The 576716-nt window shown below is 39.5% G+C and overlaps 1 protein-coding gene across 9 annotated transcripts; it reads right to left on the reverse strand.

Moving 5' to 3' along the window:
- Positions 1–179728: 179728 nt before the first annotated feature.
- KLF12 (KLF transcription factor 12) lies at positions 179729–409478 on the reverse strand. 9 transcript variants are annotated; one of them, XM_068182322.1, is made up of 9 exons: positions 408634–408764; positions 383253–383409; positions 344503–344566; positions 320339–320428; positions 265243–265786; positions 250278–250413; positions 237858–237917; positions 200009–200166; positions 179729–184205 (listed from the first exon to the last, which is right to left on the reverse strand). In XM_068182322.1, exons 3-9 carry the CDS (start codon positions 344521–344523, stop codon positions 184024–184026), a joined length of 1191 nt encoding a protein of 396 aa, XP_068038423.1. In that variant the 5' UTR covers positions 344524–344566; positions 383253–383409; positions 408634–408764; the 3' UTR covers positions 179729–184023. The 9 variants fall into 9 exon arrangements, with proteins under 9 accessions (XP_068038423.1, XP_068038424.1, XP_068038420.1 ...); XM_068182323.1 differs by lacking the exons at positions 383253–383409; positions 408634–408764 and adding an exon at positions 409421–409478; XM_068182319.1 differs by lacking the exon at positions 383253–383409 and having other exon boundaries at positions 408634–408772.
- Positions 409479–576716: the final 167238 nt, after the last annotated feature.

A 576716-nucleotide genomic window follows, 5' to 3' on the forward strand; every position in this document is an offset into this window, starting at 1 on the left:
GAGCAAGGGCTTTAAATGTGAGGTGCTGGGTATAGAAGGATTTGCTACTGTGTCCTTTCTTAGCAAGTCAGGCTTAGTGTTCATAGTCTTACCTTCTCTGTGTGCCCAGAGCACTGCAGGTAAACCATGGATGGCGTGTGTACATCCTGCAAAGGCTTTACTGCCAAGCTGCTGCACACAGTCCTGCCTGAGTCCTTCACCACCTGGGGTGCAAACACATTACTTGCAGGTTCTGTCTCTTGAGCATCTCATACCTTCAAAACCACCTGAAAACCATCTTTTCCTTCTCTCTTTCAGGTACTCTGAGTGTAGACTGGAGTGGAAGCTCAGCCCTTTCACTCTTTGTAGGATGTTGATAGAAAAAGCAGAAAAGTTTTAGCTTTCAGATTGGTATTTTCACTTTAGTTCTCTGTCCCTGCTCTCATCTGCCCTTTAGTTGTGTTGAAGGTTTGTTTGGAGTAGTTGTAGTTTAATACTGGAGAAGGAAAGAGTCTGCTTTGGCAAACCTTGCAGCAGAAAGTCTCCTGCAACTTGGTTGTCAGATTATGTTTTGTGACTTTATTTGCAAATACAGCTCAGGGAGTAGAAACTGAGTAGTGCATGGTTTGACAAATACATTAACCCCACCGCCCTTCGAGAGAGCTGATTTGGAATTTTCCAGAGCCCTTTTCCAAAATCAAGAACTTATGAGCTCAGTTCCTTTTTATTTTCTGGGTATGTAAATTATACTTCTTCCCATATAGTGACTTCACAAACCATACCAGATCACACTGCCCATCACCTGGAGTAATAAGGGCTGGAAAATAAAATTGTTACATTTCTAAGGTCCTCAAAGCATGTGAGTTTTCTTCAGACTATTGATACAGGAGACCTCATGACGTTGGTAAAACCACAGGAAGCTATACCTCCAACACCTGCCTTTCCTTTATTTTATTTTTTTTTTTTGGTACTTAGGTTGCACAGCTGGCCTTTGCTGATAGAAACTCTCTTCCCAATAGCACAAATAAAGCTATAAATCCCCAAATCCCCACGTGAGAATTTTAGCCTGACATCTACACACTTAAAAGTATTCACCCATTTAGAGTAATTTCAAGTTTTCTGATAGATGAAAGTAAGCATATGCTTTAGTATAACTCACAGTTCTCCACTTTCTAAATCTACATAGGGACCCTGATGCAAGTTATCAATGAACAAGATTTTTAGCTCTCTTAAGCACACTAACATGACAACTGCATTTGCTAAGAAAGCCCAAATGCTCCTTAAATAAAACTGAAAGGAAGCTGTGGCACCCCTGCTTAACAATAGCAAACAGAAAACAGTGAGAGAGCACTTGATGTTGAAAATCTAATTTTCGTCACCATGTATTTATCTGAGCTTAGTTCCCATTCTTGGCTGATAAGGAATAACTAATCATGATTTAAGCATTTCTTCAAACCTAGCAACCTGTTGAACAGCTTCTTAATGTGCCTATCAATCATTTGGAGATAAGGATAGTTTGCACTCATAATAGCTAGTTGTAAAAATAAACAGAAGTTACTATAACTAGTTCAATCAACAATGGGATCTTTGAGGTCAGAGTGGAAATAATCAAACAGTAAGTATGAATAGGCTGTAATTTTTCTGATTAACAAATGTTTTGCTTGTCATGTGATCTTGAGAGCTGCTCTTAGCTCTTTAGAGGACTAAAATACATTTCAGAATGTATGTATTTACATTAGGGGGTTAAACAAATGTATGCACATACCAGCTATTTTCTAAAGCTATCTGTTCATGTGATTTTTTTTTCTTTTTAATTTGAAAAAAATATCTTTGTCCTAATGTTAAATTCTTAACTGGCCACTCTACAAAGCATCCTGGATAAAAAATGGAAATCTAGTAACACGCAAAATGTACCATGAAATGCAAACTATAAATTACTGACATACAAAATAAACATATTACTCACATCTCTCCAACACAGCTGAAAATATAGCAGCCAACAGGAACAGACTACAGCTCAGCACCAGTTGCTGATCAAAATAACAGTGTCCATATATAGCTACTAGTTGTGTGAAAGGAGTCAAAGAGCTGTGTCTGTATCTGTACGTACATCCAAATCAATGCCATTCACAACCTGGAGACTGATGGGACATTGATCATAGTTATATGAATCCAAATAGATGTTCTGATCACCTTCTGGAGGCACCTATCTTTGTCAAGATTATTCAAAAATCACAGGTCCCTCTCTTTATTTTAAATCCCACCTCTGGTGCATATCTAAAATATAAATGTAGATGATGTGGATATAGCTTTCTTCTCTCCTCACATTGCCTGTACAAAAATACAACCTTCCTGTCCACCCTGGGGTAATCATTGCAGTGAGTTCAGACAAAGGTAGCTAACTCTGCAGCTCATACATTGTACTGGTATGTGCAGACAACCTGGAAATGTGTCTGCTGAAAAGATATGAATCACGGAATCACTCAGACAGGAAGAGACCTCGGGAGGCCTCTCATCCTACCTCCTGCCCAAGGCAGGGTATGACAAAAACTCAAACCAAGTTGTTAGGTCTTCAATCCTGTTATGTCTTGAAAACTTCCAAGGAGCTGTTATCTTCATAGTGATTTTATTTTTTTTCTTATACACACTCTGAACGTCCCCCTTTTTCAATTTAAGGACACTACCTCTTGTTTTCCTGCCACATTGCACTGTGAAGGACCTGGCTTCATCTCCTTGCTGGCCTCCCTGTGAGTTCTGGGGGTTGCTGTTGGGTGCCTGAGCAGCTGCCTCTGCTCCAGGCTGAACAAGCCCCACTCCCGCACGCTCTCCTCACCATACAAATGCTCCAAGTGGAATTAAATTACTGATGAAAATACCTGTGTTGTCAAGAAACCACAGCCTATCTGCTCTATCAGTGTGTTACTTCTAACCTTATTCATTCCATCATGAAAGGAGTGACAGACAGCACTTGACAACTCTCTGGGATCTTACACAGTAAATTCATGTCAGCCTTTTCTAGAATACAAAGTTTGGCCTTATTTTGAAAGGCAATGAGCACTCAAAACTTCTGTATGTCTAACACCTCTCAGCAGCCGGCCCTCTGTTAAATACAGCAAGGGTGTTGGCAATTTGGTTATTTTGGTATTCAAAAGGAAAAACCAGTCAGGAGGGAAGAAACTACAAAGGAGCATTCTAAAGGAAAATTTGCTTAAAGACCACAGAAAGGATGAGATTCACTGATGTCTAGGAGGAAGAGGCTTCAAATACCATGGAGTTATTCTGAAAAAAACCACCTTTCTGGAACACCTGATTGTGTGGAACTTACTTTAGCATATGAGATCTGAATCAGTTTTGTTTGAGGAAAAAAGATGTTCTAAATGAGGTGCCATGTCTGCTTATCCATCAGCTACTTTGATCTCTTTTGAGTCATCTCTTTTAATTTGAACACAACATAAGAATACAGCAATAACAGCCTCTTCAGGATTTGATTAAAGAAAACAGACTATAACAAAGAGATGAGCAAATCTCCAGCATTGCAGACAGTTTAGCTGAGATGTGTCTTTTCAAAGAAAGATCCAGTTTTCATTTAGGGGTCTCCGGTGGAGAATCCTTTTGACCCCTTTGTAGATTGTTCCACTGGTGTGTCTGTTCTCTGAATACAGGGGTTAGTGCAAATGTGTTCATTCAAAGGGTCCAAACCAGAAATTTAGATGATTTTTTGAAGTTATTATGGGAGTCTGTGGATGTGTGTTTGATTTAAGTCTATCACTGTACACTTTGGTTTTATTTCATAAACTTAATTAGACCTGTAAGTAAATTGAGTGGTAAATAATGAATAGCCTACTGAGGACATTTCTATATATGTCATTTGCTTTAAATAATGAGACCTTTGGAAACCATGCTGAGCAAATTTGTATGTCACTCAGGTCCCCAGTAACAGAATTCTAAAAAATGTCTTCTCTCAAGTAAATGGCATAATGGGAAATCCTGCATTATTCTGACTTGATAAAAATTCATTTTTATTTGTTTCTGAGACTACAGTAAAGGTTTGTTTGTGGTGCCAGCAATAGCTGCAAAGCATCAGTTCTTATTTTAGTGTAACAGACAAGCATCTGTGATGTTTGCAATAGTATCAATTGCAAGTTTAAAAGTTTAAAGCTTTCCCATAAATCCTGGCCATGAGGAAATGGATTAAAGAAATAAAATATAGGACTCGTCAAACTTGTATCTATTTAAAACTAGAAAGATTATACCCAAGAAAGCCTTTTGTTTTAAAGCAGCCATCTCAACATCAGCTAGAACAGATCGGGTTACTTAAAGGGCCACTGACAACTCTGAAGAAACAAACCCGTGTGACTTAAGACATAGATCCTTCAGCCCCTCTACTGTGTGCTGGGTTTCTGCTGCTTTTGTTCATTCCTCACTCTCTCATCCTATTGCCTTTAGAAGCCTGTGATTCAATCAAAGAAGACATGGAATAAGAAGGAGGGAGAAATCCCCTTCCTATCATTTCCACCCTGGCTAGTGAGTTCCCCATTGGAAAACAGAGTGTGGCTGCCTGGGGAGTGATGCTGTGTGCCTGGGGAGGCACGTGGCTGGGGCATGGAAACCTTCTGCACCACTGGTTGAAAATATGGGGGGACAATTTAAGAAATCAAACTACAGTTAAACTAACATTTAAAAAAAAATATTTTGACGGTGAAAAAGTGGTGGTTTTGAAGTCATTGTCTGAACAAAGGCCACAAAACTGAGAGAATATCAGTTAATGAATGAGATTATGCAATCTGACTGGTTATTTGCCCTTTCAAACGTCTCCTCCAGCTAAGAGAGTGCCTCACTGATGTAGGTTGTGTCTATGGAAACTGAGGGCCTGAGTCAGGTGTGTGAGCTTAGGTCTCTGATGAGCATTTAATGGGCCATTGCATGAAGCTGGCTGCTGGGACAGGGATAGGGCAGATTTTTGGAGGCCATGTGAGATACTCTGGAAGTATCTCGTGTGAAGTGCGAAGACCAGAGTCCAGGCAATTGAACTGAGGCCTACAGGACAGTCTGAAGAGGTGGGATTCAGCTCCAAGTTGTAGACACTGAAGCTTAGGTCTCATTGCAGGCAGAATAGGGGAGCCAAATGCCCGAGAAACCAGTGGGGTCAGTGGAGTTTTAGCCAACATAGTTAGTGGGGTCCAGAGCTTTGTGGTAGGTCTTCCAACATGACAGATAGGTCATTCTTGCTATGAGCTGAATAGCTCCCTGAGCCCCAGCCAACAGATTGTACACTCCAGTTTTTATAGATGAGGTTATACAGTTTTGAATGAACTGCTTGGGATAACACTGAATATAAGGAAAAAAATGTAAAAAGCCAAGGCTTATATACAATTATCTGTGCAGGGAACTGAGCAAATCTGAGCCAATCTCTGTTTTTTAATGAGCTGAAACCAAACTATTAATTTCATGTTTTTGTGAAATGTAGATGGCACCTGTAGAAAGTATCCACCTGTAGAAAGTATCTCCTTTTTTGTTTCTTTTTAACTAAAATCTAGTTACTCCTAGTAAGGACCCATTCAGCGTGCAAGTCCTGCCCAGCAATCCCATACCCTTGTATCCCTTCACAGGACTCACTGTGGTGTGCATCCGGCCCAAGTTCTCACTGCTGGACAGTAGCACTGATTTATTGGGGAGTGAAAGAAATGTTCAAGTCCCGGTCTTCTGCTTCCCTGCTGGTTGCCCAAGATCTCTGTGGAACAGAAAGACACATCTTTTTTCTGGTCCCTTTCCTTATATAAAAGGAAATAGTTGGGTTTGCCAGGTAATGAATTGGTCTGACAGTTGAAATCAAATGAAAAAACAAAAAGCCTTTAACTTCTGCCTTCAGAATCTTGGGCCTTATTGATACTTTCCTCCTTGTTGAAAGTCAGTCTTCCTATGCAGGAGGCAGTGCAGTTAATGGAATTTTTATTCTGGTAACAAAATTTATCTTTATCCTTGGAAAAGAAAGAAAAATGTAAAGCTTTCAAACTATATTATTACTTAATTAATAAACAGTGAATCTGCAGGGCATAGCTATCCAGGGCATGTGGAAAGCCAAGTTTTCCTATGATTTCAAATACCAGAAAACTGATGTCTAGTTTTTTACATCTCTGTGTCTGAACCATTTTCAGAAATGAGCACAAGAAATGCAACAGCTTGACCAGCTTCATGTTTTAGTTTCACTTTAAGGATCAGGAGTTTATAGTTTTATACAGCATTGTGCTACTATGGTAACAGGCTCCTTAAAATATTTATAAAATAGGAAATTGATTGTCTGATTACAATAAGGAGATGACAGTTTGTCTTTTACAAACATTTCCTACTATCTTGTTACTTTTTCTAAGTTTGTGGTTACATGCAGAGGTAAAAAAAGGGCTTGTGCTGTTATGTAGATACTAAACAAATTCACTGTTAAAAAGATTATATGTAAAATTTTATATGTAGATCTGACAGGAATAGCAGCATATTCTAGAAAAACTTAGGCACTCCATGTTGTCAGAAGAGGGTACTAATAATTTTATCCCACATGAAGAATATGGGAGATGCTCAAGGAGTACCCAAGGGTTTCCTGATTTTTTAAAGAAGTGCTGACATCCTCTGCTTTAAGAATAAAGTGTGCATGTGCATAGACACTAAATAACACAATTGTTTCCATACATTCTGGTCATATTGGTCCCAAGGAACAGAAACACCCCCACATCTGCATGACATGTAGAAGACCTTGTTTAGGCAGCCAGTTGCTCAGGAGGCTGTGGCATATCCACAACTGGCTTAGGAGAGGTTATGGCTGCTATTCTCAGTTTTTCTCTGTTGCTTAGTTGTCTACAGCTGCAGGTTCTCTATTAATGAACACTGTGTTTTGACAAAATGCTCCAGCAGAAATCAATTACTTGGGATCTTCATATGATCTTTGATATCTCTGCATATGATCTTCATCTTTCTTTGATAAGATCAATTTTGGAAACAATTTGCTCTCAGGTTTTAATTGCAGATATACCAAAAATCTTACAGCAGCCCACACAGTTCAGTGAAATGAACTGCATTATAACCAACCTAACTAGTTGGTTGATCTTCCTTCCTCTAGTCTTATTTAGATAAAAAGAGATGTGAAAAATGTGCAAAATATATGAAACAAGACCAAAAGTTATAGTCAAAAATCTGCCTTTATGCTAAACCTCCCCACTTCTAAATTTAAATTAATGTTTCCAAAATACATTGCTGAATACATTTCTTATTTAAAGCAAAGAAAAAGCCCCTGTATGGATAGGCTTCAAAACTCCCTAATTATTCCCGAGTCTTGTTATAGTATGTCAGATAATTGTTTGATCTTCCACTCTTTTAAGTCAACGTAAAAACTCTTACTGAGTTTAATGGGTTTAGAACTCAGACTGAAGTAGGGAATTTTAAAAATACAGACTCTTGGCACCAGGTACCATAACATTTTTGAAGGTGTATAATGTTAAAAAGGTTTTTTAGGGAGCAGCAAAATTAATTTCTTTGAAGTTTTACAGCCTATTGGGCATATGAAAGTACAGCAAGCACGCAGGATGTTTGCCCATTGAGGACTCTTGGAAAGTTTTAAATTATGAAAATTTCAAGTGCTGTAAATGATGGTTGAAACCCTTGTTTGCTTTCATGGTTCTAAATATCAGATTTTTCACAAAAAACTAGTGCACAGTTCCCTCCTGAGTACAGAGCTGCATCTGTGTTATGGTGACAGCTCCATTCTTTATCCCATCTCTGAGTTCAGACTTCAATTCTTTGTTGTTTTGAGAAGTTATTTTTCTAAGTGCAACTGGCTGAGAGGATTTTGAAATATAACTTTCAGCAGAAGTGGTCAAGAACTGCCTTTGCATTGATATCTTGCCATAGCAATGGATGATTTTTTCCTTACCAGACACCAAATCAAATTTACAGACAGAACCAAGGGGCTTGTGTCCTTGCAGTTGCCTCCTTGGTAGCCCATGACAGCCTGCAAAAGGAGGTGCTCATTGTACTCCGTAGGTCTGTTTACTTTAGCTACTGGCAGTGTGGGTGCAGGGTACCTGCAAAAAGGGAAAGCATGTCTTCCCTGTGTCCTGCAGCAGGATTAATCCAGCAGCCTCCAGACAGTCTGCAGGAGCTGTGCAGAAAGATATTTTGCATTGCATTGCCTACTGGGTACAGATGCTTATAGAGCCAAGGTGGTTCACATCAAATCAAACACTGCTCCTCCTTTTTCTTGCACCTCACCAGCTGGTAATATGAATGCCCACAATGTGGTAACTCACCTGAGAAATATGGCATGTGGCTGGTCTACCTGTCTACCAGTGTTTAATTTACCTCTTTAACTCTGTGGGGCAAAGATCTTATCTCCATCTATGGAGAAAATACTGTGGGGTTCTCAGTTGAGCAACTTCAGTTCTCATTGAATTATCTCACAAATTACACATTCTACTGGACTGAGACGTTGACACTTGCCATGAGGAGATCCCAAGTCCAAAACATGGGCAGATCCAGCACCATATTCACCAAAACACCAAAGTATAAATAATGCATAAAGTGGATTACAGAATCATGTACTGTATCTGAATTTATTCCTGCACTGGAGTGTTAGGTGCTATTTCAGTCAGGATAGTGTAGTGGCTTGTATGTTAACTGAAACACTGTGCAAATTATTAAAGAAAATTTAAATTGCAATGAGCAAATTAGATTTGTTTAGTTGCCAGGAAAACAGTTTTAATGGAAGGTGTGTCCTTAGAAAAAGGAATCTGAACTGGAATCATTGCATGTGAAACGGCAGCTCATCAAACTGCAAGCAGGAATGAGGGCCGTGGTCAAGGCTTGGTGGTGAGACTGTGCTGGCTTGTGCTGGCAATTGCATCTAGGAATCTAAGCTTTGTACCGCTGAAATCACTGAGATAACTGATGTTAGTTTTAAGTTTGTTTAGATGGGTTCTTTCCTGGAAAAAAAAAAACCTAAAAAACCCCCCAAAAAAACCAAGGCGGCAATTAAAATCTCTTTGCTAAAATTTTGTATGCCAAACTTCAATCTGGGACTGATTTGCCTGGTCAGAGGGAAGCCGCAGTACCTGCCCCCTGATAATAGAAATATCAAACTGCATGACAGACCCTTCTATGGGGAGGGCAGAGAGATGCACCATAAGCGTGCAATTGCTGCAGCTGCTGCAGAATCGGAGGGTGTGCATTGTTTGGAATAGGAGGATAGCTAGCATGTCTACGTGGACCAAAGCACTGCTTTGCAAAGCTGCCTCTAAATGAGTCGGAAATAGTCTATCTGCATGCAGTTTTCTCCTCAGGCTAGTGAACTCTGCCTCTTGGCAGGGCTGGTTAGCCCATATGAAGTGCTATGCTAATACAGCTAAATTGTGTTCGTTACCCGCATTACAAGATTTCAGGTCAGGTTGGCTATCTGCATTCAACTGCAGCTTGACAGTGCCAAGCACATCAAAAGCCCTGCAAAAGTGAGTTTCTGAGCTTGACTCTGCCCATCCTCCTCAGAGCAAGTTCTTATTGCAGGCAGTGGGAACTTAGCCCAAGGAGCCCATGACTGGGCCTTTAAACGTTCAAGACCAACATTTTGAGTAATTGACTCTCTAGTTTGCCTCAGGATATTATGATACTTTTCAAAGGCTGGTTCCAATATAGCAATAAGCCACAACAACGTGTGTGTTAGTATGAAATCGGTGCATGCCTCCAGTGCATTGGCATGCAGCCCTTACCACCCAAGAAGTATTCCCGAAGTGATCCAAAGCCTACTGAAATCTGTGGAAAACCTTCTACTGACTTCAGTTAACTTAGATTTCCATTGACTTCAGTGGAGTTTGGAAAAGTCCCAGAGATTCTTATGCCTCATATGAGGACTCTTTACATGAAATAATCATTAGCTAAGATATACAAACAACTCTTGGAACAAGGACCAGCACCTAGGACTCTTCTCCTTTGTGATGGATGTAGAGTCAAATCCTTTCTTGCTTTCTTTCTCTCTCGGTCTCAGTGTTTGTTTTTGCTGCAGTCTGGCAACTTCAACATGGTGGTGGCTGGAGCACTCTCTGGGGACTTGGAAGCTGACCCTCTCCAGATGGGAAACTACCATAGGCTCCGTATCTCCCATGTTCTTCAGGAACGCCCTAACTGCTAAGTTGTATACAAAGCAGTTGTTGTCAGCTCTTCCATTGTCTAGGTTTTACAAAATGTGGTATGAGACACTCTTTTGTCTATCTAGGTCTTTCAAGTTAGTGCCTTTGGCAGTCACATCTGGGTACATGCCTAGTTTTGCTTATCCTTCTGTTGAAGACAAATACAGATGGAAACCTCCAAATAGAAGCTCACAGATTGAGGGTTGTCAAGAGGACTTATTAAGGTATTACTCTGGCACCAACATTTTTTTTATTGTGGAATGGGAGCTTCTTGATGAGTAAACTTTGATAATTGGTTCTGCAAAGGTTGTAGAGGTGATGATAAGATCTGTGGTTATAGGAATATGCTAGGCTCTTTGGTGATCATACAAGTAGAGTGGTATTTCCACAGACAGATTAGTTAAAATATCCCAGTAGGGAAGGAATTTAAATGCTTACAATTCTTTAATCAGTATCCTCATGGAATAATAAATTAGTACATTTATTTCTGAGATAAAGATGGGTGATTTTTTCAAATAATTTAATCTACAGGCATATTGATTACTGTATTAATGGAAAGGCAATAATCCAATAAAGGGTTTAGGTAATGTGTTGTTAACAATGAATGTGCTGTTAATAATAGTATGTGTACTGTTTAGTTAAGTGTACACTCATTAATCAAAACAGAGCAAGCTCCAACAGTGCTAAGTATTGCTCTATCAGAGTATTGTCAGCTTGGACAGTGCTGTTAATTATAGGCCAGATGTTGATAATCTTGCTCAGCTCAAGGAGTTGCTTGTCCCATCAGTAACCTCAGGGGATATTTCCACATTCACTCTGAGATGCTCCCTGAGGCTGCTCCCAAGACCACATGCACTGAGTCTTACTCTCCACAAGTAAATTAAATGGTGCCAGGGCACTGGAACTTAAGTCATCAGAGCAGTTGCTGACATGATTTTGGCCTGGGCCACCAAGAACTTCCCGAAACAATTCCCTGGCATGACTGGGGACTCAGCAGAGGCCAGAGACTGTTCCCTGGTGGTCACACGAGTCTGGCCACCCTGGTTTGGGAAGTAAGAGAATTTAGTACTAATGACATGGTACACTGTGAGTTGGCCAATTTTGATGCTGGAGAATGGTCCCATGCAAGTGTCATGCATTACTGTAAGTGCAGCTGGGCTGCACAAAGAGCAAAATCTGCAAATGCAGTCCCAACTGTGGCTGAAATCGAACTTTGCAGAGTTCCAGAGGCTCATGCTCAGTTCACAATCCTGTGGTGCACCCCACAGGCCCCCATCCCAAAGACAGCTCTGCCAGGCACGCCACTACAAATAGGAACCAGAGGCATCAAGGGCAGCCCTCTTCCCCAGACACATGGGCATCCCTGTGGGTTCTAGTAGGTGCTTTTGGAGTGCTACAGCTATTTGCAGCAGTTTGTTGCTACAGCAAGCTATATACAGCTTGCATGCAAGCAATTTTCTTTTTTGTTTGTTGCAAACAGTGGATTATAGAGGTTCAGGTACTTGAAACAACACCCACAGAGGCCCTTCAAGAAAGGACACAGGTGCATCTGTGGCACCCTCTTGTAGTTTACATGGATATTTACTGCTCATCCAGTCTGGTGTGTTCAGTGTGCTCACTCATCTGTGAAAAGTCAGTTGCAACCATAGCATTCTGCAAAACTGAGCCTGAGGTAACCAAACCAAATATTGTCTCTTACTTCAAGCAGTATATACATACATACAGAGATATTGCTGACTTGTAGCAGTTGTTGATAGAGCAAGTTCTGATGCTTCAGTTAAATTGCGCTGAGTCATTAATCAGTGGCCCTACTTTATTGTTTTTGACATCACTTTCTACAGGTTGAAGAAGTTTACCTTTATAAGAAGCAGAAAGTTGACAGATATAGTAGATAATTCTGTTATGCCTGTTTAGAAATGATTAATGCTAAACTTTTGAACAGGTCTGCCTTGAAAAGGAAATGTCACCTGTTCAAATGCAGCTTTGTATGTTCTCCTGCGGTAATGTATTCAGTGCTTATCAACATGCTGATCTGATGCTAGTTTCAGGGAGTAAATGTGAGTTTCAGCAAGTGAAGCCTGATCCTGCAGGTGCATGTTTAGGCAAAACTACCATTAGTTTTAATGAGAGTTTGTCTTATTCAAAAGTGCCTGATGAAGCCGGCAAGTGGGTAATGAAATATGTGAGCACAAGGGTGGGTTTTTGTTGCTCAAAATACATTGATGTGCCTTTGAGACTTCCATTCTGAAGTGTTTGGACTTTGCTTGAATTTTTCCTGCAAAGCCAGTCATTGGAACAATTTTATGTTTTATTAAGTTCTCATTTTATTTCACTCCCTTCCGGCTGCTTAATAAAGAGTTTCCAGCTGTTTGTAGTTCCACTTAGTAGATAAAGTAGATCCTTATTTTGCAAAGCGCTTAGGAGCATTTATAACTTAAAGTGTGTGAATGGCATACACCTCCGAAGTCAATTAACTATCAGTGGGCTTGAAAATAGTGACTAAAAATAAAATAAAAACCCCAGGGCAATGGGGTTTTTAAGGGTGCTTAAACATGTTCATCACTTGCTCTGTAATTATTTCTTCAGAATTCCATGTAGTGATTAGAGAATAACAGTTGCAGAGCCCACTTGTACAATAATGTATTTCAACAGATTGCAGTTTCTGTATTATGGAGAATTAGGAAAAACAGGTTAAATTTAACAGGAATGCAAGAAATAAAGAGAGAGAGAAAATGGTTGCAATACATGAATGTAATTTCCTCTCTGGAGTTATATTAACCATCTACAGGTTTATTACCACACCACCTCTCAGATGTACTAGGCTCCCAGTCCTTCTGGTACTAAGCAAAATAAGAGCTCTTATGATCTATCATATTGTTTGAAGAACTCCAACTGTTTCTTCTCTTCATGATTTGCCTATGAGCTGTTCATGTCTTCCATGAATTTGTCCATTGTTTGGATTTGTATGAAATTTATTTTCTGGGAAAAGCCTATTAATTAACTAACCAAGGAACCAAAGACTGGGGCCAAAGGGACAGATTTTCAAGCACTCACTAGGGAGAGTTCTGTTTATACATATTTCATGGGAGGGGTTATAATTTCAAAAATAATTGTGGTGGTTTGGAATTTGTAAATGCTTTGGGTGGATATTGTTACATACTAAGTTTTTGAAGTAACTAACATTCAAAAGACATTCTTAGTCATTTAACTATTCAGTATTTGAGCTTCTCCTTAGAAAGTAGTTTGACAAATACCAACACCATGGAAACTGTAGTATTTATGTACTGATTGAATACAAATAGAATATTTCCCCAACCACTTATCTTTGTACAGGGTAGACAGTTCCGCATTCCAGATCTGTCCCTCTGTCTATCTATGTATCTATGTATCTATCTATCTATTCATGTTAAACTTGCCATATCCAAGTCTTAATGCATATTATGAGAATTGTCTCAATAAAATTTTTGTTGTACCCATTCTGTCATTGATCTGTTTGTGTATCAATGTCATTGATAGTCCATTTGATCCTTCAGGTTTGTGACAGCTGAAACTGCAATTCAATATGTCTCCTTTTCTCTGCTGTAAAGCTGCCTGCGGACCTTACAGGGCCAGAGGATGAAAGAGCCACTGGAGTTTAGTACCTCCTGTGTCACTGTGCTGAGAAAATTCAGCAGGAAGTAGAAGGCCGGTGGGAGAAATTTTTTTTTTCTGGTCATTTTCTTCCTTGTCATGTGCCCTGCTACAGCAATGGAGAAAGATGCAGCTCTTCTCAGCCGCCAGAAGAATGCACTCCACCTGGTTTTTGTATCATCCTTGTCCCTCATGTGATACAACAGCACCATTGCCACTGTTGAAGACTTTCCACTGCTCTCCTGAAAAAGCCCACAGGACTCTCTGGGTATGCAAGTAACAGTCTGATTCACCTCCTGTCCCCATGTAACGCTGAGTGGAGCTGCATACCCTGTCTGAAGAATAGAAATCATTTTGTAATCACAAATCATTAACTGGTCATGCACCATACACAAGCATAAGTTATCAAATTTAAATTATTTATCAGATAAAGAGTACTGCCTTTCACTGCACACAGAAATAAAGGAGTATTTTCAAAGAATCCCTGAAAAAATCCTTTTAATGCATGAATTGCTAGGCCCTGAAATGTCGTTCCTGACACTGATTAAAGTAAAAACTACAAAATAGTGGCTGTTCGATGACAACCTCTATAACAATGCCCAAGGTTTTTGTTTCCTCGCTTGTTCTGTGTACCAATATGGACCTAGTGTAAACAGAAACATGAGCTTTCATTATCTTGTATTCAAGCTACTGCAGTAAAAACTGCTAATGGAAGAGGAGGAAAGAAGAGAGAAAAGATCAAATGCCCTAACAGATATTTACACAACATAAGAGTTTTGTGGCCATGAGATACTACTCGGAGGTTACATAGAGGGAGTGAAAGAAAGAAACTGCACTTGTAGAAAACTCTGTGACAAGAATAGGTGGGAAAATAATTATGTTGCATGACTAACCTTTTCTTTGTACAGACACATTATAGGGCAGATGCCAAAGCAAACAGTTTCTAAGTGAAGCGTAATTTTTACTCATTTACTGTCTGATCAGAAGTATTTATAAATGCCTGTAGTATGAGTGTGTTTTGTGTACTTTTTCTTTTTTTAACATGCAAAGTTTGTTAAATCACTGATAGAAAAGTTCAGGCATTTATTTAAAAAATTGTTTTACTTTAGAATTTTGTTTAGAACGCAAGGATAACTTCATGTTACAGCATGAAAATATTACAATAATTTGCCCTTTTCCTTCTTGAAGTGGATAACTAACCTACTGAAGGGTGGGTGAACAGTGGATAAATATTTAGTGAGAATTTTCTGACACTGCATTTCATGATGACGTGAGCAAAGCAAGGCAAAACAGCCTAGAGGAAATAATTGGGCAGAAGGATAGCCTGAAACACCTTTCTTAAAGAGCAAGCATTCACTGCAAAATTGCGAAGTCCTTGTGTAGGGTCCTTGCAGACTTACATCTTCATCCCAAACTTAATCTGGTTTTTCATGAAGGGTCAAGACAGCAGGGTAGAGAGCGCACACACACACAAACACACACACAGAGTTAATTTGCAGATGGCACAGACAGGATGATATTCCAAGCACTCTGGAGATCTTCACAGATTAAAAAGGTAAAGTGGGGGAATGGCCTGAAATTCACAAAGAGAAACTAAGCAGGGGGAAAGGCAGAGACCTGCAGTTTAGAAGGAAAAATCAAACACACAAATGAAATAGAGAATAATTATAGTTATAGCAGCACAACAGGAAAGGATTACTATGAAGCACAAGCCAAGTCAGCAGTCTGAGGCTGTTGTGAACGAGAAAAATTCATCACGACGTGATGAAGAACATCATCTGTAAGAGATAGGAACTGACTGCTTAGATCTGTTTGGCATTGATCCTCAGCTGGAAGATTCTGCCTGCTTTTGGGTGCTGCACTTGAACAAGGATATAGGCAAGTTCCAGGAGGGGGTATCAAGCAGAGGAAGAGGTTTAGAAAACAGGACATACAAAAGAAGAGCCATAGAAAGATAATTACTTGGTCTAAAAGGACTGAAGAGGGGATGCAAAAGTCTGCTACAGTAAGGAGATTACCACAAAAAGATAGATTCACTTGAGGGAATTGAAAATCTCCTTTTTTGGATGCACTAGAAAAATGTCTGTAGGGGTGATTTGGGAACACAGCAACCTCTTAAGTTCATTTCCAGCCTTATTCCTTTGATTCATTGACCCACCACATAAAACTGTTTCTGAAATCAAACATCTATTTTAAAATTGATTATTGGGAGACTTCTTGGATTAGCATACTTTTAGTATGACACCCTACTACTTTTTGTCTGAAGAAAGAAAATCTTGTAATTCTGATGTCAGTGTTTTCTTATTACTTGATGATTTTAATGTATATTCATGAATATTCATATTGAAGCTCCAAATTTTTTAATCAGAATTATGTTTAAAAGGGTTTTGCTGTAGTGTTGTGGAAATTTGTTAGATTGTAAATACCCCTTTAATCTGTTTCTTCCCAAACAGTTAATCCCAAAGGGTGAAGTTTTAATCTCTCTGAGAACATGTGAAACATTTGTATTTAATGTACATACTGACATTTAGTCGTAAAATACATGTTTCCACTTGCTTTTTATTTGTCTAGATTCCTGTTTCCAAGCCCTATCTCAGTTCATTTGCATCACATTTGTTTCATTTGCATCACTTTGCATTGTTTTTTGTTTCAGAGCACTTGTCCTTTAGAAATATACCTACCAACAAGTAGTGACCTCTGGATGTTGCCCTCGGTATATTCAATGTGAAAAGTGTGAGAAGAATTGGCTTTTTTGTTATCTTGGTAAAATTTTGTTACTGTGAATGTCTTGAATTGATTGAGAAGAAAATGTGTGGCACAGATTTCAAGTTGAATTTAGCATTTGCTTTAAAGAAAACCAAAATGCTTCATTTATTTTTGCATCAGAGAAAATGGAGAGGCAGTTTTCCTTTAGAAGAAAAATTGTGACTGTGACAGCAATTTAAAAAATGTTTTGTCTTTAATCCACATTTCTTTCAACCAAAGTACTTGTGTCCTGTGAATAGCATTCATCACAAGACAGAGTACAAGGTTGTGCTCATTGTAACAATAAAGCAGGCTGTGCTGTGTAGAGAGTGAGGTGACAGACCATCAGCTTTTAGGCACCTTAAAATTCAGACATTGCTGCAGCTGATGCCAGGGATGTATCATCTGTTACAGATTCATGGACAGCACAGATTCTGTAGTCACAGGATGGGATTTTTTTAAATTTAGGATTTAGTTGGGGACTTTGTGCATTCTTTGTGGGCTGCATATTAATGCACAGAAAAGGCTTCCCCTAGGATAACTACAATACAATTAGTGTTCACCTTCTGTGCAGTAGTGAGATGTCTGTGTCCTCCTTCCTCCCACAGGGGTGGCTGCAGGTTGTCTGGAACAGAGCTCCAACCTCAGCCCAGCCCATAGGCCACGGATGCCCAGCCAAACTGCAAAGGAAAATGTTTTCCTGTAGGGATGTGGCAGTGGAGAAAGTGTTGCCGCCCTGGGCCCCAAGTGAGGCAGGCGCCTGGCAGGAAAGCTGTCAGGTCTCTGAGGCATGAAGTCACTGAAGCCCCCCCACAGCTGTCCCAGCCACTGATGGATTCTGTGTGTCTGCTGCCTCCTGCCATTAGCAGGCCCCCATAGGATGCCCAGCAAGACCACCAGGTATCCCGTGGAAATTTCCTCTCGAGCACCCCAAAGCTGACTCTTTCTTGGTAAGAGTTCACGGACAGTGCCACACAGCTGCAGGGATCTCAGGAGACCTGCTCGCTATTCCAGCCCGTTCACCTAGGAAGGTGTGTGTACACCAAGGGTGTACCTTCTGTGGTTATTTTCCCTTTGAGGTGAGGCTGAGGGAGGTGAAATTATTTGCCTGGTATATATTTCTTTGTGGTAATGGGCAAACACCTTTTTCTTGCTTTTGGCTTTCCTTGATTGAACCTGCAAAGCTACACATCTTTGGTATGTATTTACCCAGCCTGTAGGGCACCATATTCTAGTTTCATTCTTCAGGTTTCCTTGAAGCCAGTGAGGCAGGGCTGGCTTTTGGAAGTGCAGAGGCTGGGATGCAGCCCATATTTACACTGTGTTGTGCCATAACTGTCCAGGTTATGTCAAAGGATGCATCAGGACCAACACAGATATTAACTCACTTCTCTCACTTCTAAAATCAGCAAGAATTTTTTTTTTTTTATTGTATGGATTTTTATCCAGTCATTAATCCCATTTTTTTAGCAACATATTTCTGTTAATTATTTGAATTCAAGCCTTGCCATACCATGTAGTTGAGTAAAGGAAAATAAATTATACTTACTTGATCATTTCTGCTTGAAAATTAGCAGATATTCACCACTACTTTCAAATCAGACTAATAGTTTCCTGAAACAAGGCAGAAGACTGATCAGATCTCAACAAAATACAGAGATATGTAAATCTGTGCTTGCAGCTGGCTACACAGCTTCAAGCACAGAGCATAGAAATGTACTCTAGTATAGAACATAGAAATTCTTCACTATAAGGATGGTGAAGCACTGCAACAAGCTGCACAGAGAGGTTGTGGACACCCATTCCTGGAGGTGCTCAAGTCCAGGCTGGGGGGTTGATACTAGGTGTTATTTAAGATCCCTCCCAACACAAACCACAGTAAACTTTTTCTGGAATACCTCTCTGGTGTAAAAGCGGTCTACTTCTATGGCCAGTATAGACAGGCCTCCTACTGGAGTGTCCCTATTTTTGAAAACCTGGAAATCCCATGTGTAGTGACAGCACCGTTCCAGAAGAAATGCAGAACACAGACTAAGTCCTGGTTGCCCACGTAACTCCAGTTTGAAATGTGTTGGCGAAAGAGACATGTTGAGGAAAAGATCAGCTCTGAAAAAAAGAGAATGAGCTTAATACAAGGAATGGGAGGACTGAGGAAAATATTAAAACAAGGACCAGAAACTCTCACATATGCAGTCAGAATCAAGCGTAAACAATTTCTGGGACAAAGCACTGACAAGACATGAACAGTCAGACATCTTGCATAACTGAGAGGCAAGCATACCTTCTTGCTCCTTGGCTGATGTACATAACATATTCTTCCTACTACTGCAACAACTTGCTGTGTGTCATTTGTGTACTTCATCCTCCTTTTCCTGATCCTTTTGGCAGAGCCATGTTTTCCCTGTCTCATGGACACAGCATTATGGTTATTTCTGTGGCACCAATTGCTTCAGCTGCTACAACCTCTACATTGCTGGAGTCCTCCTGTCATTTTCTGGAGAAGCATTTTAATTATTGTCATCAAGAAGATAGTCAGATGAACTCTTGAAATTGGTGATCTTTGAACTATGATACCTCATGTCTCTGAGATAGCACTGGAAGGTGAAGGTAAATTTAGGAAAGAGAATCTGTCTCTTATTTCCTAATTTGTATGCCAGCTGTACCTACCTTGTTTATCATAACGCTTTTAGTATACAACAAAGAATTATGATGAGGCTGAGGCAATTCTCTATACTCCGCTGGTGTTTCACTGAGGGCTGGTTAGACACATGTTGCTGATTCCTCTTTGCTGTCAACTGCTAAACTGTAGCAAGTGTCTGGTAAAGAAAAGCTTAAATATCTTCCAATCATGGTATTTGCCACTGGAATTTGGAAGGGGAATGAGTTCGGTTCATCCCACCTTTCCTCCAGACAGGAAAGTGGGTATGTCCACCCTGGATAGACAGCTGGTATCAACTTCATTTCCAGAATCAATGTGCTGTGAATCAGTAGATCTACTTTATAACTCTACTACAGTAAATTGCACCACATTAGGACTTCAGTATAATGAACTGAACCAAGTCAAGCTCTGGTTGTTTCTTTTTTTTGGGAGGACCTCTGTGGTAGTTACTATGGATGCTAGTAGTATAGTTACTACTTACTGAGAAATGATTTTTATTCCAATGTAGTTGCTGTCCATGTGCCACAGTCCAAATATCCACAAGTGGCTTCAATAGTTGGGTAACCTGATGTTTCCAGAAAAATGAAAAGGAACACAAACTGCCTGTTTGACTGTAGTTAAGACATCATCCCTTTAGTAACAACCATTTTGATTATGAAACAATGACGCCATTTATTAATGTTATTACATGACAGACAACAAAGTCTAACTCTTATTAATAATTTCATGTACCTCCACAGCTGTGGTTGTTGTTATCTGTTAAAGCACCTTCTATTGTTGCCAGAGATGCTTTGTTTTAGATCCTCTTGCAAGACCTCTTCTACCCTAGACCTCTCTTCTTTCCCTTTTTCTTTTTTTTTTTTTTTGTTCTTTTAAACATCTCTCACATTTGGAACCTGCTCTTTTTCTTGTCCCCTGTCTATTGTGAAAGAAACTGTCCCCCTAACTGTCCCCCCTAAGCTCTATGGCTGGACATTGGACTGGGGAAAGCTGCCTCTGTCTCCTGATCATTACTTGCCTGGCTCTGACACATGTACAAAAACATCTCTCCAAGATGTCGTGTTGATTGCCGTATTTGAGTAACCCAAGCATTACTTATCAAAATATATGTAACAGTGAAAAGAAGTCTTGTCCATCTACATCTAGGCCTTAGTCCTTGTGTGTTTTCCATACAAGTATTTTTCCACAAGCTTTAGTCCTCTTGCCTTTCTCTTCTACTGGAAGACACAGATACCCAGAAACTGCTGCTTGTTTCCAACCCTGTCTATATCAGGCTGCCTTTTAAAAAGTTTTGAGTTTCTTTGATCCTGACCTTGGAAACATCCATCTGTAACCTACCTGGAGCCAGATGGTAGACATTTCACTGTTAAAAGTCCCTGTTCTGAAAGACTCCTAGGTATTGTCTCTGAAAAATATTGATCTTTGTCATGATTCTATTTTGTATTTGTTTTTCTTAACAGTCTTCCTTAATTCTTTACAATTGAAGGAAAATATTCAAACAGATAAAATGAAGTACCAATGATAGTCATTAAAATTATAGAGATATCTCATTCTTTACAACAATCAAATGAATATTAAGTGTTTCACACACTGTAACCTTGCGAGCTGGATATTACACAAGTAAAAATAAATGCACACACCCATAAAACTAGTAAAACTGGCTGTTGCAGCTACACATAGTTCCTTGTGTTCATTAAAATTCTATCTTTATTGAGTTTATCTTGATTGGCATGCAGATCAAAGTGAAAATGTAATAAATAAAAGAATATACATAATGGAATCCATGGAAAGAAGCTATTTAGAAGATAATTCCAGTAGGTGAATCGCAATGAAGTTTTAAAAACAACAGTGCAGAAGCATTTGAAACACAACACGTCATACAGTGTTGAAGGGCCGGATCCTGAGGCCATTACTCACATGCGTAGACACACTGACTTCAAAAGAATTACTCACTATGAGTAAAGATAGTTGGAATATGACAAAACAACAGAGCATTGGCTCCTCTGGCACAGCTGTGTAGCTGAACATCTCTGTGTAAGCATGATCCTGCGAGAGATACCCAGCTCAGTCCATAATGGCAGCTCCAAACCCCCTCTGGAATGTGGTAAGCACCTGCGTAAGCCAGAAGATCCTTGACCAAATGGAAAGTAGAAACACAAATACTCACAAGAATGAAATGACTACGTTTTCCTCCAGTTGTGCTCACCTGTGCTGCTTATGAAAATAATTTTCTTACTTCCCTAGCTCTGGCTGACTTTGCCAGCCCATACATGGAAAAGTGAGCTGGATCAGCCTTGTCTCATCCATTATTAAGCAATTAGTTGTACTTTACTGAACTGAGCCCCACATTTACAAAGCTGAATTTTTATAGCTGTTTAAATGCATGGAGAAAGAGCAGTTTGACTTTCAGATGTCAAGAATGAATTTTAGGGCAAGCAACAAAGAGCTAATTTTTTTTTTACATCTTAAACTGCTAACTTGAGTGTTTTGAGACAGTCATAGGACATGAACACCATGTTATTTTGCTGAAATTTTTATTGGCACAATTACACAAGTGAGATAAAGGAGGATTTAGAAGGTTAGTCACAAAAGGTGAACAAGACAGAAACTAGATGACAGATTGTAGACAACAGAAACTAGAAGACAAAGTCTGCATATTGTGGGCTATTGCACAGAGTTCAATCCACAGTATGAGAGAATATGTAAAATAAACAGACAAAAGAGGAGCCTAAGAGAAAGCTTTCTTTAATAAATATGGAAACCTAACTGGCAGCAATGGCTGCCATTCACATCCCCTGTTTCAGCATCTAGAAGCAACAAAAAGATCTGGGTATGCCAGATTTTGCTTTTCTGGAATGTAAAATTGAGAGAAATTTCTCCTGCTTTGGTCTTTCGTCTCTTTTATGTTTAAGCATTCTTATTATGTACATAGTATAACCAAGAATTAGCCTGGCTGTCATGCCATAAGGATGAGTTTCAAGAGAGAAAAACATTTGTCTGTGGTTACATACTGGCTCTCTGCAAAAAAAAAAAAAAAAAAAAAAAAAAAAACCCAACCAAAACAAAAACTGGTTGTGGCAGTATGTACTGGAACTTCTAAAAGCAAAGCATGAGGCTAAGTTTACCTGTCTGCCTACCACTGCCTAGAGTGTTTTCCCAGGTCTCAGCTAGTTTTTAACACATGGTTACCTGTAGTCATGTGAAAGTGCTTTCAACCAGCCTGCTGTCTTATTGGCAGCCACTGTTATTTAATGTAAAAAACATTGCATGTTATTTTGAAGTAGGAGGAGGCAGTGTCCCCTTCCTCAAAACATTAATAGATCTTCTGAGACAAATCCATCCTACCTCTATGACCCAATTTTATGTTTATGTGACTTAGTCGATCCCAGCAATATTACATCCATGTGTCATTTTGGAATAAAACACTCCAGTGAATCAGTACCCTTTGCTCCTTTCCACATTTTTCCACTGCCACCGTGAGAGATTCAAGGAAATTTTCCACATCTGGGACCTTTCTGAGTAAGGAGTAGAAGATACTGGCAACAACAAAATCCTCACGCACACCTCAAGAGATTATGATGTCTACAATACTGAAAAAAATGCCACCCAGGTTATTTCAATACTTTTTTTTTTCCTTTTTCTTGTTTATATTTTGTGAAAAAACTAAATCAGACTCATTTAGATGAGTGGAGCCTTCTCTTTAAAGAAAAGAGTGTACCCAACTCATTGAAACTCCTAACTAACTGACACGGAAGTTAGCTGCATTATGTGGGCTTCAGGCCATCCTCAGCACAATCAGTCCTCTTCAAGCTGAAACTTGCTGTGTTTAGGCAGGTTGGGATTTCTGAACAGGTTGTTCAGCCCTATTTTCTATGCTTGGTTGCCCAAGGATTTGTTTTCTTCCAAGAGCAACAACAAAGTATTTAGCTTACAAAAGTTTTGAAAGAGTCTATAATTTTGAGAGAATTTTCTAGCCTTAAAATGTGCTGTTCTGCTAGGAAAGACACCAGGTTTTCAAGATGGAATGGCTCAGCAAATTACAAAGGCTGGATACCTCTGGCTTTTCTACTAATATTGTGACCTTTCCAGTATGCTGTGACATAACAAGAGTTTCTTAGGGTCTAGAGGTCTAAGTGAGGACATTTCAGGACTCTAAGGAAACATTCTTTTCAAGTATTAACATAATTTTATTGGATCATATTCATTAATAAGGTGCTTAGAACCTAGAAAGAGCATGACTGTCAATTAAGACTTAATATCCTTTCATGTAGTGTTTATATTTGTGTGGTATTTGATGGTGTGGGGGCTTTGCTACAAAAGTGTAACAAAATGCTTTGTCAGCATGTCATATCCAAGTAAACATATATTTACTTGAAAAGAAATAAAAAGAAAAAGAAAAAAGAAGACCCAAGCCCTACAGAGGATGTAAACTAAAGGGTCTGCCAGCATCTCTTCCAAAGCAGTGAGTAACAGTCTGAGTTGCTTCCCATGAAGGGAAGAAACCCAAATCTAGCATAAATTCATGTAAGTGACCTAAAGATGAAACAGAGTCCAGCTCAATTGTCAAATGAATCAATATGATACAGATCTTGCAAGGTTTTCTTCTGCTGTCAGTCCTGTCCATGCTAGAGATTAATCTTAGTGTAACACATGGAGCTGCACATTTAAACAGCACTGTATGAATAAAATATATATATCCAACTTACTCAACTTAGTAGTTTACTGGTGGAGTCAGCCTCGCACCTGTAGAGTCCTACAAAGTTCTGTGCTGCCTTCACAAGCTTTATACTACTGCAGTAATTCAAAGAAGAAATTAAAAACCTAGAGTTTTTAAACAGGGGTTTCAAAACATGCCAGTAGTCAGTGTTTCTATTGGTAGCAATAGACTTAGATATTCAGATCTCCACAAGTCTGTGGTAGTCTGCATACAGCAAACATCCTGTCTGTTGGATATGTCCTGCCAGTTGTAATGTGTTTTTCTAGCTTCAAATTCCAAATAAGAGAAAAATCTGGAGGTGTTAAATGCCACATGGAGTGCCTAGAAAGAAACAGTCCTCATTGTAAAATGTTTGCAGAGGCTGCAAATAAAGGAGAAAGAAAGTACCGTTATTTCTGTTTTATAAGTACAAGCATCAAGAGATGAAAAGATCTGCCTCTGTTATTCATGGAGAGATTATCATTGACTTCAGTGGGTGTAGTATCAGCCCTATAGCGGTATGAAACTTGGCTCCTAATTGCATCAGGCCCACGTAGACTTAGTTTCAACCACAGTTCATTTTATCGCCAGGTTGTTAACCTGTGAACCAAAGGTATTTCAACTGCTGACAGAGTCTGACTTGTGGTTCTGGGCTCCCAGGATGCCTGACTAAGAGAAACCCATGTCCAGTCACGTTTCATTTGTGCTCCAAGTGTTTGGCTTCCATCAATGGCTTGGGATGGCCTGTTCTCTGCAGATTAAGAGGAAATAATATATGACGCACAGGCTTGTCTCTTTTACTTCAAAGTGTGAGCAACAATGACTCACCCACCTCCACAGACATCTTTAAACCCTGTGCTGAGTTTCCTATTTTTCTTCTTGTGTCATAGATAGCATTGCTGCCTTTTGTTTTCTCCAGCTTACCTTCACCAGCTTTGCAGAATTTTGAATCCAATCTGGCAAAGAGGTTGAGATTTTTTTTTTTTTTTTTTTTTTTGCAGTTCTTTTGGGTCCCCATATTCTTTCATAATTTACTTAACCAAACAGCATGTGTTTAAGTTTCTCAGTATACTCCAAGTGTTACCAAATAAGAATAATCTGCATAATAGCTACGTGAAAAGGAGGCTTGTTATTCACACTTTGTTATCATCCTGTCCCACAGACAGCTGCTGTCACTGTTTGCCCTTTTCAGTGGCAGTGGGCTAAATTCATCCTAGTCACAGACGGGGGTAGGTGGCTGTGGTACAGTTGCCATCCATTTGGAATATGACATGCTGGATTGAGTTATTCTTTCACAGAACAGGGAAGCTTATTGGACAGAAAAGGTTAGTTAAACTAACTTCAGGCCAAAGTGGGACAGGAAAAATGTCCCTAACTTATTCAAAATATAATTCATTAGGGAAACCATGAAAAGACTCAATAATTACCTTATCATAAAAGTTTTGCCAGATAACGCCACGGCTTTACCAGAAAGGATTTATCTGCTCTTGTGCTTGCAGTCTGATGCCAGAATTCAATGAACCTGGGTCATCCATGGTTGTGTAGGCAATCAGTCCTGTAGGCTAGTATGCAAAAATTGGATTCCACCATCATCACCACCACCACCACCACTGCTTCTCCTACTCATGTGTTTTTGAATTTAAAGTGACAATGACAGCTCTGCCCTGTATTGAACCTAGTGCTGCTGATATGCATTAGACATGGTTTAAGCATGCCCAGAAATGGGGATCCTTGGGGGCCTTAGACAGTGAAATACCTACTCTGTAAATCCCAAATGCACTCTGGGAAATGGCAGTCTATGTATTTAGTTCAGCAAGGTGCCAGTGGTGTAATTTTAAGCATGAAAGTAAATTTTATAATGGACGTTTTTAATACCTTAGTGGGGCAAACGTTATAGGGAAAACCACTTTTCTCTTTCTTTGATGAAATTCTTCTTGTTTGCACCATAAGTGCTTAGGTGTTTTATTTGAATCTTGCTGAAGGCACCTGCCTGTCTGAGCTTCAGCTCTTCTGGGTGTCCAGAGCACGTCTTTGGCATATGCCCAGAACAGTTTAAGCAGCTTGATAGATATCTCTCTCCTATGAATCAAGGCATTCCTCTGCTGAAGCCTCCTGGGGAGCTCAAATCTGCAGACATTCTCAAAAAAACACCCAACATACACCCAGAAAGCTCCTTGGAAAATGATTTGTGGGTGATTTTTAGAACAGACAGCGGAGGAGGATCTGCCACTCACCTTTCATACAAAATTCTTTGGTTAAGTCATTTTAGGAAGTTAGGTTCAGATTCAACACTTTGCTCTGTCTGAAGGGGTTAGAACCAACATTTTTCCAAGGAAAATGTCCTCTTCTCAGGGACTGCATTGTTTCATTCACAGCCTACTTTTTCTCTTCAAGTTATAGTAATGTGTAGCAAAAAACCTCAAAAGTTAATAGACAGGCACCTCCACAGAGGTACATCATTCTGCAGACTGCACAAAGTAGTTTTGTGCAGAAACTTGATTATATGCTTTATGGTCAACATCCTTTCAATTCAACTCAGACAAGCAGGACATTTGATACTTGAAAGACCAGAGGAAATTAAATTCTAGTCTCCCACTTTGTCCTCTATGATTTTACTTCTACTAAATAGACTAAATAAGTTAAATAGAGAGAAACATTTCCATCACCAGCCCATTTTAGAATGAGGGAGGGTTAGGAGAAGTTCAGACATAATCAACATTTAGAAGAGACAAGTGTAAGATCTGTGAATTTTGCCAGGGGAGGAAATTTTCCCTCAGGAAAAAGACACATCAGATTAACTAGGAGTTGGTGGAGTCCTCTGAGGAAATACAATTATGTAGATCAGAAAGGTATGGAGGAAAAGAGATTCTGAGATCAAACTGAGTGAAACTAAGGGAATGGGGGCAGCCTCTCATCTTTCCCACCTTCCTGCTTCTATCTCCAGGGTCCACAAAATTCTTGCATGGGAGCAGTGATGCAACAACAACCTCTTTCTCCATCCTGCATCAAACTTTGATTTTGAAATGACAGATATGTTTGAAAGTAGTGACCATATGAAAATCTTTAATTTCTCTGGGTAATTTACTCTACAAAAACTACAGCAGCTGTGGGTTCTCCATCCATGGAGGACTCCAACACTCTCTCTGCTGGAAAAGGCCCATCTGAGATAGTTCTGTATTTGCAGTACCATTTTGAGCTGGAGGTGCTGTAGATGACCTCCAGAGTTCTTTTCCTACAGGTTTTCCCATAGCCATGGTTCTAAGAATCTAGAACACTTTCAGGCATAGACGCTTCCTTCTCCTTGACACCTTTACAGAATTCACAGAATGTCTGGGTTGGAAGAGACCTTCAAGATCATCGAGTCCAACCCATGCCCTAGCACATCAACTAGATCATGGAGCACCTCAACTAGATCATGGAGCACCTCAACTAGATCATGGATATAACCTTATGTTATATCCTTGTTCCATTGCCCTTAATTTTTGCTCAAGATGACAGATATGTGAATCTGCAAATTCCCATAAAGTTTATGTTCTAATAGGCTTGCAATAATAAATTCTGAATTCTCATTTCTGTAAAAAAAACCTAACTTAATTCAGAGAAAACAAAGAAGACCACCTGAAGGATTTATGTGTCTCTTGCTAAATTCATCTTGCTGCTCAGGTGTCTTTCTAATCTCCATATTTTGGCCCTCAAAACCATAACTTCTGTTTGACCCACCTGTGGGCCAAAGAGCAAGTTGACTTGGATGTTTCCAGATCCTCTTAAAGCCTATTTCTGAAGTCATAAATAGTTTGCTGAAGAATGAAAGCACACCTTTTCCTCCATGAATGGGTAATACAGCTCCTTTGTGCTGCTCACAGCTAAAGCTGATGGGAGGATTTGGAGCAAATGCACTTTGCTTTCTAATGATGTAGAAGTTTTTGTGGAATCAGAAAGATTTTACTTACTTTTCCAACCAAAGAAAAACCCTCCCCAAAATAAATTATGATGTAGGAAAAATTACACTAATTCATTGATTTGTTTTGGAAAGCAGGAGGTATGAGACAGTGCCTGAACCTGCACTTGGCTCCACCGCTGAGGTACCAGAGTTATATCCCAGCCACCCTGGCTCTCTCCACTCTTATGGAGCCACCAAGTCTCCCTGCCACCCTGAGAAAGTGCCCATCATCCTCCTGCGACATTAGAGGGAGTCTGAGATGACTAACCCCTTAATTTACATGCCTTACATGGGTGATTAACGTTAGGTAGGATGAATTGTGACTGCAGTGTATCATTGAAACATCTTACCTTATTTTCCAGATCAAAGTATCTCGTGTTTTTGTTCTGATGAAACAGTTTGGTACTTAACAAGAGGAGCACATAAACATTCAACATACAAATTAGAGAAGCCAGCTGTTTACTGTATCTTTCCATTATCCTGCAATTCTAGTTCAAATAATATGTTATGGCATGTGGTTTATTATGGACTTCCACAATGAAGCCATAAAAGTAAACAAGTATCTCTAACTGTTACTAACAATGAGAAATTTTGGGTTGAAATGCAAATTCCCCTCCAAGTCAACTTTTTTAAAAAATGTAGAACTTTTTACTCTGTGTCAGTTTTTAAAATATTTGGTTCAGTTGTGACTCAGCACTGAAACAAATTCTGAAATTATATTTAACATGAACCATGTTCCTAACTTTAACCAGCTTTTCTGTTTCAGCAACAGGGCCATTCGGGTACCAGGTCTCATCATGAAAACTGAGAGAACGGTTGGAAAGCAATGAGAAATTCCAGTGATCTTTGTTGGTAGTGGGTCAGTGGAGTAGTGCTTTACCACTAACTGCTGGATACTACTCAAGTAATTTGGCTTTAAGATGCAAAAATAAACTAAGTGTTTAAGGATATGATGAATTCTCTTCAAAAAAGTTCAAGGTCAACAATGTCTAAATGGCTATTAAGTACAGCTCCTTACCAAAGTGTTGTCTAACAATAGAAGGAAAGTAACTAGAGACTTATTCAACCATAAAAAATAGCCAAACAACCAAAAAAAACCCCAAAACCACCCAATAAAAACAAAAAAAAAAAACCCTTAGATTTCTTTGAATGGAATGTGAGCCGAAGAACACACACACACAAAATCCATTTGTGATACTGTTTGACTATGCAGTGTGCAACTAAAAATGTTAGAGCATCTACCATTAAACTAAACAGAAGCATGCTGTGACTTGATTGACCTATGCATCATTGCATGCCAATCTATTTGAGTTGTTTCACAGTTTGGAAGCACTCTCACATAATCCTACATACATACTCACTGCACTTGTTTCTGGAGTTAACTCACCCTTCTTTTGAATAGTACACATAATCTTCAAGGTTCAGCTAGGAAAAGAATTTATAAACTGTGATAGAAAAAAAGCAGCTTTGATGCTTCTTTTTGGTGGCATGGGGCTGGTACTGATTTCACTGAATTTCTTTTAAAGTCCACTTTATCTGATTAGCAAGAAATCTCTTATGCGATGGTAGGAAGAGATGTCATGGTGCTACAACAGATAACATATTTGAGTCAGCAATGGACTGTGGTCAGGACTATGTAATCAAGGTGGTTTGTAAGTTGAGACACGTTCCAGCCGGATGCAGAGGAGGTGGCTTGGCATTTGCCAGGAATATCCATCCTGCAACTGTCAAATCCACAAACACAATCCATCATGCAGAATAATGGTTTCCTCCTTCCTGTCCACTCCATGGTCTAAGTGTGATTATTCATCTTGAACGCAACCAGTCTTTCACATATGCTTTATTTTATTGCACACAATCAGAGGCACCCTATGCTACCCTTAGAAAGTAAATATTTATTAATCTTCATTAGCAGAAATGCTTTCTGTATTGGCATATGATACTTGAAAGTAACCATTTGTTTTACATGTTATGGTATGACAACAGATGACAACGGTTGATTTTTCAACAATAGTCACCAATAGGGTGAATAAGTACAAGGTGATGAGATAATCCTTACTCCTACTCACTTCTCTGTGGTAGGCAAGGCCTGAAAAATCAGGAAAAAATGCAGAATTCCATTTCAGAATTTCTCAGTAAGTATTCAAGGTATTCTTGAGAAAGTCTGCAGCCCCAATGAAATAGTAACTTTCATTTGTAACTTTCATCAGAAAAATTTCACCTGCTGTCTAAAAGTGTTTTAAATATTATATGTTCTCAGTGACAAATATATTAATATATTCTATTTTTTTTTTGTATTTTTAACCTCTAGTAACAATATGTAGCATCTAGTACAGCCTTTCAGGAACTGCCTTGAAAAGAGACCCTTGGTATACCAGAGATTCTTTGCCAAATGAGAGCTTAGAAAGATGAATGCATTTATCAGCAATCTCCAGGGAGTTAATTTTATGCTGAATTGGAATGCAACAACAAAGTAAATCAGTTTTTTTTTTTTTTTTTCGCTTTTTAGTGCTAAAACACTTAAAACAAATTATGATTTTGGGTTTGAAAGCAGGACTTCTCCAAGATGCTTGCAAATTGAAGTCTGAAGGAGAAATAGGAAACAAACGTGTTTACTGAGTAAGATTGAGCCAGTGCATGAGCAGGGGAACAGGAAAGATCATAAACCAGAGAGACCAGTTCAAACTAATTTCCACAGAACTCCTCCCTTCAGTTACATTACTGTAAGTCACAAATATTACATCATCAGAACAAATGATTATTTGCTAATCCATGATTCAGAAGGACAACCATTGTTAAACAGCAGCCTTTGGAAACTGCTTAACCCTTCATTCTCCCTTTATCACCACACATAAAACAAAGACGCTATGAATGAAGCATGTTGAGAACACAGTGACTTATGAAATCGGTAAAGCACATACACACTCCTTTATACAGGGAAATGGCAAAAGGTGGCAGGTATTCAATGTGGCAAGAGAAGACATTTGTACAGTCATATGAGTGCTGACAACTCATTTTCTGGAGATTGAGCTGAACTTTGCCTGAAGAATGTTGCTTACAATAACTTCTTTGATGTAAATCTGTAATTTGGGTAATGGACTTGGGCAACCACAAACGTATCTTACAATGACACTGATATCCACATCTGCTCAGACCTCTAATTTGTTTTCTATCCCAATGAATACTCCTGTCAGAGGACAGAAATGCCTCTGGAGATTAATGAATATCTACAGTGAACCACAAGCAGAAGACACTACCAAAATCAGAAGACAGGAGAAGGAGATGTTTAAGGATAAGCCTCTATTAGTGTTTTAGTTTAGGCTGGGAGTGCTACTTTGAGGGGAACCTCCTGACTGCCCCTAGCTAGTGTAGAATCATAGAATCATAGACTGGTTTGGGTTGGAAGGGACTTTTGAAATACATCTAGTTAAAACCCCTGCAGGAACCAGGGACATTGTCAACTACATCAGGTTGCTCAGGCTTCATCCAACATGGCCTCGAATGTTTCAGGGGTTGGGGTATCCACCACCCCTCTCGGCAACTTGTTCCACTGTTTCACCCCTCTTTTAACAAAACTCTTTTCCTTGTATCTACCCTCTTCTAATTTAAAACCACTACAACATGTCTTATCACAAAAGGCCCTACTAAAAAGAGTGTCCTTGTCTTTCTTATAATCCCCCTTTAAGTAGTGAAAGATCACAATAAGGTTTCCATGGAGCCTTCTCTTCTCCAGACTGGACAATCCCAATCCTCTTAGTTTTCTTCACAGAAGAGGTGCTCCAGACCTCCAATCATTTGTATGGCCCTCCTCTGGATCTATTCCAACAGGTCCATGTTCTTCCTGTACTGAGGACCAGTGCTGGATGCAGCAATCCAGGTGAAGTCTCACCAGGACAAAGTGAAGGGGCAGAACCACCTCCCTCGACCTGCTGGCCAATGAAGCTTTGGTTTCCATCATGGAGCCTCTTAAAACATGGAAGCTAGATTCCTTTTGGATGAGACTAACAAAATAATGTGCTCCAAAAAACTACCTAACACCTTCCATTACTAATGGAACTTCAGTCAACAGGACCAGCCTAGAACTAGTCTGATGTCAAAGCCCAGAAATGTGTACAGAGTACCCAGCACTCCTCAGTGCCTCTTCCCACTAGTCTGGATTTGCTGGGACAGCTGGAGGCTTAGATAGCTCAGGTTTTGAGACACTCACTGCAGAGTTCTAAGAGGAGTCAATAAATGATCCAGAACGCCTCATTGCAATTTGCAGCTATTCCATTTGTCTGCAATATGAGTGCCATTTAAAATTTCATCTGTTGTTGTAGATACTTTATTCTCGGAGAGCCTTTAGGAATGACCGCTATTTTTGGTCATTTCTGAGTATTCTCCTATGCACTGTTGAATATAACTAGGCTACAGATGGGGCTGATTGTGGTCTGAAAAAGTGTGTTTCTTTTTAGGGGAAGTTCTTATGGATAGTTGAGCATTAGTTGATTTCCTTGGGGCAGATTTCACTGTGTGCAGATGATCCTCTTGACTTTGTGTTTTGTTGGCTGTTTTATTATGACAGATAGAAATGGATTACATTGACGTAGTCATGGATTACATTGTTGTAAATGACTGCATAAAAGATATAAATTACTTTCACTTTCTGTCTACAAGTAGTAGGGAATTTTTCAGTCTATGTGTAAGAACTTTAGTTATAATTGCAAAGGAAAACGCACCTCACGAGAAGGATGTCTGAATTCAGAAAAGTTCCAAATTAGACAAGATAGGTCAGAGAAATCTTCACAAGCTCCTAAATGGATGAGTGTCTGTTTTCCTCAGGTCTGAGTGTGCAGGATTCAGCTCAGCCTAATTTATGGTGTCTGCAGTGTAGATATCTGCACCTCAATTAGGTGTTAAGCTCCTATTAAAATTAATGGAGAGTTTGAAGGTTGCCTAAGCACAGCCTTCTAGTGTCATTTGAGATGCCATCAAGAATAAAAGATATCTGCATAAAGCCTGAAGATAACACCCAAGACCTAGGGGTGACCCATGCTCTCCTGGAGCAGCCTAAGGGTGACAGCACATAGCATCTAACACTTCAATAAGACTTCTGTGTCTAGGACACTGGCTTGGATATGAGCTTTCCCTTAACTCTGAGGGGAACTTGTTCAGGCCCAGATACAGACACCTGTGATACATAGCTTAAATTCAGGCAAGATAAATTCTTCTCAGTATTTAATAATGAATGCAATGGCAGTAGCAAACAAGTGCTGGGAGTGGGAAGAATAGCCCTGTTCACAGAGAAGAAAAGGCAGAAGTAGGTTGTGGTACTATTAATGAACACGAGTGGCATATTTATATGGAAATAGAACTGTGCAAATAATGGATTTTTGGGTTTGGTTGTTGGACTGAAAGTTTTACAGTAAATTCCTTTTAGTTAACCTGAAATAGATTTTTTGCCTCTGTGTGTGTGTGTCTTTAACTCATATAAGGAACATGTGTCTCATCTGCTTTGTTAATGACAAGGAACTAAACTTCTATGTAGCTGCAACCAGGAGTTAGACATGGTAGCCTGTGGCAGTGGATTAGAAAGGATGCTAGGTAGGAACTACTGGCTCATGAACTGAAAATTGCCACCCAGTGATATGACAGGAAAGATTAAATAATCTTTTTTTGCAGCATGACTGGAAAGCTTATCTTAGGTGTTTTATGGGTTCTACTCTGCAGCTTTTGCTTTGGATTGTGTTCACTGGAAGTGCCACAATATTTATTCACCTATGTAAGTGAGCAAAAGTGATTCATCATGCAAAAAGATTGTGAAATTAGGCAGTTTATCTTATGTATCTATGTTTTCACCCGTCTATAAAATAATCATGCAAAACCCATCATTTGGGGGATATATGAGCAAGATTCTTGTGCTCTGACATCAGATTTAGACCTTAAAGTTTTTCTGGTTTAATTATATTGTTAAAGTGGTAAAATATGTCAGTTTAAATGATGCTATTACAGTTTTGGAAGTACTGAAACTGCTGCAGGTTATGCTCACTCAGAATCTAGGAAAAATTATAATGGCATTAAAACTTACATCCCAACATGACTGTTTGCAAGACAACATATACCTGTGCTTGTAGAGCTGCTAGATTTTACCGACTCAAATGGGAATTCTCAGGTGAATAAAATGAACAGACTTTGAGTCCTGATCAACAAAAATGATCTATATTTTAAAAAAAGTAAAAGTACCTGTGATATTAAGTTGATACCCATGAGCAGTTTAATACTACATACATTTAGGAATATATAAGTTGAATTTTTCAAAGAAGATACATGTTGATACTTCAAATTATCACATGGAAAGTTGTGCATTTGGCAGCAAAACTTGCTTTTCCTTAGAAAAAAGGAATTATATTAATATTTACTTGATTGCCTGATAAAAGTAATACTACAGAAGAATATTGCAAAACCTTGGAGGCTTGGCATGCTTTTCTATGTGGGTGGAAAAATGTTGTGCCGAAGCCAAGCTGGAATGAATCATGAAACTGTAGCATAAAAAACATACTAGATATATATTTTTTTTTAAGGAAAAAAAAAAAGCTAGAATAATAAAACTATGGGCCTTACAAGTATATGCAATGTAAACATGTTGCTGAAATAATATTGGAGAGTACGTTATGCAGGACAGACTTTGATTGTAAGGAAAGCAGTAAGGTTTTGGCCTTCATTCCCAACTTTGAGCTCTGAACTGAGAAGTGCCATCATCCAAGACATTCCCTATGGAAACTCAAGAGGCATAGGATATCATGTGCCCTATAAGTTCCAATATTAAGGGCCATATAGAGGGACATAACTTCATTTATTTCAGTATCTTCAATATTAATAATAAATGCCAAAATAATACCGCATGGGTAAGTGCCGCAGAGGACGGCAAGCAGGCAGGTTTCTTTAGTCTTTATGCCTCTGGTGTCTCAACACTTACGGGACGACTTCAGGGAAAGGCATGCAAAATTTGATTGCTGTGCTGACACCACATCTGTCTTCCTATCAAGCTAATGCCATAATTACCAGCTTGAAATAAAGACATGTGTAATGCCAGGTAAAAAGAAGAGTGCACTAATCTCATACGTGAGCATCAGCGTGTGTGTATGAAATGGTGCTGGCTAAAGCAAGGGCAGGGATCCTGCCCTGACCTGGAGGCCAAGTGACACTGGCTGCCTTGCATCAGTCCTTTCTACACATGACTCATCCCAGAGCCTGCATGGAGGGACAATCTTCAGGACAAGGCCAAGAAGTGAGATAAGACTCGAGCAGTGTGACCGTCAAGAATCTGATGAATAAGACCTCTAGCAGATTGTCTCTATAAATGTACCCATTGTGGTTTATCATAGGGAAACAGTCTTTGCAGTTAATCCTATTCTAGATATTAAAATTATGTTAATGTATCATATACACATACTCCACTGACTGTTGCAGTCCTCTGTTTCTCCTTATATAACAATCATTTAAACATGTTCACCAACTGGCAAACACGGAAGTATGCTTGAAGCATTTATGTAAAAAAGTTATGGTATTTTTTGAATTCAAGACAAAGCTCTTCTTTGGATGGACCAGCTAAAGAAACGAGGAAGCAGAAATACCAGATGCATGGAGAATTATCTTCATGGGACATCCAATTTTGATGTCTTTTTAAAAGAATGAGGTGAAGTGCTATTGAAACTTCAAGGAATTTGCTTTTAAGTTTTCATGCAGAAAAGAGTAGTTTGGAACAACAACAACAAAAAAGTATACTCCTTTTTGAAAGGACCAAAACATCATGAAGAGTAGACAGATCAACACCCAAGTGGCAGGCTCAGAAGGACATTTGAGTGGGAAGAGTGGAAGAGTGGGATGTGCTTTTGCCTTGTGGATACTGCTTGCAGCTACGTCTCCCTGCCTCATGCATAGGTGTGAATAAAATCTCAGGCCTCTTATCACTCAAACCATCGGGATCTGAGGCCACTCCCCAGGCAGGCAAATTTGTCAGGAACTTTGGCTGGGCATTGTGATCTGCATTTGGCCTCCAGGTCTTCACTTGAGGAAGTTTGCTCCAAGGTCCAAATTCTGCCACTCTTGCTGTCATCAAACAGTCCCTTATTTCCCAATCTATTCGCTTTCTCTCAGGTCTCAATTCGGCCCTCAATTAGCAACACAGAATAGGTATCATTTACCTCATCATTTAAGGTATCATTGAGATTTTTATTAACATAAGAGAAATTCATTCTGCATGACATCTCCATGTGCTACCGCTAACAAATCAATTAATAAATAGTTGTGTAGGGGCAGGGGACACTGAAGAAGAAACCCTTGAACTCCACTCTTGTCTCCATAACCAAAATACAACATGCCTTGCTCTGATGCTTTTGTGCCTATGCCTCCACATAAATATTTTAACTTATTTTACCATTGGTTATTATTATTGGTTATATAATTCTATAAACATGAGCTGACTTCAAAACACATGGCTGGTGGTGTTCACTATAAATGGAAGTTTTAAGCTTTGCAGAGCTTATATACATATTCAATATGATATATATATTGCAGAGCATATATATATGCTCAAGAAAAAAAATATATATCATATATATACCCTTTTCACTTCACATGAAGTCAGGAAAAATGTGTTTCCTCTCAACAGTTTTTATAACAAAAGGAAACACATTTCAAATATATATATTCAAATAAAATTAAAAAGAAAATGTATAAGAACTAAGAGCTAGAGAAAATAATTAATCACACTATTTTTGCCAAACAATCTTTTTTGTCAGCTGCATTCAGACAATACAAGAGAGAAAACTGAAGACAAGAAAGTATATGAATAGGTAGAACCTATTGACTGTAGTTAGCCAAACAGTATATATAAGTGTACCGCCAATATAGTACTATAATCAACTACTTCTTTAATCACTCACTGTGAACAATACTCCTTCCAAAGAAGTAATGTCTCCATGTTTCCTCCGGGAATTCCCATAGGATTTTCTGATAATTTTAATTCTCCATTAGAGAAATGGAAATTAGAAATTTCATAATGTATTTTTTCTGAAACTTTGATTTTCTTTTCTGTGTTTGTAGCACATTTGGCAGCTAATGAGGCTTTACACTTTCATTAGAAAGCAATTCTTCCCAAATAGCTCTCACAGTTTCTCAGAGCTTGGTATTTCCTATACAACTGAAATACAGAATGTGAAGTTCTAATTTTCACATCTCTCCCAGAACCCAGGATCAGCAAGCAGCTGAATAGTGAGTGAAATAGTTTGTGTTTGCCTGTGTCTGAATGAGCCCAATCCAATCACAGAATCACAGAATCACTAGTTTGGAAGAGACCTCCAAGATCAAGTCCCACCCATGCCCTAACCTCATCTAAGCCATGGCACCAAGTGCCACATCCAGTCTTTTTTTAAACACATCCAGGGATGGTGACTCCACCACCTCCCTTGGCAGACCAGTCAAGTACTTTATCACTCTCCATGAAAAAAAAAATGTCACTGATTATTCCAATAGAAAGAGCATAGAGCTAGAACCCAGAGTTCTGCTAAGAAGTGTCTTGGTTATGCCTCTGCCCTTTGAAGACTTTTCCCTTTCCTAAGACGATAGCATAATTCTTTCACTTAGCAGTGGGCTACTTGGTAGGAAACTTACTTCCCTAGAGTCTTGCCTGTGACTCCAGATAAAATCCCTTGGCAGCATCCTCTATTCTAGAGCAGGAAATTTTTCTTTTCTTCCAGTAATTACTTAGTTATGTGTTTCTTTAGCTAGAGATAATATGTAGCATTCTGTTCATCACTTCAAGAACAGCAAAAGCAGTTTTTGTAATTTTAGGTCAGAGAAATGTTTTTTCCGGTATTGATGACTGTTCTATAACTGAACTATTTCATTTCTAGAACTACCTCTTTCACCTTTAGTTTTGCTAAAACAATGGTCCACAGAAGATCTTTCTGGCCTTCAGAAGAGGCCAAAAGGATGGTGTTTCCCATTCCTTCCCCTAAATATCATAGGAAGCTGAAGACTATTACTGCAAACATTTCCTTTCAGTTTAGAACTGCTGAAATCCTTGTTCTACTCCAAAGTTTGTTAGAAACCCAGCCCTTTATAGGAGTCCTGATGTGAGATTTGGCTCAGACAAGGCTCCTGTGTGCCTTCTACTAGGGTTTCAGGGCACCAGAAAAGCAGCCAAATCCTCCTTCACACAATGTCCTGACTGTGGTTGGAAAAAACATTTTTCCTCAAGGTATTGAAAGGGTGGATTGCATTCCTTGGCCTCTGGAAGGGAAAGGCTTAATGTAATTCTCAAAAAGTAGCTCATGGGTCACACTTGGAAGAGCAGCTGTAGGCAAAAATAGTGGCAGCAGCAGTAGCAGCTTTTCCCTGGAACGGGTTTTTTGGTAGAGGACCATTGATAACATCACTTTGGACAGCTGACAGAAGAGTTCAACCCTGAGTGGACTTCCACACTTGCATCCCCTGCACTGCTGGGTAATAAAGCTGCACTGACAGAGCCACACTTGCCTCTTCTATTGCATACAGCCAATGAGATGCAACTAAAGTAATGAGCCTTTTCTAAGTGCTGAAAGGAGCACCTCATTCATCCTGCTGAATTCTGCTGGACTGAACAAACTTATTTTCTCTGAGATGATATTCACTTCAGGAGGTAGTTCACTGATGTCAGTATAGACACATCCCCATCAAATTTGTTTCCTTCTGTCCTTCTCAGCTCTCCAAAAATATGCCCCAATCTTCCCCAAGTGAGTATGTGTCACCTTGCAAGACACATAACCTGTACCCTCAGAAAGCACTCTTCCACTGGCTGTAGGGCAGTCTTCCTATCAGACACATTGAACTTAAAACAATGCACACAAAAATGATCAGTATGTGTGCTGCTTTTGGCTGGGACACAGTTAATTTTCTTCAAAGTAGTTAGTAGGGGCCACACTGAAAACTAGGGCTATGTGCTATAAGCAATGTTGATAACACAGGGGTATTTTAGTTACTGCTGAGCAGTGCTTACACAGTCAAGGTCTTTTCTGTTCCTTATCCCACCCCAGCAGAGAGGAGGCTGGGGCTGCAAAAAAGCTGGGAGAGGACACAGCTGGGACAGTTGACCCTAAGTGACTAAAGGGATGACCCACACAATATGGCATCATAGGAAGGGGAGGACATTCAGAGTGATGTCATTTGTCATCCCAAGTCACCATTAGGCATGATGGAGCCTGCTTTCCTTGAGATGGCTGAACACCTGCCCACCCCTGGGAAGAGGTGAATGAATTCCTTGGTTGGACTTGTTTTCATGTGTGGCTTTTCCTTTACCTACTGAACTGTTTTTATCTCAACCCATGAGTTTTATCACTTTTACTCTTCCAATACTTTCCTTCATCCCACTGGGGAAAAGTGAGGGAGCAGCTGTGTGAGGCTGAGTTGACATCTGGAGGTTAAATCATGACATTATACCTTAGAGCTTCGAGGGAGCTGTGGTGTTCCCACTTTACGCAAAAGAGATCCAAGCCAACATGGCCATAAGTCACCCTGCAGTACTTGGACTGGTGGGCCACAGATCCCTCTTTTGAGAGAATGGCTTTGGCAGATGTGTTCCATGAACCCCTAACCCATGCTTTTGTTAGCTTCAAAAGTAGAAAATTCCTAAACCCCTCACTTTGGCGAGACAAGTAGCAAATAGCTCAGGACTCCTTTCTTCAGACAGACATACTAAGAAATTCCTAGAGACAACACAGAGAGAACCACGTCTCACATACCCTTGGATATTTTCACATACTACAGATAGTCCTTTGGTTAGCAAAGGAAGCTGGTGAGAAATATGTATTGGATGCTGACAAAAGTAATAATAACCTCTAAACCAGATACTGTTAAGAAATCATTATGAAACTCTTGAGTTTTTATCTTTTCCTTTGTCCATGAAACAAGGAAATGCTGGCATGGTAACACCACTAAATTCCATAAAGACAGAGTCATGTTTATGTCTCATGTTAGAGCTTTTACGTACCATGGTCTCATCCTTACCTTTGCACCAGATTACTTATTTGATTATTCTTTTGAAAACCTGACTCTAACACGGTGAAGCCAGATTGTACATTCTGGATATACACAGAGGTGTTTTTAAAATCAGGATAGGACCAAAGTTTTCAGATACCCCAATGTTGTTTGCCAGTTTCACAGATAGGACAGAAAGCCAGACAGTTAGCCAGAGGCTATTTTAAGTGGGTGTCTAATTGCATTAAGTTTGTTGTGAGCTAAGCAGATTAGATCTACCAATTCAGGCTAAAGATCATGCCACCACCAGAGCACTGGCAGACTTTGTGGTTTCTCTGAGAAGTGTGCCTATCTCTGAAATCTGGAGAAGATTGGAGATCAGGCCATAGATTTACACATCATTTTTATTTGGTCAAAAAATTAAAATCTGAAGTTTGTGTTCACTGAGTTGTCCCATAGCCATTATTTAAGGTAGTCTCCAGTAGTCTCACCTCCTACACATCAGGTCATTGCTTGTGAGTCATGGCAGCAGAAAGCATAAGGATGTCAAGGAAAGATGTCAGCTATGGAAATTTCCATTACTAGGGTTTCCCTTTGGCATAATAGAATGTTTGCAGTAACCATGAGGATTCTCTGAGATGTTGCCCAACCAGCTGTCCTCACTTCTGGGGAGTTTTATAATGCCTGAATTCTGTAGCGGCATAAGAAAATTCAGTCTTGGTGAAACTGGTGGGGGGGGTTTACTGTGCAGGTGCAGGCTTGGTGGATGAGGCTGGGCAAACATAGATATGAGAAATTCAGGCATGTCAAGGGAGAAGTGGAGATGGACAAAGCATTTGAAACAGCCATGGCTACTGCAGGGTAAATAATGAGTCCTACTTGCCAAAGGGAAATCCTACTTACTGCAATTTTCCATAGTCTTCTTAATTTCATGACTTTGTCAGAGCTGTGCCAGCTCTAAGGAATAATAATTGCATGGTGAACCCTTGATTTTATTATCTGTTGTTTGCCATAGGAATTTGAAACCTAGGTGTTGACAAGGACATGCAATAAAATCAACTGACTTGACCAGTCTGGTCTCACTTGTAAGCCTGCTGAAAGGAACATGAAGTTTAAATTATGCAATCAGCATCAGGAAATCAAATAGTAAAGTGAAAACTGCCCCCTTTTTTCTTTCCCAGACTAAGATGAACATTAGTTGCTAACCCTTCTGAAAGCAAATAATGGTTTCTGCATTTTTCTTAGATGTTGTGTTGTTATTGGACATATTTTCAATGCACTGTATGAGGTAATGCTTAATGTTTCTTAATAAATAAGCCTGAGGCATGTTCATAGTTGGCATAGTGGATAATATTTTTAGTGGAAGAGGGTGGTAGTGTGCTGATGATGTACCTGATAAGATAAAGCGCGAAAAAGTACATTTTTCTGCATGTTTAAACTTTTTAAATTAGAAAATGTGATCAACTCAGTGTGATGATTCACTTGGAAAACAACACCATGAAACCAGGCCTAATTTATAAATTGACTTGGCTTTTCTGCTGCCACTCCCATAAAATACAGGTAAGTAGAAAGTGCGCTACATCTTCTGAGATGAACTATTCTTTCTCTTTCTATTCTGCCAGGGTGAAATTTCATATGTGGATCTTCAGCCATGCCATTGCTAGGTCTTAAGGGAAAGCAGCAGTAGGTGGGAAACTCTTCAGGAAATGAATTGAGCAGAAGGAAGTAATGCTGATGAATCACTAGGTTGTACTTCTTGTTCTGAGTCGGAACCAGGCTGATGCTTGGCAAGCTCATGATGGTAGATTTGCTGTTGAATTGCCACATTTTGGGTGAATAGCCAGTGTCATAGTGGTTTCTGCAAACTCCCAGTCTGAGGAGTACATTTAGCTTTTCGTCCTTAAAATTCTCCTGCTGTTTGAAATTAACCTTGTCAACATCTTCTCAATTCCTCTCCTCTTTTATCATGTCATGCCATTCCGTGCCTAGCACTAATTGCCCTCTTTCTCACTGTTCTTACAAACGTCTATGATTCAGACTGCTGGAGTCAATCAAAAGTCTGTAATGACCTCAGCAGCTTGTGGCATGGGTCTGAAAAATTTTGCTAAATGACAAAAGAAAACACTTTAGTTCTCAGGTTCCTTCTTCACCCTACAGTGCCATCTTTGAGAGAAAGACCAGCAGCAAGTAGCTTAAAATAACACTTTAACTCCAAAATCATGCTACCTAGGCAAAAGGCTGCCTGCGATGCCCCACGCAGCCCTGCTGACATAGGTTTATTCAGACACTGATTAGCTTCTCTCAGCATCCCTTTCTGTGGCACATTTTACAAAGCCAGTGAGATTCTCTCATTTATTTATATCTGCCTATGTGTTTATATGCTTGACAGCTACTGAAGTAAATGTATGAACTTCTTCATTACCATTTTACTCACAAAGGCACATTTTACGGTAACACAGACAATATTACTTCTCAGTTTCAGCATCAGTCATAAAATTGTTACCTCTCCTTATCTTGACAATTTCTTACTGCATCAAAATGAAGTTCAACATTGTTACTTGGACTTCTGGGTAGCATAGATTATATCGACTTTTCCATTCTTACTGGTTATTGTTGGCAAGTTTAACAAAACATGTAACCTTCAAACATACAATTGCATGCCACCTGTTTCAGAAAGGTTATGGCTGGACAAAATTCTGTTTGCATTTTGATAGCAGAGGTGACTTACTGTCCTTTCCTGGATACTTGGTGTTCAGACAAGTTGTTCAAGTTATTTTATATGTATTGTATACACACTATGTATTTATATAAACATGATTTCCTTCAATCTATCACACAGTTCCTCATGGTGAGTATAAAGAAAACCTGTTCTCCCAGCTCTGCAGATGGCAGAGAGAGGCATAACAGAGGTTAGAGCAATATCAATATTGCCATCATATTTAAACAGTTTGAGCCACACAGATGGTAAGCCTTGACTGGGCCTTTTAGTTCTTTTAAACCATAGTCAATATGGGTTTTATCACTAAAGGGAAACAATGAAAGGTCTTTCTTTAACTTCAGTGCAGCCATCATTCTTGAGGAGAGATAGCAGTGTCATTTACAGTGAAAAACTCTTCTATCTTGGAAATTTGCATGTTCTTTGCATCATGAGCAAACTCTCTGCAGATCCACAACTAAAATGTTTTACTCTGGCACTTTGAGCCAGCAATCATATGAAGGTAATTTCTTACAGAAATTGACTCAAAATTTTATCACTGTACAAAGGATCCAGTTGCCCAAACATAGCTGCCTCATGCTCCCTGAGGCAGACTCGGATATGTAATGCATCTGGATATCTGAGGCACCTGCAGGGCACTAGCAGATACAGGGTACCCGTGCAGTAAAGCTGCTGATCAGGCAGGATAACATAGTGTGTTCAAATGGTGCTAAATGGCAATGTTTAAGCAGTTAACCTGAATCCCAGGGACAGGATTCCCATCACAGGTTCAGATCACTGAAGGCAGGTGTCTTCTCACAGGTATTTACATGGAAGCCTGGTGGTTAAGTCAAGGTAGCTCAGTCTGGCTGCTCACAGGCGAGGCATCACCTGCAGATATCTTGAACACCCTGGGGCATCTGGTATTCTTAGAGGCCTAGTGACTGTGCCTGTGTACAGGTAGATGAGACAGGACTGTACACCTGAGGGCTGATGTCAATATGTGGCTCACAAGCAGCTCGAAGGTCCTCTATCCACAAAACAAAGTAATTGCATCCATAATTTCCTTAAGGGAACATTCCTTGGCCCATGTTATCCTCTAAACCATGTCCATGCTCCTTCTGACAGGTTACCAGTCTGCATCAACACCAGCCTAGGGTGTAACTCAAAGCATAGAACAATAAGGATACTCAGAAGACACCAAAGGAGCCTGTATCTGAACTGCTTTTGAACATCCAGAAGATAAGAACATTGTTTCAAGTAAATCTGGTTTTTTCCTATCTCTCCAAAAAAAAGTATACAATTTACTTATACTTTAAAACCTGACAATATTAATGTCTAATGCATTTCATTCCTTTTTTTTTTTTTTTTTTTTTTTTTTGGCACTTTCTCAGTTCAAAAGCTTTAGGAAAGATCATCACTGTGGAAACTTTGCTATATAAATGTAGCTATGGTTATTTCTGTAGCACCACAAAACACAACAGAATACAGCATAGTCCTGAATGATAGTATTTTCTAAATCTTATTTTTGAAATAACACAATTTCTATGTTTCTAGCCCTCAAATCATTATGTGTTTACATATTTATTTCTTTCTGTTAAAAAAATGTGTATATTATTCAATAAGCTATTCTAGTTAATTTTCAGGTGTATCTCTAAAGCTCAATGGCTGCAGTTCCCAGTAAATGTTATGTCTTTAAATCCTGTGAACAGGTACTCCTCAGACCTAATAGCTATGCCAGTGAACTAGCAGTCAGAATAGGAACAGGCACCCATACTTATTCAGTTTACCCCTGAACAGATATTATTAGCATATATGCAAAGTGGCTTTGCATTATTATAATCATAGATATTTCCCAGTTCTAAAGTGCTCTTGGAGAGGATGAGGGACTCTTTGTATAATACTCCATTACATCATGTAGCTAAACTTTTAGTATCAGTTATAAATGAAAATTTGGAGTAATTCTGGCATTTTATAATCTAAAAATAGTGCAACTAAGCAGAAATTGAGGTCAGTATTCTCTTAAATTAAAGAATATTTGCTTGCCTCTGTTCTGAAAATGGCTATTTGTTGCTATATCTCAAGATTTTATTATGAACCCCTGTGATAATCAGTATTTTTCTTCAAACTTCTGGTCCTTGAAGTATTGTACTTATGGAACAGTTTCAGATTTTGTTTCAAATAAAGTAGGATTGCAAAAATACTTGAAAATGTGAACACTATGTAACTCAAATGTGGCTGATCTAGGTAAAAGGGAATTTTCATCACCATTACAATATGTCATTCAATGTTTCAACAGCCTTATGTAGTTCTGACACAGAGAGAGAAAGGAAGAATTTATTTCAGTGTAAGATTTTGACAATATAATAGCTTGATGGAGGTATTTGCATTAAAAAGTTGCTGAAATCCTAATTTCAGGCAGACAATTAGTAATAATTGACATATACAATGACTTATTGCCAGCCAGGAACATAGTTTATTAACAGATGTAACTGACAGTAGCTGCAAGAAGTTATACATGAAGTCATTATTTAATTCCAAAAGTTACATTTACTAATGTGGAGGAGGGATATTACTTGCTCCTCTAAGAAAAGGCAAAGGCACAAGAGACAGTGCTATTTGCATCTCCTTTGTAATTATGTGGTTAACTGACATGCTCATCACACTGGCACGCCAAAATGGTGGCTGCATAATGAGATGCTCCAGCAAAATCATACATTTTATATAACTGCAAATGCATGAATCAATCTCTCAGTTCAAAGAGTTTTCCCCCATTATTTTCAAAAAGCAAGCCCATATAATTCTGCTTGAGGCAGGAGATGTGTTGCTGGGTACAGTAAAACCATGTATTGTTTTCCCCATGCAACTGACTCATGAGCCAAGATACCAAAGGGCACATTTCTGAAGCCTCCAAGGGCTCCCAGTCATACTGGCAGCAGACTGGCCTTCCTGAGGGAGGTGTCTAGTCTGTATCTCCCAACCAGTCTCACCTACAGTGTTTGTCTGCTTCTCACAGACTACTTTGTGTTGGCATCCACCCCCTACATGGCTATGCCAGAAGAGTGAATAAACACTGGGATACCCTGGCATGTGGAAGCATTCTCATAATGATGAAAAATGAGGATTCCACACACTGTGTGACTCAAATTCTCTCTCCAAAGATGAATTAGCTGAAGTCTTCACTACGGCCAGATGATGCCTGACCCTACGTGAGGGAAGTGGGCGTTGAGGGCAAAGGCAGCCTGCTCTCGTCTGCCTCTTGGCACAGCCTGGAATAAAGATGGTTCACTGCCAGCACAGCTATCCCATTTGCTTACAGCTGGGAATAAGCAAACACAGTATTTTGGATAAATGGAGCAAGCCAAGATGCCCTACTCCCTAGACAGAGAAAATCTGGCAACAGGCCCTTTTGGAGACCAAGAGGCACAGCATCAACCTCCAACCTGCTCACCTGAGCTGGTTTTTTCCCTATCTTTTGCCAAAATGTCTGAATGATACAATCTCTACCTGAAAGAGTGGCAAATCTGCTGGAATGAGTTGAGTTGTCTTGATTTGCAAGGGACTAGATATCAGAAATGAGAGTCTTTTGCTAAAAGCAATTACATGTATTAATTACCCCAAAGAAAAATATTTTCTCTCTTTCCATGGAGTTGTGGAGGAGAGAACATTATTAACTCACATGTTTTATTTACTAAAATTAGATGAGATCAAGACACATAGTATGTAATTTTGTTTACCAGTTGGGAAACAATGTCCTACTGCACCTGCACTTACCTTTGAAGTTGGCTTACATTACTTTAGACAGGTAGGAGTAGAAACAGAGAAGGGCATCTGATGTGGTGCCTGGAAGTGTGGTGTCAGGTGCTTGGCTCCGAAATATTTAGGTGCACCATTTTACCCATAGTTTACATGGTCACATTAATTTTTACTCCAGCCATGTAATGGCTGTTTAGTTTTGAGAGAAAGTGTAATCTATGACTGACGTTAAATAAACTCAGTTATCATTAAGATAACATGTCTTAAGAGAGCTTCTCAAGGTAAAAATATTTTAAATGTGTACGATAAAACAACAAAGATCATGATAATAAAAATAAATTGTTGTTGTTGTTCTGGTTATTAATTATGCTGACCAGCTCTGGAGGTTTATGGCATTCCTGAATCTTAAAGAGTGAATTACAGCTTTCTCTTGTACAAAGAAAGATTTTACAAATCATATAAGTGAGAATATTTTGTATTCTTGTATTCCAAGTACAATTTCAGGAACTAAAACAATACTTTGAAACTGGGCTTCACACATTTCAGAGAAATTAGTTTGCATAACAGGAAAGAATGAAACTGGGTTCCCAAGCAGAAATACCATGATATAGTGCATAATACACATGAAGTGAGTGGCTTCATATTCCTTGTGCCACAATTTCAGTCAGTTTTTATGCACTTTGTTCACCTCTATTTTATCTGGAACCCTTTTTAGAAAAAAGATAATCTGCCTTGCCTGCAAATGTTGTTATTCCATATTATTTTCAATGGTGCAGTCTGGGAGTGTTAAAAGTATGATAGAAAAACACACAGAAATACTGCTCCCTCTCTGGCTTCCTCTGGGTAAGGAATGAGTAGGAAAGAAAATGAGACAGAGCCTCTAACCTGGAAGTACGCATTACATTGGGTGCAGGGTCACAGCAAGGTTCATCATCATCATGATCATGATGATGATCATCATCATCATCCACAATAAGGGTACTGAACAGATGCATGGTTTGGTCTTGTGGGTCATCCCACCACCAAGCAGCTCTGTGGCATGTGCCTGAGGCTGCTCCATGCAGGGAGCCCTTCGCAAACCACAGCTGAGCCCATGGAGCAGCCCTTGGCTGCTGCCTGGTAGCATGATGTCCTGCACGTACCCCATTTCTTTGAAAGGGCAGAGTTAATGAATGTTTAGGTTGACTGAAGAAATACATTTGCCACACTCTAAACCCAGTGGATATCACTGCCCCCACCACTCCATGAATGGAAGAGCAGCCAGTGCCCAACTGTAAGTGCCTACAAGGAGACCAACATGTTAATGCCATTCAGGCTCAGGTACTGAGCTACTCTGCTTCTCCATGCATACTTCCTGGTGGCCTCATGGTATGTGACTCAGAGCTGCTGACCTTAGGTGTCTAGTATTTGCTTGTCTAAAGGTAATCTAGCTGTTTCGTGCTTTAGTGGAGAGAAACAGGCATGTTCAGCTGGTGATTCAACTGCCTATTCTAGATTCCTGTCCTACACTTGGGTGATTTGCCTGTCTCCTATCATTCAGTGAAGACAGTGCCTGATAAGCTAACTTCTGAACTTTTAGAGGTATAATGTTAAATGAGATGAATCCATGCCTAGCTGCTTAGTTGTGACCTATTTGATTACAGATCACAAAATGGAACAAGTGTTACTAGAAGAAATAAAATCCAAGTACACACTAAAATGGCTTTTATGTTGAGTTTTGTTGTCATATGTGTGCAATATATCCTGCTAACAAAAAATGAAAAGAAGGTTTTTATGTGCACCTGTGCATATGTTCATATACACAAAAAAAATTAAGGTGTTTTGTGAAACTATCTGTTTTAGCTGAATAAATGTGAAACAATTCCAGGCACACAAAAACTTCTAGGTTTTTTTTTTGCATATATGTATATATATATATATATATATATATATATATATATATATACACATCTAAAGTCCAAGTACAAACTACTGCGTTCTTTAATGACATGCCACAACATTACATGCAGTCCCTGAGTTTTCCCTTTTTTGAAAAAACAATTGAATAGAAGTACTTACATCCACTCTAATATATGTAATAGTAGATCTGAGTCAAGTTTAGTTTGGCATATTAGCTACTTGACATAGCAGAGATAAACAGGGAGATGTACACTTGTGTGTGGCTGTGGCTGATTGTCCACACACCTACATGCAATGTCAGCTCTGATATGTCAAACCTGTAGGGCTTGCTCCACACTTCAGTGCTCCATCAGGATGCTTTGCAACTAGCAAACAGCCTTGAAGACTTCACTTGGCCTAAGATGGTAAAAGGCACTTTAAGGAGATCTAAACCCCTTTCTGTTCATTTTGCTGATGGTGTTTACAAGAGGGCAGGAGAGGTGACATGGCTGCTCTATTACATTGCGAAAGAACATGCCCCATCCCCAGAGACATGTGAGCTTAAAATCAGCCCAGGTGCTCAGCAGTGTGATCAATCCCATCCCAGGACTGGCACAGTGACAATGTCACTTTGAACAAACTAAGCACAGCTGGGGATAGGCCTCATCAATGAGAAGCAAAAGGAAAAGATAAGTAAAATAAAAGTGTGCTAGCCAAAAAATAATTTATTTGGAATATGTGTCTAAATTTTGTAGATTTAAAACGTTCCTTGCTATAATGTTTATTTTATGCAGACAATCACTGTGTTGTGATTAATGAGCTAATGTCAAGAACAAGAAATCAATGAGTTGCAGAGATCAAAATCTGTGTTTTAATTTAAAAAAATTATCTGCACTGTAACCTCTTAACTTCTTTTCATGTAATAACGTAGGTAATTCTTAATGTGTAAGCCATAAATATTACTAATTTGAAAAGTAAATTAGCTCTTTTCCCAGCTGTAGCTCTTGCATTCTATTTCATTTACTTCTGAAAATACATCTCAGGGCCAAATGTTGCCCTTACCTGTATTTGTCTCTGAAGTCAAGGGAAACGATGTCTGTAGGTCTGAAAGAGTGGAATGGTTGGGTTTTTTCTTCTACCCTGCCCACATAAATCCCTCCTATGGGCCTTATCCAAAATTCTCTGAAATCAAAGGAAGTTTGTAGTGACTTCAATGGATTTTGAAGTAGAATTAAACTATTATGAAATGGTTTTAATTAGAAAAAAAAAAGTAGTTCTTCAAAGCCAAAACTTTTAATTTTCATAAGTAATAGCTATTTTTTGATATATTCAGAGTCTTGAAAATAATTTGGATTGAAATGTAAGAAAAAAAAAGCTGTTTTTCCTTGTCTCTTCATTTGTTATTTAGAAATATTGACTGCAATAAAAATTATGTGGTTCACATAGGATTTTAAAGCAAATATTTCCTTATTATCAAACTAAAACCATCAAAGTATCTGAGCTCTGTGTTCTTTTGTTTTCTTTCAAAAATATGATGAAATTTGAGATCCTTCTCCTCATCCCTAGTGAGGTTTTTTTTTTTTGTAAGTATGAAGAAAATTTAAATGGACAAAGTTTATGAAGAACATCCCTTTGGCCCAGGCCTTTAGTAGCAGAAAAGCAGGTAAGTTCATGTTTCACAATAATGCCAGCTGTGATTTCCTTTACGCTGAGTTAGGCCCACTAAAATGAGACAGAGCTCATTGAGCTTAATAAAAGAAATTTGGGAAAAAGAAATAAAACCAACATATTTGTCTCTTCCCAACCCTGCAAGCCACCCCCAAAAACTTTTGCTGTGACCAGAGGAGAGAAGCATTGATAACTTGAACCTGTCAGCTCTTGCCTTCCAGGTTGCTAATGAGTCTCAGCGTTCAGCTACGAAGTGAAATTGTGATGGACAGACCTTCCAGTCTCCTCATGGCATTACAGAATAAAGGAGGTCTTCTATTTTGACTAAACATTGGCTGAAATACCTCAGCAGAATAACTGGTAAAGTGATAACTGAGAAATGTTCTGCTCTTGTAGAATTCCTAGTCTTTATGGAAATGCATTAATAAACAGATTTAGGGTATATCTCATTAAACTGAAATGAGGTACTATCTGGAGTGATAGAAGTTCAGTCAAAAACTACTAGTGGAATTTCCAAATGCAGAATGTCCCAAAATGCAGAATTTTTTTTTGCCAAAAAGCCTGAATTTGCAAACAAAGTCCTGTGGAATTGAAAAGGAATGGCAAAATGGCAGTAATCAAAAATAACTTCCATGGTGGTTTGACTCCTAGAACCAAACCTTTGAGTTAGGAATGATCATATACATTGGTAGGCATTGAGTGCATTGTGGATGGGCATAGAGATAGGCATTTGTGTTGTGTGCTGAGCTGAATTTTAAATTCAAACTCTGTAGAATATGAAATGTTCAGATCAACTTATTGTTTACTGACGGCCTCACTGCCTCTCCACACATAACCTCTTGACTTATTGCAATTAGCGTAATTTGCAGTCTGGTCTGCAAAGAAGAGGAGATGAAGTTGAGTTACATTATTTGGCAGTTCTCTAACCTATCCCAGTGTGCAATTTCTTTCTGCACAATACAACCATGCAAAGATTTGAATTTGGTACAATATTCAATTTGTATGTCCACTGAATATCAATTCCAGTGTTATGGAGACAGCACAATTATCTGTAGGACATGAAATCAGCCACACAGCTCTTTGTTTGTTACAACAACATGGAGGAGTTATTTTGCCAACACTTTTATAATGTGGGCTAATGTCATGCAACTGCACTTGATATCATGTCTAGGAATAGGCATTTGACATTTCCCAGAGAATTTCAAAACCTATTGTTTAACAGATATGTCTACATGATATAAGGAAAAGAAATGTCCATTCTTTTGCTGAAGTCAGCTTACAAGCTTTACAATCAGGCTTGCAAACATCTCTCTGTGTGATAAAACCCCTGAGAAATCCAGGGGAATTCAGAGCTGCTGGCTTTTAAAAAGACATCTCTGTTATATTCAGCAAGTTTTTTGAATCTAGCCCCCTGTCTTTGAATGTAAAATTGCAAAGAGAAGTGCTTTAACCTCTTGACCAGGTGTAATGTTGACTCTGGAGAAACCAAGTAGGAAAGGGGAACAAGAATACTATGGCTTAAGTCCTGAAAAGCAGAGTGAAGAATTTATGTGCATGTTTGGGATAATGTTTACAGGAATAGAGCTGCTATCAAGTGACCATGAAAATTAAGATAGATTATTCATCTCACTTGGCTGAAAAATTTTGAAATGAGGAAAATGACGGCTGATATTTTTCCAACTAGGACAACAAGGCTGTAAAATTATGTAGGTGCTGACTCCAATCTTTGCATTAGCTCAGCATAATAGAGTTAGTGCAATACTTGAGACTCACAACATTTGAAAGGAGAGGATAAAATTTATATCTTGAAAAAATTGCATTCATAGTTCCATTCAAATCCATTTCTCCACATGCATAAATGATAGACTAAATAGCATTGTCCATTGCAAAAACTCAGTTTGGCTCAGATGAAGAATGAGATTGGAGCAATATTTGAAATCTAGGTTTGGAGTCCTATACTTCATATCACTGTGGTTTTAGGTGAAGTATTTTCAAGGTGATAGGTAAAAAAAAGGAGATGCTTTCTGTGTAAAGTATATGCTCTTATTGTCAAACCTTCATCAACCATGTTTGATATCTCTCAGGCTACATTTACACTATCAAACAACTTAGGACCCTGGTTCATTCCTGGGTCTCTGTTCCCTCACAGTACATGTTGCGTACATTTTCATTTGCTGCTAAACTATTATTCTAAGATATCTCGAATTGTATTACAATATTGACTACAGATGGATAGATAAAATGCTATCTGTATTTAAGGGCTATGGCAGTACCACGAGATGCTCTATGCTACATCAGATCAGAAGTGTCGAGATCTCCCTGAAAGAGGCTCCACTTGAGCAGTGCAGATGCAATCATTCTGCATCACTTGGCTGAGGATCCTGCTGTAAGCCTCTGTGTTGGTATCACATAATGCATGCTTTGCAGAAATAGCTCATCTGGCCCTGTTTTGACAGGAGAATGAGGTAATATCACAGAGATTAATGGCTTCTTCACTTAGATCCTAAATTAAAAAATGTCACAACTTTTCATTCTGGAAAGTGTGAAACAATAAAACAGGAAGACCATGCTTTGTTATTTTTCTCTGTTTTTCTTCCCATCAGAGATAGCAATTACCATGTCCCCTGCAAGATTTTCCTTAACATGGCTAGTGAAAGCACAGTGGGAGATACCAGTGAGGGATGTACATCTTGCTGTAAGAAGTCCATTAATTAATCAGGGCCATAGCAATGACTGACAGTGTTTCAAGTTTTTCAGAGTAAAACTACTTCACTAAAAGTTCCATGATCCTAGATAAAGTGAAAGGCCTGATATTTGATAAAAGCATAGAAGTTAACAACTTCCAAGTTCAAGTAAGGGAAGATACAAATTTGAGAACATTATGTACTGAGAGTGAAAAACATAGATGAAAACTATGCCCAGAGATATTGTTATACTTACTGATTTAGGAATCATTTAATATATGTGTAAACGTTGCATTTCAATAGCTTGCCCAGAATACACACTGGGCAATGCCATGTCTCTCTGGATTGAATAATTTTACTTTGAAATCAATACTTTCAGAAGCCGTAAGTCAATCTGTCTTCCCAGCACAGTTGTTCTTTTATTTTTCCTTTTTATTCCTTTTTGGGTTTTTTTTTTCTGTTTTGTTCTGTTTTGTTTTGATAATGCTTCACTATCCATAAAGTGCTATGTCAGTGCTGAATATCTAACTTTTATGGGAGTAAGATATTTATTAGGTAGGTAAACTAGGTGAGCAAGGTACAGGACTGTAAGAGAAGTGTAAACAAGAACTTTGAGAAAGACTGTTTCAAGGGGGCTGTATTTAATTCAGATTTGCAACTGAAACAGTAATAATTGCACATCTGGATACTGAAAAAAGATTGATCTTGACAAACACATTCATCAGTGTCAAGGTGGATTTGACCAAAGAGAGACGTTTTTGAGGTAGATGATTCCACTTGAGCTGACAGACTTACTGGTACAGGTTAAAATTTTATTAGGTCAATTGTTATAACTTGGAAAGGAAGACAAGGCTTCAAACCTACAAGCCCTTTTCCAAATCAGAAGACTGAAAAGCCCAGAAGTTTTTGCTATGTTTACCGACAGTAATGGTTGTTCAAACAGAAGATTTTACCTCTACCTAGAACCTTTGCTTCACCTTTGCCCTTTAGACAATGAAGGTTACAGCAATATCCAAGCCAGTCACCACTTTGTAGTCAGTGGTGACAAACAGGAACTTACTTCATATTCCTTTTTCTGTATCTACAGAAGTATGAAATTAACCTTTTACTTATATTGCCTTATGTTTCTTATCTTATATTAAGAGATGACAATGATTGACTTAAACAGAAGTGTCACAAGTTCACTCATATCAATCTTATCTGATGCCTCTACATTGCAACGTATTTCTAAGCTATCCCAAATGCTAGATGTGGTGTAACTAAGGTAAATTGGAATTCCGTGGAAATGAATTTATCCTATGAAATTTGCCTTTTGATAGCTAGCGTTAAGAATATGAACTATTGTTAATCAGAATAGCCTGATGGAAATAATTTAATGTGCTAAAGCATGCAGTGGGAATAACTGACTAGTGTGATGTGTTTTGTGACTATTGGAACAAGGAAAATCTAAAATAAAAATAAAAATGGCTTTTTAATTCATTGCCAGCTGTATTGAATATTGTGAGTTTCTAAGAGTTCTCTGTGAGTCATCTTCTCTTGGAAAAGACTTCCTCTTCTTCATTTATCACAAGGAAAATTCTGAGTTCAAAGAGTATTTAGGTTACTGAGAGTTGATAAAAAAGAATTTTAGCTCTTGTCTGCATTTTTTTCATTATTCTATATTATTTTGAATATTTTTTTACATACCAATTGGTAGTTGAGTGCTCTATGAAAAAATGCAAACATTATTTCACTGCCAGCCCAAGAGCTGAGAAGTCAAGATCACTCTTTCAGCAGGCTTCCTTGGGCACACAGCTTGAGCCTGTTTTTCAAAGGTATTTAGGCATTGCTCCAGTCAGTTTTGCAATGATTCTGTAATCTATCAAAGCTGTTACATGAACTAATAGCTCTAAGTTAAGTCAACACAGCTTAAGCATAAAATAAGATGAAGTTTTTCACAAGGCTAATTAACCCTTGTTAGCAACAGACTATAGACACAACAAATTCTCCAGATCCCCAAGTATAAAGCAAGGTGAGAAATCTTTCCAAAGGATATCTCCACTTTAGTGATGTTACAAAAAATTGTCACTGTGCTTTGGGGCCTATGAATCTAAGAGGGTCATACTATCGGCCATGGTCTCTTTCATCTTCAAAATCTACCTTATCTTAATTCCTCTTTCTCGTGTCTGCTATTACCTACCTGCTTCTGCAAGGCACCATATGGTCCTCTATGTCTGGCAACTTTTGTGGTCTTAATCCTCATTAAAACCCTCTGAAACAGAGAGGCATTGTACCCTATGGCTTACCTATAAGATATTTTTAGGATTTACTCAGATTCAGCATCAGAGTGTTTCCCTGACAAGTGGCATGTCAATGCTCCAGAGTGAGGCAGTAGCAGGGCCCCTTGGCGAAATTACCAGGTTTAATGAAATGTGGAGGTTTCTCATAAAACATCCTCCAAATATGACATGTACCTAGCTTGTGGGAGAGTGAAGTTGATGACTCTTCTCTGCTGGAAGAGAGCTGAAGCCTCCAGTCATTCCTGAGACATGATCTTGAAGAGTGGGAGAGGAGCTGGGAGCTGCACACCACAAGGCCTAAGCAATCCTTGATTGCTACTGAAAGGAACTTAAATTTTAAAATCAGCTGCTTCTACAATACCTCATAATGAGCTCTGGCTCATGCTTGCTGTGTGATAGAGCAGCCCCAAAGCCTGTGCAGCAAAGACTGAGCAGTGCTATGAGATTCTGGGCATGACTTTCATCTGATTTCACAAGGCATATTTTCTAAATCACAGATCCCTGTTGTGTGTCCTCACTGGGTTTACAACATCCACTTCAGTTATGGCAGCAGAACTAGATACATGAAATATAACTTTTCAATGTCACAAACACCAATAATAACACTGGCCAACTCTAGCTTAAAAAAAAATCTGCTTGTGTAAGCAAAAAAGTCTTAGTTTGCTTTTGCAACAACATGCATTGGGAATCATGTTCAGGTGGTTCTGGACATTGATCTCTCTGTTCTTTTTAGTGTCACTTTTTTAGTAATTGAAGTCATCCGGAAAACGTGACTAACCTTTTTTTTGTTAATCTTTCCTATGGCTGTATGACAATTAGTGTTGCTAGATCAAATCTAGCCCTCTGATTTTGAGTTTAAAGATTTTGAAACTAGGGTAAGGGATGTATTTTAACTTTGACATGCTTTTGGTTATTTAATGACTATAAGTTTAATACAAGGATCAGAGTGCTGCTTTGTTTCCATTTGCCTACATCTGTCCACCTTCTTTTTCTCTGTCATGTTATCAGCATTCAAGGAGACACATGGGAGCTGATGTACAGCTATTGCTTGTAAGTCACATTCCTACTGCATGGTAATAAACTTGTGTATGTATAAATATTAGTATACCCTTCACACAATTTGTTTTTTTTTTTTCTTCTGAGTATATTGTTGATAAAATCCCAAGTAAAAAAAAAACAAAAAAACAAACTGTTACTGAAGCTGCAGTTTCAGGACACAGTAGCTGTGGGGCAATACCACAGCTAAAATGCTTGTCTCTTCTGCTCCCTGCCCTCCTGCTTGGCTCTCATCACAGAGCAGAGGCCGTGTCATTTGTGCTGACTGACTGCTCCCAGAGCTACAGCGTGCACTAAGCTTCTGAAATGGTCTGGGCTAAAGAAAAGCTCTGATTAAATGGGGTTCAGATCCCCATCTGTCAAACAGTTGTGCTGATAAAGTGCAAAGCACCTGGCACTGCAGCACTGGGAAGTAGGAGAAGGACATGGAAGAAGAGGAGGAGAAGAAAGAGAAGGAAGAGCAGGAAGAGGAGGAGCAGGAGCAGGAAGAAGAATTAATAACTGAAGATTGGTGGAATGAGAATTTCCAAAACTAGCACTGTCACTGAGTCTGTCTGCTAACAGCCCACAGCCAGAGCCTGAAGGATAAAAGCACCTTGAAGAACAGTAGGATAAGTTTGTAATCCTTTTTCTGAAATGTTGGTTATTGTCCTGTCCTCATTTTTAGGAGAAGTAATGAATGCTCAAACACCTTTCAGGGGTTTTGCATGTGAAATATTTTCCTAGTTCAGTCTGTGGGAATGACTCACATCTTCAAGCTCTTCCTCCATGCTCTTTGACCTTTTCATACGCAGACATGACTTCTCCGGTAAAGATTTGATGCGGATCAATGTGCATGCTGGCATCTGGGAACAAGACAGATAACTTTTTTTCTCCCAGCTTCCTGTTTAATTTCATAAGGTGATAGTTTCAGTTAGTCTCAAAAGGCATAATATCCTGTATTTTCTGCATAGTGAAAGAAGATGTCTTTTTTTTCTGGGATACAATAGTGATCAAAAATCTTAAAACTTTAGTTAAGAAAACTGTGACCTCTCTGTTCTTAACAATTAGGGGTGGCATTTTTTGATTGGTACTGAACATGACAATATAAGCAAATAATACCTGGATTCTTAGCTCACAAAATATTTCTTTTCTGTTTTTAAGCTGGTATTCCACTTTAAAGTAGCTTTTCACATAACTGAGCTGTCATCACTTGCAGACAAGGACTGAAGGTACAGATCAAGTTTGAACATGTGGCTTTCTACAAGGTCTCAAAGAGATCCTGATGGTGTGAAATATTCCTGAAACATTGTTTTGACTTTCACTCAATACTGGAGTCTATTTAGTCATGTCAGGGATTTTTCCAGTGGTCTGAGATGTATTAACAATCCTATAGACTGTCTACTCTCATACACAGGCAGAAACTATGCAGGTGCACGAGACAGCCCAGGCTTGGCCTTCACATATGCCTTTAACAGTTTTCATCTTATCTCAATGATAAGGAATTTCCATGATAAAATGATTAGGTAGAAGCAATTTGACCAGATATTAAGCAATTGCTGTAGATATACTAATCTTTATTAGTTCACTGTGGGGTGACTAAGATTTTGAAAGAGAGCTTGGTGACATAAAAATGAAGCAGCAAATAATTCAATTTTAAAAAATATGGAAGACATAAATTTTTGTGTGTGTGAAAGCATGAGAGAGCTAAGGAAGTATTTTCATTATATTTGTTATTCAACAAGGACTTACATCTGTTTCCAGTTTGCACTGTTTATTGACACATCTGGCTATTTGGCCTTAGGAACTACAAGTTGCTGTTGTGGCATTATTCTCTGAATCAACTTTGTAGACCACCCGGAAAATAATATAGCAAGTGCTGTGAGAAGGTTGTGTTATTTGTAATAAGATTACCTTTTGGCACCTAGATGTATTGTACAAATGGGATTCTGTCATCTTCTGTTTTATAAATTACAGTTTTGCATTTTTTACACCTGTGGGGAAAATAATTCTCTAGCCAAAGGGCTTACTAGTTGACAGAAATAAATCAGGATGACCTGATAGAGTTTCAAGTAGAGGCCAGATACAGTAGTAACTACTTGCCTTACATGGAAAAATACCTTTGTTTCAGTAGAAACAAAATACAGCTAAAGTCATACAACTGAGAAAGATGTTTCTTTAACCTATGGTGAGATGTATTTTTTCTGATTGATATCCCACTGTTGGAAGTGAATACTGTCCAAGTCCTTGACCATTCAAACATTTTTTTCTATAACAAATAGTTAAATTTTCTGCATCAGCAGTTTGAGAGTAGCAATTCTGTCCAAGAGTGTGAAAGACATATTCTTTGAAGTATATGGTGAAGATTTTGAAAAGCCAAAGGATAAGATCAGAGGACAGAAGGGACCACCTAGATTATCAAGACCTGTTGTTTCCAATTGCATGCAAAAGATAGGATAGTCCTGAAGGATTCACAAAAGATCTACTCCAAACACCCCCTCAAACCACAGGCCAAAAACCAGTTCCAATACTCTGTCACGGATTTAAAACATAATTGTAAAAGACTAACAGCCACAGCTTCCATGTGCCACAGGAAGGAACATGATGAAACGCTTACTTGTTTTATTACAAATACTTCTAGACTCTGGTAATTCGTTGTTTTTTAAAAAATAGTTGAGATAATCTATAAGCTGCAATACAGCTTCACTTGCTGCATTGAATTACATGTGGAATTAATTTGACCTTCTGCATAAAACTAACACAAGCCTTGAAGATGCATAGAATAAAGATATATAAGAAATAATTTGCTGGTTTTTGATGAATTGCAGGTTTGTAAATGGTTTTGTGTGCTTTCTCTGAGCAAGTTTAGACAGCCTCAACAGTTATTTCCATTCCTTCAGATTAAGGCTGCAGTTTTTAATATGCATTATTGAATTTTTTTCCTTTAATAGCTAAAGAATAAAAAGTATAGAGGGCAAGGCAGAAAAATTACTGGGAGACAAGAGCAGAGGATGAATTCTGTATTCTTTGCAGTGCTATACTATACTCTGCTATTCTCTTTAGGCTTGCTTTTTGTCCTCTTTGCCATTGCGTCCCTGTGAGTGGTCTGATTTCTCTTGTTTTCTCCTTAGGATAAGAATCTGAGGGCAGTCTTTGTGGTAGGGAATTGTCACATCCTGCCAGGCACGCTGCCATATAGATCATGAAACCTTGCCCTGTCTTCTGTGCACCTTCATGGCAGTGATGATGATGTCTCTTGCTGGCTGCCTGGCCAACCTAAGTGTCTGCAATCGGATACAGCATACCCAGTTAGGAAGTGTCTGCACTAGTGCACAGTTTTCTACCACTCAAATGAATGCAAGAACAACTGAGGCAAAACAAATATGTAAAAATAGAAACTACTCTGGGTAATTTTCATGTGCACTTAGTGGACTTAGGACTCCTGCAAGACCTTTGAGAAGTGATTTAGAGCTAGTTTGATAATGCCTGTTTTGGACTTTATCTTTACAGTGCATGCCCAAAGCATGCAAACTTTATGCCCAGTGCTCAGGGAGTTATGTCAAAACACCTAAATCAGGTGTTTAGGCAGCCTAATCAGACAAGTAAGAAAGTTAGGCACCTTGAAAGGATGATTCAGTTTCCCACATGCTGGGCAATAACTAGCCCAGATTTCTGAGGTCTCAGGTAGTGCTCTCTGCAGGGAGCAAGGAGTTGCCTGGTTCTCCTCCCAGATATGTTTATGCAGTTTGCATGCGGGAGATTTAGAAAAAAGTAGAGACTGGGATCAGGACCTGAACCAGGTCTCCCCCCCTCCCAGCTGAGCGACCTGCCCAAGAGATTCCCGAATTATTTGTTGTTCTCCTCCCCGCAGTAAGGGAATGATCTGTCTTAAATCTGAATCTTGCTTAAATAAACAAAGCCTTAACAGGAAGAAAGTAAAGTGAGTAGCTGCACTACAGCATGGAGTTTAGGACACAGCTCAAGCTAAAAAGGCTCAGGCATCTAAACTTCCTGAGTGTTTAAACCATAAAACTGATATGCAGAGGGCAGACTGTATTTAGAAAAAACAAGCTCTGCTTTTGTGAGTGCCTAATCTCAAATGGGATACAAGAGCCTGAAACCTATGTAATTAGCAGTGCCTCTCCCCAAACCCTGGGTTACCTGCCTGAGTTCTGGAGAAGGGACAGGTCAATACTGTCTTCTGCTAGGTGGATCCCAACCATTTTCTTGTCAGAAGGAGGGCTAATTCATGCAGTGCAAGCATCTCCTTTGTCTACTGATTGCACTAATCAACTCAGAAGTCAAGCAGACATCTCCAAATCCCTCAGAAATGGTTCCCTGCAAAATCAAGAGTGTGTTTCCACTCCTATGAGGCTCAGAGTTACCATTCATGGGGACTCAAACTGTTGAGTTACTAAGGTGCTTCAAATTGTAGATAGGATTTTCGGGTAATATGCAAACACATTCTTGAAATTTGGACCTGGTCTGTCAAGCTACTCTGCTGCTTTAGAACAATTTTTCTTTAGATACAATCCCTTAAAGATTTAAACATGCCTTATTGTGAAGTAAGAGAAGACTGAATTACTTTTGGGGACTATTTTGATGTCACTTCTCTATGTGCTGCCAAATACGTGCTCTCTTTTATTCTTTGACTAGCAAAGCTAAAGATAATGCCTAAGAAGTCAACATTTTCAGTCAGATGGCAAAGGTTTGAAGTTGTTTTAACATATATGAGGACACAGATATCCTATTGGGATTGTATGCCAAAATTGCTTTAGTCAGGATACAATAAACAGTTGGGAGCAAAGTGCTGTAAAAACCTTCAAACAGAAATTCTTACTTTACACAGTTCTTGGAAATAGGATCCATCTCTTTTCCTCTGAATTCAGCTCCTGAAGAACTCTGTTAACCATCTGGTATCATGCAGGAAAGGAAAAATGTAAATTACATCTGTTCTTTGCATGGTATAGGGGACAGGGCGGTGACAGCTATATTCAGATCCAAAAAAAGAATAGACTCGATTCAACTTTGGTGAAAGCTTTGTGCCTCTCAAACTGTTACTTGCATACACAGAGCAAAAATTCTCTATGAATTATTCTTGTATGCAGTTCATTTCATGTAATCTACTGATTTACATGCACGCAAAAAAAAACTTGCGGACTTTATTACTTAAAAAGACAATCCCAGATCAAACTATTTGGGATGTGAGGTCATTCATTTGTGTTCATGCAACTTCTAATGCTCATGATTCAGTGTACAGTTTTCTACTGCATCTTGGGGGGTCTTGAGGCTTCCATGCCAGCATTAGTCCCAGATGCAAATGTCCAAAAAAATAATGGTGTAAGGATAGTTGCTCACTGACAACAAATAGGTGCACTGTGTATGGAGAATGGGTGAGATTTATATTTATAATCAACTGTGGAAAATTCAGTATGTGATGGGACCCTAGGGTTTTGCTCAGTAAAAAAGGAAATCAAATAAAGTATTTCCTTTTATCAGAACATATTCTAAGTTTTTTCCCCTTCATTTTGCCTAAGAGCTGCCTTTCTGAAGGCTTAATACCACATCACTTCTGTTTTCATTTCTCATTAGTTTTGCCTGGAACTTCTATGCCTTATTGCCAATATTTGGTTTACCCCAGAAAGAAATTGTTTCATGGCATCACAGGAATGGGTCTCTAGGAGGACCTCCATTGAAGTCACAGGATTTTGTTAATAGGAAGGCTCTGCTCCAACCTCCTACCCCTCCAACACAGATGTTGTGCTCCAAAGGACAAAAGATCTGTCAGTGACCGCCCTGAATCTATCCAAATAAGTGGTCTGTAGTGATAGCATTCAACTAGGGAGCAAGAAAAAATGTGGAGGACTACTAGGACTGTTAGTAGATGGGAAAGTAAGTGAGCAAGGAAGCAAAGCTTCTGAAGTGCTTCTGGGGTCACCGGAATGGTGGTAGGTTTCCACCTACCTCAGCAGTGCTGGCTGAGCCAAAAGAGTTTAAAGGGATCACAGGGGGAGACACATATGATGAACATACCTCATGAAAGGGGGTGGGATGAGTGGGAAGATACAGCATGTGCTGTAGGGATGGATGGTAGTAAATCTGTGCTTTCATAATCACTTATGCCTATGCACTGAGGGTGGGATTCATTTCACAAAAAGTCGATGTTTTTATCCTAGCTGCTCACACTCTGTGCCTCTCACAGGCAGCGGAGAGAGGTGAGTGTCTTGTAAAACATTAGTTTGTTGTTTTGCTGCTTTATTGGTAAAGAAAGAAGAGTTAGTTTTCCACATAATGCAAAACTTTTGTCCTATCCCTAAAGAAAAGATTTATTACTATTTTGGCAGGGAGCTGTGCTGGAAACTCTCCCGCTTCAGTTCCCTGGACAATGTCCTCCCCTGAAATATGGTTTGAGTGTTCGGAACAGTGCAAATTTGCACACAGTGATATTGACATCTGGCTTTAGCATATGGGATACAGATAGTCCTTGATTGCTGAACAGCTGTGATGCTTTGAAAAGAAACAATTGCATTTGAAGACTATGGGATATAGAGTAGGCCTTTACTATCCCACACATCTTGCTGACATTTCTTTTTCTAAATTACCAGTCTGTTTATTAAATTTCCACAGTATAAAACCATCAAAATTTAGAAGAGATTGAAGTAGATAGTAACATTGTCAGATATGCCAGCAAACAATCCACTGACAACACGTGTTAGGAATCAGTCCATTACAATTAGTCAAGAACAATGCCAGAAGATGACTGACTGACTGGGACTGACTAAGAACAAAAAAATAAGCACAAAGGAAGGAACGAGGCAAGTACTGAAGGTTCAGAAAATGTTTCCATCAGTTTTTCATATAAAAACCACTTTAGTGAAGAGTTTTTGCAGCAACTTCAGCAATGTCAGCAACTGTGTTTAGTGAGTTCATTTACACAGTAACAAAGAGGTCTGCTATCAGCTGAATATCAGTTGTCAGTTTGTCAGGAAATGGTTCCAAAGCAAAGTGAAATACACTTATACAGGGAAGGAAAGCGAAGCAAATCTTTGCAACCCAAATTTATCTGAAGGAAACCAAAAATCTTGGTGCATCTTTTTCCAAATTATAATGTATATAAAATACTACAAATTGAAGTTGATTGCTCAAACTTTGCTTTATTTTATGGCCCACTAGTTTATATCCCACTGTGATTTGGTGATTACAGGACTGCATATACCATTTATACATATTTAATATACTTTTCACCTCGTAAAAGTTCTTGCAGCCAGGCTACCTGTAGACACTTTCCTATCAGTCTTATACTTTATGCCATAATTTCTGGGTGCTAGGATTTAAGGGTGATAAATGTCTTTATGGATGTCAAGTCTGCCCAGTGTTTGACAGTTTCATGAGTAAATTTTGTATCAAAGACACAGTATCTGCTTGAAAGATAGTGCATCTTTAAAAATAGGTGTTTAGCACGGATTTAAAGACTTCAGGACCTGAAATGATCCTGCCTAACTGATGTGCCTATAGCAGTCACTTCAGCCTTTCTCAGTATTGAGTGAAATGAGAATAGGAAGTGTTGTGGTGAGTCAAAATGAATCTAACTTTTGAAAGTGCCTCTTACATATTCAGGAAGCTGTTAACCTCCTATATCAGTTATGTGCTTGAAACCCGAATAGGAAAAATCTAAGAATATGTGGGCCAAAGTTATTTGTAGACAAAGTTCTAGCAAAAAGGAAAATAAAGTGGAATGTTTTGGAATAATGCATTGGCTATAAAAAAGAACCTCCTGGCAACACAACCCTGTGAGAATAATTACAACTGGCTTGCAATACAGGAAAGCAAGAAACTGTTGGACAGAGGAATAATAGTGATTTTTTTTCACAGGAAAAGAAATGAATGCTATTTGTTCAAATCAGGGTAATGTGAACAAGACCATATTTATACTGTTCTAGCAGGTCAGTTCATGATCAAAGCCCTTTAATGCAACAGATCTCTTCACAAAATTTATTTGTACTAAAAAAACTAATGTGACAATGGACTATGATACCAAGCAGCCAAATAAACCAAAGATGTATTTTCAAAGTCTTTTAGATATATTTTCAAAGTCTTTTATTCTTCTTACATTTTCACTCCCTAGTAGATAACCATTTTCTCATACCTCTGCCAAGTTCATGCAAGTAATATTCTTTGATTTCATCTTTATTTGTTATTAGATTTTCCTAAAATTTGCCTTTTGTTTTCAGTCTTTTTAGAAGATCCTTATTACAGACTTTAAATATGTGGAGCACATCCTTTTTAAGTCTTTCCCTGCTCCGGGCAAAAGAGTAGCAAGTTTGTAGCAAAGGTGCTAAATGTCTTTTTCATATCATCTTCTAGGAAGAAATGCCATCATTACCTCAACCTCCACATCCACAGCATCGTTGATTGATTTGGCACTTGGTCTCTCTGGTATATGTACTACTAAAATCTGCCATGCATTCTTGCAAATTCAGTACTGCATTGCAGTACAGTAAACAACTGTGATCCAAGATGCATTACAGGTCTTTTTACAGATTGCAAATACAGGAATATACAAGAAGAAGTAGGAAAAAACAAAAAACAAAAAAAAAAAAAAAAACAAACAAACAAACAAAAAAAAGACAGTATCCTACAGCCCAGACTGCATTTTTTAGAGCACTGGCATTCTTTTTAGTCAAAATCTGAACACTTCACCACCAGTCTGCATGATTCATGGCTGTATTGCTCTGTTTTTTGTTTTGACACTTGACTAGCCCATTTTAAGATACTTTGAAAATGTACCATGATCTCTGATTTTGCTGAAACGTCACAGAGTGTACAAAGGCCAAAGCAAGAGATTGGCTATGAGGAGCTCCACGTTTAGCTACTTCACTTATCTCAGCACACATACCCTGTTCTCTTTTCCCCACTTCATGTTACTGATCAGGTCTCTCTGATGAGCTAAGCAATTCCTTAATGGCAAGAATTAACACTGAAAGAACTATGTACAAATGTAATAATTATTCCTATAAGTATTTACTAGTGTTGACTTGAAAAGCTTTTTAAAGTCTAAATCACAACAGGAGCTGAAGTTTTTTTAAGTTCAAGCCAAAGCAGGAATCTCAAAAGTAGGGCTGTCATGGGTCTGATACTGCAAACATGTGCTTGTGTGTCACAAGCACAGCAAAATGTATAGGCAGGGAATGCTTTTCTCCTTCACACTAATAATGGGGCTGTTCTGAGAGTGAGTGTGAAAGAGGCTGTTTCCTAACAGACAGCAGAGGCTGGATTCAGGCCATCCAAATACCTATTCTGCTGCATTCCTTGATTTCAATTCCCCTTGCCACAACTATTTCATTTGGTATAAAAGTATTCTGAAGTGAGGATTTGTACCTGAATGTCCCATTCCTTAGGCAAATTGTCTCACCAGTTACTTGGAAAAATATTTTCACTTTTGGTATTAAGCAGACAGTGAGAGACTCCAAATTACAATAATTTCCAGAATCTCACTGTCTTTTGATTGATGGGCTAATTACATGAAACATATTCTGTATTAAGGAATTGCAGAGTAAAAGCTGCAATTTCTCAGGAATACATACTTCTCTTCATTTCTTCAGTTTGACTTTCTTTGGACCTTCTGGGGCACTGCAATCAGTGTGAAGGCAAATTTAGTAGTCTCTTTGGTAGAGATGGACATTAATGAGGAGTCACATGGAAATTCATGTCCGAAATCTTTCTGATTTTAAAGGATGACAGTCACTTTGGATTTTTAAAAAATCCTAATCCTATTTAGGAGTAGGCAACATTTTAGAGGAGATTTAATGAAGACTTTGAGGATAAGTAATCATGGCATTGTCTGTTTTGCAAGGTCAAAGCAGAAGTTATTAAAAGTAGGAATTTTATTTAGGGAATGGATGGCATATATTTTTAAGTGATAAGCCCATAGGATGTTAAATATGTCCTCCTGGAAATGTCAAAAATGTAAACTATCATTACTCTCTTCTGTTCTGCAGTTGCAAGTGCTGGTGCCAGAATTTTTTTATGCCTATGGTAACAAAATCTCTCTCCCTCTCCCTTTGCCCTTAGCCAGCCTTCTCAAGCCAAAAATTGCAACCGATTTTAGGAAGAGGCATTTTAGACTTGATGCATATAGACTTGTGCATACATACACAGAAATCTGTACACAACGTGGTGGTTGTTGCTTCAGTTGGTTTGGTCTTCAAAGTTCTCCACTGAGGAAATGGACAAGAACGTCCTCCATGAAAAGAGGACTTTAAAATACTGCAGAAGCAAGTTTGCTTTACAAATTGAGGAAGATCTGAATTTTTCCTCTTCACAGTGAGTTATTCCTTCTTTACATAGTTCTTCTGCTTGCATTCTGTATGGCAAAATGTCATTGTCATCAATACAAGCACCATATCCTCATATGCTAATGGTAAAGGAATGCTAGCAAGTGAATGTTTCTCATATGTAGGTTTTATTACTATTTTTTAATTGTGTAAAATTTCAAAACCCCATTTTAATACCCACTGCAGTCAATGGGAAGACAGTTGTTAACTCCCACGGACTTCAGATCAAGACACAGTTTTGGGAAATGGGTATACCCATTAGGACAAAATTGTTTTTAGGACTTGGAATTTTTAAACCCTTTTGTCTTTGTTTTGTGAGCCACATAGTTTTGTGATCAATAAAAAGACGTTATGCTGTCGTACATGCTGTAACTGAACAAACAACTTAAGTTGCACTGTAACTAAATCACAACCTTTGGACAAATTACAAGGAAAATGTGTTTGCTTTATTGATTTTTAGTCTCTTCTATGCTGACTGATCATTTACTTTAAATACAAAGACAGAAACCAGGATATGCAAATGAGTAGTTCTTTAGTCTCACTAAATGTCATATCCAACAAAATAATCTTTTGTGACTTCACGTAAGAAGTGATTTAATTTATTCCTTTACTATCACTGTTTGCAAATACTTTAAAATAGTAGTAGTAAGAAACTAGTTTAATATTTTTGCTGAGGAATCAGATCAGGACATGCTCTGATTTTTTTACTATTTTCTGACAAAAATAACCTGTATTGTAGCAGCCAGAACTCTGAAGCAGACAACAGGAAAAGGTGTCATAGGTGTGTTTAGACTTCTTGGAAAAGCGTTTCTTCTTCTGGTAACAGTGCAGTCTAAATTAGGATAGTTCCATTGACTACATCTTTGTTCTCTTTGTTCTCTACAAAATTGTTCTCCAGTTTTATTGAGATTAAATATATGGTGTTGCTTCTGCTGTCTGATTAACTGCCACATTTTTGAAGAGAACAGAAATCAAAGAGATTTCAAATTAGCTGTGAAAATGCTTGCCCTGCAATTCTTTAACAAATATTTGAACAAACTATTATAAGGAATTTGAAGGAAATTATATTATGTGTTTCTTTAGGCACTGTCATCAAAAAAAAATTAATCTTAGTAAAATCTGGAGAATAATATATATTGTTCTTTAATAAGAGACAGAGCCTATCTCCATGACAAGGACTGCTGTGCATGAAAGGGAATTTTACAGAATCACAGAATTGCTGGTTTGGAAGGGACCTATCCTAGGAACTACATCATGTGCCTGAGAAAGTTGTCTAAGCCCTTCTTGAGCTCTTGTCAGGCTTGGTGCTATGACCACTTCCCCGGGGAGCCTCTTGCAGTGTCCAACCACCCTCTGGGTGAGGAAACTTTTTCCCAATATCCAATCTAAACCTCCTCTGATTTTAGCTCAGGGGCACTTCAGCTGCAGAGCTGGCTGGCACTCGGCTTGCCCTTAGTTTTGACAGAGAATCTCCGCAGAGCCCTGAGTTGTTTTGTGTGTCCACATAAACATACACACAGGTACCAGATGTGGGAAATTGTCTGAAAAGGACTGCTGGTCAAGCATGGATTGGACAGTAATAGATTGCTGCTCTCAGAAAACCCTTTTACAGGTAGCACTTTTGCAATACCTATAAGTAAAATGTCATTGTTATTTGATAGTATTTTATGGACATTGAACAGATGTGTGTGCCCTTAAAACCTAGTATGAAACATTATAATAATAATTAGAAATGAAAAAACAAAAGTCATCCTACGTTTTATCTTATTTCCAAAACCAACATTAAGAGATCGCATAAATAGCTGATTTAGAGGGAAGTTAAACTCAAATGGCAAGTTGCATGAAGAGACTCAGAAATGGTATTTGAACTCATAATTTGAACTCATAACCATCCTTCTAGGGTAGATGAGGCATTGACAAGAAGAACTTTAAAGGAAAAATAAAAGGCATAGGCTCCTTCCCAGTCCGCTCTTATTCTCAGGTGCTCTTTACTCTGAGTGACTGTGAACTGTGCTCCTGATATCAGGCTTACTACTGCTGTGTCTATCTAGCAACTATTTGTTCAAATGCATGATACTTGAAAAGCATTGGCACATATTCATTTCTTTATATGTATACATGTCAAAAGTGGTGTATTTTTAGAACTAAACAATGGCAAGCTTACCGGATGCTTTTACATACTGAAATAAAGCATTACTCTCATCTTCCCAAGATACTGCTTCATGAAAATCCTCTTTATTATTCTTCACTCTCTTCTTATTATCTCAGACAAAGGTTTGTATGTTGTCCCCACTTGAAGAAGTTATGTATATACATATCACCTTCAGAATGCAAGCAACAAGATGACCACAGCCTCTTATTCATTATCAAGGGAATGAATTTTAATTTTCTATTAAAAAAAAAAAATCTGAAAGGAAAATTAAGTTTGAATCAATAAACTGGCATTGTAGGTTAGTAAGGAAAAGCAGGAAGATATATAAGATATGGAAAATAGGAAATAAATTGGACAAGTGCTTTTGTGGCCACTTTAAAGAGTAAAATATATGCATCTTGAGATTCAGCTAAAAATTGGCAGACATAGCTTTTGTTTAGATCGGAACTTTCTACAGTCTAACAGTCTCAACTGTTTTGCATGTGCAATATTTGAGACTTCTTGGCTTATATAATAAAATTGCAGAAGTTCTTATGGAGTAAAAGGGATTCTAATCTATTCTGATTTTCATATTATAATGTTACAGTTATTACTTGTTGAATTAACATATTTACACTGTTATTTTAATCTTATTATACAGAGAACTTTTCAAACTATGCAAGCAGTTCAGCTCTCTCTGGTTAGTGACTTATGCATGAACTTATCCTCTTCCTCTTCAGAATTATTTCGTTCTGTAAACGAAAGAAAAACAAAGGGAGTGGTGGAAAACTTTAATTTCGGACTACATGTTGTTCATGAACTGTTTGTTTAACTCTGTTTGTATTGGTTGGGTTGATATCTGTGTCACATGATAATTTTTTTCCTTCATGATCGGAAGCTAAAAATGAATCACAAAACAATCACTAGTGAGTAACAGCAATCACTCTCATTTTTATTATCTAGTCACAGCAGCAGTTGGGAAACATTTTAGTCCCACATACTTTCACAGTAACCTGGCAATTGTCAGCATTCTCAGACTGGAGAATGTGATTGAGAATGATCTGCACTGTCCGTGTCCATTCACACACACATTTGCTGATACAAAGATCCATTCACCACAGGATGCTTTTTCACAGCTTTCCCATCTCATCTATTTCTCCACCAGTAACTAATAAGTGCAAATTGGTGACATTCTCATATACAGCAAAATGACGTATGTTATAGGTCCAAATCCTGTTTGCACAAGCAAATCCTGTAAAAGAGAATTTACATCAGTGACAATGCAAAATCTATTGTCTGTCAGCTTTTGCAAGTGGAAACCCCCTGGGCAGCTGGTCCTGAATGATTCTCTGTTAATTATCTCTTATTTATCCTTTCTGTCTACAGTCACACAGTGACTATTGCGTGTCTCCAGTAAACATCCCAGCAGAAGCTCATAATGAGAACCTAAAGATGCCCTGTGTTGAGAAATAGATCGCAACCTGGGTGAATGAGTGCCCCAGCTCTTCTGGCACTATGAATCCTTTAGGAAGGTTGTTTAAAATCTGATTTCAAGCCATGTAAGCTGCATTTTTTAATATATATTTGTGGCTCTGCCCTCACAAATCTATGATTCATGACAGGAATGCAGCTTGGATCTCTTGCAATGTAAGCAGCTGCAGATACTTCAAATACTTGGGTACATGTGATCCAGCAGCTTGCTATAAATTTGGCCCTAAAAATAAAGTAACAAGTGATTGAACAGTGATAGGAATTAAACACAGCAGTGAGTGAATGGAATGCATAAGTCCTTACCTCAGAAACTTTTATTAAGGCAATTGCTATAATTAAAATCCAAATGAAAAAAAAAAAAAACACTCTAGAACGCTATCTTTGAACAAACTTGCCCAAGATGCCTTTAAAGGTTTATTTTTTTAAATATTGTTGGACACTGAAATAAAGTATTTGCTGGTATGCCATGTCATCGAGCATGATATTTATATTGTTACATCATCTGAGAGTAACTTTATTTACAGTTTCCATGAGTTACTGGACTAATTTGGTTTCAAATTTCCCCTAACTTTTTACTATGTGAACAAAATAGGCAGGTAACAGCCCTGAGCTTTTGATACCAAAAGGATATTTTGCTGTATGATTTATCTGGAAGCTGACTGGAAGATTTCAGGGTAAACAGAAGAATTCCCACTGGCAACAATCAGCTTTGTCTCTGATAACTGGAAGTCACAGTTTATGTGACTCATTCACTTGCCCTCATTTTTAGACCAACAGTGTCTCTGTTCAGTAATGCTCATAGGATAAAACAGCATGTCAGCATTTCTCTGAACTGGTGCTTCCATGTCATCCCTGTTTTCACATACAGTTTTAATATAGAACCTTGGAGAATATGGAAAACTTTAGAAGAGAGATTTCATGGCCAGATGATATAATTAGATTCTACTAGGAAGTCTCAGAGTAGCTGACTAGAGACTTTGTTGAGAATTTCAGCCTAGAGGCAGAAGAGTAAATGGGAATTTGGTTTAGCTACACTGCAAACCTCAACTCTAGAAGAACTAGGATTTTTTCTTAGAGACCCAGATCTGTAGGTCTGTAATCTGTTGATCTGTACAGCCTCCTGCACACAAGCTTCCTCTTCCGCAGGCCTTTTTTTTCCTGCTGTACTTAGTTTCCTTTCTTACCTATGCACAAAAAGAACAAAGTTGCAAAATTGGATTTGAAAGGGGATATAATAGATGCAGATTATTCAAGTACTTGTGTGCCTCCATGCAGTGTAGGGTGGCTGAAGACTAACTTCTGATTTTCTTTGTTTAAAGGCTGGGCATTGGCTCTGAACTCATCTCCCAGGCTTCCTCTTCATCAAGAGAAAGAAGAAGGCATCTCCAAAAGGGATAAGTGAGTTGGGGATTGAATTAGAGAGGAATGTCAATGGAAAAGTTGACTAAATGTTAAAAAACATTGCTATTTCCTGAAGTTTCTGTTGAGTTAATTGTAACTCAGCCCTTACACTGACAAAACTAATAATGAAATTGATTCGTTTAAAAACACATCTGCCTGGATACAGCATTTCTGTTATTTTCCCTGACATTCTGCTCTTATCTCAGTAAAATCCATGTATTGCAGTACAGTAGCAGTATTGCAGTCCTGTTCAAATAAATGTAATATCATTTCTCTCTGAAGCATGCTGTCTGGGTGTAGCCGTCAAATGTGCTTTGTGTCTCCCTCTTTAAATGTGATAGGACGGAGGAGAAAACAGTGTTTATTTTGCTCTTGACTGCTGCACAAGCTGTTTAATATGTTTCTTATGAATTACCATTAAGAAAGGATTCCACATTTAAAAGGAAGCTTATGAGGATATAGGTAAGTGTGAGTGTGGTCTGTTCAGAAGAATGTTTGATTGAAGACCTGTTTTTGGACACGAGGTAAGGAAAAAGATCACTTAACCTCACTTGAATAAGTGGAGATTAAAGGTTAAAAGCTTTAAAGCTTTAAAATGCATTAGCAACAGAACAGTAAATACAATCCATGGAGACATGGAGGAATTAGCAAAACAAATGTTAAACTAAGAAATGCACTCTAAGATTCACTGGAATCTCCACACAAAGTCTGAATGCAGAGCACATTTAAATGCTTCACTGGTTGCTTTAAAATTGTCTTTGTATTCCTTATATTGGCTCTAATGGACATAATACTAAGCCTTGCCATGAATTATGCAAGCAACTTTTATGTAGATGTTTCCATGTTTTAGCCTGCCTGCGTTTTGTAGTTTTAAAGGGCAAATTTTACCATACACCTCATTTAACCTATTGCTTATTTGCTTGGCATTTATTGCTGATGTATCAGTAATGCAGTCACAATATTGTTCAAAAAATTCCAGTACAATATTAAGGTTGCAAAGTTACTGTCATCAGTGATATAACCTTATTGTATTGTAGACACAATATAATTTTTTATATGTACAACATCTGCTTAATGACAGTATTTGACTTAGATATCTAAATTTTAACTCGTATCATGACTACCTTTAACAAATGCTTTGTTTCTCTGTTTATTAATTATTACAGCATTATTTTGTGGAGGAACTCTTTCTGAAAACAGTTCCTCCACAAAATAATGGGGTGATCCCAGGCAGGGCATTCTGCAACAGGCTAATTGTAAAATAGAGAAGCTGTTTATCAACAGAGCATATCTTTATGTGTAAAGGTAGAACAAAACTCAAAATAACAATTTTTAACTATTTCCCTACTTACACTTCTGAAATAGTGATGATTATTTTATATATATATAAACTGGCAGTCACCAGAGAAGGCAGTCAAAATCAGCACCTCTGCTTGATCTTCTGCACCCAGGGCAAAATGTTACTGATGGTGGAAATCTTGTGTTTTTATATGCAGCAGATTTGAGACTGCACCCACAGGAGTCAGTGTCTACTTCAACCAAGTGATGACATGGTGCATAGGTGAGATTACAGAGCAGAAAACAATCAAAGATTTAAAAACAGATTATATTAGATAATCTGGAAATGTAGTTATAACATATGACATTTAAAATAATGGGAAATTTGGAATATGTGGTAGTTTTTTGCTAGTATGAGCCACACCTTTCTAAAATTTAACTTCTTAAATCTTCCAGTTAATACATAACAAATTGCTCTCATTGCAGAATTTCAGATATAAGAGCTTCTCAAGAGTAACTGAACTTATTTTGAACTTTTATTTTCATTTAAACTCTCCATTAAGGAATTTGGGAGGGTGAGCAGGGTAGAAAGGCATTTGTTTAGATTCTGCTTTTAATAAAGTTTTAACACTTTGATATCAGTCTCTGATTAGATGCAGTATCCCACATTCCAAAGTGAAGACAGGCTATTTGCTCCCTCTCTCCTCCGCCCAACACATATCTTACTTCTGTCTTTTAAGCAGAGCCTCTGATTCAGCCTAATTATTGTCATTAGCAGTTTTCTGCAGAGCAGCATTCCTTGCCTTGGCCTCTCCTTTTCAACTCAATAAAGGATTATCCTTAAACCCAGTCTATTAATCCTATTTCCAGTTACATTGTGAGGGGGAGGGTACCAGATTCCCTGTGCCCATTCTGTGTTTGAAGCTTGGCCCCAAATAATGGATTTTTCTGGTGTTTATCACATTACTCTGTAAAATGCCCAAGGATGGGATTCATCTGCCATGTAGATGTCTGCATCTAAGCAAGTCTTGGTTCCTTTTATAGTCAATAGATATCAATAGACACTCTGAGTGTGTGATTCATCCCATCTCAAGATAGATGTCTAATTTAGGTCAGGTGACTCACTCCCTGGAAGTACTTATTGACTATAAAGGGAATCTGAATGACCAACTCAAAGACTTTTAGAGTGAGGTGAGGTGAAACTCACCCTACATGCCTAACATCCTCAATACCCTTCTCCTTGGACAGTTATTCTCACTGTATTTAACCCAAATGCTTCACAGAGCTTGCTGCCATTTTGCAGCTGTCCTGTGAAATCCCGTCACCATCTTTCATTTCAGTTCATCCCACCTGGGAAGACAGTCCTCAAGCCTTGCCAGTCTTTTCCGCAGATACTTAATGACTCCACTATTCATCCTGCCTTGCCTATCATCACTGAGGACTTCAGCCCTGGTTTCAAATACTGTTTCATCTTTTCATGCTTGCTTCCTGAGGCATGATTTTTCTTAGCTCACCTTCAATTCAAAGACAGAAATCCTGTTTTTTTGGTTTTTTTTTTTTTTTTTTTTTTGCTTAATATTAGGAAATGGTATTGAATTTTTAAGTTCCATAATATTAAATCATAATTAAAAAGACATCATTGATTTGTTTGTTTTACATTAAGGATTTTCATGGGCCATTTTAGTGGTTACAGCATGTGGCTTTCTTGCTATGTTAATTTAGTTCTACCTTCCTCTCTGGCTACACTTACTCAACAGGGAAATCCCAGTGGAACTTGTATTTGTAGTTTCAAAAATAAATAATAAGTCTGAATTTTGGCCAATGTCTTCCTCCTGTAGTAAGTGAGAGTCTCTGTCTGTCATGGTTACATAAATTAGAGTCCTGATCAACGATGACAAGCATTCTGCTAGCTCGACAAACATTAATCTGGTTAACTCCCCTTCTTCCCACTCCTTCCTGACACAGAGGAAGAAGGCCTCTGGAGAAAGTTTGAGATGTGAAGTTTGATTTTATTGCAACTATAATGTGGCAAGGGGGCTTCAAGCACCTTCAGAAGTTTATGAAAATTCTAAGCAGAAAACAAACAAGCTACACAAAGCATAAAAGGCTGGGGATTTTACTGGCTTTCTTTTACAATAAACAATTAAAATAATTATTTTTATTGTTTATGAGATCTTGAAAAAATATTTCCACATGTTCAAACAAGTATTTAATCTAAAGACTGAGATTCTCAATTTTTTTAAAATATAACTTTTTTTCTGTAGTAAACAAACTTACTTGAACAATAAAATGAATTGCTGCATTTAGGATTAGAATCTTATGGGGTTTTTTGTATTTGGTATGTAGTTCTTTCATATAGTTCTCTGCATCCCATTCAGGATGCATTCCTCATACTTAATAAAATTATGCACAGCCTGTGGATAGCTTCTTGTAATTTAGGAGGCAGAGAGAACATCTGGAGGTGAAGTCTCTTGAAGTCTTTTATCTATCAGGCATGAGTGTTTGTGATTGCTTCACTCCCTTTAAGGGTTCCACAAACTCCTTATCAGGGGCTCCATACACTATTGTCTTTATTACCAATTTAAATCACAGTGATGCTGGTGCTGTATAAAATTTGAAGCCCAAGGAAGTATATTCTTCAGTCTATCCCATTTGTCATGTATTTCATTTTAAACTTTTTATAGGTTTTTATAGGAAAGGTTTTATAAATACCTTTCCATCAAGGGGAAGAGGTTTTAAATTTTTTTTCTAATCAAGGAGAGTGTTTTGAAGATTCCATATACAGTTGACTTCAGGAATGAAAGTCTGTTGTTTTGATCCAGAAAGAGTTTATATAAGGGATAAGAAAAGGAAAATATTCTTGAAAAAACAACCCCCTCCTCGTAAGCTGTATATTTTGGAGCATAAGGAAACATAATCAGGATCTTCTGTTTTGATTAGCAAAAAAAAAAAAAAGAAAAAAAAAAGCAAGACAAAGTTCATGGTATTTGTCTAATTTTCATAGCTCATTACAGACGTTATGCAAAACTGTGAGCTGCCAACAGCAAGTACTGGCTCTGCCCAGAAAATGTACAGGCTCTGTATTTTAAAAGAGTAAGATACAAGGTCTTCTGCAGTATAAATTTCAAAGTTATTTACATTTGACTGAGGCTATGAGTTAAAAAAAAAAAACTAGAAAAACAGCCCAAGTCTATCCAAACTCAATACCCACAGCTTTCCATTATACCATTCTGAAATATCATCTTATTTAATTATATTTCTTCTGTCTCCTTTTCCTCTTCTATAAAAACCAGAGAAATTACATTGACCCTAATTTGTTGAACATCCTATGTAGTCTGTGAAGGAATTGTTGCAAGCATGGCCTTATTTATTGGATCATCCTGGGACACTTACCTGCTTGTAACTGTAGAACACTGGTGACGAAACACCTAATTTTCAGCCATTGAACAAGCTCTTTACCATCTAAGTCCTGAGAATATCAAACCAGTATTCATATAGTTCATGACAAAAACACGCTTTTATCCTACAGCTCAGGTGCTGTAGAGCAGTTTTACTGTTATTTGTGTAGGACCTATAACAATCCTGTTCCTATAAAAAAGAGTAATTAAACCACCACCACTGTCACTACCACCAGCTGCTGCTATGTTTCAACAGAAAGGGTAATCCATGTATTTGAATACTGAAAATTACCACACAAAAGCCCACACTCAGCATCTTCACATTTATAGGTGTGCCGAAACTTCACAGATCCCTTTGGTCAACACCTTCAAAGTTCTGTTTATTTCAAAGTTCTACAGCTATGTACACACATGGAAAGTACCTCAGCCTTCGTGGAGCAGAGCAGCTTGCTGCTTGTTGTTCATTCTTTTTGCCCAGGCCACCGCCCAACCTCAATCAACACATATCCTCAGGTGTGCTGAGTGGCATTATATCCCCCTCTGGGTGCTAAATGGGCTGCTGCTTTCTTCTCAATCCCTAAACGAGAAGACAGAGATTTTACTCTCCTTACTCATAATTCCTTGCCTCTTTATTTTCAGGAACACATAGTTTATGGAATGCAGCCTTTCTGACGTGCAGAAGATCAGTGTAGACGAGCTCTGTGTATTTATTGTAAGAACAAAGTGTAAAAACAACCCTGCTGAATATGACCATATATCCTTATAGTGCAGTATCCTGTCATAGACAGGGGACAATGAAAAAAGTATTCTGGAAGAAAACTGTATGGTACAGGGTAACCATTCATGGTGACAGACAGGAGAAAGGTCTTTTGCATACTGCTGGAAAGTACTAGGGGTTTTTATTTGATAAGCACAGGCATTGTGAAATTCATTGGGGAAGAGGGTAACAAAAAATAAACAGATCAGAAAGAAAAAATTACTTTATTCATTTTAAGTAGTGCACTTGGGAAAGGCTACAGGGCAAAAGCAAGTGTGCATGATGGCTGTGGTGAGGCTCAGTCCCTTTCTGAAGATGCTTTCCCTCTCTGGAGCCCTTCTTCAGTTAGCATGCAGTGTTCTACACCTGTGTGATGCTCAAGATCTTCTCTGCAAGGGCAGACTATTTGCAGGGTACAGTCTGAGGTTTGGGTTTTTTATCTTTGGACTTACAAGCCACATCTCTTCAGTATGTCTTCATGTATATATATCCTCTTTAAGTACAAAAATCAATCACTGCTGAAGCCAATGCAATACCCTAGGCCTGAAATGTTAAAAACTGAAGATTTTTCAGTTGTTGAAAACACTTTGAGTGCTCAGAGCACACAGTTTTTCTCAGGGTTTCTTTGCTTAGCCTTTGTTTCATTTATTATTTCAATAATTTATTAATAAATGCTTTGTTCCTGTCCCATGGAATAAGTGTCTTGTTCAAAAGAAAATCCAATTAAAGTGGCAACCTGCAGCTATGCATGTCACAAGTGTACATGTTTCCAAGACAAAAATCTAAACTCCTTTATTGTACAAATGATTAATGGCAAGCAAGTACTACTTTGTTTAGGGGAAGCTATTTTGATGTGACTAAAAATTTCTTACTTAGACAAAGAAACCAGCTTTTGTATTTCTTACAGCATTTGCTTTTCATGGATTCTTTCCCAGTAGCATGGTTTTAGATTTATGGGATACTTAATATCTTTGCTTTACATTCCAGAAAAAGAAAGCTGATATAAAACAGAGATTAAGATGATTAAGATATCAAAACCAATTATTTTTGCCTTTTTTTTTTTGCATAAACAACAACAGTCAAGAATTTAGTACAAAATGCAGTTGATTGTAGCAGATTTTTGCAGTATTTATTTTTTAATTGCTTTGAACACCAGAGATTTATAAGTGATTTCTCCATCAGGTCGGGGACTCTTCCAATGTAGTACAGTAAATTTTTATTTAGTAAGCTAACCTTCACTAGCATTATTTATTATCACAGTTCCTTTGACTCAGGATAATTTTAAGATGTAGTTGAGCGTAGCTGAAATAGCAGAGCACTTCAGCCAAAAAAAGTGCATTACCAAGTCACTGGTGTATGATGGAAAGCTTAGCTGAGTGTGTCTGCAGCACACAATGTACTGCACAATGCAGATGCTTGCCCAGGTTTTAAGCAATGCAGCCACACTGACATCCTTCTGCTGCTCTCTGGAGCTCAGGGCAAGCAGGGGGTATGGCTTTGCTGGCTTGTATCATGAAGACAGGCCTCAGAGGCAAAGGGATTAGCAAGCTGCATCTGTGCGTAAGAGTGTGAGAAATACCACAGAGGCAGAAGAGATACAGAAAAACCAGAAAAGCTGCCAGAAGCAGCACTGGGGAAATGGATGGCAAAAGAGGCTCAGGACATGGTGCAGACCTGCTGCCCTTATCTGAATCCTTCTGAGTGTAGGAAACAGCAGCTTCAGCATTTGCCACAAAGAGAAGTGAAATAGGAATGTGTAAAAAAGTGGTTGTGTCCATCACTAATTCCTCATGAAGTGCAAAAAAAGTGGCAAAATTTCTACAACTGTTTCATTGATGGCGTCAACATTTTGCAGTGGAATTGCAAGGATGACACAAAGAGAAACCAGTCTCTTAGTTCAGCCTCAGCTGCTCCTGCTAGTTGTATTCTTGAGAATTTTGTCAAAGAAAATATCGTCAATTATTTCCTATTTAACTGCTGACATTACTTAAAGCTTTTAGCTAACCATCACAATGGAGTTACCCCTTTCAGTTATTCCTTTTGACACCTGTTTTAGAGGGTATTAATGCAATGGAGAGTGGTAGAATAAAACATGCATGCCAAGCAGATTAGATCAGTGCTCAGCTCCGTGCACTGCACTGTGGTTGTTCTGGTAATTAATCTAACCGTAAACCAAATTATCATGCCTGTGTTCCTCCTTCAGGCCTGTGTGCAGTCTGTGATGCCAGTTTTGTCTCAGTACAGTGGGCTGGTCATGTTACAGGTAAGTCAAGTCTTAGGGAGTTGGAAAAGCTTCACCTGGAAGCTTGTCTAAGTATCCGGTGTAGCTCAGTTTGGGTTTGCTGGAGTTACAAGGGGTGCCAGAACCTCTTCAGTCTTCCACAATGACACGCTGAATTCCTCTGCTTAGGTGTGATGGAGTGGTCAGAGAGAGCAAGTGATCTCCCACTGCCTTGTCACCTGTGCAAAGTTCAGCTCTCTCCCTGCGGTGCACACTCACCTCCACACAACATGTTCCTGGTCAGCATCCACTGGCAGGACCAAACAGAGACTCTGCAAATGGGGGCTAAAAACCACTGATTATTAGTGGATGTGTCTCCTCCACATGAGCTGTTATACTCTTCAAAAGACTAGTGTGTTTCAGGAAATGCTTTTGGAAGGAGATCTAATAGTACCTATGCCTAAGATGCACCGTAATACCAACTGCTAGATCTATTAAAAAGGGTAGTCTGGTCCTTTTCTTTGGAAAGCCAGTCTTTGTCACTAGAAACAGAAGCAGAGAGGGATCCAAAGGCAGTGACATTATGGAAAATCCAAATCTTTCTCCCTTATAACTGAATTAGGTCATACCCTTTGTTTACTTCCCTCCAGACTTGCTGATTCAGTGTAAGGAAACCACTTTCTTGTCTGCAACCTCCAGGCCGTGGACTGTACATTCCTTGTACTGGCCTTGCAGTGAGAAATATGCCTCTTCTCCCATGGGAGTCAGGTGGTATTTGTCTCACCGACCATTATTCACCTAAAAATTAAAGACCAGATCTAAATAATTTATCTTGGCTCTCTGCAGTCAATGGAAAGAATTACATGCCGACAAAGGGCAGCTCATCTACCTATCTCAGACAATTGTAGTGGAATAAGATGAATTGCTACTTCCCATTGACTTCTCCAGAGAGAATCAAGGTGACAAGTTTAGATAAGACAATTCATTTTTAGATGGCAAAAATCAGGAGAGGAATCTCACCCCACCAGAGTCATGGCCTCCAGCAACCATATATTTTTCTTTTAAAAATGCACTTTCTGTTGTCAGTGACATTATTTGTTTCTTTTCCTGGTGTAAGTCAGATGAAGTCAGAGTCACTGATATCCCAGCCAAGCTATGCAGGATGAACATACTGTAGGCTTTCATGGCTGGCCAGAACATGTTCTTCATAGTAATACCTTTTTTAATTATGACTTTTCTATCATGTTCTGTGTATCAGTGTATCAATTTCCAAATACATGCTTTGAAAATCTAGTTTGATTATTTTTGTTACTGTTCAGTTTTTTTCTCACAGATCTGATATAGCACAAAAGTGCACGTGCAAGCATACATTAATATAAATGTCTATATAAAACCAAAAAAAGACACGTGCCTTCTGCAAATGTTTTGCTGTGTTTGCAGTAGAAGTGGCTGCTGCCCCATTTCATCCAAGCAGTAATATAAGCTGAAACTATAAAAGTTAATGATTGTTTCTTTGCCACCAAAAAAAAAAAAAAAAAAAAACCAGTTAGCAAAAGCTGATTTTCTTCGAAATGAACTTTATTAATAGTAACCTGCACATTTTTTGAGTGGAGGTGTTGCTGGAATAATGATTGATAGTGGAACACAAAAAGTACTGGTAGATAAGGAATGTTGTGCTTTAGATTGGTTAGAAATAAATCCAGAAAGAGGAAAAGCTATTCTGTGCAAAATGCTGGCTCATTTTTCTGATGTTAAAATTGCCAGTAATTCCCCATTTCAAGATCTGTAATGTCAAAAGGACAGAGCTTCCTAGAAATGAATATCTAACAGCACAGATAATATGTATTGCTTTGCTCTTTTTGATGCTTGCCAGATTTTCAACAATACTTGAAAGGCCAAGCAGGATTTTTAGATTAGCGGGGCCAAGATAAGGTTTGTAAATTCCATCATTTTCTTGATTTTTTTTTTAACCACCGCATAGTGGATAAGTTGACTTGAGGGTACTTTTCTTGCGTGAAGTCTTTGTAGTGGCAACCACAGAGGATTGGGATTTGAGAAGCTTTCAGGAACATAACAGCAAAAGATAGGTTGGAGAGAATTCCCTGTTCCCATTTCCCTGAGCAGCATATGATTGTTAAATTACTACTGCTTTCTAAACAGGATTATACTTAATTGTAATTAATCAGTTTCCATGACCTTTGTGTCAGAATTCTGTCAAGCCTGCAAAACTTTATTTTGTGTATACGTATTCAGGGCCATTTCATGTGTTCATTATTGATTGAGGGGCCATTAAGAGCCAATCTTTACATATTTTGACACAGTAATGGTTTGTGATGTAATTCTATACACAGAAATTTTTACATGATGGCAGGTGTTGTCCAGGAACTCCTCATGATAGGTATTTTTATGATCTATTTTGAAAGCTCACATCCGTGCACATTGCACAAGTTACACTTCTGATGAAGGAAGACAAAAAAAGCAGACACATTTTCCGTACGAGGCTGGAGATGTAACTCATCTTGGAATATTCTAGAGATGAATTGAAATTCCTCTGCTTTAAAATATATATAACAACATCTCTTTCCAGTTACATAGCTACACACAAACCAGATTGGGTTTCTTCTCTTTCAGCTGCTGAGTTTTGTACAGCACAGCATAGCAGCAATCCACACATTAGTAATAAACAGAATTTAATCTACACGCTATAGGAATTCTGGGAGAGATCCTATATTTAGTCTGTACTCCACTTTCCATTACAAAAGATTATTGTGACCTTTTTATGAGAAGCTATAATGCCTCCTTTGTATATAGTAGACTTTGACTTTTGGCAAGGGAAACAAATGCCTTTTCTAGAGAACTGGCTGGCTTTTACGCTACTAACATTTCCCACTTTCTTCCTGACTGAGCTCCTCAGGAATATGTTGGCTGCACAGCAAAGCAGCAACAAGCTACACAGCCCCATCTAAAGCTGGGCTGGTGCCACCAGTGATGCAGCAGCAGTCTGGGCTGCACCGGGAAAGCCTGAGAACTGCTGCTGAGAGGGGACCCAGGTTGCAGCCCTGCTCCTTACCCAACATGTGCTCACCCTTCAGCCTGCCCAGCCTCTGGCCATCAATGCCACATGGGCAGCTCTGGAGCAGAAAAAGGGATATGGCTAACAGTGCAGATTATTGATTTTCACAAAATTTTCAACTGGTTTAGAACATTTTGTGATGCTGGACAGCAGGGATTGAAACCTTACCCGGTAAAAATCTGGGAGTCAGGTTCTCAGCTTTGTAAAACCACAGCCACTCATATGAAGCTAAAAATGACCCAAATTATTTAAAGATATTTATCCAGACTTTGACACATGACCAAGCAAATCACTAACTCTGAAAAGAGTATTATTTAAGACTACTGACACAGTAATCTGCAGATAGTTCACTGGGACATAATGAAGCAATAAAGCTAAATGATTGTGTGCATGTGTAGTTAAATATCTGAGTCCTCTGTGAGTAACATTTATGATACAATGCATTCAGACACAGCTCCCCGACCCACAATCTCATCTCTCATGTTCTTTAGGAGTCTGCATTGATGGATCCCCACAACAGCCTTGGGAGGGAGGCCAGTTTTGTTATCCTAAAATTACAGGAGAGGAAAGAGAAGCACCAACAGTTCAAGTGACTGGTCCAAGTCAGGAACAGGAGCCAGGAAGCAAATGTACTCTGATTTAGGGCGGGTGTGCCTCCAAGTGATTACAATTCATGTTGCTCCTGCCTACGCCTGAGGTGCTTGGCTCCATGTTTTCGGATCCCGACTGGGGCTAAACCGCAAGACCATTCTTCGACATCTGAATGATAAAGAACAACAAGAGGAAAGATTCTCTGGTGGTTAGGGTGCTAGCCAAAGCCTTTGCAAGACCTGGGTCTGACAACATTCTTCCATGCAGCTCCTGGCAGAAGTCCTCTAGACCTCAATGATCTTAGAGGTCTTTTCCAACCTTAACAATTCTATGTAGGTGCCTCGGCTGGGACTTACGGCAAGCATGCACTGGGTCCCAGGTGCCCGCCTAGGCAGTACTCTAAATCCTGCTGCAACAGCCTCCTAGGTGAAAGCATAGAGCTGTTTGGTTTTCGGTCAGTCCCAGAGTTACTTGAGAGAAGGTCTGTTTGCGCCCCCACTTCTGGGCTACCCTGCCCCTGCGGGTGCTGTGGCTCCTGTGTCACTCGTGTCTGTCGGTGCATGGAATATATGTTCAGTATGGGCACTATGTAATTCCAGGCGTAGCATGGTTTGAATGTCAGATGGCAAGTTGCTCGAGTGCAGAGATATATATGGGGAGGCAAAAGGGAGGAGACATTCCATTTACTTATTATTTCCTTGGTTGCTGAAGCAAGTGCTGTTTGCTAATTAATAGCACAGTTCTGTGCCATATTTCACAACTTGTATTTATTTTCATGATGACTTCCTTGAATCACATCCTAGGCTTCAGTACACATTAACTTCCTAGTGCACTTCTTTCTGGTGCTTACCCTCAGTAAAGCAGATGACTGGGAAAAAACTCCACAAAACAACCCATTAAAATTACTGTCAAATCCATATGGAATAGATTAGGTTCTTAACCCAATTATAGTGAAGTTTCAAGTACAGGCATGATGGAAAAGCTAACAAGAAGTTAGGAGACTCGTTCTGATGAGATTTGATATCCATCTGAATGGCAGCTTGGCTTTCAACCACAGTTTGGTTTTGGAATCCATTGAAGTTTTGTAAATTTCAGTAAGACTGTGTTTGAGTCTTCACATTTGACCCACCCTGAGCAGTGACACAATTGTACGCTTCAGGGCACATTTCAATTCAAAATAGAATGGAGTATTTGTGACATACAAAGAGAAAATTATAGTATCAAAGAGTACTGAAATTTGTCTATTGTTTTTACAGTTACATAAATTTGGAGAAAAAAAAAGTTCACATATGTAAATTATGAGAAATGGATTATCATATGGGAAGGAGCCACTGTGAAAATGTAGGTTATGCTATTTGTAGCACCTTGACTTTCTTCAGTGCAAAAAAGAACTACTGATTTACTTTCCCCTGCAAGAAATAAAATAATATTGCTCCTGCTTTGATTTGAGGTTTTAAATGTTTGAAAATTTGGTGTGAATTTTTATTCTTCATAATCACATCTGAACATACTAAAACTTCTGTTACATAAAAATTAATTCCATCCCTGGAAGTGTTAGAGGCCAAGTTGGATGGGGCCCAGAGCAACCTGCTCTAGTAGGTGGCATGCCTTGCCCATGGTATGTAAGTTGGAGCTTGATGATTTTAAAAGTCCCATCCAACCCAAAACACTCTATGACTCTGTGATTCTATGATATACTGACAGATGCTCCTTTGTCTGTATCACACAGAAATAGTAAAGCTCCTCTGGCTCTGTGTGGGGTGAAATGACTGATGCAGTCCATCTAGGTAATGCATAATGTCTCTGGAATACACACCCTCATGGCAACTGCCTGCAGTTGTTATGCCAGATTTAAGGATATACGTAAGACATAAACACACCAGAACAGAGTTTCAACCTTTCAAAATAGGTACTGAAGTCAGGGAAGTAGTTTCTGAATGTACTTTGCTACAGGATGAATATAACTAGAGTAGTGCTCAAAACATCCTTGCAAGGAAGCTCTTTGGAAAGGACGAATTGCATATATAAGGTTCTAAAAGACACTGAAATATGCCTATTTCAGCATGCGTGTGCATTTGCAATACATAACAAGTGCCAGGGCTTTTTTATTTTAAGACTTGAAAACATTTTATATAACATGTTTACATTGTCATTCCAGCAAAGCAATCATCAGAAAAGAACATCATGAGCTTTATACATAAATCATATTTCAAATGTACTTATTTGATAAACCATAGAAGTTTGACAGAGCTGCAACTGTTTGCACTTTCCTCCTGGACCAATGAGTATTTTGCTATCCATCTTTTTATCCCTTTGTACTAATCATTACATAGTGTTGCATTACTGAAGGGAAAGGCAAGCGGATACTGAAACATTTACCAAGGAAGTTTAGTGCTATGGAAAAGCATTTCTTAAGGGAACCTCCAGCTTTGCTCAGAATGCGTGCTTAAAGGTGCATATGCTTTGTGGATACTGCTAGCAGTGCTCCCATCATTTCCCTTGCATGCCGGATCATGACTAAAGAACTCCAGTTTTACTTCCATTTCTGATCAAATCCATGTATGTCATGCACTTAGGCCAGCTATTGCAAGAGAACAATTAAGATGGCCTGTGGCATTTGCATTTCTTTCTGGATGACTTTCATGCAACCCAAGACACATCGATACCACAAATTAATTCCATATATGCTAAGAGAATTCTTGAAAATTCAGGGGACAATTTCTGTAGACTCTGACACTGAGGTGTTCTTAGATGCCAAAAGACCAGTTCACAAGAGTGAGGGGAAGAAGATTAAATTCTCCTATTCTGATAATAGCTGGAGTTCAGATGTCAAAAAACAAGGTCCACATGTGTAAACCTTCTCTATAATGTTCTGTGAATATTTAAGTGGGAATAAAAATCATTGAAAATTAAATTACACCTTGCATATGGAAAAGGCTGAAAAAAATATGTTCCAGAGTCGTCTAAATGTTATCTTGATTGAGAGTATTATTTATAGTATGATAATCAGGTAGACAGAAAGGAAGAAAAACCTAAAATGAAAATTAGCTATAATAGCTCATTGAACTCCTAATGCCTTCTGCTTGTCCCTTGGCTGGGGAGTCTTCCTTCTAAAAGCTGCTGCATCAGGCTCTACACATGTCCAGCTATTTTTAGGCTTGCAACAGGCTGTTTACAGGGGATTTGAAGTCTGGCAATCCAGATACTCTAGACACAGTTGGAATGCTCGCGCCTCTCCACAGGTTACACTTGGAATTAAAAACTGCGATGTGGCTCTGTCATTCAAACCTTATAGTGTCTGGCATTGGGTATCAAAAAAATCATGATGAAATAGAGCACTGTGGTTTTAATTTAAACTACTTACTGCCAAAAATATTCATGGACAACTTGTTGGCCAGTGGGCAAGGAAAAAGTTTTTGGTGAACTTCCATTTAAAGATTATTGATTTGGTTGAGTCAGGAATCATGGGGTTTTTGGGGATTTTTTTTTTTGGTTCTGTTTTGGTTGGGTTTTTTGGTTGTTTTTTTTTGTTTTTTTTTGTTTTGTTTTTTTTTTTATTTGGCAGCATATCTTCCTTTTAAAATAGTATTACAGACATTCATAATCAGTATTGACCGGGCACTTCTTGAAAATTGGTGTTCCATCCCTCCTCAAGCATGGATTTCAGCAAATTTCTCCTTCTCCATTACATGTAATATTATACCCATCCACATGACCAGTGTATATGAACTGACAAGATCAGCATAACAAGACATTTTAAGTTCTCAGATACTCTTCACCATTATATCTCTACAAGCTTTTCAAATGAAACATCTTCACTATTTTCAACTAACTTTAAAAATTAATTATAAATTATTTGTAACATTAAATTCATACAACTTCAAATTGTTCAAAGCATCTTATCACTGGGTTATCTTTTTATTAAATAACATACATTGTATGATTATATGATTTATTGTAAATTTTTACAAGTCATCAAAATAAATTATTTTTTGACTTTTTTACTTTTAAGCATTTTCCTGGTTTGGGAGTGGAAATTTTAGGGCATTCTGTCAGTTCTAATTTGAATTTACTTGTGTCATGTAGTCCACATATGCCTTTAGCATTTGTAGGTGCAATTTGCTTCCGTAGTCATAGGACTAAAGACTACATTTCAGTGAAAGAATTTGGTGCTAGTTGCTCCTGTTGGATTTTCACCCAGAAACAAGAAGCAGGTGTGATGTTATTATTACATGTCAAATACTCTACCTTGAATTCTGTCATCACTGTTTGATATAAATTGTAAGTTGGAAACAAATGGAAGGTTAATGTTGATTTTAGAGAGACCTGAGAAACTTGTTTGTGTGCTTGGTTCCAAAATGCTGAAATGTGAATGCTGAAACCTTAAAGAGAGGTCAATGGGAATTTAGCATCTGAATGTCTTTGAGGATCTGGGATTTGGTGCTGTAAAAGTGAAGCTTTTTATTCCAAAGGTAGGCCTGAGGCCACTGTACTGATTTGCAGATAGCCCCTTAAGAGCTCTGATCTTAAAGCTAGTTATGCCCCGTGAATGCCAGAATACAGCTTTAGGGTCCAACTGCACTTAGCACTGTTTGGAAACGTTGGTATTTTTCTTGGTTTCTAAAACACCACCTCTGTCAGAGGCAGGGGTAGGACAGGAGCACATGTACTTTGCTTTGTTTTCCCTCCAACTTGAACTCTGTGTTGTGAAACACAATCAGTCTGGTCATGGTCACACAGCTGATCTTTCCTTAGAGGCAGGAACATTCCTCTGAAGGCAACAAGCATGTAAGATGATGTAAGGGGGTTTCTGACCCCCGTGGGTAATACTGGCAGACAAAATGAGGCCTGAGAAGTGCATTTACCTTTTCTAACCTTCCAGAAAGCCAAGAGGAAAAGTCTAGTGGAACAAAGTCCATAGTTGAAGGACACAAATAGTTTTAATGTGCAAGCACTTGTATAATATTGCTATCTCTTAGATACTCTTCTGCTGAGTATGAAGGACATCTCTGTCTACAGTGAATAAGAAAAAATAACATCTTCTGGTAAGTGAACTGCTCCATCCCCACCACACATCTCTGACAGGGAGATTGTTGCCTTGTGTAGCCTCATGCAATAACTTCAGCTTCTGCAGCTGTCCCTCTGTCATCCTCAACTGTGCCTCCTTCCCCAGGTACTGATAGCACATAGCTCATGCATGAGCTAACTACCCAAGTATTTTGTCAGCTTTTTGATCAGCCTTTGCACCTTGCCCAAAGTTCTCTGTTGTCACAGCTACACAGCTCTCCTGGCTGAACTAATGAGCATCTCTGGTATGTTTACCTGAGCTTTATCCTCTGTGTGTCCCTTCCTTGCTTTATTAATTCCTTTTTTAATGCACAGGATCCCTGGCAGGCAGGCAGCTCAGATAGGTGCTGACAGATGAGTTCCCTGTCCCCAACAGCATTCTTTGTTCCCAGATGCTGAGATTATGGCTGCTGTAAGCACTTGCTCTGAAAATTCACTCTGAAAAGTCCAAACTGTTTTCTGGTTCATGCTTTCAAAGGCAGACACCAGGTTGGGGAGGACAGTCTGCCTTGTAGACAAAGCAAAGCAGAAGCCTAGCTTTAAGTGCCCTGAACCTGTTCAGGAGGGGTGGTGAACCTCATTAGACTAAAATCAACCTATCTGTGCCAGCCTTTATATCCTTGTGCAGCAGTCCCATCACTAGGTGCCACGCAGTCTTCACAGCTTTACCTGAAAAATCCCTGTTCCTCTCGACAGTCTCATGTGTGCTGAGAAGGAGCAATCACAGCTTTGTCATGAAAGCATATTCTTATCAATTAATCCTTTCAACAATTTCAGATGAGAGAAAGTACTGTCTCACCATGACAGACAGGGTCTGTAGGATCTTACATGCCTACAGACTAGTGAGTGTAGGGATGCTTGAAATACCTGTGAGATTCTCCACACACTACTGGAAGTGCCAGTGCAAGTTCCACAACACCTGTTTCAAAGAGTTCTGGGGAAAGGGTCTAGACTACTCCCATCAGAGAGAAGTGAGTTAAATTGTTTCTTACAGAGAGAGAGGCTAAAGCTATTGTACATGTACCTGTAGCTGCCTTCATGCTGGCTGCCACATTTTCATGTGACCAAAGAAGGAGGAGGAAGAGGAGGAGGAAGAGAAGCCAATAAGGAAAGAAGGGACTGAGGCAGTATTGGTGATGCTTTCTTCCAAGCACAGTTATGCCATAGTTATCACCCTCAAAAATACTTGTGGATCATCAAGAAACTTGCTGTGATTCCTGCCTGTAGGCATGGAGTTGAAAATCCCAGGCTGCATAAAAAGGCAATGATACTTTGCTCCTGGGACAGAGCAGCAAAAGGGACCAAGTTTTTGTGTGAATCTACTGGAAGGGTCTATAATGTCCTCCTGGGGAATTAATAGCACATGAGATCCATGGCATTTTTGCTGCCTGTTTTCTGTGCTCCTCATTCTGCATCGCACTGGAGTTAATCAATGCAGCAGTGATACTATAAATGTATCATTTCATTGTAATGGGGTGCAAGTGTCCCCTAAAGTGAAAGTCTTGAAAGTGCAGTCCAGTTCACCATAGCAGGAAAGTAATAACCTTTATCCTCCAGATATCCAACCAAACTTGTTTCACCTCTGTGATATGCTGAGAGCTTCTTGTTCTCTGGGAGTATTGTTTCAGCTGCCTTTTCTCAGCAGCAGCAGCACAGAGCAGCCGAAGAGGTGATTCTCGAAGTAAACACATGTCAAGCGTTTCAGGAGTTTATAGATTAGAAAAAATACTGAAACAAGGAAGTTGTGATTACGGGTCTACATGGAGGAAATGCTACAGTTAATAATGAGTCTGCTCCACCTTCGAAAAAATCAATAGGCTTGGCTCTGAGAGGTCATAAGAGCAAGTTATTTCTAGTCCTGTGAGGCCTCTGCAAGGAGTGCACTGTTGCCTCTGTGACACCTTGAGGACACAGAGCAATGGTGATTCTCATAATAGATAGGAGAAGAGCAGTATCGAATATGGTGGGTGAGTTAGATGCAAAGGGTAGAGAGCTTCCGCAGTTCTCTAGAAAGCTGCCGCTTTCTTGAATTCATCTGGAGGAGTGAAGATTGGTCAGATGTAGAATTCAGGTCTTACGTTAACTCAGAACATGATGTCACCGAGAACTGAATGCAGTTTTACTACCTTTGTTTCTTGCAGAATTTAGACCAGTGACGGGTAATATAGTCCTGGGTGATATCAAGTCATTTTCACTCTGACGAATGTTGTGCTGAAGTTTCTGACAAGCTGCTTTCCCAGAATCCCAGAGGCTCTTCAGGGTAAGAGGTTCCTTTTTCTGCCTGAAAAACTCAGTCTCACCAACACTTAGGTTCTGAGTGTGCTGATAAGCTCTGCCCAGGCCCCACTAAAATAGACACTTCTTGCCTTTCTGAGTTATTATAATTCTATAGAGAGAAAGTTGGTCTGTTTTTAATGAGTTCTATTAATATCTCCTTCTGTAAGAATAAGTCATCTAATACCCTGAAGCCAGAGGCAGTTAGGTTCTTGCTTGAGAGACCATATCATCCTATTATCATTTTCATCTGGCAAGCAAATGCAAAGAGCTAGAATGAAAACAGTGGATTAATTACACATTTTCAGTGTGATTCCTAATCTCATTAAAACTTTCTCAGACAGGACTGAATTGTATGGCAACATCAGTTATTTGTTTCTCATTAATGGAGGTCAGACTCTCGAATCCCAACATCTCTGGAAGGAGGAAATACCTGGCCCAGGCTGCCTGGACTTCTTTGCTCAGGACATTGCAAGAGACAGATATGCCCATCCTGCTGTGTCCAGGCATCTGCTCTGTTTGTGTGAGGTTCCTTCTCCCTCCTGGTCTGGATTTGAGTTTTCCATGTGACCGTCTCTCCATGATAGTGACTCCCCCTGTATTCATCCTATGGCTTTTACATTTTGTGTGCTGAGTCTTGTAAAATGACTGGGAACCAGTCATTTTGGGAAAAGTGGTTAAAATGATGGCAGGAGTTTGGTGTTCTTAAGGAAGTTCCATTAGGGGTCAGACAGGTTGTACTCTGGCAGTTATAAGTTTTGAAAGGAAATGTAAAATCTGCATGCTTTCATGTAGCTTAAGGTTTCATTTCCTTGCTTAGCCTTGATTTGGATATGTTGCATATGTAGCAACCCTGTGAGCTTCACAAGTAAGATATCTGTGTATAAATTACAACAACTTTATTATTTCCTGGATAATAACATTAAATTCTTAAAATGTCAGCTGGATGCCAAACACTTAAAATTCAAGATGTAGTGTATTTAAGAAAGACTCTTATCTTGTGTTACAGAAATTGTGCTTTTTCTTTAAGGCAGTTATCCCTGAAGTCATTTACAAGTAGATATTTTCAGTTGCCTTAATCAAGCTTTTTAATATACATGCAAATTGAAGCTGCAAAATATTTGGATACACAAAAGCAAGAAATAAGTGCACATACTGTCTTTATTTCTAGATACTGTGTAAACACACAGTGAATATTTTTATAAATATCAGCAAAAATGCATTGAAAAACATGCTTAAAGGTAAGCTTAGTAAGCTGAGTTATGATTTAAAAACCTCATTCAAAGACAAGGTAAAAATGAAGACTAAAACCACCAAAGAACAGGGCACTGAACAATGGGATTAAGCATTTACAAAAAAAAAAAAAAAAAAAAAAAAAAGGACATTCTGTAATTTCTTGTTTTGAATCTTTTTGTGGGTGGAATCCTGGCTTGGCTGCAGTCAATGGGAGTTTTGGCATTGACTTCAATAGGCCTGAGTTTCACCCTGTGTTTTTAGGATAATTCTTCAAGGGATTTATAAGACATAATTTAAAATCATAACAGAAAACACCCACTAAGGAAGCTACTAAATATTTTTTTGGGAAGAAAAATGGTTTTAAGATGTGAGCAATTTTAAATACTCTTCCAACTAATTTTCATTTGCTCTCCTTGTTTAATGCAAGCTTGAGTTTTATACAACAATGGAAAAAGCAAAAGTCATGTGACTGTGTATGCATGAGGATTTTTCTCTTATGAGCCTTCTAGATAAGTTGCAGCAGCCAAATTTTTGAGTTTTATATTTGCTGAACTTTAATGAACTTGATACCCTTACCTATTAGATAAGAACCACATCTCATCACTAGTCAGCCAGATAATTAATGGTTGCAACCGCTGTAATAAAAACTGATATCAATCCAACCTGCCATGGTCTGTTTATTATTGTGAAGCAACTCGTGTATGACAAGTTGACAGCAAAATGTGGAAGAAATAGAAAAGGTATTCATGCAGATTGTGTGTGTTGGTGAGTGATGCTCTGGACTGGTTAACACTATCTGACACAAAGCAGGTTGCCGTGTGTTTTCAAAACCCTGCTTAAAGGTCTATGGTAGACAAATAGGAGCCTTTATGTCGACTTCCGCGTGCTTTGAAGTCACTAATGAGTATGTTTTTGAATAACACAGAGTGTGAAATCTCAGCTGAAGCAGTAAATACATTAGCATTAGGGTGACTATTTGCCATTCTTCCTCTTTCCCTCTACTTCCTATTTTTGTGGTTTTCTGGTGCTGTGCTTTGTTGGTGATTACAGAATAAAATCTTTGAGATGAGGAGACTGCCTATTTGTGTATTCAGATACATATGTGTGTCTGTGTGCCTGTGTTTCTTTATGTGAGATCTCATTTGTTCTGAGTCCTTTGCACACTCCTGAATTTCTCAAAGTGCGGATACATAGTCCCAGTGACAGTATGTCTTACTGTTCCTCACTTATAAAAATACAGGTTTTTTTATTGATCAGCACTTGTATTTTGTTTTAATGCCATTTCCTTTAAAACATGCATCCTGTGTGCTAGCTAAGATCAAGATAATTTTCAAGAAAGTTTGCTTAAGGGCCATGGAATTGTACCAGGAGATTAATGCAGGGAAGGGTTCTGATCATCCTCTTCAACTGTTTAGTAATACCATTCTTCTGCAGCTCCTACCAGAGGGGTTTGTTCATTGAGGTCAACATTTTCCGCCCAAGAATTAAATTTAGATTCTTCAGTCTATATTTATGTGTCTAAATATAAATGGTTTCATTTTCAAAGGTGCAGATTACTCCTGACTGGCGCTGACAGCATCTATTCCCATCTTCCCTGCTAGAATTATTAGCAGGCACCTTTGTGCCCTGCTGTGCCAAGCAAGGATTCCTGCCATGCAAACACATGTAAGTATCATGAGTGCCATCTGAAAAATGTAAAAGGACCAGGATGAGGAAAGTTGTATGGACCCACTTCAGGGGGAATGAGTAAGTAAGCACAGAAGCTGGGAAGATCAGTGCAAAGACTGATTGTTACAATTTTTTTATAGCAATGAAGATCTAGTTAGACAACAAGTAAAAATGAGTCACTTGATCCAAACTAAATCTTGAATAATGGAGTATGCAGTTACCAAAGCACCTTTTTAAGGAAATGTGTGTCCATGACAGAGGAGAGCTGCAAAAGGCAGTAGTATTGCTGACTTCAGCCTAGGAGAAACCTTAACACTGAAGGAAAAAGCTGATTGTCCACACTGACTTTTATTGATGCATTTGCATATGGACAAGTATAAAACACCTGATCTAACTGGAACTGCTGATCTTTTCCTTGTGTGGTGTGAATTGGTGAGAACCAGGAATCCTCAAAGTGTGCAAAAACACCAGCAAATGCAGGTCAAACCCCTTCTGAATGAAGTATTATCTTTTAAAAGAAACATTTATGCTGCTTATCTTGAGACAGCTAAACTATATATGTTCCTATATCTAATTCCCAGCACAGTCCAGATTTGCTTGTCATGTACACAGTAACTGACAATAAACAATTAAAACAAAATATTGGTTTGGTCATTATTAAATTTGGTCTCTAAAGAAAGTTGGCCAGTTCAGGTAAAAACACTTTTAGCTCCAAACTCTTGTACATACATGTTATTGTTCAGGTTCACAGGTACCTTTGTTACCAGGCATCTTTGTACCACGAAAAGTCTCCTCTTTCCTGCCACCACTCCCCAGTTTAAGTTGCTTTGTAAAGGTAGATTATGATACTCTTTGCCCCCCTAATTCTCTATTATTTAAAAAACAGTGTACATTCATACTTCAGATGAGAAGTTGTTAGCTGAAAAATGCTAGAGGTCTTGTAGTCTTTGAGGGTATTTGGAACAAGCCATTACTGTTTGCAGACTAATTGTTTGGTGAGAATAAGGCAAGCTACTTTAATGACAGCTTGTGAAATAACAATCTATGATATAGTACTTGGATGTAGCAACGACTGTGTTTCAAGCCAAGTAAAGAAACTGTCAGTATCTTGTGCGTGAGAAGCTTGTAGATACCCTGAGGTGACTTCATATAATTCTAAACCAGCAGGTAGCTTCTTGCATAGCTAATCATGGCATCAGTGCCTGGAGCAAGTGGAGGTGGTTGACAATGTACTTTAGTTTTAGATGAATTCAGCTCCTTTTGAATATCATTTTAATCCCTTGTTCCAGTTTCTAAAGTAGGCATTTACATGCTTTGTTTTTACAAAATACAGAAGGCAACCTTGAGGAGGAGAAAGAGTAGCTTGTGTTAAAAAGCAAACAAATAAACAAAAACCAACCCAAAAAAGCCCCCCAAATGCAATGCTGATTTTGATATCTCTTATTATTGCCTTCTAGATTTGGGAAAATAGCAACAAAAAATATTCTTTTTATCTCTTTGTGAAATACCTCTGAAATATTTCTGAAAAAGCTCCATGTAAGTCAGTTTCAACATAGAGATTATTTATAAACTACTTAAACTCTACATACCTTAAACTCTGCTAGATACTATGCCGTTTGCCTAATTGTGTGGTACATTTATGTCTGCTACCTCCTAGAATTACTGCCATTTTTATAAAACAAGAGGAATACAAGTGGTTTCAAGATGACTGTCTTGATAAAACTCTTCCTTAGAACAGATGGTCAGCTAAAACAGCCTGTAAGAAATGTCAGATGCAGAGAGCTCTTTAATGGGATTAAAGATGGGTAAGGACTTAAATGGGTAAGCACTTAAATACTTACCTTTGAAAAATCCATTAATTCATACCTTTTAACACCTTTGCAATCAAGGGCTTGAGACTTTTTTTTCTCAGTCGTACTCTTGTTATGCCAAATAACAGCACATTAACACTGTTTTGACACTTCATAACAAAAATTAAGAGAAAACAATGGCTTGTTTTCAACTCCGTGAGAAATATTTAAAAACTTTTCAAAGTGGATGTTTTATTCAGTAATGCTGGCAAAAAGCTTGACTCTTTATTCTCCCTCTTCTGTTGTCTTTACTCTACCTAGACTGAGACACAGTCTAAACTCTGAAATGGTATGCATGTAGCACAACTTGTGTACTCGTGTAAAAGCAGGTAGCTTGCTAAAATCTTGGGCTTCAGCACCAGAGCTGACATTGCTGGGCAAGTTAAATTCCTTGGTTTGTACCCTGTTGCTTCATGCCATTGGTGAGGAGAATAAAAATTATGAGGAGGACCATCTTATAAATGTGTTTAAGCCACATGAAAGTTGGACTCAAAAATCAAGTCACGTCGACAAATAATTCACCAAGAGCCTTTGCCCACTGCACAGATGTCCTGAACTCCCCACTATGCTGGCAGAGGTTTTCCAGAGCTCTACCTTCTCTCTTTTCTTTTTGATTATCTCTAGCTTTACATCTGCTGAGAGCTATTTTCTTCTCATCTGCCCATTCAGAGCAGAATGGACAATGCAAAGGTTATCTGCTGCTAAGCTCATTCTCTGCAGACAGAGACTCGAAAGGTGCTCGTGACAAAGAGCAGCTCATCATTCAGGCTCATAATGCTCCCTTGTGTATCTCTTGGGGGTCACTGGGGAAGTCAGGAGCTGGCTGAAACTTTCAGAAACTTTCCAGAAGCCTTCATGGGCTCTTTTGTCTCTGTGTCCTTAGTAATTTCCTATACAGCGCTGGTGGAGTAAGCCAGTGCTCGGAAGGAGAAGCAGGAGGGAAGGGTGCTTTCCATGTAAATCTAGTTAAAACTTCATGCATGAAGGACTTAAGAAGCCTGATGGACTATAAATACCTGCAGAGACTTTTGCTTTCCTTCCCTCTGGAACAGTATTGTCTGGCTGGTTGGGTGTAGCAGTTAAAACCTTCTCTTCTGGGAACAGTATTAATGGTCAAAAACTTTTATAGTGTGAATGTAAATTTAGGTTGCTTGAAAATGGAAAGTAAACACAGGAGCTAGATGAGATATCAGTTAGCTAGTCAAAAATCCTCAAGAAATAAACCATTTTTTAAAGCAGAAAAGATTTTTTTTGCCTTTGGCAATACAACAAAATATGAGTCTCTCTTAAGAGACTCTGAGTTACTCATTATAATTTATTGTCATTTTCTTGAGGAAATGTTTTGTTTATATACAAAAAGATACAAAAAATGTGAAAAAATTCTTTTGATCAAATACTTAATTTTTCAAAGGATATTAAAACAGAGAACATAGCCTTCTTCCTTCAATAATGTATCAGATATCATTTATTGTCTTTTCCTCTTTCCCTGCATTTTCTCCCACTGAAAACATGAAGAATACAAGGGAAAAGGGACTGAACAGACTGAATAGTGTTCTTGTAACAAGGCTTTTCTAGAATAAAGTATGAAAGGATTCAAAAGATGAGAAATATATTTTCCAATCATTCAAAAAAATCGCTGGTGATTTTTTACAGTGAATGAAGAGCATGAAAATCCACCCCCAAAACAACAGGGAGAGACAGAAACATTAAAAGGAAAATCTTAAATAAAGCAAATCCTTTTTCCCATCAGAAACAAAACTTCATATTAGAATTAAATGAAATCTGTTTAACTGGTTTTGAAAGCATAGCATTTTAATCAGAGATCCTAAGAAATTGAGTCATTTGGCTCAGTTCATCACAGCCTGTCATAACTGTGAAGCAGAATAGCCAGAGAAGCAGTCAGGAAGTAACAGAGGACAGATCATCCACAGATAATCTGCAGGTCATGACTGAGGTCATTTAGCACAGAACAATCACAATTTTTTGTTGGTCTTATGAGATCAACTGCCATAATATAATTTCTTCTTGGGCATGAGCAAGCACTTGTATGTTTGTATGTGCCAAAATGAATGAAAGTTTCAGACCTTGTGTGGTCAGAAATTTGGTGTGCCTGTATGAAAAAGTTGCGATGTGCGCAAAGGTGATTATGCACAGATATTCAATGCATCATAAACAAACAAGCAAACAATTAAGTAGGCAAAACAGAAAGACTTGGGATCATGTGTGATGTTACATCATAAGGGTAAGAAAGGATAGAGCATAATAACTGCATGCAAATTTTGACACATAACCTATAGAATAGATGTTCACATCTGAGTTAATCCACATCATTCTCCTTAACAGTCACCAGGGTGAAAATGGTGCTTGTAGTGTGTGATGTGTGGCTATCTTAACAGAGACATAAAGCCAGTTCAGGTGAAATACGTCTGGTACACTTATTCCTTTCATCAGCAATAACTAGTGTGACTAGATCAGATGGAGATGCCTACATGGTAAAAGGGCAAAATTAGGTGAGAAGACTCCTTTTACAAGTGGCTTACCAGACCCCTACTCAATTTTGAAAAATTTTCTTAGGAGTTTTTTCCAAAAGAGGGAATTGAGTGTGGCAAACAGTCAGAGGAACCAGGTCTGCCTGTGATCCTTTCTATTAATAGTAATATTAGAAATTAATAATAGTAATAATGTTTACCTTTCCCTCAAAGGAAGGAAAAAAACCCAGACCACTGCAATGGTCACTGTTTTGATAATTTCATGCATTGTTTGGAATAAAATCTAAGGACTCCATAGATCAGTGTTAATCTGAGCTGGACCTTAATTCCAGTGTTAACTGTGGCTCTGAGTGGTTGGAAAGGTCATTCTCTTAAAATTTGTTTCTGGTCTTATTCCAGCATTCACATTAGAATGATTGCTGCCTGTTCAGTCTCTATTAGGACGTGATTTTCTAGTGATAATGTAGCCAAGTAGTTTAATCTCCTCTTTAATTTTTACTAGACAAAAACCACTGGTGATATTGTGATTCTGATGCTGTCATATGAGATCTAGGAGGGGGCTAGACATAAACATTGAGGTTCACTTCACTTTACTACCATTGAAATTACAGTGGAATGTCCATTTCTGGCTGTACTCTGATCTGTAGAATGTTAACCGGTTCTGATTGTTTCTAGGTGTAACAATTACTCTTGCTGTAGCGATACAAAACAGTGGATGAGGCTGAGCTTCATCTGCAGCCTCATCACCCACCACCTGTCTTCTCCTCTGCACCTGTCATGGGTACACATAACAAGTTAAGGTTTCTTCAACACCTTCTCTGGTACTCTCAGCTGTGGCCAAGCTGTAACCACAGAAAAGGCTACAGGGCTGCTCAGTGTGGCTGGCAAGGAGCAGACAGACATGAAATATCATACATGAGCAGCAAAAGCTGGTGGGAAGCATGCAGACCGCTGCCAGCATGATACCAGATAATTCTAGTGTGGTGAAGGGACTCCTGCTGGGATGTTCCTGATTTGGAGCTACAGATGACTGGCTGTTAGCACAGCCCAGCTATTCAGTGTTTCTAAGCCCTCATCTGAAGTAAAAGAAAGGTCAAACAGCAAGATGTCTAGTGTGTTTTCTAAGCAAACAAATAATCACTCAAACAGAAAATCCAATCATCTCACAGATATTTAATTAAAAAAGATAATTCAAAGATAGTTTAAAATTACTATGTCAGGTGATAGAGACAAGCCCACTGTGCTCAGTAAATCAAGCATAGCTGAAACACTCAGTGGGTTTGGCTCCCTTGCCTCACATGAAGCAATTCACAATTAAATGTGAGTTTTCTTCTTTAAACTATTTCCATTGTTTAATTTTCTTTTTTGTGGTTATTTGTTCCCTTGGAAGGTGTGCTAGTCATGTTGCTTTTGAACTAAAACTCAGCATACCTTATACTTTTACTGGCATCAATGCAATTGCTTCTCTTTGGCCTCCAGAAGTCCCAGACCTCCAGACTGGAACTGGTGTGGAGTTCTGCTGGCACCTTTTCACAAGCTCAAAGTGCATCACCCCCACATTGAAGCATCAGTAATAGTTCCTTTTTGGTTTCAAGATCCAGTTCAAAATAACTCCCCTGGCTTTACAGACTTTTCAGGCTCTTGCTTGAAGCTATTGTGCCTCATACGTCGTGGGTTGGATCCACTCCTGGCTACAGAAGAGGCTGAAGAACTGCCTGAAGCGTGCAGCTGACCATTCTCCCAGCTGGAGCAGCTGTGACCAGAGCAAGCTGTTCCCCAGTGATCTCTGCTGTGCAATTTCCCTTTGTGCAAGGCTACTCTCCAGCATGCTTTTAACAGCCACAGGAGTTCTAAACATGCAGATGATGACATGCTACGAATCCAAAAGCTTCTTTCCTGACACAGACCTACAGTAGGTGCTATGTGAAGTAATTTTTCATGAGAAGGGATCCTCTTTGCAGCATTCTCAAAACTGCAGTGTGAACACCGTTTAGATTTTTACTTTTTTTCTTTTAAATCCCCTGGTTTTCCTAAAGTCATGTTCTTCTCTGGACCTCCAGGTAATCACAGCCAAGTGATGCCTGTTTTGTTCCCTTGGCTCCTACCACCTACAGTTCTCTGTTTCCACAACTCAGCAGTGCTGACTACTAAGATTTTATCACAAGTCTCATAATATTTTGTATTTTTTATCTAATCCTCCACTGAAGTAAGCTAATTATAAGAAAATTCAATCTCATTTTTTATGACGCTGATACATAATCTTTCCAAGTTGCAAAGAAAGGTTTGGGTAATGAAAATTTAAACTGTGAAAAGCTTCATGAAAACCTCAAGACCTTTTCTTAATGTCATGGGTTTTATGGCTAACGTGGGAGTCTGGTTTATAATTTTTGAATTCTTATACAGTCTCATCAACATTTTACCCATTTTCATAGGATGACTGCATGTTACCTCAGTTTACTTTGTGCTGAGCTCTTGAAATTCATATTGCTTTCAGGTCAAAGGTAGCATAGATGATTAATTAACAATAATAAACTGTAACAATAATTAACTGTATAGTCCTATTCATCTACAGCCTGAGCAAAATGTAATTTCTTCAAGAATAAGTTACATAGTATACATGTACATGGATGTAAAGAAGACTAGAATAATAAGGAAATAAACACCCAAACTGGGGTGACTGCTGTATTCAGCAGTAGAAACCTGTAGGTAAATTGTGGACATTATTCTGTCAAAGTGGCAGGAAAAATTATACCATAATATGTATTCTGAATGTGCGGTGTATTTTAGAACATAGTCTTTTAAATGTATTTTACCAGAGGACATTGAAAAACTTAGAAAAGATCTGAGATGACTTGTGATCATTCTCTATAAATACATTAGAGAGGTAAATACAGGGAGGTTGAAAAGGTATTATAAATAAAGGATAAGGTTGGCACAAGAACAAATGGTATAAACTCATCATGAATAAATTGGAACTGGAAATTAGAAGGAGGTTTGTAACCATCAGAGCAGTGAGGAAGTTTTGCCTGTTTTTACAGAGACTATGGTATGTAGCCTTGAAAATCACATGCCCTACTTACCATGAATCCAACCTTTCAGGGGTCAAGAAGAACCATAAAAATCTTCAAAAATCTCTACTCCCAAGTATAAAAGTGTCACAATTCTGGGAGCAAATATTTATTGAAGGACCTCTTCAACTTTATTAAAGCATTAATGTGAAGTTCTTGCTTCCAGCCCTGCAGAGCTGTATAGTTTTTCAAAAAATAGTTATTGAACACATGTTCTGCATAAAGTGCCTTTTAAATTCACCTCTCCATATGGCTGAATGTCACCTATTCTGAACATCCTTTTTTCTCTGCCAGCATTGTGAGGGGAAATTTCAATTCCAAGGCAGAGAAGGAAATGTTTTTCATTAATTTTAAAATGGATACTCCTGTACTGTTAGATCAGTGAAATTCAAAATTCAGGAAGATATTTTCTGTTTTAAGAAAGAAAATCTGTCCATGTTTGAGGCCTGTAGATATGTTGTGCTAAACTATGATTAAAAAATTTTGGAAATTTCTCAATGCAAACAAATTATAGCTATTATATTGGAGGCATTGCCTGATCCCACTTTTAGGGTCCCACTACAGGAAAGACTTATATGGAATTGTGATTATGAAATAATAACTTTGAGACTATGGTTGCCAACTTTTAATTATATTCCGTGAAAAAATCAAAACTCACCTCAGTCTGCTAAGCTAGTGAATTCAAGTTCTACATCTGTAAGTTCTCCCAAATTGACTGAATTTTGCAGGTTATCACTTTAAAGAGTATTTATATATATTTTGTGTCAAATAATTGTATAGAATTAGACCCCACTTAAATCTCAGAATAAATAATCTCAATGTTCTTTCTTGCTGTGCTTGCACCTGGTTTCATCCCTTACCTAAGTTCTGCCTATTCCAAGGCCACCATTTGCACTGGCTGAATCTGCAGTTCTGTGTTAGAAATTTGGCTTAGTTTCCACCTTAAATTTAACTTGCTTTTGTCTTGATTGTCTTAATTTCTGCAGCCACATAACAGTGGTGGCTGCTGCACCTGACTGTGCCTAATTACCTCTGGAAAGCAATGCAGTAGCTCTGGCTTTGCTCTGAAACTTTTCCCTGTTTCCTTGCTGGCTTCTTTGTTCATGCCATATTCATTAGCTAGTTCTGAAAATTCATGTTCAGACTCAGCATCCAACTCACTTTGTTTTTATTTATCAGCCACCTAGCAACATTTTCTTCAGACAGGATCCACAGTGACTACATGCCATTCAAAAAGCAATATGTTGTGTGTTTGTAGCTGTTCAACCACCTCTCTTTTTGTACTGAAATTATTTGTCTCACAGTACTTGCTGTGAAAAAGAGACACATTCTTTTTAATCTTTTCAGAGAAGCCACAAACATTTTTCTAGGGAAAAAACTTTCAAATCTTATATTATAAGCCTAGCCATAAATCTCAGCAAAGGTAAGAGGAATAGTGAAACCTGACTTTCCAGAGTAATTTGGTTACATGAGACTTTAAGGCTTCAGCTTTGCCTGGATTATAAGGGTGAGTTTAAATATGTGACTGAAATGTGCCTTGAAGGTTGAACCTGCCCCCACAACACAGAAGGTAAATTAGTAAAAGAAAAGTCTAAAATATGTTTCATCTTTAAATATCTTTGATATTTGGGCCAAGTTCATAATTATTAGCAGGTATGAAAGAAAAGTTTTGAGCATTATGGCACCGAGACATCCTAGTCCAGAAGTAAATATTTTGTTTACACCTAACTTCAAACATTATAATGTAGACATCTGCATAGCTCTATACTCCCTTTATTGTCAAGGTAAAGAAACAAATGCAGGCAGCCTCTTCATCTAACCTTTCACGTATACACCAGTGTGAGATGAAGAACACCCTGTCCATTGCTTATTCTGCTGTATTGAGCATGAGAACCCTTTTAATGGCAGGATCAGATCTGACATTGGGTAAAACCATCCTTCCTCCCTTTATGGGGCTGTTATTTTTGCTGTAACAATGGCACTTAGGCTGTAGTATTTTAGAATCTGAATCTGTTGCTTTTCAGATAGAATTCCTTGTTTCATTGGCTATTTTGTATCTAATAAAGATGAGACACAAATACTTATTTTGACACAGTATCTGAAGTACAAAATTACATTAGAGTCTGTAACCAGGGATATTAAAACAGACATCTTTTTACAGAAAAAAAAATGAGACAATAAAGAAAAGCATTCTATTTTGAACTAACCCTTTATATTTTTTCCTCCATTTAGTTTCAAGGTTTGTGACTCAAATCTTGTTGACAAGACAGCTGACAACTGTGCTGACACAACAGTCTACACAGCAGCCACAGATCTTCAGCACAAAGAGGGAGATGAAGAGAGGACCCTCAAAGCCAGATAGGTTAGAAAAAAAAATGGAGACATTTTTGGGGGAAGAGAAGGAGTGGAGAGGAAAGCAGGTTCTTTAACTCTTTGGGGACCAGTGTGAGTCAGTTTAGGCTTCTCTGCAACTGCTAACAGTGGGGGGTGGCATGCTGAGCTCTTGGCTTTTTGTCCCCTTCAGCCTGGCTGCTGTATAGTGAGTGGCTCATGTCAGGTGTCCTCAGAGCTTGCTGGATAGAGGGGGAGGCTGGAGCTAGGCAGGGGATCCTCCCAGACCTGAGATTTGTGCCTGGTAAGCAGCAGGGGCTATAGCTACTCTACTAAGCTGCTTAACTCTCCAGGGTGCTCCCGGCTCCTGATTCTCCAGTGAAATAAAGCCTGGACACTGCTCTGGGATATTTGCACCAGAAACAATATAGCTACATTAAACGGCACAGGGCTGCCTCCACCAGACACTGTGCCCTGAAACACCACCCATCCCCTTGTCAGACAACACCGAGGAGCATGCAACATAGACTCTTTGTGCAGGAACAGTCCTTTGGTGGGCTACAACGCAGCCCTTGCCCCTGAACAGATGTAAAAAAGCACAAAGAAATTAAGAGTTGATTGTTAAAACCATAGAGGCAGCTTGGAAGAGAGATGGAGTCATGTTCTCCATAGCATGGGCTCTGGCTGCTCCATCTATGACAAGTATTCTGCTTTTTCCAGGTTCAGGGATTGCCAGTCTCCAGTTCTGCTATTCTACATGGTTATATTCACAGTGTGACACCAGTCTGACTTTATTATATCATTTTTTCAGAGATAATACTGGCCTCAGAACTGGCTTGGGGTTCTCTGCATCAGCTTTTACTCTCATTGTAAACATGTCCTTAGTCATGATCAGCTTCATGCTCTATAAATATTCCATTGATACAGACAGAGGCTGCACTAGTACTCCTCCTCCATACAAATAAAGCTAGCAAAGTACAGCCCAAATTAAATAAGCATGCACAAAACTCCAATGCCCCAACCTTGGCCACATAGCTGTGTTAATCTCAGCCAAACTGAAAGATGTTTACATTTGCATTGCAACATGTCATGGTGATTTCTCTGAAACCTTTTACAAACTGTGCTTCCCTTGTACCTTTATGCATTGGACTAATGCTCTGACCAGGCCTGGGGTCTGGACCTTATTTCAATGTAAAGCAGTAACAGTAAATGATATGTGAAGCATCGCTGCCAGTAACAGCTGAGGGACCTGAGTTTTGCAAGATGCTGAAAGACATCAAATTGCATCAACATGAATGAAAAACACTGCATCATTTTCAAGACCATAATTTAATAGTATGTTATATACATCTTTAAATAACAACTGTTTTTACTTACAAAGCATTTTAACAAAGTCAGTGATAGCACTTATATCAGTAAGCCTTTGAAAATGGATATCAGAACTTGAAGATACTGTGCCATTGGCATTTTAAAAATTGAAATGTGGCTTTTGACCACAATAACAATTTTTCGACCAATCTGTCTGACATTTCTATTTTTTTTCTTTTCTTTTTTTAATGGGAAATCTGCAAACAAAAGCTGTCCCCTAGTGACCTTTGGGGACTTTTGAAAGAAAACAACTTGCTATTTTCTCTTGAAATGCATTTTTGAAAACGATTTTCAGCTTTACAGTTACTTGAAGAGACAAACTAAATGAAAAATTTATTATTTCACAAATTTAAAATGTATTAAAATATTAAACCAAAGTTCTCAGAAGTCAGAAATTCCCAGCTAGATTTGCAGGATTGGGTTCCACAGCTGGGAGTGAATTGATTCCTCTATGGTACACAGTTATTATTGTAGACACCTACTAGACATCCATTCTCAACAATTGTTTCCAGCATATATGCTCACATAGAAAGATAGGCCTAGATTTATCCTACCTAAATTTGAGCCTTTAGGCATTGAGGGAATTGAGAACACTGGTTGCCCATCAGTCTCTAGGCAGTAGAAGAAGAGGTATTTCTGGAGGGCAATCCAGGTTTTAGGTGGGGGTGTAGTCAGTGCCTCCCTCTCAGCCCTTCTGCAGGGGCTATGTGGGTGCACCTTAGTGCATCTCCTTTCCTACCTGGAGAATCTCAGTTGAATCTTTAAATTTGGGACAGCTATGGTGTGTTTTGGCTCTGTGAAGCCTTGAGACAGAGTAGAGGGTAGGAACTTCTCTTGTGGTTGGACCAAAGTCCTTCTCCCCATACCTTTCCTGCCCCAGTGGCTGCAAGGACTGTTCCTGCTCTCCTCATGGAGGCAGGAGGTGTTTCCTGAGCCAGTGGTGGTAGCTTAGTGTTTAACAGCCTTCAGAGTGCTTGTCTATCCTGTGTTTGATCAATCTTGTGTGAACAAATTTAAGATCCCACATCTGCAGCACCTTGTGGGAAGGACTTCCACAGCTTAATTGTATAGAACAGAAGAAAGAAGTAGCCTCTTGAATTGGTAGAAGACAAGGAAGATGGGAGCTGTGAGACCAGTAGTGGTTGCTCAGAGTGCACCAATGCAAAGGACCAACCCTTCAGACCATGTACACCTCTATAAACATATAATACTGAAAGTTTGATACTCTTTTTTTTCCCTACTCTGATTACTGGCAACAAATTGACTCTTAAATCATTACAAAGTACATGCAATATAAAATCCCATGAAGTATCCTATTTGTTTGTAGGTGTATCTGTAACCTAGTTTAATGTCAATATGCCAAGTTTGGGCTGGGGATAGGGAGAAAGGATTCAAGGTCCTTATTCAGACCTTTTCATATCATGCTACTCTTGGATACAGGTTGTGATTGCCCTCTGTATTGTTCTCAAATATTCTTTATGGACTTTGCCACTCAGGAGGATCACAGTTTGTTCTCACTGTACAGGACACATTATGCCCTTTATCTATTGGAATTTAATTCTTTGCCGAGAAATGTATTTTTCTTTTGTATCCATGGGAACTACCTTCAGCAAGGGTGGCTATCCAAACACAGAGTTCAGTTCTGCCCCCACTTCCTCCCCCTTCCTCAGAGTGTGTTCTGATCTAAATAATTCCTGTCTCTACAGGTGTTGAGACAGGCGACTCTCACATTAAAAAAAAAAAAAGAGAGAGAGAAGTAAAAAAAGAAAACAAAATTATGACAAACAAGTTTGCCTAGTAACCATCTGAAAAGCTACCTCCGACCTCCATCTGTCTATAAAAGGAAATATGTGTTTTATTCATTCTCTAATCACAAGGCTTCAATGAATGTACTGTAAGAGCACATTCAGAGCTATTCATCATTGCTAAGACCTAAGATTTAGAATATGTGTGTGCTTGAATATCTTAGCCATAGAAAGCTCAGAAACTGCTGTTAAAGTGCAGAAATCTTTTCTTTAGTATGCATAGGCATAACATCCATAATCCTTTATCTCTGGCAAAGCTGCTGGGCTTTTGCCAAGGGCATGTTTGGTGGTGTGTGGAATCTGAGGCTGCTGCGTGACATTGCTGCAGAAGGTGCGCAGATACCATGGCGATGGGAGCGATAGAGGTGCCTGGATGGGTAGATGGATGGATGTTTTCTTTACCCACTTGCCAGCATTTTGATTCAACCAGTCCAACCTGATTTTCCAGATTATTTAAGTGAGGAGGCTCAAATACATCTGTTTGAGAAATCCTGGCAAGCAATCAAGCCCCATGCAATTCACCCCCACTGCCATCTCAAAATTAAAGGTAAACAGAGCAGCTCTCATTTAAATTTGAAGCATCTGATGCAGCCTTGTTATTTTTTTTAATTTTTTTTAAGTTGCTGGAGAATAAAAACAACAGTTGAAGGAACTGCAGTCAGTAAAAAGGTTTCTCTGGTAAGGAGGCCAAACTAAATAATGACACCCAAAGCAAAAACATGCTTCACTGAAACTAAACTTTAGTCAATTCACTCTTTGAAACAAAGGATTTTTTGTAATTTCAAAAGTGAACATTGTACTTTTCTCTGGCAGCCATTTGTATGTTTTTCAATGATCTGATTATGTATAAATCCCAATTTAGCATGCCTTTCAGCACCTAAATCCTATGAGTGATTTGAAAACATTAATGAAGTTTTCTATAGACTACAGCTGTGCTTCTCTTTCTCTGAAACTTTTTTGAAATGCAAGCTTTAGTGACAGTGTTTTGATGTGCCTCATTTGTTGATGTGTATTTTCTTTCCTTTTTTCTAATTACTTTGTAAATATTTATGAAAGATACAAGATCTGTTTCACATTCACACAGCAAGTCAATGCTTTTCCCTTCATTCCTGTCCTCTGTAATTGCTGTGCTTTCATGTGCGCTCTCAGACATTTGATGAAACCTGTACTCCTTACACTTACAGCCATCATCAATGCAGTCTGAAACTTAGCATAAGATGGGTTCAAAGGTTGCTCACCTGGGGGATGAAGTCTCAGCTTCTACTCTGACTCAGAATAATCAAGCAGTTTGCAGGATTGGCTAGATTTCACTCCTGGCTTTGCTCTGGCTTTGTCTCCCTGTTTTTACAATTTGTAAAACATCTCTAGTCCCTGTTTGCAGGATAGTACACCTCCTTTACACTAGCCTGAAGGGGTACTGTAAATCTACCCCTCTCAGAATGACTTAAAATGCTGCAGCTGAAACTGTCTCCCCTCTGCCTTCTCACAGGCTCTCTGAAGGGGCTTCATGTCTGAGCACAGCACGGTGAAGGTGTAAACCTTTGGTGGTGGCCTGGGATAGCTCCCTTGTTCCTGCACCAAGTGCACCCTACTGTTAGTGAGGCTTTTTATGCCAAGGGAGCAGCGGGGATCATACCAACACTCCTGGTATTACAAAGGGTGATTAAATTGCTTGTATATATCTGAAAAACTGTTTTAAAAGAAATACATGTAGAGTTGACAAGAAGAAGATACTAAATTCTTAGCAGCTTTCCTACAGAGCAGCTGTGTTCTAGAAATTGTTGTGGATTCACTTTTTCTTCTTTTAAAGTTAATTTTCCTCTACTACTGCTTCCAACGTTATTAACAACAGAAAAACACATTCTGAAAATAATTCCTAAAAGCCTGTGGGTAGAAAAAAACTGTTAAAACCAAATCTTTTCCCAGCTAAGGTTTCCCTTGACTGGATCGTTATTTTCAGCTGAAAGTCTGAATTGTTGGAAATTCCTACTCAGCTCTATCCCTACTTACCCTGTACTTTTCCTGTAGGAGGAAAACCAAAACCTGAGTTACTGTGAATCATTTTCCTAAAAGTTATGTTTTCTTTTACTGAACTGAGAAATCATTTGTAATACCCTGAGTCCTCTTACTTCTTCAAAATAATCCCCTACCTTATATGCAAGAAGTAGTGTAACCACATTCCAACACAGTCATATTTATTAAAAGTTCAATGTCCCACGTATTTTAAGCAGAAGATGTTTTGGTTTAAGAAATAGGGGGAAATGTTAAAATAAATATTGTTCCAATCATTGCCCAACCAGTGCACTCAATTAATTTTACAACCAGGTGGTGAAAATGAACTTCCTATTAATTTTAGGGCAATTTGGCCCTGCTGAACAAGGGCATGGTATGATCAATACCATAAGTCCTACTGCACAGGGCTAATACAACTCTGGGTGAACTTGGTGACAGAGATTTTGTGCCTCACTCTTGTGACTTACCATCTTATATAATATGCTCCTTCATTTCTGAACCCAGATACCTGGATGAAAGAAAAAAGAAATCTGTGTTTTTCAGTACCACAGGTAAGTTGTCCCACTGTCTTTGCTCTGAGGAGTAAATTCTTAAGCCACTTTTCACTGTTGATCTCTTTCTGATGCCTTGGCATCCTAAGCAAATTGCTAAATGGTTGTTTTGGTGCCTCTTCCAGACATGAGCCTTCATTCCACAATCTCAGATAAAAAATTGTAAGCTTGGGCAAATTCCAGACTGAAGGTGTTAATGGATTGCTGGATTAAAATACATTAACTTGGTGGAGTTATTTCAGAGTAACACCAGCATAACTGAGATTCAAATTAGATCTCAGTAGTATTAATAAATGCTTAGTTAAATACTCAAAATATCAAATTCATATGCAGCTCTACATATGCAGCTCTACAAAATTAGAAATAAATAAATTGTACTGTTGGTGTCCCATTTCTGATGGATTTTTTCCTCAGGGTTACTCTTTTGATGAGGGTAAATATTTTTATTATTGTTCATTTGTGGTGTAATGAATTTTGAAAACACTATCCAGAGGCACATGCAAATGCATGTGACTTTAAAGGATATTGAATTCACTCCACCTTGTTTACTCTGGAGCTGGGAAGGGGAGCGAGCACACATCACCCATCACCTGAGGAGCAAGAGGCAGGCAGGGCTTGGTGTTTTATGCTGTCCATGTTTAATGCCAGGGACACGAGGGTGCCATGCTGCTTTAAGGACATTGTTGCAACACTCCTGCATTGCCTATGCCCATCAGTGACTCAAGGATAGAGCACTCTGACTGAATAGATTTGATTAAACCTTTCTGGGAGTAGATCTATCACAATCCTGCTTCTTCATGTTGCATGATAACATCCGGCCCCAGGCAGACTTTTGATTAAAAGTTCCCCTGAAGATTTGTGGAGAAATTCTGTTTATTCCCACAACTCGGAGAGCATTGAGGTTATGTGCCCACATTTTGAAGTGCAAATTACATAAACTGCAAATTGGCAAACATGTTTCTGGAGCTGGGAAACCAACTGGGGAGGCCTATAGCTGTTTTCCATTGGACTGCAATCAGGGAAAAAAATGCCCATTTAAAAAAGATTTCTTTAATTTTTTTTAAGTTAGCCCACACAATCTTTAAAACTGGGAATAATGAGCAAAGAGAGGGACAGAGCTTGGAGTAGAGGATGGGAACTGGAAAAACTTTAGAGAATCATTTTTCAAAGGAGAACCACACACTGAGGTCACAAGCAGACTCTTGAAATATTTTTTTTTCTATTCAGCACTTGTTAGATTCTCGTCTCTTCATTTTTTTACCTTTTTTAGATAGACATCAAATTAGTGAACATTTTTTTTCTTGACTTTGGAAAGTTTTTGTTACTTTTAGAAGAATATGAAAAGGTATTTACCATGTAATTTTTGAACTGCACATCAGCAGAGTGATTATTTAATACCCTTTTCACTGTTACAAGTACTTTGGTAACGCAAAACCAACTTGATTGTACAAGTTCAAACTCCTCTTCACTATTTTTTTCCAACAAGACCTTGGGTAAGGGAAGAGAAGAATAGGCCCATGAAAAATAAAAGAAGTATTTGAACTGTTAGCTGGTAAGTGGTTAAGAAGCAGAGGCACAGACTGAAATATTTCATTGATAGTTTGACAGCTAACACTGCAGGGGATGACTCAAGGCTTTTTGTTCACTCTTCACTCAGCCTGAACAATGATGATTTTTATCTAATTGAGAAGTGAGTAGAAATTGCTGACTGGATCTCTCTGTTGCCAGTATCAGTTTAAATTCCAGATTTCTCTGAATCCCATTCACCATGGAAAATACTTGAAATTATATTAGACATTTAAATTGCTATTATATGATTTCCTGTGATACTAATCCTCCTAACCCTGCATGTGCAGCACACTGAAGGGCCACTACAGACCAAGGTCGTTATGTGAGGTATTTTACAGATGAAGAGGGATATTGAGAGCTCCTGTTCTGCCCTCAGCCTCCGTGAGTTTGATGGTCTGGGCCAGTATGGTGAGATGACTGACAGTATCCCATAAACACAGATTGCACAACAGTCACTAAGCACTGTGTGAGTTTCAGACATTCTGCTTCTGATATCAAACTGTCTGGAAATACCTCTGGTATTTCTGGGTTGAAACACATCTGGTGTGCAATAGCAGCACCAAGCAGCAGCAGCTCAGTACAGAAGAAGAATGAACAGAGACTTCCATCCCTGATGTTAGTGAATAAAGGCAGGCAGCATCTGATAAGGCAACTTTTAATTTTTCCAGCTGTTTACAAAATCTTGGCATTCAGAATGTCCCCCTGTGCTGTGCTCAGGGAACTGAGCAGCTGACTCTGCTCATGTTGTAGGTTGCTTGATTCACTGGGCTCCGTGGATCGGGGGTTACTTTTTATCAGTCGCTCAAGTAAAAGAGATAAAGACAGATAAAGGAAGCACAGTTCTTCCCTCATCCTCCAGGGTAATTTGCCTATCCCCAAAGGACTCGTTTACAATGAAAGAGATCAATAACAGTATACCAGTATAAGCAGGATTCCTTTCAAGAGTCTATCCATGCAATTATAAAACAGTCTCTTCCAGGTGACATATATACTTCACCTTTGATCTCAAAACAGCATGTTTAGCTATAGCAGTCATCTTCACTATCTGTAGCATTTTGAATGTGTGATTCTTATCTACATGTAGAGACTAAGCAAATGAATCCAAGATAGGCCTGTGATTATTCCCACTGAAATATTTTCCAGTCTCAGGAAAAATATGTGAAAACGTGTCAGATCAATTTTTAGTTAAATAGTTGGCTAAAAAATATGAAACAAATGGACAATTTCTAATGACTCAAGCACTGAGCTATGGAACAAAACACAGAACCACTTCAGTGCAACAAGTCTATAAGTAAACAGTAAAATACAAACATTTATGTGATACAGGCCATGCTCCTGTGTTGAAAATAAAGGAATATAGATAACTAATCTGACGCAGAAATAAACTGAAGTTGGCTGAACCTTGCTGTGGTGGAGTTACTGAAATCAACAACAAACTTATGTATCCAGATGAAACTGCTTTACTTTTTGGGAAGATTCTGACAAGAATTCTTACCAATTTGCAAACAGCACTCAAAGCATACAAATACATGAGTTAGATTAAAAAAAAATCCAATAAATTAACTACTAAGATTAGATTTTCTACAAAAAATTTTTCCTTCACTAACCACCTCATCTCTTCAATTAGACACAAGAATCATCTTGTGCTGGGTTGCTACAGTATTTTTCATTTACAATCAAATCAATATTGGACTAAATGTCAGGAGACATATTATTTGTTAAATATTCTCACTCTCACTGGTTTTATAGGATTGTGGGCTCATAGTACTGGAGGACCCCTCCAGCCCAACCTACTGCACAAAGCAGAGGCAGCTCTGTGGCCAGACCAGGTTGCTCAGCTGGATCCTGGACACTTCCAAGGACAGACACTGCAAAAGGTATTTGGACAGCCTGCACCCTGTCTGGCTATCCTCACAGGGGAAAAGGTTTTCATTCAATAGCTTGTGGGAAGATGTGTATAAATAAAGCTATTGTTGTCAATGTTGTTGTTATTATTTATTATTTCTTAATAAATATTTCATGAACCATCTGCCAGTGACAGTAGAATGAATAACACTGGGCTACAGCATAAGGGCAGGGTTTCTTAAAATGGTTTCTTGGCTTCCTTTTTATGCCAAATTTGCCACTTTTCCAAAGACTTCTAAAAATGTTCTAAAATTTATGATTAATACAGAGATATATACAGACAGAATACCAACCGAACAGTCAAAAAGATTCAGCTGGGGGAATTAAGTACCTGCCTGTGCTAGAGTGGTTTAGATGTCCAGCTGCAGGCAGGATATAAAAGCATGTTGTCCAAATATACAATAATTTTCAAAATTAGACTAATTATCTGTATTAGTAGCTGAGGAGTGAATGGGAAGGCTTGATAGATATTTTGCTAAAGAACCTGAAGCACAAATCCTTGCTGGTGTAAATGCATCCTTGAGTAATATTGGCAGAGATTAATGAAGTGCTATTTTTAGGACTTCTCAAAACTCTAAATACTAGTGTGTAGGGCAATAATAAGACTGGAAAAGTCAGCTAGGGCCATTGACCAAGCCTGAGCATTAATGGTTCACAGTTTCATTGCTACTGGTCTCTGCTTGGGCTGCTCCAGTTGCTTTTGCCCAGAGGAAACTTGCTGTAGAGGCAGCCAGCCTAGAGAAGAGGGAATGCAAGGCAAATAGCATCACTTGACTTGGGACCAGGTCCCAAATCTCTTCTATTTGTTGGTGAAGACCACGTAGCCAGGCCCTGTGGGGCTCCATGAGAAAGCTGCTCAAGGGAATGCAGTCTGGCCTGTTCTGTGCTCTTCTACCTCGGATTGTATGGCCTGAATTCCTCCCCCAAACACCTTTAGCTGAAGAATGCAAGCCAGAAACTTCATTGTTCCAGGCCCCCAGGGAGTCAGCAAAGAAAGTAAGACACCTCTGGAAGGTGATTCAGCATTCTGAGAAGTGTCTGCTTCTCCCTATTGACTGTTTAGGTCACATCCATCTCTAGTGCAACTGTCTCGGACACCTTTAAAATTACTCCAGGGTTAATTTAGGCTGCAATTAGTCAAAGAACATAATGAAGAAAATCTCATGACAGCTCCTGCTAGAATTAGGCAGGATTGTTTGAAGGGCTCTAGGTATCTGGGTACTAAGTGTGCATGTTGCTCTGAAGCAATAAATGCAATCTATCAGACCTGCCAGAGTGACAGTGCATGGTGTGCATCCAGACATACTTCAGGGTGCAATGCAGACGCAGCATTTCTGCTCTGCATTGAATGAACACTGAGTGAAACTGTGTGAATGGTTATGCACAAAGCACTGCATGTTTTCCTTGTACATGAGGGAAATGGATGAGGCATTCATTTCCATATGCTGCACCCAGATTCAATAGTTTTGCTGATTACGTGGTGTGTGTCTTCCCAGAAACTCTTAGTTCATATGACAGCACTATCAAGTTGGGGTTTGAGCTTCCACATGAGCAGCTGAACAGAAATGCCAGATCATTTATTCCACTCATGTTTGGCCAGTCAAAGAAGCTTATCTTTTTCAGACTGATGATTACAAGGTTATTTCACAGTATTTGTTGTCTAGATTTTTTGTTGTGGTTACCTCTTAGATTGCATATATTGAATACATACTGAAATATTAATACAATGATTTAAAGTACATTGGATCATCTAGACCAAGTCTTTCTGCACAGCACAATGACCACTAAGCTATCCAGTTATGCCGCACAGTCTCCACTAGAGAATCTTTTGACATCTCCACACGATGTCAAAAGATTCCACTCAACTCCACTCAAAAGCCATCTTTCACTTAGTCCATCCACTCTTCCTCTGTTTAGTCAAAGCCTGGGAAAGCAGGTGCATCTTAGCGTTAATCCTGAAAGTCATAAATCTTAGCTGTCAAAACCATGAAACCTAGAAGAGGCCTGTGAAGTCCAAGATGATAGTCCATTCATCTGACGAATTGCTGGGGACACTGCTGTCATAAACATGGCCAACAATTAGTATTCATTGTCTTGTACAAGAAGCCATAAACCGAAGTGGAAGAATAAAGGTCTGTTATGCATGTTGTAAAAACTGGAGTGACGAAGGAAACCTGCTGTGACCACTTGAACCCCTAGGCCAAATGTGCCTGGAAATTGCAGATATTTCATTGTCATTGGTTTCATGTTATTCTGGGTGGTAGATGCATGGAGGAATCCCTGTGGCTATCTTCCTCCCCTCCTGAGGTCAGGACAGATAAAGAAATTCTGTTCCTTGGGAGATATCTTTCTGTTTTCTTCATCACTTCTCCCAAGCACTTTACAGCATTTTTACCACTATTGCTTAAGGTTTGCTGCAGGTAGGATAAAACATTCTCTCTTCAGGGAATTCCCTCAGATAATCTCTCACAGGGTGTGCCTGTGCAGTCTTTTTCACTCATTGAGTGCTCTGCCCAGTCTTCAAGGAAGTCAAACTCCATGTGCATCCTATTAACACAAAGCAAAGCCCAGGCTAACTGGTCTCATTCCTGAGGCTCTCAGTGCCTTCAGATGGCTTCCAGCTGTCTGAAAATTGGACATCTAAATGTGACCTAGTCAACCAAGGCTTCTTTTATAGTTAGTGTAGGAGAAAATAAACACCACCAGAGGCAAATTGTATGACCTATCTTGGATGCCTATCTTACGATGAGATTAATCACCTTCTGGGCTTGTCTCTTTCTTTGCATCTTCTGTATACAGAAAGGGCAATGTGTCTTAAATTCTCACTAAGAATAAAAAAAAGGTCTTTAGATAACCTTTTGTCTCAGAACTTGAACTTTAATGAAACATCAAATAGGCAGCTTGTCATGTGAGACAGAAATGCTGTGATGCTAATAGTAGGTCTCAGCCTTGGTTTTAAAGTTTTCCAAGAAACTCCTTTAAATTTGCTTACAGCAAGGTGTCTATCTCCATGCAGTCACCCTGAAAATCAGACTCATCTTCTGTACATTTTTCAGGCATGCAGTAGTAGCCTAAGGCTTGGACAAAACATGACCTCCCAGATCTGCCAGGGCAAGTATGCCTCCCCATGCCCTGCCATGGTGACTTCTCTCTCCTCTCACCCGGGTTCCTCCACAATAGGAATTCAGGTAGCACCAGTTCATTCAGTCCTTGAAGGAATAACATAAATGGAAGGATCACAGGTTCCAGTTTTTCATGACTGCTCTTAATTATTATGTAGGCTTACCTAATGTCCTCTTCAAGTTGACGCAGTTAGAAATTTTGACCTCCTCATTAAAAGTTTCATTCTGTATTCAGACTGTCTTGAAGAATTTAGACTGTTTACCTCTGTTTCTGGGGTGACTGTAGGAAGTTCTCAGGTTTGCTTGTAGTCGTAAGAGTTGGGCCTAAACAGACTAAAAAGTTTACTCTGGAAGTCTCTGTAACAGAGCAGTTATAGTTTAAATAGGTGTTGAAGCTGATGTTTATTAATGTAAACAATTGTGATCATGGGTACACCCTCTTCTGAATCATGGATTATGTCCCTTTCAGAATTGATATATCATGAGAATAAATCTAGGCTTTCATAGTTGCTGATGACAATGGCTAGAGTTGTCATTTCAGTCCCACTAATTATATTTGTAAAAGCTATGTATTTCAGATAAAAATTTTCATTTTTCTTAGTAGTCATGCTTTCTGAAGTCGATAGATTCACCAACAGTACATTTGTATTTTATATCCATCGACACACGTGTACATAGTGTGTGTTGACAGCAGCACAGAAATATAAGAACAGATCCTTTGAGCCAAAGATATCCATTAAGAAGAATTTGTCCAAAGCATGCCACAACACAGCAGCTCCAGACTGGAAAGGCTGGTTTCATACTACTTAGATGCTATTCAACATAGCGTCCCTTCTTGTCAAGAGAGACACAGATCTCCAGAGGGAGATTTGCCTCAGTCCAGAATTAAGCTGTCCTCTGATGACACTTGTTTCTTTTCACTGATGGCAGACAAAGGTATTGAAAGTGTTACACACTCAGAAACAGTTTAGGTTTGCTGAATGTAGAGTGGGTTTGCATTTACTTGAGACAAAACAGTACTGCTCTTCTAAAGCTCATGGCCTGAAATAGAGTACGTAGAATGTAGGAGTCTACACAAATGGTTCTACAATCTTGCTGAGACCTAGTCAGTGTAGGTCACTCTCAGAAAGACATGATCGTGTTCACCTGGTCAGCTGAGTTGTTTCCAAAACTCCACAAATTTTTACCTATTAGAAATTTAGATAACTAGCTTGCATATAGGCACATTGTACAGCAAAAGCCAGGACAACCTGCATGTTCCCCACTTACCTCACCTGGTAGCTTCAGGTCACGAGGCTTCTTCACAATATCAAGCCGCCTGTGTAAGGAGAAAAGAAGACCAAGAAATCTGAGAAAGCCACAAAGATTTTGTGGTTTCCCTCCATAGCATAGTGGTTAAATGACTGGACCCCTCAGAAGGACTTAGGTTTGGGTTTTACCATCAGTATTTAACCCACTTTGACCTCCCAAAAGAGTATCTTAGTGCCAAGATAAAAGTTATTCTGACAGAACAGGTCTCATTTTTTCTCATTTGGGCTGTCTCAGTTTCTCTGGAATTATTATGAAATAGGTTATAGGAAAACAATTACTCAATGTTTGAGGATTGTACCTCAAAAATGGTAGGGCACAACTCATTGGAGCTTGCTGCTGTATCATGTTGATCAATCAGAACATGGATAAGCAAAAAGCTCTGTGGTCTTGGACATCTCGGCTCTGGCTGATTTCTAAACAATGCATTATTTCCAGAAGAAACTCCTACTGATTTCAATAATTATATTCTGCTGGCTTATCCATGCTTTAAAAAATCTTCACCTCACATCTGTCTCTGAATCTTTGTCTATCTAGCTTACTTTAAAAATCTGCTTATTTTAATTACAAGGTTTGGGCTCCCAAGTCACTTAGAAAGTGACAGTTTTCCTTGCCAAAATATGGACTATTACAGGATATCAATTTTTGTTTTTTTCTTTTTTTTCCTGTTCTTTCTTTCACTTCCCTTGGTTTTAGTGAGAAAAATCAAATAAAATATTACCCTATTTTAGGTCCAATGCTTAGTACAATTGTCACAGATGAATAATACTCTCACTGAGGTCTCTTCTCCACTTAATACTTAGATGCCAACATAAGTTTACTACTAGGAGTTGCATAAGGAGTAATGGAGAAGGCTCATCCTGAAAAACTGAGTAATAACTAGGTGGTAAGGGTCCTTACCAGAGATATATAAAATGACAGGACAGGAAAGTAGTCGAAAGCTAAGTGATAACCAGCCTCTTTGGAAGCAGGGCTTTCTCATTTTTTATTTGTGGATTGTGAACGTGTTCTGTTTCATTCCTGCAGAAAATAAGAACACATTCTTAAATCTTGAGAAAGCTATGTATAGGAGCTTTGGGGTTTTCTTGCAGTCCTCAAGGCATAGACGCATAGCACAGACTCACATGAGAAGCTTTCACAAAACTTTGACTCCTCCCTACCTGACATGAATGTCCAGAAACCTCATGAAATATAGTGTATCTACATGTACCTTTTTTCTTTTGCTGTTTTTTTTTTTTCTTTTTTTGACCAGCAAAGAAACAATGTGGATTGTTAATCCAACTATCCTGGTTTTAACGTTTAAACTGAAATTCCTCACTTCCATGAATTAACAGGGTAGAAAGCAGACTTTCACACATACATGACCCCTTTCCTCTCTATCCCAAAGCAGTTAATACAAGTACTCCTGTATTACAGCAGACAGGCAATATTTAGTAACTGCTAGACAGAACCCATGGCCTCTGGCCAAATTCTATTCTTCTTGACTTGATGTTAGGGGTTCCCCTCACAGACACTTCTTAATGACAGGCTGGAGTTCTGTTTGCATATCCTCAGATCCAGAGGATTCTCTCTCTCTTTACATGTCAAGGTTGTCCTGTTGTACTTTAAAGTTACTTTTACAATGGTAATTGTGGATCATGAGTTCACATAATGTTGTACTTGATGTTAATAAGCAGATAAATGTATAATCGCTCAGTATTACAAACAGTTCTAAGTGAAGGACTAAAAGACTTTGACATTTTGCTCCACCCTTCATGAGTCAGTAAAACAGATTGGATTATAAAGAAGAACCAGCATTTCACTGTGATGAAACTCATAAAAAACACCATAAAATATCACTACATGTTGGCAGTTTATAAAAGGATATTAACCATCTTATCCATTGGTATTAACATGTCTTTAATAATGGTAACCTTCTTTGCAAATTAAATAGTTATTAATTAAAAATCCTGCCCAGATATGCTTATATGCCCATGTGAATATAGACACCTACCTACCTAACCTATCTAATAGACCTATATGAAAAGAACTAAGCTGATTTCTATGTTTTCAGCAATTATGCATAGAATTTTAGACCAGTTGGCTCTAGCCTAATCCAAAGGGTGATATTTTGAGTCTCAAAGTTTCCTTTTTACATCCACTGATGTAAAAATCTTCCTTGAAGTAGTGCCTGGAACGATGCATTTTGCAGTGCATCCTGGCTCTGATGTTTTATGTTTGTGTGATTCCGATCAGTGCTATAGGACATTACAACAAAAGCAGATGAGATGGCCCACTGCATTGAGGAAAAAAAGTGTCACACATGTGCTGCAGCACAGTTTAGAGGCACTGGAAAAGATGACAGGCAGGAGAATTTTTTTAGAATTTCTTCCCATGTTTTGTAAATACAAATATTATATGTAATTAAAACTTTATTCAACGTATTTATGACTTGAAAATGTACTCAGTTTGAAACTATTTTAGCGGTCAAAAAAATCAGACTTGCTGTAATTAAGAGCTGAGTCTGTTCAGATCCTTTTTTCTTTAGCAAGAATCTAAGTGTCAAAATTAGGCAATATGGTAGTCATAACTCATAATTGCTAAAACAACAGTGACAGGACTTAATGGTCAGATGTATCTGGATGAAGATGGAGCCAAGCATAGACAAATAATCTTATTAATCCCACTTCAATACGAGACATAAAGAATAGGTAAGAAAGGCTTTAGATCTGTAGAAGAAAACAAATGAAAATAAGAAAACAAATAAAAATATGTATACTAAAGGAATCAAAGGATCCAGAGATATGGATCCTAGAGAGTCACTAATTCTCCAATGTTCTGAACTGTCCTGGCTCCCACTATCTCAAAAATCCAAAGTGATAGCTGATGTCCAGTTGAAGAGTTGTGTATTACCACTGTCTTTCTATTTTTGATAAAAGAAGATAAGAACCTATTTAAATTGTACCATGTGGTTAACCGTAGATTAATGTGGACAGGGTTGCAGATAATGGGTTAAGAATTTTTAAGCTTTTTAAGACATACAAATGAATACCCATGAAACCATCATCTTAAATCACAGTTTTGACTCTGCATCTCCTTGTACATTGAGCAGAGACCTCATACACTTTCATGAACAGCTAGTCCTAGCAAAAGCACTAAGGACAGGAGACTTTTCCTAACTTTATTGGAGCTCTTGACTTACCGAATTTTAGCAATCAGATTCTAGTTTGGAGAACTAAAGAACAGCTGCTCCATATCCATTCAGACTGTGCCTTAAATGACAGTCCTACACAGTAATGAAAGGAAACGATCTGTTTTGTATCTAATTAGCCCACACAGAAGGAAGTTCTCAAAATGTGAATTCCCAGGGCCTTTCTTTTTGTTTTTTCCAAAACATACGTCTAAATAGAGTTCTGTGCTAGGATTGTGGATTCTTTTGTAATTGTGCCTTATTTATTAATTGACTAGATGAAAACAAAATAAATAAAATATCTGACTAAAGTTTCATACCTATTTGAACTTAAAACACAGGCATAAAATCAAATACCAGTGCACTCACCCCTCCTCCTGTCCCCTATACATTGATCGTATCTGAGCTACAAAAATTCACAAGTGTGACCCCTAAGTAATTTTTTTTTTTTTTTGTGACTTCTATCTGAATCCTGATTTTTAAATTCTTGTCTCTTAACCCTAGCAGCATGTATTATTGCTGGCTTTTTCCTGGAATCTTAAAAACAGTTCTGAAAAAGTTCTTCTGTCCATAGGCCTCACATGATTCCTCACCTCAGCATCACCTTTGTTCATCTGCAGTGCCCCTGACATTCATGGATAACATGGATCTTCAGCTCTCTGCATGAATTGTGAAGGATTGTTAGGACTGTTGAGTGAGAGAAGTGGATATCTCACCCTAACTATCTCTGATCTTCGAACAGTCTGAATTTCCCATTGTTGGTGCCTGTTGCTGTTGCTGGTTCTAGAGACATGCTAGGCAACAAGGTTAGGCTTGGCTGACTCTAGGAATCAGTCAGGAATCAATCAGGCTGTGGAAATTTAATGTGACCAAGTCTAAGTATTTACACATGAGATAGGTGTGTGAGTTCTCCTTTTAGTAAATAGGGTTGATTCAAGGGTTGATTCATCTATCTTTTGAGGAGTGCTGAGGAGATCATTCTAGGTACCTGGGACATAGTTTGTGGCTGGCAGATAGATCACCCCAAAAGACAATCGAACTGTCTGGGTCTCAAGTTGGTTGCATAAACACCAGAACCCAGTGTCACCACTAATATCCTAGATGGTCTAAAAAATCTATGTTGACCAGACATTGAACAGAATCCAAATGTCTTGCACTTTTCTGATAAGACTGCTGAAGGCTTGGTGAATCTAAGGAATCAAGACATCGTTAGACTTATATACTGAGTTGACGCCCTGGAGACAGGTCAGATAAATTAACATTGCTTGTACATTGCTTTCAAAAGAAAAAATAAAGATGTCTTGACTAATTATTAAAAGATTCATTCTATTTTCTTCTATTCCTATGCAATTATTTTAATTAATTGTGTTAATTTAATTTAACACAATTAAATGCAATCTCTACTGATCCATACCAGTATTATTTGACAGCCATAGATACCAAACGGGTCTTTGCAATGAGAAAAAAAAAACTTTATTTTCAGTGAAAAAAAATTTAACAAGCATACTGATAAAAGCATCTTATATTAATTTTCCAGCAACTGAAGATTTTAAATTTTACATTAGTGTGTCCACGAATATTTATATAATATTACAAATATTTATAATATTTATAATATGTGAAACAAAATAATTTCACCAGAATACCCAATCTAACTGCCACCATGACTGCTGAATGATACATTTCTGGCAACTACAGCAAATTTGCCACTGGGGAAGTTTTGAGTGGAATGTTGCTATGTAATCAAACTCCAAAAAGTGTCTTTAAAGTAGTGATGAATGTATGAAGTCCACAAATAGGGTTTTTTTTTCTGCCACAAATGTAATACTTACTAGCACATTTTAATTGCATCAGTAACTGAACTGACAGCCAAATAAATCTGACAAAGAATGTGAAAACCTTCATATATCGTATACTTTGGGTGGGGAAGATTTCAGGGAAGCTTGAACTAGTTATTTGCTTAATAACAAGGTTATATTTGGTCTTAGAATTGCAATTATGATTTCATGGAGTTTCAAAATCGAGATGACAACAGCCTACACACTTTGTGAAAAAAATCTAGGTATGTTCTCTTAGTGGCCTAGAAATATGACTCAGACTGAAAGAGAAAGATTCAACAGAAGCTGAAAGATTTACTGTTCTAATAGATTAACAAAATAATTTTTGCGAGCACCTCATTTGTATTAAACTTTTCTAATATCAGAATTGCTGTGATTTTTTTTGCATCAAATTTACACAGGTGATGATTCTCTCTACTTTTGCTTTTAAAATAAAGACATTCTAAATCCTTCTTCCTAAACAATTAATTACAATGACATAATACTATTAAAATAATAGAACACTGATGGTGTTAACTCTCTTAATGTTTTCTTTTTCTTTTTTTTTTTTTTTTTTGGTGGTGTTAAAGCTGAGATTTTGGATTACATGAATACCCCAGCATACCTCAAAATAATCCACAGCCATTGTGAACAATTTCAGGGGTAGTTCTACCAGTGACATCACTTCCTATTTGCCATGTCAAGTCTGAACTTCTGCTGTGTGCATAAATGCTCCAGTATGCCCTGGCTGGATTCCCTATTGAACTAGGAACTCAGATCTCTGAAGAGAATGGGTTAGCATGTTATTCTTAGGCTGTACCAGACAAGGTAAAGAGAAAGTAAAACCAGAAATATGAATATCATACGAATAAATAAGAATCATATGAATAAATAAATATCATATGAATAAATAAGAATATGAATATCATATGAATAAATAAGAATCTCAGACACACTCCTCACTCTGCTGTGTCTTTTGGGGCTAGTTTAGGTGTCGGCATGTTGGGTCTTGTGAGTGAATGTCATTCATAAGCATCGGGCTGTACCAAATCCTTGGACAAAGAATTGAAATGCATCACATGGGATTTCCACTCTTGCATTCAAAGATCAAAAATTCGTGTGGCTTTAACATGCTAAGTCCCCCTGTGTGGAATCAAGTCTTTGATTCCTTAACTAGGCAGACTGAAAGCTTAGAGGATAAATAGATGGTTTCTCCTTAAACTAAAGGGACAAACATAAGAAGGCAAAATAATTATTTTAAGCTAAATTATCATGTTGGAACAGAGCAGATAGTTAAAAGTTAGTAACAAAGAGAGTTCAGAGTAGAAAATAAAAGATGTATTCTAAGATACAAGTGCCCCTTCCCTTGAAATGTTCAAGGCTAGGCTGGATAGGGTTTTGAGCAATCTGGTGTAGTGGAAGGTGTTCCTGTCTGCAGAGGGGTTGGAATGATATGATCTTTAAAGTCCCTTCCAACCCAAACCTTTCTATGACTCTATGATTCCATGAAAAAGTTGTGATTCTTACAAGAAAAGTTATAGAAGGAAGAAACCTAACCATTTAGAAAAGTCTTTGATCAGTTTATGACAATCATTCTATAGTCTGTTTGCTCATGATAACGAGGAACTGCATATGATGTTGGGATATGCTCTTCACGTGTCCTTTATTCTTAGCAATGTTAATTAGTAACACAGAATTTGAAGTCATGTGAAGCTGAGGATCTCCTATCTTGTTTCAAAGTATTTGTTGAGATTTATGATAAAGATACAAAGAATTTCTTTCTCATTGTGGATTTATGGTAAGATCCTGAACATGCTTAGAGTACCTTTATCTTGCAGTAAAACAGAAGAATATTCTTCAGCTTTTTCCTTATTCTATAAAACAAGACTCTTTCAGGTAACATAAGATAAATATACAGTGAATAATAATCTAACAAGACAGCTGTAACTAGGAAGGATATGAATGCAGGTGGAAATCATGATGGACCCCACAGAAGTTTTTGATTCAAACTATTTACTGGATTTGGCGTGTGTGTTTTAAATATTTAAGTATGTCTTAAGCTGTACTTTTTTTCACACAATGACTCTCAGAAAACTTGAGAGGGGATGATTCCTAATTTAATGAGCTGCCTGCCCTTTTCAGAAGCATTTCCTACAGAGGCAACTGGTACAAACAGTGGTATTAATCTTTACAAATTTCAATACCTACACTGTTGGTACCTGCTACTGAGATAATAATACTTTATAATCAGTGAAAATATCCTATTATGCAGTGCTTGAGGAAGATTTTTGATAAAGGTCAGATGTACAAGAATATAACTACTTCAAATGCAGATGCTTCAGCACAGGTCATATGAATTCCTCTACAAGGGATTGCAGCTGTCTAGCTTAGGCAACTAGTTTTCAGGGATCTTGGGAATCATTACAGCAAGAACTGAAGTTGTCTGCATAGTAAGAGAGAAAAGTAGGTGCCTGCCTAGGTATCTAAAACTAAAAGGGCAGTAATTCTTTTTGGATGACTTTGAAAGCACCTACATTTTTCTGTTGACTTTATAAGCACCTACTTATAGAGAATAAATTCCCTAAGAAACTAAAATTAGTAGCATGTTAGATGTGTAAGACAGACAAACAGGACTAATTTTTCACTGACATCTCTATCTGATGATGACACAAGAAGACTGACATAGCAGAAGAAAAGAATGACTGAAGAGAACTCAGCAAAGATTAACCATATATTGATTTCTGAGTACATACTGCAGTAAATTCTGACCTAGACACAGGCACATAAAACTATAGATATGCAAAGAAAAGAGAGAAAAATAGATGAAATACCAAACTCCAGACACTCCAAAAATATATAGGTAAAGAACAAGGTGAAAAGTTCAAAGTAAAACTATTTTTAGTCAAAGTCCTTGATGGACATCAGCAATGTTTTCTTTCAGACTACATATTTGGACTAAAACTAAAAAGTCATATTTATCAACAGAGAGTTTAGAATTGACTTCTGTATTCCTAAATAGCTTTGAAACAGATGACCCAACAGATTTTTCTTGAATCTGTGATCTCATTATTCAATTAAGTGACAATATTGAAAGAAGTAGATGGAAATAAGGAGATACAGTGTTATCAAGATTTACTTAACCTAGAGAATTCTTTTCTCTGTTAGGAGAACCAGAACTCTAATGATAGACAACATAATAACAAGAGATCTGTTTCCAGAATTGATTCGTCTTCATCTAATCTCCGCTGGAAAAATAACACAAGTTCTATACTCAAAAGCAAAGTTTACATTTTAAAACAGCACACATGCCAGATTTAAAAATCACATATTTAGGCACAAAGAAAAAGAATATTTTCTGTATTTTTCTTCGCAAATCTCACGACCAGACACATTCAATATGCTTAACTTGTTAAAGTGCATCAAGTGTGCCATTTAAAAAGTAGCACTCATGTGTTACTGTGCTTACTTTCACCATAAAAATAGAACTCCCAGCACTCAAAGAAGATGAAGAGAGCTTCAAAAATAAGTATTTTAACTCATGCCCTAGACACCTCTGAATCTGCTCTACACTTAGAGAAGAGTGGCCTGCACATGGGAAGGAGAGCACTTGCCACTGTGCAGAAGCTGCTGTTAGGGAACTTGGCTCCTTTCAAAGCAATTAGCGCTTAATGGACTTTAAAAAGAAATCCTATTCTCACATATTCATTAATTCTATCTTGTGAGGCACAGCTCCTCTCTTCTCCATTTCTTCTTTTCACACTCAAGGTCAGAAAGAGGGCATTTTTTTGGACATCATTCAGTTTTCTTATTGATTTTTTAAATTATTTTTTTCCCCAGGAATGACCAGCAGATCTTTGTGGGTGCAGCTGAAAGCAGTAGCTGGCTGCTTACACCTTGTCTTGCAAGGGCATGATTTACCCAGGCAGGTTCTGGCAGACCTGAGCTCATTTTTGCCTTTCCTCAGAGCTAGCTGACTGAGCAGGAGTGTGGATGGGACGAACTTGGGGCTCTCTGTACCCACCTGTGCAGGCACGCTCCATAAATCACTAGTCACATCTCTGGAATTAATTCCCTTAGCACCATCCATGTAGAAAGCTGGTTTCAGAAAGCCTACTAGGTACAGAGGCTCTCTCTGTCATCAACCAAGAACAGTTGTGTAGCTCAACTGGAAATCCCTCGCACCGGATGATGGGGTGATGAGTGTGCCTTTGAAAACGTCCTCCTTTTTTATTATCTAAGTGAACTGTAGTGATTGCCCTAGACTTCTGTCTAACTTCGAGATGCTGGCATTAGGTTAGAGAAATCTGATTCCCCAAGGCTGAAAATGTGAGCACCTTCCACAGAGTGGGCACAGCTCACAGGAGTCAGCAGCAGGACATCTGCCAACGTGACTGCAGTGGTCTCAGTCTGATATTACAGACAGGATAAACCAAAGGCTTAATGCCCTTTTTTTCAGAGTTTTGAAACAAAGCTAGACCATGGAAAATGAGATGTCCTGGTTCAGTTTTAAATTGTTAGCAGGTCTAAACAGATTTATGTAGCAGTCATGGGCATTTGCATTTAGGAACCATAGACTATTTAAATCCTAATAAATATCTTCTGCTGAACTGTGTCAAAACAGAGTGCAAGAAACCTTGAGTGGGCTCCTTAAACAAATAATGTTTTAACTTACTTAAATGATGCCCTCCAGGTATTATACTGAAACACCTGTTTTCTTGAGCAACAGCTACTCCCATGGGAAATAAGTTCAAAGACAATGTAGTAGCATACAAAATGTTTTTGCCAGATACAAATGCTGCCTACATTCAGTATTGCAAATGCAATTTTTTTTTCATTTGCAGTCATCTTTCCTTAATAACCCAAGGTTATTTATACAACATGACTCTTTGTATGAAAGAGATTATCAATGGAAATATTAAATTTCACTCTATTTTAAAAGACCTTGTTAAGTTTAAAGGCAAGGAAAAAAGTAAACCTTTTTACAAACTGAGTTTTAATGTTAATCTGGAAAGGGGGAAAAAGTTTTTGTACCTCAACAACAGTTTCCCTTTGGTCCTCCACAAGAATCTGAAATGAAAACTGTCCAATTTAATGAAAAGGTCCCAGTTTCCTTCAATGGGCTTTGGATAAGGACCAACTGCTGCTCTCACTGATTTCAACAGTACACTATCTAAGCAGGGCAAAATGATCTAATGCTTATCTCTCTGTATATCAAGATTACAAAAAATCAATAGTAAATATAAAGAAATATTATAATTAGGCCCTGATAATATTGAGTTATTATTCAGAGTTAAAATCTAATTTGCAATGCATATTAGTTTTGGGAAGGATGACAGAAGTAGAGGAGAATAAAGGAGAAGCAAATAAAGGCTGCATTGGCGATGTCATTTTTGCCTTTTAGCTGACAGCCCAGTTTTGTTCAGATAGGACAGGATTTTATCTGTTGCACTCCTTCTCTGCAGTTCATTTATGAATCATGGCAGTTAAGTCTTCTGAGTAAGTAGACAAAGATACACTTGATTATGTTTAGAGAATTTTCCACTAGTCATATTTTTCCATTAATTTCAGTAGAAGTTTGATTGAGCCCTTTGCAAACACTAAAACCCACTGAGGGCTGGGCGTGAACATTTCCAGGATAAGTGGCAAATGAACATTTTCAAAAATAATGTTCTAGCTGAAACAATTTCCTAGTAAAGTATTCACTAGCAGCAGTCTTCCTGCAGTTCTTGGCTATGCAAAACAATTTAATCATACCTTAAAGCCAACTGGAAAAAAGCTGTCTAAGCCCTATAAACACAACCACTAACATTTCCAATGATCTTTCCTAATTACTGTTGGAAAGAACTCTTACAGTGCAACCTAGCAGTTCAGTTTGCATTCTCTGGAAATCATCTCTAATGAGGTGATTACCTCAGAGCAATTAGAAGTTTAGAAATAAACACAACTAAATAAACAAAAAGATGTGAAACATTTTTCCGGGTTGACTTTGCCAAAGTCAAAGCAAATCAAATTCTTGGAAAAGGATTGACATCTTTCTAGGCATTGATCAACATTCTCATTTTAAACACATCAGGGAAAATCTATCTCAGATACAGCTGGAGTCTCCATACATGCCAACTGGTGTCCCAGTAGCACCTTCACTTTTGAAAAACTGGCTGGACTGTATGGGCTCTATCTACCTGCACACCCTTCTCACCTTTTACATGAGCTTTATTGTCTGTGGCTTGGGCTTAGCAAAACCCAGCAATTCCTGCCAGGTTAGAGAAGTGGACTAAAGCTCTTGAAGTAAGGGACACCTGAAACTGATAAAAGTCAACTCAGCCTGCAGACAAAACCGCCACCAACGACCAACCCAACCATTAAGCAATCAGTTTCTTTCAAATAACTTCAGTGACTTCATTGACATATCCAGTCTCCAGCTGTGGCTTGGAGTGAGGCTGGCCCGACTCTTCCACTCTTGACTTCTCTTCTGGTGTGACTACTGTGTAGGGAGAAGCACAAGGGTACACAAGGTACCTTGCCACAAGTAGTGAGATAGAGGAAGGTAAGATGGAAACTCAGAAAATATTTAGGTTAGCCCCTCCTTGTGTTCTGTAAACATACATACTAAACCTCACTTCTCAAGGCACTGAGATAATTTTTTCCTCCTGGAAGAGAGAGAAATGAGGAATTCTCAGATGAGACAACATTATTACAAGAGCTATGGGTGGGATAGCAGGACAAGCTGCTTTACCTGATTCATAAGATAGTGTACATGTGGCTGTTGGACTAATTTTTGCAAGGGAAAGCTTGCAAAATTATTTTTTATGAGCTCAACTCAATTCAATTCTTCAAGCATAACTATGCTATTGCTCAACTATATCCTTACATCAGTTCATAGATTAATATGATGAGTGTGTTTTCATTGAGTCCAAGGAAAGGTTGAAAGCTTGATATTATCCAGATTCAAAGGAAAAAGGATGGAAAGAGTAAATCTCATTGGTGAAAAGGAGGGCTCAGCCAGCCCTACAGCAGTTTGACCTGAAGATAGCCTCTCACAGCCACCAATGCAGCTGTCAGTGGAGTTTTCAATAGCCAGATGTTGTTACTGGAAAATACATTCCAGAGTTCATTGGAGCTACTTATAGTCCTAACCTTGTGTGACCAAGGCAGCTGATTCTGTAGCTAAAAAAAGGTATTGCAGATTAAGCTGAATGTGAAGCATCAGCTATAGAATTAAGTGGTATTTTGCTGGCAAAACTGTAATAACTAGAACATGCGTGTGTTTCTTCACTGTGCCAGCACAACTGCTTTCCTGTTTTAAACCTGTTCTGTATACCTCAGGAGGTGAGCATATCACTCAAACAGTGGGTAGAGCTGATATATTTTCTTTCCTTCTTTGCATTTGGCTGATTTACTGTCTTGTCCCTTTGAGATCATTTTGTCCTTCAGTGTAAATACTATATGATAGCTGTAAAAATTTTTCGGAAAAAAATAATACAAAAAATGCCCTCCCATTCTGCAGAGCAAGAAGGATTTTCAAGGTCCTGGAATGTGCGTGTTTCTCAGCCACCCACAGAAAGCGTGAAAAAATTAAATGCATTTGACATGTACAATACATCATGTCATGTCTGCTGATGTGATCCCATAGAGAGCTAAGAATTGCTCAATGCAGGGCTTATAGGAACAAGAAAAGGAGAGTATGATTGCTTAAAATTTACTCTAGTCTGCGAAAAAGAATGGATCCACACACTTTAATTTGAGGGGAATATTTCCTATTTCCTGTGTAGAAAATAAAATTCAGTTAGAAATATTTATTTTTATTAACTTCATATAATATTTACTGAAATGTGTGGTCAGGGGCTTAAAAATAAAGTGGGCTTGCAGTATGAGATGTCCCTTTTCAGCAGTGAGACAGTAAAGGAAGTGGAAAACTACATTCTGAATCAGACCCTGTAAACAAGGACCAGTGATAGTCTTTTACACGGTTCTTGATCTGCACCTGAAACACCAGTGCAAGTACTGAACTACCATTTTCTGTGTGTGCTGTAAGCTTGAGAAATCTCTATGAATCTGTAGATTATTCTACAATTTACCAGGTTACAGCAAACACTGATGCCTTATTATAGCTTTAAAAATACCTGCACTGTTTGGATGGGAAGAAGCACAGTACTTACAATTCCCACATTCCACCTGCTGGATAGGTGTCCTGTGATATTAAAGTTTCATTATATTCTGTGTTAGGCATGCCATGTGGGTTCAGGTAAAAGCATTGTTAAACTGTAAGTTCCTCCCTCCTTTCTCACCATCTCCATTAAGCAGGAACAGATGACAGAAATCATTCCCACCACACCTGTATTTTCCCAGGTCTCTGATTTTCTTCAGAAATAGTGTAATTTCAGGTCCTGTTTTTTTAGTACAGGCTATACTTTTGGCTTGCTCCAGGTCTTGCTATTGCTAATGTCAAAGCAATACCCCTTAAGATGTCATCTGTTTGGTGTGTTTAGGGGCCTATCAGAGCAGATCATATCTTCATAATATTGCATATTTTGTATTACTGCAGACAGTCTCTGTGTGTTACAGCTTCTCCATTACTCTGGCCTTCATTTTACTGTATGCTAAATGTTTCAGAATTACTACCTTGTAAACCCTGCAGTCTTCTCTAGAATTTCCAGTTGTTTTTCTGTACTTTCTGTTGTATGGAAGAATATTTCAGGTACTGTTCCTGCAGACTTGACTTTCCTTGTCTTCCTAAATGCATGGAGGTGTCTGTAGTACACTGTTTCTCCTAATTCAGGTCCTTAAATACAGTTTCCACTTTGACAATATTTAGATTGCCTATCAAATTTAAAATCATTCAGTACCATTTTAGGGTATGTTGACATTTTTACAGATCAGAGGGATATTATATTAAAATGCACTTTTAAGAAGAACAACAGAAAGTCAGTTTTTGTAATTATGCCTAGGATGTGTATGTCTTAGGGAATCTAATATAAGGCTACTTCAATTTAAAAAAAACAGAAAAATCATAAGGAAGGAAAAGGATTCTTTTACATACTGGAAATTTACCTTCTTCCACTATATAAAGATCTACGGTCCAAGAAACACAATTTTGGTTGATTGTACTGAGCTATTATTAGCAGTAAACATTTAAGCAGTTCATAGATAAAGGAAAAAAGCACACCAATTCATGAATCATCCAACCTAAGGAAAACTTTGGATCAACTCTGCATTTAACTCCGTGATTAAATTCCATTTGAATATTTATGGACTTTTTTACCTCTATACTTATTAATGATAAATCAACTTAATTGGCCATTTGAAACACATCAAAGTATATTTAAATTACTGTGGAAGGAGGACTTTATGATAGTGATATCCTAACTACAAGTGTACAGAAAAATTCCTGAAAGAACATTGGAGACTCATGGGTTTTTTCTTTTTTTTTCTGATAGACATTGCTTACCTCACAGATTCCTGTGTTAAAATTAAAGGCTGAGTTTATAAAATTACTATCCCTACCCATGTCAGATCTTCTCCACATATTTCTAGCTGAAAAATTAGAGAGGAGACATTAAGTTTTATAGAAACCAACAATTATGAAGAAACAAATATGTGCAGAACCATTAGAGGTGCATTTGAAGGGAAATCTGTGAAAAAAAATGTTGATTACCAGACTTAAAATGACTGCAGAATTGCAAAGTAGTGGGGGATTTGATTTTGCAGAGTGCCCATCCCTGAGGAGTCAGTTTTGGAGCTGTGGCATACTGGGCTGTCTGGAATACACTGTCTCTGATCTTCTCTGGGCTAAATGGCCCTTACACAAATAATTATGTTCAGAACTCAGTTTTTATGGCATGTTGACACTGATAAAAACAAGGAGACCAGGGACTGAGCTCTAGCATGAGTCTCCTGATGTTCCAGCTCCTCACAGGGTGTAGATTATTCCCTGGGTTTGGTCTGGAAAGCTCCAGCTAGCTCCTCCCATAGAAATTCACTTGTGGGATCCAGCACTAAGCAGCACACAGAGGAACCAAGCTTTGGCTCAGGGTTTGGTCTGAAGACTTTTGTAGAATAGACACAGTCCCAGCACTATGTATCCTTGTATCCCATTCCCAAGGTGTGCTGAACCTCATGGAAGGAGTAGGGAAAAGGCAACATTTTGCAGGCATATATACCCTGCAAAGAGTTAGTCACTCTTTGTAAAGGAAAAGTGCAGTGGGATTGTAACTGTGCTGGGAAACTACACATGTACAATGGATCTTACTGTCTGCCTGCTTATAATAGCCAGTTCATGTACAGAATTCAGACTTCACCTCACAGCAAAGACATCTTTCTAGTCAGATTGCTGGGGTTTTTGAAACATGAACTGCTAAGCCTGAAGCAGCCCTCCAAATACCTTTTCCATTATGGTGATGAGATTTCATGGACAGATTTTGGAAGCCTTGTTTCTTTCCGTCCCAGCCTTCTTTAAGGGACCAAGAAAAACCTCTGGACACTGCCTCTTTGTTGTGGGTGCCATCTAAGGCAAGGATACAGGCAAAGGAAATTCCTTTCTGGCTTTCAAAAGGGTCTTTAAGAGATAACAACCTCCACCTATTTTCTTTCTCTGATAGCAAGGGAAAGGGACAGTGAGTAGAGAACAGAGGAGATCAGTTTAAGGCCACAGCTCCCCAGGTATAGCCTTGCTTCCCTCTGTCCTGAGGGAGTAAGGCAGGTAGAAATAGCCAGTTCAGTGGATGAGAAGAAGGTCTCTGAAGGACTGGTGGTGTATGGCCAGTCAGGAGGTTCTTCCTAGGGTTGCTTCCCCTTATTTTGAGCAGAGCACAAAACCTGCCCAAGTGGAGGGGGCAAGGTAGGGTCCTACATTAAGATCAAAGAGTACCTCCTCTTCTCTCATCAGGGTAGCCACATTTTCCATTCTTGGAAAAAAGTAGGAAAAGTGCCGATACTGGAGAAGAGGAAGATTGGGAAGCTGGAGTTCAGAGAACACAATACAGAAGTGAGATGGGGTTGTAGGTAGAGGAAGGTGAAAATAAAAAGCTGAGAGAAACTCTGAGGAAAAGTTTAGGACCACACAGACTGGACAACAGAGAAGGAAATGAAGAAGTCAGAAATTCTGAAGAAAAAGAAAAATTAGGTATAAAAAGCCATGTGTCACCTATCTTTGGTAGCAAATTCATGCCACAACCCTTAAATCCCTTTTCTCTTTCTCTCTGTTGTGTTCATAGATAGAGAAGTGAGTTCTAAGGATTTTTCTAGGCTGTATGAGTGGACAGAAATAACAAAAATAGATCTCCACAGGACAGTTATCCAACTATCTCCAATATTTATTTTACAATAAAAATAAAACTGAAGTAGAAACAGAAATAAAAAGGCTTTCCATATACATGGTGAAGAAAAATTAACAAGGGAGCATTATTCTTTCTCTAACTGCATTTACATTTTCAGAAGGATTGTAGCTTAATATGATGGTATGTGTCTTAAAATGGGACCTCATGCCTGGCCATCTGTTAATCTCATTTTGGCTTTCCCTCATTTTCATAGCCTAGTGTTTGTATCCCTCCAGCATATGTTCATTTCTTCATTTTTAATCAAGTATTTAAATACATAGGGAAATGGCAGAGACCCTGGGGAATAAAAACTTCTTAGTGTGGCCTAAGTTAACTTCCAAAAGTGAACAGAAAATTCCCTCTCATTGTCCCACAGTGTTATGACTTGACCCGTCTCTTTTCTCCTTTTAAATATGTAATAACAGCATTAGAATTTACAATTTACACCTTTTAGAAGTTATAATATTTTAAACAATTGAATTCAAAAGTAAGGTTTCATTTTATTCCAGTGTCACCTCTTTTTTTTTTTTTTTGACATGGAAAAATCTCAGACATAGTGTGCCATTTTTACTAAGACACAGAATTTTTCCTGAGTAGTGTGGTGCAAAAAACTTGGTACTGCAAATGATAAACGAAATCTTTCAATATAAGTGAAAAAACACGTCCACAGGGAGGTCAATCTAAAAATCCATGCAAGATTTAGACATAGTGTGAATACGCTCCATCTCCTGTAAAGAGATGAAATAAAGAACACATTTTGACTAAAAAAGAAGCATCAAAAATCAACTCTTGATTTACATTTTCAAATATATATAGGGATTTTTAACTATTTCAGGTGCTCAAGTAGCTAGTATAAAAGATCTTGGTGCTAAAAGCACTTCCTGAAAAATCAAGGTCCTTTAAAACTGTCTTTGACCGAGTGCTGAGACACCAAGGAGGGCAGAAGTCATGCTTCTCACACTTCTCTGAAGAAACACTTTATTTGGAATTCTGAAGCATGTCAGCAGCTCCTACTAAACACTTGCACTTCTCGGGTTTTTTTCGAGACAGCTTGTACAATGTGACATAGAAGTCACAAAAATGAAAAGACATTTACATATGTATTTAATACATGTTGAAGAGACCCCAGGGTATGTATTAGACCAAATCAGGAGCTCAGTTGAGCTGGTTTAGATGTTTTCTCTAGGACAAATCCTGATTTCAGCACCATTACTCAAGCTCCAGATGGATACAAGGGGAACTTGCCTTGCCCTGCTGATGTGGAAATGTGACAGAAGTGAACAGCAGAAGTTAAAGGTTTCTGTACCTTTTTCAGAGAAAGGAAAGCTTGAATATGGACAACTGCGTCCTGTTAAGAAGCCTTATCTAAAGCAAGATGTCATAGCAATTGCCTCATGCTGTACCTGTGTAGCTTGTAGGAAGAGGAGAATATTGGGGAGCTTAAGGAGCAAGACTGACTCTGCCAAAGCTTGCAGCACTTGGCTGGGCTGTAAGATTAAAGCCTCAGCTCTGCTCGGAGTGGAGCAGAGCCTCACAACTTACCTCCATCATGAGATGCCCTCGCTCACCTGCAGGCGCTCTCTGACGGTGTTTTTTATTGTTTCCTCCCACACAAAAAAAGACACCAGAGCTCTGCCCTAGCAGCAAACCACAGACCATCAGAACCTCTGTGAACTGCCGGCATTGTCTTCTGGCGACCATTCAGGTGCAGGGCTGCCCTTGGCACTTGGCTTGCTCTCCATGGCGTATCCGCTATTTCAGCTCCACACAGCCCTCCCTCCTTCCCTCCCTCCTTTCTCTTTACTACCAGTTGCATGCTTTCTACACCCAGCCTTCCTGAGAAGATGTCTGAAGCGCAGGTAAACAGAGGAATACATAAATTTTTTTAGTGAGCTGATGCTGCTTTTCTTTCTCTGATTTGATCGCACTTCAGTCTTAACTGTCTTTTTTTTTTAACTTATGAATTTTGTAGAAATATTTTTCAGAAACAAAGAGAATGACAGCAAAATTGTCCCATTTAAATTGTAAAAAGAAAATTGTAAAAAGAAGCAATGTAGGTATGATTACATTAGGAAGGAAGAAAATAATTCAGAACAAATGAAAGACAGTGATGAGAGTGCCATATAACAATTGTGGAAAAAACAGCTGACATATGAAAGAGAAGGAGAAATCTCTCCGTAATCTAGGAAAGCAATCTGGGCTACCTGAAAATCAGTAGGAAGACTCTTAAAAGAAAGCCTTAGGTGGCTTTCAAAAATAAATGTCTCGTATTCGTTACAGTAAGCATGAAAATTCATAACAATATGATGCTCTAATGCTACTCCATGTGTTAAGAAATTGCAAGGCAGCTGAAAGCAGTGTGGGAGGAGGGAAACCTCCTCTGCACATCAGAAAGTGGCAGGATTCAAGTTGTTTAGCCTAGATTTTTTTAACCAGACAGCCCCTAGATCTTTTGCTAAGTCGTTAATGCTTTGTTATGAAAGGCAGCTATCAGCTGAAAAACTCCAGGCCTGTTGCTCACCTTCCTGAAACCAGATTTGCCATCTGTTAGGTTCCAGTATTTAAATAATGACATCTAACATTAAGAACTGAAATTTCTCCAGCTCCTCAGAGGACCTTTTCCTTTACCATTATGTTGTGCCACTTAGAGCTGCTTTTCTACACAATCTTGAAGATATTTCTTCCTTCACACTGCATTGAGTATCTTCATAGTCTTCAAAAACACCTGCTTCTAGTAAAGGCTGTGCAGTCAGCAAGCTTTCATGGAGGGCACATAGAAGAAACAGCACAGCAGTAGACGGTGATCCGTCCCTGAGAGCGCCTACAGCCCAGCTGTAGAGAGCAGATTCACCCAGCACAACCCACAACCTGGTACTCACCAACCAGACCATCCTGGGCTACAGTCACACAGTCTGAGTTGCAGCTCCAAGCATGGCTGGGCTCAGTTCACCTTTGATTTCATAAAGGCTTGTTAACAGATCTCTCAGGTACAAACAAATATGGATAAGTGTGCTTTTCTAATATGTTCATTTGTTTGAAATGATGTGCACGTCAAAACACTCTATAAATCTGTGGATATCTACTAACTTTTGGAGGTAAAAGTCTTCTAGCCCAAAAATTCCCTTGGAATTTTATCACAGAGAGAAAGTTTAATAAAGCAGAACTACTCACCAAAACCCTCAGCACAATTTTAAGCTGTTTGTGTCATCTGTAACATCACAACCCAGCTCTACATGACAGCACACAAATTGGCCTGACAGAAGTTTAATCTCTGATGGCAAAGAGGTAAAGTTCTTTCACCTTTCTCAGGCTGGAAAAACACCTCTCACCTCTCTCCTCTCTCCCTTCTGAGTACTCTTTGTACTTAGGAAAAAATGATGAGCAACCTCATGCACTGAAAATTCCTGCATAATGCCGAAATGCGAAACAAGAGAGCTTTTTTTTTCCTCTGCAAATATAAACACATTCCACTTGAAGGTACAGTTAAAAAATAGCAAAGATATGATTAAAGAATTCCATGTGGATTCATTACAAGCTTTCATTTCTGGTAAACTAATAAAGCTTTCCAGCTCATTTAAAAAAATAATCTCCCAACATTACACAGGAAGAAAAAATTATTACTCTTTGGGTCTCTGATAGGATATTAGGAGCAAGGCAAAATATTATCTATGCCAGATATACAAGCCAATATCGCAGAAAAACTCATAAAGTATATCAAGTCCAGGGAAAAACATAACAAGCAAAAAGCAGAAAATTACTTGAACTGTAGCAAACTGATGGTAGACCCATAAATATAACTACTGTGCTCGCAGCCAAAGCTAAAACCTCAGAAACACATTTTCAGAGATATACAATTAAGACTGGGAAAAAAAAAAAGAGAGAGAGAGAAAATTAACAATAAGCCCAAAAGCTTTTTACAGACTTTAATGAAGAAGGAAAAGAACACAAGGTACAATAATAAACCAGATGAGGTAATAATATACACAGAAAGAGTTGAGAAGAAGAAAAGTGGACAAAAGTCATTTGTAGTTCAACTTGGCAGCAATTTCAAGAAGCAAGAAAAAAATATATGTATGTGTGCATGTGTGCAAGTGTGTGTGTGTGTATGTGTATGTGTATATATATATATATATATATATATATATATATAAGCTTAAAAACATTCAAGACCACTGCCAAGATTCCTTGTGGTGCTATTTCTGTGCACACAAATACTCTTTCACAAACGCAAGTGAGTAGCCACACGATGCTGGACATTAAATACAGCAAACAAGTCTTGTTTCCATTCACAGCCTTTGCATTTCTCTAATACTGGGTTTTAGAATGTGGTGGTCAGGGAAGAACTTGCTCACTCATGAAGATTTTCCATAGTAACTTAGAGGAAGGAAGCAATGTCAGTTATATTGCATGAATATTACAGGGACATTTCCTTCCTAAGTGCTGTATATATGGGATTTGTGTGTTGGCAGCCCAGTAGATAAATTAATGTTTTACACATTTCTTAGAGATCTTTAAAAAACCCAAAACAAACAAAAAATAATATTGAGCCTTTCAGTATACATTGAATTGCCCAGGACATATTTTGCAAAGATCCAGCAAGCTGAATTTGAAATACATATCTGGTAGGCTGTTTTCAAATGAGATTTTTAATTTCATGTAGATCGTATTATTTTTCCGCCCATACTGGTGCCTGTGGTGCAGATCTGTCCTGAAGGAACATCTTTTGATGGGCCTTTGAATAAAACAAAATCAAAAGGTGGAATTGTAGAGGGGGAAAGAAAGCAAATTGTTCCCACACATTTATTGCCAAACAAGAAAAACCAAAAGAGCTCTCTGGAGAGTTGTAGCTACAGTTGCAGCTACGTCTTGACCTGCTGTGCTGCTTTTTGTTTTGTAGTCCTCAGAGGAAAATTGCATAGGGCTCACCCGGGCGAACACATAATCATCCAGCTGCAGATTCATCCCACCTTGCTCTAGGTCCCTACACAAAAGCCTGTGTGAGGAGCAGACCTATCTTACCCTCTTTGCACAGCCGGTGGAGAGGGAGGAATTTCCAGAAGACTCTGGTGGTCTGAATCTAAACTGTCCCTAGAAGAGCTTCTGCCATATTGAGGATAAGCTAGTTTCATTTTTTTTCTTTGTGTTTCAAGAGCACTCTGGTAGATGTTCTAAATTCATATTGGAAAAAAAGGCTTATTTTAAAGCCTTCCTTCGTACTACTTTCTTTGCTTCCCTGCTTTTTGAATGAATTGCTTCCCCTAGAAAGTGGGATATGAAGAAAACAGCTTCACTTATTGAAATACTAAATAAAAGAATGTTAAGCATTACTCTAATTTAGTGGGGAAGTCACTGGGGGTAAGGAACTTAGTGGTAGTTATTGAAAGGCTCAAACTTGTTAAAAGGAAGTTTGCAGACTTTGGAAACTTCGAATGCCATGTTCTCAGTACTCTGAAGACTTCCCACTGGCTGCAACTTTGTAGTGCATTTTTCCTCTATTTCTTTTTTCCACAGAGAAGGAGTAGCAGCACCTTCTGGTAGGCTCTGCTGCTACTACAACTAATGTTTGTGTTGTTTTAAAATCCCGTTTAATCCACTGCATCCATTCGAGTCACAGTGTATTTCATCCTGTTTCCCCAAGTGCCTCCTTCCCGCTCCAGAGCGTTTGCTAAAGCAAAGCTCATTCCCTGCATTATACAACCCCAAATTACTCCAGGAATTAGGGCATTTCTGATCCTGCTGCTAATACTGGTGTTATACAACTGAGGCTCCCTCCAGATCTGCTCCATCCTAAGGGCGGATGATAGAAGTTGCTGAGAGGGACGTGCGTTTTGCCAGCTCTGGGCTGCTGCCTGCCTGCTTCAGCTGGGGCCTGATCCTGAAATTTGCAGCTGAGATCCACCCTCTGGAGCAACCTGCTGAGTGGGGAGACAAGGAAGGCAGACTGGGCTCCAGCAGTGCTCTGAGACCAACTGAGCATCACCAAAGTTTTAGAGATGGAAGGACAAAATTGAACCACTCTGCCCTGGTAGAAAGTGAAGCTGGGTGCCCGGCTGGCCTCTAGATGAGCTTGTTTCCAAGGAAAGAGGTTTTATGGGATCTCAAGGGACTTTCTAGATTGACCAAGTCTGGAAATACAGATCAGAGAAATCCACCTGTGGCACAGCCAGGATTTACTGAAAGTTGGCTTAGTGGTAGACTGAGAGCAATCAGAGATCCCTGAAGTCCAAGACCTCTGCCAGAGCTCTTATAATTTTTGGTTTTCTTCTCTGGTGTCCAAGACACAAAGGCAAAAGTCTGGAGCAATGCTGATTAACTTTAGACCTGAGAAACTTGTGGCTTTTCTGTGTATGAATAAGTAATGAAGGTGTTGGCAGCACAGTATTCAGTACATGTCATTGTGAGAGAAACAGAGAAAAGCAGGCTATCACAATCTCTCAGCCATATCTTATTTATATATTGGAAATAAAATAGGCTATAGTGTTTGTGGTATTCTTTAAACTGATTTCAGTGTTATGCCTTAATTTACGCTTACCTCAGGAGTTAAGAAACAAACACTCCTTAAAATGCAGATTATAAAACACATACTTATGGCCATCTGGAAAAAACTTCTGATTGACTAAAGTTCAATCTATCTGCTTTAAGACCAGCTCACAGTAACTGCAATGATTGCAATTCCAGCTATGAGCATTTTCTTCTTAAAGCATTCCTTGCTCTTATCAGCTCAATTATTCAGCAGAATTTTCACTTATTTCATGTATTTCAGTGCCCAGGACATATCTGATAGTGTAGAGAACAGTTCAGCAGAGAGAACAGGATTTTGCGCCTGGTGACTCAGAATTGCTGAAGAATATAAAGGTCCAGGCTCTGTGAAAAAAAAACAGAAATACATTTGCATACCCCCTGTATCTTAGAGCAGTTGAGAACATGATCCAAAATACTGACCACAGTTTAACTACGTACTGACATGTTCTGCCTGATTTTATATAATGTTCTTCTATTAATTTAAAAATTAAGCAATTAGCCTTGAGGATATTTTGCAAAACAGCCTACCAGCACGCAAAACAAAATGTAAATTTTATAAGCGTTCCACTTGCCTCTGACAAAAGAACAGTAAGTGATTTCAGTGCAGGAAAGTCACCAAAATTGTATAATTTTAGAATGTTAATCAAAAATTCATTTTGAAATTTAAAATGTAATGTAAAAATATTTTATGGTTTCATTAGCAGAAGCTCTTCTTGTGTCGGTAAGGAAAACGAGACAATAGTCTTTCACACATTTACTATATGATGAGTTACATACACCTTGTTTGGAAAACTTTCAGAGATCTCTTGGCCTGGTGTTAGAGTGGGTCAGTGTTTCCCAACATCTCCTCATTATCTTCTCAACCCTGCATGAAGTACTGTTGATTAAATCAACCTTTAATTTTTCTAATACCTTAGAAAAAAGATAGCTTGAAAAACACAATGTGAGCCAAAAGCTCATTGAATATTATTCAGTGTGCATTTCCCCAATTATTCTACCAGTGTAGTCAGTTCCAAACCACTAGTAAATTTGCCATAATAAAATTTTTTATTGACTTTCCTTTATATACAGGTTGTGCCTCTACCATACCACTCTGAGCTCCTCCCCAATGGATTCTTTTGCTGCTGGCAGGAGCCAAATATTTCTCTTCTGTCTTCTCAGTATTTGATTCATGTAGTGTTTACCCTTTTTACTGTCTGTTAACTAGTGGAATACCAAGTCAAAGTAACAGCAGGACTCTATTCATGTAACATGGACATTGACTGTAAAGCAACTGATTTACCACATGGAACAGGTGTGCAGAAGAAAACCTGATAACAGATGGTAACTACTACTGCCAGTCATTAAAATCCTGATACTGAATTGAACTGTGTCATGTCCAAAAGGACCTCCAGATCTTAGGCAGATGAATCAGCCCCAAAAGTATTTCCTTTCTTTTTGTAATGAGGTAAAATATTTCTTCTGGTCTTTGTTGCTGCAGTTTTAGAAAACCGCCGTCTTTCAAATATCATGAAGCAGGAGGGATAAGGTGTAAGAAGAGAGACTGGAGCAGATGACCCACTGATCTCTTCCAAATTTACCCATTCTGTGAATTCCTGCATAGAAAAACTATTGTAGTGGCAGCTTACCAACACCTGTGTTTTACAAATGATTGGGGAAATTTCTTTTGAAGTATAAACAAGTATGTAGACAATTAGTACTGGAAAAATTGAAGAAAATTTTGGCCTGTCGTTACTTTGTTGGCTTAAATTGGTTAATATATTGTCCTATGATTTGCTTGTAAGTTCTCATTTAGATCACAATCTTGCCTAAGGACTCATTTTGGTATAAAACCTTTATCAATATGGTTGTAGCATAAAACCCTTATCTATATGTTTATAGTGGTTTGCAGCTGGGATAATGATCTGCCCATGGAAACATTTCAGTCCCTGGTGAGTCTCATTGATTTTACTGAGATTTAATGGCCAACAGCACTCTCTGTTAGCAGCATTCATAAAAAAAGAGGTTGTACTTGAGCACCTGGGTAGTGGTAGCCCAGTGTGTTGGCAACATTGCGAGGCAGTTTTGGGGGGAGACAAAATAGATTCCTTCCAAAGGAAACTAAACAAGAGACTCTGCTCCAGCTGCACCCCAATCTTCTCTGTACCCAAGGCAGAGTGTAAAGGCTAAACCCAATGACTGGCCCTACACACAGCTTTGAACCATGAGACTTGCAGGGGTATTCAGTCCAGAGCACTGCCTGAAGTAACCACAGCTGCAAGGCCTTTGCTGTTAAGCACTGATCTGTCCTGTTGTGGTGAATTATTTATTAGTAAAAACCTAGGCTCAGTTAGACATCTTTGTTTTTTGGAGAGGATTTAATGTAATTAATTTTAGCCATCTTAATCCAAGCTCGTTGGTCTGCAGTCTTGCCTTATTCACCAGGTCAGGGCTTTCAATTTCTTGAATTTTAAGACTGATATGGAAAATGGGATATCATATATTTAAGGTATGAGATGAGGACCTTTGGGAGCTGCTTCTCTTCCTCCATGGGCTATCAAATCAGGTAAATTACATAATTTATACTACATGTCTAAATTTTAGGCAGGTAAAATTAATGATCTGTCACAGTTTGAGATATGACATGGAGTTTCATGAGCAAACTCTTATGAAAAAAAGGTAAGAACATCAATAGTCAGATGCAAATTAATTTTGGGGACATCAAAACTCATGCTTAAGGAAACACACTTTAAAAGGCAAAATCTCCTATTCTGCCACCCATATAGTTCTGCTTGTGTTTAAGACTCAAAGAATGTTGTTCATTTGTTTTGTGCCTTTGATTTGTCTATGGAAATAACCACCTTTATGTATCCTTATCTACTAGCTGATTTCATGTTCTGACAGCAAACAGCTTCTGAGCATATTTGGATAGAAATTTATAGCTACATTGGAAGAAAATACACAGGGACAATAATACTTCCCAAAGTATACAATAACACTTTCATGCAAAACACTTCAAAGAAATGTACATGAAAAGAAAAGACGATAGAGAGAAAATTGCCCTCAAGAAGTCAGCTGAGGGCTTTCCAACTGTGAGACTGTGCAAACTATGATTTTTTTTTTTTTTTTCCAGTCTGCTTTTAAATGGCTCTGAGGACCTGGTAATTTTTCTTGCTGTCAGAAATCCAGAGTCGGGGCACACCAGACAAAGACCCTCCACAACTGACTCCCTCTGGTGAGAAGCATCAAGTCTCAGCGTGCCCTGGGAGCAGTTTCTCTTTAAGTTACAATTTGTATTTTCAACAGGATGTATAACAGTCATAGGAACATCAACCCACAGATTATCTCAAACATGATTTTTTAAGAAATGTACCAGCACCTCCTCATTATCTGAGCTACTGAGGATGAAAGAAGAACCTGGATAGCACAGTGTCTGAATACTTGTTATTAATGTCCAGCCGAATGCAACTGGCTTGTCTTTGTCAGAATATAGAAGCACTAGCCAAAGCACTAGCACAACCCAAAAGACAGCCAGAGAATCCTCTCTGGTGTCTCTGTATCCATGTTTTCCATCACCCTGAGGACCAGGAGAGAGTCTTTAACTAACTACAGAATGACTGTACAAAGGTAATTGGGGTCAGGCAAGGCTAATAAACCCTGCTAGGTATGAACTGCTGGTGTTGCATGTGTCATAATTTTTACTTGTTTGGATCCCAGGAATATGAAGCAGGGTTATAGGGCACATTAAAGCAGCTATGATGCTTCTGCACATGAGCCATCCCTAAGATGCAACATATTCAGGTTCAGGGACTGCCAATACTGAGCTACTAAAGAAGACTTGACCTTGAATCAGTTTATATGACTCTATGGGCTTGACCCACATAATCCTTAATCTGGATACAACATGTGCAGACAACGGATAGTCGCCTGGAATTTATTACTCTTGGGCTTGTATCCTCCAGGGCTTCTCTGCCATCTTTATTGATTGTGACAGTTTCTTGTTGCTCCGATTGTTTTTTTTCTAGAACTCTGGGGAGAAAGAGCAGCAGCAGCACAATGACAGCATCAATCGTGGCGAGCCCAGATAGCCCTGCTTAGAGTGCTTGTGCAGACACTTTTCTTAAGAAAAGCTCCCTCGATGTTTACAAGTGACATATGTGCTGCGGAGCCAGAGCTCCACTCCAAGTCCCTCAGATGTATGTGCTTGTCACAAAAGATACTAGGCAAAGAACAGTCTTGCTTGGAAAGGAACAGTAACTCCTAAGAAACTTTAAGAACAAATTTCTAGTGGCTTCAGCTGAGCAGTTGAGTCTCTAGACTAGAAGGCAGCTCTGACATAACTGCCTTCACAGCTCCAAAATCCTTGGATGCCTGGAAGCCAGTGACATGGCTTCAGTGCAAAAGTAGGAAACCAGATACTGGGCTCAGAAAGAACATCTCATTGTCCGTGAGCCTCAGGAGCTAACACAATAAGCCTAAATCTTCTCGTATGCTTAAAAACTGAAATCTCTCCCTCCTTGTAAAGGGGAGGAAGAAATCTTGCCAAAAGGTGAAACTACCTGACATACATACAAACCACCAAGGATGACCTTTCCTAATAACACTGACTGAAGTTTTTGCCACAAGTGAGCCTGGAGGCTTTTTTCAGGGAATACCAACATTAAGATGTCTGTTTACCTACAGGTAGAAGTAATTTACCAGGAAGTGATGATCCTGACTACATGTAGGTGACTAAACCTACACGCCTTAGAACCTTTCAGGTAAATAGGGAAGGATTTAGAAAACTTAAAAACATGTAATATTAAGCAGTTTTGAAAAACAGGCAAGTTGAACTTTCATCTTGGATCAGATCAGTGTTTGAGCAATAATGCTAAAGAATTTAGGGTGCTTTTATCCTACCCCTAACTGCAACTAGATTCTCACTAATGGGTGGCAGACTATGGAAAATAACCAGTTCTCAGCAAATGGTTTGGATCTGTTATGGGTAACAATCAATGCCACACAGCTCATCGGAGGAGGCAAAGATAGAGCCGGGGTGTGGAGAGGAGCTTTATGACCAGCACAGCTGTGGGAAAGGAGAGTGTCCCACAGCTGGCTTTCCAAGGACTTCCTCACACTTAACACTGCACTATTTGACTTGATGGCCAAAGAGTGTTGATCTCAGAAATGAAAGCAAACATGAAATGTAATTAGCCTCAGTGCAAAACCAAAGAATCCAAGGCAAAAAATGAGGCATGTCTTGTCCAGAACCACCAGGAGAGTAGCAGCAAAATCCACGTGTTCCGACATCTAGTCTGGAATATTTCAAACTGTATCTTACGAGTGCTTCCTTTCACATATTGTCATTGCATTTCGAAGTTATGGCAAAGGGGACACTTTGGGATAAATGTGACAAACTCTCTTTTGGCTACAGGAGGCCTGGAGGGGCTTCCCTCCAGGTAGGTGCAGAGAGAACAGCTGTACTCTGCCCTAAGCTGGTGAGGAACAGCCTTGGAATTCATGAGTTACAGGAACTGTATTAGCACAGCACGAGGTCACAGGGAGCATAGGCTGCATCAGATGTTGCCCACAGCTGCTGGGAGGGCCACAGAAATTCTGGTCTGGCTCATAGTCATAACTGGCCATAAGCTGAGTGATTGTGTTTAACAATCCTTCCAGCAGAAATACTCCAAGATGCCAATTTTCTGCTCTCTGTTCACTGCTCTCTTCAGGCTAATGAACATTTCTGGAGAACAGCCAAAAATTTGATTACCAGTGGAAGCAAGAGAGAATAAATATAGTACTTCTGGCTAGCCCAAAAAGCAAAGAAATTCTGTGATTCATCCTAATAATTAAAATGTATTTGAAAATATTTTGAAAAGGAATATATTCAGCACTTAGGAAATAAATATATTGTAAGCAATTTGATTTTTAACCTGCCATGGAATGTTAATGATGACAAAATATTTGTGTTATAAAGCAAGAATGTGGATATAAATATTTTCTTACTGAATTTTCTACAGTTTTATAGTGTTTGGGATGTGAATTTGTAAGTGAAATTAAATATATATTTAGGTCTGGTCTTCAGAAAGCATAATAAAAACTGTTTTCTGCAATAGAAAAAAAAATCCAAACAGATTTCTAAGAGGTATTAAAATATTCCTGAAGAAAGAAGTATGATTTTTATACTACTTATACTTAAAACCAGAAGTACAAAAAATGCATTCCAAGTCACTTTAGAAACATAGAAGCCCATATTTCAATCCCAGGCGTGTGATTAATTCTGTTTAGTTAACGGGAAGAAGCATGTGTATAAAATTGATTCCACACGTAACTGCCATCAGAAGCAGGCTATAAGCAGAAGTTGAGCATGTCCAAAAATCTACAAAGCCAAACATAATTTTGGACTGGGGCTTTACCCTGCTGAACACATCAGTCACTGCGGCTGGAATCGATCCTCAGGAGAGCTTTTCCACCTCCTCATCTATAAAACAGCCTGAATGTCCTGTCCAGTTGTGATAAAGGCCTGAAGGTCTGTATTCTCTAAAAAAAGAAAAAAAAAAATCCCTGATTCAAACCTATCAATGAAATACAGCAAGAGCTAACACCTCAGAGCAGAACTATTTACCCAAAAGTAAACCATCCTGTAAAAGGAGCAACAACAACCAAAAAAATTATACTCCATCCAAGTAAAACTTCAGGTGACAACATATTTCAGTAAAACATAATTAGTGGGATTGGAATTTGGCCAGTAGCCTCAGGTAAACATTCTTCTTAAAAACAGGAATTGGACATTGTTCCAATGAGTTTTTAAAACCAGCCTCAAATGTATGTGCCTTCTCTAGAAGGCCTGGAATATTTCACACGGAGTTAAAGTGAAGCATAGGTGCCATGCACATCAAAAATACTCGGTACAAAGGAGAACTTTTCAAAAAGGTGACGTTTCTGTGCAATTAGTCATGCTCGTTTTTACTGGGTGATGCCTAGCAGAAAGGTACAAAGCTGGCACCTGTGCAAGACCAAGTATAATACTCTAGAGTGGTAAGACTTGATTTCTTCTCACTGGGTGTAAAAAGCAGTGTAGAACCATTAATTACTTCTACTGTAGACTTTTTTTGTTTCAAGTTTGTGCCTTACATGTCTCAGAAGTTTCCTGGTGGACAGTTCTGCCTAAGGTTATTTTTAAAAATCAAATGCTTGAATTTACAGTCCAATATGGGTAACAATAATAAAGATTCACATTACTTTATAAACAAAAAATCAGCACCCCTTTTGCACGTGTTCTTGAAATATTTGGAAGTCTCAACAATTTCACATGTCACTAACATCCCTGCATGATTATATAGCAACCACAGAAAATGTCTGCTTCCTGGTATTTTGGGGGTTTGCAATCCCATCTGTTACATTTCACAGTTCATCGCTAAGAATATGAGTTATATGATAAGTTGTGGAAAACACATAGCAATGTCCTCTGACAGAAGCAAATGTAGTAAGATGAGGGTCAGGTGGGGGATATGACAGCTTCAGTAAGAGTCTGTCAGAAAGGTCTTCTAGAAAAGGACTTGTCCATCTGCCAAGCATATGAGATAATTGACATCTTGGATGTTCCCACCAGCTGTCTCAACAGTTCAGGATCGAACAGGGGCAATTCACAGTCATCAAGAAGCAGAAATGCATGTTGTAATGCAGGAACTGGAAAACGTGACAGGTGATATTTGTTAATGACTGGTAATGATACGGAAGAGATGTTAAGCATTGTAGCTATAATCCAGCCATTTTAAAAGACAGAAGGTGAAATATGAATTAATTTTAACACTTTCTAAAATTGCCCTGAGATGATCTATCATCACTCGAGTATTCCTTGTACATCCTCACTCAACATCTAATGCTGACATGCTATCTTTTGGGCTACTGATAACCCCACAACTTGGACAACCACTGAGAATACAGAATAAAAATAGAGGGGGAGTAAACTTTTAAGATCTCTGTCTTTCCAGTAGATTTGGAACAACTATACCTTACAGAAACATATGAAAATCTTACATGTAACTTATTCTTAATGCACAAAAATAAAGAATAAGTCATTAAATCTTCTTCCATTATATCATCTTATCCTGTGAAGAGGAAGCGCTTTCTACCATGCCAGTAATTAAGAAACCTAACAAATGGCATTTCTTAATACACAGACATACATTTCTTGAATAATAGAGTAGTAAAATGAAAAGATGAGGAGAAATCAGAAACATCTGTCCCAATTTAACAGCACCAGAATTAATAACACTCTCCCCCACTCAACCAAGCATTCTGCCAACACTTCAAAAGGGTAATTAGAGTGACTTGATAATTTTAGTTGTGTCATCCTGATTTCAATACCAGGCAAAATAATCCAGCAGGTGGATATGACTTTAAGGAATTGGGAAACCCATGCAATTGAACTGAGTTGGTATAATTTGTGGAAAATAAAACTTAACAAGCTACCATTACAGAAAATATTATACACTTGTATAGAACACTCCAGCTTTAACATAAAGCCTGTCCCAGCTTTACTGTCACACTCAGAGTACCTTGCAGCACAAGAGCTTGCTACTCTCAGAAGGATTGTCCCTGTTGTCCTTCTACCAGCTCTTCTGCTGATGTAGCCTGAAGGGGCTCAGGCTCAGGGACTTTCACATCCCAAGTCCAGATTTAATTTAAATAAAAATAATAAATAAATAAATAGAATAAATGCATTACTTCAGAAATTCAGTTAAGTAGATCTGGGTTTGCTGGTCTTTTCACCACTGCCAGTTCCTTGACCATTATTATTGAAATTGAAGTAAATATTTTGTGATAGCTGGGAGAGATCTGTGATAAACCTCTTGATCTTCACTTTGTGCCAATGTTGTTCTTCATTTAAAATCTGTTTCGCTTTCCAGTAATAGTTAAATTGTATGAAGTTTGGACAATGCCATGTGTGTAGGAGGAGAGAATTCAGAGTACAGTACAAGTTCACAGAGCAAATCTTTAGGTACTTCTAAAATACTCAAGCTCATTCAGTGTCCCAGATACATCAGATTGGATGAGATGATTTAATGTTCAGCCTTAGATTGTGGGCAATGGATGATGATGTATTAAGTGTTTTCCTTTATCATGATTGCTCATATGTAACCATTAAGTAGACCATTACCTCATGAAACACAAGAGCCAAAAATCACTTATACTGACGGTATGTATTTACTAAAGTGACATTCAGAGTAGTCCAGCACTAGTACATTGAAGATTTTGCCCTCTAAATCACAAGAGGAAATAATTCACTTACTTCCACTACTACCAGTGGGTCTCTGTTCTTTATCCAGCTTTGCATAGCTGAAACAGCATAGTAGAACATGCTGTATTAGAGTCAGACCACAGCTGTGCACTGTACTTCATCATAATTTGTGACTTTGAAATATTCTTAATTGGAAGTAGCTGGCAGACAGCATGGCAGATGAATACAGAATGATGATATCCATTTTGTTCTGGCTGTTTTTATTAAAGACCCTAGTCTTCATGTCCTGTCCCAAAATGAGGGACAAAAAAAACCAAATAAATTTTATTTTGAATGTGCTAGGGTTGAGTCAAGCAGGGTTAGAAATCCCACAGGTACAGAGCTGGAAAGCCCTAGTGATGCCTGCACTGACTCAAACCTGGTGATTAGTTGTGTCCTGAGCATGTAAGCAGGAGAGATCAAGCTGGCATCTGTTCCCCCTGAGAACATTGATGGGCAGCCCTTCCTCCAACTGGGATGTAGCTGCACTGATTCAGAGGGAAGAAGAAGTACATAAGCATAAAAACGTATCTGGACATGGAATAAAAAGGAGGAGTGGGAAGTCATCTTCTGCAAACTACTGACAAAGCAGCATATCAAATGCACTCCAAGTCTCTGTCACAAGGTGCAAGTTAACAAACATAGCTCCCCATGACATGGGAGGTGATCTGAATTCTCCGGAGGGACAAGAGGCCTTGCAGAGGGATCTAGGTAGATTGGAACACTGAGCTGTGATTAATTAACTTTAACAAGTTTAAAATCTGAGCAATGCACTTAGTAACAGGTTTCTAACTTTTGATCAGCCCTGAAGTGGTTAGGCAGTTAAACTAGATGATTGATGTAGGTCCCTTCCAGCTGGAATTTATTCTATTTGATTCAATTAGATTTGATTCTATTCTACTCTATTGCCTTGACCATTCTCCATAGAAAATGTGGCTATGAAAAGTATTTAATAATTTTGAAAAACTGAATCTCAGAATATTCCTGTGACAAAACAGTGCCACTAACCCTGAGCAATAAAAACGTGAATATCCCATCAAAAAGGAGAATAACCCATCAAGACTGGGAAATGCCAAGGCTGTCCACAGAGCCTTGACAAGGCTGCTACTGTGATATTTATGCAAACTGGCCTTGACATTAGATGCATTTTCATAGAAGTTAAAATCTAGAAAAGCTTAACTAGGATGGGAGTAGATTTAGGGTCCCCTAAATAGGGTCAGAAATTTTGTTAAGGATGTGATCCAATCCAGAAACTGGATTCAAATGTGAGGGTTATTCTGTTGACTTCCTTAGGCTAGAAGCATCAGGTCTATGGACTATGTTTTTCCTTTCCTTGCTTTATGAACCATGGTGGGAAAAAGGAAACTAGACACTTAGCTCAGCATGGAACAGAGTAGAGTAGAATAGGGTAGAATCATTTCAGCTGGAAGGATCATACAATAAACATCTAGTCCAGGTACCTGGCCAATTCAGGGCCAACCAAAAGATAAAGCATTAAAGCATTAAGGTCATTGTCCAAGGGCATCTTAGCCATTGACAAGCTTGGGACATTGACTACCTTGCTACGAAGCCTGTTCCAGGATTTGATCACCCTCTCAGTAACGAGATGCTTCTTGATGCCCAGCCTGAATCTCCCCTGGTGCATCTTTGAAGCATTCCCACATGTTCTGTCACTGGATCCCTGGGAGAAGAGATCTTCACCTCCATCTCCATTTCCCCACCTTAGGAAGTTGTAGAATGAGCAACAAGGTCACCTCTCAGCTTCCTTTTCTCCAAACTAGACAAGTGTCCTCAGCTACTTCTCATAGAGAACTCCTTCCTTCCTTTCACCACTTTTGTGTGCTCCTATGGATGCACTTGATTATCTTCCCATCTTTCTTAAATTGGGCCCAGAACTACACACAACTCATCTAAATTTATACCCCCCAACCATGGCCACCTGATTGCATCTAAGTTGGTCATAAAAGACAAAATAATAAATTATAAAAGAATTATAATTAAAAATTTAATGAACCCACCATCCTGTGTAAGAAATTGTTTTTAGAGGTCTCGTGCATGTCTGTAATTAAAGATATTTTATGGAACTGTAACTGTTTAAGGAGACAGTTATGTTGATTCTGCCCTTATTGTGTTATCTTCCATATTGTTTTAACCCAACAAACTTTGTGTTGCCTAAGAACCCAACTTGAAAACACTTTGTATGGTCATCAATGTTGTTAATGAAAACACTGAACAGTGTCAGCTTAGAAGTCAGTGCTTGAAGCAGATCTGCTCTTCCATTGTAACAACTGCCTGAGATCTCTCCAGGCGTCACTTAATGACACACTTGTTATGTGTTATGCTGTGTTAATTCTATATAATTCATGTTTGTTAGTCAAAATATAATTGATAGAAAGCCTTGGAGAAATCCAAGTATGTGACATCAGTATAGTTACCATTGTCTACCAACTTAGAATGAAAGACAACAAACAAAGCCTACCTTCCAAGCAAAATACTTACAGCTTCTAACCCTTTTTTTCTGAAATTCAAAACCCATGGCCCTATATTTTCTAACCGACACTGTCAGGATAATTATCTGATAGCTACCTATGTCATTCCTTCCATCATTTTCAAAAATAAGAATCCTAGTTTTAAATCCTCAGAAATACCCTCAGTTTTCCAAGCTTTGCTAAAATTTATGGTGGGCCTTCAAAAATTTTGGTTAATTTCCTTATGACTTCTAGATGCAAGTCCTCCAGCAGATGCTTCTATCCCTCTTCTGCAGTTACAGATGATAACTTCTGTGTTCCATCCACATATGGAATGTAATGGACACAACCTAAAGCCTCTTTTCAGATACAGAAGAAAACCAGCTGTTGAGCGAATCCAACCTGCTTCCTTCATGAGACACCACTTTGTTATCTGCAAACAGGTATCATGCCTGTTATAGGGATTCTTCTTCTCACAAACATGTATTTTCTTGTCTTGGCACCTCTTTTCTCGGATTGGAGTACTTTACCCTTGGAATCTTTTCTATGGTTTTTCTGAGTTGTGTTACAAATCTCCCCATAAGAGGCTCATAAGGCATAAGTTTCATTAAATCCTGTACTACAATTCAGCAGTGAAACAGAATAACAACAGCTCTGTTAATGTTTTTTCTTATGATCACTCATAAGGCAAGTGCAGAATCATGGCACAGTTTCTGCTTCCTTCTACTTCCCTTGATAAAACAGAAGAAGGGAGTAATTAAATTCAAACTGCATGTTTGGCAAATATAAATCCACAACCAAAAGCTCTAAATGAAACTACCAGAGACGTACAAAGCAAGTTGCACTGCTACTAAATTTTGGATGCTTGCATGAGGAGTTCCCTATTTCCTGCAATATTTATGACAATCCCTCCTGCTCTCTCACCTAATTGTCATTGCAGATACTTTAGGTAATTAGACAGTTTTCAGTCTTGTATTCTTTCATCCAGTAACTCAGTGTAACAAGACCCAGTCACTAAAGCTGTATCTGACCTGCTTGAGGAGACTATGACAACATTTCTGCATTTGTCCATACTTGATCCCTTGAGGAAGAAAAAGTATAATAAGTAAAACCCCAAACTTCTTGTGAGTTTTAAAATTAGTTAATTAGTTATTATGCATTTATTTAATTTTTCTTCTGGAATTTCCGGTTTGCAAGGAATTTCAAAAAAATGGACTTCCCAAGTAGCAGATACCTTGTGTTCTGATATTATGTCAAGCTTTTAAACAAAATTTTACTTCCACTATTTGTCTCCACAAAATGTTGGGTAAATGCATAGTCTTGAGCAGTTTCCCACCAAGTTTAAAATAGGAATTGCTGTAAATTTCACTAAAACATGCCATAGTATAAAACATGCATTGAAATATGCAATTATTATAATTAATAATGCCGCTATTAACAAAAGGCACTTCTCTGCCAAAGCCTGAGGCCATCTTCAAGTCATTAAATGAAATCACAATAAATATCAAAGAAAATATACCATCTACTAGAACTTTGAGATGGAAAACAGTTATTACATCACCCAGTTCATTCTCTCCTTGCCAGTGGAGGAATGTAGTGCTAAGTACAAATTCATTCTCTTTATTTGGATGCAGGTTTCCAACTTTTTTTGGGCACAGCAACTCTTTCAGCATAAGAGTAATGAAATCTTGGCACTCTAGCCCTCAGTTTGAGAATCTCTGAAAGCCAAAGCTTGTCCAGACTTTTCTGTGTATATGCCCAGATAAATGTAGTTAAATGGAATTGTTTACACTGCTGTTTTTCCTGTGGCACTTGTTCTTCAGCCAGAAGCCATATATAAGAAAGAGCACTTTGCACAGTGATGCAAAATGGGACACCTCCATACACTTAACATATTTTGATAGAGCAGAAAGTAAGTCTGGACATTTTTTCATTTGCTTGCAGCTGCCTGAATAAATTGCCACTGTGTCCCAGATGCTGAAAATTTACATTTTCTATATGCATATATTTTAAATAAAACAATAATTTTATAAGTGGCACAGTGGAACAGATCTGCCTGAGGTTCTAGATGATGCTTCCAAGTGTTGCTCTTGAACGCTCCAGTTGCAGGCACCAGGGTCTAGGAGTCATAAAAGCTCATCCAGGTGATGAGAAAATGAGTGCCTGCTGTCTGCAACACACATATTAGATTTGTGCATGGCAGCACCCTTTGAAACCTCTGGATCAGGACATTCTGCTCTGCCAGACGCTCACTCTCAGCATGTTTTAGACTGGAGCTAAGCCCCGAAACTACTCAGACCAGTGTTCTGGGACATGCTGGGGCAAGTGAACACTAAGGCAACTTTCAGGTCAAACAGCAAATCAGTTCAGCAAGTCTGGTGAGCTCAGTCAGGTTGGGCTGAGCAAGTGTGAGGCTTCTGTTTGCTTTTGGATCAGATGCACCTAAAACCTTTTCCTTCTTAGACTTCTCTGTCCTTTTGTTTTTAATTTATGAAGTTTAATCAAAGTCACTTCCATTAATAGGATGCATGCCTCTCTGAGAAGAACCTGATCTTCCACTTAAATGTCCTCAATCATAGGAAAATGAGGCATACAGCAGAAATTTCTGGTCTATTCCTTTCTTCCACCAGGCTGGAAAATGGAACTAGCTGATGAGAGGAAGAGAAGGACTCACTAAAATATCTTCTAGGTGGTTCTATTTTTCCTTTTTTCACCCTCTTGACATTGGCATAGATAACTTATTTTAAGCATGCAGGCCTGAGTTTTCAAGTCCAGTTCCCCAGTGATTAAACAGGCAATTCTTATAAGAACCTTATTTTTCCTCAGCTGTGATTGTGAGTCACTTCCAATGTGCTCAGTCTGAGGAGACCATCTTTGCAGGTGGAAACAAGTCACAGATTCGTTTACTCAGGTCTGATTTTTTCTTGTCCTGTCAGAAATATATACACCACAAATCTCCTCTTTATTTCAGAAACACTGAAGGGGAGGCACATAAGTGAAACTTAGAGTAGCTTTCACCTGCCAAACCCTTAAGATCTTTTCTCTATTCCAGTACCTGCAATGTCGCCCCTCAAAAAAACCCAGAAGAGCAAAAAACATTCAAATAAAACAAGCAGAAAAGCTGTTGCTTATCTAAGGTGGCTAGGGAGAAAAATAATTAAAAGGCAAATTATTGTTCCTCTGCTGCAATTTTGAGGCTCTGCACAATACATTCTCCACCTTGTTTATCCTGCTATGCCCAAATAGCTAAAATCCAGTTTTTAAAATTATTTACCTTTGTTTCATTCAGCAGTATCCTCTGGGATTGCCCTGTGTACATGAATAGGACTTTTTTATAGCTTCTTTTGCTATTTATAAGCTCACTCAGGTAATAGAATAAATTCAAAATCTACGTCACAGAGCTCAACTCATTGCCAGTCATTTTCTCTTCCAACTGTTTACAAGGGGAAAAAAAAAAGACATATTGAAGATGACTGTGTTTGCTATATAATACTACCTGGTTACTGGGATTTGGTTTAGCTCTAATGAAAGCATTTTGAGCTCTCCTGAGGACTTGAGGAGGTGTCACCTTAATCACCAGTGTCAGTTTTTATGACAGGAAAGTTTTCCTCTCCTGAAGCATTCCCTATCTCTGCGATAGCTTGTAAGAAGCTAGGGACTGCAGTATTTCATCCATGGCCTCTCAGGGACTGGGTGGTCAAGCACTTTGTGCCAGGAAATCCTTGCTTTCCTCAAGGAGTACTGTGGTTTCTTGCTACGAGCACACTGCTGTGCTGAAGGCTCTGTGTGCTCAAAGTTAAAGAGGGACTCTCTGAGAGTCCCCTAAATGAAGTTTAGATACTAGGATAGGGAAAACAGGGAGAAGCCTTAGCCCAGGCTTTTAAACTCCAAAGGAAACATCACTGTCTGCCTGATCTATCCTCCCACACTTGTGCTGGAGAGGAGAGGAGATGGCCACGAGGGCTGTGTAGTGTGGCCATTTTTCAGTTCTTCATTGAGTCACTTATAAATAAATGTCTTTGGTTTTCAGCTCCTTTGCAAGGCAATGTAATTGCTTTTCTGTGTAGTCCTTCCAAAAGTACAATTGCACCATTAGCAAACAACAAGGAGCTTCTAAAGCTAGTGCTAAATCATACTGGCTGTTTTCCACAGAACTTTGCCTGCTCCACTGAATCAGAACCCATTACTGCTTTGGTTACGCTTGTGACAAAGCAATTTATTAGACTCCTTCACTGCAATTTGTCTGCCCTAAGCTATGCACCCAAAATACAGGTAGACACCTCTCCCAGTTAAGTGTTGGCACTTAGTTGCAAAATAAGTGCAACCTCCTGCCTTCAGGAGACAGTTAATTCTTCCCTACACCCACTATCAACCACTGAGACATCAAGGTCTTCGTCTTCGGTGGCTTCCTCAGATAGGACAGCAGATATCCCAGCTACTCCAGGCAAAGATTCCTTTAAAATTCAAGCCACTGCTTTGAACATAGGCAGGTATACAATCCACATGGGATCAGCAGCTGTGAAGCCTGGCCTGTGGGTGACCCTTGCCTTCCTAGAGAGGCAGCAGAGGCCAGGTGTGATATCCTAGGACATCTCTGGTTACACTAGATATGCACATTGAGATAAACATTTATACATCTTATCACTTCTCCTGCCCACAACCACTTGCTGACAAGTTGCACATCACCCAGCCTGTGGGTCGCTGCGCACAGCTCTCTGCCCATCACAAGTAGCTAATGAGTTTAAATCAAAATTTCACAGGGAAAGGAAAAAAACCCTCTCACCTTTGTTGTCTCCCTTCACAGTTGTATAAGTGCTTTCATATAAGTCCTAATATATGGTTTACAGTTTTTCACTCAGACGGTGATTGAGCACTGGAACAGGCTCCCAAGGAAAGTGGGAACCGAGACTGTTAGAGTTCAAGAAATATATAGATAATGGTCTCAGGCACATGGTGTGATTTTTGGAATGTCCTGTGCAGGGTCAGGAGTTGGACTTTGATGATCCTAGCGTATCCTTTGCACCTCAGCACATTGTATGATTCTATGATATCCTAAATTTCTGACTCCCAGCCCTTAGCAATCCCTCAGCTTTCAATAAAGAGGGATAAAATAGAAACTGCCTCAACTTCTCTAAACACATGTGGATGAACTTGCTGCTGAAATCATGGGCCACCAAGCCACAAGAACCAAGTTTCCCTACTACCTAATGGCATGTTAATGCATTAAAAAATCTACCCTGAAACCATCTTCTGGCATTGATGCCAGCTGGCATGAAACACTTCTCCACAGTGTTCAACTCTCCTAGTCTCCTAACCAGGACAGCAGCATCCAGCTGCCTGTTGGGAAGGGTCTGTGGGCCGTGCTAAGTTCTCAAGTATTCCCAGGTGTTGTTTGAAGAATGCTAATGCAGGCCAGAGGCCACTCCAATGGTACAAAAGCACAGGTGGTGGCAGTTCTCGTCAGTGCTTCCCACCACTGCTTGACTTACAGGTGTGACTGTAGCCAGAGCAGACAGCTCAGTACTTGGGTTCATCAGGCTAACTCTTTCCTTGGAAGGGAGGATGAATGTAGTAAATAAACCACAAATTCCTCACAGGCTTGGTTGATTTCCATGGATTTGAAACCTCTTTTTTTTTTTTTTTTTTTTTTTTTTTTTTGCCTGCAAGCCATGTTCACATCTCATGAACACTGTAGGGCATGTGATTCCCTGGATTCCTGAAAACCTCAGGCCTCTACCGAGCAGCCTGAGGCACTGTTTGGGTGTGACAGGTGATAGCCACCAGCCCCCATGGAATAACTACCCACTCAGGGAGGAGAGACAAAGAGCTGCAATGCCTGCCATAATCTGATGGTCAGGTTTCTGACTGGGAAGTGGCCGGTTCTTTCGATGAAAAAAGTGGTTTTTAGTATATGTTCACTTCATCCATCTGTCATGTTCCCTACTACTTTTAAATTTTAATAAATCCTGTGAGTTTTTCATAAGTACAACATTGTGGGGGTGAGTCATCCCTTTCAGGATCAACTGGTTGGTTACAGATGTGCCACCACAGTCAGAGTATTCAGGCTTAGTCTCTTACTGGACTTAAAGCCAGGAGGGCAGTGGTAGCATGGGGATGAGACGAACCAATGACAAACATGTGGGTGACTGAATCAGCCCAGCTACCTGAGATGGGGCAGGTAATTTCCACTCAAACGCAGCACCTCCTCAAAAAGATAAATAAGCTATATTGCAAAGCACTGAGGCAGATATCATGTAGATAGGGAACTAACAGAAGAATTAGTGGGGCAATACTTCCCTTTGGAAAAAGAAATAGGTCATCACTGGCATCATCTCACACTGCTTTTTGTTTATCTCTGTCTTCTCACTTTTCTAGTAGCATAGAGGCAGTTATCCCTTCTCCTTTACTGTGGTTATCTTTCATCCTTTCTCCTCTCTACTTGGAGTTTACCTCTTCATATCAATAAACCCACAACCTGAATTAATTTTGTGAACAAACTATATGGCAATGAGCAGTGGCAGCATCTTCTTTACCAATATTTCTTATAACGACTTCCTCTTGAGTACATATTTTAGTTTCCTATGACACTATTGTTTGAGAACATATAAAAATCAATATGTAAAATGTAAGTTTCTTAATGACTGTCAGGTGCTTTTGACATTTTATCTTTAGTAATCTTTTCAAAAACTGCTTGTGAAGAACTTGCTGTTTGGATTTCTTCTCAGAAAGTTTCTAATGTCTCTTTCAGTGCATTCTTAGAAGCATTCTTGTTCTCACACATAGTCACTAAGACAACATCTCTAATTTTGCAAACCCTGTTCAGATGAACTTTACAGCTTTAATAGATGTTTCCAATTGGGGTAAAAAAGGAACCAGTTGCAAGCAACTATCTCTTAATGATTTCACACTTATCTTCTACTAAAATCTGCATAATTTTCTAATGGTTAATCAGCATAAATTTATTTCATTATAAGTAAGATGCAGCTGTTGTTAAGAGCAGTGAATGAAGAAAATTTTAGCATGGTGTCCCTTAAAGCACTTGAGCCTAGATTCAGGCAGTCTAAATTACTTCTACTTCCCTACACCTCATGTCTCCCTTTGCTCATCCCTGTGTCTGCAGGGACACAGGGCACACAAAACACCACAGGAGGCTGTAAATTAAATTTTCATTGTTTGTGTCTGTACTTTGATGTCCAGATGTATAAGTACTAATACCTCTCAAGTTACTTAACTACTTCTCAGCAAGTGGCCTGGTTGGTCGGTTGGGTTTTGTTTGTCTTGGGTTTTTTTGTTTCTTTGTGGGTTGTTTTTTTTTTTTTTTTTGTTGGTTTGGTTTGTTTGTTTTCATTGTTGTTTTGCTGCTGCTGCTTTTTGCTGTGTATCAGAGTTCAGAAGTTACATGAAGTGCCATGGAACAGAGCTTCATATACACTTCTTCTGAATATCTAAATGAGATTGTGGGTACTGGTGGCAGAACTAGGGCTTCGCTGATAAGATTTCAAGTCTTGCTCTGCACTTTATTCAACTCATTCTTCTGTGAGCTCCTTCCACTCCATCCACCTTAAATGTGTACGTGGTTATGTGAGCTGAGATCTGACCTACATCTAACACTGAATACATAATTCTCTTTTGTGCTGCTGGCTGCAGAAGCATTGCATCTTAACCAGCCTAGCTGCAGCAGCCAACTGCTTTATCTTTGCTTTGGACAGATTCTTGGTCTTGGATAAGGATGTGTTACTGTCAGTCAGATAACGCTGGCTTTTGAGGAGCTGTTGCAAGCAGCCACAGTCTTTGCCCTCCACCTAGCTTTCAGTCAAATGTTGGGTAAGAGATTTACAAAAGAAGAAACTTTCTTTATGTTCTTCTTGACCAGATCTTTCATAAGACTGTTGTATAGCTTTGAAAATCTTGCTGTAGAAAAGAAAAGAACAGATTGTCTATCACTGATTTCATGTATAAAGGAAGATTGCTTCCATGGTCAACTTAATACTGCTGAGAAGGAGAGAGATAATATCCAACAGGAGAAAAGTCTGGCACAGTCTAGACTCATAGGTAAGAATGCATCTCAGGTACTTTAGCATAAAAAAAAGTCTTTGCTATAATATAGACTAATGCAGAAAGATTTACAGTTAACAATTTAAAACCCTGAGTGCTTAGCCCTGAATGTTCTCATAAAGGTCCTCAGACTAATTTTATCACAAATACATCTATTCTTTCATAGCTTTACATTAATTCATGTACAAAGGCTCATCAAATAGAAGTAAAGAGTCTTCTGGAAAAAAATATCCTTAAAATGTTTACCTAGTCATAACTAATAGCTTTTGATTGTTCCTTAGTAAGCTTGGAAGCCATTATAGAAAGCTCAATTAAGAGTCTTGACATTTACTGTGCATTCCAGTTCAAATTTACTAACGGATACAATTCAATTCCTTTTTGCACCACACAATGCCACAAATTCAGTTTAGAGTAATGCAGACTTCCAAGGGTGAGCTGGGAATAATTACACAGAAGGTCAAAAGCCTCTTGCCCTGCAATAAGTACCATTTCTGACAGGCTTGCTAGTTTGTTTAAATAGAACATTATAATCAAGCAGATATTGGAAAATATCTCAAGGAGAGTACTTTTATACAATACAGAGTCCCCCTCATAAAGAAAGATATACCTAATTTTCACTTCTGTGGAATGTCACCTAGAAAGAAGGGCCCTTTTATTAGCAAGGAGCGACTGCACTTTTGGTCATTGTGAGCTGCAATTCCTTCTCTAAAGTAGGATTTTGTTGCCAAACTTGGAATTAACAGTGTGTTGAACATCCGGCCCAGTGCAAACAGGCTTCATAAGTACCTTCAAATCAGCCTTCCTGCATGAAAGAAGCAGTGCTTTTGTGAATGAAACCAGATACTGAAGAATAAGATATGTAGGTACTCCTCTGGTCACTTTGCAGAGAAAGGATGGGGGAGGAGAAGTAGAAGAGATGCTGATTACAACATGTTGTCTATATAAACTAAACATGTGTGAAGGTGTGGGAATGCGCATATAAACCCTTTCCAGAGTTTGTTGTTTCATTAAAATGAAGAAAACTCTAAGAGGTGTTCCTTCCTCTCTCCCCCCTCCACATAACAATTTTTGCTGAGAAAAGCTTTAGACCTGGACAGGTGCTGATGTCACCATTTTGACTGATAATCAAGTTCTTGTAGGAAAATAGCAAAACTAATTCATCCGCATTTGAGAACAAAGGCCTGTGACACATGGATGCAGTCTCTTCAGGCTCTCTGCGAAGCCCTCTGAGCAGCACAGACTTGCTGCAGGTTCCGGGTACAGCTGGCTATGCTGAGAGGGGTACAGCAACAGGCAGACATACATCCCTGTGCTGAAAGCAGTCTTGGGGATCAGTGGCATTCCTCAATACAAAGGGTGGCATTTTTCTCACTTCCTTGGTTTGTTTTATTTTATTTACTCCAAGTATCTGAGCTACTCCTAAACCTTTGATTAAAAAGAAAAATTCCCTAATTTGACAAACAAGCATCTTGTGAACTGAAGCATTTCAGCTTTGAAAGGAAAACAAGTAGAAACTTTTGCCAGTTTGCTCGAAACTGCCATTCACTGTTAAGTTATTTTTATCAGAGAGGGAAGCTGGCTAAAAGCCTGAACAAAGAGATAGATCTTCATTCCCTTGTTGAACATGAGGAAGCTCAGGTTTAAGGTTGCAATTATCTGTTCTCTGCAGCACCACGCCCAGTCTTCCTTCTGCCCTTGTCAGTGCAGCTTGCTGAAAGAGCACGGGGGCCGGGGGGGTTGGGGCACAGAGAAGACATCAGCTGGCCCTCATCAGCTCATCAGTCCTCATCAACTGGTCTCTGGCTCACACAGTGATCACCACACGATACTTCATCTAGAGATGAAGTGTGCTATTCTCTCATCACCCTATTTTATTCAGAAGCCTTGCAGGTTCCTTGACTCGTTGCCCCATACAGCGTGTGTAGCCTATCTAGTCCGTATGGGATGAGGGTGACAGCACCGGGGTCTAGTCAGCAATCACGAGGCCACAGCTGTTCTGCTGCAATAATCTCCCACTTGCAGCATGTGTCACAGCTATGAACTGTTTGGCCTGTAAATCAACAGGTTTGATCTTGCCTTCCGATGATTCCTGAATAGGTTGCTGAAAGGCTCTCAAGAGCACCTCCACCTCCTAAACCGGTGCCACCCTCTTTACTCAGAGTGGGTTATGAGGAAGTTGCTGCCTTTTTTGTTGCTTAAGCTGACCTGTGAAAGACATTTTATGCCATACATAAATTATTTGGCTTCTTGCAAGGCTCACAAAAAAAAAGTACTTAGGTATGAAAATGTTACCCTGAAGACACAGGTAAGGGTGTAGGATGTGTTTGTTTCAGGGTTCAAAATGTGTACACAAATAGTGGGAGCTCAGTTGGATGCAGCAGTGTTGATGCACAGACCTTTGGAAATTGTACTTCCAAGTATAGAAATAATTCACTTGTGGTTCTGGCCACATCTGAATCAAATCCAAGAACCATGATCATGTTTTGAATCTGATGCCATATTAAGGACAGATGGATTGACACAAGCCACATTCTTGAGGTGGGTTATTCATAAACACATACATTTTGACACAGCAGGTCAAGTGACTAATATTTCATACACCTCAGCATTCCAAAGCACTCACCTGCAATGGAAATGATTCCTTGGTAAAGTATTTTCTTCAGCTACTTGAGCGAATGTGCTCAGTGTCTGTAGGTTCATGTTTGTGGAACAAGATGTTATTCAGTCCCAATTCCACTGGCCACTTTATTTAAATAAAGGTGCCATAGATCTTACTTCTTCCCTGAGTGAGCCACATGTACATGTGCTAAGTGTTCTTTGGACAAGACATGCCACAGCTACACCTGTAGCTGTGAATACACAATCCTACCTCCTCTCCACCTGAGCTCCTCATAGGCAACCTGCAAAAAGTCTGTCCAGGTCTGCTTGGCCTGACCTCCTCACGTGCACCCTGACCCTGTCATGGCATAATGATGGGTAATAAATGTGCTGGCAGTGCCTGAGCACATAAAGTACTAAAATGTTCCAAAGGAAAGTCTTCCCCTACATCAACCTTGTGGCCTTCCAGACGCTCAAGAGCAGATTTGGCTTTTGGATGGCCTTGGGTAACCCTTGAGATGTAGTGCACCTGCATCAGTACACCTACATGTTCTTACCAAGCAGAATTGTCTCTTGGCTTATACAATGGAAATTAGAAGTAGGTGTGCCAACATGTATCACTAGGGAAAGACACCCTTAATCCACAAATGGTTGCTTTATAAAGACTGAAGTACTGTAAAAGCCATTCCTTTATGCAATGCAGCCTACAGATTATAAGATTCCAGAGACAAGGCATGGATTAAGTGCATTACCACACAATGAACATATGTCAGTTAAGTTTTTATCATTGTCAAACAAGCACTAGGAAAGAGTCATAAGGAAAATATTTATAGCAATAAATCCCACCTCAACATGATAACATTCAGACTGAACACTAAAAGAACTAAAGGTATGTAGAATACAAAGTGACTCAGGTATTCCAGGTAACCCATGGCAAACTGTAGAACAATCATTTTAATATTTCTGGCTGGCTAATAAAAGTAGCAGGAAAAACTGTGTTTCATGAGTTTTGGATAAGAAACTGGAAGTGTCTGGTCTGGCTGCATGTTCATCTTACTGCAGTTAAGTATAGACAACTTTTCTTAACTATGCTAGTACACATCTTCCAAAATGTAAGGAGCACAAATTATAACTTCTTTCATAAGTCATACAACAAGGTGTGCACTGTTCTCCAGACTCATAATCACGGAAATATCATCACTGCAGTAGTTTGCCTCCCTCTGGATTTTTCCCCTTCACAGATTTGTGCTGCCAGTTTGCTTTGCTTTACTTTACTCACTAATGTGGTTAAAATCCGTAACCCTCTTGATGACTGCCATGGTTACAGAGCACATCTCTTTCAACAGGTTCCTTTTTCCTGGCGGCAATACAACGCCTCTGATTCACAGGCTGCAGGATAGTGGTGGTGAAATCAGTGGAGCTTACTGTCCCTTGGCACTGGGGACCAAACAGAGAGCTGGTGTAAGCTGAGGATTACCATGGAGCATAGAATAACATCCCTAGCTTTGGCTTTGAAGATTTGGTTTCCTCATCAGTATTTTTCTCTTTTGTTGCCTTTCAGAAATGCAAGTGTTTTCATATCATGCTGTATAATTTAGCAGAAGACTAATATTTTGTCTGGCAGTCTTTGTAGCTTGTATAGATGATTTCTTGCACCAAGCTTCCCCTTCTTTTTTCCCTTTCTCCCCCGTCCCTCTGAGTTTAAGCGTGATGTTTTGAAAAGCAAATATTTTTGACTACAAAGTCCTTTCCAGTCTTTAATATGTTAGGTATGGGTTAACAGGGCAAATGTCTTCAGCTCCTCTTCATCTTGCTTTACCAAAGTCTGTGTTACCAAAAACATGCTCATTTGTATTGGCTGTGTGTTCCATCACAGCTGAATTTTAATGAAAACATTATTTAAAGAGAGTTTTCAGTGTGAAGCTTAGAGAAAGAAGGGGACAGGATTTTTTGCTGTTGTTGTTGCTGTTGTATTGTTGATACAGTAATGGATACATTCCAAATTAAAAAACCTGGATGTGTAGATCCCACGATGACTGCTTTGTGTCCCACAGAAATCTGTTTGTGTCTTAATTCTCCACTGTGAACCAAGAGTATTTTTCTCATTGAGAAAAAGTTTAAGAAAAAGGTGAGCCTGACTTGAGCAATGAAAAATCTAGAAATCTGTACTGGAGGGCCTGTTTTTAGCAATTTCTCTCATCAGTCATCTCAGTTTCCTTTCCAAATTAATTAGGCTCCTGGAATTCCCCCTTAATACCCTTTCTCAGGCATAGTCAATTAATTTTGCATTAAAAATATACAATTACTGCAACTTGCTGCATGTACCATTTTTTTCCAGCCATGAATTACTACCATTGTTTGGGCCATAAAATGAAATTTAAATAATGCTGCCATATTCCTCTTGACTGAATGAATGTAAATGTTGATCAAAGCTTCATCAGCTTAAAATATCAGAAATGGAGAATGATGCTGCCAGAAAGATGGGTATTTAATATATGGCTCAGTACTTACATGTTTTTCTCCTTTGTGTTTATCAGCGCATTAATTTCTTCTTGTTGCACCAGCATATTTTTGTTATTTAAGCAAATTATCATGGCTAAGGTAAGTAGGGCAATTATTCTTTGTTAGCTGGCACACTGCCATTCCTTTCATGTGTTCAAGAGTCAGCTATGAATTATAAGGATGTAATGTCCCTGATGGATTTAGCAGTGACATCATAAATTCTCACTCTGATGAAGACACTAATATGTGCTGTTGCCAGTAATTTGCTGACACCACTTAGAGTGAAGGGCACAAACAAAGATGTCTTTCTTGGCATAATACCAAGGAAGCCAAAGCTACTGTGAAAGAAAACAGCAGCCAGGTGAATTCAGCTCCTTTGGACATACATCTGTTAAAAGGGGAACCATACACCTGCATAATGAATGGTGCTCCTCTATGCGCATGGCATGCTTTGGAAACCATGTCAGCTAAACGTAAAAAAAGAAAACAGAAAACAAAATATGTATTTGAGGGTTCTGGCAGTAGTTTGTTAATTATTTCAGCTTAGATAAAGCAGTTCTGGAGTAGCTTGGGGTTCACCACAGAATCAGCATGTAGCTGGATTGGACCCAGCACAAAAGCTGAAGTGGTTCCCTGTATGAAATCTCTTCCTATCCTTTCCCTGGTGGGGAGTCATGCCTTGCTCCTCTGGCTCCAGATTCTGATTGAGCACTGGTAACACATTTCATAGCTACAATCCAGTGAGGTCAAATATCCACATGGGCTTTTGGGGCAAACTTTGGGAGCACTCTCAGGTGAAATGGTAACCTATTTCTCCTAAGAGAGCAGAGATCATCGTGGTGGGACTGATGCCTGGCTTGCAGTGAGGTCCATTGGCACAGATGAGTTTTTTGGGTCTGTATTTGTGTCGTACACCGGAACAGCAGACTGGCACAATCTGCAGGCCACAGAGGAGGCTTGGCCTTGTCTTGTCAACATGACATGCGGGATCACCGATCCATCCCTTCACTCTACCCATCACTGCTTCATTCTGCCTAAGCTCTCCAAAAGGAAATTTTATTCACTGCACACATTTATAAAATACTGTTCATCCTTTAAACTAGTTCCCTTAAACATACCCTAAAAAACAGCACCACTGTTGCTCAAGAGACCCTTGTTCCAGGACCCTGAAATCTCTTAGTGTTTTTTTAGGTAGATTTAACAGGTCTCACATTTCTTCCCACCCACCTCCGCCACTCAGGCCTCCCTTTCCTCTAATAGGATCCCACCAGGTGACTTAAGGTAGCACATGTTGAATTCCACAACACCATTGGGAAGCTGAAGATTCTGGATTTTGCTTTAGGAACTGTATGTTGCTCTTGCAGCAATATGAAAATCTTTTCTGTATTAAAGCACACTATGATATGAATTATTCCTGTTAGTCCAAGGTGCCAAGTGGCATTATCAATACCACATATTATAAAAATGTTCATGTTAGGGTCCAAACTTTGAACTTTACTTAAAAGCAATAATGGCCTAGAAATCTGTTCCTTCTCTTTGCCTTCTCTGTTCTTGAACAACTCCAATTTTTAGATTTTTTTCTGCGACCCCATGAGTCATCTTTTCCTGCCCCAAGTTCAAATGGGCGCTGAATCTCATGATGCCACACGACTTCAGAAGCTGCACCTTTAAACAGAAGCCAAAATATTTATCTTCTGCGTATAAAATGCACTTTATATCATCATGGCAATGAATGATTGTGCATCACATCAAGCAGCGCTTGGCTTCCCTATGGCACATGGTGCAGTTTTATTAATAGTATTGATTTTAATCTAATTTACCTGAAAGTTTTCAAACTTCCTATGGTATCTGAAACACTAACCTACAGGTCAATCCAGATCATACCTGTTTGAAGCACTCCACATGAATTTCCACCCAAATTCTATCTCTTCCAAGATTGCTGGGTCCTGTCAGTGTTTTGCCTTTGTTCTTTTCAGGCAAAGCATTGATATGACATTTGTAAACGTTGCCAGATGAGTCAGTGGCCTGGGTTTGGTACATAATTCAGAATTTCAGTTTTTCAAGCCCTCTGAAGCAGCAGCCACTACTGGAGCCAAAGTTTAATATTGTTAGTGTTTTAATTCATGTCAGTGGTTGAGTACATTTTTTTTTGACCACATTTCACAGAAAATCTCCTACCACCAGCAATTGATCAAATATGACAAGCTCCCACTCGGCTAATGCCTGTGATATGGGCTACTTAACTCCTGTATTTCTTCCCAGAATGGAAACTGTGGCTTCTGGTGAAATAAAGGAGCTTCTGTTTCTCTACCACTGTCAGAAATGGAAATTCAGAGCAATATTTTCATCAGCTTGAAATGCCAGATCAGATTAAAATCCTTGTGTCATGGGGAAGGCACTTGCTTTGAGCTGCAGTTCTTAATGCTCCTCAGCCCACCACTTTGTAGGAGCATCTCAACCTTCCTGTTCCTCCTCTCATTGGAGCAGTACTAAAGCGTCAAATCATTAAGAGAGCCTAAGATCTTCTGGGAATACCCCACTGGGGTGAATTCAAGCCTGATATAGGACTGCCAGGCTAAGACGGTTATTTTAAGGAGGAAAGCACACTGGTGGAGATGTAAACTGGAACTCATGGGGCCCACGAATCCTACCCACCAATTTATGATTCCCATAAATTTTCCCATAAATTGGATGTTGCGGCCTCTCTGTTGGGGAGAGTGAATGGGATGTGCTGCCCAGGGAGCAGGGCCTTTGAACCACTGCCTTAACTTTGAACATCCTAAAGTTTGTGATAACTGAGCTGGGCTCAGGTAACAGAGAACACCATGGCCTGCAGCTTGAGGAAGACATCTGTCGGCTTGGACATGTTCTTGTTACTAAACCTTCCCTGCATTTCACACACATGGAGAGCCTGGTATGAAATGTGTTGTTGTCATAATGAAACCACTGGGAATCAGATGGAGAAATGTGTGTTTGAGCATTTAAAGCTAGACTTGCAGACCACAAAACAGACTTCACAAGTAGAGGTCAAGGTGGCACCAATTAAGACAAGATTATATTTAATGGAAAGTCACCTGGACTGAATTAAGTGTATTTTCTTGGACCTAGCAGGATGGAATCAGGATAAACAAACTTCTCCAGAATTCCTAGGTGACCTTACAATAATTATGACCAAATCTGAGTTTCAAGTCTTCAGAGCCCCCAAATTATCTTTTATATAAGAACACACATTGCTACTCGGGAGGTCTGTTTGTTGTGATGAACAGAGCATAAAATAAATCCCGCACACACAATACTGCAGGTGGAGGCTGCAAAGCAGTTTCTGTGATCAATAGAGCTAATGGGCCTCCAGTGTAAAACACATTTTTGTAACTCCCTTTCTTCAGACCTTTTTTGTCAGAAACACAGTGCCAAAAGAGCTTAATGGCTTTGTTTTCCAGTCCATAAACTGCTGATATGTCACTGGTGTTGCAGTTAAGCATACACAATAAACCCACCAGAGTTCAAGCTTGTGCTACAGTCAAGCACTGGGGCCACCACCTTTTCTTTTTTCCTTTTCTTTTTTTTTTAGTTTATCGCTGCTGCATGTTTAAAATATGATAATGTACCTCTACATGGAAATACAGAATAAAAAAATTATACACACATTTCTCAGTTTTGTAGGTTCAATCTGTTGCATCTTTGCCCCCTTATGCAGACAGTATGCCCAGAAGTATGGAAATCAGCCTTTAATTCCAGTTTCTTTGCCAGTCTTGGCCTGCACAGTCTACTTGCTCACATTAAGATGAACGCCGGTCAACAATTTTCACCACAAGAGAGTTTCTTTTGAGAATGTGTTGGTTCACTGAGCTCCACTGATGCAGCCAAGGCATTTAAATGCCTGCTTAATGAGTCCATGCAGGTTTTCAAATATCTAATGGTGTCAATTATTTGGACCCTATGTATCCCTGGCAGTTTCTTAGTGAATGCACACTCTTGTCAACTTTCACTATTTTCTCTTAGCAGTGGGAAAAAAAAAAAAAAAAAAAAAAAAAAAGCTCAGTAAGTATTTTTCCATGCAGATGCAAAGAAGTTTCCTGAAAGTTCACTAGAAATGTCTAAAAGTTTGGTTTGAATTCACACTGGACTAGAACATGATTTCAAGTTTGGTTTGAGTTCACACTGGACTAGAACATGATTTCAAATACAAAAACATTTCTTGTGGACCTAAAGTAATTTTCTATATGCTTTTCAAGAATCAGCCCAACTTCCAATCACTCAGTAAACTTAAAACACCTGTCCTAAAGAAGTAAATGACACTCTTGCTGTATTTGCTTCACTTAAAGCTGATTAAGCTCATGGCTCATGGTCTTACTGTGATTAAAGTTACTGGTTTTATACTACAAAAAGAATGGGAAGGCCTAGATTTTCACAGGAGATACAAAATGCTTATTCTTTCTCCATGAAAATGGAGGTAAATCTGATGCAAGTAACATTTTGAGTGTTTTTGTAGAAGTTTTTGAAGTGTGTGCTTCTGTATTTGTTTGTATTGTCTGTATTTGTCTGTATCTGTATTGAATCTTAGGGGTAAGGAACCATATTGCAAAAGAGGAGAAATATACCCAGCATCAGTAATTCTTACAAAGTTTGCAAAGACACTTTTAAACACCTTTAGGTGGGATGTGCAGAGAAAGGTGTAATGAAAGTATAAATGGTTATGTTTGGCACTGTCTGATTCAGTATGTTGTATCTTAGTGCTCCTGCCATGCTCTTTCCCCCAAACCATGACCCCCTAGGATCACTGTATAACCATACTTCACCCTCATCTCAGCCCCAGGGGTATTGATACTTTCTATTGTCCTTTCATTACTTTTCCTGACTTCACATCTCTCTTCAGCCTTAGTCCTTGATTCAAACTACAGGTGTCTGTCCACCTCTTCATACTGTAGTTACTTGCCTTCTACCCCATCCCCACAACCCCCTGCTAGGCAGGAATTAAAGATCACAACCTCAAATAGACCCAGCTGAATCTCTGTACCTGGCCTGCAGCAAGGTCAGAAAACCAATCTGCTCGGGATAAGAAGTGTGGTGACCACACTTGGCCACCCAGGTGGGAACCAATGACTGGTGTTACCCAGTGGTGCTTTCTGTGGCTGAGAGAAAAGCAGTAATGTTTGCAGAAGGTTACTGTGAAAGCCTGAGTTCTGTATCCTGTGTTCCTTCCACATGTGAAAGAACCATCTCAGACTCCAGCTACTGTAGAGAAAAAAGTACTTGGTTTCACAGACGCATAGAGAAGTTCAGGTTGGAAGGGACCTTAAAGATCATCTAATTCCAAGGCCCCTGCCATGGGCAGGGACACCTTTCACTGGACCAGGTTGCTCAAAGCCCCATCCAACCTGTCCTTGGAACACTTACAGGGATGGAGCATCCACAGCTTCTCTGGGAAACCTGTTCCAGTACCTCACCACCCTCACAGTAAAGAACTTCTTCCTAATTCTAAACTAAATCTACTCTGTTTCAGTTGAAAGCCATTACCCTTTGTCATATAACTTTGTAAAAAGTGCCTCCCCAGCTTTCTTGTAAGCTCTAAAGGTACTGGAAGACTACTATAGGATCTCCCTGGAGCCTTCTCCACCTATACAGGAGATATATTCCCTTATATATTGATCAGGCCATTCCTGACTCCTGTAGCAAAGGAGTCCACTGTGTCTTTGATAAGTGGCAATCGATCTACTGGATACCACCACCATTCCTGCAAGTTACAGCCAGTGAACTAACATTTGCTCACTATTTCTCTGAGTTGAATTCAAGCATAAAATTGCTATCAATGCCATCCTTACTTCCTACCAAAATGCTTCCTGCTAGAATAGTCAAGGAAAATATTTTAAGCCCTGAAAGCTTCTTAAAGTTTATGGGTACATGGCCATCCATATGAATCAAACTAAAGCTGACAATCCCGAAGGGCCACATTAGTTTTCCCACAAAAACACATGAATGTAGCACTTCTGTCCCACACTTGGCAGGTTATTCATTTATTTTAATTTGCAGCAACCGTGACTGAGTTACATTCATCTTCCCAGATGTTGTTAGTGATGAAAGCTGAAGGAACAAGTCTTCTGATGTTGATGTACTGTGTGCCAAACCTCATCTCGAGCCCCTGGCTCCTGCTGTACTTTTCTTTTGTCTGTACTGCTGCCTTGTGATAAATGAAACTTGCAGAATCACACGTACTGTGGTACAGGAACAAGCATCTTGTCTGGGGAGTGGTCAGTGCTGGAGGCTAAAAACTTGGGCTGTGTGTACATCTGTGGAGGCTCATGTAATAACTCCAGTAAAGTTATTATAACTAAAGCAAAGGTGCTGAAGCTTTGATTACAAATGTCAAACAAAATGGGAAACAAAGCAAGGCTGAGGAAGGAAAAAGGCCCCAGCCCTGTGTTCTCCTCCCCCCACCTCATCACAACAAGCAGCTTTTCTGTCTTTGTTTTATTAGCTCCAAGCCTTTGCAGTCTTGCCTTCTTGGCACACTTGTAAAGTCCTGGGAAGCTCAGAGTTTTCTCTCAGTTACACTGAAAACCACAGATGGTCTAAATGATCGTTTGTAAATAAATGAATAATCGTAACCAAAAAAGCTCTGCAGAAACCCTCTACCAGCCTTTTCTAATTTTCTACAAAACGCCTCCGAAACAGATTGCATACTTCAGCAGCAGACTGAAACAGCCATGTTACAAATTTCGCAGATGGAGATCAATTTCGTCTCAGCTAATTCGGGGTTTTCAATTTCCACGAAGCTCCTTCCCACTGGAAGCAGTGAAGTACCAGACCCCTGTTTGCGGAATGAGAGATGGGCACCAAAGCAGCAGCTCCCATTTCCTGCTCACATCCCTTGACTGCAGACCCATCCACCAGCCTGGATGTGAGACAAACCCCCCAGCACAACTGAGGCTAAACCTCTGCTTTCATGTCCCTGTTGTCCCCTGGGCTCTGCCTCTGTCCACACCTGGGTGCTGAGGTGATGGTGTGGTGTGCAGGACCCAGGCTGTCCAGGTGACCTTGGACCCCTCTGTCATGGGGGTGGCCACACTGTCTCCTATGGGATGCTCTTTGCAGTCCAGGCTTGGGGTGAACACCTGCTGCCAGAGGGGGAGATGAGAACAGGCCAGGTCTGGGGGCATGTGGGGCTTTAGAGCACTCCTTGAAGCACCAGCTCAGGTGAGGCATAGAAGGAGTCTGATCATTCATCTCCTCCCCTGACCTTTTACAGAATCATAACACGGTTTGGGTTGGAAAGCACCTTAAAGATCATCTCATTCCAATTGCCTTGCCATGAGCAGGGGTGCCTTACACTAGGCCAAAGCCCCATCCAACATGGCCTGTGACATTTCTAGGGATGTGGCACCCATTTTGGCTCTAACATCTCGAAGTAAAGGGCTTTAAAAGTGCTACTCAGATATTGCATACCTACGTGAACACCTGGCTCCTAAATATATTCCCAGTACTGCTTCTGGTGCCCCAACTACCTTTAGAAAGAGCTAGTCAGTGCACACCTACATACATGCATACAGTGCATGCATGTGTGCGTGCATAAATACCCATATATATATGTACTAAGCAGATACAGGCATGTACTTGCATGCCTATATGTGCTAGCAGTCAGAACTCAGATGTCAGTGTAGACAAAGCAGGTATTTAAGGATAAACGAGGAATTAAAGCAGCTTTATCTGCTGGATAAAGCAATAGCTAGGGAACAGTTGCATCCTGCTTCCCATACCAGCCAGCCCTCTCTTTTGGCAGCACATTTCCATGAGGCTGCGGACACAGAAGAGGAAGCAACTTCCCGGTCAGTCCTCTGCTGTACAAACCTTGGCCATGAGCAGAGAGGCTCCCTGTCATCTTGCTGATGAAGGAATTTCACTGTCCCTCTCCCAAGTCTGCCAGCCCCTCAGATATGGCGACATGTTGTTGCAGCAGCCAGGGCTGGATTTGCCTCTGCTGAAATGGAATGGCACAGCAGGATGGCCATGATCATCCTGGTGGAAAAGACTGAGATTTTTTTTCCCCCTCAAAATTAGACACAGTGTCTTAACTAAGCTGCCACAACTGTTATTTTATTAATGCTATTTGCAGTAGATTCACTTCCACATATGTAACATATTCAATGAATGTATTTAAATGTACTTTTCCAGCCAGAGACTGCTAGATGGAGATGGAAAACTCCTTTCCAGGGCTGCAGGCTTCTGTGTTTGCATCCAGTCCCAGTGACGGTGCTCAGCCACCAGTGCTGCTGCACCTGCTATGCCACGTGTGCCACATTTATGATCCAGTTGATCATGGGAGAGGGAGATTTAATAACTCCTTAAAAACTGCATACCAGAGCCTCTTCAGGGCATTGCATTTTAAAGAAACACAGAGGGGAGCCCATAATAAATGTTACAAGGGGAAATACCTGTGACTGATAAGAAGCTGAGTGGATGACAAATCACAAAAGCCTCCAGAGAACTCCTCAGGAGCAGATAACCTTGAGACGTACCTGTATATAAAGATTAAACAGCAACCTGAGCTCAGCAGAGATTTATAGCGCTTTGCAAGTGTCTTGGTTTCACTGTTTGCTTTTGCAGTAGTTTCTGGACTTTATTGTTAGTTTCTGTCTGTTAATATTCTGCACAAGCCCAAAAATACAGATGTAGAGAAGTCACCCCAGAAAAAACAAAGAATTTATTTGAAATATTTTACAAGGAGGTTTTATAGATCAATATCCCCAGCAAATGAGAAAGATAACCAGGAAAGGGCACAGAGCACCTGTGAGCAAGGTTGTGCAAAGATACAAATGAAAACATAAAGGATAAAATGTATTGACATGTTTCAGCTTACTGGCTAAATCTGGTTATTCATTCCTTTGTAAGGGGCAGGTCTGGTTATTATGGGCTATATATTTTTGGTAAGACAAATATGTGAGGTAGTAAATGCCTTTGTGAGTACGCTTCAACAGGAAGGGTATGGCTACTGCTGCTACCTGGGGCCTCTCACAGAAAATACCCATGGGTATAAAAACCTTAGTCAGTTACAGACTGGGTCAAAACCTTAACCAGAGAGCCTGTTCTGCCTAATGGCCCAAGTGAGAGGGAAGGACTCCAAATGGTCAGGTGCTATTATGGATATCAGGAAACATTTTCTCAGTGTAAGGGTGGCTGACCCCTGGCACAGGTTGCCTAGCAAGGTTGTGGAGTCTTCATTCTTGCAGATTCTCAAAAGCCATCTGGACACCATCCTGGCAACTGGCCCTAGGTGTCCCTGTTTGAGCAGGGGGCTTGGACCACATGACCTCCAGAGGTCACTGCCAACCCCAAACATTCTGTGATTCTGGCATTTTTTGCTTAACTACTGAGTCACTCCAGCTTCAGTTAAACGTCTTTGCCTCTGTCTATTTAAAGGGTTTAACTCTGCCTGGTTTGCTAGGATGTGAGGGTTGTTTAGGGACAGGTTTCCACCGTATGCATAGCACGCACTGCTGAAGAGACCAATTACAGCTGTGGCAGCCTGGACCACAGTGCTGGCTTCACTTTGGAAAAGTCAAATACTTGGCGACCACCAACATGTTTTTCCCCTGGCATTGCCTTTTCAACTCCCAACCAAAATCTCATGCCACCAGCCCACAGGGCAGCAAGCAGATGTTATCAGACAGACCTCACATATGGATGAGCTTCCCTGTTAGATGCTGGACATGAGGACTTGCACTCTGAATCCATGGGTGAAAGTCTGCATGGCCAGAACTCCATCTGGCAGGCGGGCAGTCTCCCTGGGTTCAAGGATGATGCCGATGTGACTTTTTTCTGCACGTAGAGAGGGAACTGTGCTTATCTGATCTACTAACTCTATGTGCAAAGCTGAAGGTGGTTACCAGCAGCCACTCCTTGTCATGCTCACGGAGAGTCAGACGTGCCCCGTACGATGTACTTAACGTGCCAACTTTTCATTCCAAGTGGACTGTTCAATAACAAAGGGGAAAAAAGGGGGAGGGATCAGAGGACAATTGAGCAGTTGTTTGTGCAAGTGGAAGAAATAACTTTTCAGGAACAGAGCATGGGTCAGGGCAGAGGACGGTGTGGGCGTTCACTGAGGAGGTCAGACTAAACAGGCAGTGATGCATTTTATACTTATGTCACTCTTGGGAGAAAAAATGAAATTAAACACACACAGGACACCGAGGAAGAACAAACAACTTATTGTGTGGAAAGAAGTGCTTTGGAAGGGCCAATGCAACTATCTGATTTTTAAATTCATCACTGGTTTGAGAGATGGAAGATCTGTTATAGCACAGATTTGGTTGAGAAACATCTCTTCATAAGGCTCAAAGGTCTCCAAATCACTTTGTTTACTTGTTTCTCTGCCTGTAACCATGTAACACTGTGGCTTTTAGTAGATAAATAATCATATTGGTTAAAAGTAAGCCAATGGGAATTCAGGGGAAGGGGAAAATTAATTTCAAGGAGAAATTTCACCAATAAGGGTGCTGTACGGCTCCAAGCCCCTGACTTTACATCCAGTTGTCCTAGACTGGCTCAAACATAAAGGAAGCTCTTTTACGGAAGGGCCAGACACAAGGGAGAAGCCCACCTAGGCCGCAGAGTGTCCCTCAGAGCAATTGCAAATAACAACTCTCTCCAACCAGGTATGAACTGGCAATTTCCAGTGTGCCCCTGCCCTCCTCCAGCAGCTGTTCCTTCACTTCAGGGGCACACAGTGAACAATCCTTCTCCTGGCTGCACCAATACCTTACAGATGCTGCACATCAACTGCACCAGCCTCCCCACACACAGGGGAAGGAGAGGGGCAGAAGTAAAGAGTTCCCCTTTTAAAGTACTTGGGGAATTCAGGTTATATAGTAATCCAAAATATTTTTCTATCATCCCAGGATATTTTTGTTTACATTGCTGAGTGGTATTTTATTTGTTCCAGCTTTGCCACAGATGCTCAAATTCTGTGAAAGGAGAAAGAATGTCTACTCTCTATGGTGGCTTTTAAAAAATCAGAAAAGCAAGTAAAATCCATTTCTTAAGCAAACATTCCATTAAAAAAATCACTATATGCTTATAGAAAACAAAGATTTAATTTTAAAAAGTTAGTTTCTAGGTATTCCAGAAGGTTTGAGTCATCCACAGTAATAATTAGGGGGTTTGTTCCATACAAAATGCTTTATTTAACCTTCATGCCTCCATTCAGATAATTGTACAAATGCATACATTTAAAGGTTTAAACTCTATTTCAATTCACAGCTCATTTCATAGGAAAGTTGAATACAGAAAAGCAATGCACCAACAAAATATGTCTGAGACACCATTTAAAACGATAACACTTGTTCATTTAAATCTTTGAGAATAGAGTGGAATAATCATCCTCTGACAATTTCATTAGGGGACTCCCTTTACATTATCATAGGGCAAAAATCACCTTTTTACAGTAAGAGGAAAAGAAGCTCTGAGTATATTTACAATACATACACTATACATAAATACAAGAACAACACTTACATAATATTAATAAACTTATAACATAGGCATTGCCTAAACACTACATAGTATATAAATGCAGAGGAAACTATTGGGAAATTAGATCTTCAGAAGTTTACTTTAAGTTTTGAAGAAAAGTAATTTTTTTATTTAAAAGCTTTTGAAAAGAAGGCAAAAAAAAGTCTAAAAAAACTAATATGTTTGCCTGCTAGCACTGGTATTTTTATTCCTTTTAAATGTAGGAGCTCTATTGACACTACTATCTCTATGGGGTTACCGATAATGGCCCTCCCTTTCGCATCTTATCTAGGAAAAAGATTGAGGTGCTGTACATACTAATTCCATTGCTGTGAAGCCTCAGTCCCAAATGAATCGCTTGGTAAACTACGGGATGTTTTTGTATTTTTACACAGGAGGATCGAATGAACACTCGTTGGTACATACAACAGTAATGACCTGATTTGAAGGAACAATTTGGGGCCAAATACAATCCCATCCTTAGGTTTTCATTCAAATAACACCATGGGGGAATTTGTTTCATCCATAAGTAACTTGGCCTGGAATTATATTTTTCAGTATTGTTGTTTTTTCCTGAACACAGCTGAAAGAACTTTCTGATTTAAGGGTATTTTTGACCCCACATGTTGATAGCAGTGTCCAAATCTCTCTTTCCCTTGATGTGTATGAAATGCATGTGCCTGTGTGTGGGTTGAAGGTCTTAAGGCTGATGGTGCATGTAACTTAAGTAATTCACTACTATCTCTGTGTATATTCTACAAATGTGCAAATGGGAAATACAACTTTGTTAAGGACAGACAGAAAGTCAAGTGAGCATATTGTGTGGGTGTTCAATGAAGAACTTACATTACCAAGAAAGCCATGTATAGGACAATCAGGAAAGAAATATACCATGCCAATTTTTTTAACATGGAAATGTAGCAATGAAAGAGTCTGATACCAGAAATGACAACAACAATCTGAATCATGAAAAATGTCAGTTCTGCCATGAAGATTTGGCTCAAGCTGTCTTTCCAAAGCTCTTTTATAACTAGAAAGGCAGGGAGAGGGAGAAAAGTGATATCTAAACCTATTTGTGTATTTCATGGTTCATGCTTATGACAATCCATCAAAGCCATCGCCTGTGATCCCGTATCAGACACTGAATTACTGTTTTTATACGCTGAGGTCACAGCACAGAGCAAGGTTTAGCAAGCCAATGTGAGAACCACCTCTTCTTTTGTAACTGAGAGCACCTTGGCTCACTGAAACTTCTGACTCTGAATTGGGAAAGATGCCGCAGTTCATTCATACGGACAATAAGATCTCAAGTAATTTTTTGTATTCTTATTTCTGTAATAGCTAAAATTCATATGCCCAGTTTTGTTTCTCTGGAGGACTGAAAAACTCTGTATTGAATAATGTGAAAGTTACCACAAGGGTAATTATTTCATAATTCAGTCAGTGAGCATGAACTTCTATAGAATAATGCTGGCAAAGCAAAAAAAAAAAACCAAAAAAACCAAAAAAAAACCAAAACACCCAAAAAAACAACCCAAACCCAAATAAAGCAAAAAACCCCAAAAAACTAAAATCAAAACAAAACAGACTAAAAAAACAAAACAAAAAAAACCAAAAACAAACAAACAAAAAAACCCCAAAAAAAACCCTTACTCAGAGTTTGCTTTTCAGAATGAAGGGGAAAAAACCTGTCTTCTTTTGGGATGGCGAAGACAAAGTGCCCTTTCCTACCAAAGAACTAACACATGCAGGGCTGGAATCAGCCAAGCCTTCCAACATGGCAGCTTTCCTAGGGTGCTCCCTCGCAGTGTCGTTGCTCCAGAACAAAGAACCGAACACTGCTCTGCAAGAAGGGCTCAGATATTGGGTAAAAAACTAGATTCCTTTGGCCTCCTGACAACACATTCCCTGGTGCTCTCCTGAAATCCCCAGCATGAGTTGTGTTCTTTTGTGTGCTTAGTATCTGTAGATAAGCTCGGGACAACAGAGTAAGTATATGCATTTTCTGATGGGATTATTTCTGCCAGTGGTTAACACTTAAATTTGTTACTGAACAAGCAACCTTGTCATATAATCAACTCATGTACATGAATACCTAATTGTTACATGTGTGTCCACATGCACTGTTTTTTTGGGGGAGGGAGGGATGTTTTTGGACCTGCACTTTCATCTGTGTATGAGCCTCAGTGAGACTCTAGCAGCAACCCACTGATGGCAGCAGAAGTCTAAACAAAATGCAGGATTTCTCAAATGCAAAATTTTGCCTGGAAAAATGACAGGTACAAATTCAGAGGATGGAAAGCAATTTTCCTTGGCAAAGGCATCAGGACAACCAGTTACATTTTGATTTCTGATAAATTAATTTTTTAAAATAGAAGAAGTATGAGGGCTGGCATTACACTGCTATTTTAAGTATCCATTAGCAGTAGTTAATATTTACGAAAAAACTGAGAAAAAATAAGAGTGCAAGAGTCACAGCTGGTCATTTTCTGGTAAGATCAATTAGTCTACTGATGCTAATGTTTAGGCCACTCAATATAAAAATCTCCATACTTCATCTTAGGAATATCAACTTCTTGTTTGCTATTCAAAGAGTCTCTAGACTGACAGACCCCAACCTTTCACTCATTTGTCCCCAAAAGAAAGAGAAGTGATTTATTTTGTCCACTCATGAAGTCAACCAAGATGATTTTAAATACTATGAGCACTACATGATGAAGAGAAAGGAGACATAAGGTGAACTCTTGTGTTTCCAGAGTTCAATGCAGAGGATTTTTCTAGAGTCTCTGTTCTATCATATTCCCTAAAAAAAAAGCTCCATTGGGCTTATTGCTGGTTTTGGATTACTTCACTAGAGAATACCCTGGATACATGGGCATATCCAACATAAATTGGGAAGAAATCCCCTAAAACACTGCTCTGACAACGACTTCCAATCACATCTACTGAGAATCGGTACAGCTACGAGTCATTTGTAAACTAAGATTTATTTTCTTCTTACAAATATATGACAGATGTTATCTGAGAAAATAACTAAAAACTCTAACACAGTATCTCAACATGTGAACATACAAATGGCACTTTGTGTTTGTTTCTGTGCTGCATTATTGTTCTCCAAGTAAAATTTCATTTTCACCTTATTGTTAACAGAGTCCCATTAAGTTATTGCTGTGTAAAAGTATAGGAACATCCCATCAGTTCTAATTACAGGCACTTTCAGTTTCTGTTTCACCTCTAAAATAGATTTCAGGTTATCTCACTGAAGTGTATGTGTATTTTAAATGTCAGAACTGTCCTGCTACAATGGATATTCTTGACATGTTACTGCACCTAGAAGACTAAACTCCCCTGGAATCAGCAAAAAGCAGCTGCCTATTTCAGCTCTGCAACCTTTCACCAGGATGCACTGTAGTTGGGGAAATACAAGAAGAAATAAAATCATATGAGTGCCATTCCTGTATCCGCAGTTCATTGTAAAATGCCAGAAGGAAAAAAAGAAATCACAAACCAACAAACCTTTCATATGGTTTCCATTTTGTTTAAGTGTTTTTTTTTTCTTTATTCAGTCAAAGACATTGAGCGTTGACTTATTTGACATGGAAGGACTCCGTATAACTTTGCTATATCACACACCATCTGCAAAACAGCAAAGAAGTGGCCACTCCATTTTGCAGAGAAAACACGCTCTGATAAAACAGAACAATTTACTTCTTGTGTTTTGTGTTTAAGCTTTGCAAGGCATTATCCTAACAGTCTCCCCAGTGAAAACTGAAGGTAAGGATTGTTTAAAAATGTTTTTCATTTCAGCTATTTAACACCCCATGTAAAACTGTGAGTTTGAAAATACTTTTCCATTATCACATGTATCACATTTTAACTGTTACAAGTATAGTAAAATACTTTAAAGTTACTTTGATTTCTAAAGATGCAGTATCCTTACAGTTACATTTTTATGCTGAAACTCGATTTATTGTGGAGAATTGAAGCCTTTTCAGTGTTCCAGTGGGCATGACTTCATAAGCATACATTACATAGCAACTGCTACGCTATAGCAAAACTGTGGAAATACAACAATTTCTTTGTGCAATTCTCCAGTCATGTATCACAGGCAAAGCCATAACACAATAACATGAGCTGGTTTCTTAAGGTAGCATTTTCTGTAACAGTCTTTACTTAAAATTCTTCCTTTTCTGATTTTTTTTTCCACCTAAACTTTAAATAAACTCGTTTATTACCTGCACATGGGTATGGAAATGCTGGGGAAGTGCACATATGGAAGTGCTGGGGTTCATATGCATGAGCGTAAGGATGAGCATGTGGGAGTAGCATGGATTTTACTAAATGATCTTAGGACTTGACTGCTGTGGAAGACACAGTTTCACACAATGACCTTTCCAAACTCAAATTCAAACTAAAAAGTAAGTGGGATATTGTTAGTCACACCTACCCTGAATTCGAGGTACCCACTTTCAATAAAGGGGAAAGATATTTTTTTACATTAAACAGCATTTATTACCAGAATTTAAATTTATAAATGGCAACTAGAATACATTTTCAATGTGGCTAATGGAAAACGAGACTTATGATCACTGTTATTCTCATTATTAAAGGGGAGAATGGCTGTACAGATATTTGTCCATGCTCTGCACTGCAAGTTTACTCAAACATGAACATCACAGATGTAATTTTCAACACTGTTAATTTTGTTATACATTACTCCAGCAAATAATCATATATACAAGTCAGTCTAAATCTATTTAATCAATTATGTAAGCATGAGAGAGAATAAGGAATACTGCATCTTCATCCCCGAGTAAAAATTGCTGTTGCAATGAGCCGATTTTACAGTGCTGAATATAAGGGGTGCTCAAAAAATAATGACACAATTAAACATTTTAAAAGTTTAGTATCAAAGCTGTTTGCTCATTACATTTTCCTAAAATGCTGGCTCCTGAGATTTCCTGACAAATCCATTTAGAACTTTTGAAAATATATGAAATCTGACACTTCATGGCATAATTTCCCTCGTAAGCTGTAACATGCAATGCCACAGCATGGTGGACTGAAATCTCTTGTCTTTCTAAAGCTATGGGACACTGTATGTTTGTGTATCCCAACTGCTCAATTAAGATGGCCCAACTGCATCGTGTCAGGATGAGATCTGGTATTTCTGCATGCTACACATGACGTAAGCCTTCACCACAGCCATGAGATGTCACAGACCAGTGGTGGGGTACCAGGATTCTTGAAGAAACTACCTGGAGCAATTGCCCGCTGTCTTTGCACGAGCACAGAAACTTGGCAGGTCTGAACCACAGCCAATAAAGGCAAAGACACACTGAGGATCTGGGGGACATCAGGTCCACATTCAAACACCCCCATCCTACCGAGTAACTTCTCTTATAATACTTCTGAAGGGGACAAAACCCAGAAAACAACCCCATGGAGTAACTGGGATCAAAGCCTGAAGGTGTTGGTATGAATGTGAACCTCATCAAGAACAATACTGTGTATTTGAAACTCAGCAGTGGACTACTGCTGGTTGTGCAATTCATCTACAGGTAACAGCAGCATGAGAAGCCCTTGCACGTGTGCTGGAAAGGCTGAGGATGTACCTCCTGCCTGTGAAATAACAAAATGTAGCACACACTCCTTTACCTTTTGGCTTTATTCTCCTACCATTGCCACACTCTGTGCCTGTGTCCTTTGGCATTACTGCTGCTTTAACCCTCTATCACTTTGGGGTTCTTTCCATAAAACCAGACCCTCTTTCTGTTGCAATGCTTCCAATTCATAATAGTAACAGGCAACCAGCTGAAAAACCAGGGATTCACATAGACCAACATCGGCCTTGGGAAACAAGCCTCTCCAGGGTCTCTTATACATACACTCTTCCACAGGGCATTTCCAAGCTGAACACAAAAATTAAAGGCCTCTCCATTTCTCTTGTAGTTTCTCTGTCTTCATTGACAACAGGGTAAGCCTAAAGATGAACACCGATCTCTCCCAGCTGCACCCTGCAACCAATGTTTGAGGGTAATATCACATCCTCTTCTACACTAACAAAATGCCCAGTAGGAGTTTCTGTTCAAGCAAACTTAAATTTCTATGAGAGAAAAAAAAAAAAAAAAAACAAACAACAAACCACAGATCCCAAAAGGAATTCTGTATGCCATTGGTTCAACTGAATTATTGCTATTCAAATAATTAGTTGGTAAAATATTCTTGGGCAAGAAAAGAATTTTATCAATGGAGTTCTACCTGACCTGACTTCTTCCCCTAAATGCCAAAAATGACAGATGAATTTAAGGGGATGATATTGAAGTACACAAAAACCAGACCTCAGACATAATCCATAAAGAACCTCACATACAATACTTTGACAATCAGCTTTTTAAATCAACGGTAGTAATGCTGCTCATAAAGACACAGTTCTGTTGTCCTGCAATGCCTCATGGTCTATCCAGAAGCCCTGCTCTGTCCCTGATTTGGAGATGGATTCTAGAATGTTGTCAAATTTGGTGGAAGTAGATCACTAACATGGTCAATGGGAATTGATAGAGACATTTTTTTCCACAACAGCTGTGAATAATTTGTGTTGAGTTTCTCTGCTCACCACTTGGCAGTGAGTGGGAAGCCTGAACTTCTTGTAAGTTCTTTCAGAGAGCTGATAAACTATCCATACTGGGGAACATTAAGGATATTTAAAGACAACCAAACTCTGGAGTCTTTTGAATGCTGTTATAAAGTATAATCCCAGTCATATTAATCCTCAATTAACTGTAATTGCTTTTGTATCTGTATGGGTACTCTGTGTTGTTTTTTCTTAAAGATTACCTGGATTCCAGAATCCCCCCAACGTTACTACATTTACTTCAGGAATCTGATATTAGCTGAGATGGTCAAACATTTAAAAACAAACAAGTGGCATCACAAATTTAATCTGGAATTACTGCAACAAAATATTCATAATTAAATGCATTGCAAAAGACCTTATGTTTACATCTTTCATTTCTAAGCTATGAAAATCTCAACACTTAGAAAATATTGCCAAGCCTCCCCTTTGTCAAATTTAGCCGAATAGGCAGATCCTTCTGAGGAAAGAAAACAGAAAAACACTATTCTGTTTGCATGAATAACAGATGACTAAGAGTTTCTCTCTTTCCTACATAATTCAATTAATACAAATTGGTTTGCAATTATAGGGCTGTATGGGAATGATCAAGAATTTCCTTTTATTTAATCTTAAAAGGCTTGGATTGAAAATCCAAGCAGAGGCAGCCACTGGTACCCATACAGAGGTCCATTTATATCATACTACACAGCTGGCAAAATCCTGTTATTCCCTAACTCCCAGGGAGAAATCTAATGTTTTGCAGAGCACAACTGCATATTTCTCTGTCCTACTTAGAGTTCATCCACTACCTCCTCAACAATCAACTCTTTCCTTTATCCTTCCTGCTTTCCACAAGTATTTTGTTAAAGGAAATAAAAGTACTTAATTGTGGTGCCTAGCAGGTCAGTGAAACCAGAAAAAACATTAATTTAAAAGCTTAAATCCTACATGCTGTTTCTGCATACCCCCCACTTCTGTTGGTGTGGAGTAAATTATTGTCTCAAGAGCCATTTTATTCATTATTGCTTTTTCTCTGCAAGAGATGCAGCCGTTTCTTCTCTGTTTTGTTTTGATGATACATTCAATTCCATCTCATGAATGGCTATACCACTAACCTTGGTACCAGCAAGTACAAGATCTGACTATTTCCTTGGGTTCAAATAATGGTTGTGGGGAAGAGGACACCTGCATGAAAGAAAACAGCACACTGAGAATAGGGTAGTAGTTTTTAGGTGGGCTCTTTCTATACAAATCAGAAAATGAATCTAATTAATTCCATGGTAAAACACAGATACTTAATATGGTATTTCAGCAGAGATGCTGCTGCCCTTTGCTTATTTTACAGATTTCAACAATGACAACGACGAAAGAAAAGAAGGAAAAAAAACATTAAAGGAAAAAGTTAAATGGCTGGTGTTCTCTAGGGCATAATGACAAGTTATGGTATGATATTAAAATGCCACCATCATTATTGCAAATGTCTGATCAAGCAAACCTCCAGCTCCAGCAGCGGGACCTCTCCAGCAGGATCTTCTTGCCTACTCACACGCAGCTTGTCTGTAGCACAGCGCCGGTGCAGTGCTGACACAGGCCAGATGGTATTGAAAACAAGGGGAAAAGATGGCATAATACAGATCTAGCGGTCTTGCTCTCATCATCATCATCATCATCATCATCATCATCATCATCATCATCACTATCATCATCATCATCAGTTCGTGGTATCTATACTCCAACCAGCAGTGATTTTTCAGGAACAAAATGTCTGGCAGCTGAGAAAACATACAAGCTATAAACATTTTTTGTCAAAGGATGCAGCATGTAAAATAATGCCCATTCCTGTAGCATCTCGGCTGCTATTTCCCAGGTAATTGTGATGACACTTTGAGGGGGTAGCCATGCTGAGGGGCAGACAGGGTTAACTTCAGATGGCGAGGAGAAGAGTGGCACTTCTTTTCCTGCTTTTTTTGAATTTCTGTTACTATTTTTTGTTACAGACATCAGGGAAAGCCCTGCCTGTTAACACTGAAGAGGGAGATTCAGCCCTGCTGAATTCACTGTGGGTAGTTAAGAGACCCAGCTCTTAAACTCGGCTGGAACAGGTAGCATTTCTCAAACCAGCATGTGCCTGCGGCGGTGGAGCGCCAAGTGATCCGAGCGGGAGAAGCTGCGGTCACAGTCTGCACACTTGAATGGCTTCACTCCCGTGTGCTTGCGGTAATGCCTCGTCAGTTCATCGGATCGAGCAAACTTCCAGGTGCAGCCTTCCCAGGTACATTTGTAGGGTTTTTCTCCTGGGAGAAACAAAAGAAAGAGGGGAAGGGGGAAAAACAGGTTGTGATTTTCCCCTTGTTGCTATTAATCCCCACAATCCCCTCTGCATGCTTCCCATGGACAAGCACTGCCTAGGGGTTGCTTTAGGCCAAATTACACAAATATGAAGTACTGGATCTGCTGAATATAAGGAAGAGAGCCTTGAGATTTATCAATCCCGTGGCATTCACATGACTAAGAAAATCAACAGTATTAAGGCAATAATATAGATCCTACCTTGCAGGGGTGATGCGAGGATTAACATCAGGACAGAGGGCTGTGTAATTATTCTCATCATTACCATACAAGTTTGCAACCCTCATCTTGTCAGGCTACACTTTCTCCCCAAATGACCAGATTAACTGATGTTCCTGCAATTTACCATGGGCTGACACAGACTTCCCATTATTCTATGATGTTTATGAAGGTTTCTGATTATTTGTGTAAACAGCATTCCGAGACATTTCTTAGTAAGCTGGTAAAAATCAACTACAATTTCCCAATGAAACATAAAAATTCAATCTGTAAAACCTCCTCTTTATTTACTGCACTTACTTTCAGTAAAAATAATTTTGTGTAAGATGTTATTAGGAATGGTGTACAATTTTTAAATGTACTTAGCCATGAGATTTGCACAACACTGTTCATAAATACCCATTTACTTTAGTGAGCTTAGACTTAGGCTAATGTAGATTTTTGGAAAACCCCACTGTCTTGCTTTATATTTAAGGGTAAGAATGACGTTGTATCATGTCAGAGGAGAAGACTAATACATCCAAACTGGATTTTGTGCTTGCATAAAGCACAAACTGTTTAAAATCCCATTTGGGCTATGTTTTTAGGCTATACTTCTTTGTGACTTCTACCACTCACCTTCAGCGTCTATAGAAATGCTCTTGGCAGTTACCTTGATCCCATAGTTCAACATAAACCAAAACTGAGGAAACTGTGTGAGGTCCATATTTATCTTCCTTTTGTGTCTCTAAAATTTTACTTCCCCTCTGACCAACTAATCACAACCTGGACAACAAAAGGGCATCTCTGCAATAACTGCTTCCTTTGTTAGGCACAATCATTCTTCAGTTATTTATTATCTCATATGAATCATGAGTGGCTTGCAAGGAACTATTTCAATTACATGAACCAGTGACGCAACACTCGCCTTTTCATAGGCAGAACCTCCCTCCTTGCGTCTCTTCAAAAGTCAATAAATGCTTTGCAGAGAGCCCTTGGTTTCAAAATAAAATTCCCAAGTAAGAGTATCATCACAAAGTTCAAACAGCCCAGAAAAATCCAGATGAAATGGCCTCTGTAAGGAAACTGAGTGCTGTACAGACATCAGCATGACATGTCAGCAAGGTTGTCAGCAACCTTTGAGCTCCTTGGGTTGGTACCTTCTGTGCACCATCTGGGCTGTGCTGCAGTTTTGATGTCAGATGGGGGTGGGAAACAGTTGCTGTGAGGAGAACCCAGCAATCAGGGCTCTGACCACAACATGTAGTTGCACCAGCAGCAGCTCAGCCTAGATAATTTTGTACTCTCCAACCAAGCACAGAGCACCAAATAGTGCTCATTGCCACTGGGTGGCCACAGTGTTGGGCATCTCAAATCCAGCAGCTGCTGTGAGCTGGACAGGCAGGCACAAGCTACATGGCAGATGGTGAGATGCACACTCTTGCCAATGACACAGTGCTACAAAATGTACCCAAATTTGCCACCAAACTGTCTTACATAGCTATTCTTGCCACAAACAGTTGGTGCAGAGCACTGTACAAATATAGCAGTACCCCCGTCCAACTTGGCAGGTTGATTCCAACACTCCTGTCACACCACATCGTTTTCCAAGTGCAGCACTTGTCCTGCCCACCCCTCAACACACTTTTAAACTCTCTTTTTCACTAGATACTACCTCAGTTGGCTTCTTTGACCACAGACACTTTCAGACAATGGATATTTCTTAGGCTCTGGATTATTACTTACAAGCATCTGAAATTTTAAACATCTTCAGGGATGGAGACTCAACTTCTTCACTGGACAACCAGGGTGAGGAATTTTTTTTCCAATATCCCATCTAAACCTACCTTGGTAGGTTCGTGTAACTGGAGGCCATTTCCTTTAGTCCTGTCACTTATTATCTGGGAGAAGAGACTGACCCACACCTTGCAACAACTTCCTTTCAGTTATTTGTAGAAAGCAAAAACATTCCCCCGATCCTCCCTTTCTCCAGGCTGAGAAACCCCACTTCTTTCAGCCATTCCTCATAAGACTTGTGCCCACACCCTTCACCAGCTCCACTGTCCTTCTCTGGACACACTCCAGCAGATCAATGTCCTTCTTTTAGTCAGAAGGACAAAATTCAATTCAGGATTCAAGGTGTGGACTCACCAGCACCAAGTGCAGAGGCACAGTCACAGCCCTGGCCCTGCTGGACACACTCTTGCTGATACAGGCCAGGATGCCATTGGCCTTCTTGGCCACCTGGGCACATGCTGGCTCATGTTCAGCCGCTGCTGATCAGCATCCCCAGATCATTTTCTGCTAGGCAGCTTAGCAGCCTCCCTTCCCCCAGCCTATAGTGCTGCCTGAGGTTGTTGTGACCCAAGTGCATGATACAGCACTCAGCCTTGTTGAACCTCACACAACTGGCCTCGGCCCATGAATCCAGCCTGTCCAGATCCCTCTGCAGAGCTTTCCTACCCTTCAGCAGATCAACAATCCCCGACTTGGTATCATCTGCAAACTTATTAAGGGTGTACTTGATCCCCTTGTCCAGATCACTAATAATATTAATATTAAAGATATTCATGAAATCCTTTCCCTTGGTACACAGAATTCTGTATCTTCCTTCCTTCAGCAGAAAACAGAGAACCCAATGCAGAAATGGATGGTTTGCATGAGAAATACCAGAAACAGGTTTTTAGTTCATGCATTAAAACAGTATCGTTTCAGGTAAGAAATGAAAGTCAGCTGACAGAAGGACATGAGGGTAGATCACTCAGCTGGAGTTCCCACATGTTGCTTCCAGCATCCCTTCTCAGTGAGTCCTGCCTACCCAGCCCTCACGGAGCTATGTGAAAGAGACAGGACTGACGACATTCCTTGCAAGGTATTTACTCCACTGAAGGAGAATCACTCTTACAAGCTCAACCTAAGAGGACCTCTCATTGTTTTCAATTAAATATATACATTTAGTGTAAGAAAGGAAAAAGCCAGCCAAAATAGTGTTAATGTGAAGACATTCACTCACATGCACCTTAAAAAGGCTGCTGTAAAGACAACTGTGAAAGAGACGACTGTCCATTTAAGCTTAATCAACATTTTACACAAGTCTAATTTTTAGGGAAAGAACAGTACTACTACTTTTCTCTTAAACAGCTACATTATCTGTGCATGCTTGAGTGCTAGAAAAAAAATTTCTTCATATACTAACTCTTAACCTTTTGTTTGCTGTCACCCCAGACATGAAGACTAACCACTGAGGCTGTCAAAACCAGAACACCCAAGAGTTCAAATGATGGAGAAAGGACCAGCAGGAGCAGAATTGCTACAAGCTGAGAAGTTGGTGTCAGCTATCCCACACCAGCTTTTCCTGGTGAGAGCTTGAGCACTCACGGCTGAAATCCTCAGTGCAACCAGCAGAGAGGAGCTGGGCTTCAGCAGGGCAACCCAGAAAGCAGTGTGTGAGGAGGTGGACAAAACTGGAAGAACTTAATGACACTACATCCATCTATCCATCTATCCATCTATCTATCTACATTTCAAGACTGGATTGCAATGGAGTTGAAATCAACCACTTGACCATTCTGACTCAGACACTTCTGTCTCCGTGCGAGCACTTGAGTTTGAGTGTTTAAGAAACTCTTGGGCTTCAAGTATGGGCACATTTTGACTCCTCATGCACCCAGACACTCAAATTCTCGTTCAGCTTTAAGGAGCAAATGCAGGCTGTGTGAGTTTTGCCTGGGGTGGTGGAAACACAGGAATAAAGAATTCAAAACAGTACACAGTTTTGGGAAATTGGAAGCAAGAAGAGCTACAGAAAGAGACTAAAAACATGTGGCAATTAGGAGGAGGAGAAAAGAAAAACTGGAGGAAGATAAAATCCTGTTAGTTCAATATTCTGAATCTATGAAGTTTTAAAGAACCTATCAATTTAAAAATAGATGCCTGAAGCTGTGAACATTTGCTGACCCTCTAATTTTGCATGTGCCTTTGAGAGCTCTATTGTTTAATCCTGAAACCTGACAAAAATATCTCAAAACAGAGAAATTCCAATACTATTCTGCAGCTTTGTACTGCAATACATGGACAGTGAACAGCACACCACAACAGCCACTTACATAGATCAAGCAGGACCCTGGAGCATGAATAAGTATTTCTAGACAGTTCTCTGTAGAAAATGAGTATTTTCTATTATTTGGGGGAGTTAATTACAAAGTTTTGAAGGGATGAGTCAATGCTCCAAATGAGAATAATCATTTTTCAATCTTCTATTAACACAACATCTATTTCTAAGAGCCCTCCAAAACCATGCCTTTTGTAGTCCAGATGCGATAAACCAAATTAGTTTAATTACTTTTACCATATTATTTCTCCTAACTTATCATGACTCCTCTCACTTAGGCACTTAGGAACATGGTTACAATTACTGCTCATTAAATCCTCCAAAACTCTTCAAGTATTGAATTAATAATGCTGAATAATGACCACTATTCAGGCACTTCAAAATTTTCCACCCTTCACACAGCCCAAATCTGTATTCCCATATCTTTATTCATGTACCCTGACATCTGGAGGACCATTCACTGAGGGAAATAAATCTCTTGAACTTTTACTTTATAACCCGATGACATTCATGTATTCCTTATTAAAAAAACTCTGTGTAGGTACCAGCCCAAGACATGCCATGTAACAGATGAAGGGATGAGAGTCTGTTCTGCACCATGCAGAATTTCCCACGTGGGATGTTCCTCAGCAGTTATCCTCTGCCCATCAACCAGCTGGTATCAACAGTATTTGATGCCAGACCAGATGTTTCAAAGACAGACACCACAAAACCACCACGTAAATAGTTATGGGTTGTTCTGCCAGCAGGGAAACTGTTCTGGAACTCCAAGAAACAGAGCTGGGCTTATATACATTCCTTAGGCAAGGAACCTTATTTACTGCAACTGCAGATGCCCCATTACTCCCTCTGCCCATTTGCAGTTCCTTTCATTTGTCTATTATTTAAGTTTCATTTATCCAGCAGTTTAGCGGGCTCTTGGCAGCCATGAAGTAACACTGTCTACTACCAGGACAGAAAACATCCCAGTGCTCAAGCTGTAAATAGTTCTCTTCCTCTGGCATCAACTCCCCCTTCTTTCTGGTATTACAGATAAGTGCTATGTCCCTTCTTATTTATGTCCTCCTCAGACACCCCTATCAATTTTTTCTGCACATGGAATTGTCACCATGACTCCTGAGTTATTATGTCACTTCTCTGCAGCTCCATCCTGCAGTGGCAAGCAGCATTTTGAAAGGTTGCTAATGCTTTTATTCCAAGTAAGAGCGAACGAGGAAATAAACATACGGGGCTGTTCAGGGGTGAAGGTTCAGCAACCTAGTCAGATTTTTCTTCTATGTTAAGCTTTCATCGCCCTGTGAAAGACAAAGTTAGAAAGCATATGGAAACAAAACCTGATGTATAGGTTTGTGTAGTAATTCCAGACAGGAAGGATGGGGGCACGGAGGAGATGACTGCTTACCCCATTCACAAAATACAATGGTTTTTAGTGAAATTTGCATAGTTCAAGAGGTGGAACATGCCCAGTTCTGCTACATACATCTTTATGCCCCAAGCTTCTACTGTCATTATTTTGGAAAGTATTCCCCACATAAGAACAGAGTGCGGTCATAAGGATTTAGCTCGAAACAAATTAGAAGAAAATAAATAAGCCAGCAAACATGCCTCTGCCTACATCTGATATGCTACATTTTCTAGTCAAAGTGAACAGATCTACAGTTTTGCAAGGTTGAGGACATCTCCTGGTGATTCCTGGTTTGGTTTCTGCTACAGGATGTTATGCAATATATGTAATGTATAATATTTATGTCAGCTGTTTTCAGCTCCTCCTATGTAAACACCAGAATTGCTCTGAAGCATACAGAACAGTCCTAGTGCACCAATACTGACAGGACACTAGGAGAAGAAATCATAAATTGAAAATCACAAATGATGGCTAATTAGATTTTGCATTTCTACTAAAAATAAGGCATTTCAGGCAGAAAAGAATCTTATAACAGCAAAAACACTATCTGATAATGAACATCCTCAGGCACTCCCAGAGGAAGAGGGCAGCTTAGCTTTCAGACACGGGGAAAGGGAAAAATGACAATTCTTACGTTTTATGTGATATTTTTATTAGTATAATTTTTTAATGAAAAAATAGAGCACTTATCAAGCACTTTACAACTCTGAAGTGCCTTACAAAGCTTTTTTGAAAATGTAATCCCTCATAAAATCTCACTTCACAGTAGTACTGTGTAACAAATATCAAGTCCATTCTGCAGGTAGGAAAACCAAACCAGTGAGCATCAGCCTTCCCAAAACTGCCAAGATTGAACAGCAAGGCTATGACTTACACATTAGGAAACACTTTACTTTCTGTAATGAAAGTGCTAGATCTTAGCTTAAACCCTTTAAAACTTTGAAATATTTTCAATCATTTTGATGCAAAAATCTAATTCAATTATTTACTTAATGCTGTTACTAATTCTCTCTTTGTTGAACATAGGCAATTTGACTTTTATGTTTCAGTATTGTCAAAATATGCAAATAAAATATCTTTCCAGGAAGAGATTAGTTTCGTATCAGTTGAGCAAGTCTGGCAAAACAATTTCTACGAGCAGAACAGGAACATACTGTGCTGCCTGGGACACGTCTTGAAGTTCAGGTTTTTATTTCTTGTTCTCAGTCTGACTTAGGCAAAGGACAGGGACATGGTTTCTTCACGTGGAAACCACAAACAAACAATTTCTTCAGTTCAAATATACAGTGACAACCTCCACTCTAGAAAGAGACAGAACTTCATTACACTTTGGCAGCCCTTGAACTCATTATTTACAAACTCCACTTGTGATAATTCAGGTGGGAGTCCTTTTCTCACATCAAAACACACGAACACATTTTCATTTCACTGCACTGATGAGCTTTGGTCCTGTTTGCCATCTGGGCCCTTCTTCTCACTCCCTCTGCAAGACCAGTCCTAGTTTCTTTCCCTACTTCTTTCCTTCTACTACTATTGTCCCACATGCCATACTAGGTATACAGCTGCCCCAGTCTGTCGCTGTTTAAATACAAATCCCAACAAAAAAGCTTTTGGGACTTTGAATCACAAAATTCAATTTGCTGTAATTTAAGAAGGCAAACCCATTATATCAGTCTCTGGTCTGTTCAGTAACCACATGCAAAGAAAAATGAGAAAGAGGGGGAATCCAAGCAAATTCTGTATTTTCTCTTTCTGGGGCTTCTGCAGAGACTTTGCCCCAGAATGAGCCCTACTAAGCACTATGTGACGTATGAATGAATTAATGCTTGAGGACAAGGATTAGTTACATACATTGCCAAGGGTGCTGCTGATGCAGTATGATGAATTTTAGCACCTGTAAAAATAGAAAAAGTAAACCACTTGGAAATGTAAAAGGCCTCCTCCTGTTCACCTGAATCCAGGAGCCAAACCAAATCCCAAAAGTTCATGGAAAATATAGTTTTATTAACCTTCCTGAAATTTGTTTTCTGTATGACATGGTGTGTGTATATGTAAGTTTTTAAGTATGTGTTAAGTGCATATACATATATACTTAACAGATATATATTATAGATATATCTATAGTGAAAGATGACATGAAGTTTTCTTCTTCACAACAGCCATAGTAAATACATGGGACTATTGAATTTCCAGTACTGTGGGAAAAAACTGAGGTTTTGCTTCTTATAGCAGCCTTCACTCACTGAAGCATTTGGGAAAGATGATGCAACAGATCCATACTTCCATCAGCAGCCAAGTGTATGGAGGGCGCCAGCAGATCTGCACATTTACTCTCCGTAACTGGGGTGCTGCAGGCTTGGGCTTTAGTCTGGCCTTCCCCAGATAAAACAACTTTCCTTCACTGTGGTCTACAACTGCAAGGGAGACACCAAACAAGTCACACTTCCCTACCCATCCACAACAGATAGAACAAGAGGACACGGTCTCAAGCTGCGCCAAGGGAGATACAGGCTAGACTTAAGGAAGAAGTTTTTCACAGAAAGAGTGGTCAAATACTGGAATCATCTGCCCAGGGAGGTGGTGGAGTCACCATCCCTGGATGAGTTTAAAAAAAGACTGGATGTGGCACTTGGTGCCATGATCTAGTTGAGGTGTTAGGACATGGGTTGGACTCGATGATCTTAAAGGTCTCTTCCAACCTAGAAAATTCTGTGATTCTGTGATTCTTCAATGCTGGTACTGTGACTCCTCCCAGCATTGTTCCACCATGTTCATCAAAAGAAATACTCATGTTTCTCAATATGAAACTTAGACCTTTTGTTTCTTGAAAAAAAAACAAAAACCCCAAACCAACAATGAAACCTGCTGAAGAAATAATAAAGAACACCCCAAACAAAAAGTAACTAAAAGGCTGCAAAGGATGAGCTTTGTCTCACAGTTTTGCACAATTGATTATTTGGTGTTTGCACTGTGCTAGAAGTCAGGCTCAAGCAGAGGATGGGCACTGCTGTGCTGAGCTGTGTATAGAAACAGAGCATTAAAAAACTCACCTCCAATTTAAGTGAGTTGGAAATGTAATTAAACTTTCCAAAAAAGATGTACCAATTTTTATCACAACAAAAATCAGATTAAATATATATAACACTTAAGAAAAATATCAGCTGAAAAAAATATGCATGAGAAGGGACAAGGGGAAAGCTCATTAATGTGACTGAAATATCACTATTTCATATCCTACGTGAATAAAACACTGAACAACAGAAAATAACTCCTCATCCTACATAGGTTTCATCAGATTTTTTTACTTTCTCGTGAAACAAGAAGTTTTTGTAGAATTTACCCATGTTTCTAACTGCTTATTTGCAAAAAAGTGGAGTGAAAACACTAATTTTCAGTATCTACCTATTGTTTGCTTTTATGCACAAAAAAAAAAAGAAAGCAAAAGAAAAAAAACTGATTACAACACTTTTAAAAAAGCTTTTATGACGCTTACTTGCAGTTCTGAGCATGCTGCACTCTCAAAAACTGTGTTTCCGATTGAAGGTTGTCCTGACAAGGACAGGATGGGCATGAGCAACTTCAGACACACTTCCCAAAAGACATGGGTTATCACCAGCAAATTGTTGTTCCCTCTGCTGGGGACTGAGTAGGCTGCAAGAGTTGGAAACCCGTAGTGTGTGTTTATTCCTCCAGGTCTGGGTGCAACATCTGGGAAAATATTTTGGAAGTGGTAGGAGTAAAGACATCTTTCTTGCCTTCATGGCACTTTGGGGCTACACATGGTAGACCACAATCACGCCAGAGACCTCAGATGAACTGCAGTTCTTTGGAGGTAGAGCATTAAGTACTAAAAGGTTGGCTTCGAGAAAAATCTTATTCTGCATAATGAAATTATCATTATTCCCTTGTGCCACACACAGACAAAACACATATGCACCCCATATTTACAAAGTCAAGGGGCACTGTTGAAAATATTTTTCATAACCTTGAGACTGAAAGTAATCACAGATGCAATTAGACTTGCTTTCCCATCAAAGTGCCTTGGAATAACCACATGGGCACTCTTCCATATCGGCACAGCATCAGACCTACAATGCAGAGGAATGACTCCCTGTGTGTAAGGTGAATTCAGAGTTTGCAAAATGTGCCAGAAACAAAACAATTTAACTTTCCATAGAGCAGCTGTTGGAAGAGAACTGGATGTACAAGCTCCTTCTGGTAGGGACACCTGCCTGTAACTAGCTGGGCTCAGACAATGGTCTCACTACATCCAGAGGTTCCCACTTCTACATCATCTTTCTAGGCTGTGGTGGCTTTGGTGAGTCTGCCCTTACACCCCTGGTACATACTGCACCAGCAGACGTCTGCTCTTAAATATATTTCTGTCCTGAAATGTGAAGCCTGCCACATCAATGGAGTAGGCTGAGGTTTCATTATTAAATAATCTGTTGATCTTCTAAAGAGAAACTGCATGAAGAAAGAGCAGAAAGGCTAGAAAGGAAAACTTCTGTGAAATATACTAGTTTTCACATTGGAAAGCTCTACTGTTTATTGAAACTGGCAGTAAATTTTAAACACTAAAATAAAGTATTTCTTACAAAATAAAAGCATCACCCAACACAAATAGACCCTCCTATTTTACTTAAAGCAAAATAATTTTAAAATTGGCTTTCTTTATTTAAATTCCCAGTTTCTGAAACAGCATAAGAACCTGCTTTTGGAGGTTTTTTCACTTGACAGATTTTCACGATACAGGAAGAGCTCAGGGAAAAGGAGAACACAGGACATGAGAAAGAAAAGTTGGGGTTTTCTTTGAGTGAGCGAGTCTGGCGGGTAGGTGACAAAGAAGTGCTAGAGACCAAAAATCTACACAGTTCAAGTAAAATCCAGACAGATTATTTTAAAAATGTTGCTTCTTCCCAGTATTTGTCTAAAGAAGGGATTACAAATCTGTAAATATCTCTCTGGAACTTATACTTAGCAAAAGGTATTAAACAGACCTTAAAAAAACAACAGGTAATGAATGGAGTTTTAAAACCTACAGAACAAAAATAGCTTTTTTGGTGCCTCTGACTTTTTAAGTCCACTCTGAAAACGCTCAAAGGAAAATGTGAACAAAGACTAGTGACAGGGGCCCTTTCATATTAAAATAATATATGGAGCAACAGTGAGTGAGAGGAATGCAATGTTTGAAAAAGAACAGACTAAATAAAACACCCATGTAACTCACTAGACCTCTCTCTTCTAGGGTGGTGTCTCAACACAGCTACAAAGGAACATCTTGGGGAGGGAACGCTGTCATTTTCTCAGGTACAAATCTGTACTTCTGAGATGTTTACTGTCTCTATGTAAAACTGCTGAAGACCCCTTGACACTGACAAATAGGCTTCATTACGTCTGTGGCAAAGGTATTTGCTCTCATCTCTCAGGAATGATATAGGCGTTGATCAAGGACAAAGCACCAAACACTAAAACAATTCACTTGGCCTGGGGGCTATATTCAGCCTGGCTCTGCAAGAGCCTGGCAGAGCAGCCCCTCTACTGCAGCAGCAGCACTGAGAAGGGTGACTCAGACCCAGTGTCCACTGGGGCAGGATGGAGAGCAGCAGTTGCAGCCCAGTATCCAAGTCCCACAAAAGTGCTCTGGTTACAGATCTTGGCCTCCTCCACTCCTCCGAGGCAGGAGCAAAGCCATGCCTGTGGATAAATGGTGCCTACGCCCATGGATTAAATCCATTCCCACTTCATGCTGGAAAGTCCCAGGCTTTTGCAGCTGTTGACCCCAGAAAGCCGCACTGTCACGTTCTTTCAGAAATTTTAAACTAACAATTGAAATAAGGTTGCACAGAAATACAGAATGCTGATTACTACTACAGTAAATGAAAATACTGTGGAGGTGAGACAGAACAGATCTCTTGTGTTTCAGACACTAAAATTATGTCCCACATTATCTCAAAGCAGGCATCTTCTTTGTTGACTTCTTCAGGATGATTCATACAATGTTTTAAAATCCTTAGGCTTCTCCATATGCTAAGGGGGTAGCCATGATGAACTAGAATTGGACTTAACCATGACCAACTTCAGATGTTTAGAGGTTCATACAGTGGAAAGAACCAGTATTACTCAGTCTGTAGGACTCAGATGTCATACTGGAAGTGTCAATGGCAACTTTAGTACTGCTTAAAAGGACTGAAATAGCCACTACATATCATTAAATAGCATTCTGACTTGTTTTCTTCTCCAACTTTCAAGTAAAAGCAGCAAAGTGAAGAAGGTGGGTCCCACCAGGGCTGCACAGGTGCACCCCTTAGGTGCACACCCCTAAACAGCATTTACACTCTCCCCATTCCTGGGGCCAGCACCAGTACCTGTGCCAAGTGCAACACAGATGAACACAAACCGGGAATGCAACCCATGGCTGCTGGTTTTCCCATTTTAGATTATTCCTTTGTGGAGTCACACATTAGTAATTTTCTTTAAGTTCATTGAAGCAGAAACTAGCTCAATGCAAGTCCGGTGAGCCGATTTCTCACAGTTTCTCCTTGCAGAAAGAGTTGATAAACCTGAGCTGCGAGATTGCCTGTGAGCCCTGAAGGCTCTCCATCACACCTGATACCTCCTGATAGCTTTATTTGATGATCTGGCAAAACAAAAACAAGAAGCTGATACTAGAAAGAGAAATTTAATACCAGTGCTTGTGATTCATGCAATGCTCTATCTATCAGAGGTTTCACTTGCAGTTTTCCCAGTCAGAGAGACAATACATAATTCAAGTCCGCCCCCCAGTGGACTCCATGCCCACACCAGTACATTAAGTTTTGAGGACACTGGTGGCAAGTATTGAGGAGCTAGATGACAGCATACTTAAAAACACCTAGGAGTTACTCCAAGAGAACTAAATTCAACTGTTACCATCTATAATATTCTGTTTCCGGTCTCCATTAGGATGAAAAGAAGTATACCTTCCAACCAACAAATCTGTTCACCCTGTCATAATACCACATTGTTTTTCCTCCTGTGTTAAAACGACTGTGAATGTTTCAGTGGCTAGCCACACAAAATAATGTAGTTTGGAAAAGATCTTTAAGATCATCGAGTAAATGAAAAAAAAAAAGTTCTCAAGCAAATACTCCTTAGGTAAACAACTGTCAGCAAGATCAGCCTGCCTAAAAAAAATAAGGTACAGATTATGCAATGCTGAGTTTCTGTGATCTTTTCTCAGAAAGTTTCCTACTGAAACTTGCTCACTCTTGCGTGAATAGCTGTCATACTTCATTTATACTTATCCAAAACTGCACTAATTACTGTGGGTCATACGTGAATAATTATCTTCCTTTGCCTGAAGCAAAAGTAAAGGCCAAGATAAAAAATGCAAGATGAGATTAGTACATGGTCAAATACAAGATGAGTATGCTCATGGCCAAGGCTACATGTAAGTCTGAATATACCAAATTCTTATCAAGACCTCTGAAGCGTCGCGTAAAACACATTTAATTTTAACAGCATGACACAGGTTTTCTCACTGGATCCACTGGCTAAATTCAGCACTGACCATTTTTTCTAGACTACGCTTCTTTCATCATGCCTGCTGCAATGTCAATATAAAGCAGTTATCAGCTGACTATTTAATGAAGGTTTTTGATTCGATGTTATTTTTCTTTTTCCCTGAAGTAATAAACCAACTACCAGCATGACTACAAAACAGTTCAGGCAGTTGTGTTTTGGCATGGGAATTTGTTTCAGTCAACTCACAGCCTGGCAGGTATCCGGGCTTCCTCTGTTCTCAGCAGTGAAAGAGAAGCACCTTTGCAAGCCAATCTCTGGGTACACCTGAAGAGGGAATAACATGCCCCAGAGGAGCCAATCCCTCTTCTCTGACTACCCAGAGATCCCAGACAGATAGCATAGCCTTGACACCAGCTGCTAGGGAACCATGGCTGGGGATATGGATCCTACGATTACAGCAGGTAGACAAACTCCTTTTGTGCTGGTGGAGAGCTACATATGCTTAAACTGGGATTTGCCTACATCCTCTCAAGCCCTCAGTGCCTACTTCTGAGCACCCTATGTGCACAGCCTGAGATTCAGCAGCGTTGACTAACTAACACTGATTTAGGGTGCATTACCTGCAAACACTGGTCTGCCCCATGAGATCACTGATGAATTATAGACGTTTGACAGATGTAATTCTCAGTGTTTTAAAATGTCATGGCAGAAAAGAGCCTCTTCTGTTTCTGGGCTGTCTTGGGTGTGACATTTCTGAGGTTGTCCACATCTAGTTTGGTAACTCCCATGGTGATTGCTTATACTCCTGGGCTGGTCGCCAGTCTGGCAGGATAGAAAAAAGTGACTTCCCTGTGGTGTAAATAAATGGTGGTTTTGTTTCAAAACAAACCCTCTACGGCTCTTCTCTGCTGGGCTGTCTGTCTTTGAATCTGTTACAGCCATGTAATGCTCAAAGGGTGATACAGGCAAGAAAAGAAACAACATAGAAATCCAGCAGTGAGAAGGAAAACAACAGAGTAGAGTTAGACTGGGATAAAAGAGGCAAAACAAGAATGACAGAAAATGGTGACAGGGTAAGGGTATATAAAAGATATTAGAAGAGTAGGAATGAAAGACCACATTTAAGATAGGAAAGAAGAGGAAAGACAAAAAAAAGAATTAAGACAGGACATGACAAATAATGGGAGAGCCGAAGATTCATCTTAATGGGAAGATGTGAAAAAACCAGGAGAATTGGCCTGGAAGGAAATGTAATGAAATTTCCAGATCACCAGAACATTTCTGTTGTTTAAGGAAGGGACTTGTAGCTTACAAAAATTGTTTTAGTAGGGGATATTAGAATGGAACCTTGTTCAGAACTCCTCTCAAAAGAAGTCCTACCAGCCAAAGGACACATTGGAAAAAGTGATGGAGATGTGGCCTCAATTGAAATGGAGAAGCCTTCACTTAATTTTATAAAATAATATGTCATACGCTTTAGAGTACCATCAGATCACAGAAAGTGCCAGCAGATTCTCAGCAAAGAACAACATTGTCCTATACGCTGGATAAACACCATCTTTCCTCCAAGGAGTTACAGGAATGCTGAAGTCCATTAAGAGCAGAGAGATCAATAAATTTAATTTAAGCAAATCAGCATCAGAGTAAGGAACAGCACTGAGGCTCAGAGTGTTCTGTTCACTGCCTTTCTAGCCATCCAATCAATCCCCTTTTAGACTTGCTCTTGATAACTTCAAATTGCTGCTCCCGAGTTTATCCACAATAAAATTACAACTACTACACATCACTGCTTCAACTACCCTTACATACCTGTCAAACAGATTAGTAACAGCCCATAAAGTCAATAAGGACACAAGGTACTGACTGAGTGTTAAGTATGGTCACCCCTGAATGGGGCCCAGCTCCTCTAAGCATCTCTCTTGCTTGTCTGCTGTAGGAATCTAGTGTGACCAATTCTCATACAGTGATGACTTCCCTCTCCAGTATGGGTTAGGTGCCTCTGAAATCCTCCAGAAAGACATATTAGGAACTTGAGTTTACCCTTGAATTGAACTGAAGGATTTCAGTAGTTCCAGGCATCCAAAGGCTACCTCCGCAAAAGCAAGCAGTTTCGTAAGAAACAGGTCTGTAGAGTGACAAAAATGTTGATGAAGATTCATGACCACACTATATGCTCTTGATGGCTCCCTCTGGACTAGCTCTGGTTGGTCCCAAGCAGTGATCACCCTTGGTTTTTTGAAGCACAGCAAGTATGTCCCTAGAGGCCACTTTTCTGTTTAGTTTCATCTGAGAAGAGTCTGGTTGGTGCTGACACCAGTCTTGGGCTGCCAAGAGGGAATGACAGGGAAGTTCCACTCAAAAGAACACTCCTGATCTGCACTAGAATGCCAGTGCACTCACAGACATCTCTGTTATTCAGGTACCCGCCTTTGGCTCTTAGTGTAGGATGACAAGCTCATTATACCCTAAACTGGACAGAAAGATACCTTCTTCTCTTAACCACAGTGGACAGTGACAGCAAATCTTACCTGTGTGCGTTCTCCGGTGAGCCTTCAGGTGGGAGCTTTTTGTGTATACTTTGTTGCATCCCTCAAAGTCACACCGATGGATGCGCCGCTTCCTGGAGTCTGGAGACTCAGACCTCCTCTGACGCCTTGTGCTCTCAATACTGAATGGAGAAATTGAGCTGAAAAACAGAACAGAAGCAAAAAAATGAAGCAAGAGCATGGTGTATAGCCCAGGCCCCAAAAAATCAGCTGTAACAGAAGTGACTGTGCTAGAAGTGGCATAAAGAATGAATTATCTATTTCCCTTTCAACATTTTGACACAATTAGTGCTTGAACTAGAGCATATTCTGCAGTATGAAATAACTGAAGTTTTGATTTAGAAGTGCTTATTGCCCCAAAAAACCCACCATGATCCTTGAAATACTGCTCCAGTAATGAAGCAGCCTGACTTTATCTGAGCTCTATTTCTATTTGACATGTGTTCAGGTACAAGTTCACTGAACTGTTTTCTAAACAAGTTTATATATAGCCTCCATAACTTCTCTTTGACAAGTTTAAATAGATAAAAAGCCTGAAACCTTTTATGAAAAAGTGTTTCCAGTACCCAGATCTGAACTATGGATCCTCACATTAGGCTAAACACCTGTTGTTTGCTTGAATGCAGACTGCTAACAGATCCAGATCACCCTGCAGCAGCGATTTTTCCATTTTCTCATTAAGCAGTTCTCAATCTATCACGTGCAAGCCAATGAAATTTATTTTCTTTCAGACCACTGATAAATGAAGTTTATTAGAACAAGGCCAGAGAGCAATCCCCACAGAAACACATAAATGTTTATCTAAGATACTTCATTTACAGCAATGTCCTATGGCCTATCAGTTACCCTAATTTTAAGCAATTAAAAATACAGCATTGAAGTAATGTTGCATGAGTTTCTAAGTACAGTGTGTGCTGGACCCATTACTTGAAAAAAGCCTTGCTACTGCAATGCATTTGGCTTGGTTAGATAAATTATTATCAAGTTGGAAGGCCATGATTCAAACTCTCATTGACTGCCAGTAATCATACCACTCAGCCATAAATCATTATTAACTGATCATCCTATCAACCTCACTACGATTATATTGCACAGCAACCAGGATCACCCACAGCTACAGCAGCCTGTTTAGTTAAGTACTGGAACAACTCTGCCCTTCATCAGGTTTCTGGGGCTTCCCAGGTTTATTGACATTCAAGGTAAATGGGCTACAGACTCATTAGCCTGCTCTTTTAGACTCTTAAGATCAATCTGAAGGAAAAGCATGAACTTTTGGGAAGCTACAGGGTACTAAGGTGGGCATTTGAAAGGAGCACAAAGATGCATCTGCTGGGAAGCACCTCTGATAACACCGACCTGCAAGCTCCTGTCAGAGGAGCTCCTGCACTGCCGTAGCTGTTACTGCATACACTGAGCTCCTAGAGCTTTCCAGAACTTGCTGAGGACTACTAATCTCACACCATTAGCACCATCAGTGATTTCAATGATGTTCTAATTCTCCGCATACAGATCTCTAAGCCTTGAATTACACAGTTTTATTTTTGTTTAAATATCTTCACTGTACAATCCTAATTTGAAGCACTAATGGGAAGAAAAAAAAGTACTTTCTTTCTGAGCAGTACTCTTTTAACATATATTCATATTTCCCCTGCACGCAAGAGATTCTCCAGATTCATTATGTTTGCCTACAATATGATGCATGTAAACAGATGTGCAGAGAATTCCTGAAATGGAGACGGAAGTGGACAGACAGCCGTAGTAACATTAGCTGGCAAAAATTGTCCCCAAGAGAGTAAGAAACATTATCACTTTAACTATATTACTGGAATACAGGTATGTCTAGCTTTCACAGAAATGGCTTAGGAATTGCATTTAAGCATCTGAATCTCAGAACAAATAGAAGTCTTGGGTTAGACAATTCACTGAGAATGGTTTCACTACTCCAGAAGGGTTTTTTTTAAACATCCCACCAGCTGAAATGAAAGCAAACTTGTAAATCAAATGTTAAAGGTCAATACTGAACATACAAAATCCAGTGCTCAAAACTTGTGCATCTTTTTTCTGCAAGCAACTTATGAGCTGTCTTAAAACCCTAATTTGTAACAGAGTGTTCAAATCCTGGATAGTACAGCTCATTTAAATATAGGAGGAGGATCAAGCTTAATATGCTGCTGCAATTTCTAGCCCTGAAACAAACTGAACCTTGAGAAGAGTCAGCACCTCATAAAAAGCTATTTGTCACGTACGAGAAAGTGATCTCACTGCTGGGAACTGCTCTGTGCTTTCCCAGATATTATATAGAAGAGGATGGCACAGAGCAGTCCATGAAGGTGGCACACAATCAATGCTGCTGCTTTTTGACTGGATTGCTCTCTCTTTCTAAAAAGTATAAGACCCTACTTATCCCACAGAAGGGAAAATAACTGACTAAGTCACAGAAGGTGATGAATAGTGTCATCATCCCCTGAGAGCTTCACAGTCATCGCTTGCTCAGCACAGCAAGGAGAAAAGCTCTTGTCAGCTAGAACCAGCAAATGTCACCTCATGCCTTCCCTTCGCAGCCGTGCAGCATAAATGACAAACTAATCAGTAGAGAAGACCCACATGGCAAGTGAGAGCATATGTCCAAGGTGGTTTTTCTCTGCCACTTCAAATCCTGTGGCATAGGGGGACTCCCAGTGCAGACATGTTCAAAGGTGGAAAAGGAGCCAGAATCTACCTAACACCACCAGCTTGGTTTTAGCCTTGAAAAAGCTGTGTGACTTTAAATGGGGATATCACCAAAGACACTAAAAAAAGCACAAAGTGCTTTTTTGAGCTTCCTCAGGTTAGTCCCTCTCACAGTAACTTTCAGATGATTTGCTGATGTTCTCTCCCTTTGCCACGCAAACAGTAAAGGGATACGTTCTTTCTCCAGCAATTTCTATAAAATACCCTCACCAAACAAATAGACAGAAGGAAAGTCCTCAAAATCACATTCTGTGCCTTTTGAAGGCCACAAGGGCTGTGCCAGCTGTCTCTGGTCAGCACAGGGTTCCCAAAACTACTGGTGGATGGCACCATGGTAGACAAAGACTTTGAAATGGATGTGTCAGGGAATTCACAGGCATTTATTTTTTTAACTAACTTAGTTTTCCTTTTTGTTTAAAAATCTATAAAATAAATAAAGAAAAAACACCACAGAAAAGACCACAATGCCTCTCTTTCCCCAAACAAAACCCAAACAAACCATATCGTAGCAGCCTCTTTCAAATTTAAGTGTCCCCCAAGAACCTGCACAGAGGGAAGACTTGGAAACCTGTCAGCAGCCAAGAGCTACCAGGGTACCCTGAGGAGGAGCTGCCAATTCTTCTGTTAATGGCCACAATCCCAGGCAGCCTTTAAGGCTCAAGGTGGACTTTTGCAGTAGGACTGAAGCCACACTTAACAGCTCAGCAGGATGTATTAAATCACTGCTGAAATATGAAGTTCAAAAATAAATTAACAAAGAAGAGAACTGGGTTCTGATGTGTCAGCTTGATGTTTATTTATTTGTAGCTCGTTATTTCTAAAACCAGTGTAATTTCCATGTTAGTGTAGAAATTGTTACATCTAATAAGAATCCTGGGAGACCTCTGGCTGCCTCCATAAGCTACTGCAACACCTGTAGTCAGTATGGTTGGTAGGGTGAAATGAATAAAACCAATGTGAGCATTTAGGGTGATTTATAAAATTTCAGCCATGTTACTTCCAGCTAGAAGTGAAAACATGCATCTTTGCAACTCACACATGGCCAAGTTCTTGTCTCTCTGATAGAAAGAAGTCTGCAAAACATTACATCGACTAGGGCTTCACCACTAGATGGCCATGAAATTCTGCTGAACGGGATCTGCACTGCACGCGATGTGGATTATAACAACCTTGGTTGCAGGATTATTTTTCCTTTCTATGAATGCTGCCCATGACCCCCTTGGTGTTTTGCCTCTGTTCTGTATGGACTGTGAATAGCCCTTGGCACAGGCAGTAACACTGTTAAAAACCACATGTAATGGGTGAATTTATACTGATCCTGTGTTTTCTGAGCAATATGCCAAGCAGAGCTGCCTGGGTAACACAGTTTGCTTATTAAAGCCTTGAACGGTGTTCAGTCTCGTGACACACCACAAGTCCCTGCACGCTGGCTGCTCTCCAATTACGGTGTGCTCAAGTGCGCTCACCCTGTGGCAAACACACAGGGTTACCTTCGGCCACCCAAGCACGAGCTCTTGGGTGCTGCTGGCATGCCAGTGAGGTGGCCAAGGGCTGGCTGACATGGCCAGCAAGGAGCGAGGGACGTGCAGCAAGCCACGCTGCACTCTTTGCTCTACAAACCAAACAGCGCCCCAGTGCTGCATCCTCATCCTTGTGATTACCATTTTTACTCCTCCCTGGCCCCTCCACTATGAGCTCAGACTCTTTGGCAACACATCCTGCCTGCCTCCAAAGTCCTCATGGAAAAAACAATGATCCAGGGCTATCAGGTCAAACCAGTTTGTACCCAACATCCCTGTCACCTTACCTAAGTCTCTCCTCTATAGCAATCATGCTACACTACCTTCCTCTCTAGCTGGCCCTGTAGTTATTGAGAGACTTGTGGTTGCACCCTAGCAACAGTGCATGACTGCTAAAAGCAGATGTTCTCTTCCCTTTGGGGTGAGGCCCAGGATGTATCAGCTATGTCCCCCTCCACTCTGGCTACTACAGGAAGAAAAACCAGATGGGGCTCACACCCATGCAGCATCTGCTCAGCCCGTGTAACATGAGTTGTGGTCCTCTTGTGCTTTTTTTGGGGCTTGTTTTTGGGGCTCTGAGTGCAAGATTTGGCTGAGATGGCACATCAGGACAGTTCCACTCCAGCTGCTTTCTGTTGTGTTGGCACCAGCACTTGCCTGATTGTGCAGCAAGCTGGTGCAGGACCCACGGTAACGAGAAGAATATTCTGCCAAAAAAAATCAGGGAAGCTTTTGGTAGCTTGACTCCCTAAGCAGGAGAGTCTGCCAAGTACCTGCATTGACATATGGCAGAGGATGGGAACCTGTGGCCATGGCTTAGGGTAGTGTCATCACCCCTTTTAGTGGCAACCAGCTGTGATTACCACAGCTTCCATGTTAATTTAGAACATGTGTGAAGAAATCGAGAACGTGGACATAAGCAATCAACATCAGAAACAAATGGACAATCCAGCTTTTGTTCCACAGAAAAGTTGCTTCCTGTAATATTTGAGTATAAAACACACAGAAAAATACCCACATAAATAGATTACCTGAAAACAAGAATTGGGAGATATGGCCATGTTGAATAACTATGAGCTGATGCTGTGCTTTGGCAACACATGATAGAAGCAGTCATAGCCCACCCTCAGTTCAGTATTGGATATTCAGATATTTACAGGTTTTATGTTTTTAAGGGAAAAATACCTCAAATATTCAAATACCTCAATACTCAAATATTCAAATAATGTATAAATTTAGCAATGTGAATCTTTACTTTATGAGACATGCAAAGGTTCTGGGTCAGCCTGTAAGTTATAGTAATTAAAAGTGCAGGCGAATTATATAAAAGCAGAAAACTAGAGTACTACATGCCTGTGTTCAGATGGTAATGAGCAGTTGGAGAAAATCCTTGGATCTCTAGCATTTGTTCAGTGTTCGAAGGGAACCAGGGCTGCAGAAAGAAGTATCATGGGTTTTGGCTGCTTAACATTTATAGAAACTAGAGCTGTTAAGTGACTAACTATAGACATAATTTTTTAAAATCCCAGCTTTTGGATTCAGTGTGGGATGGCACCCCCTGGGCACACTGAACAGCATGCTCACACACCCCCACAGCAGCTGTCAGTCCTCCTTTGGTTCTCAGGGCAGCTGTCCACAAAAAACCCTCAGAAGCAGGGATAAGCACAGTCCCAACACCTTTCCTTGGCTCCTCTGGCACTTATCTGAATGAACACACCTATAGCAGCACACCACTCATTTGTGGAGCTGATGTCACTTAAAACAAAGTTATCTTCTATTAGTTAAGACCTTAAGTTTCACACATTAATAGACATGTGAGTACTCTGTGCCTTTTTGAAAAGCAGCTTTGAATCGCATTTCCCAGATTCCAACTCTCAATTACTTTATTTTGTAGCAACTTTTCACGTAATGTAATTTCATTTTCTGATCTATATTTGTGTTGTGGGATTCAGGAGCACTTTCCAGCTCTTAGGATTTGGTGTTCTGAGGTACACTCCAGCTCCACAGTGGACTGAGACCCAAATACACACCCTATTCTCTTTCATGCTGCTCCTCTCTTCTGGCTTTCTAAGGAAAGGAAGCTGACATGGCCAGCACATGTCCAGAAAGCATCTCTGACATGCCCCAGCACAGCCCCCTGATCTGGTGACTGGAGGACTGTAAAGCACTTCTGACAGAGAAAACCCACAAATTGAATCTATTATGAACTCTGAAATGTCACAGGAAAAAGCCCTACCAAAATTTTCCATCTATTTTACCTTTATTACCCAACAAAGTTTTACCCTAGAGAGCTACTTTGTGAACGAGCACAGGAATTACATGCTAACTACCTTGCACCTAGGCATTGCCTGCATTATTAAAATGCTTCTTCCTGGTTTTGAGAAAGTTCATGGCTGTATGACAATTTGCGCTACTACATCCAGCAGTAGCCAAACCTGGGCAACAGCAACTCCCACACCAGCCCTACTGAATTACTGAGAAGCTCCTTAACAAGGATGAATTTCATGTTTCTCCTAACATGCCAGAGCATATAGAGTTTGCTTCTACCTGCAAAGGTTTTAGACACATTTGACAGGAAGGCTATTATGTTTTACACACAGACTTAACATTTTCAGTAATATTAAACATAATTCTGTTTCACTGCTCTGCCTTTCCCTTGGTTTAGACAGACAGACTCATATTAAATGAGACACTTGCCCTTAGATTTTGTCAGAGATTCTGAGGTGACACATGACAGCAGTTTACATATGTTTAGAAGTATTTTTTCTAACATGTGCATGTTACAGAGGAGGCACAACTGCAATATTGACCCTTCCAGCTCATCAGGATGGCTGAACAGAGTGCAAAGACGGCTCTGGATGCTGAAGCCCATGTTAACACCTCTTTTTTTAACATGGTGTATTATCATGGAATAAAGATAACAGAAAAACTCATCTGTTGAGGGAACTATAAATTTACTGCTCAGCAAGGTTCTTCAGAGGTAGACTAATTTGTTCACAGTCTTGTCCTGTTTAAGCATGAAAATGTTCGAAGACAGAAAAAAAACCCCAAAAAAACAGCAACAGTTTTCTGGGCAATGAATTCCAGTGCTCAGCCACACTCATATTCTAAAGAGAGTTTCAAATGAATGCTTGTTTTTTCTAAATAGTTCCTACAAGGTTTTTATATTCATAAACACATGTATCTACACATTATAATGAAAGATTACTAAGTGACCATGAGCTAACATAAATCTTTACTTCTCTTAGAAAAACCTCCAAAATTAGCTTATTTTGCTTTAGCCTGATGTTTTTTTCTCAACAGGAGTGAAAATTCATGAAAAAAAGGAAACTTCAAGCAGTGGGGAAACGTATCTTCACAATGAACTTGCAAGTAGATTAAAGTGCATGGGCAATGGTCTGTTCTTTGAATCTGAAGACAAAGCATTGTGTACCTTCCGGAAAGCAGGAAGAATTCCTGAAATCCTGTATGCCTCACATGTTTGATGCATGCTAGTTCAGGCCTGGGAGCTGAACCTGGTCTAGCAGAGGAAAAGTATCTTATTTCATCCTCTCTTTCAGAGGTGGCAGAACAGCAGTGATCATTCACAGGATCTCCAGCCGCACTAATTCTCCCTCTAGACAGAGGCTGCATCAATGCAGAGTCTGTTCTTTCCCTCTTCTTTCCTTCTAAACAGAGCAGAAAATTGAGTAACTGAGCACCTACAACTCAGCTCTGAGATCACAGAAACCTCTCCTGCTTTTTACCTCTCTTACTTCTGATTCATTCTTTTTCTTCACACTTTGCTGGCAACACGTATTGCAAACAAGCCTTGTCAATACTGGTAATCTCAGCAGAAAATTATTTAAAATGGGAAATAAAAACTACTCTGTTGCAGACTTGGGATGAGATGAAATGTTCTTCATGGAAATAAGCTGAGTATGTACATATATTCATGTCTTTCACCTTTGTTCTGGTTATTTGTTCAAAGAGTACAGACCCTCCACTTGCTAGTGCAGGACTCCCCAAATGTTCGACCTTGCTCTCCAGATTTCACTTTCTTCTACTACCTCTAATTCTGATTTTTCACACTGTACAACACAGTAGTCAGTCCCAGTGACTATACAATGATGACTCTTGTGTGTGCATCCACCTCCTCTTATTGGTCAGAGTAACAAATGCAGTGGTGATTAAAAATTCTGTGTTCTGTATCCTTAGCTGACAAAATTGCCACTAACATCTTGCCAAATCAGTGATATTAAATGAGGACATTTTTTCCATTGGGACTGAAGCTCATGTGAATGACCTTCACTTTCTTCCTGTTCAGAAGGGTTATTACTTATAAGTTAAATGTTTGATTACCCTAGATACCTATGTGAAATGCAATTATGGGTGGTCATCTGTCATACTCCGTGTCACCAAGCAGATTTTGTTAACTACTAAATGGTTGACCACACTTAAGTGCACATTTTGGTGTTTATATACATATTTATGTAAAGACAGCCTGCCCCCCCAAGCCATCTCCGAACACCAGGTTTTTTATGCCCCACAGCCCTTTACAAGCTCCTGTCTGAAAGTATATATTGCCAAGTATTCATCTATAACTGAGATAATATAACTATCATACCCATTTGATCTGTCTAGGAAAAAAAGGGACTAAATAATTTAATTGATTTGGGGGAAAAAAAGTTACTGAGTGCAAGATCATACTTCAGGGATTTGGGTTTCTCTTCCTAAGATACTTTCTAACCAATAAATTCTGAGATTTACAGTTTTGCTTGTTTTGTTCTTCCAGAGCACCCTCTCCAATTGAAAGGAATTTTTAATAAAAGAACAAGAGAAAACCATCCCATAAATCTAAACTGTACCACTCAAGGGCTCTACAGACTGTGTCACTAAGCGTTTTCATTAACAAGGAATACTGATGTATTTATTTTATACAAGAAATCAGCTTTTCTGTTCAATATGCTACCTTCTACCTGGCTTTACAGCCAGGCATATCAATGATGTATTCCTTCATTTGGATTACGAGATCCTTGCCACATCTTCATGGCTGTTTGTGTTTGCAAAACAAAGTAGAGTGAGGTCCCAGTACATGAACAGAGTAGTAATACACTAGTGGAATATGAAGAAAACCCACTACCTCTTCTTGCATCTGTGGTTTTCCACACCTATTTATAGCAATAGGCTCATCTGAAGCAATGTTCTGGGCTTCGCCAGGCCCAGCCTCTCATAGTACTTTATCAAGGACTGCCACTTCTTTTCTCTTCCTTAATTTCTCCCCTCTTCCCCCAGACTTGCTACCAATTCCCCAGATGGAAACTGTCTCTCTAGAGAATCACAGGGCCAGGTTTTGTCACTGAGTGTCATAGTTTACAGAGGTAGAAATTTACCTAGTTGTAGTTTCTGTATTTGCTAGTATTTGGAAGATTTCTGGTGGCTTCATCTGTGGCTTCACCCTGGATGGAAAGTGTTCCTGAAAGCTGCAGAAACCACTCAGACATACAACTTCCAAAAAAGGGGAACTCATGACTACCATATATGAGCTGGAAGAGTTACTACATCTTTTTAGTGGCCTTGCACAGATCTGTTGCATTATGTGGGCAACATTCCTTTTCTTCTATTATTAAAATCAACCCGATTTCCATCCAGCAAATAGTCAGTCTGTGGTAAGTAGAGTTTTTCCACTTGTAATTAATTATGCACCAGAGCACTAATGTACTTTTCACCCATATCAAAAAGCCAAATTTCAACAATTCCTTGTTTATCATTACACCAGGTCACCAGCCACAGTGATATCCAGCTTGGACATATAAGGCCTCATAAGGTCTGGCAACACTCCTGTTCTCTTCAGTGGAGTCAAACATAGGATTTCCCAACAGAAGGAGGAAACCAGAGTACTGTTTTCATGAACTGGTCCTCTTAGCACTTTCTCACCAAGGCAGAATTGCATTTAGACTCTCAAGTCTCATGAGCAAGGTGAGGTTTGATTAAGATAAAAATGTTTTCTGTAAGCAGGCATATAGTTTACATTTTCTACTAGGAAATACATCTTTAACACATCTGCTTGTCACAGAAATTGTTCCAGTTGCACTCAGAGTACAAAGCCTATTTTTCCTGATAAATACACCATAATACTTTTCCAAGAGCCTTGGTTAGGCTGGTAGCCGAGAAACTCCACTCCTCTGGGCTACACTGGGTCGAAGTGACTTCATGGGCTTGCTCTCATGGTCATCCACTTGAAAAACTAGGTGGCTCACTGTGGCTATTCCCTGGTCAGGGAAAACTACAAGTGTCTTTAGGATGACAATAACCTTCTTTAGAAAGGGAAGAACAAAATTCGGATGACTTTTTGCCATCAAAACAAAGCTCAAGATTTTACTTCACGCATGCTCCACCTCTCCTAAACCAAAAACTGAACTGAGGACCTGGGTGTTTATATTCACTGTTACTTTGTATGTGAATTTTTGCAGGGATTTAAACTGGGTAAGATTTAAATGAAGTTGCCTCTTCAGGTTTTTTGAAATGTAACATAATGCATTCTGCTGGCAAGGAATGCTTCCCTACTGGTAAAAGGGCATATGTCTCCCCTTGGGATGTCAAGTATTCAATTATTTGAGAGAAATTATTCTGCTACTTCCAACAGACATTTCATGTTCTGTTCAGGAAAGGATAAAAACATATGAAGTTGAACAAGCTTTGCAACCATCAGATTTTTTTACCTGGCCTTTCCCTACACACTAGCAAGAGGGAAAAAAATCCATGTTTGCAGGCTTTATGAAAGCAATTTTATTTCTTTTCACCCCACAAGAATTAGTTACGTTAATCACTTGGTAACAATGCTGCCCAACAAAAGAAAGAGAATTCATAGTCATATAGTACAGCAGCTAAATTAACATCTTCTAACAGGAGGTTAAATGGCCACGCTTTTTTCAGGTTAGCAAACTTTTTTCTTTGATTTGAAATTATCTCCGGGATGAGGGAAAGAACCAAGTTTCCATCTATGCAGAGAAATCATCCTGTCACCAGCAGAATTTCTTGCAGACACCTTAGTAATGGAAATCAAACATCCTTCACCCACATGATGTTCCTTGTCCTATTTAGTGCTACATAATATTTCCATGGCCTCATCACCAATACTTGATGTATTTATTATTTACACTACCATCATTATGATTTATTTTCACACTTGGAAGCACACTCACATTACAAAGGGAACCTTGCAAAGAGGCAAAGGGAATCTGCTCTCTTGGAAGCTGCCATATCCCTCCCAATTGCATCTCCTACAATGCTGAGAATCAAGGGATGGTAGCAATGGGACACTCTATTCACCTTGCTAATTTATACATGTTCCTCATTAGCACAGGTCCATAGATCTGAGTGGCTGGAAGACAGTGCTCTGAATTTCAAGTATCTTAACTGTACAGTCAGCAGCACTGGTCTAGGACCCAGTGGTCCCTTGTTTGCTACAGTTTTCCAGCATATATTAGCACAAAGCCAGTTGTGCTGACCCAGGATGCAATTCATTCATCTCTGGAATTCCTATTACTTCCCTGAAAACATTTATTTTCCCCAGATCTTCACCAACAGGATATTTGGCTTAATAACTTAAATCCACATCAGGACTCATTTAGTTCTACTTTTCAAATTTTCATTTTTGAGAAAAAAACAACAAGAAAATCACCCCATCCACTTCTAGACATTTTCCCCTTCCTAATGTGTTAAAATCTCTGCCTGTTTACTATATGAGATTTTACAAACAGTCACCAAATAAAGCATCAGCTAGCGCTGCCAATGTAGTAATTAAGAACAACTAGTGTGCTTACACTCAAGCTTTTATGGGAGAAATAGGAGTCTGTTAAAATCTAGCAAAACTCAACTCTGCACATATGTTGTTTTCCTTTGTTTTGTTAAATGGGATGGAACATACCAGAACTTTAAAGATCAAAAAACACCCATAATTTCCTAAAACATTTGGAGCCTTCACATGCAGTAAAAAGGGATAATTATCAAAGCATTTTGCTGTCACAATTGTTCATTTGGAAGAGGCACAGGAAAAAAACAACCAAATCCAAATCCAAAACTCCCAGCATAGCAGAATGGCATCGCTGTAACTGCAGTAAATAAAGAGAAAGTATTAGACAGATGGAGGGCAGCATCACAGTGGCATTTAGCACGCCATCAGCTGAGACAACAGCGGCCACCACAAGCAACTGAAGCCAGACATGTCACCCTGGCAATGGGGTCCCCATATCCCATGTGCCTCGTGGAGCCACCTCCACACTGGGCAGGTGTCCCTGCTCATACTGCCTCAGACGTGAGGGTGCCTGCTCAAGGCACCTTGTGACACCCAGTCACAGGTGAGGAAACATATTTCAAGGGGCAGAAAGAACAGGGCTCTGCCTTTGCACCCCACTTCTCATTTCTTTGCCGCGTTACATACTTTCCTCCTATACCTAAGAGCTGGAGCGAGGAGGACTGTTGTTGCAGACTTGAAGTAGAGTTTGACACAAGACCACAATGTGGACACACAACACATTGGAAGCTCTTTGGAAGCTCCCATTTCCAAGGCCACCTTCTCCCCCTTTGCCTGGGTAGGAAAGTGGCAGTCTGTAATGAATTTCATATTAGCTGTAACAGCAACCACAAAATCCATTTCTTATTTACATCTCACACTTGGCCACTCAAATGCAGCCATAAGAGTTACACATACACAGGTAGCCTTTCATACTGATAGAATGGATTTTTTAATAGTAATAATGTTAATTGTGACCTAGAAGCACCTTGTGGCATGATAAAGTCCCTCTCCTGCCATGCACTCGCCCCACAGCAGGCACAGAATGAAGCTGTAGCACTTCTGCCATGGTATTTGCTCCAGGTAGTATTAAACAGCTTTGTTCCCTGGCCAGTTATTTCTTGCTCTTATTAGGGTCTTTTCTACAGAAACAAGCTGTCAGAATTTCAGTATATTTTATGTTCAGTAAATTATAGTAATTTCCATAATATCTTTAAGCTTTTCAGTGGCTGATGGCCTGGCAGGTGGACCTCTTGCATCTTTTCGTACTAGAAGCCCAACAAATGTCTTATGGAAAAGGCAGGCAGGGAGAGGGTATGAAAAAAATCACAGAATATCAGCCAAATAAGTGGTGCATAGGGCACTGCTCTCTGTTTCGCACCAGGATGGTAAATTCTACTGTCTTGTTTCTCTGACAAAAAATTGAGCAATAACAAAAAATTATTCAGTGCTCATCTGGTTTTGTGACAGGCTGTTTTTATTTCAGCCTCTCGAGTTCAAAGAGCAGAGATGTGGTTTACACAGATGTCCCATGGGTGAGCTTGTATTTCTGAAGGGCTGAAGTCTAACCCTATCCATCTGAAAGCACGGCATTTAAAAGCCATTTTGAAAGACAACACTCTTATGAAGTCTCAAATCATTTCAATGCCCATCTTACTCAACAATACCCTTTGAAAGTATAGACAAATGAAACGCACAGCTTCTCATTAAAGCAATGTGTTATGTTTTAATAGATTGAAGACGGAAAGGAGTAAGAGATGGCTTGGAGCCCCAGAGCACTGCACGTGATTTTTCCTGGTATTCTTAGTCATGCTCTGTATCATTACTGTGAGGGCAATTGTGGGCTTATATACCTCTACCTCCTCTCCCTCTTCCTCCTGCCACCACAGTATCAGAGTGGTATCATTTTTTTGGGACTGGACTGAATCACATGGCTGTATGAATGCACATGTTCTCCAGGCAGAAGAGTAAATGTTAACACTAAACACAACCAGCAAAGGGCTACTTTCTGATCTTTTCTAATACCCACCTGGAAGTAGGCAGTAGAAAAGATCAGAAAGTAACCTGTCCTCATTTCTGACTGGGCTGTAAGTCAGAAATGCTACTTACTGTTTGCAATGACTGGAGTGAGTGTTTCATCCTTCAAGTAGGTGTACATTTTAGGTGAATGTGGTTAGGAGAAATCCTTACTGACACTAATACAGTGACGATGCCTATGGTGCTACTTCATGCTTTTCTATCATATACCCATCACCAGACAAAGCCAAATACTGGCATGGGATTTCTAAAAGATCTCTTAGGAAAATATCAGGTTTTCTTTTTCTAAAGTAATGATTAAAAAAATAATTAAATAAAACAGTTGGGTGACCAGACTGCTTCTGCTCTGCTGGCAAATCTGCCAGAAACTACACGCTCCCAACTCTGGGACAAAAGAACCATTATAGACCAAATATTCACAGGAACTCAAAGCTGCAACTTCATGTTCTGGCAGAAGTCCCTGAAATAGGTGGTGCTGTGATTTATGTGCCATTCAATGTTGTTTTCAAGACATTCACTGAACTGAAGAAGCACCATTAGAATACATCAAGCACACATCAAAACCCATCTATATCAAGAGTGGCTGAAAATACATCATGTGTTTGACATACAGGAATTGACATATCATATTTTATTTGACATTTCAAGGACAGTAGTGTCTATTTAAACGGAAACACAGTAATAAAAATATTTTTTTTACTTGAGCTAACCAAAATCTAACAGAGCATCTTGATGAGGAACTGCTCATTGAATATCAGAAATAAAAAAATAATTAAAACAGTAAAATCTCCAGTGACTCAAATTATGAAAGACAGAATAATCAATTTACAAGAAGATAACTCTACTAACACATCATTATCTCGGGCAAAAATTCTGGTCACTCTGGCTAACAACCTCCTACTGATTGCCATGGAGCCATCACTTAAGCCATCCCTCTCCACTCCCCTTGTAGCTCTGCCTGGGTTTAGGTCTACAACTAAAACTGTAAGTACTATCAGCATGACAACTGATACAGAAACATGGATTAACATGATGGGAGTACAGGGAGCCACGCACACAACATGGGTCACGCTCTTTTTCCCAGCACAGACAAGACGTTGCAAGGTAGCAGAATTTTGAATCACATATGCTTCACCTGACACCTCATCCTCTCTCCTGAAGGCAGCTGCATAGGGACATCACCTGTAATTACAAAGGTCCTCCAGGACATCTTGACAGAAGAAAGGGGGATGTAATATAAACCATTCAAGGAGCAGCAGCCACATATGCTACTCTTTACAACAGGACTAGGAGAGTCCCTCAAATTTAACACCCAGCAAACTGAGAGCTCACTGTCATACTTTCTTCTTTCCCACTTATAAAGATCACTCACAAAAGATCCTTATATTCTTTTGCTTCTCTTAAATAACCTAAAGGGTTTTTTTTCCCACCATATGTTGTGATGCAAAAGTAAGGTGCTGACAGTTTTTAAATTGAGGATTAAACTGACTAAACTAATCTGCTGTCACTGCTTTCACCTAATGTGTGCTGTACAGTCTTAATTGATTATTTCTTGTTCCATCTTTTCTCCATTTCCAAGACATGAGGTTGCACGGCCCTGAACTGCTGTTCTGTCAAGCCAAAAGTATTTAACTCTTTTACTCTGCCCTCTCAGCTATACCCTCCAGCAATCTAAGCAGTTTGCTGCTTCTCTCTTTTATGCAGTTTGCTGCTTCTCTCAGGTTTTATTCAGATTTGTACATGTACTGAATGCAGCACCCTTCCCTGAAATAATGCCATGTTCTTACTGAATGCAGGACAGGAGCATTTGCAGGATGAGACCCATGTGCTGTATCTGTAATGCAATGATATTACGTTGTATGGATGCCATGTAGGAAAAGCCATTGTAACTGAGGATGGGTGGCCAGCATAAAGAGTGAAGAAAGTATGCAGAAACCTAAAACCCCAGTAAATACCTGCTGTGATGTATTGTTCCCCTCAATTTTTTTCCTTGTAAGCTCTTACTTCAAAGAATGCAATTAATTTATTAATGAATTAATACGAATAAAATAATTTACCTTTTTTTTAACTAAGGTCCTGCTCATACATTCTGAGATGTCTGTGCCCAAGTAGGAAAGTAAACAGAAATCTTGGGTTAGTGTAGAAGTTTATTAAGCCAGAAGCAGGAAAAGGAGATTGAGAAGGTGGTAATAATGTTAGGCCAGCAAGCAGAGAATTTTAATCCCCCCACAACCCTCAAAAACTTTTTGGTGATGCTTTTTAATTGCAGCAACTACAAAGAAAAATAGTATGAGTAATGTGTCATGTATCTAATTCTCCTTTCAGAGCTGTGGAAAATTGAGCAAGGTAGAGAAAGATACAGAGCCAGAGTTTCATTTTAGGCTTCAGAATTAAATACAGAGATCAAGTGGTTCAAAGGACATGAAAGAAAACAGACTTTATGTACTTTGTGAATTTAACAACTTCTTAATAGCTGTGTCTACACTGCCATAACAAGACAAGAGCATACTGGAGGAAAATGGAAAAAGACAAAACTACTGACGAATGTGAAGTCATTTTCAAGACTCAGAATAGGATAATTCAAAGAACTGAGAACAAAAAGGAAGAGTAACACTATAAAGCGATTTTTGACAGCCCTCTTTTTAGAAAGTGGCTGAATAGATTTATCAAAGTATGTGAAATGCCTGATCCTAAGCTGAACTTCCATGAAAATAGAAACATATTCCTTTCTGTTCGTAGGTCAAAGAAACGCTGCCAGCACCAAAGGAAAGGACAAAGAGCACTTTCTGATTTTAAATTAGGGAGTGCTCCATGTATAGACACAAGTGCCTCTATATATCTAGCTAAAATGTGGTCCCTGAGCATAGAGTATGTTTACACATTTAATTGACTAAAACTGAGAGGTCAAAGTCTGAATAACTGAAAATTAAAAGAATATTCAATGACACAAGTGAAATGGAGGCTAAGTGAAAACATATAGAGAATGGAAATATGTAAACTTACTCAAAATGCTTTTTCTAATTAACAGTTCTATCAAGGCTCTGAAGTAGGATGCACCAGAGATTGAAAGACATAATGATCCTGTAATGCCAATAGGTATCTATTCTGAAAGCACACACAGAACCAAATGTTAGGACACAGTATTTCAAACCTGTACATGCTGTGCTGAGCCCAGTTCTGCTCTACCTGATGTCTGCCCTCTTTCCCCTGGCCCCATCTACAACCCACCAAGGAGAATGAGGCCATTCCACCACCCTGCAAGCCATACATTACAGGGACGAGCTGTTCTCCTACATGAAGTCAGGACAGTCTGCTTGAAATGCCGTATTTCTACTCCCACATACATGCAATGGTATCCATCACTTCAGGAACTGGATGGGATGTGCTGTTTTATGCAATGTCTGTGCTATGAGGCAGCTTGCTTCCCAGTCCTTATGAAAACATGAGTTTCTGCTTGCTCCACATCAGGAGAGCACAGGTTTCTGGTCTCATCAACAGTGTTTGCTTGTTCCTGCAAGCTCAGACTTTGGGAGGGTGCTGCCTTGATGGGAGAGACTGGCCTCGTGCAAGAGAGGTTCTCTCCCCAGAAGGACCCATCATGGATCTTCCCTTGGGGCTGTGAAACTGGATGATGAGGAGCAGAGAGAGCAGCAAAGGAGACAAAGACAACTGAAGGCATCAAATGTGCCACAAGAGAAAAATGTGTCTGCCATTGCTCCAGTTCGAGGTGCAAGTCTTCAAGTTGTGCAGACTAAGGTCATTGATTCTAAGTGCAATTATGAGAGGGAAAAGTGTAAGACAACTATATGAGCTTCTTTCTGATTTTTGAGTCCAAAGTCACAGCCTTCCTCCAATCAGCCCTACACTGGACCTTTTTTGTGCACCTGCACTCTCCATCTCCCACTTTAAGCTGCCTCCTGTTGTGCATACTAACTTCTCAATATAGTGTTACACAAAGGACTGAGAGACTGGAGCTGAAGAAAAATCTGAGGGAGAGGGCAAAAAGGAGATGAGAAAAGCCTTTCAACACCTCAGTGGGGACAGCCCCTCTGTATACACCCTTTAACATACAGGCTGCCTTTCCATCCATACTCCCAGGATACTCGGCAAGCTCTTGGAAAGAATGCCATCGGCTTGGAAAGTACTGAGCAGACTTTTTAAATCACGCAAGAACAAGCAAAAAGACACTTGTTGAGTTAACAAGTCCTAACACAGACCACAATTCTCACAGCATCTTTACATGTATTCTTCTAAATCTAATTTGCTTTCAATGCAACTACTTACAGAAATACAGCCACAGAAGGGTTTAAAATTCAGGTCGAATATTAAGCTGGCCAGAAAGCAGCCATGCCACCTTAGAAGCTTATTTTCCAACCACCTTGGTTACCTGCTACACACATACTTTCAGGTCTATTGTCATGTTACACAGTTTGTGCTTCAAATTAAAATTTAAAGAAAACTCAAAACACCTCAACAATTCAAGTAGGCCATTAGATGAAGTTTGGAATTCAATATTGTATTATAAAAATAAATATTTTAAAAGATGAAAAAAGCAAAACAGGTATTTCCGCATATCCTCGCAATATCATATAAAGGAATGAAAACTACATCATACTGAATACAATGTTGAAGGGAATGTTTTCAGACCTAGTTATCTGTACCCAGCTTAGCCAAGATATTTTGTCAACTCCTCTAATCATGTAGTAATTGTGTTTGTAGTGTAGGAGTATTGTCCTCCTATTAGCACTATGTTAAGTATCAATTTTCACATGGTGAGAATATTTTAAATGAAATTAATACATTAGATTACATGTAAACAAAAAAGCATATACTAAAAATAAAAAATACTTTTGGAAGTTCTTATTATTACTACTGAAATGCAAAGCAAAGAAAGCAGTTCCATTGCTCTGAGGGGTTTTCCTCTACTATTGTTTTCACATACATATTACTTGAATGCCACTCCTGAAGAGGCAAACAACATCAGGACTTGACTCTAGATGGCAGCAGCCTCCTTTCAATTTTGGTTTTCTCCTTCCCTAGTGTCCTGGTCTTTGTTCCTTAATGCTCCAAACAATCCTATACTTCCTTCTCTTCCCCCAAGATAAAGACTTCAGTGCTCCAAGCTGCACACTTTGGGGAGGTGACTGGAAGGCATTTTCAGTAAAAGAAATTAGGCCATTCCTGCAGTTAAGCTACAAGGTTCTTCAAAGCATACAGGATAATTGAGGCCTGAAATGGGAAAAAAGAAAGAAAGATTTCTCCCCTCCCCCTTTCCCTATCAGTCACCTGAAGAAATATTGGAAAATAGACAACAGCCCCTCAGAAAGGAAAGGGCAAAAGACAGAAAAGAGACACCCAAGAAATGGAACAAAAAGGTGCCATTTCATAATGAATCTGAACTGGGAAAAAAGTCTACCTAAACAATATGGCTTTAAAGCACTGAACAATCGTACAAATCTCTCTCTTTGGACATGGTATACTTACACTACGCTGGTGGAGTCTATTAGATGAGCCAAGGCTACTTTATGTATCATAAAACTTAACACATAAAGAAAGCTACTGCTCAAGGAAAACACCTTGTCTGAATGCCTCTCCTTTTCTCCGAATATTTACCTTTAGCTTTGGCACTCAGCCACTAGTATTGGCCAGTATGTCCTTGCCCCATCCTGTTGCTAGTGTCTTCCCCCTAATGGGTTTAGGTTGGATACTGTACCTCCTCCAGCTCATTAGTATTTCTCACATGCCCTTTGACACAATCACAACTCCAACATTCACATGAATGAAACTGAAACACAGAAATACTTTAAACAGAGATTTCCAAAGGTTCATGTATGCATAATTCCTTAACATTTGTAAACTGCTGCAATTAGAGCTGATTCTGTGAGCCCTTGAGCACACAAGACACTTTATTTGGGCAAACAATCCCAGTTCAACTGAATCAGACCCCTCTGTGCAGTTTCCTATAAATATGTTTTAAAAACCAAGCTACTAGACTTTAAGTTCACGGACACTATCAGAATTTTGAGGATTCCCACATACATGTGTGGCCATGGTTGGGACACACAGGGACATCAGAGAGCACTCAGGGAACAGCCTTTTGGAATAGTTACAGATGGAAGGCACTGTAGTGCTCTAGGGCATCAACATGTTATGTTTGGGCTATTTTCAAAACTCTAACCCTACCCCTCTCCACCCCAAGCCACAGACATCTCTAAAGGTATGGAGAAGCAGGTTAGGGAGCTAACATGTGCCAGTGCCCTCCCTGGCATGATTCACCAGAACTCAGCTTAACTTGGGTACCCACACAAGACAAGTGGTGAACACCCATGACTAGGGACAGGGACTGGACTCTGCCTGTTAGATTTGTCCATTCATCTGTGCAACCAAGTTATCCCTGCTACTTTTGGGAAAGGAACTAACATCACTATGTCACTGCTAAAGGGCTCGGAAGTTAAATCAACAAATGAAGACTTCCACTCACATATATTCCAAAACTTGACTTCCTTGTCACATCACAAGTGAAACATCCCAGACCCAGAGTGTTTTCTAGAAGACCACACCCACACTATCCCAATGCTTTTTAAGGAGCAAGCCCCAACTACCCAATATTGGCAGAAATAGTTCTGTCTTTTGTGTGGGTAAAAAAATCCTGAAACTGGTGGATTTATACCTTAAATCCTGCAATTGGATCCAAATGATCAAACATGTGTCAATGTGGGATCCCATGAAAATGAAAGGCATTCTCTGAAGTTGCAAGGCTTGCTTGCGTGAGTGCACTTGCACCACTGGGATCAAAATCTTTGCTTTTGGGTCTAACACAATTACAATTCAGAAATGGCAACTGAACCATGGCCACTTTAAAAACTGCATCTCAAGGGCCCAACACAATTTATGAGAGCAGCAGAAATCACCAGTGGTCTCACCCTTAGGACTACAGTAATAAACAATTCATTTTTGTGCTACCAGAAAGAGTAGAAAGAGAGCAAACAAAGCAGTAAACCTCCATCTTCCCTTTACTCTCAATTATTACCAGGTTTATCTATAATTCATTGGTTTTACTATGAGAATCAACATAAAATCTATTGAACAGAGTTCAGATTTATGAATTTATTTTCTCAATACCCAAGTAAGGTGGATGGACAATGTTACTACCATTTTTCAGAGAAAGAAATGACACATGGAATAATTAACTGCCCAATTTTTTTCTTCTATCTTCTTCTTTTTTGTATTCTTTTTTACCATAGAAATAGAATAGAAATATAGAATAGAATGACAAATATGGGCAATTGGGGCATTCTTAAAAATCAGAAATATTTGATAACCAGGGTGGCATCTGGCAGATAAAAATCCTTAGTCACAGTCCCATATACCTACTGAATGTAAAGGTGTGTGTGATTTAAGGTAACTCATCCTTCAAACTCTGTTTTTCTGGCCTTCACTGGCTGATCAGTTTAGGATTAGAACTCACATAATAATTTTCAAAGAGGGATTTTTTTCTCCATGATGGTATCGTTACATCTCCATTTGTTACATTCTCTTTAAAACTCATTATTTTTTTCTGTTCTTAGTTAAGTGGTTTGTTTAAACTCCTTTGATGGCCAAAGGAAAAACAGATCCAGGGAGAAACTGACAATCCTTGGGATAATTCACCATATTTGTCTTAGACATAAATGTCTTCAAATGGGATGGAAATGTCCACCTCTCTCCAGTAAATGCAGAATGAACTCTACTCACCAGAGGAGTCATACCAAGAGAAGCACCTAATATTTATTTATCCATGGCAGTATCTTTAGCTGCTATGCTGAGGGCAACGGGTGATACTGGTAAATCATGGCAACTATTTTCACACAGTTGATAAAAAAAGGTGGTGATTTGCAAAATATTGTTAAGAACAGAGAAAACTGAATGGAAAAAAAAGGAGATTTATTTGGTTTAGAAGCTGTTTGATTGCTCAACAAATTGCTAAGTCATTTGCCTACTTATATTTACATATGTGTGCATTTATGAAAATGCAGTCTGAGTGAGGCACAGTGGAAGGTGTCTGGAGGCAACACAGGGCATGCTGATACAGCCTTGACTTTAATGTATCAGACTTGTAATGAGGGACTAATTTGGTTCTAAGCACTAGCTTGGCAGAAACAAAATACTTATAGACTATTAATAGAGAAACTTCTCACAGAAGCTGCGACCTTTATGACTTAGCATGGTTTACAGCGCTACCTCTGTTACAATTAAGCGGAGCCTTACTGCAAAGCAACAGATTTCTGCCTTTTTTTTTCCTCCCCCGATTATAAGGAAAGGACTGCTAAAGCAGAGCTACTGTTTAGTACACATCCTGATGCAAATCCCTTCTGCAGTATGGAGGTGTACTGAAACACAGCAGGTTTATGCTGCTCTGAACAATGTTCCCTAATGTCCTGCAAACATCTAACCTCAACAGCTATCCTTAGCTGAAGGCCTAGGGAGATTTAAAGACAAGAATCCCTAAAAAACTAATTAACAATGAGAAAATATTATCAGTCACAATGTTATAGTGGAATTGGGGGAAGGGGGAGAAGTTTATTGAAGGGGTTACTTCTCTCACTTCCAAGTAAGACATATGTAGTAAGTTTCTAATGACTTTGAGTATAATTAAACATTCAAAATCAGTATTGCAAATGCCTGATGGAAAACAGTTATGAAACACATCAGAGAGGACAGTCCATTTACTATTTCAGCCTTTATTTGCCAAGCCACGTGTCAACAAAAATACTGGTTGTTAAGGTCACTGAGACTGGAAGAGCCAGGGAAAAAATGTATCAGGATCATTTTTAACACAAGTGGTTCAAGTCTATAAGTCAGGGAAATATGTAATGCAAAATACACATTTTCATTTTTAAACATGCTAAATAAATGTTTTGTAAATTGTAAAAGGTTCATCTGACTCCATCTGCTCACTGCTGTAGTTCACAGCAGCAAGCAGCATCAGTGAAAGTATGTACAAAAGCACAGGTGCATGGGATTAAAAAACAAAAACCAAAAAGACATAAAATAATGTAAAAAGACAACAAATTAGTTCCAGAAATACAAGCTAAAGAGATATTCTGAAATAATTACACCAAGAGGCACAGTAATCCTAGTTCTTCCTGGCACTGCAGAAATGAGGAGCTCTATAGGGATATACCAGCAGGTCAAGCAGCTGAACAAGCAATGAGCATAATTTTGCCTTACCTAAAAATGAGAATTGAGCAAACTACCATCTCTTTAGAAGCAAATGGTGAGAGCAGCTAAATGACTGGTATTTCAGCAGTTTTGTGTTTTGTACCTATTTGTGCCAGAAGAAGTGATGTTCTGAATGTTATGAGTGACAGAACAGTCCATGGTAAGCATGTTTCTTTAATTTATCCTAGTCTTAGTAATAGATTCAAACAATGGCAGATCTAGGATTAATTCGGTCTCAAGAAGAAAGTGCAGAGTGGAAAAGGCTCCCCAGGAAAATTATTTCAGTCACCTCTTTGACAGCTGGCCCACAACCATGTTACCCTGTGAATGCCAAATTTGTGAGATAACTGAGAGGAGAGAGTAGAGCTCTGCACAGCCAAGAATGCAAAGATAGGAAGTGATTATTCACTATTTTTTCAAATAACTGAGGACTTAAATTGAACAGAGAGAAGAACTTCTTTATTTTTTTCACATAACACACACTTAAGAGCTCACTGCTACTGCATACAGCAGGGGACGAGAATATAGATGAGCTCAAATGAGGATCAGACAAGTTCACGAAGGGCAGGGCCATATATGGATATTAAACATTAAGGTCGAGTAATAGCCTCAGAAGCTGAGGGGCAGAAACTACTATTTTTTTTTAATGCTCTAAGGTAGAAGATGGATAGAGAGAGGGGACACAGGTATTCCAGAAGAATCACTCTATCACAGCCTTGTTTCTCTGCTCTTTTGGTGAACACTAGCCAGGTTACTGGCTTCACTTGGACCTCAGTGGGAAGGATTTTAGACTTTGGTCAGTTGTTTCTACACACACACAAGTGAAACTTGCCCTTTTGAAACCAGCTTTTGCATGCCAGCTTTAGTGAAGGACTCCCATATCAGAGGAGTAGGTTTTTGTTTGCTCTTATGCCAACAGGACCAGGAGGACAGTCAACAAAAGGTCCCAGGAAGACAGTATCTGGAGTGCTTACAAAATACATGGCAGCTTTAAAATGACAGTTTTTAAAACAGCAGAGCAAAGGAAACATGCTCATCAGAAAGGAGAAGGTTCAATTTGCAATACCAGGCTGTCCTGAAGTCCAGCAAGGCAGGGCTTTTCATTGTCCACTGTCCACTGTTTTGTTCACATCAAACCCAGATGACAAGCTGAAGAGCATAGTACCACTTCCTATTCAAGCATGTTTCACAGACTAAGAAGGACATGCCAGGAATCTTCTCAGTATCATCTAGCCCAGGAAACAGGTGTAGGGAGAATGAAGAAATATCTAAGGGCATGGGGAAGTGGTGACTGAGCTTCTCAGTCTCAGAGAGGCCACGGGAAGGGTAGAGGAGCCACTGCCAGGGCAAAAGGGGAATGGACAGCAGCAAAAAAGACATGTAGGCTGCTGAGGTTCCTGAAAACATATTCTAAGTGCCAGCAGGAAATCTGAAGGTTGAGAAATGGCAGAGATTTCAACAGCTGGCCCAAAAGAACAAATCTCCTTGATTTCACTGTTGGGACAAGTATCTCCAAAAACATTCCTGCTCTCAGAACAGGGTATCTTAGCTAGTTTTGTTTGTCAAGTCTGGTAGTAGAAGTAACAATAGCATGAAAACTACTTTAATTTTCTCCACTGAAATCATTGTAGTGTTTAGTGCTCATACCAGGCTCAGACACAACAGTGCTTAATGGTATTACCATGACACAGTGATCAAGAGGGTGGATAAAAACCTAAAAAAAAAAAAGAAATCAAAAAACCCTCCACAAAATTGCCTGACAAGTAATTTTTATGAAATGAAAATAATTTACACAGCAGTTTTACAGAAAAAGAGAATTATGCCATTAATCAGCACTGCTGGATAATTACACTGTACATGAGGCCTTGCTTTTAGGGAAAAAATATAAGCTAATAAAGACAGTCAGATGATCAGTAATGGCAGGGCTTTTGGGAGATACCAGAGACACAAAGCTTAATAATTTACCACTGAGGAGTATAATGACTGAGAAACCAAATTATTTTAAGTTTACATTAATTTTCCACCCAATTACATATTTAACATTAAATCCAAAAGCTAGAGAATTCCTCTCAGCTGTGAACAACCACAGCAACAATGAGAAAGCCAAGGGGATGTGATCTCGAACATGACTTGACTCTGAATGTATCCTTCCAACTGCTGTGTACATCCTTAATATTCAGAGGTCTGCTTGAGAATTAAAGCCAGTTCACACTTCCCTCCAGTTACTGCCGGTTCAAATAAGGTCTCTCCCTAATACAGTCAACTGCAGTCAATCAATTTTCTTTGTGGTGTCTCTTTGCACCTCCCAAGCACCAGCAGCAGATGGCTCAGCCTGGCAGTCTCACTGCCACATTTGTAAGGGAGAAACCAGTGAAAAGTTGAACAACATTGAATTAACAATGAAAATGAGGACTGGAGTGTAATGAGAATGTTTCATTACCTTTGCGTCGTAAGCAATTTAGCGCTGATTATTACTGACCTCTGGCCATACTGTATTCAAGTAAAATGTGCTATCCTAAAAAGCATGGGTATACTGGAAGGCAGACATTGCTTCTCAGTGTACTCATAAATAAACCAGAGCATTTCCCTTCCTGTGTTAGAGGCTTACCTTACAGCTGAGTTACCAGCATTCAGCAGTCCCCCCATACTTTGTGTCTGTGCAACAAACAACACAACTTGGTATAGTACACCTGGAAAATTATTATTATTATTATTATTAGTAGTAGTAGTAGTAGTAGAAGTAGTAGGAGTAGTATTAGTATTATCATTTATGTGGCACCCAAAAGAGCATTAGATTCTTCACAAAGTAGTTAAAAAGACAAACTATGAGCTACAAAGGGCTAATACTCGGTGAAACAGTAAAACTACACAGGGCAGAAAAACAGGAGGAGGTGGTATAACAGGAGGAAGTATACAAGTCACAGGAATAACATTAAACAGTTACTGATCTGGGGGACATGAGGTTCAGTGTACGCTGCCTCTTCTTATTCCACACTGAGTTCACAGGAATCCCTGTGACAGGACATTTTGTTAGCATGCTTTCCAAATCCACTGATTTTTTTCTGAAGCGCTGTTTGTTTGCATGCTAATCTTAATCTTTTTGTCTCTGAAGGTGTTGCAGCCTGAAAGCAGATATATTTAAAAGTTTCCCAGTTCCAAAGTAAATTCGCCTATTAAGGATTCAGCAGCAGCAGCCACAGATTTTGAAACTTTCACTGATTTTACAGTGATGGCACAATACAGTCCGTGACTTCGGGCCAAGATGCAGTAGGCCAAATGCGCAGGAGCAGCTCTTTCCCCTGCACACTGCATAGTGCAGCAACAACCCACACTGAGGGGCTCTGCACACTTGGGGACCCCTGCAGCCCACTAAGTGTAGCCGAATGTGTGGTCTATTCCCACTGAAGTGCTATGATGTTGTGTGAGCCTGCCCCTACTATGCACCTTGGTGTCCCAAGAGCTCTTCCCTCTCTTCTGCCAGAGGGATCACAGCATCCTTCATGGGTTGAGCACATTGGGGACAGCCCAGGGAGGAGGCAGAATAGAGGAAGGTGAATTTAAAAAAAATGACCCGTAGAAACTACAGTGCACATTATCAAGTCCATCTACTAATACTAAAACAATGGCCACACAGCTCCCTGCACTGTGGGCAACCACATTCCATCCAGAACAAAGCATGCTGCTGGCGCCTCCAGAATATTAATAATAGTAAGGTATGTACTGCAGCAGGAGGGAGAACCACAAGGGGTAGCACTCCACGGGGCTGGCATAAGGAATGGATCTGCTTCAGGCTGTCTGCCAAAGGCACTGGAAAACTTGACTTTTCAGAGGCTGCCCAAAGATGCTTTTCTCCTGCCTGCAGTACTCTTTGGAGGGCTTTTACCCAGACCAGGCTGTACTGTAGCCAAATGCAGGTGGGAAGTATCCCTGCTCATTCTCCAGCCTGTCCAATTGGTACTGCTGCCTCCTAACAGAACAGTCACCAGGATCCCTCACCACTCTACAGATAAAAGCTTCTGGTTCCATGACATCCTGCCACGCACATGGGGCTTTTTAGAGGTGACTAGAGTCACGGGCGAGTACCTTAGAAAGAAATCATTCCCCCGAGACCTGTAACCCAAGGGGAAGCAAGTAACAATGGAGGCTGACAGAGGGACTATTCAGGTTTGCCCGGGACCCACTGCAAATGTAGGGATTACAATGGTCTTCCAAGATACAGAGGAGAGAGCAGAAAAATTCACAACATGCTGACAGAAACACCTCACTCCCTGCTTACAGCCTCTTATACCAGAGGTTTTCGTAGGGGGAAAAAGCAGCAAACCAGCATGGAGAAAGGAAGGGACACAAGGGGGAAACATATTGAGATGCCAGTATCCGTTGCACCATTGCAATGGTCTGCCCTTTACCATGGGGAGACATGTCCAAGGGAAGTGTGTATTCATTAACAACCTGCTGCCAGTTCAGGTCTTGCAGCAGCCTTAGGTTTGCACACGTGTACCATATCCCTGAGACGCAATGTATCCCCCACTTCCTCCCCCATCAGATGGCTGACAAACTGCAGAACAACACAAAGGAAAAACACTGCTGGCTTAGTCAAAAGGATTGCAGACAGATAGCTGCTAGAAGCATTACTAAATATGTTGATGTTTCATAACAGTTTGATCTCACTGCTGTTTGTGTACAGCAGGAACAGCCAGTCAAGGTGATGCATTTGCTGTGCAGATCTGCTGCAGCACTTCAGTTTCACTGGTGGAACTGATCCAGGCTTCCCAGTTCCCTACTCCCCACAGCTTCCCCTTGCTGTGGTGTGGTGTTATATTTTAGTTGAATGGTATGCTGTGTCTCACCCCTGGAAAATGTATGGTTTATTCCAAGCCTGTGATCCTCCCCTGCAGTATCCTGTGTCTGTAACCCCATTGGCCCGATCAGTTCCGCGCCCACTTTGAATCTCCCTGTTCAGTGTGCCGGGACGGTTCTCGGTTCTCGGTTCTTGCTCTCTCTCTTCGCTGGCTCTCCTGGCTGGTGCTCTCCCAGCCCCTCTCTCCCCCTCCCCTTTCCCCCCTCATTCCCCTTTCCCCCCTCTCCCTCAGAAACCATGCTGCCTCCTGGGGTAGGACCCCCAATAACCCCTCATCTAACGAGCACCCTCAGAAGCCGTGTGCAGTCTCCTTGCCTGCCTGCTGCTACCAGTGAACTCACAGCCTTGGGGGCCCCCCGGGGAGTCCCCCCGGCGAAACGCGCGGCTACACTGTGGGAATGGGCTGTGGTGCACTGAGAGAGCCCAGCTCCCTACACAAGTGCACAGAGAAAACTTAAACCTTGTCTACATGAAACCTTCGGCTTTCAAACTACTAGCAGTGAGTCCACAGGTGGAAGAAGCAATTTGGCTTCCATATATACTGAGCAGAAAGAATTCGAGATACCATCTATTTTTCAGAGGATTAGAGCTAACATGTGTCTGTCTCAAAACATCAGCCTGCATCACAAATACAAACATGTAGTTACAGTTTTCAGGGACACATTATCTCACATCATGGTATATGCCAAGGGGTTAACCTAAGCCTTGGAGGTATGATTTTAAACTGGTTTTGCTAAGCCATTGTCATCTACTAAATATAACTTTGTTTTCATAGAAAAAAAAAAAAGTCCTTTAGGAGTTTCCTCTGAAAAAAATAGCACTTTGAAGCCATCCTGAGGGTTTCTGGAATTTTTTCACATGTTCTAAAAATCATCCTTGTGAAGCCCTGCACAATCATGCCTCCCCATCAATGCTGTCCAGAGAATGAAGAGCTTGTATGGCTCCTGCTCCAGATGCCCCCAGTCCGACAGCTTGAGGTGGTCCTTCCCAACCAGAGTTAACTCTCTGCCCAAATAATTTCCATGTGACTTTGCAAGCTAATCCTTGTAGAGAAAAGCTTAACTAAATTATCACCTCATTCTAAACTAGTTCCTATACAAATAAGAAGTCCTGTGAGCATAACACTGAAATTTATTGAAATGCTTACTTTCTTGCACTGGTCGATGGAGTGCATATTACTTTACAGAAGCTAATACAATTTTGTTCCTGCTCCTTACAAAGCACCAGCCACAGTTTCTCCCCAAGAGGGAGCACATCTCTGCACTTACACAGCCTATATTCTTCCAGGACTCTTTATTACCATTTTCCCTACAGCTGATCTGTTCTGCACAGATTTTCTGCTCAGTATGAGGGGCTGGGAAGGGGGGCATTAATTATACAGCAAGATGGAGCAGGGCCAGGCAGCCCCTCTGGTGCACTGTCTCCTCCATGCACAGCCTTCTTCCTGCTGCTCTGCAGCTACAAGGATCACCTGTTGGTCTTGGCACTTTCCCAAGCTGGGGCCTAGCGGAAATGACAGAATCAGCTAGAAATGAGAGCCAGCTCCTATTCCAGCAACGCAAATGAGGGAAATACAAAAACAGATGATGGCAACGTGATCTAGCTGCCACACGTGAGAGCCAAGAGGGGGTGGTGTAGAGGGGATAGATAAAAAAGGGGTAAATGTTGGACAAAAACCCCAAAACAAATAAAAAACCAGAAAACCTCTAAAACCACTAAAAAGAAGCTTTTTTTCTGCTGTTGTTCTCTCTTCATATTCAGCACAGCAAAAAGATTAGGGGAGTTTTTCTCCATCTGAACACCTGCCAACAGGGAAAACTAGCTACCTTGTTCCTAGTCCTGCTGGAGTTGTCAGATGTTTCCATCTCCCATATGAGAGATGTCAAAGGGATATTCAGGTACACAGCAGAAACGACCTGCCTTTTTCAGGCCAGCTCCTCTCTGTACTGCATGGTGACACACAAGCTGTTCCAAGAGCTGTGTAAGGAGTTCCCTTCTTCCACAACAGTGCTCAGCAAAACCTTTTACTTGATGTTTGGGTGAGATGCAATGTTGTGTAGCAGAAAGATTAAACATTACTTGCCTCTCATTTTAATCTTCTGGGCAGAAAAAGCAGATTAAGTAATCCAACAGAAAAGGTAACCATCACTAACTATTTAAAACAGAGCAATGCTGCCTTTAAAATGATAAAAATACAAGCTAATTGCACACTGCATTTCCATATTTAACTAGTTTCATATAAGCCCTCAAAATCCATATTTACTCAAAGCAGTAACCATCCTAACATCCAAGATCTCTCATCAAATTTTTCTGAACCCTTGAGCTGAGTGATACCATATATATTTACTTTCTCCAATATCTTAACAGGCTTTAAAAATGAACTTTTAACATTTTTTAACCCAATAATTTTTAGAAACCATAACAATAAAAGCAGGAAAAACCTAATTCTTAAGAGGAAGTTTATTTCCTCTCCAAGACCAATGGAATGAGTCCCCAGAGCTTCCTTCTTCCTGAGAAAACACTCTATGAATAATCAATGTAGAGTCCAATTCCTCAACAAGCACCGAGCCTTCAAACACACCCAGCATTCAGCAGTCGCTGTGACTCTGGCCTTTAAACTGTAACACTCTTTGCCTTTCTCTCCCTGGTTTCCCAAGCATTCTTTATTCTTTTCTTTCCAGCAACTAGGTAGGTAAGCAGAAGCAAAATTTGAGCACTGGGAGCAAGCTGGGGCTAATTTGCACCTTATGAATTATTCAGGCCCTCCTGATTCCTGCACCTGCACTGAGGCAGGAAGCTTGCGAGAACAGTCATTACTCTTCTCTTGGGTTTGCACAAGCTTGGTTACTGCTCAGACACTTTGTTCTGTAACCAAGGGCTTCAGGTCCTGTATTAAGCAAGAGGAATGGGAGAGAAAAAAAATAACTGCATGTTGTCAACCCCCCCTCCTCTCCTGCCTCAAACCCAGGATAATCACTCAACCCTGTTCTGAGACAAATGAATTGTAGGGTGTATCAGACTGATGCTGAATTTATCTTACATATGCTAATCCAGATCAGAGCATCAGGAGAGAAAGAGCGAATGGGTGCTTGAGTCCATCTTGTCCGACATTTACTCAGCTGCATTAAATTGCACATTTAAACTTCTCCCTAGCTCAGTAGGGAGTATTTCACGTGCATCAAGTATTTCACATGCTAACCTGATCATTAAAGCATACTTCTCCCCAGATACACCACAAATAAATTCTCTGCCTGACATTCTGGCTGACATAAAGGGTGCTAGCAGTTTAATACGATTGGAGAAGCCTATATTGTGCTTGCAACAGGGGGGATTTAACAAGCAAATAGGTATTTTTCATCTCTATCTACTATTATCTTGATAAACAGAATATGACACCTAACTGCAATTCCAGATACAACCCATGAATCTAGATAGCCATTAGAAGCACTTGCAGAGAGCAGATACAAACCAATTAGGACCATGAACATTTTAAGATAATGATATGTTTTTGAGCTAATATGCAAAGGCAAACAGACCTAAAAGTATTACACCAATTCAAAGCAGCAAACACCATCTTTACAGTATCTCATGTCCGCAGCTGCACTGAGTATCATTAGGTCTTGTCCTTTATTAACACTGTTACCAACAAGTTTTCCAGTTAAAAGATCGTCTCATTAATCCCAAGCAGCTAAGCATCATGCTTTGATTGATTCAGTAAAACAGATCTGTGGTAACTGATAATGAAACCTCTTTAATCCCCTCTTCCAAAAAAAACCAAGTCAAACATGAGCATTAAGCATTCAGAAAACTACAGTCAATCCTTATCAAATCTTTGCTTTTCTTCTTTCTATGCCTAAAGAAGTGAATGCATTTTCCTGTTGATGCAGGATGCGTGATTGGTCCTCCGCTTCTCTTATCGCATTCCTATCCAACAATAGGTACTCTGGCACTTTTTTTTAAGGTATTTTAATCGAGCATGTAAACACGTTTTATTCTTTGATGCTCTTTCATTCAGCATCATTAATCCCCAGCATGAAATCAATAGACTTAAAACATTTAATCACGTCAAAACGCAACATACAAATCCACAAATGACTTCAGTTCATCACACACACTGAATAGCTTGCAAATTGGAAACTATGCCTTCTTTTTGCCTTGGGAATCAGCAAACCCTAAGCTAGTCTTCCACTGAAGTAAACAGATCCTTTCTCCAAGAATCTGCCATTAGTCAAACAAAAAAAAAGTTGATAAACAAAACATGGGATTTTCTGTTTGCTGTCATCTTTTTTCATCCCTTGCAGTCTCACTGGCCTTATGAGAAACACTTGTTTTACTGCAATCTCTTGACAGTATGCATGTTAAAAAAAAGTTTAAAAACAATTAAAGTAACTGGGTTACAGAATGTACTGGAGGTGCAAGAGAAGGGAAAATATCTTTGTGGTTGCTTACTTTCCCTTTTTAACAGCATATATTGTTTCTCTGCTTGAATAAAATGCAAAAGGGACAACAATCCTAGACGCTTAAAAAAAAAGGAAAAAGAGAATAAGCTCAACTTTATATATGATTGTGATTTCAAAAGCCCGTAGGACACAGAAAGTGACAAGAATAGCTTTGATGGGGCAAAAGTTGTGGCTGAGCTGAAAAAAGGGCAGAAACAGGTAAACAGACAAAAACAATAGTCTAAGTAATGGAATAATATTTTTAATTCTACTACATTAAAAAGCACTGAAAGCTTGCTAATTTGAAAGAAGAAAATACAGTTTGGGAAGTGGTGAAGTGTGAGAATGGGCATGCTGAAACCCTGATTTGGGAGGCAGATACCCAAAAACCTGCCTAGGTCCATGATTCCATCCCCACCCACTGTCCCATGAAGAGTCCTACACAGCCTCCCCCCAAACCCATGAGGTCCTTCACTGTTAAGATGGAGCTTCTCTGGGTACCAACCACTAGGTACATGTCCACACATACTCATTCTGGCAGCTGCCCATTTACCACCTACAGGCAGAGCCCTGTCCTGAACTTTGCCTGTGTCGCGTGAAGAAGCCCCAAAAGGCAGGCAGAGGGCTGATGGTGGTGGTACTGGCAAGGTGCTGTACTGTAGCCTTGCATTCAGGTAATTCACCCCAGGAATAATCTGGCTATATGGATGCAGGGCCTTCTGCCTAAGTGTCCATGGAAGTGAAGCTACTCTGTAATCAGGAATGCAAGACCCACAAGGCTAAGAGGTTGGGCAGAAAAGGGGGAACCTGGCTCCATACTGGAAATCTGGACACTAAGCATCAAGAGAGGAACAGTGAAAGGTCTGTTTCAGTATCCACAGCTCTTTCTGGCCTGATGTTACTTCAGGGAATGAAGCTTACAGTCCCAGTCCTGTCCATGGTCGGGCAAGGATACAGGTTCTTCTTACCCACTCTCCTTCCACATCCCATCACTTCTGCCTTCCTGTTTATACAGCTGCCCATATTCAGCAAGAAGGGAGACGACACTCTACTGCTCCCCTCCTATCTTATCTGATTAGGCCTGCAGTGAGATCCCAGTGAGATCAGCTTGTGCTCAGAACCTACACCTCAGGTCTCCCAGTCTGTTGATGAGCTAGTTCGTGAAGCTCATCTGTGAAAGTGGCAAAATTGCTGTTGCTGCTGCCAGCTTGTTTGATAAAAGACTCATCTCTGCTCCATTATAATCTAGAAAGGGCTACAGAGACTACATCTAAGAGACAACAATGCTTTTATTTCCTACTGGTTCTCTAAACAGTCCATAATGATTGATCTGATGTAACTGGGCTGTATTTCCAGAGAAGCACTTACATTCCCTAGGCCATCAAAGTATATACCTCAACTTCTGGGTGTAGGGCTCCTTTTTGGTTGTTCCTGGGACATGCAATTCCCTCTAGTGACTATAATGAGGAATTCAAATACTTTTCCTCAGAGGTCAGATCAATCTGCAAAGCTTAACCTTAATATAAAAGTAGAAGTTTCACTTCACAGTGAAGCACAAGTGCTACTCACTCAAGCATTAAAAAAGTTTTCTGAGAGTGTAACAGAGGTATCAGTGCCTCTAGTGTAGCACAACATAGTCCCACTCTAGTTGAGAGAAGGAATGAAAATTTCAGAGGAGGTATGATTAATCTGACCTTTAAGTACACAGAGTGTAAGTGACCTCCTGATTTTGCAGTTTTTCCCATTGAAAGTAATGTTTATGCACTGAGCTGCATGAAGGAAAATATGTAGATTAGGTAATTGCTTCAAATGCTTTGACTATTCTAGATGCATTAATTCTTCATTACCTCATTTATGAAAAAAAAAAAAAAAACAAAACAAAAAAAAACAGCCCAGTAAAAAACATAAAGTGAAACTAAAATGTGAAATGATGACATTCCAAATCCAGCAAAGAGAAGACCAAGTATTTTCTGTTGGCAGTACTCTTAATTATTACCAGTAACTTCCTATCTATTATCATCATCATAATTATTCTCTATCCTGTTCTTTAAAAATGATCCAGATTACCTCTGCAAATGTGTGGGGTTTTTTCTGTTTGACAGATGCTAGATTCACTTTCATCTGAAAGCAATCAAGGTTTAGGCACAAGAAATATCCTTTAAATATCCTTTAAAGGAGTATCTTTTAAAGCCTGTGCTCTTCCATTAACAATTTGATCCTGGAGATGAATTGCAAGTAGAGACTTGGGCCTTAACATTCTTACTAACTAATGGGAATACTAACAAGTAAAGCAGTGTACTCTGCACTGCAATGCTTATTTTCTTTTTGAACTGGTGACAAATGAGAAGGACTGCTTTGAATTAGTCTTACAGACATCACCAATACAACAGAACACTGCAAACATTCGTCTTTGAACAGTGGAGAGTCAAAACAAAGGTGAAAATGGTGTCCAGCAGAGCAATTCAGATCAGGAAAGGCATCCAACTCCAAAGCAGCTTGACCTGAACACAGCCCCAGAGGCCGGGCCACAGCTGCCAGCTAGACAATAGCCAAGAAGTTAGCAGAGGTGCAAGCCAAGAAGCCAGCCATGAACCCACGTGCCAATGCAGGAAAGCTCTATTCCAGAATTTGGCATCTGGGTCCTCCAGCTGCCAAACATCTCCCATCTGGCTGAGCCTGTGGACTAGGTGTTAAAAAGAAGATCAGGGAAGATTATAAAAGAGCGAAAGCAGTACTCTTTGCAAGACAGCAAAGATGAAGAGGCACATTGTGCCCCCAACATGTGAAACTCACACACATTATCACTTTGTTCCCAGTGGATCAGAGAAGGCAGTCTGGACAAAATGCTCCACGTTTTAGAGGAAATGAACAGTTAGATGTGCATGAACTGAAGCAACCGTCCCAGCCTCTGGCCATCCACAGAGGTCAGCAGATGCAGATTTGTGTGGAGTTGGTTTGGAGCAAAACTCACAATTTTTAGTAGATTTGATGAACCCAATGAGAAAAAAATAGGAAAAAAAAACCTACAAAAAATGTTTCTTCAAGTCTTTGCAATCCACTCTGTTCTTCCTGAAACTGAAGTATCAAAGAATGTTTCTGTAATTTCCTAACTGGAATACCACACTTCTCAGTGTAATTTTATGGAAGGATAACTTTCTTGCAATTTAGTGGAAAAGATAAGTTTAGTAATACAAAGTTGAAAAATACCCAAACCTGGGTAGGCATGAAATTTAATTCAAATGAAATATATCCACTTATACAGCTGCATTTAACTGCAGCAGAATACACTTCTGACAAGCATTTACTGTTCCCAAACTCCAGCAGTGTCATACCCCAAAAAGAGGGACCAGCTGTGAGGAAGACTCCTAACACTGTCAGCAGTTTTAAATGCATCATAAGAATTCGTATTTTTAAATAATGCATTGACTTTAATGTTAATCTAATTGATCTTACTTACACCTTTCAATCTACAGGCAGGTCCACATGGCCCAAATGAGGTTTGACAGATGTGTCTTCTTGATCAACTTGGTTCTTTTTTTAAAAAACACATAACCACCCCCCCTACAGCTCTTTTCCAAAATTCTGTTTTTATTAGAACTTATTTGTCTTGCCAAATATTATCTTTCAGTCTCATCTCCCTCCAGTCAGAGCACACTAACTGTCAGCAGTTTAGAACTGCTGCATGAGATGACTTAGCCATCTTCATCTACATCTAACCATGCATGTTTTTCAGGGGGCCTCATTAGTAGGATCTCATATTCATTACTATGGTATGTAAATACCAAGTAAATTCATGAGGGATTTTTAAAGCAAAATACTGACAACCTCAACAAAGAGCAAAAAATTAACAACACAAGTGTCCTTCTTGAAAATGCTTGCTGCAGAAAAGAAGCCAATACGCAAAATGTTCTATAGTTAATTTAATGCAAGCTAAAGAAGCCTGCATTAAAAACTGAAATATATATACATTTTAGAAACACAAAATTTTGAGAGACTAGTAGGCTCACCAGAATTATTTCTGACGTTGCACGGATAATACAATCAGATCAAAGAAAATCTAAGGATTTTTAAAAAGAAATGTATCATTTCAATTTCACAGTTAAGGAAATCTTACAAGATTTGTATTAGCTCTAACAGAGAAATTGCTCCTGCTGCTACTTTGAAAATGTTTGAGTAATAGGATCCTGCAAATTTTTAATATAAATATACCAGTTGTAGTGTAATTAACTGCAAATTGGAGATAGGAGTAGTCTTGAGGAATGACTTCTGTATTTGACTACTCATTAGCAATTTGAAAGTGTAATTGCTCTTAAACATGCCTTCTTCCTAATTTTATTACAAAGCTTAACTGTACTTATAAATGTGAAGAATTTGATTTATTCTGGAACATACTTGCTTATATTGAATGTGAAGTTGTTTTTTCTTCTGTACTCCACAGACAGGGGGCACACAGGTCACTAAGAGCAGATAAAGCAGTGAGCTGATGGGTTTACAATTGTCCCATAATAAACACGACTCCAAAGGAACCTTCTGAGGGGCGCACAAAACAAACATAAGAAGGGAGGAGGACAAGCAAGCAAGCAAGCACACTGAGAGTGGACATTTCACTGCATACTATTTTAAAATCCACTAAAGCAACAGCCATGAATCCCACAAAAACAGGAACCCTACCAGCTTTGGTACATCCTTCTGTCATTTGACATAATTTCTACCTGGGCAAGTGGGGCAAACTCGAGGGCCATTATGGTATCACAGCACTTGTTGAAGCCTCCCAGCCACCCCCCGCCACTGGACTGGCATGTAAACCCTGTGCCATCTACAAGGCACATTACACAAAGATTTTAAAATTTTGCCCTCCTTGAAATAAGAGCAAGGAGATGTTTGCAAAGAGCTCTTCCTACATTTTGCAGCTTTGCTTCACGGTAACTGGCAATGATCCATTGTTATGTGAACTATATTGATGCACATTAACTCTGTTACTCAATTTCAGTAGACTCCTTTGAACACTTTATATTATTAAACATCAGACAAGGTATTTTCTATTCTCATATTTTAAACACTGGGATTTATTTAAAAAAATTGCAGCTTTCCCACAACCCTCTGAGCCCCAAGATAAAAAAAAAAGCAATTGCAAAACTCAACTTCAGATCTTGCCTACCCCCACATATCCCCCAGTCATGACATAAAGAGGGAAAGAAACCTGAAAAGCACTGCTTCTAGACTTTATCAATAAAACAGAATATTATATAATACACAATAAAATGCTTCATACCTGGAGTTGAAAAAACGAAAAGGGTTAACAGCTGACCTGGCACAGCCCCACATGCTCTCTCTGGAAATTGAACACAGACAATTAGGAATTTTAAGTTACCCCAAATAATCGAAGGGGACTTAGACAAGCTTGAGGAACACTTACTGCAAAGTAAGGCACATAACCTCAGCGTGGAAGGCACTTTAGGATTTTCCCATTCACTCAAAACTCATCTCAAACTGAATTTGCTCTGTATATGCCCCATCTAATGATAACTATGTCATTAGGAGCACTGTGATTAATTTTCATGGCAGCAAAGTCAAAGCTTAAGGGCCCACATGTCGCACAGTGGTAATTCTGGATCATGATAGATCATATTTTCTTATTTAAAAAATCATCAGCAACAAAGAGGTAAACTCTAATGAGAATCTACAGCAGGCATACATTGCATGAAGAGGAAATTATGGCTGCAGTGAATGCCTGCTCCCAGAATTCTGCTGCATCAGTAATATTATTCCCACACAAAACCAAAAAACTTAGGCTTTAACATTTTTACTTAGAACTGGGACTCTAGGGAAAATACACAATCTTCTAAAATACCATTTTGAATAATGAATAACACCAATATACAGTGCCATAGCTGTACAAACTCCTATGCTGGTTGAGATTTGGCCTAAATGATATGTTCCTTTTCACTGACAAATTCTGATCTACTCCATGTGCTCAAACAAGAAGCTTCATACAGATGGTTTCTGGAAAAAGTTCCACCAACTTAGGGGAAAAAAAAAGAAAAACCTGCAGAAAGCCAAGAACATGAATAAGCCCCTTTAGTCCTTTGTGGTTCAGACCTCAAATGTACTGAGAAAGTAGTCTGAGGCCAATGCTTAAGAAACTAGCAAAAATATTAGAATAAGAATATGAGTAATAAAAAAGCTCTAGCACACTAGCAGGTGAATGTATTTGCACTGAAAATGCTTTGGATCTTTTATAATGCTCAATTAAAATATCCAGGTTGGTATAGTAACTGTTGAAAGTGAAAAGGAAACTTTCATAACTTTGCTTCATTTATATAATTGCATTTTCCACTGGCCCTTGGAAACCTACAAACAATCCATTTTCTCTCAAAATTTTGCACTGAATGCCTTGAGCCTGTCACACTTCCCTGTCTCAAGTGTACAGCAAATATTGGCTCTTTACTGTTTTTGCCATTTTTAGATGTTAAATTTCTGATAATGACAGAAATATGGTATGCAGATGACAAAATGATGCACAGAATTTTTGAAGTATAAGTTATTAGCTCTATCACTGCCTAACACTGTTTTGTTTTTTTCCACTCTTTTCCCACTCTCCAAGTAGAGTCTTTTCATTTTCAGAAATATTTATCAAGTATTTGTCCCACAGTACCAAATAGGTACAGATTTTATTTTACAACTGTGTCATTCTCTAATCAAAGAGCACTGTGACAAAATCTCCCCTGCCCCATCAGCCCTCAACTGAAAGTAATATGCACTGGAAAAATGGTTACTGGAAACCATTAACACCAATGGCTCTCTTCCATGTCAATTAATTTGCAATCATCTCTCTCTCTCATTGGAAAATAATTTATTTGCACAGGTGATATAAACATCAGTACATTACCTGGAAGTCCTAAGTCTAAATTTTGGACACTCCTTTTCATAAAGTTCCCTTTTTAACAACTAAGCAACAGGGCAGACCAAACTACAGTTGTTGAGGTTAAGTATTTGCATGCTGAATTTTTGACTGGGAAATTTAGCAGACAACTAAAACTGTTCAGAACCTACGGTATCCAGGCACTGAAACAAAAGACACTCGGGCATCATCAAACCAACATCACTGACTCCTAAAATTTACTATGCTCCTTTCTGTTTGGCATGAAAGCCAAAGGGCTGTGGCCTCCCACCCAGCCTCTTCTCCAAACCAGAAACCTAGACATGGAAAGAAGTACCTAATCCTTGCCTCTGGAACTTGAGGCTTATCTGTGCTATGAAAACGGCTAAAACACATCTCAGACCATGTTATCAGCATAAAAAGGATCTGTAACAGTCACTTCCAAATCCAAAATGCAAGTATAGAATAAAGAAGAGGAAAAGGACCACTCCTGGGTATCTTTTGCACACAAATGTAGATATCTGGCTTCCTGAGTTAGTGCTCTAACATCAGGCTTTTATGCCATAGGTGGGTGGCTGCACCACTGTTGGCTGTCACATTTTTACACCGAGAGATGGCCAATGGCAAGAAGACATCTGGGTGTTACAACAGGCAGAAATAGGTAAGCTCAGAACTTGATATCTTCATTTCCACAATGGAAAGTTGGGAACGTGAGCTGCTCTTTTTTTTTTTTTTTCCAAACCACTTTAATGAACTACTACATTTCAGAAGCCCAAGCTCCAAAGAGAGCAGAGACAACTCACAGCCAAGTACCCACCCAGGATGTAACTGGAGACATCTCTAGGAAGCTGATTGTTCTGCCCGTTGTACTTCAAAGCCTTTAACTCTTTGTTGACTATACTGTGGGAGTGTTAATGCCCTGTGCAGGTGCTCTGTCACACTGCTGGAGCCAATCACCTATCTCAGAACCTCACAACTCCTCCATCAGACCTGCCCCAAAGCAGAAAATATGCATCTTGTCTCAAGTGCCTGTGCTGTTGTGGCTCATCTTGGTCCTGAGTACCTGCAGTACTTCATGTGTGTTGCAAGCATTTTGGGATAGTGCAACCTCCATGACGTGTAATAGATTGACAAAGATGTACCTGTTACAGAATTGCATGTATTTGTAGTTCCTCTCAAGCAAAAAGAGAATCACTTTCTGTTATTCTGACTATACTTTAGGAATGGCAAAAGATCTCAGAAATCATGTGGCCATACAGACAGCAAGCAGGTCTGAAGTGAAAAAATTGGGTGCAAAAGGAATCAACCTGTTCAGCTTGGTAAATAAATTCCAGCAAACAATTTATTATGTAACATTACCCTATTATTGTGCTTTTGAAACTTTCATGACTGAGATTTTGGTCATTATTATAGTTCCTCCTGTGAACTTATTTATCAATGGTTTTGACTCTTTGGCCTTGACAAGCAACTGATTATAGAAACAGCAGTGCTCATCAGTTCTTAAGAGAAACACTATGGTGACTTATATGTTTATCAGACTGCATTGTGTGTCCCTGATTTATCATGCATTATCCCAGCACTATGCTAAATATTGTACTTTTCATGCAAATAATTGAGGGACATATTTTGACAAGACTGGGACTGCTGACTTTTAATGACTACATAAACCAAGTGTTTCTTTTACTGCCTGATGTCAGCTTCTGGTGATTTTCAGGTTAATTTATTTTCCAGGCTCTGTTTGCAATGCTGGGCTTTTCAGCCATGCAGAAGATCCTGTATACAGGCCTTAAGGTGAGCACTTTCTAGGGCAGCCTCTGGCCGCAGTGCCTGCCAGCCTGCTCCATCACCCCCCCGAGCTAGCAACACAGGCTAGACAAGAGAGCTCTGGAGGTTGCTGCCCCCTCTGATCCACCCTGGTCTCTTCCTTATTTTCTGCCTGCCTCAGCTTTCATATTTCCTTGCACTGCTTTAACCTCTGGCAACTCAGTATATTTCATGAGGATAAATAAAGAAAAGTATGACCCAGAATCTCAAGCTTGATACATCTTTTGTCATTGCTCTAATGATGGAGATGTAGAGTTTGACTCTGAAACCTGTGACTGTCATTACTCCAGGATTAGGTGCAATAATATCAGCCACTGTGCTGCTTTACTCCTTATTTTAGCCTTCAATTCCTTTATTTTGACTAGAGTAATTTCTTATGTGTGGTGGCTGTAAGGTCCAAGTATCCTTTCTGCTTTCTGCAATGTATTCAGAATAGAAATGTTCATGTTCTAAGTCACATACATACACATGGACAGTGACACCTCCTTGGCACACAACTCAATGCAAAAAAGACTCTCTTCATATCCATCATCCAATAACTCCCATTTACTCCTCCTTTATCTCCAGCATCCAAAGAACTTGCTGTGAGAAATGAGGTTGTGGTGAAATCACAAAGGGGATTTAACTAATAGATGGGGAAACCTACCAAAATCTTTTCCCATTATGCAGGGGAAAGGAAAATGGCAGGAAAAAAAAAAAAAACTAGGTTAATTTTTTTTATTCCTGTATTTACATGCTCATTCAATTATGCCTTGCCAAACAGTGTCCACCTCTTAATAGTTCCCTCCTTTACATGCAGTTTACATACCTGTGACCTACACAACTTTTATGATTTTGCATGCATTGACCTAAACACTCAGGACAATATTTCCATAAATCAGTATAAGCACTGCTATTAAGATTTAATTGTGCTTCATGTACGTCTGTCAAAATCACAGGAACTGCCTTATGGAAAAGGAAAGATAAAAACTTATCTAATCTAGATAATGAAACAAGAAGTAATTTTGGCTCAAGTGACAGCAAAGGACAATGCTCTTTCTTTTTCTTATCAGTAAGTCAAAGTAGCAGTTCACTGAGGAGGTTTTATTGTGGCTTTCCCTGGCAGTGTTCTGCTATCCAATCCACATCCATGAGTATTTGTTAGAGCTCAAAATTTCTTAAAGCATACGGGTCTGCCCCTGCTTTCTCTGCTGATTTAGAAAGACAAAACATAAAAAGCTGAATAACAAATTACTGGGGAAAGAGATGCCAAACAAGTGTACAAACTGCTAACTGGGTAGTAGTAATTCATAATGCTATTTATAATTCATTCTTGGGTGTCGTGCTCTTCAAGCAATTAAAGAATGCCTGCCTCACTATCCATAAAATGCCTTTCACATATCTAACAACTAATGACTTGAGCTTCACTCTGGAGCAACACATTCTAATGGATTAAGCAGAGAAGTAAGAGACAAGACATACCTGATCCCAACTCATTCTCTGCTTTGCTGTATGGCCTTGAGCAAGTCACTAACCTGTAGATAATTGCAATATTTGAACACACAGGGGACCTGTACAATTTAATTAGTTAATGTTTGCAAAGCACTCCAAAGATAAAAAATGCCGTATGAATGATAATCACACACTATTGTTTCATGGCATTTTATTCCAAAGCATGTTTGTGTAAACATGTTTAGAAATGTAAAATTCCAGTAAGGGCGAAGTTTGACAACTACCTTAAAATGATCGGCACTTCTTAGACTAAAATTTAAATTAATTAACAAATTTAACTTATCCTAAGAAGACATTTATATGTGAATTCAATACAGACACTAAATTGAAGCTGGGAAACAAGATCTTTGAAAGTTTCTTTGTGGCAGACAAAGGAAGTGAAAAAGACATACAGAAGGTATCAATGAACCAATACCTGTGACTCTTTCACTGTAAGATAATGGTCTCCCAAATAGCCTAAGTGTTGAGTTACTTTTCTTTAGTATCCAGACTTCTGTTAGTTTCAGGACTAATCATTAGACCAAACAAAGTTAATGGCAAACAGAAACAGGATTTTGGACTTTAGCAGAACCAGGATTTCTTAGTTCTTCAAGCTTATTATGCAATTAATTTAAATATTTCTCTCAAAAGGAAAATATTACTCCTAGCAATGGTATGGTAAAAGCTCCAGAATGACCTACTCAACAGTCATGGAAACTTATTCTTACAGAGGACACAGGAAGATATGATTTTATGTAGACCAAGGTCTACTCTTAAAAGCTTTCTTAGTTTCACATTAGCTTTTCTCAGGAACAATTTCACAATACCCCTACCTCCTGATTTTTTACCCCTACACTTCCATTTAAGCAATACAGCCCTTTCAAAGCAGGAAGTGACATTAATTTCTCTGAAGATGCCGGTTTTGATTTACAGTGGCCATTCACCTAGCCCTTGTTTCTAATCATCATTGGCTGGTGGGGAATCTTGTTATTCTGGCAAAAGGCTTTGGGACATATAGCAGAAAATTTTCATACCAAAAATTCCTAGTGCATGCACAGGATGGCATCCTTTGATTTTACTGCCCAACTGTCAAGTTATTGAACTTTTCTTTTGTTAAACATCACATAATTTTTAAAAAGGAACCTTTTTAGACTAATATGGGTTTACTGGATTATTGAAACCCCAGGTTCAATACTTAGTGCCAAAAGAGCAATTCCCAAAGGTATATAGGTCTTTCAAGCTCCTGAAATCCTTAATAAGGGCTTTAGGTCAATTCACTTCTATATACAAACAGATGTTTCTGAGAATTCAGGTTTTGCTAGAAATAACTTTATAAAATGCCATATAAACACACTGTAGAAGAAGTCAGTACTTCTTCAACAAGCTACCTGAACTGCTTGTAGGGAGGAGAAATCACACCTGTAGTAGTTGCCACAGGTCAAATTTAGATGTAGTAGGTTCAGTTTCTTCTCAAGCCACAGAATTCCAGCATGGCCTTAGAAAATAACATAGAGGGGGTTTCCTCATATATAATAACTTCAGCAATGTAAAGTTTTATCACTCTCTAAATCACTTGTCCAGGTTTCTTTACAGCTGCTGGGGAAGACAGATACCTTTTGAAAGGCAGATGAGCATAACTGAAAAGATGACTGGAATGAGAAATCTCTCTCCACTAAAGAAATCCAAAATACTTGAGCCTAACTTTTAGATAGCTTGCATTGTGAGAGATGAACTTTGCTGCAAGGTTATGTCCAAATTGGACAGTCCAGCACTACCCAGAGGTTGCCTCAGGTAGCTGAGACAGAGCACACTGCCAGCTCAGCAGTGCCCTTGGGTCTAGCCAGCGTCCAACTCAGCAACACTCTTCACTGCAGAAACCTCTTCTTTTCTGCCATAGGATACTTACTTGACACTGCTGACAAAAAATAAAACAAAACTAGAACAGAAACATCCCTGAAATAATGACACAGTGGGGGCACCAACCATAACACAGATGCCTTGCAGGGCTCTGTGTCATTGCTGTCTTTCGCTTACGTATCTGCACAAACGCCTCTCAATGCTTTTAGCAAGTCAGTTCAGTTTGTAGAACAACTCTGGAGGAGACCAAGGAGAAGCCTTACCATGTTACAGCCTATGGGGAGGTCAGAGGCCCACAGACAGTTCTTTCTGAGTGTGTGGTCCAATTGCCCTCCAATTGCAGCAACTATGTAACCTTCTGCTCTAAAGTCTTGCTGCAACGGAAAAATGCATCCCAGGCTTGGGTATTCTTCATGAGACAAGTAAAATTGAAATTGATATATTCCACAATTTCACTTCAAACCAATTAGTGTTCTCCAGTGGGAAAAAAAAAAATCCTTTGCTGAGGAATTCTGAATGAGCACTAGCCAATTCTCCATATGTAAAATCACCACTCAATTGTGTGCCAGTTTTAAAATGAGCACAGGCAGATGTACCAGAGAAGAGGGAAGCAAAGTTCACACAAACACTGCTGAAACACCCTCGCTTATGTTTTTCTGGAGACTCGGGACAAAGTATTTTGTCTGCAAGTGGAAGGAAAAAATGAGGTGAAAGTTCCCTATAATGAATTAGACAACAGTAGTAATGATTGCAACCGAAGCAGGAAAACAAACTGTAGAGAATGAGTAACTGATGGAAACAAGGATACAAACTTCAAAAGAAATAAAAATAAACCACAGAAGTTGATTTACACTGAAGAAGAGAAGGGAGAAAAAAAAAAAGAGATCTAGAAAAAAAATCAGATTTGAAAAGCATGTACTAATTTAAGAGAGTACATTGGTATGGTGGCTATCCTGTCTGTCTGTTGTGGAGTCTCTTTTTTGTTACTGCAGTATCCAAAGCTAACTCCTACTGTACTGCAGTGATAGATGCCAGAGATTTTAAAAATAAAGCAAGATGATCACATTAGCACCAATGTATCAATCACATAAAGTAGCCAAAGAGAACAGAGGTAGGGTCCCTAATCTCATTTTCATACAAGCACTCCAAGGCACCCAGCTCAGCCTAAAGAGGAATTCATGTTAAAGGTCAGAGCAGTCACATACAAATGACAAATCCTATCTCTGTGAATTAACTGCAGCTATAACTACAAGTAGACAGGATTTCCTCTCTGAAACTTCTGTCTCTCTCTTACTCCAGAAAAACAATACACTGTCTGAAGCATCATCAGTTTATATGCACAATTCCTCTTTTCCTTGACATTTGAAAGAAAAAAATTATTCCATCAAAGGAGTTTCCTCTACTTACAACACCTAAGGAGAAAAGGAGTCTAGAGAGAAAGAGGAATTTCTGCACCTTTGGATTTTTACCAACATATTGGTCAAAAGTTCATGCTAAAAATCACACTCTGCCTCTCCTACTTCTGCCCTCAGCTTCTTCAAGTAGAAGATCTTATCTTATATTCAGGGAGGGAGAGATGCATGCTGTAAAATAATGTATTTTACCACACAAGTGTGGAGGAAATAATGAGATGAATGCTCTGTTCAGGGTTTGCATTACTATGTTCCATGGAGATGGCTCCTGAGGCCATCCTGCATCAGTTCTGCCTAGGGATGGGAAAGGCTGCCAAGGCTGATGGAACAGCATGCTGCCTCTGAGGGACCCTAAAAAGTTTTACTGGTCTTCGATGGGGGTACTAATGCCTTCTCCTCCCTTGGCTTCATAAGGATTTCTGGAGTGTATCTGAGATTTGGTTCTGAATATATGATGCTATTCTTGCTGTGTAATAAGCATCAGTGGTGTCAGGCATATAGAGGCAAATCTGCTCTTTGTTAGATGTTACATGTCAAAATGAGTTTGTAAAACACACCATAGAAAGGATGAAATGCTGCTTACAATGCAAAGCCCACTGAAATCTACATAATGTTGCAATATTTATTATCAGCCAGAGCGTATTATTTGAGATTAATAAACAATTCTTAGTCCATATTTTGTAAGGCATAGCAACTACCATAAACCACCGATGTCACAGGAAGAAATTTCACTGAAGTACCATGCTTAAAATAATGACTTTATTTATCTATAACTTTACATTATTGATTGGGTTTGTTGAACTGAAGGAGAACTATAAACTCATTCCAAAAGAACTACTGAGTAAGAAGACTGGAAGCTCAGCCAACATAAAGCTTGCAGCAAGAAGGCAATTACCCTGAGAAAAAATAGTCATACTTGGTCACGTTACAAATATGCAAGCAAATTACATTCTGTTTGTGTAAATAAGAACTAATGCCAAACACGTGGCTCTTAGTGTTTCATTGTCACAATTTTTATTCCTAAGAATTTTGTTTCTATAAGACTACAGTGGACCTGAAACAAAGCAGCAACATAGGTGGATGCCATCCAGTTTAAGAGGACATGAAAAGCAAAGCTTTCAAATAGGCATTCCAAACTGTCCTGTGACCCAGCTAGGTTAAGTGTCATTTCCAAAACAAGCTTTAAAATGGCTGTATTAAAAAATCAGTTTCTCCTCAAAAACTAACGAGCTGATTTCCCTGTGGTTAAAACCTGGCAGATTGAGATGCAAGGGAAGATGCAGGGGCATTCAGTACGTCGCTGCCACTCCCAGCTCCTGGCACAGTAGCTCCCCAGTCAGGCGCTGTGGATTGCCGTGGCCTCACCTCGCACCAGGGATCTGCAGTGCTGACGTGTGTCCCAGGCAGCTGCCTGCACCACCCGTGGGCGATGGAGAGGAACAGGAGCTCACAGGCTGGAGTCTCTCGCTGTCCCTAATTTAGACAGCTCCAACAGGGCAGCAGGATTGCTGCCTGAGCATGCTAAGCGCTCCCGTAGGCACGGAGTGAGGTAACTGCCTGGGATGCAGATAGCCACGCAGGCAAGATGAATCCTGAGCCCACCAGACAGCACACGGGGAAAGGCAGGAGGCAAGGAAAGGCAAGGCACTGAGGCAATCCTTCACAGCCCCACATGCTGTGTGAGAGGCTCTACAGGATCAACCCAAAGCAAATGCCTACCACCAAATACTGAAATCCCCAGAGTCTGAACCCCCTCACTGCTCTTAGAGAATAGGTGGCAGTAGGCAAATATATATACATACATACATACATATATATATATTCATAATTCTTATGCAGAATAATTTAAAACGGGTCTGAAAAACAACCAGGAAAAGATCAGCTGTTGTCTCACACCTGCTACCAAGAACCTACAAACTGGTATTATGTTTAACAGACATGACTATAAACACCAATTGGTACTGAAGAAAAGGATGCTGCCAATGCTTTGGAAGCACTGTGGTGTACTTCCCAGACACTCTTTACAAGAAGTTTTTTTTAGGCAACTATTCACCAGAAAGAGCTTACATGCTCACTTAGAAAACAACACACTCTGTGGGACAGTCACCCAGACTCAAAGGCCAACCTGCCTCTGTCAGGCACTAAGCTTTGACCTACGCTTTACTGACTGCTAAAGAAGTCTTTCTATGCATGTCCCTATGCTGCCCGGTTATTCAGCAGAACAGTAGGTGCCTTTCCATGTCCTCAGAGGAAATTCCTGTCTGCTAAGTTTAGAAGCTGAAATTGAGCACACAGGATCTCCCTTTGGAAGGCTTCAGAGGCACTTTCCTCTCTTCAACAAGGCTATGTAGAACGAGAGCTTCTTTTTCAGTGGAGTCCTTTGCTAAACATCGAATATTAAGGTACATATTAGACACCTAAAATCAAAATAGAGCCTGCCCGTAGGACACAATATTGCAGACCAAGTAAGAAATAGATTGAGCGCGGTCAGTATGAAGTGCCAACATTCCTTTTCAACTCAGCAGCTGTATGTGTGGTGTCTGTGACCGAGAATGAAGTAAAGATGACAAATTGCAGATCACAGTCAAATTAGATTTTCCTAATGGGGCTTTTGAAATAAACTAACAGATTACTGTTTAAATAAAACCTGTAACAAGAATGAGTTGATGTTATATTATTAAATTTCTTAATTTGATTCTTAAGCTCCAGAGCCAGTCAAGTAATACTCAATATATTTACCGTCACAAACTGTGGAATGCATTGTACAGAAGCAAAAAAAGCTTCCCATGGTTTGACCAATTCTCTAAGTGTTCAAGCAATGTCCATCACAGAGAACAGTATCTGCCTGCCAGTCACATATTAAAATTACTTGCTAGCACTCCACATTTCCTTTGTTCAGTAATTAGACAGTGCAAAATCATGACGTATTGTTTTATTTTTCTGGCTTACTATGTGTGTTATAAATTGAGAAAAAATACTTAGCACTTCAGGGCCTGCTGTTGTGACTAGAAAATTGAAAATACATATGGGACCTGTCTATCAAACAATAGCCTCACTGGCAAAGAAACCTTCCCCTCCTTTATCACTGTTAGAAAGGGAGCCTTCTAATCACAGAACCAACACATTGTCTTGCCTTGCCCACAAACATCTCTTTCTCTCTGCTTAAGGAAAATATTGGTTTGAGATTCACAGTTACGGTGCTTGGCTGGAAGATAAGGTAGTTCATGTCTGGTGAAAATTAAAAAAAAAACAATCCCAAAAAACCCAAAGGCAGTACTTCCCCAAAAGCGGCTTAAAAATGTCAGCTCTTTTAGCTGTTGATGTCCAGGAAAACAAAGCAAAACATTTTTAGATACCATATTAAGACATTTAAAATGCATCTATAATAAATTACACAATAGCAATGTCTAATGGCCTTCATTATACCAATTTTTATTTAATAGTGTCCAGAATGCCCATATTTTGAACCTCTCAGATAAAGTAACGTATTTTGTGGGTCTAGCACAGGCTTCAGTGCCTGGAGGCTCTAGTTCTATTTCCAGATCTGCTTCAGACCTACAGGGTGACCTTTACACATAACCTCCTTTTCCTCACCTATAAAATGGGGATATTAATACTTATTTACCTCACAGTTGGTTCCCTACCAGCTGCTACAGTGACTGACCAAGCTCATGCATCTACAGAATTGCGAATATTCAGGATAAGCTGCTTCTTTTCAAACAAGCAGTGCAAGTACTAAATTAAGAAATCCTTTGTCCACCCAGTTAGCAAAAGTACACAGAAAAATAACCACAGTGGAAAATGGTTCGAAGCCCCTCAGTAATTTCCTTCCAATGATACTGTCCTTCAGGAGAAATGCTGCTAGTTCCTATCTAACAACATCTAGAATCAACTTCCTGATGCTGCTTTCAGTCAAGGAAAAAATACATGGTTTTTGAGTGGCAATCTAACCTGGTCTCTCTTTGGAGAAGATATAAAACCACTGCAAGCTTTCCAAATATATAAAGGGGAAGAAACAACTTCAATATGAAACTCAACCTAATAATGAGGGCAGAGAGAAAGAAAGGAAAAGATCATGAGAGAGACAAGAGGTAAGTCATCTCTTCCAAAAAAGGGAATAAAGCTCCACGGAAAAGGTGTTGGCAGGTATGCTGCCTGCAGGCAGGAGGACAGCCCTGCAGCACCGGTGCCTCCGTCGGCCTGGGAACACCTCAGCAACACTCATCTTGTCTGGGAACGTGATACTTACTCTTGTACTGCTCTGGCTATGGAGAGCGCTGTAGATCCAGTTTCATTAACGCTATCTAAGGTCACATTTGGCAGGTCGTCATCATCACTGTCACTTTTAATTTGTCTGGGAGATAGGCCTCGGGGGTCCATTTGTGCTGGAAAGAGACATATAATGGATTAATATGAGTGTGCTGAAATTAATCTTGTCCCAGAACAACATCAGGGCACACAACACATCTGCCTGCTCCGACTAGAGAGCAGAGCTTGTGCTGAGCTTCCCAAATCAGCTGATAGGTGGGCAAAGCCACACAGTGGTGCCACAGATGGATGTGAGTACTTCCAGGGGCATGCAGGTCTGTGAATTCACAGAGGCTACACCAATGCACTCAGCAGTAACGAAACATCACTGCTCAGACTGCATCCAACAAAAACCCAGTTTACTCTCAAGTAACTTATGCTGCCTGACTTCACAAAGCAAAGGGAAAGGGAAGAAGGGAAAGGTTTACTTCTGCTTTGTACAACACAGAACACTCAAGAGTACATTTGACAGCAAAATTTCAGGAGCAATCTCTGATTCTGAGCATTCATTGTGAGGTATCACGATGGAATCCATGTCACTCCACTCAACTAAAATTTAGGCATCCAAAACCCCAGTCCTCCTGATTCCTGACATAATTCAACACCATTGTCAGCCTCTGAAGGATCCTTCACTCCACACTACGTGTAACCTCACACAGGCAATCAACATTCAGGTGACCAGTGGCAGCAGGGCTAACACATTTTTTTGAAAAATCACCCAGTTTCATGTCTTACAAACATCTGAAGATCAGGAATTACAGGACTGTTTTATCTGTCCACAGCTTACAGTACCCATACTGCATGGCAATGGAGTAAGTGCCCAGGTCCTGGCAGGGACAGCCACAGGGACTTGTACGAAGAGCAGCCAGGGCTGCCCCGCGGCAGACACAGACAGGTCCATTCGCTGCAGCTGACCCACTGCTGGGCACAGCTGAGCCCTGCAGACAGCAGGGCTGTCTCAGGGAAAATAGGTTTAAGAAAAGGCAAAACAACTGGCCAAGAAAGAAGTGAGGGGGAAAAGTGTGAGAAACACCTTACATTGAGGGTGGCAGAGCACAGGAACAGGCTGCACAGGGAGATTGTAGAGCCTCCCTCTCTGGAGACATTCAAAACCCACCTGGATGTGTTCCTGTGTTACCTGCTCCTGGTGACCCTGACTTGTCAGGGGTGTTGGACTGGTTGATCTCCAGAAGTCGCTTCCAATACTATCAGTTCTGGGATCATGTGAAACAGCTCTGAGATACCAATGTGCAAGGAGATGGAAGGGAGAAGGTTCTCAGTAATGGGGCAGTTCCTGGAGGAGACTCTCCTGATGGAACTAGTATCTACAGGGAGCCTACAGTGGAGCATGGGAGCAGTGTGAGCAGAAACAGCAGCAGAGAGGAACTATCATGGAGTAACCACAGCCCCCAGTCCCCATTCCCCTAGGATGGGGGAGGGAGAAGAGCTGGGAATCAAGGAATAGAGTCCTGGAAAAGGGGGGTGGGGATGGTGGTTCTCACCATCCTAATCTACTTTTAATTAGCAATAAATTACTTTTCCCTGCACTGAGTCCTATTTGCCTATAAAGGTAATTGGTAAGTGATCTCCCTGCCTTTATCTTGAGCCTTGAGCTCTTGCACCTTATCTTCTCCCCTGTTCTGTGGAGGAGGAGGAGTGAGAACAGCTGGGTGTGCACCAGGCAGATGGCCAGAGTTAGCTTTTCTGCCAATAAGAAACAGGAAAGGAGAGGAGACCAGAAAGGCAGGCGACCTGCCTTCCCTCTTATGCTGGCCGCTGTCCTTCAAAGGGGAAGAAAGCACAATTCAGCAGGATAGGGGGAGGGGAAAATAGAGATGGGTATAGGGGAGAAATATGGGGCACAACTGTGACTTGGGATAGTGCTGAGAGGAACTGGGGGTTGCTTGTGCCATAGATAAACTTCAGAGGTAATATGGAGAAAGACATTTCTCCTTACTCATGAAATACCACATAGGATTAGTAAGTGCTGAGAGACACCAAAAGCAGCTGGAGAAGAGAGTAAAACTCAAGAGATGTCTGACTGTGCAAAGGAGGCATAGGAAGGGGAAAGACAGGCAGAGATTTATGTAAAAATGTGTTTATTTTGTCTGCTCTGGTGAAATAAGAGAATTTATGTTATTTAAATAAAAAGCTAACAGTTGCAGTTTGTTAGCTTGTGCTCTCCTGTATTGCACAGGAGACAGGACACTTTCTTCTGGGTCTTGCAACATGATTTTTGAGAAAGGTATTCATTCCTACTCGACTCTGGCTAACCACAGACCTAGACAATAGGTATCACAGGCTCTCTTTAGAGATCATGAACAGTTCAGTGGGCCCACAGCTAGGGAGCAACTCCAAAAGTCATAGTTAAATCTGCCATTATGCCGTCTTTCTTATGTTACAGTGTTTACTGACTCTACAGAAGGGACTGAGTTACAATGAAAAATGGGAGGGCTGCAGATACTTCAGGAGCTGTGCAGCCGTAACAGTAGGACTGATGAATAGCTAGGCTCGTGAAAAGAAAGCACTCCACAAATGAGTGATGAATCCAGGGAAAGCTGGTCTTAAATTTTAATTTATATCTCAGCTGCAAACCACCTGTGAATAAAAGAACACTGATTATAAACTAACTTTCAGCTGTGGTTTTTATGTTACAGAATTGCATAAGGAAAATACTGTTAAATATGTTCAGTAAGCTGATGGAACAACCCCTTCTGGAACCACAGAGCAGAGTACAGTTGCACAGTACTACTTCTATTACCCTTCTACAGGCACAGGTTAGGTGCCTCAGTAATGGTGGCTACGTTTGGACTGCTTACTATTTCTTCATGTATGGTAAACACCTTTGCTTATCAAAGGAAAGGCTATTGACAGTGAACCATGACCTACATGAGACAAACACAACAACTTAGAAATTGTTTGAAACATTCAATTATTTTAGGCAGAATGTGCATCATTCTAACTGTGCTTCTTAAAATCACAACTTACACAGGATGATATTAAATGTGTAACTTCAACCTGAGCACTAGGGATAATTTAGTACTTTATTTAAAAGCAACTGAACCACCAAGTCAGCTGATTTAGGCCCAGAAAACTATTTGGAAAGAAGTGCCACTTCTGCCTTGCTCCCTAATGCTCAGTCTTAAAACAATGAGGTTATTACTATGTATTTCATTAATGCTAAATCTAGAAATGATTATATTCTTTTCACAGAATCACAGAAAGGCGTAGGTTTGTAGGGACCTTAAAGACGATCTAGTTCCAGCCCCCCTGCCATGGACAGGGATGCCATCCACTAGACCCAGCTGCTCAGAGCCCCATCCAACCGGCCTTGAACACTTCCAAGGATGGGGCATCCACAGCTTCACTGGGCAACCTGTTCCAGTGCCTTACTACCTTCTGAGAAAAGCTTGTATTTCCCCCTTACAGTGAATCTCATTACAGAAAATTATGCTTGTATCTGCCAATATTTAAACGTGCTACAGACGATGCACTTGCGAGAGCTAGTTATTTGTTCACAGAATTAAAAATTGTAACAAAAAAAGCTATGTATGTTAACTGAGGTTTAATCTGACTTGCACTACAGCAGAGGTTTTAATTAGCTAGCTCAGAAACTAAACCTAACTCAAAATTATGAAAGTTGTTACATAACTTAGTCTATAATACAGTCCTTATATGTGAATTCTGATCACTTAAGCGTGATTACACCTACACAAAAAGAGATGGTATAAATGTGTATGAACAATGTTACATACTTTCATTCTTTATAAGATATGATGTTTCATTATTACTGCAGATTGCTGGCTCATAAGATATTACTGAAACTCCTATGACATCTGGTATTGATTTTAGATTACTACAGGAATGTGCCAGGATGAAAGCTCTCACTTAGCTTCTCCTTGTTTCTGCTCAGTAAGTCCTACTCTGTACACTTCTAGCACAGACACAAAGTTGCTAATAGGGCTGTACTTTTTCACCCAGGGAGAATTTACTGTACCCACTAGGTACAGCTTGCCCCATCAGACACCAATGTTTGAGCACATCATGAGGTGCTGCCACACATAAGTATGGAGAGGACGAAATGTGAGGAATGTAAATGTATCAGTGGGTAAATTCAAAAGCAGGTATTTTGAGTACTGCTATATATTTGCAGAAAACTTAACTAAAGATTGTAAGTAAATAAAACAATGTTCTAGGGATTATTCCCTTACTTTTTATGTCAGCCTACATATATATCCTTTTTTGTCTCTCTCTTCGTTTGTCACTTCCGTCTAGCTTGCAGACGTGGGTGGCCGAGGCACTTGGGATCTGAGGTGACTGACCAAGAGGCTGAGCTTTGCTGCTGCCAGCTGGTGTAAACTGCCCTGTTTTCTCATCAGCATGGCTGCAGCTGCTAGGGGAAAACAGCCTTTAAAGCTACTCTCCTCCCTGAAATGGACCATGTGAATAGCCAACTGGCCAAAAGCCTAACATATATCTCCTCCTCACCACTCTCTGCATGCAAACTGCAGCACAGGACTGTCACACATTAGGAGTTCATGACTCCTACTTATGTCAACAGCTTTGACTTTCTCTTGGACATCTAAGAACAACTGCTGAACTCCTGGCATCAAGGTTTATAAATACCAGCTTCAGTTCATAAGCACTGAATTAGAAGTAATTACTGGCCTAATGAACATCAAACAGAAGAGGATGAAGAGATGCAGGCAACAGATAGTTTAGCAAATGAGATAAAAAAGGTGGAGGACAAGTAAGTAACAGAATGCAACTGGCAAGCAAAGTGGAGGAAAGCCCATAAAACATGCCAATGCATTTGAACCTCCCTTCATGCTGTACCTTGCTCTAACAAACAAGCTCTTCCTTGAACTCAGGACCATGGGTCCAGAAAGGACTTGTCTGGGTCACTGAATCGAGACCTCCCAAATACAGGCAGACACATTAATTAATAAAGCTCCAGCCCTAAACCCTAATTGGTTTTCTTGCCCTTGCAATGCCTCTTGAAAGGTTAAGATTTGTCTAACAGAGCTATCTGATGGTTTCGTGAAGTGTGAATGAGGCTAAGGCGAGGCAAGCAAAAAGAAACCAGAGACTGCTGCTTTCATGGGACAAAGATGCCACTGAATGACTGCACAGGAGCTACAGAAGCAAGATGTTAGCTCTCCATGCTGAACAGACTGGTGAGCCAGGAGAGTTAAGAACGCCTGCAAGTGCTGAAGGCTGCAAGCAGCCACATTGCTTCCCATCCTTGTTAGCCTCAAGAAACAATGATCCTTTTTTGCTAAGAAAAGTAGAGAGAATTGCTCATGATGCACACAAATACATGCAATCACTTCTTAATGCCCCTTTGCCAAACTGTACCAAAAAGGAGATTCCCTCTGGGCACTACGAGCAAATTCACTTCCTGCACTTGTTTTAAGTGAAGATGTGCAAATGGATCTCACATAAAGCACATACCAGCCAGTAAATACTACACAACTTAAGTCTATCATCATTAATATTGTATCTGCCAGCTGCCAGTTGCCAGTAGGAAAAAGCCTGATCTGGATCAGATATAAGCTTGCTTCTATTTCTGTCAAACTGAACCGTTTGGGGCTTTAAAATTTATTCTGGCTGTGGGGTCAGACAATACCTGATCCCGCTTCTGAGGACAGAATTGCCTGTTCTGCAATGCTGGAAGAGATTTAAACTTACATAGGAGCTTTTTAATGAGCACTGCATACATTTGTGCTTTCTGGCACACAGCTGCATTGCTTTTGACATGGTACAGGATTAGCCATGTCACGGAAGCACAATCTCTGGGAAGGATCCAGCTTGTCGGTTGCTAAGGGCAGATGAACCCCCTGGAACAGGATCAAGCCTCCACCTCCCCCGGGGAATAACCTGAGCCCACAGCCACACCATCAGGGGACTTTTTTCCTTCTTCATTCCATAAACTGGTGCTCCTGCCCACATTCTGGAAACTCTTGGGAAGGAAGGGATTGTGGACTTAAATCGCTCCAGGCTGACAAGAGCCCAGCATCCCTCCTCCCACTTCTTACACATGTGCTGCTGATAGGATGATAGGTAAATTTTCTCCCCATCTGTCAGACTTGGGTATCAGCCAGGTATGTCCTAACATCTTTGCTTTTTTTCAGTGATTAATCAGGGATACACACCTCAAGAGCTCTGATGTGGTCAGACAAAGCCAAGCGCTGTCAGAAGCCCTGCATCTGGATGGCTGCAGGTGGCATGAAAAGGGCCGTACACCACAACACTGCTGTCACCACTGGCAGTTATCAGTTACTGCAACCTGATTTACTTTCCCTAGTCAAATTTCCTGTGAGTGAAATCATCTCATCATTAGGCTCATGAACACCCACTAGAAATAATTTTATGTCTACATCCTATCTTTGATTTAAAGGAAAACATGAGACCCTTGGGCTAAAGATGAATGAAATATTTAAGAGCAGGAGAAAACTAAGTAACCATTAGGAGTTTTGCCTCAATTTATAGCTAAGCTACACAGTAATTAACTGATGTCGAAATGACTCTGTGAGATGATGCTTGCTAGTATGAAAGCAGAGAGAAAATTTCAGCATCCTGAAATACCTCTGTCTCTCTTCAGCTTAAAAACTCAGCTTTCTGCATTTACTTAACTTCTCAGCTAATAACTTTGTAAACTTACCCACATGCAGGTTTGCCAACACACCACACCACAATAAGAAACACCGTTACTCTTAAAATAATTAAAAATTTGTTCCTGCTCTTTGAAAGGATTTCCAAGTTCAGGGTTTGCTTGCTTTTGTTTCACATTTTAGACTCCCCACCCTGCTTTCTCTGAAGGATGCCTTATCAACTTCCTAATCAAAATGATTGTTCATGATGGGATTTCCAACTGGTCCTGCCATTCACACACAAGGACTTGCCTGCCAGAAACAGGGTTACACGTTTCTGCAGTGGGGGCAGTGACACCAAGACCTGTGCTAGCTGAGACATCAGCCTGGATGGTGGGGAGGCCCCTCCAGCCTTGCCAGTTCAGATCCACGCCTGGTGATGGGTTTGGTCTCAGAAACACAGATTTTTATTGTGATGGAAGTTTAAATGAAGCAGAAACATGGGATGCCTCACTAAGCCAGAAAGGGTCATCATTGCTGTTTCCAGTAAACTCCTCTCTGGTTGATTTCGGTCCATGCTGGCATACAACAGATTAAAGACCGTCTCCAGCTGCAAGTAAAGCTGCTTTGCACTTACTTCCATTACAAATGGAAAACAAAATACTACCTCACATGTCAAAATGAACATTAACAAGAATCTCATTACTACTGCTGTTACACATGTGTCCCTGTGTCTGCAGAGCATGAAGGATTGCAGTAACAAACAGACATTTGCTGCCAAACTCCTAAAAGGATGGAAATGGAAAATATGGCTAAGTAAACTGTATGGCACTCATGTTTGAGCACAATACACAATTAATCTGCCAGCATCAGAAACACTGCAGTTATGAATACTGACTGCAGTGTCTAAAGCATAACTTTGGACCCTTAATTTTAGCATACAGCATAGTTCAGTATCTGAAATATTGCGAGAAAGCTCCCGACCAAGAGCAAGTCTTCTGCTCTTTCTTAAATTGAAACGGTCTCAAATGTCTCTGATAACAGATGCATCTGGGCAGATCAAACACCAAGCAGAAGGAAATCATCTCCATCCTTCTTGGTTTCTCTTGGAAAATTGGTTTTACAACTGTGGAAGTCAGCCTCACACCACAGTTTGATGTTTGAAACAAATGAACATCCCCCTTCTTCGAAATTTTTTTAGAGAACAGTACACCATCATGGACTTAGCAGGAGAGCATCAAAAAAGATTGCAACAGACAACATTATGCATTTTTAACGGTGGAAGCAACACTTCCAGACGCAGATGTACAGGAGCTACTTAAAAATTACAACTTCAGAGACTGTGTTGTACTCAGGTTTATTTAATGCATTTTAGTAAACAAAATTGTGTCTTTACAGACCTACCAAATGCATATGAATGATGCTATTCATGATTTCCTTCTCCTAAGCTGGTTCCTACCATATAAAGTATACATATGGCATTTTTCTTCCTATTTTAAGTTCATTATAAATGCTTTATGCATCGGAAAAATGCTCTGAGTGCACCTATCATATTTTTGATCAAAACAGCTTGGTGCCTGGTAGGGGCAGCAGAATTGGTCGATTTATTTCATAAAACTTTATGTACAAAGCAGCAGTATCCATGAACCTAATGGTCAGAATATAGAGTCTACAGGGGTAATTTTTATTACAATTTATAGCAAGATTACCCATACTCCACAGTTTTCAGATTTTATTAAGATTTTATGGGACTATATGGCTTGAGCAGTTAACTGCACCTAGCATGGTTATGGTTCACAAAGAATGGGAACTGGCACTGAATGCACGGTGTAACTAATCTAGCAGAGAATATTAATTACTATGATCCAATCAAAGGCAATACTTAAAATAATTTAACAGTCAAGTAATTTGCCATAAACCTGTAAAATAACAGCTATATGGAGAAATACAGAGGTAAGGGAGATCACATGGATGTAATATGTGCACATACTTCAGCAACTCTGTCATTAGGTTGTATACATAAACATACAAACCCATTTTTTAAACAAAGGACTTTTCTCTTTCTAAGCCATTTCAATGCCAGGAGATCGCATCTACACAAAAAAGGAAACTACTAAGACTACTGAGATTTATGTCTCACGGAGCATCCAGTATACAAACACTCTATCATCAAAAGTAAACAAGGAAAATAATAAAGACAGAATGTATTTATTATTAAATAAAATACTGTGAAACTACTACACAACAGTAGCAGACTGTAACTTACACACTGCAACAGGCCAGAGATATTTTAGACATTAGGAAGCTTCCAGCAGGTTGGTCCAAGGCACAATAAAACCCAAGGCAGAGAGAAAATAAATGAGAAGTTTTAGGCATGTGTTTCTGCTGGATCCAAATTCATGGGATAAAAGCAAGCAGATCAAAGCTCAGCCCTGGTGAGAATACAGAACTGAAGGGCCAGAGGCATTCTTGGCATGGAAGGCAAGGAACTAACAGCTTCCAAAAGGTGCAGGGACTCAGGATACGTCAAAAGAGATTTACTCATCCTGCTTATGCTGGGCTTCGCAAATCAAGTTGGAGTATGCCTGTACTTCGTTCCCTTCCTCAAATCCCTCCTAGCTGAAAACGAACAATGAACATCAACATGAACAAATCATATTGATGAATCGTAAAAGAGCATTTGCTTCTACAGAGAAAAAACCCAAGTATGCCACTAGTGAATCACTAGAAGTAGCACTTTTCTGGAAATTTAAGTAGAAGACTGTTTAGGAAAGTCCCTATAGTTAACCTAATCCATTTTGTCTTAAATCAACCTCCTCAGTTTCAAATACCACAGCATACCATAGATCCTATATTTTAACTTTCCACCCTGGCAAAAACTACTGTTTTTTCTAGCTCTTAGATAATGTGCACCATCTTCAGGAGCACAGGTTCCACCATGAACACAAGCCTCTCCTCCACCTGCTTCTCCTCCTGGCCAGCTATTGCCAACCTGTTCCTGCTTTCCCAGAACCACTAGTGTTTCTTCACCTGAACCAACCAAACAAGGGGGAGAGAGATCCAACATTCTGAGGGGCAGCAGGGGGGGAGGTGGACAGGCTGGAATACATACAGCCACAGAAGATTTTTGTGCATAACAAACGATGGTAGCTAAAGTAGAAACTCCCAGCCTCGCTGCAACTCAAATCCAAAATAACCATCTACTAAAATGCAGAAAGGATAATCGCTCCACATGAAACAAAAAAGGCAACACTACTGGTTTTAATTAAAAGTCTCTTCCATAGCATAATTTATACAAACAGACCATACAATCTGACCTCTAAACATATGGAACATCTTAGTTTCTATCTTTGTACTACAAATTGCATTTACTTTTGCAAAATAAACTTTACAGTAGGCAGAAATAACAGGCTGTACTTTAAAAAAAATAAGGGAAGCGGATAATGTAATCCAATGGTACTACCTGTTTGAAATAACAAAAAATCTGCAGCAAAAGATACTGCATTTACTACTTATCAATATATCCACAGTGAGGAATATGCCATGTGCAAACTGTGAAAAGACAAAACCTGTGTATTTTTGCCAGGTCTATGTACAGATATAACATAAAAATAGTCCAAGACTATGTCAATACAGCTATTTATGTACAAGGGAACCAGAGAAAGTTCAGTTGGCAAATTTAAATTTATAATGTTCTGACTGGTGAATTTTGCAAGTGATTGTACCTTCTGAAAACATAAAAACCCGTAAGAATGAGACTCCATAAATTTGATTCCAAAACTCCAGAAATATCAAAGTTGCACCAGCTCTTCATCCACCATTATCAGTAAGGAGCTTCTAAAAGGCTCTTCAATGAATGCATTAACTCCTCTGAACTACAGAAAACAATTTTCTGTAATATTGTATTTGGCAAAACCTGCTGCCACAGAGACATGATTTGCCAGTAGTATTCATGGATATCTGCTGAAAGCTAAGAACAGTGGTCCAAACTAAGCATGACGTTCATGTCATTAAAACCCTGAGGTTCTACAGTTTTTCACCAAAAAACAAAAAAAAAAGAAAAAAGCTGGAATAAATTTTTCAGCATAGAAAATACTACTTTTTTTTTCTTCTATGCTCAGTCTCAGGAAGAGTGGAATAGTTTTTCTTCTTGAAAATTTCCTCTTAAAGAAAAAAACAGAGAAAACACAGCAACAGCTTGAAGCAGACATGCAGTATAAAAAATGTTAGTCTCAATGGTTAACATACAGACAAACTTGGAGCAACTGAAGATAGGGTTTTAAGGGAAACCATCAAGCAGTCTTATCTATAGGTGCTGCTACCTGCTGGGCCTCTAATTAAACTTTTAGCAATGCTGCTAAACAGGGAGCAAAAAAAAGCAAGGAAAGAGTTTTTCTGGGACTATAATACTGTTTCATGGAGTATTTTAATGTACAATAATGCCTAGTCATCACCACCTAATCCTCACATAAAAAAACCTCCAAGCACCTTTTAAGGCTGTGACAAGAGCAGTGACCACTGAAGGAAGTGAGCTTTGACTCTGCCATGTTGTGGGGTGGCAGAGGGCACAGCCTGGCCCCGTGGTGCCCATGAGGACTCGTGCCTGGCTCCCTCCCCCTCTGTGCCCGACAGCCCTAACGCATTACTCTGCTTTGTGTGCACGAAAAAATGAGAGAAGAAGGTTGTAAATCCACCATGCAACTTGCACAGCCAGGCAGTGCTGTGGGGGCTGCAAGAGACCCCGCTGCTCGGGGGATCTCCCCTGAGTGTGTCCTCCTCAATGGGTGGACCAGGGGAGGAAGGTGCATGGTCAACAAGGGAGTCTGCACATAACTGTGTGTTCATAGCTGAGTGTTGTGCTGTTAGCAACTTGTAGGAATTTACTAAGCTTTGCAAATATTAAGTGCTGTATTACCGACACCGAAAATAGTGCTAATTACCTTCTAATTAAACATTGTTAATAACTTCCTAAAAACGCACCAATCCTGGTTTTGATTTAGACTAGGTTTTTAATCCTGCAAAGGCACATCACTCTGACATAAGGGTGCTCTCTGATGGGATGCTGCTGGCACCTTGTATATACTAGGGCTACATGTCTTCAAAACAAAAAAAAACTTTGCAAGCAAAAAAAAAAAAAAAAAAAAGGGAAAAAAAGGGAGAGAGGAGGCAGGAGAGACAGCAGAAATAAACAGCAATCTGGGAGGCAGAAAAGGAGAACTGAGACTCTTCTGAACGGTGGTGAGACCAAGAACACCATGATGAATGGCACCATGGAGAAGGATGCACAGAGGCAGAGCAGGAGATGACACTATACGGTGGAAATACTAATGGAAAAGGAGGGGCAGACAAAGCAGAGCTGCTGAAAGTGGCACTCAAAGAGCAGTCAGCAAGATGGGAAGGACTAGAAAAAATAGAGAAATAGAAAAAGACGGGGAAACAGAAGACAAGGTAGCCACTTTTTGTGCCAGAGGGAAGAAAAAATTCAAACAGAACATGAAGAAAGAACTATTTGCTTGAACTGCCTAAAAAGGCAGCCACCAGGAGAGTTTTGTCTGCGAGTGAGAGAGAGAGAGAAAGGAGGACTGGGAAGCATCAGGGGAAGCAGAAAGCCACCTGCACAAAACACCTGGAGACAGTATTAGAGGGATGGTGACAACCTGAGAAAGTTTTGCAAAAAAACTAAAAATTAAATGGTTCTAGTCAAACCTGGAAGGAAGAGGAAAATTCAGCATGAGAAAAATAAAATTGGGAATAACAAGGAAAAAGCTTTTCTCTATGCCCTGTTTCTTGTATTTGCTCCACTCAGCATCTGAAATCTAGAAAAACAGAAGAGGTCTGAGCTCAGGTCTGATGTAATTTTCATTAATTTTCACATTAAAAATATCTCTTTTCAGGAAAGTGCCTTAGTCTCAATTGTGTGAAAAGGGCTTAGATAAAGGTTAATGTAAAACATAACTTTAAGTGCTTCCCAACTGGCACTCCTGGATCATCAGCGTCATCTCTGAATTAGCACCAATACAGGAATAACACAGTGATTATGCTGCTGATGCTCTCTGTGGATCAACTGTTTCAGTGTGCATATTTTTCTGTTTCTGAAAATTAGCAGCATTCATGTAAAGTTGAAAGCTGTGACTCTAGATGACTCCAAACCTGCATTTGTCCATCAGCTGGTAGAGGATTAGGAACTAATTAAATTTGGCAACAATGTCCTGCTAGGATCTGTGTACATTTATTTTTTGTTATCAACACAAGAGCTGATCATTGAATAGAATTTAGTCTGCACACATATTAAAATATTTTAATTGGTTAATTGGTGCAATATCACTGTCTTTAATTATTGATACTGTTTTGCATTAAAGAATGAAAAACACGCCAGCAGAGCTGATAAAAGATTACTACCTAGAGTGGATTGCTGCCCAATTTACTTCTATTGTATTTATTTAAATTAACCCGAACTTCTTAATCAAAAGTATTAGGGACAACAAAGTGAGTACAACTCATGAGAAAAAATTAATAAATTGAGGAACTGTTAATACCTTATTTTTCTTTAACTGTGCATTAATAGATGATGCAGGGGCTAATGTCCTCTGCCAATTAGAGCACAAAGGCCATACTGTCAGGGCAGGTCTGAAGCCATGGAGTTCACTGGCTGAAATTCCTACAGCACATAAAATTCTGGAATTTTGTTGATGAAACTGAGGCAGTGAATTTCCAGTTTTATAAGATCAGGAGGTGCTTCCTATAGAGGAGACTATTACCACAGCCAACTAGCACCTTTGAGAAGAAAATAAACAGGAAATTTCTCGATGAGCTCACAGTTAGGTGCACCTTAAAGCTCCAAAATCAAAATACAGACTAAAACTTTCCTTTTTCTGTTTGTTTGGGTTTTTTTCCTAGACTAAATGGTACAAAGTACTGATTTTATTCATAATTTCTTGACATAAAGGCACACAGGGCTAAAATTACATCACTGTATGAAGTGTAATAAAACTTAAATCATCATTTTGAGGTTTAAAAGTAGACTCAGATCAACAGTGAGTTCATTTCCTATGTCCAAGCCTACTGAGAGGGCACAATCCCCACTTGGGTAGTGAGGGACCAGTAGGAGAGTCACAGATTAACAGACAACAGGATACCCCTAAACGTCTGAATGACCCATCACTGTAGTCCTGTACAATAGCACACAGTTGCCAGTTAATGAAAACAGATGTAAGAGGTAAGAAACAAGTTGTTGAGACCTGCTCACTATGCAATTAGGAACACAAGAGATGCTACAAGACTAAATGTCCTGCAGTCTCATAAGCCCCAAAGTAAGGTTATCTGTCAGTATCCTCCCTTTCTGCCTAAAGCAATACCTCATTTCACGGGAAAATTACCATATTTTATTCACTGACATGCAATGAGCCTTGAAATGAGTATCTCATTCCTTTCCTCATATTCCCATCTTGGTCACTAATGCCCCCTTTATAAAGCTGTGCTTTCAAAGTTTCTGGACACGTCTGTTTTTTCTTTCCTTCCTCCACCTCACTATCCCTAACAAGTTTTTGCTCCCTCAGTAACTGCTGGGTTCTCATGCTTTCTTGCTTTCCAGCTCCGCTTTCTGTGTTCTTTGGACACCTCAAGAGTGTATCCATCCTTCTGACATGTGCCTCTTCCTCCCTTCACACCTCCATGTGCCTCTCGGGTCCTGTGTCTGCAAAACTCATTCCCAACATAAACACTCCGGGTGGCTTCCTTCCCTTCTGCTGTTTAATTTGGAAGAAGAAACCTAATTCAAAGTATTGCACTGCCACTCCTTAAGCTTAGTAAAACCTACTTCTCTGCATCTGCTAATGCTCTTTGGTCCACAAGCCTTTCCTTCACACATTGCTACAGCCCGATGGTTGCTTTCTAGTTGCTGGGGAACAAACCCTCTGACATTCCTCCCCTTGCTAAATCTGAAACACCTGGTGAGTTTTCCATGTTCATCTATGATGTTTTATATATTGTCATAAATATTATACACTGACATTTTTTCCATTCTCCTACTTCTTCAGCTTCTGGAGAGGACTTACTTCTCTCAGGACAAAACCTGTCACAAGTTGTGTAAGCATCTAACACCACTGCTGAACCCAATCTTAATTTAAAAACTTAATTACCTGAAAGATTATTTGGGATAAGACTTTTAAAGGTTCCTCCCAATCATGTAAGTTGTATGTCTTTTCAGCAACAACACCGTAAGTGTGGAAACTAACAACTTTATAATCATTATGTTTTTCTCATACAAGACCTGTTTCAGAGATGCCACAGATGCACAAAACTGGCTCCACTTACCTTTGACATGGCTTCTCCCATCCTCCAACAGTGGTACTACTATAGTGTTGTTCATATTCCCAGGTGATCTCACAGCTGTATAGACAACAGGTACCGACTGTACCACCACGGGGATTCGGTGCACATGACTCATTTTGTTGGACTGCAAGTTCATGGGACTTGAAGGTGGTACTGGATGGATAATGTGCAAAAACTGCTGGCCTCCAACACCAGATGCAGAGGCCACAAGAGGACCTGGAGTTAATACTGACGGTACAGATGCTGCTGAGGAGACTGATGTTATTACTGTGGGGGATGAAGCTGGCCGACTGGAAGAGGAAGAAGTAGAAGTAGAAGAAGGGGAGGAGGCTGATGCTGTCATGGAAACCGGTGAAGATGAAGCTGCTGTAGGGGATGACCTGGCTTTGTTTATTGACAAATCCACTGGTTCAGTCTGTGTTTGGAAATGGTCTGCAGATAATGAATCCTCCGTGGGGTCGGCCTTCATGTTGTTTAGTAACAAGGGTACAGCATCCATATCTGGGTAGTTGTGGACGTTTGGAGACTGTTGAGGAAGAACAAAGGGACGTAGTTACACATGTGGCTAAAGATGACTTGCACACCCAGTTGCTAATGCATACTACCCAACTTGATCATGAAAGCCACAGAACTTGTTTTCTTTTCTTGAGTCAGCTCATAATTTTGAAGTACAAATCATGTTAGAAAGCACAGACAAAATATTTGAACAAAATATTAAAAAGAAAAAGTATTCTACTGCCATTTCTTAGAAAGTGTCAGGATTAACAGTACAAAATAATCCTGCTTCTTTGCACTATGCAAAGTCACCAATGACAAAAATTTTAGTATCTTCAGCAATAACAACTATTTATATTGACAGAACATTTTTTCCCCAACATCTAATTCTAAACCACAGCATTACTCTCTTGTGTCATCATCACTCAGACATGAAGAAAAAATGGTTACCACCATTTCTCAAACAACTTTCTGCATGCTCAAAGACTAATTTCCCCCCAGTTGTCTACTTTTTTCTAGACTAGGCAGACCTGGCTGCTTCTTTCTGTCACACGTCTGCTTTAAAATGACAAGCCTTAGTACCTGTTTGCTTTTAACAGTGATCTTTGAAGTTTTGTCCACAACTTTTCAGAAGGTGGTGCCTTATGCTACCCTCAGTCCTTCAGTTCTATGTTTGATTTCTGCACTCTGAATGGTCATTGATAATAAACTTACGTGTCAGTACAGAGACACGCATTTGTCTGATTGCCCTGTCAGAATGAGCAATGGTTACAGCAATTCATTATTCTGAACTAGCCCATTAGATAGCCTTCCCCATTGTTATTATTATTATTTCCATACTAATTGAGAACAATTTTCCTGACTTCATGAAATAATTTTATGCTTTAGATCAATTCTTTCAAAGCTGGTTGAACTAAATTTATTCTAGAGCAGTACCATCTGCTATTTTTATAGTTTTCCCTTATTTCCGTCATCAAAGAGGTTAATAGAATTTTTGAATAATGCTAGACCAAAGACAGATCCCTAGAGAAGTTCATTTGATATATCTTTCCATTTTGACAGTACATCATTAATAACCGGTCTTTAATGATGTTTTTTCAAGTAATTTTCACCAGGCAGAGCAAGGATGGAAATGCCCATCGATAATCTGGTCACAAGACAAAGCACAGCTCTCAGCTCCTTAGCTAAGGAACTCCATGGCACTGCACTGCAGCAGAGCTTCTCTACAGACAGGCATTCACACAGTGTAGTACCAAACCACAACCTCACACCTCGCTGCTCCTTCAAACCTCACTTGACCCAAAACAATTACTCCCTGTACAGACCTAAGCAGCTCTAAATGCATTAACTTGATCTCTAGATTATAGTATTTACTAAGTATCTAAAAATATTAAGTCAGAAATATTTAAGCTAGAAATATTTTAATGCATCTACTGTCAATAAACTAACAATCAATCAAGCTATGAATTCCCTCTCTGGTTTTTATAATCAACTACATTAAATATTTCCAAGGAAAGCCCTCCTTGTTTTGAGTCAGAGTCAAGCTTCAACAGAGAATGAAATTCTATTGAAAAAGAAAAATACAAACACTTATATTGAAAATTGCAGTAATAAGGACCTAACTGGATATTATTTCTGGCATGCTGAAAGATTAGATGTTCTAATACATCTCATCTATTCAGCTGATTTAGATTGGTTCTTGGATCTGACATTTCCCCCTATTTGAAAGCAAGAACATCTCTGGAATGTTCTCATCCTCTATTCATACACAAAGCAATTTACAATAAGGGGACCACCATCTAAATAATGGATTCACCTGAACCCTGCATCCTGCTATTCTGCTGTAATACAAGTAACAAAAGCAAAATATACTTTTTTATAAAGACAATGGGAAATTCTGCTAAAAAGGACACAAAGTGAAGAACAGGTTACTTTTCAATGCACATAACCCGCCATGAGTGACAAGGCTACGTAAAGCTCTTCCTCAAGAAGGCACACCTGCCCATAATTGCCAGGTGATGATTCCTGGTAACTTCCTCTGAAACACCTTGACTGTTGTCCATAATGAGATCCCCCACCATGACATCATAAAGACAAAACCATAAACATACGTGGCACAGGAAGTTAAATTGTCAAATCTTGACAAGTCTCATCTATATGCACTTGGGTAGATAGACTGGTTCTGCTGAACTGAACCACAGGTACCACAGCAAAGTGGAATGGGACACCTGCACCTGAACCGTCATAAGGCCAAAGGCAGCATCTCCTATCCTAAATGTTTGAGAGGAGAGGGATAAATGGTATCAGTTTGTGCAAGAGAGATGAGGGATCCCCTCATGCACGTGGCCACACAAGTGTCATCTAGAAGCATGAATTGCCAGCTCTAGCCACAGTGTAGATAAATCCACCATGCAAGAAATCCTATTGCTTTACTCCAGGTTTTCCCTGGGTGGCAGAGGAAGATATCAGGTTGACCCACTGCCACAAGGGACTCAACACAAGGGATCCACATAGATCTCAAAAGCTATTTTCAAACAGGGTGCATCTGCCCTGAAGTCCTACCTGCCTTTGCAGCAAGCAGCACTAGGTCCCTCACAAGAGGAGTAGAGAACCCCAAACCCTCCTGTAGCTGATACCACACAAAGTATTTGTTCCGTGGATAGAGCTAATGGTCTTTGAGACAAAGCACAGGTCATGACTTACAGATTTTTCTAAATTGTGCTAAGAACAGGCCTTTGTTTCATTATAGTAATTACACCTAGTCCTTTGGGAATTTAGAAAAAAGTAACACATAACTTCAGACTATCATACAAATCACTTTCTCTTTTAACAACTCTTCTACATTTACTTTTGTTTGTACATTCCTTACATTCCAGATATCCTTCCCTAGGTACTCTCTTCTTGTCCAGAGCTGCTGGATGGGCCACACAGTCTCTGTGTACTATGGTAATGCAGTTGATATTATTATTTCAGTCTTCAGTAGTGAAACAAAGCTCAAAACCTTTACAATCCCTTCATGAATATCTCCAAAGAGGATGACAACTGGCATGCCCTTCCATAGCTGCCTTTCCCTGACAAAACTCTAAGACTAAGGATGCCCTTTCTTTGGTAAATTCAGGGTGTGACTGATGTTAGCTAACATTACAAGAAACAGCAAGATCCTTATCAAAGCAGGTTTGTATGTCTCATATTTAAGACAAAAATTGTAAGCAAGTGCTATATTTTCTTCTGCTGGTGGTAAACAAAGAGATCTACCCCAACAACTCACACTGCCTTACAGGGAGCTACCAGTGGTATATGTTCCTCCATGACCTCAGATTTTATCAAAGCTGCCAAAACTCTATTTAAGCAGTATGTGAATCAAAACTTTGAACATAAAATTTATCTTTTTTTTTTTTTGGAAAATGGAACATATAAGTAAACTTTTCCCAATGATGACAGCTATTCCAGAATGAGGACTAAGGGAAGAAGAGCAGGAAGGAAGCCAAAAGGAATGGCTGAATTCTCAGAACACTATTTCTCTGCATCTCCCACTAATGTTAATAACTGAGAAATAACTGTTCATTTCCCTAGGCACTGAGTGTTGTTGTTAGTTTTATTTAATGGAACTACATCTTTTCTAACTGAGACGATAATAAAGCTGTGGCTGCGATATTCAGTGTACCTTCAGCCATTCTGTCAGCTCAACTGGAAGGAAAACAAATAGCTGTGGTGTTCATTTCTTCTGTCTCTCCATTCTCATCTAGTGAACTGGGCTTCTTGTGGTGGTGTGGGCTCAGAGGATTGCTAGTTTGGGCATCTGAAGCAGGATTTTCCTGTCTGGCTCCCAAAAGCATCTGTGTTGGTTTTGCAAACTTCATTTTGGTTTTAGGAGTCTAAACTCTGCTGCTGAGAGTCTGGCAGCTTTCAGAACACTTGGTGGCTTAGAAAGGGTTCATCCTAAGGTCCCTGTAATTCAGTGGGCTGCCCTGGACACCAGCCCAGACCATAGAAATACAATATGAGGGGTTACATCTCCACATGGCCTCCCTCATCTCACTGCTCAGCCCACTGGTGCAATGGAGAGGGACAGCTTCAGCCCTGCCACCAGCTGGAACTTGGAGACAAATCTCAGCAACGCATGTCTCTGTAACACTGCTGTTGTATCCTTATGCTGTTTACCATCCACTCCAGTCCAGGCTGAGCCAGAACTGGAAAACAGGTAAGGATAGCTCCCTGCTAGAAAAGGCTTTTTAATAAAGCTGCAGCCTCTATTAATCAATGCTCTTGGCTCATGCTTTTTGTGCCTGACTTTTTAAAGCTGTACACCAGTATTCTCTGCAGTGCTCTGTTTCATTAGCTTGTCATTAATAAATACCGCCAGGAACATAACACGTGATTTCCCTATTCACAAAGATTTTTTTTGGCTGAGTAAAAAAGCATTCCTTACTCCTTATTCCCAGACCATTAGGGAAAAACAACCAGTCTACCTCGCAACCCGCCACAATACCCAGAGCGAAACACAGTGACGCTGTGGCTGGTAACATCCTATCTGCTGGGCAGCCATCCTTTCCTGCACAGTTCTTCTTATTTAAAGCCCCCTGAATTTCACCTCCTCTTAACTTACTTGTGAGAAAATTTTGCAAGAGCCCCTTTTGACTCTACTCTTATTCTACTCATGGCAACTCCTCTGTGTATCAGCATTGTCTCCTACCCTAAAGAAGCCATGAAGAGCTCACAGTTTGCACACAGCTGAGGTTAAAACCAGAGAAAAAGCAAAGATCATATTGTTGTCAGCAACTCATCCTGATGCCTTGCAGTTCACCACCTTCACAGGGTACTAAGCCACAGTGAGCCTTTAATGCTTGTGGACTTCTACTGAGTCCACACAACTGAGGCACACAACAGAGTTTATGAACCTCCAACAATCAGCTGTCAGTTTTTGAAGTGCCTTCCTTTCTGGCAGCAATCTCCCAAGGTCAAACATTTTGTAAGAAAGCATACCAAAAAAGCTGTCCTTGATGACGGAAACAGAACAGACTAAATTTAGCGTTTATAAAATAAGCTAGCTTTGAGGACAGGAAGTTAAAAAATAAATTGCTAAGCATTTAACTCTTCAGTCAAATCACACAAAACCCCTTCTTGGTTTTCATTGTGCTCTCCCACCTCATTCTGCTCCAGCAGGAGCAATTTTAGACAAGATGATTTTGTTTTGTCAGTGTTAAAGAAGACTGAGATAAGAAAAATCATACTCTATCTGAAAAGCTCCCCATAATTTTAACCACAACATTGCCACCGCAGCACCAGAACGCCAAGGCTCAGCAGTGCAGGCATGCAGTCTCTCCTGGGCAGGCAGTGCAGAACGTGTGCCCAGCTAGAGCAGCTTTCAGCTCTGGTCATGATGCCTGGAAGGTGAAACCTTAATAATGAGAAATACTGTGCAGGTCACAGATTTTCTTACACTTCACAGTAAATGAAAACCAATGCATTTTAAATTACAAAACCCACTTGCTCTAGAAGGAGTCATTTTGCTTTTGCATAGCACACAGATGTGCTTACAACTCTGATGCCATGAGATGAGCAGGTGGGTTGGGTTTAGAACATGGTGTATTCATCTTTTGTACACAGTTTGCTTTTAAAATGGAATATTTTCCTTATCTTGCTTGTGATACAGTAGAAAGTTCATGCCCCTGAAACCAACTGCAGTTCTGTAGGTCCTGGCCATGAAACATATCTGCCTATGTCAGGTTTTGTCCTACCCCACCCCATAGGCACTTGATGAGCAAAGAAGGTTGCAGCTAGCTAGGGTCAGTAGCAGCCTGAGCACTTCAAAAAGCCATGTAGGTTATGGCTGAAGTACCCAGCACTTTACTTAGTGCCTTTTTAGGGCTTATTTTGCTAATCTAGGAGTGAATTTTCTTTGAAGATACAGGAAGAGATGTTTTTCAAAACCTCTTCCCAGCATGAGAAATTACCTTCACAATATTCACTTCTGCCTGAAAATCCCCACTTTAACCAAAGCAACAAAATACTCTCAGAAAAAGAAGTAATACAACCTGCAAAAAAATGAACTAAACAACCTCTACTTGAAACACTCTGCTATTCCTCTGAAAAGATGATACATCCAAGACTCAACTATGCTCAATTTGAGATGAGACTATTATTATTAATCTATACATGAAGGATCCACCAGAACAATGGCGACAGACAGCTGTATAAAGGCAGAAGGACAAACACGTACACAGCTGAAAACTAAAACTGAGTAAAATACTTAATTTTGTTTCCACATGCTAAAGCACCAAGAGAACAGGCATTTCTGCCTTTTGCTCAAGGCTGCTCCTGTAGGCTTTTCCAGGCTCACAGAACTGCTCAGCTTGGATGCACTGGAGAAACACAGGAGGTCGTGCTGAAGAACAGGACAAAATGCAAGACAATGAGACCATTCTGCTTCCTTTCTGGAAGCACAAATTAAAATGTGTCTTACTGTCAGTTTTCAACAAATAGTTGCTCAGGGTCAAGGTTAAATTTGTGTTCCAGGGAAGAAAAGAGATCTGCAAGAGATGGCACTCCCAAGTAAGGCTGAGTCAGACTCTGTCACAACGACTCATATATTGAAGCTTTTATAAAAAGCAGCAACCGGCGCCAAGAAAAACAGGAGTTATTAAAATAAAAAAAGGCTCAATGAAAATGCATTTAACCAAATTGGAATTGATTCAACAAGAGAGACTGAGAGATACTCACTTTAAAATACTCATGATTCACTTAATGTATCATTATCTCTGCATAACACTTGGAAGTTTGATTTCAAAGTGGAGGTTTCCAACCCTCAAGGCCTAAAAAGAGTATTTCTATTCTCTTTGTGAGTCTGAAGAGGCTAAAGAAACTCTCCTAGCATATCCTATGAGGCACAGGTGGCCTTATTAGCTGAGTGTTGCTAAATGTGTAGAATCTACAGAAGATGCCCCAAAATAAAAAGAGAATTACCTAAGAAATGAGGAGACCAAATGCAAATCAACCATTCATGAACACACAAGCAGAATTGAAGCTCCAAGGCTGTCAACACTATCTTCTAATTTTTTCTGATCAGTGACACAATGATGTAATTCCACAACTATTTCAACATTAAAAAAAGTACCATGTGCTGCAACCTTTAGTAACACTTCAATTTAGGACTGGGAAAACAAATTAGAACTGGGGAAACAAAAGGAGATCCCTATGCAAACAGCATTAATTTTTAAACACGTTTAACAATGAGTGCAAATACATCTAATATGAAATTACTTATTTTTAAATAATACGTTTGCAAAAACATAAGCGTTAACATTCCTTTATATCCAGCTCTCCTGTCCCAAAACTGGCAGGTTTATCCAAGGACTGCTATAAAAGCACAGAAGGAAAATCTGAGTGATTACAGATTTCTAGGCCAAACAAACTAATCAGGCCCGGTGCTATCTAGTATGTAAAATATTAAAAAGATACATATCTTGAAAATGAAGACAAATTCTCAATACCTCAAATTTTACATGGGCCTGCTGTGATATTTCTGATAAGCAACAAAACCTAACAAAACCTTGTTCCCTAAATCATGAACACATTCCGAACACTGGATGCTCAGCTTAGAAGTTTTACTTCTATATGAAAAGTGTTACTAGAATGCTCTGTCAAAGTAAGAAGTTGTTGAAAGAAACAAATTGATGCTCATTGCTATGACACAAGTCTTGAAGAGAAACAAATCTAATAGAAGTGCAGTGCTTGCATTATTACTTTCTTAAGCACAAAAAGAGTATTAGTGATATAGTTGTATTCCTTGTACTGACACCTTTTAGATGTGAAAATAATTTCTGAATAAATGGTAGATCCATAAATAGTTGGTAAAGGGAAGGTAAAATACCAGGAAAAAATATTATGTTAGCCCAATTCAATTTTGTAGATTTAAAATAAGTTAGTTTGTAAAATTCTAGACAACAAGAATTCATACAATCACCTAGCAGCTCCCCTTCTAACCCTTCCCCACAACTTACACTGAAATCAATGAAAGTCTGAAGAAAAATTTGCAGTCAACAATTTTTTAAGATTTTGATGCAAAGTTTTGATATACATTTTCTTACCCTGCACATTACTCTGAAATATTTATAAATATACTAGCAAAAAGGACTATGACAAATAATGCATGAAACTATTATTTATATCCTTTAACCACCTGCAAGCTATCACTGAGTTCCAGGCAAAACTCAGCCATGACCAAACGAGCCTGGGAGCTGGACTCTGTGTACCTGGTAAATAGAGCTGATGTGGAAAAGTCACAAACGACTGGGCAGTACTTCTTTTCAATCATTCCTCATTTCTCAGTCTTGCTCTGAGGTATGAAGGTCTCCATTAACTGCTTCAGCACCTGTGCACCTACTGGAAACTTATGTGGTGGTGATGGAGGTGCCATGCTTGAAACTCACATCTAGTGTGTCATACTAACTCTACAATTGAGCTTCTCCATGTCGTTCCTCGCTTGTCATTGTTCATCTTAATTTCCACCAGAAGAATTCATTTTCCCAAATGAACCTCCTGTTGTTTACTATCCTTCAAGCTGAAGTTTAAGTTCATTTTGTTCTTCTGACCTCCCACCTGAGGCTGCACTCAATGTCGACATTTCTTCAGTAAAATAAATAGATGGCACAGAGACAGGTACAGTTAGGTCTGACTGAAATGAACCCTTTCAGTGGCGAAAAAAAAAAAAAGTGTTCACTCCAGAGAGAAAACATTTAAATCAAGTTTTACTAAAACTAACATTTTCTGCGGTCTGTTCCTCAAACTTATTGCTGGTCCTAGTAAAACAAACATGGCTGGTACTGTTCACTGGTACTGAGGGAACATGGCCTGAGTTAGTATATCCAAAACTTCTCAACCTCCAAGTGTGCGTAGCTCTACTCCAAGCTCGTTAACCAGGGTGAAAGCAGTCTGCCTCATTAACCCCCCTGAAATCCATGCCTGCTTCCCACTGTCACCTTCCTCTGGGAGCAGGCAGCACTGAGGTGGACATGAGCTGACTCCAAGGAAGGAAAAAGAGCCAAATTTATGATAAGAGTAACATTGGCTAGAAAAAAGACCTGCAGAGGCAGACAAAATGCAGAGACTGGGTCTGGAACTGTCTGAAAGGGGAAAGTTACCTAGTAAATCTTGGCTGGGAAGGCAGGGATACTACCAGCAAAGGGACCCAGGCTCCAAGGGGTCATGCCAAGTGAGTATGTAAATTAAAGAAATCAGGCACTTTAAATCCTACACAAAGCATTAAGTCACCTGATGTCACCTCATATACAACAGGGAGGCCTACAAGATGAAGATGAGGGTGGGAAGGAGATGGTGCTCATCCCTCTGGATGAGGGGTTGGCTGGAAAGGCTGCAGAGGTTGACTAGATGTCAGGGAGTGTCCCAGCCTGGAGAAGAGGAGGCAGGTCAATCTTGGAGTGACCACACAAAAAGGGCTTGTGCCCAGAAAAGCAAAATGCCCCACCAGTGCCTGGGACCTGAAACTGCTGAGGTTCACCATTCCTCTGCTGTCAGCAGACACCCCAGAAACCCGCTGGTGAAACATCCTGTCTCTCTGTGACATGCGTCCACAGAAAATGAAGACAAGAAATGCATATTGCAGTAATGGCCCACTAAGGGTCTGAGCAAAACTAGCACAGACAGCCAACCTCCCAAAGGCAGACCAACACTGCCCAAAGGCAGACTGCTTCATTGCTTAGGCTCACCAATGTTCTTTTAGCATGGCTTTTGTCAAAGTAGAATTGGGATGGCTATTTCTGACTTTTTGCCCTTAAAGCAAACAGTCATATAAACTAAGAACATGTATATTTGGGAAATTAATTCCTAATGCCTCTGGACTGGATTTTGATTCAATCCACTGTCCTGGTATATCACAGTTATAGAAGAAAACTGCTATTGTTACAGAAGAAAAAAAAAAAAAAACAAGAAAAAAAACCAAGCCCTCTCTGTGCACCTACTTTGAGTCTTTATATAAAGTTTACAGTTAAAAACAAAGTAGAACAACATATGGATTATGAGACGGACAACCCACTGACATCACACATGAACCAGCAGACAAACACTCCAGTTCAGACCATTTAATGCAATACTCTGGAGCTGACCATGAAGATTTCCTTGTTTCAGTTCTTATCCTATGACAATAATAATCACTTACTGATTACTGCAAAATTTTTAGTCTTCAGAAATCTCGTTTACATGTAGAGAAATCTCGTGTACATAGACAACACTTCCACTTTACAGAAGGGGAAATGTAGGGAAGAATCTCTAGAGATTTTCCCACACTACGATATCAAATTTAGAGTTGTAACAGTAGAGCTAAAACACTGTAATACTCAGTATAAAAATTAAATGCATTCTAACTATGAAACCCTCTTTATATTATTTTATTCTTTCTGACTTGTAAGGGCTGAATAGAAATAGCATAAAACAAAGTATCATTATTCAGAGTACTTCTCCTGCCCTAAAGTAAAGCCTGCAATGTGTATCTGTAACAACTTCCATTATTTGAAAGGCTCACCTCTGAAATCTGAGACAACTGTACACACTCAGTATTTCATTATACTTTTAATCTTAAAACAATAAACATCTTAGCAACTGAACTAAAATTAACTCAAACTAATTATTTTTTAATAGCCAACAATATTACAGTGATATTATACATCAGAAGAAACTGGGTATTTACTTGTTTTGCTCAGAACAGAGTTAATACAAAACTATGATCACCATGTTATCATTTATGGATGACAACACTTCAAGTTTGCTCTGAAGAACTAATTGCTTTTAAACAGAAAAAACATCAACTTTCAAAGAAGGTCTTTGTAATAGCTGCTTAATAACTTTTCATTTCCTAAGCTTATATAAATTTCAGAGTATATTACTATACCTAAAATTAAATTCTATTAGAGACAAAACAATTGGGTTTTGACAACAAGTAATACATATAAAAATGCCGTATTAGGCACCTAAAACTGAACTGTAGGCAAAACAATGCTCTTGAACCCCCCTTTAGAGATATGCATTTCAACTTAAAGAAAACTCCTTATATGCTACCCATGGTGACAGGGGCAACCAGACATAAGCTATTTCTCTTGCTTGTGAAAAGAAAACACGGAAGAAATGTAAAAGGAAAAAAGGAAGTTTTTATTTTGGTGCACAAATAATTTTTCAACAGAATAATTAGTTTTACTTCAAAGTAGAAGTTTCTATTTAAAAATAAAGGAAGAGAGGGAGAAGTAAATGTTAGAATGAACCATTGTTAATAATGCACATTGACCCATTTAAACTTTAGGTAAAGAACACATCAAGTATCTTCTGATCTTTTTGTTATTTCTTTACTGAATATAACCAACTAGTGCATTTGAAAGCAAATCCCCAAGTTTTTGGTTGACCTAAATCTTCCCTCCTTGCCTCTTCTTCACCCCTTTCCTTTGTTAACAAAACAACGTTCTGAACAAGGTTTTCTCTTGGCTCTTTCACTAAGAGCGCTGAACTCAGATGTCCAGGCAGAGGCACATGGGGCACCTGGGACGTCCTGGAGTGTGAAGGATGGCATTGAGCTCAGGGACAGGCTCTGGCATCCTCATGGGGAGGAACTGGCAGTGGCTGGGGTAGACCAGGGTATCCCTGAGGACACAAGCTGTGCAATTACCTACCTATGCCAACCCAGTAAAAGACGCACACAAGCACATCTTAGAAGCACACAGAGGAACAGAAGAAAAAAAAAATTGCTTTGTGCTGGTAAAAAAAAAAAGGTTCTGTAATTCTTAATTTCATTTCAAGTACAGACATAAATTGACTGCCTGCAAAGTGATGTTGTGTAACATCACAACAGTGACATCAGGATAAGCACTGTCACACTACCCCACGTTAGACCAAACAGGACACGTCACCTAGTACTGGTTATGGAACTGATGTTTTGCCACATCATTGATATCACAACCCATATTTAAGTAGAAATTATGGTTACGGTCTAAGAAGGAAGGTGCTTAACTGCGTGTGTCCATCGACTCTGAGAACTTACTGCTGCATTTTCACATGCATACACTCACATGGATACACCCTGCTCAGCAGTCAAGGCTCATGGGAAGGATCCAAGGGTACCAAGCATTTCCAAATACTCCTCCTGACTGTTTTAGGAGTACAATTGTTTGAAGTGCAAGAGCTGATCTCTACATGTGCACTGTCTTGCTGCTCTGATTCAGAAGGAAGACTTGCAAACCCAGTGTGCTTATTTACTTTGGGATAGGTGCATGAAATAACTTAAAAAAAGTATAGATTCAATCACTCTCTTTTTCCATTAACCATAAATATCATACCCAGCCAAATTCAGATGAGCACACCAAATACATCTCTGAATAGGCATACTCAAAATTCTTCTTCTTCTGAGACACAGTCACTATTACTCTTGTTGACATGTGGGTCTTATGCTTAAGCTATTTTACAGCACTAATTAGTACTGACAGCTCCTAATATATTACAAATTGAATAGGGGAATTCACACTTGGGTTTAGGAGCTCTTTTACCACTGAATTTAAAAGAGTATCTGTAGCTTCAATATATAAGTAATTGCATGTTAAAGGCATGAAAATCTAACAGGAGAAAACTATAGGCTGTAAAGTGCAGTTGTTTCACAAATGGCTTGGCATCTCACAACTTCACTTTGGAAATTCAAGACTTCTGCTGTCAAGCAACACAGAAGACAGATTTTGACACAGAACAACACCTGCATAGAAAGGGCCATGATTCCCCTGTGGAGCTGCTTGTGGCATGGCCACACTGTAACTGTGCTCATTGATTGGCTCAGGTACCTCCTTCAGAATGCCTGCACACTCACCCCTTTGCTCTATTTCACCTCTACTACTGCACACACTCACAACACAAACGAAGAGAATTGCAGGAAACCTTGGGTTGGAAAATGGACCTTGAAAGACCATCCAGTCAACCCACCTGCTGCGGGCAAGGACATCTTTCACTGCACCTGGTTGTTCAAAGCCTCATCCAACCTGGCCTTAAACATTTCCAAGGACGGGGAATACACAGCTTTTCTGAGCAACTGATTCTTGAGTCTCACCAACATCACCATAAAACTTACATCTCTTCCTTATATCCAGTCTAAATCCATGCGCTTTCAGTTTAAAATCATTGTCCCTTGTGCTGCTGCCACAGGCCTTTATTCATCTTTCTTATAAACCCTGTTTAAATACTGAAAGGCTGCAATATGATCTCCCTGGAGCTTCCCCTGGTACTTTTCTTCTCCAGAGTGAGCAACTCCTCTCTCATCCTTTCTTCATAGCAGAGTTGTTCCATTCTACTGCTCAGTTTTGTAGCCCTCATCTGGACCAGGTCTAAATGTTATTCCTCAACACAGAAATAGCTGATACAGAGCCAACCACTCCCCCACCCACCAAACTGGTTTTCTAGAGGCACAGTGACATAAATAAATTAAAATCATGCTCTGATAGTATATGTAATACCCTTTTGCAGTACTCTTCTTGCTGTTTCAACAGCTTGTCTACTCCGTGACTTGCAATCCACTACATAGAGTAAGATTGGCAGCTACTGCCTATCTTTACAGATATTTTGGCCATGGCAAAAAGCTCATCTTCTGTGTACTTCCCAAGCAACAAACTTCACAGTAACTGCTGCACCAGTGAAGAACCGCAGGTCTACTGACTGTGAACAGGCCAATTTTCCCAAGAAAGACTGAAGCAGGTATGGAAAATTCTGATGGCAAGGAAGGTTTCCCACACCCTCAATAATGACATGCTAGAAAAGAGTTACATGCTTCAGATTAACTCTATAAGAAGGAAAAAAAAATCCCCGACAGAAAAAGCCACATCACAATGAATAAAACCCTAACTTAGCTAGCAGGAAAGTGGTTTCTCAGGGCAGCAGAACATTGCACTGCCTGTCCAGCTGGTGCTGGGCTAAACCACCCAGCACCCTCACCCTCCCACTAGACTCCAGCAGTGAAGTTCATCTGGAAAAAGGAAGTTGGGAAAACAGAGTCTCACACCAACCTTCACTTTGCATTTTATAGGAAAATAATGACGCTGAGGAGGGAATCTGGAGTTCTGATTCTACATTATTTAGATAATCACTGGATGAAATCAGTGAAGTGTATTTTCTAAGCAATGTGTGAGGTGGTGTAAGCCTGTCTTCCTCTAGTACAGCTGTCAGCAGCCTCTGGCTTACGTGCTAAATTGTGGCATGTGGGTAGCCTGCTAGTAGCACATAGCAGGAATTAGATGCTAAAATAATCTGTCTTTCACAGAATCAAGAGATATCATTAATTACCTCTCTGGTAATACACAGCCAGTTAAGAGAAAAATCCTGCTGAGAACAAGTCTTCTGCCTAGCAAGTAAACTCTGATCAAAACATTCTCATTCTCTTGCTGCTGTCCCGTAAATCTCAGAACCTGTAAATCAGACTAGTTTGAAGAGGATGTATCAGAAGATCCCATCTCAGAACAACAGCCTCATAACTGCACCTCATAAATCACAAAAAGCCTCATAAAATAGAGCTCTCCTTGCATGCATGGGAGACAGATTTGAATCCCTTCAGGCACTGGTGCAAATTGAACCCAGGTCTTCCACATCATTAGTGGTTAAGTGACCCATGCTTCTAAGTAAAAAAGAAAGCAGGAACATTAAAAATACGGGGTTTCAGGGCATCTAAAACAGAGTCTGAGTCACAGCAGTGGAAATTTTAACATTTCAACCACAAGGTCAGATATCCTCAATGGGAGAGGTATACATCACCTCTGTTCGTAGTCCTGATTAGAGGCACACAGCACTGAGTTGCTCTACCTTTAAGGGGTCCACAAACACATAAGAACTATTTTAGGCCTTAAGAAATGCAATATATTATAGCTAAAAACAATGACATTCCTCCGAATTTTTGTAGTCAAACAGAAGAGTTAAGGATTTCACTTTTGAATTCTTTCAGTGAAACCCCTATAGATGGCCTACTTCAGGAAGAGATCAGGCTAAACACCCATTTATTTCGCTGTGTAGGCAATTAGAATAAAAGATTAATATTTGCCTATGACAAAGTGTCCAAGTGGCTAGCTGACATGGGCATCATTTAACACAAAAACGGTGCTGTGAAAAGGTTTTATAATCCCATTACAAGACTTTGATAGAAGGGCTCACAGTTCATATAAACTGAGGTGGTCTTCACAGACAGATGAAGTACTTTATCACATTTCATGGTAAAAAGAACTTTTTACATACATAGGACTACTCCTCAAGTGCACTAAGCATTTATGAACACTGTTCAACTTCAAACCCTGTGACTTTACAGCTTAGACATCCCTTTATATTTAACTACTAACTAATCCAGTGCCTGCATAGAACATCATCAATAGTTTTATTATCCTGGAATCTAATTACAAGATTGATCACCATTTTTTGCCCTTTCTCTCCCTTTTAAAATATGAGTTTTCTCATAGAGAATGAGAATAACAGTTTTATTTTACTATCTGTCATAGATATTGCATTTTATTAAATTCAAAGAAAGTTCATTACCATATTGAAAGGTCTTCATTTGGTCTTTACAAAGCCAGCTGTACAAGTCCAAAGATTTTACTACAGTGACTATGCTACATGAAGGAATACAACAAAGCTGATATACTTCTAGATTAAAGGAAGCTAATTTCATATTTTGATGTATAATGTGTTCAGCATAACATTAGATGATGAATAAGCTCAGTTACCAGTCCTGTGGGACACAGCATTGCTTAGAGTGACCAGGGCTGCTCCTGAACCAACTAATGACTCCTGTTCTGAGGGAAGCACTTTCCAAATGGCCAAGAAAGCCAGCTTACCAACCAATCCACTCTGACTATTAAAAATACATCCCAACAGGGTTGATAGTTAAAATAGTAGAGCCGTCTGCCTGCCAAAAAACCCTCAAAAAAATCTAATGTGTGAATCTGTTGAGGGAAATCTCAGGTTATTTATTCCTACTGAGGATCCCAAAAGAGAGAACATTTGTTTAGGCCAGAATTTGCAGACTGTACCCTGCTTCAGGCATCAATGCTCTTTTAAAATGCTTGTCATGATGTGCCTAAACATGAAAGATTTAGGAACAGCAGTAAGACAAAACCACCAGTCTTTTTATAGTATTACATAAGATGTAAACCTAAGAAAAGGAGAAGTTGGACAAGTAAAACTTAATTCATGCTTTGCCTTCATCCTACCTGTCTCCAACAAGTTCTATATACAGAACAATAAAAACACATCTGATTTTAGAAATATTGATTACACACCACAATTATGGTATTTCAAATCTTCCTTACATCCTAAAGTAACAGATACTACCATGCAGGGATATGTTTATCACTGTGAGGCTAAACCAGTTACCTCTGGAAAATTAGTTTATTTTATAACTCTTTCAAGACACCAAAATAAGTCTTAGGAGGATAATGCAGCACTTCCAGTAGCAATTGTGTACAACAAAGGCAACAAATACAGTAACTGGTGGTGCTTGGAAAGGTATCATTAAATTCATGTTGAGTTCAATACGCCTCTCCTGTATGAAAGGTTGTGAATGATGTGAGGCATTTTTTCCAGTATTTCCCTTCCAGATTAGCTTTGTCCAGTAAAAGAATTAGTCAGGCTATACTCAAATGAGCAGTCAAATCCTCCTGGGGAACAGATGTTTCTGGGTCTCACCTTCAGTATTTCAGATCTGTCAGAAAGGTTACATCCATGGTATATAAGTAGTGAGAAATCTGCCACTCATTTTCCTTCCTTATACATTTTTGGTAATGATACAGAACACTGTAAAAACTAAGGGTGAATAAAAAATTTAAAATTACACAAAAGAGAGAGAAATTTAAATAGATTAACTCATTTAGTTCATTGAGCTCATAACTGGAGGATCTAAGAAAGAAAATTAGGAAAAGCAAGCCCTCCTTTTACAATTCCTGGTCTCGCATTTGCCCTATAGAGGAGTGTTCAACATGCCAAGAGGGAAAGAGATCTCTGGGCAAGGTGATCTTGAAACCACAACTAGCACTGAACTCCATTCCTCAATCAAAAGGATATAAATTTAAAAATTAAAAATAAAATTTAAATAAAATTTAAAAAAACACCCTGGAATAAAATGGCTTAAACCCCAGAATATATTATCTATTTAAATTATCATAACATGGTATTTCTGGTATGTTACTGCTATTGAATTAATCCAGATAAATTTCCTTCTTTAACAGGTAAGTAGCTTACGAAAAATTTGTGAGGCACTTAGTTATCAAACATTACTCTACTTATGGCATTCATGGGTCAACATGCCTCTTGCTCTGAGTTTTAAGAGCTGGGTTTTAGTTCACTTTAAGTTAACTTAACCAAATAAACTTAATAAAACACTACAGCTTAAGTTAATAAACCAATAACCTATGTTACAGAAGATAAAATCCTGAAAAATTACTAATCCTGAGTGTGTCAAATTGATTTTATTATTACAACAACATGTGTTAGACTTAAGTATGAATATCTGGGGAGAGTATAGTTTGAATATTTTAAAAAATCCACTAAGACCTGCCATCATAATGGTGTACCACAAAAAGGCTTCAGGCAGGCTAAAATTCCCTGATACTGCATTTCAATGTCTACAATGTAATTGTTCACAGGTGAGCTATGGGAAAGTAATCTTTGCCTATCATCAGTTAGAGCCAGGAGAGGCCAGAGAGCCCCCGGGCTGAGCAGGGCTGCTGTCTCCTCAAAGCATGAGATCTGGGCTTCCACCTAAAAAAGCTTCCCCTCATTAACCAGGTCCAGCTACCAGCTTACATACATGCACTGAAATGGACTAAAACTAAGGTAAGAAAACACATCCCTTGGTGATTTTTCTGACATTCCACCTGTATGGTGAAAAAAGAGATCTCTCGCCCTAATTAAAACATTCTAAAGGATAAGCAAGGTTTCATGTTGGGAGCTGAATAATCAGACCCTTTCTAAATCTTACCTGTAGACCTCAAGCTGCAGGGTGGGCAGTTAATGAAGAAGGGAAGCAAAGTATCTCTATAAAAGGACAGTCTCATTGAGAAAACCTGATTTTCTCCATCTGCCAATACCCCTTACATTTTGTCCAGATTAACTTTTGGCCAAAGGTACACATGGGTCAGAATGAAGCTGCAGTAAAAATAATAAAAGCACAGTAGGGAGCACAAATAGCTCAGTGTTACTCATCCAAACTAAAACAGAGCTGACAATAGCATGCTTCAGAAAGACTTCTTTTCTTCTTTAAATGAGGCACCTTTTAGAGTGCTCTAGACTTCAATGATGTTCAGAATCCTGAATTTTAACTTTAGCTTGTCTTTCCCAGTAAGGGTATTAACATCTTCAGGGCAATCAAGAGAACTACCATTATTAAGTATATTTTAATACCAGAAACCAGTGAAGTGTTTCAATTTATTCTCAAGAGAAAAATCTGAAGTGACCAGCACAATAAAAATATCTCTATAGTAATGAATTACTTTGATAAAGTGGAGCAAAGTTCATTATTTGCATTCATGACAGAGATATCTTTGAAAAGGAAAAAATTAAAAATATATGGGTGATTAGAAAGAATGAGCAGGACACATGTGAATTGCTGTCTTTTCTGTTCTACAGTGTATCAAAAAAAAACTGAAAATTAAAATATTGCCTGAGTTTATATTACTGAAGCCACAATATAACCTGATACAATTTGTGATTTACATACTACTACTATAGAAATAAAACAAATGGAAAGATAATACAATGCTTGTGTGGTTACTAAATAGCACAGGTGCCTGAGACCAAGTTCATTTTGGCACTGAAGTCGATGAATTGGTCCACCTTATGGAATAAGAATTTCTGATGAAGAAGATCACAAACATGAAAACCAAATTTAATTGCCCTTAATAGCAACAAAATTTAACTCTTCTCTAAAAGCAATGAGCTATAGCTTTTTGCTTGCTTAAACTACCAAGATTACTACCAAAAAAAGCAGAGGACTGCAGACCCAGCCTCACATGTCCCAAAATCCTTGGGGAGCTACATGACCCCCACTCACTCCAGCAATGACTGACTTAATCAATGGTTAACTCTCGCCACCCTCCATCTGCTTACACCACAGTCAGAGAGGTGACAAACGCTTAACGGGGAGGAAACTGATGACTGAGTATTTGGCAGCTATAATCAGCACAGCACTTATTTTTGGGTGATGAATCACTGCTTTTATCCCAGCCACACAGTGCTGGTACATTCACTGCACAGAAAACCTCTTTTATGCAAGGGGCTGATGGCAGGACAATGAACACCTCTCCTGGTAGAGTCATGTCAAGAGACTGCTTTGGAGAGATTAGAAGATCTTATAGCCAAAGGCTGCTGTGTGCAGTACTGCTCACTAGCATTTGCTAGCCACACATCAAGCTCTGGGAATGTGGGGCTACTTGCCAGGAGATCTCCAGAAGTCTGTATATAGTCAAGAAACATCAACTTTTCCTACCCAGTGAAAACAAGACTGAGGATGGAATGAAGGAATGCTAGGTGTCAACAATGGTATCAAGGGAGAAAGCTATGTCCCCTCCCTTGTGAGCCACTTGAAATTGAAGTCAAGTCACATCACAAAATAATACTTCAAAGTCCTGTCAGGACTTGGAATAAATGTGCAAAAATTGGAAAATTGGAAAAAAATGACTGAACAACATTTTCATAAACTCAGCTGAAGCACACCTCCGAAATCACACTCCCCACAAAGCCCTTGGCAGCCTCACCGCAGGCTGCCTGGGACCAGAGCCAGGAGACCGACCTGATGTCATCACGCACCAGAAACGGCACTGCAGCCACCTTCCAAACCCACAGTGATGGCAGTGAGGTGCAGCATCTTTATTTGGCACTACAGTGCACATACTCTTCACCAGTGCTGTGCATTGTCAAGATTTATTGCCCTCCTCCCACCTTGCCTGTCAACTCAGAATCTGGCATTAGTTCAAGGACTGACCTAGGCTTTTGGTACATCCTCCATGGTTTCTTGAACACAAATTTCCACCACAGCAGCGCTCTCAGTCACAGGATAATTACATATAGATCAGCAACTATTTTCTGTGGCATATCAGCTGTATCACAAATGACATCCTAATAAAATTATAACAGATCCACTGACATTTTGCCTCAGCATTAAGAGATGTGACAAAGTCAATAAACACATCGTATGCACTTCAGGGTAGTGAATGGGTGAGATCAGTGCTTTTGCTTTAGTGTTTACTATGGTGGAATCCAGAATCCCTAACAAACACAGCAGATTACTTTTGCCCCCCCAAAATAGGTACCTCATAATTTAAACATTTGCCTTGCCACCACCTACCAAATTACTCCATCCTTTTCATTCTGACTTTAAACTGGTATCAACAAGTGACAGCACTTTCATCTAAGCTCAAGCCTGAGAATGCATCAGTTTATATTAATGTCCAACCCAAATCCGTTTGTTGTGGGATCCATCAGGAAGACTGGAGCAACAATTATTATTTACATAGAGAAACACATACAAAAAGTATAAAAATTTAAATATTTAAATATCATTGTATACAGATAGGTATGTGTGTTAATAATCATACTATATAATTTTTTAATCTGTATATATAAAGATATAAGTATAGAGACAAGTATTATAAAGACAAATTTTTTGAGGCCAGGTCTATTCTTTGATTCAGAGTTTCTACTCAGTGACCTGCAGAACAACTGAAAAATCTCTATGAAATATACAGTTCACTTGAGTATCTATTTTTTCTGGTTTTTCTTCACCTTTGCAAACCCTTTAGAAAAAAACAACCAAACAAACACTAATGAGCACCACTTTCTTCCTTTTTAGCCGGTTTTTATTACTATTCCTGTCAATATTACAATAAATATTTTTGTTTGAGAATTTCCAAGTCATTTCTGCTTATGACACCACCAAAAGTCTAATATTGTCCTAACATTGTCAAAGATCAAAAGAGAAGACAGTGAATTCTAATAACATCAGCTCTAAACCCATTAGATTTCAAGCTGTGTTCATGAATGCGCTCCTTAGGGGCCAATCACTAAGATGCCTTTTTCAGCTCTGGCTTCCTATTTTTTGTATCTTCTTCAGAAATTCAGTAGCCACTTAGGACATTCAGCAAAGAATATTTTTGTACTGAATATACAGTATATTGTGGTGACTATTTCCCAGAAACAAATCCCTAGCATACAATACACACTTGTTGCTTCCAGCCCACAATCCTTCAGTGTGTTGAACAGACCTAATACCACAAGGCTATTGCTGCTCCTCTTTTCCACTGTCACCACTGGAGCACAATTGTAATTGATCATTTACAAATCATACATAATTTAAAGGATAACATAAACATGTCATACATCACTCTATTAAGCAAAGATGTCTACATAAACACCCCTTTATCAGCTGTCCTGAATCTGCACATAATTTCTATCCTTAAATTATCATACACAACAGTATTATTTTTTTTAAAACCCCACAAAATTCTGCATGATGCTATCAGATACATCACTACTTTTTACACTGACCAATTGAAAAACTTTACTTCAAAAACCACCACACAAACACAGCAAGGTGTTCTGCACTGCAAACTATTCTTTCCATAATACAGTATCACTTTCCAAAATAAGAACTTAAACAATCTATATTCTTTTAGTTTGTTAGTTCAAGGTAGTTACAATTAAAGTTTTAGTACAGTCATGTACTAAGAGCCTGTAACAAGACTCAACAGTACCACAAATAAATTAACCTGTACATGAGATTTCAGTAACATACATAAAGAACTAAAATATGTAGAAATTAATTTGTAAGTTTATACATTAGGATAATCTTTTTAACAGGACATGTAGACTACGATGCGTGATTTCAGGAAAGACTATCCCTCTGGTATGGAATATTTTATTTCAAAATTTACATACAAACAGTAAAACGCATTCAAACTGCTCTAAGGCTACCACCACTGTTACTGTCTGAAACACCTGAACCCACATCTCTAAAACATTCAAATTTTAGCATAGTATCATAGTGTGGGTGCCTGATATCTTGCATCCTGAGTTATAGGCCTCTGAAAAAAGAGCAGGGCCAGCGTTACAGCTGGAAAAATAAAACATCTGTGACTATACATACATATTTAAGAGACAATTAAAGAGCTGATCTACATATCTAGGTAAGTATGTAAATCTCCGTTGTTTAAGAGGAACTGGAAATATAAGTGCTGTGGTGGGTCTGGAAGACAGTCTGCTTAGTATAGGGCAGAGATTTACCTTCAAGCCCTGATCATCTGTCTCTCTGCTTCTTCCCTCTCCTCCCTCCTCCTTTACACCATGTGCATGGCCACCACCAGTGTAAAACCAAAGGTAATCACTTCTCAACCAACCTGTCACACAACTACTGCTGCACTGCAGCCAGTTAATCAAACGTGTCCCTTTTGAAACCTGCACGATGGCATCATATCTGCCACTTCAAATTAGTGGCTCCAAATATTCAGGTCCATTTGCAACCCACAGTCTGTCCCAATCCATTATCACATGACACTTGGTCAGCAAGCAGATTGTAAATTAACATTTCCATCTTCTGCTGTAGCCTTTTAGTCATAGTAATTACAATAAAATCTCTTTAATCAGCACACTCATAAAATAACCAAGATGGATGTCTTTTATTTGAGAAGACCTTGTGATCCACATTATGTCACCAGCTGCAGGGGGAGAATATCAGGCTTTGCTAGGGCAGCAAAGCAGTAAGCTTTCTCACACTCAAGCCAGGAACAGCTACTCCAGTTCCTCAGTGATGCAACGCTTTCTGCTGTGATTAAAGTGAAACAAATAACATCTTTCTGGTTTCCTCTTTTACTTTCAGTGTACTTCCAATGTTCTTAATAAAACACTCCCACAAAATGCTTGCAGATCACCTAAGCAGACAGAGACGTGCTCTGTAATGTCATTTCTTCAATGTTTAAGGCAGGCCTTTCAACAGGGCTTATAATTAAGAATGCTTTTGATGGCGAAATTGGGCCTCTGCTGTTAATCAAAGGACCAAAGACACCCCTCAGCATGCATAATTCCACACCTCTTTGTTTCAAGGAAATCTTGACAGGAAAATAATGGTTCCTTCCACTCCTTTCTTCTCTGTCAGTTAACCAAGGAAGGTTATTCTGCTCCAGCTTCCCAACTGCTGAAGCACAGATTACTGGAAGGGGAAAGAGTCAGAGGTACAAACTTCCCAAGAAACCCTCTGCATCATTTTTGCAGTGGAGGTGAATGAACTGACCTGAGAAAAATGGCCTTCACCAGAACCTATGGGTATGTACCAGGGAAAATTCAGAGCTCGTTTAAAATTCAGGAAAATTTCAGTCAACTGAAACAGTCAGTCCTTCAAACCAACCCTATTTCTGGTATGTTCAGATATCCCCAAATATGATCTCAGCTCAGGCACAGCTGAGACTCAGAAGTACAGCACTGCCAAAACTTTTCAAGGACTTAAAAAGTCTGGAAACAAAACACAACATAGCTTTGCAAAGCTTCTGTATTGAAATGTGTTCCATTTTTGAGAAATCTTCTCAAGATTACCAAATGATTGCATTTCCAAAGAAAATTCATAGCGTTTGTAGGACACATCTGAGTTTACAACTTGTAAAGCTAGTTGGTACTCAAGGCACGAGAACTTCTACTAACAGAGAAAAAAATCAATTAAAAGGTGCACAAAACGTATCACGGAATATGTGCGCAAGCAGAAGAAATCTAAGAAGCTTTGTTCTGTCTCAGTCTTCAAGACAGGTCAAACAGTTCCTGATCCTGCTTTTCAGTGTTTTGATCCTGTCATTGATTTATCCACCAGAGAAAGTAAAGAAGTTTAATCTTCAGACAGTTATTGAAATCATCACAACTAAAGAGGTAGAAAGCACTCAGAAATAAACCACCCTCAATTCCAAAAGCTTTTTATACTTGCAAATTGCATTAATCATTCTTTTTACAAGGCGCAAGTAATAAAACAACAAATCTAAACACCTAAAAATTACCAAACTCGCAAAGATAGAGGTTGTAGGGCAATCTCAAACATGAGTTAAATACTTCTGTGCTGCTTCCTTAATGTCACTGGCCAAAAGGGCTTGTAAGAAATGTGGACATGCCCTCACCTCAGCTCTACTCCCTCTGTGCTACCTCCATTCCCTTCCCCCATACACAGCATTCATAATACACTGAATTTACAGTGTTATTAGGAAAGGATCCATTTAAATAAAACTCTGACATCAATTTTACATCAGTTTGTTCCTTTGGGTATTCCAGCAGGCTTCAAAGAGAATGTGTCAGTAATTAATGCAAGTTCATAAGTTTATTTCCTAGGAGTCGGCCCACATACGTGGTTTTGTCCAACAGGATACGTCCCTCGGCAAAGGCCTGAGTTGCACTGGGATCATCGTCAGCTCTCTCGTGAACCATCAGCCACTTTCATGTAGTCATCTACAAGTCCTTCTGAAAGAAGCATGGTCTACATTTTTCTTTCTTCGTATGTTTCTTCACACATTTCTGATCATCTTGATATTATCTAAATATCTCCTTTCCTAACAGACCCTATTTTTACTGGCTTTATATTTCTTCTACACTACCCAACTAGGTATTAAAAGACAAATGAAGAAATTTCAGAACTAACTGAAATACTCAATGTGTTTTGAGGAATGGAATGAAGTTTCTGGAAAGAACATTACTCCTATCTTCTCACGAGAACTGGACAGAAATAGTGGTGACTACAGCCAACTCCTGGTTTACAGTTACAGAGGGACAAGAATTGCATTTACAGGAGATGCCACAGAAAGACATCTGGGGACACAAAGGCTAAAGACTGAGGGAAATAACAGATATGGCATTGCCAGTTACAACAACAGCTAAATCCATTTCTATCAAACATCATCATGTGGCTCTTGGAGCAGACATGAGGGCACAGAATTACAAGGTATCTTAGAGGGCTGCAGCAAGTCCTATTTTTAGTTTTAAATCAGATATCATTATAAAGACTATGTCCCTAAAGGCCATTCCCACATATTAAACATTATCTTTTGCCACCCACAGAGATCACATGGCACAGCCTCTCTCCTTGCTCTACCCTGCACTCCATACTTAAACCATAATAAAAACATGGTCTTCTCACTAGCTCCCCACTGCTGCCGCTGAAACTACCTTCTTGTCCAGAATTACTGATTCATGCTGTTGTGCAACGTCTTCCAAAATTTACTTGGAATTTCTTCCCAGACATGCTAGTCCAACCACTGGAACAGCAGGAGAGAGATTAAATTTGATACCAGAAGTTCTGCATCAAGGAGAAGCCAATTTTTAAATTAGGAGCTGTTTTCAATCACTACCAACACTCAACATGGTTTTATTCTGATCTCAAAAAAAGAGCTGCTAGTCTGAAACTGAAAACTACACAAAAATTAGATGACATTCTTGATGGATTTTTTTTTTTCACGCATAAACAAATGTTCTAACCACAGCCACAGACATGGGCCAAAGATTATGAATTTCAATATCTGAAGTTAGGAAATATACAATGTAAATACTGAAAATTCAACAGCAGACACCTTCAGGTACTCCCTGTGCCCTGGTGAGTGGATTCAACGAAATATATGCACCAACAATCCAGAAGCCCAAGAATCCAGAAAATTGACTGTAAAGGCAACCCAAAACATTTCCATGGACTACACTTGTTTAGTGTCTCTCAACTTTTCTACATCAAAAATGATGTTAGAAAACGAGGAGAAAGTGGTCCTCTAACACTCCATTCAATCTAGAAAGTTTGAAAAAATACAAGTAAGCAAGCAAAGAAAGAAACCAAACCCACAGACATCTTTTTTCTATTCAGTAGCAAGCAGAGTTTCTTTTAAAAAGCAGTATCATGACATATACTCCAACTCAGACTTCTTTAGGGCTTTCCTCCTTCTTCCCCCCTGCCCTCTCCCCAGAGAATAGGAAGTTTATATGAAGTCTTTGTAAGTGAAATATACTAGTTCAGTATTTTTCCAATACCTACCATTAGGCAACATTTGGGGTAATTTTTACTGCTTTTAAACTAAATTTTCATTGTAGTAGAGCTAGAAACCTGCAGACAGTTTTGACATTTGAACCCCACACACTGTAAAGTTAACATGCTTGCAAAAACTAGATTGTGAACTCAGGCTCACAGGGTACAGCAAAGCCCACTGACGTGTGTTATCTCCCTGCACCTTTAAAACTTGCGTATTTTCCAGAGCACCCTCATTGTTCAGGCACTTTCAACTCTGATCCCTTGCTGGATAACTATCAATTTCCTTTCAAAGTCCTTTTCACTACTACTTTCCAGCAGCAACAAACACAGTTCTTTCAGGTAACAGCTGCTTTGCAGTTTGACACCATTCAAAAACCTATTACAATGACTGCTACAGGAAGATATCTTAAAATCAAGCTTGTCTCCAACCAACTTTGAAATTATCTAAGCTTCTAAATATGAGTGTATGAAGTTCACTTTATTTGCAACACTTGAAGCTAAGCAGTTACCTTAAATGACCCAGGGAAGAGTGAAATGCCAAGCAGCAGCTCTCTGATTTGGACATGCTAGAGCGTGCAAAAGAGCAGCACGCAGCACTTGAAAGAAAAACATTGGGATTTCTTTAGTTTGTGTTTTAAGTTGCAAGCAGTGACCATGTTGCCTTAAGTATTTAAAACACAACATCAGATCAGAATTGGGTGAAACACGATGCCTGTCATGGTATATTTGTTTTCAAAGATTATTTAAGAAAAGACTTGAAAGTGTCCACAAACCCACAGTGTCCAAGACCCCCCAGCTCACTCCATCACTGCTTGCACTGTAGCACTGCTAGATACCTGTAACTTGGACAGAGGAGAAAATGTAAACTTCACACTGACCTTAAAAGGCACACCAAATATACCACTGCCCTTTTCTGATTATAATTATGACTGAGACATACAAACAGGGCACAAAACCCATGTATTTTTCTGACATCCGTGATGTACAAGCAAGCAAGCAATATAACACATAGTGTCACATTCAAATGCCTTGGATTTGGTCATGTACAGCTTTGAGACACCAAAATTCTTCAGAAAAGCCCTCCTGCATCCTTCTGTACCTGATGGAAGTTATGGGGAGTTTAAATCAATATGGATTTAGCCACTCTTGTGCTGAAGAACACTTGGAAAATAAACTGAAATAGTTATGTGGTCAAATACAGACATGCTTTTGCACTGAGTAGTCTACAGAATAAAGGACAGGATTTCTTTCAGGCTTAGGGAACCAGGAACAGGACAAGCTCCTACAAGGGGCTCCTGTCCTGTGACAGAATTTTCTACATCCCAAGGCAATAAAAAATCCAAACTCCCACTGCAAAAATCACTAGGGAAGGAAGGACTGTATTAATTGCTTTATGTTACTCACCTCGTTATACCTGCACCAGTCATTTTATCTATGCTTGCATAAAGCATTACAGCTGAGGCAAACGCCTCTTTAATTTACAAAGAAAAGCTTTACAAGTCAAGTCTTGGGGTTTTTGTTTTCATTTTTATTAAAAACTAATAGATGATATAGCCCTTACAACATTAAGAAAGTGTATTGAGCATGAGACATGGCTAAAAAGTAAATTCATCAGCTTATCATTCAACTCAGAGACTGACTAGCCTCGAGCAAGTACATCAGGATCTCTGCATTCACACTTCTAGAACTGTGCAACCATCGCTGTCTAATTCAAATAAAATAGACAACCCCCCAGGAATCTTCCTGCAATTAAGGCAAGCAGTAATTAAGCACAAAATAGTTGTAAGGCTCTGAGAAAATAAGTGAATCAAAATGCTCTAGGTTCACAAGGCTCAAGGAATAGCCCTGTGTTTGCAAGACCACTGCTTTTCTCTTCTCCCTACAGACACTAACCCAGAAATAATTTGCGATTAACTTAATAATCAGTAAAATAAAATAATCTTCAGGAGATGCTAAAATTATTATCAAAAAGAAAAAGAAGGCAAAAGTACTTGCTCAACTGTATGTAACTTCTGTCTTCTATGTTTGAGTTACTTTTTGTTTTAAACACTGTAGAAGCAGTCAGAATTTCTCTTTCATTTTAGGACAGTTTCAAACATTGATTAGGCACTGGCAAACTCTGCTGACACAGGCTAGCAAGAAATCAAAGGTTGATATGTTCATCTTAAGGTACACACACACGTCCCTCTGTTTTTAGCAGATTTTCTGTTATTGGGGTGGTGTATTCTTTCTCCCATCTCAGCTGAGATCTTGTACCACACACATGCAAAATGCCTCTCTATCAATATGAACAGAAGAGCACTGTACCATATTATTCATGCAAGATATTATTATTAAAAAAAAAAAAATCACAAATCTATTTGCTGCATTTCTCCACCCCTCTTACTCGCTGTTTACCTAGCTGCCAAAATCACTAAATTTCAAATGCAGATGTGAACCTTACCATGAATATCAACTAACATCTTCTGACTGAGCTACAATTTTAAATGTCAGTTCTAGGCAAACAAATGAGCAAAACTCATGAGGGCATAATTTATTAACACTGTAAAATGGACCGCTGTTAAATGTTTTCCTCTAGTTATGACAGCATTGGCCCCTAATCAGACATGTGCACACTACCAGGAGTTACAGGATCACCCTAATTCTGACCGCTGACTCAGGTTTTCACATTTGCTACAGTTCCGACTGAAAACCAGGCAAATACTAACGTAATAGTGACAGACCACATGCTATAGCACATTCAAAGCATACCCCAACCCTCACAACAGTGAAAAATCCCTTTCTAGAAGATCACAGCAGCATAGAAATGTAAGATTCCACATGATAATAAGGTAGAAACTAATGACTTTTGTTGTCCTAGAAGTTGAATCAGATAGGTTTAGAAAGGTTTGTTCAACTTAATGTTAAAACTTTGAGAACTAAGGTTTTACAACCTCCGAACCTGTTAAGAGTGCTTAGCTATCATCAAAGTTATGTTTTTTCCTGGGAAAACTAAACTTTCTCATCATACTCTCAGAGAATATGAAAAATTTATTTTTCTACCTATAAACAGCCTTTTCAAAAATTTGGATGCTGCCCTTTTTTCTCCTTTCTTGACTAAATGAATGTTTATCCATCAAACTTGTTCTATCCAGTCAGTTTATGCTATGCATTTACTGATTTGGTTTCCCAGTCTAAAATTGTTTGTTATTTTTCTGTACTGATCTTCCTCTTAAATGATTCTAGATCTCACCTCCAGCTTACCAATTTTAATCTGGTCTTCTAGAATGCTTGCAGTCTGGCTGGAAGTTCACAGGCTTTGTTGTCTTGGTTCTGGCCAAGACAGGGTTAATTTCTGCAGTAGCAGGGAAGGGGCACAGCCAGGACATGGAAATTTATTCTATACCATCTCATGTCAATGCCAGGGACAAAGGGAGAAGGGAGTCCCTTGTAGGAAGAAGACATTCCTTCCAGTCAAGTCAGCATGGTGGCGGTTCCCAGCTGGAGGGAATGGTTGGATAACATCAGTTCCAAGCCAGAAGGAACAGCTGGGTAACTGGTTCTGAGCTGGAGAGAGCATTTGGAATTATCTTCATGTTTATAACAAATACCTATCAGAGGGAGTAGAGAAGATGGAGCCTTTCCCAGTGGTGCCCAGCAGGACAAGAAGCAACAGCATTAACTGAAGCACAGAAAATTCCATTTAAACATAAGACAAAAAACTTTTGTACTATCAGGATGATCAAACACTGGAACAAGTTTCCAGGAAAGGTTGTGGGGCCTCCATCCTTGCACACAGGGACTGGATACAGCCTTTAGCAACCTTTTCTGGATGGTCCTGATCCTGAAGTGCCTTCCTGTCCCAGCTATCCTGTAATTATGTTCAATTGCATTCTACCATCTGTAATTTGATAACCCCACAAGATACATATCCCTCTGTTAGACAAGACTACCACCACCATTTAATCTGTTTGCAGTCATCTGCATCATATGCTTGTGTATGTCTGCAGTCATCCACACTGTCATCATTTCATAAACACTGTAAATCTTCCGGATTGTTTCTGAGATGTTGCATATTACTCCAGTCAGAGCCTTACTGAAGCTGAGAAGAAACACTTGGACTGTTCATTCACCCCAGCTGAGGTACAGTGTCACCAAGTCATTCTATCTCAAGCAGAATTTCATAAAGGCCATTTCACAAGCTCACTACATTCCATCATTACATTTTTGTCCTCAGTACTGTAACTAGAAGACCTAAAGTGCTTTATTACAAAACTGTCATAAAACATCAGCTTACACTTACTCATGAGCACATGTTTTTGAAGAGTTATGTGTCTGAGCAGCTTTCATGGTTGCCAAATTTGTTTGAATGGTCTGCAATCACAACATCTTCCTTCTTTGTCTCTTTGAAGAACATACTCTCTATGTGTCCTCTTTTGGGATATCACCTGTCCTTTATGGTTTTTACAAGGTAATTGTTCTTGGACTCAAATCTGCTTCAATTAGTTGTTTGGGTAGAAAAGAATAAACTGCACCTTAAGCTTACAAACCTGAATGCTCGTAACTTGAAAATATTCTTTAACCTGTTGTTTCCTTTTCCTGGCCTGCGTTCCTTCCACCTTGTTAGCTTCAACCACACTAAGTAGCTTATCCCAATCAACCTTCTTTGTAAAGACAGAAGAGAGATGGATTACTATTGCAACTTCTTCTGTCTTCAATTATATTCTCAATTTCTCCCCCAGATAACAGTTTTATAATTTCCTCTGTCTCCCTTTACTTACAGAAGCTTTTTGCTATTTACAAAACATTATTTTGTTGTGCACTACATCCCTTACTATCTGCAGCTCTGCATTTTATAATTTGTCCAGCATGCTTCTCATGTTATTTTATTGTTAATAATCATAGTGCCAAAAGAGTTTGTCAATATTTCAAACTATCATCCTTGTACTGCTATTTGGATACTTCACTCGGATTAGCCAACAGTCTCAAATGAAGTCTCAGCTTACCTGCAGAGAGAAACTGCTAGATGATCTCAGGTTTTTAATATTCTTTTGTAATTGTATTTCAAAGCTGTGCTAAACAAATCAGTCAGAGAGGCAGTACACCCACATTCACAACCTTTCTTTAGCTAATGATAATTACAGATTGTACTACAGACAGCCTTTAATAAACAGCATCAGGTTTAGAAAGAAGACATCTGTAGGGACCTTTCTGTTGCCATGGAAATATCTGCAGGCCAAGCTGTCTTTAGCTCCACACATTACCTCTGTATTAACCTATTATTATACTTTTCTTTGAGTATTAGTACAAATTACGGACTAACTCACCCCAACAGGATTATTATAAATGATAATTTTGTATGACTTTGAGGGATTCCAAAGGAGGAGTCACAAATGCTACATAAAAGGGTAAAATCCTGGACTTCCAGAAAACTGAACACTCGCCTGATGTTGCATGGCTTTTATTCCATGGAGTCTTGCATATCTGCAGCTTGCTTCAGCAACAGGGATAGGTCAAGGCTCCGAGCAATCACTAATGCACTTTCTGAAGGCCAGGGAGCAATTCACAGCTAAATTTTTTCACATCATTATAAAAGTCTGGATGAAACTTAAACCATGCCAGCTCAAAATATTAAACAGATGATTACTTTCTGAAACTATGTGATTAACGCAGTAACCATCACAAATGCAATAAACAATGATGACAAATGGTGTGGAACACTACAGCAACAGGCACAATAAACGTGTGCAACAGACAGTCTCATGTAGAAGACTGTTCGGAAGGATCCCCAAACATTTTGCAACTATGTACACTTAACATTGCTGAAATGCAGTCATCTCAAAGGGTAGATGGTACTAAGTAACTTGCAAATGACATATAGCATAACAGGGGCATCTCTAACACCCACACAGAATAAACAGGATCTCAGTTTTTAAGATCTCATCCAAAACACACCCACACAGCCAAGTGCATAGTATTCAATTTACTTATTTCATATAAACGAAGAAAGAAATTAAACTCTGCTAAGGTATGAACAACTGGACTCCAGAAAAGTGAGGAATCCAAGCTCCAAAGTTAGGTTGTTCACAATTAACAACAGCATTTTGACTGCTTCACCAAAATTACAGAGGATGTAGCTGAAAATGTTCCTTAATCTGACAATATCTCAAACTGCCAAATAACTTTTGAACAGAAGATCAATCAGAAGTTCTCCCTAATGGCTTCCATTGCAATATTAATTTTTGTCACCAAGTATCTGATGATAGACTTTTGAAGAGAATCATTAAGACTGCTGCCCAAAGAAGCACAGGCAACCTCTGTAGCATGAACTAAACTTGAAATTCATAGAAAAATAGACCTAAAAAGAACTCCAAGAAATACTAAGCTATTGCTGCTGGTTCTTACCAAGTATGAACTATATCTGTTAGTGAAAAGGCTCTAAGTAAAGTTTCTCAGATAATCGTAACAAAAATATTTCCTATATTTTTTCTGTATTTTTCTAATACCTTGTAACCTAAAAATTAAAAAGAAAGTAATTTTATCAGACTGTCCATAGTGTGAACAGCAATTTAGGTTCTATTTCTGAACTGCTGACTCACATAAATATGTGGAAATCTCTCCACAGACCCTAGAAAATCTGTGATTGTTGCCCAGAGGTATCACTGAGTTCAGACAACAATTAGAACCATCTATTTTCAAACAACAAAAGGCAACCTTTTGTTTTTTTTGTCTTTTTTTTTTACATCTTTATTTTGTTTCTTCATTTTATTCCCTTCAGTGAAAAAAACCCACTCTTAGTAAGCAAAGGGATATGCTTTTTATGCAAACTTTAAAATTGTAAATACTGGAGAACAGACCTTCAGGCTGAAAATCCTCATAAAATAACAAGTGGCCTAGCTACCACCAGGTAAGAACTTAACTCACGACCTTGGTCTTTTTAACCAAGAATAGCATGTGCACCACATCAGTACAAAATGATATTAAAACCTGGTATTACAAGAGGCAGTAATCCCACTGCTGGCCTGTCCCCAACTTGGCTCTTCCCTCATGCTGCCATAGGGACTTGCACACCAGCACTAGGGAACTGGTGGACTGAAAATCACCTCCTTCTTCCAAAAAAAAATAATCATTTTTATTGCATATCCATTCCTCAATCTGATGCACTTGGAATACTACTATTGGTGATAAAGAAGGAGCTTGAGGTCAACCATGTGCAGTGAAGACAACAAGGTAGGAGTGTACTGCTGTGTGCTGGCAGCAGTACTGGCAAATACTACGGGATGGTGGCAATGAAATGAAGTGGGGATCTGAGGGCAACAAATGGGGCACTGACATCTGCCTGAGCAGCCAGATTCCTGTATCATCAACTCACATTCAGTGGTGCCTTCTGTCAGTAATCCCCTGGGATCAACAGGAGCACACACACACGACTTCACTGTACCACTGTTCCTAAAATGTTTTCCCTGTGTTTCATTTACATGATTGCACACGATTACTTGTACAAAGCTCTCCATTTGTTCAGTGCTCATGACAAACAACCCTCAATGAACAAGACAACAGATTGTACTCATCATTCCACCATCACCGGTGACTGCTCTATGCTGCATTTCCTCTGGAAGATGCACTCGAATACTACAAGTAATACTGAAGCTTTCTTATTCATGTCATAAAGGAAATAATCAATCCAAGTTCAAGGTTTACTGAATTCCCCACACCTACCAGCTGGGCCTCAACACCACAGGAAGCCAAGACCCTGGATGTAGAGGAATTGCTGCCTCCAGAAGCTCTACTTTTGTTCCCAGCAGGGTGCAGGAAGCATGTTGCTTGTCCTACCACCCTACCTTTCTAGAAATCCTCCTTCGCGTGGAAGTGCCACAGGAATGAGGCTCTAAGGACGTGAGAAACATCCCCACCAAACTAAATGGACCCAAAGATGGGGTGGTTAAGCCAAGGACAAACTTCATGTGGAAGAAAAGGAGGATTACAATTCAGAAGCTGAAGAAGTTAAAGACAAACAGCTGAATAAGAGTGGAAACTCACTATGTTTAATTTAAGCTGTATTACATCCAAATGATCCCTTATGAACAGCAGGCACAGGTAAGCAGATCAAAACAAGTAGTATATTTTTTTAATTAAAAGACAAACTAAGATCTCTGCAGATCCTAAGTTCAATATAGTTCCAATTAAGAACAACGAGATAGTGAAAAACAAGCAGCATTTAGCAGTACAGAAAATGGTCTTTGGTCATATCACGGACTTTGCAAACAATGTATTTGCAAAAAACAGTGCATCTACTTAAAGAAATAACCAATAAACCCATTAGCACTTTCCAGATACAAGACACATAATCCCATGACTTCTGAAGGATATATTTTACATTTCAAAGTAAACACAGAAAGGATTTTTTAAAAAAATATACTTTCCATGCAATCAAGTCTAGAATCAAAGAGAAACTGAAGTGAGTAACGGCCAAATCACAACGTGCACAGTTATTCTGCCTAGGCAAGAGGGCTTCACACTCAGCATCACCGTGCCAAGAAAGAACTTGCCACTTGACATATAGAAGTTGCTTAAGTGAGAAGACCGATGCCAATTACATCAAGAGATTGGCACTAAAGGTCACGTTACTTAATATGCAGTGTTCCTGGCCCTTTAAAAACACTTAACATATGGAATTTCTGGCTTTTAAGTCACTTTTCAGAGACTTTCCTTATATTCATATTCAATATCCATCTACAAAGACTTGCAGAATGAACTTGCAAAACTGAGTGACAAGGTAATGACACAAAATGCATGTGGGAGAACTAACCCTTACTGTGCCTATACAAGGATGACCCGTCAACTGGATGTGTAAATGTAGCTGTCTTGGCGGCAATGGGTTATATTATAGCAGCTCTCTTGAGAAACAAAACATTGCCTTCAAAACAATGTCAGGTAATGGTATACAAAGTGTAACCCATTCTTTTAAATGCTGTATGGAAGACAGACATGGGCAAAATGGTAATAACCTCTTATCTTTCAAGAATGAACTCAATTTAGGCCTTCCCTGGTTTTGGCAGGGGCTGGGGCATTTTTGGTAACATTTTTGTTTTAAGCCATCCAAAACCTGAAGCATGAAAACTCACTGGAAATCTGTAGTGGGTTGAGCCTGGCTGGATGCCAGGCACCCACCAAAGTCACTCTATCACTCCCCTCTACAACTGGACAAGGCAGAGAAAATAAATACAAGGAAGGGTTCATGGGTTGAGATAAGGACAGATCACTCACCAAATGCCATCATGGGCAAAACAGATTCAAACTGTGGCTATTACTTAAATTGATTATTAAAAACATCAGAGTAGGATAATGAGATGTAAAATAATTCTTAAAAACACCTTTCCCCCACCTGTTCCTCAGCTTTACTTCCTCCCCTGCAGTGGCACAGGGAGACTGAGGATGTGGGTTATGATCAGTTCATCCAGCATTTTTCCTGCTGCTGCTCAGGGAGAAGAGTCCTTCCATTGCTCCAGTGTGGGGTCCCTGTCAAAGGACACAGTCCTCCACAAACTTCTTCACTGAGTCCATCCCACAGGCAACAGCTCTTCACAAACTGCTCCAGTGTGGGTCACTCTTCCACAACCTGCAGTCCTTCAGGCACAGTCTGCTCCAACACGGGTCCTCCAGAGGGTCAGAAGTCCTACCAGGAAACCTGCTCCAGCATGGGCTCATCTCTCCATGGGTCCACAGGGCCCTGCTAGGATCCTGCTCCAGCATGAGCCTCCCATACGGTCACAACTGCGTTCTAGGCATCCACCTGCTCTGCTGTTGGTCTCCTCCATGGGCTGCAGGTCAATCTCCATATCCCCATGGACCTTTACAGACGGTAGGGAGGCAGCTGCTTCACCATGGTCTGCACCAGGGACTGCAGGGAAATCCCAACTCTGGCACCTGGAGCACCTTCTCCCCGCTCCTTCTCCACTGACCTTGGTGTCTGCAGGGCTGTGCCTCTCACATATTCTCATCCTGTTCTTCTCTGGCTACAAATATATCTGTGCGGTATATTTTTTTCCCTTCTTAAATCTTAACAGAGGCGTTACCACCATTTCTAATCGGCCCCAGTTGGGCCAGTGGCACACCCAACCTGGAGCTATTGATGCATTTGACACCTTAAGTTGCACTGATTACTGTACCCATTCTACCTAGTGGTGAAAAATCAAGGGGGCCAGAGGATTTTTGTCTTGCAAGTTCTTGAGATTAAGGATGATTAGCTCAGTCACTGCTATTTAACATTTAAATACTTAACTTACTGATGAAGAACCCTGAACCTGATATTTAAAAATGTATGTTAGCACACATTTACAAGGTTGATGTGAGACATTAATTTTCAAGAATATATAAAGCAGATAATATGTTTAGGTTTTGGAAAATGATGACTGAAGTCCTATGATAAACATCCAAGTAACAACTGATATGGAAACTGATCTTCACAACATAAAACCTAACGCAGTTGGCGGACAACAGTTGCAAACTGAAAAGAAGTAGCCTACATTTGCCACCACATTGCCACCAGTGTCCCAGAACTCAGAAGGATAAAGGAGTTAGAAGATGGATTAAACAGTTTTACTGGGTAGAGTTCATCAGCTGCTATTAAATACAATTACTCAAGTATAGCAATGGGCTTAAAATCACCTAAAAATGCTGACTGATCAAAGTTATGTCCAAGGAAGGATCACACACCATGGACCTTTTCCATCTTCCCTGTTTTCCTCACCTGTTGGGGATCCTACTACAGTGTGTGGTCCAAGGGACCTTTGGCTTGACTCACCATGGTGCTTATGGATTCTAAATAAATCAGTCTGCTACTGCTACCACTTCACTCTACACAACCAGACTGCAATCATAAACTGCTTTAATGCACAGTATGTTTCACCACATGCCCACATAACAAAGGTTAAATGTCAGCTAAGCTCCTTTGTGGATATTACCACATGATGTCATGCCATGTACTCAGATGCCATTTGGATACTAATATAAAGAACAGGTTGTCAAGCATTTAGAAAAAGAGCTGCACCTAGATTTAAGAAGAGTAGTGAAACACACAAGTTGATGACCATATTTTAGCCATGATTTTTAGACTGAGGAAACATGACACAGGTGTTAGTGTAACAAAGTAAAGAAGAAACCAGATATATTGGATGAAAAGCTGTTTCTTCCTATTAGGGACACAAAGTCCATTTGGACATCATCTAGAGCAGCAGTCACCTCACTCCCCAAACAACAGCAAAACCAATACCTGGGTTTTGTAAAAGGCACAGACTTCTTATCAGGGTGCAATGGAAGCAGTTGTTTTTCATCTATTAATCCGTTTCTGACTTAGAGGCTGGTTAGCCAAGATAAACTGTCCTCCATACATTCCTCCCTGACAACTGAACTCAGATAAGGTTTTCCACCTAACATCTGACCAGATTAAGATGTTCCGGGCATTCATGACAAGAGCGCTTCCCTTGGCCCAGCAGAGTCCAACCTTCTTTTTACTTCCCTGCCCCAAGCTTTATGAGAATGATGTGAAGTTCTTTGACTTTCTCAAGGTCAGACTTGAAGTGGTGGGTAGCTGTAAAGTAGGTGATTTATTTGGGAGGAGATACACACTGAATTTAAAATTAGACCAAGCCTTTAACTGAAGCTTGACTGAAATTAATACATTTGTCTTTATCTCATACGAAGAGGGCTATTTTGAAAGCTTCAATTTAGCCACTTTTTGCCTAGAGCAAACTGTTAAGTGAATTTTAAGAAACATCTCTAGAAATACACAAAGTGCTACAGATAAACAAAATACTGAGAACAAGAAATCCATAATGAGAACAGTCTTAGGCACATACTGAAAACTCTGGTGTTGCAACTGCTTCAAAACCTTTATGCTGTTACAGTAATAATGTCCAACCAATAATAGTACTATCTGTATTGATCACTAAATGTTGAATGCCATTCTGAGTAAGTATCTTCTGCTACTTGCCAGAATGTCTTCATTTTTAAGACATTCCAGTAGCAATAGGCTCTATCCATGCTCAAACATTGCAATTTCATGTTTGGTGCATCACTTACAGGTTATGAAGCTCATCTCACAAAAATGGGGAGTTTATTCATTTCAAGTTCCTTTCCTGGGATACATATTAAGATTAAAGAATCACATAATGGATCATGTTGGAAGGACCACAGTGGGTTATCTGGTCCAGCCTCCCTGGTCAAGCAGTGTCCAGATGGATCTTGAATTACATTAGCACTTTATTATTATTCCTTAGTAACGATCCCCAAAAAATAAACCTATGACTGTAGATATAACATCATTATGTCATGGCCTGTATCTTGAGCTGTGCAGTCTCCAGGTCCTACAGACAGCTGTAATTGCTGATTCATTACACTGAGAAGAGAGGGTATATTTTGTATGGAGCTTGTTGTTCCTCCAGCTCAATAAGGAAAGGGATCAGTCTTTATGTTTCTTCAGTGTAAACTTCCAAGTCAACTGCTATGGGGCTTATCTGTCAACTTTTATAGAAGCAAACAGAAGCCAGGAGGAGAAAACATACCCACTTACAGAGATGAATACATCCCATCTATGGAACACACTGAGGATGAAAACGTGATGTAGATCCAGCTTCCCTCCTCGAAATGACTGTATTTGAAACTACGTGAAACAAAAGACCTTTCTGCTGAGGATGCCTTTGCTTCTGGAAATGTCCAGGGATAATCAGCAGGTCGACAAAATAAATAATGATATTCTCACATTATTGGTTTTGTTCAGTCATGCCAGGACAATCTTACTGTTTCATGTGAGATAATGATGCAATAAATCTTAAAACATCTCTACCACTGCATTTTCTTTTTTTTTTTTTAACATGGTCTCAAGACTTCTAGCATACAGATACATCACCCTCATAAAGGCCTTGATCCTTTTGTGGCTGCAAATGTTGATATACTCCATTACTAGCAATAGCACAGGTTACGTGGAGGTGCTATAAAGGATGAGCCTCAGACACAGCTCTCCATGGTGTCTGAGAACTGCTGTTCTTTTACACGTGCAATCTCTCATGCTCAGAAAAACAGATTCAAAAACAAAACAACAACAACAATAAAAAAAACCCCTAGAAGATTCCATCAGAAAAAAACAGAGTTGTAGAGAGATCTCCATATCACACTAATAAGCACAGGCTATGCTGTCAGGCAGCTCCATTCTTTCAAGCCATGTCATTTAGCTGTCTTTTGCTGGAGTCAAAATGCCTTCCTTGTTCAGTCACTTAGCACCTGCAAACTGCAAAAGCAAAGCCCTAACAGCATTTCATCCACATGACATGATTAAGAGCACAAGCCATGAATTAGGGGAGCACATATCCAGCCATGTGTTGTCACTCTTCCCCTTCCCTGCACACTCCTCCTGCTTTGAGACTACTTTGGCATTTGCCTGACGCCTAAGAAAGCCAAAATTTTGTTGGGCTTTTCACCCCCTTCCTCCAAGCTACTTTTATGTCAGATTGTCAGGCTGAGCTGGCTCACTAAGCAATCCCGTGGTTACCGGTATCAGTTCAGGGATGGCAGCTGAGGAGCTGGGGAAGGAAAGAAGTGGGAAGAACAAAGAATGGGACAACCTCTTCAAATGTCTGACCTAGCCTTCACTGCAACTAACAGTAAGGCTACTACTACAAGTAGTATTAAATCTTGTTAAGGCTGGTAAGCAGTCCATGCACCCTGCCCAAAAAAGCAGAGGTCATAATTTAAAACAACAGCACACAGAAAGCAGAGATTTGTATGTACGCAACAGAAGGAGAAAGGAATTGAGAGAAGGCAGCAGAGGAGCACAAGCCATCCACACAAGGTGAACAGCACAGCTATTTGCTTCAGGCCATGTTGCACAGGCCTTTGAGGAACCTGATCTACTGGAAGGTATCCCTGCCCATGCCAGGGGACTGGAACTAAATGTTCTTTAAGATCCTTTCCAACCCGAACCATGCTATGATTCCATGATACCTGGCTATGCCAGGGACCAGCAGCAGTCTAGCTGCAGCAGCTCAGAACTCAGCAGGGGCAAATTTATCCAGAGATACTCCCTACTAACATGTCTGGCTTCTTCTGATCCCAAAAATTGCTCATACCACCCTAAGTGCACAAACACTCATAGCAGGAGTACTCATCTAAACACAGATCACAGCGCAAGATGAATAATGCTTTAACGGCACTGGAGGTAAAGCAATGCAAGTGCCTTGCACTACTAAATGCTCCTGCAATAACTCAAGACAAACAAAAAGAAAAATCAAAATTTTAGGTAAAGTTTCAAGGTATTTTTTGTTCCTCCTTTTATAAAATCAGAAGTCTATAAAGAGCTACAGACAAAACATTAACAAAACACATCCAAGTTCCAGAACACATGGCTTACCAGAGTTTAGAAATAAATATTTTTTTAAGATGCCTGTTCTCTGCAGAACTTTCACACTGTGTTAGAAGAAACATGGAAGACAAAAAGTAAATATGCTAGTCAATGATTTAAGGGAACACTCAAAATAGCTACTAAGGGAGACAGCCTCATGAAACCCACATCTGGCTCTCACAGCTCCTTGAGAAATGATTCACAAAGGGCTCGGGTCAGCCTGCAGCACGGACTCAGGACTGGTACCCATCACCACACCGCAGGCAGACACTTCCCAGATTAGCAGATGGGCACAGCAGGGTCTGGTACAGGACAGCAGGAAGCTCCGACAGACAGATTGCCAGTGCAGGATTTCATAGAGGGAATGGTGAAGGTCGATTATCAAAAATGTAACCTTTTGGTTTTCCACAGAGCATGTTTTTCTCTTTAAGTTCCCACTCAGCAGTTATTCATTACCAGTTTCCTCCTGTTAGAGAAATTACTTGGTTGGCATGGCAACATATTCCCACCATGAATTCCTATCCCTCTGCCTACTTTCAGCTCCTGAGGACTGAGAGCTTCACTGATCCCTCTTCACCCTTTAATGCCATTACTGCCTATACCATACTCCTTCACATGGGCTTTTATTTGAATTGCATCTGGCACCCATGGGTGTGCGCAGTCATTGTGTTCTCTGGCAATGACATGATGCAGAGGAGCTGTAGTTCAGGACTCAATTACTCAGTTACTCAATGTAAACAGCAACTCCCAAACACACCAGAGAAATGGTCAAGGCTTAGTTACTGACCCACGTCATTCATCTTTTAGATGGTAAAAGATATTTTCCCTTATTTTAAAATGAGCAAGGCAAATTCATCTAATGTTATTATGGATTTTTGAAACAGAAAGTTAGCTTAACAGAGGATGCACTGCAACTACATTTGCTGATGTAATTTGTACTCACCACTAACTGATGGATAAAGACAAAAACATTTATCTTTTTAGAGATTATATGGTTTTAGAAATCATTTGAGTGAAGGCAAGGAACATATTAAAAATCAGCTACATACTCAACAATAAACCCTCTCATACACACTTCAATCCCAGCATTTTATACGAATAAAATTAGTCCATAAAGAATAATTAAAATTCACTACTTCACAAAAACTTTCCTCACTGTAGGTGTACTGTGTATTAGCTTAACAGCAGAGTTTAAACAAAACTAAGAACAAGAATCATGTTAGCAATGTATTACCTAACATGTAATACATTACTCTGCCTGAAAAAGCATGGACATTTAATCCAATTGATTTATTCCAATTATTTTAATGACTGTTAAAGACTTCTAGAGATCATGGTAGCAGTTTTTATAGATTTAAGGCTCCTGCATGGTACACCCTGGCCCCGAGTCAGTGCCATGAGCAACAGAACTCCTGCAGTTCTTAAAAGCCAAGCAGATACTTACATTCTCTGCTGAATGCTTAATATTCAGTATCTTTCAAAAAAAAGCCCACAGCATGCTTTCCACTGCAGACCAGATATTTCATACTCTGCCTATGTGATCTGGATTTACTTTATCAGGTTGGTTATTAGGACAAACTTCTTCACTGAAACTGGTTAAGCATCGGGACAGGACCCCCAAGGAAGTGGTGGAGTCACCATACCTGGAACTGTCCAAAACCAACTAAATGTGGCACCTTGAGAAATGGTTTAGCACACTTGGTGGTATTACGTCAAAGACTGGATTTGATCATGGAGCTCTTTTCCAACTTTAATGACTCTATGATACTTCGAGTACCATTTCGTTTCTTTTCAGCTGGGGGTTTGCAGACAAACTTGCAAATACCAATTCAACAGAAGCTGCAAGTGTCTTTCCATAATCCATTTAAAGCTACCAAATTTCTAGAGCAGGCAGTTATTTTATTGTTTAGCCTTTAAGAAATACTTGTTCTTCTTTCTAACAACAGTAAGGTCACAATCTAGAAAGTAAAACTGTTATGAAACTTAAGGCAACCTCTTTTTAGACTAGAAGTATTTAAGGAATTTTAATGTAAGAATAAATTAATATTTGAGTATTCAATACTAACAACTTACACACTTATTTTATGTTAAACTAACTCTTTATCCCATCAATACTATGAATGGTTATTCAGTAAAAAAATTAAGCATATTTCAAGTAATTCAGTCTAAATCCATTCATGAAAACTAATACGTAAAGCAACAAAGGAAAGAAACTCAAGCTTCAAGAAACCAAACTATAAACTGTTTTCCAAGAGTAATAAGTAATATTTACCTTTTCACTCTATATTTTTTAGCTTATTCAGTAAAATGAATACCATTCAGAAGCCAACAAGACTGCTTTGGCTTCTACTCTACTTCTCTATTCTATTTGACAAGTTTTCTATAATGAAAATCAATAATGTTTTCTGTGCCATGTTTGCACAGCATGTTTTGACCTGCAGATCACACAGAACTGTGGATGCTGTAAATCTAACATTTTTATTAGTCTATACCTACACCTTAACTTGGATCTGTAAAATAATCTGAATTTAGAGAGGAAAACATCTTAAAGGTGTTTCAGTTTTGTTGTTTTTTTTGTTTTTTTGGGGTTTTTTTTTGTTTTTTTTGTTTTTTTTTTTTTTTTCCTAGCGTAGAGCACATCTCTGCATTGGCACAACCTCAGAGCAGTTAACAGTGGACAGGAGCTTCCAAACAGCTGTTCTGCCATATAAATCATGGCCCAGACCACTACTACTTCCACAGGGGACATTTTTGTGTTGACAGCTGTCAATAACATCACTACTTTTTATTCAACAATAGAACAACATATTAGTATAAAAGCCCTAAGTACTCTATTAAACATTATGTTTATAGAACCATGAAGTTATCACAGAGCATTGTTCCACAATACTCAGTAACTGAAGGAATAAAAACCAAAGTCTTTCGTTCTCAACAGCATAGATTCTGCCCTCCCCAGACTGTTGCATCCCAGGTTTGGGTTCACATTATGGGTTTTTTCTTTGTTAGTTTTCCAGTTCTCTGTACCCTTGTGCATCCCCCGGGTTTTCCCCTACTCCTGTGGTTTCCGTGCCCGTCTCCCCATTCTCGCGGTCCCACTCACCCCAAAGTCTCATGTCCGCCCCTGCCGTGCTCCCATTGGTCGCTGTAGTACACGTCATCACCACGATGTCTGTACCTATTGGGCAGGAGGGCTCCCCGTCCGCCCTGTCCCTTCCCTATTTGATCCCACTCCTCGGCATGCTTGAGGCCATTTGCATCCGTGCGAAGCTGGGAGTGGCTGCAGCCTTTCCATTGCAGCTCTCGCAGCCAATAAAGCATCCAGCCGCCACGCGGACGGATTTGGACGAATTCCCTGTCTCTTTGTTTCTTCCCTCGCGCCGACGGCAAAGCGCGGCCAACAGCCCACCCCGGAGCGCAACAGCAAAAGCACCCGGAAACTGCAGCGAGCCCCGGCCCCGACGAAAAGCTGAGACGCCCAAGCCGGGCATTCGGGAGCTGATCGGGGCAGACAAAAGTAAAGAGCAGCCGCGCCAGACATCTCATCATATGGACTCCCCAGAAATCCACAATTCTGTTCTACAATAAGTAATGGGAAAATAAATCAAGAGTCTGTCACAGGAAATGCTCTCATTGCCACCACCATTTATACTACTACATCTTAAGTCCCTACTGCAGTCTCAGGACGGCAGTAGGCAGGTACAAGACAGGGTTTACAGGTCAAAACCTATACCACAGCCTCTGGTTATCAGGAGAATCTCCACGGAGCTCAAAGAACAGTGAAAACTTGCAATACTAAACATCTAACCCTAATACTAACCTGCTCACGTGGTCCCTGCACAATGACAGGTACAGGTGGGTGTACCAGGGCATGTTGCTGTATGCTTGCTTTTTGCCTGTGCTTTCTGGAAGTACATGGCAACAGCTGCCACTGTATGCGTAAAAAGAACCTCTCATCGTGTTCACTGTGATCATTCCCGCATTCTCGTAACATCCCATACGGACAAAAAAAAAAATGACCACTGTTTGTGTGGAGACAAAAAAAAAAAACAAGTGGAACTGTGGTAACCAGTGGGTATCATAACCTTCAAGCAATGGAGTATTAGAGGAGAGTGAAGAAAGAATGGTACTAACAAACACCCACTCCAGGTCAATCTAGACTCTCACCTAGAGAAGAGCAGAAGTTGTCAGGGAACTAGTAAATGGGATCTCATGGGAGATACCTCTAAAAGGGTCAAACAGCACAGGCATACTGGAAGGTCTTTAAGGAGATCAAAGTACAACACTAGTACATGTAACCACTCAGAAAAGCAAGAAGCACTACAACACCAGTTTGGGAGACATGAAACACATGAAGGAGCTCCAGTACAAAAAGACCGTATAGCAGGAGGAGCAGGAAAAGGATGAGCACACATATATCACACAGGAACACAGGGGTGGTGCTGGGAAAGCCAAAGCCCAGCTGGAGCGACCACTACATCAGCAATACAAGGATGAACAAGGAAAATGTGGGTTTGTGGCTGAAACAGGGGACAGCTTGCTGATATCCTTGCAGCACCTTCCTCTACCATGTGTGAAAGGTGCTAGAAATCGGCAAAAAGAAAATGGAAAATGTCGTGGAAGGGCACCCACAATATTGAGAACATATCAAGCCTATCTGTAACCCAGACAGATGCTGCTGTCTTCCAAGGACAAACTGATATGACTGGTACAGAATTTCCAGTAACTCCCTCACTGCAATGGCATAAGCTCATCACAGAGCATCACAGAGGAAGATCAAAGTCAGTGTCTCAGCATCAGTATCAATCTCGTTGTACTTTCCTACAATGAAAGTAGGAAACAAGGTACAAACATCAATAGAGACAAAGGAGGAGGGTGGATGTGACATCTGCGTGGTCGGTGTTCCCTTCAGGCACCAGGGGAATGGAGGTAATTTGGAGGAGACAGAGCTGAGTGGGCTAATCAAAGACAATCCTTTCCATGAACAAGCCTTGCCTGGTAAGATCACCGGTCCTCCCTCCACTGCATCCTCAGCACCTCTCCTCCTCCTCATTCCCTGCCCACCCCGATGAGCTGGGTCTTACCATACTTGTCTGCTTGGACTCCATCCTTGGGCAATGGGAAGCATGAGCAGTGGCCTGTGCTGGCAGGGGAGGACAAAGACAACCTTTGGTTGCTGCTGGCTTTTTCTGCCTGCAGTTCCTATGGTTTTCTGTTATGTTTAACTGATGAAAGCAAGCAATAACAACATCTGTAAAAGGATGTCTGAAAACAGATGCTCCTCTAAATAACAATTTATTAAATACTCATCCTCACAATGTGAAACAGGGTGGGGGTGGGGAGAGGAGGAGAGTGAGGAGATTGTGAAGGGAATTTAAAAACAGAAAACAAAACAAAACAAAAAACTAAAACAAACAAAAAAAAAAATTCAAGAAAACAGAAACCTTACAGTAATTTATGCAAAGACTCATCTCCACAGGGAGAAATAAGGAAAAAAGCCAATGATGCTAAAAAATATATACAGCTCTTTCAGTACTTCCCCAGCAGGATACAGAACAAAAGTAAAATATTCATCAAAAAGAGTATTTATAAGACAACCTCCAACAGAAAAGAAAAGCTAACAGAACATCAATGAACAAGAGAAAAGTAGAAGTAATCCTTTCTTCTACTGAACAGCAAGGATTAAAATCACTTTGGTACCTCCATAACATAATGGCATTTCTCTCATAAAGCTGAAGTGCTCGTGATACTGTGAGTTATTGAAATATATTGGCTTATGCTTATTTTTCTTAGGCTAGCCAGTATATAATAAAAATATAGTAACAATGAACACTTACACAATACTTCTCACTTCAAGAGTCCTTGAAGAAACAGAGTATAGCAATTACCAAACTGAGAGCCAGGAAGAGAGATTTCACTTTACCGAAGTCAAAACAAAGCGAAAGGACAAGAGCCCAGGCACTTCCATCTCATTTCTATTTTGAACATACCAACGTGCCCCAGTGAGCAAAATTACACTGTCATAATGAACTGACTACTCTAATGAGCATTATAACAAACAAAAAAATACCACTAAACTCATCTGTGAGTAGAACAAAATAAAACCTAATTACTAACTTTTCTCCTAGCTAAATAACTTAAAGATTTTGTGAGTAACAATTATTTCACAGAGACATTTCAATGGAAACATTTTTAATCAAGAGCTCCGGACCACAAAAGTTAGCATGCATCAGCAGGCCTGCACTAGCCATGCACATAGAAAAGTGGGATTACTTAATTCACCTTCCTCAGTTCCTTAATATGAACAGAGGGGTTATGTACACTTGTAACCTACTGAATTTCACTGCCACTGCAGCCTAAATTAAATTTCAGATACCCAATCAGGTCAGTTACCAGACAAGAAGAGTAACTGCTTTTCATATGTCAATAATAGTTTCACACATGAAGTCTAAAATACTCATTGCTGTATCTTAGAATTCCACTGCACTGTAACATGAAACAACACAAACCTGTGATGAGTTTCAAGGCAAAGGTGCAACAGGATTTTACAATACAGTGCTGTATACCACCTGATATATGGCATGCTCTGAGCTCCTACGACTACAGTGTTAGTACCCTTCTGGCACAATGCATAAGAGCAAAAATCTGTACCTCAGTGGTTCCTCAATTAGGATTGCAAACTCAATCAAATTACAGCTAAACTGTCAATACTGGATTCCCCAAAGAGAAGGAAATGGAGCACACACGAGTGTTATGAGAACTTGGGTTATCAGGGGGAATTATATTAATTGTAGGTATTTTGATGGCTAATACCTTTCTTATAATTTTTTAAACCATTTTCAATGACTTCTTTAGTGCAGTAATGGAAATGCTGACCTTTTACATCTTGAATAGGAATCTATTTTCAACCCAAAATGTAGATTTTGGAATTCACAGTAACCACAGATATACAGCTTGTATATATCATGCTTGTTTTTCTTTATGCCCAGTTTCTCAGCTGAATAAATCTTCCAGGAGACTCCCAGCATAAGCTCTGGTAGCAGAGCAAGTTGAGAGGTCATACATCATCAAAAAAGCAGAATGACTTGAAGGTGAGCTGACAAGATAGTTGACTGGTGATAGAAGGCAATCAAACTATAATCTTGCAATGAACTTTAGCACTATGCTCCAATCAAAGGGTCAGCTTTTCTTCTCCCAAAGGCAACATTATTTTTCTAATCCATATAAGCATATAAAATATATCAATTTTTGTATCTAACATGATAAATTATGTAACTGTATTTTTGCTATGGAACTGTAACAATATTAAGCTATGTTAGTTTGTGGGTAACATTCCAAATTCTCTATGAAACTTTCTCCAATCGTACCAGATAAAGTATTATCCTTCTCCTCTACCAAATAGTTCTTCCTAAATTTCTTGTAATTGAAACTATCTTATTGCTGCTCTTCTATTACTATAGACAACGGAAGTCTCTTGGGCCTGGCACTGTTGGCTAAACACACACTGTTTGGAGCAGAGATCTTCCTCTGCTTCACTCCTTTACACTTGCTGATGAATTCCTAATAAGCACAGCCACTAATACCAGAAGAACACTATTAAAAGACTGTCTAAACTTCTGATTAATTAAACCTAGATACCCTGGGACCACCCTTTATCAGTACAATGCCTCATACAATTAAGTTTTCACCCACAAGTGAAAATCCCCCTGTTCCTACCATACATAAAACAAACAATACCAGACAGAATAAGGAACACATTCCCTGCTGTGCTCTGTAACAGTCAACTTAGCTGCCTAGGAAAGGAAAGCAATGGCAGACAGCGGTCAGTAAATTAAGTCTCAGAGGATCTGGGATACTTCACTTAGTGTGAATTTCAGACAGCATCATACATCTTGCCACCCTACCTGCATTTTTAGTCTGCAATCTTGGTTAACCTGGCAAAAAGACTGCCTGGCAAGTGTGCTGAGCTGGTTAAGCTATCATTTCCTGTTAGTCTTAAATCTATTACCTTTCTATTGCATTTTTGGGTCTGATCCCTGGAGAGAAAAAACAAATGATAAACCAATAAGGAAACCACACCTATATCCATGACAAAACCCCTTGGCTCCCTACACATGAGCTGACTTCAGAAGGAATAAGAAACATGAAACACTGAAAAGATTCAATTTTTGATAATGCAGTAGTGCAGAGACATGTCAGAAGTGGGCAGCTGAGGTCCCAGAGTAGTAAAAATGTCTCAGGATGTAGTTCCAGATACAGGTCACCAGTTGTAATCAAGAGCAGCACCCACGACCTTTTTCCCACTCTCCCCATCTCTATATAATAGAGGATAATCCTTGAGTTCACATGCAAGTATGACTTGCAGGACATATACCACCCTTCCCTTTCTCCCATAGGGTAAGTTTTTCTTGGACCAGTGATCAGCTGACCCTATACGCCCCAATGTCACTGAGTCACTGGCAAGGGATTGAGCAACAATGCCAGGATGACAGCAAAGATGTAGGAGTTGGCTACCTTTTTTCTTCATACAAGCTTCCACTCAACATGAAACAGCACCAGCAGCACTCATGAGCTTGTGATGCTTTATTTGACCTAGTTAATCCAACTGACATAATCCTTCTGGGATGTGACTTGCACCCTTCTGGGCTGCAAGCACAACCTTCAGCTGTGCTCAGGAAATAAAGTGTATCTCCTTAAGTACATTTCACAGGGCTTTGCCTTGTGCCCTGTAGGTTAGGTCCTTACTGGATCTGGAGTTAGATCTTGACCTCTTTCTGAAAACTGTTCTACATTTATGGCACTGCAAAGCAACCAATGAATTGTACCAGCTGTGATTCTAACACCTCATAACTCCTTGAGTGATGCCAACTGCAAGATGAAGAAAACCAACAGAAAGCAAGAAGGGCTTTCTTTGCAGAAGAGATCAATACATGTGCATTGTCTATACGCAACTTGTTTCCCCAAATCAGTCATGCTAAACATTAATTCAGAAAACAAATAAGGAATTGAATGAAGCAGAAACTCACAAATGACAACAGCAAATATCAGAAGTGTTCTTTCTTCTACTAATACAAAGAATGTACCCAAGCTGAATGAATCACTGCAAGAGTTCCCCATATAGTCATGGAGTAAGCTTTGTTACTGAGACTATTATCAACTGAATATGAATAGGTATTTCTGGAAATCTTTAAAAATAAGAGATTTATGTCAGTATTACCCAGGCTGAGGTAAAACATGTTTATGTATATAACAACATAAGGATGGATGGCATTCTTCAGATATGAGACAAGAAGATAATTTGGCTGGCTATGAAAGACACAGAACAATATTGGCTTCTTAAAGGGTTTTGTCATTTTAATAATTTCCTTTCATAATTCAGTAATTATAAGTGATTCGAATGTAGACAGATCAAGAAGAATTAGGAGGAGACTTCAGAGTAAGATATATAATCCTCCAGTGATGATTTGAGAGAGCAAAATGTAGGCAAAGGAACAGATGAGACTGCAGATCTGGAAACAAAAAGACTGATGAAAATTAGCAGTTCATCATTCTCTGTATTTTAAGATTGATTGTGGGATATAAGTCCCACATTTATATCTCCTTTTAACAACAGCTTACGGCCCAACTCAGCAAATACTTGAAAAGTGCAACTGAACACTAAGTCACACACATTTACCAATTTTTAGAAACTGGGCCACATTCTGCAATTACTAGCAGGACTTTCAAACTCCACACTGAAGTCAGTCAACGCTATTCACCCTAACTTCTTAAGAGTAGCCACCACTTAATAAATTCTCTAACCAGTCTCTATTACCAATACATTAATCCAGCTTCCACGCATTTTCACAATCAGAAGTATTACTTCCAGAATAGCTTTTGGCACACACAAAGAACGAAGATTTTTATTTTTTCCTACTGAAGTACCCCACCTTCAGCCTCATGGGGAGGGCCCACCTTCATGTCCTTTTTTGAAGCTGGTAACTGAGAAAGATTTTACTGCAGCCCAAAAGATCTAAAGTTGTAGGTCACTGGAGGATATTAAATGATAAGCAAATTCATATTTCCAAAGTAATTCTCCCAATTTATTAGCAATGTTAGCTCCTGTTCCACAGTAGGGGAGATAATAATGAAGCCCTGTTAAAGGGTGATGCGATATCTTTTATGTAATGTCTTTTTTTCATTTGTGATAAAGTCATTAAAGCAGCACTGTGTCTTCCAGAAGCCTCAAACAATAGACTGCATTAAATCTCCTGTGCAAAATTAAGGACAGTAGCTCACTGGAAAAATAAGCATGTGTTCTTGCTAACGCTGATGGCCTTCTTAAAAGCATTAAACCACTCTAAACTGGTGACAATAAAAAAATACAGAACTGTTTTAACTTTTTCCAAAGCAAAGAGAAAATCCATTTCCCTTGTAAATACCTCTTTGTTCCAAATCTGACTAGTAACCTCTACCTCATAAGGCATGTCTTCCTTATGGACTGCCTAAATCCTATTCTCCCACAATGATCTAGCTTCAACTCAGTGTCTTAAATCTGAATTGATAAAGGTTTGTCTTCAACACACCAAGAGAGGCTGCAGTTCCAGAGTCCTGCTCACCTCTTCTCCAGTCACATGCTCCAAGGATCTAGTGCATGGGGCACAGCTGAAATCTCAGCTCTAATTTCCTTTCAGACTCAGCTAGAGAACTGGACTGCTTTGCAGCTGGGAGTACCTCACACAGTTTCATTCTCCTAGGGCTACCCTAAAAATTTCAGCTGGACTACACTTTCTTTGCTTATTCCTTCTGCAGTATTGCATTTTAAATTCACCTTCATTTGCTATAGGTACGTAGCACTTGTGCAGTACAAGAGCTGGGAGTACTATTTAAGAAAACTACTTAAAAACTGTTCAGTGGTATCAGACCAGGTTTGGACAGAGCACCCAAATACAGCAAAAGACACAGAGGAATCATGAAACACAACATAACATGTAACACAAAAGTTCAAAGATCTAAGAGCTCATCCCCAAATAGTAGAGAAGAACCTTACATTATACTTAATCTCTTCTGCAAAACACTGAAGTCTCCAAATTAAAACAAGAAACAAGGGAATACAATGGATTGATTGCCTAGCTTGGTATCCAAATACATCAAGAACTGCTAGTATCTGCTCTGTCCTGGTTCCTATCTACAGCATGCATGACTTCTACTACCACCATACATAGTCAAGAGACAACCTGGTAAAGACCAAGTTGCCCAGAGCAGGACAGGGAAGATGAATTTCTTATTAATGCGCATTGGCACATGGTGCATTTTTTACCACAACTGACACGAAAGGTAAGTGAAAAAGTAACTCAAGGTTAAAAGCTGGTGTGTTTCTATAAAAACTTTTTTTTGTCCCAATTGTACTTTCATTTTGGTGCTGTAGGTGGGCATGTTCCTTCTACCTGAGTTTTTTTACTTCCATGTTGTCCAGTTATTGCAATGATCATTTTTTCACTTTACCAAGAATTCTAAGCTAGGTGTTTTCTACTTCTTTAGTAAATAGGTCAAGGAGAGGACCAGTTGGCTGTGCAACACAGTCCTGCACATGTCCAGACAACACCCAAACTCTGCCAGCAAGGTCCTGTGGATGAAGCCAACATTGGAGGCCATGAATCACAAGGTAGAGTTATCTGAGGCACAACTACAGAGTTGTGCAAAACTACATTTTCTGGATGACATATTCATGTGTCCTGCAGAAAAGCATTCAACATTCCTACAAGGAACAGCCATATATCCTTAAAAATTCTTTAAAATTAAGAAGATGTTTATTTGAAATATGGGCTCACACTTAAACAGGAAACAACTCAAAGTGGTCCTGTAGCACTTCTAAGACAATTGCACCCTAAAGCCTCATGGGCAATGCATGACAACTCGGCATTCTCTAGTCTGATAGAGCAGTGCTCACCATCCTGGTCAAGGGCCACTGGTGCTCCAGACGCTGTTGGTTTCACTCCTCCACAACTGATATTGCCTTCATGATTCTCCAATCACAGATGAAACCTTTTTTACATAACCCTTAACCCATGTCTCACTTTTGCCCTTGCAAACCTAGAGCCAACAGCTGATACCAAGCCAGAACAGCAAAAAACCCAAATGTTGTCCCCTCTGGGTTTTGTAAGAGTTTGTCTGGTGTTCAGCTCCTACATGATGAAGCTTTGGCCATTAGGATCAGAAAACTCAAAATGCCATCTTAGTTCCTGAAATTTCAAGTAGAAGTCACATTCCCTGTACACACATATGCTATAACAGAGGTGCAACTCTAGGGACTTTGGGCACTATAACAACACAGACAGACACCACAATTTCAAACTCCTACTACTTAGATCACACTTCAGTTACCACTCTATGCTTCCCAGTTATGATACTCATCTTCCCAAACAGATCCACGTGCTGATTTTGGTAATCACAACCTTCAAACACTTGTCCCTGTTATGTATACCAGCATCTACATATTCAAAGCATGTCTCTGAAGTACATGCCAAACATCTGTTTCAACCAGCTCTCTTTAGAGTTTAAGCTGTTTGCTGGACAATTGCCATCCTAATGGCCAGCTCCTCTGTTAGTGAACTGGAGAATTCATTTTGTATTTATTGATTGTTCCCTAATGAAGAATCATAAAGGTGCCAGAGACTCTTGACCAGACACTACTTAATTAGTACTAAAGTGCATAAAATTCCAAATCAAACGAGCTCTTTGTATAATGGCTCAGTCACTGGGGGAAAAAGTGACATCATTTTCTGCTTATACAGAAGTCCATAAAATTTGATTAAAAAACTGAGGAAATTAAAAAATTATATAGATTATTCATTTCCTTCCAGTTCCTAAGACACCAAGTAGGTCTTCCAGAAACAACTCATGCTTTGCTAAAGGAAGTACTCTTCATAAAGGACACAGCAATATGTATCACGCACAGAATTTATTTTATATTGAACAAAGACAAATGCCAATGGAACCTTTGTCTTCTGAACACTATATAGAAACATCTCTGTTACAAAGACATGCAAAGCATCCAAAAGGTACTAAAACGAATGGATCTGTCTTTTCATTATCATGGCTCACACAATAGTTCAATTTTTGCATTCCCACAAATTACATTATATTGGAGTCATTTCTGAGGGTACTTGCTCTCAAGAAGGCAGTGGTGAGCAAGAACTCGATTAAATGCCAACCTTTTTCTTCCTCTCGAACTTAAAGCCTCAAAAACACCCTGAATAACTGGTATTTCCTTGCAAGTATTTCAAATTAAGTCATCCTGAAAGTTAATTCCCTCTTTTCCATATCATTCAAATTCTCAATTAAATAACTGAAAAAATAGCAGAAAGGGAAAAAGCCAAGTAACAGAATTAGGCAAAAGCCTACAAGGCAATAGCATTGCTGCTTCTATTAGGCTGCTTTTGAAGGCATCCGTCTTCATGCTAGTAAAGTGGCTTGGATTCTTTGGAATAATGTATCATGTACACAAGGAAACAAAGTTTCATGATAACAAAAAATACACTAAAATAGATACCCTGGCTGTAATCTACAATCACTGATACAACATAGGCAAGAAAATACCCTCCCATCTTCCTAAAAGCTATCTCTCCAACACCAAGTTCTGCAAAAAAATTCAAAATCCAATTCGTGATCTGTACTGCATTCAGCAGTTGACATGATACCAGCTTCAGTCCTCTTATCTTAATGATAAACAAGTGCATTTCACCAGAGAGAGAGCAGGTTTCCACAAACAGAAAATGCAGTAGGACGAGCATATAAAGGATGAAACAATCGCAGTAAGGCAAATATCCCCAGAAGGCAGAATAGCAAACATACATACATACATACTTATATGGACTTCCCAGACATATGGTTTCCTTTACTGAAATCAATTCCTTTTTCCTTGTTTTTAATTAAACTGCACCTATTTTTAATAGGTGTAAAATTATACCAACAGCATCTTAGCTATCTCAGATGATTTCAGTAAGTCTTCTGCAGAGTTTTGTTCTGTGCTTCCAGCAGATCAGACTAGACGTTCACCAGTACAAGTTCCAAGAAGATATGCTCCAGAACAGTGGAAATAAAGAAAAACAGAGAAAAGAAAATGGGAGGGACAGCTAACCACAGAGAAGCTGGGGAAGGGTCACCAGAGTGAGGTCACACAAACCTCTGCTTACCCCTTGCTCAGATTCCAGCAGCTCTGTTTTGACTCTGACTGCCGGCATCCCATCAAGCATTAACATTCTGTTCTTAAAGGCGCTGATATCCTAAGGCAAAAAAGGAAAAGATTAATCAAAAAATTATGAACAAACCACTGTTTCAATTCACTGGTTTAAGTTCTACGATACTGTAAAAGTATGTTTCTTTCACCGGAAATAAAGTTAACGAGGAGGATGTAATAGTAATTTCAAGGAGTAGCTGCCAAGTTACTACTTCTGCTAATACAGTAAATCATACTTCCAGTTATCCTTAAAAGAGAACTAAATCCTTGTAAGCAACAAGGAAAAATCATTTCCAATTACTATTTTGTAATTTGAAATTATTTACACAGGTATACATATATTAAATCCTTGCTTTAGAACTGAAAAGGAAAGCAGCGGTGTCAAACAGTTTGAAGGTTTTGGCAGTATGCTTAGGTATAGTTGATTTCAGTCAAAACATTTGTACTTCTGGAAGAGAAAGCTTACATGGAGAGAAGTTACAGTGAAGGCCTGTACCCATACACATTATAAATTAGTACACAATTGCTCAAATTTCTTATCATTGTCTTATAAAGTTATCAGCATTTGTGAATGAAAATCTCCACACAACTCTGAAACAATAAAAATTACCTCAGAGAGTTAAAAAGTAAGTTAAAAAATGCACTCTCTATGTAGTTATGGGCACTATGTGCTGAGAGCTTCAAGCTGAAGAAGGATTTGCAGAACTGTGCTTCTCTGAATCAACATTTCCGCTGTTACTAGAGCAGTTTATGAGGACATACAAAAAAGTCCTCTTATGCCTTCAATTCAAACAGTACCTCAACCTGAATCAATTTTCTACTCCAGACAAGGCTCAAGGCTGGTGTTTTTGAAAGCAAGTGTCTTCAGCTGTCATTTAGTCTGGACAACATGGAGAGAATAAAAACCATTTTATCCTTCAAGCTAGAATGTGAGCTTACAAATCCAGACACCTTGTTGGTCAGTGCTATGGAAATGTGGAGACATCACACCCATTGTTCAAATAATGTAACCGGAGCACACTTCACTTACAAGTAACTTATTCACAGTCAGTTATTAATCTACAGCCCTGTCTGGAAGGCTCTAGACTAGAAACTCACCTCCGCTCTGGTACTTTGTAGTCCTCTAACTGCATGAGAATGGGGAAAAAAACATTTTCCCTGTGTTTCACAGGCAGCAGATCCATTCAGCACTGCGTGGGGCCATTATTCATAAGGACTGCATTCATAGCCCTGTTTCTTATCATGGTTGCTTCAGTCCAAGTTTAAGGAAAACGGTCTATCAGAACAGAGCTTCCAAAGTATGTTTTAAAAACTTAAACTACTTTAAACATTTTCTTTTTTTCCAATCGATACACCTCATCCCAGGACCTCCACTTTCCAGGATATAAATACTGCAGAAACTGTTTATTTTTTGTATACTCCTTTATTGTAATTTAAAGAACATCTTGAAAAGGGAAACTGATATGCCCAACATGCTGCCAAAAGCAGAGCAAATGATCTGCTTAAAATCCCTGTCACCCTCACTTTAAGTCCTGTGTATTTTAGCACCCAGAGTTGTAGCTACTTACTACAGGACCGAAAGCAGCTGGATGGTGAAGCAGATAATCAAGTGCAATCTCTATTTCTTACCTTTAAAATTAGATTTAGGTCATTCACAAAAAGCTCTAAATGCTTAAGAGTTATAAAATTTCAGACTGAACAAGTAATTTTCAGCAGGACACCTCTGCATTCAGACATGTGAGAATCGAAACCAGTCAAGCTATTGAGATGTCTCACTCCATGCTATGCTACTGCTGTACATCTACTGTACTTTTAAAGCTTGACACAACAGGAAGAGGAAGGAAAACAAGTTCTTCCTATGTTTGCTGAGCAAATTATTTTGTTCACCTTGATGTTTATTCAGTGTTTGAGACATGAGGTGGAAAAAACACAGGAAGGGTGTCTGATGCCACAAAGAAGCTGGATGAAATTGTGCCTGGCTGTACATCTTTCTTCCCAGCAAGGGCGCTGCACTGTTAACTTATTAGCAGCAGATCTCAGGTGTCACTGAGCCCCATCAGTTTGGATGTGGTTTGAGTGGAGAAAGAGCAGAAGCCAGCATGGCATTCCTGGCTCCCCCAGTGCCTATTTTGCAAGCTGAGAGGTCCCTCTGCTTTCTTGATTTATAGGCAGCACAGTTGAATTTTACAGCAAGATCAGGAATACACCATCATCAAACATCCCTTAGGCTGTTTAGCTCATAGACAAAGAAGGATGAGCCGATGCTGCACCATGTCCCTGAGGAAGTTTTACCCGCCTGAGCAAAGGGAGGAGGCTGGCTCACACAGGAGGCACAGGCAGAAGGAGGGGGGAAGACAAAGTGCCACGGAGGAAAGGCAGGTTTAATGAACTGTTAGAATCTGATTAGAAGCTAATGTCCCTTTTAGTGCTTTGTACCAATTTACAGCTGATATACTTGAACCATTTTTTCCCCACTGGCTGTGATAAACTCATTAGTTTTAAAAATGCAAGCTAAACAGAGCCTTTGAAGTTTAAAACTGATAAATCATGAAAACCTGACTAGTTCATGTACCATTTAACACATTTACATTTAAGTAAATTTTCATCGTGTCCGCTTCTCCTTTTGTTCTCCAAAAATCTTATTTCTTAAAAGCAGCCTTTCGAGAGCTGGTCTGAAGAGCAAATACTCTGGCTGCAAACAGCTCTGCCTTTCGGGTAATTTATAATTCACAGGAGCAATAATCAGAGGAGTAAATTATTTCCAAACTATTTGATCTCTTCTGCATTTATAACCTGAAGTACGTTGTGTGACACACCCTGAGAGGCCACTGCCAAGTAGATCCAGTCTGTGTGTGATCACAGGGACGACACATTCAGCCCAAAGTCACCCAGAGAGCTGATCCTTCCAAACAGCGCTCTCCTGCCATAACCAGTGCTTGCACTACAATATGTTCAAAGCCATGCAGCAAACCAGGTATAATTGTTGAAGTTTGCTTAGAGTGGGCTGTCACCTAAGGCAAAGGGGCTTGAGTTACTCCCACTGGGGCTGGGATATGAATTGAGCTCTTCAGGAGCCTCCAAGGTCAGGCAAGCAGATGGAGCATCCACACCAGAGTGAGGCCAGGCTGCTCCAGTGCCCACATTAACTGATGACACTCATGAGACCCACTGGCAGAGACAGGCAATGTGATGTATTGAGTCAATGTATTATTCAGGCAACCCCATTTTCTTCATTAACTCTGGTAGCTAACTTCCAGCCCCCAAAATTGCTCAGGTGAAGGGTACCTTAATTCGTGTGACAGTCCTTCCTTTTCTAGTCTCCCACCTCAACCCTCCTGGTGGACTCCTTTACCACCTTCATAAAACACACAGCAGATGTAGGTCCTAAGCTGGGCAGACAATGAAGCCAAACACTGCATGACCTTACCAAAACATCTGTTCTCTTGGATTAATAACTCATCCTAAAAGAGATAATACTCTCTTTCTCAGTGCCATCCGCTGGAACCTGCCACTAATCACTTTTGGACACTTATTCCCTTGAAATATTAATTAAAAACACAAATCATACCCAGGTCCATATGAGCAACTGCTACTAGAGCAGTTGTTACACAAGACAGATATGCTTTCAAGCTTACTAAGCTCTTTTGAGAAGCTGTAGCAGTTAGTTAATAACCAGACTCTCTCCACTCCTAAAAGGACTAAATTTTCTGCACAGCACCTCTACAACCATCACTGGCGTTTTCTTCATGAGGATGGCTTTCTGCTGCAATTTTTAATTAAATTATCTTTCGCTACTTTAGCGGAAGAAAAAAAAACCCAAATCTTGTTATCTCATCCTGATACAAACCCCCTCAGCACCCTGTAGTATTTTTTTAAATTATGAATTACACTATTATGACATTTGCCATCCACAAGAAGTGCTAAGGTTTTGTAGGCAAGTTTTTCGTTTGGCCAAGCCATACATTTTGAGAATCACATTGCCAATTTTTAACAATCAGAGAGGATCTGATGCCACAACTCACCTCCTGTTCTGAGACACCACAAAGACACCCCTAAACCCCCTTTATAATTTCTTCTAAGCATAAGATGACTGAAACCAGACATCCCCACCTCACATCACAGTTGTCTCTCTCACTCTCCAAGATTTTCACATCTAGCTGCTCAGTATTAAAGCCCTACCACTCAGACAGGCCCTACCCCAGGCAACCCCAGAAAGCAAGCAGTGAGCTCAGGCTTCAGAGCACCCAGAACTCAGACCTCACATTTCCTGAGTGGGTTGACAAACATTTACATTCCTGTGAAAGAAAGCCTCCTCGTCTTGTTTCACTCCTGAACACACAAGTAATAGAGAGGCAAGACCGATGATGCTTGCTACTGCTGCTACTAATGAAAGGCTTAGTCTCACTGAAGAGCTGCACACTGGTAAGACAGAGACACTGATGGTTCTGCTTTTCTCCATGGTGACCTAAAAGGTTCAGCTGACAATTCAATCTTCAAAATTCTTGTGGGCTTGACCTTCGTCATCTACCATATGCCCACCCAAGCCACTGCTGCATTCCTCCTCTCCCTCAACAGCACAAGGGAAGAACAGAATAAAGAAAAGCTTAGAAAATGAGATAAAGACAAGAAAATCACTTATGCGGTACTGACACAGGCAAAATGGACTTGATTTGGGGAAAATTAATTTATTGCCAATAGAGTTGGATGGTGAGAAACAAAGACTAAAACTAAGCACCTCCATCCCCAGCTTCCTTCTGCCCAGGCCCACTTCATTCCAAGTCTTCCTTTACTTTTCTGTATAAACTTAACTTCTAATATGACACACTTTGATTCTGAGAAATTAAGTATCAGCTGAGGGAAGAGCAGTCACAAATTCACCATTCAAGCTACAGTACAAAGTTTCAAGCTTAACGGAGTACATTTGAACAGCTAAGAGCCATGAACAACCTTCAAGCAGTCCTTCTCACCCAAAGCTATGACACAAAACTTTCCCTACCTTATCTTCTAGTTCTTTTTACACAAGTTTTCTGTACCTGTAATAATGTCTTAATTCATCATTATATTCTTGGGGTAATTTTCGTTATAATAATGTTCTTGATAGTTGATAAACATAGGGTTTTAAGACTTGCTTTTTTATACAGACATTTTAGACGTATTGCTGAACTAACCATGAAGTAACTTATGTCAGTTACATGCCCTATAAATAAGATTACCTTGTTGATTTTTCTGAACACATATACCCAAATTCATATTATTCTCTTTTCTTATATCACTACACAGAAGTTATTCAACAGTCAAAGGCAAGAGTCAGCATAACACATCAAGACAAAAATGTGAAGTGATCCACTCGAGGTAAAGTAGAACCTTTGAAAGGTATGATTAGGTAAGTTTTTCAAAACATGAAAAAAAGAGAAAAAACAAGAGAAAAAAACAATTTCTCTTACTTTCAAGGGATAACAGAAGATTGAAGGATCACCATTTCTTATCAAATGTAACAATCTTCATAGGGAGAGAAAGCCAAAGAAACCTGTCAACTCAGTTTTCTGAAGACCTTTATACACCATACAAGAAGATCAGTTATTCATTTAAATGCAGTTCTCTCTAGGATGAAACATACCAGTTAAAGAACGTACATTGATGTGGCTAGAAGAGAATCACTTAACTGGGAGTTCTGCCAGGGAACTAGGGGTAACAGCCCATGACTTGCCATAAGATCATCATATTTAATTATATCCATAGCTGTGTGAAATGTTCATAATGAAAGCAGAGATTCTGGTAGTTCTGTATTTTACTCCAAACTTGAATTTTCAGTCAAATTCACCAGAAAACTATAGTTTGCCTTTACTGATGCTTCAAGGAAAGCCAAAATAATTTGTGTGAAAGAAGTGAAGTAAAGCCTTAGACTTCTTAATGTTTTCATATGAAACTGGGTGGGATTGATTCTAGTTCATTTCCATTCAAAATTAAATTTCTTTGTTGAGAAGGGACACAAACATTCAACTGCATGGCATCCAGTGAACTGGGAGGCATCACAGCTCTGAGTGTGGTCTCTTATTACAATTGTGACTGTCAGGTAGAGCCCAGACCTCAACAGCACCTGTGACTTGACGCTGTCAGTGCCTGAGGCACATGCAAGGGTTGGCCTTCAGCCCATGCTCCCCAGCTCAGATCCTTGCTAGAACTACCAGACCATGTCCAGCTGTATCCCTCTCATACCAGTACAAAGATGTGCACATGCAACACAAGTTTCTCAAATTCCTAGTCCATTGCCTAGATCTCTTGAAGAAAACACTACTAATTTTGAAAACAGCAGACTTCCAAAATTATGAAGTACTCAAATTCCTTAGGATGCAGCTATGTTGTAATCTGCAACATATTTTTACAGATCTGTCTCCAGGAAAAGACTTCATGTCGAGACAATATTCAGTGAAGATAACCGAGATCTCAAATTTTGCTGCTAAAATCGTTTTTTATTAGCTTGGGTTTAAGTTAGTTTTAGGGAATATAAATAGAACTGAAGAGATGTGGTCAGCTTCCAGGTGACAGAGGATCATCAAGTGAACTGGCAACTAGAGGCCAATCTGCTATTTCTCAAACTCAGCAGGCAACCCTGTCAGCTTTGATGGCTTAAAATCCTTTCACATCAGCTCTGCTGTCCTGACAGTTTTAGTGCTTCTACAAAGAAGTATGGATCTTTCCTGTGGTACAGAATTCAGACACAATAGGTTACAACCAACAGTACTTACACCAAAGCCTCACATTTAACTTTTATCAACATTAATGACTTCACTGTCTTCCTTCTAATACAACATTCACAGAATATTTAATTTTTGTGAATATCAGTGGATTCAGTAAGTATCTCTGGATTTTCTTGACCTTACACTTTAAAGTCCCACATAATGAAAAAAGCCCAACCTCTCAGTCAAAAAGAGAGTGGGAAAAGAGCCATCATTTAGGAGTGACACATATTTAAGAAAGGGTACATGTGCAGAAAGCATGTACTACTTTTATCTTTACACCAGAATTATTTTAAAAGGTATCTTTTCAGAACACTTGGTAAGTAACAGTAAAATAAACTCCTTTGGGTTTTTGAAGTGCAGACAAGTAGTAAAGACTACTATCAAGCTAAAACTCATTACTTTTTCCCAAAAAAACTTCTAGCAATTTAGATTGCCACTTCTCCTTGACCACTATTATAAGACAAGTGTTTTTAAAAAACTCTTGCTCAGTTTCCAAAGCAGTGTTCTAGTATGTCAACTGTCCTCAAGACTGGAGAAGAGCTTAAAGAACAGTGTGAAGATGAATAAGGCTTAAAATTTAAAACAAACCTTACCACCTGGCAAAAAAAATTGTAACAGGAAACACAGAAGAATTTTTCTAGTATTACAGCAACCAAACTTGCACGTATTACTTAAAGGTTACCTTCACTGTTGTGTAAATTGTGACTATTCTGTACTTGCTGAGCAAATGAATATTAAAGGGCATTGCCCAGGAGCTTGCCAGCAGATACACAGTGACTGCAGTTTTACTCTGAATTCTGTCTGTACCTGCTCTGGTCAGAAAACTAGCTGCTGAAAGCACAGGGAGCTGGCTGGCACAGTTCCCCCACCTTCCACTGTGCAAAGTGTGCTTCCATAAAGACAGATACAACATGGACTCTGTGCGCTGAAGAACAGAAGGAACATTTAGCATGCAGCAGTAGCCACAGTTTAGTCCAAAATTTGTGCATGAGATGATATGTGGCAGGCCAAACATTGCTGCTCTTTGCCAAGAAGAGAGGATGTTCTCTACAGGATCTGCTTGGCACCATCGTTCTGTGCAGTCCAGAGGGACCGTCACCTCAAAGGAACAGCACCTTCAGCTCTACAACTGCAAAGATCCAGAGGGAGCAGTGTAACAACTGGATAAGCACTTTCATAGGCCTGGACATCAACACTTGCTTCAGCAATTATGCTGGCCCTTGCCATTTGTGTTTCAAAGAAAATAAACACACTGTCAATAATACTGTCTGTCCCACTGCTGCATGGGATCATACCCAACCCTTCAGCTCAGCAAGAAAACTGCTGCTCCTCCAGGTGCCGTGTTCACGCCCCTTAAATAAAACATGGCAATAAACTGACCATCATGGCCAAAATCTGGCTTCTTATAAGCCACAGACATTACAAACTGTATCCTCAGAACGAGAGCAATATAAGGTTATGCCAACATTAAATACGCCTAGTGCCTTCTAGCAGCAGAGCCACAGAAATGTTAGGCAACTGGCACTGCTTCTGTACAGCAGGTAAGTAAGGGTAATTCCTTGTTTCTCACTGATCTGGGAGCTCCAACACAGAGGCAGAATGAAGAGGGAAACAAGGCTAGCTTTTGTAACAACTAAAATTTAGGAATTTCAGCTAAGATTTATTTTTATTTCAGATTTACTTTGTTTACATGCAATTTTTAAAAATTTCTGGAGTTTTTTACTATTAAAGACAGAGCAGTATATGACACCCATAAGAGAACAACTTGATCCCAGAAGTTAGTGGCTCAGTTCCAGCTCAGCCTGCCATGCTGCCCATGACAGGAACAGCAGCCTTGAGGAAGAGGAGGAGGAGGAGAAGGAGGAGGACACCCTGTGTGCAGTTGCACCTTCTAACACTAGGTATTGTAGGGCACACTGCGAAGCGCACAGAAGGTGCACACAGAGCCTCAGAAACCATCTGTCACAGTTCATGTACGAAGTCACAGATACCACAGGCAGTAAGTGGTGAAACCAAGTACTCTTTCAGTGGCCCTGTTCCAGCTACCAGTTAGAGCTGTGACCACAGTCAGTTAGCAAAGCATATATAAAGCTCATATGATTCAAGGACAGGCCAAAATAACACAGGATTAATTAAACAAAACTGAATGATTGCACAGTCAGATGAAAAGGTCAGACTACATGCCAGAAACTAAGCATTACTGTACATGCTCACCGTGGAGCAAACTCCATGGAGCAAACTCACTGCTAATTCTGACATGTTTAAAGAGAGGGAGTATACTGTGATAAAACTCCCAAATTGCAAATGTTTAACACCGTGTCCCAACCCAATCTCTGTTTTATTTAACAACAGTTTGAGGTTTCCTGCTCCCTGTATACTTCAGTGGAAACTCCTGAGAAAATATGAACATTAAAGCTGGGGAGTAGTACAAAGCTCAAAAAAAGGGAAAACAGTTTAAAAAAAGGGAAAACACTTGACTTCTGTTCATTTAGTGAATCAAATACAAAGCACCTCAATTCATGAGCAATAATTTTTAAGTATCCACCAAGTATTTTTTAAAATTGTATAAAATAACATTTTGTTGTCAGATTGGCTGCATCAAGCCAATACCTAACTACTCACGAGGTATTTTCTTACTCAAGACAGAATTATCAAAATGCTTATGTACAAAACTGCCAAATTAGATTCCACAAGCAATAAATTATAGTAGAATTAGGGCCCATTTTAAAGACCATTTTAATTAAGCGCTAAGAATATCTAATTAACAAGTTTTAAATTTCTCCAACATGGGTTTCCCACAGATTCTCAAAGAAACGGTGATTCCTCAAACACATTTAAAAAGCAAGTGCTCTGCACAAAATTACTGCAAATTATTAAAATAATGGCAAACATCAAGATTAAAGAATAGTTTAAGTAATTCTAGAGAGAGTAATAAAAATCTGGAAAACATCAGAAAGAGATATACAAGTAGCACATACAGCAGTACATTGACAGACACTTTGAACTTTCATTAAAACTTCTTTAAAAGGCAGAGATACCAAATTTGCTATATAAAGCAAATCAAACTCGGCAGTTATATTAAATTAGAGGTTATAAACAAAATATATGGGTGTGTGTCTAGGCAAAAGACAAGCTAATGCATAATTCATTTATACCAAGTCATTTTACAGCATGAAATATCATGGAAAAACTAGGGGAACAATGAATGGTATAGCCAAACTTTTTTTTCTTAGGATCGCAGGATAATTTAGTGGGAAAGCTTTTCAGGAGATCTCCAGTCCAACCTCCTACCCAAAGCAGGGGCTAACTGGAAACCATGGGATTTGCACTGGAAGCCATAACTTACACACGGAGAGAAGCTGGCCTCATGACAAGTCTGCTTGTCTGATGAGCTGGATATTGGTTGAAAAACAATTGGACTTTTCTATAGATTTGTTTACCAAGAGCTATGATCAAGCACAAAAATACAGATACAACCTCTGGCTATGCAGACTTGGAAGAGGCACTGGGGCAATACCATCACTCACACAACAGCCTTGCTACATCCTTTCCCTAAGCATCCATTATTCACTACTGAAAGCAGAAGCAGGTAAGGTAGATGGACATTTGTTCTAACAGAAAACACACTTCTATTTCTATGTTTTTTTCTTTACGCATAATACATATCAAAAACATCAAAGTTAAATCAGCTCTAAACCATAGCATTCTGGTCTCAAGAGCTGCACTCCAGAATGAATTTACATTCTTCTGCCAAGTACCTGGTACGGATCACTGCCAAAAGGTACCTTAAACTAGGTAGGCCACTGTCTGCTCTTCTGCAGGATTTCACCACCTGACATTTACTGTAGAGCTAAATGAGATGGTCAGCACATGGCATATACAGCTTAGTATGGACTTCAAATAACTTCAGAACCCTCTCCCTTTGTTCCTCTCAGTGACTATTCAATCGCTGAAAATGCAGTGATACAGCCTGCCCATGCGTAATATTGTTCCCGCCCAGCTTCACAACTGGCAAAAATCACAGCCAAACAGCAGCACCTGGCAAAGCACCAGCACACTGCAACCTATTGCTGTGCTCACTGAAACACTGAGAAGTATTACACCAAGCTATACAATAAAACTATTCGTTCCTACCTGCTTTTGAACTATACCTTGCATGAGAGGTGTCCTCTGCAAAAGCATTTGACAGAATCATGTGTGACTGCTAAATGTGCACCACTGGGTCTTTAAATCCTCATTAGAGTTCTTGAAGTCAGAGCAGCTGATTATAGACTGCACAGCAGGAAGATTTAACAAAAAGTTGTTATTTGTATCATCCTTTCATCCTGTATCAACCTAGCATCACACTCCCTTTAAAAATGTATACTGCCCTTACCCATGTCAAGGCTTTCAAGAAATAATGCAGTGAGATAATTGGTTGCTTGGCATCATACATAGCCTTCAGAGCATGTGTCAAGCCCCAAGTCATACTAATATATTTAACATTTCTCATTAGGACATAAAAAGAAATTGTGCCTGTATAAATCACATATTTATTCCCAACACGTGGCTTAGTTACACTGTGTAAAATGATGAAAACGATTTCCTGTCCATATTAGCTATGTCTCACATAGACTAAAATGCTATTATTAGATTTACTTTGCACCAGAAGAACTGGATGGGTTAAGTTGCTCATATTTTTAAACAACGATCTCTGTATAGACATAGAGTGTTATGTGTACTGAATCTTTCTGAAGATACCCAGACCTCTAACATTAATAACATGACAAACTACCTCCATCATTGTTCTGGTTGCTGAAATTCAATAAACACTACTAAAATCTTACCATTAAAATCACAGCCACAGTCGTTTCAAGCACAGTGTTTATCAGACACTGAATGATGGTGAACACAAATCTGGTGAGTGATTCCCATGATCAATGTAGCTGATTCATGAGAATGCTTTCTATGCTGAAAGCTTATGCCAAGTCAAAACTTCACATGTAAAGTAAAAAAAAAAAAAAAAAAAAAAAAGGAAAAAAAATTTTTTTATGAAAACATACCTTTTCTTAAAAATCACTCCTCATGGGACGGACTTCTGCTACAAGAATCTGAGTTTTGTGATGAAAAGCATAGAAGTTACATCACTGTTTAGTGCTGTTTCCTAAAATGTTCATCCCCTGGCTCAGCACCACCAAGACAGAGCTTCCATCCATTTGTCTGTCAGCATGCCTTCAGTATGTGGAGGTATACTCTATACTGTCTGAAGACATTAATTAATTAATTTCAAGAATTTTAGAAAAAAGCTTGGTAATTTTATTATCTATTTGGTGTCAGGGAGAATAAATTATCCACTCTTAAGCGAAAAATGTGAAATTCTACCAATTTTTAAGTTTAAAACGGTCTCCAAAAAATTCAGGGGTGGTGGTTCCTGTCTGTATTTTGTCATTTGTTTGGAGGTTTATGGTAGTTTTGTTCTTGTTCTTGTTTTGGTTGGGGTTTTTTTTAAGTAATGACAACTCTAAATTTACTTGCAACATGAAAGAATACTTGCAAACTTAGTGGATTAATCTCTTACTCCAAAACACAAAATTAGGTATTAACCAGAATATACCACAACTTTGAAGGAAAAAAAAAAAGTAACATCACCCATTCAACTGTGAGGAACTACTAGATTAAAGACATCACTGTTAATATTGTTATGACTAATTATCAAGCCCCATAGAACACTACTCAACAGGGCAAAGCAGGCCTTTTAAAACGTGTTCCCAAAAAATCCTTCCCATTCTGCCATACAACTGCTTCAGAGTCAGATTTAAAGGTTTATACTTGGGTTGGATAATTTTTGTTGAAATTCTGCAGTGGATACCACTAAGTACTTCACATGTTCCCCACTCTGAAATGCCTACTAAGAGGTTAGTAGTAACAAGCACCCATGCAGGGCAGAATCCTGGCTGACTATCTGGAATGTTCCCCAGGGTTCAAAGCAGTGCAAGCCAATACAGCATGGAAATGCCCGGCTTCACTCCTCACCAGCAAGGAATACAGATTCATCAAAGTGTGATAAGCATTTCTGAGATGCTGTCTCAGAAAGAGGTGAAGCTAGCAGACACTTCATTAGGTACCATGTACTTCATGGTACAACAACACAACGGGCAGTAAATGCTTAATCTTTAAGATTTGTACAACTTGTAAACTTTTACAACTGAAACCTTCAGGATATTTAACTAAAGAAACAACAGTTTAACAAAACCACCACAGTCATGCTAGAGCAGGTCAAGTCCAGCCCTGCTGAGAAGGACTTGGTGGTGCTGGTGGATGAGACTCTGGACATGACCCAGCAATGTGCACTCACAGCCCAGAAACCAAACGTGTCCTGGATTGGAGCCAAAGCAGCGTGGCCAGCAGGGCCAGGGAGGGGATTCTGCCCCTCTGCTCCGCTCTGACAAGACCCCACCTGGAACCCTGCATCCACCTCTGGGGTCCCAGCACAGGAAGGACATGGACCTGTTGGAGCGAGTCCAGAGGAGGGACACCAGGATGTTTAGAGGGATGGAATATGAAGAAAGGCTAGGAGAATTGGGACTGTTTAGCCTAGACAAGAGAAGGTTTCAGAGAGAACTTACAGCAACCTTCCAGTACCTGTAGTGAGCCTACAAGAAAGACAGAGAGAGACTTTTTACTACTTTTATGTAGTGATAGGACAAGGGGGAATGGTTTCAAACTGAAAGAGGGTAGGGTTAGATTAGATACTAGGAAAAAATTCTTTTCTGTGAGGTTGGTGAAGCAATGGAAAAGGTTTCCCAGAGAAGCTGTGGATGCCCCATCCCTAAAGCGTTCACGGCCTGTTTGAATGGTGCTCTGAGAAACCCACTCTAGTGAAAGGTGTCCATGCCCACAGCAGTGGGGCTGCATCTTTAAGGTCCCACCCAGCTCAGACCATTTAGTACTTCTGGCTCTGTGCAGGCAACTACTGGTAGGTCACTTAGGTTTGGATTACAAATAAGAGACTTCTCTGATACAAATGTACACACAGCCCAAAGAAGGGCAAGCTGTGGAGAAGCAGGGCATGAGGAAGCTGTCCTAATCCAGGGGGATGTCCTTTGGACACCAAGACTCTTCAGAATACTCTCCTGTGTACACAAGGGTCTGATGCTGCATAGCTACATAGTGCAAATACTAAGTCTGGAGGCTGAAGTGAACTTTTCCCCTTGTCTGCCTTGCTCATATCATATTTAGGATTTTACTGCTGTTTGGGGAACAGTTACAAACACTTTAAATCACATTTGCCTGGTGTGATCTTTTATTTATTTACTCTAAAGATCCCCACGTGGGAGATTTCAGAGCCAACGGGGTGGAAGAATTTCAGTGTTTTAAAACACTTTCTGATGAAAACAACCCCGTTCTTATAAAAGATTCCTTGGTCTCTGATCCCACCAGGCTGACATTGTGGAGAGACACCAGCAAATATAAGCAGATGGGTTATCACGTTGGTGCCCTTCCTTCCACACTGCAGTAGCTGTTACTGATACAGACTTGTGACTTGACAGAAATAACACATTTACCACAAACACAGGAAAAAAAAAAACCCTGACTGGCAAAAAGAAAAATCTAACTGTGTACATCAAGTGATAAACAATAAATGCTATCCAGTATCCAGAGGAAATCTAGCAGAACTAATCCCAGCCTGCATCTGGGAATTAAGAATGAAGCACAGCATACCTAGTAGATTGCCTAGCTATTGTCCATCACAGCTGAAATCATTGGAAATATGTTTTTTCATTTAAAAAAAACCAGAAACTCACATAATACTACATCAAATGAATTAAGACTTTTTTTCTGATAACCTGGTTTCACATTAGGTAAATAAATGCCTTATTTCTGTGCACGAGGCTCTTCTAGAATAACTAGCAATTGACATAAGATTAATACAAAAGAACTCTTAAACTGCATACAGCTCACAAAAGCCAGAACCTAAGGACATCATTAACTCTTCTGGAAACTTGCTATGCCCAAAAGTAAATCTTTTCCTTCAAGCAAAAGTGCTAAGTAGCCTTGATCATTAGGAAGTTTTGCTAAAGATCAAAGAGCAATGGCACATTTACATTCAAAATAACATAGGAGTCCAACTCTTGCTTGAAGCCAAATACAGAGCTGAAAAGGATACAACAGGAGTTGGGTGTTGTTATTACCTCCGACACTTAAGTATTTTACTTTTCCAGTGTTTCTTTGTCCATTTTCCATGCTGAAAAGATATTATCAGCTGAAGTAGAAAAACAGAATCTTCCACTCCAACCAAAGTGGCTAAATTGGTTTAATAAAAAATGAAATCCTGCAACTTTTTAACATTAAAGCTTCTTTCTAAAATGCACTCACTTTTAAATGACAAAGGTTCTAAAACTTTTGAAATCATCATTACCACTACAGAACTAACAGCAGGTATGCTTGGTTTATAAATGCTTTCGATATATTTAAATATATATAACAGTTAGAATAATTATCCAACCTGTTATGAGCATCTTATATCAAGCCATGAATTATCACCTCATTTTACTACATAAAAAATGTATTTTCAGAGATGTATGATGCTTGTCCTCCCTGAAGAGCTCAATAAGAAAGCATGATGGCTGAATGGATTCAGGTCATTCTAAAGAACGGTTTAGTTCCTTGTACATGAACAGCCAGGATACTGTGAACTCTCTTGCTCTCTTTCTCCATATATATTAGAAAGGGAAGATTACCCTTGCTTTGTGCAGAAATTATTACAGCAATTCACTTGTTTTACATCCTGTGATAAAATAAACTCCACTGTCATGCTGCCTGGAGCTCCTGTATCTCATCCATTATGTAAATCTCCAAAGAGTAGTTCAGCAAACACCATCTCAGTTCCACTGCACTTAAGACAACCTACACATCTAAGTTAATTTTCATCTTCCTAAGACCAACAGGCACTCTTTACTTCTTAATTTGCAAGAGAGATTCTCACTGTCATCTCAATTCAGAAACATCTAATCCCAAATTCGTATGGTTTTAAATGAAACTCAGACTGTACTCAAAATGTCTGGGTTTTGAGGGTTGTACCATGCTATTAAAAAAATGGAAAAACAAAGCCAAGGAAAAAATAATGTTTTGTATCTTGCTATTTCTAAGACACCTTTTATCATGTGTTTAGCCTTTAGTGGTTGGGGGTTTTTGGTTTGTTTTTTCCTAATACAAATACTGAAATACTTCTATATTGCTTTAAAATTATGGTGGAAACTCAGCATGTTTACCTATAATGTTTGAAAGCCTAGGCCTTTGTTTTCACTGGAGCTATGCCCACATGTCCATCACAGCTGACTGCAATCACAGCTGCAGCTGACTGCTATCAAACTGAACACCAAAAAACTTCAGTAAATAGCAAAGTTCAAAAGAAGGTGACAGCCTCAAAGCAGAGAACTTGCCCTTTCCTGACTCATCACCAGACCTCTGCATAAGAAAGACTTAATGAATCATCACATGGGAAGCACAAGAGTGAGTCAAGATTTAGATTAATACTGGGAGCTTGTTTACTCTTTTAGACGTGTGTCCTTGGGTATACGAAATACCATACCCAGTGGAATCGTTATTCAGGTCTGTAAGCAATGGATATCAGTATTAAACTGACTTCTCCTTATGTGCTAGCTGCTGAATTCTAACACATTCTTCTACACCATCATATGAGAAGTGACAAATTGCCATTGTTTGCCATCATGCTCTCCACAGGATGTCAAAAATACCAAAATCCAAATGCATTTATTTCTACCATTAAATTCTTATTGTCAGATATGTAGGAAAAGGAAAACAAGAACACGTAGTATTTCAGTATCTAGTTCGATGTATCTTAATCTGCACCACTGTTCAGATGGAGAAGATTATTTTCCTCCTCATCACAAAGAAAAGATTAACTCCAAAATGCAATTAGTTGTAATGATTCACGATATTGAGAATTAATATCTCCACACAAGAGAAGTATCTTTTTTTCCCATGCAAACTTATATGCTTATAACTAATGACCAGAAAGAGGTCATAATAAGCTGAAGTAGCAAGCAGCAAGTCCTGTGTATCTGTTTTTAAATTGTTTTATTTTATGGATTATGCTCAACAGAAATGAATATTTCTGTTTCTTGGAAACTGAAAACCTGAGAGTATAAATTTAACCATTTTTGTCCCCATTAGTCACTTTGGAAACTTGTGTCATATTTCTGAAAATACACACATCAAAATGGTCTTGTCAAACAGCTTTGAACTTAAATGCCTTGTGCTTCCCTCCCTGGAGTAGTATAAATTTATTCATTACTAGAATTAGTATAATTGTTCACTAAGTGCACTAGGATTAAAAGGTGAAATGATCATGGTGACTGCTCTTTCATTCCCAAGAGACTGCATGGCAGCAAAGAAGTCAGGCTGCAAGAGCAGGGATGCTCAGGGGTGTTTTGGAAACCCAGGGGCTGGAGAATGAGTCCAGCAGCATGGAGCCTCATGCACTCATAGTGTCTGTACCATCATATCTTACAGGCAGAACAGATGTCCTTCCAGGGAGGACAGAGAAATCCCATGGAAGAACTGCCCCCTGGAGTACAAGACAGGAGCCTTCAGCAAAATGACTAAAATTGAAAAGAACAAATCCAGGCATTTGCAATTTAGTTCTCTGTGGATTATGTCCCATCAGTTAGAACTAGTCCCCAGAAGAGATGGCAAGGCTGAAAAAGGAACTGAAGAAAGTGGTTTGAAACAGACAGTGGTTTGGAAACACCAAACCATGCTTCTTCCAAGTCACCTAGCTTGTGCAGCCCTGGGCCAGGGCATGAGGTTAAACCAAGCCTGCTGAGCCAGGACATGCATGAAAGCATTTCCTGATCTAAGCTAAAGCAGTAACACTCTTGGCTCACTTCCCACTATACCTGAACTGAGGAAATGCTCACCTGAAAATTTCTCACCTAGATCTTTAGGCTGTTTCCACCATTTTATTTCATATACAGCCTGCAAGACGAATTTTTGAGACAAGAGGCAGTATGAGTTTCTGCTCCACCTGAGATGCAGGAACTCTGTTTTTAACACATCTCTCCCTCCCAGCAGGGGAACACCAACACACACCACACATTTTCAACACCAGAAATGGGAACCAAGGGAGGTTTTGCCCATATTATAAAGCTATTTGTTATTTTATGCTCACAGGCTAGTTTTTGTTAACTCTGCTCTCAGCTCTTGCTGAACTTTTTAAGATGAAGTTTTTAAATTTTTTTCCACTCCCAAAATGAATTAAAAACCAAACAAAGAAAACCATCAACCTGACAAAAAAATCCTCAAACTTCAAAAAACAAAGCAACATTTACAGGAGGATTGTGATCACAGGATACATTTAAAAGCTCCCTCTGACCTTAAAAAAATCCGATGAAGTTACCACACCCCAAGTCTTATAATCAACAGCAGTAAGTAATACAAATTATAGACACTAAACCATTTACTAAATAAGATCATAAAGGGTTATCTATTAACTTTCAGAAGTAGTTTAAACAGCACCGTATAGAACTGAGTTATGTCAATAGGTGAAGAAGTAAGCTCTTAAAACAGCTTTCACCTACATCCACAATTTACTACCCACAGACCATCCCTCACCACCTATCTCTTTGTGGAGAAGTGATCCAGGCAACACCAGCAAGATCTACCTTTGCTTTACAATGACATTTGGTAATTTTCATTACTTGAACTGTGAAAAGAACATTTTAAATATTCCACATTTTTATCACATTTTGTCAATTCCAGACAAACTACTCTCCTGTAAACTGCACTATAATGTGGGCTGCCTTACTCCCCCACACATCACCTCACATGAAAATTGCTGCCATCCTCTTTTATGCAATTCTCCATTCTTCCTATTTCAAAAAATGGTTTAATAAAAAGGATTTTAATGCAAAAACCAATGCATCTGAAATATTGCACATCAGCTCCAAGCAGAGCAGAAATCTGTGCAGACACTGGATGCAAACCCTGCACACCACTGCTGAGCCAAAAACATTTCTCCCAATTATGAACAAAGCCATTTGGGCAACTTTGCTCTGACTATTTGAGAATACAACCTTATTTGTAACATATGAAGATATCTGTATTGATTTCAGAGGAAAGCTTGAGATTTTGCAGAAGACCAGGCTTTGACCAGGCCTACTTTCTACGCCTTTCTGAAAACTGAGAGTGCAAAAAGACCACAGCTATCTTCAATCAGTAAAATAACACTTCTGAAATATACTCCATTTTTTATATATAAAACTTAAAAGAAATTGTTGGGATACCCCATGGATGTTTTACCCCCAACCCATATTGGTAGAAACTAAATACAAGAACAAAACCCTCAAAATCATAACCCAATTTTATTTAAACAAGGTCAGATCACAAGCCAACTCCTAAATATTAGTTGTCCACAATCTACATGTATGTGTGTCACCAAGAGAGTTACGAAACTAATAGAATGCAGCCAACACCCAGGATCCACAGACAAGAAACTACTTAGATTCTGAAAGCATCTGTCTGGCAGAAATGAAGAAACGAGCTGTGTAGAACAAATTTTGTAGTGCTGTTCATAAGGAAAACCTAGTAAGAACACCAGGGTCTTTCCAGAAATCATTCCATAACTTTGCAAATGCAAGGGAAACAGGAAAGAGCTTATAGGCAAACTCATAAAGCTGAAGTGGTTTGTTGCAAGCCATCTTAAATGCCTTTTTCTCCTTGGAAAATTTCAGTGTTGGAAACAACCTCAGCAATTTTTCAGTCATGGGCATCAGCTCCAAATTCACCTCACCCTACCTGCAGTAGGGCTGAGCCTACAGTGAGCAAACCCGGGGCTACAGTGCGGACCATGCACAGCCCTCTAGCACCAGTGGGAAAAGACAGGAGCAAGAGACAGCACAGTATGTGGCTGCTGATGTGAAGAACAGGAAAAGAAAGAAAATCACTGCTGCCTTTCTCCCTTTCCGCAACATAAGATTTGGGGAAAACTCTACAGTTTCAGCGTTAACTTTTACGTTTTTCAGCAACAGCAAGTAAAAGCAGATCTGCCCTATGAATATGATTGAGCTCCAGACAACTGCCTGCTATCTATTTACATTGTGAAATATTCATTAAAAATCAACTGTTAAGGGACCCATCTTGATAAATGCCAGACAACAGATGAAACCAAAAGAACTTCACATCACCCTGCCTTGCTGAATGATTCTCATCAGTAATTTTTAAGTAGTCATTCGTTACACTGTTTTATCCAACTAATTTATAATCACAATGAATTAAGACAAAACATCAAACTACAGCCTCTTTGCCTGAGAGTAATCTAAACTGAAAAGCATATGACAAAAAGACAGATTGATGGTCAGTGCAAAGTAATTCCCTTAAGATTAATATATTTTACCAAGTTGATGTTTCTAGTCATAATGATATTCCAAGAATTCACTGAATGATGCTAGATGAAAAAGACTCCTTAAGAGCAGCCGCTTTCTTTCTAGAAAAACTGCATTTGTTTGCAATACAGAGGGGACAGCTGACAAGAAAAACTAAACATATCACCACACCATTACCACTATACTGACTATGCAAATAAAACCATAAAAATTCCTGGAAACATTCTCAAATACATTCTACAAAGCCATTTTTAAATCATGATCAGACTTTAAAAAGCATGAAAAAGGGAAAAGATTAAGTCCAATGAATCCAAACTCCATATAAAACCAGGGCAGATCCTGAGTCAGATGAGATGACCCAGGGGCTTGCCCAGCTGGCAGTGGAGCATGGGGTAGAGCCCTAGGCCTGCAACCAGCAGCTAGCAGGTTCTGCACCCTCCCATGCCCTGCTACATGCAGGAACCAGAGGAGGTGAGGCAAGGGCACATAAAAGGTTGGGAGACTCCTGAAATGGAGGGGGCTTTCAACAGTTCAAGAAACACCTCCTTGATTCATTTCCTCTAAACAGCTGAGCTAAAGTTTGCTCTTGGTTGGTTTGGTTTTGATTTTTTTTGAAGACATGACAAACAGAAAATTAGGAGTCATCCTTACACCATTAAACTCAGTGTAGTTCATCACTTTTCCAGCATTAAATAACTTAGAATATCATTAAACCTGATCAGCTGGACTTCCCAGTGTTATTTCTAGAAGCTGTTCATGAAACCACAGTGTGAGTGGTGTGATTGCACCCATGGCCACTCATTAATACAACCCAGATACATGCTTTTCCAATCTGAACCACCTCTTTTTCCCCTTTAGTTTTGCTCTCCGACCTTCTTTCAGTCCTGTTTACCTGGTTTTGAAGTCTTGATCTTTATTTTGCCCAGAACCATTGAGCTACAGTTTTTCTGTCAGTTACCCATTTCCTTACCAGCTCCTACCCAAGTCTCACCCCCCGACACCCCCATTCAGCCACTGTACACTGAAAAACATAAATTTCAAATAACTGATTCAACAGACAAATGAACCTCTGGATGCAGCTGGAGACAGAAAATGCAGAAGCATATTAAGCTGCATGCATTCAATATACACATTTGCTGTCAGATTTACTTTCACATATTTATTTTTTCTGCTAGATATTCATCTAACTTCATTTTATGAGACAAAGAATTATGCCCATTTTTCCTTCATCAGTTGCATATATACTTAGATGTCACTTATTTATACAACACGATGTTTACATATATTTTGATGCAGACAAAGGAGGACCTTAAATATACCAATATAACATACAGTCAATACAACACAAGTTGTTTACACTCCCAACAATGCACCAACATTTTAATGTTAGCAGTGAAAATCTTTCAAAACTGGATTAGTAGAGGAGCAATAAAACAAAAAGCTAAGGCAGGGTGCTGGCTGAAATCCAATCTCTTCCCTATTGGAGTCAGAACTTTATCAACTGATCTTAACAGGGACCACAGAGAAGCCTTTTCCACCTCTATTGCTTAAGCTTTCTGGAATCATTTCTTCCTAGAAAAGGAATTTTTAGCCTTGAACTTAGAATTCCTCCATGTAACCACATTTTTCTTTTCATTCAGCGGTATGATTTAATCGCACTACTTTCCTAATATAACAGACTACCAGTAGGATTCAGAGTCCTACATTTGCAAAGGCTGCCAAACAGAATACATGTAAAGAAATAACTCAGTACCCCCTTCCTTATCTGCCCATATTTAGAGCAGCTTCCCCACAATTACTGCGGGAAGTCATCAGAAGGGCATGAGAGAGTGGAACTATGGCTTGACAAGAAAGAGGTCACCCTGTTCTCCAGTTCTTCCTTCCTCATTCCACCACTCTGTGTTAAACCAGAAAAGCAAAAGCAGAGAGAGGAGCAGTGATACATAGCTAACAGAGATACAGCTTCATGCAATTACAGAAACCTGCAAAAAGGTCAAATTCTTTCAAGAGTCTTTTACTTTTGCTTGATCTGGAAGCTGTCCTTCCTCTGCACACTCTCTGGGTATGACAGCCCCTCTCAAGAAATAAATCCTTAACTTTTTCTGCCCTGGTGTCACTTCTCAAGCCAAGTATCTAAGACATAGCCTGTCCCAGTTACTTCTCAATCCAACACAGAACATTACTACACTATGGTGGTACTACTCTGTGCTGTCCTCCTGGACAGCAAGAGTCGTCCACTGTAACAAAATGATATCCACAGATGGCTTACAGACAATTAGTTTGATTTTTTACCCTCTCATGCTTTCTGTCAGTGAAGTGCCTCCCCACGTTTGTAAATACAAGATTTTATCACCTCACTTCTGAAAGATTCAAGTAAGGTTTAGGAAGTATCAGGTTTTCACTCTGCTATTCATAGCCAAGAGATCTGAGCAGGGAAGCGTTTGCTCTGCCATGACGCTGGCCCACCCCAAGCTATTAGACATTGGTATGGGCAGCAGCCACTGACTTGTCAGCAATCAAACCAGAGAGAAATTCCTCAAGATTTTGTGTTCTGGTTTTAGCAGGAACAACTGCTGCCTCGTGTGGGCATACGGGCCCCCGACCCCATGGAAAAAATTGTGTACATTTCTGCACAGCTACTAATACCACTTTGTCTCTATCGGGGTTTAAATTTGGCTCTGGAAGGCTGGAGGTGTTTTCTGGGACCTGCAGCATACAAAACAGATGTTCTATGGATGCTTCTGAAGATTGTTTTGCTGGCTGTTATTTCAGGAAACAAAATTCAAAGACACAGATGACTCCCTCAAATCTCATGCCACTTGTGAATTTGGAGGTAGCTGGAATCAGCATGTCCACTCTCTGTTATGAGCACTCAAAAAGTTTACCCAAGAAGGAATTACACTTTTCTGTATCCAGGTCAGTAGTTCATAAACAGTGAAACTTCTGAACCACTAAAAGCTCGATAAAACTAAACTGCCACTGAGAAAAATAAGACTCTGTTCTGTTGAACTACTTTGCCAAGTTAAAAGAACTGCAGACTTACATTTCTTGTACTGAACTAATACTGTGCTTTTGAAAAACAAAACCTGGTTTTTTTTGTGGGTTTTTTGATTGTTTCCATCCCTGACTGGGATTCAGGGGTTGACAGAAGCTCTCAAGGAAACAGGCTTTCCACAATAACACCCCTCCTTGACTATCAGAGTTTTCTGAATGCTTTACTTAGCCACGCTGCTGCACAGCATCCCCCTGGACTGTGCCCTGCATCCCAGTGTACCACACCCTCCATTTATCAATACAATTTATTTGCTCTGGTGTAAATCCACAGGCAGCATCATCTGTGTTTAAACAGCCTTGGTGGGAATTGGTTATCATAGTATCCCAGAAAAAGATTATCCCTCATAGTCACCGATAACTCAGATTGGCACAGGTCAAGGCTTGGTGTATTAAAACACTAGCCAGTTGGGGAGGTCCATCAATCGCTTCTTCCTTTTTAATGATCACAGAAAACTCAGAGTGCAAAACATCCTTCTATCACAAGAAAACAAAGCACCAAGATAACTTCCAAAGAGATCCTCTCGTGTTTGAGTTCTTAAACAGCACCTGTCAATGTGGCATCTGAGTGCCACTCCACAACATATTAACCATTGTAGTTAGTAGCTATAATGGAAGACAACACCCCTCTAATTCTCCATTCATCTTTGCACGGAAGAAGGATGAACACCAATATGTGTGAGCCCACTCAAACACCTGGCTTCAAAGGAACTGCCCATTTCCTTAACCATACTACTGTTTTTTCTGCTGAACATTCACGTATTGTCAGCAAACATTGCATTAAGCCACAACTGTTTAGGTACAGTATTCCCCTGCCTCAAAGACAATACCACATACAAAGCTCAGGCCAGTTATGTAAGCTATTCTGTTTTATAACACAGTGTAAATTTTTGATACCAGCATTAATACATATAATGCATATGGCTGTAAAAATGTCAACTAACTTTTATGGCTTTCCTCTTCATATGAATATTCAGTCATCCATTTGTCCCTAGATCCACTTCAATCCTGAAAAAGAAAACATTAAATCATTTAATTCGTGTATTTTCTGAGAAGTTCAATAATTTCTCAAGTATGTTGTGTATGTAAATACAAAAAAATCTAACCACAGACATCTATTCCATAGTAAAACATAGGTCAGAAGAACAGTAATTTTATAAGCACTTAAAACAAAAATGGATAAATACGACAAAAAAAGTATATTGGAGAAAGCCTTATGTTTCCTCTTAACTGATGATTTTCGTCAGAGTTCTGTGTTTTTAACTTCTGCGCTGCTATTTCAGCTCACTAAATCCCAACTGCTTTAATTAGTCTTCTGAGCCCACTATGTACTAGTACCCTGCATTTGTACAGGAAAACTTTCCAGCAGCTACAGAGGGCAAGCATTCTTTACCAATATTTCAAACTGTATTTCCTAGAAATACTACGCATGATCCCAACAGTGACACATTAAAAAACTGCCCAAGACCACCACAAAATCTGAATATGTATTTCTTTCAGAGTTTCCTACAGATACATGATCAGTTTAGTTATGAGGGCCACAAAGAAGAACAGAGGGCTGCAGCATCCCTCCTGTGAAGAGGGGCTGAAAGAGTTGGAGTTGCTCAGGCTGGAGAAGAGAAGGCTCTGGAGACATCTTACAGCCCCTTCCAGTACCTAAAGGGGCTACAAGAGAGCTGGAGAAGGACTTTTTACATGGGCTCATACCATAAGACAATGTTTCAAATGAAATGAGGAGAAATGTAGATTAAATGTTAGAAATAAATTCTTTACTGTGAGGGTGGCGAGGCATTGGCACAGGTTGCCCAGAGAAGTTGTGGATGCTCCATCCCTAAAAGTGTTCAAGGTCAGGTTGGATGAGGTTTTGAGCAACCTGACCTAGGGGGGTGGCATCTCTGCCCATGGCAGGGAGATTGGAACTAGATGAACAGTTAAGTCCCTTCCAAACTCAAAACATCATATGATTCTGTGTTAATCTATAAAAGAAAAAAGCATATAGAGATTTAAATATTATGTTTTGTGAGGCTCCTTCAGGTTTAAGAAAACAAACAAACTCAGAAGTCCAACTTTTTTAAAAGTCTTGGGGGAGAAAAAAATTTTCAGATGTCCAAAATTTAAATAATAGACAGGATGTCTTAAACCCCTTGACATAATATGTTCATGTATCTGGAAGCAAATGCTACTTACATATGTCTCTCTTAATAACGGAAATGGTGTGAAGTCAAGAATCTAAATCTGCTGTCAGAGTTAGTATAAACAATCTGCTGTTATTTTTCTGTCATTCAAAATAAGGTCATCCTTCAAATACCAGTAGAGCATCACCTGCCTGATTTTAAACCACATTCCAGTATTTCATTACTGCTATATATATGACAACATGACAGGTTTCCAAATACTATACAAACTTTCAAAGTGAATAAAAGACAAGAAGCTCCCTTAAGAAAATAAAAATAGTCCATTCATGTAGTGTGTTATTATCATACTGACTAAACATCACACACTTATATTTTACTCCTAAGAAAATATTACATTTAATAGAAGAAAGTAAGTTTCAAATATTTGTATGAATTATAAAAAGCTGCAAAGTCACCACACTGACCTAACTGAATACCGTAGACTGTAAGCATTCTAACTGTTGTAGACCATGTGTCTTCTCTCGTGCCTCTTGTAGACTTCTCTTTCCCTTCTGTTATTTAATCTTCCTTGGCATTATTAGGATTACTTCAAAATCACATGTAGCAGATTCTTTTTTTTTTTTTCCTTTTAAAACTGCACAGTTGAAGAACCACCTTTGAGTTTGTAGCTGCTCTTTCCTCTGTGCTCTTGTCCAAAAATGGGACAACTGGACCACATTTTCCATATCCTGGACCTACACGATGTGGTCACCTAACCTGTACAGGAAATTACTTAGTCATTTCCTTTCTTCAAATTAAATGCCATATATCCAAAAGCTTCATGGAGTCCCAGTGAGAGAAGACAGAGTTTGACCAGGAGTTGTTTCCAGTTCTCCAGGTTTTCTCATCATTACTCCTCTCTACATGCACACAGACACACATGTTCCTACAACACAACTTAGCTTCAAGTTACACACCAGCGCTGGAGTCCTATTATGTTACGGTGGCTATGGTGACACAGCAAACATGGGTCTGTGTTTCAGAACTAACAAACCACTATCCAACCAGCCAGAGCTACAGCTGTGGTTTTGCATTATTAAATCATGTCCAAGGGTCCTCCTCACGGAAAAGCTACTTCTTTAGCAATGACAAATAACAGGGTTTGCTTATTAATGTTCTTCGGGTCAGCACAATTAACAAGCACTGAACTGCCCACATCCTAGCATCACTGGGTGTTCTCCTCTACGGAAGGGCTTCTACTTTAGGCTGCTTTTGAGAAGATTAAGAGCAAACTTTTTTTCCTCTGAAAATGACATTTAACTAGTAACTTTGCAAATGCTTGCCCTGACTTTCAAAAGTGCTGAAAAGCTTTTACTTCATATGAAAGGACTTCGACATGCATATGAAAAAAGGGCCCATCCATTCTGCCACATGTGTCACCGCTATGAAACCCGTTTTGGACTTTGGTTTTCAGTCCCCTGCAGTGAAATGTTACTTTCTACTATCAGGAATATGGAATCAGACATTGAAGTGCAAGTAGAAACATCTTCCATTTGCATCAAGCAAGTTTTATAGTAGAAGAAAATCTACCCAATGAGACAGCTGCACAATATTTCTGATTTGAAACCTTTAAGTTAAAAAGGCTCTTTGAGTAATCACAGAGCAAAGCACAAACCATCATTTTCAACCAAAAGAATGAAATTTAAGCAGCAAACACAGAATTAAGTCCTCCTCTACCCAAAGCTCAATTTTCACCTTAAAACAGTGTTTTGGGACCTCAAGAGTTTATGAATGCCACCAAACATAAGATTCCTTTTTTCTACAGCAAGAAGAAACCAAATAAATTTGGTTGGTTACACCTAGTCCATTTTGAAAACCTGTCTTGATAAGATTAGATGCCCTGGTTGTGCCACCCCAACCAGCACGGCTACCCCCTGGTGGAGCTGAGCAAGACTCCTGGACCACATTAAAGGAGCATGAGACAAGTTACAGGACAATCATGCTGAGCATATTTCAGGAAAGACGGAAGTCCCTCCGGGTGCAGAGGTAGCCATACCTCTACAAATAGATCACTTTTGAACATATAAACCCACACAGTTCATTAGTTCACAAGTCCAGACTGGTATCACTTTTACTTATCTTTTACATACAGATAATTTTAAAGAAAACTCACATTAATACATTAACACATTACTCCTTGTGCTATTTTTACTCTTTTATAATTCAGATAGGTATGGGAACATACATTTGGAAAAGACCAACTCATTTGCAAAGTTAAGTCATTTGCTGAATCAGGATTTACTAACTTTTCCCTCCACAAAACAAACTCCTTATTTGGACATAAGGGGGCTAGTCACCTTCTTACATAATCTATTTTTTTTCCAAGTATGCACTTTTCTTCTTGAAAGCCCTTAGATCTGTATTTTGACTTCTGCAACCCCTTTCAAAGGCCCTGAGTCACACCAAACTTCCCCAAAACCATCAAGACTTCTCCCAGACTCATCAAGACCACCCTTGCCATCAGGTAAGGCAGGATCACTGAAAGCTCAGTTTCAGCACTATTCAGAGATGAACACAGGTTATCCTCAACCCAGTGTTAAGGACAGCTATCCTTGTAGTAACAGTGATCACACACTTGTCCTTTTTCCCTAAGTTTCTGACTCTTGCAGGGACATTCATAAACTCCATAAAATGACATTTTGCACAAGCTACAGATAAAATATACATTAACCACAAGCTACAGATCCACAACAGGCCTTGGCACTTAAAACTGATATAGGATAGAAGATGCTGGCATACAGTCCAGCACTGAACTGAGAATATCCCGAAGTCTTCCTCAACTGCACTTCAAGTGTCTCCCTTTCCTGACTTGGGTCTGGTCCCCAGGATATTTGTAAACTCAGTGTTGTACCACTGTAACTGAAACTAGCCAATACACTTTGCCACAAAGCTTTGCCAAAAAAAAAAAAAAAAAAAAAAAAAAATTTGAAATTCCAATACACGGCACTGTCCCACCAGCAGTCACTACAAGCTGCAAGACAAACCATGTAGTACAGCCTAAAACTCATTCAGTTTAGGTTAAGTGTAACTGCAGACCTGACAAGACCAAAGGATCACTTGCTATGCATCCTGACAACTGTGATCATAAGGGTTATTCTGACCCCAGCTGAAGTTTTTGCCAATTTTTGACTGCAACTGCTGTTCAAACAAGGTACAGTTACTTACTTTAATATGCCAGCACCTACGCCAACATCTTTGTTGTTCTGCTGTAATGTCATAACAAAAAAGTTGCTCAAAATACTTCTGAAAATTACCTCAATGCTTCAACTTCTGGTTTTCAGATACTTTAATAAAAGTAAAGAGAAGCAGGAGGTATAGAGCAGGATGCTTGTTGCTAGGTGATGCCTAGTTCTCTTGAACTCCTAAAGACTGAAATATTTATCCAGACTCCCACGAAGAATGACATCTAGCAGGGAGAAGAGACACACACATGTACTAAAGTACATCAGGATTCAAAGTAAGAAGCAACAACTCTGCCACCTGCTTGGTCCCTAGGGCACCTAAGATGAGAGGACGGCAGTCTGGGATGGGGATGATGCAGCTCCTCCTAAACATCTACCCCAACTTTCACTGTGCCTATAGGGAGAGATGCCTCCAATACATTCATGCCAAACCAGAATGATCTCAATGCCGCTGGAATCACGGCAACACAAGTAAATAACGTCTTTGGCTACTTGACCATAAAGCAATGTTGTTTTCCTGATGCTTGGGGTACTTTTCCCCAAACCACTATACTCTGACAACGGGTTTCCATTAAAAAAAAACATGCAGTTGGCCAAATGTGGATGAAGAATTAATCAACTGAACACACAACCTTCATGCCATGTTCCTCCTGCTCCTCAGTTTAAAGGGTTTATACTAAATGTTCACCAAGTGCTTACACAATCTTTCAGTAGAGGCTTAGAGGAATAAACATTATTCTTTACAGGGTCTTTTATTTGACATTAATGAATTATTCTGAACAGCTTCAAGGGTAAATCCCAGACCTCCTGAGTCTTCAAGATGAATTCCAAGAACAATTTGCTCTCCCTTGAACTTAAATGTCTGGTTTGACAACTATTAGATAAACTTTCAGAGAAAGATGAAGTCTTTCAGTAACACTTAAAAAGCCCTGCTACTGCATCAATGTACACAAATTACATTAGAAAGTGTATGTGCACACTGATAATATCTTAAATATAGAACAGGACTTAGTTAAACTCTGGAGAAGTAGTGGAGTCATCAAATGACTGGATTTAGGTAATAATCAGTGGTCAATCTAGAAGAGTGCAATAAATTGCAGGGAGCAGAGAAAAACAAATACTACTCTTTGACTTCTTATTCTAAAAGTAGTGAACTTCGACACCCAGTTGTTTGAATGGATAGCTCTGAAACCTTGATACTCCCTTCACAATTCTAGCTTAAACAGAATGACATTGTTTTTCATTATATCCAAATGAAACAAATAGCGATAAACACAATCACCCATCACTTTGGGCAGCTTCTCTGACATACGGAAATGCTCAGTTACAGTGCAGGACAAGGTCTGTTAGTGCACCACCTTATCCTCATACATAGTTCAAACTCTGTTAGAATGAATATTTTATTTACCAACCTGTTCACAATGGCAGAGGACTTGATGAGCCTTGTCTTGTTACAAAAATTACAGCTTTTATATATATACATACACACTTATACGTATATATTAATATAAAAATTTTCACATGTTCAGTCACAAATTTTTGATGAATTAGGCTTTTTTTGGTAAATAATTTTCTGAAGGAATATACATCAAGCATACTTTCTAATATATCATTCAAAGCAACACACATTTTAAAGCTTGGATGAAAACCCTAACTCCATTTCTGAATTCACAAAGAAATGCAATTAATTAAAAAATGTCATCTTTTCCCCTTCAGACTTTGTTTTTCCCCTTTCTTCAGCAAACAGTATATATTTCTCTCCATATAAGGATTATTCAAGATTTGTACTCATAAGGGCTTATGAGCATCTGAAAGAAGTATTTAAAATAATATTTAAATATTTAAAAGTGGTTATTCCTAATTCAGATTGGGATTATGTATGTTTTGTTTCTACCTTTTGTTTGGACTTTATATTAAACAAATGGGATTAGGTGTACTAAAAATGAAGTAAAACTTTAAATGAAATGGAAAGTAAACCACAGGAAAACTGCTTGTGCCTCAAGGAGGATAAGAAGGAAGAGATCTGCTAGTTACTTTTCCATATCTCTGCAGTGGGGGAAGGGATAAAGATCAACCTCTCTAGCAGGAGAGTTCCATCAAGACTAGATTGGCACAACAGATACTGCATATGAAAGGTCCTAACTTTACAGATTTCCTACTCTTATTTTGTCCTGATAATACAGATTAGCATTACCAGACATTATCACTCATTGTGCCACTTCTGCTTTAATGCTTTGACTCAAACTAGGTTTATGCTCAGTACAGAATCGAGCCAGCCTTACCTGAGGTACAGGCAGCAGTACTTATTCTCTCTTCTCCAAGCTGCAATATAATCTTCTATATTCTAACTCATTCCAAACATAAAACAAGGATTTTCTATACCTTCTGTTAGGATGCTGCTGAATCCCAGAGACCACCAGAAGAATAAATAAGCCTCACACTTGTATGCACTTATAAATGAAATTACCTGATCTTAAGAACCAGTTTACGTAGGAATACAATTTCTACATGGATCATGTCTCTGATGTTTCTCAATGTGATGGCAACCTCCTGATCACCTGATGTGAGGGACGGTGGATGAACCCCTAAGGCCTCATGCTACAAGTCCAAAGGAATGAGAGAAACTTCACGGCACACCTGTGTCAAAATCTGCTCTTTGGTCAAGGCAGCTGTAGTGAGCAGAGCTACCAGTGTTTTAGCCTGCAAGAAAGTCTGAAACACATGAATGCCTGAAACAGATTAATACTGCCTCAGATGGCAAATACCACCCTTACATCACTCAAAATTTTCTAAAGTGCATCCTCACAGTTGACTTCAGAGGGAAAACCAAGACAATGGAAAAATCAGAGCAGGAATAAAAAATGTAACACTATGTAGTAGTTTATATAAACCCCGGTATATCTTCCCTTTTTACACTGTGCAAGATGTTGTAACAGAAGTTAGAAAATGGCAGTAACCACCATCCCAGCATGGACAAAATACTGTGCAGCTCTCCATCACAGTGTCAAACACTCTGAGCCAACTTTCACAGAAAAGGCACCTAAAGAATAAGCAAAAACCAGAGAAGTTGTGCCCATTAAAATTCCTTTGAAAGAGGGAACAAAATTGTTCCCACAAGCAGCAGAAAAAAGCTGAACAAGCTTCAAGTTTATACATCACCAGAAGGTGGTTGTAAAATCAGTGCTGATGTTGCTGAGGCCTGCATAGGCAGCAAGAGCCAACACCTCATCCCACCAAGTCCCAGCCTGGAGATGGTCACCACTTCACAAGTCCCCACATATTCAACTTCTACCTCACTGCATCAATAAATGCAAGATAAGTTAGCAAAACCCCAAACTGCTTAAACAAATCTATTCTGATCCTTCAAAGTAGAGGCAGCAATAGTTATGAGGTGGCCTTGACCTCCCTAACTACAGCCACAGCATCTAAGGACAGGCTTCCACAATTTACCCTAAAGTTGGGAAAAAAGAGCAAAGAAAACCAAGCAAATGCTATTCCAAGTTGCGGTACACACTGAAGAACCCCAGCTTCCAGGCTCAGTTATGCTTCTAAGAAATAAAGTCATAACCTGAGTGCATCCCGCTCTACATAGTAGAAAATAATGTTCAGGTCCTATTCGTGACTTTGCACAACAAATTCCAACACTGTATTTTTGAAAACTTGGGCCCCTTCTTTTGCTTTCCATTAGAAATATATCAATAAAATGCTTTTTCAAGAAAACAGTATGGTATCTACAGCACTGTATCTATCTATGTGCCTGTGTAGTTACATAATCAGGCTCTAAACGAGGGGTACTACATGACACCAGAGATGCTATTAATCAATTTAAGGAGCCTATTTGGCTGGCATCCTACAAATGTGGGTGATGAGTGTCTATTTTAATAGGAAAGTACACTCTCTAAAACTGATCAATTGACCACAAGTGTTTCAATTAATAATTTTTAATGTCTTTTCTCCTAGCCTGCCCTTCCTTAAAAGTGCAGACTGGCATTATTACTAATAATCATCTCTCGGCGTACTGGAGGCAAAAGGTTCAGAAAATGGAGAAATTCCAAAATCTGTCAATGCACCATTCCCATCAGGCACTGACCAGCTCGAAACAGCTTCACTACCAGATTCAACAGCTACAAATCTTTTAGTAGCAATTTGAAATCCACAGAAAATCACTGAAGCATACTCATGCTCTTGATGCCTTCTGAAGGAATGAGGAGGATAAAATTTATCCTAGAGAATTTCCACTGTAAACTCTCCATCCCAGCTTTTCAAGCTACCAATACATGGTAAAGTTCAGCAAAAGCCATCATTAACCTTAGGAAATGGTACACGTGTCTGGAGATCCACCCAATACATACCTGGTCATATTCCATCAGCTTCCCTAGACCTCATCATCTTCCTCCTTGTTCCAACAGCCCTCATATTTTTGACGAAACACACAGATGGCTCTGATTATTTTCCTGTCCTTGTTTAGACAGAAATGTATTTGCTTCTCCCCTTTGGAGAAGGGGATGGTTGGGAAATAATTTCATGCAGTATTCCAGGGGGACATAAGTATGTAGTCAGATTTGCAGATTAAATTCCAAAATCTAGAAGTAGCCTGATTTCCAAAGGTAATTTGTACTTTCCAGTCTCCTACTGAGATGACTGCAGCAGCCTGCAGGACTCACCATCTGCATGCAGCAAGCCAGTGACATTTCATTCTGCAGACCAGCACAGGCAAACAACCCCCTTAATCATGGCCTGGCAATTGTTCTCATTCACAGCCCAGAAACCATAACCTGAAGAGCAACTTTAGCAGATAAAGTTCTTGCCAAGTGGCAGGTTCATCTCACCTACTGACAGACACCTACACCTGCGCTAGCTGCCCTTCACGGCTTTGCAGCTAAAGGACAGAAAGGGGCAGTGTAAGGGCCTGAGTCACTGTCACTGCAGCCAGTCCAGCAAGTGCTTTTGACAAAAAATCATTTTAAATGAAACAGTACTTGGTTGTCTGCAAAGTGAAGGGTACTGTAAGTTTTAAGAGCTTTGGTTTTTTTAAACCAGTCTTGGGTTCATTTGTTTTCCTGATCAAACACTCTAAATTTTAAGACTTAAGAAGAGACCATTTCAATGGAGCCAGGAGGACTTGGAAAAGCATCCAATTTTTACAAGAGCTTAGAGGGGGGAAAAAGGAAAAACAGAAAAGTAACTTGAGTTTAAATACTACTGTCAAGCAGGAACTGGTGACACCAGCCATGCTAAGTTTCCTATACACCAAAGCTCATTAGTTGTATAGACATCATCATTAAAAAAATACAAAAATCAGAAACTGAGAATGGTAAGGAAATCACATTGCCTGATTTAGTAAATGAAAGACAAAAACACTGCAATGAAAAAATCCTGTATTTTATGAGGTAACGCACAATTGTAAAGACCAAAGTTTTTCACAAACTTGGCCAGACTGCTGATCCCATAGTCTGTGTCACCCCAGTAAAACAAATCAACTCCAAGTTTATGCTCCCAATATTCTCACTCCCATAGTAGAAAGTGGACTCATTGTATTTAATTATCTTTCAGGGAAGAGAATGCAACAAATAAATTAATACACATAATTAATCACAAGAGACATGAAAACCAGAGGCAATACCACTGACAAGAAACATTTTCTTTTTCTTCCCCCTCAGTACTCCAGGTGTAACAAAAACAATGTGACAATATGGATGCTGTTTAGAATTAAGCATGCCTTCTATCCAAGACACCCAAAAACCTGTCCTTTCCTAACCTACATGATTCATAACCCCCACAAATTATCCCGATGCAGAACATCATGAATTACACAAACAACTTGACTCACCATTTCCCCAAAGATAAATTCAACAACTCCTTGACAATCAAAGCTTTTGTTTTACTACCAGTTCCCTTTGATTACTTTTTTGACTTGCAGGTAACACCTGACATGATACGTGACTTCAAACGCTTAAAGCAGTCCAACTGGCAATAGAAGACACTTAAGCTGAAGATGCATTGGGGCTATACCCATCCTCAGCTTACTGCCAGAAATACACCTACCTGGTATTTTGCAATTATGAGGAAGCTCCTAAATTAGATCAACTACTGAAAAATATTTCTGTAATTTGATTATGTAAGAGATAGCCAACACAGCTTCTGCTATTTTACCAATTTCAAACAGTTGCCCATCATCTACTGCCAGTATCTTGGAGTTCACCACGCCTTTTCTACCACCCTTTGGTGACACAGTTTCTTCTTTCCATGTTACTCTAACACAGAAACATTGCAGTTGTCCATCTCATGCCTTAAGGATCCACCTTTCTCAGGTTCAAGAACCCTTCACCCACCCTTGAGACACAGGGTCCTGGCCCAGGAGGGAAATGTTCTTTTCTCAACCACTGGACATCCCTTTCCACCTTCCCTTGCTCCCAGGATAGGCTTCTGGTAGGTGAGTTGGCAGCTTCTGCAGCTCAAATGCAGTTGCCTCCATGCATACCTTGGCATCAATGCCATAACTGGCACCTTCACAGCCCCACACTTCAGCAGGGTGAGCCTGCTAACCAGACCACCCTGTCCTCACCCCATGAAGTGAGCAGTCTCATGTTCCACTGCCTGACATTCAGTGGCTTCAAAAGAGTTTAAAATTACAATCTAAACCAAGGTGATATAGAATTTGCGAACCCAATACTCCTCTGTGCTTTGTCCTACCTACCCTCATCACTACTGTTACCATAGCTCACTCTTCACCTTCTTCCCTGAGCTCCAGTCTTGGGCAGACTGCTCATCCAGAGGCACTAATCCAACAACAACCCTCTCACTATCACTGAAACTGGTTTTATTCCCACTAGACAGTCAAATCCTGACTCCATCTTGCTGTTTAATACATTACTATGAAAGATTTCAAGGCTGGGTTTCTTTCTTAATATAAAAGCTAATTATTTCTTCTATATCCTTAGTTGTGCTCCTGATTATTCAGTAGGTACAAATATTCCCTGTTCTCCACCTTCTGAGTTTTCAATATCCTGAACTCACTGCCAGCAGTAGAGTGGCCGGTGCTACCTACTCCAAGACACCATGAAACACAACCTGTCTCGTACAATGCTCTCCTACTGGAAAGATTTTGTTACGAAACACAAAGCAATTAGGAGAGCATCACCACAGGAGCAAACTTCAGTTAATAACACCACCAGACACAACTGAAGTACTGACAGTGGTCCAGAAGCGAACAGCAGATTTTGCTGCATGTTGGAATATTAAGACATTCTGGAAACAGTTTTATTAAAAGCAGAGGTAGCTGCAATAGTCTTTGTAATAAACATAAGGAATACTGCAAGCAACTTACACTCCCACAAGTGGCAAGTGTCATCATCCTAATGATAACCCCTACCGAGTTGCATCCTGTAGAGTTATCACAATTAAGATTCTGTTAAAATACCCATTACAAATATCTATTTTTAATTAACTGTAATTCAGACTTATAATATGAAGCAGGTTGTAACTGGATGATTTTCATAAGACAATGAATTAAAGATCAGAAAAAGAAAATAAAGATTAGCCTCTTGGGGGGGGGGGAAAGGAAATCAACCCAATTTCAATATATATGGGAAAAAGTAATATAAGTCAATAAAAACAAAAATCATAAATTTTGGTTACACAGACCAAGTTTTATAGATAATAAAAAAGTAAACCACTGAAAATAAGTCCCCTAAGTGTGCATTTACAATTTAAAAAGAACAGAACAAAAATCAGTGTTACAGGCCTGAAGTTGATATGGGAGAAAATATGGAGGTGAAAACAATGTCTGCTCTATGCTCTACTAGACCCTTCACAGCATAGCTTAAAAAAATAAAAAGGAAAAAAGTAAATTAAAAAATGCATGCAGATATTTCTACAAACCCATACAGGGAATGCACATAAGGGTTAAAACCCAAACTGCTCCCAACAGGACCATATTCAGCACAGGTGGATTTACTATCCCTCTTTGGCCCATAAGGCCCTGGTACCAAACCAAAGTCTTACAGCTGGGGAGGGCTAACAGGGCTTCTTACATGTAAGGGCCATTTTCACCAGCTCCATTGTTTTTAGTCTTAATCCCATTCAAGCATTAGTCAGATTATTTTGTTTTTCCAGTCTGATACATGGAGAAAGCCCACTTTTCTCATCTCTCTTATCAACTGACCAAGTGACAACAACATGACATCAGTCTGGTGACCCATCTTCCTGTCTGCTTCCATGTCCTGCTGTGCGCAGCAGGCACGCTAGAATACAAGTGTCAAGCAGTCAATAAATCTCAACAAGCCCCCAATCTTAAGGGCATCAAAAATGATTAAATCATCCTCTTTTATGAAAAAAAATCTCATGGACTGGGGCCAGCAGTTTAAAGGGCTTTGACAAGCGAAGAAGGATTAAAACAAGCCAGCACCACTTCAAACTGAAAAGCAGAGAGGTCTGGCTTCCTAATAAGCAAATTCACCAAAAAGCCACAAGCTTAACTGAAAACATCTTAACCTGCAGTATGTCACCAAATACAAGTAAGCTCTTTCAAACATGTACTTTAAGAAATAATGCCATATTTTCTTTATTGATGTTCTTCTTATCTGCATTTGAAAAGAGCCCACAAGGAAACACTCTATTGAATGAGTTCAGGAGGAGCATATTATCTAAATACGCACATTTGTATTAATATCCAGGGATGACATTCACAAATATCTTCCTACTATCCTGCAAATGCCCTCAAAACAAACATCTCTACACTGTATCAGGGGTGTAGAAGTTGCAAAGAAGCTGCTCTTGAGAAGCTCTGAAGGCCAGCATGCCAGAAAGGGCAACCACAGCACCTGCTCTCTCTTATGAGCTTTTCCATACCCTGCACTCAGTGCAGTCAGACTATCACTGTTTCTAGACTCTGAGAAGAGAAGGGCAATAAATTCTCAAGACAGAAGACTTAGTAAATAGCTGTAACATACCTCTTCTTGAAGTGCAACAAGGACAAGACGTAGCTGTGTCGAGTTCTACTGCTCCAGGACTCAGCTTCCTGCCCAAGTCATCTCCCCCTCTTTCATCTCCCAAGCTAGATCAAGACAAAACACCCCTTCCACAGAAGTGAGGGGCATTTACACTATATTAAGTGAACATTAAGCTTCAAGCAGCTGGTCTACATTAGCTTAAGTTGAAGCTGCCACCACTCTGGAGGCAAGGTCCCACAAGACCATGGCATTTTCCAAGCTGTTCCCAAACTGAAAGAACTCAGCAGGCAGTGATTGCATAGCTAGAATAGTATCTGACTTTTTCCCCCGCTCCAGCCAGCAGTATGCCAGATCAGGATACTCATCACCTGGCCCTCTGCTGCTTTCACAATTTCATTTTCTTTCTTGCCACCTAAAGAGTCATCAATAGAAAATTCACACAAATTGTAAAAACTACGATAGAGGAAACCTCAAAAGATCATCTAGTTTCTCCCTAGCAATTTGCACCACTGTGATTACCTCAAAAATCGTTCCATCTCTATTGTATCTATTATAGACAAGCTTCAGGAAAAGAATCACTGAACCTGCAAAGAAAAACTGCCTGTAGCACCAAGATTTCATCCTGATTCATTCTAAAGACAGAATATCTGCTTTAGCATATCACTAGGACCACAAATAGAACAATACTCAGGGTATGGAGCTGAGAGCTTGCTCTGATATTTACTTCAATTGCTCCTAAAGACATCTATGAAGTAAACATTTTTTCAACACAAAATTAGGATTAAAGCTGCCCACAAAATATGACATGTCTTTTAAGGACGTTTTCCAAATCAACTATCATAGATGATCTCTGCAAAATTATTTGAAGATGGAAAGCAATATGAGCATCTATGATAAAGTTTTAGCTGTCCTGAACAAGAGAGAATGTAAGAACAATATGTTTTCATTCCTCAGTATGAGATAATAGAATACTCTTTTAAATTGAAAAAAAATGCTTACACAACAGCAATCATTCCTCCAGCTTATTTAAAACTGACTTCATACACAAGCTTTGTGATCCATGCCCCCCAAAAACAACAGGAGTGACAAAAAGGCAGTTCCTTCATGTAGAAGTCCATGTTCCCCTGGCTAAATTTATTTTCCCAGAGAGGCAAGGCTATTGCTAACCCCAGTCAGATGAAGTTTCAAGATACCACTGAACTCCAATACTGGCACATCTAGGTCATTACAAAGTCTGTGGAGCTGATGATCTAACTGGTTGAGATCCCTAGTGAAATATGAGTCAGTACTTGGTCCATGTTTTGTTTTGGTTTTTTTTTTAATTTCAATGCATCTCAAGGTACAAAAAGACAAACATAAATTTGTGAGTGCAAATCTACACCCAAGTCTGCACATTAGCAATGAACAGTAGTGAATGCACTCAACACTATTTTCACAACTACAATGAAAATATTTTTAGTACAGTAAAAAGAGAGAAGAAAATTTAGACACTCTCGAAGTAATCACATGCAGAAATTATATCTACAGACACTTTGAAATATCTCTGGATCTTTTGGGATTTGGTTATATCTTACTAGTCACACCCAGAGAATCACCACAAATAATACCAGGATTTTTTTTCCTATTGCATAACAAGACCTTACAAGCTAATTTATTTAATATTACTATAATTTGATCACAGAGGGTGAATATAGTTTTGGCTATATGGATTTTTAGGTAAGTAATGGTCAGACAGAATGATTCACTGCTGTACTGTGGCATAGGGATGCACTGACTGAAATGGGTATTAGTAAATCCATTATCCTAAGCTTTCATTGGTACGGAGAAATTATGTAACTTTTAATTATCTTCTCTTATATGTTGTAGTCACATGAGACAACAATGCTGTTAAAAGCAGCAATGAGCATAAACACACACTTGTGAAAGACAAGGCCAGACTAAGAGCAATGGAAAAGAAACAGCAAGAAGGGGAAAAAAATTACTCAAAAGCAGATGAAAAGTAGAGAAGGAAAACAAATACATTTGCTGCAACTCACGCTACTTCATCCGCATTTTCTTCACTCCTCAGAAATGGAAACATAGGTGTATTAATCATACGGAAGACCACCAAGCTTACTGCCACCATAGAAGAAACCTTCAAACCCTGGGGTGTAAAACTAGGGTTCTACACAAAATTTCTTTAAAAATATTAAACAGATATGCAAACTACAACTAATGGAAAAATACAATTTAAATTTATTTGCTTTGTTAATTTCTGTGTAAGTCTAATATTTTTATGAGCTTTTTTTCAGGGAAGTAGCAAATGAGCCCAGCAACTGACTGCTCTTTTGTGACTGTGCCCTCCTACTGCCTCTAAAACAGACGTATCTGTAAATTTTTGCTTTCTTGCTCACACTCCAGTGCCCCAGTTTTGTCATTTTTAGCAATTCCTTCCTGTGTGAACAAGCCTGAGCCTAAGTGTTTTCTTTCACACACCAACAGGAAACCCTGCCTCCTAACCTGCAAACAGGGTGCAGGGAGAGGTGCAAGGAAGAAGCATGGCCAAGACAGAAAATTTCATGTAAAACCAGGGAAATGAGAGAATAGATAAGCAGTCTAGAAGAAGAAGGGTTAAAAGTGCTATCTAGAGCAAAGCAAAAAACCCACTATGATTTATCACGTACACCAGATAAATTGTCTTTCACCTCCAATTACTTGACTACACAGCACAGCTAGATCACTTGGCCTCATGATGTATTCACCAGCTACTCCAAGTCCCACTAGCAGCCAATTTCTAGGTGCCAACACTGTACAACAGCTTCATTAAAACTGGTATGACAGGACAAAGTTTCAGCAGGTTTGCAGGTGACAAAATCTGGGGAGGCCAATACACTGAAGGGCAGCACTGCCATTCAAAGTGATCTCAGCTAGTTAGAGGAATGTTTTGTCAGGAACATTGTGAAATTCAGCAAAGGCAAATGGCAGGTCCTGCACCTAGGGAAAAATAACTCCAAGAACCAGTACATGCTGGGGCCGACAAGCAACTTGGCAGAAAAGGAGCTGGGGTCCCAGTGGATGAAAACTTCACCATGAGCCAGAAATGGGCCTTCTTGGAAAAGAAGGCGAACAGCCTTATGGAATACATTAGGAAGAGCATCATCAGCAAGTTGAGGGAGATGATCCTTCCTCTCTGCTCTGCTGAGACATCTGGAGTACCGGGTCCAGTGCTGAGCCTCCCAGCACAAGACAGACATGAACACAACAGCATCCAAGACAGGTCACCAACCTGAAACACACGGTGGTTCTTGAGGGCCAGCAAGAGAGCTGTAAGAGTTGGAACTGCTGAGCCTCAGGAAGGAGAAGAATTGGTGGGGAACTCAGCGATCTCTGCAACTACTTAATACACTGCAAAGACAACAGAGGAGTCCAACTCCTCTCTGAACCAGGCAGGAACAAAACCCAAGTTAAAGGCCACAATTGCAGCAAGTGGAATTTTGATTAAGGAAATTAGAAAATGAAGTTTCTATGATAAAGGTTATCAAAAACTGCAACAGATTGACTAAAAGGTCACTGAAAGTTCATCCTTGGAGATATTCAACACTTGACTACCCAAGGGTTGGAGCAACCTCAATGAACTCGGAGCTGCTTTGTGCAGGGACTGGACCAAATAAATGCTCTACAGACACACCCTGCAACCTATGTCAGTCTACCATTCAGACGGTTTTTCCTCCTGTGTATATTAGGTTTCTCCCAGCAATAAGACTTTGACAATACAGTTCTTGAGAGTATAAAAACATTCCATCCCAGTGACACAAATTTTTAAGACCCAAAGTCCAGGGGAGCTTCACATAAGTTTTAGCATTCGCACAACTGGAATGAAAAAAAATCCCTCCAAATTCTGCTTTCCTTCTAAGCTGCTAAAAAACAAATATATTTTTTCTTCAGAACACCTAATCATGAATATGCAGATAAGTGTGTATGTAAAAATATATATTGTCCATTTATATGTATTTGATAACATATCTTGAAGTCTCCAAATTCTCATGGTTCTGAAGAGGTAGAACTCAGCAGCTTCATATTTAAGTACTATACCACAGAAACACAAATCACATAGTTAATTCTCAGTGTTTATTGTTTATTTATCTCACTGACATTTCAGCTTTCCCATAATACAAACTGTATTTTAAATCATTTCCTGTGCCACAGGTTTCCTATACTCGTGATGTTGACTAGTGTAACAAGAGCTATACCCACAGCTCATATAGACAGCAGAAAAGTGACAGAAGGTTTTGAACTGAAAATAAAGACCTGCATTACTTCAATGCTAAATCACATCCCACCACTAGTACATACTATTAGACTACATCTAGGGGACTTCAGTAGCTCAAATAAACTGCTCTGTCAAAGACTTTGGAAACTTTCAAGATGTGAAAAGCAAAGTAATAACAATTCCACCAGTTTGGATTGTTTTCTTCTATGCACACGATATGTTTACATAAGCATGTATATACCATCTGAGATATAAAATATATGCCAAAAGGAAATTTGTAGTTTCAGATTTTTATGTACAAACAAAGAATACAGATCACAGGAGAAAACAGAAGGAACAACTGATTTCTGTAGTTTCCCATCATCTGTGAACAGAGCACCAGGACACATACATGATATTAATCACCCAGGACTCCACAGATTGCATCAGCAGAATTACATATGGAATCCACAACTATTATTATACTTTGATGCTAAAGTTAGACTCCACACAGCACTGAGAGGACAAGTTCAATTCCCTCTTCACTTTAAAAGTGGTACAGCCTCAGATTGTATTCTTTCTCCCTTCTAGAAAGATAACTGTGTCCATATTGTATGTCAATTCCAAAATACTTAATAACTCCACATTCAAAGCGTGGTTTTCAGCAACATCAGTAATTTTTAATTTTTTTTTTTCAGTGGTATAACTGATTCCATATAGAAGCAGCAAGAAGGAACACAAAGCATACTGTGGAACATCTTGCTTGCATTTCAACTGTAAATCATGAAGGTCATGCTTGGTTTCAGGCCATGGGACAAACCTATCCTTGGGTAATTTCTCAAAGAGAGCAAAGTAGCTCTGCCTTGGTCCAGCTCACTACATGCACAGTACCTTTGGGCATCTCTCCAGAGCAGCCACCACCCTCAGCAAGGAATGCTCACCAGCACAGCTCTCCACGGACTACACAATCAGGTGTCCAAGGGCAAGCAACCATACCTTCCTCCCTGTGTAGCATCACACCAGGGGTAATGAGCATTCAACATGCTGTATAAGCAAGCAGCAATCAAGAAACTGGCAGCAGTACTCAGTGCAAAATAAAAAAAAATTAAAAAAAAAAAAAAAAAAAAAAAAAAAAAAAAAAAAAAACCAAATCCTGGAGCTGACACCAAATATCCAACTCTGTCCCATAACCATCTGTACATTGCAACAGTAATTTCAAAGAGAAATACCACATTTTTTAAATTATCAAATCATATGCTAACAAAAATATACAGCTCCGGAGAGAAAAGAGGAAGAACAACCCAAAAACCCTATACCACCAAGAAAGAAAAAAAAAAAAACACAACCCAACCACAAAAGCAAAGAATCCTCTTTCTCAAAATACAGTCACAAGTCTTTAGCTTTTTTAACTTTTAACCCATATTCTCCAGGGGAGGGATGGAGGATAAACACATGCTGCCTAAGACACCTTAACAATCTGTTAATTGACACATTTACTGTCATACTACTATTCATGAAACACAATGCCAGTTTCACCCTCATGGATTCTGAAGAGGAAAACACAGGTGATTTAAGTTAATTATTATCTTGGTGAGTAATAAAAGTATTTAGGGAAGTATGGCAAATACAGTTTTACCTATTAGTTCTCACTGAAAATCAGAGGGAAAAAAAAGACTTATGACAACTATTACAACTGCATAAATATAAACCAGGGCAGAGGAAAAAAACCCACATTGGTCAGTTCAAAATTTTAGTATCAGAAATTTGTAACTAATCCTTCAAGATAATGTATCAGTAATGCTACAGGCCTAGTGTTTCCTTTATCCATACATAAAAACACTGCCTCAATTGTGTGAGGTGCCAGACCATGCACAAGGTAGTCCAACTCCAGCAACATTTTTCATGCTGTACCACCTTTGTCCACCCCGGCCACAGCCTCTTCAGTTGTAAAACAGAGCATCAACTCTACCAGAAGACAGTCATGTTCTTGGTAAGGGCACAATTCATCAAAACAGAGGGACACATCTCAAAGCAATGCTGCCACTAGCTCCTTCTTTCCCACCCCCGCCCCCACTCTCAGCTGACATCACTGACTACTCTTGGCTCAGGAGAGGTTCCCCACCTCTGATGTTGAACTGAATGATTTGGAGAACTAAGGTCAGCAAACGGGCAAATCTACGATTGACTTTTAAAAATAATTAGTTTTCAGCCAGATTAGTGAACTCTGCTTGCCCAGAGGCCAAATCACTGCTGGAAACAACACACAGAAGGGAGTATGAATAGCAGAAGTGCAGATGGAGACCACTGCTTCCGACACAGCAAGGTGCAGGGTTTGCTTAGAGTCTCATCAAAACCCAACTGGTGGACAAATGGGAGAACAGGCAACCTGCTGCTACTGCAGAACTGAAAAACTCCCCAGAACTTTTTACATTCTTCATTAGTGGCATGAATTTTAAAAATCATATAAGACAACACATTAAATTGGTGTATAAAGACAGAGATGTCAAGAATTCATCAGCAAGACCTGGCAGAATGATGTTCTCTGGCTCTGTAATAATTTCATTTTTCCTGTAATTCTGAAATTGTCTCAGGACTCGTCTATTGTTGACAGAGATGTCTATACATTTTCTCATTAAACTTCACTGCGATCAATCTTTAATGTAACTGTACTCCCAAAACAGTAAGTGAAACATAAAAAGAACTCTCAAAAAAGAGGATAGGAAGGGGCCACAGGAGTATTTTTATTTCTTAGAACACTCTCTTTACTTTACAGATAGTAAACTGAATTAACCCACAAGTGCTATTTATCTGTCAGATACAATGCCAACAGGCACTTTAACACAGACCAGACAATCAGAGACCAGGTAGAATATGCTGTGATGACTTTCAGGACACGGCTTCCATACAAGCAAACATTCAAATCTATACATGCATGGCCTCCGACAGCAGGCAGCACAGAAGTTATATTTAAATTACATGTTTATTTACTGAGGAAAAGAAAATAAAATTAGAATGAAACCTGCAAGATTTGCTTGTAGGGCCAGCAAAAGAAGCAGTATTCCAGACCCAACTGCTAAGCCAATGGAGAACACATACTCCTACATACATCTAGGAATAGCTTGGCATAGTCTCTACAAACAACATATTCATTTTCTTTTTCTTTAAGAAAGCTGATCTTTCCAAGGTAATTCAAAGCTAACTGTATTACTGAGCAACACCTTAACTCCCCTCACATCCAGCCCATTAGCTTCCTTTTCTGGACAATACATCTGTCCTCCATTACATAGAGGACTTCCTTGCAGTACAGTACAATGGATCTTCTCCAGTCCTGTTGATTTGTTTTCTACAGGTAGATGGTAATTTATACCTGACATTGAATATTTCTGTTGAGTTATCCTATGCTAAATTTCTGCTCAGGACACATTTTTACAGCTGAGACTTATCAGTCCCTGAAGACAGGAATTCCAGCAGACATATTTAACTTGAGATGATAAACGAAATATGGGGTTTCAGCTACTTAAAATTATCAAAAACTTTTATGGTAACAATATAAAAAGAAATGGACAGTTCAAGGTAAACCATTATCTACAATTGCTTCCATACATGTCCTATCTTTATAACTGCAAGCTGCAACATTTTTGAAGTCCTTTCACTGATAGTGCTTATCTCAGCCTTCATTTTTAAAGCTTTTTTCTTTCTTTTGTATGATTTCTTGCAATGAAGTATCCTTCAAACAAGAGATCAAACTGCTTCATTTTGACTTTGTCCTAAAGATTTTTCACCACCAGCTACCTATTCATAATCCCAACTACCTTCTAGTATCCAAACCACAAACAAAAAGATCCCATAAACTGTGATGCTTAGAAGGCAAGGCTAAAGGAACTTCCTCATTTTGTGGAATTATTTGGCACCTACAAACAGATGATTGAGTACACAGCAGTATACACACACCCCCCACTGCAGCTCCAAGCTCACAGGCACCCAGTCCTCAGGCTCTGGCACCCAAAGCCTGTGATGGGGATTTTGTGCATGGGAAGAGAGAGGCATTTCACAGCAGGATCAAAACCTTCACCCACACTTTTAAGAGCTGACCAGAATTAGCAAACTGCTAATGCACCAAAAAGAGGCTGATCTTAAACCCAAATCCTCTGCACAAGGTACCAGTTCCATGGTTCCCATAACCAAAGAACAAACATTATTCACTTGAGAAGAGCTGACAATGTTCCATTCTTCTAGGCTAAAACAGAGCAGCAGCAACAGGGGGTCAGCACCATTCTACACACCCATCAGAAGCTGCAGAGCAGACTCTGCTCCTCTTGTGTCAGGAGGGTCAAAACCCATGCTCAGCTTCTCCCAGCCACGAACAAGAGATTCACTCTTCCAGAAGCCACCAAGAAGCATGGGACAGCACAACCCAGTTGTGCAGCAAAGGCAGAGCCACCTTCCCAATGCTGTTTCATTCATTGAGATATTCACTGGACAAAGTTGCTAAATCCTTTACTGAGGTCCAGCCTCATGCATACCTTGGATGACCCTCTCTGGTGGACACCAAGTTGCCTTGCTCTGTAATTAGAACAGATTCTTCTCTGAAGCTCCTTAAACAGCCACTGGGGCAGTCGTTTCATCAATACATAAGCACATGCTGATTTTTCAATAGACTTTAGGCACTCACAAACTTTTACTCTGAAAGAACAAGATGAACAGACCAAGCACATCAGCCATGCAACAAAGAACGCAGCTGCACAAGAGCAGAGGAGTGTCCTCCAAGTCTTTCACTAACAGAGGAAAACAAAGAGAGGGAGAGGGTAAGCAGGAGCAGTTACTTTAAGAGACAGGAAGTACAGCAGTAATATAACCTCCTCTCTAAAAAGAAAAATGACAGACAAAGGAAGGGAAAAGAGCACTAGATGGATAAACATGAGGACAAGAACAGAATATGCAACGTAAAAAATGATGGGCAAAGGGAAGAAAAACAGGCTAAGAGATGGAGAGACAAAATACAAAAGAAATGGTGTACACTTCAATCACTCTTTCAGTATGGAAAATTTTAAAGTACATTAAGAAGTTTCAGAATATTCCTCTGATGAAAAAAGTCCTTTCAGTTGCTGTTGTTTTATTAAGAGTAGTGGTTTTGTTTCCTGCTTCTGCTTATATAGAAATTGTTGGATCAGAAAATTGAGTGAGTTAACCACTATCAGGAAGTAAAATTAAGTCATTGAGACAAGCTGCATCTATTGATTTTACAAGTTTTTAAATAGCAAGAGCATCTTGCATGTGCATACTCATGAGCAAAAGACTAGAATGAAATGAGACACAAAAAGGTGAGAGTGAGTGAACCATAAAAAGGAACTGTCAGACAAATATAAGACACTAGTATGAAGATGAGCCAGATACAGAAACAGATAAAAAATGCTTTCAAAGAAACAAGAAGGCAAAAAATTCAGAAAAATGCAGAATATCAAGTTACACAGCTGTAATGCTTGTGCTCCTACAATACACATATCTGGCAATGTCCTGTATTTACATGTATAATAAAATGATGACAAGAATGGTAGAAATACTTTCATTATACCAGTATTTCTGGCTATTGTGGGTTTTAGCAAACCAGTAGCAAGATGGTAAGAGAAAATAACATCTACTGTACTCATGCTCCAGTTCTGCAGGAGCATGGAAGTCCTCTCTCCACAGGTTGCTGCTTTACTTGAAAAACAATTTCTCTGAAGTACTTTCAGTTGCTGGCTACTACAGCAACCTCAGTGGAAGGGATAAAACCCCACAACAAGAGAGATCTGTACTATCCTAGAGAAGTTCCTGCTTTGTCCAACCCCTACCTGATAGTAGCCAATTAATGCTGAGGATTGCTTTTAAAGACTTGAGCTGGTTTTATTCCCTCTGCCATTAACCTCACCTAAAAGTGGGGCAGCACTCTGGGTCCAGCACACTTCTGTATTTTTTGCTCTCCAGGTAGTAAACAACTTGTTTTCTTCCAGTTTCTTTGGCAGTTTTCCCACTAGATGCATTCACATAATAATTATAAGAATTCCCTAAAACTGTTAGTCTGAGTATTCATGAAGAGTTAACAATTGGACTCAATGATCTTAAAGATATTTTCCAACATAAATTATTCTCTTTTTTTCCCCCATTTGTCTCTCATATCTTCATTCAGTTCCAGCCAAAAAAAGATTCAGAATGGTAACACCACCTTTCCTCAAAACCCTTGCCAAGGATTCTTCCTGCAACAACTTTCCCTCTTTCGATGCACCAGGTTCACTTCACATCAGAAGTTGCAGAGACAAAAAGCTGCACAGCCTCAAGAAACTGCCATGGAAGGGAGAGAGAGTAACAGGACTGAGCTGTGCTTTCCCACCACTCTCCACACAGCGACACAATGTGCCAGAGGGCTCAGGCACATCCGTCCCAGCCAGTGGGTATTCTCTCTTCAGTCCCAGTATTTCCTGTTAGGGAACAATAACACACTCAAATACGCTAAACACTGGAGTATGTAGCAACTTATGATGGGGTGAGGTTGGGATATCAGGTTTTCCACGGAGCTCCTAGAATATGGGAATGTGGTCTCACATTCTCACATGGCAGTTAGTCTGCCATTTGTATGCTTCTTATGGTTTAGTTTGAAAGGCCTTCTGTATTAGCTTAAGAGGCATTTTTAAGAGCATCTCAGCCATTCAGACACACCCCATTGCAAGCCAGAATCACATTTAGTTGCCTCATTAAATTTGAAAATTCCTACCTTTTACATTGTTTTTTGCTATCATAATCTGTTTCCCCCTAATGTCAGGCATCTAATCAAAGTAATCAGATGGGGACCCAAGGTGTCCTAGACTCTCACTACAGGCAATTTACAGTGGAACAAGCATCTCTGGAGGTTGCCATAGTCCACACAAGATCTAGAACGGCTTTTTAGCTCTCCTGTGCCCACAGCACTGTGCTGGCTACACATTTACCTGAGCACAGTACCTTTACCAGGTGTTAAATGAGATAAGCCTAGGTCACCTTCCCTTATTGATGTATTTCATATCCATCTACACATGCCATACATTTTCATGAACGAGTACATACACATTCCTCAGCAGAACTGTTCTTGATATTCTTGCACTCAAGCAGTAAACTGCTTTAGCAAAGAAAGTAGCTGATACAAGCCAGAACAGACAATCCTTCCACCCACCTTTACAGAACCTCTAAGCTTTTTGTGGGTGAGGGTGCTTCTCCCAAAAAACTTCTGCATTGGCATAGCTAGAGACAAACACAGCAAAGAAATAATCCCAATTAAGTTAAAAAATACATTCTAGAAAAAGTAGTTACCATAGATAAAAGAGAGTGACAGATGTGTGGTTTTGCAGATCATTCATGAATTTGGCAGCACCTTCCTAATGATCACTTCTGCTTGCTTTCTTGAGTTGCCAGTGGAGCCAAAACCTAGCAAGAACCTGCTTCCAAGCAGGAAGAGCTTTAGTAAAGAAAGAGTCAGAAGAATCATTTCATACTTTTGCCTACTACTTCTCGGACAAGGGGATTTACAAGGTAGCACGGCTCTCACACTGTTACTGATCATACACATGCATTTGGCAATGTGGAATCTAGCAATTGGGAATCAGCCAAAAATACTGGTTTGCTTCTGTTTTTAACATCAAAAACTGGCACTCTGCCCTGCCATTACAGCAGGTTGCACCAAGATGAGACAAGAGGGTCCTCTGCATTCCACACTGTTCTGTCCACTCATGATGTATTTACCAGACCTCATGCAGATCGTGCTGCAAAGTCAAGTTCTATATTTCTACTTAAAATATTGGTCATGTTTTTGTGGGGCACTCACACACCATCAGGTAGACAGATGGAATCACAGTCTGTTGAAAAGAAACAAACACAGATCAATAACTACAGTCTGATTTGTGTGCATTAAATATTGTCAAAACATGCAAGAGGAAAAGGCTGGTGGACTTCACAGCACAGAAATCTCAATGTGCTCCAATATTCCATACAGAGAAGTAGCATCCACAAGAGTTAACTACAGTGGGAGAAGTGTCTGCAGGCAGACAAGTAAATAAATAAATTAAGGATGGGGAGCATTTCATATTCTTTCAACCATTTATATTTAATGATCTCTATACAACATAGTCTACAGTTCTCCCAATAAAAGAGCCATGCAACATGTGAATGAGAACAGGAATGCATAAACTCTGAGATCAAACCCTAAGTCCTCTGGCTTTAAATTGAAAATAACAGTCCTTTCCCTATTGATTTTTTCCCTCCTCTTTCATTTGTGAAAAATTGATTTTTCTCGGCTGTGTTTGCTGAAGTGTCCACACCTGCAGCTCACTGCTTGCTTTAATCTTTGTATTTGTTCATCCATACTTCCAAGTAAGCCATGTCAAATAAGCACCTGCGAGCCCAAGTCCCACACTCACCAGTGGTCTTAACAAGTCTCAGAAATCCTATCCCTCACACATTATGACTGAAAGATGAGAAAGCTGCTCCTGCCTTCCAGGAGGATGCTCAGAGACCATTCCTGTAGCTGGCCACCCTCAGGACAAAGCTGTGTCACGTATTTTTGCAAGACATCTCAGGGCAGCACAGACACCAGAGAAAAATGCAACAGAATCTCATGCTGCTCTCCCAGCAGCTCCTGAGAAGACAGCAGAGTAGTAACTCCAGGCTTGCCATGTCGGAACATCCTCACGAAACCTGGCACAAAAAAAGGAAAGCCTTGGAAGAAAAGAGAATTTAAGGAGATCCAGATGAAAAGAAAGTACTCACACAATAAAGCCCTCACCACAGCTATGGCCTGTTTCTCTCACTCTCTGATGCATTTAACAAAGGAGCTCACACCACACTTTGCCAACCTATTCAGTTCCTCTGAAGACAGCTGGACTAGCTGGAAAAATGCCAGACAACGCAAGTCCTTCAAATCCAACTTCAAAATTGTAACATACATTTAATTTTTTTTTAAGTAAAAGAGTTTGACTGAAATTTTCCAATAAGAATCATATGGAGATTAATCCAAATCCTCAAAATTAAAAAACTGTAACAATTGAGGCTAAATCTGTACTGCTTATGAAACACTTGGATTTTAGCATGAATCCTTCATACAGAAAAAAGGAGCTCTTAACTCGGAGACCAGGCCAGTCTGTGCAGCATTTTTGACATATGCACATGTCTGCTTTGAACACGTATGGCTTATTTCACTTTTGACCTGAACTAAGACCTGTAGATGTGAGAGGCATTAATCCACTTGGGCAATCAATCTCTTTTGCGCTACAAAAACCTGCACATAGCACAAAAACCCAGTAATTTGCATGCAATAGTTAACTGAATTTTAAGGTGTTTTAAAGGAAATTTAAGGTAATTAGCCATGCTGCAAGTCTATGCATTTGAAATCTTCAAACATACTCCTATTCCAATATTCTCTAAGTATTACCTTTTTGGGGATTTAACTTAAGTCCAATTATTTTAAACCCTTCATGACTGTTATTGCCTTTCCCTTGCCCTTTGGTCCAAGGCACAAATAAAACATGAATTACGGCGTAAGCTAACAATTATACAATTCTACAGATCATTTATCAGATGGGCAAGAATGTCCAAATGATTATGACACAATAAGCAAGATACACAAATTATAAAACACATCTAAAGCTCCAATTATCTATTTACTATAAGGCAACACATCCTGCTTGTAGAAGATATGGGAATAGTAAAGAATGAAATTAACTGACTCCAGATGCCAAAGGGGACAGAGACCCCAAGTGAGGGGATGTGGGGGAATGGTCCTCTGGAAGGTTACATCCTAAATGAACAGCATGCACATGGCACATTGCACTGTGACCACCAGAGACATCCTCCAATGCAAGGCAAGGCAAGGGGTGAATTGTTTTTGTATAGCTACATCCTATTTGGTCGATCTTCTATGCAGCAGCAATTCCCAAGGAAAAAAATACAGCACATGTTCTGCCACAGTACTGTTCATTAAAAAACGGAAGTGTCTCAACCTGTGCAGAGATAAATGATTCATCCGTGTGCCCTGAGGAATATCCAAGCAAATAAAGATGCCACAAAAGAGACAATCCCTCCGCAAACCAAGTTCAGACTAAATAAATGAAGTGAGACCTCTTACCTTTCTGAGAAGGGGAAGAAGCTTTTTTAAGTAAATTTGGTTCTGCTCTAAAGTTCAGAAAATTTAGTGCGCAAGAAATCTTTCATCAGAACAAGTGATAACAAGAGTCATATCACAGGACCACAAACTCTACAGCAAAAGGAGCAATTTTTTACCAATCTTCAAGCAGTTGAGTTTCACTGCACGTAAGCTCTAAATGCCAAACCATCCTAATCAGTTTAGTGACCTTAAGTTTCAAATACACTCAAGAGAGACAGAAGAGCTGAACTTTCCCTGCAGATGTGTCCATCTCAGGAGATACCTTCCAACAGAGATCGCCTCTGTACCAGCAGGTGGGCCTGGAATATCGGCTCACCCTGGTTCCCAGGAGAACCACAGTGCCTGTAAACCAGGTTGCTTCTGGAGGAAGCTAAACCAGAAGCCCCTCTCCAGCGGCACAAAAATGTACTCCAAACTCCAACGAGGCAATAAGGGCCTACAATAACAACTGCTACTCTTTTACACCTGCTGCTGCACAGCACCTGCTCATGTAGAGATAGCCTCCAGCACATAGTTAGGAAAAACAAATCTAAATCTGGTAATTTCAAGGTCTTGCAACCACTTCAAATCCCTTTTAAAAAGAAGTCATGTTGCTGACATAAGACATATAGTTCTTTAATATTACTAGATCAGTATTTGTTATGTATTTTATGATTCCCTTTACTCTGCTCGGCTCTCGCTGCTTCTTTGAACCACCCTCCCTTATTTTCCAGTTCTTAATCATCACCTCCCAGCTCTGAAATATTTATCACATCTCCCAGTAATGACAGAGAAAAAGAATCACAACTAACCTATGTTGAATTCTGAAAGCCAAAACAAAAAATATATCAAGAGCAAATGGTAAGCTGCTCTCAAAAGAATAATTTTGAATTTTAAATATTAAAAACCCTTCTATATAGTGTCATTTATTGCTAAGATATTTACCGTTAAATATAAGGCATTAAATATATGTAATTTATATAAATTATATATTTATATAAGAAAGATATGAACTCTGCATGAGATCACCTTCATGCAATGATCTCCAAATTTATTTAAATTACTGAAGTAATAACTTCCAATTACTAAAGCACACAGTGAAGTGCAGGAGAGCTGAGCAGTTCAGCAGCTTTCTATAGGAAGCCTGTCACAGAAGGAAGAATGCATTGCTAGCCTTCCAGCTTCTTGTCTGGAATCAAAAATACAACTTTAGACTTCTGCCAGCTGAAAACTGAGCTGCTCTGAAATCAAAAATGCCACTGTCTTGACAAATACTAGGTAAAAACCAAATCCAGGAAATGCTTTGTCATTAAGAAGCCAAATCTTTGTCACAGAAATTTTTGATTATTATCCTGCAAGGGGTTTCACAACTGCAGAGATCAATGTACTAAAAGGAAAGCCTCTCTTACAACATACTGGTATTTTTTTTTGTGTAAGAGTAGTTCTAAATAAGAAAAAAATGTGAGAGTTTCAAAAAGGGTGTCATGCATTGTTAGTACATTTAAAATGTTTGCCTCAGGCAGGAAAAAAGATCAAGCAGTTACAGAACAATCTCAAGTCCGCTGACCTTAAAGACAGCAAAATGTAAAAGGTACAAGTATATTTAAACAAATAGAATGAATTCAGGCCTTTTGGGGTCTGAGCATCTTGTAAAAGAATGCAAAGAAACATAATTAATAGATGTCATCTTAGGCTCAGTCCATCAAATCTCTCCTGGGAAAAACCACATATGCACTGCTGTGTTTGGGGGATTTGGAGTTTTTTCATTCTTTTTGCCCCTCACATGCATCTGCACATTTGTTTATCCTTAGTCATGAGAACATGGATGATTTGATAATGGCCTCAGGGAAGACGGATGGAGCAGCAAGATCTAGATGAGTCTAAGCATCATTAAGGAAATAGATGGTCTGTAGCATGAAACTGAGAGAAGTCAAAAAGGAGAAAAGATAAGCTACAACTCACTTTATCCAACATGTCTTGCTGTATAAAAATTAACACATACTACATGCATCTTCAATTTTTTAAATGACAAGAAACAAGGATTATATTGGGGAAGATCAAGTTTTTCAAGGTTTTCAACTGTCGTAAGGTATAGACCCCAAACATACTCATTTCATTTCAATCAGCTCTCACCATAAAAGCAGTTTCCCTTTTTTCTTCCTTAATACTATAAGGCAACTACAACTCAAGTAACTGGAAATGTAGCTCCAAGCTTCAAAACTGCTTTCCATATACTGCACAAGGAATGCTCTGCCTCCCTCCTGTGTTCTTGCTGTTCCCAAAAGAACCCGAAGTTCCCACTCTTTGAGATTTATAAATGGACAAAAAAGTACATAAGTCTCTTGTTGTAACCACCACATTCAAACAGGAAACAACCCCAAAGAGAAAGACAAAACTGCAATGTATTTGGTAACAACCACCTGGCAACACCTGAGAAGCTCACTCAGGCTTTATTTCATCTTTTAGGCACTGTAGGTAATTTTAAAGTAACACAACTGTTAACTAGTTACCACATCAGATCCAGACACAAGGAGATATTTACAGTCACCAAGCAATACGAAGTTTAATGTCTCTCTCTTCAGAACAGAAGACACTCAAAAAGGAAAGTGGACTAATGACTGGGTGTTAAACTGGACACTAACCCTGGAGAACTCTGGAGTCACTCAAGCATTGCCACCCTAAGTCTCTTGTAGCCACTTCAGCAGGAAGCTCCTACCATTCAGCATTAGAGTTCCCATACAGTGTGCCTGGAAAGCAGAATTTGGTTTGGAAAATACAAAGATTACAGCTTTCTGCCCAATTCTGAAGCACAGACGAGGCAAAAATGTAACCATGTCCACAACTGAATTAATTCTATTCAATCATGACTTGCACCATCACCACGAAAACATCTTCAAAGGTCTTTCCTTCTCCCTCTCTTCCCCCCTAAAAAGGAAACTCACATTTGACTTAAACATCTGTGCTGGGAAACTCTCTTGAATCACTATGCTTACTTCCCAGGGCTTCCCTTACTAGTATTTCTGTCATCAGACTACCTGCTCTTTGATTTGGCAAATGGATGGTACCTTTCTCATCCATGCACAGGCTCTTAAGATATAGCACATTTCTGCCCTCAGACTTCAGGTAAAGTAAGAGAAGTCACACTGAACTTCCAAAAATCAAATCTTGGTCTACCAGCCCATTTTTAAGTTTCAGATCTCTGAGGCTCAACCCAAATAGTTTTTCAATGTCTTTTGAAGCTAAATATCTAAATGGAAAGCTCTGGACAGGTAGGTGGGAGCAGCCAGAACCAGAAGTTTATCATAGAACCTGACAAATTTCACTTAGGAGGGAAAAACCCCTCTTGTGGGTGTCTGCTACTAAAGACCACTTGCTCATGCTCTCACAGGCAGCAGCCACTTGCTCCAGCCAGGCCAGCAGCACACAGGGACTGTAATTAACCCCTTCCTTCCCACTGGAGGACAATGCCTAGAAATGTAGGGTGACCCCCACACCATGTGTCGTGCCTGCACCTCCCCACCACCATTCCCAATTTCCCCACTTGCACTCCCCCATCTCTCAGACACATCAGTCCTCTGGGCCTGCTGTTTTCTTATCTGCCCTGATCTAAACAATCTCAGGTCTTTGCATTCATTTACACATTCCTTGACTTGCACCACAGCAACAAGAAAGTAAACCCAGGCTTCCTTCCCTAGATGAAGTGCTCCACCAAAACCCTGATGCTGGGGACAGACATGGGAATGGAAGAGAAGGGTGTCCAATCTCCAATGCATCCCTGACTCCCTCACGGGGCTCTTTCAGGCTGCTGCAAACCCTGTGGTCTCAATTTTGCCAACTCTGGAGTCTACATACAAAAATCCAACCCCCAAGAACATTAAAAAAATTAAACAAAACCTGCATTGCCAGGATTTTCAGAGGAGGCTGGTCTTCTCAGAGCTTATGTATCCAACTGGAGAGGTCCTAAAGTGGTTAGTTTTTATGCTTACTATTCCTTTCAAAGCTAGTCTTTAAGGCTGGAAGCAAATCATCAAAAAAATCTAAGACTCTTGTGGCTTTCAGAAAGTTTGAGAGTCAATGCAAAGCAGCGCTCTGACCTTTAGTTCTTCCATACAGACTTTACAAGACTATTTTGTTGTAATAGATTTAATGGCATCACAGTCCCCTATGTATTTACACTGCTCTGCAATATTGAAGTTTTCAAACACAGCAGCTTCAGATCTGCATCACAGGGGAGCAAAAGGAAAAAAAAAAAAACAAAAACAACCAAACAAACAGAAAAAACCCTCTACATAGTTTTAGGCACTTCCCAAATCTGGTCAATTTATAAACCCAAGAAAGCAGCCAGGAACTGCTCACCAAAATCCAAAGGCAAAACCCAAGCCAGCTGCAAAATTCATTTCTTAGCACACAAATTACAATGATCATTGCTCTTCGAAGACATCCAGGCATGAGTGGTTTGCACTGTACTCTACAGTGAACAGTGATCTGGGCAAATTCATCAAGTCCAAAGTCCAAAGCTCCCACAGAAAATGTCTTGTTAATAACAGTCTCAATGTGGTAAGGACTCTGGTTTGAGTAATTTTTCTCATCACAAGAGTAGAGGTATCAGAGAGGAAGAGAAAGAGGCTCTTACACATGCTGCTTCCCAGAGATTTACTACGCAGTAAGTCAAACAAAAAGCCATGTAAACAACCTGTATAAGGATCACATTCTCTACAAATACATCACAAGACAGGGGACTGGTATCATCACCTCTGCAACCCAACAAGACATTTTATGACTATACCATTACATTTAACCAAGTTATCAGGAATCTAGACTACCCATAACTGCATGTTATTTGTGAATGCTGGGGAAGAGCAATGTAGCAGGAAAAAAAGACTCTAATCAGTTACAAAATAAGGTGTAGACCAGCCAGATTCCATCTTTTGGTTCCTCTCTTCCCAGCTGGAGGGTTCCTCATATACCCAACCCACATTCCATACTAGTAATTCAAACTCAGCAGTAACCAAATCAAGCTCAAGTTTTCTTTTTCCTGACTCCTGAAGAAGCAAGTAAGACCAGTGAAGTTCAAAAATAACTACATTTTGTCAAATTTCCCTCTGATGAAGATCACCAAAAAGCACCAATAAAGAACAAAACTATAAATGTGCAGCTTTCCCTGCATACCCCCCACCCCCATCCCTTCCCCTCTGCACCAATTTCATGCACTGTGCTTATGCAATTCATCACAAATAACCTTGTGGCAGGTTACCAAAGGGTGGCAGGGGCAGGCTGCCCTTGTCCTGACTCCCTGGGAGGGGCAAGAAAAGCCAGGAGAGATGCCTCAGGCACAGAAGAAGCAGCGCAAGGCACTGAGTTTTGGCAACCAGATACCCAGTCCTACAAGGATTAAGGCAAGCCCAGCTCAGAGCTACAAAATAGGAGGAATCTCATTCAAATTGATACTGACACAGAAGAAACAAAAGTCAGGACTAAACCTGGTACCACAAAGGCTCAGCATCCTTTTAAGCATCCACAGTAACACAGCAGCAAAAGATACCAAAGACTTGAAAGAGATTAATAGGCTGCAGAATGAAAAGCCAACAAAGAAAACAAAACTTCTTTTGAAAGTTGATTTATACCACCTCTTATGTGGAATAATATAGCAGGTTAAAAGCAAAATCCATGCCTCCTTCATGGTAGAGAAACAGATTTGCAGTGGAAAAGCTTGGCCAAAAATTCTCAATTTGTCTTTGGCAATTTAAACCATTTTAACATAAACGATGTTGAGAAGGCAAAACTGACTGACACTTTGTTTCACAACACATCAGCCAAAAATCCTGACTCTTATGCTTCATTTGTTATCACAGCCACAGACTAGGAAGTTCACATCTGATACTTTATGCATAAATATCATCTACCTACACTGCAAACGCACTGGGATAGAGTCAGCCTTAACTGAGGTGTGTAACTTCCAGGGATTTCCCTTCCCTTAAGACAGAAAAGCACATCCCTTGTGAAATAAAAACTACTGCAGAACTTACAGTTTGTTTTAACAGTTTTGGTCTAAATTCCAAGTCAAACTGCAAGCGAGATGTATTTGTGTGGCAGTCAAAAGATTAAGACATTTCTACAGTTGGGCTAATGCATGTTCAGAAAGCATTTTAAAATAAAAACAAACCCATCTGATTTCTGCAACAGAACAAAACCACTGACAGGAGAGGTCTTTTAAACCAAGTGAGCAGCAGACTGTAAGGAGCTCACCTTTTCCCCATCTACTGAAACAAACCAGAACTATGGTGGCTCTCCTCTGTCCACACTCCTCCCACACATCAGCGTAATTGGTGTTCTGGAATTATTTGATCTTCAATCCTTTTCTGTCTTACAACAACCATGACAGGTGCAGAACCACAAATTTTTATTGTTATTGGGAGACCGAACTAATGTCTCCTTCACACGGTGTCTCCTGCTGATATCTACTTTTTTTTTTTAACCCGAGCTTTCAGCAGCCGTGCCTGCTATTCATAGCGAAAGCCACAGCAGAATCTTTCAAGGCCGCCGGCAGTTGTGGTTACTCCGCTTCTTACAAACAGCGGCTCCCTGCCAAGGCTCCCTTGCTACATCAGGTTGAATCATGGCATCCCTCACCGCCGTGACCCCCAACGCAGTCATGCCACAACTCTGTCTAGTTCCATTAACTACACTGCAGTGAGATAGCACTTCTGTGCCTACCTCCAGAACAGCCTGCCTCTTCCCTAAGCCAGACAAGAGGCTGCCAGCACACTCCTTCAGGCTGCCTTCAGTTAATCACATTTTCATGTTTCAGAAATAACAGTTTTCACTAATTGCCCACAATATGAACTTCATGGTACACCTTTAAATATGATGTAGCAGCAAATATGTAATCCTCAAGGCAGGCTCCTATTCCTCATTCACTCTTCCAACCCAGCAGATACAAGCACAGGAAATAAAGCTCTTAGATTAAGTGGACAATAAAGAACAACAGTAACTTCTTTTTAACTAGGTGAAAAAAAAAGGTGAATTAAAAGAACAAGCAGAGCATCTTATCGCTCTTTGGTAATCCTGTAGCAGATACATTTATTGCACAGCAGGACATTAAATGTGTTTTCCTATACACTGATAAATTATAAATTGTGTGTCCTACTTCTGGTAGTACCACTTTTCTTATCTCTTCCAGGACTGAGTCAGCTAATAGCAGCCTCAGCATGTCTGACCTTTACTTCATTAAAAAAAAAAAATTCTGCTGTTTAAATTAAGGATTCTGCCTGCAGCCCCTAACGGTCGCTGTTTCACCTACCCCCAGCAACCCGGTCAGTAACAGCAGCTTGACACTGAAACAAATGCATGTGAGGCTGAGACCAGCTTCTTTAGATGACATATGTTGAGGTGCCCCTTCAACACTTCTAGCTGAGAAGTTTCCATCCCCCTCACATCACTCCATCTACCAAAATCTTGACAAAGGTGATGCTGTCAGTGAGCAAGAAAAAAATTCTGCTGCTCAGGGAGCAAAGAAAGGAAAAATAAACCCCACCCTCTCACCCTAGCCTGTTGTGTGTCTGCACCTCCAGCTGCCTTGGTGCACTGTGTCAGTGGATGAAAACAGATGGGCTTGACAACTTCACTGGCTCTCTAAGGGGCCTGTTGGCAGAGGCAGCAGTCCTGTTCTGGGTAGAAAAGAATAGTTTATTATTTCCTGTTCCCCAACTCTGAATGCTCACTTTCATTTTGACTATATGGGAAAAAAAGAAAACATTTCTCTTTTGAACACATAATCTGAAAAATTCACACATCCACCTACTCCTGGCAAGTAAGAAAACTTCACCAGTGTAATCTGGTTCTGCAAAATTAATCTTCTGTTTGAAAACTAAGACAACCTAAACGTTATGACTGCAGAGATAACCTCTCAAACACGAGGAATTTTATAGCAAAGCAATGAGCTACAGAAATGCTCCCAAGTGTTGTTGATTTAATTCTTTGCACCACTTCAGAGCAAAAGCATTCCTGTCCAGAAAACCTGGGGACAACCCCAAAACTGACAAGCAAGCCCAAATTTCACACTTCTGCTATTTTGCTGTAACTTTAGGGTACTCTGGAGAAGCTGACAAGAAAGAGATGTAAAGAGCTAGAGGGGCACACCAAAACAGGACAGTTAAGAAAAGTGTGCAAGAGTGAAAGCACTCAAAACATCTCCAGTGCAACCAGGAGCGGGAGGAGATGGATGTTCAGCCTGCTAAACAGTACAAGATAATCCAGAAGATGATCTAAATTCAGTACACTTAAACGCAAATCAGCAAGTTCACCGTGAGGACGTTTGTGGTAGGCTTTGCCCTAACAAGACTGTGAATGAGTGGGCAATATTTTTACAATGTTTTACATTTCAATGCACAAACTGATGTAGAGTGCAAGTGCCTGTAATGTGTCACAACTCCACAGCCCTGCTTCCAGACAGAGCGTGAAAAGCAATGCTGCCACAGCTGCACCTACCTCAACCACCCAAGCTTCCAGAGCACTGTTTCAGGAGACTTCAGCATCTCCCTTGTGCACCTCAAGATGCAGAGCAGCAGCCTCGAATTGTGTTTACAGGTGAGGTAGCATGGTCAACACACTTTTCTTTTGGCCCATGACCAGTCTACATCTTTTCAGGATCAGATTACCAAAGATAATGGCAATCGCCCCTGTAAGATATTAACCCTAGCCCAGGTGTGGTCATGATGCACTGGCATCAGCCACGGGTGTCAATACTATAGGAGGTATTGTGAGGCAAAAACGTTTGAACTGAGTAGATGTGAAAAATCTATGCTAACTACTTCACTAACAACCACGTAATTTTCCCACTCATCTCTCCACTTCAGATGCTTCAGAAACATTGCTAAAGCTGCTACATCTTGGAGCCTATTCTCATTCAAACTCAAGATGACCGAGAAGCTTTTTGAAATTTTAACACATGATTTATATCCAGAAATAAACTAAAATGTGAATGGTTTGAACAGAAAAATTGTCTACGAGAAGCCATGAAATAGGAAGGAACTGGACAAGACACTGGTTTTAAGAGCAGCTGTGACATTTACACCAGAAAGTCACCATGACAGCAGCAGGCAGGGTCACCTATCCTGGTCACCTACTAGGGTCCTGGTCACCTATCTCCTGGCTGCACAGGTCTTCACTTCCTCCCTACTAAAAAGGACCCTTTGCAAGAAGGCGCTCCTAAGGAGACATTTATACTTTTAATAAAACAACCATTGTTTGCCCTAATGCTTTAGGGCTAGCTTGTGAGAGCAGTCATCTGCACAACTGTTAGCTGACTTCTGTGAATACTCTCACAGATTGTACCACTGCTGTAAATGCTTCTGAGAGTTTTGTACTTCAAAAGAAACTAATCCCAGCTGACAGCCCAACAGCATCAGTAGAATTTTCAACAGCAATTACTTGGCAGGTTATTGCAGGCACAAGCTCCTCAGAGTCAGGATGACCAGAGCCCAGAACACTACAGAACTGCTCAGTTGTCTCCAGCCCCGTAGCACAGGACCACTGCAAGCCCAAGGAGAAGCAAACCTTTTACAAAACCTAGAAAACATTACTAAAAGAACACTGGAAAGTTGCTGGTAACTGTCCACTAAGGAGTCATTTCACACCTGTCAGGCCCATAGGCTTCTGAAAGGGCTCATCAGCACAAATTATTCAGTCCTTGCACGACACTGCAAATGGGCAGTGACCACTTGAGCTACTGGCCAGGGAAAGCAAGCAATACTTTTTTTCCAGGACAGAGAGACTGTGCTGGAGATGCAGAAACCTTCTAGCAAAGGAGAGAGAGGTCAACAGCAAGGTTCACAAGCCTTTCACAGCAGGGAAGAGAGGCAGAAGCTGCAGCCAGGACACAACCCAGCTGCACTGAGTGAGAGTGCAGGAGAGGGGAGAAAGTTCCTCAGACAGCAAGGCAGGCAGGCCAGAATGGCCAAGCCCACATACCAGACTCACCCTGTGCTCTGAGGAACACAAAACACGTACATCAGCCTTGAAGGAGCTGGGGACAGGTGAAAATGAATCTCAGAGGGGCTCATCCTCAAGCGCAGGACACAGCGCTCTGTGTGACGAAGTCCAGAAACATCACCCTTGGGAGAAGCTGTTGGCTCACCTCCTTCTACAGCTGTACATTCCAGTCATCCCAAAGCTCTGTGCCAGAGCAGCCCTGCTGCTGGACACTTCTGCTTACACGTGAACTGTGAGTACCGATCCTGCCCCTTCACCATGGTGATCCATCTTCTCCTTGCCACCTCAAACAGCCCAGCTGAATACTGCTGACATTGCACAGTGGAATAGATGGGCTAAGGGATCCCTGAACTCTCCTGGGAAAACCTGAGTTACATTTTTCATCTGAGTTTCAATGAACGAGTTTGCTGATGCTCCGCCCAGAATACCAAACGCACAGGAGAGTCCGAGTCCACATTAACCTACTGGGTACTTCAAGGAAGCCTACACACAAATTATCACATAATCAGTACTCTAAAAATAGTTGTGGGGGGAGGGTCCAGCCAGAGAAAAATAAGCTATTTAGAAGAACAATGCTCTGGCAATCACTTCACATTCACTGCCCTTGGGAGAAGAAATCTCCCCTTTATGAGCTCCTCTTGGGAATATAGGAAATTCATTAACTTGCCAAATAAACTTTTCAGAGGGAAGAGAGGAAGACAACAATTTCATGTCTCTTCCCCAGCCAATACTGAATACACTTACCAGTGAGTGAGGGGAGCGAGGGAATAAATCTGATTTGCAAAGACGTACATCAGAAGTGGGGAAGAAATTCAGAGGAAAAAAAGAAGAAAAAAGCAAGTAATTTGTTTTGATTTTTTAATAGCTCCACTAAACCATGGAACAGAAGGACAGGAATTCAGAGTAAAAGGAAAGGAAAGAGTGACTAATGAGAAAATTTACACATGCTCGCTCACCTCAGTGCCTGACTGATCTGATAACCATCCCTTGCACATTATGTAAATCAAGTTTCCAAGAAACTTTACCTTTTACTCAGGCCTTGTTGTGGAGATACATCAAACACCAAAACTACTGCACCCTCTTCGGGTTTTTTTACTCAATATTTTCTGTATCAGCCTCCTCAACTTTCACCCTCTCAGTCTGCAAGGTGACAGAACTACTGGGCACTTGGAAGAAAATAACCTAGAGAAAACATACAAAACATGTAGAATTTTAATTTATTGGGGGACAGACAGAGGGATGAAGACACAGATCAAGAACCACTAGTGGAAAGATCTTTAGTACTTACATCTAAGGTTCATTCTTCAAGTCAAAATTAAGTAAGCACCTAAGAGGTTAGATATGCTCCTGGTGCATGGCACTTAACATCTCTTCCAATGTTTAATAGCACAGAGCACGGTGAGGAACAACCACCACCACCAGCACACTTCCTTCAGTCTGCAGAGGAGTAACTGGGGGATTTGGCTCTGACTGATCAAAGCAGAATGCTGCCAAAAACTCAAGGACAATGAAGTCTGATGGTGGAAGCTATAAAGAGGAACGTAAAGGGAGGAACTAGGCTGATGGGCACCACTCAAACTACCATGAATTGCTGCAGTACTTTTAACAAACTGCACTCAATTTATCTCTGGCTTATTTCCATCATGTTTTATCAACTTGTTCAAAGTGAGCATTAAGAACTCTTTAGTACCTTGCTACATTTGTTACTGCTGAGTAGACATAATTGACAAGTAAGAATCTATCTGGCTGTCGTGGTTTGACATGGAAGTGATTTTTTTCAGGAAGTTGAGTCAAACTAATCAGCCTGCTCATGCTCCAGACGGTGGATGTCATGATCTGGAAAAGTCTGACCTTGAACTTATCCAAGTTTCTAACTTCAACTGAAGTTATACACATGGGTAAAACAACTTAATGACAAAGAAAAATGGAGGTGAGAATCAGAGATGCAGCAGAGCCTCACCTAGTCCAGAATCTTTTTTACTTTTGAAACCATACAAGAAATATTAGGAGTTTATTTACCCCCATTTTTAAGTCTTGTATTTGAAAAACAGAATTACCATCGGTGAAAATATAAGTGATCCCTGAAAAATACATGCTGGCCTTGGTACGCCCAAAGCTGCCTCCTCTCTCCAACCACTCCCTCCCACAAAGATGCATGGAAGTACCAAATCTATTCTGGGCTCCTTGTGGAAATTCTTTGTCTGTAAAGTTCTCTCTAAAAACAGTCCACAGCCGACTTTCTTTTCCACTCCCAACACAGGAGGATTCCATGTCAGTGCCCCAGCTGCTGCATGAATCAAGAGGTGAAGGAGCGAGCTTTGAAGTCTGGCCGTGCAGAGGCCGTCCCACAGGATGCCAGAAGCTCCCGCACACAAAGCACCAACACCACAGAACCACAGGGACCAAACCATTAGAGCACATCACAGAAAATGCCTCGGCTGAGGAACCGCTGGGCAAGTCACACTTGCCTCAAGATCTCTCTCTACATGCAGTAATGCACAAAAAAAAGAAAAGCACTCCTCCTCCGATGGCATTTTCAGCCAGAAATGACATGAAGCAACCTCATTTTTACATTTCTTGTTCAGCTATACATGTTATAGCAAAAGAGTTAAGCACCATGTCAGTAGCTAGTGTCACTCGATAGCTGACTAAAGCTTTGTTAAGCAAAAGGATTTCCATGATATTATCAACAACTGTCATAAACTTCCCAGACTTCTTCAAAAATCTCCCAGCTGCCATTAAACTGTTAGCATCATATTTTACACCCCCCTTTTTTTTTTTCATCAAAGTTGCTGACCACACAGCATCACATTTCACCTTTCTTACTCTCACAGCTCACACAGCAGTGCTGTGCTGGTAACCCTCTTTTCCACCCAAAACCCTCTTTTCCTGTGCACAGTGCTGCAAACCCAGCAGGACCAGTCCTGCCTGCAAGCACCCTCCCCAAGCACAGAGCAGGCTAGAGCACCAAAGTGAAAGATGTGCCAAGAGCAAAGCAGCGGCCACCGGCAGAGGTGCACTCCACCTTCAGTGGCAGCAAAGCCCTTAACGCTGTGCCTCCTGTCTCCCCTCACCAGACTCTGGCAGTCTTAAGTCTTTCGTTCAACTTTTACAGATGAGTTTGGGTTAACAGGTTGCTGGAGTGGGGGATCAGTTTTGAGCACCCATCATGAAGCCCAACTTCTTAAGTCTGTACCTAGGAGGACTCAAAATCTCCAAGAGAAGGCACAGTAAAGACACAGACCAGAAGATACTCAACACACAGTAAGGGACAAAGTTGTCTCCTTGACAAATAAAAATTCTGAGCAAATATGACAGATGAGAATGCATGCATCCTTTGCTCTGAACTGGCCTCAATGTCAACCAATTAGGTAAAATAGGAGGAACAACAATGAATGGCAACAACAAAGACAAGACACAGCAGGACTGGGGGGGCAGGGGTACCAAACCAACCAACCAACCCCAACCATAAAGGGTTGCAAATGGTTTTAAAAGTTAAGGGAAAAGTAATTTTGATGCATCTCAGGTAGATTTGATGCAAGGAGCTGCTTTCTACATAGAGAGGAAGAATAAGAGGGGGTCAAGAAGAACAAAGAGACAGTGAGAGCAGTGAACCATCACTGCTATAAACAAGCTCCTTTGCTGCACAAGCACCAGTTGTGCTGAAATGACAAACACTCAGAAAAGAGTAAGGCAATTGATGTACAACACAGCAACAATCAAATGAAGAATGGCTGAAACACACAGAAAAGACCATCTTCATCTACATGTGTAAGTGCAGTATCTATAGAACACACCTCTATATATATACACACACTACATAGTGCATTTTGTAGAAGGGTTTGTCCACATTCAAACTTTCAGCATGATGCTGATGCGCTAAGACCTGGGTTGTTTTTTCACTTGACTTGTTTGTGGCTTTTCTGGGTTTTTTTTTTGTGATAAGTATCACCTCATGGCTCTCCTGTGTGCCTGCTTGTGTCCATCTACTCCCTGGTGTCTTACTCTACAGACTCTTAAAAAGTCCTTTGTGGAACGCTTATCATAAGAGGATCCTGACTTATGACCTGCAGATAAATTATGTGAAAATGGAACATATATGACACATTTATAGATAAAATTCTCAGACAGAACAAGAAAAGCACAGCTCAACACTGTGATGATGCAGAACCACTGATTAACATAACTGAATAGCTTTTGTGCTCTCCAAGCAAATTACACAATTTACAGTCACTGAGTCTTTGGACAGACCCAAATGAGGAGATCAGCTTCTCTTCCAAGGGACCACCCACTCATTGTTATTCTTCATGGCCTTCTGATCAGGCACTACTGTTAGCAAAATTGAAGTGTGCTTTGAGTACTGATTTAATTACAAAAAATCCTGTACAAAAGATCTTGGCAAACAGGTTGATTATAGTATTCAAACACTTCCTGAAAGATTGAATAATCCATTTGGATGCACTGTAACTCTGAAATAATTCAGTGTGAAGACAGAAAATATAGTTTTAAAACTTTACTTTTCTGATTTCAGTTTAACAGAGTTCTGAGGCACTAAACACAGATAGGGTTATGTGTTCATATAGTTGGTATCTGAAGAGAAAGATAAAATTGTTCTTCCTCCCTTTATTCCAGTAGAAACACTGACAGAAATCCCATACTCTCCAAGATTTCACCTCCTTGCCACTGCTATGCTACAATTTGCAAGAGTTAAAACCTCAATCACATTTTCATCTGTCTGAAACCATTATGTTGGTAAAATCTGTAAACCTTTAAAGTGACACAATGTGAGGAACATTTAATACCATTCACAATCTGTACTGAGGAAAATGATGGCAAAACTTCTTGAGAAAAGGGTAGTAGTTACTATCTCCTTTGTGTTGATATTTAACCAAGTTTTATGTCTGTAAACACAAAGGCAAATGATGCAAAGGTATTAATTTCTTTGGTTGCCTCTCAGTATCTCCCAAATGTGGAAGGATAACTAACAACTGTCTCCAGTTACTTACTCATACAATAACTTTTAAGGAGAGCAATCTATAAAGAATGTTTGTCCTTTATGCGTATTCATAAATGCATACAACCCTCCCATTTTTCAAAGTCTCAATATGAAGACTAACACCAGAATCTGCTCTGTTTCAAAAGCAGATGCACTTTTTCAGTACCCAACTGCAGATACCTACTATTTACCCTATGGGTAAATTTTCAGGCTAATTTTATTCCTTCAGTAAATGCACTGAAACTCTGCACCTCTTCTCTGCCCCAGACTGTCTCAATCCAGTCTACTACAACCCCCAGTTTTAGAAGCTTTACAACAACACTCACCTCCCTCAAGTATTATCTTCAACATTTAAATAAGAGAAAAATGAACACTGATACCATTTCCAGATTCACACAGACAACCTGTACCAGGAATTGAAAGGGAAAGCCCTTGCCTACGCTCCCACATTACCCAGTCTTTATCTTCCTCTGTACACTACTACATCTGCTAGAGAAGTTAGCCACTGGGAAGTGAATTTGGAAAAGGCTGTTGCCCAATTACCTGGTTAGATTTCAAAGCCCAGAAATAAAGGACAGTGTAGCAACACCACAAAAAAAGGGTAAAAGGATGTAAAAAGATACACACAGAGATTAATTAAGAAGGAACAGCTGGCAACAAGGTTAGCAGAACTTTTAAGTGCTATGAAGAATGTAAGTGCAAGCTTGAATTAATAGTTTCTTCTATGCATTACACTTGAACAAGATGAACAATGCTGAGTTCCTGTATTTTCCCAATGAAGTTAGCTATTTTCTTAGACAGGGAAATGAAAGTAGACAATGCAGCAGTCTGTATTTAATTCCTTTGCTATCACCTGCATGTGAATGGAGGCCTCTATTTATCTGCTGTGCTTTTATTATGAAAAGGAAGCAAATGGCAGCTCAAATTGTCAAGTATTAAAAAGGGAAAAAAAATTAACCTTTTTTTTAACTTGAAGCCCAAACAAAATGATAAAATACAAAAATCTGCATGAAGGAAAGTTAGCTTAAGTATCTATGCAGAGAAGCAAAGAAGGCCCCAGAGTATCTACAAACTACAGGATTTTTCACTACTGGAAATCCAAACACTATAATGAAACCATAGGAATACTTCAGTTTAGCTATAGTGACATTCCGGACACACCAAAGTAACAACTCAAGCAAAAAGCTGCTAGCGACAGAACTGAAAGTGAAACTACACTGTGCAGTGTCCCTGCTGCTTGCAAATTAAACAAACTTGACTTTTCAAAAGCACAGTTGTTTAAAAAAAAAATCCCTCAGTGGCCATTTTAGATTTTGACATGAAGTGGTTTATTTCACTGAATAGATACTCTTCTATCTACTGTGTAAACAGTGAAAACTTCACTCTTTAAACTTTCAGTAAATCCAATGTTAACACACTTTTTTTTTCCCTATGCCACAATCTTTGTATATTTGTAGAGCATCTCAGCCCCAGCTGAGATGAACCTCTGGTTCAGAGAGGTGTGCTCTCCAGTCCCCTCCAAGGGTGAAGCTTCTGCTAATGAGTGGAAAGTGACATAGTCAGAAAAGAGACAGATGCTCTGCAGGTGCACAACTCTGGGCAAAGAGCTGCTCTTACAACCAAACAACCTGGATGTACTCCTGCAGAAACATAGGCTCTTCAGCTGAGAATTACAAAGCCCACCAATGCATAATTTCAATATTCCCTGTTCACCAATGCAGGTGGCACCCTAGCACTTTCAGCACAGCACTTCTAGTAGTTTACCACTTCTGAGCAGCACAACCTTATTCCCTCATTCCGTGCTATTTGGTGAGTGAATTGCCCACTTTGATCCCCAGCTCTTCCCCTGCTTTAATTCAATTACTGATTAATTTCAGAAAAACAAAACACCTTTAACTCAGTAAGAAGCAGAAGATCCTCCTCCCTCCTCTCCCTTACCCCACCACACACAGAGAAATACTCATAATGCTCCAATAAGAGTAGATTCTTAAGTCCTGTCCACAAAATTTCAACAGTCACTAGTTTGGGACCACCATCATGACTAAGTAAGGTATGAACAACTCAGTGTATGAAGTGCCCCATGTATTGCAATGTGATTTTCTGAACAACATGCTCATTTGTACATTCTACAGTATTTCACAACACCTATAATGTTTCAATTCAAAAAAGCTAGCCAAGTAAACACACAGACATGCTTCCCTTTTTGCAAAGACATGCTTCTGCAGTTTGCTACCTAAAGAGGGTGTCTGGCAGTATCTCAGATTTGGGGCTGGCTTTTTTAAGAGTACATTAAAACTGGGCTATTTTAACTTGCCATTTGACAATTGAATCATTTTCCCTTAAACCTAGTAATTTTCATTCTCCTAGTAACTTCACTATTTACCTGTGCCCAGTCCAGTATATTGCTATTTGCTGAATGTATTTTCAGGTCATACAGACCTAAGCCCAGATCAAGTAAGTCTGAAACACAAGTCCAAACAATTACTTCCTTACAGTCAGTAGGAATGACTCTTTGGGCTTTGCCAATTCTACTGTAACTTCTCTTTCTCATCCTTTCCTCTTCTCAGAGGAAGCCATCTGCCACTGGCTCTAACCTCACAGTCAGCAATGACAGCTTGGTGACAGACAGAACGGAAGACATGAAACAGCCCTTTCTGATTTGAAGGACTTGGCGTCTCCAACTTACCTCCACACTAGCTCCTCTCATGTAGAACCACAGAATGGCTCAGATTGGAAGGGTCTTTGAAGATCAACTAGTTCAAAAGCCCCCTGCCATGGGCAGGGACACTTTTCACTAAACCAGGGTGCTCAAAGTTCCATCCAACCTGGCCTTGAACACTTCAAATAGTTATTTCAGCTTCAATGTGGAAAACATCTTATGGAGCTGAAAACACAAGTCTCCATCTTCCTCTAGCAGAAACAGCTCTCCTTTCTTTCATAATCTGGTTACAGATAACATAAGTGCTCTGTCCAGAAAGCTTTAACACCTTGTAGCTCTCATACCTGGTAAGACAACTGGCTGATAGTCAGAGATTCACACACGTTACAGGCTGAAGGCAAGCAAGAAAAAGATACTTTCTACTTGAATTGGTATTTCTCTTGATCTGTGCCTAATGTCATCTGTCACTTCTTTCATCCACTTATTCACAAAAGTCAATATAACCTAGAGTAAGAGCCAATGTATCTAAGGACAGACACTGATGCTGGGTTGGAGCTGCTTTAGAGCCACAAAGACAAGAGGCGCTCTGCGCCTCCACTATTACACAAGCAACAGCTAAATAAATATCACATACCTGTTTCTAAATCTACCTATATGTGCTAAAAACAACAAGGATTCTAAAACTAAAAATAATATCAATATTCTACCAGAAAAACAGTGAATATATGAAGTTCCCTTGATGTTTCTACAGGAGAGTTTTTGCAATTACCAATTTAGGGGTGACACCCTAGAAGATCAGTAAAAAGCAATAGGTCCAAGGGTGGTTTTTTTCCCAGCTTCTCCCTCAGAGGTTGCATACCTTATATGGCTACGATTCTAATCACTTAAAGTGAGTGATACTTGGAAGGCACTCATCATTTTATGAAATTAAAAAAAAAACAGAATAATAAAAGCAATATCACTCTGCCATCTCATACATTTTTATCTTCTACTTTTGTATTCTAAGAATTCTTTGTACATCTTCACTGCAGTTATTCCTTTGTCCTTCTAAGTTTGTGTCTTCTCTCCAGATTCCTCTGGAGGCATTTATCTTACAACCAATCCTGCAATATAAAACTCATTTTGTATTGGCACAATGGCTTCACATGAAAACAATCCTAATTTCAGCAGGATTCTTATGCTGTAAACTTTTGTTCCCATCTTGACTGACTTTGCAGTAATCCATGTAGTTTATTTTGTTACACAAAGAACTAGAGTTCATTTGGTATCATTATATTCCTATGTTTGCCATCCTAAGCCTTCATACTCAATTTTTGAGGCATGGTTACAACCCTCAATGAACAATTCTGCATACCTGTTCTGACTTCAGCCATACCCAACCCTACCTTCTGCTCTGATTATCTGTCACCTTTAAAAATAACCAAACAAAAATACACCCCACCCTAGAACTCAAGCACTGCCCTTTCTCAGTCTTCCTTCTGCAAACACCAAGAAAACTATTTTGCAGTTTACTGGCCTCCCCTTCAGCTTAAAGCTTCAGCACACGTGTTACCAACAACAAGAGTTTCCATTGTTTTCTGGGATTTTGCAACATTGCCATTTTCCACTTTTCTGTATTTTTTCTGCATATGAAGTTTCTTTTCCACAGGTCCCTAATTCCCTCCTATTCATTAATCTCTCTGCCTCCTTACACCCTCTGCCACTGTAACCCATAGCCATTCCATGGGGTAAGTCAAAAGCAAGCTGCCCTCACCAGGTAGAACCAGCCACTGAAAAACAATACAGATGAATCCTTCCTTAGCATCCAGAGAGACAAACAGCTTTGTAGCCTTCAGGATGTTAGACACTATTTAGAGAACTACTGGGCAAAGCATTTCTACTTAGTTCAACTGGCTTGATAGTAGCACTGCTTGGCCCATGCAGGGAGGTTTCTGTGGTGTCTTATTTGCTCCCAGTCCTTTGTCTCACAAGACATACAGCTCACACACTGACTAGGGGTTTCAGCAGCCCTTGCTTGCCTACACCACCAATGCTTCTGCATATTGAGGACCTGATCCTTACAAGAACCTATGCAGCCACCTGCCTGCATCCCACCTCGCACTTCCAGGGTAAAATCCTCCTGCAACCCCAGATGAAGGTAGACCTAGGCTCATCCTTGCCTTAATACAGCTACATAAGGCCACCTTACACCACTCACCATAAACACCTTTATAATCTCCAAGCAAAACACAGTTCATAAACAGTAATGATGTTTTGTATAAAATGTGGAAGACATCTTGGGGGAAAAGAATCCAATGGCATGGGATACAAAGTCTTACCCTAGTCTCAAACAGAAGCAAAGACTTGCATGTTCATTTTCCTTCAAATTACTTTACCTTTTCATCCTAATACATCATACCTTCTTAAAAACTGTGCCTTGCCACCTCCTCATGGCCACAAAAGTACTAGCACTACAACAAGCAGACAAACACATGGCTTTTCTGCAGGAAAACCCAAGATCTCACCTCATCTCTGCTCAGGAGGTGTTCTCCTCCAGATTAAGAGTGCAGGGAATACAAGGCTTTCCCACTCTTTAAATATGGCTAGAGATGCTCTCATGCCTCCAACCACCTGATTGCTCCTGCACAGCCATAGCTGTTCTGGGAGATGAACTGGGAAAATAACACATGTTAAGAGTAACTCAGTGAAATAGATGAAGTTTGGGCAATTTCTTGACCCAATCCAATCTACCGACAGCAGATGATGTCCGAATGACAGAGGGACACGCACCATAGGAGATGGGTGATAACTGGAACTACATAAGCCAGTACTGACATCAGAGGCACAAATTAAACCATGGCCAGAAGCACCTCATTTAGATTGACTGACTCCTGTAAATCTGCTCCTCACTAATGAGTGAGGAGCACAGAGACAATCTTTACCCAGCAGTAAGCACTCACAACACGTATGTAACAGTCTGCTGTACTCTTCTTCTCTCCTACTGGTGCCCCTTTCCATTCCCCCAGCATAAATCTAACACCGATTTCAAGATAACCTAACACTGTGCTCCAGGGATAAAGCAGCTTTCCATTTAAAAAAAAATTAATGAGGCCAGCATGACCAAATTATGACCAGAAGTCTTTAAAAGTAAGTGTATATGAAAATTCCTATACAATAAAAGTAAGTTATCCAGTAAATGTAATTTACTTAAGCTTATCACATGATCTCTTGCAACTCCACTGACTTTTAAAACATCTACAAGATATGAATGGCAATCCACAGTGTCTAAATTTCACCATGAAGAAAGTATTCCACTCCATCAGTGGCAGGGCACTAACTACCTGAATTTTAAGGGCATCAGTTTTTTCATTTCATCTGGAGTTGAGCTGGTTAACACAGGTGAAACTGGAGCCAAGGTTCCCAGTTCAGTATCCCTTTTCCAGTAAAACTCAGATTCTTTCCAGTCCTCCAGCATTCAGAATTGGCTATTACACCAAGAAACACAGAATTATTATAAATGTCATTTCATGGACATGCAGTGACTTTCAAAATGGCCAGTACTCTTTAGAGATATTAATTTAAAAGCCTGAACCAACAGTTTAGGATTTCCTCTAAGCTGCAGCTTTCTGAAGTCAATATTTGTAAATCATGTTTCATGTTTCCAAGGAAACCAAGTGGGTAATACCTCTTGCAAACAGCCTCCTTCAATACACTTTTCATGGCTACAAGGCTCACAGAAGTTATTCTCAGTCTGACAAAGTAGTTATGCTTTTCCTTATGTCTTCCAAAAAAACATATCAGCATGCAGAGGCAACTGAAGTAATGTACACAGCAAGCACTACAGAAATCTCTGTGGACCCTGCCATCTGAAGCACACATCTTATAACCATTGTATTACTCAGCTTTTGTATGTATTTTTCCCAATGGCAGACCTGAAAGTGTCCTGAGTAAATAGCATTACATTCATTTTGCACATGTAAAAATGAGGCACTTATTAAATGACTTCCAAATCAGTCAGTGTATCACTTACAGTGTGTATCTCACTACCCTCTCTAAAAACATTATGCATCTTATAGTAAAGTTCAAATATTAATGAAGATAGAAATCAAACCTAGGAACAGAGCAGCATGTTTTAACATAATGCTGCTTACTTGATCTTTTTTCTTCTCTTTTTCTTATTTGACAGATATTTACAACAATTTAAGGCATGACTGTTTACTGCAGCCTGCAGACATAAAATAAATGGTGAGAAGCACAAAATATACTCAAAATAATTTTGTTGATGGGATCTTTGGAAGAAGCAAGATCATAAGCTAAGCAGCAATAACAATGTCGCTACCTGGAAGAAGAAAGGAGGAAAAAGTAAAGTCTTAAATAGAAATAACAAATTTATGAATTCCACTTTGATAAATGTGAAGACTTAAAACTTTAAAACAAAATGCCTGCAACAGTATTTTTGTGCTCTTTCACACTGAAGGCAGATCAAAGCAATACAAAAATTAATTTTCCTGTCTGTTAGAAGTTCTCTAAGACCTGTTTCCAAACAGCCAGGTAATGTGTTTTTACATGACATATTTAAAGAGCATTTTGTGTCCAAACATTCCTACTCAAAAACAAAGATTCTGAACCTTCACCAAAAGAATATAGACTAAAAAAATACATATCACACCCTCTCATCTGTTCACATCTACCTACAAGACATCTTCATTTTTTCCTACACACAACACACCCAGAGCTCAAGATGCTGCATTTTGCTTACTCGGAGAAACTCAACCATGGTTAAGACACGGATGCTTTTTGGTGGCTCAGGGTAACCAAAGAAACACCAGCCCTTCGAGAACCTCCTCTGGAAGTAATACGCACACAGCCAAACTCATGGGCTTCGGCTGCAGCAAATCACTGCATCCAGCACGAATCTGCAACTTACAAAGACACATATTCAAGAACAGCACACAAAAAAAACCCCAAAACCTCGGAGGAGCAGCCAGAAGACTTCTGACACTTCAACAGAGGATTGTTCCAACAACAAAAATAAATCCATTGCAACAGAATCACTTAACACACCAGCCATCACACTAGGCACATGAACTTCTTTGGCAAGCAGTGAAAACCAGCTTCTGCCTTGCAGCAAGTTTCAAAGTTGTCCGCAGAATAAAAAACGTCATTTCACAGCTCATGATTGATATGATAGTAATGGACAAGATGTTCAGGGGATAATAACCAGTGCTGCAATAAGAGAAATCCACGTTGCATGCTAAGTATATTCAGCAGCAAGTAGTTTTCAAAAGACCTTAAGTCAACACTGAGCAACAAAGGGCTTTCTTTTGCTACCATTTACTCATGAAACACACATCTTCACTTTTCTTGGACCATTTATGTCCTCTCCACACTCCTTAATTTTGTAGTTTCTCTCCTCTGCATCCTGTCTTCATCCCAGAGAAGGGCAATGTGCAGAGTTCAAGAGCACAACTGGGAAACAGATGGATGGAACAGAAATACTTTCTCAAGATCCTGGAGGCAGAACAAACACAAGGACACATAGAAAAGGCAGACCACACCCAGACTGCAAGGAGAGGAAAGGACCCCTAGGACCCTCATGCTGGATTCCAAGTAAAGTCATGGTCGTCTCAAACCTCAGCTGTCCCAGTTACAGAAGAGCAGGACACATAAAGCATCTGACAGCCTGACCTAAATGAAAGAAATGGAGTTGCTTTCCATGTAGCAACTTTTGAGGTACTACAAGCTTTTCCACAGGTTAATACAAGACACCAGCACTGAGCCACCACATGCAGCTCCAGCTGCCTACGGCACAAGCCCAGAAACCACGGGGTTACTGCTTCACCACGCTGTTTTCAGGGACTGCTGCAATAAATCCTCAGCAGAAATTCAGGGCTCCAGGGACCTATAACATGCTATGTCATCTATAACACAAAAATGTAAATAAGGTATGACTGTTTTTTACATTTAGAATTGTGCAACAGAAACTAATTTTGCATTTAAAAAACCCTAAAACCTCAAAAGTAAAAACAGATAAAAGGGCTAACAGTCGTTGCATGAAGAAAGCAAGAGTAACATTACTGGTGAAGAACAAGAAAGAACACCTTAACATTCCACTTGAATAAAAAAATAGAATCAGTATTAGCCTTTGAAGGGAAAAGATTTTAAGCTAATGACCATAAATGCTTTAGGATCACATTTCTTCTTTGCCATGCAAAGCACTGTACTCAGATGACAAAGTTCAGAAGTTCTGTGTCGAGAAGTTCATGAACTTCATTCAGGAGCCTTGCATATCACTGCCACATAGCACAGGGCTATTTCTTAATAAACTGGTGGCTCCTGAAGACCATAATGATCATAAACAGTAACAAGCTCAACAGAGGAAAGTGAAAGCATCCCACTGGAAGCCTCAACAGACACCGCACTGAAGAACAGTCTGTCAAGGAGGAGGAACTGGAGCAAAGGCTGGGATTAACAAATCACTGAAAGTCAACTGGATCTTAGAAAGGTGGTATCTTTCCTCACAGGCCAACTTGTTTCACAGTAGCAGTGCATGAGGTGACTGTAAAATCAGCTTTGTAATGTATTTCATTTTCATTTTTTAAAGCACAGATAAGTAAACACCCATTTGGACTTCTCTCACGAGCATAGAGATTCTTTCATCAGAGAGTCTCCATTGGCCGAGATGTGTTTCTAGTCCTCTTAACCTGGTTCATTTTGCTCTCAAGCAGCTTGAAGCATTAATAAGCATTCCTCTGACCACCACTTTCTAGTTTCCTAGCTTGTTGCACAAGGCTAGACTGCACAATGGTCCTTGTTTCCAGCCCTGATCCTTCTCACAGGATCTGCACTAGTTACGTCAATTTGCAAAAAGAAAGCAAAACAGCCAACAAGCTTCCTTCTCCCTCTTTGAGGAAGAAACAAATTACCTTTTCAGCTGGTACTGCTTTTTGATAGCTCTGTGTCCTACATCATTTTGCCTGGCTCCATGACAAAGGAGAAAGGAAGTTATCACACTGAATGAAATGACACAATGAAAAAACTGGCAAGCAAAAAAAATCTTGCTTTGGCCTTTAGTTGTTATTTCAGGAAGACAAGGAGACGGCAGGGAAAAATAAGGGAGAAAAGCACACCTTTAGTTTCCCTGTAAAATAAGTTTACTTATGATCACAGTTTTGAAGTCAGAATATGCAGAAATTAAGTTTTATTTAGACAATTGTATCTCTTTAAAGACTGAGGAAATAGAGCGGTGTATATGCAAGCACTGAAAAATGTCCCCAGAAAAGATGAAATAATTGAAGTGAAAAGGTCCGGTTTGTTTGAGTACTAGCAAGGCTTCAAAGGTAAGATTACCATTAAAAAGCAAAACTTCCCCAAGTTGAGCAAACTCAGCAAAACTGCTAGGTTTTCTTAGTAACTCTTTTAAAACTGGTATGATTAATGAAAAGCAGTTGCAGGGGAGAGGGAGCAGACTATCCCAGTAACAGCATTATAAAATTTGAAATTATCTAGAAAAAGCATAGGAAGAAAAAAAAAAAAAAAAAAAAAAAAAAAAAAAAAAAAAAAACAAAAAAACAGAGCAAGAGATTCAAAGGTCTGAGAAATGCAGCACCAGGTAAATACACCAAACACTGGAGCCTGGGTGCTTCTGCACAGCTGGTACCTGTGGCCTATGAGCATCCTATTTCATACTTTAGATAATACACTGAATAGACATGCCCAAAAAGGCACCTGAGAACTGGGGTGTCAGTGTCATCAGCTGAGAATAAATCAAGTATTTGAAAAAATTATTTTCATATGCAGTTACACAAAGCAAGAGTAGCTGAACAATCCTACCTTTGACAATATTTAGAAGGAGCAGGTTAACCAAGGCTGCTCCAAAACCTGTCTGGTAAAGAAATGGCTTTTTCCTGTAACACTTATGTTCCAATGAAAAATTCTGACTCTTATTTAGATTTTTCACCAAAATTACATTTGTATTTATGAAACCAAAGTACATTCCTTCTGTCATCAATGCCCAAGCAGTACCCATTTGCTGTTAAAGTTCCAAAGAAACTACTTACCCTATAAAAAACACAGACTAAACAAAAGTGAAACACAAACTAATCAATAAACAAGTGCAGAACAGAATATCTTATTTCTCACAGCTTATTCAACCACCACAAATTACTGGATCATTCAAAAGTTGAAAAAAAATCTACCATGAGCAAATTAAACTAGGTAAAGATGTTTCTCTGACAGTATTTAAATATGAACAATATGCTGAAGGGTGATAGCTACTAGTTCTAAAACTCCCCACAGTATTTTTAACAGAAATGGAGAGTTTTTCTTAATAACGAAATACTATTTTTCCTTTATTCATTGTAAAAGTTAATTACACACTAATACATTTTATTAAGATATTTAAAGAAACCTGGCATATCAAAAAGAAATCAAGATATTACTAAAAATTATTTTAATGATGTTTTCCATGGTTTACGAGTTTTAAGTACAGTTGACAAAGTCAATCGTAAAACTGAACTACCTAGTAAATCAGAAACACGTCAGCCATACCGTAATATTAAACATCTGAAAATTTAAACACAGCAAATGAACACTAATTCCCCAAACTTTTAAAACATACAGGAATACATACAATGCATTTGCTCAAATAACAATTTGAGTATACTCTGTGTAAAGACTACTTCATCTGCTGTGTATCAGCACACTAAGCATTACTTACCCAAAAGACAGCACTAGGAATGGAAAATGAGTAAGAACTGCAGAAACCAAACACGATTTAAACTGATTGTTTAAATCAAGTTTTCCTGCCCACTACTTTGAAGTCAAAATTATTTAAATCAATTCACCGTCTTTAACAACCACAAAGTAAACACTGTTCAATTATGCATATTCTGAAAATGAAGACAGAGAAGGAACTGACAGGAGACTGGTTGACCACTCATTTAAGAGACAGAAGTATAACAAGGTTAAGTGGCTGGAAGCCAAATATATGGCTAAACTCAGGGAAGAAATAATGCATAGAAATTAGAGTAATTATAACCACTGGAACAGCTCAGCAAAGGTGACAGCTGATTGCCCACTGCATGAAGTTTTTTACATTACAAACATCTACTCACAGAATGTTCCAGCTCCAAGAGACCATGCACGGTTTGCACAGGACAAGGGGATACTCTACTGATTGAAATTGAATTAGATGATCGCAATGGTCTCCTCTGATACACAAATCAATGAAACTACAATTTGACCCTCTTTGCATTTCACCAAGTCCTGCCTCCAGTGAGTATACTGAATTTGACTTGTACACCCCTCCTGTGCTATCTGCTTAAGTGCAAACCCATCCACCACCACCTAAGACTCTGAACATCTGTGGCTAAATTCCAACTTGTTCGTCCAGGCAGAAATCCTTAAAAGTCTTTGCAACTCCCATCCCTGCCTAGTTAAATGTGGCTTTGTGGGTTCACTTCTTCTATGGTATTTCAGCAGTGGCAAGACACTTTTAGGACACAATTTATGTACTTTACACAGCTGCCAAACCTCAAGCTTCAAAAGAGCTGCAGTCTAGTCATTCAACTTTTAAACTTAAAATTCTATAATGTCTGTCAAATACTGTTGACATTTTGTTGAATTACTGTTTTAGATCATACCAAATGATTACCATAGTATGAGTTTCATTTTTGTTCTCTCCATCAAAAATTACTGTTACAGATTCTTTGAGAGATTAGAATATCTGGGTCTACTGAACTAGTTCTAACACTGTCTAACACAAGGAGAATATTTCCACTCATTATTTTCTTATTTCTAATACATTAGCAATATGAAAAGACTTTTCACACTAACCTCACGTTTCTATTTTTGATATCACAGTAATATGCAAGGAGTCAGCTTGGGTATAGCAGTAACCCTAGCCTGCTCTGATCTGCTGAAAGACACTATGATACCCACAACCAAATGCAGGGAGCACCTTCACCCCACCTTTCCCTCCCTCTGCCACAGAAAGCCATGCTTTCAGGAGGGCAGGCCTGCTCCAAGGGCTTGCCAGTTAGGCACTGAACTACTGAGAATATAACCCTTATGCAAATCAAGTAGCAATTTTAGCAAATACACACACACACATATATCTAAATGTAATCTATGAAGGCTTCTTTGGTCAGATGTCTTGAAAACACAACTATATAAGTAGAAATATTAAAAAACCGGGGGGGGTAGTTAAAGTGGCTAGGGTTTTTGTTAAAGGGAAGCCACTTTCAAACAATCCAGTATCCAGAAATTGCAGTTGTTTATAAGAATTCAGCAGCTTTTTAATGACAAAGTGATTAACAAAAGGGTTACAGCAAGAGGAAGAGAGCAGCATTCCTTGCCCAAAGAGAGGCTGAGCAGCGCTGCTGGCAAGAGGCAGAAAGCAGCACAATAATTAAACATACAAGGATGAGAACTGATGGATGGGAACAAGCAGCATCAACTGCACTTAGAATCCATCACAAGAAGAAATTTCCTTCTTTTACTTTAATTCCTCTTTTTTAATTTCCTTTTTGTTTTGAAAGCCACACAAATGGAACTTCAGTAGTACTGGGGGGAGATGTGGGATCTGAAGGTACAAATACCTTTTATTTCTGTTGTGTTGATGGACTTGAGGCTATGACCTCAAGAGGACTTGGGTACCAAACCACTATGCTCCTGATGCTGTCCCTACTATAGAAAATTCCAGCCTGGCTGGGTCTACCTGCTCTCAAAATACATGGGCTAAGTTAAACACCAAATAACTAAAACCACAAGAAGAGCCCACTGAAACTGCTATTCCTTCTTTATCACCACTAAACCCTACAGGGCCTCCAGTGCTTCTCCCAAGATTTGAGCACTGCAAGTGATCTCGCACTTATTTTTTAACAAGTACAATGTACTCATTTACGTGTGAACTAAACATCTGAGACTTCCTGTACTGTCAGCCAACAGAGGGGTTTTCTGAAGGTCTTTTGACCGTAAGAATTATTCTGGTGTCGTGATTTTAGTACACACTTCTGAGGCGAGGATGAGCTAAGCTCTTCTTTTTTGGAAAAGGAAAGCATTTTCTTCAAGCTCTCCACCAGAACTGACTTAGGCAGGTGTCTGTGATAGCTATGCATAGAGTTCAGTCTTCCATCCCTGCCTATCCCACATACTTCTTTAGCATCGCAATGCAGAAGAAATGCCGTGTTCCTAAATCCAGCAACACGTGAAATCCAAAGGACAGCACATCTCCAGCAAGCACAAAATAAATCTATATCAGATACTGGCTGGGATGCAAAGCAGAGAATGTGCACTAAATCTCTTTTTTTTTTTTGCACTTTACTATGTTTAATTGTTTGATGTGACTACTGTAAACTTGATGCCACTGAAGCTACAATCAAAAATTACAAATCTACCATCTTCTCAAATTAGGAGGTCTCCAAGTATTAAGATACACTCTTTCAAGAAAGACATTTTAGCCAAATGTTGATTTAGCTGAATATATATTTTGAAAATAAAAATGAAAATGGCGATGCTATCAGAAAGAGCAGCCTCCAAATCTGCCTCCTAATTAGACATGCTCTCACTTTCAAAACCTCATTTTTTCCTTTCAAAATTGTGTAGGGTGCTGTCTATACAAAAGATTTCCTTGGCCAAATGGAACAAGGGAAAAATTAAGTCACCTTGTAACTGTTACCAACTTACAGAAAGTGGAAAGGAATGTTTTTCTCTACTTTTTTTTTTTCCTTAAGAAAAATCTTTTCATTTCCCACTTGTAATTTTCTTGCAACTGAAAGATTCTCTGGAAAAGGAACTGGAAGAGCTCCAACTACTGTCCAACACTTTAAAAGTTTTTAAAGTGTCATCAATCACAGGTCTTTACATGCTCTTCTAGAGCACTGCCAACTCATATTTGAAGACTAACTCAAAAGTGTTCCATGCCAGCATTAAACACTCAAAATAAAGACAGATACAAAAAAAAATTTCTATATTATTCTGATTTTCAGTTAAGTCCTGCTCAGATTCCTGTCAAATGTTACTACATAGTATTAATAGTCATTATCTTCCTTTTTTTTCTAGGAGGAATTGGCAATTGATATCATTAATCCTAAATATCTCAGTGGCTACCTCAGATGACAACCTATTGTAAGTCTGCTATAAAAGGTCCCTTCAATTTTTTGCAGACCATCTGAAAATGCTGGTACCATGGGGAAAAAACAAAGGAATAGTATCCATGGTAAATAACAAGTCACAAGTATTATTTGAAACTAACATAATAAATTTCTAATACTGCATATTCCAGTTAACAAACTTCAATAATTTCAACAGAAATGCTCAGTGACTGGTTCTTCAAAGTCCGATTTGAAAGTATCTGAGAACACTGAGTATCTGAACCAGCCACTTCTGACAAATTTGGTAGTAAAAGGAAAAAAAAAAAGCAAAAACAAAATCAATACTTTTTCTGTAAAGAGTACTTTTTTGAAAGATTTTCTCTCAGATATCCACAGAGAGAAAATACTGAATTACATATAGTTGCCATTACTCCTGTCAATGGCAGCATCTCAAGACTTGAACAAAGTATATGAGAATTACAGCTCACTCACACTCAGAAAGGCTTCCAGAGCTCACTGATAGCGTCTCCAGCTCTGCGAGTGGACCTGACCTTATTTCCAGCTGGCCTGAGCTCTGTGCACACAGCACCTGCACCCACGCAGCCTGCCAGCATCACTGTGCTGCCCATGCTGCTGTCAGGACCTGTAAGGCTCCAGAACAGAGACGCAACACCACCACCAGAAAAGCTCTTCTTGGGCAAGGCAGAGAAAAAGAAATTATTTAGGCAGTCAGCAGAAGGATCAGCATTAGCAAGCAAAACCTTGTGCTCTTTGCTGCTCTGACCACTGGACAACACCCTGCATTAATACGGAATTAGGGTCACTGCTTACCACCTTACAGAGAGGGTAGCAAAGTGCCTGTCCCAGGTGACACGTGACAAAAACGAGTCTAGAACTCAGGTCTCCCGACATGATACATCATCTGATTAATTATCCCCTTAGCGGCGCTGATGTCCAAGGTCATGCATTTGATTGTTCTATGTTTAAACAACGAGAACACGCTCGCCCCACAGCCAGGCCAGGAACAAAGCTTGGGATTTTTGAGTCCCATCATTACTCTGCTATGTAGCAAATACCGTGCCAGCCATTAGCAAAGAGCTCTCATTCCCGTCCTGAAGGCTGGTTCACAGAGAGGACAAAAGCTTGCTACTGCAAACCAGACATTCCTTAACTCAAGTGGTGCTGGTCTGCACTGCAATGCCGAACACTGTTAATGCCAGCACTGCCAGCCACCCACGAAAGGATAAACACCATTGCACACGAGGGCGTTTGTTTTAAGAAACAAACAAAAAAATAAGAAAACAATTCTGTGTATAAATAAACAAATCAGATTAAAAAAAAAACCAAAAGACATTACTAGGATCACATTCAGAGGGTCAGAAGTATCAGTGTGTAACAGTCTTGGCCAACTTTATTTAGTATCACTAAACATATACTTTTAATAGTCTTCAATCATAGCATCTCCCTTGATCCTGACAAACAGTTTTAGTTCAAATAAACCTTAGCTTTTGCATCCTTGTGATTTTACTGAACTTTAAAAAAAAAATAAAATCTGCAAGCCAACACTGAGGGAAGTCCTACCCTTGTAGCTGTGGCTGAAGGGACTCTTCTGGCACAGGAGTTGATGTGTACAGATGTTGAGTGCATGAAGAAACAGAGAGTATAAAACATACAGTCCCTGAATATAGATTGCATGACTTTACATATTCACTCCCAAGTTCTGCCATGTATTTGAGAAACACTGGGATGGGTCATGCCACCATGCCATCCCAAAAATCCAAGAAATTTCAGAAATAGCTGCAGAACCAAGACACACCATAATTCAAATTTGTCTTCTCCTGATCAAAACCCATCATTCTGCAGCAGACATAGATGCAAAAGAAAAAATGTACATAATAATTCAATTTTGGTTTAGTCCCAAGTTTAGATAAGGCTTTCCAATTAATAAGAAGAGCTATTACACTGAACTCAAGAAAGTCCACACAAGCTCAGTGTTACATACAGCATAGATACACTTTCTGGGCAAAGACACATTCATTTTTCCTCTTCTCCCTATCTCTCAGTATTATTTTAAGAGTTCTCTGAAGTCAAAAAGTAAACAGAACTAATTAAAGAACAGTCTATCTTTTTCACATTGTAGAATAACAGAATATTCTGACTTGGAAGGGACCTGCAAGATTACTGAGTCCAACTCTTAAATGAATGGCCCATACAGGGACAGAACCCACAGCCTTGGCATTATTAGCACCATGCTCTGACCAACTAAGCTAACCTCCTGTAGATATTACTTGGGAGCAAACAAGAGTACAGACTTCATACAAACTTCAAACCTGTTGGTCACACCAAACTCTGCAGAAGTATGAAAAAGTTCACATATTCAGGGCACAAAATCTAAGCAAACTTTCTGCACAGAAGAAAGATTCAAAATACAAACACAGCATGATTAGGGCTGGAATTTATATACATATATACATACATTTTATATATATATATATATATATATATATAAACCACAACGGACTCCAAAGCTTTCCTCAAATTGTTTCAATTTCACCCAGTTTTGCAACAGCGCCACAAGGTCTGACCAACACTTCAGTCAAGTTTGTCAACATACATCTGTCTAGCTATAAACTAATGCAATCATGTTGACACTGAATCATCAAACATAACTTTTGCTGTTGTCTGGGGGTTGTGTTTAGCAGCAACTTTAAAAAAATCATTCAGTTGAAGCAAGGGGACTGTCTAAAGTTCAGTTGTTGAACACAGGGTAAGATTACATGGAACTTTTTCCAATGACAATGTTGACAGTGTCCTCAGTACTTCAGTGCAAATGCATTTCTCTTTTCTAGTGTAAGCATTAATTTAATTTTTAAAAATTCTTTTTTACTGCATGGGAAACATAGTCATTTCATGCTTTCACATTTTGCACTCACATGATTCAAAACTTATCTTACAGATACAGCACAGTGCAATTGGCACAAGGAAAAGGAAAACCCTCAACCTGGCTGCTCAACACTTTACTTAACAACTCACTTTGAAACAATATGTTTATTACATGTTTTCCTCTTAGGAGGAAAAGTGAGAATGCTTGTGTTTGCAGCTCCTCCTCTTTCAAAGACGCACAGCTGCAGCTGTAGTAAACAACCACTAGTCAGGAGCTGAGAAGGTCAAAGTCTGGGTGCTGCATCCATTTCAGCTTTTCTAAAAACAAAAATTTTATTTCAGGAAATTAATTTTTTTTACTCATTTTGTAGTTATGTCAAGGAAAGGCAAACCACAATCATTCTCCAACAAAAGAAACCAAGACACAGTATTTCAAATGCCACAAGCAAGACACTTCAGTAAAACTAAGTGTTTTCTGATCTCCATCTTTATTAATGAACAAACACATCATTCACACCCTCCTATTTTACTTGCTTCAAACTACAACTTGGTCAAAACTAAGTATGTACTGATGAGACCTGTTCCACAAAGCAAACAACCCTCACTGAAGGAAAGAGCAAGGAGGTTGGCCATGCTGAGAAGTGGTGCCAGCAGCCATGCAAGGCTCACAGAGGTCATCCAGCAGCCTGAAGCAAGGAGGCTACAGCACTCTTATCTCTGGGAATGCTTGCATAAGTGGACATCACGCACCCAAGCCATAAGAAAGGGCACTCAGCTTTCCATTATTTTACACACCATCCAAAATCTAAACAATGGGATACCCTAGCAGCACTGGAAACTCCATCAAATTACACAGACATTCTGCAACCCTCCTGTGCAGCAGAGAGCTCCCCAGGCACCCAGGAAAGGCACTGCCCACTTTCCTCAAATACATGGTCTATATTTCTATTTAGCTGTGGTGGTTATCATCACATATTACCTTGGTCTAGGCAAAAAGGAAAACAGTCACTACCACAGGGTTCTGCAGCCCAAGCCCTTTGCTGACCCCATTCTAACATCTCACAGGGGAAGAGCTATTTCAGCCCCACAGTTCTGCCTCCTCTCATCTGGAGTGAAACTCTGCTCATGCATGTTCAGGTCTGGCTGATCCTGACAGAAACAGCTGGCAGAGGACTCCACTATTAGCCTGTCCTGGAATCTTAAAGTTTATTTTTAAAAGTTGTTACACAGAGTCTTCTTGGGCTGTCAGGGGACTTTCCAGAAAAGGTTTTTCTACAAGAAAGCAAAGAAAGGCCAGGAAATATTATCATGAACTACTTCTGGGTGAAAAAAAAAGACAGAATTAAAAACACATTATTTCCCATCCCCTCTATTTACACATCTGATATTGCCTCACTATCAGAAACAGAAAACAAACAGTATCTCCCATATTCTAAACGCCTTCCCAGCCCATCCAGAATAGGTGCACTCACTCGTCAAATGACCTATGAAATACATCTTTCGCAAAGAGCTTTTTTCCCCCACAAAAAAAGGTGCTTCTCAGACTGCTGCCCTCCTCCCAGTTCCAGGTGCCATGCACAGTTAAAAAAAAAAAAAACGTGGAAAAAAAATACTAAAAGGGGAAAGAAAAAGAACGAAGAAGAGGAAAATGCTACCACTGTTGTTCTGGAGGCAGTGGGGGGAGCGGGCGGGGGTGCTGGCCCGGGGAGGGGTGCGCATGGGTGTCACCGAGGGGGTGATGTCATCCACCAGCCTCCAGCCCGGGCACCTGCCAGCAGCAGCAGCAGTGCCTGCCAAAGCCTCCGGCAGCACGGGGAGGGGAAAAAATAAAAAGACGGCGAAAAAAAAAAAATCCGCAATGTTTCCCTTCGCTATGCGCGGTTGGTTTGTGACGATAGGTGACATGCTAGCTTGCAGAGAGCGGTTTCAACTTGATTACGTCCCATTAGAAAGATATTCAAGACACTCCCCTTCTCCCAGCACGAATAATACATTTAAAAAAAACCAGCCTCGGTTTATGCAGCCTTACGTCACAAATAAAATGCTCCTATCGCCCCATCTGTGACCTATTCAGCACAGCTACTAATCCCACGCTGCGACCACTTTGCTGTTCCTGTGCATTTCAGAGTTGCAGACCAACCAGAGAGCAGAAAATGGAGCCCATATGCCAGCGCTATATAAAGCAGCCCCGCAAAGTTGCCGCGAATAATCTACCTGCCGTGGCGAGACGGCGGAAAAGTGAAAAGAAAAAAAAAAAAAAAAACCAAACCAAAAAGGGTGATGGAGGGAGGAAGAAGAGTACCATTTACTTCACGATAGGTAATTAAAAAAATAAACTAGTTTACTGTCTTACTCAGGGGAAGGGGGGCTGCCAAGAGCTAGCAAGATTTTACAAGCTCTATACAGACCCCGATCAAGTGAACTTCTCTTCAGTGCTTCCTACCCAAACGGCTCGGACCTCCTCCCTAAGCGCACAAAATACCTTCTTTCCCAAGCAAGCCCGTTTGCGGGACTGAATGCCACGCCAAGATCCGAAAAAAAAAAAAAAGCCCAAAAATCCGCTGTCTGGACCGGAGCATCGCATCCCTGCAAACCACGGGGAGGAGAATATAAAATAACTCGTCTGGTAGCTCCTATCCGCCTCCCCCAACATCCAAGCACCAGCGGTGGTGCAGGATTTTGGGGGAGGCGGATAGGAGCCACATCTCATCCCAGAGGAAATTTCATCCCAGCAGCGGAAAGCTTTCGGAGGGCTTCACAGGGTGACGCTGATGCCATGGGGTAACCCACCTCCCGCAGCGGCTCCGGGCTCACGCGTCCAATGTAAATACCAGCGTTTTGCTCCCCAAGCTCCCGACTTCTGCAAGAGCGAGCATTTGTTCCACAGAAGATAATTATTTCTGTCGAAGGTAATACAGCACGACACTCTTGCTTTTTTTTTTTCCCCACAGAGGGTTATAGTCCGGTTTTTCCCCCCATAAAGCGTTACATTCCGATTTTCCCCTCCATAGAGCGCTACACTTTATACTTTTTTGATATTTGTTTTTATATATTAATTGCCTAGCCCCGAATGCGCACGGGGGCCGCCCGCCCCCACCCACACACCCCCCCCGGGGACGGCAGCACAAAGGGCTGGGCGCTCCCAGCTTGCTGCTCATCACTCCCCGCTTATCGCTTTTTATTCCCCCCCCTCGCCTTTTTCACCGCCACCCCCACCCCTTTTTTCCCCCTCCTAGAGTCTCAGCGGGAAAGTTGAGGGAAAAGTTCGGGCCGGCGCCTAGCACCCTACCCCGGTATCGCTGCCGCCGGGGCACCGGCAGGGATGGAGGGAGGAGGGGATGGATGGAGCGGGGGAGGGAGCGGGGGAGGGAGGGCACCGCCGTTAACCCCCGGCTCGCCCCGGCGGCGCCGGGGGAAGCGGGGGGGGGGGCGCCCTGCCCCCCCGCCTGTTCTTTAAAATTATTTAACTTCAGTATAGGAGCGATATTTTGTTTGTTTTTTAAATAGAGGCTGGCTGGGACAGCGGCAGCAAAACCCACACACATTAGCCGTTTATCCTGCTAAGAAAGGGAATCGGCACAGACCTGAGCAGAAGCGGCAGAGCAGGAGAAGAAACTGTTTCCTTCCCTGACACAGGGTCCCCGCTCTGTGTCTGTCTGTCCGCCCGCCCCGCGCTCCCCGGGCAGTGCCCCGCGCACTTGCACCCCGCACCGGCGGAGGCAGCCGGCGGCCGTGCCCGGGAAATGAATGGGGGCAGCCCGGGGAGCCGCGGCGCTCGCTCGCCACCGACTTACCCGCGTCACATGATGAGCCCGGGCAGGGTGGGCCGGGGGTGGAGGCTCCCGGCGCCGCCTGGCCGCGCCTCGCGTGGGGCCGCCGCGACACCCCGCCGGCCGCTCAGACAAAGGGTCCGGACCGGTGTCCCCCTCCCCAGCTCCCGGCCCCTGCTCCGGCCACGGCGGGCGCCGGTGGCGTCGCTGGCATGCGGCGCGTCCCCGCCCCCACCGGCAGCCGGGCGGAGGGAGGGAGGGAGGGGCCGCGCCCCCGCCCCGCGGCCGCCCCGGTGCGCCGCCCGCCCCGCCCCGGGGGGTGGGGACGGGAACGCCCGGCCGCGCCTCCCCCTCCCGGCCCCAGCCCTGGCCCCGGCCCCGGCCCCGGCCTCGGCCCGGCCGCGGGGAGGGGCAGGGCAGCGGGGCGCCGCGGGGAGGGGCCGGGCGCGGCCGGCAGCGGGGGCGCCGAGGGGAGGCCCGGGGCGAGGGGGCGCCGAGGGCGGGGCGGGGTAAGGAGGCGCCGGGGGAAGCTCAGGGGGGTGCGGGGCCATGCGGGAGCCCGGGGGAACTCGGGGCTCTCGGAGCGCCGAGGGGACACTGAGGGGGGCGAGGCGCTGGGGACGCCTGGGGGAGCCCCGGGGGTAGCAGGCGGAGGGGAGCAGAGGGGAGCTCCGAGGGGCCGGCGCGGGGCGGTAGCAGCGCTGAACGGGCCCCGGGGGGACGTCCCGGGGGGAAAGGACACACGGGGCCATGTGTCCGCCCCAGGGCCGCGCCGCCGGAGGGTCTGGCCGGGCCTGGCCCCCGCTGTTACCTGGGGCTGTGCTCTGCAAGCCTTTCCCTTCTCTTTTATTTTGTTTTCTTCGCACAGCCAGACTGCAGCTCGTGAGAAGTGTGCGAGCCGTGGGGTCGTGGTGGTTTTTTTTTTTTTTTTTTGGTCAGCGCATGTAAGCCCGAGTCGCGCCCCTGCAAACTGAGAACTTCCTTTATGGGGAAGATTTTTCTCACGTAAGGGCTGTGGATACTTGGTTGTAAAAGGTTTTAATAACAACATATAGAGAAACAGATTCCGTAGTCCTAAAGTTTGTTTAAAACACAGTCTTTGTTACATTCATGTTTTAAAAGAACTTTCAGTACCTTAGGAAACAATATAAACTCAAAGAGTCAGTTAAACCTTTAGAAGTAAATCTCTGTTTCTTTTCGCAAGCATTCTTACACGCGTTTACACAGTGAAGTATTTTGGTGGAAGGATCCTGGTCCATGCCTGGGCAGTGTTGAAGTTATTAAGCTGGCCTGACAGGTTACCTAGGGAGTCTCTTGCCTTGGAGAGCCTTTTGTTAATGTAAAGCTGCTGTGGCTGTTTTCTGCCTCCTCCCCTGTGGTTGGTGTTGCATAAAGTAAACATGGTGTGGCCAGAGCGCAGGTGAGCTTTGACCAGTGCTGCCTGCTCCGATGGTTTCTGGCTAATGGTCGGGGGCCATTCAATTTAAGGATTTAATAGCCTTTTGAATAACCAGGGTGCTGTGCTGGCCCCTGGCAGAAGCCATGGTCAGAGCAGGTACAAAACGGCAAGTTCTTTATGAGTCCCACCCCTTATTGTCTCAAATTCACAGTCAGCTCAACAGTTCCTGAGAATCCCCATCATAACAATTGTTGGGTAAATAAAAAGCAAAAAGAGGGATGGATCCCGTGTCTAGGAGGTTGGCCTGTCACATGAAGGTGTTTGTAAATGCCCATACAGCTTGTGTATTTGCACAGAAAGCCAGGTGGAGTGCAGGTAAATAATTGCTATTACTTTCAATATATACAAACTAATATTTGCTGCTCATCACAGTATTTACTGAGGAAGCCAGAAGAACCAGAACCAATGTTTGTTCCCGAAGAGGATTTCATGTCAGCTGCCAGAAATACATCTACTCATCTCTTTCCCTGTAATGGTTTTCTGCCTCCTCTCGGCATAAATGTTTTGGATAATCCTTTACTATTTGTCTCTGCATCTTACCTCTATTACCACAAGGAAAAAAAAAAAGGCAGAATAATAAATAAGAAATGTTAAAATGGGTATAAACAGAAATATATGTCTCCAAAAGGCATAAAAGGGATTAGGCATAATTTGCTATTGTAATGTTGCCTCTGGTCTAATAATTTCCTTTGGAGAAAAGTGAGCACATAGTTAAAATGCAGTCTAATGACCCAAATGACATATTTCCTATGCTAGTAGTTTAGATCAGAACCAGCTCCAGCTACTCCTGGTAAGTTACGTATGTGATTCATTAGATTTCACCTAAGTCAAAAGTTAATGCTGTAACACTTGTATTAAAAGATAAAATGTGCAATCCCATAGGAAGCCAGCTACTATAGAAGACAGCTGGAAACATTCCCTGGACAGATGCATAGTTTATATTCATATTTATCAATAAAAATAACGTATTAACAACATTCATCCTTCTTAACCACTTGGAACAGGGAGCGCTGAGTATTCTACAGAAAAAAACCTGGTTTCTACCTACCGAGGTTAAAGGATTAATGAATACTTGGCACATGAAAAATGAATAGTGATAGCAAGAAGATTGCATGTAGACGGTGTGATAAGGTGTGTAACAGAGAAACACCACATTACACACATTGCTGTGCCCTGAGAATAAGACAAAGCTCATTTCCATTGAATTTCAGATAAAATATTTTAAAACATCAATATTTATTTCATCATACTTAAAAATATTTTATTCATTTATATAAAATATCTTAAGAAATCATCTAGAAGAGGCATTGGCTGACTGACATTGGGTGATAAAATTCATTTTTTGTGAGTTTCATTATGTGCTATGTTGGCTGTTTACATGGTCTATTGCCTGCTACTAAAAACTATTACCCATATACATGAATTTGCAGGGCAGTATCTAAAGCAAAAAAATATGTGGCTACGTTTGCAAGAGGAATGTATTGCATGATTATATATCAATAGATTGATACAGAAGTAGGGATATTACACATTAGTATTTGATATATAACACAGATTTATAGAGAAATGTAGTTCTCAATCACATGCTTTTATGGAAAACCTGTCCTACTAAATCACCATCTTGGTTCACTCCATACACCTGACCCCTCTGTTTCCAGTCTCCTCTAGCTTAACAAAGCTGAGCATACATCGTCAGTTTGAAAATGTTCTGGCTTACATTTGAACACAGAAATACTTTGAAAGCATTTAGTATTTCTCAAGATTTAGAAACTTCTTTTTTATTCTTTTTTTTTCCCTTGAAAGAAGAAACTTTAATTATATTTCCTCTGAATCAACAGGACTTTTTGACATTTTTTCAGAAACACAGTCCTAAATTTTGAAACAGTAACCTTAACAGTGTTCTGTCATATATTATTCTAAAATTAGAAAACTGTACTTTTGAGGCCAGGAGAACAAATCAGCCCACAGACCATTTTTGGTTGCTTGTTTTTTCTAAAGCTCGACAAATGTGTTTATGCGTGATTTTAGACTTTTTTCGTAGTTCTTCTCCAATTCTCCCTATTACCTACAGAGCAGTACTACTGAATCACTTTTATTGAGTCCCACTACTTACAACATCAGGTGGCTCTTTCCAGTCTTCCTGTAGCTGTTCTTCCCCTAATGGAGTTTCCTAAAACTTAAAAAACAAGGTGCTACAAAATCTCCCCTTAATGTTCCTAAACCTCTCATCTCTCCTGTTTTTGTTTTCCACTGATACAAAATTTTCTTCATCGTCTTCTTTGTTTTATGATTTTGTCTTAGATCCTAATCCATGTGCAAATAAATAATACTGTTCAATGCAATTTAGCAACTTCTACCTTTAGGCGTGCATTAAGGTTATTTTTATATTAATAACTGATAATTTTTCAAAATGGAGAATGGCACCACCAGCAGAGAGCACACTGGAACCTCAGAACAAAAGAAAACAAAAAATCAATGCCACATTTTAACAATGTCTGCCTGAAATTGAGTGATTTTGCAATTTAAATTAACACCAGTTTAAAAAAAAATCACTTAAGTTACCTATTTGCAATGGTTTATTCCATTGCAGATTGTATTTAGTTTTCTAATTCAAATAAACAACACTCAAAAAAAAAAAAATCAACCTAACTACCCAAACCAAAACCTAAGTGCATTTTTATTTGGGATGCATGGTTAGACAAAAGCTTTAACAAATTACATGATGCATTTTAGAAGACAGATTGTGTTCATTTGCTGAACTTAGAGAAACCTTTGGGTTGACAGATAATCAATTCAAATACCTACAGCTGAGGGATTGTGTTACTAATTCCTTTCACAAGCCTTCCCTTTTGGATACAGGCAAATAAAAGTGTTTTCTTTGCCAAGGAATTAACCACACCAGCAGATACAACCTTTCAGGTATGGTTGCTGTCTTGCAGTCCAGCCTGTGATCATCTGCCAAGTGCTTCCTCCACTCTTTCTCCATTCAAACTGGTGTTAAGCTCAACATGAATATGTGGACCTTGCCCCTTTATCTGCCAGCTGCCATCAAGCATGAGAGTACAGACTCTTTTGGGCCAGGACATCAATTTCTGTTTCTTTGAATCTTCTTAAGAAGTGTTTCAACATGCATACCACTCTGCCACTGAATGCTAAGCTTTGTAGTCAACTTCTAGATGACCATTAACCAAAACAGTCAGTCTAAAATGTGGAAGCACAGCTATCAAATATCAGGGTTGAATTTCATGGGCCTCGCTCAAACATCAGCAGTAGTATTCCTTGGGTATAAATGTTGGAGCTTTTGAACACCTTGTCTTTTTTCTGTATGTCATATAAACAAATTGTTTGTTCTTAAACAGACTATCAGGAAATCTTTCCATCAGCCCACTGATACTAAACCCCCCCTAAAAATACACAACCTAGTTCATTGCATAAATGGTAGTGTTAGTGTAAACAATGAAGCCTCTATGATACAATAAAGTATATAATGGAGAGTAGTTCAGTTACACTACACAAGAGAGGAAAATTATAATCTGATATAATTAATAGGTGTGTGTTTTTTTCCAGGGACAGAGATCAAAATATTCAATTTGCCAGATTTAGACTAGCAATGTTGCCAAGACACATATTCTGGGAAAGTGGGGCCACAAAGTATTAATGCTTCACTCCCTTGATCCAAAAGCTCTGTGCACTTTTATAACCTTGAACTGCAATCATGCTTTTTTTTTTTTTACTTGCCTTCTTTTAGAAAGAGCCCTTAAAGGCTTATGATCTTATTCAAAATCCAGAGGAACAGGAGGAACAGTTCCTTATTTAGTATAATAGGGAGTAGGAAGTCATCAAAGGATGTGTTCTGGAGAAGGTTTGATACGTGCATGTCTTTAATGTTTGGTTAACATTTTTGCAAAAACAAACAAACAAACAAACAAAAAAACCCAAAAAAACAAAACCCAAAAAAATGGAGATGAGCATTTCCTGGCTCTGAACACCATATCAATGCAATGCCCATGAATGGAATGGATTGCTCTGGGTTTTCATTTCAAAACTCTGTAGCTGAATTTATGAACCTAAATATCACGCTAATAAAATTTCTTACGTTATTTTAAGGTCTCTGTTCAATTCTATGATCTCAGCTCCTTGCATTAAACACTGTGTTGTTTGGTTGGTTTGGAGACCAAAAAAAAGGGGGTCATCCGTTAACCTGCTTTATAAAGAGAGGCACACAGTAGTCTTACATGAACATTAGAGCTACTACATTTCTCATGGTAAGATAAAGACATAGTGTAAGACAATCTTTCCAATTTTCCCTGTAACTCCCACTGTCTTGTGTTCTCTATGGCTCCTGGTAATTTTGTGTTCCACTGCTTCTTTGTAAAACTGATGATGTCTAATTTGTTCCCTGTGTATGCATTCCATAGGCTCCAAAAGAAGTTCTGCATGTTAAAGACCTGGAGAAGAAGATTCAAAGCCAGAAGAAATGTTTCAGAAACAGCGACGGGTAGTGCACAGGAATAAGGAGTGTTCTGCAGTCAGGTTAGCAAAGGAAAGCATTTAGCTGTACATGGATTTTGCATCTAGTAGGCAGCCAAAAACATCTGGGATATCTTCTTTGCAGGTATTATCATAATTATCTTTCATGCTTTCCCTGACAAATTTTAGGTATAATAAATTTTTGCAAGAACTTACGGGTTTTATCCCAGTTGTTTTTAATTTAGCGAAGTTCTTTGTTCTCCATGGAGGTGTTAAGTAAATTACAATGGAATAAATCTCCCAATACATAAGCACTTGGATGTTTTCTCTTTATTCATACAGCATTCCTCCTCCCCATCTTACAGACACTTTCTGGTGTTACTAAAGCATTTATGTTGATAAATTTTGATTTCAAGGCCATTCAACTTGGCTTTTCCAGTACCAGAAACTCTTGGATTCAGGAAGCATTTACCCAGCATCAAGAATGGAAGAGATTAAGAATCAGATTAGAAATGGGACAGAGCTCTGGGGAAAGGGACTTGCAGGTTGAACATGAGTCAGAAGTGCCCTGGCAGCCAGGAGAGCCAACCCTGTCCTGGGGTGCATCAGGCACAGCATCACCAGCCAGGCAAGGAAGGGGATTGTCCCCTCTGCTCTGCACTGTAGTGGTCTCACCTCGAGTGCTGGGGGCAGTTTTGGGCACCACAATGAAGACATTAAGGTATTAGAGAGCATCCAAAGGAGGGAAACAAGGATAGGTCTGGAAGGAGAGCCGTATGAGAAGTGGCTGAGGCCACTTGGTCTGTTCAGTCTGGAGAAGAGGAGGCTGAGGGAGACCTCATTGCAGTCTGCAACTTCCTTGTGAGAGGAAGCAGAGGGAAGATACCGCTCTTGTGACTGGTGACAGGGCACAAGGAAATGACATTAGCTGAGTCAAGGGAGGTTTAGGTTGAGTATCAGGGAAAAGATTTGTCTCTCAGGGGGCAGTTGGGCATTGGAACAGGCTCCCCAGGAAAGTGATCACAGCACCAAGCCTGTCTGAGTTCAAGAAGTGTTTGGACAGCACTCTCAGGCACAGGGTGTGACTCTTGGGCCAGGAATTGGACTTGATGATTCTGATGGGTCTCTTTCAACTCAGCATATGTTTCTGTGACTGAACATGTAAAATGGTTCTTTTCAACTCTTCTGTTATGTAATTAGGTAGGCTTGAAATACCTGGGTTTGCACCTGAGCATCATGGGCATATCCATGATCATGGTGATTTCTGGATAGTATTCTTTCTTGATACAGAATGTTGATGCTGCACAAGCATTGAGGGGCTTTATCTGGACTCAGTTGTACATATCACATTACAGATGAATAAATTGAGTAAATTTTTATAAATGAATTTTATGGGTTTTTTTTTTAATGCTGAATTTCACAGATTATTAACCATAGTTGTACCACTGGGTATCAATATCACAGCTGAAAAAAATCTAAGCATGCTATTATAGCAATTTCTTACTTAACGTCTGGGCTTGTTTGTATAATTTTTGTTTTTTGAGCTAAGAGAATAAATTTGTTTGAGTGACTGCAAAGCTCAGTTAAGTACCAGTTATCAATTCTCTTTCTAATGACAACTGATGACATGATTTTTACAAATGGTTGAGCATTTGGCAAATGCTAACCATAGAAATTGAATGAGCTGAAAGAAACTCCAGTCTGCCCTATTGTCGCTACTGAGCTGACAGATGGGAAAAAGAGGAGGAGGTTGTGATGCTCTCTCAGAAGCCCAGGGGCTCACGGCAAAATGACTGCTGAAGTGCCTTGACAGACCATAAGTGAGAGAGAGGAGCAGGTTTCTGAAGAGCAGACATCACCTGTGTATTGCTTTGATACAAAAGTTACCCTGTCTACCACAGCCTCCCCAAATGGGCTGGCCAAATTCTCTGCGGTGCACTTAGCACCAGAACTCATTTGAAACTCAGCAGTGGAGGTAAAATTGAATTTCCCTGACAGAAGGAGGAGCTGGAGCCAGGCTACCTCCTCCAGCAGCTGCTGGAATAGTGAGAGGGCAGGACTATCCTTATAGCTGCCCCAGGCAGGTGGCCCGAATGCCAGCATCTGCTGCTGCCCTGGACACTGTCACCTGCCTGGGCCCTATCAGCATGGCCAGGGTGCTTTGCTATCCTGGCTGTCTGCTGCTGTGAACATCTGCTTGCTCTGCTGGTGCCTAAGCAGCAGGGAAAATCACCCAGTATGCAGAAGAGCCTGTAAACAACAGAATAAGAATTGAGAAATGGGAAGTGGAAGTCAGTTGGAATTAGATTGCTGGGCTTTGCCTTTCCTTACCTTTTTTTTTTTTTTAATCTCCACAATTAATCTAATGCATCTCCTTTGGTTTTGTAAAAAGTGACTCGAGAAGTTAAAAGTACCAAACTTCAGTAGCTTTACCCATATGTGCTCCATGCCTCAGGCTAGACAGCACATATTGGTAGCCAGACTGAGAAGAACATTTACCACATTACCTCTTCAAAACTCACTTTATTTTTCTTGTTGAGCTGGCCCCCATCCAATGTGACACTCCAGCGTGAGCAGTGTAGTGACAGCAACAGCCTCCATGGAAACACACCCGAGCATGAGGCCAGCCGTGGGGTAGACAGAAAAGGCAGCTCTGTCCCTTGTCCTTAGTCTGTGTGTTTTTGCTCTGAAGAAGCTTTCTTTTCATTTCTAAAGCATTATGATGAGTGCCTCTCCTATGCTATTGTGTCTTTGCTGTGTCTCTTGTAGCAGTGCAAAGTTACGCTGAACCTGGAAAACCTGGGACTGTTTGCAAGGCATCACCATTCCTCAGCCTCAGAAACCTCCAGTCCTCTTTTACATGCTGGAGCCAGGAGGGAACCTGGCTTTCCAACTGAGACACAAATAAATGCTGGCTGCTGTGGGTGGAGGTTTGAATGTGCACTATGGAGTGACTGGCTCTCGTGGACAGTGCCCTGCTGGCAGCCTTCGTGCTGCTGTGCCAAAGATCCTGCTAACTGAATGCCTCTTCTTGGCAAGATGGAGAGAGCAAAGAAAAACAGCATCTCAGAAATTTCCTTGACGTCTCAGAATTTGATATACCCTCTGTCTCATCCAGGAACAAGTGTATTGGGAAAAGGGTGGGTGGAGAGGAGGTGTTAAGCAGGTTACTCTCCCAGGAGAGTACTGGGGAGACTTTGATGATCAGGATGCCCTGAGAACAAAACACCTTATCATCAGGGCTATCACCATGCCTTCCTCTCTAGTTGTCTAATGCCATTATAATATAATTCATTATATCATTTCCCCTTAATATTTCTCTGAAATTTTCCTTCTTATACCATAGAAGTAAATCTCTCAGTCTGACTATCCACTATTTGATACAGAGAGTGAATGCTGTTTGGCATTGTTCCAAGACTTTGAGCATTCCACAGACAACAGTGTAAATCCAGTAAAATTTGTGCACCTGCAGGGTAGCTACTACTGTGCTAAACTTCCAGAAACCTGGCTTTACATCCACTGACAACATGACAATACTGAGTTTCACTGCACATCACTTGTAGGCTCCCAGCTCTGAATTCATACTGTGCAGTGGGAAATACCTATTCCGGGTGTGTCATGGGGAGAATCAGGCGCCACAGCCAGAGTACTGAGCAGGGAGTGTCTTAAATTAATCAAGAAGAATGACTGAAAGCAGTTGTATAGTAAAATTTCCCATCTCAGCATGTAAGGAGCCTACACATGGGTTGTAATGCAGTAGTTTTTGGTGGTTGGGAGTCATGGTGTGGTTCTATTTTGAGCTGAGCACCTCAGCCATCTTTCTAAGGAGCTGAACTAGCTTTTTTTTTAAATTTAAATGATACATCAGTATCCTGACCATATATGACATGTAATACAACATGTAACAAGCACATTTTAGTGTCTAATTCTTTAATACATGAGTTATGAATAATAATAATAACAGATTTGGCAGATGTCTTTGTCATATCAAACATTTCAGTGGACATCAAGAGTCACACTTGGCTTCCCATGGACTCCAGCACTTCTGACATTGATTTGGTTGCTCCTCATGTCTTTGCAATCCTAAGTGCTTTGGGTAGTTATGTATAACACCACGTCACTAGGCTAAGTCTGCTGTGAAATCTTTCAGGTATAACAACAGATCTTAATAAATCTGGGCACTGTTTCCTTAGTTAATTTCCTTGCAAGATTCTTTGTTCCCTGATGTCTTGGACACACAAGAAAACTAATCGTGCATCATAAGGCAACCACTCACCTAGCTTCCTAAATGATACTTCTCATCTACTGAAATTACTTCTCCAAAATCACCATGGGTTCTAGAACTCCACTTAACACCCTTAATATCAATTTCCAGTGTATGAGCCTACGTCCTGGCTTTATATTAATTTGAACATTTACATTGAGTTAGTGGTCCTCAGCATGTTTATCAAGTTGTTCATGTGGCCTATGAATGTGAGAACTGCCCAGCATCCTTCACATCACTTTTCACCTTTTTCCTCATCTATCTTTCCTTCTTGCCTATCTCTCATTCTAAGAGAGCCTGATCATTCCAGCATCTTTATAGTATAATACATTGAAAAGAAACTTTTTTGGCTACCTTTAAAGTACTTTATATCACTTTATATCACTTACACTACCATAGCAATATGGCAAAGAATGCCATCTAATTTACATAAAGTCACACAGAAGTTAATTAGTATATGGAGGTTAATTTCAAAAGGAGTGCACTAGGAAAGAAGCAGCAAAAAGCAATTCTTTTCTTAATTGGTTTTGTACACACACCTCCTTCTATGTTTTACAAATGTACTTAGGAATTTCTGTCTTCATTTTCTGGGAAGATTGCATGTCAGGTAGAAAGGAAGTCTGACACTGTGTCTGTCTGAGTGGTTACTTGCTGACTTTTTCTTGTGGGATATACTACTTGGAAATATTGCCATCACATGCTATCACAATTGCATGGTGAGCACTGTAATGCTACACTTGCATGCATCCTCTGCAGTGGAACAGAAATAGTTCTCTTTCTACTTGAATAATTTGATACAAACATCACATTGGAAATAATAGTTGTTGATACAAACATCACATTTGCAATAATATGTTCCCAGCACTGTCCACAAGGAATGGAGAGAAAGTGTTAATTTGGTAAGCCCACATGCTGGAGGAAAAGCAGGGCATTTAATGTTAGTAGGGAAGGACAAAGGTGATTATTTTTCTGTTTGAGAAGAAAGATTCTGGGGGCCATCAGAAACTGCTCCGAGGTGACAAAGAAAGAAGGCAGTCTCTGAGCCTTGCTGGATTAATCTCTGAATTTCAACACTCAGATCTGTGTATTGGCTCCATATCCATCTCTAGATTCTATGACTTCAGTGGAAGTGGTTATGTTTTTCAACAAGAGCTTTGATGGACACAGTACAGTTTAATTTGAAGACAATTCTTCTCTCAGAAATAATAACATACATTTCTACTATCAAGTCCCAAAAACCATGATGGATTATACTACAGCGTTTTTAGTGAATCATTAGCATTATCATTTATTGCAACTAGATATCTGCTTGAGCTTGGTTCTTGATAACCTAGAACTACTTATTAGTATTGAGTTTGGCTTTTGAAATACGTGTTAGAATCCTTGCGTTCACATGGGATTTGGAGCTATTCAAATCTCAAAATGTTTCTTGCTCAGTAGGAGAAATCACTGCAGGAGGGTTGAACTGCAATAGCAGACTATGAAGACTTCAGTATTATTTCTATTTCTTCACCAAGCTGGTTAGACACCTAACAAAGCAATTCCAGTGGTGTAACCAAGGACCTACTCAAGCTCCTGGTAGAAATGGAGTACCTCCTGCCCCTGGATGCATTGTCAAAACCATGGGTGCACCACCCTGCCTTCCTGACTCCTCCCTTCCCACTGCTGCAGCAAGGTGGTGGCTTCACCACTGCTCCTTTGAAGGATGAAGTGGGTTTGCAATTCTGTAAATCTTATTTCTGACTATTTGTACAGAGGCTGCATAGAAACCAGACCTGATGCAAGCATCATATCCATGATGAGTGAATATATGGTGGTACAACCTCTCCTAGGTCACATAAAACTGGGTGCTACATTTGGCAGCGGTAACAAGCTAGTCAACACCCTTCCATTTTCCTTGGAGATTAATAAATCCATCCTTGACAATAAATATCTCAGTGTTCATTCAAAAGATTAAATATAATAAGAATACCAACAATCAACATTGGACTTATTTATTCTATCTACACATCCATTATTCCTTATTATTCTTGGTGCCTAGGAAAATGTTCTTTCTCTTCCTTTAAACAACATTGTTGCTGTTTACAATCTCCTTCTTGTTGCTGAGCGTTGTCCTATTCCCTCCCTGTCATCATTTAGCAAAGCTAAATGCATTTCATTATTTTAATCTTTCTTGAAAAGTCAATCCCTTAATTAGAATCTATGGCTGTGGAGCTCCACTGGTGTCCACAGGCTAAACACCACTAAGGCTGTTTTCTTACTAATTGTGCTCACAGGCAGGACATTTGTTACTGTTGTTGATGGCATTAATTTGTTTGGGGGTTTTGTTTTTGTTTATTTTTTTAAGACTGTTTATCTAGGTGAGAAGCAAAAGGCAAAATTCCTTAAGTCAGATTTTCAAAGGATCAAAGCCTACAAGGCATAGAAAATTATTATTTTCTTGGTTGGGATTTTAAACTGAAACATGCAAAGACAAACCGAAAACTCTGGGGTTTGTAGACTGAGCACATCAAAATCTCTCAGTAAAACACGGAGATTTTAAGAACATGTTTTTTAAAGAAGGCTGTCAAATGCTGACCTGCTCTCTTCTACCAATTCCTAATAAGCATCAAAAATGTGGAAAGAATCCTTCATGCCTAATCTATCAAACACATTTTGCTAAAGAGGCATTTGGAAATTCAGTGGAAAGGACAGTAATGTAAAAAAAAAAATTGCTTATCTTGTCCTTTCTCACTTCTGTCTCCAGTTTAGCTCACTAATCACCCTTCATGCAAGTTTTTAGGAACGATTTTGTTCTTCTAGCATGCAATTGAAGAAGAATCAAAGAACCTTTACAAAGACACTGCAATGACTTTTTGAAATAAGTTTTGATGAGCTTCACAGTTTGTAATTTCTTTTCTACATACTCAAGGATATTTAAGGATAAGGATATTCTTTTCTACATACTTAAGGATATAAGGAATTTTTTTACATATGCCACTGCTCTCCACAGCACCACACACACTAGTTTAGACAATAAATGTAATAACTACTACCTGAAGGATGCACATAAATTTCACCCTGCAAATAAATTTACTGCAGTTTGAATGTTTCTTGTGCTGGGATATGTCCCATTTGATTCAGTTTTATTTAAATCAATTTTTTCATTGCACATAAGTTAAAGTTGCATTGTTTGGACATACAAAGTAGTGGTATTCCATCAAGGTGTGTTCAGAGTGTGTTTCCATCTATCTCCTCTGGCCACAGAGATTGTTAGGTTCAGCTGTGTAGTGTGGCTTCCTCTACAGTGCTCAGGATGAACCCTGCTCTATCTATCATCATGTAGTCAATTCTCCTGTGTCCAGCATTGTAATCTTCTACCTACTTCCAGTCTATAAGTAGCCTTTAAAAGGCATTTCTTCTTTACTTGGGAGATGAATCTTAGCAGTTGGGATTTCCTAGGCCTTGCCATGACCGCAACTGATTTTTTCACATCAGTGCTAGACTTGATGTGGCCTTACCCCTGGTGACAATTGCCAAAATAGCACCAGATGCCACTTAATTATTTAGCTGTGTGACTAATAGCATGCTAATGTATGGACCTCTGCCCTGGTTGCCCACACAGATGTGGCTTGAGAAAAACTACCTGTTGGGCCATACCATCACCATGCCTTTGGGGATGTCCCTGCCTTTGTATATGAGCTTCTCAGCATTCAGTAGCACCTGCAGCATCTATACCTCCCCTAAGGTGTACAGCTGCTGAGGCAGACAGGCTTTCTCTTCCCTGTTCTCCTTCTGCCCATGCAGCCTTTCCTCCACCACCACTTAACTTGAACAGCAGAGTTTACTCCCTCTACAAATTTCTCCAACATTGTGATTTAAGCATTCTTGAGGTTTTAAAGAGCTGCAGCCTAAAAACCTGATAGTTCAAAAACCTTCCCATTTCCAAGGTGAGGTGGCAAACACTGAAGACCCTGAAAGCTGAACTCAGAGTCCAGTGGGTTAAGGACCCTCTGGGAATTTCAGAACAGGTTGGGCATCTTGTCTGGTCAGTCTGGAGTATGAGAGATCTTAGGTGAAAGACATGGAGAGTGTCCTGACACTGTGCTGGTTCAAAACTTTTCTTTAAAGGATTTGACAACTGGCCAGGATGTTTCTGGAGAGTAGACATCTAGTAAGTTAGACAGTGCTAAAGAGACTGCTAAATCCCAGGCTGGATCCCTGGGATTTAGGCCTGTGGATTTTGTCCAAGTCCCAGAATAATTTTGAAGGGCGTGTTGTTATTAATACCTGCTCCTCAAAAAATCTGGCAAAAAATTTAATGTGCTAACACCTATATACCTGTAGCCATATATCTACTGACTTTGATTTTCAATGAAACCCATGTTTACACAACTAAATTATGTGTCTGCATCAAAAGGCCCTTGGCATCCAGCTCGCCACTGTACATTGTTCACTACAGCTCTGTCCCAGGCTGAGGGCAAAACTCCCTGACCTTCAGCCATCCCGGTACTGTAAATGGAGAGATTCATTCCTCCTGTGTAAATAGGAGCTTTTAGCTAGCTTTTAGGTAGCACAGAAAAAAAGCAGTGACTGCTTTACCACTTAAAAGAGTAAAAAGCATCTGTAGAAGGAAGACCCATCGTTTAAAAGCATAAAAAATACTTAAATTTGTCAGAGAACAAAATATTTTGAAATTATGCGACACGAAACAGTCACTGACACTCCTACTGAAACATGACACTGGTTCCAGGATGATCAGGCACTCCTGCTGGGATAGATAATCTGCATTTAAATTACAAGATTCAGCCATATGTCTGGCTGGGAAATGAAAAGTGTGGAATGATAGATACTACCTTGTGCTTCTGCTCTTGGAGTCTTTTTCATCCTGCTCAGTCACTCTCATGCACTGAGGTCTGTTCCAGGATAAACCCTCTTCCTATTAGATAATATCCAAATGTCTCCAGGGCCTGTTTCAGAATCCAGCAGCCTCCTTTTTTTTTCTTTAGAAACCATATATCAAATCTTTGGTGGGAGCAAGCTTTTGACTAATACTCCCCTCTGGTTATTTAACTTGTAATAACGTATCAATTTAACCCATGCAACTTTTATTTGAGATTTAGGCTATGACATATGGTTGGGGATTCATACTGTTCAATTTAGGAAAAGACAGATCTTCTTCATTTACAAAAAGGGTACACCCCACCTCCCCACTCTGTGTGTGTGTGTGTGTGCGCGCGCGCGCGTGTGTGCGCACATGAGTTTTAGAATAAGAGATCAGTATTTCTCTATCATTCAAGTGATTTTTTTTCCTCAGTTCATGTTGACTTTCTTTTGCTATTATCTTTCAGGGAGAAAAATGTATTTTTGTTGGACCTTCAAGTCAAAGCAGCATCTTCTTTGTAGCTACTGAATATATTCTGTAATAGCTTGGGTTTTACTTTGTTTAGACTCTGAGAATTTGCTGTTATATTTCCAGTAATTTAGTTGCACATTCTGAACCAAAACATAATTCATTGGTGAGAAAAAAAATCTTAGTTCTAGTATTATGAAGAAGAAAAACTGAAACAGCTTAAGAAAAAATTATGTTTGAAATATAGAGACTTTTCCCACATTTTCAATGTCTTGCTATTTTTTTGACTTGCCATTGCAAATGGCTTGGATTCAAGAAACACAGAACAATGCAGGCTTAGCGATTTGGTCATGGTACCTGTGAATGGTAAAAGCACGATCTGGGTTTAGAAATCTGGTTGCTGTGCTCTTCAAATCCGAAATACTCCCATAATATATAGTAATCATTGCAAACCGTGCAGGTAGCCAGGAAGGACACTGCACAGCACCAACCAATTGCCATGCTTGTAAATGCCACTTGGGAGTTCGATGGGGACGTTTTTAAGGTACACATGCAAGGAGCTGAGCTGAAAACTAGTGCTCTTCCGAGGGACAATCTGCTTTCCTGGAAAAGACCATTTCCCAGGTGAGCAACACAGTGGTCAAAAGAAGCTTTACTGTGGTCGACATTCTGTCCATCCAACCTTGCTCTGGTTTGCCCTCCCTGCTTTTGAGACCCTGCAGCTGGACTGAGCTCCTGACTTACCCCTGGTCAAATCCGTGTGGCGTGAGGAGTGGCACTGCTGCTGGGAATGACAAGGAAACTCCATGTGGTCCCAGGCTGCTACCTGGATTCTGCTGTCTCCAGCCAGCAAAGCAGAGCTTTGAACTCAGCTCTCACCTGCAGATCTCAGTGTTTTTATCACCACTTTGAAAAAAAGGGGGAAGGACCATTAGTTTAGACCAAGTGTGAACTGACCAAAATGAATGTCCTTGTGAATTGCTCTTAGAATTGTCACTGGTTTCTAGTAAGAGCAAAGAAATACAAGAATTAGCATAATTACTCTTGAAGGTACTTATTTTCATATACTGTTTGTTGTTGTTTTATTTCAGGACAGGTTTAATTAGAAGTAAACACTGGCAGTAATCATATGGTATATGCTTCCTTTTGAAACTTTGAAAGATCTTGCCTTGTGAGGGTGATAAATCATCTAAATGAGCATGCATGAAAACTTGTAAAATGTAATTTGGTACAGAGTTTTTCCACACATGGCGCATGTCCTAGGCAAGTGTTTTATAAGTGAGACGTGAGTTTTGTGGAGCGTGGTTTGGTATATAGCTTAAATAAACTGGACTTTGCATATAGGCCATACACAAAATACTATAGTTATCTGCTTAAAGGAAGACAGCATGACAAACCTCTAGGAGCCACAAAGTCTACCTGGTACATATTAGGCATCTCAAAAACAATTGCCTACTGGACGTGCTGATGCCAAAAGAACCCTTTGGGTCTTTCTGAGAAGAATACATACATCAGCTTCCATGAAATATGTCATCCCTTTCACTCATTTTACTAAGGAAATACCAACAAAACACTGTTTTTAAATAGCTTTAAGGATCTGATATAAATCAACAATAGCCAGGAAATTTAAGAAAGCCAAAGAATGACACTCCCTCTTCAGCACATTACACCCTGTTTTTCAAAAAAATCTAGAAACCTTGGGTATCCCATCTCATTTCCAGTTCCTGCTATGTCAGACCCTACAGAAAAAGTACCAGCAACAACAAAAGCTTCCACCTCAGACCTTGCTTGCCAAGGGTGAAATCACAGGAAGTCATATGTGCTTTACACAAAGCATCAGTAACCTTTTCCCTTGACACATGACCATTTAGCAGCTGAGTCTCTGTCCTACCCAGCTGCTTTCACCCCGAGCTGCTGCTGGTGCAGACGCAGTGGCCTGAGGAAGGGACAGACACTGTACACATGCAAGAGGAGCTGCTCCCCAAAGCCTGTGTGGAGGACATTTTCCATTCTGGCTTTGGATCAGGGGCTGAGGTGATTGTTGGGCAGTAACACTGCCACTGTCACTGCTTTGTGTCACACTGATCCGTATTTATTTGGCTCAGGCAGGTGATAATTATTTCAATAAGAACCGAGATATTTTAAAGAAATGTCTATAAAAATTCAGAAGAGAAACCTAGCCTTATTCTGGAAATATGGGTTGATTGGATGCAAATGAAACCTTCTGGATTATGACTTTACTTCACATCAGGCTTAAAACACAGAATGTTTCCATCTGATATTTAAATAAGAGAGAGATCAGATATAAGGACATAAGAAGCCCTGACAAGTTCTAAATAAGAATAAAAATCCTAAACATATGTGTGCAGAAAACCAGCTCCTTGGAGCCAAAAATTTTAGAAAGGGAAATAAAAGTTTTTAAGCCTTCAAGACCAGGCACATACTTATCCCTAGATTTACTGTTTAATCCCATTAGGCACAACTAACCATGTCAACACAGAACCAAACTATTCTGTACAAACCATCCAAAAACCTTTAACTGGTCATTGTTAAAAGTCCCGTGTGCTAGGTGCCTAATTGCCATAAATACTGATTCTCCTAAGTTCTTTTCACATTCCCAACTAAATTTTCAATAATGATAGCAATCAGACAAACCATTTCAAAATCCTAATCAAATGTCTTCTCAGAGCATTCATAAAATGAGATGCTGATGCAGCACATTCTGTTTAATTGAGATACACTTAGACTAGGATGTCCGCTTAATCAGGACGTCTCTTTGGGAACAATTTAAGTCCAATGATACTTAATGGCAATGACACTGCTGCTCCAACATAACAAGCAACGGGACAAGAGGAAATGGCCTCAAGTTGCCCAAGGGGAGGTTTAGATTGGACATTATGGAAAATTTTGTCACCAAAAGGCTGCCCAGGGAAGTGGCTATCTCCATCCCTAGCACCATTTAAAAGATGTGTAGATATGGTGCTATGGGACATGGTGGACTTGGCAGTGGTTGGATTCAGTGATCTTATGGTATTTTCCAATTGAAGTGATCCAATGATTCTTTGACAATATTTGATTCTGGTGCAGGGTTAGATGATAAAGAAGGCTTAGTAAAAGCTTTTTTGGACATGTACTGCTTTTCTTCAAGTCTCTTCTGTTGCAGTGATATCTGCAAGTTATCAAGTGCCAGTGTCTATTTTGGACCCATGGAAAAGGAAGGAGTCATCTTCTCCAAAGACTTCTGGACATGTGTAGCCCCAGCAGCTTTATCCTAAAGCAGCAGCTTCTCTGGTCCTATACCTTGTGTCCCAGGGATCTCCCCTTGTCATGCCTGGGCCTAGGGGATTCCTCCCAGACAGAGGCAGAGCTGTCACCACCTCTGCAGCAGCAGGAATATCCCAGGGTGGTAATGACACAGGGTGGTAAGCCAGGACTGAGGTCAAAACAAAACAGGTCTGAATGAAAGCCCTGTCTCCTTTTGCTGCTTTGTAATCCTAGTTACAACCCTGATTCATAGTGAAACAATCTGATGAAGTGAAAAAAAAAAAGACTTCCCTGTTAGAAGATTACTTTTTATTGTCAACTTTCACAGAGTCAGAGGGTGAAATTCCCTAGGCAATTAGAACTTCTAATATTACAGGCACAAGGTTTATTTTGAGAAAACAAATACATGTCAGCATTTTTAATGTTATTTTTTCAACCTTTAGACATGTTGGCAAGGCATCTATTCAGTGGGGTTTTTTACTTGAAGGCATATAGACAGGAAAGAACAGTACCAGGTGGGAGTGCAATATGCCACTTGTCTGTTAATGATAAAGAGCAAAAATGCAAAGAAGCTATAAACCAGAAAAAGCAAAGGAGAAGAGAGACATCCGCAGAAGTGGGTGTGTGGCAGTTACCCAAGGACTGGAGATTTCCCTAATATCTAAAGTAATTAATGTAAAAGCAACATTGGTTAGGGATATCTGCATAGTTGTGAGTAGCTGAGGGCTTTTAGTTTGGTATTTGCTTGTTTGGTTGGATTTTTTGTACCAAGTCTTGCTTTCCATAATGGCAGTGGTATAAAAATAAACTTAAACTAAAATTGATTTGCAGGGAACTTGATAAACACAGTGTAAAAATGACCACTCATGCAGCTTGCACCTCTGTCTATTAAATGTTAGTCTTGAATTTTTGTAATACAACTTAACAAAGATTATAGCATTTAAAATGAAATGTAATAATTCTGTGCTTTTATCTCAAAGTGCTGCATTCATTTGTGCTAAGTAACCCCTCTGACTCAAACTTGTTTATTACTGAGGTGGGCTGTAATTGTAGCCATCAGTGGCAAACATGAGATAGCTCATATCTAAACAAAAATTCAGTGCTCCTGAACAATAAGTTTGAGCAGTGTGAAAGGTCCAGCACTTATAATATTTTTTCCATTCAGCTTGCTGAACCTGTGTTGAACAGGTAAAACATGAAACCAAGAAAGTAGTGACCAAAAAAGGAGAGGAGAATTTAACAAATAGTGCTAGAGCCATGAGCTAGCAGTTTCATATCTTTTTCCCTGAAGTGAATCCGGGACACGCAGAGTCAACAGCAGAGGTGTTTCCCAAATTCGAGCTCCTGACCTTGCAGCTGGACCCTGCCCCTGCACAGCCTCCCAGTGTCCGCAGCAGAATTGCAGCCAAGCCGAGACAGTTGCGCATACAGATGTGATAACTTGACCAGTGACCTACATAAAATGCAGGGCCTACATAACCCACAGGGCAGACAGCTTAAGGGCACATCACTGCCTCCCTTCCACAGGAGAAACTTGCCCCAAAAGGACATCTCTGTGTGGGACAGCTGTGGTTTCAGACAATGGCAGGGGCTGGCATTCAGAGGCAGAGATTGTGCATGGCAGCTCTGTGAACGTAGCAAAGAACTGGAGGGAAAATATGAAAAGAAGATGAATCTGTTCAGCACTAAATGTGTTTATTTTAACTTTTTACAGCTTCTGAAAAATCACTGAGCAAAACTCCAGGGTATAAATCAAAGTGAGAGAGAGAAAGAAAAATGGCAAGCGAAAGAAAGTCATTACTTTGATTGGCAATGAAGGATTACTCAGGATCCATAACTGTGTTTACCTAGCTCAGCTTAAAGTTCACCAGTCGAAACTCCTCTAAAGAATCTCATCTTAAAAACAAAAACTAAACTAAAAAAAAGCCAGTGTTCACAGAAAATTGCTTGTGTAATAACAAGTGGAAGTTTGGGGTTTGCCACCTATGCTTACACGACTATGTTTTCTTTACTATGAAATGTACACTTTATGTAATTTCAGGCTTTGTCTATTAAGGAGTTAAATTACAGAATAAAGCCTAAAACTATGAACATAAAGATCTGATATTGTTTTTATCCTTTCAATTTCATGTTCTTCAGCTATACCTTAGCACAGCCCAATTTACAGTCTAAGGCCAGAAAGTTAGTAGTACTAGGCACACAGTTGCACTAAGTACTGTTCTCACTTGTTCACTATAAGCTCTCTATTTCCTTCTTAAAAGTTGTTTTCAAAAGGATCTGCTTGCATAATTGTGCAGCAACAAGGCTTGGTAGCCTCAATCCCCAAGAATGTTTTCAATGACCTCTTCCTGCCCAGTTTTTCCATGAGAGAGAACTGTTGGGAAAGGGGGAGCCAACAGTGTTACCAGAGGGTAAATGAGTAGACAGATGCAGAATAGAGATTAGTGGTTTAGGAAAGAAAAAGAATTTCTCCCTCTCTGGTGTTACAATTGCTTTTAAAACACACCCTCTCCTTCTAACATTTCATGTCCTTTTTGTAGGCACTTCCAGCAACAAAGTAGATAGACCATAATTTTAGAAATTAGAATATTAAAGCAGAGGTATGGGCATGCAGCGTGGCTGTCAGTAGGGTCAGTCCTGGCAGTGAAGAGGCTGGGCAGCTTTGCAGGGGCAGTGTGAGTCAACATGGCCATTTGTGGACAGATAAGTGAGTGCAAACAAAACCAGAGCATCAAAAGGGAAATGTCCGCTTCAGAGGGAAGCCGAGCTCACTAACACACACATACCTCTACCACGTGCCTAGCAAATCAAGATTTGTTTATTTACAGTATCAGTTTTGGTTATGGAGAGCTCTTAAAAATCTGTGGGTAAAATAACCTTGAGAAATTCACATTATTAAGAATTAATTATTACCCTCTGACAGACCCCATTTATCACCATGAAAACCAGATACATTAATTAGAACACGTCTGGCATCACAGCAAACCTGTTTCCTTCATGTTAGATTTTGGTTTAGATTTTTTTCCCAGAGGGACAACAGAAATTGTTAAATGTACCAAAGAGCAGTTTAAAGGTTTTTCCACTATGATGAATTTAAATTCAGGCTTTTTTTTTTTTTTTTTTTTTTTTTTTTTTTTTTTTGTCCCTGAATCAGGCTCCATAGTAACTTCTATCACCAAAGAATTATCTTTGCTACTGACAGACTAAATTAATAATCAGAGTTTCATTTTTAACCCTGTCACCTACAGCACTGATACTGAGGACCATGGGGTAGATTATTTAGCAATTAACATTATGTGATGTTGCTGAATACAGCGTATTTCCTGTAGCTTAAAAACATGCCACGCTGTGGCAATGCAGAGTAGGCAGCTTTTAAATTTTGGATTAAATCTTAGAGAAAGTCTCCTACGACTCATTCAACTCCTGCCATTACCTTATGTATTGTGATAATGGTGTAATGCAAGGTAGGGATTTAAAAGGACAAGAACATAAATCTTTGAGATTGATGGCATTTTGCTACTGCCTGTGTGTCAAGAGGAATGAGGGAGCTTGCTGTGTTACAATTTCCCATCCTAGTCATAGTGGGAGTGCAGAATGAAAGCTTTACGTTCAGATCAAATCCCGTGTTTGTCTCCAAGACAAAATTTCCTATGAGATTAAGACCTACAAAATGTGGTCCCATGGGGAAGAACTCAGAAATTCTCAATAACATCCCAAGGAGGCCTTACCACTTCTTTATCCACAATCAGCTGCAAATTCCCCACCACCACTTTGGTTGCATTTTTCTCTGGATGGGAGAAAAATATCTGGACAAGCATGATACCCAAGTGCTCCATAGCTTAGCTATTCACCACAAATGGTCTGCCTCTTTAAATAAAGCACAGGCTGGGACACGCTATCTGCTTCTCAGAAAGCCAAAGGTGGATGCATGCCAGGGATTTGTGCAGCTTCCTGGCTTTGCTGATAAAGAAAGGCCACTGTGAGGTAAACCTCTGCTCTGTCCCTGACACGTTTTCCCAGCGGCTGCCTAGAAACAAGGCACCCGAGAAGACAAGGAAAGCATGGATCCCATGCCACCACAGCTAGTTTTCTGCACAACAGGGCTGGGAGGAAGCCTCCGAAGAGTCCACACGGGCTTGTGCTTCTACATTTAGAAATGTGAGCTTTGAGCCCGAGCATTTGCATCGGCAGGTGGAAAGTATGAGAGAGCCCATCCAATGCTGAAAGTTAATGATAGCATTTGACCATGTTAACCAGTAAGTGACAAGGCAGGGTCACGGGAGTTAATTATTCATGTAAGTGGCTGCTAAAGAAATGTTTAAGAAATGTTGGTAGTTTGCACTGACTGCAATGGAAAGTGACTAATCATTTCAAAGTTTAACCTTGGCAGCTCTAAGCAGACCCTTTTGGCTCTTTTTTTTCTGGTTTTGTTTTTTAAATCAATATTGTCTACTTCACAGGCAGAACATTAGAGGTTTCGCAGCAGAAAACATCCTAGCTAGCTAGGAGGGCCATCTGTGCCATGAAGACCTGAGCTCCAGGAGAGAAGCAATCTGGCTTAGAGGTGTTCCGCTTTGGGAGAAGGGGGTGCTTCAGCCTCAACTCCCAGTCTCTGGAGTGATGTGACACCACTCTCCCCAGCTCCCAGTACTTGTGTATTTAAGTTATAACCTCTTTGGGGCAAACTCTACCTTGTTTGTTCAGTGCCAAGCACAATCAGCCCCTGCCTGTCACCGGTGTCCCTCAGCAGTGCCACAATATAAACACTAACAAAGACAGACTGATCATATCTGAATGGCCGCTATTGAATCCACCACTTTAAAAATGTCATTATTTTTGTTGGTGCCCAGATAATTTAAAAAATTCTCAGGAAAAAAACAATTACTGCCCTGCCAGAACTGCTAAGCTTCTGTGGGACATAGCTGCATAATTTTAAGAGCCAAACATTCCACTAGATCTCTTTGTTTCAACAATCAAATACCAGAGAGGGAGGTGATACTGACAACATATTGCTCTTCTTCTGTATGCTGAACTGTTTTATAACTTTTTATAACTATATTCATGATATGTGAGTCTACAATTTAAAAAAAAGGGCAAGTATAAACTAACATTTTATAACACTACAACATATATACAGCACTTCTCGTCCCAAGAGTACTTACAATACCTGAGGTCTCAGAGAAGTACAGCTGTCTGCAGACTGGGGCATAGCATGTGCTCAACAAACAGTGTCTGAGGCTTGAACATGGAGAGCAGCAATTTTCCCAACTTACACCTTTGGTAAGAATAAAGCAAAAATAAAGGCACGTTTAATGCATGTAGCCTTAATAAGATACTGAAACTAAAGGGAAGATAGACTTGGAGAACTTAAATATGAAGAATTAAGTAAGGGTAAAAATTAAATTTGAGCTGTAAGATGAGAGGATTGCTAAGTGAATATTATTTTTCCTTAAGAAAAAAAGCCCTTAAGGTTATAATTTGGCTATTAAGAAGCATGACTTATGTGAAAACCAGAACCCTCAGTACCCATTGGTGTGGGCACTGCACTGGGACACAACATTTGGGGATACCTCAAAGGGAAGGCTGCAAAATCATCAGGGAAGTTCTGCAAAATTCCTAGTGAAAAAAATTTAATTGTTCAAAAGAAATCTTCTGGATGTGTGGCATGAAATCCCAGAGTTTGTGGGAAGTTCCCATTCTTCCTGCTCATGTAGGAGGGCTAGAGGTGTTATCTTACTGAGCTCTCAAAGAGACAAGGAAGTTCACATGCAGGATGGGTCAATATGTAGGCATGGTCAACCATTTAACCCTTTGTTTAATGTTGCTTTCCATCTGTTGACCAAAATGCCTCTCCAACGACAGAAAACACTGGGAGAAGGACGGTAGGAGGCAAGGGGCATTAGTGTAAAAAGAACCTTTGATGTAAGTAATACGTAAGAATAAATATAAAAGAACATAAAACATTTTAAAGTTGCTGTTGCAAACAATCCAGTGCCAAGTCAGCCTACATTAAGGGTAAATGATAAGCATGTAAATTAAAGATTACAGAAAGCAGATGTTTAGGTTTTAAGCCACATTGCTCAAGTCAAGAGCAATTTCCTCTCATGTGGTGCTTGGATAGAGGCAGAGGGACATGGTAAAGGCAGTGTGGGTGGTTCATAGTGTTCACTTTGCTTTGGCATGGGAAGCTAGGAAGCCACAATAGTTCTTTGCTTGTAGGCTTTCTGTTGCTTTAAGCATGAATGTCCTTTTTGTCTTCTAACAATCCCATTTTTTGTTTTTAAGAAGACAACCTTTGACCTTTTCCTGCACTAGGAAGGAAAGTCATCTGAAAGAGCAGTATGCTGTTCTTCCAAACCTACTTTCTGGTGCTCTCTTTTGACACCATTGCTGGCATCATGCAAGCCAGGGTGACTTCAAGTAACTTTGCTCATCTGCCTTCATCAGCTTATACCAAGTGATAACCAGTGCTTGTATGATTTTTTCAGTTTTTCCTGCACCAGTCTCATTCCCTAGGGGTAATTTCATCTGGTGGATGATAGATCTTCATAGATCTTCAGCTCAATCTTATGTCTCCCAGAGCAGGCAAAAGGGATGGAGAGAGGTCCTGCACTATCGTCTCCTGATGCAGGCCTGCTTTTTTATCTGTACAGCAAAAATTTCAGTTTTTAGTCAGTTTCAATCAGTTTCAGTCAGTTTCAGTAAGTTTTGATTTTCCCTTCCTTCTGTAAACCTACCAGGGTGAGGTAGTGTGGCAGTGATACTTTCAGGTAAGTGCTGGGACCTGTATGTCCCAGAGCTTCCTTTACAGACATTGGACATAATTTAGAGGCAACAGTCACATATTCAGTGTACTCACAGGAACCCCGAAATACCTACTGTTCTGTCTATCTGTCTAGACTCCAGCTGCCACTGTGGAAGAGTCTTCTGTGGGTCAGCCCTGGGTCACATCTGCCACATCCACATGGATATTTTGGGTATCTTAAGTGATCTCAAACAGTGTGAAATCCCTACCTGTGACAAATAAGTGAAGTATCTGTCTTGTATCAACTACTTCTGTCTGTACCTATTGGTAAGAAGCATGTGTTTCTTTCACCTGAGAACGGGCTAGTGTGCCCCCTGGGGATTCCTGTCTCTGTCCATTGATTTAATAGTAATTTAGGTGAGCAGATGAGATGTGATGACTAATTTTTAGATAGCTGTAGTGAGATGAAATGAATCCCATCCATCCTGGCACACGATTAATGTTGGAACAGTAAGCACCTTGCACTTTGCTCTTAAATGTTGCAATAACTTTGGTCAGATTTAATGTTTTTTTTAAAAGTGTTACAGTTTTTATTAAATTGATCCTTCTTAATTATAATCCAATATTTTTTAAAAGAAGCTTTAAAGGGTAATCATTTATGTGTCTATGTTCAAAAATCAGAAATATCAGACAGCAAGCCAGCAAACTCCTACAGAATTCAGAACATACATTTGAGAAGTGATTTTAAATCCCTATGCCATCAAGCTGAGGGAAAAGTATGTACAAGACATACTGTTATATTGTGACAAACCATAAGGAAGCTATATAGCATCTTGACAGGCTGTTCGAAATCAAGTGTTTAACTTCACTCTTTACCTTGATAATCAGGTTTCCTTCTTTGCTCCATACATATATTATGCCATATTTAGCACACAAAAGGAAAAAAAGGCAGTAGTTTCTTTAGAGACATCCAACTTTGTTGTGATGCACCCCATCACTCTTCTTTCTTTTATTGTAAGAAAAGCATCCTGTACTTGCTTGTATACCAAACACATCCTTCCTAGCAGTAGTCTTGATATGTGTAATAGGGACTTATGAGGCTGTAGTCCTATGCCTCAGGACTAACTGTGTTAATCTGCCAAAAAAAACCCCAACCAAACAACCAGACATAAAACAATCCCAAACTTATTATTTTTTGAAGTCCTGTCTGTCTAAAAATATGGCTTTACTTACTTACTCTGAGCAGTGTTCACATTAGTGACATAACCTTAGTGTTCCACTAATGCTCATAAGACTTTCTAACTGAATTTAAAAAATACTTTCTAACTGCATTTAAAAAATACTTACAAACTCAGAAATCAGAGCATGTCCTATCAGAAACAACACTTCTCTTGCAATATTTGTTCCACAAATTTAGTTATTCATTGCTCAGTCACACCTAGCATGGTAGTCTTTCTGGTCAATAAATACCTACATACATGTTGATTTTCATGCATTATCTATATAACTAGCTTTTCTTAGATTGCCCTCAAATCATTGTATTTCAGAGTAGAAACCCACCTCTGTCCAAATTCAGTGAAGGTATAATAAGTGGGAAACAGGAAAGTGATTATTTTACTTCAATGTACACATGTACCCTATGCGGTATTTATCTTTTTGGGGAAAAAATTATAAAAATAGACACTGCTAGCAGCAGGAACTCTGGATAAAGGGACTAGCTGAAAGAAAATTCATGAGATTTTGAAAGCGCCTATACCAATCAGAGGTCAGGCACATGCTGGTCTTTACTTGTGTCTTAATAACAAAGCAGTCAACATGTTACCTGGTAAAAATAACAGCCACTGTACCAAACACAACCCAGCACTCTACATACAGTGACAGTGACACCTGATGATACTTGTGACAGATTATTATGGTCCTCCATCATAACACTGCAGCAAAAATTCAAGGCTGCAATAAAAATTAATCTGGCCATGAAACTGGCCTGTAGTTCTTTTCTCCCCCTTACTACTACAACACTGATGTATAGAAGCCATCAAACATGACTTTGTGAGGGTATTAGAGATGTACATAAAGCTTGCAGAGAGAAACTGATGGCTGCTACAGAAAACTCAGAAACCAGCTACTTAGAGGGTGTCTTTTCACATCTCCTGTGTCATTACAGATAGTTCCATGAATATCTGACTTACTAGTAGGGTGTTTTGAAAACCTACTACCAGAAAGCTGGTAATAACACTTCACCTTTTCTGCTCAGACTATGGATTCGAAGTCTGGCCTGAGTCAAGGAAATGATTCTAATGTAATCACTTAATTGCTTATTTGAAATAAGTCAATAATTTTAGTGAAAACCCTAAGGATGAAAGCTTTCTTTACAAAACCAGGGCCATCCTTAAGATTCCTCTGGATCCTTAGGAAGGTGAAGGAGTTAAATACCCAGAAGAGACTGGCATCAAGCTGGGTAAAAGCCAGGGGCACTCTGTGTTGATGCTAGTGGCAGGGTAGTGTAAGAAGACTTCTCTCTGAGACTTACCAAAGCTATTAATATGACACTTGTTCAGTCACGTACTGACTTGGAAGTCAAAAGAAGCACTGTCTCCTGCTAAGGAGAGGAATATAACTATTCATAACATAAAGGGCTGTAAACTATGTCCTTGGGTTTTCCTCCCTCATGTGATCACTTTTGTATTCTCCATTTGCAGAGCATCTGTATAATCCATATGTGGCAATAATTTCATGCACAAACTTTAGGATGCGCAGTGCCGTAGAAGTTGAACAAACCTTGTCAATCACCGAACACAGGAAAACCTGCTGGTGGAACAAATTTACTGCATGCTTTAATTGTAGCCAAAGAGGCCTAGCTTCCCCTAGATTTTCATGGTTTGTTGTTCAACTACAATTTCATCCATGCATCTGAAATTTGCTCCAGGTTATGTGACGTTTTGTGGTCCATCACAACATGGCATAGTACCAATTGATACCATATAATCCACAATGAAAATATGCCCTTAATGCCCCATGACAAATGGAAAGAATGTGGATATCTTATTTAAAACAGTAGAGGGGAAATGGAATACAGCTCAGCTCTGTTTTTTAAATTTATAATTTTTGTTAAAGCAAAAGAAGTATATAAATAAAAGGTACCTGAAACTTAGATTATCCATAAGAGGAACTTAAAGACTTCAGCTCTTCTGAGCTGGCTTGTGCGGTTTTTTTACTGCTTCCTATCCATACTTATTTCTGTAATAAATGTGCCAGTACGTTTTTGGATGTGCTTTTATGATATTAAAATCAGCCTTCTGGAAATACAAACTAGAAAACTTTACCCTTTTGAAATCAGTGAAAACAGCCCTATTGCTTAAGATTCCAATTGCACCATTTTTATACTTTCTTTTAGCATTCCACATCATGGTAGATGCAATGCCAACACAAAGAAAGGTATATGGTCTCTACAAACAGCAAGCATTGCCAAAGAGAAAATTTTCTGTTATATTCTACAAACTAGAATATTTCAAACTCAGTGGACATGTGGTTTTAAATAGATTTTATGGGCTTTTAAAATGGTATCCATAAATTCTTTCACTGCAATTACATTTAAAATTTCTCTCAGCCTTTCCCCAGGGATCTGTTTATGAATATTAGCATTATAGTGTTAATACTTTTTGGTTCAGGCTTGTTTGTAAGTATTACTATGACAGAACTGAGGAGAATAATTAATTATGATTTTAAATGCATCCAAATATTTTGAAAAAGAAATAAATAGATTTGATTACTGCTTATGATCTACTTAATGCATATGTAAGTACATGTTTAAATACCTTGCATTTGCAACTGGAATTGAACCTTTTTATCCTACCTGCAGCTGGGCTATAAACTGAGTGCATAAATAACAGGTGTTCTGGTTTCACTGACTCATTTCTCAGCTTCCTCAGGGCCAGATAAACCACTAAATATTTATCAGATGTGCTTACAATATAGGGTCTCAATTCAAAACATTATCAATGTGGAATGCCTCAGGTTGAGATTAATCATCCTCTTATTTGAATATCTTTCTTCTGGATCAGTGGCTGTTCTGGAATGGCCAGTGTTCATGGCTATACTGGACAGGCACAAAAATATCTCCTTTTCTTTCACCAAAACTTGGTTTTGTTTTTCTGATGCTGCACAATGCATTTTAATGGAAATGTTTTAAGGAACTGAAGTGAGATAGGGCCTGGAAACTGTTTCACAGTCTTCTGTGCTTCACAGTTCTTCTCTTTCCTTCCCTCCTCTTCTTCCACCATGTGAGATGGACTGCATTGCATCAGTTCAGTGGCAGGTGACCAGCATTGCTACATTTAGCTGTTTGTGATAAACATACCTGGAATGATGTGAAATATTTCTACCTTGGAAGCAAAGTATGATACATTTTTTCTTCTTTTTTATTCTGCCTGAATGAGCAAGAGACAAGAACTGAAAATCAGCTCCAGGAGCCTTGCATGACTCTGCAAAACATTGCCATTATACTTATTTGTCCCTGGCAAAGCTGGTATAATCCGTAGTCATTTAAATTCACCTTTACTGATTGAAGGTTTAATTACTGCATTTTGAGGCATGTACTTTGTAGGTATAATTATACAGTTGAAGACATTTCAAGATCAGAATTAACTAGAAGACTGAGAACCAAATCAATTCAAAGTCAATACGAAACATGGTTACTTCACAGGATCAAAACAGCAACTGTAAGAGAGAATTCTTCACTGAATAGGTATATTGTTAGATAATTTTGGCCTCTATGCTGTTGAGATAAAGAAAAGGCAGAAATATCCCTCCTAAAGTCTGTAGAAGTCTAAAATATTAGGGGAGTAATCAGACAATATAATAGATTTTGGTTAGTAGTTTAATAAGGCTACATGTTTTTTGGCATGGTGACAGGAAAACTCATTCATCTACAAATAATGGGCGAAGAAATAAATCTGAAGAAGCCTGGGAGAAATATATCGGGTGAACGGACTCTCCCATGATAATCCAGGAATTTGTACTCAAAAAATGTAGGAAGGTTACATAATACTGTGTGTGATCCTGCTGGAACAATAAGCCCAGCTCTGGTGTCTACAATTTGATAAGGATTGAAAAATCAAAGACATTTCAGACAAGGTCCTCAAGAATGATTAAAATGGAAATTCTTCCTCATGGAACTCATGGAATGAACTACTTAAGACATTGAAACGGGGGAAAAATTACTTAAGTACCTACCTGGAGAACAGGAATTTACTAATAACTGGCTCTTTGATCTCACAAATAAAGGTGTGGCATTGTGAAGGCTCAAAAGGCTGTCTTCAGTGATTTCAAAAGGGCAAGGCTTCCTATTCCACTGAAGTGACAGAGACATGGTCAGTATTAAAACTGACAGGATTTAAAGTTCATCAGTTCAGGGGTCTTCAATCATCCCCTCTGACAACTGTTGATTTTCATGCATGAGGAAACTGACTATAGGGAGAAGGACACAGTTCTTTCAGTTTAAAAAGGGAAAAGCCTTATGAGCAGCTTTTTGTACAGGAACCCAGACACTTCTTGGAGAAGCACAGTTAGAACATTTCAGCTAGGTGCTGAAATAGGTTAATTCATAGGAATTTCTGAAGTCTGACCCTTCAAAAACCAAAATGAGAGTGAGGCCTTGAAACAAAAATTGCTCAAGTACACTTGTCATGTACACTAGTGGAGAAACAAGCCTGACATGTGAAGGGTCTCTTGGTGTTAGTGAGCAGTGTTGGGTTGATTAGACAGCCCAGTGACCATCACGCACAGGCATGGCCACCAGCCAGGTGCGAGGTCAATCCAGAATGATAGTTCAAACTACAATTTGGGCAGAAGGACACCTCCAGAATTTCTCAGGGCAGGGCTGGGTGCCTGAGGCTGGACTGAAGTGGGGCCCCTGGGTCACGGGCAGGGTGTGGGGGAGGCCTCAGGCAAGGTGGCCCAGGCCAGTAAGGTCCTTTGGGGCACGGATTGAAGCCTCATAAGGCTCAGCAGTTAGCTTTTCATTCGGTTTATGCCAGAGACTCTCTCCGGAGAGATGGTCTCAGCATAACAGCATTTTCTGTGGATTGCTAATTTGTATCTCTTTACTATCGTTTCTGAGAAGGGGTCGCCCATCCTTTCACAGCATATTTGAAGAGTTATGTTCTCACACAAGCATGACATTGTCTTCTGAGACTGTGATTCCCTGAGGCATAGAATCAGTTTATGAAGTGATGGCAGCTCTTGGATCATATCAGTCTTTTTATCCTGCCATTCTCGTTTCTTTATACAGCAGACAGCAGGTTTTAGTAGTCTTCAGCATCCTGTCAAGTAAAATATCAGTGGATGACAACCTAAATTTAATCACTGCCCTTCTGTAATTTAATCTAAATACAGATGAGTCTGGTTCCACAGGTTATTTTACAGTGCTTTATTATTTTGATACTGTTTTCTAAAAACAGTTTAAATTTGAGATAATAAGCATTGGCAGTTACATGATTCCTCTCCCCACAAAATTATTGAAGGTGTCTTTATTCTTTAATTAATTTTTGTTGCTTGCATTTGGTTCTTTCTACACTAGAAGATAATTTGTTACAAATAATTGCCTATTTAGTTGCAATATTTTCTAGTAAATATATCAGAAGAAAGTGAAACTAGCAAGTTAAGACTAATATTAATTTCTTCAGCCAGCATAAACAAACCTATGCCTATGTTGCTCCAGGGGTCCAAACATGTCTGTGGTGCCAATAAGAGCTCTTTCATTTGACTTGGCTTGTATTTCTGGCATATGCAACAAACTTAGAAATATTTCCTTTTCATTTCTTATATTTCCAATACCTATGTTCCCTTTTTGTGGCTTTTGAAACAGTTTTTGTGCAACATCTTGGAAACATTATCTAGGCATATTTAGACAAAAATCTCTGCTAGTATTGTGAGGATCATCCATAAATCAATAGCAACAGCTGGCCATACACTATTAAGATGAATTTAATATCTTATACTTTTGGTTTAGATACTGTAATACAACAGTAAAACTAGTACTTTCCTTAGTATCTCACCTCCACCAGTAATCTAAATTGCATCTAAGAACAGACAGTTTGGTATTTTTTCTTTATCAGATATTCAGATGCAAAGTCTACCTTAAGACTTTGATTTGGTGCACTTCGGCTAAACCTTTATATCAGGGATGTCTGACCTTTTGAATCAGAGCTGATACCTCTTCTGGAAACCTCTGCAGTTTGTGCTCTCACACTACTCCCCTGTGTCTTATGGATGCAGCAACAGTTCACAGCACTATATCTGGTAATGCATAAATGCATTTTAGAAATGTAAAAATTATTTTTTGGGGCAGATTAAGTTGTCATTTGTAGAGCCCTGCTGTTGTGAACATTACAACTACTGCATTTTTCCACAGATGTGAATTCAATCTGAAAAAAAAGAACGCACGTGTTCTCCTAAGTGTAGAAAGGCTGCTTGTGAAGTGCTTTTGACAATGGCAAGAGTGGTTTATGATTACCTTCCATCCACACCTCATAAATTACATTCTCACTAGTGAAGACAAAAACTTGATATACCTAACCACTTATGCCAGAGTCCCTCTCCATTTGCTCTCATCACCATTCTGCATTTGTCAGTCTCTCTGACGTAGTGACCTCTAGTTTCGACAACATGGTTATGAGAAACACGAAAATAAAAAAGAAAGTACCTTCTGGCTTGTTGAGGCAGAAAGGTGTTGGCCTCAGCTGTACTTTCATTTCCCTAGAAGTATTGTTGGGTTAGTTTCTGAATGAGATCTGCTATTTCCACTGAAATTTATGTATGAAGTTTACATTTTTTGCTTCTCTTTGCTTTATTCCAGAAGCTCGAACACTTTTCAAAGCTGCCAGGAGTCTTTTATCAGCTGACTGTATTCCTCACATCAAAGCTTCATCTATGTGTAACTTAACAACCTCTAGACGATCAGAAAGTTGTATTTTCAGATTACATAGCTGTTAAAAACTGAGATGGTGATGTTCAAAAACAGTATTTCCCGACAGGGAGGGAAATGGTCAAAAAGCTACTTTATTTTCCTTTTGCATCAAGGGCGGAAAAATGTTTCTGACTCTTCTGTACAGGAATGTGATGGGAAACATTCTCACTTTAAAGGTTTTGGACCTACACAGAAGTGAAAGGTTCCACCCTCTTTTCCACTGTGCTCCGTGCTCTGGCCAGGAAGCTGCACCCATACTACCTGCTGTTTCACTTGCTCTCCTCCTGCAGAGCAGTAACACTGTCCTGTTCCAAAGCAGTTTCTATTTTGGGATGAAGGGCGTCCTCCTAGGAATTTGAACAGGGGGGCATAGGAGAGTGGCAAAAGAAAGAAAATATGATTTTATCATGTGTGCTCTGAAACCCACTGAGTCCTTGGAAGACCAGCTCCAAAGCTTTTGTCCCTTTCTTTCCAAAGTAATCTCTGCACATTTTTAAGTCCTAGATCTTAATTTTGTGTTGCTCATTTAACAGTTACCCCTTCACCCCTCAGCCCTGTAACACAGCCCCTCGACTTCTTTTCCCATGTAAAAGAAGGAAAAAATCCTCTAAAAGCACAAGACTCTCATAGTGAGCTCAAGACATTATTAGTTTTACTTGAGCAAATGTTGCTGCAAGGTTGAAAAGTCATTTCAACTGCTTCACCAGGAAGTCAATTCCTGGTGCCTCCATTACTGTCGCAAGTGTGGGACTGGCATGAGGAAACCTGTGCTTGTGCCTCTGCTGTGCTATCACAGAGGCTGGCAGCCAGTCTGAAATCACCAATGAAGGTGGGCTTGAACAAAGTACAGTTCCTGTACTGACGGAGATTGCGCATGGGCATACATTTCCTCCTGTCAGTTCTGCTGAAGGGTGATGACCTGTTACAACAGACCATAACAAACAGCTGGGAAGAAGTAACATAGCATCTGAGCTGCTCACTAAGCAAAACTGAATGAAAGCCCTTAAACCAGTCAAACTGCTCATAGTTTCATTTTTCAATTTTGTTGGTTTAAAAAACTATTTCATAATTTTAGTTTTTATATGAAGTAATACTTTCATCTGATTTCTACAGTACTCTCATCATTAGTTTCTTCTACTGATGTTAATTGAAAAGAGTTAAAAACATTAAATGATTCTAAACCAGCTCTTGTCAGAAATAAAGTAAATTTTTGACTCTTTCTTCTAGGCACTACTTATAAATAGAGAACAACTATTTACATTTTTCTAGTTGTCTTACAAATTCAGAGAGCTTTAACTCCAGTGTGACTTTTTTCTCTCAATTTCATTTCTCCCTATGGGAATTTTTAAATGCTTTTTATTGTTGATACCATGTGTGATTCGGTGGTTACTGAATGTGTGTGATTCATTCAGCATCTGAATTTTAACTTTTCAACATTTGCCACGATCCTCTGTGATCCAGTGACCCAACTGGATAAGAAACTTATAAAATATAGTTCCCACATTTTTCACTTCATACTGTTTGCATTCATTAACAAACTTTCTGAAAACTATCATGGTGCAAGAGTAAAAGTGAAATTAGGATTTCACTCACCACTCTTCTGACTTACCTTTGACACATTGCTGTACATGAGACTTATTTAAAATTTCAGGTGGCATGGACTTGAGGTTTTGGGGGATGGAAGTGTAAGTTCTGTTGACAGAAACTGTTGAAATCCAAGGGCTCATGAATTGCTGCATGGTAACAACTGAGATGTTCCCAGACAGGCACTGATATATTGCTATTGGTTTCTTGTCAAATGTGTTCCCCTCAGTGTAATTATGCACAGAACATGAATACATTAAACCCATTTCAACTACTACATTTTGCCTCCTCAGCTCTTACAAACAGACCTGCAAAAAACATGCCAACATTTTTTCCTCAGTCTCAAAAACCCCAGTATCTTTGCTTCCCACCTTTAAAGAAAATCAATATTTGGCAGCTGTCTTATGTTTTTGCCATGTTCCTGATTTCCCTCTGGTTTTGGCATTGCCAACACACTCTGCAATATGCTGCAGTGTCCTTAATAACATTTTGGAACAGCCTTGCTAGAAATGCCAGTTCACAGAGGATTGAATTAGCATGCATCATCTACACTGTGGACAGTTATGAGTTTTATGCCCTTCCCAGAATTTTGTTGATATTTCTTTTCACATGGGTTATACCTATGTGCAGAATATCCCAGTTCTGTGACATGTTTCCAGGTTTTTTTTGGTTTTTTTTTTTTGCTCTTATAGACTTTGGCTTAAATATTGCTGATGGTGCAAAAAAAATCTGCATTTGTTGACCGACCAGGCGTATTGTTATGGTTATTATTTTAGTTCAGTTTCATCTTCCATTATTACTAAGTGTATTTGCCATATACAGGTTGGCTATCTGTGTTCTTTGGCTGAGTATCAATCATTTTCAGAGCCTGAAACTGGATTCTGAGCCTCCAGCTACCCAGATAAAAATAGGAACTGTAATTTGTCACAGGTGTTTGCTGGAGCAATTCCAGCAATGGACACAACACTAAAAATTGCAGAATAACATTAGATTTATATGACATGGTGGGAACACCCTTAACCACTATCTGGGATCTGTTTCTACAGTTTGTGACCCTGTGCAACCTTCTATGCTAATTTCTAGGCATTGCTGTTATAAATACATCTTCATCTCCACTTGAGAATTTTGAAATCAAGTTACAATCAATACTTACTTCTTCCTCCCATTATGGATTTTTAGTAGGAGCCTTAGACCATGTGACACAGAATCATGGATTTGCAGAATCAGGTATACCAGATCTGGGTAACATGCCGCTCATCCACCCTGCTCAAGGCAGGATTAATTAGATCAGGTTTCTCAGATTTGTGTCCAATTGAGTCTTTAACATGTCCAAGGATGGAATGTTTTTCTCATAGTGTCTCTGGGTCTCTTCCAGTACTGAAACAACCTCATAGTAAAAAAAAAACCTCAAACTGTATCTTAATGTTCCCCCTTGTAGCCACTGCCTGTCATCCAGTTGCTGAGCATCTTCAGGAACAGTCTGGCTCTGTCTCCTTTATGTCTTCTGATCAAGTACTTGCAGGCACAACATTTAGTTTCAGATTTCCCCCCAGATCTTTCTTTTCCAGGCTAAACAGGTCCATCTCCCAGTGCCTTTCCTCATAGGCCATGTGCCTCAGCTCCAGAGCAGCTTGCTGGCCTCCTCAGGACTCAATCCAGTATGTCCAAGTCTTTTATTTATTGGAGATCCCCAAACTGGGCATGCTATTCCAGGCACAGTCTCACAAGTGACAAATACAGAAGGAGGGGTCAACTCTGTGGATCTGCTGCCTGCAGATCTTGCTAATACAATACCTAGGATGCTGTTGGTTTTGCCAGCCAGTCACAACTTTGGCTCAACATTGCTGGCTCAACTTCGTCTCCTCCAAGACTGCCAGGACCTTTTCAGAAAAGCTGTTTCCCAGTCAGTTGACCCTCAGTCTGTATTGTTGCATTAGTTTATTCCATCCCAGGTGCAAGACTTTGTATTTCCTTTTGCTGAACATTGTGAAATTCCTGTCAGCCCATTTCTTCAGGCTGCCAAAGTCCCTCTGAACAGCAGTGACTGCTCCCCCCAGTTAGGTGTCACCTGCACACATGTGGAGAATGCAGTTTGTGCCATCAACCAGGTCATCAAAAAACACTGCTGTCCCAGTTGGGCTTCCTGAGAGACACCAGCAGTTAGTGGCCATCACACAATTGACTTTGTGCCACTGATCACAACCTGCTGAGCCCCATATTACAGCAAATTTTCCACTCACCTTATCATCCGTTTTTCTAGCCCATATTTCAAGTTTGGTGATAAGAAGTCTACAATCACAATCACAATCTACAGTCACAATCTGAAGGAGATTGTGGCAAAGCTTGCTAAAGTCAAAGTATACAATACACATTGCCCTCCTCTTGTGCACAACATTATCATAGAAAAGAAATTAGGTTGGTCAGGCATGGTTTGCCCTTGATAAATCTACGCTGACTTCTTACAGTCACCTTCTTGTCCTTCATATGTTTAGCAATAGCTTTCAGGAGGGTTTGCTCCATAACTGTCTCAGGAACTGAGGTGAGGCTAACCAGCCTGAAGTTACACAAATGCTCTTCCTGAATATGGGTGCAACGTTTGCCTTTTGGCAGTTATTGGGAATCTCCCCCCTTTGAAACTGTCATGACCTTTCAAAAATGTTACCAGCATCACAACGACATTACCAGCTCCTGCAGCGCCCTTGCATGCATCCCATGTGAATGTCTAAATGGCTTAAGTAGTCCCTGATTCCTTCTTCTCCTAGTGTGGGTACTACTTCATGCCTACAAACTGCTAGAAGTCTTGGGGAGCTGGAGGGCCAGGGGGCAGACTTGCCAAGGAAAATTGAGGAAAAAATGCATCAAGTACCTGAGTCTCTTTCATATCCCTTGTCATGGGATTCCCTGCCCCATTGAGCAATGCCCATTCTCATGGTTCTACATCCTCATTAGTCTTCTTTCTGCTACTGGTGCACTTAAAGAAACTTTCCTTATCGCCCTTTTCCTCCCTTGCTACTTTAAACTGGACTTGCATATTGGTTTTCCTGACTGTATTCCTACACACTTGAACAGAGTCTGTTCATTCCTCCCAAGTAGTCTGTCCCTGCTTCCACCTGCTGTGTACTTCTTGTGTTTGAGCTCAGGCAGGAGCTCCATGTTCATCCACGCTGGCCTTGTGCCATACTTGCTCAACTTTCTGAACATTGTGCGCTGTTCTTGTGCTCTGAGGAGGCTGTCTTTGAAGATCAGCCAGCTCTCCTGGGGCCTTTTGCCCTGCAGCACAGTTCTCCATGAACAGACTCCCTGAATAGACCTAAATCTGCTCTTCTGAAGTCCAGAGATGTAATTCAGCTATTTATTTCACTCACTTCTCTTAGGGTCCTAAACTCCACAATCTCACAGTTGCTGCAGTCAACACTGCCCTTGACCTTTAGGTCCAACATCCCCTCATTGGTTCACTGATGACCAGCATCAAGAAGAAGTTTTCAATATGGGCCACAAATCCAATTGACTGTTTGTGCCATATTATCCTTCCAGCAGATACTGTCGTGGTGAGAGTCTTCTGTAATCACCTGAGCCTCTAATTCTGAGGTTTTCCTCAGCAGCCCAAAGAAGGATTGATCTACCTACCTTCTCTTACTGACCAAGTTATCTCTAGGGATATCTTTTACAATACTGCCTGTGCAGGTCCATCCCCCGATCCTTACTATTGTGGAGACATAAAGTTCAGCTAGTCTAGGAGCAGATGTCAGAGCTTTTGTGGTACTGGGTGGTAAAAGGCAGGCCATTAGCATGGCATCCTATGCCAGAGCACTTAATTGGAAAGCTGTCAGCATTATCAGCACTTCACCAATGTTGGCAGGCACCAGCTGAGATGGGGAGCAGAGGCTACAGAGTAAAATGAAATTTGCACTGGCAGAACTCAGTTCCACACTGCAACACCTGTATTTAAGTGGTGGTTATATAAGGAGGTCTGATCTCAAGGTATCGACACAGGTTTTATCTGCAATGTGATGCATCTCATTTCTAGGTAAGGCAGCTGAAATCAGAGCTGTGGAGATGGGCTGCATTTCATCAGTGAAAAAAGGGAAAGATCCCTGCAGCTGGAAGATGATAACTAATAAAATGCTCACTGTAGAGCTGTAAGCATTTGAGAACCTCTAAGAATCAGCTACAGAGAGGCTTGATGGAAAAAGTCCCATGAGAGGTGAGTACCTCTAACAAAGCATAGAGTTTGTGCTGAGCTGGGGGCGATCCAAGGCCCCCAGGGATGAGCTGGTTTGGTATAACACACACTGCTATAGCAACATAGCTGGAGCCATTTGAGATGATTCAGGAATTTAAGTCTATACATAGACCATTACAGAGAGATTTAAAATCTAATTAAAAAAAACCCAACCTTTTACTAGCAATAATGAATATGGATCTAAGTTTCTTTTCTGAAGCTTGGTGGCATTTAAACCTACAGGTATTATAACATTATATATGTATTGCTATGTTGCACTATCTTTTATTGCAGGGGAAACTAATTCCCATGTTTTAAAAATTCTTCTAAAATTTTTTAGATTCCCCAGAATGCTAAACAAGAATATTACATTTCAGATAATATTCTTCTTTCATGTAAGTGCCATAGGCCTAAATACAACACTTGTTTTCTCTCTTGGAGGTCTGTCAAGATTTTATGGGTCGGATAAAAATTTCTTGATATTGTTCTTTTTTCCTTTCTGCTCCAAATGTGTATGTGTATTTGTTTTTTCTTCAGACACCTCCTTGTTACACAAGTCAGGAAAAAAACTTGGCAAGCTGGTGTTTCTTGTTATCTTTCTTTCTGTTTTGGTCTCTTTTTCTTCTTTGTTTGTAGTTGCTTATGGGGGCTCTCTTTGACTCTTATAGCCCCTGGTCAAACTCCAGTTACCTGTCCTGCTCCTTGAACTTTACTTTTGCTTGCTCTTTGTTTCAACTAGAAAGCCAGCTGCTTTCTCCTGAGATTATTTCACTAACCCCAGGAAATCTACCCTCATCTTATCAAAGCTGATAAATGCTTCTCACTCTGCCTCTATGTTGCTATCTAGAACAACTATTCCTGGACATTCCTGTAAACCTGCTGGTCTTGCTCTCACCTTCTGTCAGCAAGGCTGAATTCAGGCTTTTCCTCATCCTTTTCCTCCATTATACAGGACTTGGCTGACTGTTCACTTTTGCTTACTATTTCAGTTTAAGGTTCTGATTGTTCAGATATTTTGGAAGCCAGGATACTGATCCTACAATTCATAATTTCTCCAGCAAACTCGGGTCATACATATATGTGCACAAAATTTAGCTCTTTAAAATAAAGAAAAGTTAGTATATAAAAGGAAGTACTAAAAGGCAGTACAGTATTTTTAGGTTCATTGCTGTATCTATTATAATAACAGAAATTGTTCTCCTGCTTGATTATCACAAAAGCTAGCTAGTGCCTTTTCCACTGAAATCCAAAGTAATATTATTAATGTTAATATTATTTCTAAAATACACATTTGCAAAATTTCATTATCCAGTATATGACAGTTAATACAAGCAACTCTAAAATATTAAGTTCTTTCACAAAAGCCCATACTAGTACCAAATGACACCAAATCTACTGTATGTACTGTAAAATCACTCTTTGTGATGGGAGATAATAGCAGGGTTTTACTGTGAAGCTGGTTTATGTTGTCAACAAGAAATCACAATAAAAACACAGCATTAAGATCAGGCTGACATCAGGAATGAGTGCAGATTGTTAAGCACAATCAGCTAACTTAAATCACAGAATCAACTGAATTACATTTTTCCTTGCCTGTTTTGTGAGTATTTTATATCATAGTATGTTCCTTAGTCTGCCGAACCCCAGTTTAATTTCTCACCCTGGGGTTTCAGAAATGGTTTTTGCAAAAAGGGTTTCAGAGGGTCATGTCCATGTTAATTCAGGCAAATCACCCTCCTCACTCACAAAAATAAGGGGTCTTGGGAAAGACCATTCTGAGATCTCAACTGCTATAAAGAGGAGCAATATTAGCTTTGCATTCCTGTCTGGAGGATATATGACTGATATCTAGAAAAAGCCAGGCCAACTTCCACAGCTGTAGGTAAGAGAACCAAGTGATATCTTGACATAGTTTACAGAAGCTTCAGCTTTGACTTCAGCTTCAGCTTTCAGTTCAGCTAAATTCCAGTTTTGTGACTTTTTTTTTTAATGTGTTTTGTTAGTTTGTTTTACTCATGGAACTGGTTTTGTAAATGTGTAAGCTATTATTCAATATTGCTTCATACTGAAAAAACCACAACACAACAAAAAACACAGTTTATCTTCCATTATGGATCTACCACATTCTTCCTATAGTATCTCTCTTCAAAAAATCACACAGCCTGAAACTGCTTCTGATAGTTTTACTCTTACAGATGACAAAGTCCCATTTATTTCCATGATGCCACCTCTGGATAGAAATTTAATCAATATAAATAAAACTATCCAAAACCTGGGTCACTGATATGGTTAATAATTTATTGCAGGCTTTCAGCGCATCCTTCTCATAGAAACAATCTCTTATAATGTCAAACTTAAGACTCTGTGGAGAAACTTTCAGCATGTATCACAAGCACTTTCAGAACATCTGTAACAAAAGGAATGAGGCTATTAAAGTGGTTCTTTACTCCAAAGACAGAAAATACATCGTGCACACCTCAACTCATACAGGTGATTAAGCTGGCCAAATTATGTTCTCATAACTGTATTCCAGTGAAATCCTAATAATTTTACTCATTTCAGGAGGCTTTGCCTAGTCTTGAATATTGGAAAGGAGAATCTGAGTAGTATGTACACATTAGCAATGCAGATTCATTAGTGTCAGAAAATTAACTTTAGTGTTGTGCCTGGAAATGACTTCCTCACTTGTTAAGCGTGCCTTGCCAGGAGGAAGATATTTACTTTAAACAAAACACAAACTTGGAGCTGAAGATTTCTTGTGATCAAATCTGTCAGCTTGAAAGACATTCTTTTTTTAGTTTCCTTCCTCCCACCACATGCCCGCTATATACAAGTCTCACAGATTAGAAAATATTCTTTGTAACATGGATTCATGACAAGTTTTTTTTCATCCAAATTAACCTTTGCAAGCTCCACTACTTTCCTGTCAACTTTCTGGTTGCTGTCATAATCAGATTTCTGAAGGTTTCGCTATGTTTGAAAGACACAAAACTGCAATGGGCATTTAATCACTCTAGTCAGAGCTCTGGGAGAATGCTGTCATGAATATTGAGTGGGCACATGCTGGTATATGCTACAAAATGGTAATGACAGAGGTCTCTTTCTGTAGCTGTCCAGGCTATGTTGGCTCATCGGGAGAAGAAGTATGGTCACTCTCTCTCCTCATATCCACTTGTATCACAGTGTGAAGGCAAACTGCTCTAGAATGACTTTTAACAGGGTTTTAAGCAAGAAATCCTGTTTGTAGGGTATGTAACCTAAGGAAGAGAAATTCTGAGTTAAACATCTAAATAGGTACCTCAACAAGCTAGTGCTGAACAAGTAATTTTGTATCCTTTTGGAGAGAGGAAGTAAATATTTTGTTTCCTCTCAAGTTGTTCAAATACAGATTGATTCTGAGCCTGAGGACAGGGAGATGGTCAGTTGCCTCTGAAAAGCCACGGAAAGCTGTTAAGAAGAACTGGGAGCTGGATTCTGAGGAGGCCTGGTTTCATGATGAAGGGAAGGCACCAACTACCAGCAGTCCAAAAGTCTGATTTACAGGAAAACACACATTTGAATTTCTCTCCACCACTCAAGTTTTTGCTCTTGAAATGAAGTATGTTAATGATTATTGCATGAATTAAAGAAGCAATGGTATTCCAGGATCTTAGAAAGCTTAAACATTGGTCATGTTATTGGGTTACACTTAAAAGAGCTGCAAGGTTAATCTGAAGTGATAACAACACACTTGACGTCTTATTCAAAAAAATTAACAGACTGGGTTCCAAGCATTTCTAGAGGTGTAAACCACAACTCTGAGAATACTGTTGATTGCCATAACACATCTGAGATATCTCCAACATACAGGTTACTCTTGTAAAATTTCCAAGGATAGTGCTTGTCAAGAAGAAAGATATAAATTTAGCTAGCCTTTCTTGCATTTTAGCTTCTCTGGTACCTCTTTCTTCAGATAAAGGAACTGTGGGCCTGCACAATCTGATGAAATGCTAAAGCACTGGGAAACTTTGGCTTGTTTAAAATCACACTGAAAACAGCTACATTTAATGTGTGTAACATATTTATTGTAAATATAGTGTCTGTTGTGGAAAGATGTCCTTTTCAAGAAATACCAGTTCTGACCATGAAAGCAAAAGGCAATATACAGTTTGTGAGTTTGCTACAGTAAAGGGGATAACTGAAATTGTAAGCAATTCCTTTTTTTGTTGTTTTTTTGTTTACCATCTTTTATTTCACCAGAAATTATATCAGTGGATATGTTCACCACATCTTCATGAAAATTCCTTTCAGATTTAACTTTTCATCTCTCTGCTTAGATGTATTTCAGATAATCAGAGCATTTTTTAGATACTGTGCTTGAAGATTATTTTGTACAACTGCTGGTTTTGTCAATCAATCCATAATATTTCTTCTGACTTTCTCAAATGCCAAACACATTTGAACTGTTACATTTTCTTTAAAATACAGGTTTTTAAGCAATGGTAAAAAGAATTACTGTCATCTCACACAGCTCAGTAACTGCATAAAAATAAATTCTATTTTTTACTTTGCTGAACGTACATTTGCATCAGCCACAAACAGTGTTTTCCTAGGTAGTGAATGCAGAGACCAGAGGTTCTGCTGCCTATCCCAGCTGAAACGTTCGCTTATACTCAAGAGATTCCATCACAAAATTTATTCCTTTACCCTAATCCAAGATTTGGTTACATATTCAAACTAAATGTGGTATGGTTCTCAAAAAGGGCAAAGAACGAAGAGTTTAAAGAGCTCCCTCCCTGCCAAGAAGATCTCAGCAGATGTTTCTGGGCTAAGGCACCACAGCCCCACCAAAGCACAAGGCAGTGCCCAGCTGTTGCTCCAGCCCTGAGGCCAGGCAGCATCATGCAGAGGGAGATTTTCAAATGATTGATAGCAAGTGGAGCTTCAGTGCCTAATTGATGCTTATAACTTTGGGGGAAAAATCCCCAGCTTTCAGTATCTGTGACAACTGGGCTCAATTTTCTCCTCTCACAACAACAGCAAAAACACTGCTAGGTGCACCTGAAGGAATCCTGTCTGGCAGGAATGATGCATAGGCACCTCATTCCCTCATTGTGCCCACAGTGATGCAGTTCGACCCATTGAAAATCCAGACTAAAGGCTGCAATGTCCTGCTAGTGAATTGCTCTCTACAGAACATTTTCCTATGCCTTGTTGCTTAAAGTGACCACTCCTTTGCTGATCAGCAAAAACTACTCTGTGCTGCTCTGTATCAGCACTGGGTACCTTTGGAAGCTGTGCCTGCAGAAATCATTCTGAGGATCAATTACTCCCAAGAGAATTAATTCAGGACTCTGATCCCACCACGTCCTGCATGCCCTGCTCCCAGCTGGGGAGATGTTCAGTGACAGGTAGAATTAGAAGACCTCAAGGCCTGCTCCTGGTCTTGCAAAAACGAACGGCAGAACTTCAAACATCTTGTGCTGGTGAAGGATCAGAGTCTCCCTGGGAAGAAGAGGTTACAAAAGAGCAAATCTGTTTTATCTTTTCATAAAAGATCACTCGGTGCCACTGCGTAATGTGAAAATTCACCAGAAATTTTCTTCAGGCTTACACACAAAATAATTTTACACGGAGAATACTGTAATGATGGCTAATAGTGTATCTCCAAAATACCATGTAAAATACATAAGGCTGAGATCAATGGTGACAAAAAGCACTGAAATGATGGCCTTTCAGTTCAAACAAAGCACAGTATTAAAATTCTGGTGGGTGCGTTTGGAAACAAAAATGGTCAGCTTCTGACTGATGGAGTCACCTCCCTGGCTGAGTGTCAAAATAGGTCAATGGAGCTTTCTTTTCACAATAGCTAGAAGTAAATGGAAACTTTACTGTGTTCCAGCCTAGATCAGTAGGGAAAGAGACATTTTCCCTGACATGTAGCTTTTATATTTGTTACATGATACTCAGTGATATTGAATAACAGCCGGCAGGTTTTCAGCAAAAGAAAAGACTCTTGTCCCCGCAGATGGCACCACCCCTTGCATGCTCGCACCTCAAACCTTACAGCCCAGCGATGTAAAACACTGCAGCACCTCAAGGTTCAGCTCAGCCAAGCGTGGCAAGGTCAGTCGTCGGAGCAGGAGGAGGGCGGGGAAGGAGGGTGGGGGTGGAGACGGCAGCCTGACCATAACTCCAGCCACAAGGGCTCAGTTTCTAATGGCAACAATCTCAAAAGCTTCTCTGTGCACAGCTTCATAATTAAGTGTTAAATAAAAGTGCTGTGCTGTGAACACAGCATCCTCCCTTACAAATTCTGATTTCATCTTCATACCTGGTAGTCTATTAAACAATTCAGTCTGAAAATTCCTGGCACTTAAGCAGGGACCGTAAAATTAAGACATAGTACAGATCTCAACTGTTAAACACAGTGATTTCCTTCACCAAGTACAGTTTGTGATCACCATGTTCCTGCGACTTGGAACCACATTTCCATCTTAATACATTGCTAGGAATTTTCTAAATGCATGTCTAGCTTCATCGTGGAAAGACAAACTTGATCAGAGTAATAGATTACAACCACAGGATGTGTGCACAGAAAGGTGTAAGTGGAATGAAGGTAAAAAAAAGAAGCATAACTTCTTTTTCAAACTTACAGCAGAGTTTTTCCCAAACATGAAATATAATCCTTTTCAAAACAGGCTTTCAGTCACACAACAAATCTGCAACAAAGCAAGGCTACCATAAAAAGTAGTATTTGAGTATTTTTAAAGGAAACACAGAACTCATATCATAGTAGTGAACTAAAAAGCAATATCTCAAAACATCTAAATGAGAACATATTATTCATCACAATGCTTTCATGATTACAATTACCACAAACACATTTGTGATGCTACGGTGGGAAACATCGGTGGGAATGTTGATATGTTTACATATTTTAACAGAGATTTGTCTATTTTCCATGGAGCAAACTATTATTTTTCAAACAGTGTAGGAACAGGAAAGCAGACATCACAAAGAATGGTTGATCTACTATCTGGTTTATAGCTATCACTATTTTTATGCTTTTGGAGAGAATTATATATAATCCACGTTAGAGTGAGATTTTAACATTTACTGTGGGATTCCACCATGTTACAGATGCTACAAACCTGTTCTGTGCATGCCCTGGACACATGTATTTCAGCATAGAGCGGATTAGTGTACTGAATGAGGTGTGGTTCAGAGGTTACTTCTCCCATTTGAATTCCTCAGGTACAGGGCTACCCATGGTGCCCTACAGCACCGTATCTGGTTTCTCAGGTAACTGCTCCGTTTTTTGGGCTCTCCCTTTTCTTTTTGTGTGTATGTGCCTCTAGGTGTGGTGCTAATGAAGGGAGGAGGGGAGGAAGAAAAAAGGGTAGGGTTCAGCATGTCTTCCACGACCCTCTTAAAGCTTCTCCCGAGCTAAAACAATGGTAATATTTTTCCTCTTCTTTTTGGGGAAAAGGGTTAACTTTAATTAATCAAGGCAGATTTTTCCCATTCAGCGAGAGGCGTTCAATAGGAGAGTTTTGGCTTCTAGCCACTAGAGCAGAAAAAAAAATCACCACACCACCTCATATGGCTTCTGCATAAAGTAGAGCTAATAGTTTTAGATTTTTTTTTTTTTTTAATTGTCCTGCCACCCCGGGGCGGTCCTTTTGTCCGGCGGGAGAGGAACGCGGTGCGGGAGAGCCGCCTGGGGCTCGGCGGAGCGAGGCACGGGAAGCTCCAGCTTTCCACGGGACGCGGCGCTGCGGCTCCCTCCCCTCCCTTCTCCCGGCCGGCGGCTGCTTCCCCGCCCTTCCCTCCGTGCCGGTGGCGAGACCCCTACCCTCGCCTCGCCCCTCCCGGCACAAGCGGGAGTTGCGTGCGGGGCCGGACGGAGCCGCCTTTGTCCGCCCCGCACCCGCCGCGCATAACAACGACCCCGGCCCGCCAGGCCCGCCAGGCCCGCCGGCCGCGGCACGGCCCCGCCCCCGGGTTGCCGCGGCAACGGCGGGGGCTGCGGGCGGCGGCGGCCCTTCCCTTCCCTTCCCTTCCCTTCCCTTCCCTTCCCTTCCCTTCCCTTCCCTTCCCTTCCCTTCCCTTCCCTTCCCTTCCCTTCCCTTCCCTTCCCTTCCCTTCCCTTCCCTTCTTCCCTTCCCTTCCCTTCTTCCCTTCCCTTCCCGGGCCGCTGCCGGCACCGGTAGCCCCGCATGGCTGCGCTGAGCGCTCGCAGCCGCGGAGGCTCCGGCGGCCCGAGGCAGCGGGATGCCCCCAGATGGCAGTCCTGTTTCTGTGCCCCTGCTAGGTGAAAGCGATGGAGACACTGCTGCCGCTGCGCTCTGCTGAATGCTGCTAAGCGCCCTCCTTCACTAATGCAGCTGGAGGGCGGACACGAAAATCACATCTCCAGAGGTTTCCGCAGCGTCTCGCTGCCCTTCCCTGGCTCGCTCGGCTGAGCTAGGGCTCCACACGCTGAGTAAGGGACAGGCGGCTGAGCTGCTCTTTCAGCTGAAACCCGCGGGCAGCTGTGCTGGGTGCTGATGATCCCAGGCTGAGCCCTTGCCGATGACTCACTGCGTGTGGACATCTGCTCGGGGAGCTGCGCTCCCTCCTGTGTCCTGGAGCTGGATTTCCATACCGACGTTTTTCAGCTCCAGACAGGGTTGTATTTAGAAACAATTTTCTGCTGGGAAGAGTTAAATTGCTGGCTTTATACAGTTATATAATATTTTCTAGTTTTTTGTGTGCTGGGTTTTTTTTCCCTTTAAGATTTGTCATCGCAGACCAAAAATAAAGCAGAAGAGAGCAGAAAAAAAAAAAAAATCTGGGCTGAACTGCACTATGAGATCATTCGTGGGATAGGTTTTGATTTGGTAAGCTATTTAAGATGAAATTGGAGAGAGGGAAAAAAAAGAGGATAGGAGATTAAACACTACTTTAAAAAAAGCTAAAAGTCAGCAAAAATAAGACTTAAGCTAAATAGCATAAATTAATTTCATTAGGAATTTTGCTACTGTAAAAGCAATAAGTAGTTCAGTCTAAGAGGGGCTGTGTACCCTGCAGAGGAATCGTGTTATGTACGCTCAGTCATAAATTAAAGTGAAGCCCTGGCACTCAGAAGAGTGGCACAGCTTTCCTGTGTGCTTTCGTTGTATCTCATGACTTAGTATATCATGTCATTTGCATTATGTAATGCCTAAAAAACCCCAAAATACTAATTCTCTTAAGACATTGCTGTTTATTTATATACCTGATCCCGAGCATTTAAGAGGGCGATACCAGTTAATCCTCATGATTAATGATTCTAATGTCTGATTTCCTAGGTAGATGATTTTAGGGAGCATTTGTATTGAAAAAATTGCCACTTTCAACTGGCTTTTTGGTTGTACTTAACAATGTATTGCTATTGTACTTGGCAAGGTTGCTATCATACAAAATGAATGAAAAGTGACAAAAAGCAGAGACTTAAGAAGAGCACTGGGAATTTAAAAGACTTTCAGTTCAGCACTACCATTTTTCTCTTTTGTTGTATTCTCATCGGCAGCTTAAACAACTACTGTGGGCAAGCCAGGTTGTGCAGGTGGAGGCGGTGTTTAACAAGGCATGCTGCTTTAGTAAGTCACCTGTAAAACGATCATCTTCAATGTTTGGATAAATTCAGTTGTTCTTACTATTTCCTTCGTCACCTGGATTATCTGAAGTATAGCTTGGAGTATCTACCTATGAGTTAAGCAGTAAGTGTTCTGTCAGTATTCATGAAGCTGGGATAGTCTTCCTGTGTGAGTTACTTGTTAAAAGCACCTCATTTTGTCAAGCAAATCAAGAAAAGTCATGCCTACAATTTCTTTTCCATGACACTCTGTAAAAAGGGAATATTAAATCAGGGAGTTACAGAAGTATATATGATATGGTGGGGAGGAAGGAGCAGTCTGGAGAAGAAGTTTCAGAGAAACTCAGAGAACGTCCAGCCAGGATGCCGATGAGGTCATAAGAGAAACAGAACTGAGAAAGAATCTAGAAGCCTTACCAGAGACCTACTGCTTACCCCAACATTTCAAAATGGGGTTTTGACTTTGAGAAATAAGTACAAAAATGAATTATCTATACTCTGTGGTTCCCAAGGTATTTGAGGATGTCTTTAATGTTTCCACTCTAAAAAGAGGGTTAGGTCTTTTTTCTTCACACTGCATTTCAAAGGCAGTCCCCTAGAGTGAGGTTCAGCTTTGGCTTCAAGCATAGAAATTTAGTTATGGGAATGTGAGTGAGGTGTCTTAACTTTCCATTGCAGACAGTGGGGGTGGGTTTCATGTTCCTCCGCAGGAGCCATTTGAGCCTTGTGCTTTCATGCATCGAAAGGAGACCTTCAAATACAGCACCAGGTGATTTCTGGAGTAACAGCTAGAGGCCAGGCAGGGTTAGCTAAGACAACCCCAATGGCACAAGATGCCTATTTGGGCAACTGGAGATAACCCAATATGCTCAGAGGAATTTGTACCCTAAATACATTTGTACTTTGATTTGGTCAGCTGAGTAAGTCTGTGTGCTCCTGGCTGGTACTGGTTGCACTGGCAAGACCTATAGTGACCATGATATTGGCTTGGACACCTAGCTCACACCAAGGTGTCTATGCTTAGGACCTTAAATTCAGGCATTGAACTCTATCCTTGCAGACCTAATTTACTTGACTAAACACTTGTGGGTAGCATTGTGTAGCTCTGTCAGTTATCACACTGTTCTCCTTAGACCCACATCTTTTGGAGTGGCAGCCAGTCCATGTACTCAGCCTGTCTGGAACTCCTTTCCTCTGAAAACTTGCCTCTGAAAACTCAGTTTGTCAGTCATTTTTCTGAGAAAACGGTCCTCTTTAGGATTACCTTTTTCCATCCACAGAGATGTTTTATACACAGAGTCAATATTTTCTAAAAATTCAAAGCTATCTAAGCCTAAGTATGAAAGAACTAAAACAAGACCTTTCTTTTCCCGTTTTTTTAATTGCTATAGAAAGCAGACCTTTCTTAAATGGATAAAAAGGGTGGGGAAGGGAACCTGGGTGCCATTTAAGAAACTGAAAAATGTGATAAGATAAAAAAATGTATTGTTCTGTGAAGTTAAATGTTGATCAACACCTTTACAAGACAGGGCTGAAAGCACTTACCTTGAGTGGTTTCATTCAGGAAAGGACTGCAAATGAAGAAGGGTGAAGGAAAATCATTGACAATAACAGTAAAATAAAAGTATACAGACAGTGGGAAGAAGTCTGAGAAAAATAACAAGCAAACATGCTTTTCTAAAAAGGCAACACTGAGAAAGAAAATCTGGTATGTATGGGATGTATCCTCAGAGACTATTCACTATTGAGCCTAACATAAATGTGAATAGAAGGGAGGGAGAAGACCCATCCCTAGCTGCAGAGATCTCCTACCACTTCTTTCCTTTAAGGCATTTCTTTATACCCATTCCCTCAGAGAAACCTTCTCACTGTTAGCTCCAGAATTTCTCTTATTCTTCCACCTTTTTTACCTCTGAAAATGAAAAAACTTCCTCTACCTTCAGAGGACTTCTTTCATGTGACAGAAAGTCGGGTCATCTTTTTATTCTTTTCAATGTGTTATGAGAAGCTCGGCAGGCTTCACAGGTTCTTTAATTTTTAAGACTGCAAGAGAAGCAACTCAGCCTTATGCTCCTGTGCAAAGACTGACTGAGCTTTTCCTGGTGCAGTTTTTAAGCCAGCCACTCGAATCCTCCAACCTTTTCACCTTTTCACATCAATATCAGCTTGAACTCTCGGCTGCCATAGATACTATCATGGGGCTGAAGGCAATAAAAGAGTTAAAGCATCTACAGCAGAATTTAAGTGGAATTGCATTGCCTGAGCCCAAACTGCTGATCCAAAATCCAGCAGTTAATCTGCTGCCTAGCATGATTGGGTGCCTTCTTGTAGCACTGTGAAGTTCTTGAGACACTTAGCGCCAAATGAAAGAGCTCAATACCTTTCTTTTGTCTAAAGTAACGGGAAGTTTGGGAAAGCAGGCTATGCTCCATCTAAAAATGCTTGAGGGACCCAATATGTCAAATATTTTTGGAGCGTGCCTAATGGATTAGACCTCACAAAAATGCAATGGATGCTTTCCCCTGAAACACAGCTGAAGAGGAGGCAGAAGTGCTTCCATGCCAAATACACATCCACGCATGCATGCACACCAGATACATCACCAAATGTTCAGGAAACTCTCCTGCCCAGGAATGGGGAATATAACACTCTTCTCAGCCTGAAAAATTCAATGGGCATTAACTGTGTTTCACTCATTTAACTGTGTTCTGCTAGAGATAAGGACTGAAGCCTACAGATTCCATTTTCCTGCTGATCACCACAGCCTCTGACTTACAATGTCATGATGTATCAATGCTCTTCCCTGCTCTGCTGTACAGAAAGATGTAAAATCCATCCATCTTGGTTAGCTATGTGGCTGATTGTTAGAACCTTTATTTATCCGGTAGGTGATGTGGGTTGCACTGTTTGCTGGGAGAAGCTGGAATCTGAATTTTCAAAATGAAATTTGGACAGCATACCTTATGTTAAAAGTGGGTGTTGGCACCACTTCTGTTGTGTTTCAAAAACAACAAAAAAACTCCAAAACAAAAACACTACCAATCCATGCATGAGTTCTACATTTCCTCAAGGAATCAGGATAACATGTCTTTTAAAGACAGAGGAACTTTTTTATAGCCCTGACTAATCTAAGTTCTGCATAGGGATGGATGTAAGGTAGTCTTGTGTTGTCAGTGTTTCTTACTCCTTGGCTCTCAGTAGCTCCTCACTCAGGGTGCTGGCTGCTTGAGAACATTGTTGAGAAGTTTTTAAGGTTTCCTACGTGGAGAACAGCTGCTTAACATCGATTTTGAGGGCAAAAGCATGGACATGCTACATCTAAGTATGAAGTGACCACATTATTATCTACTCTTTCCCAAACTGTTTTTGTTACAAATGTTGCCCTAAATCTTCCTCTTCCTGCACATACTTCTCTCCTTCAAATGAATGAAAGGAGATATTTCTTTGATCAGTCTCAATCCTTTCATAAATGTCCAGTCATCCTTCATTGCCATGTGACTTTGTGATAAGCTTTAATCGTCTTACCAGGTGGTTGACTGTTTGGTTATGGGTCCTACTTGGGTGGGCTGGGCTGGGCATGTCATGTGTATCCATCTGAACAACAAATTACCAAGGGATAACAATCCGCCACTGTTTGTCCTATATCAGTACAAACAGGAGGTAAAACATCAAGAGGGGCACAGACCAACCTTATAATCAAAATGCTTGCACAGAGAAAACAGAAGAAAAATATTTATCAATGGTTCACTGTTTAGCTAATAATGCTTTTGAAATCAGCAATTATCTACAAATTTTTAATATATTTTCATCTGATTTAATGTTGTTTTCTCTCTCTGAAGAATTTATCTTTATGATAATTTTCTACTGTACATTCTGAAAGGGCAGTTTCACCTTTATTGCTTTAGAAATTTGAATCTGAACTTAGCCAGAGAGATCATCCCTCTGTATTTAAAATATGATATCCCATGGGCTTTTTTCATTGTGTCCATTGGCTGACAGGAGGAGTTTTAGCTAGAGTTTGAGTTTGCATTCTAGGGCATGTGGAGAAACAAATTACCAGGTAAGAAATTACCATTCTTCAGAGTGCTCTATTTTTTTATTTCCATTTTCTTTCCCAGTAAGAGGCACAAAGATAAGTGGCAGCACATGGCTTGTAGCTGCCCTATTATAGCAGCCCTCCCAGAGGCCAGTTCAAAAGTCATAGTTCTGATACTAGCTAATCTGGCAAAAGGATTTCAATGGGTGGATGAGAGAATAACATCTGCCTTTCAAATCTTACACTTGCCAACATAGGCATGTGAGGTTCTGTGTTGTTCCAAGAACCTCTCAAGCATAGAGAAGGTAAAAGTCCTATGAATTGGAACCACCTGCTTGAACTAATGTTTTGGCAAGCTCCTGTGTTCCTGGAGCTGGTTCAGTGTATTCTGAGCTGTGTGGAATGGGAAAAATCCACAAAAATTACTTACCGGCCTATAAATATTTTTGATTCTGTTGTGTTCAGATGAGAAGAGTGTACAGAACAAGCCTAGTAATTGTGAAACACATACTGTGTCTGTGTGACCACTCCCTTTACTTCACAGTCTGTTGTATTCCTGTCTCAGACAAGAGAAACAGAGCTTAGAGATCAAGAGGCAAGCCACTTTCAGACTTGATACTGCAAAGAACACAGAGGATTCATTTGTTGTTTTCCTGAATCCTCTATTGCATGGTCTAAGTATTTGTTTTGGAGAGCTGAACTGGATGATGTTGAAAGTTTCTGAGAGTCCTGTTATACTTAGATTTGTGTATACAGCCTGTATACACCATACCACTTCAGTGAGAAGGGCTTCTTTTTAAACCAGAGGCTTGTTATGAACCTCATAAAACAGCCTTGCTGAAGGATTGCTGATTTATCCTTCAAAAGAAAGACAATGGAATGTTGTCAAATACATGTAAATTTGTGTTAAAATGGCAAAACTATGAAAAGAGCATATTTTCTATACATTTTGTTTTCTCAAGCTGGATGAAAATCATATTTACCACTTGCAAAATCAAGGCGTTATACTTCATAATTTACATAATTAAAAATAGAACCATATAAGTTCTTATAACCATGGTGCTAAAATGTGTTGTAAGGTATTTAAAACAAACCAAAGGTCTCCTTGATCTGAAGACACTCATAGCCCTTTTGAGTGCTGACATGCACATAAATGCTTAATTTATGCAAAGTGAAATGTTCTTCAGAGAGAACTAGAAAGTCTAAGCCAGAATGCCATTGAATAGACCGGTTAGTATGTTCCCCAGGAGGTTCAGATGGCTGCTCTGAATCAGGCATGAGAGATGTTAATGTCCATATCTCTGTAGCCTTCAGTCAGGGCATGCCATGTCATTACTTTTATGAATTTTGTAAGTGATGTGGACAGTCTTAGATTTTTCTACTCAGCTTTTCTTGGTTGGTCAGATTTTCTGCTGAGCTGCTCCACCAGCTGTAGAGGAAGTGCAGCTGAAATAGGTTTCTAACATATGTGTCCAGATGCCTAAAGCTGTGTGATATTACTGCAAGCTCTTGAGGATATCACACTTTCTTTTGTTAGATATGCCTGTAATTAGAGTGATAACTCAGGGTCAATCAAAAAGTTTAATGTGACCTCAAAGTATTTATCTTTTAAATATGGAATTACTGTGGATTTTTAAGAAGAGTTACTTTAATCTCAGCTCATGTGTGCTTTTCAGCTTTCTGAGTATGAATAGACTCCAGCACTGACTTTTTCCTTTGTCCTTTCTGGTATATTTGCTGGATTTATACTGTATGTTATTCCTTCTTCAAAGTGGATACTTATGATCTATCTTTCCTTGGCATTAGCACCAGCACTGGCACTTTATAGTGCCTCAGGCATTTAATCACATCCTTCCTCTGAACTTTAATCTGGTGGGCATAATTTACCTCTCCAGGGAAAAGTTAAGTACATAAAACAATTTTAAAAAACATTGAGAGCCTGTTTGCCCTTAATTAAAAAGCACAAGGGATGTATGAACTCAGACAAAACAATAAGATTCATGTATGCCATTTTGACTTAATTTTGTTACCACTCTTGGGTATTCTTTGGAGGATGTGATCAACATCCTTCAGTGTATGCTAAATTTCCTTCCATGAGATACTTGCCAACCTACATCATGGAATAAGTCTATACCTCTGCTGGGGATATGGATCATTTTCCATTCATGCAGAATGTTCATTCTTTCACTCATTAAAATTACCAGTTATCCTTTTTCTTATAGGCACTAATTCTCTCTGTTAAATGTCCAGCCATAACATTTTCTTTATAGGTGGTTGAAGGCTATCTCCAGTTAGTGAATTGTTGGTCTCTTCAAGTTCAGACTGGAAAAGCTGGTGTTTGCCTGAATGAGCAATTTTTTTTTTTTTTTTTTTGTGCTGGTGGGAAAATCATAGTTTAGCAGCTGTTGATTGTCAGCCTGTGCTAGAAGGTCTCTTGTCCAGATCTCTGGGTTTTAAAAAAGTAGCCGGGCAAAAGATAGAAGGGGTTCTAAAGACAGTCCACATTCAAATGATTTGGTCTCTGACATAGCACCCTTAATTCTCTTGGCGTAGAAAGATTCCCAAGTTGTCCCACCTAGAGGTGTTTTGCAGAGCTGCTGAGAATTGATAGTTCTCATGGTTTTCAGTTCATAGTATGGTATCTCAGCATGCCTGAAAATTAGGGCAATGTTTTTCTACATGTCCATGTGAGAAGGGTCCACAACAAGGTCACTTCAACAATTTAACCCACCATCATTGTGGTATTTTGAGTGCTGAAGTAATGATATGGTTACTAAGATACCTTGGATTAATTTAGAGGTTTGCTGAAATTAACTGCTTGCATCAGGGCAGAGATCAATTTGCTGAAGTTCTTAATTCGAGTGCAGGTAATTCTTGCATTGTGTGATATTTGGAAGAATTTCTTAAAATTTGTGTGTATACATTTAGGTTACTTTCACAGTATTTAATATCTAAGGTTCCTCATAGATTATAATCTTGGAACCTGTATTCATGAACACTCTAGAAATGGCTAAAAAGACTCTGAAACTTTAATACAAAACTGGAAGTTAGTTTTTTAAACAAGAAAGAAAAGACCTTTACAAGATCATACTATGACAAATATGCATAGAAATTTTCACAGAAGACAAACATAACTTACTGTTTCCTCTGCTGTTAAAAAATCTGATAGAGAAGGAAAAAGGAATGTATTACTACATTTTAATTCAGAATTTATCCATATCTTTCTTCAGTACCCACAAAAAAGGTACTGAAGAAACCAAACACATACATGCAGAGGACTATGATTTAATGCCTGGAATAATCAGAAAAAATATCCTGCCATCTCCAATCAAATTTAGCCTGTATATTATGGTGAAATTCTGCAAGAAAAAACAAAGAAGCTGTCATCACATCTAATGGTTTTCTTACATTCAGAATCCCCTCTGGAATAATAATGACATCAGTGTATCCGTACTGATGTATCTCTGCTCTGCCTGCTCCCACTGTTGTGCCTGCACCGTTAGATGTTACCTATGATTTATGTCAGGCGTCTGTAGCGTGCTGTGCTGCATTGGTGGCTGCACATTTCCATATGGATGGGTATCCCGCCGTTGCTGGCACTGCTCCCGGGCCCTGCTGAATTCCAGGCCAGTTTTATACTAGATTGCAAGGTATGTTTAGAGGCATGGGGAATTGTGGGGATGAGAATCAATTGCTTTTAATTGAGTTCTGCTGTATCTCACAACTCATGTAGCTGATAAAACAGTGTGCCCAAGCACATATATGCATACATATGCATATACTTTATAATTTGTTTTTTAACTTTTACTTTTTTTACCTAGGCACATGTCCATGGGTAAATTTTCACCACAAGCAGCTTTGTGTGCAGATCTGAATATTGTAACTGTGTACCTGAAGACGTTTTAGGTATTAATTAAAGTGTTTCAAGTTCTTACAAAGTTCATTGAGTTTTAAGAAGTTGTAAGTCAAGGTCCCTCATTAAGAGTGGGGAATCCTCTTGAATTTATGTCATATTAAAATGACATCTGTACCTGCTTGACAATCTTGGATTTTTTTTAATGCCTTAAATATCTTAATAGAAAGTGTACACTAGCTTTGGGCTAATAATGACATTCAGCCTTAATGATAAAGAGCAATTACTTTCATTACTACTGCTATTTTTGTTGTTGTTGTTGTTGTTGTTGTATTACCTAGAAATCTTTCTTTCTAAAATGTTTACATGTTTGAATGATGGTCTTCTTCCTTTTGTCACCTGACTATTACAATACAGATTTTGCACAATACTCACCTTGTTACCAGTATGCTATTCTTCTGTCTTGAGAATGCAAATTCCAAGAACCAGGGAGGAAACAACACTGCAAATGATTACACTCATCACAGGAATGGTGTGGTTTGTGTCCTTTAGCTAAATAAATTGGTCTTGAGAAACCCATGCTTATATGTTCCTGATTTTATTTCTGGTGGGAGGATGGAGGTTGGCATTTCTAGCACTTCAGGGACTCATAAAAAATATTAAGACACTGAGCAAGTTAGGAATCAGCTGGAAATTGTTCCTGGCACATCTTACATTTTTATCCATGATAGCAATGTATCAAAACAAGTCAGCTGTGCTATACCAGGAATCACACATAACTTGATAACAGGCCTCTAGTCAGACAACATCATCTGGTAAAATTTGTCTTCGGCCACAGATGCCTCAGAGGGAATGTTTTATATTGACAACTTCAGCATGAGCAAGGAAGCAGCGACACTACTAGTTTGAGCATTGTATGTTGTATTTTCTTTGATTTAGCCTTCACATCTCTCACCCTGCAATTGCTTTCTGCTTTTGGTTTGGTGATGATCCAGGTTACATAAAGACTGTTTGACTGGAAAGATTTGGATGAACTCCCAGTGTCTGAAAGGTAATCTATGTGAAATGGCAGGAAACAATTTTTTCTCCCTCCCGATTTCTTCAGCAAACCAAGTAAACCTTTTGCTTCATTGGTTTCCACCCTCCTTGTGCCTGCCGGAGTGACTAATCATAGCAACAAAGTGGCTTCCCAGCACCTTCGCTCTCCTCAATTAAACATCCACCACTGTCCTGTGAAAACTTTTACCAGATTCACTGTGGAGCTTTCTTTTGTAGCTGGAAAAGACATTTTATACATCTACAGGTCTGTCTTGCTTAATTTACTGCAGTGTTCACTGTAACAAGTCACCACTGCAAAGCATGTTTCCCAGGCAAGGAACCTGTCTTCTTATCTCTGCTACAGTGTCTAAAAAGGCTTCTTCTTCTCCGATGGTTTGAGTTTGACATTATTTTGCCCTCAGCTTCTCTGCCTGATCCTGTAGGCTTATGCATATATTTTGAATTCATAGTTCTATAAGTAGACATGCCTCCTGTTGATAGATTAACAGTTTCAAATCCAGAAATCCCTAATTGCTTTTCCAGACAGCAGTGCTTATCCAAAGTTGAACACAGCCCCACGGAGTAATCTATGAAGCAATCAGTGGTGCTGTTTCATAATAAATCCATTTGCAAGCAGTTTGCTCTTGGTTCATGAGCGCCACAACTTCCATGGTAACACATTTGTCCTTGTGCTGTTGGCATGATGTTATGTCAGATCGATGGGGCTGAATGCCCATTTTACATACCAGTTTAACTTCAAATGAAACTCAGTGTTATGGGAATATTTACGTATTTCTATTGCAGAAGTGCTTTTTAAAGCTGCTTAAACAAAGTAGCTGTGCAGCTTAAATGTGTGCAGCGCTGCAGACAGAGTGTAGAAGGGGAAAGCTTCAGATTTTATGAAGCTTTTTAGCAGACGTAACAGCAATGTCACTTACGTTCAAATGCAGTACACAATTCACTGCCACACATTGCAGCAAGCTGCATGAAGAGTCAAGAGTGTATTTCACAACAGGAGAGGCCATTCACAGTTTATATTTCCATTTTTTATTCTAACTGGACTACTGAATACAAATACCAAAGAGTTATCATTTTGATTTTGTAAAATAACTGTCACTGTTCTGTGGTGACCTAATGCAGAAATGCTGCTTCACATTTCTCTGCATGACCTCTTTTCTTAATGATGGTGTAGTCCATAAAGGGAGTGACAGGGATAATAAGTTCTCTTTCTTTTCTGGTACTGGCTTCATTAGCTTTCTTTTAATCCAGGATGTGAATAGTAGATATGGTTAGGAAAATGTTCATGTTGATTATTATAAGGTAATTTTAAATAGTCTTCTCATTTCCAGACTTCTTTTTCATCCTACACACTCAGGCTGTATCTGAATCCCATCTCACCTTCATTTATTTGATCTTTTTTAAAACAGGTTTCAAAAAAATCCCTGTCTCCTATAGAAGCAGAGTGTAATTTAATTATTGTGTAAAAAAAGTCAAGATCTACAGCAACGAGCATCATAAACCCCAAAAATAAAGTTCTAAGGGAATGAATAGTTCATGGAGGAAAAAAAAAAGGGAGTTAGCTTCACCCCACCACAATTTAGAAGAAAATTTTTTGGTGAACAAATTTATGCAAAAAAAATAAGCTTAAAGTACTTTATCTGTCATAAAAGTCAAACCTTTGTAGATGGATTTAATTCTTAAGTATATATATATATGCATGATTACATTTTGTCTAAAATGATAAAAGAAAATATGTTCCATTCACGAAAATAATAAAAAATCTCAAAGCATAATCGAGACTTCCTTCCTTCCTTCCTTCCTTCCTTCCTTCCTTCCTTCCTTCCTTCCTTCCTTCCTTCCTTCCTTCCTTCCTTCCTTCCTTCCTTCCTTCCTTCCTTCCTTCCTTCCTTCCTTCCTTCCTTCCTTCCTTCCTTCCTTCCTTCCTTCCTTCCTTCCTTCCTTCCTTCCTTCCTTCCTTCCTTCCTTCCTTCCTTCCTTCCTTCCTTCCTTCCTTCCTTCCTTCCTTCCTTCCTTCCTTCCTTCCTTCCTTCCTTCCTTCCTTCCTTCCTTCCTTCCTTCCTTCCTTCCTTCCTTCCTTCCTTCCTTCCTTCCTTCCTTCCTTCCTTCCTTCCTTCCTTCCTTCCTTCCTTCCTTCCTTCCTTCCTTCCTTCCTTCCTTCCTTCCTTCCTTCCTTCCTTCCTTCCTTCCTTCCTTCCTTCCTTCCTTCCTTCCTTCCTTCCTTCCTTCCTTCCTTCCTTCCTTCCTTCCTTCCTTCCTTCCTTCCTTCCTTCCTTCCTTCCTTCCTTCCTTCCTTCCTTCCTTCCTTCCTTCCTTCCTTCCTTCCTTCCTTCCTTCCTTCCTTCCTTCCTTCCTTCCTTCCCTCCCTCCCTCCCTCCCTCCCTCCTTCCCTCCTTCCCTCCTTCCCTCCTTCCCTCCTCCCTTCCTCCCTTCCTCCCTTCCTTCCTCCCTCCCTCCTCTCCCTCCTCTCCCTCCTCTCCCTCCTCTCCCTCCTCTCCCTCCTCTCCCACCCCTCCCTCCCTCCTTCTTTCCCCCCTTCCCTCCCTTTCCCTTTATTCCCTTTTCTCCTAGTCTCCTTTTTTCTGTCTTTCTCTTTTCTCAGAGTGAAGTTTCTTTACGTTAAAGGTCTGCCATAGAAAGTTTCAGTTTTGAATAAAGAGTGCTTTTTTATTGAAAGATTTTGAACTCCTTCAACCCAGAATGAAGTTAATAAATTTTCAAAGCACAGCTTGTGTAGTGTTCCATAAATAAAGCTCAGGGCAAGGGAATGTACTGCAAATATTGAACAAATAGCTGCTTATTCATTTTAAAGTAACCATCTGCTTTAACAGGGAAAGGTCTTGTAGAAAAAAACCCATGAAGCTATCTTGAATAGCTGAGAGGACTGAACATGTAAACATTGTGCAGAATTAATGATGGAATTTTCTAACTTTTAACAGCTTTTCTTAATAACCTTTATTTTAATATAGTTCTTCTGTATAAAATGTGCATATATGTATTTATAAATACGTATGTATCTGTACAAGTTTTATATATTTATGTACATGTTTTAAATGTGAATCATCTGCCCTGCCATGCAAAACGAAAGCCTCCTCTTCCCACCGCCTCGTTCAGTGCGGCTGAATCCGAGTGCCACGAGGGCAGCAGGGAGCAAGGCGAAGGGTAAGGCCTCACTCTGCAAATGGTGATCCAGTCTGCGGCAGCAGGAAGGATGTGTCGCACAGACAGTTAGAGCCCCCCGTGTGCGTTCCTCACTGAGGCAGAGAGATGGAAGAACTGGGGCCTCAAATACAGTAATGTTGTGGTTCGGGTTGGTTTAGTCAGGTGTTATATTAATGTTAGTTAGGTTTGTTCCTTGTACTCCCCCATTTTTCCCCTCACAGTGGTTTGCTCCAAGTTGTTTACTCCGAGAGTTCCCGCCACTTGCATCCCCAGGTACCTGTCAATCTTCTCACCTCTCCCTGTTTTCTCCTTGTTTGGTCCCGTCAGTCAGGTTTGTTCACTCCCTGTGGGTTGTCAATCCTGTCTCTCGTTTGTCCCCATTGGGTGAGACAGGTTTACACCCCTGTCCGCCCACCCCCTATTTAATCTGCTGCCAGCCAGCATTTTGTCACTGCATTCATCCTGAGAGCACCTTTGTTCCTGCCCCGCCTGGGGGAATAAAGACTCTTTGGGCTCGCAAACAAGTGTCCTTCTCTCATCTCTTCGTCTCCTCTCAGCATGTGAAGCTACCAAAGCTGCGTAACCCACGCCGCAGCACTCAGCACTACCAGGGTGGCAGGCACCATTCCCCTGGAGTGCCCGCTCACGTGGCGGCCACCCGGCCTCACACGGACAGTGCTGGCCGGCGCCTCTCGTCTGCTTGAGGTCGTGGCAGGGAGCCGCCACACAGTAACTGAGTAGTTCTGAAAACCACAGTGCAGTTGCTGCTGTTTCCCAGGGGCAGAAAGGCAGAGCATTTCTCTTGTGTAGCTGGCACTGGATAGTGATGGTGTACACCATTTTTACCTGTCTCCTTTGTGGCACACCATTCAACAGTGTGCAACAGGGAGAAGTCTCTGTTTCCTACCCTTCAACAAAACAGTAGGAAATTACACTGATCACACTAAAAAAAGACAGGTACATATCATCCAAGATACTGCTTCTTACAGAGGTTCAGGGAAATAATTTTTAAAAAGGAATGAGAATGAACACTTGAGTATGCTGTCTCACCTGTGGCTTAGGAATATCCTGAGACAGGACATGTCATATTTGTTGCATCTAATGCTCACCGGTGGAAGGATGAATATGCGTGATGCTCTTTGGAATCTGTAATAATGTCCATCATTGTTTAGCACCCAGCCTTTTTGAGGGAGCAAATTCCTCAATGCCCCATGTATTGTATGAGAAAGGACACCCTTTTTTGGGTTTGAACTTCTTGTCTTGTTACATAGAACATAAAGCTGGCAGAAACATGGAGTGTCCTGCTACCAGTGGTGACTGCAAGGGTGTTTAAGCACACAGGGAAACGTGGAATTTCAGTATGACCTCGCACCACAGCCAGTGAAACACATTCCAGCACTGTAAATAAGGCCCTCTACTGTGTATCACCTTCAGATGGCTCTTTTTGAAGTGGACGAGTCCTAATCTTTGTCTCTCCTACTCCATATGTAAGCTTGTGTTCATAATTTATAGCATACTTTCTAAAGTGGGTTTATGTGCTCTGATTGCCAGTTCATCCATTATTTTCTTCTTGATAATATTTTAATTGATCAAGCACTACCAAATCTGACACAAGGGTAATGATCTCATAAAAATTATACATTTCATAACTACCGGTGGTTGACTTTTGGTAGACTCATAAAGAAAGGACCAGCATTTTAATTTTAAACTGACAGTGTCACTGAAAGCATTCCTTTCCTCCCAGCATTTGAACTAGCAGTGAACCAGACTGGGGAACCAAGCCAACTAAACCAAAATAGTAGTAGACAAAAAAATAAGGAAGAAAAAAATGCCTAGTGCTGACATGGGTACATACTAAAAGGGCTTCTCCTGCTTCTTCCTCCAGGGCCACCTGATGCTGTTCAGAAAGATTGCTAAAGGAGAGCCCCAGGAAAGGGCCTCAGCCCAAATTGAGCACTAAACCGTTCCATTTCACCTGACAAGTGGCCAGCCACTGGGGATGTTGCCCTGTGGTTTCAGCAACACAGCTCTGCTGCTTCATGTCAGAGACAGCAGCCAGGATATGGGCTGGGAGCGAGGAGGCTGGGAAATAGGCAGAGGAGAATATGGAGGCACAGAAGACAAATCCACAGGAAATGAGGCTTTGCTAGCTCTGCTGTTGTTGGAACAGTGTGCTGCCCATCTACTTAGGCTGTTGTGCCACCAGAGGTGTATGGGGAGAGAAAACAGGCAAGATAGTTATTGTCCACTGTGCCATACTTACCTGTTTTCCTACAGTTCTGTTGTTTATTGTAGTTTTTTACCAGTTTGTCTGATACTGTATTAAATATATTCCTCTGTACCTCCCAAGATCATCCTTGGACTTCTTTGAAATAAACATGATCCCATGTCAGCAAAGACATTTCCTGTCTCAGCTGGAACCAGATGTCTCTCAGTTGTTTTTATACTTATGGAGGATTTAAGTGAACGTGTTGAGAAGTGTTATTATTTTAAATACAATGCTCTTTAACAACTAGAATTTTGCAATAAATGCAGCAGAAACAGATCCATAAAAAACCAAAATTATGTTTCTGTGACAAGGCAGGAAAAGCAGTAAAATTTTGTATATTTCCTATGCATATGTGTAATTGCAAAACACATCATGATGCAGGGGACCTAGCTGTGTGTTTCTTATAAGAGGCATTGTAGAGGAGAAGGTTAATAAAATAGCTCAACTAAAGCTGTGTGAAGCAGTCATGGCCTTAAAAATGCATTTTGAAGAGTCCTGAATGAATATTTAGACATCATTCACCAAATGGTGGCTGTATTTTTTAAAAAAGTAGTTTCATGAAAGCCATCTATATGTGTTTTGCACTGCTGTATTTTTTTAAAAAGTAGTTTCATAAAAGCCATCTATATGTGTTTTGCACTATCTGAGTTTTGGATTGTTGTTTGATAATGATGACGATTTAGCTACTTTAACAGTCTGTTATTCTGGTTAACTAGAATATATTTAAGAGTGAAAAAATTTTTCTTGACATTAATCTTTTTTCACCAAAAATATCTCTTGGAAATTGTTTTCTAGAGAAAACCTTGGATTGATATGTAAAATGAGAGGATGCTTGCACAATTCTTATTGAATTGCTCATTCTCTACTACTTTGTCACTGCACATCAAGCTTTGAATATATCTACATGGATAACTGCATGCAACATTTTGGAAAAGCTGGATGGTCTGTGTGGCTTGTCCTTGGATGAATCAAATTGCTGTCCCTGAAAACAGAGACAGCTCATACCTGTTTCCCTGTGCTAAGCAAATTCCCTGTCTGCCACATTTTTGTCATGAGCAAAGTCATATTGATGTTAGTTGTTTACACAATGGCTGATCTCAAGATGTCATATAGAAGCTGGGAAATTTCCTTTCACAAAAATGGTGATAGCCATATATTGATTTAATTGGAGTATATTTGGTGTCTGTAATTATCATATAATGTGGGAACCTGGATCCATTAATGATCCAACACTTCCCAGATACCCTTGACAAAGAAGTCTTTTTTAAAGATTGTATGCCATGTGCTCATATGATTTTTGAATGGGCTTAATGTCATTAGTTTAAATACAAGAAAGTTAAATTAGCAAAAAACCATACGTGTGGCAAGAAGAATGAAGAACTAATAGAGGCAGCTTATCATAGTCAACTCTCTGAAGGACTGCATATTTATGCTAACTTCTAACTTTCAGTAAAAAACACAGAATCTTCATGGAATGAAGCTCCAAGGTGAAACCAGGAAATGTCACATTTGAACTGTTTTGCTGATCCCTGTACCCTCTCAAATCTGACTGTGACACGCTTTAGGAGATGAGAGGGTCTCTCAGGACAGGAACACAGTCATAATGAGAGATGTTAATTACCTCTGTGTGATCTGGATAAATCTTTCTTCAGAGTGTGATGCAGAGACTTAATTTTTAGCCCTCATGAGAATGACTGCAGCAACTGGCAGCCAGTGAGGAAATGCACAAGTGGTCACGCTGATGTGCTTGCAGGTCCTGGTGAGAAGCAATGCTGTCTAAGGACTCCTTTGTACCAGAGGTTGTAAGGCTGCAGGAATGACACAAGTGAACAAAACAAAGCAAAACCCCTCAAACTCCACCACAGTGTTTTAATTTCCAAAAGTATCAAATAAAAAAATAAAAGAAATATTGCTTAAAAAGCATTAAAAGATGCTGAAAAAAGTATAAATGTACAGATATGTCCAACTTTGTTGAAAACTACCATGTTGAAATTTCAGAGGAAATGCACATCAAACCTTAACAAATATTGCCAAAATAATGAAGAAAAAATAAGATCCAATAAAATTCAAACCATTGTGAGTAGAAAGTGACTTAAAAGGTAAAAAGACTATTCAGATAACTATATATCATTCCAGGAACTATATATTCTCATGTGAGGAATGAGTAATTTCATCATTCAAAAACTGAATTATATGCTTCCTTCCTGAATAAGAACTATGGAAAAATATAAAATATGGCAAATTAAAAATCAAAATACAGTCAGATAAAAAAAAGACTTGCTTGAGAACTAATTAAACAAATGCAATTTAATAAATAAATCCTTTGGACACAAATCATGTACACAAAGTTTCCAAGAAGCTGTTGGCTGCAAGGCTAATAGATGGCCAAAGTGTAAACAGTGTGCTTATAGACCACTTTCCTGGAGAAGACCAAACAAATGATTGAATGAACTCTTGGCATTTGTGTTTGCCATGGAGGACCTGAAAAAGTTTGTTTCGTGCAAAGAAAACCATCTTCATCAGAGATGGTTCAAAAATCTGTCATAAGTCATAAATTAGTCCAGAACAGAGGGTGTTGCACTCTATAGACTCTTACAGTACTCTTGTGGAGAGGCACCGTGACTAGGGCTGTTTGCTTTTCAAAAAAAGAAAAAAAAAAAAAAGAAAGAAAATATATAATTGTGTGGAAAGTAACTGATTGAGAAGGATATCTGAGTGTTTTTATACTAATCTGTGTTGACTCTGTGAAGTCTATTTTGGCTATTTTGACCTTTGCAGAACAGATCAGGAGAGGGAACCTACAGCAAGGAATTCCAGCTGGAAGGGCTGGCAGCGAAGGGAGGGGAGATTGAAGGCAGAGTGTTTGATTGGTACATAACGAAGGCAGAAAACATTTGACAGTTACACAGCATGTTAGGGATTGAAATAGACAAATGATAATGCATTTAGCTGAAGGAAAACAGAAGGATGCAGTTAGTTAGAAGGGTTCAAAAAAAGATATCTATGCCTTAAAAACAGCTTGCTCCAGATTTTTAAATCTATGAAATCCTGTCTCTGAAAGCCTTATACATGATGGTTCTTACCAGTGGATCCACTAACTGTCTTCTTTGACTGTTTAATTCATATATTCAAGACTTCTTTGAGAAGGTAAATATGCTAAAAATTACTCTATATATTAATATCTTAATATTTAAAGTACAACTAAGGTGAATATAGCTATATTAATTTTATAGATGATCAATAACATTAAACTGGGATGGAGGGGTGGGTGAGAGGGTGTATTTGCAGTTTAACTATAAAAGTTTAAAAACACTCATAACCTCAGCTCCAGACTGTGGAGTTAGTCTTTTCAGCAGTAGAATAAAGAAATGTGTTTCTCAAGAGCTTTTCAGAACATGCCAGCCCTGAGCTAACTTAGAGATTAGGCAACCTCACAAACTAACTAAAGAAATAGAGGAAGGTTTTGATCATTGTTTCACCTATTAATGATTACTTTCCATTACTGCAAAATCACATTTTAATTTTTAACTGCATAGAGTGAGGTTAGATCTTCACCTTGAGCTTATTGTGTTCTTTATCTGAGCTTGTCATTGGTGACTCCCCCACATCCTGAGTCATTGCAGAGATCCAAGCCCTCTAGGGCATGCTACTTTTTTCAGCCTAAACTAGATATTTTCATTAGAGGAATCAGGCAGTAATGTTTATTTCTCTGTTGACTCTACAGGATCCTAAAGTAACCAGCTCATATCCAGCTTTCTATGTTGCAGATACCCAAAGTTGCATGAAATTAATCTTATCCTGAGTATGACTGTCTTATACACACAAAATTTTCCAGTGTCCCAGTCTTGGAAATTGCATATGAAGGTGAACTTGAAACTCAAAACAGGTTTTCATCCAGAATGTGTAGAAGAGTCTTTTGAACTGGGCAAAAAATATATACAGAAACGGGCTGACCCTGGCTGGACACCAGGTGCCCACCAAAGCCACCGTATAACTTCCCTCCTCGGCTGAACAGGGGAGAGAAAATGTAACAAAAGATTTGTGGGTGAAGATAAAGATAAGGAGATCACTCAGCAATAATGTCACAAGCAAAAGAGACTCTATGTGGGGAAAAAGTATTTCAATCTATTACCAATCAAATGAGAGTATAAAAATATCAAAGAAGCACAGATCTTAAAAATACCTATTCTCCATCCCTCCCTTCACCCAGGGCTTAACTTCCAAGTTCTCTACCTCCTACTCCCAAGTGACACAAGGGTACCAGGAATGGTGCTTGTGGTTAGGTCACACATTATATCTGCCACTGCTTACTCCTCAGGGGAAGGACCCCTCACACTCTTCTGCTGCTCCAGAGTGGGGCCCCTTCTGCAGGAGACAGCCCTCTGTGAGCTTCCCCAGCATGGGGCCTTCCCACGGGTGGTATTCCTTATGAACTGCTCCAGCGTCAGTCCCTTTAGGAACAGGCTGCTCCAGAAGGGCACCCCTGCTAAAGTCCTGCCTGCAAACCTGCTCCTGTGTGAATCCTTTCTTCCAGTGGTGTTGCCAGGAGCCTGCTCCAGTGCAGGCTTCCCATGTGGTTAAAGGCTCCTTTGGACATCCACCTGCTCCAGCACGCCTGCAGGGCTATTTCTCTCATGTATTTTCATTCCTCTCTCTTGGCTACCATTGCGCAGGGCTTTTTTCCCCCCTTCTTAACTCTGTTGCCCCAGAGGTGCTATCACCATCAGTGATTGTCTCAACCTTGGCCAGCAACAGGCCCGTCCTGGAGCCACCTGGCTTCGGCAATGCTGGACATGGGAGAAGCTCCCAACAGAAGCCATCCCTGGAGCCCCCCTGCTACCAAAACCTGGCCATGCAAACCCAGTACATCTACCTCCATTAAAAAGGCTATTTGAGGAAATTTCTTTTTGTAAGCAACAAAAGGAAAATAATTTTTAATTTTCTGAATTGCAATCTCTTTTCACACTATCACTGACAATATTAGCGTTAAGGAGGCTCAGACCATGATTCAGCTGTCTTGAGTTCAAGTACTGCTGCCTGTGGTTGTTTTCTGATTGTGCGTCTGCAGAGGCTCTTCACATTTTCTGTGAAATACTGTCCGCTATGGATATGAGTCCATCTCACCTTTCTCCTCAAATTTCGACTCACTCTCTTTTCTGGGGAGGTACTGTTATGTCAATGAAAATGAGATACATTTTGACCATACTGTGTTATTCTCGCCCTCAAAAGTGGATTCATGCTGCTAAAGTAAAGTACCAGACTGGAGTTGGTACAAACACAGAGGCCTCTTTAGTTAAACTAAAATCTGAAGAGTCTGTCATTGTTACTGCATTTATGGTGTGCTTACTATTGGTTTACTTGAAGTACAAGTAATTTTTTACTGTTATCCTTATTAAGTACACACTGACTTGTAGCTGTTCCCAGGTCAGCACTTTTATGGGGCCATGGCAAATTCTGCACCTAAACATTCACGTAGATATTTCTCATGCTCTTTGTACCTACACTTGATATTTTATATCACATGGCACAACTGCCTTATCTATAAGTCTAGTCCAATATGTAGCCATCAAGGTGGGTTCCTAGAGGAGAGAAATAGTTGCATGGAGACTAACAGTATGGATAATGGGATTTGTTAAAAGGATGCCCAAATCACCCATCTATAGGATCTAAAGCCACATTTTTTGTCTTATCTTTGGAGATGTATTGCATTTAGAACTGCTCAGTCCCTCACTCTAAGATTTTAGAGCAGCTGGTATCACTGGGCAATCAATGAAGGGGCCTCCTGTAACTATTGCTTTATTGAAAATAAAGAAAATGCTGCTAACAGTAAGTTAATGAAATCCATATATCTGTTTTTATTTACTTCATCCTCCAAAAGTTTTAATGTAGGATATTGAAGATAAAATTTGTATTACACATTGACATGGGATACACCACTGCTGTCTTCACATTTCAAGTCAGTTCAGTGTCACAGTCTCCCATACACTGGCTGTAAACCAGTGATAACTCACAGAGACAGAAAAAAACCCCAAACTCCCACCTTCAAAATAGAAAGTGAGCAAAGAAATTATTTTATCTTATGTTTGGAAGTTTCTTATTTATCATTAAATTCTTTAGGTTTTAAGTGTACTGTGCTTTACATATAATCACTCTAGAGAATATAAACACTGAAAAGCATTTACTGATTTGTGCTGAACTATGAAATGTTTTATGCTATTTTATTGAAATTGGGTAAAAAAAAACCAACTAATTTTTAAGAACCCCATATAGCAAACAATCCATGCGTGAAAGCAAATAAAAAGCTTTAATGCTTGGACTATCAGCTTCCATGGTATCACACACACTTCTATTGTACAGAAGCCAGAACTGGAGCTTTAACTTAAGCATTAACTCAAATGGATATTAATCTCTTGGGTGCCATTTGGAAAGCAAGCCGGGAGGTGGAAGACAAGAACACAATTTCAAGTATTGCATATCTACAGGGAAAAACACTACTTTACTTATTAGACCTCTCTGACCTTGTACATAAAGATGTGAAAAGAAAATTGAAATAAAAGAGATGCAGTGTGATTTGCAAGAGTTAAATGAACAAGAAAGACTTAAAGCAAAATATCTACGAACAAACAGTTCCACAAAAAACCCAAAATCTAAGAAAACAATCCCAAACCAATTATTTTTTGATTAAAAATTAGTGACTGCATTGTTAAATCGCCATTTGTTTCTACAGTTCCAAAGATAGAAATAGTTGTTATGGTGAGTCCTAGGTGTACACCGAATACACTTATTTTCTGAACCATGGGTCAAAAAAATTACTTGGATTCATTTTTTTTCCATTAAGCCACAGGTTATTTTCATATATATTGCTGTGTGATTCTGGATTTCAGAAATAATTTGCACAAAGGAAATGCTGGTGTTCTTTAGCTTCATTGAAATAGAGGACAATATAGAATCATGTGCTACCCAAGATATTTTGAAGTTAAGTATCCTTTAACAGATGCATGGCAAAACAGTACCATTTTGTGTCTGGAAGCACATTGGAGTTAGGGCACAGGTTTGGTAGCTGTTTTCCAGTGGTTGTCATTGTCTCTGGTTTGTTCTTCAGCAAAACAGCTGAACACTTATGTGATCAATGCTCATGTCTTTTTCCTGTTCTCACCTCTTTTTGCAGGTGTCTAAAGTGATTTGTGACAACGACACTTTGGTTTCTCCCTTCTCTACCCTAAAATTGCCTGAAAAATTAATCTATCCAATTTCTTTAGTTACACAAAAAAGCCAAAGCAAATAAACAAACAAGAAAAACAAACAAAAAACAAACAAACAAAAAACAAACCAAAACCAACCAACCAACCAAACCTATAAGATTATATCAGCTAAAATTTTAGCTCGCAGAGATCATCTTAAGATTTTGGACTGTGAAGCAAGTACACTTCTATTGACTTATCTGGAGAAGCTGCAGCTCATTAATCTATGTGTTCCAGGTGCTGTCAGTTAAATCATATATATCTTCTCCAAATCAGTGTTTGTTGATTTCTTTTTTTTAAATACCCTGAAACTGTTTGGGGTACAACTCCCTTCCTGTTATGAAATGGACACACTTTTTCTTCAGGCTTTTTTTTTACTGTAAAATATTTCATTTCCCAGCCCCAAACTCTTTTTACCTGCTGTCACAGACATTTGACTGAGACAATCTAGTCTTTTTTAACCTCTAAATGAGTAAGAAGTTAAGCTGGATGAAACAGAGCTTTTCCTCCACTGATGTGCCAAGGGCTAAGCAACTGAACTATAGTAAGCTCCCAGGTTTAAATGCCAAAGTTTAAATTGCATAAAGTCACAGAGAATTACTTTGTAAAAACATTAGCGCCTTTTAGGTAAACCCGAGTAATACAGTTATTTAAAAAAAAAATCAATTCACACAGTATTTTTTTTTTTTGGGAGGCTTTCTTAATTCACCCTAAATATAGTTGTAGATCTAAAACTAAACACTATCTGAAAAATTTCAGTAAAGTCTCAGTGAAAATTTTGACAGCTAAATTTCATATCAAGCAGCGCTGTTGCCAGGAAATGTTATCTTTCCATCAAATCAACGAGTTCTGGGTGAAATCTGTACATTCCTGGGGTCTGACTAAAAATGTTGAACCTCCAATTTTTCACTGAAAAATAAAAACTGTCCCAGCAGTCTCTCTGTCATCTCCTGATGAGTTGGACAAATACCATTGCAACATTGACTTTACATAAGAGAAAAATGACACCTCCCAGGCTCTCTAGCTTCTGTGTGTATAACACAGCTCCCATTTTCTCTCCATTTCAGATGGAAGTATCTGCACTGCTGAACAGAGGAGCTGGAACTCAGGCAATGAATCCTATTCCTCCTCTTACCCCAAGAAAAACCTGATGTATCACTTGTTGTGGAGAAAGCTGAGTTTGCCACTCCTGCTAAGGGCTAGAAGGTGGTCCCATCACCTCCTCATTTCACAGAGCTGATCTGTTGAAATTGCATGGAACCTGAATGAGCTACAAGACACAGCTATGGCAGAAGAAGGCAGCTATGGAGAGGGAGGTGGTGGTGTGAGAAAAGCCCACAAATTGTCCTTGGGCCGCCTCTTTTGAGTCAGGGAGGGCACCACGTCTCTCTAAGTCACCCTGAGCCATCAAAGGATGTTTCCATTCTCATGAGGAGGAGAGTTCTCATCTGGTAACACAGATTTTGTAGCGAAGTTTTTTTTCAGATCTTGTAAACCAATGGGCTTATGATAGGTATGGGCAAAAATAGGATAGTCTACACTCTTCCCATTTCAACCTAGAGAGTATTTTTCCCCACGTATTTAACCCTGAATAGTAAAGGATAAGATTGTTAGAAATAGCTAATGGAAAAAGAAATGAGGGACAAAAATCTACTAGGGGAAAAAAACAGCGATAAGTGTTTCATGTCAAAGACATTAAACCATAGCACACACAAAAATGTAGCAAAACACTACAAGCATTGTTCCTACAAGAGCAGAAAAATTAAGTGGTGCAGATATTCGGCTACAGACAGTGTTTTTTATTAGAACATGTGGTTTGTATAATGTCTACACAAAAATAACATCACAGAATTATAATCATTATGTAAAACATGTAGACATGGCTCAGGAAGGTTAAATATTCTGAGTGGAAATCAAATCCTTTCAGATACCAGGGGAAAAAAGCGATTTTGCATAGTCCTTCCTGAAACTTGTGATACAATGATTGTAATTTGTTCACCACATGCAGTTTTGCATACAGAATAAGTACATTATTACATAATGTAAGGAATTTTGAGCCCCTTGAATTTAAGCAGGAATCAAAATGGAATGAACGAAAGGTCAGATACTATGACAATATTCTGATATATTATACCTATATATATTTAGGGAGAATTATATAGTTGATTATAAGTGATCTGAAGAAAAAAGGAATGGTTGGAATCTGCTGCATCAGAAAGCAAATTTTCAGAAGGAGTTTATGCATTTTTTTCAAAACAAAACAAAACAAACCCAAAAGTAGAGGACACAAAGAATGAGCAATCAAGTAGGCTGTGCAGGAGTATCTGAAAAGCACCTATGAATGCTATTTTATGAGTAATTCAGTCAGCAGATCAGAAAGCAAACTCTAACAAAACATATACAACTGTCAGAATACATGGCAACAGAGAGGGAACAGATGTTTTGATCATCCTTTCCAGCTCAGCTGAAATTTCAAGTCACACCCACTGCCTACCGTTTATGAAGACTGAAAAATTGTGTGGAAATACTGAAGGTTAGAACATAAAACAATATGTTGGCATTAGAAGTGACATAAAGAAATGTTGTCAGGACACTTCTGATTTGATGGATACTACTGAACTCAGTGGGAAGAACATACACTAGAAACAAGGTTCAATTTATGGTGGTAAAATATGAAGACCTGAGCTCATCAAAGGAGTATTCTTATTATGAGCTCAACCGAAGATGAATACCATGCCCTAGCACTTTGAAGTCATGTCAGTAAAATACAGTGTATTGAATCAAAAGTTTTAAAATACTCATCTTATGCCATGCTTACTGTCCAGGAATAAATAGCATTAATATTCCCAGGACTGCTACAAAATACTTTCACTGCAGCATTTACTAGCGTACTGACAGAAGCCCAGATGGAGACAGTATCATATCTTTCAATTCCCTGGTCTTTATGTAGTCTTAGAAGGATGTAAATGAAATTAATTTTGTCTCCCTTCTGCACCCCTGTGAGAAGCTTGGCAGGCTGTGGATTAAAATATAGTAAAGATTATTTAAAGTTAGTATGATGTATGAAATAACATGGAACAACGTGTTTTTCTACACCTTGCGGTACCTGAAATGAGAGCCTGTGCTATTTTACAGGAAAACCAAGACAACTCCTTAAAAAAAAAAAAAAAAAAAGGAAAAAAAAAATCCTACTTTTAGGCATGCACTGAAGTATTGATCCAGCACAATACTGGCACATGCTGAAGCCTTTTTCTTAACACAGGCAAAGTAAAGCACAAGCTTAAAGTTAGGTTTAGCAAAGATACTAACTGGAAACCTGAATACTCAACCCAAACTGTGCAGCAGTGACAAACCCATTGCAAGTCAGCCTAACACATTAGACACCATAGCACATCATCACAAATGAGCAAGGGTGTGATGTATGATCTGCTGAGAAATGATGTTTCTGTCACTTGTACCCACCACTCTTTTGGGATTGTCAGTATTTCCCTCTTTGGATTTTCCCTGTGCATCTCCTTTTATAATAAAACTCCCGCAAGCAAATGAGAAGGGCTTAAAAAAAAAGAATGACATCAGGCAATCAAAATAGCACAGCCACTACAAAAAAATGCCCAGAGCTACAGTGCTGTTTCATGAGGCAAAGCAAAAATTACCCAGGAAATTTAGTAGCAGCAACAACCCAGAACTCCCTTGTTCCATATCGTTCACCCTCTGTTCTTAAGCACACTTCTGCAGAAAAATACACAACACACTTTCTCTTTTAAATGTTCCTTTTTATGCAGACTGTCCATTCTTAATACACTTTCAGAATATTTTGGGGATTAAACTTTGTATGTGCAGCCCTCACACTCTGCAGTTCTAGGCCATGTAGAAAAATTCTTCTGTTCCTCTCTCATTGTACATATTAGCTTCAGTTTAATATGATTAGTCTGAAGAGACACTTGCAGTATTGCTGGCTGGCAGAGTGGAAAATACCTTTTATGGCCTAATGCGCCAATGTGTATATAACCCTTTACCCTTATGCTTCTTGTTTGCTTCTTTTTATAGTTATTTGTGTGATTATATAATTAGCTGACCTAGTTTATTATGGTTCTTCCATAATTTTCTCCTGGATCACAACAAGATCATAAATAACAGGGAAAGAAAAGAAGCATTTATTTCCATATACAGTGACTCAAAATTTTCCCTGCGATAAATTTTTATAAAGAAGATGTTGTAGGAGAAAAGAAATTCGGACATGACACTTAAGCTTGGAATAGTCTTCATTTGATGGAGAATGGATATTTCCCCTCTTTCTTGGAAATTTTGACTTTAAAGGGAGAAAGTGATATTTTAGTCCAAAATAATGCACACATTATTTGAGGCTCTGAGGAAAGCTGGAAGCTCTTAAAAACTCACATGACTGAAGCTCTAATGTAGCAGTTAATGAAAAGCTATAGAAAATGCAACTGTTTACTAACAGTCATTTGTCTGGCTGCATTCATACTTTACAGCAAAAATAATTGTGATGAAAATTATACCATACATCTGAATATTTTTCCTTGTCAGCCAGTACCCTATTATTTTGATTATTTGTTATTGTTATTTTTGCCACTATTTATTTCTCATGTGTCTGCTCAGCATGCAGTACTAGTTTGATCTGTAGGAACTACCACACCATAAATGCTAACCATAAAGAACCTTTAAAATGGACAATTAGGAAGTAATCTGTCCTTGAGGAAATTAGCTCCCTAATTCTCTATTAGTGGCAGATGCTACCAACTGATCTAGAAGTGTTTTCATTCCTTCAGTCTAAGCAATTCACTTTCCCATTCTGCAAGCTTTCCACTGTGTTAGAAGCTGACATTATAAAATATAGCTGTTTTGGAAGCAGAAGGCCTGTAAAAGGTAATGTGAAATTAGAATTTTGCTGTATATTTTGTATAACATTTTGTAAAATTATATGAGTGCATCCTCTGTAAGATATTTAATACCAATGAATTGTCTTCCCACAGAAAGGAAATCACATTTCACACTCTGCAGCTTTCTAGAATAACTGTTACGTAAGTGAATTGTGAACACTTACTAAAATTCTTCAGAAAGTTTATCTACAGTTTATCTAGCTTTTAACAAAGCACTTAAAGAACTGGAAACACTTCTGCATGAAGTGCTAAAGATTCACTTCAATAAGCTGTCCTGTGCAGAAAAAGTTCAGTTGCCACTTTTCTCAAAGGAAGTGGATTCTTCTAGCATTAACTTGAAGCATGGGAAAAAAGTAATTACCCCTTCCTCTCTACATAAATTAACCAAAGTCTGGCTACAGTTCTAGCCCTACCGTGCTTTTCTTTATGTAGTACATGCATTTATCAGGTTTTATCAAGTATAATTCTGCTATGGACCAAAAACTGCTGGATCTAAGTTTCTCGTCCAAACATCTGTTGCCTGAAAAAGCAAATGAAATTAAATTAATTTTGGACCTACAAGGAGCAAATGAACTTGTTTGAAAAAATAGTGGCAGAGATTTCCTGACTTCCTTGTCTGCTGGTACCACTAACCCAAGACGATCCTTATGTGAACACCAACACTTTAAATCTGGGGCCTCTTCCATTGCAGGAGAAAAACCACAGTTAAAGCAAAAGGAAATGCAACATCCTGAAAATAACTTAAGGCCCAGCCTCTATCCCAAGCAGAAAATAAAAACAAAACCGTCTTTGTCACATGTTTTATACATTATATCAAACTTTTAATCTTTGTTTTAAAAAGGCTGAATTATTATATGAGAAAAAGGTTACTTGGGTTTAAATTTTCATGAGGAACTACAAGAGAGATATTCTAAGGACCCCACATATTTACTCAGAGACATCACGTGTTAGAAACATGGATGGAGCTATAAAGCAACGTATGGGAGAACCTTCAGAAATGCACAGAAAAGCACAGAGAGGCTGGAATACACTCTTAGCCCTCGTTGGCAGTATAACACTGCTGCAGAGCTACTGTGACTGCTATGTCAGCTTGTGCTGCTCCACCTTAACAAATTGTTTCAAACCTTGTATATAATTAAGCTGTATTTTCATTTTAGCACCCTACTGTCAAGCACCAACCTATTATGCTTTAGGTTTGCAATAAAATATACAAACGTATTATGCATATTAAGAAGTAGAAATCAGGAATATAATATTACTGCCTTTCTCTTTGTTACTTATTTGCTACTGTCTTCTGACAGGCATTTGTCTTGCTGTGTAAAGTATCTACTGTCTCTGGGTATTAAATCCTAGAAGACTAATGAATAAATAATAGTAATACATAGACTTCACTTCCATTTGACATCAATTTGAAAGTTTATTCACTGTAAATATAAAGTTTCAGTGTAGTTTAAGAGGTATACCAGTGATGAGATAGCAAAGAATACCATTTCCCATATATGTAAACAATAAGTTGTTGTTGCATTCAAGATGCATTCCAAAAGCTTATCTTACGCATCACAGGCCAGTGATTGTCCTACCAGAAGCCACTGATTAATGTAGGAGCTTTCAGATTTGGAACATGGTAATTTTTCATCACTTCATACTTCTTCCAGAAGGGGATGTATTTCAAAAAAAGACAAGGGAAATGTAAAGAAAATTATTGACTAAATTCAGAATGGATTTTGTCCTGCCAGTGTTTAGCACTTATTGCCTGACCTCTTTTCAAAGTGTCTATTGTAACTCATTGTAATCTTTGGAGAGTGCAACTGTTCAACTCAGCTTTAGGAATGGAGACCAAGATCTTGGAGACAAGAATAGATCAACATCTATTCCTGACGGGAAGGTAACATCTTTCAGCAATTGCAGGCATTTAGCAGCTATTCCAATGCATCCTACAGTTACAGTGGCTTCTCCATACCCTCCTAACCTTAGAAAAAAGGGAAGTGGCTTTGGTATACTTTGCTTTTTCTATTTTTTTGCAGCCTCTGAAGAACATGCAAACCACATCTGATAAATAATCCTAATGAAACCGATGGCCTTAAATTCCATGCCTATAAGTCGTGATGTACCTGTAAGTCTTCCTGTGACTCAAACCAAACAAAGGAATGAGCTAATCTGGTAATACACTTCAAACAAACTGATCTTTCCTGCTATAAACCAAAGAATGTGTACTGTTGAGTCTTAACTTCTTTTTGCTAGGGTCAGGATTAAATGTTTGAGATGGTATTTCTTGTTTGGACTCAGATGTTTATTAGTTCTTATCTATATTATATATTCTCACAAACTGTGGGTTCTATAGCGCTTCACTCTAACAAACTAAAAAAATGGAGCTGTGTCTTTCTCTCTACAAGGTCTTTTAAGGATAAACTGTCTAATTAAGAAAGGACACCTAAATTATTCTTACTTTTAACCCAATAACCAAGAACCCGTGCCCCACAACGTGGACTTTTTTATCCAAATACACAATACCATGGAAACCCATGAAGAAGAAGGTGAAGAAGAAGGTAAAGAAGAAGGACCAGCCTCTGCCCTAAAACCTCCATCTTGCTTTGTATATATTACTATATTCTAAAACCTTAAAGTCTTAAGTTTTCCACCATGTGATATTACATACTTCTATTCAAACTACACATCCATGATCCCAGTTCTATCATCCACTAATTTTGGAAGCTTTCTCTATGGCCTCTAGTCAAATGCAGTGTTCTCGTGGGGGCCAGTGCCTGTCCACACAGAAAGTCTAAAATTCTCAGTAACCAGGGTTCCCACAGTGTACTGGACTTCAGGCATGTTGCATCTAATGTCTTGTGGCTGAGCAATAAACTTTTCTGTTTTTTTCAAACAAAATAGTTCTATTTATACCCATTTCAAAGACTGATTTTGTGTTAGGTTTTTGGATTTTTTTTCCTGCAAATTGCTCCCACTGGCTATTGAAATTTGGACAAAAGGAAATGCAGAGGTCTTCTTCATCTGTTTTCACTTTATGTTTAACCATGGCTACAACAAGGCTAGAATGTAATTTTGTTAATAGCAATGTAATTCATCAGATATTCCTATGTAAAAAAGTGTCACTGAAAAAAAATCAAATTTCAAATAGTCTTTCAAAATTCTCCTATCTACACTTGTTATATGAACAATTTTACTGTCACAGATTCAGCTGCCTGATTGCTCTAGCAGGTCTCTAGCTATCAGTTTAAATTTTTAGAACATTCATCAAAGAGGGACTTCTGTAGCGACTACTTTAATATTTCCCAATAAAAATGGAAACCTAAGAATGTAAAATGCTAAAATAAGTATGCCTTTCATTGAGCCCCTTAAACTGTGAGTCTATTGGCAGATTATATTTCATATTATCATGCTGTAGTACAATTGATGTTAACAAGATTGTTTAGGAGACCACATTAAAGAAGTCAAAAGGAATTGAGAAAATGCATCTAAGGAGCTGGGAGTTCTTCTAATTGCACAAAGTCTTCTTTTTCAGAAGATACCGTTATTGATAGCTTTGCCAGTCATTCCCTTAGCTATGTGTTGGAAAGAAGCCCTCTGCAAACCTAGGGCAAATCTGCATTTATCTCAGACACCTGTAGGGTAGGCTGGGGGCAAGGGGAGATGAAGGGGGAGTGGATGGAGCATGGTGGGCAGAACTTTCCTGCAAAAGCAGTGCAGCAATGTAATTGCTAAGCACAGAGCAAGTTTTCAGGGATGAAGTGATCCCTCTTGTACATTCAGTGTACATGTCTAATGTATAAACAGCAGGTTTTTACTCTACAGAAATCTTTGAAGTTTTCCCAAGAGCTGTTAACAACAGTAAATGGCAAATCCCTTTATTGGCTGTTTACTTACTCTCAGCATCATTATATACACTTTCTCTGGTAAATATTAGAAGACAGGCTGGTATCAGACCCTGTAGAAACTTTTTACACTACAGTTTCTAAAACTGAAGTATTTCAGTTTTACCAGTCTGAATTTTCCCCTCACCTTCCTCTAGTTATTGCCCCATATTTCCTCAGAAGAGTTTTTCTGCATTATAGACCTTGTAAGCTTATAGGAATGAGCAAATGCCAAAACCAAAATTCAAAACCAAAATTAGGGTCCTGAAACTCATGGAAAGTACTTAGGTTCAAAGAAAGCATTGTTTCAGATAAATGGCATGGCAACTCCCAAAAAATGGGAATGATTGATTGAAATATGCCATCTTCTACACTGGACATGTACATGAAAAAATTATAAAATAAGGCTGTTAGTTATAGAATGGGGAGTCGTAACAGCCACTGAATTACAGATAGAATCTTAATCCCACCTGAACAAATGAAAAGTAAAATTGAGCTTTACCCCCTTTCTCAACTTTGTTTCATTTCCTTTTGTTTTATTTACAGAAGGATACACCTGCTTGAAATGTTCCCTTAAAATCAAATTAGACAAAGACAAATTAGTCGATTCAGAGGCCTTTTAAAATTGTTTCTGCTGCTGAGAAAAATTCACCTTAAACCACTCTTACTGTTGCACATTTAGTTAGATTTTTTAGTCTTTAATTGCTGTGGGATTTCATATGACCAAAGTCTTTAATGCACTGGGGTTAAATAGCAGATTTTTCTGCTTTATCTTGAGCTTTGGACTCCCAGTACATTGTTTAGAAAATAAAAATTATGTCCAGGTGGGCTCTGTTACAACTCTAACCAGTAGAAAATACAGCTTCCTGTCACCTTCTTAAAACAAATTATTGTTTAAAATCAGAAATATCTATACCAAGGAACAAAAGAAATCAGAATTTAAAATTATCTGTACCTTTATTCAAGTTACTTACATGGTTAGGAAGCTTCTTCTGTCACAGGCTCTAAGGTGTGGAATTTGATTTTTAGTTTCTTTCCTCTCCATGGCATTATTTCTATTTCCCTTCAACAACCTGATATCACCAAGAAAGTATATGATAAATCGAGCTTTTCTGGAGTTGTGAGCTCTGGATCTGTCTGGGAGGTGAAGCACTCTTGGGAGCTATCAAACATGCTCAAGGATAGACATAACCTGGCCATCACAAATTAATGGTTCCTGCATGATCATCTTAGGCTTCATTTTTTAACAGTGACAGTTGCATCTGTCCAACAGATGCATTGTTGCAGTGTCAATTACCTACTGAAGAAAAATTCTAGACTTTCTAGGAGGAATTTCAGAACTTTTATCCCATGTTGTTATGACTAGGGTATTGACTCGTTAAGCTTTTCCATGAAAAATCAATTTGATGTGTAATACTTTCCACATATTGCATTCCAGTATTTTTAGAGGAAAGCTTCATGAGTCTCTGATGCATTATTTGGCTGTCTTACCTCTTATTAATATTATTACTACAGCAGTTTTAGCAGCAAGACTTCACAGAAAATTCTCTATCACCTACTTTTAAAGCATAAGAAAAACAAACTAATGGTGGGAGACAAATTGGGCTAAAATCTTTCAGATCCAGGACATTGGATCAAAGGCAGACTGCAGGAAACTGCTATTCCCCAGAGGGGCAGCCAAGGACTAGGAAAGTTTGAGGTGTGTGAAAAAGTATGACTATTTAATTCTACACCTGAACTCCCTTAAAAACTCTCATCTCAGTGGTGGAGGGAAAAATGATTTATTAGAGGTATTCTTAAAGCTTGTTGCTGTGTTTGATCAAACACTAAATTAAATAATCTCACAGCGATGGCCCTTGCACAGTTTTTACATTTCCCTGAGCTCTTCCAGATCTCTTGTTTGCACTTAAGTCTGAACTTGGCCAGCTGCTCAGGGACTATGAGTGCAGGGTGAAGTTATGCCATCTTGTATTCAGGTTCCAGCTACACCCTGTTCTGTGTTTTTTAAGTCGTGTTTTACGACTTTGCTGCTTTGCCTCAAGGGATTAACCTGCATGCAAATAACTTGAGCTAATTCTGCAGGAAAGATGTGTGCTAAGCAGGCTTTCTGAAATGAGGTGTGCCACTCTTTAGTAAGTAAGAACAAAAACGCTGGTGGAGGTGGGCTAAATGGGCCACAGTTGCCTCTGCACCTGCAAAGATTGTGGGCAGCTCAGTAGACACAGCACTGCTACAATTTCATTTTGAAGTCACCCCGTCACATAAACTACCCCCCAAAAAAATGTAGTGACATGCTTTGCAGGAATCTCATCAAGCAGACATGCAGTCAATACAAGTGCAGTCAGCCTGGGTAGAAATAAATTGTGTGTGGATATCCAGGGATATATGTGTGTGAACAAATACACAAATATAAACTTACCCATTGCACAGTGTATTTATTTTCTCCATAACCTTCTTCAGCTGATGAATTTTGTTTTCTGCACTGTAAAGACATAGTGTGCAGGTGTTTTGCTTCACTGGGGTAATTAGCCCTGGTGATTCTATTGGGCTTTAAAGAAGCATATGGAAGTGAATAGAGAGGAGAGTTTTTTGGGAAGGGTGCCATGTGAGGCTGAGGCGTGGTGAACGGGATTTTTGGATAGGGAGAATCATCCCTCTGATTAATTCCTTCCCTTTCAGAAGATATACCCAGCATTGTAAGAGTCCCTAGATGCTTATCACTTCCAGGCTCTGCAGCTGGTTGCTGCGCCTACTTCTCTTGTCAGCCTATTGTATTCTCAAATCATTCTGTGCACTGAAAGGCTCTTCTTGATCTTTGGTACCCAATAGGCATGGACAAACAAGCTCAGTCAAGCAAGAACTGCCCAGGAGCCTTGGTCATCTTTAGATTTCAGGGCAAAATCTTCTGGGTTTATAAAAGATTTAGGGAGCTCTCACCTTCATTTATGTTCCCTGTTCTTTGTGCTGCTCCTGTTGGGGTGTGCAGATGAATGGGCTGCCTATGGTTCATGGCATATACAACATCCATCTCAGGGTGGGAATATGTTCCTGATATGAAGATCTCCGAATGAGACTCTCGGTTCTTTGGTTCTGCTTCTGCAGCCTGCTGACTTTTCTAAAACTGTGTTGATGGGAGCAATATGAACTTCTGTGATCTGACAGTACATAGGATGGCAGCAAGACAAACTATTCCCATGGAGACAAGTTCCAAGAAGGCCAAGAGAATGACTAATATTAAATAATTGCATTGCACTACATCGCTCTTTCTAGGATTGATTTATTACACATATAAAAATATTATGATCTTTCCTCCCATTATTTCAAAGCAAAATGCTTAAAGGGCTAATAAAATCAGTATTTAGCACACTTTTTATTTTGTAGTTCAAAACTTCAAGCTTAGCATAAAAACATTACCTCTAGAGACTGAAATTAGCCTTACCCAGCAGCTTCACATACAGTTATCTGAGTCATTCTTTCTTTCATTCCTTGCAAAATACTGAACTGAGGTAAAACTTCTTTTAGCTGATAGACAAAAGGAAATTACAGCTGTCTGGAGTTCAAAAGAGTTGCAATAAAACTTGAGTTATGACAAAAATACACTGTTTTTTATTAAACTCTCAGTTCACAAATTAAACAACTTTCTCTTCAGGTTTGATACTGCTTATTTTTCCTAGACACATGTATTTCTGGAACATAAGGTGCATTTCCCTATCTCTGCATACAGAATTGTTTTATTCTCATCTCCTTATACATGTATGTTGTGGCTTTTTGTGGGACTGTACCGATGTAAAGTAGATGAGAACTGGGTCCATTTGAATTATTTGCTAGGGCAGTGGACAATGTTAAATGTGTGCATGTGTAGTCACAACATTTTTTAATAAATTGCTGACTGTATTGTGGAAAAAAGCCACTCTATAAGCAGAATATACTTTATTGACTACCTTGGGTAAAAGGTAGATCAAGAATATTTAAGCAACTATGTACAAAGGATGAAGCAAGGATTTGCTGATGGTACTGCAATATTTGTTTTCAATTGAACAAGTGCACTAGGGTTTCACTTTTGAATAGGACCTCAAGATTAACAGGTTGTTGTTCATGTTTCATGTAAGGATATGTTGGCAATTGTGTTCATTCCAAACATTTCTTTCATGTTTTAAATTATTGATTCATTACGGCCTATAAAACAAGTGGATTAAGGGGACCTAATTCCTTGACTTGGAATTTAGCTCTTCATCATATTTTCAGCAGTTTATAAATGGTGGAAGTTGCCCTGCCCCTGGCATTGGTGCAGCAATTGGTGTGCCCTTCTGGGCCTGAGGGGCTCTGGAAACCACAGTGCCAAATCAGGCCAACAACCCAGCAAACTCAGGGGGCATTGTCCCACCTATAAGTACTGGATTTTACAAGCAAATTTTCAAACAACAATCATCAAACTCCTATTTAACTACCTGCCCAGAGACTAAATAGCTTTCTCTTGCCACTTCAATATCTGCATGAGAGACTGATACCTAAAATTTTGAACTTAGAGCTCAGAATGTTTTAATTAGCCATAAGAGCACACTCTGTGCTCCAGATTCAAATACATGTTGTGCTAATTGGCTCCTCACAGCAGGAAAACAATATTTAGCTTCAAGCATGTCCACTAAATGTTGTTCTCTTTTGATTTTATTGGCTTTCCCTTTATCGTTTTGTAGTTTAGTAGGAGTATTGTATTGTGCACTGCTGACTAAGCATAGTCTCTGTCCCTCACACGTGCCACCTTCCCTAAGATTGTCTTTTTCCTGGCTATTTGTCTTTCCCCTGAAGGAATGGTCCCAGTCTCTGGAGTTTTTCTTGAAAGTGGTTTTTAATCCCATAGAGTGGATCAATGGTCACTCTCATTTCCCTCATCACCCTTCTGTGGGCTCCTGGGTTTCTGCCACGTACTTCCAGGTGTTGGTTGAACTGAACAAAATACAGTGTACAAGATAGGAACATTACTGAATAATGACTTTCCTCCTTCCCATTCCTGTATCTCAGTCTATTCTTAGCTAAATAATAATAATAATAACAATAACAACAACAGCAACAATAACAAAATCTTTGCTGCCCCTTAAGCCTAATTCAATGCCTCTCAACTTTCTACCTACCAAAGTTTTAAATTTTAAAAGAAAATCTCTAGGGGCTTTTTTGTTGGTTTTTTTTTTTAATTTTTGTTTTGGTGGTTTGTTTGGGTTTTGTTTGTTTGTTTGTTTTGTTGTTTCCTCCCCCACTCCTTTTTTTTAATTTTAAATTTGAATTTAAATTTTTATTTCCAGCACCTTTCTGAATGCCCTGCTGATTAAAATAAATTGTTCTAGTTTGAATTTAACATTATTGTTTGGATATTAAACTAATTTTTGATACACTATTTGAATGTGTATTTTACAAATATATAATTTTAAACAGCATAAAATTATTTATTGTTAAAATTTTTCTGTCTCTTTCTCACAGGCAGTCCTGTTTTGATGGAGTTTTTCAATGTGCCTAATATATATATATATACCAAATTTTTTTATGCCTGGCACTGTGCTTGGTCACCTATAGCTTTCCAGTCCCAATGTCCAGATTACCTCCCTTCATCTCAGTTGACTGCAAACCACCACCAGCATTCAGCCCCAACCTCAGGCTTACACTTTCTTAATATGGAGCAAGTTGCTTGAACTACCAGGCCACCAGGTCTCTACAGAGCTGTGTAGAAGTAAAACAATAGTACACAATGAGGGGTATTTATTTTAAAATATATTGCCTTAATCGTAATTTGATTTGATAGAATAAATAATGCTGAGATAAACAAAAAAGGTGGAAAAATGAGTGTACCAGGGATACAGAATGCTGGAGACATAAATTTTCCATGAACACAACTCTTCAAAAATAGAGCAATATTACATAAGGTCTCCTACCCAAACTAGGGAAGCTGCTGTGTGCAGGCAGTGTTCAGCAGACTGCCTGACAGAAATATATTACTCTTTCCATGAGTGTGTTCTACTAAAGATTAAATGTAAGAGTTTCAAAACGTCATTAAATGCTACATTATTTTTTGCTTTTAATGAGCCTGTTATAGCCTCAGCACTGAGAGAGGACATTCTTGCTAGACATCCTCATTATATTTTTGGTAATAACTGATATTCCCTGTGCAATTTTCCCTCTAAAAACTCCTCCCAAATCACTTGGTTCATGATGTTATTGTAAAAGAAAGACATTAGAATTCATAAATCAGCGTCTAATCGTGGCTAAACCTAATGTTAGCACAATTGGGCTGGCAGCCACAACAGATACGTATGAATCTGAATTAAATATTTCAAGGGGCTTTATTTGGCATGTAAACCATGATAGAAACTCACAGATTAAGCATCCAAATAGTTGGGTAGAAACTGGTTATGTTGGATTCTCTGACTCGAATGTGGCCTGTTTTATATATATAAAAAGAGGAAATCTGTTAAAGAATTGTTGCTCTAGAATTGCTGATTTTGTAACGAACTCCTTGTCTGAGGTCTGCATATTTCCAAAACACGACAAGAGACCAGGAACTCCAAGTTTAATTGGCGAAATTAATTGGTAGCAACAGTGAGGCTACTCAAGATTCAAGCTCTATATTTCTGTATTTGTATTTAAAAGTAGTTTGAGTGGCCTTGTGCTTCTTACTATAATTAATAAGTTGTGAATGCACGTCAGACCACTAATAAAATAAGACCCTTTCTGTTTGGAAAAAGCCCAGATCTACCAGACATAGAAACAATACCTTGAATAAAACAAAATGGAAGCTAAATTGTGCCTTTCATTTTAGGAGTTTTGAAGGTGATGATGAAAAAACTTTGTGTTAGCGAGCAGGGACAAAACTCAGGAAAATTAGAAGAATTGGGTAAAACCAGAAAGCCTTTATTAGCTCTTGGAAAATTCCTGCATTGGTTTAATGTCTGAACACTTAAGGGAATACATGTATTGATCCCTTTTCTAGTCCCTGCAATGTCCTCTACTGTAATTAGTTCCCTTTATGTCTAACAAAGCCTGAAAGGGAGATCCAAAATGGAGCTCAGGGTCTTGCATCTGAGTCACGCTATATGCTGCTGGAGAACAAAATGAAAAAAACTTAAAACATGAGAAAATTTAACTCAAATGAACAACTCTCTTTTGATAGTTTTGAAAATCTTTGTCATTGCATAAATCGTCTTTTATTTAATATAATGTAATTTGTTACACATAAGCAAAACCCTCTGAATAGCATTCTCTTTAGCAGAGAGCAGACACTGATAATGAGGCAGAAAATTATGTGAGCACCCAAAACATTGAATCATTGCCTAAGCTGTCTTTTAAACTGCTTATGAAACCAGTGGGTAGTCAGTAGCCAAATGCTTCACATGCCCCATCAGTATTAAGGAGGGCACTTTTCTTGCTCTGAGCTTTATAAGAACTTAATACCACAAAAATTCAGAAGTTGGTTCTTAAGAAAGCCCCAAGTGCCTGGAATGATTCTCACAATTTTCCCTGTGTGATGATTTGGCAGATCTGTCTTTTTATAATCCAGGGTTTCAGCTCATACTACAAATCAATGCAAAAAAAATATAATAAACTTTCTGAAATGATATGAATTCATTGTTCCTTGACAACTTTTGGGTTAAAACTCAATTGTAAAACCTTAGTTACTGAAGAAAAACAGATCAGGCAAGCTGAAGCCTACAAAAAGATTTCTTGAAAAGCTTTTCTACAGGGTGTGGTGGCTTGGAAGTGGCAAATTCCCAGACACAGCAAAATGAAGCCATATGTGAGTTAGGTGAAATATAAACCTGGAAAGACACAGTGTCAGCTCTGAGGCAGAGAAAGAATTAGGTGGTTATGCTTTCACAGGGAAATCTGAAGCTTGGATTTACATTTAAGGAGAGGTAAAGTTAGACAAAATAGCTGACCTAAGGAGTTTTGCAGTTTTGAGGAGAAGTCCTGAGACTCAGGAGAAAGACCCTGGGAGACGCAAAAGAGCACTCTAGGCACAATGGGAGGACCATCTCTAGGAACTTGTGGATAGGGGCATGTTTAGTGCCTATGTGTTTAAGAAGGAGCAAGAACCAGCTCAACTTGCAAGAAGTTGGAGACCATGTTTTCTTGAGCACCCTGGAGCTTGGAGATCAAGCACAGGTAGAGAGTTCAGTTGTAGGGGAGCCAGTCAGCAGGGCTCCTCAGGAATGAGGATAGTATCCATCCTGTCAGGATTGTGGGGACCTGACACAGGGGAAACCATAAGGAAATAGACCCACAGACACAACAGTGAACATTGAAGATGCAACCATGGTTCTAAGCAGCTCCAGCTGTGAGAACGCAATACCAGGATGGCCACCAGCCACACGTGAATGTGACACCTAGGATGGCCTCAGTGCTTGCTCTTACATCCATGGGAGAGATGTTCAAATGCACAGCTGAGAGTGCAGCTGCAAGCATACTGGAACAGCAGATAAATTCAGAAGTAACCATATGGCAACTGTCTCTATGCAAGTCACATTTTCCACACTGCTGGGGATTTTAGATTTGAGACTCCCACTGACTCTAAAAGAGAAATAAATGGATCTTGTTTTGTCTTCTGCAAACAATGCATTTCCCACAGCCATTTCACTTGACAGACCCTCAGGTATGCACCTCTTACATAGTCAGGTGATTTTCTGCAAATAGGGCTGTGAGACATGAATGGGTATAAAGTGGACCCTTGCCTTCACAGTAACAGGTGTCACTGGAGGTCTAGTTCATGGCCCCTTTTTAGGTCCTCAAGTATTTTTAATGAGCATAATTAGATCCTATAATTTGTAAGAGCTGCTGAACTGTGCAAGTCTGTATGAAACAGAAACACAGAGTTCTGGGATGTTTGCTCTGAGTAGCCTCCTAGGAAAAATATTATTTGAAGTAATTTGCAGGGTGGGCTATTGTGCTTAGAGGAGGGTATGAGGAAGTGAATATTCCTGTTTTGGACAAATGATCAATAATATTTATTTCAGTAGATCAGTAGACTTCTGAAAGAGCTATGATAATTTAGAACAAGGTTTCCTTTTAATGCTTTATTCTTCTAAAACCTAACTAGTCACTATGCTGATATTGAGCATGGTAGAAAATACCTTACCCTACACAAGGTACATCCCCCAGTAGAGCCTCATCCACTTTTGTGGGAGTCTGCCTGCATGCTAGGACCTTCTTGTAGCTTGAATGACAACAATAATTTATATATGGTACATATGTATTAAGTTAAGCTGATTTAATATTTTACGCCTTGTAGTTTACATGGCAAATTTGGCATCTTTTTCTTCTCACCTAATATTTGTGGAAAGATGGTAATTGTGTGTTACCTGGATGATGATGTACACTGTCTGCATGCAGCCCAGTAGACACGACCGGAGTGGCGTTGATCAATTGTGTACAACAAGATGAGAGTAGTGCTATGTGATTGCTGCTCCTCGAAGCTCACATCCAGATCCCAGCAGTTCTCTTCCCAGTTTGTTGAGCTGTAGTTAAAACTAAGTTTACATTGAGCACTCAGGGGAAAAACTTTTGAGCATTTAAAAAATATGGATGGGAATGAATTTGTTAGAATAAACTGGCATTGTAAATCAGCACAAAGATGATGTCAGCGTGACAGAGGGAACTCATCACAGTGACTGTGTATGTGTTCGCACAGATTTGTCCACTGTATCCATGCAGCTTCAGGTAAAGACCTTTTAGCTGATAACCAGGTTTTATATTTAGTATTTGAGCATAAGGGCTGCCCTTCTCTGAAATACCTTTCCCATTTCACATGTTTTTATTTCAGAAGATACCTTCTCCTTTTTTGGGTGAATGGTAGACCTCTGTTCCAAGAAAAAAGTGGTACTGTTAAGGGGCAGAATGGGTCTGCAACTATACTGCTCCTTGAGGAAATCTGGAAAACATACACTTGATAACTCTGCAACTTAGTTTTTGTAAGACTGACATATGTGAGGATTCTCAGGAGAACAGCAAGGGGATTTTTTTTCAGGAATTCAGAAATTAAGCTGAAAGGGCAGACTACTTAGTAACACATCCTGTTGAGCAAAATGCCTTAGAGTGTTGACAGACTGTCAGTACTAAGTTTTGCAACATTTGACTGAATTTTGCAGTGAGTGTATTAAAGTGATTTAGTGCAGTGCAAGCAAGTGCAATATGTGTTCCACCCATTTTGATTAAAACAAGGCAGAACACTGGAAATATGCCAGGAAAAAAAAAATTAGCAATCCATTCATATCTTTTGAGAAATTTTCTGCAAATAGTTCCTGCTTCATGAATGATAGAACATGCTGAGAACAAAAAAGTAAATAGTAATTGAGCAAGAAGCATAGAAAACTCTCCTTGTTTGTATTTAGGATTTCACAGTATGAGTATGGGGGAATAGCTGCTGACAAATATTTCTCTGGGGAACTAGATCCAGCATTGTTGTATTAGGTCAGCTAAGCAGGGAGGCTGTTGTATGTCCATGTAAGGGTCTAGCAGTGCAAGCAATGGCAATGCCCTTCTTTGCCAAATCAACTCGGCTAACTTTAGCGAAGATTGCAACATAATGGCATGAGAAATCCCCTCCAGCTGTACCAGTAAATAACAAAATGGAAAACGAAACCCTGTTAACAGCAACCTGATTGTGTTTCAGCTAACTGGATGATTTAGTGTTAGAGGTTAGAGGCTTTGTCAGTAGTTCAGTTAACAGACCTGATGCATGAGCATCTGCTGCAGTCACCAAGGCTAAAGTGGGCCTGTTGCAAAGAATGAGCAGTTAAGAGACAGTGTTCAGGCTGCAGTTATATGACAAGTGGCTTCTTAGAGCTAAATCACATACCATTAGTGCTGACCTACAATCTTTTGCCTTGTCAGCTGCTGGCAGAGTATCTTGATCTCATTCTACCTATCTCTGACAAACACCCTAGCTTCCTAGCCTTATTTTCCTTTGGCAACCCATATTACCTTTGATATGTCAATAGAATATTTTTTTCTGCTGAGTGCTTATGAGAGATGAAAGCAGGTTTTTAGCTGAGCAAACAGTGCCCCACTTGGTTCTAAAGATTTCTCTATATCAATGTTCTTGCCATTCTGACAGGAAGAAATACCAACCTGTGAGGATTCTGACACATATCACGCTGTATTCTTCTGGTTGTTACCCATTTAAGATGTACAAAAACCTATTGAAAGGATGTTTTTATTAAGTGTAGAAAATGTCATACTTCTGCAATATCACTATGGGTTGCAATCAGGATTTGAATTTGTTTTCAGTGGCTTTACATTGCCACTGGTTGGAGGGAAGATTTTAAGAAACTCTAAGCATCCAAAACTGTCAGGGAAGCCAGGCTGAGGATATAACAACACATATATGTTCAAACAGGATGCTTCAGAGACAGAATAACTGACTTGTGCATCATATTGACAAAACTCAGCTGCTAAGCCTGTCTTGATGGCCCAGGAAAAACTGCGGCTTTTTTGGGGAAATGTGAACACTTGGCACTGGGGCCCAGGTAGCACTTGTTCAGACTAGAGGCAGACCCAAGCTAAACAGCCCTGATGAAAAGTGGACCTTTTTTTTTTTTTTTTTTTTGATACTACACTTTATTGATGCAATTCTAGTGTTTCACTAAACCACTACCACTACATCAGAGATCATTGGGACATTAATTTACCAGCAAGTGCATAGAACTATCCTGGGTTCATTTAGGTAGTATACGCTTGCCAGAGTGGCTTTTTAATAACTCCTCAAGACACAGTCCACTGCTTATTTCTGCCTGTGTGAGATGATAAGCCTATGATAAGCCTATTCATAGCACATTGGTCCTTCTGGGATAGATCTTCTGTAGATTTCCTTATCTTTCTTCAATACTTCCCTGTAACAACAGCAACATAAAGTCACACAGCTGTGTGCTTGTTTTGCAGACAGTACTTTGAACAAGCTTGCAGCACATGTGTTTCAGCTGTTTGTTTGTCAAGCACTTTATTGCCTGACCTTAAGAAAATTATCAAATCTTCCATTGCTGAGTTTGCCTCACCTGAGATTTGGTGAAGAGTACTTTAGAAGTGAAAGCACTTACTCGTATTAACTGGTGTGTATACACCAATGGCAAACGTGTATAATGATCTAGCTATGGCTAGATTCTATAATCTTTATTCATCCTAATTAGCCTCTAAACTGGAATGGTCCATTGTTTCCAGTACTCCAAAAGACCAATAGAATATGTTAATTTATGTTGGAAATAGACATTTTAAGAAAGCTAAATATTCTTGTGAAAGACAATGAAGTTCATATCCCAAGCCACTTGCTAAAGCCTACAAATACAGTAATGTTTATGCAGTGTAGTATTAATGTGTAAATGCAATAAAGGTGTTACTTAAGGTTGAAAATACCATATGTCTCTAAAGCATAGGAAAAATGTGGGGTTTATATTCCTTTGCACATGAGATTTGGAGGTCATGTGCTCAATTTTATTCTATAGAGTGACTTGCCTTACTTTTCCCCTTCTCATGCATAATATTCTATATATTTTTTTTCTAAACATAGGATGTTGGACTCCAGACATAACTGTAAAAATCTGTCAGCTCAGTTCAAGTCAGATAATGCCCTTAGCTACTTTTATTTTCCTGTATGTCACAAATGACCACTCATTTCTTGACAGAGGTGTCCGAATCGGAATATACCCAGCTTCCTGCTGGTAGTAATTAAAATTATCCACCACCCATGGGTAGAATTGAATTAAAGTATCAGCAGAAAAATGACTCTTGTAGCCAGCTAGGTTATGAATCAATAGCAAGGTATAAACAAAGGTGGCACTAGAAGGTGAACTGCACGCTACAAAAGAGTGAATGGGGAAAAAGGAAAAGAATTCTAACCTCAGTGCTACGTGAATAATGGAGAAATATTGCCACTGACAGAAGAACAGGCTAGCGCAATGCAGGCAGAAAAGTGACAGGGATGGCTGTAATATCTGGGAAAAGAAATGGAAGCACCAGGTAAAGCACTGGGGATTCCAGCAAGGTAATTCCAAATTCTGAGAACAGCAAGGATCCTCCAAGTAGTGGTGAAGACATCATTTGCAACAGACACAGATTTCAAGACAGGACATATCTAAAGGTCCTATGCTGCCCTTAGCTGATTTCAGTAAGCTTCATGAGTGAACATAATGGCAAATTGTTACAAATGGTCAATGAAAATATCTTTTTTAATATTCTGTTACAAATCAGTGTTTAGACATGACAGAAACGGAAGCTGAGAAATTCATACCAGTCCAGCTCTTGAGATTTCCAAACTGACTTGTGGTCCCTCAACTGGTCCTGCAGCTCTTTCTCTCTGCCTGTGGAGAACAGAACTGGAGAAGCTTCACCTCGTGCCAGATTACACTAAAGACAGATCACAGAATTGTATCATAGAGTCATAAAATGGTTTGGGTTAGAAGGGACCTTAAAGATCATTTAGTTCCAACCCTGCTGTTGTGGACAGAGACACTTTTCACTAGACCAGGTTGCTCAGAACCCAATCCAACAAGTAATTTTATTTGCCTATTGCTGAAATCCCTAAACAAGCATCTTTTCCTATGGAAGAGCATGAGGACTATGGTCTGCCAATGCAATTTGTTCCTACTTATACCTCTCCAAATCTGAGCATGTTTTTCTTCATCTATTTAGATGGTTCAGGGTCAAATTAAGAAGGAAAATATCTGTTCAAATTTTTATCAAAGTAATCCTACTGGAAACTGCAGGACCTCCAAAGCTATTTATGGCAAAATAAAAAATGGTGAAGGAAATGTTATTAAAAGTTGGCATGAAGTTTTAATCATGCACGGTATTTTATTGCCTTGTATATTCTTCCCCAGTAAAATTTATGCCTCTAAGTAAACATGTATGTTCTGCAGAGACCATAACAAAACAATTCCATTCCAAGGCTGGTGGTAATTCTAATTTTAAGGGGAACAAAACAGCTGAAAAAAAAAAAAAAAAAAAAAAAAAGGTCCAGGTAATACCTGGGCTGAACTTAAGGTCTTTGATATGTATCTAATCATCCATACTTCAATGCACATTAAAAAACCCCAAACATATCTCTGCATGTCCTAGCTCCTCATGCCCACTGGCATCTGCATTTGGATGCTGTAAGCCAAACTCCCATATTCCTTCAAAAGTCAGGAGGAAGAGAGAGATGGCACTAGAATGCCATTGATTTATCTCCTTTTTACATTTGCTGTAAGGTGAAACACAGACAGCATGCCTTGGTTGGGTACCTGGGATTTGTATGGGTAAAATTAAATTCAGTAAATCTTGATTTTGATGTCTGATAGTATAGATGCAAAGTTTTGCACTACATTCATAGAAACACAGAAAATGAAGAAAAGTATAATTTGTTATGATTATTAGTACTTCTAAAAATGAGAAATTCTTCATGATATTATTTTTTTATTATATTGTATTATTATATGTGATTTTCTGCTTGCTAATATTCTGCCAGAAAGCTTCTGGAGAGCTTGAAGTTCAATATCATGTTTTTTGACCCATTTCCGTATTTGGAAAACTCATCTATAATGGTAGAACAACATGGAAACTTTAAGAGTAAAAAAACTTACATACTCATGTCTAAAAGATTTGGTTGATTACAATTTTAGCTGGTCTCATATTTCATCATCCAGTTTCCTTACCTGGACTTTCACATGGCTGAAAAAGAAGTTAATTACATAACGGTTTCATAAGGATCTGCCATGAAAAATTATAGATGCAAGATTGCTATTTTATGGTTATTTATTAGCGCCACTTTGAGTTGTAAGCATAAAAAATGCTTCGTCTCTCTGTAATCTATCTTGCAAGTTATGCTCAAGAACACAGTGATCAAAAAGCTGTGCACAGCATGGCAATTACAGTTGCAATTTTCCAAGAAAAACTTCAAGGCAATTTGGATAATCACTATGACTGAATTAAAATCTGGAAAAATGATGAAAACCCTCGCTCCCCATTCTTAAAGGAAACATGGCATTCCTACGGCTCATCCACACTGAACTCCCTTGCTGCCAGTGTGTACTTGTGCCAGACAACCACAGGTAATGGGACAAAGACTGAAGAGACAGCTCTGGAAAGGTTTGATTATCCATTCCATGGGATGTGCACCAAATCCCACATAGGTTAGTGACTGATAGACTGATGAGATCTGGCTTGCTGTGGCTCTGTGCCTCATGAGACCCAACTGAGGCTGAGGGATCAAGGCGTGAGCTCACTCCTGCCCAGCTCACCATAACCACCACACACAGACAGGGGTATCTCACAGGTTCTGGAGTCAGGAACCTATGGTTCAAGACTACAGGAACCTATGGTCTTTCTCTCTCTCTCTATGGAATGCAGAAGCCTTATTTTACTAGAAAACCAGGCTACAAAGGTCTAAGCATCAGGCATACCCCACTATTTCAATTCACTACGTTAAGCAATCCTTAGCAATGTAATGCTAAAGTAAGAAGGGTAACAAAGCTGATGGCAAACCAAAGCTAGGCATACTTTGAACTTCTCCACTAGCCTCTAGAGTCACCAACAGTCATGGTTTTTAAGACTCCAGGGGCACAACATGATCCTAATGCTGTCATCCTAAACCCAGACTGGCATCAGAAGAACAAAAATAATCTCATCTTAACACTTTACTTTCCTCTTCATAGTTCTGCTCTCTAATGCAACAATGAGAAAGAGAAATGCTAAAAATACAGCATTTTTCTTGTGGAAGAGATAATTGGCTTTTTTTATCAGGATCTGAAACAAAGTTCTATCCAGATTGTGTAACAATTCAGGAAGTGCCTAGTTATGAGTGAATGCTAAAACAAGTCCTGTTATGTGTTCATGGATAAATCTATTGTACTAACAATTGGACCCAAATATGCCCTCGAAGAATTAACTCCAACAAATAATAAGCTCCACAGTGAAACTGTAGTTAGAAGGCAATACAGATCTGATACAGAAAACGAAGTGTAACAAAGCTAACCTCTTAACACAGATTTATAGTATGTGTCTTGCTACTTGCTGAGTGAAATAAAAATTGCAAATGCAAAATTCATTTACTCATATCCATTAGTAGAGGGTATTGCTAAACAAACTCATTTACAAGGAGGAAGAAGATTCCTGCTAATTTTTGTATCGTGAGATACATGTTCCTTGTCAGGCAAAGCAGCCAACATCTTGATCTGCAGAGAAGTAATGGGCATGTTACTATTTCTATACATGGAGCACTGCAGACAGCAGAGCTCATCTTGTTCCACCTGCGGGAAGTGGTGTTGTGAGTTAACAGGAGACAGATTATGAGCCAAACTGTAATCAGCTACATTAGCTCAACCCTACTGATTTCAATGAGGCTTAACAGGTGTAAATGAGGACAGACTCGCCCCTACCTAAGAGCTCCTCATGTCAGATAGAACAAGGATGAAAAACCCTTAGAAGTTTCTATCTTATTCTCTTGGTAAATTCTTTAAAGCATTTGTGTACAAGACTTTTATTAAAAGCAGGAGCATGGCTAGTCTTGTGAGATAATATTGTCACAATATTTACTAAAGAAGGAAGTGGACATGACTGCCTGTAATTTGGAGTTAAAAGGCAAGGTCTTGAAAGTTTAGATTATGGGGCAAGGAAAACTGGACAAAATTCTGTCATTGGCCATTCAGTTTATGACATAATTGAAAAATTATTTCCCATAAAAACCTCTAAATATATTTCTTTCTTTTTCCAAGGAAACAACTTCTGTGCTTTGCAAAGATAAAACTTCTGCCTGGAAGTGGGATTTAGAAGCTGAATGTCACAGGGTAAATTCCATGAGAGCTGACAAGTGCTGATGGGCTTGAATTTGCACAATCAGCAGCATTCAGCCTCCCTAGGGGAGGTAACATGGGGAGTTAAAGGAAGGAGGGAGAGAAAACGAGTTCAGACAGCCATCTCAGGAAAGAAATCTTGGTAAAAATATGTTCAGAATTCAGAGTTTGCTAATGAAATTAGCTGAAATGCCTTAAAATATATATTTGGTGGGTTTGTTACTGAAGAATGGAACAGTCTCTTCAAGTTCTTATTTTGCAAGAAGAGGAGCTGGGTGTGGTGGGTTATAACACAGGGAGAGTTATTGTCTACCCATTTTTTTCTTTCTTTGTTTTAGAAAAACAGGCCTGAAGGAATGTCAGAAAAGAAATTGATGAAGTAGGAAAAAAGAGAAGGCTGTGATATTTCATAGGGTTAAGCATCTACTTGAAAATGCAGCAGCACACAGCTGGCTGTTATACCTCCTGTGCTATATGAATTACACAAGAAGAGAATCTGCTAAAAGCTTGTCTCATGTGAATTTGAGGTTTAAGAACTATCCCTGAATATCTTTTGAACTAAAGGTATCTCTACATGATAGAAATACCTTCAAGAAGAGATGGTAATGAATTTCAAGTATGGTTATGGAATGTACGGGGCACATTATAGCACACGGAAAGAAGGGAACTGCAGCTCAGGTCCCTGAGGAGAGTAGTTGTGGGGTCTCCTTTAGAAACATATACTGGTCCCCTCAAATTAGTATAAAATACCAGATTGGCACATACTTGTATGTGTATGGCTGCATATACTTAAGCATGTACAAACACATCCCCACACACAAAGGATATCTGCAACAAAAGCAGAAGATAAACACAAATAATCCTACTAGAACAACTAATTGCTTAGGCTGCTTTTACCTCTGTTTCTATGCAGACTGGGAGTACAACACAGGAAGTCGCTTTAAATATGAATATAATTTCTCTACCATGCTATTTTTCCTCCAGAAAGGTGCCTTCAGATCAGGGGAAGTAGATGTAATACAGATCCCAGGTATAGGATAAAAACTAGTAGTTATGTCAGCTGTATGGATACCCAACCAAAGTTCAGAGGCAGGAAGGACCAGTCTTATTAAAGGAGAAAGGACGGTGAATGTGTTACAAACGAAATGCAGCCACACGCAGTACCACAATGTTCTGCATAAACTGGCTTTTATGGGGACAGATACTATCTTCCAGCAGAGTTTTAGAGTGTTTTCCCTACTTCCAGAGGTTTTTAATGCAGCAGCTAACAATCTAGTTACCATCAGGCAAGGCCCAGACACCTCACATGCAGGTCTAGCTGAGGTCAGTGCTGTGAGCCTTCCCACAGCTCATTACGCTGTAATGGAAGCAGGAAGCCTCTGTTTCCCCTGAGATCTTTCAGTGACACAACTGGTGTATGTTCATTACCTTTTTGTCAATATGCACCTTTGGACTGGTGTAGATGTAATCTTGCTCTCAGCTTGGTTCAGACAACTGGTGTCCTCTGTGCTTCAAAGGCAGCCTGGATCTGATTTTTCCCAGCCCTACATACAGAAGTGCTTTCAGATGGTATCAGCCTGTCCCCAGCTGGGACAGCACTGTAGGATCAGACTCTGACACAAGTGACAACTGAAAAGAAAGCACTGCCAATAGAGAAAGACAGGAATCATAAGCCTTGCACAGTATTAATTTCCTGGCCTATTCTGTGAGGGGGAAATGGGGCAAAATGGAAAGGTGAAAATTATTCGTTCTCAAAAACACTAGGCACAAGGAATCAAGAGGAGGTTCTTATTTTTCTTGTTTGGAAGTGGGGAGAAGCAAATATTCTTTTATTTATATATATGTATATATATGTATGTATATATATATGTATATATATATATACATACATATATATATATATATATATATATATATATATATATAAATTACTGCCTGTACTCAACAATTTAAAGGCATATCAGTGTTATTAGCTTGCCACAAAATTGAGGCAATTGACTTATAGTTGTAAAAACATCAGCTTGACGTTGTCTTGACAGAGGAATTTCTACCGAGGCTGTTGCCTGATGCCTCTTTAAAACCCATTCTTTTACATTGAGCAGAAGGATGCAGATAATATGGACAGGGAACACTGAAAAAGGGAACATCTTCAATACAGAATGATTTTAAATTACTATTTTTATTATCCTCTAAATCTAGGAGAAAATATGCTTCAGTTGTAAAAGGATAACAGGTAAACATAACTTCTAGACAATATATTGTGTTGATGAAATGCATGAGGGGAGAGCCATCTTGGGTTTTGCAGAATATCTTTTAAAGATATCAAAAGAAGTGTTTAATAAAATAAATCCAGGTATTGCTAAGGAGAAATAAAGAAGGAAAACATACTGGTGTTCATCTTATTGTAATTACAAGGGAAGCGGCTGAAGAAAATTAAAGAGAGCTAATGTAGGAAATATATCCATAAAGGATCTTACATTGGCCAGACATGAAGATGTCTGACTACCTGTGTGGTGCCCTAGAAGCACTAAAAAAACATGAAAACGTACTTTATGGTGGAAATTTTCACAGAATATATGTGTGAGTGTAGCAGTCTGACAGCTCTGCCAGGTACATTCCTCCATTTATTCAAGGAGGATGCAGAGCACAGGACTGTTGTGATTAACATTTATAAATGTCCAGACAGATGGAAGGGCACGTAAGAGCAGTGAATCTGTCCAGGTACAAGTCAGGCAGAGCAAGCAGGAACTAAACACTTAACGTGGTGTAGTAAACTGATAAAATCAACATCAGTATTGAAGAATTAATACTTCTATAACACAGAATAAGCATGACTAGAAACTATTTTTATGATGATAACATAATAAAAATGTGTATTTTCTGCATTTCAGAAGATGTGAATTTTATTAAACAGCCCTATTCTTGAGACTTACAGGTGGAAGTCAAAACCACCTGCATATATGCCCAAAATGGGGATTCAGTAATCGAGTTCTCAGTTCAATCACTGAAATTATTTCCAGAAAACCACTGAAGAAATATGACCTCAGTCTTCCTTGCTGGAATATACCAAACATCATATATCAAAACCTGGAAAATGACATTTTTTGTATTAATAGGGAGAAATACTTCTCTCTTAAATCAATGACTAAACTCACATTACTTACAAGATCCACCCATAAGCAAATGAAGAATGGATCTTTTGTTGGACTCTTTCTGTACATAAAGCAACACTTATTCTTGCATAGGCTTACATTTTAATTCACCACTGTTGGTAAGAACAATTTTTATTGAGAGGAGTGAGAATTTCTTTGATAATGCAAGTGTCACATAAAGTCACACAGGCATTCAGCATGCCAGTACAAGGAACTGTATCCTTTTTTTCTTAATTTCTTTGAGATACTCCTCTGTTTTTCTGGCATGGATGCTCATTTGTGAGGGCTCCAGTGTAGCTCTCGAGTTAGATGAAGTCATCTGGAACATAAAACAAGTTCAAAAACCTGCTGGTGTTTCCCTGGAGTGGTAAACAAAACATGATATGAGTTATTTGTAAGGAAAGGTAACACTGCTAATAAGGCTTCAGAGACAGGATGGGTGAGGGTACCTTAGGCACTAAATTGTGATAGGGTTAGAACCCTCTGATCTGCCTATACAGTAATTAAGAATTCTTAGGAAGTTCTTGTTGACAAAAATAAATAAAACACTCATCTGCCTAAAAAAATGAACTTATATGGCATTTGTTTGAATTGCCAGTACGTCTTCTTTCAACTTTAAAGCAGTGCATGGTTTGATGCTGTGCAGAGGCTACTAAGGGGCAGGAAAATTAGTCACTCACACAAACTGAGGAAGATGCTTTAATCTAGTGGACAATGGGTCCTACAGGTCTATTTACTGCCAGGAGAAACCTGGAATGGCATCAGCTTTCCATTCTGTCAGGGAGGGAAAGTGCACTGCAGAAAATGAAAGGGTTTCATTAACTGTTCCCTTCCTTTTCACCCTGAGGAAAAGGCCCCACACTAGTCATTTTAAATGAGGAGGTTATTGGGAATTCCAATTTTCACATGATATGTGCTATGTTGATCCTTGCTGAATGTGAAGATCCTTGAACAGAGACACATTTGTCTGCAATAATGAGATGAAGAAAGGTCTGAAAAATATTCACCTATTTATAAGAATTTGCTTCTGCAGAGAAGGCTGTCACTTCACCATGCACCTCTACTAATAGGATAAGGTAATATTTGTGAAAAAAAGCACCACATCCACTCCTTGTCATCCCAGAACTACTTGTGAAGAGGCATTTTCCAAAATCAGCACAGCTGAGTTTTCTGTACATAAAATGTCTGCAAGATTTTTGTTGTTTTTTGGGTTAGATGTGGTACGCTGGGTTTCCTCAGACCTTCTTAAGAAACAGAAGGGAAGTCTGAAGAACTGTAAAAATAGGCTCTGAAGCTGGATTTTGAACCAGCAGGGAAGAACATCTGAGTTTAATGAGGGTTTGCTTGACATCAGCAGGAGTGTTGGAAAGCCAGAGTATACAGGATTAGACCTCAAAATTAATGATGCAATGAAAAGGAAAAATGCATAATTTTAGGGAAGATAATTTTGATGATTGATTTTATAATTATTCATGGCATCTAATGTGAATTATCTGGATATTTTTCTTGATGGCATTTATTAATGCATTAAATTTTAAACTGTGCTCTGGAAGACACAGTATAATACAAGCAGGAAACAGAGGTCAAAATATTTCAAAAGAGGCTGAAAAATAAGGATGCTTCATGTAATTAAATGGTACATACAGAATTCAGCTATTGCTGTGTTACTGTTTTCAGCCTACTCCCCTATTACAGCGCTGCTGCAACAATTTAGGATTAAGTTGTTATATCAGATTTTTTTTGTGGTATAATCAACCAATCCATCAATGAAACACTAAAAAAAATCCTTTCCAAGTGCAGGTTCCTAAAGAAAATTAGTTAAAGTCAGCTTAAAATCCCTTTGTGCTGTATTCATGGCTGCTTTGTTTATGCAGTGCTTCAGGGATCCCAAATTTGAGAATGCATTCCTCCAGTGTGCTAATAGTTCAGACTTGTTTCCTCCCTACACTCAGTACAGATTCCATTGCTTCTGAAGCTCTAGGACTTAAATTCTGATTTTATCATGGTCAGCAGGTACTTGCACCCAACCAAAATCTAGGTAGTTTTCCCACATGAAGCTGGGCTTGCTCCTCATTACACCATAAGAGATCAAAATTACTTGTAATGTGAATGGACTTGATGATTCTAAACTCAGAGGGTTTTGCCTAATAAGAATTTAGTCAATGCTGTTGATTTCTTAGTGCAGAGACCTTATCCTGTCTTTGCTGTAAGGGACGTAAGGCAATCAGAGTTTCCTTACACCACCACAGCAGGAAACATGGTGTATCAGTTTAGTGTGGTAACAGAAAAATGTCTTCTGCACTCTCGTGGGTATCCAGCTCCCAATTTATCCCCCAACAGTATTTTATCTTCTAGCAGCAGAGGACTAGGAAACACTGAACACTAAGGACAGTACATTTGATGTTAAGGGATTTTCATTTCCACATTGCTCTGTGGACCAATATGAAAACTTCTACATCAAGTGAATATGATTAATTGTATGCTGTCCCATGATTTGTATGCCATGCCATAGAAAAAGGAGGTTAATAAGACAAATCTCGCTTAGAAGTCCAGACATTCCCACAGCTTTGTGAAATGTAATGCAATCTCATTAATCTTTATGATTTTGTGGATGTTCCAAAAATGCAATGTTTTCAGTAGTAAAATGTGTAATTTTCTTCACCATATCCCTGATGTTAAACACAGCACTGTTTGTTCCATGATAGCAGCACTGGCAGGACATCTTTTGCAGTAACATTCTGATTTAGCTGAGCTTTGTGTTCAGAAAAGCCTGTTCCCGCAGCCAGGTGCTTGAAAACTTTCTTTACAATATCTGACTGGCTGAGTTCAGAAGAATTAACTTGCTCTTGCTCTTCTCTTTGTGAAAGGGTAAGAGGAGTAAAGCCCTGAACCCCCCCCGCAACGAATATTTTAAGACCACAGCAAAAAACCACAGAAAAACTGTGATTTTTTCTTAACAATAGCAGATAGCTAATCTCTTCTACTAAATAACAGTAAATAGTGTGTAGTTTGGGTAGACATTTGGACTGTTACTTGGGAAGAGAAGAGTCTGGGAGATCTATATAGCTGCAGAGTAATTAGCCAACAATCCAAATTCAAGTTAAAGCACATTTTGCCACATGACCCAGCTGCCTTTCATGCACCAGTCTCCCTATAAAGACTGAGTAACAGCATGTAGTTTTTGCACTGGCTCGGTGCTTCAGCTGAGTATGACACCAGTACTGCTGGGTGAGCCGGTACTAAACGTGCTTCCCTTCGAAACCCCTGTGGAAGTGTGCGAGGGAGGAGGCAACTATTGCTACTCACAAACCCACAGTTCACCCAGCTAGCTGCTCTTTCCTTACTCTCCAGTCTGACCCAGCACACAAGGCAGGCAGTGCTATCCAGGGCCAGATCTTGCTGTTTTTTCTAGTTTACAGGGAAGCACATAGGGGAGGGCACTGCCTCTCCCTAGCAGCTGCCAAAGGGAGGCTGGAGGAGGACTGAGGATGATCTCAGAGTGCTGTGGCTGGAAAGCCACGCGCTCCGTCTGTGTGCATGCCAGCAGAGATGTAGCAAGGCAAAGATGGGAGCAGCCTGTTTTCTCTGGCTATGGATTTGCTGGCTGCAGTAAGGACACCTGAGCAGGGAGTGAGGCAGCAGGTCTGGCTCAGGCTCAGATGTCTGCTGTCACCTGAGCATTCTCACCTTTCCTGCTGCAGAGAAAGCTGTGCTCACACATGAGACAGATTAAATGCCTTCCAAAATAGTCTTCCAGTCACCTCTGCCTAGGGAGGATGTCCTACAAAGTTCTCAGGCTTTTGAACCTCTGTTTTGTTACAACCTGCCTGTCACTTCAAGAAGCCCTGGACTGGCAGCATCCAGCCAGTGAAATGGCTGCCCAGTGACCCAAGTGAGATCATCAGCACTAAATGTACATGATTTCAAATCTCCTGTGCTACATTTCTTCAAGTGTGTGTCATTACTCTTCCATCTGCCCACACTAAAAAGGGAGTGTGGTTTAAAGACTCTCATTTCAGCTGTTTATTAGCTGAGTTAACACAAACATTTTGAGTGCAAAGTTTATTGTTTCTCTTCCAGGGGGGCTGACCTGAAACCTCTCTAACAGCACTCTTGAGGAAGACCATAGACATGTTCTTAATAAAATCAATTTCAGATAGCTATTAACAATCACAATCTGTATGGCAATAGAAACCAAGATACAAACCTCATTATAACACTTTCTAGGCCTGTGTGTAGTACAATACAGTATAGATGGCTTTTGACAGTGGTGTTACAATAGCAAATAGTACAGGGAGGTATTAACCTTGGCACCACTCACAGCCTCTGCTGACCTAAAAATCAGAGATCAAATTCAGATCTGTGTTTTACTTTGTCACAAGGTAGAGCACTGTTACCTTTTTTGCAGAACAAAAGACTGAGTTCACAATTGTTCTGCACTCAATGGATGCTCTTGCTAGTAATAGAGATGCTAAAATCATGGTTCCTCAGAATCTAAACTTGAATTCCAGTTAGTAAAACCATAAGTAAAACTTTTAAACTCTCTGAACCCTCTTTTCTCATATTAGTTGATGGCAGACAAGTCTAATCCTGTGGCCAGAATGGTCTAATAAATGTTTAAAGTGTTGGTCATGTTCATTAAGCATAAATCCATACAATGTTTCAAGTAGAGAATGACAGTCAAATTTTCAATGCTAAGAAGCCATCAGGATGTTACAACTCTTTTTTTTTTAATTTTTGGTGGGGTTTCTTTGCCTTTTTTTGGTTTTTTTTTTTTTTTTTTTTTTTTACTTTATGTTTTATAAGCATTCTCTAAAGAAGTGCTTTCTTCCCACTAGAAAACTCTACAACTTGTCCTTAGCTTGTTTCTTTTTATATATTTCATGCATCCTGGATTAGGCAAAACAGCAGTCTGGGTGCCAAATTTGAAGTCATCTGCAACCCCAATACGCTGTGATTAAAAATTATAGAGCTGATGTCCTAATCTAGATTTTAATAGATAGTATGATGAGAGGTCTAATTGTGTTACCAGATTTGAATTAATTTTCATTATCTTTCTCTCTTTTAATGAAGCATTTTTCTCTCCTTCCTTTCTTTCACTGAGAGCCCAGTAAGACCTAATGGTCACCAAGAAAGTGGGAAGAGGGGCAAATAAATGGAACACTGGGTTATAGCAGCAACAATTTTCTCAAATAATCAAGGCTGTTAGGAAGGATGGAATTCATCTTCAAAATTAATTACACACATTAAGAAAAAAAGATTAAAAGGACTGGAGAGTGAGTGCCCTTTTGTGATCAGCCTAAACTTTATGAATCTTCCAATTTATACCTAGCATTATTCAATCCCTTCAAAATGAAACACATTTTCACATTTTAAACAGATTCTCAGAATGTGGGACAGAGATTATGTTTTTAAGATTTGGTGGTCATTGCTTCAGAAAAATTGGTGAAAGGAATGAAAGGAAAGCACAACACTTGTCTCATACATGTCTTAGAAACACAGGTTAACAGAGACTGGTCCATGGATTGTGACAATCTCTTTCTGATTGGAATATGTTGAAGCTCGCCCAAATTTCATAAAATGAACCCAGTTAAGTTTTAGATGGTACAAGGTCCCCTCCTTTTCCAGAAACAGTGACAAGTCTTAGGCTACACTGACCAAGACACTTTCCAGGTGCTTAGGAGCATTTTAGCTCTTGTCCAATACTTTTGCCTTGATCCAGATCCAAGCCTCAGTGCTACAGAGGAGAGCAAAGCCCCCATATTGAGTAATGATGGTGATTGGAGATAATTTTTTTATCTCTACTGATGAATGGTTAAGATTTGAATTATGAGATTCAATTATTTTAATTGTCTTCAGTTATCTACAGTATTAGAGTGTGTTTTGAATCTGAAAAATAGGGGGTGAACAGGGTGCTCTGCAATCTCGTGTTCTGGTCTGCCAGTTATTTGTCCCTTCGTCACAACTGCATTATTAACTATTTAAAATTTCCGTTCACTCACTTCAATTTTCCAATTCTTTTAATATTGAAAAACTTATCTGTGCAATTAAAAAGAATAATGTTTCGTAGAAATAAACCAGAAATCTAATACTCTAAGTGCTACACAGATGTTGAGGAATTCTGATGAAATAAGAAGACATTCAGCAGTGTCACTGTAAAGATAAGTAAGAACAACACTCAGTGCATAATACCTTGGCAAGTGTTAAAGCATTGGCACCACTCCTCATCACTGCAGTGGAGCTGAGATTTCAAAGCCAGTATCAATCAGGATTCAATCAGTAGCAAAAAAGATTGAGTCACTGAGACAGAACAGCATAATAATATATGCCTAATAGGAAGCCAGAAATAACAGTTTGACACTTGTCTAATTAATATCAAGTGTACATTTCTCTCTGTCTCCTCCAAGTTTTAAAACAGTGTAAGCCAAAATGGCACTTCTGACAAAAATTATTTGATCCAAACACAAATTCTATGAGCTCTAGATGACTCAAAGCCAAAATTGCATTCTGTGACTTCGAATTGAAGATTTATTCTTGGGAGTGCTAGGTCATTTAGTAGGAGATCTGGCTACATGGTCAGAAGAAGCCTCGCCTCCCACTGTCCTGTGGTCAGGCTGCCACCTTTATACAGTTGTCTTGGAGATGAGAAACTATTTGTCAGGGTCTCTAAGGATATTTCAAATGCTTTAAGTTCATATATATTGCCATATATTCTCTGAAAAGAACAACTCCCACATAAAACCTGAGCAATTGGCTTACTCTGGCCTAGGATTTGGGGCAGCCATCCCTGAAATCCAGTAGCACCCAGGGTGTGTAAGAAGAGGAAGATGCAAAACTCATCCATGTGAGTCTGTGGTGATTTGTTTTCATAGAATCATTAAGGTTGGAAAAGACCTTTAAAATCATCAAGTTCAACTGTGATCCCAGCTGCATCAGCATGTTCAAAATTAAACTGCTCCCTCAAGTGCCACATCCACATGTTTTTTTAAGAATTCCAAGGAAATGACTCCACCATTTCCCTGAGAGTTTGTTTCTATGTGTTGTTCTGCCACAGAGCAGAAATGGCCTTTCTCAAGGCCTTTGCTACCCAGACAAATCTCTCCCAAACAGCAAAATGGATAAACTTAGCACTGTTCAGCTAAATTACTGCAGTAGGTAACAAAAATCGAAGATGGAAATAATGGTCAAAAAATGTTTGTTTCCCTCTCCTTGACAAAAGAAAGGTGGTCTGATAAAGGCCTTTGTTAGTGCACTTATCTTTTGGTGATAAACCTTCATAACAATGTGAATAGATTTATAGTGATGATTGATACAATGAGAGAACAGAGAGGGATTTCTTTTTCCTCAGCCAAACTAGAAGTCTAGTAAGAATTTCAAGAAAGAATTCAAAATCAGCAGAAACTATAGAGCGGAATTAGAATGTAATGGAAAGGACTTTTCATGTCATATGAAAGAAATGAGCAGTATTAGGACCGTGATGTTATTCACCTAAATAAAATACAACTTAGTCTAATTTACAAGACTGACTTACAAGATAAAAGTGAAACATGAGATGGAAAATACCTATGTGTTTTCTTGTTCTACAGCAGCTGAAATACTGAGAAGGATGAACATATCTGTATTATAAGACCAAGACAAGGATGCCATGAAAAACAGATTTGGTTTTCATTTGGGTCATAACTAAGTTTTTCTAGATAAAATATTATCTGATTTTGTCAAATACCTCCCCAGTAAGAAAAGCATTAAATACACATTTCTAAACCACAACACTGTATTTCAGATGTTGAAATCCAGTCAACAGCCCCAGAGAGTTGGAGTTGTTCAGCTTGGAGAAGAGAAGGCTCTGTGGAAACATTGCAGCCTTTCAATGTAAAAGACAGAGAGATTTTTTACTAAAGCCTGTAGAAGAGACAATGGTCTTAAACTGAGAGAGGGTAGATTTAGATTGGACATAAGAATGTTTTTTTCATTGTAAGAGTGATGAGAGAGAAGTTCCACCACCATTGTTAGAGTGCTGAGAGAGAAGCTGGATGCCCTAGCCCTGGTAATGTTCAAGGCCAGGTTGAATGGAGCACTGAGCAACCTCATCTAGTGGAAAGGGTCCCTGCTCATGGCAGCAGGACTGGACCAGGCAATATTTAAAGATCCCTTCCAACCAAAAGCATATGATTCTATTTTTCTATGTTTTGAGCTATCACCAAAGATGTTAAGTGGTGCTCAAAAGGCCATACTTCCAAAAAGAAGGTTCAGTGTATAGGTATTTATGTATATAATATATATACACTATATATAAAAACGAGGAGGGATAGGTAAAATCATAAATACAAAACTGAATATGTTCTCAAAATAGTACAAAACACTTCAGTAAACACCTGGGGACTGCAGTAATCCCTTTCCTGAGAGCAGCACACAGACTGGCTGAACAGACCGAATGCTGGATGAACTCCGTCCCATTACTCGCATCCTGCCCAATGGATAAAAAACTGGCATCATGAGTGTTTTAACCTAGCTAAGTAAGTCACATGTTGGCTGATTGCTCAAAGCTTTTCTAGCCACTTGGGATTGCAAAACTAGGGAATGAAATCCCATAGCAGATTCTCTTGTGAGATTCCAGTGTAAAATTGAGGCTGAAATTAATGTGTGACTGATTTGCCACTGGTTTTTATTCTTGTAATTTACTGTTAAGATTTAATGTCTCTACTGCCAATGCCAAAATTTTTGCAGTGTTCAGGAAACAGAAGATAAGACCAACTTCTGTCAGTTTGTGATATGTATTTGTGCCTCAGAAGTAGCTCCATTTGCTGTTTCTACTTGGAGCACTCTGCAGGAAGTTGTGCAGGAGGCAAGCACCAAGCCACTGAAAAGAGAGCTATGTCTTCTCACAACAAGCTGAGTAATGGAGATAGATGGTCACAGCAGAGGGAAACAGCAGTGGGAGTATCTCTGGATAGAACTCTTTCATTAGTGTGTGAGTTGTTTGGGGCAGGTTTTGCAAAGCAGAGTCTATTGATACCTATCAAAACGAGTAAGCAAGCACACTCCAATAAGGCTGAAAGGCTTTAGGCTTCAAGGGACACCAAATGTTGTCTTGTGAGTAACAAAGAGAAATGTTTGAGAGAAAGCCCTACAGTAGAGAACAAGACAGAGCAAATGGTCAAAATAAGCTGGTTTCCTTCTGTGGGAGAGAGGATTTAACTTCAGATGTAGTGTGTTATCCTAGGACTAGCCCTGGCTGTGTGAAACCACAAGCACTTCTAACTCACAAGTTGTCCTATTCATTGCTGCTCCCTGCCCTTGTGTTTTCCTTGTCCACACCCAGAGCCAGGGAGACAGTAAGTGAAAACAGAACATCTCCACTGTCAGCCTGGCAGGACAGCTGTAAGAAATAAGGGGATTCTTGCACATTGGTATGAGCACAAAAACAATGGAGTGTTTAATCTTTTTAATACTTTATTAGGCTAGATGAGTTTCTGTTAATAAATGAAGCCCCTCTCTCTCTCTCCTCCTGTCTCTCTACCTCCCCTAACATTTCTGCAGGAAATATGGAAGCAAAGCACCACTGTGCACTCTCTATAAGGTATAAGAAGTATGAAGGCCCTGTCTATGCCACTTTGATATCTCCTTTATCCAAACAGTCATGTTAATAAAAAATGTGTCCCCTTTTAACTACCCTGAAGCTGATTTCCCATCTGAGAGATTATAAATTACTTTTAGAGGTTAATTGTTATGCAAATCTGCTCATCATGGGGTTCCAGCACCCAGAGAAATAAGGAAACATTCCCTTCCTCAGTGACATAGGCTCATAGAGGACACCTTTTCATTTCTAAAACAATTTGGAAAGAATTATGTACCATATGTTTTCTCAAATGTATCACACACTAGATGCAAGACAGCAATATTAACATGGTGTTAAGGTTTCATAATTGTAATATAATTGCATATTAACGTGCCTGGGTCTTGTATCCATATATTTCACAGTATGCATTTCAAAAAATAGTGCCCAGTCCTATAAATTCTGCTCAGAACAGCTAACACATAGGAGGTATTCCCCCAGAAATCTGCAAGTAAGCCTTTCAGAATCAAATCACAAACAATACATACATTTTAAGTGTATGTTTGAAAAGAACAATGGAGATAGCAAAGTCTGTAGGTCAAATAATGAAGATTACTGGATTTCACACTGAGATTTTTATTAATACCTGAGAGAACAGGAAAAAATTACATTAATTTCTTGTTAATTTCTCATTTTGCGTACTGTATGATCCACTTTACATTGCTACCTTCACTTAGCAGGTGAGCCAGTGGTAAATACCCCTTTGGTGTGAATTTGTGTAAATGGACTGTGTATGTAACTACTGGTTACGTAGAAAAAATTCCACAAAGCAGGCTAAAGGGTGGGGAAAAACTTGTGCTGAGAGGTCGAATGTGAAAGTGTCACAAAACTGGAGTTCCAGAGACCGATGGTCCTGTTGAATCCACAAGAACTGATGAGCTTAAGACACCAAGAGCCTCCACAAGTGCCCAGGGTCAGTAACACCCACTGGCATCAGCAATGGGCTCTGTAGCTCATTCACATTACTATTCACAATAAGAAATTTTGTACTGGAACAGGCTGCCCACAGAGGCTGTGATGTCCCATCCCTGGCAGTGTTCAAGGCCATTGTTTGTGGGGTTTTGAGCAACCTGGTCTAGTGAAGGGTGTCCTTGACTATGTCATGGAGGTTGGAAACAGATGACAGGGCCCCTTCCAACCCTAACCATTCTATGATTCTATGAATTTGAACAGTAAAAGATGCTATAAGAAATATTTACTGGAATCTGTAGTGCCCTACCTTGGTGTCCTGTCAGGGGATTCTGCTGCACTACCCTTTGAGAAAAAATGTTGTAATGAGATAGACATATAAGCCTCATAGTTGTCTTTGCAGTTCTTCATATAGGTTTCCAGGGGAGCAGAATGCTCGCACCTTTCAGGAGCCCTGGGGATCCTGAGCAGCCAGGATCCTGAGATCTTGGTACAGTGCTGTGAAACTGAAACTTACAGAATCTGTGCAACAGTGAAAGCTAAGGGTGTACGAGGCCTTTAATTTTTGCTAGGACTTGTATGAGGAAAGTCTCTTTACCATCAGATAGGGAACAAGATGAAGAGTAGGACAAGAATAACTGAGATTAAGGAAAACCATATTATAGCAATTATCAACACTGCTCTATGCTGCTTGTTCCTTCTAGCATTTGTAATATACCAATAGCTCCTTTTAAGAGTAGGAATAACGACTCTGGCAGTAGAATTTCTGAATTTTGACCAATAATTTTCTAAATTGGAAGTTAATACTCTGTCAAGTTTGAAGAGAGGCCTAAGAATTGTATTTCTTTAAATATAACAAAGCGTAGCTAGGTTAGGAACACAGATCCAAAAACTGTGGACATAGTTATATAGAAACAGAAGGTCATTCTGAGGCAGATCTGTGGTACTAATTTATACAGCCCTGATTTATTGAAGTACCTTGGAAATATCAAGAATAAATTTCACCAAATAAACCATACCATTTAAAGTGGTGAAAGGTAACCTTTTTTTCTCCAGGATCAGATAATCATAGCTTTTTTCCCATAAAATTTTCATCAGAAAAAAAGGTGGAATCACCACCCATAAGTTTTAAGTAACAATGAATATAACTTTTGACAAAAAAACTCTTAATTTTTTTCCAAAAGTATCTTCAAAATGCTTTAAGTACTTAATTTATTCCTCCACCATCCTGTTCCAAAATCCAGTGTCTCATAGGGAATAAATATCTTTGTGGTGCCAGTGTTGTGGTAAATCTTTGCAATTTAAAGACTTCTCTTAGCAGGCCAAGAGTCCTACTTCCTGGACACTTCAAAGCCTTCCTCTTTGAATACCTTACCTGACAGTCAGAGCAGGTGTTGGAGCTGGGCAACAAATCCCTTGTAAAAAAATGGACACTACAATACTTGGTAGGGTCCAAACGAAGCCTGGTAGCTTCCCAAAAAAGGAAGTACCTAAAAAACCCTAAGTAGCAGTTTTTCAAAATGTGATCCATAATTAACACCATTGAAATCTATATTTTAAACCTGCAATTTATGTAACAGTTGATTCTGACAGCTACCTCTATTTGAACTTGAAAATAATGAGTCCTTCAGTATTAAGTATTAAAGCATTAAGCTAAATAATTTTTATTTAAAAAATTTACTTATTATTTTATAAAGCACGTAAATTGATATTTCAGTGGTGTTTGGGAGCAGTAACGAGCAGAGAAAACAAATAGTCCCCGGTTTTCCCAATTACTTTGAGAAGGATTAGGTATCTGCTGAATAATGCTACATTTTGAGCCACTGAAGTAGAGATTGTGTTTTAATATGATGAGCTCATCCTGAGAACAACACGAATTTGAATGAGAAGAATCACAGAATGGATTATTTGATCCAACCTCCCTGCTCAAGAAGGGTTATCCTAGAGCACAGGATTGCATCCAGACGTCAATTAACTAAGAAATTACAAGTCAAGCAGTATTCTGGAGGTATTTACAGATGAAGAAACAGTCTTAGTCTATAAAGAGAATATGAAAAGTGCTTGACATTAACATCTGGATCTTGTTTCATGAGTTTCTCAGGAGGAAAGGGTCAATAAAAGTGGCAACAACTGCATAGAAGAAGTGGTCAACAGGAGGAGTTTGAATGTGCTAGTTTCAGTGTATTTGTATAAAATCTCACTGAAGTGGATGAATGCTCTAGAGAGATATAAACCTGAGAGGTAAGAATTGGACAATGTCCTCTGTAAAAATAAATGCAATACATTTACCTCTAAGAACAGAATTGCTTGGTATCTCAAACAGAGGTGTTAAGTCTGGACTCCCTACAAAGTTGCCAGAATTCCAAACAGCCATGGGAAAAACCCCTACACATCCCTTCACCCAGGGACTCCAGACCCATGCAGAAAGCTGTTTCTGCTAAAGCTGCAGCTGCCGTAGGTTATCAGGGCAGGCAATTAATTCTTTTATGTGCATTCTGTTACCAATTTCAAAACTCCATACTTCTGTCTGTGAAACACTGACTTTGCACTACAGTGCAGGAGGGGTTTTTGTTAAACAAGTCAGGGAATTCTCTCAAAATTCTCATATTAGCAATAACTTGGTTTCTCACGTGAATAAAGATGTTATATTATGCTGTGACACAGCTTTAGTCAGCAATTTGGTTGAAATGGAACTCTTACATGACAAGTAGAAAAATTACTACTTTATAGTGTTTCCCACATCATCTCTTTAATTTTGGAAATTTCACACAGCCAGCTTGATGTCCTTCCCTGTTTGGAATTGCCTGAGTTAATCTTCAGTCTTACTGTAAAACTATTTTGTTTCCACCAGAGTTTTTGTTGTTTTATAAAAGATAGGAGCAATATTAAGCTCCAGTAGATTTTTAGGTGAGATAAGAGCATTCCAGTTATTGTCTGGGTCCTTTCCTATCTGGGCATTGCAGTGGGAGCATTTTGACATCATTGGTATTTTAGGTTAAGCCAAGAACATCTTCAGCAACGGACTGATCTTTTAACTTTCAATTGATTGAGGTAAATAATTTAAAAATTGAGTTCAGAGTTTGGAGATATATCTCCAGTAGGAGATTCAGTTAATCTAGGAACATTAAATATCGATTTCCTGAATTTGTGCATGGTAAGCATCAATTTGAACACTGAGTGGTGCAATCTTAGACCAAATGCAATTTATACAACTCTAAAAATAAAGAAGAGGTAAAAACATTACAAAGTATCTAGCAAAAAAGTTCAAAATTATATTAAAAAATCTTTGGATGAGTTGCATCCATCAGAAATCAGTTTTCCTAGAGACAAAACATTTTTGTCAGATGATTTCTTTATTGGAACAATTTCTATGACTTCTTGCTCTAAATTCTATTTTTTAATCAGTAAAGTCAACAAGTAAAAACATTTCCCTTTGTTCCCAATTTAGGACTTTTCTCCAGCATTCTGCATGCCAAATAGAATTGTAGCTTTTCCTTGTAAAACTACTTTCAATTTTACAAGTTAAGGGGGAAAGAATGAAGGAAACACAGCTTGTTTCAATAAAAACATTGACTCATGGCTTTTCAGAACAAAGTTGAAAGGGAAATTTTCTCTGATCTTTCTTTCCTTCCTGTTATTTTAAAAACACAGTTTCTCGTTAAGATCCATATGATATCTTTTTGCATGTCACAGAAGACATGCTTTTCTTTTGCAGAACATCCCAACTGCGTAATTCATTCCTGTCAGAGCTCTATTGGCAGGAGGAAGGTGAATATTGGTTAAAAGAAGAGGGCTTAGATCCAGCAGAGCACTTAAACAAGTACTTGTCAGTACTATTAATGTCACGTTTAAAGTTAAGTACATGCTGAAGTGGTACCTTGGTTTGGTGCCTACCTCCACAGCTTTTGATCAGGAATGATTATTACTAATTGGTAGTGCCTCGATTTGACAAAATTCATAATTTTCATCTAGAGGCCAACACCACTATTGCAAAACCCATCCACATGCTCAGCAGAGAAGGCAGTGGAGGAATGACCACCACATTCATTCTTCATCTCCACCTGTAACAGCAAACAGAGCATTTGGAATAAGACTTTTCTCTGGATTAAGGCATTGACCTCTGCCTAGCTGCCCAGGACTCCCCTCATGGGCAATGGAGAGAATTAGGCAGATATAGAGACCACCTCAGAGTACTTCAGAGAAGCATCAAAGAGATGGGTGCTTCTCTCCACAGACTGTAGAGCAAGATGAGGGGATTGAAATTGAGCATCTTTGTTGTAGACAGAATATGAGCGCAGCTGAGATTAATCCTTTACCACTTAGTGTCTGAACCAATATTCTGGGGCTTTACATAAGCAATAGACTAAGGAAGAAAAGCTCACAAAAGGTTAAATTCACATTTTATCAAACATTTAAAAAAACTGTTAGGTGTGGTTCTAGAAACTCATGGCATTTCCATTTGTGTTTTCCCTGGCAGTGGTAAATAGTTTTAATTCACACAAAATTTGTGTTACCTCTAATCTGCAGACTGTCACAGTTATTCTCAGAGTGCATCTAAATACTTCTCTGTAAAAAGTAAGAGTCATGGTCCCATCTGGTACACATTAGGAATCCATGGTCAGCTGCCCCATGGCAAGTCCTCAGAACAATAATCACAATTTTCCCAACCATGCACCTGAGGGTTGTTAGATCAGCACTTTCAGCATGAAATAGCTGTGTGAGATCAGCAGGAGGCTGCTCTGGGTTTCCTGATCCTCTGCCAAAGACTTGGAAAAAATGAAAAAGGGCAGAAATCAGTGAAGAGATGAAGCATTTTTAATTGTTAAGATTGTTTTCCTACCTCACCAACAAGCACACATATTCTTTTTAACATTTTCAGTGGAAAAGAATTTAGCTCCTGTCCCTCCTTTCCCATTTTCTTATTGATTTACCAGTTTAAATGTGCTGCATGTGCATATTTATTAAAACTTAATTAACATCATAAATAATCTTGGGGAAAGAGGAACACCTCTTTTGTTCATATAAAAATTCTTATTTTCTCTGGTGCTGAGGTTCCTTGTGCAATGGGACATGTAGCCATAATGGGGGAAGTGTAGTATGGCAATATGCATATAACCAAGGTTTCCATGTTACCTACCAGAAACCTTGCCGTTTTGCACTGGTATTTAGAGAACTTCAGTTCTGTGATCCATCTCCTTTCTTCTGTATGTCCTTCTTTTTCTATTCCCTTTTTTCTGCTCCTTTCTCCCATTTCTTTTGAACACCTATTTTGGGGCCTGATTGAAAGTGTCTCTTTGGAGGCACTCCCAAAGGGCAGAAGAATTCAGGAATGCTGGGCATTCCTCTAGGAGGAAATATAAAGGCACAGAAGCAGGTTGTCTCCCTGTGCCTAAAGATGAGCTGACAGGGAAGAAGACTTTATAGAGTGCGTGTCAAAGAGGACAGCTGAAGGAGAAATGTTGCTACTGTATAATAGCATACAACCTTAATGGATAATTAATGGTTTTTTTAATTCAGTGATTTGTCTTACATCAGATATGACTGTCTGAAGATAAAATTGTGTCAACATTTGTATTTAAGGATATTTTCTTCCAAATAATAATAGAATTATCTAATGGTTTGTGTTGGGAGAAACATTAAAGGTCACTTAGTCCCACTGCTCTGCCCCATGATGGGCAGGGGCAGATTTCACTAGACCAGATTGCTCAAAGCCCCATTCAACCTGGCCTCAAATCCCTTCCAGGAATGGGGCAGGATATACTGGAACAGAGTCAGTAAAGTTTTGTTAAGTTATTACCTCAAACTCTGTTAGAATGAAATTTCTGCTTTGAATGATGAGGGGCAAAGGTTATAGCCATGCCAGCACAGATGCACAAAATCATCAGGATCAGAAACTTCCCCATAATGTTGTGGAAATTTTTTAAGCTGTGTCCAATAGTAAGTACTGCATTAAAGTACAAAAAAACAAGCTGCCTTTATCAGCAAAGCCATTTGCTTTTCCAGCTGTGTGGTAAGAAAGCAAACTAATGTGAAATTTTGTCCAAGCTAGTTGGTGTACTGAATTGGAAATGCACAATGGTATGGGGGCCATGGTGGGTGATATTGTTAGAGGTTGTGGAGAGCTGTAAAATACTAATCTTGGCAAGATTGTTGATGCTAAGAAACCCTCTTTTGATAGTTTGATATTCAGTACTGCTGAATAGCAAAGCTGATCAGTCCTACTGTTCATAGCAGTGATAATTCTCTCTGATAATGCATAGGACAGAAGAACTGACTAAGACCTTTAATTATTCAAAATTTAAAAAAAAAAAAGAAAAGAGAGAGAGAGGAGAGGAAACAGAAGGATTACCAGACTTTTGCTTTATTTTTATGCTAAAATTGCTCAGGACTATGAAAGGCATTGTTTGAAGAACTTTTCTCAAGAAATACAGAAAAACACTAAGAAAGCTGAAAGAAATCATAAGATATCACGGTAAAGTGACAGAGGAAATGCAGAGTGAAAAGCAAAAAACAATAGTTTTTGGTTGTGTGTTTGGCCAAAATAGGTTTGGAATTGAGACTGAAGAATTAATTTCTTGTTTGATTCCTCTTGTAGTCAAGGAAATAAGACTGTGTATATATCCCTCATAGATTAATAGTTTCATCAAGGAAATCTTAACTCCATAATCAATCTCTTTCTTTTATTGAAATAAGTTTTACAAGACTTCAAGTTTTGGCCAGCTGCCCAGACCTTAAAATTCTTATGCCATGAGGCTTGTAGTATAAAGCCTCCTGCTTGTTTCCAGGCAATCCAATGGCTCACAGCCCTCCTGGCTGAAGCAGAAGGTCTGCAAGGGTTAAGATTTGCCCAGCCATGCTTAAAGGGAGTCAGGCAGAACTTATTTGCAATAAATAGGAGCACATAGGCTTTTTCAGCAGTTAGTTGACTTCAAATGCTTCCTCATCAGTTGGACATTCCCATGACAGCTCAGAGATCTCAACACCTGTGACAAGCATGGGATAACATGGGAATGCATCATCATGCAATTCTCCTTTCGGGCATTGTTGTAGCTTGATAATGAAGTCCCCTGGCTATGTTGACAACTCCCAGTACATGGAGAGAACTAGGAAGTGGTGTAAGCTCTGTGATCTTGCCCTGGGTGGGATTCCCAAGGTAAAGGCTCCCTGCAGTCTCTTTTTTATTTCCCAGAAGAAGGCATCTGACAGCAGCCTTTCACTGTCTGTACTGCCAGTATTGCCTCAAACAGAGCTTTTAATTTAAGGGACCCTTTTGGTTATCGTGTGTAAGAGTAAAAAGAACCAGTGCAAGGGTTTATTTTCATATAAATATGGGATCTGTATGTAGTGAAAGAGAGGGGGAGAAGTAGAAGAATAGAAAGCAGGTCCAAACCTGATCCCATGGACCTGACTCTAGTTCCTACAAAACTTCAGAACAAGTATAATTGTTCTCACTTTACTCATATGAGAATGTACCCACCCTCACTTCCCCTTCCCCACTCTCAGAGACTTCTATCTTCAGTCAGTCATCCTTTCTGTAAGTTTCTTTAAACTGTAATTGGAACATCTTCCAGATGCAGTGGGACTCCTTTGTCAGAGGAACTGATGGGGACAGAACCTCTATTTGAAGGAACAAATTATAACTAAATTAGCAAAAGACTTGATGGATTTGACTCTGGTAGAAATCCTGTTTTACTGGCAACTATTTTTAAGGAAACCTCTCAAAATACGCGTGCTTGTTCACTTGATGGTGAAGTGATTGATTTTATTTTCTGTCAAATGAAGATTTTAAATTAATGAATATCATGATATGTGTGTGTGCGTTTCTTTGGAAATTTGGACCTCAGCCTGCGCACTCGGTACTCTTGACCTTAGAGATCCCCAATGTGCAGGCACTGTTTGAACCAGTTTCCCCAAATTGGCTTAATTTTTTCTCTTTCTCTTTATGTGCATATGGCCTTATCACATGCAGAAGCCCTACATGCAGCAGTGGGTGCACACCTTTGCTTAGAAAGGACCAGAAATCAATCAAGACCGAGATTGGTGAGGGACTCCCTAGGGATGCCATGCTGGTCCTATCAAAGTTTGTGGGATTTTTCACATCTGTGCTTTGGAAGATCATTTGTACAGTTCTGCTTTAGCCCTTAAAGTGAGTGAGTAGGCACTAAAGTTTAAAAACAGATGTCAAATAGCACAGAAATAGCATCTAAATATTCTGGGAAGTGTTTTATTAGTATGTAATTAATCACAGGTTGTGCTCCATAGGTGAGCTTTTGCTCTCAAAACAATAAATCCAGAAACTAAGTGCAAACTTGACTTCTGCTTGCCAGCTTTAAGAACTGATAAGCACATATGTTTTCCTGCTCCCTAATCCTCCCTTGCAGTTTTTGTGACCACGAAAAAAACTGCTAGGTTTAATGAAGAAAAATACGAAGCTTGTATGACAGAAAACTGCAAAGTTGATTAAGAAAATATGATCCTAGCAATTGCAGGTCTTATAATCTCCTAAATTATCTTAGATGAACTGATTATTGTGGAAACAAAAATATATTTCTTGTCACTGCTACAGCTTAGATACAGATGCTGAGTATCACCCTATTTTCCTTGTTTTGTCATACTAAAAGCCATTGTTACTTGAATATTTAAGGTAGATATGCTATATCTCATACTGACATGAAATTCTTGGAACAGCAGGAATAAACTTTTTAGGTGACTTAGAATGGGAAACGTCTCATTTGTCTGATACAGACAATAACAATTTCTCATTTTGAAGCAGAATAAATGACCTATGGTGTGAAAAACAACTGAAGTAATTTGCTGTCATGCATGCTTTCTGCTCTGGTATGAAACATTTTTATCATGTACAGATACAGTCCTGCTTTCTGCTGTAAGTGAATAATTTTCTTTGTAAAGCATTTTGTTTACATTGGTGACCCACAGAATGGCTGATTGAGAAAAAGCTCAAAACTCAGAGCTGCTGCTGGTTGGATTTGGTAACCAATATTTTCCCTTTAGAAAGGTTATGTTTTTGAATATGTAAAACTACACAGGAAGCCTAAGGAATAGGTTATCCCCTGAGCACTGGCTCATGTCACCACCCAAGAAATTAGCATGGAAAGCTGCTTAGGAATGTGAACTGTTTAGTAGAAAAGCTTAGCCCAGGAAGATGCTGATGAGATACCAAGGATGCAGAGACCTGTAAGGATTGGTAACCTGACCATGCTGAGTAAGGAAGAGAGAACGGCTTTGGGAGAAAGTGTCAGCTGAAGTGGGCTTGGAAATGGGTGCAAAGATATTACCTCCTGCTGCATGTGTATTATTTAATCAAACATGTTGTAGCAAAAACAACCATGAAAAGTGTATCTACCATTAGTTCTCCATATTCATCCTGCCAGAATTTAGAGATCAAGGTTTATTCTTTAAATGTAGGTTCCCATTGCTGACACAATCAACTGTGTTTGTAACAACTATTAGGAAGACATTTGGCCAGTAGGAAGTGACAAGCGAATTGTTTTTTCATCAGCCAAATCTTATCCTTTCTCTCCCATGTTGAGTCTGCATTACAAAATGAAAATAACTCATGTTCTGATTCTTATTTCTTCCTTTTTCTCCCTTTAAACTAACCTATTCAGTACCTTTCCCTGGAAAACCAATGTAATTTCTCAACAGTCTTCTGGCATGCTCCCTTTTTCTTCCTTTCGTGTCAGTCTTAGACTCTATTTTAAAAGTGGGGAATCTTTAAAAACAGAACACTTCTGACATTTGTGACAAGACAAATTTACAGTTCTGTGGCAGTGTTGGTACCCGTCTCTCCAACATCCTGCTTGTCTCACTCACACAATAGCAAGCGGATTTTTTAACTTCTATATTAGGACCTGCTTCTGTTGGTAAATTGTATATGCACCAGTGCTCACAATTCAAATAAGCAGGTGACAGAAACAACAGTAAACTCTCAGTCTTTGACAGCTTGTTTCTTTACCATCACCACTGGTTTCCCAAAGGGGCAAACACAAACCATTTCTTGCTGCAGCTCTACTCAAGGGTTAAATTAACATGTGCTTCCAGATACAGAATTCTCCCTCAGGGGGAAGTATGTACAAAAATGAAAAAACACAAATATCCACTATTGTAAAATTCTCAAAGGCAGATGTGTACAAAAAACTCTCCTTGTTCTCCACTAACATTAGACAGCCCTGGAGTCTTTCCAAGCACAACATTTAAATGAATAGAACATTTTAAAATAGGATTTTTAAACAATTAAATAAAAGACATACTTTGGAGAGGTACCATTGGCTTTGCACTTCATACCCCCTTGCCTGCTTCAGTTAGAAAAATAAACACACATCCCAGATGACAGGCTGCTGAAGATATTGTCTAGTAGGGACATCTAGCTTCTTCCCAGAGCCTGAAAAGAATTGTTCCACTAACTTTGAAGATGTCTTTTTGACTAACATAAATAAGTGGTTGCATAGGTCTAAGTAATAATATGTCCATTGTTGAACACTGCTTCTTTTAAACTAGTTAATATCATTATTTTTAATCTAAACCTCAGGTGGAAAGCAATCTTCCAGGAAGTGAATCTACAAAAACACCCCAAAATCTTTCATGTTTAGTTTGGAATTTTTTCTACTTTGAAAATGACCACAGTAAAGAATCTGACAAAAAATGTAATATGTGTTCAAATAGAGGCTTCGCAGTTTACATTTTGGGAGCTTGGTCATTTTAGCTGTCAGTTTGAACAAAGGTAGAAGTGTGACAAGGGGCAGACTGAGCTTTGATCATGTGTATCCACATTTACAACAGAGTTGCTTGAGAAGAGGAGGTCAGCCATAGATCTGTTCAGGACATTCCAGCCTTATCTTTTCCTTAGACACAGGTGGCCTGCCCCAGCTTTTTGACACAGCTCACTCCAGAACTGGCAAGGGCCATGCCAGCAGATTGGCTTTGTTTGCCTGACTGTGCCATGAAAAAACTCTGGAATCAGTGCAACCAGCTATTTGTCCCTGCTATGCAGGGTGTTGGTACTAGGAACTTGGTTTTCCTTCTGTAAATCCTCCTAGGATCAGGCCTCTTCAAGAAGTCCATGTAGCCAGGCTAATGGGGAAGTTCAGTTTTTCATGCCTGGGTGAGAACAGCCAGAGCAAAAAAAAAAAAAAAAAAATTAAACATCTCTAGAACCAAGCATTTTCCTCTTTCTTCACTTCACTGAACCAAATATTTGTAGTTCATGCTTCCCTTATTTTTTTGTGCCCTCATCGTGATTTCTTGCTGAACTGCTAAGTTCTTCTTTAGACAGTAAAGATAATCAGTTCTCACACTCAGTACTTGACACTTAAACAAGTATTCAGCAAGCCAAAATACAAACCCACAGCTTTCAGTGATTTGTCTTGCAGACCCAACTTCTCTTTCAATTTTTTCTGATCCAAGGAAAGTCCCATACTTGGAGATCATCTCCAGGAGACGGCATAATCAGGCACTCACTCAAGTGAGCTGAAACATTTCAATCACCTCTAAAGATGTAAACTCCACTGCCTAGGGCCTGGTTATGTTTTGCGTCACTTACGTGCTCACTGCTTGTGACTGGACAGCACAGCCCCTTGGTGTGAGGGAAGGATGGCCCCAGGAACAAGTGGCAGAGCAGGCAGAGCAGGGTGCCTGTGGGTCCGCTCATCTCACAGGTTTCATGGGCAGCCTGGAGAAAGTAACCATCTTCCTGAAGGACAGCTTGTCCAGGAAGGGCCAGCTGTGTCCGAATGACAGTGTCACACTAACAGGCACTACATGAACAGGTATGGTGTGCAGCCACCCATTTTGCTCCAGCCACGGCCTGTAGACAGATCCAGGGCTGTGCTTCCAGGTTTCTCGGCTCACGCAGCTCACATATGCCACAGCTAAGTAGACCACAGGTGTGAAAATGGACAGGAAAGCTCTGAATGAAGAGCAAACTAGTAGCCTCACATCCATCAGTTGGTGAGCATGTGGGTTCAGATGGGACAATTTTCTCCACTGGTAGTATAAAAGGAAATGGCTCTCCATTCAGTCAGTGGTTTGCATAACCCCAGAGTCCCTTAATAATTTCCATGTCATAGTCTGCATGCAAAAATGTTGTCCTATGGAGTGGAAGAAGTTAAAAAGTCAAAGTATTTTATGGCCCTACAAGGTGCTGATAGATGAATTCTGCCTTTTCCAGACTCAGTCAGTGAGGCCACACATGGGGGGAGCTGGATTTTCTCTCTGAGTGTGGGACTGCTGTTATTATCGTATTTATCATTAGCAGTGTGAGCACACATGGCGCAGCAGCACTTCATCCATATTAATGCTTTATGTGTTGATGCCCTGCAAGCATGAAGCTCAAAACCACTGTCCCACTGTCTACAAGTCACACAGATGTACTGGTGCAAGTCACCCTAGTCTGCAGATGCCCTCTGGAGGTACCAGATGTTCAGGCAAAAGGGAGGATGGGAGCTGGGAGATAAGTCATGTAAGGTGCAGCATGAAGAGGATTTACAGAAAATGGTTCAAAAGAGTTGGTGCAAGCAGATATGAATAAGTATTATTAATTTGTTCCTAGACATTGGTTTTTGTCCTGTCCCTTCAAAGCACTTTACAAAGAAGTCACTATCATGATCCAAATTTTCCTGAAGCACTAGAGCTCCCACAGCTTGAGAGGTTTCCCTTTTCTCCCTTCCATACCTGCCTTGCTCTGGGCATTTGGGATGGCTGACTATGTTTTCTCTGTCTTGAACAAAGAACTTCAACAAGGACAAGGTGATAAGGCAGGGTATCTCCCTGCTGCCAACCTGCACCCACTATATTCAGTGAAAAATAAATGGCAAGGAAATGAACCAACTTGGTGTTATCGGTCATGCAGCATCACTGCTGTTTTCAGAGATTGCACCTTTCTGAACTTGTCTGGGGACTCTTCAGCTGCAAAGCCAATGACCTCATTTGTCACCTTGCAAATGCCTCCCTCCTGTGAGCCTTGTGGACGGTGTGCATCTTTGTTTAACGGGACATACAGCTTTGAAGAACGAGGTAAAGATTACTGATAGTGATGTGAACTTGAAGCAGGCATAAGTCACCTTTCCAGGAGAGCTCAGCTCTGATTAAAGCACAGCTGAAAAATGTACCTCTCCCAAGAATTCCCCTTGTAGCATTCCCTGTTAGATTTTCCAGATTACATCAGTGTATGACAGACTAAGAAAGAAATATGACTACAATTTTGAACATAGAAACAATTCTTAACAAGAATAATTTTTCGAGTCTTAGCAGTAAGATCACAAATCTCTGCTGTTTAGTTAAAAGGGGCACCAATTCATTTAAAGATATTATAGATTTCTACAGCCTGTGTGATATGAGACATCACAATAAATACAAGTATACAGCAAGTATAAAATACAGCAAGTTGTGGCTCTCTCAAAATCCCATTGTTGATGAAAGTAGATCAGGGACAGTAGATCAGTAAAATGAGACTAGATGTCGAAAAAGATGAAGATTTATAGAAAAAATTATTTTAAAAATCTAAACTTTAGGTGCAGCATTGCTTATTTAAAAAAAAAAAATTAGAAGCTGCTCTCTTTTTATTCCTATGCATGTAGCACAGTGAGAGTGAGTTCTATTTTGATAATACAATGCTTCTCAGATGTCCTTAACTTGAACAGGAAGTCAGCAAAAATATGGATTTGCAAGACAGAGATCAGGCCATGATCTGATCTGTTTTGCACAAGAATTAAAAAACCCAACATTCAAAGAAGAGAAAACACATTTTGGAACTTTGTTGACAAAAGGTCAGAGTAGTTTCTTAAAACATGTTTTGGCAGTACTCTCTGAAAGCTTCTGTGTCGCTAATAAGAATGTCACACTTGAAAGAGCATTGTATTATTTTGTAACCTACCACATGAAATCTGGTGCCCAGCCACAGGTTAAATGCACACAATGAAATTCTCTTTCCTCCCACCACCAGTTCTGTCACTTATTACACTGAAGTCCACAAAAATGCAATATGACTCAGAATATGTAGGCTGTGGCTAGGCAGAGAAAGTTCATTCAAAATTGATTTTCTTTCAGGCGTTCCTGATATTCCCTGTTTCAATTGCTCACCTACTGTACAGTTGAGTGAGCACTTAAGGAAGTTGCAAAGCGATACAGCCTGTCTGGGACATGAAGGAATGTGGAGCAGGATAATCACAACATCATCAACCCAATTCTCCAAGGTAGCTGGCCAATAATACTGTTCTAATTGAATAACTTATCCACAGCTATTTCCCCCGGGAGAGCCTACGGCTTCAGCTCTCTGCGTAGGCAGATGGTGCAGCATACACAATGAAACCTGTAATTTTCTCTCACTACTGAGCATGTTAACAGTGAGCTGTTTTCCCAGTACTGCTAGCCCATTAATATTTTATTTTAACTGGTTTTCTCCAAGTTATTATGCACCATGCAGCAGAGAATGGAGAAATCAATGATACATTTAATATTATTTTTACAGCCAGCTCACTAAGCTACCCCCTGCTCATTAAGGCTTCTGCTTTGCTAATCAACAATTGTATATGTCATCATCAGGTATATGCTGAAATAAAAGTGTCATAATTAAAAACAAAGGTGCCTGAGTCACCAGAGCCCTGAATTACTAACTAGCAGCAAAGCATAATAAATAGGCTGCAAGAGAATTCCAAACCTGCAAGGCTGTTTTTTAAGACATGCATTAATGAGCATGTGCCAAGCATATTTCTGACTCCGAGACTGCTGTCCTGATCTTGCTCTCTGAACTATGTGTCTTAGCGATGTACTGCCATCCCCTTGTCCCCAAATGTTGGAACAGCACATAATCCTCAACAGCAAAAGTGGTTGAAAGGCAAATGCAGCCTGGGAGGGCAAGGCAGCAGAGACAGCCCATCAACAGTGTAACAACATGACAGATGACAGACCCAGAGGCAAATCCAGGCCTGCCAGCAGATCTGCCTGTAGAGCCTGCCAACGAGCCAGATGCAGCTACTGAAAAGATATAATCCCTAGCTTAGCATCTGGGTCTTGCTGTGGCCAGCCATACTTCATGTGCTCTACGTCCTTACTGCTGACCCCAACTGCTGGGAGAGGGTGGAACAATGAGGGAGACCTCAACTGCATCAACAACATTGCACTTAAATTTTGCTACTATATACACTGAGAATATAAAAAATGTCAGTCTGCATGCAGTATAATTATCAGTTTGCATTTATTTTAGCTCTTCTGGCAGCATATATGCACTGTTTCCCCTCTCCCACGGTCTCTGAAAAAAGACAGCTCAGAGATTAATTCTTTGTTTTCAATTTCTACTCATAAATACACACTTAGCTACTTCACCATCTCTTAGAAATAGCAGTACACTGTAAATCTATGTGTGATTAAACTTTGGCATTGAGATGCAGCAGTTCTTGTACCTGGAAAGGTACAGTTCTTTCCAATTCACAAGTATTTCAGAGCTTGGCTTGTAGTATTAAACATCAAATAAATCTTTGTCAAGTGATTCAGGTGACAATTAAGGGGGAACTAATAATATGGCATCGCAAAAAAGGCAATTGCATCCATTGTTAGGGACTTCCCAGGTCAGGATACATGCATAGCATTTCAAAAATGGTATTCATTCGTTCACCCTGGCATCCGCGTCTGACTACCAAAGTGTATTAATAAAATAATAATTTTTCCTTTTATAGAAGTTAAGGACATTCTTTTTGGATGATCCTACCCCCCTTGGAGTTCAGCACTGATTTTCTGCATACTAGTAATTGGTTCAGTCAGTCAAGCACAATGTAAATGTAGATGTTCAAAAGCATCCTGTTGAGGACAGGGTTGGAAAGGTTCTGTTCTCTTATTTTCTCGTCTATAATAGTTACTAAGAAATGCTTTAAGCACATGTTTATAAATGCATTCTTCAGAAAATATGTAGTGTTGGAAATTATTGATCTGTAATGGAAATTTCCTTTGTCTTGTTTAAGTCTAAGTGCATTTATAGAAACCAACCATATTGTCCCTTTTGGTTCAAGGCAGGATTAATCTCGCTTACCTCAGGCATCTAAGTCACACTAGGATCCCTTTTAAGTCAATGGAAAAATACAGGTCCCTTCAGAAGGCTATTCATCTCGTCCTAATGTAGGCATCAGGACAATTCATCTGAAATGAACCCTTCTGTGAAGGCACCTATGTCTTTCTATTAATTATAAAGGAAGCCCATGGAGACTAGCTTTGAATAGGTTCCTCTTTTTTACTCTTGTGAGATCAGGTGAGATGTATCCCAGTCTTCATGTTTCGTTGGCTAAAGAAGAACGTGTAGACAGAAAACCAGGAAAAGAGAACAGCCTTTCATTTTAGATTCATATATATTCCCATAACTAAGAAAGGATTACCAAATAAGTGGAATCACAAAGCTACTTTTCTCTGTTTAATGCCACAAAGCTAGAAATAGCACAATTCCCCACATACAGCCTTTGAGCCATTTGCAGTGGGAATATCTAGTTCTCTTAGTGAATCATGCAAATCTGGAAGATCTCTTGACACTGATTCAGTCTTCTTTTCATTCATTTTTTCAAACATATAAGAAGATCCCAGATGTATAAAGACAGCCTGCCCTGGAGACCTGGTCTACTCTGATGTTAGCAATTCTTGTATTTATGGGAATATTATATGGCAAAATTACGGAATATTGAAAAGGACACTGGATATGTTATGAGCTTTGTAATCACAGGTGTTTTGAGAGGGGCACTTATGTGATCAGCTCTGATGAAGATTCAGTCCTGTAACTAAAACTGCTTGATTACCCTGTGGATGGTATAAGAATTTTTTTCACAGTAAAATCTTATTATTTTATTCTATATTTTGATGGACAAACATGGTATAAACCAATTGGTTCAAAATTTTAACTAGCCTGAAAAAACCCCAAAACATTCTGTTTTTAAAATTTACAAATTTAACTTTTAAAAAGAAACATTTCTTTAAAACATTTATTTAAGCTATACAAATAAATACCATCTGTTTTGAAGAAATGCATTATTCAGTACTGGAATTGGTTTTCCTCTTTCTTTTAGCTAGCTGAGTACTCTGTATGACAAATTACCTTACAGGTTAACATAAAATAAATTCAGAACTGCCAGAAAATTGAAAAATCGGTTATTCACATGGCAGTACTGTGGGGTTAGTACTTCATCTATTGTTCTGCTTTTGCTGTGCAATAAAGACAGTTTTGAAAACTGATGTTCTTTCTCTTTAGGAGAGGTCAAATATGGCAATTCCAATTTTTCCAGAGCATCCTGTTTTTGTTTGGGGTCACCAGTGCAAAGGAAATGGGGTCACCAGCACATCTCCACACGCACAGGTTTCTCTGAAGAGGAAGGAGCATGTTATCTATTATTGCTGAATTTTCATATATTGGAAAACAATTATCTTTTTGAGTATACACAGGTATTTTAAATATATTGATGTGTCTTTAAGAGCAGAGGCAAGAAACTAAGTCATACGGTGCTTTAATATATGGAAGGGATGTGGAAACTGCTTTTTAATGAAAAGCAGTACTGCCAAAAACTACAGCTGCTTCCATGGGTCAGTCTCATTTTCTTTACTTTAATTCAGAACCAGATGCAAATGGTAGGAACTTTTACAGGTGATTTTTTAAAGCTGACATTCAATATGAATGGCATTATGTTGCTTGCATGGCTATTTTCATCAATGCATTAGGTTTACAGAAAAGTGTTTGCATTGAAGCCAAACTTGCAGGCACTTAGCTTACTGCAGATTCCAAAGCGGGGGAAAGTACCTTGACATCCCTTAGTTTCATCTCATCCGAAAGGCAGAAATCACTGTGCAAGAAACAGTTTTCCAAGTGCACAGGAAGACATGTAGGGCCAGATCCATTTCCCAGGGAGATTAATGGGAAACCTTTTATTGACTTCAGCTGAGACCGAGGACAGCAATAAAGATATCGGGCTCACAGTTCTCTCCTCTAACCAAAACATGACTAAAACATGTTTTAAAAATCCTCCTTAAAGGCCATGACTTGTTCTGCTTCTGCTGATCACCAGAGACAAATTCTGGCTGGTATCTCCATCCATTTGTAGATGAGTACGACCAAATTCAAAATGCTTAAATTATTTTCTGTAGAAATTCAGTGGAGTTGTCTGCAAATGAATAATAACTTACAGCTGCATAGTTCAACAAACTCAAGATCATTCACTGCAAATTTTACAGGATTTATTCAGGTGACTAGCAAGAGAGAAGGTGACATCCAAAAAATTTCTAAATTTGCATCAGCACTACTAGATCAGTTCCCACACTGGTATAGTATGAAATAGTGGAGAGAGCACCCTAAGTCATATGGGATCACCCCAGATCTACAGTCAGGAAAAGGTAATTATAATCAAGGAACAGCCCCATGCCATGATCCTCCTTTATATGAAATGAAAAAAAAAAAAAAGAAAAATTAGAAGAAGAATAAATCTATCTTTTTTTTATCTACTCTGTCTAATATTTCTTCACAGATTTACAATGTAAGTATGTGGTAAATACTACACATTCTGTCTTTACCTGCTGTCATGATTCTTTGGTCACAATACTCAAAATAGTGTAATATGACAGAATGCAATCTTCATGACAGAATGCAATCAGGTCAGGTAAGATTTAATATCCTTCTAATTTTTATCTAAAGATTTTGATAGAAGAGAAAGAGCATAAACTGTTCACGGGGAAACATAAGTATTTGGGATAGAACATTTATATTTATTTATGTAAAGGAATATATGTACATATATAAATGACTTGGGAATAAATAGAGGGAAGAAAATACTGACTGGAAATGAAGCAAATGAGTTATAAACTCTAACCATAGGAAAAATAAATCATACAAATGAACACTGCAATAAACCCCTTTTTTATAAGCAGTTGTGACCTGTTTGAGGAGGAAATGCAAAAGTCTGCCAAAAGCATATCATATCCATCTGTCCAGTTTAGAGTATTAGTTAGGTTTTTACTTGGACAGTTCTCAGCCCAATCTTGTTAATATTTGCATATATGAATAGCCTTTTTCCTAAACTTATTCCAAAGTTATCAACTCAGCAGAGTGGAATGATGCATAAATAAGATGACGTGTAGCTGAGATGCTGTGTAGGGCCAAACATGTGCCTAGGTATATGCAGGACTAAGCTGAAAAACTGTAATATTTAGTCACCACTGTATGTAGCCCCAATATTCACAAGCGTGTTTTATGCTCCTATCTTAATCTGGATTTCCAGGACCATAAAGGCATCATTAGGATGAAGATTTCCATGGTTTTATTCAGCACTGCAGTTCTGTGAATTTCTACAAGACCGGTGCTTGTATTTCTTTTTCAGCCTAAGTTTTCAGAAAATTCTGCACAGGATCTGATTTTGCTTCCCACACCCCATGAAGTAATCTTTTGATAGAAGTGCTCTTTGAAGAAGACTTGGAACTTGTCCATGGCAAACTGATTTCTCCAAAGTCTTAGCTATATATTACTCTCTAATATCTACTGTCACTATCCTACTGTATTTTAAGTTCTTCTCTGCACAGTCTGAAGGATGGTAAGCAGGACATTCACACAGTGAGATGAAACAAACTCAGATCCAACATCTGGATATTTTGAATTAGAGCAGAACTACACCATTTTAAGAAAATACAAGTGATATCCCTATAGGAAATAGTTTTTTAAATTCTGTGTTATGTGGTTTATAGAACTCCTTTCTGCTCAGCATTTTTCTAGGGTCCAGCTTTAGTCTCTCATGTCCTCTCATCTGATGGTTGCATTCTGCATGTTTTAGTTATCCTATCTGATGTCTGTAGTTCTCCCCAGGTTCCCAGTGTAAAGTTAGGCGTTTGACACTTCCAGGTACCAATACTGTAGCCAGTGTAGTCTGTGGGACTGTAACAGTGAAGTTCTTTTTTTGGATCTCTGGTGCATTTGTGTCTCATCTCCACGTGTATATCTGAACAAATATTATTTCGCCACCTCAGAGAGAGTTGTAAAGACAAATCAGCTGTTCAGAAAAGACCATGCTGAAACTATACCAATACTAAAGCAAAGACAAAACATGTTATTGGGTCATTTAGACCCTTGCCCAGAGGGTGTCCTGGGGGAAAAGCAGTATTTTCCTGCAGTGGCCAACTTGGGTATTTAAACCAAAATGCATTTTCAGCCTCAGAAATCACAGCCATAGTCTTTTAATACTAAATTATTGACCATTAAGCGAGCATCTTAGTTATTCTCCAGAATGTTTTGACCCATTAAAATAACATACAACTGCTTTATAGGATTGCACTGAAACATGCACTTTATTTATCAGACTTTTGATTTTCTTGGCAAGTACTGCATACATAGATGTTCAGATGCTCCTCCACCACTGCTGTGTGTTCAGCCTTTCTCACCAGTTTTCTAGCGCAATGTAACTACAAGCATGTTAAACAGTTTTAATGAAAAGCCTTATCAGACACTACTTGTTTCTCCTCTCTGGCTACTTTGCAAGCTTGAGATACAGCTCTAGTTCTTAAGAATTCTCTGTCAAGCTAACCTAAGGGGTGAAGAAATATTCAGGGATTTGCTGTTTTCTTTGCAAACCAGGCAAAACTTCACAGCTTTATTTTGATTTCCCAAATGTAATTGCAAAACATACTTTGTCTATGTCTAACAAGTGCATTTAGCAAAGAAGTAATTTATTAGATGTGAAAAAATAAGTTACATTACTTCCCTCTTTTTTTTCCTAATTACTTTTGACTTTAGACACCTATTGAGATACTAATGTGTTATCTTCTCTTCCAAAAGTACAACAGTCTCCCCTCTCCCTCCCTCTGAATGGCAATGTGTAAATTGTTTATTTCTTTCTGGATGCCTCTTTTATATTTCAAGGAAAGTTTTATTAAACTGAATATACATACCAGGGTGTCACATTTTGATGCTGGCGCAATGCCAGCGCCCCCATGAAAATGTACCTTCCCGAATAAGTGCTGTGAGATGTGATTAGGAACAGAGCAGAGCAGGCCCAAGCTTAATAATGAAGGAAAAAAAAAAAAACTTTAATTAACTACTACTACTATAAAAAACACACATACTAAATCCAGGATGGAGACCCTCCAAAACACTCCTCCTCCCCCCACCCAATTTCCAACAAACCACAGTGAGACACTGTGGAAAACCACCCAGGATTCCTGATCAAGCTGCCACCCTTCAGATAATCAATACTCAGTCCATCAAGGGAGAGAGGAGTCTCTCTGTGCCATAGACCCATCAGGAAACACAGTTGCCACCCTTCTGTGTTTCCAAGTCACACATGGCAACCACCCTGAGAAAATCTGCCATGGTGACAATCTCCTTTCCATGTCACAGTGCTCTCACCACTGTGCATGGACAGACTGCTCATAGGGCTCCTTTAAGGATGCTTTACCAAGGACCAGAAGAGACAACAGTTCAGCTTCTCATTTCGGGACCACAGTCCCCCCCATTTTCTCCCTCCCCTGGGGCCAAGGGTCTCAAGAACAGAGATCATCTTTCTGAAGACAGAGGGCATCACCACACCCTCTTCAGCTTTCCTCTGTTCACTCCAATTCTGTGTTGGTAATCACTGAAATAGGTCTCTTGGCCCACCACTGCATCCCCCTAAAATGCAGCTTCTATTGCAGGAGAATTTGGTTCTGTCTATGGCTAACAAGAAAAGTCCAGCCAAAAGCCTGAATCATCTTCTTCCACCCAACAATTTCTCTTTCCAGCATCTCAGGTCCTGGACTATCTCTCTTCTACTTCAAATCGAGGAGGAGTAATATTTTACAAAGCCTACATTTTCCAGGATAGGGTTTAAAGTTCAGACTCCCTGGATGGCTGAAATCTCTGCCCAGAGCCCAGAATGCCAACTCCCACGACTGAGCATCTCCCCCCACTTCTCCTTCTCCTCCGCTGGCAAATTTACAGGTGCTGTTGGACTCTCTGTCTCTTTCCCTCTGGTGGGGGGGGACAAAGGCATCTCCCTTTCTCTCCACCCTTCCGTCCGCAGGAGCTGGCCCGGTTCCAATCCCTTCACCCTGGCCTACCTCGACCAGGCCACATGGCTTCCCTCCCCCACCCAACCTGTGGCTGGGCAGGGGAGAACCTGCACTCTCCAACAACTGGAACCAAAGAGAGCCAGTTCCCCTGGGAGTTCTTGCTTTTAACCCCCTGTGTTCTCAGAGGCGTGTCCATGCCTCCAGTGGTCACTCCAGATGCCAGTATCCAACCCTGACCGCTGATTGGTTTGACTTCCAAACTTGACTACCAACTTCCTGAGAAAATTCACTTCCGTGTCAAACCACGACACAGGGGTTTAAACAGTCTGACTGAAAGGAGGCCGTACATTCTGTTAAGCCCGGTTCCATTTTTCAGATTTCAAGGCTTTTGGGACTACACTGGAAATAGATGTTTCTAATGGAAAACAATGTACATAGTGAAGATGCTTGCCTAGATAATGACACATCCATGTAGCATCACATCACCTATCAGCTCACCTCTGGATGAAATTTAATTTGATAGCCTGGCCCAGATCATCTCAGTGCTTAGCTCTGTGTCTCTGCAGGGCTCATTGACCCATGAATACAGTCAAGGGAATTCATACCAAAGCACAAAACTGTACCACATTTCTGCTTTTTCAATCAGCACAGATGGAAGTCCAGATCTGCCTGTATAAGCTGTATAAATGAGCTCCCCTAGCCTCTAATCTTCTAATAAAGCGTAACAGTAAGAGCATTGTAGTAAAAGATCATGCTAAAGAAGAAAATATGTAAACCTTCTGGGTTTTTTTTCCTTATGCATGGAAAAAATATTAAAATTGCTTTAGTGAATTAGCTTTAAAGGAGCAAACGCCCTAACATACAAAAATGTAAAAGTCTATTTTTACTAAAGAATCAGCATGTCTTCCTCCCTTCCTGCCAAGCAACAGGCACAGACATATCTCCTTCATGGCCTGATAAACCAAATAATAGGAATTGTCTTTGCATCTTTTCTTTGACACCTATAAGGCTCCATATGCTGCCATTACTTGTCTGATTTTCTATAAACACCCAATGGAAACAGTTGCCATCATTTTCACAACAAACTAATGACTGAGCATATTTTAGTGGCAAGAGAGTGAAACTTCTGCAAAGACACTGCTATGCTGAAGTGGCTGGGCACTCATACTCTAAAGCTAGGAATCTGAGCTGGTTATTTGCCAAGAACTTTATCATGATACTGAATATTTAACAAGCGTTCATGCATTTTGGTCACTCCTACTATGGCACATCACAAGGCAACAGTCCTTTGAATTTCAGGGAAAAATTTTGGATTCTCTCTTTTTTTTTTTTTTTTTTTTTGTTCTGTAGTTTTCCATCTGACTGTTACTTTGCATGTCCTCAGTGCATACATAAGGGGAAACCAGTGATGCATGGAAGAAAACAGGGTTAAGTATCATCAGAAAAACACTGGGTTTGTTGCTCTTGCTTCTTTCCCAGAAAAATTAAAAATCATACTTGAGAGAAGCTTGTCTCTCAAGTATGTATTAATGCTGCCTTGCCAGTACACCACCTCCAGGAGGCTTAAGAGAATTGGACATCTTGATTAATCATCTTAGTTTTTTTTAATGTAATCCAGATATTCAGTTTAGTGAAGTAAGATTTTTCCTGACCCCAGGCAAGATGGCCTCTTCCTTGTGTTTCAGATCAGGGGGCTGATGAAAATGATGGACAGTAGAGTAAGTAATAGGGAGAAGCTACCAAAAATGTAATTACTGAAAGGTGAAATGAGCTTCTCTTCATCTGCAAACTTTTTTTATCTCTACCAGACTGATTTTTGCTCTGTGGGAAAAAAAAAATGTGTGGCAGGAGTCCTATCTAACTCACAGAGCTATTCTGACTGAGGATAGGTACAATACATCCTGTAAGGCACTCAGCAGGTGGGATAATGACAAGCAGAGAATATAGACTTCTAGATAGGCTTCTGAATCCTTGAACTGTAAGTGTGGCAGTCCTACACCTCAGTCACATGTAGGACCACAGGGGGGAACATATAGGCTCCTTAAGCTTAATACCACACAGTCAAAGATGTTCTTTCCTATCTTGAATATTTCCCCTGGTATATTACTCCTTTTTTTGTTTTGTTTCTTTTTCTTCCCCCATCCTTTTTAAACACCTCCCTACTGTTATATTTAAGTAATTGCAGGGCAGTTACAAGTTTCTGATAGGATATATGAGGAGAGATACAAGGAGCTTTTTGCTGACATGCAAAAGCAACATAAGCCCTTTTTTCAGAGACTTCAACATCTAAAAAGATAGAATTATAGAATCAGAGAATGGCTTATGTTGGAGGGGAACCTCAAAGATCATCTAGTTCCAACCTCCATGCAGGGACACCTTTCACTAGACCAGATTATTCAGGGCATAGGAAAACATAGGATAAGGCATAAACAAACTGAACAGAGATGCATCTATTGCATGGACAGACATTCCCTCTTGAGTTGGGACATGACTGGGGACAGCAATGTTGGGTCTGGAAGAGAGATCTATTACATAGCTCCAGCAATGAGAAGGATGAACAAGCATGCAGGTATGCCTTCAGACACTTGGGTAAAGGGAAGATGTGATGGGGTAGGAGGGAGGAAAAAAAAAAAGTTTATTGGCCTCATCTTGATAATTGAAAGTTTTAATTGCAGGCTTCCCCCCTCACCACAGAGTAGCTGGTACTACAAGAAAAAAATATTATTTTAAAAGTACACTGAAAGCTCTCTTATGCCTTTTTTCAGAAGATTAATGCAGTTTTAAATTGCAGCTTTATTGTCTGCTGGCAAAGTGACTGCCATGAAGGGATTTAAAACTGCAAATTCTTTAGCGTAGTCAGACATACTTTTGAAAAATGAAGTCCTCTTCTGCTCAGGGGATTAGTTTAACTTTTTATGACATTCATTTTTGTAATTCTTTACTACTTCTTCATCTTGTGTTTGCTTTATGAGGTTATTAGTTTTATACATAGTTTGGAAGAGTCTTAGGAAAGCTGAGAGAGACAGGTGTTTGAAATTCTAGATGCAATAAAGAGACATAACATTTATTAGAAAAGAAGAAATGTGGCATAAATGGGAGTTGCCTTTTGTTGCTTCAATACCCAGCTCAGTTCCCACTGCAGTAGTTGGCAATGATATTTGAAATATGGCTGCTTTAGGTCCTTAGGTTAGGAAATACTGACATTAAAAGTATAGCTGAAACATAATAGACCAAAGAAAGGACACTGCAGTTCTGGATGCCAGGGTTCCAGCTCTGCCTGTCCTGTTGTGGTTCTGATTGTGTCTCCTGAAGGCACTGACCTTCACTTATGTTCATTCAGTGTCGTGGTTTGACATGGAAGAGAATTCTTTCAGGAAGTTGGGTCAAACCAATCAGTGGTCAAGTTTGGATATTGGCACCCAAAGTGGCCACTGAAGGTGTGGATACGCCTCTGAGAACACAGGGATTTAAAAGCAGGAACTCCCAAGAGCTCGCTCTCTTTGGCTCTGGTCAGGGTGCAGTGCAGACCTCCCCTGCCCAGCCATGGGGCTGGGTGGGGGAGGGGAAGCCATGAGGCCTGGTCGAGGTGAGCCGAGGGGTAGAAGGACTGGACCCAAGCCAGCTCCTGTGGACAGAAGGGTGGAGAGAAGCGGAGATGTCTTTGTCATCCCCCCACAGAGGGAAGAGACAGAGAGTCCAGACAGCACCTGTAACTTTGCTGGCGCGGAGGAGAAGGGGGGGGAAGGCGCCCAGCCTTGGCCTTGGGAATCAGCTGCTGGGCAGAGATATCAGCCGTCAATGAAGGCTTTGTAAAATATTACTCTTCCTTGATTTGAAGTAGAAGAGAGACAGTCTGGGATCCGAGATGATGGAAGAGGAAATTGTTTGAGGTTGAAGGAGATGATGGAGTGGCTTGTGGCTGGACTTTTCTTGTTAGCCATAGACAGAACCAAATTCTCCTGACAGAAGCTGCACTTAGGGGGGTGCGTTGGTGAGCCAAGGGACGTGTTTCAGTGATTACCAGCAGAGGAGTAGAGAGAACAGAGGAGAGTTGGAGAAGGTGTGGAGAAGCCCTCTGTCTTCGAGGAAGAAGAGGAGAAGACCTCTGTTCGTGGACCCTCGGCCCCAGGGGAAAATGGGGGGGACTGTAGTCCCGCGATGAGAAACTGAACTGTTGTCTCTTTTGGTCCACGGCAAAGCATCCTTAAAGGAGCCCTATGAGCAGTCTGTCCATGCACGGTGGTGAGAGCACTGTGACATGGAAAGGAGAGTGTCACCATGGCAGATTTTCTCCGGGTGGTTGCCATGTGTGACATGGAAACACAAGGGTGGCAATTGTGTTTCCTGGGGGGTCTGTGGCACAGGAGAGACTCCTATCTCCCTTGATGGACTGAGTATTTGAATATCTGAAAGGTAGCAACTTGATCAGGATCCTGGGTGGTGTCTCACTGTTGAGTTTGTTTGGAAATTAGGTGGGAGGAGGAGGGGTGTTTTGGAAGGTCTTCATCCAGAATTTAGTGTTTGTAGTTTTATAGTAGTAGTAGATTAATAAAGTTCTTTTCTTTGTTATTAAGCTTGGGCCTGCTCTGCTCTGTTCCTGATCACATCTCACAGCAATTATTTGGAAAGGTGCATTTTCATGGGGTCGCTGGCATTGCACCAGTGTCAAACCATGACACTCAGTTTTAGAACCACCTGCTCAAGAGAGGCCTAGGCAGCTTTTGTGGTATTCAAATGTCATTACACATGGTGCTCCTTTAATATTCAGTTCACAGAGTTTCAATTAAACTAACTGCCATTTCAGATCTGACTTACAGATCTACCAGAGAACACATGTTTTAGAAAGCCATCCCATACTGATTGAAAAATCCTCTTATTGGGAAATTTACCTATAGCCCTTGGTAATGTCTTCCACCATTTGCCCTGAACCATTAACTAATTTTTTCTCTTTTCTAGTTTGAATTGATATAAACTAAATGTTCCATTGCTGTATTATAGACAGCTATATTAATAGCCCTAGTTGATCAAAATTTCCATTGGTAACATATGGGCTGATCAAATCAAAACTTAAGTTTCCTTCAATAACTCTAAATTCACCAAGGCCCTTGAGTCTTTCACTGTATGTTTTCTAGTCCTTGAGTTAACCTCTTGTGTCTATTTTTGATTTCTCACTTTTTAAGGAGTTTGCGAATGAACTGGTCTGAGTATTCTAATAGTGATAAAAGAGCCAAAGAGATGTCAACTAGAGCATCCCAACACCTTTAAAAACAGTGATTGTCAAAGATATCTGGGGGGCTGGGGGAAATCTTCATGATTTCAGGAGTTTAACTAAGAATTTAAATGGAATGTAAAACAAGCTTTGAAATGTGTGTTTGACTTTTTTTCTTCATTTCCTCACTTTTTTGATTTTCTCATATCCATATGTGTTTGGGAATATGTATGTATGAGTTTTTAAAAATACTTGTAAAATAAATGCAAATAATTTTCAGATTTTCTAGGAACCTCGTGGACAATATTCTTATTTAGATACCTTTCCCCACTTTTATTCTTTCAAGCCACTTGGCAGTCCAGCCCTAAATATTCAAGTCTTCATCTTCATCTCCCAACTGATAGCTACATACTGTCCTCGTACCATCTGATAATTGTGGTCTGCTTTCTGTTTTCTTACATATAAGTTATCACAATCACATCTGTTAAAAACAGAATGTTTTTCTTCTAGCTAATTTGCCACTAAGTTAAGACAACTCAATCTCACTTATCCATCTCTTTCATTATTAGCTGCTCTGTAATCTTCAGACCTGTTACCAGTGTAAATAGTAGGAGGTAAGGCTCATTTCACAAGAGTTAAAATGTTGCACTGATAAAAAGCGCTTTAAAGTCTGGGAACAGATCCACTCAGGATCCTGTGTATGCCACTTGCTTAGTGACGACTTCTCACTCACATATTTAATTGATAATTACCCAGCATTTACTCCATTTAACATCCATTGTGCTGATTTTCTCTTGTTTTCATTTTTAATTATAAGGTTGTATACCATCAAATCAAATGCCTCAGAGAAGCCAATGCAAATATAATTACCTCCAGCAGACAAAGTTCTAGCATCACAAAAAAGTATGTATTGACTTAGTTTGACAAGAATTTTTTTACCATCAGTCTGCGTGAATCAGCATTAATTACATCACTTTTACTTAAATCTTTATTTACTTGGCTCAATATAATTCCATTTCTTTTGCCTGTGACTGAAGTCCTAAGGAAAAGGCTGAGCTCCTTCCTTCCGTCCTCCCTGTCTCTCACACACACTCTTTTCTTGCTTTTAGAATAGTTTAAGGAACAGAAAGGAGATGAGAAGCTATTATCTAATCTCTTTTGCAGTGATCTGACCTCTACAATAAGGATACTGACAATACAAGTTTTTCTCAAGGCATTTTAAGTCTGTAGGCAGAAAACACTCTAGAAATGCAATGGATTATTGCTAAGTATTGTTGTTGCTGTTCCTAATGTCAGCCTTTCAGAGTAAGCGCTGCACTTTAAGGCAATGTCAGAGAGTAACCACAAACTAGAGAACAAAGGAAAGGGAGATTAAGAGCTCAGACATGTAGAACCTGCTTCTCTCAGCAGCTGTGCCTCAGCGCCTGGACCAGTAGTCAGGTTGGATATAAATGGCAAGTTTCCAGGTCTTGAGGGCTTCAACTGATGGTCTGTTCTTTGGAGCACTGTTTCCCTAGGGCAGAAAAAAATTGGAAGGTAAACAATTAGATGGCTGCACTGCACAGGGCTGTGTGCTCTGATTAGGAGATTCTGCCTGACACAGAGGGATGTCACTGCCTGCAGTGGTATCTGCTCCTGTCACTATCGGTGTGCAGCAGGTGACACTATGGAGGATGAAGCTCGGCTGAGCTGCCTATAGAGTTAAAGGGAGGTGGCAAGGGGAAGGGCAAAAGAGGAAGATAGAGCTGACAACTGTAACTAACCCTTCAGTGCCTAAAGGAGGAGGAGATGGTTGGATGCAGAGTTGGTGTGTCACAGCGCGGCTACTGCAGCTGAATCAGTCCTAAGATAAAAATAGCTACTTATACCCTCTGTTACCACTACCATTGCTTAAAAATCTCTCACAGTCTGACAGTGCAACCAGACTTTTGCCTCCTCTTCTTAGCTGAAGGAGCACCCCACAGTCACCAGCGTTACAAAGCTGCTCAAGGAAACCACCATCCTGTTCCACATGCTCATGGTCACCCTACCACCACCATTGCTCTCTTGGGAGGGGAGAAAAAGCAGAAATACTCTATGGGGAGCCAGACCTAGACAAAGGGAAGCACAGCTGCTTTAGGAAGTTTTTTTATGGATTCACTTATAGCACACCTAGCACAAAGCAATATATATTGGTAGCAACCTGACTGCTGGTAGGCACTGAAGGTGCTTTGTGTGGGAGAGAGGTGCAAATGCATTTCAGACACTGTCAACATGACAGTAAGCTAGGAAAGAGCTTAAAAAAGCCATAAGATGTGTTGGAGAATGGCTGTGTCCCTCGGGAACTCTCTGCAGTAAGTTTGTCATCCCTGTGTCTTGTCTTGGAAAACTGTTTCTCCCTCCTTTTTGTGTCATCTTTGGGACTGATGAGGCAGCCCCTATGGAACAGTTCAGGCAGCTGTGCATTGGACAGCTGATACTGTGGGGAGCTAGAAATGTCCAGTAAAGGTGTGTAGGAATGACCATTCACTTTCTACAAATGCAATGGGGTGTTTTATTCCCATTTATTCTCTTGAAGTCTCAAAGTTTGGTGGTAAAAACTAGCAAATAAAAATACAATCTCTAGGAAGATATAGTCTATTATATTCTATGGGAAACTTTGGTTAAGGAAAGAAGTAGTGGGTGAATATGTCATACTTTAATTTCCACTCAATTATATTTCCCAGATTGCATCACACAATAAACAACTATTCTAGGAATGCAGCTATGCCTGGATTTCCAGTGGAGGAATCTCAAAAACAAACAAACAAAATTTAAAAATTACTTTCATCCAAAAGTAAATTGAAGACATTTTGTTAAAATCCTATTTGTTTTATTACAAAAAGGAATTCTAACCACCTTTGGACAAAGACAATCAATGGTTTCATAATGGCCAGGATGAGTTCTGAAAATTCTTGAATAGATGTCCCCAGTGCCGAGAAAGAGCAACAAGCCCATTCTTCAGGCTTGGATGTCCTGTATAAACATAATCCTCTGGCAGGGTTTATTCTATGACTAAGCTTTATTTCTGCTTTTCTGAGACGATGAAAGTGTGGTTACTTAATGATTGTGTCGAGCTAGTGTGTTTGTAACTCCTTATAAGCTGAGGTTCAACAGTGCAGGCAGTACCAAGATACAGTGCCATGTAAGTGCAAAAAAAACCAAAACAGGTATATCAAGCAGCTCAATGACAAACATTTCTCTAGGGAGTGAGGGGAGAAAAAAAATTAAATTATTTGTGTTTGTCCATCATGGATACTCAAATATCAGCCTGGGTCTGGAGGAAAAGCTTAACTGTTTGTAACTACGTCCTGTGAAAAATTTAAGTGGGATGTTTGCTCAGCCTGCAACACTGAGAATAGCAAAATACCTGCACCACCTGTGGACCTTCCAATGTTTTCAAATTCAGGTTTTGATTTTTTTCTGTAATATCATGTAGTTTTCAGTGCTGTATTTATCTCAGAGGATCCCCATACCATCGCAAGTGTTCAAATCTCTTGTTAATAGAGCTTGTATCTTGTAAGGTATTTTCACTCTTCAAAATGCTGCACAAGCATTAATTAATCTGCTTTTCAATATGTTAATTCTGTCCTAAAGGGCTAGAAAATGACTATGCATACAGAAGAAAACATTAAAAATATTTTACTCCTTTATTCCCTTTTTTACCATTGTATTATAAAGCACCAAAGATGCTTTGATAATGTACTGTAAGGCACTAAAAGAATAAGACTGCCTGTAACACCATAACAAAATTCTTGCTACTGCTTTTCTGTGTTTCTTAATGTCTTATATAGAGTAAGAGGTAAGAGGTGTAAGGAGGAATAGCACAGAAAAAGCTGGCATTCTTCAGCAAAATACAAATCCTTACTACCTGAACTAAAACTTCAGAAATTATGTTTGCATAAAGGAGAATTTTCTAAACCACTGTGTGTGAATCATTAGTTTTTCTGTTTTTGGGCAGAAGGCTGCTAACTGTTACCTGTACATCTTTCTCACCAGTTATAAACAGGTATTAAAAGGAAACAATTGAGATACCTCAAATTATTTTAATTGGAGAAATAGGGAGGCTTTAAAATGCTCAGCTATTTTACTTTTTATATTAAATGCTATTTGAAAGCAATATAGTAAATGATCAAATCAATAAAAGGAAATCCTGGTAGCATTTATGAAATCACTTTCTTTGATTCCAGTGAGTTTTAATTTAGAATCCAAGTATTACTAAAAGCTGAATGAATACACCATCTTACTTTTTTGTATCTGGCCCCTGGCAACTATTTTTTAAACCCAGGAAGAAAGGAGACATTCTAACCTTTATAGGGTGCAGCTGGATATTCAAAGCCATGTGTTATTGACTTTGCCAGGTTAGTACAGCCAAAAAATCAGTCTGAAAAGGAAAGCTGAAAGGAATTGGTCCTTCTCTCTCACTAGCCACATGAAAATTTTACCCTGTGTAGCTTGGTGTCATGAACAGTTTACTAGCATTTAGAAAAGGTGAGAGTATGGAAACATCCAGCAGAGAGAGCAGAGATCTAAAAACACCTTTGATAATTATATACCTTTTCATGTATCAGTGACAGATCTATTCCCTCTAGCATCATCTCCCCCAAAATATTTTGATTACTCATATCTGAAGGTTTCTGCCAGCTCAGTTTTACAGAATGTCAAATCAGTTCTTAGATTCCCTGAGCAGAAATTTATGGCTGGACAATTTAGGTAAGCACTAGAAATTGTTTAAAGTTTTAAAGAAACTTATTCACCTTTCTGCAAAAAATAATCGGTAAAAAGTGATTTGTTAATGGCCCTGTTGGAGCAGAGATTAGTAACTCATTAACAAAGAAAAGCCACTAAAATCTGCCTTTTTTAAAAAGGGATCAAGTTTACCTGAAAGGATTTTTAACCACAAAGTGTTTCCACTATTTCTTAATTTAAAAAATAAAATTTATCCTGTGAGTCCTACATTATTACTTCCATATTCTCTAAGCTTCTATATTTCAGTGATCATGCTGATATCCAAGACAGAGTTTAAGTTCCTATTTCAGGTATTTAGAAGTCTAAAATTTATGTCTAAAACCTGTCATTGCAGGCTCCCTTTATACTTAAGAAAAACAGGCAACTCTATGAAGTGATTCACTTAATCCTGAAATAGGCCAGATAAATCATCCTCTGAAATTACCCATTTCTCTGCTAGGAAGCTTAAGGTGACTGGTTTGGACTTTGACACTGAGTTAGCAGACTTCTAAATTTAAGTCCAATGGGTCTTACCCTGGGGGCTCATCTTCAAAGTAGGTCAGCTTGAGAAGTGCTATTAAGCTGAATGGTCCACCAAGAATGAGGTCAATGTGCTACTCATAAAGTCCTATTAACAACAAGTGAGGCTTTTGGTACTTGTTACATGGATAAAAAAAATACTCATAGGTATTGCCACTGCATTTTTGAAAGGTTTAAGTGAAGTGTGTATGGCTGGGGGTACAACTGAAAACTTCACCAACCTTACCACAGCAAAACATCTCAATAATTGGCAAAAAAAGAAGTACCGTATTTGGATTATTATATCTGTGGCACTCGGCATACCATGAGTCTCTCCATCCTGGAGGTGACAGGAAAGTCAGCATGCATTATATGTATCAGCTTTCTGCTACACTGATGGCAAGATCTTTTTTTTTCCTTTTAGAAGAAATGGATCTACCTTTCAATGTCTCTGTGTGGGAGTTTGTAAGGAAAGGAAAATCTCTTCAGAAACCTGGCCAGAAATTAAAGGAGCAGCATCTGTTAAACACTACAACTTCAGTGAACCTTTAATGATGTGGGGGTTGCAGATCATACTGCAGTCTGAGATGGCAATCCTGAGCTTCCCTAGTTGAACATTAAGCAGAATTAAAATGAATAGAGGTAATTTTAGCTGTCATAACTATGATTTTTGTGGACTATGTTTAACACTGACAAACTTGAGTCCCATTTTCAAAGCATTCCCTAGTGGCCACAATGGAAGTCTTTTGACGAACCACAGTGAGATTGGGATGTACTCCTGCATCTTCCAGAGCCAAGAATTTAGCCTGTGTTCCATTCAGCCTGAGGAAGCAACATGTGTACCCCGCATTCTCCTCCTGCAGTCATTTGTACTCATCTTTCCATTGTCCACACCGTCTCTGTTGCTGTGCACTATTGAACTTTACAGCCATCCTACTGATCCTCCCACATCCCAGTCCTCCCTGCAGCTGCTGGCCTGTTAAGAAGCTCAGAGGCTGAAGACCATGAGTATCGTGTGTCTACTGTCAGAAGGCTACAGTAATGAATGGCACCCTTGCCACATGTGCTTCCACCACACAAGAGAGTGAGGGGAGCAGAATCTGAATGCTGGGAATGTTAAGCAAGAACAAGAAGGGGTTTGTTTGTTTTTTTGGCTTTTAATTATACTTGAATATGAAAGGACTTAGACTCTTCAAGTAGCTTGATTTTACTCTCTGCCTAGCTGGGACTGAAGGAGAATGGTATGATTTCTGCTCTGTATCCTCTTCCTCTGAATTTGCTTTCCACTTTATTTGTTTTCTGACAAATAAAAAATGAGAAACAAAAGGAAAATAGGAATCCTCAAATGTGATCAGTTGCAACTTGCTAATTAGAACACATAAGTGCTTGTAAGGAAATCCAAACCCTCCACTGACATAATATACTGAAATTTTCAAAAATCAAGGAAATAAGATTTCCACCTTACCACAACAGTAGGTAGAGAGCAGAACTAATAACTATCAGCTGCTTTTGGTAAAACAATGCCTAAGAATGCCAGTTAAAGACCACCTTTGATTCATAACACTGCCCATAACATGTCCATATTATCAGAAGCACATGGGCAGCCCCTTGGAACAAACCAACAGCAGATCCACTCCAGGAAGAATGGAGGGAGACCTGCTATCTTGTAAGGGAATGAGGAATCAATGCAACACAAGAACAGCTAGTGCTAGGCGAAGGCCAACCAGGTTTACGTTGGTAATTGGTGTATTGACTGAATCACACTCTGTGATTTGGCTGTTTGTGAACATTAATAAAACAATGCTCCTCTGTGCTTTGAAGTTTCAACAAGGTTCTTGAGGCTTGTACTAAAGTTTTATTGATCCTGCTCTCCAGCAAGACCTCAGTTGAGCCCTTCTTCTCCACTTTTCTTTCATGGATTGAAGGACTCATGGGATAATGTACTCAGGATACTAAAGGTCCAAATGACAGTCTCTGTGAACATCTTCCTTTGAGTTACTCTGCAGATGTGCAAATAGCTTGGGACAAATAGTGCAAAGGCCATTCTATCCTTTACATGCTTCTGCTTTTCATTGGCTACCCCTGAACAGGTTGCAGGTTTCCAGTAGAAGGAAATGCCTAAAATATAAATGCTTATATCAACAAATACATTCTCAGTTTGAGACAAAAATGCTTACCTTTCCCTGCATTCCTTTGGGTTTCAGTCTGATTGCTTGTGCATTTGACACTTCAATAGAAAAACAGATGCTTAGTAATTTAAAATTGGTCTACGTCACTCATAGTTTTGACATTTATGCTTCCCAGTCCACACTGTATACATTATTCTGAAGACAAACACTTACACAGGTTAAAGCATTTGACTGCCAGAAATGGAATTACTCCACAGCACTAGCCATAAGATGTTGAATTTAAACTTTAATTACATCAGTTTCTCTTTTCTTGTGGGACACATCTGCTCTAACACAGCTTCCTCTGGTTAAGCATTTTCCTTGCATGACACAAGAGCATATAAAGTTATCTCATCAAAGTGATGCCTTTTCTTGGTCTTAGAAAATTGAGACCCAGACACTGTTAAGGGATTCTTATTAAAATACTGAGATAAAAACCCCTTATGCCTTAACCGTGTCTGGCTCTCAATTTTTAAAACCAGGAAAAGGCATCAATAGGAGATAAGTTTAGTTTAGGGGCACCAGGTTGTCTCTATAATCAATCAAAGCTTTTTATTCCTCCAGAAGGTAACTCAAAGCAGGAACCAACTGTCTGAAGATGCAGATAGTTTTTTCAAAGTACTCACGTGGGATCTCTGCAGCCCCCATGTGTAAGAGTTGTGTCCTCCAGACCTCCTAAGAGCAGAAGGTTAGAGGGACAAGACAGGCTGAGAGCCCAGCTCAGCTGGGAGGCCCAGTTAGTAGTCTGCCCACTTGCTTTCTTTATACCAATGTTGGCCTTTCTGAGGCATAAAGAGCTGAAAATGCACCCTCAAAGTGTATGAATAATATAATTATTTTATATCATAAAGGCGTAAAAAAATAAATGTACTCAAAATCTCCCACACCATGCATCACTGCTTTGCTATACCTTGCAGCTGGATGTCTTGAGGAATACACACCAATAAAGTATAACCCCCTCCAAATATTAACTTATATTCTTCTGGCATTTTAGGTTATGCTCTTCTCCATTCCAGTTGAAAATACAACTAAAAGCTTCACTTTTAACAGACTGAATCCTAGGAGAAAAAGGAAGACTTTGCACACTAAATGAAAGGCATTTGCATTGTTCAAATAGTGGGATTGCTTAATTCATATCAGATGTCTTTGCTTAAAATGTTGTAATAAAAATAGCTCACATAAACACTTTTGTGAGGTATTTTTCATTCGTGTGATCTGTAATAGAATGACTAAGAATATAATTTTGTAACAATTTTCTTTAATGATTGTAAATCTCAATAAATCATTGCAAATAAATCTTGTAAATTAGAGACATAAATATTCTCTCTGTTCAGACACTAAAGACAAACCAGTGCCTTCAAATGATGTTTCATCTCATCCTAGAATAGCAGTGTAGGACAGCTGGACTGCCCTCGGTGTGATTGTCTCATCCCACTGATCATTAAGAGTCTGGATGACAGGCTGAGAGGGGAATAATTCATATTTTGGTAGTATAAGTTGGGTGATATGAACCCCATTCTGTGATGCAGGAGGAAACTGCACTGGAGTGTCTCATGTTGGGAACTATGTGGACAATTAGTTGCGCTACTTATGAGCCATAAGTTTAGCCTTTCTTATAGAGTATTACCTTTGTTGGTACATACATAATCATTTTAAAAGAGAGAGACAGACAGACAAGGAAGACCTACGTTCCCCTGATGAACTCAGGCAGCAATGGAGTATTGCTGATACCTGAGTCTCCATTCAGAACGTTAGTGTTGTCTGTAATGAACTCCTGACAGCACCTCTAATAGGAAAATAACCCTTTGTAGTCCTCTGCTGCCTTATTTTGTATCAGATGGCCTGACTATATATTCCATAACTTTCCCCATAGAAGGCTGCATTGTTGTGCTCTGGGTTATTAAAAGGCAAACCACAAATTTCCTCCAGTTATTCTGACACATTGAAAATAGAAACCAACAGTTTAATATGAAGAATCTCAGTCTTGCACATAAACAATTTTTTATATTACATATATTCATTCTATAATAAAGCATCTATCTCTGTTTTACATGCATATTTTTACAGAAAACCTGCCAATGTAATACGAGGTTTTTCTATGTAACTGTCACATTTATGTAAACTGTATTACAGAACGTTCACTGCCTCCATTTCACTTATTCTTATCTTCCACTAAAACCTGTGTAAGTTTACCTTAGAGGCTTTTCAGGACTTCCATTTTTATGATTTTTATTGTGTTATTTGTTTTGGTTTTTATAGGGCTCAAAGCAAACTGCTTTTGAGCACTGTCAAGATAGGAAGTGATATCACAATACAGTGATAATAGGCATATCACCTAATAGGCATATCATCATTCCAGAATATCTGTCCAGTTAAACAGGGAAAAGCACACAGCTTGCCTGCATGATGTAACTACATAGACACATTCTTTCTAATACAGTAGGAGAGACACAAAGAACCAGCATTTCAATAGTGGTATATGCCCCCATTCATATGTTTTTATGTTTAATGCAGCATGGAAATAATTTTAGTATTTGCTACCAGTTTTCTCCAACCTGGAGAAAATTACTTCAAGTGAATGCAGTCCATTTTACTACCTACATTCTTACAGGAAATTCTTGCAAATAAATACTATGTTACTGGGAAATACTAAAATGCAGTGACAGGAGTCTTTTTAATGAATGTTATGCTCTTGGTAGTGACAACACAACGGGGTTTGGAATAAAGCAACTGCAGCTCAATGACAGCTTGGGAAAAGGTGTTTTTGCAGAGTGTCACATAGTGCAGTTGGCAATTGGCATAATTCTTGCCAATGATAGTGAATGTAAGTACAGCAGCATCGCTTCTTCCAGCTGGACCACAAGTCTCTTGATCTGCAGCTCAAAAGTGATATGAGCTTTAAAGTATTTTTCATGTCAAATGAGCCAGAATATACAACAACGGTGTTTGAAAAGATTTACACAATGAATCTTAGGTCACCTCTACCAATACTTGTCAGTACAGTAACTTGTTAACATTAAATTGATTCTAAGTTTTTGGGGGAAAGTATCTAAGCTTCCTACAGATTGTGTATTTACATATTGTTTAAAAGGAAAAGTAAAACATCTTGGATAAATGCAGCTTTTGTTCACTCTTCAACTGACCGCACAATGTTTGTCTACTACAATCAAAATTACCCTGATGATCCAAATTCTCAAAATCTTCTGAAGACCCCATAGCAGTCCTCTTACACTATAGAATAAAATGGGTAAGAATGAGCCAGGCACCTCTAATCAACACAGCTCAGCTGGGCTTGCAAGGCTGTAGTCAGCTGGTAAATATCATCTTCCCCATCACCTGCACCACCAGGAGCCTGTCTTCTCAGGTGGGCTCAAAAGATTGGGCCCCATGCAAATAGCAAGGTTGGTGGAGGTCATCCTGCTGGGGCCATGTTTCTGCTGAAGTTTAGCAGCAAGGACACCAAGGGCCTGAGCAGAAGTATGCTTATCTGGAGCTCCTTCTCCTCCTGGGAGCTGCAGAAAGAGAGGAAAAACAGCCTGAGTGCCCACTGCTCCCCAGCCTGCTGGCAGAGGTGGGCCTTTTATCTTATTACACCAAACATTTGAAACTCGACCCCTTTGGTATCATGGTGGCCAAGAGAGCCTTCTACTATCACATCTCCCATGAACCCTTCTTTATTCACAAATAGCAAGTCTAGGAGGGCACCTTTCCTAGCTCACTGAATCTTTGTGTAAAGAAATTGTCTTCAAGAAACTTAAGGAATTTCCCAGCCTTACCCACCCCAACAGGGACAGTATGGTATTGCCAGCTAACGTTTGGGAAATTGAAGTCTCCCATAAGGGCAAAGGCTATCAATCCAGAGACTTCTCTTAATTGCCTGTAGAATTACTCATCAGTGCAATCATCCTGGCTGGGTAATTAAGAACAGACACCCACAATGACATCTTCTTTGTTTTCTATCCCCCAACCCTTACCCACAGGCTCTCAACCACATTAACATTACCTGAAAGGGCTGTAAAGCTGAAGTTTTCCCATATATACAGTGCAACTTTTCTACTTTGCCTGCTCTGCCCATCCCTCCTGAACAGTGATGTGCTCTTTCCATTCTGCACCAGTGACACTAAATCTTCTCCACCTAAGTTACAGATTCACAAGAGACAATGTTTAATGTTCACCTGAAGCATAATGTAAATGTAATTTTGGCAAGTGAGTGCAAACAATTGATCAAAAATTATGTTTTAAGTCTGGTGATACACAAAATTTGCAAATACTCAAGTTTTTGATAACAATCTCTTCAAGAATTTAAATGTTTCCCTTTAATTCCAAAAGCACTGCAGTCACAGCTGAGCAGGGACAGCCATAGCCCACTCATAAAGCTCTGCAAATAAAGCATTGTTCTTTTCCTTTGCACATGACAGCTGAATCCTGGAAGTATAGTCAGGAAACACTATCAGTCAGCCTCAACATGTGATAGAGTACTAAAGCTTATTTTCTAGTGGTAGCCAGAGATAATGAGACCCCCTCCAATAACACACTAGATGCCCACTGATGGGATTCAGCTCTTCTAACGTTAGCCAGTTATATTGCAGACATTCATATTAAATAATTGCTAAGGTCCCATTATAGTTAGTGTAGTGAGAAGTTCTCTCTACTATCTTGAAGTAGGCATCTTTAGGACACCTTTAGACCCTATGCAGTAGGGCCCCAGTTTTGTTCTCTACACACAGGCACCTTAATGCCATTAAAGATGCCATAATAAAGCTGGCACCTAAAGCCTAATAGACATGACACAAGACCTACAGACAGTCTTGTTCTTATGAAGGGACATCTGGAAACCAGAGGAAATACTTATAGAAACTCAATTCATACACAAATGATGCCTAGGAGTAGGCTGCTGTATCAAGCTCTTGATATCTACTCACTGTAAAGGCTGTGTGGACACTGCCTGCAAACAGAGAAACAGAAGCTAGATTAAGCCAAATCCCACTCCAGTCTGAGTTCCATCTTCAGCCAAGGAGGTTTGTATCCTGTATTACCATAGCTGAGACCTGGTGAGAGCATTCTACATTCATTTTCAGTAAAAAATGTGCTATTAAAAGCAAATATTGGAGGAAAAAAAAGACTTTTTTTTATCTTTCTTCTATTTCTTGTTCAAACCATGTACATTTTTCAAGGTTCAGGAAATACATTGTCAAATGTTTATTTAAACAAGTTTGGTTTTTTTTTACATTTTACAAAAGGATTTGTCTTGTGCCTGTAAATTGCTAATAAACACTTGCTATTTAAGAAGTTATATTAATATGTGACTTTTCTAAATAATATAAGACACCTGCTGAAGTGAAGAGACATTTTAAAATTGGGCATCAAACAGTAAAGCCACAACTCCGCCTCTTATTCCTGCCAGAGTGAGTTTCAGAGATGGTGACTGGCTAATCAGCATGCTGAAGCAACAGGCTGTGCCAATACAAAATGTCTACCTGCAGCCAGTTCCCTGTGAAATACGAGCTCAGCACTGGATTAATTAGAAAAGCACCAAGCAAATGGTAGGTCTCTGTGAGTTTTCAAGAGGTCTCCAGGCAAGAGAGAATCACAAAATCAACTGGGTTGGAAAAGACCTTTGAGATCATCAAAAGTCCAATCCATGACCTAATACCACCTTTTCAACTACACCATGGCACTAAGGGCCCCAGTCAGTATCTTCTTGAACACCTGGACTAGCTGGTGTGCAGACAGAAACCATGGCCCCTTGCCACTGTCAGTCTTTGATGTCGTCATATATCTTTCTTTTCCGTAAGGAGTTTCTTCTCAGAGCTTTGCCTGCCCCTCTTTCATCATTCATTTTGACCCTTCACTCTCCAAAATAGCTTTTGGATTGATAACTCATCCCTCATGTGGCAAACACACAGATGGCAGCTCACCCTGACACTTACTTTTCTGCTGTGTTCCTTAGGCTTTGATTAAAGAGAATGTTAACATAAGAAATCAAGAATATTCTTAATTTAAGCCTGAATCCCACAGCAGTCAGATGCTTGAGAGATTTAGCTAGAGTCTCTGAACTGGATTAAAATTTGGGATCTCATTATGTTCTTTAGTGTATTCTTTTCCTCTCTTTAGCTCCATGTATAGGCTCTGTCTGGAGGAACAGCTTAGTAATTTTCTTTCATAAAGACTGCAAATGCAGAACTCATATTTTCCCTGTGTTTTTTGAGTAGAAGGTTAATTTTTCAGGTCTTGCTGAAAGCAAAATTTCTTCTGTATGAGTTTCCCCCAATGCAGACTTCAGCTCACTCCCTAAGGTAATAGAAAATTAAAATTCTGTAGAAATCAAAAGTACAGGATGAAAAATAATGATGATAAGCAAATTGTATCCCTGATGGGAAATAAATTTTAAAAATATGGAACACAGACCATTTGGCTAATTGACTTAGATTAAGTGATATTACTCACCCCTTCATTAGAAATACACGTTACAGAAGAACAGTAAATATTGCAATGTTGAAGTAAAATTTTCTCCTATCCCTAAGACAGTTTTCCAGCACTTTTATCGGAGGCTGTTGTACTAGATCATTAGGCTTATAGGCTTATTACCATTTTAAAGTTATGCCAAAACCTTTGAAAGAGAGTTTTAATGGGCCAAGTTGGCATCATCATCTTCCCACTCTTGCTGAACTTGGACTCATATTCGAAACCACTAAGCTTCTACAGCAGTGGGAAAGCCAACCTGAGCTACTGTGCACCTTTCCTCAGAAAAAAAAAATGAGCCATTGTTCCTAAGGAGTTCAGGTAGAACAAAGTACTGACATCTTGTCAGCCTGAATAGGGGATTTTTTTTTTTTTTTTTTACTTTAATAGCATACAACTGCAATAAGCTTCTATGCTTAGTTAAGCATCATTTTAAAATGCATTCTACTTCACTAAAATTTGTATGTCATCTCTTGAGGACATTAGGAAAGCACAGCACTGGATACCAGCTAATTTAAATTGTCATTTATATGACTTCATAAAGTTCCCTTTCTTATCAAAAATACCTAAAATTCTGCCTGGGCAGCACAAATCTGGTCCCAGCAGTCTCTTGAAATCTGAGTTTAAATTGGTTTTTCAAGAAGAAATGATAGCAAAAACTCTAGAAATCAGAGAGGCTGGAGAGTCTCTTTTAAACAGCTATTTATAAATTTCTACTTCATGGCAACATGCTGAAGCTGCCAAGTAAAGGAAAGTTGACATTGCAGAAGCTGCATAATCATGTGAGGAGTACTTGTGCTTTGGAACAGGAGACTAAAATATATTTGAGCATGCTTTGCTTCTAAAAATACCTGGATATATTACCAAATCTTCTGGGGGAAGAAAAACAATTCCAATTAGAGATTTATTTATAACAGCCAGATTTCAGTAAGAAGACCTCAAACTACAATGTAAGCTTCACTTGTGACAGTATTTTAGCTTCTGAAAATTTTGTACATTAGAATGAGACCAGAGGGGCTTTCGGCACTTTAGTAATGAAGTTAATTTTGCAGTTATTGAATTACTGTGAAATATTATGGGATATGGCACACTGCATTATGATGTATTTGAGGTATAATATATTGGTAAGAGTCTGAAGAAACGTCTACTTAGACATTCCATTTCGTTTTCATACTACACCACTACCAAAACACTTGGGAGTTTGAGAGATGGACAAGTTACAACACGTAAGCCAGGTTCTCAGAAGTGTGACAGCCACATTTCCCTGTTTGCTCCCTTTAACAGCAGCTACAATTTCTAAAGCTCCTACACAGGTAAATTTTGAAGTGGAAATCTCAGCTTTGAGATGTTCCAGTGCATCTTGACACATACTACTGGATCTCAAGTAGTTTTCAAGATCCGGACACCTTCCTGAAACAGAAGTCTTTCTGTAAGTCTTCATGAGAATCTGGACTTGAATTTAAATGTATTTTGTTACTACTATGCCTATAAACTCAGGGTTCTGAGATAAATGATAGAAATTAAGCCACTGTAGTGAGAAACTATTATTGCATGTGTAATATGTGGTATGTTAATTTTTTTTCCAAAACATTATCTTTCAGGGTATCCCACCAAAACTATACAGAATGGTATAAAGCCCAAGCACTATCTGGAGTGATTTCACTTGCTTAAGAAAGACTAATTTTATTCAGTCAAAACTGGTATCAAATACTGTATCCTTTGACATACAATATCTTAGCCCTTTATCCAATCTCTCATCTTGCTCCAAATGTTAACACAAAATCAGACCATCTATGAAAGTGATTTCCTCTTCCCTCTGTACCTTCCACCCAGAGAGAAGACCTGGTATCTATCTTAGACTTCTTTTTTAGTTTCTATCTTAGTTCTTCTTTCTTAGCACCACATCTTTATTTCTTACAGGACTCTGCTGGGTTTCCCATAAGCTATCTTTGGCTAAAGTATCTAATTAATATTCTACATAAAAAGAATTGGAGTGAGATTCCAAGACTGATCCACTATTTCCCACTTGGAAATTAATAAATTGTGAAAACTTAATTTTCCATTGAAATTACTTATCCAGTTTTCAGAGAATAGAAGAAAATCCACATAGGCTTTTGCCAATGAAATAATACTTTACCCAAAATACACAGGATTTTTGTGCCTTGTGCCCCTCTTCTGTTCCATGAGCTTGATTCCTTGACCAAAATGTGTCACCTTTGCCAATATTTCTGCGGGATTCCTTGAGATTGTTTTAGTTTTTTGCTCTTGAAGGATTCTTACTGGGGAATAAATGAAAACAAGAGTAGTGCTAAGAAAAGAGAATTCTTTTTTTCCATTCCCAATAAGACTGGTGAAAAGTCTCATTTCTGTCAAAAGCAAACCACTCTCTATTTCCATGAAATACTTCTTCCCACTTCCTAGCCTCAATTTCCCTTGTTTTTGCTGTCTAACCACTCACCATTCCCAAATCCTTTAGTGAGGTGATGGGAAATGCTGTAAGTTGGGGTTGTGTCATGAGGAGGTGCTCACTCTTGGTAGGGAAACTGCCAGGACCTGGCTGTAACCATCACAGCATATCTCATACCCTCTGCCAAATAGGACACTTTGCAGAATCTGCCTCCCCAGAGCTACCAGTTAAGCCCAGTGCTGCCTCCCTGTTGTTCTCAAGTGAAGGTCTCCAGTCCTACAGTAAGGATTGGAGAAGAAACCTGCCACACTGACAAGGAAGAAGCAGACATTACTCTGATTTTAAAAAGAAGAGGGAATGTGGAGTTCTCAGTGATTACAAAAGGTTTAATTGTCTATCTTGTCTCAGAGTCAGGGTAGATAGGTAAGGGTCCATGGGGGAGAAAAGGCAATTGAATAATTCTCTGTCAATACTGTTTTCTGTGTAATTCTGGTTTGGAAACATAATAGGATGACCAAAGTGAATGCAGATTAGGCTTGTGTTATTTCTGCATTTATAAAAGATATATATGTGAAAACTGTGTTCTTTGGGACTTTGAAGCTTCTAATGAATACAAAAAGACACACTGTAAGGTAGCTAGTAGGACAGAAAAACATCTGATCACAGCCTCGACAGAAGTCCAGACAGCTTTTTCAACAGCCTTCAGCTAGAAAGCCAACACTAATCAAAACTGATATCTCAGCAGAAATAATATATTTACATATGAGAATAGTCATGCTGAAAGGAAATGCAGTTTTAAAAACAGTGAAAAAAACACAAGAGAATTTTTTTGAAATATATCGATGCCAACATAGGCTATTTCAGCAGTCAGAAAATAAAATGAATTAGCATTCTCAAGCATACAGCATATAGCTTAAACAAAAGATACTAATGATTTTTAAACTCACTTTACATTCAGGGATCCTGGCAACTAGCAGTGTGTTGAAAGATTCCTTGCAGACTTGGGCATCTAGGTGCCACACAGAACAACTCTGAGGCAGCCTAAGGGGCCAAATCAGTTTGCAGCCCCAGGAGCAAGATGACAAACATAATCACACTGAGTGCTCTTGGCTTCACCTTGCCCTGCCCTACATCTCCTGCCATCCTGCACCGAGCACCACTCAGACAGCATCTTGGCTAAGATTAAACACATCACTAAAGACCAGCTGATGTGGTAGCTGAGAGTGGTCATTGTGACACAATGAGCTCTTTAATTGATTGAGCTCTTTAATATGATGGAGTTACTGGTTTGCTGGGCCTTTGTAGTGTAATGTATTTCATAGTTGGCATTAAAAACCATGACATGTTCAGATGCTTTTTTGTATGCCTAATTCAGGTCACATCACCTGGCTGACATTATTAACTATTTCTGCCTTTCAGCAATTGCACACCAACTCTAGGACCTAGCACAGCAAAACTGGCATCCAAACCTTGCATCTCACTCAGTACTTTGTCTTTCTAGATGACAGGAGATATTATAGTGCCAAAATCCATTTTCATTAGTTTTTCCATCCTCACTATAAATCAGAGACTTTGCGAAGTAGAAGATATTAGCTGCACACATATTATTAAAAAGTCAGAGAGCATTTACAAAAAAAAAAAAAATCAGTATTTAGCAGAATATGCATTGAGGTAATATGACATTTTACTGTGTTTAAGAATTGGCTCTAAAAGCAGCATGGTAGCAGCTATTACTCTGTCTGCTTTTCACATAAACAAAGCTTTACAAAGTTGATCTGCCCAGGATTCCCATCCTGACTATTCTTTCTGGCTTTTTTTGCAGAGTACCAGTTTTGAGTAGTGACTGCATATTCCCTAAAATAGATCTCTACAACTGACTAAATTGTTTATATCCCGATTTATAATTCAGATACAAATGTACCTGAATCAAGATACATCCAATTTGTAGCCAGGTAACTGTATAGGTATGACCATCATCCTACAACAGCAATTTCAGTAGGATTCAAAACAAATTTTTGCATGTGTTAAAAGAAAGATGCGAAGTATTCAGGTTCATATTATTCTATGCCAGTGAAGGAATTTTTAAGATGCACCCGAGGACATTGAAAATAAAATGGCATCATGAGGCAAAGTTATCCCAGGTTAGTGGATTTGGAAAGAACTTGTCCTCTATATCCCAGTGCTGAGAACGGGTCCCTTCAAGCAATGATGATGAGCTCCTCTGTCTGTTCTTTTGGGAAACGTTGTTCAATGAATGAATTACTGGACTGCACAGGTCACCATTCCAAAATAGCATGAAGTGGCAGAGAGGCAACTTTCATTAGTGGCAGCTCACAGTTTATTGTGCAGAGGCCAGACCAGTGAACTTAGCTCTTCAGTATAGGCTCCACTGCAAAAGGTGAAACAGCTAGCTGCCTTTCTTTCATAAACTCTTACAGCTATTCTATTTAATTCAGTCTCTGAGAGTAAATGCAATGACAGCTGCAGAAAAAGTAGAATCAGTGAGGTGGAAAGGGGCCATTTCTTGAAGTTTTCATAATTAAATTACTGCCATTAACAGAGCAAGCAGAAAAACTGTAAATCACTCTAGCATACAGATCTAAATGCAAAAATATAAGCTTTCTTCCCAATTCATTAATTTCCCTACATTCACATTGTTAGTTATAATTACTCCAAAGGAATTATTAATTAGAAATTATTTTGCATTAGGCAGTTGGAAGACATGAAGCTCCCATCTGAAATAAAAATCTGTAATGACATTACAACTGCTATGGTTTTATAATAATGTAATATGATTAACTATTACCAAATATATACAAGTATGACTAAGCAAACTAATTAACTATGGTGTTTATCATGTCCTTTATTCTGTTAATACCCTACAATTTGTTCCTTTCACAGCAATTTTATTTATGGACGGAATACATTTTTCTTATACTAATAAGAATTATTATTATGACAACATGCTTACATTTTTAAGTACCTTTACAGTGTTTTAGACTCAATTGAGAAGTTCAGCCTGGGAGGGGTTAGAATTAATGCATGAGAACAGCCTGAAAAGTGTCCTGAAAATAAAACAGTGTACATACAGAATAATATGGAATATAAAAACACAGGATCATTAAAGCTAAAAAAGAATTCCAAGATCATTGAGTCCAACCTTTGACTGAACACCACCATGTCAACTAAACCATAGCAGTAAGTACTGTGCCTAGTCAATAATGTGTAATAATGAAAATTCATATATGTTTTTAAAACATTTGTTTTTCCAAATTAAATGGTAGAAATTGCTATGGGCACTTCTGCTGGGAAGTGGCCATAATATTTCTTCCTGGGCTTTTTTTTTTCCTTCCATCATTATGCTCCTACATTTTTCTCCCTAGTAGCAGAGGAAGGATCCTTGTCAGACAAGGGCACAGTTGTATAAAAAGGCTCCTAATGAAGCCCTCATAGTCTGGTGTCACAAGTGTCCTTGGTTGCAATAATGTGACCTTGAAGAAAACCTGGATCTGAATGCTACAGCCTTCAAGAAGAGAAGCTTTAGATCCTCATGTGAATTTTATCACTTGGTCCTATATCTATTTAAAACCATGTTATTACAAAATGCTCTAGAACAGCTCAAGTGGATAATCCTTGCTTAACAGAAGCATCCTATGATAACTTAATCAAGCCTTTTCCATTTGCAGTATAGGCTGTCTGCATCAATCTACATTATTAATGATCCCAAAGAGGTTAGAATAACATGTTTTACGAGGAGGAAGAAATAGCTGAGGGAAATACCAAGTCTGATTCACCAGAAACACAAACCACAAAGGGGAATATGAATCATAAAGTAATCATGCTAACCCCAGACACTACAGAGATACTTCTTGCTCAGTAATTTAGTGCCAGTTATCTTAGTATATACCATGCTTAAGGCTTCCAGACAGGTGGTATACAGAGTAATTTTAAAGACCTTGCTCTGGGTCCTTGAGAAAACCGGAGGAAGGAGGACAGCCCCTCAGGAAGAGTCTGCCTCACCTGCCCTACTTTCAGTACAAGAAGCACCTTCTGCTGGTAGGATAGGGCTGTGCTGTAGTGCAATTTGAATCCTTATTTTTCACAAAATATGTGGGACCAGGTGCTGGTGGCAGAATCTTCTTCTTTGTCTGTAGCTATGCCACATTCTGTACAGTCCTGGCCATTGCTAAGTTTGGCAGAGGGCCTGGGAAGCAGGAGAAACCACACTCTTCTCTCAGCAATAAGGCGTATAATGACTTCAGATGTTTGTCAAGCAGTGTATGAGAAATTCATATGTACTCCCATGGGGAGGATGGCCAAACACTTTCTTGGATTGCAAAGTCTGTAGCTGTATGTGTTCTAAAAGGCTTATAAAAACTGTAAATCAGTTCATTCCTGGTGCTTTATCAACCATCAAAGAAGTCAAATTTGAAAGTAAAACAAATGCCAAATGAAACCAGGCTTCTCTGAAGCAAAGCAGTTTGAAAGTACCTGATGGACAGATGGATACACAGGGTAACTCCAATTGGACTCTTTAGAGCACAAGATAGAAATCAAATAGCACAAAATCAAACTCCCACCTTAACGTTCTAGTTTTCTGTACCCTGAAAATACTGATTTCTTAAAGTTGCTATATGCAGTAGCATTTGTAGTGGATAGGGCTCCAGTTCTTCACAGTTTTGAATAGATAAGTCACATTTTACATAGAAAAAGTAGCATTAAAGCAGTACTCAATCCAAAGGAGGTTTACATTTTCTACAGTGAAATTGATTGTTTTCTCTGTGTCTACAAAGCCTAAGAGTTATTACAAAGTTTTCCTTAAACAAATATCAATTCTTAGCTATCTGACAGAGACTGTAATATTCAAATACATCTTTAAAATTTATTAATAACTTAAACATGAAATAAGTGTATAACAGTAATTATTTTTCATTGAAACTCTCAGGGGCAGGAATCCCCCCCACAATACATCATTAGCTCAAAGGTGTCATCACCACTGTACAATCTTGATCAAAACAGCAGTGTTCAAATCTCATTTAGCTGCATGTTCAAGAAATGGTTGGCAGTGAAGATATTTATGTGAAAAACAGCATTCTGTGTATTTTGGGGCCAAAGCATGAATGTAATCTCCTGTGGTAGCAAGCAGCTTTGTATCCTATTATATGTTAACAATTCGCTTTTAACTTAGCAATCTCCAACGTAGCTGGGGTTTCCCAAGCAGGTAGAAAACTATGCTTAGCTGTTCTAAAGGACATTTGGTTATTTCAGAACCAAAGGGGTAAAGACCATGAACATGACATTTTCAGTAATGCCAAAGGAAGACCCTAAGAAATGTGGCTGGAAAGGCTGCAATAGAGAGAAAATGTGGAATTCACACTCATCACCCATCCAGTGTGCTGGAATTTCAACCCAGAACTTCTAAAGTTGTGTCAGCTAGGTAGTTCTCACTGTAGAAAGCAGGAAAAATTTGGTAGCCAGATAGTTGATACTTCTACTATAAAGCAGATGTACAGAAACTTTTGTGACTTTGTCAGCTATTTGAGATTTTACAAGGTTTTTATATTATTTTTGTTAGTGTTTAACTTGGAATTGAATGTGATCCAAGATCACTGAACAATGTTAGAGAATTCTAATGCTATAGGTGTGTCAATCATTAAAATGAGAGTTCTTGGACATGCTAGCAAAGGCATATTTCAAGATTTCCCCCCAAACCAGAATCTGTTATTAGTTATTGACACTCTGGTTTGGAGGCTGGTAGCAATAGAAACTTGTGCTGGTGATCACTATTTTCCTTCCTTCCTCCCTCCCCATCAGAATTATTGGTATGGCAGAATCACAATGTGGGAACGTAGTAATACACCAGGAGGGGGCTTGTGATACTGCAAGGCATCTTCTTAGTTATTAAAGGGAACCCAATCCTGAGCAATCATAAGCATTATGTAGTATGATCTCTTCTTAAAACGAACTAATTTCTTTTATAAAATCAATTACATTTGACTCCCAATACTCCTTTAGAAATTCAGTTTCTGAAGCTCTTTTCTCTGACATTTTAAGTATCTGATTAATGCCAATCTGAATTTATTCAAGGCTACTTTACATCTATTTCCTCTTGCACCAGCACTGTACTTCATCTGAAACAATTCTTGAACCTCCCTTATATATTTATAAGAGCAATTACATCCCTTCTCAAATCAGTCTTACTTATCTAGAATAAACACAGTTTTATAAGTATTTTCTGATAAGAACACTTTCCATTTCCACAGTCATCCCAGTAATAATAAAATCATAGAGTGGTTTGGGTTGGAAGGGACCTGAAAGATCTAGTTTCAACCCCTCTACCATAGGCAGGGACAGGTTGCTCAAAAACCCATCCAACCTGGCCTTGAACACTTCCAGTGATGGGGCATCCACAACTTCTCTGGGCAACCTGTGCCAGTGTCTCACCACCTTCACAGTGAAGAATTTCTTCCTTATATCTAATCTAAATCTACCCTCTTTCACTTTAAAACTATTACTTTTTGTCCTGTCATTACAGGTCCTTCTACAAAGTCCTCCAGCTCTCTTGCAGGCCCAATTAGATACTGGCAGTGTACTGTAATTCTTTTACTGGTTTAATTTCTTTTGAAGTTGGGCAATCAACTATAGACAGTGTTCAAGACAAGGTGTAATTAATATCTTTTAAAGAGCAGAAATATTTCCATGCCTTTTACTGGGAAGATTTCAACAGAACTACATATATGTTCCACAAGTGTACATCAGGTGCCCTATGACAACACTCAGACAGTACATAATCCTCTCCATGCTCATTTCCTGGTGATCAGCTCCCCCTGTTTCTCTTCCAATTCCCTCAGCAGAACAGATTCCTTTAGCTATAGCCTTGCACTGGGGATGTATATAAAGTGATCCTATTTTAGACACTCCAGTACAACTCTTGCACAATAACCTGCACCTCTGTCATGTTAGTGTTGCCTCCTAACCTTGTTACATAGCATGCTTCGGTGTGCCAAGACTGTTGAATGATAAAAGTAAAAAGACAAACATTGCAGAACATCAATAATTTCCTATCAGTACAGGCTTCTCCTTGAATCACACTTTATCCATCTTTCAGGTATTTCATCAATCTCCACATCACCTGCTTTGCTACAGCCATGTAGAAGCTCTGCATTCCATCCATAAAAATCTCTTATTTTTTTCCAAGTCGGCTCAATTTGCCACATCCACCTTCTGTGAATCTCATTTGATATAATTAGCATTATTCAGTTTGCTTAGATGTTGCTTATTCCTTCCTGTTTAGTTCAGATCAGTTCACTTTCCTTGAATACAGCCCCTTTACTTGCTAGTGATATGTACCCTATGTAGTTTACTAGTTACTTAAAATTTTTACTCTGTCTCGTACTTTCCTTTTTAAGCCACAACATAATACAGGCAGTACCCAAATGGTTTGAAACCCTGAACATATTCCAGAAGTAAGGAAGGGTATTCAGCCTCCAAAACTCTGTGGGCCTGCTGCCCACATCAAATATCCTTCAATGACAGACAATAGTAGCCTTAAAAAAATTATATTCTTCAGCCTTTTCCCAGCCAGCCCACCTAAGGTTTTTCTCAGAAAATTCCCAAAGCACTTTACTGAACTGTAGTTAAAGAGTCTTCTTGAGGTTGAGTCCTAACCTCTCTGGCAGTCTCCCCACTTTGCCTGGTCTGGAACTTTTTATCCCAGCTCTTGAGAGTGAGTCACTGAGCCACAGCTGGGCAACTTCTTGCTCTCTGATAACCCCATTGTGCTTGTTCATGGCAGAATGCATCCAATTGCAATCACATATACTTTAAATATACAGACAGCTGTGGCCCCACCTCAGCCATGGGTTTAGCTTTTTTCATATTTATGTTGGGTAAATTATTGCTATAAATGAAAAAAGGAAAGTGAAAGAAATAATTCAGAGAAATAATAGAAGTTGGTACAATCAGACATAAATATTGAAAAGCAAACAAAGAAAAGTGATATAACATGCAGATCTGAAACAGTCCAAAAGAGATTGCTTTTGGAAGTAGTAGAAATGCGATTATCTGTGTGACTTTAAAAAATACAGCACAGTATAACTCTATAGGCTGTAAAAATGGTTACCTCGATTTCATAGCCCTGAAAATAACCATTTGATTTAAAGAGATGGAAGGGATAGAAAATTTTTCATTACTAGTGCAAGCATTGAGTAAAAAATAAAACATCAGAAAAAGAATACTTTTAGGTGAAGATTAAAATTCCAATGATTTCATATATCATAGGGATATTTTTGACCTCTTCTCACCCTCGATTTCACTTATTTGTAGAGAATTGTCTAACAGAAAAAGTTATTTTCTCGGCAGAGTACCACAAGAGTGCCTCAAGGAATTTAGCCAGACAAAGTGAGACAGATGTGTTAAACAGATGGATGCCAAGGAAGTGGCTTGGTTTCTTAAACAATGGATGTGAAGGACTGGGAAGTAAGTCAAACAGAGTCTTGGCTGGACTGAATTAGGGGAGGGGGGGTCTTTCATCTTACTGTAAAGGAAAGCAAGAAGACCATCTCTTTCATATTGATAAACCAATGCCTTAATTGTCAGCTTTTTGACTAATCTAAATGAATATTCCTCACATTGGCCCACAGCTCAAAGCTTTCTTAAGCAGTAAGCCTTCAGCACAAGGTGCTGCAATCTTACTTCAACCCTTAAGGATAATGAACTAAGCACAAATGCACATCCTAGCCAGCTGAGTGAGTAGAAACCATGCATTGTCCCAGTGTGGCCAGAGGCTGCCCTATGGTCCCCTCATCAACTGCAGGTCTGCAGCAAACACACAAAAGGAAGTGAGCAGCTGTTCAGAGTCACACCCACAATATGCCTGGTAACCTGACATTTACCTTTTGTCATGGTATTTGTATGAAACAAAAGTAATTGTGAACTAAAAAAAGCAAGTTTTAGTCCCATGAAGCATCTGGGAATGTAGTCTGCATTCAGCAGCCAAACGATTTTAGTGAGCCACATATAGGTCTCACTCACTTCATCGTTTGCTGCTGTGAAAAGCTCTACTTATTGTCTACAAGAAATACAAAAAAAACAGCTCTTGTACATCTCACTTCAAATTCCTTAAAAAGACCTCTTATAAAAAAACAGATGCTCAATATTGTATCAAAAATTATCTTTTTAAAGTATGTCTGGTCTGCTGCTTAATAATTGGTCTTTCTCCAAACCAGCAGGCACTTTACAAAATTCTGGATGAAGTCATGTATTCTTAAAGATAGGCTGAGTACTCCTTTTCCCAGGCTTTATAAAAGGAGTTCTGTACCTCTTCAAATATATGTGTAACAAGGTTGTTCCTGAAGTCTGCTTTTTATTTTTCATGTGCTAAGCACAAGGTATATATGCATGCAAGTATGTAAAACTGAGGCAGTCTGAAAGAAGTAGGCAAAAAGCACATCCTGGTTTTGTCAAGGTTTTTAGACAGAAGATGATGCAATTCATTACAAGAAAATTAGCAACACCTTACCTTTATCTCTCGGAGGTTACATCATGAGCTTTGAACCAGTGGACTTATACTGGGTAATTACTACAGCTTAATGAAACAAAACAATCTCCATTTCTGAAAACAGATGTTTTTATTCTCAGCTCATGCCTACACATAGGAAAGAAAAATTATTTATTGCAATGTGATGATACCCAGAAACCATTTAGCCACATAATCCTAATATTTCTGTATCTTGAGCTTTTTAAGAAAATATCAAGTGGACTGCTTTCAACTGTCTTAGAAAGTCTTTACTTCCTCCACGAGACAGCAAAGCCATGCTTTAATCTAGAGAAACACAGACTATAGTTCTCAGCATCTAGGAAAGCCCACACTTCTGACCATTGCCTTCACCAAGAATCATAGGGGGTCATGAAGGCTATCAAGTTTCCTCTGTGGCTTTCCTATTCCTCAGATGCATGAGTCACTTAATCAGCACTAGCAGTTCCTTTGCCCTGCACCTCACATTAGATTTAGGTGCTGAAAAGGTTTAAAGGAGGACAGCTTTGGTGACTGGTTAACAGAATAAACAAGAAGGGTGGAAAAGAGACAACAAGTGAAGCAATGATATTTTCCAACTGGGGAACAGAATAGGCTGGGACATGAGGTTTAAATTAAATTTATAAGAGGTGGGGTATTGTCACCTGGTCCACACACAGGGCACCAATTGACAGTGGACTCCTGACTAACACAAGCATCCCTGATTATCTTAAAAAATTCCATGCCTTTTCTCTCTGAGTTTCTTATGGGCAGCCCCACACAGCACTGACTCCTTCCTCTTCCTTCTATAGGACCAGCCAACTCCTTCCTATCCCTCCCACAAACCACCAAACCCTCCATCCTCACAGCACAGCCAACAGACTCCAATCAACCCTCAACCAGCTACCCACTCTTTTATAACACCTGTCCTTATTGGATACAGCTGTGACCTATAAAAGGCAAGGCTGTTCCCACTCTTTGGTAATTAGTACAGCTGCAAATTATCAGGGGTGAGATTACCTTCAGCACTATCTCTATTCTCTTACAATCCGTCCTCCCACAGTGGGGCTCCCTGGAAATAAGAACTCTCACAAGGTTTGGTGATGCACAGCTTCCTTGACCTGGTAGGAATTTTCCTATTCCCTTTTATGACATGTAAGGAGGAAATCCATGTTCCTTACAGGTGTAAGACTGCTGTTATTTGGCAGTTTTCTCTACAAGAGTGTGTGAGATATGACAATATTGCAAGCATGATCAGCAGCATCCGTGTGAACATCTTGGTGTGTTTCACCTTCTGTGTGAACAAAATGAGGAGTACAGCTTTTTTCTCAGATTGTACGAGTATATAGTAGTTGCTGTGAGAGTGTCAAGTGGATTTGGAGTAGGGAACCAGGCTAATGGTAAAGTCAAAGAAATCTCAATATAATTTCTGACTTGCATTTGCTGTAGGAGCCCTCTTTTCACTTTCTTTTCTCCTAGTCTATTTTCATCTTCTCTCCCTTCCTAGGGTAATTTCTCTGCCTCTCCCTGGAATCTCCCTGAAATCATTAACCTAGGTGCTACAGATTCTCCCACCTCCCCTTCTGCCCCTCTTCCTAGTCTGTACATTTCTAATCTTGCTTGAGCCTAACAGGTAAGAAAAGCCAGAAAAAAATGCAGTCAGCAAAGCTCATTGCTAATGCTTCAAAAGGAATATCCCCTCCTGCATCCCTAGGTCTTTATGCACTGTTATATTTCTGTAATAGCAACAGCAAGAGGCAAGGGCTGGGCAGACAGGAGCTTGGGAGCTCTTCAGACCAAAACAGAGGCAAACTACAAAGTTTGCTGTCACTTGCTCCCTGTTGACCTAAGCTGTGACCCACACTCAGTATGCCTGTGTCTGAGAATGCAGTCTGACCATAAACCTTACAAGCTTTCCAGGTGCCTGAACATCTGCAAAAGATGTGTTCCAAGAACAGAATTCTGCAGGTTCCTGGATTTTGTAAATGGTCTTTCTAGACCTGTGAGACCTTGTGGCTGGGCTAAAGATCTCCATCCCTATTTCATGCCTGAAACTACTCAGGTTTGAATTTTTTTCCCCTGACATACATGGTCTGGTTGAATTTCCTATGAAAAAGATTTATTTATTTTAAAAAAACCCCATTTATTTTATAGCATTTTCCCCAGGATATTCCACAGATGCTGAAATGTCAATTAACTTGACAATAAAGCCCTCTCAAAATAAAATAAAACTTTATTTAAACAGTCAAATAATCATTTAAATTATAAATTAAGTGAAACTAAGATTTTTCTCTGTATTTTCACTAGTAGAAGAAAAGCTGAGAATTAATTGGATTGGTTTCTCTTCAAACTGATGGAGGGGGTTCTAAAACATCCTGCTTAAAATCGCCATTAAACAATTTCAGATGTATTCAGTGGAGCTAGGCACTTAATTTCTAGCCTGCAGAGGTTCCACAAGGATTCTGGGAGCTACTTAAACACTGGAAAGATGTAGGTTTTCTTTGTAGAATTACCTTTGATAATGAGGCTGACTTTCTTCCCTCAAGATGGCTAATCAAACTAGCAGGAAAAATGTCTGTGTCTTACTCCTCAGAGATGTCCCAAAACTGTAGGAAAGTGAACAGGTTGTTTCCTGAGTGCTAGCGAGCTGGGCAAGAGCCAGCAGCTGGAAACTGCTGTGACATGCAGCACTGAAATAGGGATCATCCAAAGAGAGCACAAAAATGTGACAGTGAAAGACAATGAGCAAAGGGAAGTTGGTTGAGATTTCAAACTTTTCTGGTCACTGAGGATGGCAAAAGCCTTTTGCCCCTAATCCAGAAACTAAAGAACAACTTTCTCTGAGGGTTATATTTTTTTTTCTCTGCCATATTGAATTATATGGGATTATCCCAGTTGCTCAGCAGTAGTCCTTTACACAGGCTATGTTGCCCCAAGGGACCTAGGCTCAGCGAAGGACATTGGGATGCAACAGATAGATTAGTTTGTATGAGTTTGTTTAGAACTTCTCTTCAGCAACCTACTGGACAGGTCTGAACTGGGGGGGACAGGGCTGTTTGTTTATATAGTTGCTCATCTCTTTGGTTATGCTTTTTTTAGATTTTAGTTACATTTCAGATGCTTTGCAACCAGTCCAACTACTCTAAATTACTGTTCCAACATTTGTGTGAAGTCTGTAACTGTCAGAGAGCTTTTGAAATTTGTAAAACTAGAATGCCTTTCATTCATAAGTCACAAACACTCATTGATAGCCTCATTAAAAGGTGCAGCTTTTGAAATATCTAGGTGTTCTACAAACTTGTTTCAAAATGGCACTGCTTTATGGCATCTAACATCTTAACCTACTACTCTTTATTCCCTTGTTTCAACAGCAGTATTCTAGAAGGTCTAACAAAAGCCAAAAAAATATTTGGAGCTACAATTATATCCTTTTCCCACCTTCTTCATGTTTCTACCTTTGCTACATTGCTACATTGCTACCTTTGCTACATGAGATATTGCCTCATTTGCAGCAAGTTACATAAATTGTTGTAATACTTAGAGGTTCTTGTAATAGCCAGGCAGGACTAAGAGCTGTTTTACCTTTGCCTTTTAATTTCTCAGCATATTTCTGTTCAGAGATAGACCCCCTGGAGAAATGTTTTCAGTATGCCATACTGGCAAATACTTGTAAGTGTGCACACAATTACAGCTCATTACAACAGTGGGAGTCATTTGCCTGCCTGCTTTCTCAGCCTTCATGTTGAAATGAGGCTTCACTGTTGTTTTTTGAATGATAAAAAAGGGAGAGGTTTATGCCAACATTATCTATACTTAGAGATTTGTATGCATCTATGGCATTCTCATATGTGCATGCCAAATATCTAGTGACAAGGGGCATGGACATCACATTAGACAGTTTCAACAACCACTTTATGACTTCAATTTCTGTATGTCTACAAGGTAATATTTTGTTGCATTCACTTATATCCATTAAACTGCCTTTTATTTTATTTGTGGGACTCTGATCAAACTGGTAGTTTTTAAATCTCTCTGTGATTAAGCACCAAAAGAATAGTAGGGACTAATTTCTGTTGCTGAAATGCCATTTAGTGCCATTTGAAATGCTCAAGGATACCTGGGGCATTCAGATGGGGCTGGCAGCTACAACATCAGATAGAGAAATACAGAAGTGCTGTTCTGGAATGAGACCTGGATGCCAGATGGCATACCCTAGAGCATCTCAATTGCTTCTACATGCCTATATGTGCATAACTGAAAGGAGAATGCAGTGAACTTTCAGGCAGTCATTTAATTTAAGCCTTGGCCTAAAAGTGATGCCTACATTCACAATATGCATTCACTGAAGAGAATTACAGAATCAGAATCACAAAACATTCTGAGCTGGAAAGGATCCACAAGCATCATCATGCCCAGCTCTTAGCCCTGCACAGGACATCCCGAAGAGTCACACCATGTGCCTGAGAGCGTTGTCCAAATGCTTCTTGAACTTTGTCAGGCTTGGTGCTGCGACCACTTCCCTGGGGAGCCTCTTCCAGTGCCCAACAGCCTTTTTCTAATAGCTAACCTAAACCTTCCCTGACACAACTTCAGACCATTCTCTTGCCAGAGGGTCACCAGAGAGAGGAGTTCAGTGCCTACCCCTCCTCTTCATCTCACAAGGAAGTTGTAAGAAACTGGCTTTTAGGCAGAAAATACTTAGTCCATAGAAGCCTCTAGTTATTTTTCTGTTTCCATGAAATAAACAGTGAATATATGCATTTAGATCTGGATTTATCTGTCCTAGGTTTAACTATCTAAAGACTGTAATCATTCACGGGACTTTAGTAGTTGGATTCAACTCCATAATTCAGTAGCTACTGCTATTGGAAAACACAGAATAATCAGTACAGCTGCTTGGGCATGGCAGATGCGACACAGGACCTGTGGGAAACTTGCACCCTCTTGGAACAGCAGCTGACCAGGCCTCTGACAGATCCTGTGCTATTTCAAATGGTGCTAGATCATTGTGTTGCCTTAAGTTTTAGCTTTTATATTTTCCAGATCAGTACTGCTTTAGTGTACAACTCTAAAACTCCATAGCCTGTCAGCTATTGTTCTCCTGTTTTACTCAGACAAAACAATTTCTCTCTAGGCCTGAAACCCAAGGTCACCTTATTTTCACAGGCCTAGAAAAATGTAAACTACAGTGAAGTAGCGGGGGGCAAACTGGGGAATGGGTCTCCACTACCTGAAGTTGTAATTGGACAATTAACCTCTGATATGCAAACAGACCAAGCTTATAGCTGTCCGAAAAACATAAGATCT

This window comes from Anomalospiza imberbis, chromosome 2 (assembly GCF_031753505.1).
Source record: "Anomalospiza imberbis isolate Cuckoo-Finch-1a 21T00152 chromosome 2, ASM3175350v1, whole genome shotgun sequence".
NCBI classification, from domain to species: Eukaryota; Metazoa; Chordata; class Aves; order Passeriformes; family Viduidae; genus Anomalospiza; species Anomalospiza imberbis.

What these genes read in the sequence shown, in the direction of transcription:
- KLF12 (XM_068182323.1), bottom strand. Translation starts at nt 344,523, where the DNA reads ATGAAGAGGAAAGCCATAAAA. An exon ending in TGCTGGAATCTGAGCAAGGG is followed by an intron (nt 265,787 to 320,338) that starts GTAAGCAGAGGT and finishes CTTCCTCAACAG; the next exon opens with TCTCCAAACGTCCACAACTA. An exon ending in ATAGCCAGAGCAGTACAAGA is followed by an intron (nt 237,918 to 250,277) that starts GTAAGTATCACG and finishes TTCAATTTCCAG; the next exon opens with AGAGAGCATGTGGGGCTGTG.